The sequence below is a fragment of the Megascapheus bottae genome, chromosome 22 (assembly GCF_031878675.1).
Source record: "Megascapheus bottae isolate mThoBot1 chromosome 22, mThoBot2.hap1, whole genome shotgun sequence".
NCBI lineage: Eukaryota > Metazoa > Chordata > Mammalia > Rodentia > Geomyidae > Megascapheus > Megascapheus bottae.
Window position 1 is genome coordinate 36,021,564 of NC_143530.1, and position 576,716 is coordinate 36,598,279.

The 576,716-nt window shown below is 41.5% G+C and overlaps 2 protein-coding genes and 3 pseudogenes across 4 annotated transcripts; 3 read left to right on the forward strand and 2 right to left on the reverse strand.

Annotated features, from left to right (window-relative positions):
• Window positions 1-136,323: 136,323 nt before the first annotated feature.
• On the reverse strand, window positions 136,324-143,590 carry LOC150048517 (small ribosomal subunit protein uS5 pseudogene; annotated as a pseudogene).
• Window positions 143,591-144,406: 816 nt separating this feature from the next.
• On the forward strand, window positions 144,407-373,718 carry Jarid2 (jumonji and AT-rich interaction domain containing 2). 3 transcript variants are annotated; one of them, XM_090356506.1, is made up of 19 exons: window positions 144,407-144,578; window positions 145,467-145,671; window positions 250,419-250,554; window positions 284,085-284,226; window positions 318,231-318,400; window positions 331,170-331,346; window positions 349,757-349,992; window positions 355,549-356,596; window positions 359,956-360,464; window positions 361,713-361,805; window positions 363,845-363,963; window positions 364,052-364,122; window positions 364,696-364,810; window positions 366,879-366,984; window positions 367,710-367,892; window positions 368,263-368,393; window positions 369,121-369,304; window positions 371,301-371,408; window positions 372,641-373,718. In XM_090356506.1, exons 2-19 carry the CDS (start codon window positions 145,627-145,629, stop codon window positions 372,821-372,823), a joined length of 3,756 nt encoding a protein of 1,251 aa, XP_090212632.1. In that variant the 5' UTR covers window positions 144,407-144,578; window positions 145,467-145,626; the 3' UTR covers window positions 372,824-373,718. The 3 variants fall into 3 exon arrangements, with proteins under 3 accessions (XP_090212632.1, XP_090212634.1, XP_090212633.1); XM_090356507.1 differs by lacking the exons at window positions 144,407-144,578; window positions 145,467-145,671; window positions 250,419-250,554 and adding an exon at window positions 275,456-275,504; XM_090356508.1 differs by lacking the exons at window positions 144,407-144,578; window positions 145,467-145,671; window positions 284,085-284,226 and having other exon boundaries at window positions 250,500-250,554.
• LOC150048519 (peptidyl-prolyl cis-trans isomerase A pseudogene) lies at window positions 331,789-343,869 on the forward strand (annotated as a pseudogene).
• A 1,415-nt stretch (window positions 373,719-375,133) lies between the features above and the next one.
• Dtnbp1 (dystrobrevin binding protein 1) lies at window positions 375,134-456,591 on the reverse strand. The gene is made up of 10 exons (XM_090356509.1): window positions 456,352-456,591; window positions 453,538-453,591; window positions 451,656-451,706; window positions 446,138-446,198; window positions 443,286-443,418; window positions 434,972-435,104; window positions 422,904-422,926; window positions 385,818-385,973; window positions 376,345-376,488; window positions 375,134-375,520 (listed from the first exon to the last, which is right to left on the reverse strand). Exons 1-10 carry the CDS (start codon window positions 456,405-456,407, stop codon window positions 375,264-375,266), a joined length of 1,068 nt encoding a protein of 355 aa, XP_090212635.1. The 5' UTR covers window positions 456,408-456,591; the 3' UTR covers window positions 375,134-375,263.
• LOC150048521 (large ribosomal subunit protein eL8 pseudogene) lies at window positions 421,528-422,277 on the forward strand (annotated as a pseudogene).
• Window positions 456,592-576,716: the final 120,125 nt, after the last annotated feature.

A 576,716-nucleotide genomic window follows, 5' to 3' on the forward strand; every position in this document is an offset into this window, starting at 1 on the left:
AAGCAGAAGTAGAGCTGTGGCCCAGGTGCTAAGTCTCATTTCTACCTATCATATGGATTATTAATGCACAGAAGAAAACAAATACTTCTGTAGCTAAGCCATTGGGGACATATTGTTCTACATACATAAAATCTTTACTAATACATTTTTCCACCCTCTTGCGTATAAACACCTTGATACTTACACAGAAGAGACGTGAACAAACAACTCATGTAAGTTCCAATAGCTAGATAAGTAGAGAGCCATCACTAAACCCAAGCAATCTGACTTCATAAATTCCTATCTCTTCATGCCCAAATATATAATTATTTATCAATTAAGCATGTAAAACACAATACTTGTCTATTTATATTTGTGCAATCTTCACACAATGCTATAAAAAAAACAGGAGTGACAGAAGGTTTTCAGTGAGTATAATGTACCTCACAATGCAATATACCGAGTCTGTGGATTGCTAAGTAATTAAGCATATAAATCAACTGCATAAATTAGCAAAAACTGCTAGGAAGACTAGAATCTGGTGATGAAAGTATATTACAAAACTTCTAAAAAGTTTCTAGCTATCTGATTTGAGAAATGCCTCCGTGAAGCCATCTTGCCATCCTGGACCTCCTATTGCAACTAGATGATGCTTAATCTCTTGGCTTGTGTGACTAATGGGGAAAGGAAGACCTAAGTCAACAATGTATATTCCAGATAATCAGCACCTGCCATTAAATAATGGACATGTGTGTGAGAGCTACGTTCCATTCACAACAGGACATCATAGAAGCTGTGTTCCTACTTGAAACCACAATTCCCCATGACTCAGATGAAAGCCAAGAGCAACCAAAGCCTCATGCATTATTCCACCAAAAGGAAATTCTCCAGTTCCACCACATTTCATTTGCTGATTAAAATGTAAACCAAACAATCGCATTAAAACAGAGAAACTATCCAAGTTTCAAAATAGGCCATGCTATCTTTCCAGAAATAGGCAGTTCACAAGAAGTCACCAGAAGATGAAATCACTGAAAGACCACAGCCAGTTCCACAGATGAGTGCAGAAAAAACAAATTCAGAAGCCCCCTCCTATAAAAACAAAGTGACCTCCAACGAAATACTTCAGAAAATCAGTCAGAATCTTGGGAGCTATAGAAAGCTACAGAGCAATCTTACTTTCCTTAAAAGGTTTGAACTGTGCCAGTAATCTTCTGTCCTAAGTGGATGAACCTTTTTGTTTCTCCAGATCCACTTTCTTCACCCAAAAGACTGACCTGTCAAAACAACATCTTACAGCTCTCTTGTCTCTGGCTTCATAATGAAGTTGGCTAATAGGAGCTCCAACATAAGCTGGGGCAGTAAGGAGACATAAGGTAGTCTCTACTGAGATACTGCAATCTGGCTGAATCCTCCAACTGAAGTTCAAGACTCCTGTTGGGCAGGCTTCCCCCTTGAATGAGCTGTCTGTCTGTCTATCCTCAGGTTCCAATAACTATTGCCTTATCACAGTGATGGCTTCCCACAGATAGCTACCATATTTCACCATCCTTATGGATTTCCTACATTCTACCTTGTCCAGTTGTTCTAAACTCTCCTCAGATGATCCAAACAGAGCAAGTCTTTCTTTTCCTGCTAAGGTCCTGAAAAGGCTTCAGAGGTTATGCAAACCAATAATACAGAAGCCAGAGTTGCCTCAGGTGAAGAGGGAGGGACCTTTGAGAGTACAGAAAACATCCCATTCAGGCCACTTCCCTACAGGATAAGCTTTCCAAGCTCTGTATCTTGAAGATCTGAGGAAAACAGGACTTAGGTGGCTGTGAATACTGTGTTTAGATATCAGAGCATTCCATATTTTTTTTTAATTTGTTCTTATTTTCATGTGGCAGGGCCTCTCACTTGCTAGGCAAGTGCCCTGCCACTTGAGTCATGCTTCCAAACTCTCTTGTGCTAGCTTCTTTTTCAGAAAGGGTTCTTACTAACTTTTCCTGGGCTGATCTAGAAATCCATTCCACTTTCCTTGCCCTTCTTCCCTCCTCTTCCTCTCAAATACTTGTTTAAAAAACACTATTTACATAGCACATACTTCATGTGTCAATTGAGAAACAATACATGCCAGCACTAGAAATGAAAAATAATCAATTGTTTCTCCTCACACATCTTAATTTTAAAACCATGACAAAATCAAACTCATCCCATTCTATTTTAAACCTTAGCATAGACTAAAACTATTTGGTAATGAGATAATCGGCATAAATTACAACTTGATAGTTTAATGGTTCAGGTTGAAATTGCTTTTGAGTATTGGGTAGCACCCAGAGTTAAGAAGTTATAATGGGTCCTTGGTCAGCAAATTCCAGAGCAACCCACCCTGGACTTGTTAGCATTTAATTAACATAAAACTGCAAGAAAATGCAGAACAATGTTGGAATCTGGTGTCCAGAAAACAATCCACCCAATTTATGGTTGTCAACCATTTATGCAATTTGAGATTTGGACAAAACAAAGCTCTAAACCTTTCCCCATTCCAATTATGTAAACCACAAAATCAGCTGCTGCCAAAAGTATGTGTCAATGTAATCCCCAATTTTCCAAGTTAAACCTGGGTGTAGACTTGAATGATACAGATAAGGCAGTAACCTTAGAATAGGGCAAAAATAGTCACAGACTTCTATCAAGAGTCAGACTTGACTGCACCATTCTGCATGATTTGTGTGAGTCTCAGTTTCCCCCATTCACAAAGTAGGAGAAAAATGCCCTTTTGAGAGCCTGGCACCAATGGCTCATGCCTGTAATCCTGGAGGCTAAAATCTGAGGATCTTGGTTTGAATCCAGCCCAGATAATCCATTAGATTCTTATCTCCCATAAACCACTAAAGAAGCCATAAAGTGAGCTGGGAATTGATGGCATCTTAGCTACTCTGGAGGCTGAGATCTGAGGCTCACTTTCAAAGCCAGTCTGGATACAAAAGTCCAAGAGACTCTTATCTCCAAATAACTACCAGAAAACTGAAGTGTTGCTATGACTCAAAGTGCTAGAACACTGGGAGTGAGCTGAAGAGCTCAGGGACAGTGTCCAGGCCCAGAGTTCAAGCTCCACAATTGACCCCCCCCCAAAAAAAAAATCACAATCTACTCACATTTCTACTCTTATCATTTTAATGGATTTCAACTCAAGTATCAGCTAAGACTGTGAAGAGCCATTAATATATTGCTATCTCCCTCCTTACATGTGTTTTTTTGTAAATAAAGTTATGTGATTTAATTCCCAGAAAGGTAAATCTACCTTGGATATATTTTCAACATAAAGAGAATTCAAATAATTCCTTTCAAAATCAGTTCATTAAAAGAAAGGTGTTTGTATCATTTGTCCCTCATTTAATTTCTGCAGAGTTTGGTTTATTTCCAGATGGGTTATCTTGGGAGTTTGATTTCTGTAAATTTCCTCTCCCTTCTCCCCACCTGCATTCAAGGTCACCTTATTTCCACATAGCAGTTAAGGGGCTCCCAAAACTTATTATTGCTGCTGGTCAAACCTTTCCTGAAGAGACAATTACCTTGGCAGTGCCAGGCTCTCCTGTTCTGATCAAAATAACAAGTCAGTCCACAGCTTAGCTTGGCTGTTAAGGGCTGCCATTGTTTTGGATCAGCAACCCAGGGCAATGACAGAATTTACTCTCTATTGCTTTGCCCAACCTTTTTAAAGGTTCTTTTTTAACCCTGCAATTAGTCAAAAGAAAGGCACTAAGATAACTTATTGAATCGGTAGTGTATTTATCAGAGGACATTGCTTGGATTCTGGAGAAAGATGGCAGAGAAAATCAGGGCTTTCTCCACCCTTTTTCATTTTCTTCCTTGTTTTCATTTGGAAGGAAGACGGACTGTGGATTTGTGTGTGGTATCTGTTTTTAATTGTCAGAAAGTGCATGGCAGGAAGAGAGAGGAAATGGAATGAAAGGTGACACGTAGCCATCAGGCCACAAGGCCAGGGCTACAAAGGTGCATGATACATCTTTGCCATGTTCACAGTCCTACTACCCTAGCCCATCAGGACAGTCCCTCTCTTTGATATGATAATCGTGCCTGTGGGTTAGTGGGAACACTGAGGCCTTCAGATGGCTGACACGTTACAAAGCTACAAACTTCAAAGCTCAGTGTAAAAGGTTCTGGGCTCCCACAGCCAAATAAGTTTGCTTTTTTTATACTGCTGAGGAGAAAATATCCCAACAAATTTGGGCAGGATCTTAAACAATGAAGAGGGCCCCATTCCTGAAATAAGGAACCAATCAGTGCTATCAACATGGCTTCTCTCTGTCCTTAGGATTTTTAATCATTTCCAGATGAGAACATGCATGTGATTAGGGTGCTCTGGCAGCAGTCTGTTCTCTCAGGGCCCAAGAAAGGGAGAACAGGGGTTTTCAAGGCAGAAGTCCAAGATTTGGACTTGCCTAGCAGGTAACACTTGACTTTGAACCAGGCTGAGGGGATTTCTGTCAGTGAAAAAAAAAAAAGTCTCTTAGAGGCTAAGACATCAAATAAAATAAATACTATCTTTTAGCAGCACATGTATTATTGGCAAGATTCTTCTGGATTCTTTTGACTCCAGATTAAAGTTGTGCTGCCTCACCATGGTTAGCCTTAGAAGTTTGCCCAGCACTTGCTGTCCCAGGCTTTCTGATTCTGTCACCTGTCTATCCAATATATCACTTGACCAATCCAGAAGTTCATGACTTTTTGAAACTTTTATCTCTTGGGCTCTTTTAGTCTTTGTCTTCATAGCCCACATAGCCATAACAAAGATGGAATGACTGCCCACAGACATATTTCCAGAGTCTTGGAAACTAGAAAGCAAATAGCAAGATCTTAGTGGGGTAGGTGCTTGATAAGGGATCTCCCACATTGTGTTGAAAGTATCCATTGTTATAATCTTCTTTTATAATACCTTTAACTGAGACATAGATAGACAAAAGATAGTCCTTTCTATTAAAAATCCTGTTGGGTTAGGGCCCTACCCCCATGATCTCACTTAACCTTTAATACCTCCCCCAGTCCTCATCTCCAAATAAGGACCAGCAAAGACTGCCCCCAAATATGCCAGATTGCTATATGCATTATTTTAAGCTGAAGACAGCTGTGTTAAATCTGCCCAGGAGAGCATCCCCCTCCACCACCCTTCCTCTTCATGAAAGACAGCACATAGCCTTACCAGAAATCACCTACCAGAAACCAGTAATCACCTGACTGTGAGTCAGCAAAGGATCCCAGACTCTGAGGTCACTTCCTCATTCACTGAGGTCTCTTCCTGAACTATCCTGGTCATGCCTTCTGAGGACCATGAGAAGTTCTCCAGACTCTTATATCACTTCCACAACTGCTGTGGTCACAGCTCTTCACCTTTCCCTATATAGTCCCTCTCAATCACAAGTCCCTCCCTCCTCTTCTCCTTCCTTTCTTCTCTTCTCCCTCTGCATGCTTCCATCTCATGCAGGCTAGCAGTTTGCTCTCCCCCAATAAACTCTCTGCCTGCACCGTGTGGTGCTTTCCTTTCATAAACCTTACACTAAGGATCAATGAACGAACTCTAGAATCTTCTTTCTTCTAGAATCTTCATTCTTACCTGACTATAAGGCAACTTTTGGCAAACAAGGCTGCTATAAATTCCCTCTTTGGGTTGAATGTATTCCATTTAACTTTCCCCAATTCCAGAGACAGAGAGACAGGCAGAGAGAGAGAGACATAACTTTCCAATTTACTTCTCTCTCTCATTTGTTCTAAAACCCATTTTTCTTTTCTGTAGAAACTTCTTTGTCCCCTCTCCATAAATGTGTTTTTCTCTCCCCTCCCTTTCTCCTAGTTAGCTACTTAAACTCCTGGCTTTAACTATTTAGGGAGCCAGCTACATCTTTTGTTAGTGTCATATACATATGAATAATCCTTTTCTGCTGTTAATTGATCCTTTGTCAGTTTACTACACTGGCCAACAGAAATAGAAACCTTAAGGGGTGGGGGGAGAAGGGTAAGATACAACTCACCTCAGCAAACTTCAAATTCCAGGTAATCAAAGTCTCTCTCACAGGCTGAGATTGTTATAAGAGAATTTTATCAGGAAATATACAAAAGCTACATTTTGAGAGGCTGAATCGGGAGTCTTTATGAAAAAGCTGGTGACTGTGAACAACACATGTCCCCAAAATACTTAATACTGTTAAGAAACTGAGCTGTGAGTGTAGGAGAGCAAAGAAAGAGCAGAAAAACAATCCCAACAAACCAGATAAACTCTAACGGAAAGTTGAAGTGCCACGGCGACCTGAGGAGAGTCAGGAGACAGGAGATATAGCACAATATGGTGGCCGAGGTAGTCAAGGCCTAATTAGGGACATGGTTAAGGGAGAGAGTCACAGTGAGAGTGAAAGTTCAGAGTCCAGAGTTTGTAGTACTGTTCTGGCTGGTCCAGTAACTTGTGATCTAAGTCCCAGCCCCTGGCTCTAGGAATTCAGGCATGCTCAACACCTAGGGGCAGGGTGGGATTTCACCTCTAAGAGTTTTCAGGAAGTCCCATCATCAACCAAGATACCAAGACGGTACCAATTAGGCCCAGTAGCCATGTTTCAGGATGTAGCTCAGTGACAAAGTACTTCCCTGGCACTTATCTTGGGTTTAATCCCCAGTGTTAGGAAAATGGAAGAGAAAGGAAGGGAATAGGCTGGACTCATCTTCAACAGGTTAAGACTGCTTATTGAACAACAGTGAGGGACGGCAACCTTCTCATGGGATCAGAGGTTGTGTGAATGGGTGGGTTTGATGCTGGGCTTATATAGGTCTTCACAAGGAAGCCAAAAATAAAAATAAGTTATGGTCTCTGAGGGAGTCAAGGGCGGGTGCACAGAATGGAATGCTCCGCCTGGGGTGAGGGAACTTTGGTTGTGCTGGAATTCAGTCATGAGAAACAGAAGCCACATGTTGAGAGGTTGAATTGGGAGTCTATTAGAAAGCCAGTGACTGCAGGTGGACTCCTGTCTCTTACAGCCCAGAATGTCTCTTGTGCAAAGCTTTGTAAAGGTAATAAAACCACATAACCAGTGTGAGAATTTAAACCTAACAAAAGTATTGTACATAGGCAGAGAAAACTAGATGAGGATACTTAAATCTAACAAGCACTATCCAACATACTCAGGGGTACAATCAGGGGCAATCAGACCCCAATGATCTAGAGGAAGCAAGATTTTCTTGGAGCTTAACAACTCTGGACACATTTGCAATCCAAGCAATGTCCTCTATCACCTCTAAAGTTCTCAGAAAGTCCCTAAGATAGCATCATTTAGATCCAGAATCACTATTTCACTTTCAGCTAAGCTAAGATCAGATTGACCTACCTGTGGTGCACCTGGTATTTTGCTTGACCTGGGGAAATAAGGTGTGAATCAATCCAAGAAGAAGAAGGTGGAGGAGGAGGGGGAGAAGGGGGAGGGAGAGGAGGAGGAGGAGGAGAAGAAGAAAGAGGAGGAGGGGGCGGAGGGGGAGGGAGAGGAGGAGGAGGAGGAGGAGAAGAAGAAAGAGGAGGAGGGGGTGGAGGGGGAGGAGGGGGAGAGGAGGAGGAGGAGGAAACCAAAAAATGTCTCACTTCATTGAAGAACATGTATGGCAAGGTGTGGACAGAGCAATAGCAAAAGAGAAAAGGGAAGGTGGAAATAAGAGGAGGGATATGAACAAAGACAGAAGCAAGCATTTGTTTCCTCTGTTTTAGCTGAGGTCTCTGTTGCCTCCAGCCTTCCTAGCTTTCTTTCCATCCACAGGATGTGTGTTAACATGTGACCAAAGAGTGGTAAGGCTGAGACAGTAAGGATGGCCAGGCCTTGAACTGTGCTCCTTACCGAGGGCCTGGGGCCCTGGAAGACATTTATTTTCAGAAAAATGGACACACTGGAGGAGAACTAGTCTAAAAGAAAAAAGTCATACATGCAAACACACACACACACACACACACACACACACACACACACACACACACACACACACACTCCACTACAGGATAGCCCTCCAGGGACCCAGCTGTCCCAGAGGTACCAGGACAGGCAGCAAGCACCAGAAACTTGTCTCTGCCTGGCATCTAGGAGATGGTGATGTTAGTAGCAACAGAAAATGGCTTCCACCCTCTCTGGGGACTGACAACTAGCAACCCAAATGGCCATATGTAGGCAGATTAACAGCATTAAAAATAGGCATACGGAAAGCACCAGAAGGAAATAGCCAGTATTATTCTTTCCTATACAAATTTAGCCAACATGGTCGCATCCTTTGGAGTTACATAAATCTCTCTCAGCTCCCTCCTTTGTATATAGAATCAAGTCTGGAATCCTCCCATTACATCATCCGACTTCCAGAGGGTGTAGACACTCCCCTCTGCTGCCCCCATTTCCTGTCCCCTTCCATACCATCATATCTGTCAACTGCCTTTTCTCTCTGCCCTGTACCTTTCCATTGCCCAAACCACCATTTGTACAGGTCTATGTACACCAGACTTCTAGAAGATGCAAAAAATTGGCAGATGTGAGGGAAGATGGAAAAGGCAGAAGGAAGCCCATTTCATCAAGATACTTAAAATCCCTCCAGACACCCCCACCCTGTGCACTTCTCACTTGCCCACATCTGCACAGCCCCTAGTTGCCACCTGCCATTCTATGGTTTGGCCCACACCTCCTGTCTCATATCCCTGTGCACCTTACCCTTCTTCCACTATCATTGTCCACAAATCCCTGTTTCTTAGGCAGACCTGTGTGATTACTGTTGCTCTTCAGTGACATTACATAGCAGTCTCGAAGGGGACTCCCCCTCACATTTCACACACAAAACTGCCGGTCAGGGCATTTGGCCCCCTCTAAAAAGGCTGAATTTTGCCACTACCCAAGGGGCATAAGCAGCTGCACTCAGCTGTGGTTTAAAACAGTATTTTTATCCTATAATAGTTTGTTTTTAACTTTTTTAAAACTTTCCCCTCACTTCAAAAAGAAAAAGGGTAAGTGTTCACATAACTGTAGGCCAGTGGGGCAGGTTTCATCCCAGGGGACATTAGGCCAGGTCCATTTTGATGATTTCAACTGAAATGGAGTGCAGGGTGTGACTGATAATGAATAGAGATTAGGTATTCTACATGAACCTTAGATCAAGCTATAAGTGTAGCATCAACCTGGTTTTGGTGGCCTAGCTACTCAGGCAGCTGAGATCTGAGGGTTCAAAACCAGCCTGGGCAGGAAAAATCCATGAGATTCAGCTCCAATGAACCACTAAAAAGTCAGAAGTGGAGCTGTAGCACAAGTGGTAGAGCATTAGCCTTAAGCATAAAAGGTCAGAGACAGATCTCAGGCCTTGAGTTCAAGCCTCAGGACTAAGGTTAGTGGGGAGGAGGGGAACAGGGTACAGAATTTGAGGGAAAGAGGGTGAAAGTGCAGAGTGGAGCTCACTGGACATTGATGAATGTGAACTATACAACTCATGGGTAAAGACCTGAGAGACTGGGCAAGAATGAGGGAACAGAAGACACTGCAGGAAAGGAAATATAATCATTACCTGATTCATGTAATTATAATCCCCCTGTACATCACCTTTATAATAACAATAAATTAATTTTTAAAAATTTCAAGGCCAGGAGTTTGCCCTAATGGTAGAGAGTCTGTCTTGCTAGCACGAAGACCTGAGTTCGATTCCTTGGTACCACACACATAGAAAAAGCCAGAAATGGTTCTGTGGCTCAAATGGTAGAGCTCTAACCTTGAGAAAGCCCAAAGACAGTGCTCAGGCCCTGAATTCAAGCCCCAGAACTGGCAAAAACAAATTTTAAGGACTTGATGGAGGCTAACAAGCACCCAGTCTATACTGTGTGTGTGTGTGTGTGTGTGTGTGTGTGTGTGTGTGTGTGTGTGTGTGTGTGTGTTTGTCTGCCATTACAAGGCCTTGAAATCAAGTCTTCTTGCTCTTGCTTGGCATACTTGTTCATGGCTGGCATTCTACTGCTTAAAGGTCACCTGCAGGCCAGCATTTTGTTAACAGTCTCAAGGACTTTCCACCCAAGCTAGCTTTGATCTGTAATCTTCCCAGTCTCAGCCTCCTGAGTAGCTAACATGACAGATGTAAGCCACCAGCACGCATCCATTTATATAACATTCTTGAAATGACAAAATTATGGAAATAGAGAACAGATGGGTGGCTAGGGGTTCAAGATGAGCTGAGTTCAAAAGGAAACAGCTGTAACTACAAAGAGGTATCATAGGGGATTCACGTTGTGAAAGAAATATTCTTTGTCTTCACTATTTCAATGTCAATATCTTGGATCTGATTACACTATAATTTTTTAAGCTGTTACCATGGGGAGAAACCAAGGAAAAGGTACAGGGAAATCTCTGTGTTATTTCTTACCACAGCATGTGAACTATAATTTTCTCCAAGTAAAAAATCTTAATAAGTATCACTCCAACCACACATAGATCTAAATAAATAGAAGATAGGTTATATCGATGCATACATACATACATATACACATACACAGATGTTATATTTTAATTGTACTGTTTCTTTTCTCATTTACCTAGGGAGACATGAATATTAGCCAAGTACTCTAACCATTGAGCTAAATCTTCAACTGTGTGTGTGTGTGTGTGTGTGTGTGTGTGTGTGTGTGTGTGTACACTTTCAGAGACAGACACAGAGGAATTAACCTTAAGCTTTAGAGAATAGGGTAAGTTCACCTTAAGGTATTTATAGTTTCAAAGAACAATAGGCCCTAACAAGAGTCTTAGGATAAGTTAAAAATGTACAATCAGAATGGGCTATCTCTTTGATGAAGGGTAATAAGCACCTGCCCACTGGGAAGAGGCACCCTTGAAATGTAATCAGGTAAATCAAACATAGAAGTACCTACCTATAATCCCAGCACTCAGGAAGCTGTGGCAAGAGGATCAAGAGTTCAAGGTCAGCCTGAACCCCATAGCAAGATCCTGATTCAAAAATAAACCCTACAACCTGAGCACGGTAGCTCACACCTGTAATCCTAGCTACTCAGGAGGCTGAGATCTGAGGATTGAAGTTCCAAGCCAGCCCAGGCACTAAAGGAGGAGAGACTCTCACTAGAAAATGGGAAATGGGGCTGTGGCTCAGGGGGAGGGCAGTAGCCTTGAGCTGAAGAGCTCAGGGACAGCGCCCAGGCCCAGAGTTCAAGCCCCACGGTCAGCAAAAAAAAAATAATAATAATTATAATAAAAATAAACCCTACAAAAATAAAAACAATATGATCAGGTGCTAAGATACCCTCTATTAGTTCCCATGGAGCAAGAACACTAATCCAAGTAAAATGAAGCATGGATCAAGCAGAGTTGGGAAAAAGAACGATGTTATAATGACAAGTGCAAACAGAAGCCAGGAATTACCATGGAATCTAGAAAGAGCTGGAATGCAGGACATAGGTGTTTTTCCAGCACTGACCAGAACAGGGCACACAGGCCAACATAAACATCCAGTCCTCTAGGTAAATATATTCCTCACTCATGCAGGATGTTTCACCAGACAGTTGCCATGTGATGAAAATCTACCTTTAGGAAATCCAATTTCCTTTGCTCAGACTCTGTATTCATCCACAGTTTCTCATCTTAATTTGATTTTTGATGGTTTCCTCAGTGGAAGAGAAGGAGCTACAGAGATTTAGCTCACTAAATTCTTGTATATTTTTAGCCTTAATGGATTTAGGGCATTTGAGTTTTTTACTCCCAAATTCTCTTTTCTCGCAGGCATAGTCGTATATCCATCAGGCAAACTGATATCCACCTGTAATCCCAGCTACACAGAAGGCTCCAACAAAAGAATCACAAGTTCAAGGCCAACCTGAGCAACACAGTGATAATGGAAAAACCATAGTGGCCTTACAACAGTTGTGCTGGCTCCAGAGGCCAAATCAGCATTGGTGGAAGCTTACCTGTCCCTACTCAACAAGCTTTCTGGCAAGGGAGAGGCGAACAAAGGTGTAAGAATTGGCAAGTGGAGACCACCACATGGTTCAGGCAGAAAAGAGTATGTTGGGGGGAGAGCAAACTGCTCTGTATGAAGAGGAGTGAGTGCAGAGACCCAAGAAAAGAAAGGAAGCAGAGAGAATAGGAGAGAGGGACTTGTGGTTGAGAGGGATTATAAAGGGAAAGGTGGAGAGTTATGAGCACAGAGGTGGAAGTGATCTCAGAGCCTTGGGAACCTCTCACTATCCAGACTGGGTCTGTTCAGGAAGTGACTTCAGAGTCTAGTGTCCTTGGCTGTCTCACAGTCATATGGTTTCTGCCTGGTAAGGCTATGGGCTGTCTGTCATGAAGAGGAGCTAGGGGTGGATAGGAAGGGGATGTTCTCCCAAGCAGACTTAACAGAAGGGAAGAACTAAGAAATGGTGAGGAAAAGAGAAGAGAGGACATAATCCCTCTAAGCAAAAAACCTGACAATTTATTCAGACATCTATTAAGCATCTGCTGTGAGACTGGAACTGAGTGGTCAAAGACAACATGATAGCTGAGCTAGGATTCATCCTGCTATTGAGTGCTTGCTTCCTGGTGCTACTACTGTCTGGGCTGGTGGTTGTGGCATTGTGACTATGAATATAGCCTGCAGAATCACACCAATGGGGTTCAAATCTTGGCTCTACCATTCTTTGAGTAATTTGCCTGACATCTCTGATGTTCAGTTTCCTCATTGATAATTAGAAATAAGGCTTCATAAATTTGCTGTGATGATTACAGATGAATTAATTTGGACAGTCACAAGATGATAGAGATGGGGGTTCCTTCAAGTGTCTCAGCTTCCATATTAATTCACAGGTCTTGGAGAACCACTCATGAAAAGCATTTTACTATATTGAAAATGAACTATACCATTTGTGGGAGGGAACTGGAAGGAAAAACTGGGTCAGATCTAGGGTAGGATAACATTTTCCAAAAAGAAATGTACTCATTACCTGATGTAACCGTATATCCCTGCTGTATATTACCTACCAATTGATAAAAGGAAAAATAAAGCCAGGCACTAATGGCTCATGCCTGTAATCCTAGCTGAGCCATGTGGCAGTTTCCTTTCTGTAATTTAGCTATTCAGGAGGCTGAGGTTTGTAGATCACAGTTCAAAGTCAGCCTGGGGAAGGAAAGTCTGTGAGAGTCTTATTTTCAATAAACTACTCACAAGGAGCCAAAAGTGGCACTGTTGCTTTAATGGTAAAGGCTTGAGCAAAAAACTTCAGGGAAGCTGGGTGCTGGTGGCTTATGCCTATAATCCTAGCTATTCAGGAGGCTGAGATCTGAGAATCACAATTCAAAGCTAGCCCAGGCACAAAATGCATTCACTCTTATCTCCAATTAACCACTAGAAAACAACAGAAGTGGTACTGAGGTAGAGAGGTAGCTTTGAGCTGAAGAGCTCGGGACAGTGCCCAGACCCAGAGTTCAAGTACCACAACCAAAAAAAAAAAGCTTAGGGCCAGCATCCAGGCCCTGAGTTCAAGACCTTCCGCCCCCCACCTCCCACTCCCACACAAGGGGGAAAAAAATCTTTTGTTTGAGGAGCCATTGCTTTGAGAATGCTCCTCATTAACAGACAACAATGAAACTTTCTTCGATTTTTTTTCTAATTTTTTTTTGTCAGTCATGAGGCTTGAACTCAGAGCCTGGCCACTATCCCTGCTTTTGCTCAAGGCTAGCACTGTACCACTTTGAGTCACAGCTCTACTTCCAGTTTTCCGGTGGTTAATTGAAGGTAAGTGTTTCACATACTTTCTTGCCAGAGCTGACTTTGAACCATGATCCTCAGATCCCAGCTTCCTGAGTAGCTAGGATTACAGGTGTGAGCCACTTGTACCCAGCTTTCTTCAATTTTTTTTTAATCTTCTGATTGTGCCTACCAGCTTTATGCTCTCCAAGGAACAAATCCATTGCATGGTGTTTCACAGTGAGATGACCCTTACCTGAGAGGCAATCACACCAGGAAGACAGTCTTAATCAATGCTTCCTACAGCCAGGTCAACACAAACCTCACAAATGTCCACAGCCCCCATAGTGTCTTTCTTCATCTACCTACTGGTTATTTTACACTCCCTCTCTTAACTTCTATTAAATAAAATTCATAGAATGTAAGTCTCAATCATTAAGTCCCCTACATGTCAGACCACTGAAGGGAAAACCTAGAGCTGCTGAAATAGCCGCAGAAGAGAGGTCACAAAGTCCCAAGCTAGTCCTCTGTCATGTGCTCAGGGAATGTTGATCCATGCACTGGGATAAAGTACAACCCAACAGTTCTTTAGCTGCCTGATGACATAGCTCAATGTTGCCAGTATCTGGGTCAAGGGAGATTGTCAAGTACAGCAAAGGTTACAAAACATATCACACAAACATTTACCCTGTCCTACCTGTCATTCAGTCATTCCATGTTTATTGATCACATATTTTGTGTCAAATATAGCAGCTGGCACTGAGGATATACAAGTGGAATAAGATACTGCTGTCCTTTCAGGGATAGCAGTGTAGGACTTTCAAAGAAGAGTCATCTCCCCGGTAAACATCAAACCATGGCTAGTAGCCCAGGATCTGCCAGAGAAGGCTTATCCTGTGTCCCTAAGCAAAATAAATGGTCAACTTAAACAATTTTTGCCAGTCATGGAGCTTGAACTCAAGATCTAGGCATTGTCCTTGAGCTTTCTCAAAGCTAGCACTCTACCACATGAGTCACGGCACCACTTCTGGCATTTTCTGTTTATGTGGTACAGAGAATTGAACCCAGGACTTCATGCATGCTAGGCAAGCACTAGCATTAGGCCACACTCTTGGCTTAAACTTAAAAATTTATATTACATTAATAGGCATGGACCAATTTACCTGGTCTGAATATCAAAGTCCAGAGTGACAGCTAGAGGACAGCCTGGGCCGGGTGATCTTATCAAAATCTGGGTCATGAGCTTGAGGACTCCAACTCTGCAGTGAGGAAGATGAGGCTGGAAATGAGTCTTTCCCTGGAAAGTAGCTATTAGGCAGCTACATAAAGCAAATATAGAGAATATTAGGTGCTCAAGAGAAAGCCCTGGACAGGTACTGGGGGCTCACTCCTGGAATCCTAGCTACTTAGAGCCTGAAATCTAGAGTCTGAAGTTCAAAGCCAGTCTAGGCAGGAAAGTCAATGAGACTCAGCTCCAATGAACCACCAGAAAACCAGAAGCGATGTTGTGGCTCAAAGTGGGAGAGCACTAGCCTTAAGCAAAAAAGCTCAGGGACAGTGCTCAGGCCCTGAGTTCAAGTCTCACAACCAACAAAAAAGAAAAAAGAATGCCAGCCTCTATGGTGACATCATTCAACCCTAAGTTGTTTATCCTAACTACCACCCCACACCTGACATTACATTGGGTATAACATAGGATTATTACTACCTTGCTTTTTCTAGGGCTAACATGGCTCTCAAAAGAATCACTATAACCTCAATCTCTTTTTTCCTTTCCTATTGGTCCTAAGGGTGAAATTGTATATGCTAAGCACACAGTCTGATACTGAGCAATATTTCTCCCCTCCAGTCTCTTGATCTTTATCTTCTCATAGACAGAAGCAGCCAAGCACTAGTGTCTCATGCCTATAATCCTGGCTACTTAAGGGGCTAAGAACCAAAGGATCAAGTTTTTTTTGTTGTTGTTGTTGTTGTTGTTTTGGTTTGTTTTTTTGTTGTTTTTGCAAGTCCTGGGCTTGGGCTCAGGGCCTGAGCACTGTCCTTGGACTTTGTCAAGGCTAGCACCCTACCACTTGAGCCTCAGCACCACTTCTAGCTTTTTTCTATGTATGTGGTACCAAGGAATCGAACCTGGGTCTTCATGTATGCTAGGCAAACACTCTACCACCAGGCCAAACTCTCGGCCCAAGGATCAAATTTTGAAATCAACCTGAGCAGAAATGTCCTCGAGACTTCATCTCCAAAATAAGCTGCGAAAAGCTGGACTAAGGGTCTAGGAGTTTGGCCTAGTGGTAGAGTGCTTGCCAAGCATGCACAAAGATCCGGGTTCGATTTCTCAGTACCACATACATAGAAAAAAGCCGGAAGTGATGCTGAGGCTCAAGTAGTAGAGCTCTAGCCTTGGGAAAGTCCTTGGACTTTCTCAAGCCCAGGACTGGAAAAAAAAAAAGCTGGACTGAAAGCATGGCTCAATTGGTAGAACAGCAGCTGAGAAAGCAAGTTAGCCAAACAAGTGAGAGGCTTTAGGTTCAAACCTTGGTACAAAAAAGAAAAAAAAAGCCGGGCATGGTGGCTCATGCCTGTAATCCTAGCTACTCAGGAGGCTGAGATCTGAGGATCGAGGTTCAAAGCCAGCCTGGGCACTAAAGAACATCAGACTCTTATCTCCAATTAACCTCTAGAAAACAGGAAGTGGCGCCTTGGCTCAAGGTATAGGGCAGTAGCCTTGAGCTGAAGAGCTCAGCAACAACACCCAGGCCCAGAGTCCAAGCCCCATGACTGACCAAAAAAAAAAAAAAAAAAAAAAGGAAGGGAGAGAAGGAGGGAAGGAGGGAAGAGAAGGAAGGAAAAGTACAGAGAGCCCCTCCTGAAGCCAGCAGATACTACCAGTCACCCTAATGAAGGAAGGTAAGTCTTCAACCAAGACATATAGTAGACTGGTAGATAGCAGGTTAAACCAAATGGACTACCAGTATTGGATTGTTTTTGCCTAATTTAAACAGAAATTTCATATGATTCCATTTAATAAGTAAATAACTAACTCTTCTGCAGCACATTCTATATGCCAAACCAGGTTCTAAAGTCTCTCTCCACACTTTTTCATCATCTGCTTTCTGTCCTCATGAGGGAAATACAATGACGGTTCCTTTACTTTATTGACAGGACTAAGTGAGTAATGAGCAGGTACATGTCAAGGACTTAGATGCAGACAACCAGAACTCAGAATCCATTATCTTAATTTCTCCCTGACATCCTCTGAAGGAATTGTGCACAGAACTATAGGACTGCATAGAAAAGATGCCCAGTAGAAAGCCAGGTCAAACAAGTTTGTGCCTTTCCATACCCAGCAGATTAATAAGAGGTCTCCATCTTCTTTTAGAACAGCCAGATCTACCTGGTTATGTTACCCAGGTTACATAGTATCTCCTCCCATGCACACAGTGACATTGTTCCAGACAGCTCCAGAAACCAACACCCAAATCCATATCATGCCACATCCTAAATACAAGTTACATAAACACATGCGTGAGGAGAAAAATAAATAAAAACAAATGATCCAAAACAGAGCACATATTTGTTGACTTACATCAAGAAAGAAAAGTGGGGTGGGGTGGGGGGAGGGAAATGGGGACCAAGACATGAGAAAGGGTATCAATGTTTGTGAAGTAATGCACCTTCTATCTGGTGAATATAATGTAACCCTTCTATTGATTACAATAAAAAATATGTGAAAAGAAAGAAAGAAAGAAAGAAAGAAAGAAAGAAAGAAAGAAAGAAAGAAAGAGAGAAACAAACAAACAAACAAAAAGTGCCAACCTCCCTGGGCTCCAAGTGTGTATACTTAGGGGATGATTCTAAGCTGGTTGTCTGGGTCACAAAACACTGGGTAGGAAACACTATGTTCTTAATTTTGCCAAGGAGGGAAAGGATCAGAAGTGGAGGATCAAAGCAGAGGCTCCTGCTACTCCTACTTTGCCATCCAAGCTGCTGGGTACCCCTTCTGCTCCCAGGGGGAAAATTAAATGGGGAAATCAATTAAATGGAGGCAAATTGGCCTTGCTGGCAGACAGCAGGCTCAGAGTCAGAAAGGCAGGTCTTTGGGAATGGTAGTTCCTGGCTATGGGTGCCTGATGCCTTCCATTGACCATGCAGCAGGCCACCTGCCAACAGAAAAGAATGCTGAAGTCAGTAGCCAAACTACCTGTGCCCTGGGTCAGCACTGAGGAAACTGGAGATGGTCATTTTCTCACATGCTTCTCCCACCTTTTCTTTTCCCCCTATATTTCTTATCAGCCCCCAAAGCCACTTCCATTACAGCATTACATCATGATGGGCATATTACAATTTCCTAGATTACATCTTATCTGACATTAGTTACATTTTAGGGTGGTTGCTTCCTGGCACTTTAATTTCATAAGTAAGCTATCTCCGGATCACAGAAGAGGGGAGTCTTACAGCTCCTTCCATCCTTTCCCTGAGTCTTGTTTCCAGAAGCCAGTATTTTCTTCCCTGGGCCTGGATTTCAAGGCATATTATCTACTGGCCTCATGGCCTCCCATCCATTAACTATAATAAGCAATGATAACGTCCTTTACCTCAATTATTTTGTTTCCTGCTTCGGGTGTTTGGCACGAGAGAAACTACAGGCAGAATCTGAGTGTGTCATATTGTCATCTTGATAACAAAGGGCCTTTTGCAAGAGATAGGTCAACCAACTCCTAGGGAATTTTTCTTCCTCTTGTTACTAAGCTTTAAGTACAGGGATTAGAAATCACAAGAAAAGAGGTAACATGGCATAAGTGCAATATTATCACATAATCCTAAGATTAACAGGGGGAGTGGGGAGAAAGGAAGGTTTTTACAAAACATAACTGACCCACATTTTATTTCCTACCACAAGTCAGAGAAAGCCCTCTGAGAAGAGGGGTAAGTGATTAAGTCACTGTCTATTTGACTGTATGTCACTGCCAAATGGCAAGATCCAGTTGGGTGGGAGGGGAAGCAGCCTGGACTTCATGTCAGTGCCTCAGAAAACCTTTTGCTGTGTTAGCTGGCTTTCTGCTGCTGTAACAAATTTCAGCGAGAAATGAGAGAAAAGACTCACAGTTTTAAAGACTTCATGACTGATCAGAATCATTGTCTGCTGGGAGTTTGGCTTAGTGGTAGAGTGCTTGCCTAGCATGCTCGAAGACCCAGGTTTGGTTCCTGGTTTGGTACCACATACATAGAAAAAGCTGGAAGTGGTGCTGAGGCTCAAGTGGTGGAGCTCTAGCCTTGAGAAAGTCCAAGGACAGTGCCCAGGCCCTGAGTTCAAGCCCCAGGACTGGCCAAAAAAAAAAAAAAAGATCTAATTGTGATGTGGAGCGTACAATAGAGCCAACACCTCACACTCACAGAGTATAAAAAGAGAGGGGCATGTCCTCAGTGACAGAAAGACCTCCCTCTGGCTCCACCTCTTAAAGGTTCCACCATCTTAGTCTGGGAACCAAGACTTCAACATATAACTAAATCATAGCAATTCTCTAACAACTCATGGCAAACTATAAAGGAAAAGGAACAAAGCCAGATAACTCGGAGATTGATGAGTAGGGAAAATAAATTTAAGGCATGATTGTGTCAAATCTATTCATTACACAATTAATTTTACTTTCAAGTTTTCTTTTTCTTTTTCCAGTCCCGGGGCTTGAACTCAGGTTCTGGGCATTGTCCTTGGGCTTTCTCAAGGCTAGTGTTCTACCACTTGAGCTAGAGCATCACTTCTAGCTTTTTTCTGTGTATGTGGAATCAAACCCTGGGCTTCGTGCACGCTAGGCAAGTGTTCTACTACTAAGCCACACTCGCAGCTCCCTTTCAAGTTTTTTATATAGAATTGCCCTGCCAGTTTGGGCATAGTGGTAAATGCCCACAATCCCTGCTACTTGGGAAATGGTGATCTGAAGGATCAAGGTTCAATTTCATCCCAGGAACAGAAAAATAAAAGCCACTGATATTCTACCACTACATATAATCCCCAGCATATCGGAAGTATATGTAAAAGGACTGTGATTGGAGAACTCAAAAAGAAAGCAAGATCCTATATGAAAAATAACTAAGGCAAAAGAGATTATAGTTCAAGTGGTAGAGTGCCTGCCTACCAAGGGCTAAGTCCTAAGTTCAAATCCCAGTATTACCAAAAACAAATATTTGTCTTTCTAATCCTGTATCTGTTTACAGATGATTCTATTGGCCCCAAATTTAGGTCAACAATTTGCAGTTGAGTACATTGAACTTATGATTCTGCTCTTTACTGATAAAGAGGAATAGTTGTTTCCCTTGTACTGAAAAAACTTGGAAGATGGGATCAGACCCAAGGTTTGGCACACACTAGGAAAACATTCTACCCCTGAGCTACACCCCAACCCTAGAATTTTTCAATACACATTTGACTAAATATATTTATAAATTCCACCTTAGTAAAAATATATTTTATATTCAATATATTAAGCAAGATTCTGCAGATTATCTATTGAGAATAAATATGTGATTGTGGTTAGTCAGGTACGGTGATTCACACCTGTAAATCTCAGCATTTGGGAGGCTGAGACAGGAGAATTACAACTTTTGGGACAGCCCAGGCTACATAGGAAGTTTCTCAGAAAAAAATTTAAAAAATGTAAGAAAAAATAAAGAAAAAGGTAAATCATAGTAGTTAGACTTCGTCTATTATTTGATGTTTCCAAGATTTGGGCTGAACTTGAAATAAAACATTGAATGCTAAAAATGACCAAGTATAGCATAATAAATAACAAGACTAGATGGGGAAAAGAAAGCAAGTTACTCTGAACATGAGACCAGTTCTGAAGGAAGAAAACATAGAATAAAGTCATGACAACACAAGGGCCATGTGACTCTAGGGCCCCAATTACATGTTGTCCACACAATGCCCAGCTTTGTCACCTTATGTTCCCCCATCCAGATCAGAATCATTGGAGGACTAGAAGTCACAATGCTCAGATTCCTGAACTAGGGTTCCAGGTGTGACCAAAGCTGTGCAAGGAGAAGCTCTAGTGGCTCTGGTCCAGGAAAGATAGAGGAAAGTTTGGTTTGGTCTGTCTTTTTTTTTTTTTTTTTCCTAGAAGGGGAAGTAGATCAGCAGACTCATCATCAACCATGATTACAGCCCTGTCCCCTCTCTGGGCACTGGCTCACTGGATAAATGGCAGGAATTGATGTAGCAAGAAAGGTACCAATTCTTTATTTTGTGTGTGTTCAAGTCCTGGGGCTTAAATTTGGCCCAGACACTGTCCCTGAGTTTCTTTTGCTCAAGGCTAGCACTCTACCACTTGAGCTACAGTACCACTACTGGCTTTTTCTGTGTATGTGGTACCAAGGAATCAAACCCAGGGCTTAATGCATGCTAGGCAAGCACTCTACTACTAAGCCACATTCCCAGCTGGAAAGGTAGCAGTTCTTTACAATCAAGTTCCAAGTTTGATTGGAAATGGGGTATTGTTCAGGATAAAGTGTTCATTCTATATGTGCAAGGTCCTGGGTTCAATCCCCAGCACCAAGAGAAAAAAAAGTATCAAAATTTCAATGGTATCCTAACTTCCACTTCTTCGAAACTTCACAATTTTCCAAGAATCCGTCTCCATGCATTGAAGCTCTTCCTACCGAAATGCTCAAGAATTGCATCAAGTCTTGATGAATATGTGCATTTCCTACAGTCTAACTGCACCAAGAGCCTGATGGGAGATGACTAGCTAGAAAACCTGGCTGAGGTTTGTGAAAGGCAAGCTTAATGGAAGGAAAGATAAAGGGTGGCTCAGACAGCCATTCACAAATGAACACGAGTATCTACAGTGATTTAAGAGGTAGAGATGCCACATTAAATAAAAATGAATTGTAGGCAAAGACTTCACATTGAATCATTTAGGGAGTATTTCTTAAATTGGATTTGTTTTCCTTAACATCCTTCTAATACTAATCCCTTTATTTGCAGGGAGAATGAAAGAGCCTTTGATCATGTACTGATAACCAACTAGCATGTAAAGACATTTACTTGCAGTGTGTTTATTCTTAGATATATCTTCTCTATGTGTCAAATGGTAGGAATTTTCCACTTACATTAAAAGGAGAAACATTCTTAAGTTTTTTGTGTTGGTGCACACAAGTCCTAGGACTTGAACTCAGGGCTTGGGCACTGTTCCTGAGCTTTTCTGCTCAAGACTAGCACTCTACCACTTGAGCCACAGCTCCATTTTTAACTTTTTGGTGGTTAATTGGAGGTAAGAGTCTCATAGACCTTACCCAAGCTGGTTTCAAACCACATTTCTCAGATTTCAGCCTCCTGAGTAGCTAGCATTACAGGCATAAGCCAATAGCACCTGGCCTTAACTTTCTTTGTATTTTGAAATCTTTCTGCAATAAAAAAAAAAAATAGAAAAGATAGTGAACATCTGAATTCCTACCAGATACTCAATGATTATATACATTTGCCAAACTCTCCTCATCTATAATTTTCTTTATGTTTAAAACTTACAATCACAGATACCATTACCATTTATCCCTAAAAATATTTCAGCATGAAATTTCAGAAAACAAGAATATTGTTCTTCAGAAGCCACATATAGATAACAAAATTATTAACTCTCTTTTTATATCTAACCTTTTTGTATAAGAAAACTATTTTTAAAACACTTTAATAATTGGAAATGAAGGGGCTTGAAATGTGGCTTAGTGTTAGAGTGCTTGCCTAGCAAGCCTGAAGCCCTGGGTTAGATTCCTCAGTACCCCATAAACAGAAAAGGCCAGGAAGTGACACTATGACTTAAGGGATAGAATGCTAGCAAAAGAAGCTCAGGGGTAGTGCCCAGGCCCTGAGTTCAAGCCTCAGGACTGGTCAAAAAAAAAAAAGGGAAATGACTGTAAGAGGAAAACATTAAAATGACTAATGGTAAGCAACAATATAGGTGTTATGAAGATACAAAATAAAATGTCTTGGTGGTAGACTTTTTAAAACTCTAACTTGAAAATTAATACCTAAAAAATGGCAAAAATGATGGAGCATACCATCTTGGCTGTAGGAAAAAGAAATAGAACAAGACTAATATTTATTAGTACACTGAGAGAAAATTAAGTAGTTCTAGACACAGAAGTTATTCCTTGATCAAAAAGTAAGTATGAGGGCCCATAACCCAGAGGTCAATGGATAGAAAAAGGAAATATGAAAGGAATACGAGAAACAAATGGTAAACATAGCCAGGAAGGACAGTATACTCCCAGTATGTGGGAAATTGGGGTAAGAGACTAATGAATGTAAGACCAACCTACACTACATAGTAAGACTGTTTCAAAATACAAAAAAGAAAAAAGGAAGAGAGGCATGGAGGGAGGGAAAGGTAAAAAAAAAAGCAAGAGTAAATGTATAGCAATGTCATTAGCCATTGTTTGGGGAAGGAAATAGGGCAAGCTACAGTGTTTGTGTGGTAGGGCAAGCTACAGTATCTTTGGTAGAGAATTAACTTTGCAAGCTCTAGTCAAGCTGCTTCATTTGAGCCTTGATGATGGCATTACTAGCTGAGGATACTTTTCTAATTACTTAAAATTTCCTTGGGGCCAGGAGTGTATCCTAGTGGTAGAGTGCTTGCCTAGCATGCACAAAGCCCTGGGTTCGATTCCTTTATATCACATACACAGAAAAAGCCTAAAGTGATGCTGTAACTCAAACAGTAGAGCACTAGCCTTGAGAAAGCTCAAGAATAATGCCCAGGCCCTAAGTTCAAGTCCCAGGACTGGCAAAAAAAATTCCTTGGGTTAAGCATGGTGGTTCACACCAGTAATCTCAGCTGCTTAGGGGGCAGGAGAGGGTGCCAGCCTGGGCAAAGTTATGAAGACCTACCTCAAAAACGAAATATAAACAAAAAAAGGTGGAGGCATGGCTCAAATGGTGAAGCAAATGTAAAGACCTGGATTCAATCCTCACTTCAGCAGAAAGACAGACAGACAGATGACAGGGAGAAAAGGGAGAAAGGAAGGAAAAAAGAGACAAATGTAAGAAAGAAGAATTTCTTTGCCTTTCTTAACTCACATATTAAAATGGGAGGGAGTCATTATGCAGCTATAAGGATTAAGTGATTAAAACATTATAAGCTACACATACACATATACAACATATACATGAAAATGAAACACTTTAATGATGTCAATGTGAATGTATGATAGGCCCAGTGGTGCTCACTAGAAACTGAAGAAGGATCACTTGAGCCCAGGAGTCAGGACCAGCCTAGAGGAAAAATAAAAGTGGTATGTATTGTGGCACAGTTAATGAAAAATGATATTTTCACTTGGATTATAGTGCAAGGAAAAGCACAAAACAACAACAGCTGAAGACACACAATGCACAGCTCTCTAGAAAGGATACTGCCATCATTTCTTCCCCATGTCTCTAACTGCCCAAGCAAGAAAGGTCAGAAAAAGGAGGTGGTTAGGACGAAGATATGCCAAACCCTGTAGACTATCAAAGAACTTTCTTTCTTAAGAGATCATAATTTTATTTAACTCCCATATAAAGATGGGAGTGGGCAGAGGACTGGAGATAATTGCCAATAGCCAATTGTGTTTTATGGGGTATTGATTTATCATTCTGTTTTACTAGACATGTCAAGTGCAGAGAACAAGCCCTGGCACATCAAAAGCACTCAATAAATGTTCCCTATTATTTTTATTATGTTCTCTATTCTTACTGCCTCAGCCTATTTTGATCAAGTCTGTGGTACCACTTGACTGGTTTGTTAGGTCTTCTTAACTAGTTTCCTGCCCTGGTTGAGATTAAAAGTACCCACTAGACATTCTCCACACTTGCAGTAAAATTTCTGGGCACTAGACACTCCTTAGAAATTCCTCATGTAAAAATTAATGTGCTTGGTGAGGAATTTGGCCTAGTGGTGGAGTGCTTGCCTAGCATGCATGAAGCCCCAGGTTGGATTCCTTAGTACCATGTAAACAAAAAGCTGGAAGTGCAACTGTGGTTTAAGGGGTAAAGTGCTAGCCTTGGGCAAAAAAGGCTCAGGCCCAACCACAGTGCTGGCCCTGAATTCAAGCCCCAGAACTGGGAAAAAAAAAATCTCATGTTGGCAATTGTCAGCTCTCATTGAATAATGAGAAAATGAGCTTGGTGATAGCCTTAAGAGGACAGGATAAAAGCCTATTATTCCTTATCCACAATTCTGAAATTCAAGAAGCTCTCCAAATCATAAATATTGTGTAACTCATTGAGTGTCAAGGTTTAACCTGACCTGAATGATGTGAGCCTATTTATAGATTTTTTTAATATCTCATTCCCTGTGCTTAGCCTTCGGCTGTAGAAGTACAAGAGAGATGTATAGTGCAAGATAGCCACTAGACGTGGTAGGTAACAGAAATCCTGAGTCTAAAACTCACCTGGTCTCAAGGATGATTCTGATATTTTTGGGTATCCATTCACTTTTTGCTTTGTTTTGTTTTGTTAAGAAAGGGCTTGCCTCAAACTCACTAGGTAACCAAAGCTGGTCTTAAATTCACAATCCTCCTGTCTCAACCTAATGAGTGCTAGGGTGATAACCCCTTTGTCCAGCTCTGTAATTTTTACTTAGTTGCTGTCTCTCATAGGGCTTGAACTCAGGGTTTGGGTACCGTCCCTGAGCAATTTTTGTTCAAGGCTACTACTTTGAGACATGGCTACTACTACATGTTTTTTGGGTGGTTAATTAGTGATAAGAGTCTCACATACTTTCCTGTCCAGGCTGGCTTTGAACTGTGACCCTCATATCTCCTGAGTTGCTAGGTTTGCAAGCTGAAGCCATTAATACCCATCTCTACAGGTGCAGGTATGGGGGAGGGGAAACACATGAGCAGATGCACAAACACACACCAGTCCTGGAGCTTGAACTCAGGGCCTGGTTGCTAACCCTGAACCTTTATGCTCAAGGTTAGCACTCTTATCATGGGAGCCACACAGCTCCACTTTCAACTTTTTTGTGATTAATTTAAGATAAGAGGCACATAGGCTTTCCTTCCTGGGCAGGCTTGGAACTGTGACCTCAGATACCAGCCTCCTGATTATCTACGATTACAGGCATAGCCATCAACAATTGATACTTACAGATATTTTCATGACAATATTGTCCAAAGCTGGGGTAAGAACAAGTCGTACCTTTGGCTCAATTTCAAGATTGTGGTCACTGGGAACTCTTTACAGTCAACCACAGGCAACTGAAAAAGAAATGTCACCCAGAGATGAAAGTTTCTGTTGACCTAACTGCTCCCTGACTTGCTTTACTTGAATCACCAAGGCCCATCAGGGGCCATATATCAGCAGGACAAGGCTATGACAAATGTAGACTGAATTCCAAGAGAGACAAGACATAGAAGGATTTGAAACCCACACCTCCTGGACCTGACTCACTTACTGCCTGATATCTTAGGGCCTGCAGATGCTTTAACACCTTGATTTGAGCTATTGGAATGCCCTAAAAGTCAGTCACTTGCGAAGGACTTCTATCTCCACTCATCTCAACACAGCATATGAGTGTTTGAAGGCAGATCTGGATATATGGCCTGCTTCTTCTACCTTCTAGATGTATGTATGGGAATAGGGAACAATCTACTTTATCCTAATTTGTTTCATCCTTTAACAGGAAGGAAGGAAGGAAGGAAGGAAGGAAGGAAGGAAGGAAGGAAGGAAGGAAGGAAGGAAGGAGAGGGAAAGAGGGAGAAGGAGAGAAGAAGAAGGGAGAGGGGAAGAGAAGACAGAAAGGGGAAGGGAGGGAGGGAGAGAGGGAGGGAGGAAGAGAGGGGAGGGAGGGAAATGGGGGAGGGGAGGAGAGAGAGGGGAAGGGGAAAGAGGGGGAGAAAAGAGAGAGAAAAGTGGAAGGAAGGAAGGAAGGAAGGAAGGAAGGAAGGAAGGAAGGAAGGAAGGAAGGAAGGAAGGAAAGAAGGAAGGAAGGAAATATAAGCATAATAGTCACTGTTTGCTATTTCTAAACTTAACAATGATGAGACTAGTTCTTAAATGTACCATATCAAATGTGCTTGATCAGGACATTTGATTTAGCTTCAAAATTTGAGGGTTTTTGTTGTTTTTTTGTTTTGGTGTTTTTGTTTTTACCAATCCTGGGGCTTAAACTCAGGGTCTAGACACTGTCTTTGAGTTTTCTTAAGGGTAGTGCTCTACCACCTGAGCCACACCAACACTTCTGGCTTTTTCTGTGTATATGGTACCAAGGAATTGAATCCAATGCTTCATGCACACCAGGCAAGCCCTCTACCACTAGGCCACACACCCAGACAAAAATTTGAGATTTTCTCTGGGTTCTAATGCCTCACACCTGTAATCACAGCTAATGCGGAGGCTAAAATCTGAGGATCACCATTCAAAGCCAGCCCAGGTAGAGAAGTCCATGAGACAATGAGACTCATCACCAATTAACCTCCAGAAAACTGGAAGTGTTAGAGCTCTAGCCTTGAATGAAAAAACTGAGGGACAGTGCAAAGACCCTAAGTTCAAGCCTCATGTTCAAGCCTCATAACTAACCAAAAACAATAAAAGAAAGAAAGAATTGATGTTTTTCTAAATAGGAATCTCATTAACATAAGGTCTAGCAGTCTGAGTTATAACCAGACTGTAATAGAGAGTGGACAGAGAAAAATTAATTAAAGCAGTTGGGTTGGAAAGCACAAACAAATTTGACATTCTAACATGACAAATGTGGGTATCCCAATTCTAATTAACAATAAAAAATACTTATCTTCAAAGTACACAAAGCACATATTTTCAGTGACAACTCATTCCATGCTAAATCTTCACATAAACATGCAGGTCAAACAATGCTTGGGTCAAACTGGTGATTTCATTCTGTGCCTCCCAGCAGCCCTCACTACCCAGCCCAAGAATCAGAGGAATACAGATGGTCTGGGCCCATATGGAGAAATGCTAATATTGCTAATAGAAAAATGAGCCCTGAGGACCACAACTCCATTCATAAAATTATGTACAGCTGGAGGACGGGTTCAAGTAGTGGAGGCCCACCTAGCAATTACAAGGCTCTGAGTAAAAACTCAAATACTGCACACACACACACACACATCCATAATGAATTCAGAGGCATGCTATTACTATTTATATACTTCTTTACATTTCTGTTTCTTTTAGTATTAAGGTGGAATTGGAAACCATGAAATTTGGACGCAGTCTAGGTTGAACTAAACAAGCCTATTTGTCAGTAAGGAGTTGTGAACCTACCAATCAACTCCCAGATAATTCGTCACTAAGCCATTTGTTAAGCACTCAAGAATTCATCCATAACAGCAACACAGTTTTTTATTTTTTCCCAATCAAGAGGCATGAACTCAGGGCCTGGTCACTGTCCTTGATCTTTCTCAAGGCTACAGCTCTATGAATTGTGAAACAACACCATTTCAGAGTTTTTCTGAGTATGCCATACCAAGGAATTGAACCACTGCTTCATTTATGCTAGGCAATCACAATACCAATATGACAATCTTCCAAAACCAGAGAGACCCAAACCCTGTCACCCTTACGTTTTCTTCAATAAATTCATACTTTAACACCATAGTAAAAGAAGCAGCTGTTATGTATCCACAGAAAATGGGCAAACACAATGGAAACATCCACTTTACCTTGTGGGTCCTAAAGAATAGCTGAGCTAGTATTTGCCCAGTTAATGCGGGATCATCCTACAGTTTATTTTTGGAACTCCTTAGGAATCCCTGTTGAGCACAGGCCTTCATATCCTGAGCCATGTCCTTATCTCTTTTTGCTTTTAGTATTCTTTTGCTATGTCTATGTATGTGGCACCAAGGAATCAGATCCACCTAGGCAAGTACTCCATACCACTAGGCCAAACTATGGGAGCCTGTTTTTGCTTGCACTTTTGTTATTTTGTGTTGTTGGTCTGGGGTTTTGTTTGTTTCTCTCTTTCCTTTTTTTGTGGGTTTGGTGGCTTGTTTGATTTGGGGGTTGCTTTGGTTTCTTTTTCTTTGATTTTGTCTTTGTATTTGTGTTTGTTTTTGGAAGGTGATCTGGTGTTTGTGCTTGGGCTCTCCTGGACTGAGAGCTTCCAGTTCACACTTTCCCCATAGCTGAGATGACAGGCCAAAGAGCACCTGGCTTCCCTTGGTTGAGATGGGATGGTGATAACTTGTAAGACAGGCTCTGTGATATGGAGTTCCCAACACCTGGAAAGGCTCCCCACTCACTGGAATGGCTTACCCCTGTGAAAAACAGGCTTGACAGGAAATTGGAGAGTGATGTTGGGGTATCTCCAGATAAGGGAGCTCTTAGCGACATGCCAGAAACTCCCACTCCCACTGTCCAGATCAAGAAACACTCCAGCCAGATGGAGAGGCTTCTCCACGTAGTGAGTGAGACAGCAGTGGAGAAGTGGTGAAAAAACTGTGGTCTGTGTTGGCTTTCATACTTAGGAGGAGAAACATGTCCTCAGATGTGTCCATGGGGAGGGAGATCTCTCCCTACAGCCGAGCCCCTACAGACTCCTACAGCCCAGGTGGAGCAATCATTGCCATAAGCTCCCAGTAGAGTTTCCCGGAGCTGAAGACCTGGGACCCGAAGGCCGTGGAGTGGATGGAGTCTTCAGCAGAATTCCCAAGTGCGTCGTCACGGTCGGCTCCAACATCTTCCCTAGGAGCAGGCGGCCCATCTTGATTGTGGGCAGCCTCTGGGAAGGAAATGACCACTAGGTACTGGTTGAGCCTGTCCAGACTCCGGGGACGGGAAGAGCACTGAGCTGTGGCCTCAGAGGACCAGGCACGAAGGCCAACGCTTCCTTGCAACTCTCCAGCGTCCAGCGTCCAGTCTCCATCCTGGAGAAGTTCCAGGTCTGGTTTGCAGTGCATCTGGATCAGCTCCTGGTATGTTTCTGGGAGGCTGCGCCTCTTCTGAAGCATCTGGGTCTCCATTTGGCTGAGTTGCCCTAAAACCTCTCTTCCTTCGCTGAGCAGTCTCTGAATGCTGCTGGCCCTCCTCCTGGCGTCCCTGATCCAGCATTGCAAAAACCTCCTGGGTCGTCCCTCCATACAGGTTCACATGGCGCACCCACTGGACGATGAGTCTCTGGGTCTTGCATGCGTTGCTCTGGTTCTCTGGCATCTTGGTCCAGACGGTTGGCAACTGCTTTCAAATGGCCTCGCACCGCTCTTCAGCAGCCCTGTCCACGGGCACCTGGCTTGGCTGCTCTGGCTTTCTTCCCAGGACAGAGGTTGGCAGAAACTGTGGCCAAAGTCTATGGTGACTGGGTCTAGGAAGGTGTTCCTGCAGAAGGCTCAGCTCAGCTCCTTCTGGAGGGCTGACACAGAGTCGCCCTCCTCCATCATTGCCACCAGGTAGCTGGATGCAGCTGGCTCACACCTCTAATCCAAGCTGCTTGGGCATGGGTGCTTTCTTTCTTTTCCTTCCCTTTCTTTCCTTTTCCTTCCCTTTCTTTTCTTTTTTTCTGCTTTCTTTTCTGTATCTCTTACTTTGGTGATAGGCACTGTATTACTTATCTACCAGAAGTTTGGCAACCTTGGTTAAAATACCCACTGTACCTCGTGTGTCCTAAGGAGAAGCTGAGGTAGTTAGGAGCATGCCTGTAAACGTATCTACTCATGAGGCTGGGATCTAAGAATGAAGGTTCAATAGCCAGCCCTGCCTCAAAAGGACCTGAGACTCTCTCTCTACTTGATATACTTTTTATTGTAATTATAGATGGGTTACAGTTATATTCACCAGATAGAAGATGCATTACTTCACACATTGATACCCCTTCTCATGTTGTTGTCATCCTCATTTCCCTCTTCCCGCCCCTCCCCTCATCTTGTTTTCTCTCCTTCCCTTTCCTATTTCAAATGAAATGTTATACCAGATAACAAGGACAAGGTAAGATACTGTAACAATATGAGAATAACCAAAGGACAACAAGAAATGAGAAATAACATAGTACATTAAGAATAACAATCACACATTATATAGCTCTTGTTTCCATATCCTGGAGAGGACCTGAGACTCTTAACTCCAATTAACCTCTAGAAATCTTGAGGTGGGGCTTGCCTCTAGGGTAGGGTGGTTTCCTGTAGCTGAAGAGCTCAGGGACAGTGCCCAGACCCAGTTCAAGCCCTATGACCCACAAAAAAAAAAAGGATAACTGGGGCCAGAAGTTTGGCCTAGTGGTAGAGTGCTTGCCTAGCATGCACAAAGACCCGAGTTCAATTCCTCGGTACCACATACATAGAAAAAAGCTGGAAGTGGTGCTGAGGCTCAAGTGGTAGAGCTCTAGCCTTGAGAAAGTCCAAGGATAGTGCTCAGGCCCTGAGCTCAAGCCCAGGACTGGCAAAAAAAAAAAAAAAAAAAAAGAGGATAACTAAGCTTGCTTTTGCTGAGTTAATGGTGGATCACCCTAAAGTTTATTTTTGGAACTCCTTAGGAACCGCTGTTGAGCATGGCCCTTCACCAGTCTAGCTAGGTCTTCATCTGTTTTGTTTTGTTTTGTTTTTTACTTTTGCAATATGATCTTTTGTTTGTGCTTGGTCTCTTCTGGACTGAGTTCCTCCTATTCATCCTTTCTTTGTAATTGATACGACATGCCATAGACAATCTTGCTTACCTGTTGGTTGAGATGAGGTTGTGATAACTTCGTCTAGACCTGCCTTTTACTAGGATTCTCCCAATCTCTGCTTTTATTTTATTTCATGTATTTATTTTTTCTGATTTTCTCTTTATTTTATTGTAAAAGTATTGTACAGATGGTTTACAATTGTAAACCATCTCATCAATTCCCTAGCCATGTCCCCATTTTTCTGTTCCATTTCCACCCACAAGTTGTAAAGTTCATTTTCAATATAGTGGCCATTGTCTATCACCACTGCATTTGTTTACCTTTTTCTTCCCATTTCTTAGCCTTCCCTTACACTCCAAATCCATATAAATGATCGAACAATACATTTCGTTGTGAGCCCCATGATGACTTTTATTTTTTGATGAGGGGTATAGAGACCTGTGTTAGCATGTTTGTTGTCTCTCGCCCTGCAATAAGAAGGGGCTAGTTTCATGTTTTTGAACTTTCCAACTTTCAGAATCACAAGCAAAGCTGAGTACCTGTGGCTTTTCTCCAAATAACCACCAGAAAATCAGTTGTGGTACTATGATTGAAAGCATTGAGCAGAAAAGCTCAGGGGTAATGCCCCAGATAGTGAGCTCAAGTCCCATGACTGACAACAAAGAAAAGGAAGCAATCAAACTTGAACCATAAGCCTAATTAACCTTTTTTACAGTGCTGAAGATTTGTCCTAGTACCTTGTACCTAGTACCTAGTACTTTGCTTATACATATACTAGGAATAAATTCTGTCCTTTTTAAATTACTGTCTTATTATTTTATAGCAACAGAAAAATGGCAAATCAATCCTAAGCATCTATTCCCCCACACACACTTAAGCTTAGAAAAAGCTAAACTTCATTCAAGCGTCACGGGGCCTTATCCACAATGACCACCTACTCTGAATTTACCCAGTTACCACACTTGTAAATTGTCCAACATCTCATCTCTAATTATGTGTTCACTTAACACCTTAAATTGCCACACTTGCAAAAACCTAACAGGATGCCTTTTGTAAAAGAAAACTTTTTCTTTTATTAGCATATATTAATTGTACAATGTCGGGGGGTGTTCTTGTGACATACAATGTACCCCCAAGTGGCCTCACTCCTTTCACTGTCCCCTATCCAATTTTCCCTCCTTAAAATAGTTTGAACAGGTTTTACTGTTCCATCTTTACAACATTAATCAGACTCATCCTCATTTTCCTTCTTGGTTAGCCCTTATTACTTAGGCTATTTTTGCCTATTTTCCTTCACTCATCCAACCCTGCTCACCTTCCTGACATTCTTTTTCATTTTAAGTATGTATTAATTTTACTAAAGTGCTCCAATATAGATTTTATAAATCATGTACTGCCCAGAATAACTGCCTCTAATTGCTTTTTCTTTCCCTCCATCTCCAACCCTCATCCCCACCACCACACCCTTTTTATTTTTTTCCAGTTGTGGGGCTTAAAGTAAGGGTCTAAACCTCTTTGTGCTCAAGGCTAGTGCTCTACCACTTGAGACTCAGCACCACTTCCAATTTTTTCTGTTTATGTGGTACTGAGGAATCGAAACCAGGAAGGCTTCATGCAGCCAGGAAAGCACTCTATCACTAAGCCATCTTCCCCAAGAAATACATACTTTTTTTTTTTTTGATCAGTGTTGGGGCTTGAACTCTGGGCCTGCGCCCTGGCCCTGAGCACTTCATCTCAAGGCTAGAGCTCTACAACTTTGAGCCATAGCAGCTCTTACCCCATTTTGATCAACAGTTTTCACTGAGGATTCTTACATCGTCTTCAATCAAAGGTGCACTGTATTTGAAAAGTATTCCCACCTCTATCTTTCTTTCTGGTTTTTTGTTTTTGTTTTTATTTTCATTTTTTGGCAGTCCTGAGCCTAAACTCAGGGTGTGGGCACTGTCCCTGAGCTTCTTTTGCTCCAGACTAGCACTCCACCACTTGAGCCAGGTTATTACTTTTGGCTTTTTCTGTTGTGATGCTGAGGAATCGAACCCAAGGCTTCATGCATGCTAGGCAAGCACTCTATCACAAGCCACATCCCCAGCTCTATTTTTAACTCTTTTCTCTTTTCCTCCTACATCTAGATAAAATTGTTACAATAATTTGCAGTTGGGTTTTTGTTTTGTTTTGTTTTGGGGCAATGCTGAGGATCAAACCCAGGGCCTAACCATGCTAGGAATCCTGGGGACCCTTGTTAGTAACCAGAAGCCCTGCCTTTAGGACCATTGTGCCTTTGGTTAATATCCACACAAGATTCTTTATCTCTTTTCAACCTAAAATACAGGAGCCTCCTTTGGTAAGAGTGAACAGGGCAGCTTTACAAATAAGGATCCTTTATTCCTAGGTTAGTGGCACCTGCCCCTCCCAGCTGGGGACAGAGCCAATGGGAAGGGGCCCAAGGCCAGGCCTCACAGTGCTATTTTGAATAGGCCTTCTAGAGGTTGTCTCTGGTCATCAGGTCGCTGGAGGTTTCTGCTTATTCTGAAAGATGATCTAACCTAAGATCTTGCCAGTTGTCTGTGGCCAATTTCCCCTGCGGTATTTCTCCTCCACCCAGAACCAGGAAGGGGACACTGGTGGTTAAGGTGGCTGCAGAAAAGCCAGCTTTAAGACTCTTAAATTACTAGTTTAAATAACAGGGTACAACTGGCTTTGGTAACATATGTTTTATTAGGCTTGTTCATACTCATGACCAACAGAAGCTATGGTTTATATGCCTAAAAGTCATCTATCTAAAGCCCTTGGGATCTGAAATTATTGAAAGGGGCTGAAGGAAGGGACCCTGGTGATTCTTTCATGTCTACCTACTGCAGCCATTGGATAAGTGTCAGCAAAGATGTCTGTCTCTGTGCCAGAGTCTGCAGGATAATCTAACACATAGGGATTTTGTTAATCCATCCTAAACCTGCACATTTCTTGATGCTGATTTATATGACTGACCTATGATGAGTTTGGATGTACTCTAATTAAAACAAAAATAAAGTTACCTGATGCCTGATGATTGAGTACAAATAAGGACTGAGCAGGAAGATCACTTTTCTTTTTTGCCTCCTTCAAAGCCTCTAAGTTTCTAAGCTCTTTTGTAACTTTGGACATTGGGGTGGGGGGAGTGTCGTGGAGCTTGAACTCTGAGTCTGGGCATTGTCCCTGAGCTCTTCAGCTCAAGGCTATGCCCTACCCCTTGTGCCACAGTGCCACTTTTGGTTCTGGTGGTTAATTGGAGATAAGAGTCTCATGGACTTTAGTGCCCAGGCTAGTTGTGAACCACAATCCTCAGATCTCAGCCTCATGAGTAGCTAGGGTTACAGGCATGAACCACCACACGTGGCTCCTTCAGACATTTTTGTGAGAACTTGGCAACAGAAAGCCTGTGCTCAGTGGGGGAATCTGAGAGTTGAAGTGCACAGATCTCCCCAAATAGAGGAATAAAGGGAGTTGAAAACCCTTAGACCCTCTAGCAATAGCTTCCTGGGGCTGCTGTCACAAAGTACCAAATATCGTTTATTTTTTGGTTGGAGTGTGTGTTGGAGGAGGGGGTTTTTTTGTTTGTATCTAGTATTGGAATGAAACCCAGAGCCATAGGTATGCTAGGTAAATGTTCCATCACTGAGCCTCCCCTGCAAGCTCTGTGTTTTTCTTTTAGCTTCTAGTATTGCAGAGTATCCTTGGTGATCCTAGGTTCATGGATATATCTCTCTAACTCCTGCCTTTATTGTCACATGTCCTTGTCCCTTTAGCCTCTCATTGTCTTCCCTCTGAATTTGTCTCCCATATATCTTTTCTCCTCCATGCCCTCTAATACCAGTACTAGGATTTGAACTCAGAGCCCTGTGTTCACTCAGCTTACTTGCTCATAAAAGCTGGAGCTGGAGCACTTGAGCCTTCAGCCTAAGTTTTTGCTCGTTAATTGGAGATGGAGTCTAGCATTTTTTTTTTTTGGCCTGGGCTGGCTTTGAACAACAACACTCTGGATTTCTCGCCCCTGAGTAGCTAGGATTACAAACATGAGCCACCAGCACCCAGTTTATACAACATTTTAAAGAAACTTAGGGGGGGGAAAAGTGAAACTGTCATGGCATGTAATTTTCCACTTGCATTCTCATATCAAACCCATCAGATTTTGAATTTCTAAGTCAGGAATATTCAATTTGTGACAGACTAAGTGGCTTAACTAGTGGAACTTGATTTTGCCACAGTTCTGGAGGCTGGTAATAGGGGCTTTTCTAGTGAGAGTTCTCCAGCTTGCAAAATGTCACCTTCTCTCCTCTAACAAAGAATGCAAGCTCTCTGCTGTCTTCCTAAAAGGACACTCATACATAGACGCCAAACAGGGGACAGAAAACGTGATGCCTGATAACAATGGCTTAGACATTGACTTAAAAGAATTGCACCAGAGCCAAGCATTGGAGGCTCATTCCTGTAATCCTAGCTACTCAGGAAGCTGAGATCTGAGGATCTCAGTTCAAACTCAGCCTGGGCAGGAAAATCCGTAAGACCCTTACGTTCAACTAACCATCTGAAAGCTAAAAGTACAGCTGTGGCAAAAGTGGTGGAGTGCTAGCCTTAAGCCAAACAGCTCAAGGCCTTCAGACCCTGAGTTCAAGCCCTAGAACTGGCATACACACACACACACACACACACACACACACACACACACACACACACACAGGATCACATCCTACCTAGCAATGGTGTCTCACACCTATAATTCCATCTTCTTAGGAGGTAGGAATCTTGAAGATTACTGTTCAAGGCCAACCTAGTCAACAAGTAAGGGAACACTTAATAAATTTGGAAATGATGGCACACATCGTTGGTCTCACAATAGAAGGAATACAGTCTGACCCCCACCAGACCTCTCCCCTTATACCTCCCCCTCTAAAGACCTGTCTTGATCAAATAACTAAAGAAAATATGATGCTAAATGTGTGGCTCAAGTGGAAGAGTATCTGGGTTTTGAATTCAAATCCCAAAACTGCCAAAACAACAACTACATCTTGGCCTGATGATTTTTTTTTTTATATACAGAATGACCTGATCTTAGAACCTAGGCACTATCCCTGAGCTTGTTTGCTTAAAGCTAGCACTATCAGAGCTCCAATTTCAGCTTTTTGATGGTTAATTGGAGATAAGAGTCTCTAGGAGTTTCCTATCTGAGCTGGCTTCAAACCTATATCCTCAGATCCTGAGTAGCTAGGATTACAGGCATGAGCTATCAGCACCCAGCAAACCAGCCAGATATTTCTGATCCAACCTCTCTCTTCAGCCCATAGAACATGAGAGTCCTAGTCTGATAATTCAAGGCCAAGGACTCCCCACCTGACATATGATGACAATCTCTAAAAGTTAGCAATTCATTAACCTTGTTTACCAGGACCATCCTCTCCCACCTTCTCCCCCTCCCCCCCAACCCCCCCCCCCCCCCCCGCCATGTCCACAGACTCCAGTAGAAGTTTGATGTCTTGGGAACCTCAGCCTTGCTCAGCCTGCTCAGTCTCCTATCCTGAGGGCTGCTTTCTTGTGCTGCTTTTGCTTTGTTCTACATGAGTAAACTGCTCCTTCTTAAGTTGCCCCTATGTTCATCCTTGAAAACCAATCATCTTAACCCAGACCCAGTGAGCCTCAGATTCATGACCTCCTCTAAGTCCAATTACCACTCCTCCCTCCCCCACCTCCACCATGACTCTATCTCCAAATACAGTTAGGAAACAGTCCATAACAGACTTCAGAATGTTGAAGCTGGTGACATGTTGATTTAAAACACTTCTGTACAACTACTTAAAGATAACAAAGAGCAAAGGTGCATGGTATCCTTAATATGTGGCTAGTAGATCCAAAAAGTACAAGAGTGAGGACTCAATATTTGCATACCCAATGCTATGGACATGGTAATGGAAATATAAACATAACTATATAGACATAAAAACCTATGACTCTATGGATATAATGTTTTATTTCATAAATTAATGTGTTTCTATGACATACAAACCCTTAGCCTAATTTTGATTAAGTTCTAAAAACTAAGTCCCAGTGATTGCTGAACACTTCTTGAACACTTGTTTGTTAAACTTGTCATTTGAAATATGATGTAAAAATCAGTGTTGGCTGGGAGTTTGGCCTACTGGTAGAGTGCTTGCCTAGCATGCAGAAAGACCCAGGTTCAATTCCTCAGTACCATATACATAGAAAAAAGCCGGAAGTGGTGCTGAGGCCCAAGTGGTAGAGCTCTAGCCTTGAGAAAGTCCAAGGACAGTGCTCAGGCCCTGAGCTCAAGCCCAGGACTGGCGGGAAAAAAAAGCTTCTAAAAATCAATGTTAATAAATTCTTTAATAAAAAAAGATAATAAAGAGCTAGGCATCCACGGTTCATACCTGTAATCCTAGGCACTCAGGAGACTGAGATCTGAATGTTGTGGTTCTAAGCCAATCAGGACAGAAAAATCCATGAAACTCTTCACCAATGAACCACCTAAAAACCCCACAAAACCAAAAGTGGAGCTATGGCTCAAGTGGTAGAGCATTAGCCTCGAGCACAAAAGCTCAGAGATAGTATCTGGGCCCAGAGTTCAAGATCAAGCCCCAGGACTGGAGAAAAGAAAAGAAAAAGAAAATGAAAGGAAGGGAAAAAAGGTTGAGGCTATGACACTGCCACCTTATCCACACACACCTGAGCAGCTTGCTACAGGGAGGTAAATGAAACAGAAGTAGCAAGTCTATGAGTTAAATACTCCTGTGAAAGAGTCACATCCCCTAACACAGAACCAAACACTCCTGAATTAGTCCTTTAATGGCCCAACCCTCTGCTGCTGAAATCTGAATGAGTCCTGCTCCCAAAGACCTTTACACAAGTAGAAGATGAACTCAACAACAGAGTTCATTGTTCAGCTAAGAGCTTTCAGGGCATGCTGGCTAGCTGTAACTGAGGCCCAGGAAGCTGACCTGGTCCACTCCCTGGAGAAAACCCTGAGGAAAGGATGTCCTGGTTGGAATCCAGCTAACACATTTCTCTCCTGGGTTTCACAGACTGGTTTAACAGGATCTGTCCTGGGTCCTGCTGGCACAAGTTGCACAAGCACTGCCTGATGAAGAGACATCCCCACATTTCCATACCTCATGGCAGTCCCTCTTGCCAGGTAGGCAGGCCTTCCCAGATGGGTCTCTCTCTTTGGCCCTTTCCTGTTATCCAGCCTTCCTTTGCCCTCCCTGCCCCCACCCCCCAGAGTTTTAAGTGGGCACCATGCTTTGTTTGGGAACACTGCTCCCCACCACTATTAATAATGCATGGAGAGAGCCCATCCTCTGAGGAGCTCCGAATGCTTTATAGGCATTATCTAATTAGCCCTCACCACATCCCAGAGAGGCTCAGCAGAAGCTGTGCTCCAGCAAAGCCATCAGGGAAAAATCTCTTGCTGAAGGAAAGCTACTAAGGGACAGAGATCCTCAGAGCTCATGAGGGCAAAAGGCATAGCAGGTAGGGAGGGGCCACTTCAAGTGAGAACACAACCATACCAGTGACCAGCAATGGAATCTGACTTAGCAAGGATGGATGCCCATAGGCAAGCAGCAAACACTCCAGTGATGCTTTTGCAATCAATACAAGGGGAGTGGGAGGTGGCTGTAATGAGCAGCAAAGGGCAACCAGCTCCTACTCAGAGCTTCTTGATGGGCCCAGAGTTGGAATTTACTAGCTATGGATCTTCAGGCAAAGCACTTTTGAGCACTAGTTTACTCAGCTATAAAAGTAGTCATAGGGGTGGGAATATGGCTTAATGGTAGAGTGCTTGCCTAGCATATATGAAGCCCTGGGTTTGATTCCTCAGTACCATATTAAACAAAAAAGTCACAAGGAACACTGGCTATTGGTGGCTCATGCCTGTATTCTTAGCTATTCAGGAGGCTGAGATCTGAGATTAAGGTTCAAAGTCAGCTAGAACCGTCGCTTATTTCCAATTAACTCTTGCACCGGCAAGTTACTTTTTTTTTTTTTTTTTTGTGGCTAATGGGGCTTGAACTCAACCTGGGCGCTGTCCCTGAGCTCTGGCAGCCCAAGATTACCACCCTACCCTTGAGCCAAGCCCCACTTCCCATTATCTAGAGGTTAATTGGAAATAAGAGTCTCAGGGCCTTTTGTGCCCCTGCTGGCTTTGAACTTTGATCCTCAGATCTCAGCCTCCTAAGTAGCTAGGATTACAGGCATAAGCCACCGCACCCGGCTAAGAGTTACTTTTAAAGGGTTATGTTAACTCATCCTTACCATATCTCCCATTGGTACATCCATTTCACACATAAGGATTTGAGTAACATGATATTGTGTGTGTGTGTGTGTGTGTGTGTGTGTGTGTGTGTGTGTACACGAATGTGTGAGATGCATACATGCAAGTGTACTGCTGGGGTTGAATTCAGAGCTTTCTACAAAGATGCTGTTAGCCAGGAGTCACGTCTATAATCCTTGCTACTCAGGAGGCTGAGATCTGAGGATCATGGTTCAAAGCCAGCCTGGGCACTAAAGTCCATGAGACTCTTAACTCCAATTAACTACCAGAAAACTGGAAGTGGCGCTGTGGCTCAAGGGGTAGAGTGGTAGCCTTGAGCTGAAGAGCTCAGAGACAGCACCCAGGCCCAGAGTTCAAGCCCCACCATTGACAAGAAACAAAGAAATAAAGAAAGAAACAAAGGAAAGATGCTGTAGCCGTAAGTTACCGCACAGTTTCTATATGGTTCAGGAGAAGCAGGTGAGCTGAGACACTATGACAGCTCCTTCCTAGAAGTCTAGCAATCAGGATTCATCTCCAGGCTTTGCTTTAGTGAGAGATAATCCTAGGTTTCAAGTTGACTGGAGCACAGATGGAACATTATTTCTTGGCGTGTCCGTAAGTTGTTTCGAGATAAGATTAGCAAGTAGATTGGTGGATGTAGTAAAGGAAAATCCCCTCTCCAGGGTAGAGGCCTCATCCAGTCTATAGAGGGCTTAGATGAAACCCAAGGCAGAGAAGTAGAAGTTTGCCCTTTCTTCTCCTGCCTCCCTGTCTGAGGATCAAGGTTCACAGAGAACCCAGGCAGATAAATCTTTGAAATACTTTATCTCCAATTAAGCTGTAAAAATCTGGAGATGGGGCCGGGGAGTTTGGCCTAGTGGTAGAGTGCTTGCCTAGCATGAACAAAGACCTGGGTTCAATTCCTTAGTACCACATATATAGAAAAAAGCCAGAAGTGCTGCTGAGGCTCAAGTGGTAGAGCTCTAACCTTGAGAAAATCCAAGGACAGTGCTCAGACCCTGAGCTTATGCCCAGGACTGGCAAAAAAAAAAAAAAAAGATCTGGAGCTGTAGGCATGGCTGTAAAGGTAGAACACCACATGAAGGAAAAATCCATATAAGAATTTGAGGCTGTGGCTGGGAATGTGGCCTAGTAGTAGAGTGCTTGCCTAGCAAGCAGGAAGTTCTGCTCAGTACCACATACACAGAAAAAGCCAAAAGTGGTTCTGTGGTTCTGTGGTTCAAGAGGTAGAGTGCTAGCCTTGAGACAGCCCAAGGACAGTGCCCAGACCCTGAGTTCAATTACTCAGTACCACAACAACAACAACAACAACAAAAGTAGGAAGCCGTGCTGTGGCTCCAGTGGTAGAGTGCCTTGAATAAAAGAAGCTCAGGGAAACTGCCCAGGCCCTGAATTCAAGCCCTAGGAGTGGCAAAAAAAAAAAAAAAAAGTTTGAGGCCAAGTTCAAATGCTAGTATTAGCACAAAACAAAAACTAAAATTAATTAATTTAAAAATACTGCCTTCACAATTACAAAAAATTCAAGGAAAGCCAGGAATACATACCTATGATCTTAACACCAGGGGAAGTGAGGTAGAAGGATCACAAGCTCAAAGCCAGCCTGGGATAATTAATAATAAGACCCTGTTGCCACAAAAACAAACAAAACAACATATAAGGGACCAGAGGTAAAATTGATTGGTAAAATATATTCTTAGCATGTATGAGGCCCTGGATTCAATCCTTAGACCAAACAAACAAACAGAAACATAATCAAGAAAAGTTTCTCTTGTTTTATTATTTGTGTGGTTACAGTTATTTGTCTGGGATCTCACTACATAACACAGGTTGACCTCCAACTCCAGATCCTTCTGCCATAACCTCAGGAAGGCTGGGATTATAGACCTGGGTGCTAACACACCCAGTAAGAAGGTGGCAAATTTACTTTGAAGTAAAACAATGAAATTAAATTTTTGAATCATAAATAATATAAAAGAAACATGTGGTTTCTGTTTGTAGTTGAGGGGTGACATGGGGGTGAAAATTTGCTTCCAGTTTCCTCCTGACCTCTGATCCCATCTGCTGTAAAGTAGTGCCTTCTCAGAGTAGCTGTAGGAGAACTAGAAGGAGATAACATTTGTGGAACTCCTGGTGTGGCTTTCACAGAGCTGATAATCCACAATAGCTGTCTTGCTTTTTATCAGTTCCATACATTTTAGTACTAAAGTGGTGAGTGAGGACAACAAATAACTGACACTTCCCTTATCATGTTCTATTGAAAAGTCACCAAAGCAGAGAAGGAGCTGGGAACTTAAACTGGACTCTGTATCCAGGCAAGAGTTGTTTGGAGAGGCAGAATGATCCTGAGCTCCCTGTGGGCCGTGGCATTCCGGGTGAACATATGCCAAACATGCTTGGTATCTGAATTGACCCTCACAAGAACCTAACATGCATAACTGTGCCCTGAGTTAACCAGGGGGAGTTGTACAGGAAATGAAGAGAACCTTGTGGCTGAAGTCCTAAGAAACATGGGGTGCTAGCTGTTCACACTAGTATGGGGATGGCAAATGCCTGCCTCTACCACTTCCACAAAAAATGGCCCAGCTTCATTACCTAGAGCCTTCACATCTCCATGGGGAAGGGGCAGAGCAGTCACACAGGAAGCACAGCTAGTAGAACAACCCTGAGTCTTGTCAGGGATACCTGGTAGGGATTCTCAGGGGCCAGAGGTCCTGGTGCACCTGTGAGGAAATCCACCTTCCCCTCCACCCCCCACAGCAAGGCCTCAGAGCAGCTGCTTTAGAGGGAGTCCAGGTCTACTACTAGCAACATTCTGGCCAAAAGGTCCTGGCCATGACTTGTTTACCTCCTCTTCCATTCCAGAGCTACTTATTAAACATTCATGGCAATAGAGTTCCAATTTGCTGGCAGCCTGCAAGACACACTAGAAGGAGGAGGACCAATTCAGTCAAAGGGAAGTTCAGGCTACCCAAATTAACTGGGATCATTATCCCTGCATTAAAAGGCAGCCTAGCCAGATGCTGGTGACTCACACCTATAATCCTAGCTACTCAGGATGCTGAGATCTGAGAATCTCAAGGTTTGAAGCCAACCCAGTCAGGAAAGCCTGTGGGACTGTTATTTCTAATTAACCCCCCAGAAAACTGGAAGTGAAGCTATGGCTCAAGGTGGTAGAATGCTGGCCTTGAGCAAAGAAGCTCAGGGACAGTACCCAGACCCTGACAAGAGGGGTAGGGGCAACCAAAGAGAATGTATTGTGCCACTCCCCTCCTTTCCCTGGTACAAAATAAACACAAGATAAGTGACTACCATCTTTCTCTGCTTCTCTTCAAAGCCTGACCCTCATCTGAAATTTATAAAACAAAAAAAACATTTGAGGGCTAGGCTATGGCGTGGTGGCAAAGTACTTACCTAGCAAGAGCAATATCTTGGGTTCAATTCCAAGTACCAAAATAGAAAAGACAAAAAAAATCACTTGAACCACACATATTCAAATACATCATCCAAAATGCATAGGCTTGTGCACGGAAGATGGATAAAGGGCCCCGTTCTTAACTGTGCAATTATAGATCCATCTCTCATTCTCTCCATTTATAAACTGGAGATAATTTTTTCATACCCTACCCTGCATACCTCACATTGTTCTTTGCCCGGATTAAGTAAGTTCAGGAAGGCTTCAGCTTTATCAGATACTAAAGGCCTCTGTAATTCCCTTTCCTTTTTATTTTCTTTCCTTTTTTTTTTTTTTTTCTTCAGGTCTGGGAATGGAACCCAGGAACTGTCCATTAGTAATCAGGGGCTCTAGCACTCAGCCACACCCCAGGCCCATCATTTTTATTATCCCAATGGTTCTCTTTAATTGGTAGAACAGAAGCTGACAAGACTTCTAAAGAAAGTCAAAGTCTCTTGGCCCCAATCCCCTCAGAAAACCAGCCAGCTGCTCCTATTTCTCTACCCAACACATTTTTTAAAGAGACAAATTCACAGGATTTATCTGATTTCCACTTTGTTCAAGCAAATCATTTTTCCAATCTATATTCAGTAGCAGCTGCGGCAACTGCGAAATGACTTACTCTTCCTAACACTTTGCTTTGGTGACAGGAAGAAAATTAGACAAACTGCAAAGGTGCACTCCATATTTCATTCCATGTTCTATAAAAACTCCAAACTCAATAATCCTTTGCAATTGTTCTACGTGTCAACTGGGCCAGAGAGCAGGTGGGTGAGGGAAGTATGGAAGCAGACAAGTTGATGCCTTGGGGAAAACTCCAGAAAGATACTGACCACAATGGCCCAAAGTGTGGCCTTGGGTTAAAACAGCAATGTCCAGGGCTGGAAGTGTGGCTTAGTGGTAGAGTGCTTGCCTAGCATGCACAAAGACCCAGGTTTGATTCCTTGGTACCACATACATAGAAAAAGCCAGAAATGGTGCTATGGCTCAAGTAGTAGAGTTCTAGCCTTGAGAAAACCCAAGGACAGTGTTCAGGCCCTGAACTCAAGTCCAGTACTGGCAAAGAAAAAAAAAAAAGAAAAAGAACCTTCCCTAAACCACCCCCACCTTAAATACCCTTAAAGAAAGGTCATGAAATACCTAGCACTCACCTTGATTTTTGTGTAGGGGGAGTCAGTTGTGGGGTTTGAACTCAGGGTGTGAGCACTGTTCCTGAGCTTTTTCACTCAAGACTAGTGCTCATACACTTTGAGCCACAGCTTTACTTCTTGGTTCTCTGGTGGTTACTTGAGATATAAATCTCAGATTTCAGCCTCCTGGTTAGCTAGGATTACAGGCTTGAGCCTTTAGTGCCTGGCTTCACCTTGAGATCTGAATAACATCTGTTAGTATCTCTCCTAAGAGTAGGAGTTGGGTGAAAAGGGAATGAATAGTAGGTGTCTGTGCGCAGATGTTGGTGGGTAGGCCAGGATCACCTTGACCTTGGCTGGCTCTGATGTCAGTATCTTTTTTTTTTTTCCCTGCCAGTTCTGGTGCTTGAACTCAGGGCCTGGGCACAGTCCTTGAGCACTTTTATTCAAGGCTAGCGCTCTGCAGCTTGAGCCACAGCTCTACTTCTGGCTTTTTCTGTTTATACGGTACTGAGGAATCAAACCCAGGGCTTTGTGCATGCTGTTTTAAACCCTCATCACTGTTCAAAATCTTTGGAACAAAACCTAGGCCCCTTTACATGAGAGGAAGTCCTCCCAAATATGACCTCCACTTGTTTCTTCTGCCAGTTCTCCACACTATTCAGACAACTCCATGTCACAATCACACTCAGAGTGCCAGGCACATGGCTTGATGTGCCACAGTTCTGCATCTTGACTATGCGGTGGTTCCACAAAACCACCCAAGTGACAAACCTGTGCACATGCGCACAGGTTCCAGTGTGCCTTCTTGTAGACATAACTTCTTAGCATGGAAAAGGTGCCATGTAGAAGACGGTACCACACTGCAGGTCCCTAACTCCAGAATCAGTTACCAAGCAACTAGTGACAACCCCTCCAGCACAGAGCTCTCTAAAATTATTCAGACCAACCTGTTTTTTTTAATTATTGTAATTAATAGAGGGGTTGCAGTTATATTCACCAGATAGAAGGAGTATTACTTCACATACATTGATACCCCTTCTCATATTTTTGTCCCCATTTCCCTCCCCTACCCTCTCCCCTCATCTTGTTTTCCCCCTTCCCTTTCCTATTTCAAATAAACAAACAAACCTATATACAATATACCAGATTATAAGGTAAAATACTGTGCCAATATGACAATAACCAAGGGACAACAAAAGGGATGAGAAATAACATACATAGTACATTAAGAACAACATTCACTCATTAGATGGCTCTTGTTTCCATATCCTGGAGATCCTTTTGTTTAGCCCCATCCTATATGGCCTTATGTATCTAGATTTTGAGCTATTGTAATCCTCTGCTAGGACAGTCCAAGTTTTGTACTAATTTCAAACTAACCAATCTTAAAACACCTTGCCTTTGCCTCCCATTTTCTGGAGAAACCATAATTAAGGCTCTGCCCTTGTTATCCCTCTCCCTCTGCCTCTGCCTGAGCTAATGCTCCCCAAGGCTGTCCTCTTAGCAGGCTGTTACCCCGCCTCTTGGCAACAATAAGGGACACACGGTATACTCAGTGACAATTGTCACCTTGAGCCTGCTGTATTTTAGGACAATTACCTTGGACTTTTTTTTTTTTAAGAAAATACAGTCTTTTACATTCTGACATTCACAATGAATGTGCTTGCAGAAAACACACCCCTCTCTTTATCCCTTGTGCCAAGGGCATAAAAGGGACTTAACAAAACATTTGTTAAGTAGAACTGCGATCTAAACTCAGGGAGGACTTTATATCTGCTAAACAAGAATTCTACCACTTGATCCACACCTCTAGCCCTTCTATCTTAGATTTAAAAACAAAAACAGGGGTGGGGGTGGGGTGGGGAGCTTGGCCTAGTGGCTGAGAGCTTGGCTAGCATGCACAAAGACCCAGGTTCAATTCCTTGGTACCACATCCATATAAAAAGCCGGAAATGTTGCTGTGGCTCAAGTGGTAGAGCTCTAGCTTTGAGAAAGCCCAAGGACAGAGCTCAGGCCCTGAGTTCAAGCCCCAGGACTGACAACACACACACACACACACACACACACACACACACACACACACACACACACACACACCAAAAAACAAACCAAAAAAACCAACAGGGGGCTTGGAATATGGGTTAGTGGTAGAGTACTTACCTAGAAGGCACAAGGCTCTAGGTTTAAACCTCAGCAACACTGGAGTGCATGCATGCACACATGCATACACACACACACACACATACACACACACACACACACACACACACACACAAGGTTTAATTTTAATTCAGGGCTTGGGTGCTGACCCTTAGCTTTTTCACTCAAGGCTACTGCTCTACCACTTGAGCCACAGCTCCACTTCTGATTTTTTTGGTGGTTAAATGGAGACTTCTAGCCTTTCCTGCCTTGGCTGGTTCTCAAACTTCACCCCCTGGGTAGCTAAGATGGCCCAATTGACTCCCCCTACACATCTGGATTTTAGTCCATTTTTAAATAACTGATGTAAAGCTTTTCATAGAGTGATCACTTTACCAAAGGCAAAAATGTTCATCTTTTCACCTGTCTCCTGACCCACTTCATTACTGATTAATTAAGTAGCAAATAATTAAGCACCAAATCCAGAAGTGGTGTGGTTAGGTAAAGCTTCTAACATCAGTGATGAGCCAGCACTTCTATCAACAATGAAGGCCGAGAGTTTCTACATCTTCCCACCAGCTCACCTTGTCTAGCCTTCCTCTATTACATCACACCTTCCCTCACTGCTTGCCTTTTGCCCACAAACTGAAGCTCTGCTTCAGGCCAGAATTCAAGCCTCTCCCATTTGGCTCCAGTCCAGCTTTCTCACTTCCTCTCTTCTTCACCCATAGGCACAAAGAACCCCAGATGCTGCTTTCCAAAGACAAGTCACCTTGCAGTCACTCTCTGATGCAGCGCCTGCTCACCTTTCAAAGCTCAACTAGCCTGCCCCACCCACACATACCCCTCCTCTCCTCAAGTGGTTCCTTCTGAAGTCATTTCAATTCACAGAGTCGTTTCTGCACTCTTACTACATTCTGCCTCTGCATTCATCCCTTTATTCCTGGGTTATACAGAAGATCTACTGGCAAGGTTACTTAGAATCTGGAAATTACAATGCTAAGGAACTTTAAGAGATTACTTTGCTCACCTCTCCTCACTTTGTAATGAGGAAGAGAGGCTTGAGCCAATCATATACCCCTCCTTCCCCAGGTTCTAGCATCCATTAATGCCAGAGGAGAGAAAAGAATCCACCTGCTGCATTCTACTCCATTCTCTTTCCAGACCACCAGGTTGTCTCTGTGTAACTATTGTTAAGTATGTGAACCTTTCTGTCCCCAAAAGAATTTCAAAGCACAGTCAGAGCAGTGATGACCATATATCACGTCAGTTGTGTCCCCATGGTACCGCAGAGCATCTTCCTGAGTCCATGCTGAAAGCCTAAACATATGTCTAGACATCAACAAATCCATGGAAGTGTGTAATTTCTCTCATTAGCATCTTAAGAATAAAAAACATAAAGGCTGGAAATATAGCTCAATGACAAAGTGCTTGCTTAGCATGCAAGAGGCCCTGGATTGAAGCCCCGGCACCACAAAAATAAATAAATAAAATGTGTTTCTCCTCTTCAGACTCAGAATAGCTTCCTTATGAGATTTCCAAGAGTGCATTAGACAAACCAAAACAAATGGAGGTAGATAATACACTTGAAGAAACTTCGCCAATCTTTAGCAACCTCAGAAGCATGCTCCATTTACTTCTTGGACCTAAGTGTAGTCCCACCATAAATTGAACCAGACACACTTACTCTAATTTTATCTCAACTTTGCAGGCAGATTGTAACCCAGGGTTGGTTTGGTTCATCTATTTTCTAGCCCACTAATCCATTCCTCTTGCTGTTGCTGTCTCATCTGCACAGGCATTCTCTCAGATGGAACATACACAGGCTGTTTTTTCCTCCACTGAGCTCTGAAAGAGAGAGAGAGAGAGAGAGAGAGAGAGAGAGAGAGAGAGAGAGAGAGAGAGAGAGAGAGAGAGAGAGGAGAGAGAGAGAGAGGGAGGGAGGGAGGGAGAGAAAGTGGGAGGGAGGGGGAGAAGGAAAGGGAGATGGAAGGAGGAAGGAAGGGAAGCAAAGGCACCTTTCCTCTCTTCCCTTTAATACACAGAGCCCCTGAAGCACCATCTTTTGCATTTTGCAAAAGTCCCATTAACCCAATACACAGCACAGCTCTCCCGGCTCACAAACTCAGCTTTCTGAGAGACTGTTCCCTTCTCAGCCTAATGGATTCTGCCAGGGGCAGGATGTGGCTTTTAACATCACAGACCAAAACCCCCCAGAGATATTGGCTACAGGGATGGCGACCTCCTGTCGGCCCCATCAACCCTGGGATTTGATGGCAAGAAAGAGAGAAGAAAAGTACGCAAAGTTATGAATGCCGAATAACTTTTGAGTGAGAGAGACTCAGATCCATAATTACAGAGGCCTCTTGCAAAATTTAATTAAAACTTGGGTGGAAACAAACACCCAGAAACAAGTGTCATTCATCAACCTAAAACACCAACTAAGGTAAACACTGCCACAAACTCAGGGAAAGAAAGGGAGGAGAAGAGAAAGAAGAGTGATCACTCCAGATATCAAGGAAATCAAATTACCCTGAAGGCCCTGCCAGACACATACATTAATCATTGGTTATCCCGGCTGCACACCTGTACAGAGAGGAAAACTGTTGCTCAGACCCATCCAGCTGACAGAGTGGGCCAGCAGGAAAGAGCCCAACCCAGAGGAGGTCATGTGACACCCTCAGTTTCCCCACCCCCCTCCCCCCCCCAGGCCAGGTGGAAAAGCAGTTGCTGGCTGGATTTCAGGCAGCACTGTACAATGCTTGGCTCTGAAGCCAAGTTCTATCCCTCCTTCTGTTCTTCCCACCCTCCCTCCTCCCCATCCTATGTAGCCAGATGAACCTGCCCAGCCACAAGGAGAAGTGAGGCTTCCTAGTGAATCTAAGGCCAGTCCCGGGATTGTGTCATGGGTAGGAAAGTAGGTTGAACTTCCAAATCCATTATGTAGTTGTTTTTCCTCCTCTTGTGAGATGTGAATTCAGGGGGAGGGAGCTGGGATGGTGTGGGGACTTTGTTTCCTGTGCATCATAGCCTTTATACACCCACAAGTCCTCTGGGATGGTCACAAACTCAAGCCTCCTGGTTCCACAAACAAGAGGCTGGAGAGTGGTCTGCCATGTGAGCTGGGAGCTATTTGCACTTGATGAACACTTTCAAGTGGGAACCATCTGAGTGTGTGCTCTGTGAACACCAGAGTGCACTTAGAGGGAACAAATGATTTATTACAGGGTCTCCACAGAATCTCACTCAAAGAGGGGAGGAATGTTCTTTCCCCACCCCGTTATCATTAAAACCTTAAAGGGGTAGAATCTAGTTGGTCTCTAAGCCAGCCTGGAAAGGAGTCACAGCTAATCAAGCAGCCAGCTCAGCTCTGCCAGGCCTTCTCTGAGTACAACAATATGGATAAACTGGCAAAATGAACTACAGGCCACTTTGATGTTCAACGAAGAGTGAGAAAGTCCAAATGGTATAAAAATTATATCTGTTTAACTCTTCCATGTCTTTCCTGTAAGAACAAATTTAAGACATGAAATCTGGGCTACACTCCAGGGAGAGCTAAGTGATGAATAATTATCATTTCAGACACTTAGGCCCAAGTACTTCCCAGCAAAAGAGATGAGCCAGTCTCGTCATCTGAATTACTTGCTCTGATTAAGGATGACCTCGATAATAGAAAACACTGTCTTCTAAGCAGTTGCTGTTGGGGGTGGGGAGGGAGTAGTAGTGGTGATGGTATAAAGAAGAGCTTATACTGGCTCTCTCACTCAGTCCTTGCATCAGCCCTGTGACTTGGACCTTTTGCAGATGGAGGATTTAAGGGTTAGACCTACTATGTCCCAGCCTAGAAAAGGCTCCAAAGATTCCAGAGCTTTGCTGGACTGCAAAGTTCTGATGGCTTACAAATTTGTGAATGAATACAACAACGCCCCTTTCCTTGGAATACCATGTTCTCTGTGACTTCTAAAGACTTATCAGTATACAATATTAGTCACTTGAAACTAATCCTGGGAAAGTCAGCTCTTTAAAAAGAAAAAAATGTAGGGGCCAGGAGTGTGGCCTGATGGTAGAGTGCTTACTTAGCATGCATAAAGCCCTGGAACCTTTCCTCAGTGCCACATATACAGAAAAAGCCGAACGCAGTGCTGTGGTGCAAGTTGTAGAACATTAGTCTTGAGAAAGTCCCAGGACCAGATTTCAAGACCCAGGACTGACCAAAAAAAAAAAAGTTTATTTACTCAAGCCTGGTGCTGATAGCTCCTGCCTGTAATCCTAGCTATTAAAGAGACTGAGAAGGCCCGGAGTGTGGCCTAGTGGTAATAGTGCTTGCCTAGCATACACAAAGACCCAGATTGCACTCCCCAGTACCACATACATAAAAAAGCTGGAAGTGGTGCTGTGTCTTAAATGGTAGAGCTCTAGCTTTGAGAAAGCCCAAAGATAGTGCTCAGGTCCTGAGTTCAAGCCCTGGGACTGGCAAGGGTGGGGGGAAGGGAGGGAGGGAGGGAGGGTATTGAGATTTGAGGATCTCAGTTCAAGGCCAGTCTGGGTAGGAAAGTCTGTAAGGCTCTTATCTCTAATAAACTACCCATACACCCCCTCCCAATCCCCCCCCTCAAGAAAAACACCAGAAGTGAAGTTCTGGCTAAAATCTAGCACACTAGAATGAGCAAAAGGAAGCTAAGGAACACCCCATCATGTCACAGTACCTAAGTAAATAATGAAAGAATGGAAATTCATTCAACAGGAACTTTTCAATTGTTGTAGGCTTCCATAAATCAAAAATCTATGTTATGTTCTCCAGATGAATGATTCCAGGCTAGACAACAATTCAGGCTCCAGAAAAGGGGAATCTCTGAATGAGACCATTGCTGCCAGTATAGGAAATGGTATGGTAAAAATCTACCTAGGAATAAAAGTGAGGATTAGAAGACAGGCAAAGTGGCCTTTAACTATAAACCTAACTACTCAGAGGCTGAGATCAGAGGATCCAGGTTCAAAGACATTCTGGGCACTAAAGAATCTGAGACTCCTAGGTCCAATGGGCTGTGACTCCAAGGGGTAGGGGGGTAGCCTCAAGCTGAAGGACTCAGGGATGAATCTGAGGACATGTTTCTCCTCTTAAGTATGAAAGCCAACACTGACCACAGCCTTTTACCACTTTTCCACTGCTGTCTCACTACACAGAGAAGCCTCTTGACCTGGTTGGTGTGTTTCTTGATCTGAACAGTGAGAGTGTGAGTTTTTGAAATGTCACCAAGAACTCCCTTGTCTAGAGATACCCTAACAGCACCCTCCAAAGTCAGGCCTGTTGTTCACAGTGGCAACCCATTACAGTGAGTGGAGAACCTTTATACGTGTTGGAAACTCTACATCAGAGAACCCGTCTCACAAATTATCACCACCCCATCTCAACCAACAGGTAAGCAAGTTGGTGTACGGCCAGTCATCTCAGCTATGGAGAAAGAGTGAACAGAAAAATCTCAGTCCAGAAGAGCCCAAGCACAAACACAAGATCATCTTCTAAAACGAATGCAAAAACAAAACAACAACAAAAAAGGAAAAAACACAAAACAAGAAAAAAATCTTTGAAAAAAAATAGAAATGTGGCCGGGAGTTTGGCCTAGTGGTTAAAGTGCTTGCCTAGCATGCATGAAGACCCGGGTTCAATTCCTCGGTACCACATACATAGAAAAAAAGCCGGAAGTGGTGCTGAGGCTCAAGTGGTAGAGCTCTAGCCTTGAGAAAGTCCAAGGACAGTGCTCAGGCCCTGAGCTCAAGCCCAGGACTGGCAAAAAAAAAAAAATAGAAATATACAAAAAAAATGCAAAAAATAAAATAACAACAAAAACAAAATAACAAAAGTGCAAGCAAAGACAAGCTCCAGTAGCTTTGCCTAGTGGTAGAGTGGTTGCCTAGCTGAATCCTATTACTTGGTACCACACTGATAGACAAAGCAAAGTGAAAAATAAAGGCAAAGACAGATGAGGACATGCCTAAAGTGGTGAAAGCCCCTGCCCAACAGAGAGTCTTAAAAAGTTCCAAAAATAAACTTGTAGTATGATGCCCCATTAAGTAAGCAAACACTAGCTCAGCTACTCTTTAGGTCCCACATGGTACAGTGGATGTTTCCACCAAGGTTGTCCACCTTCTGGGGATAAGTAATAACATGCCTGCCACTACAGTAAGAGATACAGAGAAGTAAGGAAAATGAAAAAAAAAAAAAAAAAGCCCAGGTGGTAGCTCAAGTGTGTAAGCCTAGTTACTCAGGAGGCTGAGATTTAAGGACTGTAGTTCAAAGCCAGCCGGGCACCAAAGAACTTAAGACTCTCATCTCCAATTAATCACTAGAACACTGGAAGTTGGGCTCTGAGTCAAGAGGAAGGGCAGTAGCATTGAGCTGAAGAGCACAGAGACAGTGCCCAGGCCCAGAGTTCAAGCCCCATAACCCACAAAGCAAGGAAGCAAACAAAAGAGAAAAGAAAAAGGAAGAAAAGAAACACTTTATGCGATGCTGGAAAAATCTCACTTTCATTTAAAATCCACCTAAAATGGCTAGTGTAGAAAGAAGTCCTCAGAAGCATTTGCCTGAAAGAGGAAGTTCAAGGTGTGGCTGTTGAGATGTGAATTCCAGCTGCTACTGATATGTAAATCGAGTCCCCAGAGGCACAGGTCAGGAGGAGCCCTTCCTTAGCGCCCCCCTTCCCATGTTAGTATAAATAAGAGTGCAGGCCTGCCACTCAGGCTTCTTGGAGGAAAAGCCAACACAGCCAGACAGTCTGCTTTGGAGGTCGGATACCACCGATGAGTGTCAGAGCTATTTTCATTCTTCTTGCTCTTTGGTTTAGTCTTTTATTTGGTCTTTTTTTCGGGGCTTAAACCCCGGGCCTGGGCGCTACCCCTGTGCCTCTTTGGGCTCCAGGCTAGCACCCTGCCACGGGAGTCACAGCGCCACTTCTGATTTCCCAGGAGGTTGGAAAGAAGGGGGTGAGGCAGGCGGTCCTGCCTGGGCCTGCAGGGAACCGGGACCCTCAGATCTCAGCATCCCCAGTAGCTAGGATCAGAGGTGTGAGCCAGCAGCATCCTGCTGCCTGGTGGCAATGATATCCCAGCCCTTCAGAAGGAGCTGAGCTGAGCCTTCTGCAGGAACACCTTCCTAGACCCAGTCACCATAGACTTCGGCCACAGTTTCTGCCAACCTCTGTCCTGGGAAGAAAGCCAGAGCAGCCAAGCCAGGTGCCCGTGGACAGGGCTGCTGAAGAGCGGTGCGAGGCCATTTGAAAGCAGTTGCCAACCGTCTGGACCAAGATGCCAGAGAACCAGAGCAACGCATGCAAGACCCAGAGACTCATCGTCCAGTGGGTGCGCCATGTGAACCTGTACGGAGGGACGACCCAGGAGGTTTTTGCAATGCTGGATCAGGGACGCCAGGAGGAGGGGCAGCAGCATTCAGAGACTGCTCAGCGAAGGAAGAGAGGTTTTAGGGCAACTCAGCCAAATGGAGACCCAGATGCTTCAGAAGAGGCGCAGCCTCCCAGAAACATACCAGAAGCTGATCCAGATGCACTGCAAACCAGACCTGGAACTTCTCCAGGATGGAGACTGGACGCTGGAGAGTTGCAAGGAAGCGTTGGCCTTCGTGCCTGGTCCTCTGAGGCCACAGCTCAGTGCTCTTCCCGTCCCCGGAGTCTGGACAGGCTCAACCAGTACCTAGTGGTCATTTCCTTCCCAGAGGCTGCCCACAATCAAGATGGGCCGCCTGCTCCTAGGGAAGATGTTGGAGCCGACCGTGACGACGCACTTGGGAATTCTGCTGAAGACTCCATCCACTCCACGGCCTTCGGGTCCCAGGTCTTCAGCTCCGGGAAACTCTACTGGGAGCTTATGGTAATGATTGCTCCACCTGGGCTGTAGGAGTCTGTAGGGGCTCGGCTGTAGGGAGAGATCTCCCTCCCCATGGACACATCTGAGGACATGTTTCTCCTCCTAAGTATGAAAGCCAACACAGACCACAGTTTTTTCACCACTTCTCCACTACTGTCTCACTCACTACGTGGAGAAGCCTCTCCATCTGGCTGGAGTGTTTCTTGATCTGGACAGTGGGAGTGGGAGTTTCTGGCATGTCGCTAAGAGCTCCCTTATCTGGAGATACCCCAACATCACTCTCCAATTTCCTGTCAAGCCTGTTTTTCACAGGGGTAAGCCATTCCAGTGAGTGGGGAGCCTTTCCAGGTGTTGGGAACTCCACATCAGAGAGCCTGTCTCACAAGTTATCACCATCCCATCTCAACCAACGGAAGCCAGGTGCTCTATGGCCAGTAGTGGCTCAAAGTGGTAGAGTGGTAGCGTTGAGCTGAAGAGCTCAGGGACGGCGCCCAGGCCCAGATTTCAAACCCCAAGTGGCTTCCAAGTGCTACTGGGGTTTGGTCCATTATCTAAAACATGAATTCCCCAAATATATCTTTTTGGCATGAGAAAAAAAAAAAACCAGCAGAAAATAAGAGGACAACTTTAAGATCATTCCTTCCCAACCCTGGTCACAAAACCTTCAAAAGATTAAAAGTATAGACTTCCCATCTCCAAGGAAAACAGATTTATCTCTGAAGACCCAGGGATGTATAGAATAATCTGAACCAACAAGTCTGGCTCAAGCCTTTCCCCCCACCCCCACCTCAGTCCAGATTATTACCGATGAATTATGCTATTTGATTAACCAGACCTCACTAAGCCTGTCCATTCATCATCAGAGTCAAGCATAAAAGTACACAAGACTTTCTTGCTACGTAACCCCTATATGCAGCACATTTGAATGGCTTTTTCTTGTTCATTTGCTAGTTATAGGAACCTCAACCATGAACCTGACAATAAGTGATAAAGTATTTGTGTGTGTACATGTGCCAGTAGTTGGGTTTGAACTCAGGACCTGGGTATTGTCCTTGAGGTATTTTTTAAGCTTTTATTAACATTGATTTTTACATCATATTTCAAATGTCATGTTTAACAAACAAGTATTCAAGAAGGGGATCTATATACAGTCACTGGCACATAGATTTTAGAACTTATTTAAAATTAAGCTGAGGGCTTGTATGTCATAGATTGAGGCACTGTCCTTGGACTTTCTCAAGGCTAGAGCTCTACCACTTGAGCTTCAGCACCACTTCTGGAGCACGCTCTCTCTCTCTCTCCTCTCTCTCTCTCTCTCTCTCCTGATACCCAGGAATCAAACCCGGGTCTTCATACATGCTAGGCATGCAATCTACCACTAGGCCAAACTCCAAGCCCCCATCATATGTAGTTATGTTTATATCTCCAAGATCATGTCCATAACCTTGGATACCCAAATTGCTCTTGTACAGTTTGTATCACTTCCTAGCAAATGCCATTATTTTATCTTGTCTGTTGGCTATGTAGAATTCCATTTTTTTTTTTGCCAGTCCTGGGCTTGAGCTCAGGGCCTGAGCACTGTCCTTGGACTTTCTCAAGGCTAGAGCTCTACCACTTGAGCCTCAGCACCACTTCCGGCTTTTTTGTATGTATGTGGTACCAAGGAATCGAACCCGGGTCTTTGTGCATGCTAGGCAAGCACTTTAACCACTAGGCCAAACTCCCAGCCCTCCATTTTTTTTTTTTTTGCTCAAAGCTAGCTCCATCACTTGAGCCACAGCTCCACTTCTGGTTATTTTAGTTTATTTGGTTTAGTTTGGTTTTAGGGTTTTGTTTTTGTTTTTGTTTGTTTGCTGGCTTATTGGACATGAAAGTCTCATAGAATTTGCTGCCTGGGGTAGTTTCAAACCACAATCCTCAGATCTCAGCTTCCTGAGTAGCTAGAATTATAGGCGTGAGCCACCAGCACCCAGTTGCATTAAATTCTTAATCTCCCATACTCTGTTTCCCAATTTATAACACAGGATGGATGACCGTCATGAGTCAACAGAAAGATCCTTTATTGTTTGTTGGATGAAGATGAATATGTATTTTACCTGCCTTTTCAGTGGCACCTTTATCTCCCACTTCTTATACTGTCAAACTGGACTTTGCTGAAACCCTTATTGTGAAGCCATAAAATTCATGGTAAGATGGATCAGTTCCAGGCACCATTATAAGGACTACGGCAATGAATTTAGAGTTATGAGTTGGTGCTGTAGTTCTGAAGACCATAGCTGAAAAAAAGCCACAATCACACCATTGAACCATTGATGGGAGTTGTGAGCACAGTTAAATGTATGGCTTAATATGTTCACATGCTTCATCTCAATCAAATAGACTCATAAGGTTGGTATTAATCCCATCGTACAGAACCAATAGTTGGCATAGCTAGAATTCAATCCAGATCTCACAGGCGTCTCCAAGTCTCTTCTTCATATATTGTTTCATGTTACTTATTTTCATAATCAATTTAGATCCAGCAATTGTAATAAGAGTACCCAGAACATTATTTAAGGCTGGACAATTTCAAGGAAGTTTTTGAATGGTTTACGATCCATGCATAAGTGATTCTGAATATTACTGGCAAAATACAATTTCTCTCTCCATCTGTCTTCCTCTTTCTGTCTTCCTCCCACCCCCACTTTATAACCATTGATATACAGATTGTAAACCCAAGATTTGAGTTCAAACTTTTTTTGTCCATTTAATGTACTAGTCAGAGAAAACAAAAGGAGAGGGAAATGGAAAGAGGAAAAAAAGAGGACAGACATAGTCTTTAACCTCAAAAAATTAACCTTTGGATTTATAAGAAAAATATTTACCCTAGGGCAAAGTAGTATTTGTATGATTCTGCTGGTACTTTAGCCAGAGATTCCAAACCAGTATGCAAAGATCCCAAATCAGATTCCTCAAATCTCAGGGCAACCAAAGCTAGGGTGACCTGAATCCCCAGGTTCATTGCCTCTAGCTAACAGCAGCCCTTTCCAATGGTATTGCTTCCGTGTGAACTATCACACAGAAAGATCAGCAAGCTCTGCCTATCTCAAAGGAGAAGAGGAGAAATATTAAACAGAAAAAAAATTAGCAAAGGTAACACTTGAGGCACTCCCCATGAATACCCCAAGTGTCCAAATAAGTCATTAATACTTAATGCTCCGTGGAGAAAATAAGTACCTTAAAAGAGTCCAAGATCAGCCAGTCCTTAGGGTTCATACCTATAACACTGTGTAATGTCCCCTTCTTCCTAACTTCCTAAGGGGAAAAAAATGATTCCATAGTAAAAAGACAATTCCACTATGACTCTATAGACATAATGTTTTATTTCATAATATGTTTCTATGACATACAAACCCTTAGCCTAATTTGGATTAAGTTCTAAAAACTAAGTCCCAGTGATTGTAGATAGAGATTCCCTTCTTGAACACTTGTTTGTTAATCTTGTCATTTGAAATATGATGTAAAAATCAATGTTAATAAATCTTTAATAAAAAAAGACAATTCCAAGTTACATGATACCTGAGAGTCAGCTCCTTATCTTTCTCCCTCCTTCCTTTTACTTCTTTGCTCTTCCCTTCCTTTCTTTCTTATTCTTTTAGTTTTTAGCACTCCTCATTTTACACTTTAAAGTGATTTTGTGTATTCCTGATGAACCCCTTTGGCCCAAGGATAAAATGATGTGTGCTGAGGTGACTAGTGCAAACTGGGTCCCAGCTCCTCCAAATAGTTCGTCCTCTGGTATCTGCCTACCAGAACATCATGATGACACAGCTGTTGCTCATGTGAGTTACCTCAACCCATTCTTGGGAACCAGTACCCCTATTTCCTTCTGTATCAAACCCTGGGATTTCCAGGGAGGACTCCACACACAAGCTCTGACTTGCTATTTTATCTTAAGATCATGAACTCCTATTATTTGAGCAACCATTCTCCAGGCAGCAATTTACCTAACGCTCTGGGCATCCTCTTCTATAAAATAGGATAACAATGTCCACATCAAAGGTCAGATGTAACTTTTGACAACACTTATGAAAAGTGTTTGACACAGAAAAACTGACCAATCAGCTCCTTTCTTCCTAGCTTTGGTAGTAGTTCACTCCAACAGATGATGTTGGGTAATGAGTCAGTATCTTGAGAAGCTGAGCAGGCAAAGAATCCTACACAAGAAAGAATGGAATCCAAGAAAACAAGCTTTTCCTGGGGCGGGTCAGTAGGTAGAGGCAAGACATTTCAGTAAATGAGGGACTGAGCTAAACACCAAGCCTGCTGCCCTTAAAGAGATGGGGATTCATGAAGGCAAAACCTAACAATTTTGATATGTGTGAATGTGTGAATGTGTGTGTGTGTGTAATTCTATAAATTAAAATGAGAATGACACAAGTTGAGGGATCATTTGAGCTGTTCCCATATATGCCAATGATAAGTTACTTCATTGTAGATAGGACTATATTATAGACAACAATAGAAATTATAGGGCATCTTTGTTTTGGACAAGGTACCTTCCCTAGGCACTAACAAACCAAACTAATAATCAAAATGGACACACTCAGGCTAAAGTTCCACATCAGCAACCCCCGAAAATAAATTGTTACCTGACTTCCCAAGAACTCCATGTTAGAGAGGTAACAGCCAAATTTCCCAAACCTGTCAACCTCAATTTCCACAATATTGAAGTTCCCTCTGTCTTAATGCATTCAAGGAAAAAAGTTAAACCATTAGCCAATTGGTTATTTTTCTACTGTTAGGCTACCTGTCTAAGCCTTAGGAGCCAAGTAACTTTGAAATTGCCAATTTTCTTTTTGTTTTATTTTGTTTCTGCTTTTTTCAGCCCTTCTCGATCTATAAACCTACCTTCTCACCAGGCACAGTGGCTCATGCTTGTAATCCTAGCCTCTCAGAATGCTGAGATCTGAGGATCGCAGTTCAAAGTCAGCCCAGACATTAAGAACAGTGAGACTCTTATCTCCATTTAACCACTAGAAGACCAGAAGGGGGGCTGTGGCTTGAGAGGTAGGGCAGTAGACTTGAGCTAATTAAGAGCTAAACTTAAACTTGATTACTTGAAAGATATACATGTCTGGCATATCAGACCTGCCTCTTCCCCACTACCCAGGATATTTTATACTAGCTTGGAGGGAAATATTTTGGGGGGCAAGAGCCAGAAGATACTTACCAGGAATAAGAACAAATACACCAGAGTGGAGGGAAATATTTAGGGGGGCAAGAGCCAGAAGACACTTACCGGGAACAAGAACAAATGCACCAGAGTGAGGTGGGAAGCTTCCACACGTACCTGGCTGAGCATTTCACTGGTGTGCAAAATGCCAATATTAGGGAGTAGGAGAGAGAGTGGGAGGGAGAGAGTTGAAAAGAGGTTACAAATTTGTAAAGAGAAATAACAGCATTTATTTCTAAATGACAACTCTTTATCTTCCTACCCCAGGCCCATTTGTTGACAAGCCGTTCTGTCAAAATTTGTTGGTCAAGGAAAGAGAAGCTCCATGTTCCCTCAGCACATTAGGCCTTGATCTTGTCTCTGTTGGAATTCAAGAAACTCCCACAAGCAATCAGTCTCCTAATGGGCAAAAGGCACCTCAGGAAATGGGAATTTGACAAGGCTTATCATAACTGTCAGGCAATAGCAGAGAGCCTTTTTCTTCCTTCTGTTCCTACCACAGGAGAGAAACAGCTCCATGAACTATGCAGTTCTAAGAGGGTAAGAGCCCAAACCACAGGGAACAGCTGCTCAGATGAGAGCAGGGCATAGGCATAATCCACCATACAGGAAAATCCAGACTGTGTAGGCCAAGCACACAGTTTAGTTTATGTCAGTCTGGCAAACAAGAACCAGAGTTTAAGCCCCAGCATCAACAAGATTTTATTTTTTTATTTTTATTTTTTATTAGTCTTGGGGCTTTAACCAGGGCCTAGGCACTATCCTTGAATCTTCTCAAGGTTAGCACTCTACTACTTGAGCCACAGCAGCACCACTTCTGGCTTTTTGTTAGTACCGAGGAATCGAATCCACTTCATGCATGCTAGGCAAGCACTCTACCACTAGGCCACACTCCCAGCCCTGACAAACGATTTTTAAAAGCTCTCTGTCTCTCTCCCCCCACCCCTCCTCTCTTTAATGTGCCAGTACTGGGTCTTGAACTCAAAGCTCCATGTTCTCCCTTGGTTTTTTTCACTCAAGACTAACACTCTACCACTTGAGCCATACCTCCAGTTCTGGCTTTTTTTCTGGTTAATTGGATATGAAGTCTCTTAGAATTTTTTCTGTCAAGATTGGCTTCAAACCTTTCCCCCTCCTGAGTGGCTAGGACCACAGGCATGAGCCACTAGCCTCTGTTTTCTTTACAAGCTCCCAATCCCTTCCACCATACATACATATGTACCTCAACCCCAATTAGTCTGAATTGAAGATAAAAATGCTTTCTTAGCTTAAGGACAGTGCCCAGGCCCTTTGTTTAAGCCCCAGGACTGGGGGGGGGGGAGAAAAGAAAAATTTAAAAATGCTTTCTTCAAAAACATACTTCTATTAATGCTGGTTTATACAGTAAAAACATCCCTGTGGACTTATCACAGAAAATTCTTTAAAGAAACAATGGGATCCCACCTGTAGACAATGGCTAGTACTCTAGATATCATTTTGGAGACTTCTGGGCAAACATGAAAGACAAATGAGCTGGTGAGGTCACCCAGGTAAAGAGAGGAGAGAAGGCAGAGCCAGTTCACATGGCAGACCTTTCCTCCATGCACACAAACATGAGGTGCCCCCTCAAACTGCACCCCATAAGACACAGCTGCATTTGGGCTTCTAATTACTTCACTGTCTAATTTATGCTAACATAGCAATTAGTGATAAAGCTCAAACACTCATGTACATTAGCCCAGCGACATTTAATTATGACATTAGATGTATGGCACTTCATAAGATATGTAAGCTTAGCAAGTAATAAGAAATCTATATGTATGGCCATGCTAAATGACAATGTAATAGAAGTAAAAGAACACCATGAAACCTTCAGTTTGTCATTAAGTGAAAATGTAATGGATGTGCATTTTTATGTTAAATATGCCATTCCCAGATGCTAACAAGAAATCCAGTCTCCTCTAACTCAGAAAACATGCTTAGATCTTGATTTAAGTTGAAGAGGATGAGAAGAAAGAGGAAGAAGAAGTGGAAGAAGAAGAGGAGGAGGAAGAGCTGGATAGTGCTTGTCTGTAATTCCAGCACTCAGAAAAGAGAGGCAGGAGGATCTGAAGTTCAAGACCATTCTGAATTACATCAATAAACTATCTCAAAAATAAAAAGTAAGAAAGGGAGGGAGGGAAGGAAGGAGGAATTTGATTGGTACTTTTATATGTCCATCCTCATTTTCAGATCTGGAGATGTCAGCAGAAAACAGAGAAAGAAATGTGACCCTTTTAATGTGACTCTTTTTTTTCTTGCTGGGATGTGCCGTTTTTCTTGTGAGATGTGCCGTTTGCTGTTGGTTTACATGGGGCCTGTTGACGAAATATGATTAATAGCTTAGCAGCACTGCCAAAAAGCACATAAATCTGGTCATCCACAGTGTAATTGACACACAGATATGTCTCAAAGATATGTACAACCCTTGCTTAGCACCATCTAATCCCCACGTGATCATTCCAAGCAGCTGATTATGCAGTACTCAGTTGCTGACAACTGTGCTTGGGTGGGGAAGGAGTGTTCCGGGGTCCTGTTTCTTATTGCACCCAATTAGCTACTACATAAAGCCCTCTTCCCCTTGATCAACCACCTTGAGCTGAAGAAATATAGGCAGACACGGGCATTCCGTATACCACCCAGGCCTTAAAAGGGGCCTCCAAAGGAACCCTACACCCACAAACTGCTCTGAACTCAGAGCTTCAGACCTTTGCTTGAGATGTACAAGACTCCTCCTGCATCAGTACCCCAGACCCAGTGCCCAGCCTCTGCCAACATACTTGCACAGTACCTCTGTGCCCTTCACCTTTCTCTCCCTCTGCCCACCCATCTTCTTATCCAGTTCTACATGCATCTTCACCCCACAAAGTAAAAATCTAACAGCTTGACATGGAACAGTCCTATGTAAATGTAAAAACTCCAGTGCCCCCTTCTCTGGTCCTCAGGTTTTTCCTTTTCTATGAAAGCATTGCAAACAAAAATGATACAAGCTGGGCACTAGTGGCTCATGCTTGTAATCTTACCTACTTAGGAAGGACTAAGATCTGAGGGTCATGGTTCAAAGCCAGCCCAGGCAAGAAAGACTGTGAGATTCTTATCTCTAATTAACCACCAGCCCCCCTCCCAAAAAAATAAAGTGAAAGCTGGGTGCAGTGGCTCATGCTTGTAATCCTAGCTATTCAGGAGGCTGAGATCTGAGGATCAAGGTCAAAGCCAACCCTGGCACAAAAGTACCTGAGACTCTTATCTCTAGTTAACCTCTAGAAAACAGGAAGTGGGTCTTGGCTCAAGAGTAGGGCAGTAGCCTTGAGCTGAAGAGCTCAGGGACAACACCCAGGCCCAGGAGTAGGGTGGTAGCCTTGAGCAGAAGAGTTCAAGGTCAGTGCCCAGGCCCAGATTTCAAGCCCCATGACGGGCACACAAAATTAAAAAAAAATAAAAATAAAAAATAAAAAGCTCAGGAACTGCACCCGGGCCCAAGACTGGCACCAAGAAAAAGAAGGAGGAGGAAGAGTGGGGGGGGGAGGAAGAGGAAGAGGAAGAAAAGAAAGAAAGAAAAAAAGAAAGAACCCTAAGGCATGTGCTGGTGGCTTACACCTGTAATTCTAACTCATCAGGAGGCTGAGATCTGAGGATTGCAGTCCAAAATCAGCCTACGCAGGAAAGTCTAAGACTCATCTCCCTTAACCGCCAGAAAACCAGAAGCAGAGATGTGGTTCAATGTGGTAGAGCACTAGCTTTGAGCAAAAAGCTCAGAGATAGGCCCAGGCCCTGAGTTCAAGCCCCACAATCAACGAACAACAACAACCAAAAAAACTAATACAACACTGACTTAACAGAGCAGCTACTGTGAAGACTAAAGATAACATAAACAAGCAAGTTGTAAAGGCCTTTTGGAAGCATGAAATGAATGCCATAAGAGTAATTATTATCATCGTTATTAATCACCTGGGCTCATCACATACAGTAAACACAAGACAATAAAGAGACTCTTAAAGGTAATATCAGCAGTGAGGCCCATTCATTACAACACTATTTGATTCCATTACACTTATAAAAATTTTACACTTATCTAGCAGTTTCTGTCAGAGAATGCCAGAGTGCTACACAAGCACAGGCTCTAATTACATTAATCCTTGCAATACTTGGAAAGCAGCAGAGGAAAGCTGCTTCAAGAAACATCTTGAAATATCCTGTCCAGATCTTGAGGAGGCTTCCTCAATTTCTAAAATCAGATTTTTTTTTTTTGGTGGGTGGTGCTAAGGATAGAACCCAGGGCTTTACATACTCAAAGCCTTCACTTTACCACTCAATCATATGCCATATATTTCAGTCACACCCATATAGTTCTTTTGAAATACACAAATAAATTATATCAAGTATAATACATATCTTGATCCTGCCATTTGGGCCCTTGATTTATGTTTGCCATCTTATTAAAAAGATCTGAAAAGCCAGACACCCATACCTCATGCCTGTAATTCTAACTATTGGAGAGGCTAAGATACAGGGAATCAAGATTCTAAGCCAGCCCAGACTGAAAAATCCTCTAAATGCAATCTCCAATTAGTCAGAAAAAAGCCAATATGTGATAAAGAACAAGGAAGCCCAACAACTTGGTTTCATCACAATTTAAAAAAAAAAAGTTGCTGGGAATGTGGCTTAATGGGAGAGTGCTTGCCTAGCCTGCATGAAGCCCTGGGTTTGATTCCTCAGTACCACATAAACAGAAAAAGCTGGAAGTAGCACTGTAGCTCAAGTGGTAGAATGATAATCTTAAGTAAAAAAGAAGCTCGGGAGCCAAATGTGGTAGCTCATGCCTGTAATCCTACCTACTCAGGAGGCTGAGATCTAAGGATCAAGTTTCAAAGCTAGCCAGGGCACAAAAGTACCTGAGACTCTTATTTCCAATTAACCTCTAGAAAACAGGATGTGGGGCTTGGCTCAAGGGTAGGGTGCTAGTTTTGAGCTGAAGAGCTCAGGGACAGAACTCAGACCTAGTTCCAGACCCATGACCCACAAAGAAAAAGAAGGAGAAGAAGGAGGAGGAGGAGGAGGAGGAGGAGGAGGAGGAGGAGGAGGAGGAGGAGGAGGAGGAGGAGGAGCAGCAGCAGCAGCAGCAGCAGCAGCAGCAGCAGCAGCAGCAGCAGCAGCAACAACTCAGGGACAGTGTTCAGACCCTGAATTCAAGCCCAGGACTGGAAAACAACAATAACAACAACACTAAAAGAACAGGAGGAGGAAGAAGAGGAGGAGGAAGAAGAGAAATAGATAAGAAAAGACGGTGATCTGTGGTCAGCTCTGGGCAAAAGCACAAGATCCTATTTTAAAAAAATAGCTAAAATTAAAAAGGCCTGAGATTTAGATGGTACAGTGCCTACCTAGCAAGTGGAAAGCCCAGTGTCATAAACAAACAAATAAATAAACAGAGGAGGGCTCTAAACAGTGGTGCCTTGCAAGAAAACCAGTCTCCAATGGTATAAGCATGCTGGCTAGCCAGAGGAGAAATCAGCGAGACAGCCCTTGGAGACATGGAGACAAGCCAGCACCAGCAAAGATGACAGATGAAGAACCCACAGAGAGGCCAGGATGAGGAGGATGGCAGAGGAATGGCTAAAAGTACATATAGGCATCAGTGAGAATGGATGCTCACAAACTCCATGGTATAGTAACTGGTCTTACATGTGTAAGGCCCTGGGAACAATCCCCAGTGCTTAAATAAATAAATCCAACTTGATATCTTGACAATGAAATCCATGGCACAACTGGCAAAGCCCACAGTAGATGAACTTGACCTTTCAAGTAAATTTGCTGACATTTCTTCCAATTTTCTTCTGTGCTAAGTTCCAAAATGGCCTAAATTAAAGAAAATGACAAGTCTTCAGTGTCACTTTTCCCTGTAGACTAAGAAACGAAATAAAGACTCATGTGAAATTATGTTTCTTTCCAGGACATGGTGACCCTTCAGCCAGAAACCTTTGCATATCACGTTTATATATCCTGGGTGATAGCAATCAGATCAGACAGAGCTGATAAACAGCACAAGAATAAACAGCTTAATTTATCCTTCCAAGAGAGACAGAGGGAGAGACAGAGAGAGAAACCAGCCAGACCCAGGTACTCTTTATCGCTTGGATAAAATTGCTCTTCTGATTACCATGTTCCAGCTTCACAAACCCCCCAGCCTCCTGTAGAGTCAGTGATTCCGAGGTGAGCTGTTCCCTATTCCGTCCCAATTGTCAACTACTCTTATCATCGCTGAGCTCACGCTGAGCCACCACTCAGCTTGACAGACAATAACAATAACAACAACAAAAAGCCCTGCCTGGAAAATTATTGTTTTTATACACAATGCAGATCAGTTTGGTAGACAGTTTCCAAAACATTTAGCAAGCCACAAGCATGTACTACAGTCTTACCCCATTAGATCCAAGAGTCCCCTCAGGGCCCCCCAGCCTTCTCCCGGCCACTGCCATCCTACACAAACATGGTGATTAGAACCATGCTTACTTCTATTAGTGCCAGCAAGGAAGAGAATGGCAGGGGATTGGAAACAACCCCATAGTCTCAAGTAGAGAAATTAGCGCTGTTATTTTTTAAATTAATAGGTAATTGTACATGTTTATGGGGGCACATGTGATGTTTCAGTACATTTATACATTGCGTAATAATCAACTCAGGGTATTTGTCAGCTCAAACGTTGATCACTGTGCTGATAGACTTTTACGTTCACTTTGAGCACACAAATAATACACATGAAGATGGACAACTACAAGAATGTAAATGTGTTACCAAGTCTGAAAATCCCTTTCTACTTCTGTATAGTTTATTTCAACATTGGCAAGATCAAACTTTCTCGTAATTACTGCCAAGTACAAAGATTAAATGAATCTGGGAGAGAATCCCACCATGAGCATAGTAGAAATGGACTCCCTGGACGCTGGTGGCTCACACCTGTACTCCCAGCTACTCAGAAGGCTGAGATCTGAAGATGGCAGTTTGAAGCCAGCCTGGACACAAAAGGCCCAGACTCTTCTCTCCAATAAACAACTTTAAAAAGCTACAAGTGGTGCTGTGGCTCAAGTAGTAGAGTGCTAGCCTTGAGTAAAAAGCTCAGGGACAGCACTCAGGCCCTGAGTTCAAGCCACAGGACCAGCAAAACAATTAAAAAAAAAAAAAAACAGATTCAAGAGGTAGAAATTAAGAGGATTACATTATGAGCTTAGTTCAAACCAAATATATATATATATATGTCATATGTAATATAATATATAACATATATGTATTTATGGAGACTATCTCCATAAAAATACTTGGGTAGGCATATGCAAAGAACAGCAACTAAATTTAAGGCAAAAATGCAAAAATAAATTAAATTAAATAAATAAAGCAAAAAGAACCACGGAGTATAGTTCCAGTGATTGAGAATGCTTCTCTAGCCAAACTCCAGGACTGCCCCCACCCCAAAAAGAGAGCAACTTTATTTGGTATAATGGACCCCACTCTCATTTTCTTGGCAGCCACATCCACCTGTACAAAAATAGAGAGCTACATCTATCTTCTTAATTCTAGATGCTCAGAGTGGAAGGGCAGAAAAATAAAACCAGACAGTTGGATCTAAGACCGTCTTGAATGTTAGCATCTAAGCTGGACACCAAAAGTCCAGGGCTCCTTTCTTCTCTCCAGTGACTATTTTTCTGTGTCATAAATCCCTGCAGGATAATTACAAGGCAGTTACGAGTCCTCACTCTTATCAAGTAGCTCCCGGTGATAAGATAATTAAAAGTATAATGACCATCACACAAGGCTCATTAAATTCTTTGATATTAACAAGGGGTCTTCGCCCTCATAAAGCTTGAGAATCATAACTTGGACTTGTATTTGACTCACAACTTTAATATTTGTCCTTCACCTAGGTACATCCTCGCTCAGAGGATATGGCTGTGAACTTCTGCTATCTTGGTGGCTGGAGCTTCACTCTTTAGCTCAAGGTTGTGGGTCTTCTGTTTTGGGTTTTTGCCAGTCCTGGGACTTGAACTTGGGGCCCTGGCCGCTGTCCCTGAGTTTCTTTAACTCAAGGCTAGCACTCTACCACTTGAGACACAGCACCACTTCTGGCTTTTTCTGTTTATGTGGTACTGAGGAATTGAATCCAGGGCTTTATTCATGCTAGGCAAGCACTCTACCACTAAGCCACATTCCCAGCCTATTCTTCTTCCTCTTCTTCTTCTTCTTATTATTAATGCTGGGGCTTTTGCGCTAAATTTGTAGCTCTTACTTGCTTACCGCCCCCCCCCCGACAAAATAAAGGCTGGCACTTTACCACTCGAACCACACATCCAATTGTAGTTTTTTGCCAGTTAGTTGGGGATAAGCGGCTGGTTTTGAACTTTGATTCTCAGATCTCAGGTTCCTCAATAGCTAGCATTATAGGCACGAGCCACTCTGATTTTTTTGGGGGGTGGGGGGCGTGGGTGCTATCCCTGAGTTTTGGTTTGTTTTTGTTTTTGTTTTGTCTTGTCTGTTGTATAGCTTGAATTCTGGGCCTGAATGCTGTTTCTGAGCTCTTCAAGGCTAATGCTCTACCACCTAAGCCACAGAGCCATGTCTGGGTTTTCTGGTGATTAATTGGAGATAAGAGTCTGATGGACTTACTTGCCGGGCTGGCTTTGAACCTTGAACCTCAGATCTTAGTCTCCTGAGTAGCTAGGATTACAGGTATGAGCCACCAGCACCCAGCCTGTCCCTGAGTTTTTTCACTCAAGAGTATAACTCTACCACTTTGAGCCACAGGGCTACCTCCAGTTTTCGGTAGTTATTAGGAGATGAGTCTCACAGACTTTTCTGCCTGTAGGTTTTGAACCCTTATCCTCAGATCGAACCTGAGTAGATAGGATTACGGGGTGAGCCATTAGTGCCCAACTTGAATGCAGTATTGGGGTTTGAACTCAAGACCTCACACTTGCTACATAGGGCATTCGGGCCATACTTCCAGCACTTTGAGTGTTTGTTTTTAGAGAAAGACTCTCGCTATATAACCTAGGCTGACTTTGAACATACAAACTTCCTGCTTATACCTCCTCCTCATGCTCCTACATGTGCTGGGATTATACACATATACCACTAGACCAGACTTCACTTTGGTTTTTGCTTTCCAAAACTAAATCTGATTTTCTCTGGATTCCATTCATAGGACATAAACAGTTGCAGCCAGACTTTGTTATAATTCTAGTAAACCTCTCTGAATCTTAATTCCCTTAAATATATAGATATAGTATTCTATATAGATATATTCTATATCTATTAGCAATAGATATTATTTCTTATAATGTAAACTATTTAGCATAGGCTTGCTGAAGTAGTTATAAATAATTCCTACAGGGCTGGGGGTGTAACTCATTACTAGAACACTTGCATATGTTCAACTCAATCCCCAGCACCAAAAAAAAAGGTAGCTAGAGCTATTATTATTGAAGACCACAGAGGAATTTCACCCATGTCAATTAGTAAAGGAAAGTAGATTAAGGGAGCCTCTTTTTCGAAATAACTAAGACAAGGCCTGACTTTTTATCTAAGCCAATTAAAGCTATCATGACAGGATAGAGGTAGAGCAGTCTACAAGCAGCAAATGATGTTTTAGCTAGGAGAGCTAACAGCATAAGTTCAAAACAAAAATGTTAGTAGAATTTTATTTGTAAAGAGTACAAGAGGAAGATAGGCACCTAAGACACCTTAACACAGCTCCTTAGTCTGCTTCTCTCTCTGTCTCTGTCTGTCTGTCTGTCTGTCTGTCTGTCTGTGTCTCTCTCTCTCTCTCTCTCTCTCTCTCTCTCTCTCTCTCTCTCTCTCTCTCTCTCCACACACAACACAGAGCTTTCAAGCAGCCTTCAAGTCAATAAAATTATGACCTTAATATATTAAGAAAAATGCCCTAAACCAGCCAAGAGTGAAAATAAACATGACTGAGCAATAAATTAGAATCTTTTTCTCTCTCCTTCTACCTCCCACACTCAGGTTTTGCACAGGGGGTGAAAAACGCCGTCCATCTGGAGGCTCTGGCATAATCAGGGCCCATGCCCCACCTTCAGCATGTATGCATGCCCTCCCCCAGATGAATGCTGGCCTGGGTATCAGGGGCACTGGATACACATGAGCTGATACTGATGGAAGGACTAAATGTCTGCAGCCCCAAGCCCAGGCTGAGAGGGACAAGCAATAAGAGAGAGTAGGAGGTTCAGAGAGGGAACAGATGCCCCATTTTTTTTTTTGCCCACTACCCCTGGTTCTTTGAGTCATGACGGTAAAGGTGGGGAAAGGTGTTTATTCCATATTTAATGACACCCTCTCCTCAGTCCTTTCCCTACATCATGACTCTTAGAGCTCGATAAATAATTGGAATCCAAGCAGACAGGAGTTCATGTGGTTCTGTCCATCCACATGGCAGATAAGAAAACTAAAAAGAACCTTTAAAGGACACTAACTCCATATACTACCTTATCACAGAGCCAAAACCAAATGCCAGATCATCTCTCCTTTTTTATGTACTACTGCTCCCACAATAGATCCAAAGATCAACTCTCCAATTCCACATGAAATATTATAAGCCAGGGATGAGAGGGGGAAACTCAAGAAAAGTGAAGGAAGGCATAACATTGTCCAAAAAGAAATGTATTCATAGCCTGGTGCTAGTGTCGCATGCCTATAATCCTAGCCACTCAGAAGGCTGAGATCTGAAGATTGTGGTTCAAAGCCAGCTGGAGCAGAAAAGTCCCCATGAGACTCTATCCCCAATAAACTACTAAGTGGCAGTGGTTCAAGTGATAGACTGCTAACATTGAGTACAAAGAGGCTCAAGGGACAGTGTCCAGGCCGAGACGAAAGAAAGAAAGAAAGAAAGAAAGAAAGAAAGAAAGGAAGAAAGGAAGAAAGGAAGAAAGGAAGAAAGGAAGAAGGGAAGAAAGGAAGGAAGAAAGAGGAGGGAGGGAGGGAGGGAGGAAGGGAGGGAGGGAATGAAAGAAGAGAGAAAGGAGAGAGAAAGAAAGGAGAAGAGGAGAACTATAGTTGACATTGGTGGCTCATGCCTGTAATCCTAGCTCCTCAGGAGGCTGAGATGTAAGGATCACAGTTCAAAGCCAGACCAGGCTGGAAAGTATGTGAGACTCTTATCGCTAATTAACCACCAGAAAATTGGAAGTAGGGTTGTGGCTCAAAGTGACAGAGCACTAGCCTTAAGCAAAGGTGTTCAGGGAGAGTACCTAGGCCGAGTTTAAGCCCCACAACCAAAAGAAATGTACCCATTATCTGACTTATGAAATGGTAATCCCCCTGTACAACACCTTAATAGTGGCAATAAAGTTATACACACACACATACACGCACATGCACACACATGTGTACACACACACACACACACACACACACACATATATGATCGGTTGTGAAGCTTGAACTCTGGACCTGGGTGCTGTCCCTGAGCTCTTCAGCTCAAAGCTAGTGCTCTACTCCTTGAACCACAGCACCACTTCTAGTTTTCTGGTTAATTGGAGATAATAGTCTCACGGACTTTTGTGCCTCAATCCTCAGATCTCAGCCTCCTGAGTAGCTAGGAATACAAGTGTGAGCCACCAGCACCCAGCTAAAGTTATATTTTTAAGTAAAAATTAAAAAAGAAAAAGTAAACCTATGAAATGGATATTGGGGATTTCTGAAACAGTAAGATTCTCCTGTTGTGATAATGTCTCTTGGCACAGAGAAAAATTACCTTGAGAAACTCTTGCCCTTCAACATCGAATATTTGGTCAGAATTTGCTTTGTACCAGGTTTAGGTACTGAGGTGTCAGAAAAGAAAAAAATGAATTAAGAGGCTCTACTTCCCTACCTATAGTACTCTAGGCTTAAACTACATTCCATTCAAACAGATAAACAGAGAGCAGACTCCGACTATGAATGAATGTGGAATAAACACAGATAGCAAGTCGACACGATTAAATATTTAGATTCCGTATTGGCCAGAGGTTAAGTGGATTAATGGAGTGATGAGTAGAGCAGAGTGATGGGATTTCCATGTTTAGACAGAGTGGATTAGGCTGCCTAGCTTATGGAAATGTGCATCGAAACTGCCCTCATCAGCACTAGCATTCTGTTCATTTCTGGAGGTGCCTTTCTGTCAAAGGGTGGAAGGTACACAAAACCAAGACATCTCACCCACCTTTATGACATCCTGGTGAGTCAGAGTCCAACACTGTAATTCCCAGGCTCCTGGGGAGGAAACACATGCAAGGGAAAGAATGGGAAAGTCAAGAGCCACTGACACCCACTCCTTTCTCCTCTCCTCTCTTGTCTAGATGCCTCCCTAGAGCACTTGGGCAACATTAACAGGCACCAACAGGGTGATTCATTGTTAACACAACCCTTTTGATCCCTTCCTCAAAGGCAGAGAAATTCTCTATTGCCTTGCCATTATTTCCCAAGTATACACCATGGATTCTCAATAGAATGTAAGTTTCAGCCAGTAGCCAATGACTCACACCTAGTTACTCTGGAGGCTGAGATCTGAGGATCAGACTGTGAAGCCATCCTGGGTAACAAAGTCCATGATGAGACTCTTATCTCCAATAAACTACTCAGAAAAAGCCAGAAGTGGGGCTGTGGCTCAAAGTAGTAGTTAGCCTCGTGCAAAAGAAGTTCAGGGATAGCATCCAGTCCCAGAGTTCAAGCTCTAGGATCACCACCACCACCAATAACAAAGAGTGTTACATTTCTTAAGAGCAGAGATCTTCTCCACCCTTCTCCACACCCCCAGTACTTTGGAGCATAGCCAGGAAGTACAGAAGATGGCCAAGGTATTTTCTGCTGTCTTGCTCAATGAGCAGACTGTGCAGAGAGGTGGCAGGAGAGAAATGCAGTTGTGCTGGTAACCAGGTGTGTACCCATGTGTTTCCTGCCCTGCCTACCTTTTACCCCCAGGAAGCTTGCTCCTAAAACAAGTCTCTGTATGGTCAGTGATTCATTCACACACCCTTGAAATCACTAGCTTGACTCTCCTATCATTAGAAATAAAAGGAGAGGCGTGAGAAGTACCTAAAGAGCTTGCTATTTTGCTTTACTGGACTCCATAATCATATTCTCTTGGCTATCCTACACATGCTGCTTGTCAGAATAATTAAGGATACTGGCTGGTGGTTATAGCTCCAAACATACTTACTCCTTTCTTTCTTTCTTTCTTTTTCTTTTCTTTTTTTTTGTGTGGGGGGAGGTTGTTTGTTTTGATTTTTGGCCAGTGCTGAGGTCTTAACTCAGGGCCTGGGCACTGTCTTTGAGCTTTCTCAAGGCTAGCACTCTACCACTTGAGCCACAAGACCACTTCTGGATTTTTTGGGGGGTGTGTGTGTATGTGTGTGTGTGTGTGTGTGTGTGTGTAACTTTATTGCTACTATTAAGGTGGTATACAGAGGGATTACCATGTCATAAGTCAGATAATGGGTACATTTCTTTTGGTTGTGGGGCTTAAACTCGACCTACGTACTCTCCTTGAACTCCTTTGCTTAAGGCTAGTGCTCTGTCACTTTGAGCCACAACCCTACTTCCAATTTTCTGATGGTTAATTATCGATAAGAGTCTCACATACTTTCCAGCCTGGTCTGGCTTTGAACTGTGATCCTTACATCTCAGCCTCCTGAGGAGGCTCTTCTTTCTTTCTTGCCCTTTCTTTTTTTCTTTCTTTCTTTCTTCCTTTCTTTCTTTCCTTCCTTCATTCCTTCCTTCCTTCCTTCCTTCCTTCCTTCCTTCCTTCCTTCCCTCCCTTTTGCATTCTTGGGCTTGAACTCAGGGCCTGGCCATTATCCCTGAGTTTCTTGTACTCAAGGCTGGCACTTTACCCCTTGAGCCACAGCATCACTTTCATTTTTTTCTGTGTATGTGGTACAGAGGAATTAAACACATTCTAATTAATGTTAGGCTATCATTCTACCACCAAGCCATATTCCCAGCCCCTCAAAGTTTTTGTCTCTTACCTCCAAAAGAATGAGGACTGTGTTAGCCAATCTCCCAAGTCTATTGTAACTCACCTTTTTTTTTTTCTTTTCTGTGCCAGTCTGGGGTTTGAACTCAGAGCCTTGGCACTGTCTCTGAGCCTTTTTGCTAGCTCAAGGACAGCACTCTACTATTTGAGCCACAGCTCCACCTCTTACTTTTTTAGTAGGTAATTGGAGACTAGAGTCTCACTGACTTTCCTGCCTAGGCTGGCTTTGAACCACAATCTTTAGATCTCAGCCCCCCTGAGTAGCTAAGGAATATAGGCTCAAACCACCAGGCTGTCTCATCCTTTCAAATGGAGGTTATTCCCTATTGTCTGCCTTCCCACTATCTACCTGGCCTTGTAAGATAAGATGTGAGGTCCCACCCCTCTTGACTGGGAACTCTCTGTTCCCATCTTAATAAACTCAGAGTCAGACAACTGTTGCAGGTGGTTGCTAGGTGTGTGCAAATAAGCTTGTGACCTTTAGCCACTCACCTTTGAGGTGTGACCATCATCACCTAACTGGGAACCAGTACTTGCTTCTGACCTTGCACTATGTGTTCCAGTCACTATCTATTCAGTTCTTGCCAAGTCAACTGCCATTTCTCTGAGACAGATGGCACGTCCTCTGCTTTCCTTCATTTCAACCTGTCCAAGCAACCATTCCGAAGTTCTAGCTGACTTGTCCTCAAGATGTTCAAAATAAATGTGTCCATTGCAACTTCCTTCCTGTGTGGTCTACTTGATAAATGAGGACAGGAAATCAAGCCCTTAATTTCTGAAGGTACCTCAATCCTTGAAAAACATACATGGCTTTCTTGATGGATCCACAAAAGCAACTCTTGTTCCCAGGTGCCAGTGACTTGACTCCTGTAATCTACCTACTCAGGAAGGTGAGATCTGAGGATCATGGTTGGAAGCCAGCCAGGGCAGGAAAGTCTGTGGGATTTTTATCCCCAATTAACTGTAGTAACCTGTCAGGATTAGCTGTCTAATTCTGGTTTTGTAAAAACTATTCAAACTGCTTGACCACATGCGTGTGGTATTTTCCTGGTGAACAGAACCACCTGTGTGTGGTACTCTTCTTTAAAAGCTCAGCCCCACAGTAGGTCAAAGCTGCTCTCTATCAGCCCAGAGGTTCAGAGTAGCCACTGCATTGCTATAAAAATGACTCCTTGCTCCGTTCACTGAGTGCTGGTGACTCTAATGCTGGGGAGGTTCAAAGACCCCAAAATGGCCAGGATATAACATTAACCATCAAAAAAAAAAAAAAAAACAGGGAGTGAAGCTGTGGCTCAAGTGGTAGAGCCCTAGTTGAGCACAAAAGCTCAGGGACAGCATCCAAGACTTGAATTTAAACCCCACAATACACCAAAAAGAAAAAAGCAACTGTTAGGCAAAAATGGCTCTGACTTTCATTGACAAAAGGACGAATGTATTTAAAGGATAGGTGCTGGGAAGGCCCCCAGTGAAAATATGCCTTAGAAACTTGTGGACTGCTTTCTTGTGTTTTGTTGTTGCTGTTGTTGTTTCTCTTTCAAAAGCAGGAAAACAGTTTTCAATGCCTGAGTTATATGCTTTAAACATTGTCCTGACATCTGTTCTTTCAAGACATAAAAGAAAGTGTGTTTTCAACTACAAACACAGATGAAATATGGAAATATGGCTCTGTCCTTATGGGTGAGCAACATAATAAGTGATAGGAATTTGCATGACTCAGCTTATTCTATGATGACATATATAAAAATTCAGGATCAGGGGCCCGGAGTTTGGCCTAGTGGTTGAGTGCTTGCCTAGCAGGCACGAAGACCCGGGTTCGATTCCTTGGTACCACATACATAGCAAAAAGTGCTGAGGCTCAAGTGGTAGAGTGCTAGCCTTGAGAAAGTTCAAGGACAGTGCCCAGGCCTTGAGCCCAAGCCCAGGACTGGCAAAAACAAAAAAAAATAAAAAAATAAAAAAAAATAAAAAATTCAGGATCAAATCATTCTTCATTTGACCATATTTAAATGCGAAACAGAGCCTTCACCTTGAGTCTGAAGACATGGCTTCACCTGAAACTTAATTTCACCCAGTATAATAATGGATCTATCTAAATATTAGGTCTTCTTAACATAGATGGAAATGGTGATTCTAAGTCAGTAGAGATCAGAGCAGGGCAATCAAGACACAATTCACTGTGATCTGACACAAGGTGATTTGCTTTTGTAGTGCTGGGGATCAAACTCAATACCTCAACACAAGCAAATGAATGCTCTAAGCCAGGTGCTGGTGGTTCACATCTGTAATCCTAGCTATTCAAGAGGCTGAGATCTGAAGATAAATATATAGACAGAAATAGATGTAGATAAAACTTCAGGGCTGGTAACATGGTAGCTCAAGGTAGAAAGACTGCAACAAGAAGATCTTGAGTTCAAGGACAGCTTCCCTAAACAGTAAGACTGTCTCAGTTAATTAATAAACCAAAAATAATGAACATTTATCATGAAACTTGTTTCATGGTAAGGTTGTGTATATGTGTGTGTGTCTGTCTGTGTGTCTGTGTGCCTGATCTGACATTTGAACTCAGGGCATGTGTGTTGTCTCTGAGCATTTTTGTGTTCAAGCCGAATGCTCTAACTGGAGCCACAGTTCTACTTTGTTTGGGGGTTTTGTTTCATTTTGTTTGTACTTTATTGGAAGTAAGAGCCACACTTTCCTGCCAGGGCTTCAAACTGCAATCCTCAAATCTCAGGGTCTTGAAAATGTATAGGCATGAACTACCAGTGTCCAGACCTCACGCTAAGTTTTTCAGTGACTTTTTTCTCTCTCTCCCTTTAAGATGTGCAACCTCAAGACAATCAATGAATCCTTAAAAGCTTAATCAGTTAAATACCACAATGAGTGCATCTGTTTTGTTATTTTCGAGTACAATAAAATTGGGTTAGGCGTTCTAATCAAATTATTCTTCCCAAAACATTAATTACCTACAAAAGGGGGGGGCCCAGATTTTAAGTTTCCTGATCCAGCTCTAATTTCGAATCTTCTGCTGTCATTATGGGAAAGGCCTGGCTGTTTCCTCTGAGCTGAGGAATGCAGTACGTCAAAATGTCACTGAAACCCTGTGCCAGGTAGTTTCTCTTCATTGTGGCTTAGGAAATCAAGTGATTTGATTGCTCAGGCCTGGGGAAAGAATCCTAGTAGATTTCCACTTACAACTGGGTCATTTCATAGTCAAGTCCACAGCTTCATAGATCCAACTTGAACTTCTTTTTCTAGTATTTCCTTTTGTTGAAAAGAAGCTGCTGCCTAGTGGCTCTGGTTCATTTCTAGAACTGGGTGCCTTGCCTTTTGAGAGAAGCCATTAAGCAATCATACTAGATACTCATTTCTCAGGGTGTGCCTTGGGGACTGCTGAGGAACCAGCCCTTGTAACACTGCACAAGATGTTCTCTTTATCTCCATCAGATCAGTAATAGCCATACAGAATCTCTCTCTCTCTCTCTCTCTCTCTCTCTCTGTGTGTGTGTGTGTGTGTGTGTGTGTGTGTGTGTGTGTGTGTGTGTGTGTGATGGATTGAACCCAGAATACTGTCACTGAGCTTTTTATTCAAGGCTAGCACTCTACCACCTGAGCCACAGCTCCACTTCTGGCTTCTTTTGATAGTTGGAGATAAAAGTCTCATCAGCTTTCCTGCCCAAGCTGGCTTCGAACCACAATCCTTAGATTTCAGGCTCTTGACTAGCTAGGATTTCAGGCTTTAGAAGCTGATTCTTCAAGAGTTAAAATAACTTCTCCAAACTTTCTATTAAGTGGTTGAACTAAAACTCAAGACCATTCACTCTATTTTTATTTCATTGTTTGTCTCTACTAGACCACACAGCTTCTGAATCTTCTGACACCACAGCAGCCTTTAGCATCATCCACTTAGCATCACTCCCCTACTCCTAGGTTCACATCCTGGTGGGTTGTGATATGAATTTTAAAAAGAATAGCATAGTCCATAGTAAGAGTTTATCCTCCTAGAGCATACTAAAGCTCCCCAAGCCTTGATTCATCTTATTTTTCCAGATTTCTAATAGGAAGTCTACCCAATGTCCTCAATTCTTCTGGTGAGACATTCCCCAGAGAGAGTTATCTATTTCTAGGAAGCTAAATATCATTTCTCTAAAACATTGTGGGTGCTACTAAACTTCACCCTATTCTAAACGGATAAAAAAAATTTTCTAGTGAGTTAAGATGCACTCAACTTTCCTATTTAAAAGAAGTTTCTGCCAGGCACTGGTGACTTTTAGTTAGGCTGGAGGCTGAAACCAGAGGATCAAAATTCAAAGCCAGGGGCTAGGAGTTTGGCCTAGTGGTAGAGTGCTTGCCTAGCATGCACAAAGACCCAGGTTCGATTCCTTAGTACCACATACATAGAAAAAAGCCAGACATGCTGAAGCTCAAGTGGTAGAGCTCTAGCCTTGAAAAAGTTCAAGGACAATGCTCAGGCCCTGAGCTCAAGCCCAGGACTGGCAACAAGAAAAAAAAAATTCAAAGCCAGTCAGGACAGGAAAATCTGTGAAAATTAAGCACCAAAAAATCTGGAAGTGGCGTTGTGGCTCAAGGTGTGAGCACTATCCTTGAGCAAAAAAGCACATTGATAATGTCCAGGCCCTGAGTGCAAGCCCTAGTACTGGCAATAATAATAATAATGATAATGATAATAATAAAGTTTCTGTGGATTCCAGTGAGAATCATCTCTGAGACAGCTTATTTCCTTAGATCCACCAGTACAGAGATTCTGACTTGTTCCTAAAATCATTAGGCACCCTTAGGCCATTATTGCCTTATGCCATTCCACTCTAAGGCAGACAGCTCAAGTTGCGAAAGACCCTTAGATTCAAGTTAGAGTGCAGCTTACAAGTGAGGACATTATACTTTCTGTAAAATCTTGGCAATGGTCTTTAACCATCAGGCTATTAGAGGACTAAGTGGAATAATTTCTAAAAAGTACCTGGCCCACAAGTCCAATTCAATAAATGAGAGGCCTCTCACAAGGTAAAGAACTTCAGTCTTTATTGGCCTTTGCTCTCCTGTTTTATTTTGCCTGGGAAGGGAAATCACAATCGCTCTTGTATTTCTCTTCCCATGCATTTGCAATCTGTTATCTGGTAAACTCACAGGTCCTTTTCATTTTCATTGGGTTGGAAACCAAATAAGAGTAAGAATTTTTTAATCATATCCATCTCCATTAATACTTCTAAGATGGTAATCTGGGCCAAGTGTGAGTCAAACTAAAATTCTGACATTCTTTCCAGATGATATGTTGGGCTATATCTTGATGACAATAGATCATATCTAGATGACATCTCATGGTACTTCAAAACTGTTCCAAAGACTCACATTTAGACAGCAGTTGACACACGTCATTTTAGTCACATGTCACTGACCCATAATCAATCACCTGTACCAAATTCCAGTTATTTGAATCCTACACATAACCCAAATCACGCATTTTCTTTGGTTCTGTCTCAGATTTATCCAGCTATAAATAAAACACTGTTTTCAAAGTCTGAGTTCAAGTTCAGGTCAAAATGGTACCCCTTCCCCTTCCTCATCTTCCTACCATCATCTATCTGCTCCAAAGCTACCAACACTTAGCCTAGAGGGCTAAGCACAGAGTTGAATAATAGACTGAATAAATGTGTGAATAATTGCCCCAGCATGTTTTAAGGCACTAAGCTAAGAGTGCTAGGACACAGGCCATCTGTTTTGTATCTTGACACCACAGGGTGTTTGCTTTAGTCATTGCTCTTAGTTCCCTCCAATCTCCCTTACACCAGTCTATTTATAGCCATTCAGCTAATACCTCTTAGCCAGAGAATTCAAAGATGTGTGACAACAATTAATAATCCTATAAAATTATGTCTATATGTCAGAAGAGAGAAGTACATGCTAAAAATAGTACTCAGATATCCAACTGTATACAATATACTGTATTGCCAATGGGGTCAGGGTGACCTCCATACCCTATCACATCATTCCACTAACCACTATGTTCAGATGTTAGTTGCTTTGATTCAGAATAGAGTCCGTGGAGGGACCTAGTGGTGGAGTGCTTGCCTAGCATGCATGAAAACCTGAGTTCGATTCCTTGGTACCACATACATAGAAAAGCCAGAAGTGGTGCTGTGGCTGTGTATGAGGCCCTGAGTTCAAACCCCAGTACTGCCAAAGAGAAAAAAATTAGATTTATTTTTAAAGAAGTTAGACTGTTATGTTCACAGGAGATAGGAATAACGAAAACTATATTAGCTTGAGAAGACTCAGAAACTCTCCAGAGGCTGAGGTGTGAAGATTGCAAGCTCAGGGCCAACTTGGGCTACAAAGAGAGAGACTCTCTCTCAAAAAACAATGACTAGCTTAGGGAGCTGTCTTCTGTACTTTCTGTTCCATCAAGCCTCCAGCCTCTTGAGTCATGCCATCTACACTGAGAATAGGTATAAGTTTGCTGACTCTCAAGCAAAAAATCATGTAACAGATGGGGCTGGGAGTTTGGCCTAGTGGTAGAGTACTTGTCTCACATGCACAAGGATCGGGGTTCAATTCCTCAGTACCACAGACATGGAAAAAAACCTGGAAGTGGTACTGTGGCTCTAGTGGTAGAGCTTCTAGCCTTGAGAAAGCCTGAGGACAATGCTCAGGCCCTGAGTTTAAGCCCTAAGACTGGCAACAACAACAACAAAAGGAACCACCACCAACAAACCTAACAGACATATGTGTTTGCCAGTTTTCTAGATGCATCTCAATCAAGTCAAGTGAACAATGAAGATTAATCATCATATATACAATGTTTCCAAACTTTGCCCACACTATTCCTTCTCTTGCCACACTTCGTCTTCTTGCCACAAATCCCACACAATTTCATTTTCTACAGAAAATTACCGAAGTACAGAGCAAAAGCTGGGCCCTGGGGGCTCATGCCTATAATCGTAACCACCCAGATCGCCGTTCAAACTCAACCAAGGCAGAAAAGTCTCTGAGACTTTATCTCCAATGACCCAGCAAAATGCTCAAGTCATAAGCAGTCAGCCATCAAGAAGAGAACTGAAGCCAGGTGCTGGTGGCTCAGGCCTGTAATCCTTGCTACTCAGAAGGCTGAGATCTGAGAGTCACTGTTCAAAGCCAGCCTCAGGAGGGAAGTCCAACTGTTTTCTCCAATTAACCACTAGAAAGCCAGACGTCCACTGTGGCTCAAAGTAATGGACCACTAGCTTTGAGCAAAAAGAGCTCCGGGACAGTGCCCAGTCCCATTGCTCAAGCCTCAGGACTGGAAAAAAAAAAAAAAAAAAACCAAATAAACAACAAAGCTGAATGACAGGGTGAGGCCCTGAGTTCAAGCTCTGGTACTGATGCATGCACACAGAAAGGCAATGTTTATTTATTTGGACTCTGCATACATGTTTCTAACCAACTAGAGTAGTAATTAGTTGTCAGTATATTTGAATGCTCCTGTAAAATTGAGTTGCTCCACAGAAGTAATCATATTTGCCCTAAGGTATGGGAAAGTTGGAGACAAGGTAGAGTGCTTGCCTAGCAAGTTCTATTCCCAGTACGAAACAAAATGTTTAAACCCCGAATGAACCATGTTCATTTATCATTCAGCACATAGTATATGCTCAAAATAAATTCATTGAATGAATATTAACAATGACCATATGCTGTTAGTCATTTTTACATCTTCAGTAGGTTCTAGAAGAAGTCATGTAATTTTTAGACATCCTTCTCAATTTTTCCCTCTTGTGAGTTGAGGATCAAACTCAAGGCCTCCTGCATGTTCTCCTGGACCAAATCTCAAACTGCCAAATTTGCACACAGAAGACACATGTTTGCATAATGAAAACCCATCTTGATGAAAATTGAAACACTGTATTTGGAAAGATGCTCTCACGCATGTACTGACACAGAAAAAAAAAGTATATTCCTGATCACTGAGGGTAGGCAATCATAAGTTGCAGAGAAAACGTAAAAGTTAGTTTGTGATCCATCTGTAGGAACAGACATAATTCAAAACACACCTTACAATGTTTCCTTTTTCCAACCTAAGAGCATACAGCAGTAAGCTTTATGAGTAAGAAACTTCACACCTAGGGGGGAAAAATGTTTTAAAACACACGGGATATTGAAGGCATTGTAATCAATGATAAATTCATCACAGTATTTCCTCCATCTCATTCCAACATCATTTAAAACTATATCAACAGTTTCATTTGAAATTACTACAACTAGGAAAATTCTTCTTTCCTCAAGCTCCAACTAAAGCCACTGGGAATGAAAGAACCATGCACAGAGATGGTTGAGATTTTCTGTAAGTTGAAATTTTTATAGCAACTGCTGCTGTAAAAGATGGTCATAACTCAGATGGCTTACAAATGATCGCCTCATGCTGAGAAGACAAAACTTCTTCTAAATAAATGCACACATCCTGTGAGTGGCTGGCCGTTTTGGAGTTGAGGTTCTGTAACAGGTGAAGTGCCTGCTGAAGGTGGAAGGTACCAAAGACAGTCCTGGGACAAGTCACGCTGTGTTACAAATTGTCTCATGGACTTTCCTGTCCAGGCTGGCTTTGATCCTCAGATCTCAGCCTTCTGAGTCATTAGGATTACAGATATGAGACACTGGCCCTTGGCTTCATGAGACTCTCCAATTAACCATCAGAAAATCAACAGTGGAGCTGTGGCTCAAGTGGTAGACTTGAACAACAACAACAAAAAAAAAATTGGGTGGAGGGAGGGGAGCCAAGAGCATGGCTTAGTGGTAAAGTGCTTGCCTAGCATACACAAAGCCCTGGGTCCAATACCACATACACAGAAAAAGTCAGATGTAATGCTGTGGCTCAAGTGGTTGAGCACTAGCCTTGAGAAAGCCCAAGAATGTGCCCAGGCCCTGAGTTCAAGCTCCAGGATTGGCAAAAAAAAAAATTCTCATGAACTTTCCTGCCCAGGCTGAGTTCAAACCATAATCCTCAGATCTCAGCCTTCTGATTAGCTAGGGTTACAAGCATGAGCTACCAGTGCCTGGCTAACAGCCATACTCTTTATGGGGCTCGATTCCTGGATACAAATTCTCCTTTCCTTTGACACTCCATGTATTGAGCCTTGTTAGGCATCTGTGGATTTGCATGCAACATATTTCTATGACCATATTAATTTGGGGGAGTAGATGTGAAACTCAGAGCTACTGAGCTACACACTTAGCTCCTATTACATCTTAGTCTCTGGAAAGTCAGGAGGCAAATCTTACTTCTGTGCTATAGCGACAGCACAGAACATAAATGTCTCATATCACAGTTGCTCTTTTCCAGAACATCAGACATTTTTTTCCTTCAGAAAGGTATGCAGTAATGTACAAAAAGTAAAGTGATTTTAGAAGCTGGCAAGCCGCTGTGAGCATTAAAATGTGCATAGTTGCTGGATACTGGTGGCTCAATCCTGTAATCCTAGCTACTCGGGGGATGAGGTCTGAGGATTGCAGTTCAAAGCCAGCCCAGGCAGGAAAGGTTGTAAGACTCTTATCTTCAATTAGCCATCTAAAAACTAAAATAGAGACAGGCAAAGTGGCTCATGCCTGTAATCCTAGCTACTCAGCAGGCTGAGATCTGAGGATCACAGTTCAAAGCCAGCCAAAGCACTAAAGAACATTCTTATCTTCAATTAACCACTAGAAAACCAGAAGTGGCACTGTGGCTCAAGGAGTAGAGTGGTAGCCTTGAGCTGAAGAGCTCAGGGACAGAGCCCAGAGTCCTAGCCCCATGACTGATTAAAAAAGCAAAAGAAAATAAACAGCAACAACAACAAAAAAAAACCATGGCGCTACAGCTCAAATGTTAGAGCATTAGCCTTGAGTAATAAAAGCTCAAGGACAGCATCCAGACCCTAACTTCAAGCCCCATAACCACAACCACCAACAATAACAACAACCACCAATGCGCAGATCTTCCAGGTACTGGTGGCTCATTCCTATAATCCTAGCCAATCAGGAGGCTGAGATCTGAGGATAATGGTTCGGTAGGAAAGTTTATGATTCTCTTATCTCCAATTAAGCCAAAAGCAGATTTGTGGCTCAAAGAGTACAGTGCCTACCTTCAGCAGAGAATGTCAGGGACAGCACTCCAGCCTGAGTTCAAGCCCCAGGGACTGACATGAAGAAAAAAAAAGAGAACAGCTGAAATTATTTTGCCTTAGGATTTTTATGGTACATATACTTTCTATAACGGTAATGAAATATTTTAACATATTAATATTCATTTTCTCTAGCAATTCCAAAACTACTATTTTTATGCTCTCATTCAGACAACAAACAGCAATTGTGCCAAGATCCAAGGATACAAATATAAGCATCAGGACTGAGAGTATAGCTCATTTATACAGTACAGGCTTAGCATATGTGAGGACCTGGGTTTAAACCACCCTCCTCAAAAACACATACATATGGCTGGGAGTTTGGCCTAGTGGTAGAGTGCTTGCCTAGCATGCACGAAGTCCCGGGTTCCATTCTTTGGTACCACATATATAGAAAAAAGCTGGCAGTGGTACTGTGGCAGAGCTCTAGCCTTGAGAAAGTCCAAGGAAAGGGCTCAGGCTCTGAGCTCAAGCCCAGGACTGGCAAAAAAAAAACAAAAAAACAAACCCAAAGCCACATACATGTACACATCTATAGATTCATTTCTACCTTCAAGGGTCTTTTTGTTCTTTATGAGGGATAGAAAAATGAAATAGAGAGCAGTATGTATACATCCTTAATCCCAGGCCTCAAGAGGCAGAGGCTTCAGGATTGTACAATCCAAGACAATCTAGTCTACAAAGCTATATACAAGATCTTAGTTCTGGAAAAAAAAAAAAGGAAGAAAGAAGTAAGAGAGGAAAATAGAAAAGTATAAATCATAGTGTATAATATGAAAATCTGTATGCCAAAGGTATAGACTAGTTGCCTCCAGAATTCTCTGAGTCTCTCTCTTTTTTGTTATTGTTATTGTTTGGGGGTTTTGTTTCTTGACAGTCTCACTGGTCTCAAATTCCCTATATGATCCAGGATAACCTTGACCTTGCAATTCTCTCTTCCTAGTCTCCCAAGTGATGAGATTACAAGCATTCACTGCCATACCTCGTTTAGGCTTGAGTTTCTTAAACCACATCCATAGATTTTCTGTAATAAATTCACTCCTGGAACTACATTTAGCCAACAGTTGAGCGGGTTGAGGGATTTTTATTTTTTCTTTGCCAGTCCTGCCTCTTGAGCTTCAGTGCCATTACCAGCTTTTTCTGCTGATGTGGTACTAAGGAATAGAACCCAGGGCTTCATGCATGCTAGGCAAGTATTCTACCATTAAACCACATTCCCAACCTTTGTTTTGTTTTTAAAGGCACATTTTTATACTGAGAGATACAATTCAAAAGAGGGGTTTTTTGTTGTTGTTTTTGTCAGTTGTGGGTCTTGAACTCTGGGCCTGGGTACTGTCCCTGAGCTCTGATCCTTGATCCTCAGATCTCAGCCTCCTGAGTAGCTAAGATTACAGTCATGAGCCACTGCACCCAGCTTTGTTCTTGAGTTTTGATTGTACAGGATGTTATAATAGAGATATCTCAAAGGCTAAAAAAGGAAAATAAAGAAACTATTAAAATCCCAGCAAAACAAAATATAAACTCAAACTCATAGTAGTTTAAGCACTTAATGGAATATAATCTCCTTAGCCGTTCATGACTGACTATAATCCTAGCTAATCAAGAAGTTCAAAGCCAGCCCTGGCAAGAAAGTCTGAGATTCTTATCTCCAATAAACCATCAGAAAACCAAAAGTGCTGCTGTGGCTCAAAGTGGTAGAGCTCCAGCCTTAAGCAAGAGAGCCCAGAGCTCAAGCCCCATGGCCAACCAAAAATAAATAATCATAAATAGTAAAAAGCAGATAAATAAATTGCCTTCCTAACAGCAGGTCCATATTCCCAGGAGTAGACAGGGCATACTCTTGGAAAGAGAGGGATCTAAGCTGAGCTCCTGCTGCCCCTTAGTCTCTGTGGGAGCCAGCCAGCTTTCCTTCACACCTAGGTCTCCCTACCCCACACTCTTGTCTGATTCTGCCAGCAGCTGCCCCATCTCCAGGAATCTGGCTGAATAAAATGGATCACAGATGCCAAAAGTCATCCATAGATTTCTCTTCAGTCAGAGATTCTTACTCAGGGGCCATAGACCCCCTTGGCCTTGACCTCATAATTTTAATGAACATTCAGACATCATAAATAAATTTGGTCATGTATATGCACATGTGCTGGGATTTTTTTTTGAGGGGGGGACAGAAAGGGTCCAAAGCTTTCATCAGATTTTCAAAGGAGTCTGTGACCTAAATTAGTATCCTGTTCTATTTTCCTCTGTAATTAATTACAGAGTGTTTAGTGCAGCCTTCACCGTAGACTGGGTCATTAACAATGCGGCTAACTTCCACTTCTCTTCCAACCTCAGAGCAGTCCAGAAGGGCATACGGGTTTAAGTTGGTTTGAATCTCATTTTATAGGTGAGAGGAGGCCAGGACCAAGTCCTTAGAAGAATGACCTCACCGTTGGGCAATCTAAACCTGACAGATCTCCCACAAACCGCATCAGGACAGAGAACAAGGCTGCCAGGCCTATTTTGAGTCTTGTTTCATGTTTGATGTTTCCCACCCTGCAGCACCTAACATACGGCATGGTACACTGATGCTCATGAAAGCAGTGATTCAGTCTTAATCCAGAAGGAGGAGGGGGGGAGGGAGAGGGGGAGGAGGAGGAGGAGGAGGAGGAGGAGGAGGAGGAGGAGGAGGAGGAGGAGGAGGAGGAAATGTCAACCCAATGTGTCCTTGGCTTTCTTCCTTGAGTGACCTTCTGTTCCCCATAATGTCTGTGTTGTCACCTACCTCTGCCTTGTGTCATTTGCTTCTTGCCTGTACCTCACCTTCTAATGCCTCACTGTCTTTGCAACTCCATCTCCTTTTCCTTTGCTCTTCACTGGAGCCTCCATTTCCCTTCATTTCCATCCAGGTAGTTATCTAAATAGCCTCATAACTTTTCCATACCTTTGATTCTATACTTTTTATCATTCTCCCTAGTTCTTTCCAAAAATATTTCCCATTCAGGCATTAGTGGCTTACATCTGTAACCCTAGTTTTCTCAGGAGGCTGAGATCTGAGAATCAAAGTTTGAAGCTAGTACAGGCAGAAATGCCTGTGAGACTCAAATCTCCAATTGATCACCAGATAGCTGGAAGTAGAGCTGTGACTCAAGTGGTAGAGCACTTGCCTTGAGCATAAAAGATCAGGAACAGCACCAAGTCCTTGCATTTAAGCCCCAAGACTGACAGACATGCATACACACACACACACACACATTTCTGGTTTGTAGGGAATGAAGCAGGCAGGTGAAGGAAGATGCAGGGAAAGCTAGAGTTTATGAGAAATTGGGGATATGATGTGGGAAGACAAACTGCAAGGGAAGACAAGAAACATTAATTTATGCCTGTCTTCTTGAGAGGAAGGAAGGAAGGAGAACAGAGGATCCAAGAAGGTGGCACATACCTGTAATTCCAGCTACACTTAAGCAAATATAACAGGATTACAGTTCTAGTCCAGTCTGAGTAAGATAAATTGGCAAGAATCTGTTTTAAAAAATAAACTGCTATGACATACAAACCCTCAGCTTGCCAGTGGTTGTATATAGAGAATCCCTTCTTGAATACTTGCTTGTTATACATGACATTTGAAATATGATATAAAAATCAATGCTAATAAAAATCTTTAAAATAAATAAATAAACTGGGTAGGCCAGAAGTGTGGCATAGTGGTAGAGTGCCTGCCTAGCATGCACAAAGCCCTCTGTTCAATTCCTCGGTACCACATACACAGAAAAAGCTGGAGGGCCGGGAGTTTGGCCTAGTGGTTAAAGTGCTTGCCTAGCATGCATGAAGATCCGGGTTCGATTCCTTGGTACCACATACATAGAAAAAAGCCGGAAGTGGTGCTGAGGCTCAAGAGGTAGAGCTCTAGCCTTGAGAAAGTCCAAGGACAGTGCTCAGGCCCTGAGCTCAAGCCCAGGACTGGCAAAAAAAAAAAAAACAAAAAAAAAAAAAACAAAAGAAAAAGCTGGAAGTGGTGCTGTGGCTCAAGGGGTAGTGTTAGCCTTTAGAAAGCTCAAGAATAGTGGCTAGGCCCCGAGTTCAAGCCCCAGAACTACAATAAACAAACTAGGTAAGTTAGGTCAAAGTCTGTGGTGAGTCTTAGGCAAAATGGAAAGAGCCTAGCCAAACAATAAAGAAAAAAAAGCTTATGGGCACTGGTGCTGGTGCCGGTAACTGACACCTGTAATCCTAACTACTCAGGAGGCTGAGATCTAAGGGTTGCAGTTCCCAGCTAGTTGGGGCAGTGAAGTCTGTGAGACTCTTATCTCTCAGGGGTGGGGGGAAGGAAAGAGGGAAGGACAGAAGGAAGGAAGGAAGGAAGGAAGGAAGGAAGGAAGGAAGGAAGGAAGGAAGGAAGGAAAGCAGGCAAGCAAGCTGGAAGTAGCACTATGGCTCACGTGGTAGAGCCCTAGCTGGTTCATGGTGGCAGCAGCCCCTGAAGAAGCTCACACCTGGCTGCTGGCCTCTGATCACACCTGCCACAGCTGGGCTGTGAGTTCTTCCTTGGAGGAGGAGCTAGCTATTGCTTCTCTACATTTCTAAGAGCAGCAAAGGCCAAGACCACCCAGCACAAAACCCCTTGAGGAAGGGAGTCAAGAAGGTAATGCCCAATACACACTCACTCATTCCTTCACATTTCCAACTTTCCTATAGCACTTCTGCGGTTCTAGAACTCTACAAGGGCAGCCAAAGAGCAAAGGCAGGCAGAAACTACAGAAGGAGGGATGGCACACAGAAGGGGCACCTCACCCCACCAGGGTAGGGCAGGGACACTGGGCTCAGGATCTTTTCAGTGAATGGGGATCATTGGGTGCTACCCCAAGACTGGGAATAGAGTTCAGTGGTAGAGCATGTGGTTAGCATGTTCCAACATCTTACATGCATAAGGATTGTTTTGAGCAGAACAATAAGAAGTAGCCATTGCAGAAAGAATTGTCTGTTCTCCTCTCTGTCCAAAAGCAAGATGTAAGTTTCCCTTTCCCTTTGTAAGGAGCAGGAGGAATAAAAACCACTATTATCACTGGAGACAGGAAATTGACACCACGATGGACTTGAAGAATAATAATAATAATAATAATAATAAATCTTGCTAAAATAAACCTAATTTCCCATCTCTAATCCCATTCCCCACCCCCACATATTTACCTTTGCACAATGTACTGTCCCCACAGGGCCTTTTGCTCTGTCTTGACACTATTCCAGTTTGTCCTTTGTTAAAATGGTACATACCCCTTCAGATCTAACCATCCACTTCAAGTTTTGTTTTTCTCTGAAGGCCTCCACATACGTAAAAGTGTGAATATTTGCCTGCTGTGGTCCCAGGTACTTGAAAGACTGAAGAGGGAAGATCACTTTAGCCTAGGAGTTTGAAACCAGTCTAGGGAATATATATAATGAAGCACTGTCTCAAATGAAACAAGAGGAAGAAGAAAATGAGGGAGAAAGAGGAAAGGGAGACAGAGAAAAGGAGAGAAGAAAAAGAAGGAATGAGAAAAATGAAATATTAACATCGAATAAAATGTGAATGTATGTCTTTTCTACTGTGTGTGTGTGTGTGTGTGTGTGTGTGTGTGTGTGTGTGTGTGTGTGTATGTGTGTGAGTAAGACAGGCCTGGGGCGTAAACTCTGAACCTGGATGCTGTCTCTCAGCTTTTTTGCTCAAGACTAGCACTCCACCACTTGGGCACAACAGTCTGTGAGATTATCTCCAATTAACCACTAGAAAACCAGAAGTAGGGCTGAGGCTCAAAGTGGTAGAGCACTAGCCTTTAACTGAAGAGCTCAGGGACAGCAGTACCCAGACCCAGCATTCAAGCCCTATGACTAACCAAAACAAAACAAAAACAACAAAAAAGAAGAATCTCATGCTTTCTTGCCCAGGCTGGCTTTGAATTACATTCCTCAGATTTCAGCCTCCAGAGCAGCTAAGATTACAGGCATGAGTCACTGGTACCTTGCTATTACTATCATCTTGGTTGTTGTTATTGTTATTTTTAAACAGAGTTTGAACTAGGGGTCTAAAACTTGCTCAGTTTTCTTACCCAGCTGATATTCTACCACTTGAGTCACATTTCCAGCCCAGCTTTTTGCTGATTCTTTTGGAAATGGAATCTGGAGGACCTTTCTGCCTTGGCTGACTTCAAATCACAATCCTTGAGACCTCAGTCTCCTGAGTACCTAGGATTACAAGCATGAGCTACTGCCTCCAGTCTGTTATTCTTTCTTCAGTCTAGTTTACATGTCCCAGACATAAACTTGAAAGAGTCAAGGAAAAATATTTTTCCCCCATACCAGTTAATGCCTTCTGGATACAAGTGTCTGCTGATTAACAACAAGTTGTTATCTATTCATAAGCCTGTCTCTGGTGATTTTGTGGAGAAAGTAAAACAAGGTGCAAAATGATTTAGCAGCCACCACAATCCCCAGTGGACAGTAAATCATCACTTCCTCTGGCTTTGTTTATTTACTTGTTATCAGAGGAACTCTAAAAAAAAAACAAATTTATTCTCATGGAAATAACTACACTGTAATTTCCAAACTTGGTCAACATTATATACTATCTAAGCTTGGTTTCCCCAGCTATAAAAGACTCAGTAGGGGCCAGGAGTTTGGCCTTGTGGTAGAGTGCTTGCCTAAGAGTGCATACACAAAGACAGGGTTCAATTCCTCAGTACCACATACATAGAAAAAGCCAGAAGCAGTGCTGTGGCTCAAGTGGTAGAGCCCTAGCCTTGAGAAAGCCCAGGGACAGTCAGTGCTCAGGCCCTGAGTTCAATCCCCAGGACTGGCAGAAAAAAAAAAAAAGACGACTCAGTAAGTTAAATTTACAGAATATAGCCAAGCTGGGTAGCTCACCCCTGTAATCCTAGCTACTCAGGATAGTGAGAACTGAGGATCAGAGGTCAAAGCCAGCCCATAAAGAAAAGTCCCCTTGAGACTCTTATTTCTAATTAATATCTCAAAATTCAGAAGTGATGGTATGGCTCAAAGTGGGAGAGCATTAGCACCAGCCTTGAGCAAAAAAGCTTAGGGACAGTGCCCATGACTTGAGTTCAAGCTTCATGACCCCACTGAAAAAAAATTATAAAATACACAGTACAAGGGCTGGGAGTTTGGCCTAGTGGTTAAAGTGCTTGCCTAGCATGCACGAAGACCCGGTTTGATTCCTTGGTACCACATACATACAAAAAAGCTGGAAGTGGTGCTGAGGCTCAAGTGGTAGAGCTCTAGCCTTGAGAAAGTCCAAGGACAGTGCTCAGGCCCTGAGCTCAAGCCCAGGACTGGCATATATATATATATATATATATATATATATATATATTACAGAATTTTTTTTTTACTATTTTATTGTGTGGGGAGTAGGGCAAGTTTTTTCTGTGTGCCGGTTATAGGGCTTGAACTCAGGGCCTGGGTACTGTCCCTAAGCTTCTTTTGCTCAAAGCTAGTGCTTTACCACTTGAGCCATGGTATTACTTCCAGTTTTTTCTGAATAGTTTATTGGAGATAAGAGTCTCAGGGACTTTTCAGCTTTGGCTGGTTTTGAATCTCAATCCTTAGATTTCAGCATCCTGAGTAGCTCAGATTACAGGCATGAGCCACCAAGGCCCAGCTTCTCCCCTACACCCCATACCCTACCCCTTGCACAGTATGTGAGACTAAGCAATTTTGCTCAAGGCTAGCACTGCTTCACTCCCTATCTTAGCTTTTAGAACAGTGCCTGATACATATGAAATACAATAACACCAGGGAATGTGTTGATGACGGAGCAACATCTTGATTTCTCCCCCTCCTTTCTTCCTGCCTCCACTTAACTCGCAGTCCCTGTGAGGAGCTATAAACATGGGACTTCTTTGGGCTCTCTTACAAATAATGGCTAAATTCTAAAGCAAGCATCCTGAGATGTAGGACACACAAACCTAAGGCTCATAATTAGCCTCAGAGATCAACTGTATCCTCTCCATACGTTCCATTTGTCTATTTCCCTGTGTTCACAGGCAAGACACCTGCTTTATCATAGGTATTTGAGAACCATGTTTTGAAAAGAATATGTGGACACACATAACAATCTACCTTGCCATATATAATCTGCCATAACTCAAATTGTCCCCTGTGATCACATTGTCAGATATCTTATCCTTACAAGCTTTGTGTGGGATTCAGGAGATTTACAATGAAAATACAAATAGAACTACCATTTTCTGTGCATTGAGCATTCCCGCAAAATCCAATTGTATTCCCCAGTAGTGTGGTGCTACAGGAAGATGGTACCTGGGAGAAATGGGGCCTAGTGGAAGGTCCTTAGGTCACTGGGGACATGACCTTGAAGGATATTACAGAACCTTGGCCTCTTCTTCCCTCCTCTTTTCTTTCCTTCTATCAATGATGTGCTGCTCCTACCACAGGCCCCAAATAATTTCCACCTAATCATGGATCAGACCCTGTAAACCTATGAACCAAAATAACCCTCCCGTCCCTCTGTAGGTTGTGGGGCTTGAACTCAGTCCTAGGCATTGTCCCTGAGGTTTTTTCTCAAGACAAACACTCTACATTCTGAGCCACAGCACCACTTCCAGTTTTTCTGGTAGTTAGAGATAAGAGTCTCATGGACTTTTCCTGCCCAGACAGGCTGGGATCCTCAGATCCCAGCCTCCTGAGTAGGTAGGATTATAGGCATAAACCACCAGCCTCTGGACTTTTTTTCTTTAAGTTTTAATCATTTCAGGTATTTTCTTATAGTGACAGAAAGCTGATATTGAAATAGAATTGACAGGGCAGGGCTTGGGTGTGTGTGGGAATAGGATATTCAGAATGTTTATGTTAGGGAGTAGAGTATTCATTTGGGCTCTAGTTTGTCTGGGGAGCAAAGTCACAAATGACTATCACTCCGTTCACTTGGATCGGCATTCCATTCTTGTCCCTTTTTCTTCCTCTTTCCATTGTTTGTCAGATCTGCTTGGCTCATATTAAAGAGACTCTATGTTGAACAAGACAAAGGTATTATGGTATGGGGTTCAAATTCTAGTTTAATGTATTTATGAATAACGATTATGTCATCACTAAGCATTATGGTCTGAATTATTTTGTGTTGGGTAACCCATTTGATAGACTCCCATTTGGTAGAAAGTGAATTGCAAACTGGGTTGGCCTTAACACAATAATTCACTTCTGGCCCTCTAAGTTGCCACACAATTGAATTCAATGGGGTACATTTATTAGTCAGAGTTAAAATAATCTAAAACCTTCTTCCAACAATACAACTGAACTAAAATAACATCCAGAGTGCTTAGACTAAAATACTTTTAAATGCTATTATTGAATCACAAGATGAACTCATTCTTATTTCACTATTAATATTGCCTCATAATTGTCCTTTATGTTCATTCTTTATTTCCTTTTGGGAAGATGAGGAAAAGGCATCTCATGTTAAAGCAAAGTCAGCAACTTATCTTAAAGCCATAAATACTTTTTCTGTATCCTAAACCCTCAAGAGGGGAGATTCTGAAGGGGAAGGAAGGGGAAAAAAGGAAATCAAACCTTTTCCAGTGGAATTTAGAGAGGCAAAATAAAACAACCTTAAAAGTTGTAAAAGTTTCTGATTTATGATCACATCCCTTAACATCTGTTGAAGGACATTTTCTGACCAAAGGGCCTGTCAGTATCAATAAGGAGAGAAGCTTTTCTCATTGTTCTAGAATCTACAGTGTCTGGGGTTATTGAAATGGATACAAACTGTAGTTCATACCAAAGGATGGAGAGAGGGAGTAGAGAGGAAGAAAAAGAAGAGCAGGATTAAAGCATGGAGTTGCCCCTGGCTCTCCTTTGAACTCTCACTGCCTTTTTGTAACTTCACCAAGATCAAACAGGCAGCTGCAGCCAGCTCAAGGCCCCTGGTTCTCTGTGTAAATTCAGGAGTTGATGGTGAGGTTAAGATTATGAAGTTTTGTGGTCATTTTAAAGTGGAAAGTATAGCATACACCTTTTTATATTCCCAGAAGAAATGTTCAGCCATAGAATAAAACTTCTTTCAGTCTGATCATTGTGTTAGAAACAGATTTCACACTGAGAAAATCTTTGTAACCAGACTCAAATGTTTCCCATTATAGCTGTGCATGGGTATCAGTGTGCAAGTGGCTGCTGCAAAGTGTGCAATTCTCCAAGTAAAAAGCAGATGCTTCATGTGACTTGCATAGGGCACAAAATGAAATTCATGTTTGAACACTTGTTTGCATTTATTATTACCATAGCTTACAGTCTAAACAATTGGAATTCAGCTTGGCAAATTATCTTGGAAACAAACAACAAACAAAAAGAACATTTGATCTGATGTAACATGCAAGGTTCAGATTGTTGCAGCCTTAATTCCTTGAATAGAAAAAGTCATTTCCAATGTCCTCAACATATCTTAGAATTTTTTACAGCTTGGCAGTTTAGACTGTCCTGTAAAACAAGTGCTAGAAAGTTGAGTTTAAGCTGAATGCAGTGGTTCACACCTGTAATCCTAGCTACTCAGGAGGCAGAGATCTAAGGATTGTGGTTCCTAGCCAGCCACAGAAAAGTCCATGAGATTCTTATCTCCAATTAACCACTTAAAAACAAAACAGAAGTAACTTTGTTGCTCAAAGCAGTTGTACACTAGCCTTGAGCAAAATGAGTTCAGGGACAGCACCCAACCCTGGAGTTCAGGACCCGAGATCAATAATAACAACAAAAAGATGAACTAATTTGAATTTTTAATAAAATTCATAGATGACATCAATCTTTTTGAAAGAGTAGTCAGTGTTATCTCTACTGGTAGGCAAAAGAGGGAGTCAAGCATGAGCCAAGCACTCACATCTGTAATACTAAAGACTTGGGAGGAAGACATTTGGAGGAATTGATACTGATATTGGAGGGGAGATAGCAAGACCCCATCTCAACAACAACAACAGCACTATAGTACATATCTGTCAACCCAGCTACGCAGAAGTCATTAGTAGTAAGATAAATGTCTAGGCTGACCCTGTCAAAAATATGAGACCTATTGCGAGACAGCAAAGAAAGGGATGACATTTTCCAAAAAGAAATGTACTCATTATCTGATTTATGAAACTATAACCCCACCATACATCACTTGCATAATAAATAGATAAACATCTTCAGAAGAATGGAGGGGAGGGCATAGATCTTGAGGAATAAAGAGTGGAAAGGTACAACAGTGGCATTCACTGGACATTGATAAAAATGAACTATTCAACTCATGGATAGAGACAGGAAGGAGGGAATGGGAGAGAAGAGGGAATAGGAGACACTGTACAAAAGGAAATTACTTATTACCTGACTCGTGTAATTGTCCCCCCTCTGTCCATCACCTCTAGAATAACAATGAAGTAAATTAATTTAAATATTTTTTAATTTAAATAATGATTTTAAATTTTTAAATATTATTTTTTAGGCCAGGAGTTTGGCCTAGTGGTAGAGTGCTTGGGTTCGATTCCTTGGTATCACATATATAGAAAAGCCAGAGCCAGTGCTGTTGTTCAAGTGGTAGAACACTAACCTTGAAGAAAGCCCAAGGACAGTGCTCAGGCCCTGAGTTCATCCCCAAGACTGGCAAAAAAAAAAAAAAAAAAACCACACGAAAAAAACACTCGAGATCTGATATGAAAAATAACTAAAGCACAGAGTTTGGGCCATCCCTCAGTTGGTAGAACATCTGCATAACAAACTTGAAGCCCTGAGTCAAATTCCAGTATCACCCAAAAAAAGTGAGAAGGGAGGTGAGAAAAAAAGAGAGAAAAGCAAGACTGGTGTGTGTCTCTTCAAAGCAATCATTTGAAAGCTACTCAAAAAGAAGACCAATTTAAAAGGCTCTGCATAATGTAACTGATTCAAATATTTGTATTGATTCAAACACACACTTTTGTCTTGACAGTGTATATGTTCACAGTGGTTCTGGTCCCCACTGGCTCGTCTCTGTAACTAATTTCCCAAGAGGCTGACTTTTAAAGAACACAATTCAAAACCAGCCCAGGAAGGAAAGTCAGTGAGGCTCTTAGCTCTAATTAACCATCAAAAAGCCAGACGTAGAATTGTGGCTCAAATAGTACAGTGCTAGTGTTGTGGGAGTTTTGTTGGGAGGGCAGGGAGGTCATGGGGCTTAAACTTGGCCTGGCACTGTCCCTGAGCTCTTCAGCTCAAGGGTACCACCTTACCCTTGAGCCAAGCCCTACTTCCCATTTTCTAGAGGTTAATTGGAGATAAGAGTCTCAAGTCCTCTTGTGCCCAGGCTGGCTTTGAACTTTGATCCTCAGATCTCAGCCTACTGACTAGCTAGGATTAATTACAGGCGAGAGCCACCATGCCTGGCTCAGTGGTAGCTTTGACCACAAAAAGATCAGGGACAGAATCCAGATCCTGAGTTCAAGTCCAGGACTGGTGCACATGCATGCACACGTATGCACACACACCTGTGCACACATGCGCGCGCGCATGTGCGCGCACACACACACACACACACACACACACACACACACACCATAAAGCATAGAGGGGATTGGAGAGGAGGAGGAGGAAGAAGAGGAGCAAGGAGGAGGTTAAGGAGGAGGAAAAGGAGGAGGAGGAGCAGGAGCTGGAGGAGGAGGAGGAGCAGGACCTGGAGGAGGAGCAGGAGCTAGAGGACGAGGAGGAGGAGGAGGAGGAGGAGGAGGAGGAGGAGGAGGAGGAGGAGGCAGCGGAGATTTGTTCCCCTATTGAATTTTGCTCAGAAAACATTTTTTTTAGAGTCTGGAAGGTGTGAGTTTTGCAATAAATGCTCTCTCTATATAAACCCCCCCATCTTTATTTTTTCAATAGTATCTACAAAGATAGTATTTTGCTAGGTTCTTTTCTCTCTCTCTCTCTTTTCCTGTATAACACTTCATTTTAAAAAGGCAAAACATTATTATTCACACAAATATATGTTATCAACTCTACTCAATATTAGAAGCTTTATAAGGCTACAAAGTCTATCATGATTAACCTCCATCAAATGAAACTTTAGGGATCTGCTTTGAACCCACAAAAGAAATTAAATGCACAGTTAAGGCTGATTTTCATCATCAAGTTGCAACAGGGAATTGTCTTTAAAGCCGTCTCCTGCTGCCTTCATTAGAGTCTTGATCTCTTGCTGCAAATTTATATTCCTTTGTGAGTTTAAGGCAGATATTGGATATCCTTTTAATCTATATTTATTAGGCAGGCTATTGATGAGTCCTGTCCAGCCACAAATTCATGCACCACTTTCCTGTGGCCATCCTTGTGGGAGTCTTAAGTAATTACAACAGCTTCAAGATTAACAGCCATTTCCCAGAGTAAATGGCATATTCAAAAATCAAAAGTTAAGTCAGGCACCAGTGGCTCATGTCTGTTATCATAGTTATTCAGAAGGCTGAGACCTGTAGATGGCAGTTCAAAGCCCAGCCCAAGGACCAGGAGAATGGCCTAGTGGTAGAATATTCACCTAGCATGCATGAAGCCCTGGGTTCCATCCTCGGTACCACATACACAGAAAAAGCTAAAAGTGGTGCTGTGACTTAAGTGGTAGAGTGTTAGCCTTAAGAAACCTCAAGGATAGTGCCCAGGCCCTAGGTTCAAACCCTAGGACTGGAGAAAAAAAAAAGCAACAACAACAATTAAGTTAGCCTAGGCAGGAAAAATTGTGAGACTCTTATATCCAATTAATCACTGCCCCCCACAAAAAAAGCCAGAAGTAAAGCTGTGATTCAAGTAGCATAGTGCTATCCTGGGCAAAAAGAGTTCAGACACTGCTTAAGCCCTGAGTTTAAGTCCAAGGTCCAACACACACATACACACACAAGTTAGAATCATATGTCAGGGTGAACAAATGCTGTCATGATATTCAATATACACTATGGAAAAAATGAGCTAAACTTATGGGCAGGGACAGAAGGGGGAAAATGGAGGAAAGCAATGGAAGGGGTGGCCTTGTCAAAGAAGCATTACACTTACTACCTGTCTTCTAGAACCCATTAGTAACTCCTTAGTATAACTCCTTAATAATAACAATTTAATTAAATCAGCACATACTTTAAGACACACTCTGACTTGCTCCACAAACCTCAGCAACCAGCGAAATTAAATAGGCCAATAACTGAGAGTCAAGAGAGGATTTCAATCTCCTTCACCACTCCCAAATATATCCTTTTTTCAGATACTTCTCCCATTCAGTAACTTCTTTGTCTGATAGAGCTCTGGAATGGAAGAAGAGACTGCCTGATGGCTCTCAGTTCTGTTGCAATCCATGCCCATTGGCTGACAGGAGAGGGAACCCAAGCAAAAAACTCCATTCCTTAGGCCCCTGCCACTGATAACCAACTGTTCCATTACTGAGAACGTGGGAGGAGAATGGGGCTTATGGGCAGAAGAAGGAAGTCAGAGTTATTTCTGCCCCTTCTTCTCTGTGGTAGGCAGCAGCATGGGCTATAGATGCCTTGCCTAGATTGCAGCAGTGCCCATTGAGCAGCCTTCTATTGATGGAAGCTTGCCAAAAGCCATTTGGCAAAGGAGCCAGGAAATGCAGTAGGCTTAGTGCATGATTCTAAGCAGAGAAGAGGTGCAAGGACTGGATGTGAGAAGAGCCAAATGAGTGGCCCAAGTACTCACAAAACTGAAGGATGATAGGTAATTCCAAAGCACACATTCAGAATTTTGGAGCATGTGACAGGTATTCGCAAAAATGCATGGAAAGGAAAAAAAAAACAACAACAGTGTCCCAGCTCTCAGTGTTGAGTTCGAATTTCACTCAGCCCCCTTAATTCTAGCAGCTGGCTTTGCACTGCTCAAACCTCTAAATCTCTTTGTCCCAAATTGTGAAATGGGGACAGTACAGTACCTACTTGTTTAGATTGGTGTGTAGATTACAGTGGACATCTGATAGTGGACACTGGGTAAACATGTGTGGGGTGACAGTGTGCCCACTGGACAGCTCTAAGAAAATGAAGTGACACTTAGTGAGGGCCTTCTTGATGAGAAATAAGTGTCTCATACATTATTTTAATTTCTACAACTGTCATGGTAGAGTAAAGTAGCAGGCACCATAATTCAATCTGGGAGGGGCTATGTCAGTGACACCTACAAATTATGATGTAGACACAGGAAGGTGTCATTAACTTTTTTTTCTGTGGAAACCAACAGAAACTTCAAAGAGAAACAGGAAGATTTAACTAGAGGGAAATGGAGCCCAGAGTGCGGGGATAAACTAACCTGGATTGTGCTGTGTGTGTGTGTGTGTGTGTGTGTGTGTGTGTGTGTGTGTGTGTGTCATGGGCCTCGAACTATGGGCCTGGGTGTTGTCCCTGAGCTCTTTAGCTCAGGACTCCCACCCTACCCCTGGGCCTGGGTGTTGTCCCTGAACACCTAGTTCAAGGCTATTGCCCTACCCCTTGAGCCATAGCACCACTTCCGGTCTTCTAGTGGTTAATTGGAGATAAGAGTCTCACGGTCTCTAGTTTCCATTCTAGCTTTGAACCAAGATCCTCAGATCTCAGCCTCCTGAGTAGCTAGGATTCAGGCATGAGCTACCACACTGGCTTCTTTTTCTTTTAAAAAAATTTGTTATTGTTATTATAAAGGTGATGTACAGAGGGCTTACAGTCACATAAATTAGGTAAAGAATACATTTCTTTTTGGACTATGTCAACTTTTCCCTCACTGTCTCCCAGTTTTTCCTCTCCCATCGTTTTTTTTTTTTTTTTTTTCTTTTTTGTCAGTTGTGAGGCTTGAACCTTTGGTCTGGGTGCTATCCCTAAGCTCTTCAGCTCAAGGCTATCACTCTATCACTGGAGCCACAGTGCTACTTCCGGTTTTCTGGTGATTAATTGGAGATAAGAATTTCATGGATTTTAGTGCCCGGGCTGGCTTTGAACTACAATCCTCAGATCTCAGCCTCCTGAATAGCTAAGGTTACAGGCTTGATTTACCAACACACCAGCACCCAGATCTTTTGTTTATCTTTCTTTCTTTCTTTCTTTCTTTCTTTCTTTCTTTCTTTCTTTCTTTCCTTCTTTTTTTTTTTTTAGAAACAGATGTCTCCCTATGCTGTCCAGGTTGGCCTCAAGCATGGGAACTGAGGCTCAGTAATCCTAGATACTGAGGAGATTAAGATCTGAGGATTGTGCCAGACTGGGCGCGGGGAGTCGTAAGACTATTATCGCCAATAAAGTACTCAAAAGAGGCTGGAAATGGTTCAACTGTTAGCCTTGAGCCAAAGAAGCTCAGGGACAGCACTAGGCCCTGAGTTCAAGCGCCAGAACCAACACACATACACACTCACACACACATACGAAGTATGACTATAGACATTAACAGGTAACTCATGCCGCCTTTGCTACTCATGATGCTGAGACCTGAGGATCTGAGGATCAAGGTTTAAAGCCAACCCAAGAAGCAAAATCCATGAAACTCTTATCTCCAACTAACCACCAAAAAACTAAAGGTAAAAGCTCAAGGACAGCTCCCATGCAGTGAGTTCAAGCTCCAGGAACAGACATCACACAGAGGAGGGGGAGGGGAGAGGGGAGAGGGGAGAGGGGAGAGGGGAGAGAGAGAGAGAGAGAGAGAGAGAGAGAGAGAGAGAGAGAGAGAGAGAGAGAGAGAGAGAGAGGGAGGGAGGGAGGGAGGGAGGGAGGGAGGGAGGGAGGGAGGGAGAGAGAGAGAGAGGGAGGGAGGGAGAGAGGGAGAGAGAGAGGGAGAGAGAGAGAGGAAGGGAGGGAGAGAGAGAGAGAGAGTGAGGGAGGGAGGGAGGGAGGGAGGGAGAGAGAGAGGGAGGGAGGGAGGGAGAGAGAGAGAGAGAGAGAGAGAGGGAGGGAGGGAGGGAGAGAGAGAGAGAGGGAGAGAGAGAGAGAGAAGAGGGGAGAGAGGAGAGGGAGAGGGAGGGGAGAGGGGAGAGAGAAGGAGGGAGGGAGAGGGGGGAGGGAGGAGGAGAGAGAGAGAGAAGCGCTCACTTTACAAATTGCTAAATAATGTGGTAAGGTTCCACAGCTAGCAAGGATTAAGGTCAGGATTCAAACCTGAAAGGTGCCTGATTCTTAAGCATACACCATGAAGAATGCTGCTCCCTGGTTTCTGAGTGTGAGGCTTTAATAAGAGTGGTCAATACATATTTAGCAGCTGTACAAATAACAAATTTGTGAGCCAACCTCCAACTGACTATAGACTCCTTGGGGGAAATGATACAGACAGAGCCTGATGCTCGTCTCTTTGTGCTTTGGGAAATCCTGTGTGCTTCATTCCAGCTCACACAGCTCAGTTCTAGGAGCTAGGGACAAAGGGCTCTGTCCTGGGCTGAGGGGCAGTGACTGAAGTGAGTAAAATGCTCTCTAGAAATAAACTGCATTGCCTTCAGAAATAAGTTAACCCTTCCAAGATGCCAGGTTAGTATTTGGTTTAATTATCTCTGCCAAGGTACTAAATGGCACCCCAATGGACTCACAGGATAAATTTATTTCTCAAACGGGAGCCATTTAGTAACCCACTTCAGGCCTCAATTCTCCTGTCTTAGGCAGCTTTGGAAAAAGAAAACGCCATCACGCAAGATCAGTACATTTGTGCTTAAAAGCAAATGGGGATAAGTCCTTTTAAAAATCCCAGGATTGTTTTCAATTGAAAAATAGTGACTTTTTTTTTCTTATTGTTTCAACCTTATATAGTGCATAGGGGGTACGCATTTTGCAAATAAAAGTAGTCTTTTTCTTCTGTGTTTCAGAGCTGCTCAATTATAAACAGTGCCAAAATCAATTCAAGCCCCATCTTCTTTGAAGCTTTTTAAATGCAACTGCTAACCTGTCTTGATGTTTAACTTGTAGGTTTCAAAACCTGTCAGTTAAAACTTGCTTACTGTTATCCCTTTTCTCTCAAGCTATAAGCCCAAAGAGAAATTATGTAGCAAATTGGAAACAAGCACCCAGACTTGATAGCAACACAAAAGACTGGCTGATGGGCTGGGGTACAAGACATTCCTTTTCTAGCTTGGATGATGAATAAGGATTAGAAGTCTCATCTACTAGCAGCCTCTAATGAGGCTGCACCTTCTCCATTCTGCAACAAGTCAACAATTGATGCCTGTTGCAAGAACACCTGGTCTATTCCAAGAAGAAAAAAAATTTAGTCAAATCTGTCTTTATCTAAGTTTATTGGAAATTCTGTTAAAGTGTGTCATTGGTAAATAATAGGTAGATACAGTTCATTAAAAAAAAATGATCATTTGGGAAACTCCAAAGGAAGGAGATATTCATTGCCAAACTAATTCTATTGCTCTGAAAGAGTGAATTTAACTCCCAGAGGGAAGCAATTTACTTTCTATTCCCTGGGAGGGTAAGCAGCCTCTTATAGAGTTTAATACAATGTAGCTATATCCCTCCAGTTCCCCTGCTAAGTCCCCTGACAGTTGGTGATCCCTGAATGGACCTCACTGAGAAAATAACCTTATATCATTCACTGTGGCCTCATGGAAGGTCTGAAACAACTGGGTAACCCTTGGATAAATCTATACATGGTAAGGAACCAGCACAAGGACAAATCCCTTGACTTTGTCTAGACTCTAAATGCCGGCCTAGATTCTAAACAGCACAGTCAGATAAATCTATCAAGTATGGCTAAGGAGTATCTACTTTATATGCAGCCTAAACAGTTATCGTTGGACAGTGTGTCAGTGTAAACACTTCTGGATGGGCTCCAGTCAGCCACAGAATGGACATCATCACCTTCCTGGATCACAAATGGCTACAAATACAAAAGAAAAGAGAGAAAGAGAGGGAAGGAAAGGTGTGAAATGATCAACAGAAACCTTTCCAGACGTAAGTGTTCTGTTTGTTGTTCAGCATGAAAAATAGACACAATATAATAATGGTCTCCTTCTCTATCACCAAAGCTACATCAATGAATAACTATGGGCAATCTTATTGCAACCATACTCCAAACATTTTATTCCATATTCACACTTCAACTCAGGGCTTCTGTATGCTACGCAAGTTCTCTACCATCAAGTTCTATACAGTTTATGTTGAAGAAATTGCAGATTTTTAAAAACCATTCATAATACTTTCGTGAAAATCTCTGAAAAGACCCTTTTAGGGGGTAGGAGGTCCAGTTCAGTGATAGTGATCTGCCTAGTATATGCAAAACCCTGGGTTTGATTCCCAGCATGACAAACACACACACACACACACACACACACACACACACACACACACACACACACATGCATATGCATGCTTACACATAAAATAAGATGAGCACTCTAAAAAAAATATGCAGCTGAGTGCCAGTGGCCCGTGCTTGTAATTCTAGCTTCTCAGGAAGCTGAGATCTGAGGACCACAATTCAAAACCTCAGAAGGAAAATCCATGTGATTCATTTTTTTTTTCTTTTTTCTTTTGCCAGTCCTTGGGTTTAAACTCAGGACCTGGGCTCTACCACTTGAGCCACAGCACCATTTTTGACCTTTTTTGTGTAAATGGTACCGAGGAGTCGAACCCAGGGCTTTGGGCATGCTAGGCAAACACTCTACCACTAAGCCAAACTCCTGGCCCCATGAGATTCTTATCTCCAATTAAACACCAAAAATCTAGCAAACAAAAAAAGCATTTTGATATATGAAAGTTGGGTGAATAGTTTGGATATTATATTAAGTAAAATAAGTCAGAAATAAAAGGACAAATATCTGATTCCACTCAGACAAAAAAAAACCTAGAGTTGCAAATTCATAAACAGAAAGTTGGATGGAAGTTACCAGAGGCAGAAAGCAGAAGGATTGGGCAGTTAGTGCTTAACATCCAGAATCTAAATTTTTCAAGTTGAAAAGAATCTTGTTATTAAATGGTGGTAACAGTTGCACAGTATAAATAAAAATGGTTAGTTGGGCACCAGTAATATCTCATACCTGCAATCCTACTTGTTTGTTGGATGCTGCTTCATTATGAAAAATAGACACAATATGGTAAAGGCTCCCTTATAAATCTATTACCCAGCTAAACCAGGAGGATCTGAGGATCTCCATTTTAAGCCAGCTTTGACAGACAAATCTGAGAGCTTCATATTTCAGAGGGGAAAAACAGAAGCAGTGGTACGGCTAAAATGGTAGAGTGCCAACTTTGAGCAGAGGAAAGCTAAGGGAGGTCATAAGGTCTTGAATTCAAGCCTGAGTACTGATAAAAAAAAAAAAAGTCGCAAAAGATGGTGAAAAGGTATATAGTCCTAGCACTCTGAGGGCTGAGGTGGGAAGATGAGCCAAGAGGGTTGCTTGAGGGGTCTCAGGCAACAGAGTCTACCTCTACCTCTAAAACATTTTTCTTTTCTTTTTGTTATATTTTTATTTATTACTGGGACTTGAACTCAGTACCTGGCCCTTTTGCTCATTGGCTAGTGCTCTACTGACTGAGTTACAACTCCAACCCCATCCAAACAATATTGTAAAAACAACAACAACAAAAATCCAACTGTGTTGATGTACACTTGTATTCCTAGCCCTATAGTCAAAGACAGGAGAATCTGAATCTGAGGCCAGATTAGGCTATATGGGAAGAACTTGCCTAAAAATAAACCCAAACCTGCACATCACAAACTGTTCACTAAGTGCTTAATTATTTCACAAATATCCAATTTGCATCTGAATCCTCACAATGTTCACATACTGTGGCTGATAGCTGATGATCATGACTTTTTATCGCTTGTGTGGTCCCTCTTTTACTTTCTTTTTTCCACATTGCAATTTATTTATGAAAAGAAAAATGTTCCTTGTAAAGTTTCTCACCATCCATATTTTGGTCCATGTATCCTTGTGATGTCCTCTATTCTCCATTTTCATGGATGTTGGATCAGATTCACCTTTGATGTTTTTGGCAAGGCCACTGCATAGTTCAACTATGCTACTGTAAGTACATGTGCCTGCCCAGAAAACAAGCGTGTAAGGATTTCATTTAAAAAGTATGACGAACAGCATACTTCATGCAAATCATTTGTTGGAAATACTATTCTCTAATGAATTGCTTTGATTTGACTGAATTCTTTTTAGAATCAACTAAGCCATGCCACAAATCCGATTATAAGATCCTACATTCAACTCTCCAGTTTACTTTCTCTGTAATGCAAGATGAATCCCCTCTAAAGTTGTAATGAAAATGGTGCCAGGTAATCCCTAGGCCCACCTGCTTATGAATGACAGTGCAGCCAAGTTTCTCATCATCTATTCATTTCTATAATTCATTTCTACAATTAGTCAATCCCAGGTGAACCCAGTTAGAAGCTAGAGAAATGATGCCAAGATTTCTCCTCTCCTCTCCTCCCCTTTCTCTCTCCTGTTCTCTCCTGTCATCTCCTCCCACCTCTCTGTGAATGATATTTGAGTATTTTTCACAAAACTGATGAACAAATGGGCAAGCTGTTCTCATGATTCATAAATAATGTTCCTGTGTCCTTCATTGTTGTTTAACTTCTCTTTTATTCATGTTGATGTTTTTGCTTCTATTGTGAAATAATAATAAAAATAAAGAACTATTATATTGAATTTGGTTTCTTTATGATGGCAGTTTGACTGTATGGTAAAGTAGGAAGATGTGGCCCAAGTCATTTCAGTTATTGCTGAGTGAAATGGTTCATAAACCAAGAGAAAAAAAAAACAAACTATAAAATCAGACAGAGCTCCAAGGCTGGGAGTGTGGCCTAGTAGTAGAGTGCTTGCCTAGGAAGCACGAACCTGGGTTCCATTACTCAGTACCAAATAAATAGAAAAAAGCCAAAGAGTGGTGCTGTTGCTCAAGTAGTAAAAGCACTAGCCTTTACCAAAAGGTGTCTAAGGACAGTGCCCAAGCCCTGAGTTCAAATCCCAGGACTGGCAAAATAATAATAATACTAATACTACTACTACTAATCATAATAATAAGCCGGGCATGGTGGCTCTTGCCTGTAATCCTAGCTACTTAGGAGGCTGATATCTGAGGATCAAGGTTCAAAGCCAACCCAGGCACAAAAGGACCTGAGACTATTATCTCCAATTAACCTCTAGAAAATGGGAAGTGGGGCTTGGCTCAAGGCTAAGGCAGTAGCCTTGAGCTGAAAAGTTCAGGGACAGCACCCAGTCCAAGTTCAAGCCCATGACCCACAAAAAATAAATATAAAATAAAATAAAATCAGAGCTCCAGAGCTCTGGACCTGAAGTCCTCAAACATGGCTCACTTCATGGAGCTGAGTTTTGAAATGCTCTCAGATGCCATGAGGCAATATCAAAAGTCAGTAATATAAAGTGGTGACAAAGGCAGTGAGTAATATGCTCAAATACACTCTTTAAGGCCTGGTAACCTCATACTTGAAGCTTGACATTCAGCTCTGAAGGTAAAGATGTCTTTTTTTTTTTTTTTTTTTTGCCAGTCCTGGGCTTGAGCTCAGGGCCTGAGCACTGTCGCTGGACTTTCTCAAGGTTAGAGCTCTACCACTTGAGCCTCAGCACACTTCAGCTTTTTTTTTTTCTATGTATGTGGTACCAGAGGAATTGAACCCGGGTCTTCATGCATGCTAGGCAAGCACTTTAACCACTAGGCCAAACTCCCGGCCGGTAAAGATGTCTTAAAAGCAACTTGAGGTATCTGAGTAATGAGAAGAAATCATCTTCATCACATTCTTCCCCTCCCATGCTCTTCCTAGGATCAAACCCAGGGCCTTGTGAGTAGTAGGCAAGATCTCTTACCATTGGAGCCATATCTCCTGCCTTGAAACCTCTTTTTCTTCCATTTGAATCATTTGAATATTTTGTTAGACATACTGACATACTATATTGGGTTTTTTTTTTTTCAGTTTTGTTTTTGTTTTTGGTTTTTTTGGCCAGGCCTGAGCTACTTTGCTCAAGATTTGCATTCTACCACTTGAGCCATGAGCCATGGACTGGCTCAAGTGCCACTTTTGGCTTTTCTGTTTATGTGGTACTGAGGAACTGAACCCAGGGCTTCATGCATGCTAGATAAGCAAGCACTCTACCACTAGATCACATTCCAGCCCTTGATTACCATTTAAGTTCAACTGCATATAATAGAGATCTATGCTGGGTACAGTGGCTCACTCCTGTAATCCTAGCTACTCAGGAGGCTGAGATCTGAGGATGGAGGTTCAAAAACAGCTGGGGCACTAAGTTCCATGAGATTCTTATCTCCATTTAACCACAGAAAACCAGAAGTGGTGCTGTGGCTCAAGGGGTAGGATGATAGCCTTGAGCTGAAGAGCTCAGGGACAGCATCCAGGCCAGAGTTCAAGTCCCACAACCAATAAAGGGAAAAAAAAAAAGAGAGAGAGGGAGAGAGAGGAGAGAGGGGAGAGAGGGGGGGGGGAGAGAGAGAGAGGGAAGAGAGAGAGAGAGGGAGAGGTGGGGGGGAGAGAGAGAGGGGAGAGTAGAGAGGGGGGAGAGAGAGAGAGAAAGAGAGAGAGAGAGAGAGAAAGAGAGAGAGAGAGAGAGAAGGAGAGGGAGAGAGAGGGGGGGGAGAGAGAGATTGAGAGAGAGAGAGAGAGAGAGAGAGAGAGAGAGAGAGAGAGAGAGAGAGCCTCCTCCCCCAACAAACAGCTTAGCCTAATAGTAGTTTCTCAAAGGGACAATGAAGTCACATGTGACTGTCGTCCACAAGGCCAAACATGGTTCATCAGCAAGGCAGAGGGAGAGTGAGAAGTGGGAAAAAGAGGCACACTGCCTTCTTTTAAATGTGCATCCCTGGCCAGGAGTTTGGCCTAGTGGTTAAAGTGCTTGCCTAGCATGCATGAAGACCGGATTCCTCGGTACCACATACATAGAAAAAAAAAGCCAGAAGTGGTGCTGAGGCTCAAGTGGAATAAAATAAAAATAAATGTGCATCCCTGAAATGGTACTTTCCAATGACCTGATTTGACCCTGAGCCATGAGTAGCTGCAAAGATCGATGGAAATGTTATCATTATGAATGATATTGGTGTTCTCTAAAAAGAAAGAAGGGCAGAGCATCTACTAGGGGAACCCTTTTAATTTCTGTCACATATGTTTACATCTCTCTAAACAACAAACAAATAAATGATGAAGAGGAGAAAGAGAAGGACAAAAAGAAGTTAAAGCTCTCCAGCACTAAGATAAGCTGTCTGTCTCAACTTGAAAGTCACTTCCGAAGAGAAGCATGCTTTGGGTTTTCCTGTCTTCCTTCACCTCCTCTGGCTCCTATCTAGACAAGGTCCCCTGTTATTCTGTCAATGGCACGTTTCTTCAGAGCACTTATCACAGTTGACATTAATGGCTCAGTGTTTTGACTTTGTAAGATTCGGTGTCTGCCTCCTCAACTACGGGGAGCTTTATGAGGACAGTGATGGGACTTGCAAATTTTCTCAATCAATCTGTGTAGGAATGAGAAGGTAAAGGGTTCATTCAAGGTCACAAAAGCAGGGCAGAAATAGGACTGGAATTAGGTCTTTATGCCTTGTGTTCTTCTGACTTGAGCACAGAGCTTTTACAGATGACTAAATGAGACTCAAAGGACTTTCTGAAGATAATTAGTGGCAGGGATAAGACCAGAATTAATGATGTTTAATGCTCAGCCCAGTACTCTTTCTACTATAATTTTTATTTTTTCTTTAATTTTTATATTTTGGTGGGTCGTGGAGCTTGAACCCCGGGGCTTGGGTGCTGTCCCTGAGGTTTTCCATTCAAGGCTAGCACTCTACCATTCTAAGCCACAGCGTCACTTCTGGTTTCCTGGTGGTTAACTGGTAATAAGAGTCTCATTGGACTTTGCTGATCAGGTTGGCTTCAAACCATGACTCTCAGACCTCAACCTCCCAGGTCATGGTTCGAAGCCAGCTTGATAGCGAAATAACAACAACAACAACAAAAAGCTGAAGTAGAGGTGTGGCTCAAGTAGTAGAATGCCAGCCTTGGGTGAAAAAGCTAAGAGACAGTGACCAGGAACGGATTGCAAGCCCCAGGATGGGCACACATACATGAACATACACACACACACACATACACACACACACACACACACACAAAGAGAGAGAGAGAGAGAGAGATGGGAAATAGATAAATAGATAAAATAGAAAATGAAGGGAAGTAGATGTGATAAAAAGTATAAAAATATGAATATATGAAAATAGCACAACAAAGCCCATTATTTGTGCCATTAATACAAGCCAATTTTTAAAAGAGAGACAATGACACTTACAATTTCTACAATTTTAACAAATAAAAAATAAATCAAGGCTGAGCACTGGTTACTCACATTATCCTAGCTACATGGGAGGCAGAGATGAGAATCAAGGTTTAAGAGTAGCCTAAACTGGAAGCTGAGATCTGAGGATCTTGGTTTGAAGCCAGCCTGGATTCTTATCTATAATAAACTACTCAAAAAAGCCAGAAGTGGTACTGTGGCTCAAAGGTAGAGCACTCGCTTTAAGTAAAAGAAGCTCAGAAACAATGTCCAACCCCTGGAGTCCAAACCCCAACATTGGGAAAAAAAAAAAAAAAGACCAGCCTAAGCAAGAAATTTATCAAGACCCCATCTCAATAGAAAAAGCTGGTGGTCTGGGAACGTGGTTTTAGTGGTAGAGTGCTTGCCTAGCATGCATGAAGCTCTGAGTTCGATTCTTTAGTATCAAATAAACAGAAAAAACTGGAAGTGGCACTGTGGCTCAAGTGGTAGAGTGCTAGCTTTGAGCAAGAGAAGCTCAGGGACAATGCCTAGGCCCTGAGTTCAAACCCCAGGATTGGCCAAAACAAGAAAAGAAAAAGAAAACATTTTAAAGGGTGGTGGTTTATACTGTCATCTCAGCTTAGACAGGAATTATAAACAGAAGGATGGAGGTCCAGGCTAGCCTAGGCAAAAAGCAAGGTCTTATAGTAAAAGAAAAGAAAAGAAAAAACAGAGCTAAAAAGATATCTTAGGTTTGTAACCCTTAACTCAAGAGGCTGAGAACTGAAAATAAACAAGCCAAATTCAGCAAAAAAAAAAAGTCCAAAAGACTCTATCTCTAATTAGCAAAATAAAAAAATAAAGCCAGACTGGAAATAGAGTTTGAATGATAGACTACCAGCCATGAGGAAAAAAAAAAAAAAGGCTGCACCAAGAGTTCAATCCCTTCAGCTCAAGCACCAAAAAATTGAAAGTAAAAAATAAATCAATAAAAGTCCTAGAGCTGTCTGCTCCCTTTTCTCTTCCTATCCCTACCCATTCCCTCCCATAAACCAGGATTTAGGTTCTCACCAGATACATTTTTTGGCAACACCTAAATCTTGCACTTGAATTTTCAGTCTCCAAAACAATGAGCAACAAACTTCTGTTGCTCTATAAGCTACTTAATCTATTATCTGTTACATCACTGGAATGGACTAAAATAGGGTGTAGGTCAGATAATAACTTTGAGTAAATGTTCATTTTCAGCTGGGCACAGTGGCTCACACCTCTAATCCTAGCTCCTCAGGAGGCTGAGATCTGAGGATCTCTGTTCAAAGCCAGCTAGGGATGGCTGTGAGACTCTTGTCTCTAACCACCAAAAAACCAGAAGTGGTGCTGTGGCTCAAGGGGTAAGGCAGTAGCCTTGAGCTGAAATGCTCAGGGACAGCACCCAGGCCAGGAGTTCAAGCCCCACAACTGACAAAAAGAAAAGTTCATTTTCACTGGTGTGATACATAATATCAAAGGAGATCAGGACTCATCATATAGTCCAGATTGGCTTTGAACTTACAACTCTCATACTTCTTTAGTACTGGAATTACAAGTGTGTACTATGGCTATCCAGCACAAAATCTTCTTTCTTAGGAAGTGCAAGCTAAAGTATTAGTGCTATGTAATGTCGACAGCACACAAAACACGATGGATATTCTCTTGCAGTGGAGCTGAGAAAGCAGCATTGATCTTTGTATACGGAGCCATTCTATTGCTCCTCCCGGGGAAACAGTTGATATCTTGATGATTCCATGAATTACTATTGATGGATGCTATTATTTTATCAACAGGGACTAAAACATCCCCATACCCAGCTGGATTGGATGAGATACTTTACATAATCCATTTTCTGACAAATTGTAATAATGCAGCTGCTTTAAAAAAAAATTCCCTTTGCACTTCCTAGATAGGTTGTGTCAGAGAGTACATTAGAAGAACGAACATATGTTGCGAAATACTCTGTTGCTTTTAAAACATAATTGACCTCTAGAGAAAAGACCAGGAATGTTCCATATCCACTCCTTATGCAATGTGTTCTTTGTCTCAAAGAATCATTCATGTCAGCTGGGTGCCTATAGCTTACACCTATAATTCCAGCTATTCAGGAAGCCGAGATCTGAGGATTTTGGTTCAAAGCTAGCTTGGGCAGAAAAGTCCAAGAGGTTTTTACCTCCAATTAGCCAGCAAAAAGCCAGAAGTAGAGATGAAGCTCAAGAAACTCCAGCCTTGAACAGAAAAAGCTAAGGAACTGAACGCTAGCCCAAGGTCAAGCCCCAGTATGAGAAAGAAAATAAAAAAGAAAAGAAATCATTAATTTATTGATGTGCTGTTAGCATTGTTGTGCTATTTCAAAGAATACTAGAAATTTGTCTGTAATTGGAGCTCTAATCTATGATTGTACTCTAGAAATAGAACCCCAAATCACAATATTCTGAATCAAAGAAGAGAATAATGAATATCCCCTTGCTAGGGTGTGTTTCAACTGCCCTCTACCCAAACTCCACCCACTGATTCTACTATGTCAAAGTTACAAAATAAAAGCCAGGCAAAATGGTATGTACCTGCAGTACCAGATACATTAGAGGCTGAGGCAAAAAAATTTCCTAAAGTGAGAAGGTCAAAGCCAGCCCTAATTACTTAATTAGTCTCGGTGTCTTAAGAAACAAAGAGGCCTGGGTCAGGAGTTTGGCCTAGTGGTAGAATGCTTGCCTACCATGCATGAAGACTCAGATTCAATTCCTTGGTACCACATGCATAGAATAAGTCGGAAGTGGTGCTGTGGCTCAAGTGGTAGAGCTCTAGCCTTGAGAAAAGCCCCCAAGGACAGGACAGTGATCAGACCCTGAATTCAAGCCCCAAGACTGGCAAAAAAAAAAAAAGAGAGGGAGAGAGAGAAAGAGAGAGGGGGGGGAGAGATGAGAGAGAGAGAGAGAGAGAGAGAGTAGAGAGAGAGAGAGAGAGAGAGAGAGAGAGAGAGAGAGAGAGGAGAGAGGGGAGGGAGAGAGAGAGGGTGAGAGAGGAGAGAGGGGGGAGAGGAGAGGGAGACAGAGAGGAGACAGAGAGAGAGAAAGAAAGAAAGAAAGAAAGAAAGAAAGAAAGAAAGAAAGAAAGAAAGAGAGGAAAGAAAGGAAAGAAAGGAAGAAGAGGCCCTGCAACAGAGGCTTATGCCTGTAATCCCAACTATTAGGAGGCTGAGATCTGAGGATCATGGTATGAAGGCAGCTGGGGAAGAAAAGTCCCAATGAGACTCTTACCTCCAATTAGCCATTCAAAAAAGTTCCCAAGAAGTTCAAGCCCCATGACCAACCAAAAAAGACACACACACACACACACACACACACACACACACACAGAAAGAGAAAATGAAGGAGATAAGGCTCCTTGTCCAAGAATGTGAGCAGAAGAAAAGTAAAATAGGCTGTTCAAAGTTTGTCACCTTGAGGAAAATTCTGGAATATGACCCATACCTATAGGACTCATCAATTTATGGCTACTCATGAATACAAAAAGGACAAGACTAGCAATGCTTAGGGAGTCTTCATACTTATTGTGAGGGAGCATCTAGAAGAAGAAAATCATAAATCATTTTAGAACATTAAAAAGTCTAATGAAGGAAGTTGATTAGTTTTTGTCCTCGTTTCAGGAAGAGTCACTTTGAAAATGAGGGCAGAAATGAAGCAACTCTTAGAAAAGGTTCAGAACAAAAGAGGGAATGGAAAATATCAGCTAATGCGAAAGCATTGTGCTGCTACATGTGATAGGCTTATAACCTTGCTCTTTTCCCCATTCACCTAAGCACCTTTATTTGTTTCTTAGGGCTGCTGTAATGAACGGCACAGCACAACTGTGTTCTCTCATGGTTGTGGAACCTAGAGGTGTGAAAGCAAGTAGATAGTAAGAAACCATGCTATACTTCATAGATTCCAGCAGTCAGTTGTGATTCTTATTGTCCCCTCACTGCAATCTGGCTCCAGCCATCATATGACTTCTTCCTTTCTGTGTCTGTAGATTGTAATTTTCTGCTTGCCCTTTATGTGTTCTCTTTTTCCAGTTAGATTGCCACACCTATTGGAATGAAGATCTACCTTAATCTAGAACAGCCACATCTGCGTTTACACTTTAATTATATCTGTAAGATTGGGGATATGGCTCAGTGATAGAGCATTGTACCCAAGTTCACAACTGTAATCCTAGCTACTCAGGAGGCAGAGATATGAGGATCACAGTTCAAAGTCAGTCCCAGTACTAAAGACCAGGAGACTCTTACCTCCTGGCCTCCTGCACCTGGGCCCAGAATCCAAACCCCACGACCCACCAAAAAAAAAAAAAAAAAAAAAAAAAGACTGAGCGTATTCAGGCACTAATGGCTCATGGCTGTAATCCTAGCCCAAGAGGCTGAGATTTGGAGACTTGCAATTAGAAATCAGTCTGGGCAGAAAAAGTTTAGGGATTTTATCTCCAAAATTATTATCATATAACCAGCAAGTGGTAGAACTCTTATTCCAAGTACAAGATCCTAGTTTAAACACTAATAACCCCAAAAATAAACAAAAAAGTAATTGTATAAAATACACCAAAAGATTAATCACAGTTGATTCTGTATAGGGGATCTTTAGGAAATTGTTTTAATTCTTTATAGTTGAATAAAATAGTTTCCAAATTTCCTGCTGATGAATATGCATTGCTTAATCAGGAAAATTTTAAGGAAAAGCCAAATAATAAATTTCTGAATGGAAATTAGCCTCTTAAATTCCTACACTTTTAATCGCATAGAATAATTAAAATAACAGCTCTTAATAAGTATGCAGTGCCTGGCAAACATATCATTTCTTGTGATAAAAGTACAGTAGAGGTTTTACTGTGATCACCATCATATTCACAAAGAAGCTAAGACTTGACCTGCAGTGAGGCTCAGTGGTAAGATGCACACAGCATGCATTCTAATGCCCTTAACTCAATCTCCAAAAACAAAAGTATAAAATAAATTGAAAGAAAAGAAACTCAGGCTGTCAAAAATGACATAAGCTGGGATTTGTATCAAAATATAAATACATGAATAAATGAAATATATTTCATATCTCATTATTAATTTCTTTTGCTAATAAGCATAAATGGGAATATTGTTTGTTTTGCTTCATTTGTTATTTTGTTGCTGGTAATAGAACCAGACATTCATTTAGGCTAGGCAAATGTTCTACCCTTAAGCTATACCCCAGACCATTTTTTCCCTTTAACTGTTCATTGCTTGTTTATGTTCCTTGCAGTACTTTTTCTTTTCTGTGTTTTGTTTTGGTTTTCGTGGGCAATGGGGTTTGAACTTGGTCTGGACACTGTCCCTGGGCTCTTCAGCTCAAGGCTACCACCATACCCTTGTGCCTGGGTATTGTCCCTGAGCTCTTCCACTCAAGGCTATCATCCTACGCTTGAGCCAAGCCCCACTTCCTGTTTTCTAGAGGTTCTTTGAAGATGAGAGTCTCAGGTCCTTTTGTGCCCTGGCTGGCTTTGAACCTTGATCCTCAGATCTCAGCCTCCTGAGTAGCTAGGATTACAGGTGTGAGCTACCAAGCCCGGCATTCTGTGGTTTTTATTGGGATAGAAAAAAGTTTTATATGTGTTATAGAAATTCAATTTGGAAAATTCAATTTTCCAAGTTTTTCCTTGGATTTTGTTTACAGGGATTTTTTTTTCCAGACAAAAGGTGGTTTTTTTTGGGGGGGGGGGGTTCTTGTTTTTGTTTTGATTTGTTTTTGTTATTGTTGTTTGTCAATTGTGGGGCTTGAACTGTGGGCCTGGGCACTGTTCCTGAGCTCTTCATTCAAGCCTAACACCCTATCCTTGTGCCTGGGCAATGTCCCTGAGCGCTTCAGCTTAAGACTAGCACTCTACCCCTGAGCCACAACTCTGCTTCCAGTTTTCTAATGGTTAATTGGAGATAAGAGTCTCATGGACTTCAGTGCCCAGGCTGACTTTGAACTGAGATCCTCAGATTTCAGCCTCTTGAGTAGCTAGAATTACGGTCGAGAGCTACCAAGCCCAGCTAAGACAAGAGTTTTTAACTGACCCAAACCTTTTGTATCATATGTTGACAAATCTTCTCCTCAATACAATTATCTGTGTGTGTGCTCATCACAAGGCTTGAACTCAGTGCCTGGGTGCTATTCCTGAGTTTTTGGGCTTAAAGCTAGTGTTCTACTACTTAAGCCACACCTCTACTTCTGGCTTTTTGGTGGTTAATAGAGACTGAGTCTGACAGGCTTTCCTGCCTGACCTGGCAGATCCCAGCCTTCTGAGTAGCTAGAATTATAGGCATGATGCCTGGCCCAGAATTATTTTCAATCATCCTTTTTTTTTTTGTCTATTGTGGGGCTTGAACTCTGAGCCTGAGCACTGTCCTTGAGCTCTTCAGCTCAAGTCTGCCACCCTACCCCTTGAGCCACAGAGTCACTTCTGGTTTTCTGGTGGTTAACTGGATATGAGTCTCATGGACTTTAGTGCCCAGGCTGGCTTTGAACCATGATCCTCAGATCTCAGCCTCCTGAGTAGCTAGGATTACAGGCATGAGCAACCAGTGCTCGACTTCATCCTTACATTTTATAGTATTTCCATTTTGTTTTTTATTCTTGTGATTGTTTTTTCTTCATGGCAGTCCTGGGGCTTGAGTTCAGAGCCACTGCTCTGTCCCTGAGGTTTTGTGCTCAAGGCTAGTGCTCTACCACTTGGGCCACAGCTCCACTTCTGGCCTTTTTTTTTTTTTTTTTTGCCACTCGTGGGCTTGAGCTCAGGGCCTGAGCACTGTTCTTGGACTTTCTCAAGGTTAGAGCTCTACCACTTGAGCCTCAGCACCATTTCTGGCTTTTTTCTATGTATGTGGTACCGAGGAATCGAACCCGGGTCTTTGTGCATGCTAGGCAAGCACTCTACCACTAGGCCAAACTCCTGGCCCTACTTCTGACCTTTTTTAAAAAAAAATTTTTTTTGCTGGATAATTGGAGATAATCATCTTGTGGATTTTTCTGCTCAGGTTGTCTTAGAACCTGAACCCTTAGATCTCAGTCTCCTTGGTAGGTGGAATTACAGGTGTGAGCCATTGGCACCTAGCCCTGGTAGTTATTTTTGGTTTTGTTTTTGGTTTATTTGCTTGTCTTGTTTGTTTGTTGGCAGTGCTAGTGATGGAACCCAGGGTCTTGTACCCCTAGGTCTCTATCAGTGAGTTGCATTCCTCTCCAAGACCCTTCATATTTCACTTTTTGTTTGGGGTCTGGATCTCCTATGTAGCAGGATTGGCCAGGAACTTGGGATCCTCTGTCTCCCTCCTGAGTTCCTGGGATTCCAGGTGCATGACACAACATGCCTTTTTAGCTGTGTGTATGAATGCTAGTACTGGGACTTGAACTCAGGGCTTCTTGCCCTTGCTTAGCTCTGCTACCACCACCTCTTGAGTTTGGCTTTTTTACTGATTTATTTGAGGTAAGAGTTTCTTGAACTTTTCTGCCTGGCTGGCTTTTACTTATGATCATCAGATCTCAGCCTACTGAGTAGCTAGGATTATACAAGTGAGTCACCAGTGCTCAGGTTTTAGGCACATCATTTTCTAAAATTGCAATTTTTATGCATTTGAACTAGTGTTAATAGTTTAAAAATGAGATAATGACAACTTATCCATTGTAATAAGTTTATGTACGCATTGAAATGGAAGGAAAAACTCCTGTTTCCCTTGACATACAGCAAAAGCTACCACTGTATTTTATTGCACTATAGTTTCTAGATTCCAATACATTGTTTTTGTCTATTTTTAGCTGCATTTACAAATGCTGTACCTTTATTTTTAATTTCTGATTGCATTTCAATACCAATCAGTTATTTTAAAACATGAATGAAAATTTAATGACATGAAATTAAACTAGGATTTCAATAATTTCTTGGCAGTCAGATTATGCTTATTTTATATATTCTTGTTGTCAGCTTTTGAAGTCACAGATTGGTAAGCAATTTCTTTTTTATTTTTAGAAATTGGTAGCATGAGGAGGCTCTGAAGAAAGATTTTTTTGTCTATAGTTGGGGTAATTTCAGCACTTACATTCTAGATTATGTTCTTTATTGATACAATGTAGACAGAGACAAAAAAAATAAGGATTTTGTAATAAGATTCTCTGCCTGAAACAAGAGCTTTCCAAGAAACAACAGAAGAAACAGCTTCTACATAATGATCACAAATAGTGAAACCTCCTTATTAATTTCTGAGAAACATTGGGGTATGTGCTGCCTAGGACTGAAATGTGTTATAAATCATTTAGAAATGCCCAGAAATATAAGCATGGTTCTCTTCTCAAGCACATACAAGCATGAGAAAAAAACCCCAGTGAGGCAATCTCTAAACTAAACAAGACATTGCATTTCCTAATATATGAGACAACTTAGTAAAAACAGATAAGAAAAATGTCCACTGACAAATTTTAGTAATTTTGATTGAGTTTGGGGACAAGGAAAAAAAAAGAAAGCTTTCAAAACTGCATATACAGCTCAGTGGTAGTCCACTTACCTACTATTAACAAAGTCAGAACTGGAGCAATGGCTCAAATGGTAGAGTGCTAGCCTTAAGCAGATTAAGCTCAGGGACAGTGTCCAGGCATTCAAGCTCCAGGACTAGTTAAAAAATATATTTATTTAATTAGGAAAAGAAAATGTGTTGCTGATAAAATTAGAAAATTTGCCCAGTTCTCATCAGAGAGACCAGGACATGTCTAAAATTATAAGCTTATAAGTTTCATTTACAACTGATGGTGAGTGATGGTGACATAACATGAAAAGTTGTCCTGACAGAATTGGGAGAATGAGGAAATTTTCTGGCACAGAGAATAATGAATTTAGCACAACTCTGGAAGAAGGGGAAGCTTTTCTAGATTGATTCCTTTTGCTGTTCCAGAAAAAGATTGAAAGTGGAGTTTTAGGCTCCAGGCCAAAACTCTAAGGGTTCCACATATTAAGTCTGCCCATTCATCCCCACATGCCAAACTGGGAGAGAACCAATGATGAAGAATTGAGAAAGGACATTTATCATGCGTCACAAGCAGCTTCAAGAAGAGGCAAATCAGGGTGGGAATGTGGCTTAGTAGTAGCATGCTTGCCTAGCATGCATGAAGCCCTGAGTTCAATTCCTGAATACCACATAAACAGAAAAGTCTGGAAGTGGTGTGTTGCGGCTTTAGTGGTAGAGTGTTAGCCTTGAACAAAAGAAGCTCAGGGACAGTGGCCAGGAAACTCTTATCTCAATTAATCACAGCAAAAGCCAGAAGTGGTGCTATAGCTCAAGTGGTAGAGTACTACTAGCCTGAAGCAAAAGGAGCTTAGGGACAGCACTTAGCCCAGAGTTCAAAACCCAGGCTAAATAAACACATCCAATTATATTTGGGGCACAGACTTGAGCTTTTGGTTTCAGTAGAATTAGAAAAGAGGTAAGTATACATCAACTGGTCCTTAATATGGCCCTGTTGATCTTTAGCTCTCTCAGCCCTAGTGTGGGAAGGGGTTTCAGAGAAATTGTTATTGAAGGATTGACCCCAGCCTTATTTTCTTGGGCCAAGCAAAATACCAGGTGTGCACTCACATGCACACCTAGGCAGGTCATTTCGACATAAGGTTAGCTGAAAGTTTACTCACCCCAGGTAAAGCATTCCATTCTGAGCCTAGCGCAGGGTGCCAGCCCTGCCACCCAATTTATTAATTTTTGCCAGTCCTAGGGCTTGAACTCAGGACCTCCACACTGTCCCTGAGTTTCTTTTTTATCAAGACTACTTGAGTTACAGCGCTACTTCCAGCTTTTTCTGTTTATGTGGTACTAAAGAATTGAATCCAAGCAGGAATATCATCTGTATGCTTCTCTTTGTTCTCATCATCCTCAGGAGGATGTGCCTGACACTGTAACACTATAAGGATTGTTCCAAATACTAGTTGCACTGCTCTGTTTATATAACTATTAACATTAGACAAACATTAGACAAATGCAACAGCACATCAATTGTATTAGTGTAATGTTGCATGTGTAGCTTGAATACATATCCCGAATTTATGGTTGAATTTCTTCTAGTCCCAGCAAAAACTTCTCTTTCCTTTACTCTGAATAAAATAATTGTGGATTCTCTGAAAAAAAAAAAAGAATTGAATCCAGGTGCTTCATGCATGCTAGGTAAGTACTTTATCACTAGCCATACTATCAGCCCTTATTTTTTAAATTTTCTGTTTCCTTGTTAAGACCAATAAAAGCCTGACTCCAACTTCACCTCCTTGCACAACGTCTGACCCCACAGGAAGGTTGTTGGCTCCTCACTGCTGTATCTCAATTAATAGTCCTTGCCTGCTGAAGATCAAGTGCAACCCATTTCTTTTCCTCCATTTTCCTAACAGTTATTGTTGCATGGGAATGTCTCCCTATTCCACTATCACTGTAGTCATTGAGGGGTACAATATGGACAGGACAAGCATTGTTGCCTGCAGGATAGCCTTTCCTGAGAAATGGTTTTCTCCATCCCTTCCAGTAAAGATGAGATCAGTAAAGTCCTGTCAATGAGGACAATGTAATAATAAAGTCATGTTTATGAAGAACTAACTGCTATCTGTTAGTTATTAGGATCCTCTGCATCCAGGCCATGTGTTGAACTAGGTGGTACTGGATTCTATGCCTCCTTCCAAAGACAGACATACAGAAGTAAATTCATTCTTAACATATTATAGAATGAAAATATAGAACTTCCTGCTGGGCCAGATGTGGGAGATAGCTAAGTATTGAAATAGGTCAATAGTGTCTGACCAGTGTCATCATGGCCACATGGTGGATGGTAAGGTATGGCATCTTGTCTTCACGATGGGGGCTGATAGGTTACTAAACCTGTCAGTCCAGTGCCTGGGATTTCCGGGAGTTTCCTGTGATGTTGCCCACTGACCTGGCCCTATTTAGGCACAGACCGTCTCAGGCACCATTATGCCATGCCATGATGTCCATTCTCCTGTCTCCTGGCTGATCTCTGGTCACCATGGCATCCCAGTTTGGCTCTCTGTGGATCTGACTTGTTTTGTTTAGTATTTGTTGTTGTTCTTTCTTTCCTCTCTGGCCCTCATGGCTCAGTTTCCTGTGTTAAACCTATTTGATGTCTACTGGTCTTTGAGACAGGAGTCCACCACGCAGTTGCCACACTTAATAAAGACTCCAGGATTTGACCGCTCAAAATGTGGCTTCTCTGTTTTCTCAATTTACAACAGTATCACCTAGAAATATAGATTTGGGTTAGAGCAGATAAATTCAGAGTTGCCCTGACCCTAAACCTTTACTAGATGAGTGACCTTACCACATTTTTAGCAACTCATAAGGATTAATGTGCTTGGGGTTTTTTGTTTGTGTGTGTGTTTATTTATTTGTTTCATTGGTTGTAGGGCATTGTCTTGGCATTCCTTAGCTCAAGGCTAGCATTCTACTACTCTGAGCCACAGCCCCACTTCCTGTTTTGGGTTTTTGGTTTGTTTTTAGTGCTAATCCTACTCAGGGTGTAGGTGCTGTCTTTGAGCTTTACCAATTGAGCCACAGCTGAGTTTTTGTTTTGTTTTGTTTTTTTAATACATACAGCTTACTGAAGATAAGAGTATCAGGAATTTTCCTACCAGGACTGACTTCAAATCTCAGTCCTCAGATCTCAACCTCCCAAGTAGCTAGAATTATAGGCATGAGCCACCAGAGCCCGGCTACACATACATTTTTCATAGAGCTAAATCCCTATTCCCAAAACGTGTGTGTGTGTGTGTGTGTGTGTGTGTGTGTGTGTGTGTGTGTGTGTATGTGTGTGTGTATATCTTGAACTGCATGCTGTCCCTTAGCTTTTTCACTCAAGGCTGGTACTCTACCACTTGAGCCATAGCTTTACTTCTAGCTTTTTGAGAATTAATTGGAAATAAGAGTTTCAAGAACTTTCTTACTTGGGCTGGCTTTGCTGTGATCCTCAAATCTCACCCACCTGAGTAGCTCGGATTTAAAAGTACAAGCCACCAATGTACCCTGTTTCCATAAGTATCTTAAAACATTAAGTTGCAGAGGGTCATAAACCCATTTTTATTTTTTGGTCTTTGGGCTTGAACTCTGGGCCTGGGCACTGGCCCTGAGCTCTTTAGCTTCATCTTAAGGCTAGCACTCTGCCACTTTGAGCTGCAGTGCTACTTCCAGTTTTCTGGTAGTTAACTGGAGATAAGAGTCTCATGGGGTTTCATGCCTTGGTTGGCTTTGAACCATGATCCTGAGTAGGTAGGATTACAGGCATGAGCCACGGGTACCTGGCCACATAACTTCATTTCTTTCCACAACTACATGGCATTTTATTTTGTATTTTATTTATCTTATATTTTATGTAATAAACCAGAGATAAATTTGTATCCTAGTTCTACCCTTCCCTAAACTGTAGTCTTTTTTTCTTTTTTTTATCTTTTAAATTTATTTATTTATTTAATTTTTTGCCCAGTCTTGAGGCTTGAATTCGGGCTGGCCTGGGTACTGACCCTGAGCTTCTTTTGCTCAAGGCTAGCACTCTACCACTTGAGACACATCACCACTTTAGCCATATCACCACTTTTCACTATTACTCTTTCAGTGGTACTGAAAGAGTATATATATATATTTTTAATTTTTTGGTCGGTCATGGGATTTAGACTCTGGGCCTGGGCATTATCCCTGGGCTCTTCAGCTCAAGGCTAACACCCTACCCCTTGAGCCATAGCCCCACTTTAGGGTTTTTTCTAGTGGTTAATTGAAGATAAGAGTCGCACAGACTTTTTAGGGCCTGGGCTGGCTTTGAACCATGATCCTCAGATCTTAGCCTCCTGAGTAGCTAGGATTATAGGCATAAGCCACCTTGCCCTGCTTAAACTGTAATCTTAAACCATTATTTTAACCCCCATGAATTCTCACTAGCTCCTAAATAAATGGGACAATCATATTAAATCCCAAAGCTAGGGAATGGGGAATGGACAAACATGTCTATGTCATGCTGCCTTGTATACAATAAATCATCAGTAGGTAGTAGTACTGTTCTTCTTGTACTTATATATTAAGGGTCTTGATGAGATTCCCAGGAGACAGAGCATGCTTAATAATATTTGTAATATCTTTGGAGCCAAACCTTGTGAAGACAATCAAGCTCATATAGCTATATGATATAATAGGACATAATACATACAACCTAAGTCACTCAGTAATGTTTCCCTATTTGTAACATGGCAGAAAATCATGTACCTGCTTGTCTCTCTGAGGCTCAAAGTATAGCCAGAGGGCTGAGCAGCCGCTGAGCATCTGCCTCCTCCTTGAAATTCAGGGTCAGCAGGAGGACAGACCCACAAGAACACTCACTGGGGGAGAGAGTTCTTAGCAAGGCAGATGTAAGGCAGATATTTAAGCAGAAAATGTGTGTGTGTGTGTGTGTGTGTGTGTGTGTGTGTGTGTGTGTATGAAAGAGAGTATGTACCATGAGAGTGCTCAGATTTAAGTGGCAGCTAACTTTATAGTATTACTTTATAGTATTTACTTATAGTTGAGCTAACTCTTTATCTCATACTGGATGCAGAAAGGAGCAGGGCAGAAGTTTGGGGCATGCATTAAGGGTGAACTGAGGGATTGCACTGTGCTAGTCCTACACAATGTACATCATATGTAGTATTGAGCCAAAGTGCCTTGTCTGTGATGGATTTGCAGAGTACTTTTAGGGTTTTAGAAAGAGAAACAGCTTACTGTGCCACATCCTCCTCCAAGCACTGGCACAGTGGTTCAAAGGGCACCAACACCACGGTCAAAGTCTCTGATGTGGGATGGACATTAGCTTGGTTAGGAGACATTTATATAACATTCACAAGGGCACAGGCTTCCATCCCTAGCACCTCAAAACAAACAGCAACAATAAATAAATCTTGGCTCTATTTCTTGATTTTTTTTTTCCTGTAGTAGAGTGCTAGCCTTGAGCAAAAAAGCTCAAGGATAGCATATAGGCCCTATGTTCAAGCCCCAGCAAAACTCTCCCTCCCAAAAACATTATTATTAGTGACCACAGTAACAAGTCTATGCTGAGTATTAACTCTATGCTATTGCACTATACTAAATACTTAACCTACATTACTATACTTCATTTTTTTACAATCATTTTTTAAATTGAATTTTTAGATCATTTTACAGATGAAGAAATTGAGATGATAGCTCAATAGTAGAGTCTGTGTTTAGCATGAACAAGGTCTTGAATATTCCATCCTCAGCACTAAAACCAAATAAACAAAATGGAGTTTGTATTTGTTTGTTTGTTTACTTTTGAGGCAAAGACTTACTAGTTTCCCCAGACTGGCCCTATATGGTCCAGGCTGGTCTCAAATTCCCAAGTGCTAGGATGACAATTTGTGTACCACCATGCCTGGCTTCAGATCCCTAACCATACACACCTTTTGTTAAACTTAGGGTTGACATATGAATTTTCCCAAACCCACATTCATCTCAAGTGCAATTGCAGTATAGAGAGTATAGTCCTATATGAGCCTAAAGGCCTGGGCTTCCAGCTTTAACCTGGGCTTCAACTAGCAATAACCCTGAGCAGGAACAATTTCCTGTAAATTTTTATCAACCCTGTTTACAGTCTTATCCTCTTTTTGGGTACTGGTGGGAGAGCAGGACCTAGGACATTCTAAGCAAACATTCCTACCACTGAGATATGGCCATCCCTAAGCTTCTTATCTTTGAGTGGAGAATGGATATCAGATAAGAGGATCTGTTAAGACCTGAGCAGAGAAGTCCTGAGAGTTACTCAATAGCAATGGTGAACAATCTCTTAATAATTCCCAGCTAGGTACATAGCCATGGCACTAGGACATGTCTTCTTTGTCTCAGTAGAAAAGGAGTGAGGGTGTGTGTGTGTGTGTGTGTGTGTGTGTGTGTGTGTGTGTGTGAGAGAGAGAGAGAGAGAGAGAGAGAGAGAGAGAGAGAGAGAGAGAGAGAGAGAGAGAGAGCGCTCCCCAAGACTTACACTCAGGCCTGGGTGCTAGTCATGAGCCTTTTTGCTCTAGGCTAGCACAATCACTCGAGCCACAGCTTTACTTCTGGCTTTTTCTGCCCAGACTGGCTTGGAATCTCTTTTTTCAGGTTTCATCCTCTTGAGATTTAGGAATACAGACATGAGAAAGCACTACCCAGCCAAACTGGGGTCTTAATGTAGAATGTTGAGGGAAACTTAGAGAAGGGTAAGTTTATTTCCCATGCTTAAGAGACCTTTCCCATGCCAGAGGCCCAGCTGGCTATCTTTCCTTAGCTGGTGGCAGATCTCATGCACAAGGGAGAACAAACTTATTTCCCCTTAGATAAAGGAAGGACTGCACATGCCCAAACCTGAAATCCCTCCAGTTTAATGTACTTTGGGCCTATTGAGGCTTTTATTCCCTCTTTCAAGAAATGAATCATGATTAATACTAGCCAGAGGGTGAGGAATTACAGTCATGCCTTATTACTGAAGATGTGTCTTCACCCTCGCCACTGATGACAGCGATGACGGAGCATTTCATCCACTGGAAAAGAGCCTAGTCGCAGCACTCCCACCTCACATTCCCACAGAGGCTGGAGCAGGGTGGCTGGGATGGCAGAGGAGGACGGCCCAGTTAGTCAGCTGCATTTGTGCACGACTACTGAACACGTGATTCAGATTCAGCTCTTGGCTCTCCCAAGTCAAAACCTATTACTGGCCTAAGAAAATGAATCCAATTTGTTCTGAAATCAGTAAATGATTAAATAACACTACTTTTCTATTGTTATTTCCTGAGAGTTCATCCAATCAAATCATTAAAAATCACTTGCAGAGAGGTGGATAGAGGGGCAAAATCAGTGGACAAATAGAGAAGATACTATTTTTGTGAATTTTAAGTTCAAGAACTTTCTTGATCACTTTCCTCTCTGTCTGCGCCGCCCCCCCCCACCCCCGCCTCCTTCCCTCTCTCCCTCCCTCTCTCTGTCTCTCTCCCTCCCTCCCTGTCTCCTTCCCTCCCTCTACCAGTCCAGGGTCTGGGGTGGGCTCTGTCCCTGAGCTTCTCTGCTCAAGGCCAGCACTCCATTACTTGAGCCACAGTGCCATTTCAAGCTTTGTTCTGTGTATGTGTTCTATTTATATGGTACTTGTATGGTTAGCTAGAAGGGAAAGGAGACCACGACATGGTTCATGCAGAAAAGAGTTTATTGGGGGCTGGGAGCAAACTTTGAGCCCACACAAGATGGGGTGTGTAAAAGCAGAGGGGAAGGAAAAAAAGAAAATGGGAAAATAGAGAGGGAATGTGTGCTGAGCCATATTTTATAAGCAAAAGCTGGAGGCAGGACCAAAGTGGATACAGAAGTGATCTCAGAGCCTAGGGAACCTCTCAGGTCCAAGGGAGGCAAGACAAGGCAGCTCAACCTCAGTGGCCCCCCCCCCCCCCCCCCCCCCCCCCCCCCCCCCCACCAGGGATCCTTTGCTGACACTCAGTCGGTGTTTACTAGTTCTAGGCTGGTAAAGAGAAAGGAGCTGGAGGGGTTGTTCTCCCAGGCAGACCTAACTGTACTGAGGAATCTCACCGGGGATTTCCTGCATACTAGGCAAGCACTCTTACCACTAAGCCACATTCCCAGACCCATTTCTTATTGGAGATTAAAATAATAATAATAATAAAAGAGATGAATAAAGCCGTTTCAAACTACAAGAGAGAGCTGGGCACTGGTGGCTCATGCCTGTAATCCTATCTAGACAAGTCTGAGACATGAGAATCGAGGTTCAAAGCTAGTCAAGACAGGAAAGTTTGTGCAACTCTTATCTCTAGTTAATTACTAAAGAGCTGGAAATGGTACTGTGGGTCAAAGTGTTAGAGCACTATCCTTGGGCACAAAAGCTCAAGGACAGCATCTAGGCCCTGAGTTCAAGGCTCAGGATCTACATGTGCGTGCTTGCATGCGCGCGCGCGCACACACACACACACACACACACACACACACACACACACACACACACACAATTAAATAAGAAATAAAATAAAATAAAAACACAGGAGGGAAAACATTCTATGCTCACAAAGGCCCACGGGAAAAATATGTATGGGGGCAGAAGAAAAAAAAAGGATTGAGTCAGTCTCACCATTTATTATGTCCCCCAGCCTCCCAGTTGAGAACTAATGTTTTTTTTGTCACCAAATGAGTGCAAATGAGGCTTATTCACTCAAGAGAGTCAGCTTAGCCTGACCCCTTTAGTAACAGTGAGTGGTGGATTGTTAAATCTAATAAGCATATGCACATTTGTTTAAGAACAAATAGCTTTGGGATATAATGCAAGATGACCTGCACTGAAAATAAAATATTAAGTACTTAACATTTTACCATAAAGAGTTGTCTAATGTCAAATCATGTGGGATTTGATGTCTTATCATTTAATTCAGCTTCAATTATTTTCTGGTAGAGAGTTTAGATAGAATCATCACTTCACCCACTCAGCCCTCAAATGGATCTCTTTGGCTATAAATGACTTAGAATCCCTACCCAGTAGAAAGGAAAGTGGCTTCAGGTTCAACAAACTGCCCTTTCCTCTCTTTAATTACAGTAAGTCCAAATGGTAAATGCTTTTATTTGCATATGAAGAAAAAATTCAGAGAACTGGGGTTGTAATGAGGAAGTTCTTAAATGTCCTTATTATCCTGACCAAGAAAACTCAGAGGAAGTGAAAGTCTTGGAGAGAAGGGTACTGATAAACAAAACTATCAAAGAGCAACGTCCTGAATTTGTTTCTTAGTCTTCTTCCTTCAATTTTCTGCCTTCAAGCAAGCTTCTAGATTTACTTCACTGCTGCAGTGGCTGTTGTCTAAATTCTAGATTTAGGATTCATCTGTCCTAAATCTTAACCTGAGAACTAATCCAACCTCCTTCACCATAGTTTTATTTAATCATTGGTTTTGTTGTGCTTCAACTCTGTCCCTAGCACTGTCACTGAGCTCTTTTGCTCAAAGCTAGTGCTCCTACTACTCTGAACCTCAGTGATACTTCCTCATTGGATACATATAATTATCCCTAGAATGGAGTAGCAAGGCTGAAGTGGAGTGCCCTTCTCTTATAGGTTTCCATTGTTGGAGCTGTAACTTCTATACTCTTTCTCTCCTCTACTCTTCAGGTGAAAAAGGTAGGGTTGGCTTAATGTCAGAAAACATCAAGAAAAGATTCTTTGGGTGCTCACAGTTAAAAATACAGAGATCATGGGCTGGGAGTTTGTCTGGTGGTAGAGTGCTTGCATGGCATGCACAAAGACTAGGGTTCAGTTTCTCAGTACCATATACATAGAAAAAGCCAGAAGTGGTGCTGTGGCTCAAGTGGTGGAGCTCTAGCCTTGAGAAGTCTAAAGACAATGTTCAGGACTTGAATTCAAGCCAGGACTGGCAAAGAAAGATAGATAAATAGATAGAAAGAAAAGAAAAGAAGAAAGAAAGAAAGAAAGAAAGAAAGAAAGAAAGAAAGAAAGAAAGAAAGAAAGAAAGAAAGAAAGATCAGAGCTGGGCATTGTTGACTCACTGATGACCTGTAATCCTAGCTATTCAAGAGGCTGAGATCTGAGGATCACAGAGTGAATCCAGCCCCCATATGAAAGTTTATGAGACTCTTCAACTAAGCACAAAAAGCCAGAAGTAGGAGCTGTGTCTCAGGTGATAGATCTGGAGCAAAAACCTGGAAATGGAAGTGTGGCTTAAGTGGTAGAGTGCCAGCCTTGAGTGAAAAGGTGAAGCAAGAGTGACAGGCTCTAAATTCAAATCCCAGTATTGGCACATCCAAAGTTCTTCTTAGATTATTTTCTTTCTTTTTTCTTTTCTTTTCTTTCTTTCTTTCTTTTTTCTGTGGGTCATGGGGCTTGATCTCTGGGCCCAGGCACTATCCCTGAGCTCTTCAGCTAAAAGCTACAGCCCTACCCCTTGAGCCACAGCTTCACTTCCCGTTTTCTAGTGATTAACTGGAGATAAGAATCTCAGGTTCTTTAGTGCCCCAGATGGCTTTGAACTCAGATCCTCAGATCTCAGCCTCCTGCGTAGCTAGGATTACAGGCATGAGCCACCTCACCTGGCTCTTCTCTCTCTCTCTCTCTCTCTCTCTCTCTCTCTCTCTCTCTCTCTCTCTCTCTCTCTCTCTCTCTCTCTCTCTCTCTCTCTCTCTCTCTCTTTTTTGCCAGTCCTGGGCCTTGAACTCAGAGCCTGAGCAATGTCCTTTGGCTTTCTCAAGGCCAGAGCTCTACCACTTGAGTCACAGCACCACTTCCAATGTTTTTCTATGTATATGGTACTGATGAATTGAACCCTGGTCTGTGTGCATGCTAGGCAAGCGGCAAGCACTCTACCACTAGGCCAAACTCCCCCCCACATACTCCTTTTTTTTCCCTTTTTTAAGCAATGCTTTAATCCTGCTAAGCAAGTCCGTTAAGTAGTATTAGCTTGATGCTAAGAAACCCAATTTAAGCTATTGTCCTTAAACAGGCCAGTCAAAGAGACTCTAAGTCCCTGTCAGTGTCAGGGTGGCAGGCAACATGGCTGTACATTTGAGATGTTTTTTGGAAACTGGAGACCTGATGGACTCATCTGTTCTATGGTAGCCATGAGGAGTGGAAGGGGAGCTAGGGTCAGGAGTTGCCCTGCCCTGTCCTGACCCTACACTATGGGACATTCTCCAACATGCTGATTAGAAGGAACATGCTGACCTATTTTCCCTCGGACAGGTAGTCCTTAGCTATCAGTTGGAAAATACTTGAGATGAGTGAATGAACTGAAGACTGCAGAAAATTTCATTCCTGTCCTCACAGAACAAGTATTTGTTCAGAGATTTTCTACTTAGGAAGCCAAGCAAAGACAATACAGACAGACAGACCTGTGGTTCTTGTCAGACAGGTCCACCAGGAAGCCTCATTCTTAGAGGTAGAGTTCCTCAGAAAGCCAAGACCAGCCAAAAGGGGTTTCTAAATCTCTCTGTATAGGCATCTAGCCAGAAAATAAATGAAACCCCAAGCACCACAGCCTCCTAGAACACTTCCTGATACCAAGTGCCTGACTATTTAAAGTCTAACAATTCAATCACCTCCTGTATCTCTAGGATAATTTTAGATTGTGTAAATAGATACACCAAATCTTATACATGATACAGTCTGGGCATTTCTCCCTACTCTCTTCTTTTTTTTTCATATATTTTTTCTTGTAATTAATAGAAGGGTTACATTATATTCACCAGATAGAAGGTGCATTACTTCACATACATTGATACCCTGTGTCATGTCTTGGTCCCCATTCCCTCCCCCAACCCCGCCCACTCTCTTCTTTTAAGCAAGGGAAGTAAGGTTTTTGTTTGTTTCCAGTCCTGGGCACTGTCCCTGACCTTCTTTAGCTCAAGACTAGCCCTTTACCACTTGAGCCACAACGCTACTTCTGGCTTTTCTGTTTATGTAGTGCTGAGGAATTGAATTTGGGGCTTCATGCATGCTAGACAACCACTCTATCAACGAGCCACATTCCTAGCCATAGGAAAACTTTTCAATTCACTATGTTTCTCTTTCCTCTTCTCTATATCTGCTGACATTTCTTAATGTAATATATAAGTCATGTATTTGTAGTTAATCATATGCTGATTTGTACTAGAACTTAATTTTTTCTTGAAGATATATTTTTGTTATTAATACAAAGGTCATTTAAGAAGAATTTTTTACTCTCTTTAAAATCAAGAACAGGCACATTATAGCACTTTAATTTAGTGTAATAAATTATGGGAAAATATAAAATCCAAGGACAGCAAGAAACAGGAAAGATTTTATCTTCAGCACACCTTGGGAAATTGGCTGGGAGTGAGGCTCTAGCATGTCTGAGATCCTGGGTCCAATTCCTACAAAAGGAAACCAATTACACAGGGCTGGGGATGTGGTGGTAGAAGAAACAAACAAGAGATCAAGACAATATTTGTATACAGGTTCCCAGGACAAAATTATTTCACACATGCTTTGCCAGTTTTTTTTCCCATATTAATTTCCTGAAGGAATATCCAACCATATAATAAAACACCACCCTACCAGGTTGGAGGCCTTGAGTTCAAACTCCAATGCCACTTACAAACAAATAAAATAAATTAATAAAATTGCAGTCTTCTAAAATTCGCATTCTAACCAGGTTTGGTGGTACATGCCTGTAATCTCAGCTAGTCGGAAGGCTGACAGTGTGATCACAAAACTGAGCCCAGCCTTGCCAACATAGCAAGACTCTATCTTAAGCAAAAAATTTATCTTCTTAGACTGGAGTCCAAAATTTTGCATTTCTGACAAGTACTAGGTACTGCTGGCAGGACTGAGAGCCCCGCCTGGAGAATCTCTGTATTGGACCCTTTTGAAATCTGGTCTTAGATGTGGACATCAGTTTTCTCTTGATACTTCCTGCTGATGTGCTATCATTCCTTCCAGTAGCCTGCAATCTCCCTCGGGGTAAGGAGCTGTTTTATCATTATTTTCATAAGTACTTAGAAGCATAGCACAGTGTTATACAGAGTTCATTCCAATGTACCTCTGAAAACTGGAGAAGAAAATTGGATCCTTAATGGGCAAAAATCAAGGCCAACAAACACACAGAAACAGACTTTCTCTCTCTTTCATGCCTTTGGGTCTTGGCTAAATTAAAGGAAATAAGAGAACCTTTCAAGTAAAACCATTCTTTTCAATAGGGCTGAATTTTCTTGAATTTTACCCATGTTAGGGATATAGCTTCATGATGGAGTGCTTGCTTGCTTAGCATGTCTAAGGCCATGAGTTCCATCCCCAGGACAGGGAGAAAGGAAGGGAATGAGGGAAGGAAAGGAAAAAGAGAGAAGAGAGAGATGGCAAGAGAGAGAGAAAGAGACAGAGTATTCCATAAAATATATATACCTCATGACTCAGTTCATTCATTCATTTCTATTCCTGTAGCAATCTGAATCAGTTTAATCATGATTGAGAAGGATTGATCATATTTTCAACATGAGAAACAGTCTGGCAAGTAACAAATGATATTACAGGGCCCAAAGGTGAGTAATTGGCCCTAATGACTTGGAAATAAGACTGTATAAATATCTACTGTATAACTGCATGTCTGATGCTTTGGGAGACCATTGGAGTGGGAGAAAGAGAAGGAAGCTTTGTTGTCAGCTGCCCCTTCACAGCTGGTGCCATTCCTACTTTCTTCTCCTCTCCAAGCTGAATGACAGTAGGTTAAAGGAACTGCTGAAGCACGGACAATGAGCAAAGAAAGTGGCAATTCACAGCCTATTAACCTTGGATTTTGGAAGTTGTGCCACTCCCATGATTCTCTACTGCAGCTGCTTTTAAAAATGCTGCATTTAAAGATTTGCCTCTGGGTCTATACTGAGACTTATGCTTTTGGCTAAGAGTGACCAGGAATTGGAAGAATTTCCTGGGAGTTCTGGAAAGGTAACTGAGTTGGAGAAAGACTCCTTTGTGGATTGAGAGTCTAAATGCTTGAGGGTGATGGCAGCTGTAGATATGTGGAATGTATTTATCCCCTGCCCTTTCTCCTGAGTGTTCAGAGGAATGGGCACATTGAGAGTTGCCTCTGTTCAGAGAACATTCATGGATCCAATCATTCTGGAAATTATTTATTGAGGGTCTGCTCTGCCTTGGATATAGACAAAAATACAACAAAGGCGTGCCCTCATGGAGCTTGACGTCTTAAGAATTTTTCTAAGTTAGAGTGACCAAACTACCTAGTCTGCCAGTATTGGGATTTCTGGGATGTGAGCTTAAATTTCTGGAAAACTAAAAGTAGATTTTTAATTCTGCCACACACTTTCTCTGGTGATAGCTATTTTTCATGAACTAGGGTTTGAGAGTGCCTAAATGATCAAATACTCACCAAATGCTGGTGGCTCATACCTGCAATCCTAGCTACTCAGGACTCAGCTACTCAGTACCAGCACGCTTATTGCGCGCGCACACACACACACACACACACACACACACACACACACGCACACACCCACGCACGCACTTGCGCATGCGCACATGCACACACGATTAATTATTCTGTCAGAATTAGGATTACTGCATATACCTGCATTGTTTATTATAAGCTCTGGAAATATAGAGTATTAAGACAAATAAGAAACAACAACAATAACAAAAGGCTCTGGATAAGAAGAGGGAGGTATATTATTTTGACTAGCAACTCTGTTGAGGAGTAGTTTTTGAGAAGTATTTTTTGAAAGAGCCCTTCATTAGCAAGTATAAAGCCTAGAGTTCAAAGTCCAGTACTGCCAAAAAATAGAAAACAAAACAAAACTCAATCAAACAAACAAAAATGCAATGCTAAGAAATTCATCATTTATCTCTGGTTCCCCATACTTGTATGTTCAAGAAGGTTAGGAAGATTTAGATCAAGTAGGTGGTGAGTGGAAGACTTACAGAAATCACAATCTTACCTACCTTACCTTGTAAACCTGTAATCTTAGCTACTCAGGAGGCTGAGATCTGAGGATCGGGGCTCAAAACTAGCCCTGGCACCAAAGAATTTGAGACCCTTATCTCTAATCACTAGAATATGAAAGTGGGGCTGTGGCTCAAGGGGTAAGGCGGTAGCTTTGAGCTGAAGAGCTTGGGGACAATGCCCAGACCCAGACTTCAAGCTCCATCACACACACACACACACACACACACACACAAGTCATGGTGACAGCAGGGTTGGAGTCTTGTGAGGCCTCTCTTCTTAACCTGAAGGTGGCCATCTTCTCCTTGTGTCCTTACATATCTTTATGCAGTGCATGTGTATTTTCTATTTTCTTATAAGGACAAAAGTCATATTAGAAAAGGGCCTACTCCAATCAGTCAGCTTTAACTTCATTACTCTTTAAAGACTTGGCCTCTAAATACAATCACATTTATAAGTATTAATAAGGACTTCAGTATATGAGTTTGTAGAGGTATAGAAATATAGCATATAACAGGAGAAAACAAATATCATCTGTCAGATCAATATGTCTATAATGGTTTTGAGTTTTAGACACAATATTTGAAAACAATATTTGGGAATATATACCTCAATGGCAGAGAGCTTACCTTGCATGAATGAGGACCTGAGTTCAATCCCCTGCACTAAAGAAGGGAGAAAAATAAAGTGTCCAGTAGTATATCAGCCTAACATTAAAATGTCCAATTTTTTTCCTTACATTCTTTGGACATTTCCTAAGGGGAGCTCTGGCTAAAAACACAAATAGAGATTTAAAAAAAATGTTGGTCCTGGGACTTGAACTCTGGACCTGAGCATTTTCCCTAAGCTCTTCAGCTCAAGGCTACTGACCTACCCTCGAGCCAAGCTCCACTTCCCATTTCATAGAGGTTAAAAGCTCCACTTCCCATTTCATAGAGGTTAATTGGAGATAAAGAGTCTCAAGTCCTTTTGTGCCTAGGCTGGCTTTGAACCTTGATCCTCAGATCTCAGCTTCCTGAGTAGCTAGGATTATGGGCTTGAGCCACCATGCCTGTTCCAAAATAGAGATCTTTTAAGTGCCATTTGTCAAGTGGTTTCACTTCCTTAATAACTTAAATTCCTTGGCAGTAGCTACTTATTTGAAAGAATACCAGAGATGCAGAGAATTACTTATGAAAAAAATAGCAATTTGCCTAGTACCACCTGCCCATTCATCTAATTAATAATCATTTATCAATGCTATATTAGTTCCTTTGTTAGATATGCGCTAGATACTTTGTAGCTAGGTAGATGGTGAGTAGAAAGGTGATGAGTTGGAGCATGTATATGCTAGGACTGGGAAAGCCTGGGATAGCCCAAGGCATACTGACAGGTTGGGAAATTTCCAACAATCTGCTCTATAGTAGCTACTTTGAAGGCTGAGATCTGAGGATCTTGATTTGAAGCCAGTCTGGCAGGAAAGTGTAGGAGTCTCTTATCTCCACTAACTAAACTACCAAAAGAGCTGGAAGTGGAGCTGTGGCTCAAGTGGTTGAGAACTATCCTTGAGCAAAGAAGGCTCAGGAACAGTGCCCTAGCCTTGATTGGCACACATAAAAAAGAAAATCCCACCAGGCATTGTGGCTCATGCCTGTAATCTATGCAGGAGGCTGAGATCTGAGGAATGTGGTTCAAAGCCAGCCAAGGCACTAAAGTCCATGAGACTTTTATCTCCAATTAACCTCCAGGAAAGCAGAAGTGGGGCTGTGGTTCAGGGAGTTGGGCGGTAGCATTAAGCTGAAGAGCTCAGCGACAACACCCAGGCTTAGAGTTCAAGTTCCACGACTGACCAAAGGAAAAAAAAAAAGAAGGAAAAATAATCCATGGAGAATCATTTTGGTACTGAGGTTGCTTAGGAGACACAAATTTTCCAATCAATTTGGCTCTTGATTTCTCCTTCAAACATGTTGTCCCAAACAGAGTACCACTGACCTATGTTTGTCTTATTTGAATATCTATCTATATATATGGGTTTTTTCTTGCCAGTCCCAGGACTTGAACTCAGGGCCTGAGCACTGTCCTTGGACTTTCTCAAGGCTAGAGCTCTACCACTTGAGCCACAGCACCACTTCCAGCTTTTTCTATGTATGTGGTACCAAAGAATCAAACTCAGGTCTTTGTTCATGCTTGGCAAGCCCTCTATCACTAGGCGAAACTCCTGACCCTTGAATCTATATATTTAACCCCATTTTTGAATAGGTTTTTGATTTTTAAAAAATCCTTGCCCATATACAGAGTTTATAAGTGCTGCATAAACTGTTCATATTTTATATACTGTGCATATGTCTAAGAACTTACTATCATGTTACAAGTTTATATATCATAGCATGTTGGTATGATTATAAATTACCAAGATCTGTACTGTTTTGCATATAATTATATTATAGACTATTAGATTTGGAAGTCTTTAGGAAATCTAGCTCCATCCCTGTTTTCTTTCTTCTTTTTAATGCCAATACTGGGCCTTGACCTTAGGACCTCACTCTTGCTTGGCTTTTTGGCTAAATGCTAGCATTCTACCTCACCTCTACTCCCAGCTTTTTGCTGGTTAATTGGGAATAAGATTTCCTTGGATTTGTCTGCCCAGATTTGCTTTGTACTGGGATCCTCAGATCTCAGCCTCCTGAATAACTAGGATTACAGGTGTGAGCCATCATCACCTGGCCCCTTTAGGCCTAGCAAAGTGACTCATTTAAGGTCACAAATAGCTAAAACTAAACTTTTAATCTTTAGATTCCAATTTAATCTTGTAATAACATTGTACTAAAAATCTATACTGAATTCAGGGCCTGGGTACTTTTTGCTCTGCTACTTGAGCCACAGTGCCACTTCTGGCTATTTCTGTGTATGTGGTACTGAGGAATTGAACCTAGGGCTTCGTGTGCAAGCACTCTACCCACTAGTCTGCTTTCCTGAGCTAGGTTTTTTTTTTCCCCCCCTTTATGGTGTATTTATCTAGAATAATAAATTACCAAAATTTCTGTATATATAGACTGGTTGAAATCTTTTTTTTTTGCCAGTCCTGGGGCTTGAACTTAGGGCCTGAGCACTGGTCCTTGGGCTTTCTCAAAGCTAGAGCTCTACCACTTGAGCCACAGTTCTACTTCTGGCTTTCTATACTTGTGGTACCGAGGAATCAAACCGAGGTCTTCGTGAATGCTAGGCAAGCACTCTACCACTAGGCCAAAGTCCCCACCCCTCTTCCTAATTTTATAATAGATACATTTAAGTACTTAAATACATACATATATTCATTTACAGTGATGGGGCTGGGACCTAGGGCCTCACTCATGCTAGGCAAGTATGCTACCATTGTACCACAGAGCTACATCCTCAAACTAATAATTTTTAAATTAATATTTCCCAGTACTGTGATTTAAACTCATGCTGTTGCCCTTGTCTAGCTTTGCTTGTTCAACTGGTATTCTACCACTTGAGCATGTCTCAAGCACGGCTTTGTGCTGTTTTGGAAATGGAGTCTTGGGAACATATCTGCCCAGGATGGCTTTAATCTTGTTTTTTTTTCCCCCACACCAGTTCTATGGGTATAATCCCTGAGTTCTTTTGCTCAAGGCTAACACTACCACTTGAATCATAGCTGCACTTTGGTTTTGTGGTAGTTAATTGCTGGAACAAGTCTCATAAACTTTTTTTTTCTGAGCTGGCTTTGAACTGTGACCCTCAGAACTGAGCCTTCTGCATAGCTAGGATTATAGATGTAATGCATGGTTTGACTTTGAATCTTGATGTTCTGCATTGTGCACATCAGAGTAGCTAGCTAGGATTAACTCATGAAATATTTCCCTCCCCTCCCTTCCTTCCTTCCTTCCTTCCTTCCTTCCTTCCTTCCTTCCTTCCTTCCTTCCTTCCTTCCTTTCCTTCCTTCCTTCCTTCCTTCCCTGCTTCCTTTCTTTCTCTCTTTTCTTTCTTTCTTTTGGTCCAGGCTTGCTTTACTTCATTATTCTTGTATAAAATCTTATGCTGTGGCGACAGCTGGAGCATGGGTCTTCTGCATTAGAGACTGTGGTATTGGTTTTCACAAGATGGTAGTGAATTCCTGGTAAGGAGATTTGGTGAAGATGGTCTTTCTAGAGGTCAGGGTCAGGTAATAGTAGGTCTTAGAAATGGCATCAAAGGTGGCTTTGGGCGAAGTAGCCCAACGTGGCAGTACAGCCCCTAGCTGAAGTGTAGCAGTCATCAATATCAGCCATCATCAACTGCTTCTTGGGGACAGGAGCTGAAAGTATCCCAGTGCCTCTGGGGGTGGGGAGGAGACACCCAGCAGAGAGCCAGAGCGGCCTGTCTCCTTGTGAGGACATTGTGAGGCTTGCCATCTTGTTCCCCCAGTTGCCTCTCCTCACAGGGACAATGGAGGGCTTGGCCAGGATGATGGTCCCTTGGATGGCAGTGGCAACCTCCTTGGAGCACTTCACACACAGGCTGGCATGGCCACTGGAGTCGCTAGTGGCCACAAACACCTTGACCCTGGTCTGCTGGCCAGCATGGGTCTGCTTCTGCACAGACATGAGTTCCACACCTTGGCCTTGAGGGATGCCCCAGGAAGAAATCAATGATCTTAGACTCCTTGAGGGGCAGGGAGAAAAGATAGATCTCCTCCAAAGACTGGATCTTCATGTCCTTAACCAGGCGGCCCAGTTTAGTGTCAGGGATCCATTCCTTGTCTTCGGCCTTGCCCCCATGAGCCCTTGCAACTGCGACCCCAGCCTCTACCTGGAGGCTGCTACAGAAGCCTCCTCGGAAGCCACTATGGCTTTTCAAGACTGGGACCCCAGGGCCTCCAGGCCCTCCCACTCCCAGAGCAGTCCTCCATTTAGTCTCTCTCTCTCTCTCTCTCTCTCTCTCTCTCTCTCTCTCTCTCTCTCTCTCTCTCTCTCTCTCTCTCTCTCTCTCTCTCTCTCTCTCTCTCTGTCACTTTGTCTTTCTTTGTAGTAGTACTAGGTCCTTGTACCTGGTTTGTAATTTTTTACCTTGCATTATAGTCTCAGTTCATCATATCTTGAACTGTTACGTGACTTTTTTAATGCTATGTGTGTATGTTTTGAGGACAGGGTCTATAGCTTGGACTCTGTTCTGAGCTTCTTTTGCTTAAGACTAGCACTCTACCACTTGGGTCATAGCACCACTTCTGGCTTTTTCTGTTTATGTGTTACTGAAGAATCAAACCTAAGGCTTCATGCATGCTAGGCAAGCACTCTACCACTAAGCCACAGTTCCAGCCCCCAAAGACTGTTTTTGTTAAGAAGTTCATGGATTCATAGAACTGATGGCAGAAAGGTCTAACAGAGATGTTAAGAAACATTGGTGGCACTCAGATCTGGAAAAACCTCAGCATGTGGAAGATGGATTGACTGAGTAGTCCCAACTCTAGTGCCCTACTCTAGAAGCCAGTGACTACATAGACTACTTAACAGTGAAAGGGTTCTGACAGAGCAAAGAATTAGTGACTTTCATATTGGGTAGTGATTACTATGTATTTTTCTCCTATCCTTTTGATTACAAATTTTGCTCTAGCTCATGTTCACAGCAGGAAAGAAGAGTTTTCTTTGAAGCTAACTTCCCTAGCTGCTTGGAGAACCCAACAGGTAAGAAAAATGTTGAGGTAAATGGAGATTAAAAAAAAAAAAGAAGGAAAGAGAGAGGTGAAGATGATGACATCATTTATTCTTGAAATTATGACTCTGGATTTCTACTTAAGTGAACAAAATGAACTACCTTCCCCCCCTTTTTTTCTTTTAGACTTCTTGAACTTAGAACTAAAGGCATGTCCATTAGTACTGTCTGAGCCTCAGTTTCCTCAAAGTATCACTGAATATTAGCTGACCACTGACAAATTGTTTCTGTTCCCCTCAAACAGAGAGTACAGCATTATTATGAATGGTAATATCTACTCTTAGGAATTGTAGATTTCTCATCTTGGCTGACTTAACCAGAGTTTCTGAATCAGAGCCAGCTCTTTCTTAGTAACATAAGACACAATCTAAGCAGAATAGTAATGACAGTTCAAAAATTTTAAATAATTCAAAGATCCAAGGACTTTCAGTGACTTGTATCAACAAGGTCTACAGAGTTTTTAGATTTTAAAATATGTGATGTGTCTGGTTTGTGCTGTAGCACTTTATTGAGGTTTGACAAATATGATCATAAAATCAGGGACACGAAGCACTGAGTAACAAAAAAGAAGTAATGTCTCCTTGACATCACTCACTCCATCTTTAAGATGGCTGTTTACTTCTGGGTTTACCTCCTAGTGTGTTTTAAAATACTCTTGCAAATCTCACTTGGCTTGAAATAGCTTTCTTCCTTCTTTCAATAGCAGCTCCCACCTTCTGAGTACACTGGCTCATAGTTATTTATAAATCTAATGTCAGTCAAACCTGACTATTTTACATCCTTCCTCCTCGCTACCTTCCCTCCACATGTAAAGACAGATCTATATAAAATTAGAAACTTCGCATAAGGTATTCCATCATTTAGGTAAGAGTTATTGTCAATCATGAGGTATAAATTCATTAGGTGAAATGTTTCTCTTATCATTATACTGTGGAAACCAGCTTCTTAAGAAAAATGTTTCTGTGGCAAAATATATTTGGAAAATTATGTACCACTTTGGGATTTTATTTTTATTTTTAATTATTATTATTTTTTTGCCAGTCCTGGGGCTTGAGCTCAGCTCCTATGTGCCATCTCTGAGCTTTTTTGTTCAAGACTAGTGCTGTACCACTTGAGCCACAGCTCCATTTTCTACTCCTTGCTAATTAATCATTAATTGTAAATAAGGGTCTCACAGACCTTCCTGACCAAGCAGGCTTCAACACAGATTCTCAGATTTTAGCCTTTTGTATAGCTAGGATTATAGGCATGAGCCATTGATGCCCTGTTCAATTGGGACTTATAAACCCATAACTGGGTTATCATCATATATGTTAGTTACTAAGTTCATTTTATTAAGGAATTAATTTCTTTTCTTTTCTTTTTTTTTCCAGTCCTGGGGCTTGAACTTGGCTTGGGCACTGTCCTTGGGTTTTCTCAAGGCTAGAGCTATACCACTTGAGCCACAGTACCACTTCTGGCTTTTTCTGTGTAGGTGGTATGGAGAAATCAAACCCAGGGCTTTGTGCATGCTAGGCAAGCACTCTTACCACTATGCCAAACTCCTGGCTCCAAGAATTAATTTCTTTCAAGGAATTGTGTCTTTTCACATTATGGAATACTTAGGATGTGTGGAAAATGAGCCCTCAGCCTGACCCTGACCCTGAATTTTCTTTTTTTTTTTTTGCCAGTCCTGGGGATTGAACTCAGAGCCTGGGCACTATTCTGGGCACTTTTTGCTTAAGACTAGCACTCTGCGACTTGAGCCACAGCACTACTTCTGTTTTTTTCTGTATATGTGGAACTGAGGAACTGAACTCAGGGCTCTATGCATGCTAGGCAAGCACTCTACCACTAGGCTATGCTCCTGGACTCCGACCCTGAATCTTCTATTCTACTAGTTTTATGATCTTGAGGAAGTCACCACCTTTTAATATTTCATTTTCATATTGAAAGGGTGAGGATAATAATATATATCTTGATCTGAATTGTTTTATGGGCTAAATGAATTTTTTTTTTTTTTTTGGTGGGCCTGGGCACTGTCCCACAGCTCTTCAGTTCAAGACTACTGCCCTACCCCTGGGCCTGGGGGTTGTCCTTGAGCTCTTCCGTTCCAGGCTACTACCCTACCCTTGAGCCAAGCCCCACTTCCTGTTTTCTAGAGGTTCTTTGGAGATAAAAGTCTCAGGTCCTTTTGTGCCTGGGCTGGCTTTGAACTTGATCCTCAGATCTCAGCTTCCTGAGTGGCTAGGATTACAGGCATGAGCCACTGCACCTGGCTGAAATATGCTCTAAGTAGTATAAAAAGTTATGCGGTCTGGGAGTTTGGCCTAGTGGTAGAGTGCTTACCTAGCATGCATAGAAAAAGCTGGAAGTGGTGCTGTGGATCAAGTGGTAGGATTCTAGCATTGAGAAAAACCAAGCACAGGACTGGCAAAAAAAAAAAGAAAGAAAGAAAGAGAGAAAGAAAGAAGATTATGCAAATGAAAAACATCTTAGATAAGGCTATAGTAGAAAATGAATAGCATTTAAGTGTAAAGAAACTATGCCTTGCAATTCTCTTTCAAAACTGTACCAGAACTGGTCCCTATACTATGCATATATAGTCATATGCATAGTACAAAAGTCAAAGTAGAATTAGGACAGTTGATTCAGAAATATCTTTGGCAATAATTGAACTTAACTGTCTTGTTTTGTAGATGATAGATCTTAAGCCAAGATGGACAGGGAATGGCTTAAGGTCACCCAGTGTTGATGATGGAAGTATATGATTCTCATCTGGTGACTGGCCTTGATTTGAGACAAGTCATGGCCTCATAAAAATTTCACTGTAATTTAATGGAATATCAAAATTATATAACCAGAATGTATAACACAGAATAAAAAATAAAGCTCAAGGGCCGGGAGTTTGGCCTAGTGGTTAAAGTGCTTGCCTAGCATGCATGAAGTTCGATTCCTCGGTACCACATATATAGAAAAAAGCCGGAAGTGGTGCTGAGGCTCAAGTGGTAGAGCTCTAGCCTTGAGAAAGTCCAAGGCCAGTGCTCAGGCCCTGAGCTCAAGTCCAGGACTGGCAAAAAAAAAAATAAAATAAAATAAAATAAAGCTCAAAACTATGTCCAGAGAAGAGTTCAGGACAGCTTGGATTATATAGGGAATTCAAGGTTAGCCTGAGCTACCCTTTCCTTCCTCTGCAAAACAAAAACAAACAACAACAACAAAACACCAGGAAGAAAGAAAGGAAGAAGAATAAAAGTGGCTGCACTACCCTGCTGCTGATGATTCATGCCTGCAATCCTAGCTAATTCTGGAGGTTGAGATCTGAAGATTGTGGTTCAAAGCCAGCTTGGGCAGGAAAGTCCCTATGAGATTCCTTTTTTTTTTTTTTGGCAGTCGTGGGACTTGAACTCTGGGCCTGGCCACTGTCCCTGAGAACGTCAGCTAATGGCTATCAACGTACCCCTTCAGCCACAGTGTCACTTCCAGTTTTCTGGTGGTTAATTGGATCAGAGTCTCATGGATTTTTAGTGCTTGGGCTGTCTTTGAACTGAGATCCTCAAATCTCAGTCTCCTGAGTAGCTAGGATTATAGGCATGAGCCACCGAACCTGGCCCCTGTGAGATTATTTAATTCTAATTAATGACAGAAAAAGGTAGACATGGTGCTGTGGCTGGAGTGCTAGAGTACTAACCTTGAGTACAATGAGGCTCAGGGAAAGAAAGCTCCCAGGCCCTCAGTTCAAGTCCCACAACCCCCCACCCCTCAGGAAGAAGAAGAAGAAAAGAAGAAGAAGAAGAAGAAGAAGAAGAAGAAGAAGAAGAAGAAGAAGAAGAGGAGGAGGAGGAGGAGGAGGAGGAGGAGGAGGAGGAGGAGGAGGAGGAGGAAAAGGAGGAGGAGGAGGAACAACAACAACAACAACTACCAGAAAAAAGAATGTATGTAAATATGTAACACCATCCTTGATTTCAGGAAGCTTATCTTTAATTGGAGAGAAGATCTGGGGGTGTAAAATTGGAGAATGTAAAGAAGTAAAGATACAATGCAAAGGGGTGAAATATTTCCATGCTTCAAACCTCTGAACCAGTATACATTTCAGTAATTCCTGGTTATCTCAGCTGTGTGTTCCCTTTAGCACCTTTTCCACTTTGCTAATACAGCACTTTTTGTGGCCAATGGCTGCTTTTTGTACGGAGCTGTGTGATTCTTTATGCTGACTTTTGGGTTGTCTACGTACTCAGGGATGAGGACAGTTTTGGCCTGTGTTCTACAGAGTCAAGGTACTTATACATGTCCCCATCCCAAATTAGATTCATGGACATTTTAAATGAGAGAGAAGTAAAGATGGGTACATTTTGTCCTGGTGAGGATGGCAGGGAAAGGAAGTTCATATGGAGACTGCTTCTTCCACAACAGGAAAGACTTTCAATCACTGAGAAGGTCAATCTATTTTTCCTCTTCAGAGAACATAACACTAATATTATCCTTATCTTTTGGAAATCAGCACACTTCTTCCTTCCTTTTCCCCATCCCTCTTAGGCTTCAACTATGTTTTTTTTTTTTCCCCCACATTTTATAGTGACTTGGAGGTAGTTGTTTGGCCGAAGATTTAACAGGGCAAGAGTTGAGAAGCCCAGCTAGCTGAGGGAACCCAGAAAAACTCACCCCTGCTTTTTAATATTCAAGAACGAGTTGACAGACTTAACATCCAGCTTACAGAAAGCTATTCAGAATCATAACAATGTGGCTAAGCACACACCTTTAGTATACTAGTCATAATCACAAAGGCTTTTGAAAACACCTAGTGGAAAGCTAAATAAAGTCACTTGGGTGGGCCAAGTGAATGAATCGACTGAGCTTTTGTCAGTAATAAATTTAAATGGTGAACAAGTTTTGCAGTATTTTGGATTTTTCAATTTTTCAGTTTGTAAAATAAACATTTTTTTTCCATTTTAGAATACATTCCGACTTTCTGAAAAGGTAAAGTAGTAATTAAAAGGTTTTTTTTTATGTCGAATGAAAGCTTCCGATCACTTGCCTGGTTCTAAACTAGGTTATATAATGCACCCAGTAAGTTACGGGCAGTACTTTGTAGATGAGGAAATTGCTGGTCTTACCTTTCTGAAAATGGTCAAAGTGCGATTAGAATCCGGGGCTGTAAACGCCAGCTTTAGAGCTTTCTAGACACCAAGATTAACTCTTTCGGGTTACATACTTTTGAAAGACACAGTAGGGAATGGGAAGTATTCAATATGCTTGTAAGCAGAACTAAGGAGGGGTGCTTTTTTACCCCCCATTTTATTCTGAGGTTAGTCTGACAGCAGATTATTTAAAAAAAAAAAAAAAAGACTTCCCTAAAATCCTGCTTAAACACACCCACTTACCCAAGGCCATTGACAAAGCAGTATGGGGGTGTGGGCCTTCACCAAGTTATTAATAAGGTGAAGGCCCACGGAGGCACAGCAGGATTGGTAGGGAAGGCTGGGCTGGGAGGCCCGGGCAGGTAAGGCGGGGAAGCCAGGAGCGGGTGCGGGGCCGGGGCGGGTAAGAGGCGCAGGGGGTGGGCATTCTGGGAGCTCTGAGTTCGAGGCGCGTCCCAGTGGCCTGCATGTCTGTGGGGCCCGTTCAGTCTCCATATTTCCAGCTACATCAGGGCAGCACTGGGCAAACGAACCGCCTGGCAAAAGCCGGCCGGGGCTTCACTTCTGGGCCTCCAGCGACGGCCTCGCGGCCCGCAGGGCGGAGCCGCGCTCGCGGGTGACCGCGGGGCCGCGTGCTGAGCCGGGGGTGGGCCGAGCCCACGGTCGCCCCTCGCGTGGGGGACTTGAGGGAAGGGGGAGAGGGACGGAGGACAGACGTGTGCGGCTGCAGAGGCGCGGTGACCTCGGACCACCCCGGCCTCCGGCCGCACGCCCGGGGCGAAGACGCCCGGCGCTGTCCTGAGGTGACACCGGCGGCACGGCGGGAGCTGCAGGCGCCGCCGACCCGCGACTTCGCACCGAGGATTCCTCTTGGTGCGTGGCCCAGTTTTGCTTAGGACGGTCTCCACCCCCCACCCCCGGGCTCGCCGCCCCCGCCCCCGCGCCGCCACGCTCCGAGGCCTTCCTGGGAGAAGCCTGGCGGCCCGCTCCCCCTCCTCCTCCCCCCCTCTCGGCGGCGCGCTCGCGCGCGCGCGCGCGATTCCTCGATTCCACAGGCGGTTCGCGCCGTGGGTGGGGGCGGGGCACGCGGGGTCGGAGTGGCGGCCGCCAACGCCGCCCGGGGAGGGGGCCGGGCCGGCGTGGGGAGTTTCTCGCTCGCGGACCACACGCTCCACGTCCAATCCCGACACAGCCTCGAGCTGTGTCGCACGCGGGACACGTCCAAGCGTTTGTTGGCTGGGCTGGCAGTGGGAAGGGAGGTGGGGGGGGGTGGTGGAGGAGGAGGGAGGCGAGTTGAGTGACAGGCCGCGCGCGGCATGCTGGGAGTTGTAGTTCCGACATCCCGTGGCCATAGCCATTTTGTAGTCGGGGGACTACAACTTCCAGAAGATCAAGGGGACCATTCTGAGGTGCCCCGGGAATAGGCGGCTCTCCCCGGAGCCAGGCGTCCTGGGGGCACTGGTTCCGAACTGTCCCGCTGCAGGTAAATGTAAAGGCTGGGGGCTGGGGCTCGCGTGTGGCTGCTGTGAGGTGAGCGGCAAGCTGAGGAAAGGGGTTGAGGTGGAGCGACCGAGCGTGCCATGCATTGAGCTAGGGAGCCTCGCTCAATTTCACGCCCGGGCTCGGCGTGGGAGCTACTCCTGAGCGCTTAACCCGGGAGGAGAAGGGGAAGAAGGGGGTCTCGTCCAAGTGTCTCCGGAGTTGAGTCGACAGGGCTGCGGGGGGGCGGGTGGTGGTGGTGTGGACTGGGCTCGGGGCGTTGGGTGCGGGTTAGGTAGGCGCGCGGTGGCTCAGCTGTGGGAGTTTTCGGCTTGGCGTGCGGCGGGGAATTACCCGAGGAGCCCTAACTTGTATAAAAGCAGAGTCCATTTAAAGTTGGGCTGGATAGCCTCCCTCTCATTGGTTAGGGGGCTCGGAAAAAAGAGACTCGGCGAGCCCTCGCCGTGCCGCCGCCGCCGCCGCCGCCGCCGCCGCCGCTGGAGTTGACTCTTCTGCTCGCACCGCCGCTGCAGCACGAACGTGACTTCCCACATTTTTAAAATTTATCCGTCCCTGTTCTGCTCCAAGATGTAACTACACATCAGGCGCTAAGGACCCTCACGTTTCGCTGATGTAGTTTTTTGGAGGAAAAAATAAAAAAAGGGGGGGGAAGTGAAGGGCGTCGGTTTTTTTTTTTCTTTTTCTTTTCTTTTTTTTCTTTTTTTTTTTTTTGTGCTGTCTGTGTTTCGGGGGAAAATTTTCCAGGATGAATGGTTTACTAAAGTGAATTATTTTTTTTTTGTTGTTGTTGTTGTTTGCTTCGTTCGTCTTTGGCTTTTTTTTTTTTTTTTTTTTCCTTCTCCCTTGCCCGATTTTTCGGATTTATTTCAAGGCGAATCTGGCTTTGGGGGACGAGGAAGAAAAGTCGGATTACAAGATCAACCACCACCACCAACAATAAAAAACCACCAGGATATTTTTTTGTAAATTTCTGACGGCTTTAAATTCATGAAGCAATTGTCCCCTCTTACAATCAGCATTTGGATCTCAGAATGAGCAAGGAAAGACCCAAGAGGAATATCATTCAGAAGAAATACGTAAGTCCCCCTAACAACACATCCTTTGACTTGCAATTTTAAGCAATGGCTGTGAATGTCAAGTTTATACATAATTCTGCAGCCTAAGGGTTTTAAACTGAGCGTCCGATAAGGTTGCTTCTTTCTTTTCGGAAAGAGGGCTTTTCAGGCAAAGTCGTGTCTGCCTAGTTTGGTCGGGGGGGAAAAAAACCCGATTGGTGTAGACATATAAGTGAATAAATTGACCTCGAATGACACAACCATAATCTAGTTTCAGATGAAAGGCAAGGGATTTTGGTGGAGCTTGGGGTGGGGTGGAGGGGGGGGGCTGCGGTAATGTAACTAAAACTGCATTCTCGGGCGGATTTGGCCACATATTGCACGTTGCATACAAATGAGCCTGTCATTATTATTGTTGATGTTACTTGGAAGGTTGGGTAAGGCATATATGTTGGAAGCCCTTTAAGTTGCAATCCAGCGTCCGATTATGGCGATCTTTACATTGGCACATCAAATTTAATGTATGTGGTTGTTTTGGCTTATCTGGTTTTCAGCCTAACCCAGTTGGGAATCATGTTACAGCGAATGCATTTGTTGGGATTGACTTTAATAATAAGGTAGACTTTTTTTGTTTTAAATTTGGTTTTCTACTTTAGGTGAAAAGCAATACATTTTTGGTTGCTTTTAAGGAAATGCATGTGAAATGTATGTGACTACAAATAATATTCCCCTAATTGAGCTTCTAAAATTGGGAGATCATACAGAGATTTAAATGGCTTGGAATAGTTCAATTTGTTTTATGCATACTACAGCTACATTTTGATTGGCATGGGGAGTGTGTTTTTGTTTTGTGTGTGGTGGTTTTTTTTTTTTTTTTTTAAGTTTGGGTGGAGGGAGCAAGGAAGGGGGACCGAGGGATTAACCAAATAGGCACCCGAGTGGTCCGTGATTAGCTGCATGCTTGAAAGCCATGAACTCAATTTTTCAGAAGGCCACATGAAGGTATAATGCAGTGTTACAAGGAAAGTTTTATTTAACTCGAGTCGACAAATTGGAGTTAATTTTTTTCTTTCTGATGGATATGAAGTGTATAATGGAAGATGACCTTCGTGGCAGTGGTTTTGTAAATATATATGTGTATATGTGTATATGTATATATTTCTAGAAAAGCTTGAATGCCTCTTCTGGGGGGCTGATCATCTAGACACGTGAACTTCATAGTTGTATGAAAGAAACGTGAGGTTAAATAATCAAGCTTAACTTACAAAGCTGTTCCGTGAAGAATTTAAGAATTTAAAATACATCCGCATTGCAGAGGGCCGGGTAGGATGCAAAGGACGAGTTTAAACTCGGGCACCGAGACAGCCTCGCCTGGGAGCGTGGACGTCTTCCCGGGGCACGTCCGTCTCCCAGGCAGCCACAAAGCAGCTGTGGTAGAACTTGGACTAGAACCGTCCCCCCTCCCATCCTGGACCTAAGTTAGAGAGCAGCGTGGGGTGTCCCCTACCCCCCCTCCCCTCCGTTCCTAGCTGGTGGCCAGGGGATCCGGGCGACTTCGGGCGCTCGGCCCTCCAGCCTCCGGCTGGCAGCAGCTCGCTGTGGAAGGCAGAGCACGAGTTCTCGTTGCGGGAGCGGAGCCGGTGTTGCTGCCCTGCCCGGGCGGGCTGCCGCGGGGAGGGCGCTCAGAGGCCGGGGCGAGCTGGGCCGGGGCCGGGGCCGAGGCCGGGGCCGAGGCCAAGCAGGCGGGCGGGCGCGCGGGCGGCCTGTAGGGGGCGGGCTCCGGGCAGGGCCGCCGGGTGTCCGGAGCCAGCTCCGTGGGGCTGCCTGGCGAGTGGGTGGGGCGTGGAAGCGGTGCGGCCTGCAGGGCCCCAGCGATTTGGGGAGTGACGAACCCGCGCGTGGGGCCGGCCGGAGAAGGAGGCGCGGGGCGCCCGGCCGCGGTGGGCGTCTCGGCCCCCACCCCTCTCCGCCTCCGCGCGCACCGCCGAGCATGGCGTCGGCCCTGCGGGCTCCCGGCCGCCCCGCCCGTCGGCTCCGCCGCCGCAGTCGCGAGAGCAACAGGTTGAGCGGGCGAGACGTCAGCACGCCCCCTCCCCGCACTCGGGTCCTTCCCCCGCCGCGCGTCGGCACCCCCGCCCGCCTTCCCTCCCGCCGCCCCCCGCCGCGCGGGGTTCTCGGCCGCTCCGGGCTGCGTTCTGTTGTCATTGTGACGTCACAAAGGGACGGGCCCGGGTGGAACCTTCCCCTCCGTGACGTCAAAAGTCTGGCGGGAGGTTCCAGGCGTGGTGGGGCCGCTGTGGGAGGAGGGCGTGACACGGAGGCGAGGGCTGCTGCGGAGCCATGTTGCGTGGGGGGAGGAGGAGGAGGAAGAGGAAGAGGAAGGAGCTCTCGGTTTCTGCCTTCTGCACTGGAATGCTACCAGTCTCTCCAGGTGAGCGCTGGGGGAGCTTCTGCTCCCCTCTAGAGTGCCAGGGTACCTGGTTTGCTTGCCACAGACGGGGGTGGAAGGGCGGGGGGGGGGGGCTGGGAACTGGGCGCCGGCGCCTCCCTTCTGCAGGAATGTTTTCACTTCCTGAATCCCAGGTCTCCTGATAGTATTGCATTACTCCTGTGATTGAATTACTTAACTGTAGACTCCAAACCAAAAGCTGTTGCAGGGGAAGCTTCGCCTATGAGAGCAGGACGGTGTTGTGGATTCGGCCACTTTGTCACTTTGGAGTGTGTCTTGACAAGGATGTGCAGGGATGCTTTTTCAGAGTGATGATGCACAGCAGCAACTTTTGCTTATTCTGGTAGCCATTATTAAGAGTGGGGTAGGACTTTGCCTATGGAATGTATTAGGTGGAGGGAGAAAAGTAAATCTTGTGCTTAGAAGAACACGGGATCCTTGTGTCTCAAGGTACTCTGGGCTTACTTAGTTCTTTCTTGAGTTCTTCACTTTTGGGTAAAATGGAAAAAAATAATAGCTGCTTTGATCACTTTACTAAGTCATTCAGACTTCTTCAAGTCATTGATTATGTGGGTAGGAGATGTAAAGACAGTATGCTTTATATGGAAAGTAGCATTATTACTTGAGCCTGGTGCTAGGCATCATGCTTGGTACAGTTGGCTTCAAAAGCTTTAGATGCTTGTAGAGTTGCCATCTAGTTTATTGCCTTAGCAAATGCAGAGTTTGAAGGTGCGATTGTAGGTGACATGCTTTGGGAGGCATGATTGCTGTATTTCTTATTAAATGACATCCTTGGGAAGCTCATAAATTGCAATATAATCCTGTCTTAATTGTTCTGGGCAAGAGTCCCACTACAATACCTTAAATAAGTAGAAACATTTTCCTTTTAGAGCCCCAGTCCTCTTGGACAATAAACCAAGTTAGTTGCTTGTTTTGTTCAGTGGCTGTTTTCTGTCATTTGCATCACTCCATTGGTTGTCTTTCTTAGGGGAAGTAACAAATTGAATACTCCAGGATGAGCTTACATCAACTGTAACCCCTCTGTACATCACCCTCACGATAAAATAAAATTAAAAAGTCAAAAAGACAGGGGAAAATCCTCCTAAGCCAGGTACATAATGCTTGTTAAAGGCTAACTTTGGAATATTTTTAATCTCGTGGCTTGTCCTTGATCTTGATGGTACAAGGACTGTTTTTTTTATAGAATTTTGGACTGCCTTTTTGTACTTTTTTTCCCCAATATTACCAGTCTGAGTTTCCCTTAGGAATATCAGCTCTCCTGGGCACCTTCTACCTACTCAGTGCCTTTGCCCTTGGGTGTTGAAAATTCTGACCTATACCACAGCTTCTGGCCAGTGGGCCCATCTGGGATGTGCCTCTGTCCCCTTTGGCTTCCTCCCAGAAAGCTTGCCAAGTGTCAGTTGTTTGTTCCCAAATCTGGTTATTCCAGTTGGGCTTATTATCGTAATTATAATTAAATATTATGTAAACCTTCAAACAAGTGTGAAAAGGACTCTGGTTTCTATGCAAACTTCTAAGTTGCATGTTTTGGTGAAGACTTGTTAAAAGTTGGCCAGGGGATGGGGGAAGCTTTTAAATTAGATGTAGGCTGTGTGTTTATAAGCTGTTGTGAGGTCTCCACACACACTACTTTGTAAGTCATTACTTTTTCCCTAGTCCTGGGGACTCTGAGCATACATTGCCTTTTAAGATCCTAACTTCACTTATACCTAAACTCCCTCCTTAACACTTTCCTACCCAGTCTAGCTTTGAGCCACAATCCTTAGGTCTTAACTTCCTAAATAGCTAGGATTACAAGTGTGAGCCACCAATGCCTGGCTACTGTTTGTCTTTATTTTGTTCCTGCCCTGTCCCTGGCTCCCCCCTCCCCTCCCACAAGGCTAGCATTCTACAACTTGAGCCACTGCTCTACTTCCAGCTTCTTTTGGTGATTAGTTGGAGATAAAGAGTCTTGTGGAGTTTCTTGCTCTGGCAGGCTTTGGACCTCAGGTCTCAGATCCCAGTTTCCTGGGTAGCTAGGATTACAAACATAACCCATCAATAATAATATACATTAGATGGTCATGTAACACACTTAAAAGATTATAACAAAGGGCTGGGGATGTGGCTTAGTGGTAGAGTGTTTGCATGAAGGCCTGAGTTCAATTCCTCTGTACTACATAAAGAGAAAAAGGTGCAAGTGGCTTAAGTGGTAGAGTGCTAGCTTTGAGCAAAAGAAGCTCAAGAAGGGACAGTGCTCAGGCCCTACCAAAGTCCAGGCCCGAAGACTGGTAAAAAAAAAAAAAAAAAAGAACACAAAAAACCAGACAAACTTGTGAGAAAACTCAGTCAGTCAGCTCTGGAGTAACCACCCACATTAATGGTTTCCATAGCAGGCTCACATGAGGAAAGGGACTTTTACGTCCACTTTACAGAAGAGAAAAACAAGGCCAATATGGTTAAAGACTGTCTCTCTTCCCTTGCTTTGCAGTTCATATTAATTAGGTGAAATGACTGAGCTGTGTAGCCCTGAGGGAGAGAGAAGGTGAGAAATAAAGGGGCTTTTGTCAGCTTTGGAGGCCTGCTTCAGAAAATTGAGCAAGTGAAGGTGATTTTTGTGTTTCCAGTGCTTGCTTGTTTGGTTGTTTTTCAAAGCACCAGTTGGTGGAGCTAACCTCCAGCTGTCCATCTCTTTGAGTCATCACTGAAAGAAGAGATGTTGGTATCCATCCGGGTTGGCTGTTTTTGTGCTCTGTACTTTTACAGTTGCCCTTGTTACACTTTTGGGCATACTCAAGAGCCTGAGTGGGCAGGAGACGTTCTCCATGCTTCCAGGAACTGCTTTGATTTCTCAAGTAGCTTTGATATGTTTTCTTTTACTACTGTTCCTGACTTTGCTGCTTAGAGATGATGGGGTACTTGGAGGAAGTCATTCGCCCTATGTCCTCTTCTGAGGCTGAGCCATCCATTAACCAAAGACTATCCAGATGTGTTAATGAGGCAGATTGAGTAATGGGAATGTTATACTAATTACTCACATAGCCATAAGGATGTATTACTGAGGAGAGAAGAGGAACCCTACTGGTAGTTCTTGAGTTGTTCTTGAGAGCTGATGTTACTTAAAAGGCCTAAAGTGGATTTTAAGTTCTAATTTTGTGGGTCTGTCAAGCTCTACTGCCCATGAAGAGGAAGCTTAGTGAGGAAGCATTGTGATATGGTTACACGATATCACATGAATCCTAGAAGGCAAGCAAAATCTATGCTGGGATTTTGCTTCTCCATATTTCCAGTAACTCTTCCCTCAGACCCCACTGTTTTCAATTGCAAGTGAGATTTTTCTAGCAACTTAAATTAGGTTTTGAGGCAAGCTCTTGTATAGTCCAGATGGGCTATACTCATGGTCCCTCTGTCTCTGAGTCCCAAGTGGTAGCATTACAAGGATGCACTAAGCTTTTTGGAGGATTGAGGAACAGTGAGAAGATAAAGTTGTTTCTTGTCAGATAAGAGAGTCAGATGACCGTTTCTATGGCTTCCTATGACAGTAGTCTAGGAAGCTTATGACTGAATTGGCCAAGAGTGTGTAGGAGAACCTTTTAGCCTCTGTTTAATTGCCTTTTCTTCAAATATGAGTGGTTCTTGCCTAGTTATTTCCTAGTCACTATTTTTTTTTTTTTTTTAGGGTAGGGTCTTAGTCCACAATGGTTGAGTGTATTATCTCTTGGTTCTCATTTCTGCCAGCAGTTGAAGTGTTAGATATCTGTGGGGGTAGAAACAGGTGCCAGGAGGAAATGAGAAGGGATTAGGACTGGGCATGTGTTTCTTGCATTTATTTCAAAGGCTTACAGAAAGGAACTGAATAAATGCTTATTCTGTTAAGTTGCAGGGGTTTTGTTTGTTTTGTTTTGTTTTAGCTTTAAATGCATGCCATATTACAAATAATCCACGGGTTTGGCCATGAAATGCCTTAGATTTGTGCTGTAATATATATTTTTTTAATTTTTAAATTTTGTGCATGGTTTGAACTCATTGCCTGGGTACTGTTCCTAAGCATTTTTGCTCAATGTAAGCACTGTATCATTTGAACCACAGCTTTTGGTATTTAATTGAAGAGTCTCACAGACTTTACTGCCAGTGATGGCTTTGAACCACAATCCTCAGATCTCAGTCTCCTAAATGGCTAAGATTACACATGTGAGCCACTGGTGTTGGACAAGCAGTGTTAATTATAGAGGGCATGTTTACCTTCCTGGGTAAGGTTAGGAATAAGCACTGAGTTCAAATTTTGTTTTGTGCTGAACTGGTTCTGTGACCCTGGGCAAAACACACAATATAGGTGAACTACTTTTTATTTTTATTTATTTATTTATTTTTTTTGCCAGTCCTGGGCTTGGGTTCAGGGCCTGAGCACTGTCCTTGGACTTTCTCAAGGCTTAGCACTCTACCACTTGAGCCTCAGCACCACTTCCAGCTTTTTTTCTAGGTACGTGGTACTGAGGAATCGAACCTGGGTCTTCGTGCATGCTAGGCAAGCACTCTACCACTAGGCCAAACTCCCGGCCCCGTGAACTACTTTTTAATCTGAAAAGCTTTTTCTTTGCAACTCACAAGCTTGTTGCTGGGAGAGCCAGGGAGATTTTTGATGTGAAAGCATTTTGTAAACTGCATACTGCTCAAGGTATTATTACACAGTTGGAAATCACCAACTTGGAGACATCAGGCCTGCTGTCAGCCTTCCTAGCTGACTCAGAAATAAGTGAATCCCGTGATTTCAAAGCAAGCAACAGATTTGGGATTTAGAACAAGGCTTTAAAGATTAGAAAGTGATGTAATCACCTAGCCTCTTACTTCCCTCCTTCAATTGGTTGTTGGATGTCTGCTGTGTCAGCTACTACTTGACTCCTAAACATGTCTAGGTGGTGGATTAAACCTAATTTATTTTGATTAGGATGGTGCTGAATCTGTACACAAAGATGTCAAACCAAAGATATTTTAAAGGGATTTTTAAGGAATAATGTTTGAATACAATCCTTTAGTGGCTCTGTGTTTTTTTTTCTCAGCACAAAGTAAAACGTTCTTCTTGATCTACTCTGGTCTTGTTCTGCTCCCACCCACTTTATATACTCCCAAGGTTGAGCTGAGCCCAGTTCCTTTAGCTTTGCTAGTTCCTGCCCTTCACTCATTCAGCCAGTGTTATTTATTGAGGAGTCCCTTAGTGGTCTTGAAGATAGCCTGTCTGCCCCTTCCTCCAACAAGGCAGACCTTAATTAAATCTTAGTCTTTATTTTTTGGTTCTACCTTTAGGTGCTAGAGATATTTGTGTAGATTTTTTTTTTTTTTTGGTGGGTCATGAGGCTTGAACTTGGCCTGGGCGCAGTCCCTGAGCTCTTCAGCTCAGGGCTATCACCTACCTCTGGGCCTGAGCCTTGACCTTGAGCCCTTCAGCTCAAGGCTACCACCCTACCCTTGAGCCAAGCTCCACTTCCCATTTTCTAGAGGTTAATTGGAGATGATAGTCTCAGGTCCTTTTGTGGCCGGGTTGGCTTTTGAACTTTGATCCTCAGATCTCAGCCTTCTGAGTAGCTAGGATTACAGACGTGAACCACCCTCCCTGGCTTGTGTAGATGTTTTTTATGCTGTTGACCTCATCAAAGTGGGGCTGAGTTTTATGAGTTAATTGTGGGTCAGCATTATTATCCAGTCAAGAAATATTTATTGGAATGAAAGCTTCCCGTAGAGTACATAATTACTAACTTACAGTGGGAGTGAATTTGGTATAGATGTAGTAGATCAAGATAAAGTTGAACTAATCAGAATTTCAGACTCCTTAATTTTATATTGGGGAACCCTTGCATGCTATGAAGCCTGACCACAGGTCTCAATTTATCAGAGACAGCTGAGCCATGAAATCCACCCCTCCACCCAGATGCAGTAGAAGGCCTTCTTCTCTCCTATCTTTGGATAGTTCTTTATGATATGCTTCTTTCCAGGTGCTTTTCTAGTTACGCCTGGTAACTGCAGTAATTGATTCATTTTTATGGAAAAATAAAATGAATATGTAATCCCCACACGTAATTATAAGCCAATAGCATTTTTCTCTTGGGAAATGGCTTTTTTGCTTCATGTGAACTCATTCCAATCAGACAAGTACTCAAAGATTAAAAAGAAAAATTGAAATGGCATACTGGATATTCCTCTACTTGTAGATATACAGCCTCATTACCCGCTTCTGCATTTGTATTTTACCTCAGTTATCAGAATACAATGATCCTTAATGGCTACACAGCACTCAGCTGACATATACTTCACTTGACCTGGTCCCACTTGATGGCTTTTCCACAGGTTTAGGGCTGTTGTACAAAATGATGTATTGTGCAGCTTGCTTTGTATCTTTTTTGCACTTAACTCCAGATTCCTCCGTGTGGAATTAGTGACTCAGAAGTACCTGTGTTTCCCTTTTGATCTCTTTTACCACATTGCTTTCTGGGAGAGAGGCTCCACTAATTTACAGTTCCACCCATAGTGCTTGTTAGACCAGCGGGTTTGTTTGTTTGTTGGCTTTTAAAAACCAATACAGGCCCTTGTAAGGAGTAGTAAAGATGTCAGTTGAGTTTTATTTAAGTTTCTATTTTCTTTCCTTGTCCTCTCTCAGGGCATTTAGAACTAAATGAGATAAGATAGGTGAAAGCATTTTGTGAAACAAAATTGCTCTAAGAACACAATGTGCTATTGGTGGGAAGGGTTTGTAGTGGTGAAGGGAAACAGCTGGTGTAATTGTACAATTACATTTTTTTGTATTTATGAGATTCTTTGTGAGAATATTGGAAATAGTTAAGTAATAAAGATGACCTGGAGTCACCTTGTACATGTCTTGTCAGCCCTGTTTGTGAGGCAGGCTTTTTGTGGTTAACAAAATTCTCTTTGGGCTTTGGCTTGGAAGATGGCTCAGTTAGCAACAGAGCTGATAGTATTTTAGTTGTTAACCATGGTCTGGAGTTGTTTCAGAGTTTGAATGTATGATGTTGCCCTACACCAAAGAGCCTTTATAGTTTAATGGGTAGCCAGCAGGGATATAAAACTTTGGGAAGAGTTTGACTTTGGAGTCAAACTGAAGTTGACGGTCTTTATTCTATGCACGTGTCGATGATCTCCAGGAAATAACTTGGCTTCGTCTCAACTTTTCTTCCTTTTCCTTTTTTTGAGGGGGAGAGGGGGTAGGAGGCTAGTTCTGGGGCTTGAACTCTGGGCATGGGAACTGTCTCTGAGCTTCTTTTACACAAATCCAGTGTTCTGCCCCTTGAGCCACAGCACCACTCTTTTGAGTAGGTTGTTAGAGCTAAGAGTCTCATAGTTTCCTGCTGGGACTGGCTTCGAACCGAGATAGTCAGATGTCAGCTTTCTGAATTGGCTAGGATTACAGGCATGAGCCATTGGCCCCTGGGCTATTCATTTGGTTTTCAAACAAGGTCTCTCCAATTTAAAATCTTTTTGCCTCTGCCTCCCAAGTACTGGGATTATAAACATGTTAACCACCATGTTGTGAAATGAGAACTATATCTCAGGGTTTGTTTCTGAAGATCATTTAGAAGAGGTAGAATCAAATGTTCCGTCTCTTTGTCCTGCTGGTTTACAAGATTGAGGTGGTGTCACAGAATGGCTCACAAGCAGCATTCCTTTTTTTGTATGGAGTACTTTTGGGTGGACTTTGCATGCTTGTTCCATTTTCCAGTCAAGATTTGTGTTTAGAGATGATGTGGAATTTAATGCTTATTGGTTTTACCCAAATTGCCCCCTTTCCCATTCTTATGCTGTCCAGAGCACTAAAGCTCTGTTTGTTCTATTTTCAGCTTGTAATAATGTCTTGATGTTGGAGGATGAAAGAGCCAATGTGAATGGAAGGCATTTAATAAGGAGTCATGGTCTGTGCTCCGAGTTAAATTGGGAGCACATGGTTTTCATCTGCCTTGAAAGGTTTTGGTCTTGCTTTTTGCTGAGGCTGTGACATCACACAATTTGGCTTCTGCACATAGGCCACGTGACTTCTTTTTAGACTGATGATTCTGAATGACAGGCCGCTTGCCCTTTGCTAGATACACAGTGACTTGGTTTCTTAATATTCTGAGGATCATGATATGTTTCATAGAGTTTTCATAGTAGAGTAGCACCACTTCCTGTTTATTTTTAAAGAAAGATCTATTTTGACGGGCGCAGTGGCTCATGCCTGTAATCCTAGCTACTCAGGAGGCTGATATCGGAGGATCGCGGTTCAAAGCCAGCCCAGACACTAAAGACTCTTATCTCTGATTAACCACTAGAAAATTGGAAGTGGTGCTGTGACTCAAGGGACAGTGTGGTAGCTTTGAGCTGAAGAGCTCAGGGACAGTGCCCACGTCCAGTCCCCATAATCGACCAAAAAAAAAAAAAAGCATCTATTTTATATATACCACTTTTCCAAAATGGATTTATAGACATATGAGTTGTCATCCTAGGAACAAAGAATTTTTCCTCAATACGTAAAAAGGACAACCAGATCAAAATAGGGGCAATAGTCCTTTGCAAATCAGTTATCCTTTCTAGCAGTGTTTGTTTTTGTTTTGCTTCAAACTTGGAAATTTGACTTAAATCTTTAAATCAAAGTTGAGTTTTACTAAATAGTATTAATATTGACACTGTGACAGACCTTTAATCTAGAAGATCTTTAAAGATGCATGAAAATAATCCCGATTGGTGATTATACATGCTCAAGTGGCAGAGATCATATTTCTACTTAAATGCCAATGTAGCTTATCACTTGTTTTCCCCACAGTGCAGGGGGCCAGGGTGAGTCTGGACTTAATAATGAACTCATGAACTCTTTTGAGGGGGAGATTGGTGTGGTTTACTGCTGGTAAGCTGGTGTTCTGTGTCTTTAAAATGTTTTCAAATACTCATTCTGTATTGTAATCCTGAAAACAGTTAGGATTCCAAACCATTGTGGTTTTCACTTAGTTGGAATCTGAAAGGTGGTTGACATACTGAAAGGAAACCTTTAAATAAAGAACATATTTACTTGTTAGAATGTCCCAAGAATCTGGGCCCTGGGCATATTTTAGCTGTAGGCCAAGTTTTATAGTTGAAGAGGTCAGGGAATACTTTTTTTCTACTCTACTCCAAGACCTCCCCCACTGTCCAACCATATATTAGTTTTATTAACATTTTTTTGTGTGTGTTTGCTGGTTTTGGGACTGAGCTGAGGGCCTGAGCACTATCGCTGAGCTGGTTTTTTTTGTTGTTTTGTTTTTGTTTTTGTTTTTTTTTGCTCAAGACTATCACTCTTATCACTTAAGCCACAGCATCTCTACCCCCTGGCTCTTTAGTAGTTAATCTCACAGATTTTCTAACCTGGGCTGGCTTTAAACTGAGCTCAATAGCTTTAGCTAGAATTACAGCTGTGAGTCACCAGCGCCCAGCTACCAGGTATGCTTTTTAGGGACTTCTATAAAAATAAGGTCTTTTAGAACTTTGTATTGAGATGAGAAAAGAGCTCTATACTTTTGTACTCAGGATAAATTAAAGCTCTGATGATGCTAATGAAATTGGCTTTTTGGTCTTAGCACAGTGGAAAGCATTGGAGGTATGTGGAAGTTGGGTCTGAGCTGGAAAAATCTGAAGCTAAGCTAAAGTTGTTTTTTTTTTTTTTTTTTTTAATTCTCATTCTACTCCTGGCTCTAATTAAGTGATGCCATCACAATCTCATCACTGACATAGGATAAAAAAAAGTATTTCTACTCTATCAGCCTTTTTTTTCCCTTTCCTCCTACTTGGAGACTTGCTGAAGTTGTCATGTTGTTTCTTTGTGGAATTTATTGGAGCAGCAGGCAAAGCCTCTTGGGAGTATAAATAATGATGATTATAAAGAACAGTCGGTTTAGCCAGGAAGGCCATTATCTTTGACTTGGAAAGCTTTTACAGCCAAACAGTGTTTGCTTACCATTGTTTAATACAAATGAGGACATTAATGGTACCTATTGTAAGAGAGTATCCCCTTTTTTCCCTTTGTACATGGAGGTCATCCCAATAAAGAACAGAAGGTGTCACCTTGCACAGGCATAACAACTTGTTTTTGTGGACAGGCATTATAAATGGTCCACAAAGGCCTTGGAAGATTTTCTCTTTCAAGGAAAGTATTTCCTGGTTGTTTTCTTTTCTGCCATGGACAGCAAAAAAAAAAAAAAATTCCTCTGTGCTGCATGGTAAAAGATTTGTATAGTTGATAACTAGTACTGTTTTAGTTTTGGGATCCCCTACTGACTTTTTTCCTACCCAGTTTATGAATTCAGGATTATTTTTTTGGGGTAGCTAATTCAAGGGACTTGTCAGAGAAAGGGTAAAGTTACCTTTCATAGCACTTTATTAAGCTGGATATCACCATGGTAGCCAGGCTGCTCTTCAAACTCTTGAATTTGGGTGATCATCCTACCTTAGACTTGTTAGTAGTGAGGTGTGCAGTTGCCTCTGGGTTTCATAGCTTCTTTTTGGACCTGGAGTCGTCCCCCCCCCTTTTTTTTTTTTTTTACATATGGAGTACTACTACTTGATCCAGGCCACCAATCCAGCTTTTTTGGGGGGAGGGGTGATTAATTGGAGATACAAGTGAATTTTTCTGCCACTTTTCTGCCCTTGTCTTTGAACAACCATTCTAAACTTCCTGAGTAGCTAGGATTAGAGATTCGAGCCACAGGTACTTGCTTCCACAGAGTACTTTTAAACCATGGCTGGCATTTGGTTGCTTTACCTTCAGCAAAACCTCAGTCTTTCAGCCTTTCTTTTTAATTTTTTTCAGTTCCCAGCTTACTTTACTTCTCTTGACAGTTCTGGTTTCTTTGGCTTACTAGCAGTAGTTTAAATCAAGACGAGAGGCCTTTTGGGTACCTCAATCTTAATGTAATTTTGGACGCAAATGTGGTGTCTTTTTTCAAACACAGTTATGCCACCATCACCATAATCAATCTGAGAACATTTTCATCACTCCAAAAAGAAACTCCACACCAGTGGCAGTCACTTCCTAATTCACACCACATCCCCAAACTTCTGATAGCTACTAATCTTACTGTCTCTGAGGGTTTGCTGATTCTGGATATTTCACATGAATGAAAAATACAACACATAGCCTTTTATGTCTCACTTCTTTTGTGTAATACAGATGAATCCCAGAAACACTATCCTGGAACAGATATAAATATTTAATTCCCTTTAAAGGCCCAATTATAGCTTTGCATGGTTATATCATACGTTGCTTATCCAGCTGTTGGACGTTTGAATTGTAGTCATCCTTTTCAGATAATGTATGTTCTTGTGCAAGTTTTGTCTTCGAATACCTCAAAGTTAGAAAAGCATTCATCTACTCACTCTTGATTAAATATACTACAGCTTGTAACTCCTGAGCCCTCAGTCAGGTGTTTGATCAGCAGGACATTCAACTGGGACCTCTATTTCTGAGAGTCCTGCCTTTTTGGAGGGTTATGTTGTTATTCTCCCTGCATCATTGTCATTGGTCATCCAGCCACATAGTCTTATTTATTTCCTATGCTTCTTTTTTTTTTGGTCAGTTGTGGGGCTTGAACTCAGGGCTGAGCTCCATTCTTATGTTATAGGATAGTTCTCTACCACTTTGAGCCACAGCTCCACTTCCAGTTTTTGAGTGGTTAATTGGGCTGGCTTTGAACCATGGTCCTCAGATTTCAGCCTCTTTAGTAGCTAGGATTACAAGCATGAATCACCCATGCCTGATTTTCCTCTGCTCTTTTGTGAAGTGTGACTCTATACTAGACACAACCATATATTCCACTTGCTTAGTGGTAGGACTTCAAATTTTATCATTTGATTTGCTGTCCAAGGATGCTCAGATATTTTAATGGATTTAGTTTGGGGGGTTTTCAGATCAATTTTTTTTCACACATCATTTGGTTTCCCAGGTTCTAGCTTGTGTATATATATATGATTTTTTCTTACAGGGGGAACTTATTTTCTTTCCTTACCTTCAGTTTTTACCCCTTCCTTCAGTTTTAACATTCTGTGGTTGGTTATATGTTAACATTCTTTGTTAAAGAACAAGAGTGATTGTAGAGGCTCTTCCTGATTTTCCCTCCCTCCCTCCCTCCCTCCCTCCCTCCCTTCCTTCCTTCCTTCCTTCCTTCCTTCCTTCCTTCCTTCCTTCCTGAAAAAACTCTACCCCTTCCAGCTTTTTTTGGGTGCTTAATTACAGATAAGAGGCTCATGAACTTTCCTGACCTGGGCTAGTTTTATCCATAATACTCAGATCTCAGCCTCCTGAGTAGCTAGGATTACATGCATGAGCCATTGATGTCCTGCTTTCTTTTGATTTTATTTTTAAAGTAATGGGGCTTGAACTCTGGGCCTGGGCGCTGTCCCTGAGCTCTTCAGCTCAAGGCTATCGCCCTACCTCTTTATCCACAGCCCCACTTCCGGTTTTCTCAAGGTTAATTGGAGATAAAGAGTCTCAATATCTTTAGTGCCTGGGCTGGCTTTGAACTGAGATCCTCAGCTCTCAGCCTCCTGTGTAGCTATGATTACAGGCATGCTCCGGGCTCTTTTGATATTGTTGATGTAATAGATTTATTCTCCTTGAGTTGGTGCGAAATTGTTGAGATGATAGGGTCTCTCGTTGGAGTCACACAATTTCTACACATTGTTTAGTGTTCAGAAAGAGCGCACAAGGAATGGTAGTGATTGTAACTGGCATGTGGCCTTATGGTGTGTGGGGAAGCACATTGAGAAGTGAAAGGTGAATGGGGTACACTTTGGGGGGTATGTCCAGGCCTACTCCCCAGGGTTCCTAGTGATAGGATGCCAAATACCATTTGGAAGCATATTTATAACACAAGAGCTCAAGTTCACTGTCAAAAAGTTCTTTACCTAATGGGTGTGAACCATGCTTTTTGGGGGTGTTTCTATACTAAATTAATTCCAGAACTCAGACCATTGATTGGGCTTCCTTAACAGGAATGCTGACTCACTTTTGCTCTATTTCATGTTTTCTCTGCATTGACCAAATAATCAAGGATTTATTAGGTTGGATACTCAATTTACAAGTTAGGATATAGATGTATGTATGCCTGCATGCATGTGTTGTGTGTATTTAAGGAGTTAATATTTTAAATTTGTCATTGTTTAACTGGAAATTTTGTGTTCTGCTGCTCTGCTTTTGTGTCATGTACCTATAACCTACATACATACTTGGGCAGCTTCAAAAGCAAACGCTGCAACCCTCCTACTAAAATTAAAATTGCTTATTAGAGCTAATTTTAAGAATTGAGTTAGAACTGCCCTATAATGTAATGCAGAATATTTCCCAATAATGCCTAGGTTAACAATGATAGTCTTGCTGTATTGTGCAAAAAAGGCTTCTGTTCAGACCCAGCTGGGTTTCAGGCTTAATTCATTGCTCTATGGTGGGATCACCACAGCTGCTGTGGGGCCTTTACAAATGCAAAAAAGCTGTCAGTGTTTATTTCATCAGCTGCATAAGTGATGAGGCCAAGTTGAGGAATCCATTCCAGTGCGCAGTGTGCAGGCTGTAGCCATTATTGTTTACAGAATTAGTGTGTTGGAGCTTTAAAATAGTTGGCACATCATCTGCCCTTTAAAAGCACAAGACTAAGGAACAGGACCAGTTGGTTGTCCTTGTGATGTTGGCCGGATCCAGTCCAGTCCTAGTCTTTAAAATGATTATGGCTCTAATCTGCTGTGGTGTGCTGTTGGAACACTATAGATTCTTGTCTTTTTACTTCTGCACCCCTTCTTATATTCAAAGGTAGTTATTTTAAGTTTCATAATTGAGTTTCAAAGAGTTAATGATTCTCACAGCTCCAAATAGGTATTAGTTGAGCAATAACGATCCAGATTTGTCTCTGCGATTGTTGTGAAGTGACATAATTGCTTTGGGAATTTCCCTCTAGTTGTGAGTACAGAAGTTACAGCTACTTAATTTTTTTAATTTTTTTGCCATTCCTGGGGCTTGAACTCAAGAGTCCAGGCACTGTCTTCCCTTGGACACTTTTTGCACAAGACTGGCGCTCTGCCACTTGAGCCACAGTACCACTTCCAGCCTTTTCTTTGTATGTAGTACTGAGGCCTTCATGCCTACTGGGCACGCATTCTGTCACTAGGCCACACTCCTGGCTCTACAGGTACTTAACTCCGGAAAGACCCACCTGACCAATCATATTCCAGTAGCTGAAGGGGCATTCACAATGATGGACTTTGGTTTTAACAGTGTAAGGTGAATCTCCCCTTTCCTTCTCCCTTCCCCCCTCTCTTCTCTTGTTTTTGGTCATTAGTAGGGCTTGAACTTGGGGTTTGGGCACTGTCCTGGAGCTCTTTTGCTCAAAGTTAGTGCTGTACCACTTAGATCCACAGCTTTGCTTTTGGTTTTCTGGTAGTTAATTGAAGGTAAGAGTCTCTTGGACATTCTTACTTGGGCTGGCTTTGAACTGTGATCCTCAGATCTCAGCTTTCTGAATAGCTACGATTACGGCTCCTAGCACTTTAAGGTGATCTTTTCTTCCGGATTGTAGTGAAGCTATGGGTCTAGGTTAGCAGATGTTTGGGGACTGTTACCCATGATCATTTACAGGATGGTATAGAATTGTTCCAGCACCTCTTCAGTGTTACTGTTTTGGTTGTTGTTGGTTGTTTTGAGACAGAGCTTCTTCTCTTTGGAGTCTGGCTGAGCTCTGAGCTGGGACTCTTTTTTTTTTTTTTGTGCCAGTCCTGGGCTTGAACTCAGTGCCTGAGCACTGTCCTTTCTCAAGGCTAGAGCTCTACTACTTGAGCCTCAGCACCACTTCTGGCTTTTTTCTATGTATGTGGTACTGAGGAATCGAACCCAGGTCTTCGTGCATGCTAGGCAAGCACTCTACTACTAAGCCAAACTCCCGGCCCCTCTTTTTTTCTTTTGCTCAGTCTTAGGGCTTTAACTCAGCACCTGAGCACTGTCCTGAGCTTCTTTTGACCTAGACTAGCACTCTATGATATGAGACACTCTGCCACTTCTGGCCTTTTCTGTTTATGTGGTACTCAAGCATGCTAGGTTACAGTAAGTTACATTCCCAGCCCCTGAGCTGAAACTCTTATGTAGCACTGGCCAGAAATCATAACCCTTATACTTCCATCTTCTGGGTGCTAGGATTATAAGTGTGCACCATCATTATCTGTTTTAGCTCACCACTGCTCATTTTCCCGATTCTACTCCATTGTGTTGTTGAGTATGGAATCTAGGGCCTGACACATGCCAAACATGTGCTCTGTTTCCCCTTCTATTTTAATCTAAAGTATTTCTAGACCCCTCCTCAACTCAGGGGTCCTTGCAAAAAGTACTGCCTCATGGAAGCTGTTGAGTATGGGTGGTGGCCAGTATGTGTACAGCCTGTAAAGAGTGGAGGTAGTCAGATCTCTTAGCCAAGAGGGATGAATTAATTGTTTCCTCCCAGCTGGAAAGGCCCCAAAGCACTAACCCATATTCTTAAGAAAGATGACATGTGGCTCAGGGGTTCTAAATTAAAGGTCAGTACTCACCACTTCTGTCTCTTATAACTGTCATGCAGGTTTGGCTCTTCATGATTCCCTTATCCCAGAAAATGTGTGTGGAACCCAAGAGGACAAATGAGCCAGATGCAATTCAGCCAGTTTGGGCATCCTTACCTGGTCTTGCTTATAGCCTGGTCTTTGACAAACTTACTTTGCCTCTTCAGTGGCAATGAATTTACTATGAAGAACAAATAAAAATACCAGTCTCAACTCTTTCTTAACACCTTCCATGTCTGTTACTCTAGGCAAGCACTCTACCACTAGGCCACGCTCCCAGCTCTGTCCCTCTGTCTCTGAAGTCTCCTTTTGTCTCCCTCCTTGTCTCTGTTGGTCAATGTCTCTTTCCATTTGTCTGACTGTCTCTCAGTAGTAATGAAAAAGGCAAGTAGCAAACAGTAAACGTCACATCCTCTTCCCCTGTGGGGATGACTAATTTGTACTGCCTCTAAAGGAAAAAGCAGTTTTTCATGGTCATTGTTTCTCCTAGCAGGTCTCTTGGTTGCACAGCTTGTTTCTTCTTGCTAGGATGTTTATGATATATTTTAGATTTCAGGAACTTTTTAATTTTTAACCCCCCCTCCTTATCAAACCCTCTGCTTTTGAGACATTTTGAAATGAGTGTGTTGGTTTGAAACTTCTATATCATCAATGTTTAAAAAAGTTAGGGGCTGGGAGTTTGGCCTAATGGTAGAGTGCTTGCTTAGCTTGCATTGTCTTGGGCTCGATTCCTTGGTACTATATACATAAGAAGAAAGATGGAAGTGGTGCTGAGGCTCAAGTGGTGGAGCTCTAGCCTTGAGAAAGTCCAAGGACAGTGCTCAGGCCCTGAGCTCAAGCCCAGGACTGCCCCCCCCCCAAAAAAAAAAGTTATCGATGGGGGCTGGAAGCATGACTTAGTGTAGAGTGCTTGCCCTATGTGCATGAAGCCTGGGTTATATTCCTCTGTATCACATATACAGTAAAAAAATTGGAAGTGGTGCTGTTGCTTAAGTGGTATATAACACTAGCCTTGAAAAAGTTCAAGGAGACTGCCTAGAACATACACTATTCATTGGCTGAAGTGGTAGAGTGCTTGTCTAGTAAGCATGAGGCCCTGAGGTCCAGTCTTCATACTCTTCACCTCCAAACCTAGTATTTCAACAACATCTGCTGTAACTATCCTCCCAACAGCTTACCAGCTGAGTTTCCAAGAAGACGCCTGGGACCCAGACTTGAATTTTCTGTGTTACCCATTGCACAATGGACTATATACATCTTAGCAGATTTAAGATGAGATGATTGTTGTTTTTGGGGCTTGAACTCAGGGCCTGGTCGATGTCCCTTATCCTCTTTGTGCTCAAAGCTAGCGCTCTACCACTTGAGTCACAGTGCTACTTCTGGTTTTTGAGTGGTTAATTGGAGATGAATGTTTCATGGGGACTTTTCCTGTCCAGGCTGATGGATTCGCGAGGATTACAGGTGCCACGTGCACTTGACTAGAACAAGGTGTTTTAATAAGCACAATTCTGTCTATAACAGCTCCTCCATGTTGGAGACTTCCTTCCACTCCTCTCTCGGTATGCTTTTTTAGAGCTGTTATGAGAGAGGGCTCCTCTTAGTATGGACTATTACAGCTTTCTGGTTGGCAGATCTTTTCCTCTTTGCCTGTGGGAAGAAATGAATGGTAAGTTCAATGGCTTGAACATAAACCGTTGTCCACAGAGACTTTGGGACTTTCTGGAGTGTTCTTGTCTCCTGATTTCACTCCCCACTTGAGGCCAATCATTAGAAGAGCAGCTCAGCAGTATGTGATGTGTAACAGCATTTGCCTTCACTTTTGCTATGTGGGATAGTGCAGAGGTATTCCTGATGTGGATGGAGTGGTGGTGAGGGTTAGGGGATAGGAGAGGGACTAAGGTCCTGCATGTCAGCTGCCACTGAAAACAGTCAAAATGCCAACCAACTGGTTGTGGGCAGCAGAACTGTTCAAGCCCCACAGTTCAGGCAGTGCTGAAGGGGTAAGGTAGGAGCTGAAGGACATCTCAGGTTCAAAATCAGGAGACATAGCTACTCAGAAGCCTGAGATCTGAGGTTCAAAATCAACTTTATACTGTTAAGGGCAGCAGGGACTGGCACCATCCAGAATGCCTAAGAGTTCCCCGCCCCATTGTGGAAGGTTAACAATGGTACAGCCCAGCCACCTTGACCTCCCCACCCCCATGAGGAGGGATATCTGCTACAGCCCAGCCACCTTTGCCCTTCTAGGGAGGGGCGACCTTGAACTTCTCCCCACCCCCCCATGAGGAGGGATATCCGCTTGAGGGCGGGGTGGGCCTGCTTTGTGTAGAGACCTTCTCAATTTGCGCGCCAACTCCAACTAAGGTGATAGGTAAATTCAAACACTGGGCTGTGACCCTATTGGCTACCTGCGTGTGGCTGGAGCTGGCAATGGTCCCTCTGTGTATGTGACTATCCCTTTGGCCACTTGTGTGGCCAGGTTCAACCGCATGGGTTTTGCCCTTAAATACCCAGCATGAGAGCCGCTCGGGGTCACAGTGTCAGCTCCCGAGTCTGCACTGTGTCCCTGGCCAGTCAGTTCATCATCTATTTCCCCAATAAATTTACCTTTTTATATGAGACTGTCTCTGTGTGGTGGACTCTGGTGGGACGTGGAATCCCCTCCTCTTGACCCCATAACAATAGTACAATGAAGATGGACTCCACATACCGTGGGGGAATGGAGTGAATTTTCTGGTTGACTATCCCAAGCCTTAGTAAAGTTTTGCCCAATGAAGGACATGCTTGTCCTCCCCACCCCCAATTTCAAATGTGATTCATGTGGTATTTGGTCATTACTGGGAACCTTGTTGAGAGCCTACCTGCGCTGCTTGTAGAAAAACATGAAAAGCTGAGATTCCATCCCACTTCTGAAGTGGGAATGACTGGAGGATGACTGCCTGTTTTACTAGATAGAAATGGTGATAAGAGGAAGTGGCCACTGCCTTTTTCCCTCTCTGGAAAGTCACTCTAATCATTACTTAGTATATACATGTAATATTTGATCTAAATTAGCTTTTTGTACAAGTGTAGGCCTAGATTTTCTTGATTGCTTTCAGAACACAACTGAAAAGCTCATCTTTGAAAACTTTCAGCTGCTCATTGCTGTGGTTATCTTGCTACTCCTAGAAAAAAAAGTTCATTTGCCAAAGTGATTGTCATTTCCTTAGGAGTGCAGCTTAACTCCAGGACTTCATTTAGTAGGAGGAAAATGGTAGCTACCTCCCCGTTAAGCTTCTTTCTATTATCCAGTTGTGGCTGAATGACTGTTGGGGAGGCCTAGGGAGATTGGGGGGTGGGTGTCACATAAAGGAAGACTAAGCAGTGGTGCTGTAGAATGTGTATATCGTAAAGCCTGTGTGGAGAGCATGGTGGCTTTAGAAAGGGGGTGAAGTGGGAGGGGGGACAGCAATCGCTGAAGCATGACAAGCCTCCAAAGGCCTCTGGGACTTGAACACAAAAAAAGGAGCTTTTTGCAGCTCTTTCACATGCACACGTCTCCCTGGGCTCCATCCATTCTCCCCTGCTGTTTTGTAAATCTCCCAGTTGGAAATTTTTAACATGGGAGAGCTGCTTCCTGTGCTTCAGTTGGCAGAATGCTCACACGCAGCTGCAAAGAATTTGCTTTTCCTTTTTCACAGCATCTCTCATTTAAAAGCATTAGTGAGACTACAAAACAAAATAAAAACTTGAGGATTTTTCAGAAGTGGAAGCCAAGTTTAATTAAAGTCAAGGAAGTTGGGGGCTATAACTCTTTTGTGAAGCCTCTTAAAGTCAGACAGGAGCGTGTGCCAGTGGCAGGCAAGGTGGTAGATGCCAGCGGCTGTTCCTGGTTAGGACATTTAAAGGCCTGCTTGTCTGGGGTGTGCTTGTTGGGGTATCCTAGAATTTATCAAAAGATGTGCTGAGCCATCATCTCTTTGGTGGTCTCACAGTGTTTGCCAGTTGTTAGGTGATTGCCCCCTTCTTATTGGTGGAGGAACGCTCTTAAAAGACTTTCTGTCTTCTCTCAGCCTATAAAATATAACCTCCTAGTCTGAATGGTATTCTCCCAGCCACTCCTCCCCCTCACCCCAAATCTGGCCAAACCCACTGGACTGGAAAAGGTTCTAATAAAATAGGGCAATTTTCTGATCTGGCAATTATTGCCTGCCCAACTGTAGATACATACACATTTGTGTGTGGGCGCGTGCGTGCGTGCGTGTGTGTGTGTGTGTGTGTGTGTGTGTGTGTATCTTTGCCTTGTTGGTAAGTTAATGCAATGCCTTTTTTTCTTCATGTCTGTCTAGCCTGAACAGGTCCTTGTTCAAAGGGGCCAGTTGGTCAGGGGCCACTAATAATACGTTTGCTACCAACAATTTTTTGAAGACCAATGTGGTTGAGGTACCAGCAGAGAGCTGCCTGTTCTCACAATTTCAAGATGTTGAAACCTGTGATGGGATTGGAAGGCCTAAGCATTGCTTGAAAAGGCCTCTTTTGGCCTGGTGCCTTTTCTGCTCATTTTTCTGAAGGGTTTTTGTTTAAAAGGGAGCCTGGTGTCCTTATAGACAGACGACTAGCTATAATGCCTTGTCTGCAAGGTGTTATCACACGTTTCCCAGGCCTAGCTTGTTTCATTGGGGAAGCAGAGCAGTCTCAGGAATTTCTATGTCGGCTTATACTGTTTTGCTGGCTTCTATCCAGAATTCACCTTGAAAGCTTTTCCATCTTTATTTATGTTTTACACAAGGTCTCCCTGTGTCAGCCTGGCCCTGAAGCTTGTCTGACTTATTTTTTTAAAAAAATTCTTTATTGGATATTAGTTGTCATGATATCCAAGTGCATACTTACTTAAATACTGAATACATCATGTTTCTCCTACTCACTGCTTACTACAACTGAGACTTGGCTATTGTCCCTAAATGTTAGTGGAAACAAGGCAAAAAGAAGGGGCTAGACTCCATGAATCTAGATAAATGAAGCTTGACTTTAGAATCTATGCTTGGCTTTGCTATTGCCTCATGGCTGTGAAGCCAGAGCCTTGCGGTTCATTCTGCCTCTGTCACTCAGTTGCCTTATTTTATTTTTTGCTAGTCCTGGGGATTGAACGCAGGGCCTGAGCATTGCCCTTGGACTTTCTCAAGGCTAGCACTCTACCACTTGAGCCATAGCAGCACTTCCAGCTTTTTCTGTGTATGTGGTACCAAGGAATCGAACCAGAGCTTCATACATGCCAGGCAAGCACTCCCAGCTCTGAGTTGCCTCATTTGAAAAAGGAATCCTGCGTATATAGTACTTCTGTCCTTCATTTTGAGTGTTGGCTGTACATTTTACTTCTATTGTTGTGATCTTATTTATTGTCATGAGTACACAGAATTTATAGAATTCAAATTTTTTTCCCTCCTCCCTAAATAATGCTTCAGAAACCATCTTCTTAAGTGATAAAGCTAGTGGTTTTTCTCTTAGTACTGAAGATACATGACAAAGTCTTAAATGTCCAGTGGTAGAGAGGAAGTTGGGCCATTCCTAATGGGGCATTTACTAGCTTTTGTGGGCTTGCCTCTTTGACTTGCAGTTTCCTCTTGTAGGTGGGTGTGAATTCCTTCTGCCTGGAAACACTAGTAGTTACTCAGATTAAGAATATTATATGTGCTGGTTTACCTGCCTTCATTTTTGGAAAGTGTTGCTATTTGCTAACCTTTGGAGGAAAAAAAAAAAAGATCAGTGGATTAGTCATATGATTACAGATTTATAAGTGGGCTGTATACCTATGGTCTTCTTCTACCTTCGTTCTTCATGTACTTTCCTCTGATAGGTCATACGGAAAGTGAGGAAGCAATTTGAATTAATGATTTAATTTAAAAAGAATTGTTAGTTCAGGGCTGCTTTCCTGAGGAATGACTTGTAGAGATTAGTTAGGACTTTGGCTTTGAGTCCCCGAAGACCACTGATACTGTTTTGGGAATACTCACTGAAAAAGCATACTGTTTTATTTTTTACCTCATTCTCTGTTAAAAAAAATTACATGTATCTTTTTCCTTTCTTAAAGTACTATGTCTTTTGTGCCCTAAAAAAAAACCGTATGTGTGTGTATGCATGTCACGTGTTGGGAGAATTTTGGGCAGTGTATCCATGGATTTTATGTTTCTTTCCTTACTTGTATATGAAGAAATAGATTTTTGTTGTTGTATGTTTTATTTTTTTTTTTTTTTGCCCTGGGTGTGAGCTCAGGGTCTGGGCACTGTCCACAGACACTTTCTGCTCAAGGCTAGTGCTCTGCCACTTGTGCCACAGCACCACTTCCTGCATTTTCTGAGTATGTGGTAGGTACCTAAGAATTGAACCCCTTTGTGCATGCTAGGCAAGTAGTCTACCATTAGGTTAGGCTATGCTCCTTGTCCCCTTGTTATATGTTTTTTTTTAACTTTTTTTCTTTCTTTGTTGGTCATGGGGCTTGAACTCTGGGCTTGGGCATTCTCCTTGAGCTGTAGCACCACTTCGGTTTTGTAGGGGCTAATTGGAGATAAGAGTCTCAATGTGTTTAGTGCCTGGGCTGACTTTGAACCGTGATCCTCAGATCTCAGCCTTCTGAATGGCTAGGATTACAGGCGTGAGCCATTGTGCCCAGCTGGAAATATTTCTTTTTTTCTTTTTTTTTTTTGGCCCCCTTCTCTTTCTGGCCCCTTCTCTTTCTGGCCCCTTCTCGCTCCGGCCCCTTCTCGCTCCGGCCCCGCTGGCTCCGGCCTCGCTGGCTCTGGCTCGGCTCGCTCCCGCACGCTCCGGCCCCGCTCGCTCCGGCCACCACTCGGTTGGGCTCCCCTTGCTTGCTTTCGCTCTCTGTCGCTTGTTGCAGTCTCGTCTCTGCCACTTCCGGCTTGGTTGTGTATGTGGGATACCGAGGAATCGAACCCGGGTCTTTGTGCATGCTAGGCAAGCACTTTAACCGCTAGGCCAAACTCCCGGGCCCTGGAAATACTTCTTAATGACAGAAAATTCTGTGATTTCATCTTTTTAAAATTTTATTTTATGTACTATACCACTGAGATAACCTGCCATCCTTCTGATTTCATTTAATATTCACATTTAATTTTCACAAGCTCTCCAACACTTTTATGTATTATCTAGGATTTTGTTCTGGACGAACATTTCAACAGCATGTTGTTGCCTTTGCTAACTTAAATTTATTGTTTTTCACGATTTTTTTTTCTTTTGTGTCCTAGTGCATACATTCGTGTTTCCAGAGCAGTCTCTTATATAGCCAGCCAGGAAGTAGAGGGAGATTTTATGTGTAAAGGGGAAGTGACTTCTAAAGCCCAGACAGGGAGTTCTGATGTCTTTCTAGCTTACTGTTGATGTTGGATCTTTCTGTTAGTTGTGATCCTTGTTACCTTTATTGATGCTTGGTCCTAGGAAGGAGATTTCAGAGTTGCCACTCCCTACTCTTCCTTTTTTAATCCTTTTCCATTGACTGATCAAATCACCAGGACCCTTTAAAAAGCCAAAGACAATTTGATGGTCTAAAGCTCCACCTGCAGTTAGAAACTGGTTGTCTTTCTGGAATGTTCTTTCTGTGGGAGGCTGGTACGAATGTTCATGCTAAAGTTCCTACTAAAGGAATTTTGATTAGACACTTAATATGGGTTCTCAGGCAGTCCTTGGACTGCACAAGCTCTTCATCTGTATGTTTCGATTAAAAACACGTTTTGCTGGATGGCCTTTGCTTATATGATTCTAGGTTTTAACCTCTAGAGGCCAGAGGAGTATATAGGCCCCAGAAAGTGCTGTTTCTTGGCTTGGATCTCAGTCTATAAAACCCCAGCTCATAGGGCAAGGAGGCTGGCCTTTGGTTGGAGGCAGATAAGAATGGGCTGAAAATATCCTGACCTAGAAAGAAGTTGTATAAAGACAGGCATAGACAGACATTTGGATTTTTGAAATATCCTTTTCCCCTCTTTTCAACCCCCCTTTAAAGACTGTGCACATCTGTATTTCAGATTTGGAAAATTTCCTATATACACAGTTTCTTCATTAGACACTGATACCGGTTAATTCAAAATTGCTTATAATTGGAAGCAGCTGCTGTTTCCCAGATGACTAGGTGTTCAAGTTAGATGCTTGCAAATTAGTTGGACTTAGATTATTCATATTTTTAATTACAGTCCACTTTATTTTTTCCCATCTTTCCTCACATCTCTATTAGTCTCTTGTTCATTTGCTGTCCCAGACTTTACAGAATACCATTTGAAATTACTTGAGCCTCCCTGTAGAAAGGTGTATTAATGTACGTTTAAGGACTTGCAGTTGATTATGGTCTGGTATTATTATTATTATTTTGGTCTAGTATTATTAAATAGTGAATTTAACTTTATTGCGCTTCTCCTTTCTCACCCTCTGAACCTTGCTTCTATATGGGGGAAATTTTTTTTCCATTTAGGAAAGTTGAGACTTTTGTCCCCCTTTCCCCTCTTGGGACGCGGGCATATTAAGCCTAATTGCTTGTGTCACCGCTAAGGGGAAGGTGCTGCATGAAATGGGACAAGCAATTTTCTGCTACTTTTCATCTAATGTGGTTTGCAAATTAAGTCATGAATAGTTGGGCTTAGGGCAGTGGGGATATTTTCTTAGATGGAAGAACGGAAGTTAACAAGTACTGTGGAGAGACTGATGCTAATGTGACTGTGTACAACGTTCACTAAGCAATTGTGGGAAAACAACACTGCCTTCTTATTCCCAGAGAGAAAGTTGGAGGGGAAATTGCTGTTTGCAATTTCTTTTTTTTTCTCCGTGATGCTAATGAGGAAAAGAGGCATTGCTGGAGGGTAGGACAGAAATGGCAGTTTTTTCTCCCTACCTAACTTGGCTAAGGTTTGACTCAGCAAATGTCCTAGTTAATGTAATTTTGTATTCATCCCCGTTCTCCTCTCAAGTGTCCCGTTTGTTTTTAGCTGACTTTTCAGAAAAACCAGGGCAGTGCAGATCCATTAGATTCTTTCTGCATGGCTGTTCCGATGCTTGAGCATTCTCTGTGCTTAGGGAGACATGATCTTTGACCATGGAGAAGTCTCAGGGATCCTTGGAGAAAGCAAGTGTTTTCCTGTTAGTGTATTTAAGGATTTATTTAAATCTCTGTCCCCTGTGATTTGGCATTGCTGGAGAAGATTTTGCAGGTTTTTACCTTATTAGAGGAGGTAGTCTCTACAATTGGAGCAGTCCAAGTCACTCCAGCCTAGACTCCCTAATTCTCACACCCCTTTAGAAGTAACCCAAGGAGTTTTTTTTTTTTTTTTTTTGCCAGTCCTGGGCTTGAGCTCAGGGCCTGAGCACTTAAGGGTAGAGCTCTACCACTTGAGCCTCAGCATCACTTCCAGCTTTTTTCTATGTATGTGGTACTGAGGAGTTGAACCCCGGTCTTCCTGCATGCTAGGCAAGCACTCTACCACTAGGCCAAACTCCCGGCCCCCCAAGGAGATTTTATATTTATATGTATGCAAACACCAATCATTGGGCAGCTGCCTAACTAGGTAACTAATCCACAGAAGATTCTTTGAGTGCTTTCTTGATTCTCAAAACAGGAGACACACAGGAGTCAGACATTTCTGACTTAAAAGAAGCTGTTTATAGCAGCATGTGGTAGGGATGAGGGAATCGAGTTGAAGCTCAATTTTCTTTTTTGCTATGAGTTTTAAGACATTTGCTATTTCTTTATTGTGATGTTAGTTATTGATCCCGGGGCCTCATACATGCTGATTAACATATGCTTTACCTGTTACTTGAGATACTATTTGTATACCCCATTATGTTCATATTCCTATTCTGCTTGTTACTGGATCAGAGTTCCTTTGGGTCGTTTGTCAGTCCCCTTTTCAGGGTACTCCAAGGAAGAAAGGAACTGGTAGTTAAACTTGCACAACAGTCTTTACTTTGAATTTTAGGGTACCTGTTGAAAATAATGAGTAAAATTAGACGGCAAATAATTTTTTTATTAATTTCATAGTACAATAGAAGCATTAGTTTGAGTTTATCTAAAATTATTTAAAAACAAGAATTGTTCGATGTACCTAAAGATAATTAAATCTGGGGAAACAAATATTCAACTAAACCAGATGCTGGTGGGCTCCTGCTTGTAACCCTAGCTATATAGAAGGCTGAGATTAAGGACTGTGGTTCCGAGCCAGCAGGCAGGAAAGCCCATGAGACACCTTACACCACCATGAAACTGGAAGTGGTGCTGTGGCACAAAGTGGTAGAGCAAAAGCTCAAGGATGGTGTCCAGGTTCTGAGTTCGAGCCCCATGACTGACAAAAAACCCCTCCAGAAAACAAAGCCCATTCAACTGAGTCGTGTGGCTTACTAGGTTGGGGCATGTCTGTAATCTCATCCACCACTCGAGACAGAGCCACAAAGTGGGATGGTCTTTAAAAGAAGAAGCATAAGGGGGTGCAGGAGGAACAGGAGGGAGAGGAACACTCTGTCCTGACTAGTGACAGTCAGAAATGACTAAGGTTATCATAGGAATTTCAGGAGAAAGTAAGAGAACTATATGGATACGGCAAGTGGTAAAGTACGTAAAGTACTTTGCATAATCTATTCTATAGAGATTTAGGCTGGTGGCTATATGTGTTTGTGTGCATATATGTACATGTGCATTCGTCCTCATACATAGGCAGGTATTTCCCTACACCAGAGGCCTGGCTAACCTGTGGCTGTTGGGTGCCTCATTTTGTCTGGCCTTTTCATAGGGACTGACCTTGAAGTGAGGAGGTTAGGAAAGACAGGAAGGGAACTCATTTCTCAACTCAAGAAGCTCAGAGTCTTGTCAAGCATTTCAGGATCAAACTTGAGTACTGTGAGAATTGTTCCTGTCACACTCCCCCTGTAGTGCACACATGTTGTTTCTTTCTATCCAGAACTGGAGGAGGGTGTTACTAGAACTGGAACTGCCCTTTGGAGTGGCTTTACGTATTGATTTCCTTGCTGTGAGTATGTGAATTTTGTGTTTGACTTTAGCTATGTGTGTGTGTATGTTAATTCACATGTATATCTGTGGTATAGCTTACTCTTCCCATTTCCCTGGGCTTAGTGATGTTGTTTCTGGCGAATTCAAGAAAGCCTTCTTTCCCTTGTTCCAGAACCATATCCATTACCATATCCATTACAACTCTGCCACCTCCTTTCCTAGCATTGCTTTCTTCTATTAATAATGTACAATAATCTTTTAAAAGTGAAGTTAAAAATGAACTCATTCATAAAAATTTTATGAGGTACTACGTGGTTTTTTGTTGTTGTTGTTGTTTGTTTTTTGTATTGGTACTGGGCCTCGAACTCACAGCTTTGAGCTCACATTTGGCTCTTTCTGCTCATGATTGGCATTCTTCCACTTATGCATTCCTTCAGTCTGGCATTGCTGCTAGTGAATTCAAACTCTTCTAGTTTTCTTCCTGGGCTGGCATTGAACCACAATCCTCATATCTCAGTCTTCTGATTAGTTAGGATTGCAGGCATGAGCGAGCCACTAGCACCTAGCCTAATGAGGTGCTTTGAAACTGGTATACATTGTGTAATACTTAAATCCACCATCATTTTGCCCTTGGGTTAGTTTGTCACTGTTGACAAGGCACATAATCTCTAAGCTGCAGATGCCAGCCAGTTTTCTTCCCCTCTTTCCCCCACTTCTTTTAAAAATTATTTTCTTGCGCAGATTTGGTATCTCTTTGGTTTATGGGGGGTAAAGTCTAAACTCGTTCCCCCCTCTAGACCCAGCAGGGGCCTGTATATTAGGCACAAACTACCAATTACATTATAGTCCAGCCTCCATCTGAAATCTTAAACAGTGTCTAAGATCCTTCATTTAATCATTGTTTAGGAAATTGTCAGGAACTGTTGATTGTTAACTCTCATTTTGCATCCTACATTATTAACCTGCCATGTGAATGAATTTGACTAAGTCCTTTTCCCTAACAGTGACTTGTATATTATGCAAACTTTCATGTTCAGAGATGTTGAAGCCATAGTGTCACAAACCCAGGACATTTACCCTTGCTCTGGAAACAACGAACATCATGTTTTGTGAATACAACTCAGTGTCTGTTTCTGCCACAAATCTGAAACTTTGGCAGTTCTGAAACAGTGCTCTTGGTTATCCATTAAAAAGGAATAAAATAACCACACTGTTGGTCCTGTTGCAGAACTTGAGTAGTAGTAAAAAAAAAATAACTTCAGTGACTTCGTTTTTTTTCTGCCAAAGTAAATGTTGGCTGTCTTTCAACTGTAGTAATGTTGCTTCTCTAAATTTGTTCAAGTTAAAACTAAAGCAGGGCCAAGTTGAGAAATTAGTTTCTCAGTTTTTTTTTTTCCCCTTCCAATTTAGTAGGGGGAGAAAGCCTTTAGATAACTGTTGATGTACAGTTTCTTTTTCCCTGCATTTTTTTCTTCCTACATTAAAAAGGATCATACTTTTATAAAGGGATCATACGATTCAATTGAGATGTTAAGGAAGAAACAAAAAGTGCACAATTTCATCCTTATGATGGGAAGTAGTCTGAGCCCGTCTTGCAGGCAATTAACTCAGTAGAGTAGTTCCTTCTCAATCAGAAAATGGTGAGTTAGCCAGGCTACTCTGGAGACTAAGACCATAGTTCTAAACCAGCCTGGGCAGAAAAGCCAGTGAGACACTTTTCTCCAATTAACCATTCAAAAACCAGAAGTGACACTTTGGCTCAAAGTGGTTGAGCACTAACCTTGAGTTCAGGGTAGTACCCCATCCCTGAGTTCAAGCCCCAGGCTGACCACCCCAAAAAAGAGTAGACCCTTAGCCCTCTACCCGTGTGTGTGTGTGTGTGTGTGTGTGTGTGTGTGTGTGTGTGTGTGATTCTGGGATTTGAACTCTGGGACTCTTTATTGCTGGCTTGTGTTCTGCCACTTGAGCTATATCCTCAGCTCCTTCTACCCATTGATTTTAATGTGGAATATTTGTCTTAGCATTTTCAAAAATGTACTTGTGCACTACTAGAGAGAAAATCCAAGCAAGTATCACAGAATGCCACATAGGTGGCATCTCTGCACTGCCATGCATTAACTGATACTTAATTATTAAGTTACCTGGTTTAGCCAGGAAACCTACAAAGGACTGCTGCATTTGTTCCAGTTTACTTCACGTGATACCATTTAGGCTTAACTTTATTCCAAGAAAATAATATTTCAAAGTCAAATTCACCTGAAGTCCCCTTATATTTGCCATGTGTTCCCAGTGCCTTACTCAATTTAAGCTTGGTATATTGCCTTGTTAATTCCCTAGTTGACCACAAGGACTTTTGTGCACATTTATGTGTCTGTGTGGGACTCCCACATAGGCTTGTCCAATTGACATGAGTAGAATTGTAGAGTTTTGTATGATTGAGCTTTTTCTCACTTAACAGGGTTTTGAGAATATGTTTGTGCTATTTGATTTTTACTGCTGTGTAGCATGTGATGGGACTAGTGACGCAGTTTATTTAAGTGCTTCCTTATGATGGTCTCCTGCTTAGAAGAGTCACTGGCTTTTACAAGGCACTTTGGACATTTAGGTTGTTTCCACTGTTTTGCTTCCTTATAAAAATTTTGTTCTGTACATGATTCACACATGTGGTTATAAGATTAAATTGGAAGAACAGGGTGCTCAGTTTTTATAGTAGGAAGAGATACTTCCTTTTAAGACGCTTCAGCTAATCTGCACTCCCACAAACAGCAAATGAGAGTCTTTATTTCCTTCCTTTTCTTGCCAGCATTTAGTATTACACAGCTTGTTTAGTTTTGGCTAATGAATAAAATATGACCCATCATTATTGTTCAATTTGCATTTTCTCCATTTGAGCATTTCTCTTCATATATAGCCAAACCTTCCTTCCTTCCTTTCTCTCTCTCTCTCTCTCTCTCTCTCTCTCTCTCTCTCTCTCTCTCTCTTTCTCCCTTTCTTTCTTCCTTCCTCTGTGTAGCTCTGGTTGGTCTTGAATTCAAGATCCAGCTTCGTGAGTGGGATTATATGTATAGTGCATAGTGTGTATTTTTTCCTTATAAAGACTTCAAAATTTAGCCGGGTGCGGTGGCTCATGCCTGTAATTCTAGCTTCTCAAGAGGCTAAGATCTGAGGATAGTGGTTCAAGGCCAGCCCCGGCACTAAAGTCCATGAAACGCTTCTCCTCAATTAACCACCAGAAAACTGGAAGTGGTGCTGTGACTCAAGGGGTAGGGCTGTAGTCTTGAACTGAAGAGCCCAGGGACAGTGCCTAGGCCCAGAGTTCAAGCCCCCAAACCAACCCAATTTATCTGTAGTTCAGGTGGTAAGTAATATCCATTTTACCATTTTATTACACAAATGGAAGGTAGCAAAAAGATAAATATGGGAATTTGTCCATAATGAAAATATCTCTGTTAACTGGGTTCTAGTGGTGGCCCACTCGTAGCTGGCTAGGAGGCCTAGATCACAGTTAGAAGCCAGACCATGGCAGGAAAGTCTTCAAGATTCTCTCCCATTAATCAGTCAAAACCCTATATATTATATAATATATATTATATTATATATTATAATATTATATATTATATATGGGTATTATATACTTATAAACATGCACATGTATATGTATACAAAGATGTATACATGTGTATGCACACATGTATATACATGTGTACAGGTATTTATATATACACATGCATATATACACACATGTATACACATATATAGCTTTGACAATGGGGATATAAGGCTTAGTGGAACAGGCATACTTAGTATGCCAAGGAGGCCCTGGATTTAACTCCTAAGAACAACCCCACCAACACAAAACAACTCCCAAAGCTCAACAACAGCCTCTTCTCTCCAGAGTTCCAGAAATGCTGAATTGAATTTTTATTAACTAACTTTTAAAAAAAGATTTTCTTCTGGATACATACCACTTACAGCTGTGAATAGATCTATTTTTCATTAAGTGATTATAGTATGGGAAGCTAGTTCCCTATACTTACTGTGTGAAGTAAAGCTAATACCCTTTACTAGAGAGTACTATTAGGCATGGACTTTGAAATTAAATCTGATTCTTCAGGGATCTTTCTCTTGTTCTCTTACCAGAATTCTGGGATAAAGGCAACACCTTGTTTCTTACTTCATCCTCCACAGATTGGTGCAAATGCCTCACTGTAAATGTTAACTCCTTACATTTTGCAAACAGGAAGTATAATTCAAAGCATCCCTTTTAAAACATTGAATAACACAGAATGACAATTAAAAGGCTTTGGGACTTCTTATTAAGGAACTTTGATGACAAAACATGCAATATCTTTTACATAAAAACCCACCTGATGAAAGAACAGTACAGGGCTGGAGTTATGGCTTAGTGGTAGAGTGCTTGCCTAGCTAGCATTCATGAAGCTCTGGGTTTGATTCCCCAGTACCAAATAGACAGAAGAAGCCTGAAGTGGCATTGTGACTCAAGTGGTAGAGTGCTAACCTTGAGGAAAAGAAACTCAGGGACAGTGCCCAGGCCCCGAGTTCAAGTTTCAGGAATGGAAAAAGAAAAAGTACATTGACAACATTTGACTTGTTATCCTGCTAGTAGTAGCCCAGATTTGTAGTTTCTGGTGGAAGCTGGGAGTCACATTTAGGATCTCAGGTAGGAGCCCAGGCAGTCAGCGTGTCTTCTGAGTACTGGGCTATCTTTTAACATGTGCAAGTAGTTGGGAGTGTCTTGGGAGGCTGACACTGGAGGAATGATGAGTTCTAGGCCAGCCTGGGCTGTCCATACTTTCTTCTGCTTCAAGGATGGGGTCAGTACTGACCCCATTTTGGCTTGTCTCTTGGTGGGGAACAGCATGAAAATAAAATCTTTTATTAGATTAAGCCAGTCTTTTTCAGCTTGTACATATTTTAAAAATGGAGGTTAATTGTGTGGCACAAGAAGCTGTGTGGTGTTGTGTTTGTTGAGGGAAAAATAGATAAATCTATAGGCTAGTCTTCATAGGAGGAAAGACAAAAGACTTCAATTTTAGTGGACAAATTTGTGAGCTTTGATTGTATAATTGGTATATAGTCATTGAATAAATTTCCAGTATATAGTCCAATGAGGTTTAGCAAACATATTACCATGGTGTGACCATCACCTAGTTGAGAAGAATATTTTTACTACCATTAAAGCGCTCACTTTCATGTTTTAATATCATTGATCTTCAACTAGTGTTCTCATTTATATCATTATAGATAAAGATAGCCTGTTATTTTCTGTGTAATGTTTGCAGATTGTTTCATTGTGTTGGTAAATCACCAGTTGATTTCCTTTTACTGCTGAATAATATTCCTATTATATGGATCTAACACATTTCTTTCTCTTTGGCTGGTTAGTTGTTTCTGATTTAGGACATTAATTGCTATGAACAATTATGATCCGGCTTCCCATCCTCGTTGGTAAATACAGGGTATGCTGGATCATAAAGCCTGTCATTTTTAACTTTGTAAGAAACCTCACACTTGCTGGGTGTGTGGCCTACGCCTGAACTGAGATCTGAGGATTGCAGTTCAAAGCCAGCCCGGGCTCTAAAGTCCATTAAGACTGGTATCTCCAATTAACCACCAGAAAATTGGAAGTGGCGCTGTGGCTTGAGAGATAGGGTGGTAGCCTTGAGCTGAAGACCTCAGGAACAATGTCCAGACCCAGAGTTCAATTCCCATAACTAACCAAAAAAGAAAAAAGAAAGAAAGAAACCTTTTTTGGGGTAGCATTTCTCATAGTTACTCTTACTTTCTTTGGGGTTGAAATCAAACTCCTTAGGATACCAGGCATGTTAAGCACATGTTCCACTAAGTTATACCTAATTTATTTTTACTTTTATTTTCTGGAAGCAGTCTCACTGTGTAAGACATACTTGCCTCCCAACTGTTGATCCTCCTGCTTGAGACTCCTAAGTGCTTGAATTACAAACATCACCATGCCTGGCTTCTGAAGTGCTTTCTCAAGAATGTATAGTGCTAGTTGGTATTAGGTAAAAGTCGAGCCAATGTAAGTACAGAGGTGAATTTAAGAGTGCATCAAAAATTCATAGTTGATACCAAACATAAAGTGTTGTCTTCTTTTATGTTACAAAGTTTTCTTTCTGGGGTTGGAGGCATGGCTCAAGTAGTAGAGTGCCTACCTTACAAGCAGAGGGCCCTGAGTTGAATCTCCAGAACTCCCCTTCCCTCCCCCCTCAAAAAAAAAAAAAAAAAGCCTGGCAACAGCAAAATGCCTTTTTTGTTGTTTTGAAGTTCTTAATATCTGGAGCATCTTGCACTTCTTACATATATTCTGCCTTTTTGTAAGAAAAGATGATATAGGCACCCCTGTTTTCACTCACAGGTATGTGAGTTAAATGATATGGTTTCTCTGCCTGCAGAAAGCAGTTAAGCACAAAAGAAGAATTTATTTTTGGGACTGGAGAATAAGCACAGATGGACAGCCAGATGCTTGCACGCGCATGTGCGCGTGCACACACACACACACACAATGAAGGATTGCAGCTAGAGCCTAGGCCACAATCACCATGGGTTGGTTGCATTGCATGGAATGGACAGCATTGCTTACATCATGCCTGTATGAATATTTAGAATACTGTTTTTCTTCCTCAAGTAGTAACAGAAACCACAGATAGGCAAGAACGAAGTTATCCCAGTTCCATTGCCCTTCACAACTATTGTAAACATTTAAAAAAAAAAACAGATGTTTTTCCTCTGCATGTAAATACCTTTTATAATCCTATTGTATATACAATTTTGTTTTTACATTTTATGGGATATTATCATAACCATTCCCTTATGCTATTACATATTTTCCATCTTAAAATAAAAAAAATATGCAGATACTAGGGCTTGAGCTCAGGGCTTACTAGCTCATAGCTGGAGCTCTACTAGTTAGTGCTTTTTTGATGGTTAATTGGATCTGGAAGATGCCTGGGCTGGCTTTGAACCCAAAGCATCAGGTCTTAGCCTCCTAAGTGTAAGCCATCAGTGCTAGGTTCTGTCTGTCTGTCCATTTATTTGTGTCTATCTGTTTATTTATGCCAGTCTGGGGCTTGAACTCAGGGCCTAAGCTTTTTTGCTCAAGGCTCTTACTCTACCACTTAAGCCACAGTGTTACTTCCTAGGCATTGCTCTTGAGCTTTTTTGCTCAAGGGTAGTGTTGTATCTCTTGCTTTTGTAATGGTCGATTGGAGATCAGAGTACCATGGGACTTTCCTGCCTGCACAGACTTCTGATCCAGATCCTCAGATTGCAGCTTCCCGAGTAGCAAAGGATTACAGACTTTGGCCACTGGTGCCCCACTGCTTAATTAATTTATTTTTTATGTTTTGCAAGTACTAGGTTTGAACTCCTAGCTTCGCATTTGCTTTGCTTCCTTGCTTTGCTGGTGGTCAGTCAGCATTGAGCCATTGAGCCATGCTTCTGGCCCTGTTTTCATAATTAAAAAAAATTTTTTTTTCCTTACATTGCTATACCCCCATTGACTTTTTGTCTTTTTCTGAAAAACTTCTTTTTCATAGTGATTAAATCCTAGCTCTTTCCCATGTTTGTCAGTCCCAAAGTAAGACTTGATTTTTGTATTGACTTGGTAGCAATTTCTCCATGCATGTGATTGTCGATTAAATGTGTAACTGCAGTTTTCCTTAACTGGAGCAAAGCTCAAATATTTAGTTTTTAATTTTCTCAGTCTAGGCAACTCTTACCATCTGTGTTATGTTTTGTTTTGTGATTGCCCAGGTTGATTTTAAACTCCTGGGTTTCAGAGATCTGACTTCCTCCTCAATAACATGTGTCACGCAAGTGTGAGCCACTGCCACAGTGCCTATCTCCCCACCTGTACATAATAGTTTGACTTGCTTTTGTGATTCCAGTACCAGGATGGAGCCCACTGAAAAATTAGGACATGAGTGTGGATTTCAAGTATATTTTTAAAAGACACTGCCTTAGCCAGGCATGGTGCCTCATACCTATAATCCTATTTACTCAGGAGGCTGAGATCTGAGGATCGAGGTTCAAAGCCAGCCTGAGTATTAAAGAATGTAAGACTCTTATCTCCAGTTAATCACTAAAAAACTAGAAGTGGGGCTGTGGCCAGTCCTGGGGATTAAACTCTGGCCCTGAGCACTGTCCCGGGTCTTCGTGCCTGCTATGCAGGTACTCTACCACTAGGCCAAACTCCCAGCCTGTTCAGCATCTTTGATGTCCTTTAGCTTAGTCCCTAGTGAGCTCATCAGGAGGATCACTGGACTTTGCTAGTGTCATTAACTTTTGTGTTTGGATTTGAGTCGATTAGTATTTTCTTTTTTTAATCTTGCAGAATGGAAAATGGCATTAAGGTAATTGGGCCACATTTCAAAGAATAGCCCCTTTTCTAGTTAACTAAATTTTAATATCTGGATGCTTGCCAAAAATCAATTTTTTTTTTTGAATGCTGGAGATGAAACTCTGGGTTCTTGAGTGAGGGTGCTAGATGCACAACGTTCTGATCTATCACAGCTATACCTTTCTTATTTGTTTACTTGCCAGTCTTGGGACTTGAGCACTGTCCTTGGGTTTTTTTTTTTTTTTTTTTTGCCAGTCCTGGGCTTGAGCTCAGGGCCTGAGCACTGTCCTTGGACTTTCTCAAGGCTAGAGCTCTACCACTTGAGCCTCAGCACCACTTCCGGCTTTTTTCTATGTATGTGGTACCGAGGAATCGAACCCAGGTCTTCATGCGTGCTAGGCAAGCACTTTAACCACTAGGCCAAACTCCCAGCCTGTCCTTGGGTTTTTTGAAGGCCCAGTGCTCTACTATTTGAGCCACGGGCAACACTTCTAGTTTTTTCTATGTATGTGATACCAAAGAATCGAACCTGGGTCTTCGTGCATGCTAGGCAAGCACTCTATCACTAGGTCAAACTAGAATTCTCTTTAAAAGAGCTCTAGATTTTTGATGGAACAAATGCTTGTATCAAAAGAATTGGTATGCTCCCTCTTCTCACCTTTCTTCCCCTTCCCTTCCCTCCCCTGTCCTCCCTTCCTTCCTTTTTTTTGGGGGGGGGGTCAGTTGTGGGGCATTGAACTCTGGGTCTGGGCACTGTCCCTGAACTCTTCACCTCTAGCACACTACCACTGAGCCACAACGCCACTTTGGTCTTTTGGTGATCAATTGGAGATAAGAGTTTTATAAAAGTCTTTTGTGGCCTGGCTGGCTTTGAACCGTGATCTCAGATGTCAGCTTCCTGAGTACTTAGGATTATAGGCCTGAGCTACCAGCACCTGGTAGTAACAGGTTTTTTAAGTGGCTTTGCCAGTCAGATCTTTTGCTTGTTTGAAGCAATGCTATTTCTTGGCAATATTGACATAATCCCTGAAATAGATTATTGTACTTGGGCACATTGGTATGGTATACATTTTCACAAAATCATCTAGGAATATTTGGACTTGAAGGCTTTGTTTCAGAAGATGGTAGCAGTAAGTCAGTGTAATTGGTGATACTCTGCTTTCTGAATCTCTTCCAGAAAAATTTGAGGTACGTTCTACTCCCAAACTCTTTCCCCCCCCTTAGGTAGTTTGTAGTATTTTTACATTTTTATCTTCTCTGTCACTTTCTTCCTATAGCAGTTTTTGGCTCCTGCGATAGAATACATGAGATTTATTTGGATTCACTGTTTGATGGAAGGTTTTAGTCTGTGGTTACTTGTTTCATCACCTGGGGCCAGTAGAAGGCTAGAAGGCAGAGAGAATGTTAAGAAGATCATTGTTGGTCTTCTCATGATCTCAGTGACCTGACTTCCTACGGTTAGGTATAATTTCTACCATCTCCCTATAATGCCAGAAACTGGTGACTGAAGCCTTCAACATGTGAGCCATTAGGGGTGTTAAAGATCCAAAATTCAGTACTCATTCTGTTTTCTTTTTTTTTTTTAATTTGAGAAGTTTCAGGCATAATTAGTACCCTTTTATATCCCCTACTGTGTATTTATTAAAATTAAGGATATTTTCTTTTTTTTTTTGTGGTTCCTTTCTTTTTTTTTTTTTATTGTAATTAGTAAAAGGGTTACATGATATTTGCCAGATAGAAGGTGCATTAATTCACATACATTGATACCCTTTCACATGTCTTGGTACCCATTTCCCTCCCCCCAATTAAGGATATTTTCTAGGCGAGCACTCTACCACTAGGCCAAACGTCCGGCATTAAGGATATTTTCTTATAGCAGTTAATAGTGCATTTATAAATGAGGTAATTAATGGGGGAAAGGTTCTAGTAAGCTGCCACCAGTGTCCCTATCATATATTCCCATCATTCTTCCAAGTTCTCTTTCTCACCTTCCTGAAACAGAGTTGCCGTGTAGTATAAGGTGGCCAGGTTTTATTTCTTGGATTTAGTTTCTATTTTAGTTTACACTATAGTATTCAGAGTGCCTCAGGGTTGGACTTTTGCTCATAACCTTAGTTTCTTTCTTGTTCACATCATCTAATCACTTTCTTTTTGAGTAACTGTAAGTCTCAGAATTCATCTAGTGCTTCCAATTTGTCCTAGTATTTCCCCAGGAGTTGTGTCAACAGATGTTGTTTGATTTTTTTTTTTCTTCCTCCAGCATGGGTCAATATCTGAGGCCTTGCCAATGCTAGGTAAGCATTCTACCACTGAGCTATACCCTCAGCCTTTCAACCAGGTGTTTTCAGATATTTATTTTCAGATGTTTCCATTTATTGTTTGTCTGTTTAGGCTTTTATACATACCATTGGGTCCTAAAAGATAACACACATCGTATGAAAGATATGGTCCATATATCAGGCAGAATTGGTTTGTCTTCCTCATCCTTTTCCTTTCTGTGAAAGCATCTATGGCAGATCTGGTTGAATTCTTTTCAGAATACTGACCACACAAAATTCTTGGCACTCTTGCTTGTGGTAAGAGTTGGCAGGAGAATGGAAACAGTTATTTGGTGAGGCCCTTATTTTCTGTACAAATGTAACAATAATTTATTAATTAACTGACTTGGAGAGGAACACATGGAAAGCATAGGAAATTCATGAAATAGACTGGGGAAACTTAATTCTTAATGCCCTCTTAAAGTCATCCAAATCTGGGCCCAGTAGATAGAGCTAAGGCAATTGAATGAGATTTACTGTGTAATACCTTTTCCTTAAAGGGCTTTCCTCAGGAAATCTTTAACAGATACCTAGTAATGAACACTTTGAAGGCGCTTATCCAGCTTTTCCTTAATATATGGGAATGGAAAATGATATGAATATAGCCCCAAATATGCTAATTTTTGCTTTAGTATCTTTCTTTTTAGGGCTTCCTTCACTTATGCTTGGAAAATCTTTATTGACAGCAAAAGGAAGTTTTTTTTTTTAAAGTAATGACTACTATTTTTTTTAAAGGCAATATGTAATGTAATCATAATTTTGCTGTGGCTCTTGAGTGGCTCCTGAGTACTGTTGCAAGGAGAATTGAAACTCTGAGGTTCTGTAGTTACATCTTGTTACCGTTTTGTTTTTTTGCAGCTGTTAAAAGCTGAAAGGATTAGGATAATTGCCTTTTTTAGTTTATTTGAGCTAGAGACAATAGATTTTCATATTTTAGCCTTCAACTCACTTCCACTCAGTATAGTTTGTGTCTTTTATCTATTTGTTGTTGTTGTTGTTGGTGGTGGTGGTGGTGGTGGTGGTGGTGGGGCTTGAACTCTGGGCCTGGACATTGTCCCTGGGCTCTTCAGCTCAAGGCTACCACCCTACCCCTTGAACCACAGCTCCACTTCAGGTTTTTTCCTAGTAGTTAATTGGAGATAAGAGTTTTACAGACTTATTCAGTGTACGGCTTTGAAGCACTATCCTAAGATCTTAGCTTCCAGAATAGCCAAGATTACAGGTGTGAGCCACTGCGCCCGGCCTAGTTTGTGTCTTTTAAAGTGAACATTTATCTGTGTCCCTTATAAAAATCACTTCCTTTTCTTACCCCTGTATGTTTTGACCCCCAGGTGAAAACATCTGCAAAATAAAATGAGAAATGGTAGTATTGTGGGTATTTAAAAAGTTGCCTTTTCAGAAATGTATTATTTGGGAGTTGGGGGGGTCTTTCTATGTGTGTGGAGCCAAGACATTTCGCATAATTATTTGGCTGTTGAGTCCTATGAATATTGGAGTGTTTGGAATCTCTTTTGGGGAGATGGTTAAGTAGAATAAAGAACATTATCTGTGTTTTGTTCCCTTCCTAATTTATCAAGCTGCTTGCATTAGGAGGGTAGTTCAGAATCTTAATCCTTAGGTGTCTGCACAGTAAAGGCATGTTTGTCCCAAGAGGGTTTGGCATTAATTCTAGGTAGGAAGATGTGGTTGAACTGTTACTGAATCCATCTTATTAAGTTTTCCTATCAGCTGTTATAAGTAGGTGTTATTCTTTCTCCACAGGCCTCCATGGGAAAATAAGCAAATCACCCTCATTCTTCTATTGGCTTGTGTCTGTTCTCTTTCTCCACTGCACCATGGTGTGTGGGCCACATAGATGGCATTGCTGCAGTTCCCAGAGTACTCTGTGGCCGGAAGTTACTGAGGCAGCTGCTGTCTTGCTTCCTCACTTCAAAGAGGTGGATGTGGGTGTGAGTGAATGAGATAAGAGATAGCATTGCATCATTTTTTTCCCTACTAGCTTCTTTTTTTTTTTTCTTCTTCTATTTGACCTGCTTGCTTTGTGGACAGTTTTGTCTTTCTATTCTGCTCAATATCTCTTAAGAGAATGGATTGGCCTTTTGGCCTGCATCATCCAGCATCATAGGTCCTGTAATTATTTTTTGAGCTGCCTAACATATCTCTCTTCTCCCCCAAAACTGATATCTGTAGTCTGTGAACAACATGGAATTCCAGATGTGTCTAGATTGTAATTTCTGATTGATTCAATGCTTGCAAGAGTCAAATTGCTGATTCTGCTGTGGTTGGTATGGTGTAGAACTGTTAGTGACCTGAAGGCTGAAGCGTGTTGTAAGATTTTAACATGTTGTAAGATTTTTTTTTTTTTTAAGCAGTGAGGGTTGGGTGAGTATTTCTGTCTTTAGCTGTTTGATTACTATACCTTTCACAAGCACTTGACTACCTCTGCTTTAAAAGACTAATACGATGAGAAAGGCCTGATCTGAAATGTGTTTTCAGAAATAGTGAATATGTGTATAATTTTCTCTACCTTTCCATTGTGCTAGAGGGAAAGGGGAAAAAAGACAGGCCTAAGGTAGAGTCATTTCACTGTGATTGAAAAGTAACATTTAAGTTTCATTCTTTGGAAACACCTGGGCCTGGGAACCTCCCTTCCCTGCTTTCACCAGCTTCCTGATACTATTCCTGTTCTGAGCTCTTTCCTCCTAAGAAACTATATTGTAATTCGTGAGCTTGCAAGGTCTTCTCAATTGCTTGCAGCCAGGAGAGTAATGACAACATTTACAATTACAGATTGCTCATTTTGGACTCTTTCTGTTTCAAGTTATGAATGAAATTTATGAGCCAATTACTAGATGGTAGAGCCTGTTTGCCCATGTGTTGTCATGGTTGCTGCTGCTGTTCTGTGTGTGTGTGTATTTAGCACTGTTGTGACTCTGGTATTACTCTGTTGGGAATTCTTAACTGGAAACAGCTTTAAAAGAAAGGTGAGGGTGACACAAGCTATCTGTCACATCCTTATCCATTGTCAGTCACTAGGCAGCCTTTCAGTATGTGATTTTTAGGAAGCCAGGAAACAAATACATTGGGCTAGAAGAGTATGAGTATGGGAGAAATTGGTAACATTCTGTTAAGTAGTCTCTGCAAATACAACACTTAAGAGTCACTTAAAACACTTAAAGCGTGAGTTTTTGTGACTTTCTGAGATTGCTATAATTACTGAAATCCAGGACCTTCAAATTTCCAAAGGAACAACAGGGATGGTGAAGAAGCAAAGCTACAAAATGATAGGGTATAAGTAACTTGGGTTAACAAATTGGGACTTAAGCTCTTTTTTTCCCCCGTTTTCAGACAGTGATAAGAATATTGGTGGAACTTTAATGCATGTCGAAATGATGTCACATTACTCATGGGAATTTCACTTTCTGTCATGACTTCGACACATTTTGTCTTGTAGTCAGCCATTGATATTCCTTAGATGTTCACTGAATCTCACAATTTGTTTCAAAGCCTCTCAGATCTCATCTCAGTTACTGAAAGTGACATTTATTTATTGACAGTGGAGGCTAAATTACAGCAATCCATAATTGGGAGCCATCTCATTATGTTATTAAATGGTATCATTGCCACGTTATGCTTTTGTGGGATTAACTCCATAGTCAGTTCTTAAAACTAGTATTTGGAGTACAGTCAATAGCCATTTGGTTTGAAGAACAACAAAAGTGTAACTGTGGATATCCTCTTGAAATATAAGGGAAATCATTTGAATACTTGTATTAAATTTATATTGAGAAATGGGTCAGTCCCGGTGTGCTGATGAACTTATTATTAGCCTGAGAAAGAAATGTCTGGTTTAGAGCATTGGGTTGCTAAGGTAACCACTGGAAAATCCAAGTTATATAAAAGAAAAGAGAGTGACTGCTTTTTTAGAGCAGTGAGGTTTTGATTAATATGGATTATTAGTGTACACTGTTACTTGTTTTTGCTCACTAATATGGAAAAAAAGTGATCTCAGAAGGAACAGAAAGTAGCGTGTAGTTCCGTGGACAAAGGAGAAAGAATTTTTGATTTTTTAATATAGAAGCCTGTGACTCATTATCTCCAATTTTATTTACTTAATATGATTTTTAAATGTGGGTTGGACAGCTTTTTTTTTTTTTCCGGTTGGTATTGGGACTTGAACTCTGGGCCTGAGCGATGTCTCTGAGCTCTTCAGCTTAAGTCTACCACCCTACCCTTTGAGTCACAGTTTTCTGGTGTGTAATTGGAGATGAGTTTTACCGACTTTAGTCCCTGGGCCGGGTTTTGAACCTGGATCCTCAGATCTCAGCCTCCGGAGTAGCTAGGATTACAGATGTGAGCCAGAGCACCTGACTCTTTCTTCAACTTTTTGTGGTGCTGGCATTGAATCTAGCTAGGTCATCTGTAATGCCAGGCAGGTAATGATGAGTTATATTCTCAACCCGAGAGAGAATTTGTTACTGCTAGGGCAGTAGCTACAAACAAATTTGAGTCCTGATTTTTGGCTTGACGGTGTTTAGGATGATTTTCTTTTTCTTTTCTTTTTCTCCTGTATACAGTGTATTTCTAATGCACTGAACTTTGGTTTCCTATTTTTTCTTCCCTCTTCTCTGCCCCCCCCCCCCCCGCCTTTTTGGGTTGGTTGTGGGGCTTGAACTTTGGGCCTGAGCTGTGCCTATGAGCTCTTCAGCTAAAGGCTACAACCCTACCCCTGGGCCTGGGTGTTGTCCCTGAGCTCTTCAGTTCAAGGCTACTGCCCTACCCCTGGAGCCACAGCCCCACTTCTGGTTTTCTAGTGGTTAACTGGAGATAAGAGTCTTATGGACTTTGGTGCCCAAGATGACTTTGAACCACGAGCCTCAGATCTCAGCTTCCTGAGTAGCTGGGATTACAGGCATGAGCCACTGCGCCTGGCTGCCTGGCCCATTTTCTTATTTTAATAGTTTTGTTGATTAGTCTTGTGATCACTTTTAGCTAGGATTTCTTAAGTGTCTCCAACAAGCAAGGTATTCATTGTCCAGGATGACCAATTTTAATGCAAATGAGATTACCTAATTTAATATACACTTAATTTTGAGTACAGGATATTTAATATTTAGTTTTCAAAATGGCCAGTGGTTGAATTAAGAAGTTAAAGTACAGCTGGGCATCGGAGACTCATGCGAGTAATCCTAGTTACTGGATGGAGGCTGAGATCTGAGGATCACAGTTTGAAGCCAACCTCAGGCAGAAGTCCCTGACACTTCTTTAACTCCAAATTACCACCAAATGCTGGAAGTAGAGTTGTGGCTCAAGTGATTAAAAAAAGGTTAAAAAAGAAGTTAAAGTACTAATGGGTTTTCAGTAACTTTGAAGTTACAGCAGTCATAGGCAAATTGTTATAGTAGGTATATAGGTAGATTGTAGAAATCTATTTCTCATTATAGCACTTGGTTCCTCTGCCTCCGTATCTCTTCTTGCCTTATGGTAGAGACAAGATTGTGCCTTCAGGGGTCTCAATCCTTAAGGTATCCTGCAGAAACTAATAAGCATACAGATCACCTGAGATTTTTGTATACTTGCCTATTGTGGTTCATTCTGCTTTTGAGATAGGGCTCTACTTATATCTTCTGCTTGGCCCCCACCTATATAGCAAGACCACCAGGAATCAAGCTATGGGTAGGGGCCTGGGCTGTTCTCATGCAGTTGCCTCTTATTTCAAATTGTTTTTATGGAAGGTGATGTACAGAGAGGTTACAGTGAGGTAAAGAGTACATTTCTATTTTGAACAGTGTGATCTCTTCCCTGGCAGTTTTTCTCTTCCATCCCCAGCTTAGTATCTTGTGAGGACCACAGCTGCATTTGTTAACCCTTTGTCCTTCTGCGAATGGCCTCTTATGCATTGTTACTGAGCATCTGGGGACTGCTTCTGCTTCCTCTTTTTTTTTTTTTTTTTTTTTTTTTTTTTAGGGAAGCACTGTACCTAAGAGTTATTTGTTTGGTATTAATTTCCTGGAAGCTGTATTTTAAATGCTGTCACCTTTTTTGCCCAGGCAAGTAAGATCGACTGAGAAGAGCTGCCTCTTTCTTGCTACTTTATTTTCTTTTTATTTATTTATTTTTGTCAGTTGAGGGACTTGACCTCTGGGCCTGGGTGTTGTCCCTGAGATCATCAGCTCAAGGCTATGGCCCTACCTTGGAGCTACAGTGCCAATTCCAGTTATCTGGTGTATAATTGGAAATAAGAGTCTCATGGATGCCTGGGCTAGCTTTGAACCTGGATCCTCAGATCTCAGCCTCCTGAATAGCTAGGTTTACAGGTGTGAGCCACCGTGTCCGGCTTCACATTACTTTAACAATGTCATAAGTCTGGAGTTGGTTCTGGTGCACAAATTGCTGTTGCATTACTAATCTTAAGTGTCTTCTTATTCTTTAGTTTATCCATTTGGCTGTAAATTTAGTAATAGGTAATCTTGAAGGCAGCATGAAACACAGGGCATAATTTAGTATTTAAGATCACTGGGCTCAAACTTTCCCAGCAACAACAATAATTTACTGAGCTCTGTTTTGTGTTTCTGTACCTTGATTTCTTCAGCTGAGGATATCACATCTTTCCTGATTAGTTGCTATGAGAATGAGGAAGGTAAGAAATGTCAGTTGATTATAAAGTTTCTAGAGTGTGCACAGGTGGAGGTTGCACCCTTAATGGTCATGTAAGGGTGGCGGTTGGGGAGTCTGTGATGACCTTCTATCTTCATCCTGCTCTCTGCCCTTGGGTTGGTAGCAGAGAATGGCCAGTTTGCTGATTGTTACCATTTGTGATTTGAGGGAGATGAGCCTGTACTTTCTGTAATAGGCATTTACTTTTTGTGTGGGGATTGGGGTTGGTTGTGGGGCTTGAACTCAGAAGAACCTGGGTACTGTCCCTGAGCTTCTTTGTGCTCAAGGCTGGTGCTTCCCCACTTGAGTATAGCACCACTTCCAATTTTTGAGTGGTTAATTGGAGATAAGCATCTTACAGGGTTTTTTCTGTCCATAGTGGTTTGTAACTCTCATCCTCAGATCTCAGCCTCTTGAGTAACTTGGATTACAGAATGAGCCATTTGTATCCTGCTTGTGTTTACCTTTTAGAGTGTTCTAAAAGCCAAGGGTTTCTCTACCTTTTGGTGTGGCCTCTCCCAGTCTGCCAAATTGCAGAATGGAGAAGTCATTGCCTGGGCTATGCTGCTTTATCAGTCTGCAATGACCTGGCCATCATCAAAGCCCTTCACCAAGTCTCATTTCTGGATGAGTAATGTTTTGCTTTTGACCTCTGTACCATGGCCTTCTCCCCTCTAACCCTTTTAATCATCTCTATTAAAAAAAAAATCAATCAGCAGATGCTTATTGAACGGTTATAGTTTTTATAATCCAACCCACTGGCTGCTGTGAAGGATTTCTGCCGTCTACCCTGAGAGAATGCAGCAGCCCTGGATAATTTAGTTTTAATATCTGTTTTCTTAGATTATGGCAGCTAGCCCAGTAATCCAGTGGTAGAGTGAGAGGATCTAATTGCAGGTGGGTGGTATGCTTTCTCACTAAGGAGGGATAATTTTTTTTTTTTTAGATTTTTAATCCCAGCCTGGCCTAAAACTTAACCTTATTGCTTTAGTTCTCCAGATGGTAGGACTATACGTGTGGCCTATCACACCTGGCCTTTTCATGCCTTAAAAAAAGTTTCTTTTTTTTTCATATATTTTTTATTGTAATTAATAGAAGGGTTACATGATATTTGCCAGATAGATGGTGCATTAATTCCCATATATTGATACCCTTTCACATGTCTTGTCTCCATTTCCCTCCCTCCCCAAAAAAGTTTCTTAAAAAAGTATATTCTTCATGTAAAAAAAAAAAAAAAGTTTCTTCAGCCGGGAGTTTGGCCTAGTGGTAGAGTGCTTGCCTAGCATGCATGAAGACCTGGGTTCAATTCTCTGTACCACATACATAGAAAAAAGCCGGAAATGATGCTGAGGCTCAAGTGGTGGAGCTCTAGCCTTGAGAAAGTCCAAGGACAGTGCTCAGGCCCTGAGCTCAAGCCCAGAACTGGCCAAAAAAAAAAAAAAAAGGTTTCTTCCTATTCAAAGACTTTTTTGGGGAGGGGGATTGCTGATACTGGGGCTTGAACTCAGGGTCTGGGAACTGTCCCTGAGCTTTTTTTGCCCAAGGCTAGTATTCTACCACTTGAGCCACTTGGCCTTTTCTGTTATGTGGTACTGAGGAATGGAATCCAGGGCTTCATGCATGCTAGTCAAGCCTTCTACCACTAAGCCACATTCCGAACCTTGAGCTTTTATTTTTTGCCAACCACTCTTGGGAAGCTATCCTCAGTATCTTAGCTTGTTTTGATTTTTAAATCAGTGTGTGGAAGACTTGCAGTGTTCAATGGAAAGCGGGAAGCTGGTAGCCTATCTTTCTTCTTGACATTATCCTTACACCCTGAAGATTAAGGGTGTTTTCTTTGTGTTGTTTGTAATACTTTGCAGTTAACACAGACATTTAAATTTTAAAGTTGCTTCTGCCCCTGTTTAAGGAGGGAGTTGATTATAGGTTTAAAAGGATAGGTTTAAAAGGAAACCAGATATCCAGGTATCATCCTGCCCTTGACATTGGACTGGTCTACAAATTTGAGGCTTTAGAAGTGGCTTGGTATATTTTGTTTTTCTAATGACGGATTTGTATTGAGAACATTTTAGTTTTGGGGAAGGAATTTTAATATATATATATATATATATTTGTTTATTTATTTATTTATTGCCAGTCCTGGGGCTTCAACTGAGAGCCTAGGCACTGTCCCTAGACACTTTTTTGCTAAAGGGTAGTGCTCTGCCACTTAAACCACAGCACCACTTCTGGCTTTTTCTGTGTTTGTGGTACTGAGGAATCGAATCCAGGGCTTCATGCATGCTAGGTGAGCACTCTACCATTAGGCTATACGCCTGGCCCGAATTTTATGTGTTTTTGCTTTCAAGCTTCTTGTGGTTGGCATAATTTTAGATTTATTGTTAGTTGCCCACATTTACCAGGACAGCAGAACCTGGTTATAACTTATTTGTAGAGTTCATAAAAGTATAGAACTCATTAAATACAGACTAGAACCATTGTAGGTTTAAGCTTAATTCATTTTCCCCAGAGTTAACTGACATCTAAAACAAGCATCCGGCAAACTATTCACCCTATTCACCCTTCTCCCCTCCTTTCTTTTCTTCTCTTCTCTTTTCTTTTCCTAGTCCTGGGGCTTCAACTCAGGACCTGGGCATTGTCCTTGGGCTTTCTCAAGGCTAGCACTTTGCCACTTGAGCCATTCTTCCAGCTTTTACTGTGTATGTGGTACTCAGAAATCAAACCCAGGGCTTTGTGCATGCTAGGCAAGCACATTACCACTATTTTGCAGTTTTTTTAACTGCAGAATTATAGATGGCCTTTTGGCCTTTAGAAGGTGGAATGTTTGGAGTTCTCCTTTTTCGGGGGGGGGGCACCTTCTTCCCCACTGATTTTTGAACTAATCCTCTTGCTTGCTCTACCACTAGAATCACACCGTCAGCCCTGTTTTTAGTTTGGTGTTAATCCATTCAATTCATTAATTTATACTGGTTCTGGTGCTTGAACTCAAGGCCTAGGTACTATCTTTTTACCTTTGCTTAAGACTAGCACTCTACTAGTTGAGCCATACCTCTACTTATGGCCTTTTTCACCCACCTCTAATACTTCAAGATTGTTATTATTAAGTAGTTGTACAAAGGAGTTCCAATTCCATTAATCCGGTTATGAGTACAATACTTCTTAGTCAATCACCCTTTCCTTTGTTCTCCCCCATTTTCCCTCCTATTCTTACCTTTAAGGTACATAGTTAAGTTCTGCCCTTTTTTTTTTTTTTGTGTCAGTCCTAGGGCTTGAACTCAGGGCCTGGATACTGTTGCTGAGCCTCTTTGTGCTCAAGGCTAGTGTTCTACCACTTGAGCCACAGTGCCATTTCTGGCTTTTTCTGAGTTATTTATCGGAGGTAAGGGTTTTACTAACTGTCTTGCCCCAGCTTGGACCATAATCCCTCAGATCTCAGCCTCCTCAGCAGCTAGGATGACAGACATGAGCCACCAAGGTTTGGCTCATTTCTGACATTTTTTGATGATTGATTGGAGTTGAAACTTTTCTGCTCAGGTTGGCTTTGAACTTTAACCCACAGATCTCAGCCTCCTGAGCAGCTAGGACTGTAGGCATAAGCCATCATTTGTGCGCCTGGCTGCTGGTTAATTTTGAGATACAGTCTTTCCAACCTTTCTGCAAGGGCTGGTATAGGTATAAACAACTGGTGCCCAGCTCTGCTTGTATAAATATATGCACATATATATGTATTTGCCCATCTTCTGTATTTCTGTTATTAATAAATTGTATAATGCCTTTTTTTCCACTTTTGTTTTCTCTATGTAGGTACTAGGGCTTGAACTCAGGGTCTCAAGCTCACCTTTTTTTTGGGGGGGGGCACACCATATGTGTTCTACAACTCTTTAACTGTGCCTCCACTCCAGCTTTTTGCTGATTGATTAGAGATGGAGTCTCAGGATTTTTCTGCTTGGGCTGGCTTTAAACTGTGATCCTCTAGGTGTCAGCCTTTCTAATAGTTAATATTGCAGGTACAAGGCATCTGGCACTCAATTGAGGTTTCATTTTGACATGTCCATATATGCATATGTTCCTTGATCAGTGTATCATTCTTTCACCCCATCTCCTCCCACTAAAGATTTTTCTTTCCACTTCTCTCCTTTTCACCTTCCCTTATTCCCTTCCTCTGTCAGTTGTGGGGCTTGAACTGGGCCTTGGCACTGTTCCTTAGCTCTTTTGTTCAAGGCTAGCATTCTACCATTTGAGTCACAGCACCACTTCTGGCCTTTTCCCTTTATGTGGTAGTAAGGGATCGAACCCAATGCTTCAGGAGCCATAGTGCCACTTCTGTTACTTTTTTTTTTTTTCTTCCAGTCCTGGGGCTTGAACTCAGGGCCCTGGTACTGTTTCTGAGCATCTTTTTTGCTCAAGGCTAGCATGCTCAATTGCGCTATAGCACCACTTCTGGCTTTCTTGTAGAGTCACACACACAGAATGATGGTACTGAAGTGATGGTGTTAAAGGTGGTGTGACACTCTGTGAGCCTCAGGCATTTTACATGTAGGGACTCCCTTCACACTTGTGAGGATTTTTACTGTTAACCCCATATCAGAGATATGGAAATAGAAACCACTGGGGCTTTAATCTCTGGCAGTGTGACTGCAGAGACTTATTTTTAGTCACTGTGGACTTACTGTTGGCACTCATTGCACTTTGTCATTTTGATAATCCAGCCACTATAAAGAAACTGGTTTGCAATGAAGCTAAAATGCAAAGTTGTTTTGTTCATTCCCTACATTCCTTTAAATTCTTTGAAAGTATCATTTAGATACTTCATTTACATATAAATGATAGTAGATGTTGAGAAAGAGGTTATCCTATTTTCTCTCCTGCCATCAAATAGTTGCAGTTGATCTGTTAAATTAGAGGAGTCAAAACAATAAATGTCATTAGCATCAGCTGCTCTTTGAGATGTTACATACTGGTTATCTTCAGAGCCAGGAAGCTACTAGGCTAAGTCAGACCCCAATTTCCATTCCCCCTTTTGAGAGTTATGTGCTGTGCTACATGTTACTGTCTGAGTCTTCTAATTCACCAGAACTTTTGAATGACTGGTGAAGTTGGTAAGCATTTCATGAGCAGTAAATGTTCTGTGTGTCTGGTTAATATAGGAAAGTTTAATCGGGGCCTTTCTCAAGTTGAAGTTGAAGAATGCAGTGCATTGGGGAATTTTCCTGCAGGGTTGAAATAGTAGTAGTTGAACTTTATGGTTGACTGACTGACCTTCCTGTGAATCTGTACCAATCTCTCTCCCCTGTCAGAATTCTTTCCTCAGCATGTCTAGTTAGAGCAGCTGTGTATGATGAATGTTGGATAGGTCTTTAGGAAATTTCTGTTCTCTTTGATTTAACTCTTAGAGAGCACTTTCCTTCTCCCCTCGATATCCCCTAACTGGATCTGTTTTTTCCTCTGGAGTAACTGAACATTATCTTCAGTCCAGTAGGCTAGTTTGCCCTCTCCAGGTTGAAGGATTATGTGTGTACTCAGGTACCCTCCTCCCCACATTTTACTTTGAGGATTTTTGGGTGCGTTCTATTTGTATGATTTTGATGATCCAGGGTTTGGTTTGTCAATTTACTGTAGCTAGTTTGAAGCGTTGCCTATCAACGTAACTCAGCTTTTCTACTTTTATTTATCTGTGGGCACAGGATCTGCATCATGTGTGTTTCACTGTGTTATCACAGGGAAAATGTAACCAAGAGGGGATTGGTTAAGTTATGGAACATCTGTTCCACTCACTCATTAAAATACTGTGGTAGCAAGAATAAAGTTGAGAAGTACTTGTCAATATCCTGCCATGTGTTGGGTAGTTGCTCACAGGTGACCTGGGATCCTTCCATTATTAAAAGAGGGAGGGAGAGGAGCATCACCACGGTAGTATTTATGGTGTTGTGGGCACAGGTGGAGGGACAACTGATCAGTACTGAGAAATGAAAACAGTTTTGTTTTCACCCCCTTCTCCCTCCCCTATATGTTACTGCATAGATACAGTGTAGAGAGCATTAAAGAGCTACATGAAGGTAGGGATTTGTTAGCAGGCGGGAATAAGGCCTGGAGGTGAGAAATAGCACTTGGGCTAGTGAACAGGAGCTTAGTTACCTACATTTTCTGTAGGAAAATTGTGGGTTTTTGATGAGATTGGGCCAAGAGAGTTTTTCTCCAGGTTGACTTGATGGTCTGGGTGACTGGCAAAAATGGATGAGCTTCCACAGCTACTGCTCAATGCTTTTGCCTCCAGCTACAGTTAGAAAGAATAGATGGGTATGGTTTATACAACATTATGAACATTAGTCTTGATCATAATGTGGCATATGTGCAAACTGTTTTCCTGTCTTAGCCAAAAAATTAAGAAAGCCTGTTTTTATAAATGACTAGTATTTTCGACAGATAGCAATTTAGGTGGATTACCTGCTTCCATATTGTCCCAACCAAAACAGAAGCAGCAATTTACATAGGAAATACCTGTTGAGTCAGAAGTGGTCCCTAATTCTGTAGGCTAAGGGCTAATTATATGTGTGTATATACATATTATCTTCAAGTGGTTGTAAGGGGTTACATTTTAACATGGGTTCAGTACATCTGATTGCAGTCACCTCTCTAGGTTAGGGATTTGAGGCTGGCCTGACTGTTGGTGTGGATGCCTTTGCTTTCTCCCCCCTGCTTCATTTTGTTTTTTGTTTGTTTGTTTTTGGCAATTCTGGAGGAGATACTCTTAATCACACAAGTGTTTGCAGGTGTAGATGAGAAATGGGCTGAAGTCTGTGGTGATCTTATTAAGGCATGTAATTTCAACCTCCAAAATACCACTCTTGGCCTCTGAGGATATCTGTACCCCATTCCTAGAAGCTGAACTTTAGATCAAGATTACCAGAATGACTCCTAAATCACTTCATACTAGGAACTGAGCTGACTTATAGTGGTCATATCTAACTGAGAATTAATTCTAATTTTTCAGTGCCCTGCTTTATACTCTACATGTCTGTGCAAGCCCACCTACCCCTTTGCAGGAACGCTCATGGAGTGAATGCCAGGATTGAGCATGCTTTGTGATGCCAAGATTTTAGGTCAAAATTTGTGGGGTAGTTCCTGTAATATTCCCATAATCAAAAGGGTTCAGAGACCTATATACCCTACCAGTCACCAGCAGTATTGTCACCATGTCCCCAGTCTCTACAATGTGACCAATAACTGACAGATTTGGAAATTGCCTCTGGAGTCAAGTCTGCATACTTTTTGCTTTTCCTCAAAGAGGTCTCAGAGCTTATGAACAAGCTTTTTCTCCCCATAGTGAACATTGTGTAAGACAGGGTAGCCTGAAACTTTCTGTCTCTGCATTGCTGTGGCTAGGATTACATATGTGTCCCCTCCCCCCCTTTTTTTCTTTTGTATAACAGGAAAAGTAAATGGTCTGCTCACAAATGGTGTGCTCATGTGGCTTGTAAAATGAGTGCTGCTTTTTTTTCTTTTCTTTCATTTATTTTCTTTCTGCTGTTCCTTTAAATACTGCCCTAAAGCCCTGAAAGTAAGTTCTACTGTAAATATTTATTTAATAAGTTTCATTTAACAGCATGAAACTTGGGAAGTTTTCCACATTTGGACCAGGTCCCTGGATTTTCTCACTTAGAGGTGTGGCTTTTGGCATTCAATTTGAAATGGCTCCTTTCCAGAGAAATAAGTTTAGTTTAAATGGTCATAACTCTGTTGTACCTTCCTTTTAAAAAAGTTGGAAGTCTATTGAGGTTTTAATAAGAAAAAATTTTTTAATCCTATGAAGTCTCATTTACAAACACACTCATTTCAGGTGTACAGTTTGGTGACTTGTCCAGTGTGTTGGCTGTTGCTTGGCTGTTGCTGTCCCATGAATACGTATACTCTAGGTAGCTTAGGTCCCCTGTGTCTTCTCTCTTCCTCTGGTGACAGTCCCTGGGTAACACTCACCTGATTTCTTTCTTTCTTTCTTTTTTTCTTTTTTGCCAGTTCTGGGCCTTGAGCTCAGGGTCTGGGCACTGTCTTTGGGCTTTCCCAAGGCCAGAGCTCTACCACTTGAGCCATAGCACCATTTGTTTTTTTTTTTTTTTTTTTTTTTTCCTGTGTATGTGGTACCGAGTATTCAAACCCCGGTCTTCCTGCATGCTAGGCAAGCACTTGACCACTAGGTTAAACTCCCCTGACTTCTGCTGGCATAGATTAGTTTTACCTGTTGTCAAACTGCTTATAAATGGAAGCTTGTGTCTAGATTCCTTTGCTTTGCTTCTGAGACTCACCAATACTGGGTCTCAGTAGTTTTCTTACTGCTTTTTTTTTTTTGGCCAGTCTTGGGCTTGAGCTCAGGGTCTGAGCACTGTCCTTGGGCTTTCTCAAGGCTAGAGCTCTACCACTGGAGCCTCAGCATCACTTCTGACTTTCTTTTTTTTTTTTCTTCTATGTATGTGGTACCAAGGAATCAAACCTGGGTCTTTGTGCCTGCTAGACAAGCACTCTACCACTAGGCCAAACTGGCGGCCCCTTCTTACTGCTTTTATGGATAAGTAGTTTCTTTCTCTGTCTTCCTATGACTTAAACTACAGTTCTGTCTATCTCTGTCTTTCTGGAATGGTCTTTTCAAATAGATATTAACACAGTTAACTCAACTTAAACAACAAAGTTAACTGGAAAGATGGCCCAGCCAGGTCCCCTATTCTCCCCAGTGTTCTATCTTCTCATATTAGGTGAAAAAAATCAAGCAAGCATACCCAAGTCTTGTTCAGATAAGACATATCAGTTCAGAGTTTTTGTGTTTCAGCATCCCCTTCCAGAGTGCCTCCCAGAAGTCTGTGTGTTCTTTGTTTGTTTTGCTTGGTTTTAAAACCGAATCCTTTATGCAAAAGAATTCAATGCTGTTAGCAGGCTGCAATGGGTGGGTGGTTGTATGTTTACTGAGTTAGGCCCTGAGCACTGTCTTCTGCTTTTTTTAATGGGTGGATGAATGGATGAATAGAATTTGTTGATTCAGAGCATGGAGGACTAAGGAACCCAAAGGAAGCAGGGAAGGCACATTCTATTGGATCTGTGTGGCTGGCTCTGTATACCTTCATGTTTTCTTATTACATGAAGAAAGTGTTGTGTTGAAAACCAGTCTTTTCTGCAGCAGTGGGAGTGGTGGCAGTGACTTGGGTTTGCAGTTATGGCATGGCAGTTCCATGTGCACTGAAAAACCACCAGGGCCTAATATAGTTTTCCTAGATGTTGCATTGATGAGTTTGTGTACACAGGAGAGCTAGTTTTCCTGGGAGTTCACTATCAGTACTGAAATGCCGTGAGTTGTTATTAAAACCTCTGCATCACCATGCGCTGCAGCAGAGAGCTGTCAGTGTGTGCCTAATGTAGTTGGAAACCATTGCTGTTGTATTAGGAGTGTGTTGTACCTGGCTATTGTACTTCTCCTGGCGCTTTGTTAACAGGCATACAATTACCCTACCCAGTTACTGGTTGTGATACATGTCTAACCAACCTTTGCTTCTGAAACTGTTCCTCCTCCTCCACAAATCTCTTCCTCCCAACTAGTTAGGATTACAGCTTTGAGCCACTGCACCCATCTTAGTTGTATTTTAAGAAATAATTGCAGCTGTGAGTGCCCATAGCTGTACTCTAACTGGATCTGGACCACCTCTCAGAGTTGTTTGTAAACCCTGTTTGGCCTGTGACATGTTTTCCTGCTAGGCAGGTGCTTTACTAGTGTGCTGTATCCACAGCCCACTAACAGAATTTTGATAGTAGTATGTTTTGGTTAGAGGATTGGTTGGAACCTGCTTGGGTTTGAACGGCAGCTTTATCTCTGTGGATGACCCTTAGCCAGCTGGTACAACAGTCTCTCATTTATGATTAGTAGTGCTTTTGTCCAATAATTGCTGTGGGGTTTCAATGACTGTATGTCTGGTCCAAGACTGAGTCCCTGTAGATGCTTTTACAAAAAAATTAGTTGTGATTTATAATAATTCTTTGTCCTCTTGTTTATAATTAGAGTCGTTTGTTGCATGCATTTAATTTGATTCTGTCAGTTCAACAGTAGAACTTTTTAAACTTTAGAAATAATGTCTTTCTGTCCTTCCCTTAAATCCCTTGAGAAAGTAGGTAAGCTTTAACTCTCAGGCCAGCTCAAAAAGAAACTATGTAAAGTGTAGAGGCTTTATTAACATGTCAAGTTATTTTTGCCCCCCTATTTTGCATGAAAGGCAAGTTTCTCTTGGGATAGCTGCTTATGGTTTAGTATAACTTGGGGAGTATTTTAAAGATGATGTATGGAATTACAGGTAGAGACACATTCTTGTTTGTGATCTGAAGCATTGAGCACATATTGTGATGAGAGCAGTTTTTTCCTAAAATTTCTTAGGAATCACTTTCTTCTGCTGAAGTTTGAACCAGGGCCTTGTGCATGCTTAGCCAAAGTTTTATCATTAGGCTACTTTCTCTGCCCCCACAACCCTGAGATAATTTTTACCTTTTACTTCAGTAAACCTTGACCTTTGCTCTGTTTACTTGATTAGGAATGGCTACTTTTCCTCCTGTGTGCTTACCACTGTTATTCCAGTTAGAAGGGAGTTCTGAAGTGATGCTTCTTAGAATGCATATTTTAGACTTCAATATGGATTAGTTTTTCTTGTTGACAGATTTTAAATTTGAGAAGATAGCCGTGGCTGCTTGGATGTTAGTTCTGGTCCCTCTCATCTCCAGTGGTGGTACCCTTGGTAAGCATGTATTGGGCAAAGTTGGTATATGGAAAAACTGGTTGTGGGCAGAATATAGAATTGGTATTTCCTCTGAGTCCCAGTCCTGGTCTCATAAAATGACTGTAGTTAAGCCGGGCGTAGTGGCTGACACTTGTAATTCTAGCTACTCAGGAGGCTGAGATCGAAGGACTGAGGTTCAAAGCTAGCCCAGGCATTAAAGTCCGAGAGACTCTTATCTCTAGTTAACCTCAAGAAAACTAGAAGTGATCTGGAAGTGGTGCTGTGGCTCAAGGGGTAGGGCGGTAGCTTTGAGCTGAAGGGTTCTGGGACAACTCCCAGGCCCAGAGTTCAAGCCCCACAACCGACTTAAAAAAAGATTGTATTTATATACCTCTTTTCCTGCCACATTTGGTGCTGGTTGCTGCAGATGAGGTGATAAATCTACAAGGGTCTTAGAGGCATGTTTGTATTCTATAATACTGGGGTTGCTGTTGTTGGGCTTTGGACATGCTCAAAGAAAAAGAATATGACAACTGTAAGAATAGAAATGATTAAACAAACCCATCTTGCTCTGCTTTTGTGTTTCAACTTCAAAGAAAAGTATGAAATCTAGGGCCCAGCTGGGGGAAAAGTAGATGTAGCCAGCATATTAGGTATAAAAAGGTGGGGTGCAGAAGCACAGGAAGAAAAATGAGTCCCTTCTCTGGCTCTTGATCAGTGGAATTTGACATGTGCTGTGAAGGATGATTGAAGTGCCTGAGATGCCTACAGGAAACAGGCAGGATTGTAATTTTTAGATTACATAGGATGTTGTACAGATCCAGCAAGAACTTACAGGTTTGTTCATTGTTAGTTGATTTGTTTTCCTTGTAATTATTGCTGCCACCAGTGTAGGAGAGAATCTTGCTTTACTGCTCTGCAGCTGCATGGTGGCTGGGAAATATAAGCCTGGAAACCACCCACTCTTGCCTTTTGCCCTGACATTCACTGAGTGTCCCCCAACGCAGCTCTTATTCTAAGCTCTCTCTGGAGCATAATTTCAGGAAGACTTGAATCACTGATGTGACCATGCTAGGATGGTCTGTGCCTATCCGCCCCCGTTGGGTAGTAGTTTCTGGAGTAAAGACAGTGAGGGGTAGGAAAGGTAACAAAACCCTTTTGGGATTCTGGATTGCTCAGGATGTTATAAACAGTAAGTGCTGCCTTTGATCTTGGAGGGTGGTGTGGGGAAGGCAAGAAAGCATGTGTGGGGGGTGGTTATTGAGAAGAAAGCTGGAGCCAGACAGTCATAATGAGTTGTCCAAAGGCTGCTGCGGATCCCAGTGGCAAAAAGCTGCATTTCCCACTAATTTCTGTTTTCTTTGCTGTGGTTGGCTTTATTAAAAGGGCACAAGGAAGCAGCCTAGACATTAAGGCCCAATCAGGTTTTCTGGGGTAACTAAGAGGCCTTTGGGCTTTTTAGACAAAAGTAGGGTGGCTAGCTTGTCATGACTTACTTCCTTTGGGGGAGGGGAAAGAATATTATAGAGTTCAAAATAATTATAAATCATCAAAGAGATGCTTGATAAGCCCGAAGTTTTACCTAGTTTCTGAACACAGGGGAAAGATTCACTTGGTGGTGGGTAGGGGTCAGCAAGATGGGTCTGATGCCTTGAGCATATGTTTAGAGACTGTCTATGACAGTCTTTGTGTCTTATACCCCCCCATGGTTGTTTTCCTGCTATTAGGTGTGTGACATGGAATATCTGTCTGGTTTCTACACCAAATATTAGGAATGAGACCTGTACTTGAGGGATTTGAAGGATCAGCTTGAGACCAGCTCTTTAACTTTACGAAATGAAAACTATCTAATCAGTGGTTGCAAATTATGTAAATTGGATACAGTCATCAAGCTTTTTGCTTGACTGCATCATTTGCCTTCTGATTTCAGAGAGGTTCAGCCCCTTGACTCAACCTCAGTTGGAGCTAAGCACAGAGATGTTTGTCACTCTGGTTAAGGGAGTATCTGTGTAAATAGCTATATTCATAGAACCTGGTGAAGGTTAGTTCGCCACAGCTATATTCATAGAACCTTGTGAAGGTTAACTTGCCAGTTCTTCCTTTGTCTCAGAATGCTTTACAGAATGCTTTAGATGTTAAAGAAGGCAGCCTGGGCAGAAAAGGCCATGAGACTTATCTCTAACCACCCTTAAAAACAACCAGAAGTGGGCCTGTGACTCACAATAGTAGAGCACTAGCCCCCATCAAAAAAAGCCTTAATCAGGTCGGGGTGAGGGGAGTGAAGAACAAAACAAATTACCTTTTACCTTTGCAGCCTGGTGAGTCACATAGCTTCTACTTCTAGCATCTGCTGTCTTGTAAATTCTATATGTAGTGGAAAGCTGGGTGACAAATAATAGCCTGTCCTGGAGGCTTAGGAAGAAATGTTTTCTTTTTGGGGGGGGGGGGCAGTCCTGGGGCTTGAACTCAGGGCCTGAGCACTGTCCTTGGGCTTTCTCAAGGCTAGAGCTCTACCACTTCAGCCACAGCACCAGTTCTGGCTTTTCTATACATGTGATACTGAGAAAACAAACCCCGGTCTTCGTGCATGCTAGGCAAGCACTCTACCACTAGGCCAAACTCCCGGCCCCAAGAAATGGTTTTTAAAAAAACCTCATTGCTGTTTTACTTTTCCTCACAATTCAGGCATAGTATTTAATTAGGGCATAGGTAGGGTCTTTAGTAATCCAAGCTAGGTTGAACCCTGTTTTCTTGGTGACTCATTCAAATAGGAAAACCTTGAATTTAGTGAAACACAGTTCATTGTATGGATGAGTAAGAATAGAAAAATGGATTGTCTTTAAAAAAATTTTTTTTTTTTTGCCTGTCCTGGGGCTTGAATCTCAGGGCCTGGGCACTGCCCTTGGACTTTCCCAAAGCTAGTGCGCTACCATTTGAGCCATAACACCCTTTTTCTTATATGTGGTGCTGAGGAATTGAACTCCGGTCTTTGTGCATGCTAGGCAAGCACTCTACCAGAAGGCTAAACTTCCGGCCCTCAAAAAATTTTTTTTTAGTCTTATAAAGATTATGTACAGAGGGGTTACAGTTACATAAGTCAGATAAAGAGTACATTTCTTTTTGTACATTTCTTTTTGGACAATGTCACCCCTTTCTTTGCTCTCTCCCAGTTAGAAAAATGGATTTTAAGACACTGTGGTCTCTGTGAATTTAGAGAGGTTTGATATTAGGGGACAGTTTTTCCTATCCTGTGAGTGCGTTGAAGTAGGAGGTGAAATGTTGAATGTTCATTATCAGGCAGCTCCATAAATGTAATTTGGAGGCTGTTTTGAAACCTACTGTGCTTTAAGCTCATCTGGCATTCATTACATACAATGCGGTTCTTAAACAAGATGAAACCGTATAGCTAATGACATAAAATGTTTCCTCCTTATCTAATCATGAATCTTTCCTGTAGCTGCATTAGATGTTTTTCAGAAAGGATAATATAGGAAATAATCACTCTCTGTTTTTCATTTGTGGAGTTTACCATGTGGTCTCTAAGTCACAGGATACTACATATAAAAATGGAACCAATACTGAGTAGTGTTGAGGGGAGCAGGGACTGGTGCCATCCAGAATGCCTAAGAGTTCCCCCGCCCCATTGTGTAAGGTCAACAATGGTACAGCCCAGCCACCTTGACCTCCCCACCCCCCCAATGAGGAGGGATATGTGGTACAGCCCAGCCACCTTTGCCCTTCTAGGGAGGGGCAACCTTGACCTTCTCCCCACCCCCATGAGGAGGGATATCCGCTTGGGTGGTGAGGGGCCCGGCTTTGTGTGGAGACCTTTCCAATTTGCGCGCCAATTCCAACTAAGGTGATAGGTAAATTCAAATACTGGACTGTGACCCTATTGGCTATCTGCGTGTGGCTGGAGCTAGTCCCTCTTTGTATGTGACTATCCCATTGGCCACCTGTGTGACTTGGTTCGACCGCATGGTTTTGCTCTTAAAAACCCTGCATGAGAGCCGCTCAGGGTCACAGTGTCAGCTCCCGAGTCTGCACTGTGTCCCTGGCCGGTCAGTTCACCATCTATTTCCCCGTTAAATTCACCTTTTTATATGAGACTGTCTCTGTGTGGTGGACTCTGGTGGGATGTGGAATCCCCTCCTCTTGACCCCATAACAAGTAGTTTATAGTATTTTTAGCCCGGGGCACACAAAAATTTGATACTCTATTTTTTTTTTTTAAATTTTAAGACTTGCATATGGGATATGACCTGCAGTTTGCAGTAGTTTAGTGGTATTGGTACATTTGCCCATCTTGTTTGGGGACTTTTATGAGATTGTAGAATTAAATTTGGGAACAGGAGGCAGTGTGTCATAATCAAGATTCATTCATGGCATGTGTGTATTGCACAAATATTTTAGTAGTAGTGTACTGTGATCTGAACAGGGTGAAAATGCCAGAAACTTGCAAAAGAAAATAGATAACTGCCAAGATTCCAAGTATGATTTTTTTGAATGCTGCCTGTTGTAGGACACCTGGCTTGTTGCCAGTTTATGTTGCATTTTATTAATACCCATATAATCAGCAGCATGGCTCATGGTGTATGTATGTTGTTGTTGGTGAAAATAGTGGTGTTTGTGTGTGTATGTAATGTATGTATGTATGTATGTATGCATGCATGTATGTATGCTTGTGGGTTTTGTTTTGGTGATAATGAAGGAACCACACTTGTTTTTCTGCCAAATGATAGTATAAAATTATCCTTGTGTACCCTCAGGGCATCATACATGCCAGATGTTCTCTAACACTAAGCTATATCTTCTAGCCCTCAAAATGATAGACATGTTTCATAACTGTACCTGAGATGACCCCTTTTATCAACATCTGGCTACATGTGGCTACTTCAGGCCCTATGATCATTCTGCATAGCAGTCACATGAAGCATGTTTCAAGAATATGAGTGTGCAATTCTTTCTCTCTCTCTCTCTCTCTCTCTCTATATATATATATATATATATATATGTAATATATATATGTAATATATATATATATATATTACATTACAGGCATGAGCCACCTCGACAGGCTAATTGAAATTTTCTTTGACTGGAACTGTTTAACAAGTTTTGAAAAGATTTGTTTGGGTCAAGAGACATGATTTATACCTCCCCCCCCCCCTTCTTCTGTTTCATTAAGTATCAGTATCAGTGAAATCAAGTTCTTTTTTGCTCAAAATCAGGGTCTTGTGTGTTTTGTGAAGTAATCATTGATCATGACTGCCTCATGTACTTTATTGCACTGTTCTGAGTCAAACTGCCAAACTTAGCACTTCCCTTAAAGATATGAGAGATTAATAATAGAGTATGAGTTAGAATAATAGTCTAATTTTATAATCAGAAGGATTCTTACCTGTTAAAATTAGTTCCTAGTGGTTTATGGGAGGAGGGAAGTCCTCGTAACTTCTGTTTGGTAGAATGAAAAACTCATGAAGGAAACATGAATGAAACAGCATGGTGCTGTAATGTATGTCCATAGTCCCAATATTCTGGAGTGTGAAATTCATGGATTGCTTGAGTCCTGGAGTTCCAGGCCAACAACAGAAAGTGAAAATGCAATTTTAAGCATACCAAAATGCATACAAGATGATACCGATTGCTTAGTGGACTTGACCTCTGTGTAATGTAAAGCACAAGGAGAAGGAAGATGACATTGCTAGCCTTGATGATTAAAGAAGAGGGTATTTAAAATAATAGTTACACATCACTCTCCGGACTATTATTACTGGTTAAAAACTGTTGTCATAGTGCATTTTCTCAGTACACACAGGAAACTAGGCGTCCCTGCTAGCCAGGGGTATGCTTTGAGTTGCAGTCTTCTTTGAGTGCGTGCGTGCGTGCGTGCGTGCGTGCGTGCGTCTGTCTGTCTGTCTGTCTGTGTGTCTGTGTCTGTGTGACTGTTGATTGTGGGACTTGAACTCTGGGCTTTGGTGCTGTCCCTGAGCTCTTCAGCTCAAGGCTACAGCCCTACCCTTTGAGCCACAGTGCTACTTCCAGTTTTCTGGTGATTAAGTGGAGGTAAGAGTCTCATAGACTTTAGTGCCCGGGCTGGCTTTGAACCTGGATCCTCAGATCTCTGCTACCTCTTGAGTAGCTAGGATTATAGGTGTGAGCCACCACAACCAGCTGAGTTGCAGAATTTTGACGACTTTCCATTTCTTCAGAATGGGTGATGCTATAAGTAGGTATATGTACTTTCTGAGCATTAGTGAATTTTAATCACATGAGGAATGCTTATAATGCTTGCTGGCATACTTTGTGAGTCTTTCCCAAGAGCTGGGCAGTATTTTTAGCTTAGAGTCAGAGAGCCAGTTGCATTAAGCCAGACTCCAAACAAATAGCATTTTTGAAGTGATCATTCATTGAAGGCCAATGAACAGTGGGAAAACCATGGCTGATATATTCCCTGCTTATAGATTGTCTTCAGTCCTCTGCAGTACCCCTTGCCCCTTAATTCCAGAAAGTCAGACATCCCATCACAGCATATTCTTATAACGATTACAAGCTGTTCCAAATTACTTGGTTCATTTGAGAGAGGACTGACTGGGATTTAGTGGCATGCTCCTCTAGTAAATGCTTAAGGTGTGGGTAAACACCATGAATGTAGCTTTTTTTCCCCTCTCCCATTTTCCCCCTCCCCCCATGGTGTTCTGGTTATATATTTTCCAATGGTCTTCTTTTCTGTGCCTCTGGGCTGTGGTATAAGGCTTCTTTTCCATCTATGTGGGTGGTGGGCTTCTGCCTGTTAGGCAGGCAGGGCAGACTGTTGTCCCAAATGCATTGGTCCCACATTTCTTAGTGCATCTGTTAAGCATATCATATCGGAATTGTGTAGGAGTAGTTATCTCATGTTTGTTCTTTGCATTTCCTTTCTTTTACAACCACAGGAATAAACTGTGGTGTGCTGTGACTGTAGTCTGAAGAACTACAGCACCAGGGAACTCTTGTGCTTGTGGGCTATGCACAGTTCTTGGGGTTAGAACACAAGCACATGAATTTTGTAAAGACAACACTTAGCTCCTAACATTTTGTAACATTCTCTTTCCCCTCTCCTTTCCCCCCTCCTTCTCCATGTTTCCCTCTCCCTCTTCCTTCTTTTATCTCCCCTCCTCCTCCACCCACTCCCTGGGGGTGATGGTGGTGGTATTAGTACTTTTCTACCCTTCTTTTCCTTCTCTATGCAGGGCTTTTGGGCTTGCACTTGCTTGATCGCAGTTTAAGGTCAATGTTTTTTACTAGTTATCTTGGGGATGATTTTTTCTGCACAGGCTAGCTTCAAATTATGCTATTTTTTTGAATTTTCTTTTTGGTGTTGGTCATGGAGATGATGGTGGGTGATATTAGAGTTCAAATGCAGGGCTTTAGGCTTTCTAGGCAGGTGCTCTGCCAATGAAGCATAAACAGTTCTGTTGCCTTTCTTGTTTATTCCTTTTGTATCTTAAATAATGTGTACATTGATAGTGGAGATGTGATTCAAGTGGTAGAGTACCAACATTGAGCAAAAATCAAGTGAGAGTGTGAGACCCTGAGTTCAAATTCAGTACTGGAACCTAAAAGAAAAAGCGGGATGGAATGTATATGTGACCCTAAATCGGAACAATTCCCTCCTATGCTTCCTCTAGTGAATGTGCAGACACACTATGATGTTGCATTGAATTCACTTAGGAGGAGCCACTGAAATGCTGACTTCTTATAAATCATCTTGAGATTTGCAGCAGTGAAACACAATGCCTGTTTTCCTCACACATTTGTTTTGGAAACAGATTTTTTATGAAAATTTATATTCATGAGTGCTTTATTTTGTACAGGAAATATTTTTACATTTAAATTACGTTAAACTTCTAGAAGGGTGAATATAAATAGATACATAAAAATAATGAGTCATGTCAAATGACTCTTGGGTTGTCAATAATTGCTAATAGTTGAAAGAGTTCTTGAGACCAAGCAGTTTGAGAATGGATGCCCTTTCTGCATGTCCTGTAGTTTCAGTAATTCAGTTTTGTAGAGAAGAGCTCTACCCTTCTTACTATGGGAAATGGCAAACATATGCAGAAAACACTGAAAATAATGTAGCATACTTGCATATATACTAGCTTTGGTTCAGGTCATTTGTTGTTAGTGTTAGAGATTCAGTGCTGGCCCTTGTACATGCCAAACACATTTATGTCTTACTCCTGTAATTCTAGCTACTAAGGATGTGAGATCTAAGGAGTTTGGTTGGAAGCCAGCCTGGATAGGAAAGTCCCTAAGATTTTGATTTCTGGTTAACTACCAAAATGCCAGAAGTTGAGCTATGGCTTAAATAGTACAGTAGCAGACTCTGAATTCAAGCCCCAGGACTGGCGCATGAAACATTCATAGGCTGTGTAGGTGGTGGTGGATATGGTTATCTGATGATGGCATTTTACTTAGGCAGGTGTAAATGTGACTGTGGCTGAGTTCATCTGTCACCTCTCACACCCTAGGAACTGGTTGACTGACTGTGCTTCGGGAGTACAGGAGAGCCTCTATTCTTCATGAAGCCAGTGGAAATATCTTGGCTAAAGAAGGAATTACTAGGAGTCTTAGTTAATGGAGCAAGACTAGATATTTAGTCCTAGAGCACCTTTTACAAAAAGCATAAATTCAGAGGGACTGATGGGCCTAATGAACTGTAGCTTCTTCTCTCTCCATTTTTACCTTCACACCCAGCAACAGGTCACTTCCTTTGTGAACCATTTTCTACCCCTTCAATGTTTGGGGAACTCCAGTATATACCTTATTCCTGTTCTGGTCCCATACAAACACAGAATCTTGTTTCAGGGGTATATCTTCCCCTCTGTTCTCAGGGCCTCCTTCCACCCATCTTATTAAGTAGATTGCCAGTAAATACTTAACAGTAGGGGGTGTATAGTGGTTAGTAACTGTTGGTCAAGCAAAAGTCACCCTGAGTTGGGAGACCATAAAGGGAAACAACTAGGAGGTAAAGTCTAGAGTTGGTGTGAAACCTTAGGGAGGGCTTCCCAATGTAATGTTTGTGGTTTCAGGCCCAGGACACTTGAGTTGCATACATTTATCTTAAAGTCTTCTAAGGTCTAGAAAAGCTAGAGACCTTGTGCTTTTGCAGACACCAGCCAGGATTTTAGGTGACAGACCTAAAGCTCTCCAAGCTTAGAGTGATGATCTTAGCAGCTACTGTTTACTGAGCACTTAAACCAGGCCCTGTGTCAGGTATGTTTCACATGGGTACTTCTAAATAATAAAATGAAAATCAATCACCTGTTTGCACTTCTCCCAGTCTGCTTCCTTCTGCCTGTGAGAAACAGGCAAGTTACTTGAAATGCTGAAAATTGAAAGAGCCAAACTTACTAATGTCATGGGGGGTGGTAATAAATTGATTATACATGCATATTGCTTTAACTATAGTTAATATTTGTCGAGTGCTAAGTTTTAATAAAAGGCAGATCTGAGGTATGAAAAAGTTACTTTGTGGTTGTAAGAGATATTTGACTCATCCAAGCTACTCTGGAGGCAGAAATAAGATGATCTTGTTAAAGGTCATCCTTGGGCAAAAGTATGAGAACTTCTTGATCTAAAACAGCAAAAAGGGCTAGTAATGTGACTCCAAGGGGCAGTGTCTGACAAAAAAACAGCCAGGGGGGCTGGGAGTTGGGCCTAGTGGTAGAGTGCTTGCCTAGCATGCACGAAGACCTGGGTTCAATTCCTGGTATCACATCCATTGAAAAAGCCAGAAGTGGTGCTTGGCTCAAGTGGTAGAGCTCTAGCCTTGAGAAAGTCCAAGGATAGTGTTCAGGCCCTGAATTCAAGCCCCAGGATTTGTGGGGGGGGGAGGGGAGGGGAGGGGAAGCCCGTATCCTATAACTAGGATTGAATTCCTTCTTACCCAGAATTCCAGAACAAATGACTGTATGTAGCAGTAGTCTTAGAGAAAGCGTTTCAAATGGTTAAGAACAACATTCCTCCACCCACTCTCACAAATCAGGGATTCCAACAGGGTCCAAGTCTGTTTGTCAAGGATACAGTTTAGGGGCCTCCATTGCACCTGTAGGGAGGCCACATCTGTGATGGGGCGGCAGGTGCAGGTGGCCAGCTGCGTATGCCAGAGATGTAGGTGCTAGGCTTTTTAGATTCATTTTTCTCAAAACATGCTTCTTCCTCTCCACCCTGCCCTTTGAGGCTATATGAGTGTCAGTATACTCACCCTACACACATTGGCTTAAGACTCAGGCAGTTTAGGAACTGAAAGAAAAGATCTTTCTGCATTTGTTGCAGAAACAAATGCCTTTTTAATGGTTTTTCACAGTTTTCAGTTATCCCTTGTGTCCTAAAGTTTCCTTCTTTAATCATCATTGCATTGTCCCATGGGACCGGCCTCTTCCGATGATGGTTGTGATGAATCCTTTGAGGGTGGGATGGGCCTACAGGAGCCAGCCACTACCCAGAGAGTGAAGGGTAGGGTTTATTACAAGGATGGTGGGCACCCACCTGGGATCTAACAATTTAAGGATGATTATGGTAGTATGCCCAAATGAATTAACTGAAGATTTTGTGACCCTGCAGGCTCACTGTCAAACCTTAGGAGTGTGCTTGCAGACAGTGCATGCTACCCCTGACCTCTTTCTGCCAGGCCTATTTGAGGATATGCAGATTATTAAGGAGTCTTGCCTTTCATGAGTGAGCAACGGCTTTGGTCTCTAGTAAGAAGCAGGTTAAGCCATATGCAATGTGTCTAGCCAGTGGAGGTCAAGGCAGCCATTTGGCATTTGACTCCCCATTTCCAGAATGATATCAAACTTCATGTGCACATTTTGGTTTCTTAGTATCTTAACATGTTTTATTCCTTTGCTTACTGAAAAACCTTTTACGTTGGGGAAGAAATGAAAGGACATGAGTCTGTGTAACTTTGCTAAGCCTTTTCACTGTTGTGGTAGATGTCTTTATAGAATTTTGATGGTTGTGTTTTTGTAATCCTCATGTGCTGAATGATACTGGACATTCAGTTTGGTGCTGACAGTGCTGGTGTTCCAGAGTCTTGTCCTCTGTTCCCTGGGTTTCCAGCTTTCTGTTGTAGTAGCACTTGTATACTTAAAGGAGTGAATTGAGATATTCTCTGATTAGGAACTAAGGACTGGACATGTACATGTTGTAGGAATGCTAAATTCCTGTGAGAACTTTTTATTCCTTTTTTTCTTTGATTTTACATCTTTAAAACAGAAACTGCAGAGGCTGTTCCCAGGTTACTCACAAAAATGAGTCTTTGTCTGCCCTTTCATTCACCATCTGGTTACAAAGCTAAATTGGAGTCGTGCTTGCTTTAATTATTTTCTACTTGTGTGGCCAGGAGGTTATTTGGTCTGGAGAGGTTACATTATAAGCTCTCGTGCTCATTAATACCAAGAGTCCACATCCTGGGCCAGCACCAGAATGGTTAAGTGAATCCACTTGTGTGGCCAGCACTTGATACAACACAGTGGTCACGACCAAATTACCGGAGGAAGTGTGGTGTCAGTGTGTGGGTTTCCCCCTCCTTCCCTTCCCCTCCATTTTGATCTCTAATAATGGTAATTGTCTAAGTGCATTTTCTCCCAGCAGAAATATGATTATAAATGGCTTAAGTCGGCAATCTTAGATAAGTGCCTGGTGTTTATTCAATTGACAATGTATTTCAAAAATTGGTTGTCTTTATACATTAGACTCACAGTGTGAACAAAAGCAACTATTGAACATTCCCTACACAGTGTGAAGAATAGGAATTGTGTAGTCCAAAACTTCTCTGTGCAGTCATTATGTTTGGTGAATTGGCCAAAAGATGCAAGCCTTGCTTGTTTAGTAATACAAAGTGACAACAAAGTTTCCTCCAGAAATTTTTTTTTCCTGTGGCTTGCGTTTTTCCCCCCCTGCTTCTTTAAGTTATTTTTAAAATTATTATTATAAAGGTGACATATGGAGGGATTACGTTACTTAAGTCAGGTAGAGAGTACATTTTTGGGGGGATGTTTTCCCTTCCCTTGCTCTTTCCCAGTTTTCCCCCTCCTGTCCCTACCCACAAGTTGTATAATTTACTTTCAACATAGTATGCTGTGAGTACCATTGTTGCATTTATTTATTCTTTGTTGCCACATTTTTTTTGGTTGAACTTTTTATTCTTAATTTATTTTTCATTGCAAAGATGGTGTGTACAGAGTTACATAAGTCAGGTAAGCAGTGTATTTCTTTTTGAACACTTCCTACTTAATTTTCTCCCAGTTTTTTCCCCCCTGCTAGCCATTGGTGGCTCATGCCTCTATCTATCCTGGATGTGGAGATGTGAGGGTCCTGGTTCAAAGCCAGTTCAGGCAGGAAAATTCAACCACGAAAAAGCTGGAAGAGCTAAAGTTGGCAGAATGCCAGCCTTGAGCATGTAATACTCTGGATAATACTCAGTCCCTGGGTTTGAGCCCTAGGATCAGTACAAAAGGAAAACCAAACAAGTTGTTACTTAAAAAAAAAAAAAATGGTTCCTTGTGTGCAAGGAATGAGTGATTCAAAGCATGCAGTTCAGAGCTCTACCCCCTTCTCCCCTAGTGGGGCTTGAAATCAAGGTTTGGGCTTTGTCCTTGAGTTCTGTTGCTCAAGGCTAATGTTCAACCACTTGAGCCACAATGCTACTTCCAGTTTTCTGGTGTTTAATTGGAGATAAGAATCTCATGGCTTTTGCTGCCTATGCTGGCTTCAGGTCTCAGCCTCCTGAGTAGGATTACAGGTGTGAGCCACCTCGCCCAGCAGAGGTGTTTTTTTTTTTTTTTTTAAAGATCAGTGAGATTGTTTGGCTTTGTGTGTGTGTGTGTGTGTGTGTGTATGTGTGTGTATGTGTATGTGTATGTGTTTTGAGAAGTAGTTAAGTACAAAGAATACTGTAATAGCTAGTAAACACAGTTTACTTGTGAAATAATCTTAAAATTATTTACTTGTGAAGTCAGTAATTCGGGCACATATTTCCTTCCCAGCATTCATTGAAGACGAAAACAAAACACATCTGTAGGCCACTAGTGGAGTGGGGGAAACAAAAAGAAGTCTCCAAAAGTATTTTACTTTCCTGCCATGTGTGTATACACATGCCTATAATTTCAGTCTTGGGAGGCTGAGACAGTGGCCCCAGAGTTTTGAGGCCAGACTGGGCTACTTAACCAGACTCTTCTCAAAAAGTAAAACAAACAAGCTGTGCTTTTGAGCAGTGAATGGAGGAGTATACCATACTTAAATGTCTTTCTCATGGATGTGCTATGTTTGATTTGTGGGATCATGTCTGTTAAGGCAGTCTATTATAAATGCATGTTAGGGTAGAGAAACTAGAATACTTGGAAAGCCTGTCTAAATTGTAAAATAGAAGGGGCTGCAAAGCAAAATTCCCACCCCTTCCACTTAATAATAGATCATTGTGGGCATGGGTATGTGTGTATGGGAGGAGTGGGGGGTTGAGGAGTAAGTGGGAGGGGAGATGGTAAAAGCCCTAGGGGGCCTGGAGTTTGGTCTAATAGTAGAGCGCTTGCCTAGCATGGACGAGGACCAGAGTTCAATTCCTCAATACCACATACATAGGAAAAGCCAGAAGTGGTGCTGTAACTCAAGTGGTAGAGCTCTAGCCTTGAGAATGCCCAAGAACAGTGCTCACGCCCTGAAATCAAGCCCTAGACCTGGCCAAAAAAAAAGTGCTAGAAAGCAGATCCCTGAAATTACTTCTTTAGAAATAACTTTAGAGGTGCCAAGATTAATCTAAAAGCAAATTATCAACTTGATCAGGTATTTAATAATTTTGAATGTCAGCTAGAGCTGAAGCACATTGTGCAGTTTTTTCATTAGTTTGTATCCTGCAATAGTATTGGCCGAAGTTAAAGCCAATTCTTTTGGTTAAACCAGCAGGCCTTTAAAAAAATATTGTGTATTTTTGAATACCTGTTTGTTAAACATGGCATTTGAAATATGATATAAAAATCACTGTTAATAAAATCTTTCAATAAAAATATTGTGTAAAACCAGTTCTGTTATGTGAGTGGTTGAAATTTTAATATTTTGTATTCTAAAATTCCTGTGACTTCTTAAGTATTCCTTATACTTGAAACGGATAAGAACATAGTTTTGTCTTTATGAGGAGAGGTTTGTGCCTTGAGATGCTGCTTGTTATGATAGTATTTGTCTCTGGTAGAAGACTTGAGTGTTAGCTTGTTTAGGCATGGGAGTCAGGAAAGGAAATAAGATTAGCCTGAGAAACAAAATTAAGAATGAACATTCATTCTTATGAATTATATTAATAAATGAGTACATTTATGTATAGATATCCTTTTCTCAACCTGCTTCTCCCATACTTGAAAAAGTAACCCCCTCACCCCCAGCAAATAATACCCTTATTCTGTTGACACGTAGGAATGTGCCCTTTCAAATATAATTCAGCTTGGTGCCACTGGCTCAAGCCTTTAATCCCAGCTAGTAAGGAGACAGATCTAAGAATCACAGCTAAAAGCCAGGTGCTGCCCACCCCCCATAAAAACAATTCAAAACAAAAACCACAGCCAAAAAAGCAACAAACGGAACTGTAGCTAAAGTGGTAGAGTGCCTAGGCCCTGAGCTCACATCATGCATGTGCACTTGCACACATACACAAACACACCCTATGATTTTATATGTTTTATATATTCAGAGTTAAACCACTGCCTAACTTTAGGTCATTTTCATTATCCACAAAGAAACCCTGTACCAAGTGACAGGGATTCCCCACTCCTAGTCACTACTAACCCCTAATGTCTTCCTTTTGTTGCACATTTGTCTTTTTGGGAGATTCTTTTTTAAATAAAAGGCATTACTTGTGCCCTGTGTGTCTGATGTGACGGTCTTTATTCATGTACTATGTTTTGAATATTCATCCTTCTTGCACCATGAGTTATTGCTTCATTCCTCATTCTGTCCTAATTTTTTTCCTTAATTGCACATAACTTTTAAACCATTTTAACTATATAGTTCTATGGTATTTACAGTTCCATAACCATCAACATCTGTTTCCAGAATTCATTGGTTTTTATTACTGAATGGAAATGTACTGTATAAACACATCCCAAGTTATTTATCTTCTTGCTGCACATTGTGATTGGTTTAGCAGGATTGTATTGGTAAAGAATAGTAGGCATTGCAATGCCTGTAATCAGTCCCACATTGAAGAGTGAAGAGTTGTTACCATAACATGTCAACGACAGGGAATTTTGGGGTCAAGGTGATAACAGTTCAGACATGTACCTAAGGAGCCCTGTGTTGGGATTGTTGCTTCATGGTATAGACATTAAACATAGTATATGGGGAAACTTTGAAAGTATGATGTTGAAAAGTATGTGCAGATTCATCAACCTGATGAGGAACTGGCTTGTGCAAACAGATGTATCTGACAGCACAAAGGCATGATATCCTTCTTTAATTAAAGCTTGTTGATGACATTAGATTGTTGCTTAATTAGAAGAAAAAATTGTGCATTACTGGGTCATGTCTCTGAAGTCCCATCATCAAGGTGCTGCACAATGGAATAAAAGTCTGACGTAGGGCTGGGAATTTGGCCTAGTGGTAGAGTGCTTGCTTAGCATGTATCAAGACCTGGGTTCTATTCATGGGTACCATATACATAGAAAAAAGCTGGAAGTGTGCAGTGGCTTAAGTTGAGAAAAGTCCAAGGACAGTGCTCAGGCCCGGAATTCAAGCCCCACGACTGGGAAAAAAAACCAAACAAACAAAAAACAAAAAAGTCTGATGTGATTGCAAATGGTCCTGCTGAGGGATGATCAGTAGGAACAAATCCTTGACATTTTAGCATGACTTAGATCTTAGGGAATACTTCTTGATTTTTCTGTTTCTGTGAAGAAACATGTTGTAATTTAGATGCATTTAATATGGGAGGGTGTGAACGGAAGAGAATAAAGCTTTCAGTTCACTATTTCCACTTATTTCCTGATATCCCCTTAGCCTCCATTATTTGACCCTACTCTTACTCTTATTGATCTTTTTTTACACTTGGGCATTTTATTTGGAGTACCAGTGTTGCCTATCAGGTGGTCTGACCAGGTACATTGTTACCAAGGCACCTAGAAAAGCATCTTGTCATTTGTCTCTGTCGTGCTGTGATATTTAAAGGAATATATGACTTCATTTGGAAGATGGCTTTGAAATTCTTCTTAAAGTAATGTATAAACTACCAATAAATAGGGGATAAATGCTGTAAATGCTGTGGGGTATGGGGAAAAAACAGTTGCTAGTTAGAATGGACTGGCTGCCATTTAAAGACCTGAAATAGAGTATGTTGCCACTTAGGCTAGTGAATGCTGCTATTAATTTATTTTCATTGGTTTAATTTTCACACATTAGTGGAATTAAACCAGTGGGGGTATATTTAATTTCTTCTTGATGTAGATTATTGAACTCTTACCAGTGGGGTTTTTTTTTCCCTCTCGATGATATAAATGATAATTGAAAGTCAGTATATCTTAACTCCGTTGAACTTTAGGGAGCCCTAGGGACTAATCTGTCTACACCCCTCATCTTCAGCATGATTGTGTTAGAGATGTCGGGATTACCACGTTCATGGCAGGTCAGGCATGTTTTATTCTATTGTCTGTTTGAAACTTAGCATTTGGCAAGTTTGACTATTCCTCCGGAAGTTCTTTCTTCCTCTTCTTCTGTGAACATCTTTTTGTGAGTGTGGTCTTTTTGAGGTTCCTCTTTTTTTTTCTCACTGGTGCTCACTGGCTACTTTGCACCAGTGTGTTGAAGCCATTTACACCTTTTTGTCCTAGCTTCAAGCACTCCTCTTTGCTGCCCACTATTTCTGTGCCACATAGTCTGCCCAGGTCCTTTTCTCCCCTCCTCATTCAAGTATGCCATTATCTAAGGCAACACAAAGACAAGGTGGCTGGGCTTACATGCTTGAAACTGAAAACAAGGGATCCAGGCAGGCAGATTGCCCATGAGAGAGAATGAAACGACATCAAGTAACACTTGTGCCATGTGTTTTATGATATTGGTATTTGACAGATGATTTACTATTTACAGAAGTCATTATATCATTTATTTAAAAAAAAATAGAATCTGAGGTTAAAATTTTGGAAGGAACTGTTTTTTTTTTTTTTTTTTTTTTTTTTTTTTGCCAGTCCTGGGCTTGAGCTCAGGGCCTGAGCACTATCCTTGGACTTTCTCAAGGCCAGAGCTCTACCACTTGAGCCTCAGCACCACTTCCGGCTTTTTTCTATATGTGGTACCAAGGAATTGAACCCGAGTCTTCATGCATGGTAGGCAAGCACTTTAATCACTAGGCCAAACTCCCGGCCCGAAAGGAACTGTTTTTGATAAAGCAATATATTGACTTTCTGTTGCAATCTGTAGGCCATCTTTTAAAGGTACATTTGAAGAAAATATTCGTAAATATTTATATGAACTTTTGTGAGAAAATCATTTTTTCCTGAGGAAAGAACGTACTAATTCTCTAATGTTTAAAGAGTGTCTGAAGCTCCTTAAAAAACAGACTATTTTCAAAAATAATTCCTTGTTTTCCTCCTTGTCTACTCACAGTCTTTCCTTCCTGTCCTTGTGATGTTAGGAAAAGTGTTATTTTAACTGTTGTACAAAGGTTTTCATGGCTTATTTTGTGTGTTTTTGAAATTCTTTCTTGCTTTTGAAAATCTATACTGAAGCAATCACTCCTTCAGCTTATTCCTTCTCTTTTGCCGTATGTACCTGTTTCCACAAAATCCCTTTCTGACTAGAAAATGCAAAATTACGCATCCTTATATAAGGGTGAGTTTTACTTTGCAATAACAGGTATGCGATAAGAGAATTTCAGCTTCTCTGCAGATGAGTAGACTCAGAGCTGGATCAGTAGTCATATACAAATAGCTTTTTAACAGTGAATGACATTTGACCCTTCTCCACCCTAGTATTTATTTTTTCTATCCTTATTTATCTATGATTCAGATATTTATATTATACTCACTTGATCAGCTGGAGAAAGTAGACTTTGTGTATACCTTAAAAGATTATGATATACTAGGTACCAGTGGCTGATGCCTGTCATTTTAGCAACTCAGGAGGCTGAAATCTGGGGATCATGGTTCAAAGCCAGTCCAGGCAAAAAAGTCCATGAGACCCTTGTCTCCAATAAACTACTCAGAAAGAGTCAGAAGTGGTTCTGTGGATCAAGTGGTAGAGTGCTATTCTTGAGCACAATGAGTCCACAGGGACAGCACCCAGGCCCTGTGCTCAAGCCCCACCAAAATAGAGTAAAAAAAAAAGGATACAAGGGAGTTGTATACTGTACCATCTAGGTATATAAGCACACCCTGGAATTTCTAAAAGATGAAATTACATGGGAATTATTACTCTACTAAGTCAGTCACTATTGAGGTACTTGATTGGAGTCACTTATTTCATTTTTTGGAAGGTGTAATAGTGAGGATTGATGTGACGCTTTATTTTGCATTCCTAATGGCAGTTGTTTTTTTTTTTTTAAGGGGTTAGGCATGATTTCTGGGATTGTTGACACTTAGCTTCTAACAGGTATCATACAGTTTACTTCATGTAGCCAGATAAATCCTACAGTTGTGGACATTACTGGTAGAATTCAGAGATAGTGACTATCATACTAAAAAAGAAACCCTCTTAAACTGGAGAGAAGTTACATTAAAGAGCTGGATGTGAAAGTGAGGAAATAGGTTGGTTGGGAAGGATGGATGACAAAGTTGAAAGACATGGCATTGATAAAGATACACATTGTTTAAATAGCAACCCTTTGTACAACTACTTAGAGATAATAAAGCATAATTTTAATAAAGAGTTGGATGTTGGGGCCTGGAGTTTGGCCTAGTGGTAAAGTGCTTGCCCAGCATGCATGAAGACCCGGGTTCAATTCCTCAGTACCATATACATAGAAAAAAGCTGGAAGTGGTGCTGAGGCTCAAGTGGTAGAGCTCTAGCCTTGAGAAACTCCAAGGACAGTGCTCAGACCCTGAGCTCAAGCCAGGACTGGCCAAAAAGAAAAAAAAGAGTTGGATGTGTACTGAAAGCATGACAGTCTGATAGTGTACACCAAAGAGGTTTGTGCTACCAAGGGTTCCATTGTAGAGAAGAAAATGCAGCTGATAGCCTGTCATTGTGTCCTCAACATTCAGCAGATGTTCCTTCAGTTAATGTTGCTCTAGAGTTATCTTTGACAGAAGCAGGTTCTGGGTAACATCAAGTTGTTTAGACTAATGGACATTGATCTTGGCATAGGGATCACAAGACTGTAAGCTGGCTCAACCATGAGAAGCCAGTGGTAAATTATTAGATTTAAAAACAAAGCAATTAATAATTGGAGAAGAGCTCTGGTGGTTTGGATTTATTTTATACGAGGCTTGTTCTTATGTATGGTATTTTAGATCTACCTTGGAAGGTCCTTTATTTACAAAATACCTTCAGGGTATTAAGCTCCTGCTGCTTATCCTGTCCAATGGATCTTGGCAGCCAGTGAGTGTGAGCCTACTCTTATCCCTCCAGGCTGTCTACTGCAGAGTTTACTGCTTGGGTTTTAAAGAAGCAGTGGATAATTTGTAACTCTTGGGAGTGAGCAGTGATTCTTATAATTTCCAGTGGTGCCTGTGAAAGTCACTTTCTTAATAGTGGTCAATCCTTTAAGCAGTTTTGAAAGTAAATGACACAGAAAGATGATTAGTTTTATTTGGTGGTGCAAAATTTCCTCCTTTCTGCCATGTGCTGTGTCACAAAAGTACAATTTTTGCATATAGGAATTTCCCTACTGGGATGGGGAACATGTGGCTTTGTCAGACTCGACCAAAGCAGGGAAAACCCAGTTGTAATTGGTGGCCAAGGCTCTTAACGACTGCCTTGTGAGTTCTATTGATTATATCACAGTGCTGGTCTATCCATCAACTATGTACAACCCAATATTTATCACTAAACTTGCAAGATTTTACAATAATTACTTCAAATTCCATAACATCGTCCATAGCCATTGATTTTTTTTTTTCCTTTTTTTTCGCCAGTCTTGGACTTGAGCTCAGGGCCTGAGCACTGTCCTTGGACTTTTTCAAGACTAGAGCTCTACCACTTGAGCCACAGAACCACTTCCGGCTTTTTTCTATGTATGTGGTACCAAGGAATCGAACCCGGTTCTTCATGCATACTAGGCAAGCACTCTACCACTAGGTCAGACTCCCAGCCCCAGCCATTGATTTTTATAAGTTACCTATGGCTGTTTGCACAAATATTATTTGGTGTTGATTAGTGCTGTTTTCACAACTCAATTAGATATGGCTCCTCCCTTTCCCCCATACTGAAGTTGCTGAATTTAGGGTCTCATGCTTTGCTAAGCTGGTGATCTACCACTTGACCCCCCCCAGCCCCTTTTCACATTGGTTGGTTTTATTAATATTAATATTATATTTGCCATTCCTGGGGCTTGAACTCAGGGCCTGGACACTGTCCTTGAGTTTTCTCAAGGCTAGCACTACCACTAGAGACATAGCACTACTCTGGCCTTTTCTCTATATGTGGTACTGAGGAATCAAACCGGGCTTCATGCAGGCTAGGTGAGCACTAGACCACACCTGCATCGGTGGAGATAGTGTCTCGTTTTATGCTTATGACTGCCTAGACTGCAGTCCTTTTATTTGTACTTCCTCATGTGGATGGAACAACAGGTGCTCATCACTCAGTATATCCACCTGTTACTTTTGATGATATCTCACCTACTTTTTAGGCTCATGTTTGCCTCTAATCACTATCTTCATGTCACCCCCACAAATTTTCAGTACTAGTTCACTGTTTCCTTTGGCTGAAGATTTCTGTAATATATTTGACCGAGCCATTGTACCGTGGACACCAATTGATGTTGACATTGATAATTTTATTAACAGTATATCCTGTAAAAATGCTGCTTGATAGTACAATCCAGTTTTGAAGCATTGGATCTATACTTGTTGCCTTGGGTTATATTTCCTCTTTCTGATGGATACTTGAGGATAGATTTAAATTTTTTTTTTTTTGCCAAAGCCTTAATTTAATTAGAGAAACAAATTTGCTGTTGTTGCAAAAACCATATAATGCATGCCAAATGTGAATCTTGTCTAATTTGTTTTTCTGATGCTGCAGCTGTTTTCCAGGCTCAAGGATGGTAGACTGTGGGTTTGCCTTACTGCTTTTCTGGAATGCTACTCAAAGTTCTTAGTGTAGATTCTTTTTTTAAGCTTGAGAATTGAAGAGGTGCTGGCATATTCAATAATAGAACAGTTTAATATTCTTAAGTAGGGATGTGTACAGTACCTGAATGTCTTAAGTACAGAAATTACCCATTCAGAGCCACCCCTTGTCTAGTCCACTGAGTAGTAGTGAATATACTGTGGTCTGACTGGAGTTGTACCCCACCCTGGTTTGAGAACCTTGGTAGAAATCATAGTCTGTTGCCTGTGAAATCGGGAAAGAGATTTTCATAGGGAATAAACAGTGTATGAGAGAATTATTCAACTTCTTGTAATTTTCAAAGATCAATCCATAATGCAGCTGACATTTTATTTATATTGCATTGTTAGGAACAAAATTAGTCAGATGCTGATAAAGCAGGAGGCTTCTATCTCAGGATCCCAGTTTGAAGCCAGCCCTGGCTTCAAAAGTTCATTGAACTTTTGGCCAGCTAGTGACTTTGCAGAAAGCTCCCTGTCTAGAGTCTCGGTTCTACCATTTAAATGTGCAACCTGGGGCAAGTTAGCCTTCCTTTTATGGAGGATTTGGAAAATTGTTTGCACTGAGACTTACAAAATGTATTCATTAAATGCTGATTGTTTTGTTATTCAGCTGAAATAATGAATAATAAGTGAATTTCCTGTCTGGCGACGATAGTCACTTGTGTTGTCACTTGCAGACTGGAAGCTTTGAAGTGGTTTGGACTTTTTGCCCTGGTAAATGTGAAGTGAAGCATCCACTTAGTGAATGGTGGTATGAAGGAGGTTAAATGTGCTTTCCAACGAACTTGGCTTTCATTAATGAATTCATTTATTCATTCGGAGATAATTCATTTTTTATGACACAGTAGCTTATGGCAGGTGTTAGAAATTCCTGTTGTTAACATTAATGGCAATCAGCATTTAACTTTTTTCTTTACTGTTGGCTGTCTTGTGGTTTTCCACCATTTATTCTTAATTGTCATGTATGGTGCAAGTAATTAAATCCATGAGTCTTTCCCTCTTGTTATGAATGTTTGCACCCCTTTTAAGTTTGTTTGGTTTCTGCAGGTTCTGGTTTCAATTACTATGCTGATGATTCTCTGGTGTATGGGGCAGATTAGTTGGCTTTGGTATGGCTTTTTTTCCTCCTCCTTTCCTGTACATTTGGTTGGTTATCCTGTGTACATAACTTTTCCTTTTCTTTGGAAGAGGATATGAAGCTGTTTTTCGTGTGTGTGTGTGTGTGTGTGTGTGTGTGTGTGTGTGTGTGTGTGTGTGTGTATGGTGCTGGTGGGTGGACCTCATGCTCCTACTTGGCTTTTTCACTCAAGGCTGGTGATGCTCTACCAATGGAATTACACCTCCAATTTAGATTGTTTACTGTTTAATTGAAGATAAGTGCCTCATGAATTTGTCTGCTTAGGTTGGCTTTGAATCTGGATCCTTGAATCTCAGTCTCCTGAATAGCTAGGATTACAGGCCTGAGCTACTGGTCATTTTTAGACACTTTTCTGACTGTCCATGAACTTGAGTTGAACCAGGATGATTGAATTACCAGTGGAGTGGGGCCAGAGTTAACTCTCAAAGGCATCAAGTACTTTATGTCAGAAAAAGCTAGGTGGAACGTGTTTTATCATCTTCATTCATTCATACATTCACCAATACGGTAGTTACTCTGCTGGTAAGGTAGGCACTTTATATCTTCTTAGCCAGTCCATGAAATGCATTCTTTAACTCACCTGCTTGAGATGATAACAGGTTAAGTATTTGTGAGCTGTCCCTGAACTCTTCAGCTCAAGGCCAGTGCTCTACCCACTTGAGCCACAGAGTCACTTCGGTTCTCTGGTGGTTAATTGGAGATAAAGTCTCCAGGACTTTCCTGCCTGGGCTGGCTTTGAAGTGTGATCCTCGCATCTCAGCCTCTTGACTAGCTAAGATTATAGGCATGAGCCATTTGCGCCCCACTAGAAAATGTCTTAAGCCCTTCAAAAATAGTGATATTATTTAGGAAGCAAGAAGAATGTGGGTTCTAGAGGATTATACATACAGGTTTGCTTAGAAGAGAAATGGTTATGCAAGCAAGCTTTACCAGTCTCTATCTTTCAATGCCTTCAAGGTAAGTTATGCCTTCTTTGGTTGCTCAGGTCACCAGGTTACATTCCTGAGAATATTTGATTTTTCCATAATGTCTTTCTTATGTTCCAGGCTCCAATGTGTTTTATGGCCTAACACATGAAAAACAAAATAAGTCTTTTCTCACCAACGGCCCCTTAAAAAATGGAAAATTAAGTACCTATCATTCCAGCTACTCAGGAGGCTGAGATCTAAGGATCATGGTTCAGAGCCAACCTGAATAGAAGTCTGAGACCCTTCGCCTCCAGTAAGCCAGTAAAAAGTGTGGGTGTAGCTGAAGTGATAAGTATTAGCGTTGAGGAGAAAAAGCTAAGCAATAGTACCAAGGCTCTTCATGATAGTAGATAGTATTTCCTACAATGGATCTTGGAAATTTGGACTGGGTCAAGTTTGTTAGTGAGTTCATAGAAGTGATTTAAGGTTTAGATGATATTTTAATTCTTGGGTGGATTTTCTTCTCCTTTCTCTTCAGTTGCACCTCTGTGGGTCCCATACCCTAACTCATATACTCTCCATACTGGAGCTTAAACTCAGCACCTGACCTTTATTTAGCTTTTTCACTCAAGGCTGGCACTTTGCATACTTGTATTTCCAGTTTTTTGTCTGGGAAATTGGAGGTAAGTATCTTGCTGATTTGTGGCTGGGCTGGTTCAAACCACAATCCTCAGATCTTAGTCTCCTGCCTAAGTGGGATTTCAGTCATGAGGCACTGGCCTCTGGCCACTCTTGTATTTCTCAGGGTAAAAATGACAACCTCTAAGTTCCTCTTTATTCTTCATTGGAACCAAGAGGCAGTATACCTTTGCAGAGGTAGCTTAGCAGGGGCCATTCAGGTTGTACAGACTTTGCTGCTGAGATTGAAAATTTATGCTTTACTTTTTCTTTAGGGGTGTGAGGCTGGGGGAGGAGGTAAACCAATTCGGGGGACAAAAATTTTTTAGATTTTAGTTAATCTAACAGGCAAACAGGGTGGAAGCTGAAGTTTAGCACTGGTTAATTAAGGCCATAAAAAAAAAACTCTAGGGACATTTTAGAAAAAGGATTTTCAAGTTAACACTGTGTATTAGAACTGGAAAACATTTTCATTTGATTCCCTACCTATATTGTGACACAAATTCCCCCTTTAACCTTGCATTTTATGTAGATTTTAAGATGCTACTGATAAGAATGTGGTCATACTTGTATGAGGGGTACAGTTACCTTGGAGGATTTAATTATTGTATCAGCTCTCTAATCCAAAAAGGTGACTTACTTCCTTTTGGTGATAGAGCATGCAAACAGTCTGGGAATGGCATTTTGTGGGCAGATACATTTTTAATGTCTCCATCCACCACAACCACCTTCTGTATCCTAATTTAGGCACATGGTAAGTTCAGTGGGCCAAATGGAATGAGTTAAATGTTTTTAGTAAGAACTCTTTCCATGTTGGAAAATTCTCATTTCTATTTCCAGAGTTGCTCAGTCTGGAGGTATAATACAAATTAAAGAGTACTGTTTTAGAAGTGGGACTAGGTTTTGGCATTGGTGACTTGATAATTGTAGTTTTGGGTAGAGATCTTTGATGGGTTTTGGCTCCCCACACATGAGAAACTCCTGAGGAAATGCTAAAGGAAAAAGGACAGGATATCATGAAGGGAAGATGAACTCCTCTGGAAACATGAAGCCTGCTGTAGGTTAGTGTTTTCTTCATATTAACATGACAGGGGAAAGTTGAAGATCTGGTATAGGGGGATCCCTCTTTAAAAAAAAAAACCAAAAATCATTTGCTTTATTAGTCATTCATATTTTTTCATTTTATGCACATGTTTTCTGAGCAGAATTTGGAGTCAGTGATGAGGAAGATATAGCTCAACCAATTAACTTCACAATTCATTAGGAGGGGTAATATGGACTAGAATCTTCAAGCAATATCATCAGATGGCAGGAGGAAAACTGAGTCAAAAACAGAGACCAGGTGCATAAAATCTTAGCATCTCAGGAGGCTACAATCTGAGGATTACAATTTAAAGCCAGCAGGGGGAAGAAGGTCCATAAGACTCAACTCCAATTAACCACCAGTAAACCAACCATAAGTGACACTGTGGCTCAAAGTGGTAGAACAATAGCCTTGAGCAAAAAACAAAACAAAACTCACAGACAACGCCCCAGCCCTGAGTTCAAGCCTGATGACTGTGACAAACCAAAAGAGAGGTGATACTGAAAGGCAAATTAGTTATTTAGGGGAGAAATGATTGTGGTGGTGGGGTTTGGATTCTCCCATCTTGTTAGTACCATGGCGCTGGTACTAATAAGTGACATGGAATTAATCTAGGTTGTCAGCTCTGTCCTCAGTGTAGGGTTCAAGGGATAACTTGGGTCTTGTTTAGTCTATCGAGCTCTCACTTTCCTCATGTAAAACGAATTGGTGGCATATGTGTACGATGCCTCATGTTCTGTGGCCAGCAGTACAGGCGTGTGTATCAGCAAGGCCCCCACTACTTCAGTTCCTGATTTATAGCTGTTTTCTGGGGACTAAGCCTATTCCCTATTAGTTTAATTTGCTGTTATTTTTTCTTCCTTCCAAAAGACCTGACCACTTTATGGCTTCAGCTGGAAAGTTATGCTTCTGAAGCTTACTGTGTGGTCCACTGATGCATATGCTTTTGTACAGTATTATAAATGGGATGTTTTGGCATCTAGGCCTACTTCACTTGGCAGAGAGCGACACAGAGTGCCTGAATCACCCTCCCTGGTGTTACTTCCAAGCTGTTCCTTCTTTTGGAGTTTGTCTAATGATCTCATCCTAGGAGATTATCTCTTCCTATGACACTGGTCTCCACTTATCAGCACGAGATAAATTCCACAGCTCCCAGTGTATGAAAGAAAACCATTAAACCATATATACTAATATTAATCTTTCACATGCATATATGGCACATTTTGACTCATAAGTTAGGCTCAGATATTAAAATCCCATTTGTACACTTTATTAAGTAATGTAAACGTTTTATGAACACAAGCACTGTGGTCCATCTGATATGGCTACCAAGTGATTCAAGAGCGAGCAGCCTATGTGGTGTGGAAACACGAGACAATGGGATGTTGTATACTCTAGCACAGAACTGTGCTGGATTTCATCACAGTATTCAAGTGGTAATGAATTTAAAATTTAAAAAAAAAAAACAACTTTTTTTTTTGTGGTCATGGGTCTTGAACTAGGCCTGGGTGCTGTCCCTGAGCTCTTCAGCTCAAGGCTATCACCCTATCCCTGGGCCTGGTTGTTGTCCCTGAGCTCTTAAGCTCAAAGCTGCTGACATACCTTTGAGCCAAGCCCCACTCCCCATTTTCTAGAGGTTAATTGGAGATTAGACTCTCAGTCCTCAGCCTGGGCTGGCTTTGAACTTTGATCCTCAGATCTCAGCACCCTGAATAGATAGGATTACAGGTGTGAGCCACCACACCCCAGCTTAAAATTGTTCTTCAGTGACATTTTCTATTTAGTATTTTCATGGAAAGTCAAACGGGAACTACTGTAGTATTGATTTGCCTGAAACATTAAGAAGGAAAGGAATGAATCTTAGTCACCATACTGAATCTGAGAACTCGGAGCTATAGAAGACTAAGGTTGACCTCCCTCTTTCTTGCCAATGTCTCTTTCTTGCCAATGTTTTTTTCCCTATATCAGTGGCTCTTATTCCCCCCTCCCCTCATTGCCCTTCTCCCTGAAATCTTTTCTGACATCTTGGATACATTCCTTGCATTTAAATTTAGTAGCACTGATTGATGAGAAAATAATATAAAATAGTAAAAAATTTCTGTAAATCTGAGCAGTTGTCCTCAGCCAAGATTGCAGAGAGACTCTAGTTTGAACACCAAAGCTTAATAAGAAATTCTCTTTAGGATCTGACTTTAATGTGACCTTGTCTTTTGTCTACAGGCTGTTTTCTAATAGCAAAGGTATTATTGCAGATGAAACAACTTTTTCTGAAGAAACTCCTCTGTTCATCTTTTTGAATCAGAAAATGTGAATGAATGCTTAGTACATGAACAATGTGGGAGGTCTGATTCATGGACTCTTCAGTTTCCTCCCTTTCCTCCTTACTGTGCCCCCACCTCCCATGAACATGAAGTTGTTGGCATCTCTATTAAGTATTTCATTTGGCTATAGTGTCATATAGGGAACAGAAAACACATGGCATGATTCCAGTTGGCAGACAGTTGAAAGGTAGCATGCAACTTCTACTTTGTTCTTTGAATGTGGAAGGAGAGATAGTGTTGTGACTGAATGTATAGCACAGCAGTGTTGAATTAATAATGTCAACAGGTGTTCCATTTTTATTTCTGAACATTATTTTTACACAAGTCATCGCTTCATGGACATTTGGAGGCGGATTCTATGTTTTGGTCATTGGAAAATGCATTGTGAATATGTGAATCTATGTTTTTGTGTGGGCCAATGTTTTCAGTTTTGTTGGGCTTATTTCAGAGTGAATTCTCTGGGTTGTGTAAGGTAACTGAGCTGCCTTTGGAGAATACTTGGGCCATTTTCCAAAACTGATACATCATTTTGCACTTCTACTACAATGTAGAAATGATCCAGTTTCTTCATATCCACTACTCACTGTTGTGATTATACTCATTAATGAGTATAAATTTGGTATCATAGTTTTTGGTTTTAAATTTCTCAAGTAATGAATGGAAGCTCGGTGTCAGTGGCTCACACCTGTAATCCTAACTATACAATAGACTGAGAACAGGATCACAGTTCAAAGCCAGACCACCCAGGAAAGTCCTTGAGACTATTATGGCACTGTGGCTCAGAGTGGTAGAATGCTAGCCTTGAGTGCCCGGAGTTCAAGTGCTAGAGGGCACACACATATACACACACTTTGTAACAATAGAAATTGAAACCTTTACATTCATGTCATTTTTACCTGTTTGCTCAGAGAAAGCTTATACTCCTCCTCAAGCTCTTTTTGATGGGTCATGGGGCTTGAACTCTGGTCCTGGGAGCTGTCCCTGAGCTCTTCAGCTCAAAGCTATCACCCTACCCTTAAGTCAAGCCCCCTCTGTTTTCTAGAAGTTAATTGGAGGTAAGAGTCTCAGGTCCTTTTGTGCCTGGCTGGCTTTGAACCTTGATCCTCAGATCTTAGCCTCCTGAGTAGCTAGGATTGCAGGCGTGAGCCACTGTGCCCAGCTTTTTTTTAAGTTTTGACTTGAAAAGATAACTGTGGATATTGAAAAATGAAATTGGTTTCTCTATTAGGAAAAGATAAATGTGACTATCCAGAAAAACCCTTTTCTTGCTATCAACATTTGATGACAAGTCCAATACCATTTGGTCCAGGTGCATTAACAAAGTGTTGTGGCCTCAAAGGTAGAGATAGCTCACATTAGATGATCATCCTACTGTGATCCTTTGTTCCTCTTCATTGAGAAGTCAGAACAGCAGTGAAACCTCCCGTTTGGGACTCATACACCTCACAATTTCAATCCATGAAATACTCATTTCAAACAAAACCCAGTTGCTCTTCTGTTTTGCCACTGGATATTGTTGATCCTTTCTGCTGCCTACTTCCCCCCCCCCTTTTTATAATGCAGAATTTAAAAAAAACACTTTATTTTTATTATAGAGGTGATATACAGAGGAGTTACATTTACGCAACTCAAGTAATAAGTACATTTCCTTTCATAGATTGTCATCTATCTCCTCATTTGTTCCCATTCCCTTCTCCTTTTTTATATGCATGAGTTGTATAGTTCACTTTTGTCAATGTCCATTGCATAAAAGCAGATTTTTTTTTTTTAATCATGGGCTTGAATTCGGGGCTTGGGCGTTGTCCCTGAACTCTTCAGCTCAAGGCTGCCACCCTAATCCTTGAGCCACAGTGCCACTTCCGTTTTCTAGTGGAAATAAGAGACTCATGGACTTTTGTGCCTGACCTAGCCTTGAACCTCTATGCTCAGATCTCATCCTCGTGTGTAGCTAGGATTATAGGCAAGAACCATTGACACATAGCTAAAAGCAGAGGGTTTTTTTTTTTTTTTTTTTGGTTGGTCATGGGACTTAAACTGCCCTGGAGATTTTTCAGCTCAAGGCTACCTCCCTAACCTTGAGCCATGCCCCACTTCTTGGATTGGAGATGAGAGTCTCAGGTCCTTTTGTGTTTGGGCTGGCTTTGAACCTTGATCTTCAGATCTCAGACTCCTGAGTAGCTAGGATTACAGACATGAACCACCATGCCCTGCTTAAAAACAGAAAGTTTTGAAGAACTGATTGCATACGTTCTGTAAAATAATAAGTGGAAGGAAAATGCCATCTTTGACAGTTCTTTTGGGCCTATCAACCTCATGGAGCAAGGCAAATATTTCACCAGCAGCTCCTGCTCCATCATCCACAATTAAAGCTAATATATTGTTCCTTTATTCACACGTAAGATAATACCAGTTGGACAAGTTGAGTGATTGTCTATATATCTAAACCCTATCCCAATCCCTAATACCTGTTGTTTTGAGGTGGACTTTGTAGGTGTGATTAAAGGATGTCTTAAGGGAAGAATATCCACATGGGTCCCATGTAATGGCAAATCACAGAGATCAGGAAATAATCATTGGAAACTGAAAAAGGGAAGGAGTTCGATGCTTATAGCGAGGCTTCAAGAAAAACCCAGTAATGCATTCACCTTGACTTTTAACCTGGTGGAACTTACTTTAGGAGTGTAAGAGAGTGCATCTGTGTTTTTAGGACAAATGTCTTTGTGGTACAGCCATAGAAAACCTAGTACTTGCATTGGAGAGGAAATGTTATCTTTGTTCCTTTGTCCCTTATTAACAGAAGGGGTAGACAGACATGTGATGCTTTTGCTTCTGCTAATAATGCTAATTAAATACTTGGTGTGCCAGACACACTTTGACAAAGACATCTCTGTATTACATAAGCAGCAGGCTCTCCTATCACAGATGAAAAGACAATGAAGGCAAATTTCCCCAGTGTCATACACCTAGCAAGTGGCAGAGCTGGGATTCGAATACTGGCCGTTTGTATGCAAACTTGATGAAGTGTGTTCAAGTTTGAATTTCTTTTTTTTGGGGGGGGGGGTAGGTTGTGGGGCTTCAACTCTGGGCTTGGGCATTGCCCCTGAGCTCTTCAGCCTAAGGCTATCACTCGACCCCCTGAGCCACAGTGCCACTTCCGGTTTTGTGATGGTTAATTGGAGATGAGAGTCTCACAGAATTTCATGCATGGGCTGGCTTTGAACCTGGATCCTCAAATCTCAGCCTCCTTTGTAGCTAGGATTACAGGTGTGAGCCACCAGTGCCTGGCTCATTATACATTTAAAAACATAAATGCAAACCCAAACATACTAACACATGCCTGTGATTCTAGCACTCAGGAATTTGCGATACTAGATCTTAAAGAGCAGCCTGGCCTATATAGTAAGACCCCATTATAAAACAAAATGAAATGTTTGAATTTCTTGACTATACTTGAGTTACATGATCTCTTTGTGCACCATTTTTCTTTTAGGATGTTAACTATACTAATATAAATCCATGTGTAGTGAATGTTGCTCTCATAGTGGCAGAACACTATCCTGGAGGAAAAAGCCCAAGGACGGTGCTCAGGCCCTCAGTACAAGCCCCAGGACTGCCCCCCCCCCCAAAGCGATTGTGGTTTTGTTTTGCATTTTTCAAGGGAGATGGTATTATACATTTTTTGGGGTTCTCTTACCCCCCAGCTTTGTTAGTTTCTGGTGCTATTTCTTTAAAAATCGGCTTTTTTTTTTTTTTTTTTTTTTTGTGCCTGACTTGAGGACTTGAACCTCACTGCCTGCCAATGTCTCCAAGCTTTTTGCCTTAAGTCTAGAATCCTTGCCACAACTCCACTTCTAATTGGCAGTCAGTCTCAAGATCTTTTCTACCTGGGCTGGCTTTGAAATGTGATCCTCAGATTTCAGCCTCCTCAGCATTTAGGATTATAAGTGTGAGTCACTGATGCCCAGCTAAAAGTCAACATTTTAAAGTAATTTATGTAAGTAGGTAAGTCTCATTATTTTAATAATTTCAAATTTTGTTAAAATATAGTGTTGCTGCTAGGACTTGAACTTGGGGTTTGAAACTCTAACTCAGTTTTCTTGCTCACTTCCTTTCTACCTCTTGAGTCATGACTGTATTCTAACATTTTTGCTGGTTATTTTGGTGATGTAGTCTTTACTTCCTGGCTGGCTTTGAACACGGATTCTCTGATCTTAGCCTCCTGAGTAGCTAGAATTACAGGTATGAACCACTGGTCTTGGCTTAATCACTTTAAAATACAGTTTTATTGTATACTCATAATACACATGTAATGTATAGTTCATAATACAGTCTATGTATTGGTATATCATTCACATAATCTTTTGACCCCTACTCTCCCCCCAAAAGACCTATCAAGTAGGAAACTACTTTTCTCCTTCTCCGTGTTTTGTTTTGGGGGAGGTGTTTGTAGTTTTGCATATGCTCATACAAACTCCCTGCCATCGAGGTGCATCCTTAATGACATAAAATATTCTTTGTGTGATTGGCTATTTAGAATTCTTGTGTTGGAATAGTACTTTTGTGATTGGAGGATGTATCTCAGTGTATGAGTAACTGGCATTACTACATCCTGTTTTTCATCCCTAGCATTAAAAGGAAAACTAAAAGCTACTCAAGAGTTTTATGTGTGTGCACATGTCCCAAGTGAAAGGTGATATCTTGGGGTGAGCACTCCAAGTGGTTGCCTTTATGATCTTGGAAGGCCGCGCGCGCGTGTGTGTGTATGTATGTATGTATGTATGTATGTATGTCTTTCTTAACTTTTTTATTCAAGGATTGTGCTGTGCCACTTGAGACACACCTACCCTTTTGGCTTTTTGCTGGTTAATTGGAGATCAGAGTTATTTTAGACTTTTCTGCTCAGGCTAACCTCCAACCACAGTCCTCAGAGAGCTCAGCCGAGTAGTTAGGATTACAGGCACGAGCCACCAGTACCCAGTTCCAGACCTTTTTTTAGCCAAGCAATTACTTTCATAGAAATCTCTTGGAAGGCTGTTCAGAATGAAGAAAGTTCACTAAGTGCAACCATCAGCATTTGTAACATGAGATTTCACAATAATGAAGTTAGCAGTTTTCAGAACAACTGTAATCCAGTTCATTTTACAGATTGATGAGAAGGCTCATGAGGCAAATTTCATTTTAGTAATGGTTCTCATTTTCTTTTAATCACAGGATTATTAGGGATAGCACATATCAAGCCTCAGTTTTAAACTAATAATCTGTCATACAATGGGAGTTGGTGACAGTAGCTACTATATTTACATCTTGGTTGCATGGTCTGCATTGTGACAATTTCTCTTTAATTTGTAATGTACAACTAAAACTTAGCTCAAATGACAGACTGATCAGAGGCAACTTGATTACCAAGAAGAAAACCTTTGTGGGAAAGTCTTGCATGTTTGAGAGTTATTTGGAGGCTTTCATAACTTAGCTCTACCACTTGAACTACAGCACCACTTGCACTTTTTCCTGTGTATGTGGTACCGAGGGATCGAACCTGGCAAGCATTTTACCACTAGGCTAAACTCCTGGCCTGGCTTTCATAACTTTCTAAGGGATATTCTTTTAAGTAATAAATTTTCTAGAAATTTGAAAAACAGAAATTATGTAACAAATTTAGGGGCAAACAGTGAATAGTAAGAAAGCTAACAACCAGAGTAGTAAAGAGACCCTTCCACAGTTACTTAAGTGAGCAGTTTTCAGGTTTTGAAACTTTGCTGTTTGTTCATCAGAAAATGCATTATCACTGGATTCCACCTTTGTGTTTCAGAAGGGATTGCACGCGCAGGCTGTTGAGGTCCTTGCAACCTTCTGCAGCCTCTTCTGTTTACACAGTTTGCTAAGATGGGCTGTCTTGTATCTCACTGAGAAGCAATTCCACTTTTCTTCTCAGCTTATTGTTAGCCATGTAATTTTGTTTATGATGTTTTTGTTGCTGGTGGTCACCCAGGAAGACCATCTCCTTTTTCTATTTATGGTAATTACTAGAGAGCATTTTATTTTGGCCCTTGGGGAATGCCTGCTGTGTTTCTTTGTGTGGGCATGTCTGTTAAAATTGGAAAGTGGTTTCTTTGAGGTCAAGGCTTTTGTAAGAGCAGCTAGAAAGTTTGTCAAACTCTAATTTTAAAAACTTCCCTTACTCCCATCCTCCCCCCCTTCTTTGAAGCACTACCATTATGGACTTTTCAGTTTCAATGAAAACTTGTATTATAAATAGCACATTCACTGGATGGACTTACTAGTTTTCAATGACAGGATTTTTGATTCAGAACTGTATCTTCCTTTGGATATAATTGGCAAATAGTCATATAGCTTCCTCATACAGCTTTCTGACTACATTTTTGTATCATTGGCAGATCAAAGCCTACTTACCTCTAACTCATAGATAGGCTGATAAGATTTGCCTCATTCACATGAGCTATGGAATTGAGTGATTTAGTTTCTTTTAGCTAATATGTGTTAGTGAATGAAAGTGCCAGTGACATCTGAAATCTTTTGTCTTTTCTGATTTCAGAGCATACTGATTTCTTGTTTTCAGTTACTTTCAAGGAAATGTACTGTATCATATTTTATGAGTTCAGTTTTAATGGCTATCTGATTTCCTGAGTTACATGTGTTTTTCTTTCTTTCTTTTTTTTTATTTTAAGCTTCACGCTCTCAGCAGTTCCATTTACTTTCTGATGTGTACCAGACTCAATTTATGAAATTGTCAGAATGTAGGAGATTTGTGTGCGTGTGTATGTGGGGAGGCGGGTTGGGTCGTCCAGGGGATTGCATCTGGGGCTTGAACTCAGGGCCTGTGTGCTGTCCCTGACCATTTTTTGTTCAAGGTTAGCACTGTGCCACTTCTGGTATTAGGTGGGTAATTGGAAGTAAAAGTCTCATGAGGGGCCAGGAGTTTGACCTGGTTTAAGAGTGCTTGCCTCCCATGCATGAAGACCTGGGTTCAGTTCCTTGGTAGCACGTACATTAAAAAAATAAAGGCCGGAAAAGTGGTGCTGTGGCTCAAGTGATAGAGCTCTAGCCTCAAGAAAGACCAAGGACAGTGCTCAGTTCCTGAGTTCAAGCCTTGGGACTGGCAAAAAAAAAAAAAAGTCTCATGACCTTTCCTGGCTGGCTTTGAACCATGATCCTCAGGTCTCACTCTCCTAGATTACAGGGGTTTGCCACCAGTGCCTGGCTGAATGTAGGTGATTTTACTGCTAGTCCTGGGGCTTTGTCCCTGAGCTTTTTTTTTGTTGTTGTTGTTCAAGGCTAATGTTCTCCCATTTGAGCCACAACACTACTTCTGGCTTTTTCTGAGTGATTTTTGAGAGTTGCACGGACTTTTCTGCCTAGGCTGGCTTTGAACAAAGATCTGTGGAGGTCAGCTGGAATTACAGGCATAAGCCACCTGGTCCCGTTTTATTAAGAGTGTGAGTGCCCATGTCCTAGGGCTGAGTTCTAGGACAATGATTTCAAGTGTATCAAATCTCAGGGCACAAGACACTAGCATACCATTCAAGTCTTAGGATGAAGGCCTGAGTTATTAAAGCTCTTCAGGAAGTTTCCAGGGCAATCCAGCTTGCCGGCTGCTATTGATTCTACAGAAGAGGCTCAAATTTGAACTTTAGCCACTAGCTGTGGAGATCATGGAGTTTATTGGAAAAGTATGTATGTGGAACTTCAGATTTTCTGAGCAGGAACAACGTAGGTATGGCAGCAGGGTGTGACCCCCAGGTGGGCAAAATGAAAAGATCTTTTCTTCTGGTCAGAAGAGATTGTCCTCTGTATTTCCCCCTTCATACTGCTTGTTCATTCTGGGATGAGTGCCGTGTAGCACAACTTTAATTATTTTTGGAAGAAGTAATACAAATTTAACTTTCTGGAAGGAGTAAGACAAATTAAGAGTTTATTTTTAGATTTCTCTAATGTTTAAAAAAAAAATCCCTGAGCCTGGAGTATACCTTAGTGGTACAGTGCTTGCCTAGCATGCATGAAACCCTGGGTTTGATTCTTTGATACCACATACATATACAAAGCCGGAAGTGGTGATGTGGCTCAAGTGGTAGAGTGCTAGCCTTGAGAAAGCCCCAGGAGTGAGGCCTGTCATCCTAGCTACTCAGAAGGCCAAGATCTGAGGATCATGGTTCAAAGCCAGCTTGGGCAGAAAAAATCCATGAGACTACCCAGAAAACTACTCAGAAAAGGCCAGAAGTAGCACTGTGGCTCAAGTGGATAGAGCACTAGCCTTGAGCACAGAAACTCAGGAACGGTGCCTAAGCCCTGAGTTCTGGCCCCAGGACTTGGAAATGGGAAAACAAAGCAAAACAAAACAAAAACCCAAAAGCCTACTGCTAAAACTTGACTAGACAACCAGTCCCCTGGCAAAGTATGTATACTGATGCTCTTGGGCAGTCACTGCTGAGCCGAAAAGTCAGCAAGTGAGCAAGATACTGATTGAGTTCATAAAATAGCCCAGCAACACTCCATGTGAGAGAGGTTCTGTTAACCTCTCACAGTCTATGGACCCTGACTTGCCTAGGTCAAGGGACAGGCAGTAGTGACAGTTTGCTATGAGTTGCTTACTTGTGGGGAATTGCTTTTCATTTGGCCATAATCTCTGAAGTGTTATTTTTTCAGTTCTTTGGAAAATGTTTTGAAAGCAGAGAAAGTGTCGTGTTGTACATAAGGCCTTGTAGACTTCTCTATTGTACACAGATGATCTTGGCATCCAAAAGTTTGTCTTAGGAAATTGGAATTTGGATCTCTTTCTGGGCCAGGTACATTTTTATTCTCCCCTTTCATGTTGCTGGTCAGCCGCAATTGTCACTGCTGCCAGTTGCCAGTGGTCATGATGATACTCGACAGTATATCTTTTTTATTTATTTTTTTTGTGTGCCAGTTCTGGGACTTGAACATGGGGACTGAGCACTGTCCTTGGATTTTCTCAAGGCTAGCACTCTACCACTTGAGCCACAGTACCACTTCTGACTTTGTCTGTGTATGTGGTATTAAAGAATCAAACCCAGGGCTTCATGCATGTTAGGCAGGTACTGTACCACTAGGCCACGCTCCCAGCCCACTCTACAGTATTCTGTATATTGCTAAGCTGGGGTGGCAACTTAAGATGGTCCTGTGACATAGCCACATAATAAGTTGAGAGTATTACACTCTCTCCGCACTCCCCCCCCCCCCCCCCCCCCGCTATATGTTGGTCTTGGGGCTTGAACTTGGGACCTGGGAGATGTCCCCGAGTGTGTGTTTGTTTTTCTCAAGACCACCATTGTACCCCTTGAGCCATAGTTCTGCTTTTGGCCTTTTTGTTGGCTGATTGGACCTAGAGTCTCATGGATTTGTTTTGGTTACGCTGGGTTAGAACTATGATCCTCAGATCTTAGACTTCTGAGTAGCTAGGATTATGTAGGTAAACTACCAGTGCCCAGAAGGGGATCTTTCATGTATATTTCCTTGCATGATGGAAAAGCCAGAATGTTGCTGGCCAAGTTGGAACTACTTGCCAGATAGTTGCACATCATGAGTTTCTATACATTCAGTAGTTCTGAATTGTTTCAGACTCTAGTTTTCTATTGAAGGTTTCAAATCTCACATAATTTCTTTGCCAAGAGGAGTAGAGCACTTGAAATCAGGGCCTGAGCACTGTCCTTGGGCTTTCTCAAGACTAGCCCTCTACTACTTGAGCCACAGCACCACTTCCGGCTTTTTTCTATGTATGTGGTACTGAGGAATTGAACCCATGGCTTCATGCATGCAAGGCAAGCACTTTACCACTGGGCCAAACTCCCTGCCCCAAGGCACATATTTTGAAAGACTATCAGGGATGTGGTAAAGTACATTATCAACAAATGCACACTGTCAGTTGGAACCTTATACAATGTAATGCTAATGTGTGCTAATGCACAATGCTGACTGATAGAACTTCCTGGATGGTAGAAACATTTTTATAGCTGTGTTGACCATATTTGGTCCTCATATGGCCAGTGAGTGCTTGAAATGTGTCCAGTACATCTCATGGCACTTGAATGAACTGGAAGTAACTACTTGTAACAAATGGCTACTGTACTGGGCAGTACATGTACAACGTTTGAGGGAGTGAGAAGAAAAAGCTTTTAATAATTCCAAAGAGTCACATTAGAATTCTTTTGGGAATGTACTTATTAACAGCTTTTTCACAAAGTCAAATTAGCTTTTTTACAAAGTCAAATTATTGGGTTGGGATTGTTGGTAATGGAAACTTTAATTCTGATTTGATTTGTAATGATACTGGTCAAGGATGTACATGTAGTTTGACAGTACTCCTCCCCTGTGTTCCCTCCAATGGAAGATAGATTGTCAATCCAGATTTCTCTTGGATTTTTGGAGATAATCCTGCTCCAGTTCTGGGGCCCTGGTTGATTAGATTGAAGAAAGCCAACTATTAGATCAAGAAGTATGGGGAGCATTTCCCGCCACATTGCCGGGCTCTGACTGCTCTGTTCCTGGGCTTCACTCTGTAACCATGAACTTGTGGATGTCTTGCTGCCATGCTGCTACCTTGACGACGGCGGACGTCTGACATGCTCAGACGCAAAAGAGCTGACTTGGCAGCTGCCCAGCAGATTTTTATAAAGGCTCAGTTGGTGGCCAGAGATTCAGGCTGTCAGAGTTGTGTTATGCAATAAATCGTTTTTAGCAGAAGTTCTTAATCCAATTTCAGCTGTAGCATTTTTTTTTAAATAGGCAGTAATCAAAGATAAGTACACATTATTTAATGGGAGTTTGGAAGAAGTAAAACTCTACTTGCATAAGCATTTTCAGTGTTTGCCTTAACCCGTAAACATGTCTGTCTGAGGAAATTTGCTGCTTGAAGTGCTTTTAACTTAAAGCCAAGTCAAAGGGAGCATCATTCTCTTTTTAGAGAATGTGTCCTAGCTACTTAGCTTTTTCTAGGTGTAAATTGTTCTCCCAATTCTACTTTGATGCTTTGATAGTGACAGAACCATTTTGTAAGGGTTTTTCAAAAATGGATTAGCCTTGGGTTGATCATGGCTTTCTAAGGAATTATTGTTAAAAGGGAAGAAATACTAGTTCTAACCTAAGTTTTAAGTTGAATTGCTCTCACATTTTCCCTCAATATTCCCTCTCACCCTTTTTAATTCAGTTTTCTGTGACAATGTTTAATCTGTGTCAGCCACCATCCTCATCCATGCATGTGTGTTTTGATTGTTCTCACTGTGTTGATGGAACTGGCTAGCATTTCACACGATCACAGATTGTCTTCAGTAGGATGGTTAAACAGCAGGTGTATGAGAAATGTTCTCCTAAAAATAAAAGACTGTCATCTACAAAGAGATTTCTAGTCACTTTTACCCTTCAGGGATTCCCTTCGTCCAAGTTTAGCTCCCTGATGCTGTAGAGAAAACTCATTAGAACTAGGATAGGGTGTTTCCTTCTTTTAAAAAAGTAGTTTAGGGGTAGAAGTCACGGGTAGGGGCACTTATATGCCAGTGATGTACACTCCAGTGGCTCCTGCAGTACACACATCCACATTTGCATGTTAGATAAGTATTTGCCTCTTGTTCTGTCAGTTGAATGGCTATTTTTCCTACTACAGGTTCTGGAGATAATTTGCTTTGCTGTGGAACTAAATGCCTGTTGTTAACTGCTTGTGTCTTTGCTAAGTAGGCAGTTATATAAACATCAGCAGGAGGTTTTATCACATTTCAGACCTGTTGTACCTTGGATATCAGCATTACTGTTGTTATTATTACTGTTTTTGTGTTGTTTCTGGGACTTTGCGCCTGTCCCTTTCCTCTTTTGTTCAAGGCTGGCTCTATACCACTTGAGCCACAGCTCCAATTTTGGCTTTTTGATAGTTCATTGGAGATCAATGAACCATAGACTTTCTTACCTCGTCTTATTTTGAATCATGATCCTCAGATCTCAGCCTCCTGAATAGCTAGGCTTATAAGCATGAGTCACCAGCTCTCGGCTGCCTAACAGTCAAAAAATTTTTTTTTTCTCGTTTTTTTGAAATCCTTGTTTTCCCTCTCCTAACTCAGCAAGGCTTCGCAAAGAAAAGCAAGGCAAGGGCAAATTGTATAAGGATGCTTTAATACTTTTTTACAGGGTAATTGTAGGCGACTGTTGTTCCTGTACTCACTTTATTAGAGAAAAGTTTTTGTTCTCCCATTCTGCCTCTGCAAAGACATTTTTCGTTCATGCAGCATTAGTTACACATGACTTTTATTGGTTCATTTGTTTTGGTAAGACCAAGTCTTACTATGTTGTGCAGCCTGGATAAAACTCAAGCAATCCTCCTACCTCAACTCACCTTCTTAAGGAGCTGTAGGCCATTATACCTGGTCCCTTTTCAAGGGGAGAAGGAAGTGGCCAGGGGTCTTATGTTAGGCTGGACATAGAGAGATCATGATTACTCAATCACGTGTTAAGCCTGCTGCCTGGCCAGCAGTGAGCAGCACCTCTCGTTGCTGTCAGTTCAGGCATTATCACCTTTGTAGTTTCCTCCATGACTTCACGGAGATCATTTGTATCCCACAACTGCTCTTTAAACAGGATATCCCTGCTGGCTTGCGCAAGGGAATCTTGGATGATCAAATTTGTGGATTATCTGTCATTGAAAAGTAGCAACTAAGATAGACAACTATTCTTGGCACAGTTTTTAGTATACCAAAACAAGAATCCAGTTTTTATAATGGAGCACTTTCTTGTCTGTCCACAAAGTTAAAACTTGCTTAACCTGGTGCTACTTGGTTTATATTCTTTTTTTTTTTTTTTTTTTTTTGCCAGTCCTGGGCTTGAGCTCAGGGCCTGAGCACTGTCCTTGGACTTTCTCAAGGCTAGAGCTCTACCACTTGAGCCTCAGCACCACTTCCGGCTTTTTTCTATGTATGTGGTACCGAGGAATCGAACCCGGGTCTTCATGCATGCTAGGCAAGCACTTTAACCACTAGGCCAAACTCCTGGCCCCCGGTTTATATTCTTATACATATATTTTTATACTATGTGGATCTCTTATCCTCCCCCACATCCTAGGCACTGCCCCTGAGCTGCTTTTGTTCAAGGCTAGCACTCTGCCACTGGAGCCATAGCATTACTTCTGGCATTTTCTGCTTATGTGGTACTGAGGAATCTAACCCAAGGCTTCATGGAGGCTAGGCAAACACCGTACCACTAACCCACATTCCTAGTCCTATGTGGTATTTTGATTTCACTTTTCAGCTATGTTTTGGAGATTTTATTAGTTTGTACAGGAGCATATACCATAAAGAATTGTACACGTGAGAGCTGTGATCCTTGTTGGATTCTTTCCTTTGCTGTCCCATGATGCAGTAAACTTCAGTCCCTTCCCTCTCAGCCCCATCCTCTTGAGCACCCTCCCTCCTCACCCTCCAAGAGTAGGAGGGGACTTCCTTCCACAGACTTAAGTGCAGACTTAATGAGACTCTGTAGGGTGGTATAGCTGCTTGACTTCCTGGGCTTGGGCTCAGGGCCTGAGCACTGTCCTTGGACTTTCTCAAGACTAGAGCTCTACAACTTGAGCCTCAGCACCACTTCCAGCTTTTTTCTATGTATGTGGTACTGAGAAATCGAACCTGGGTCTTCGTGCATCCTAGGCAAGCACTCTACCACTAGGCCAAACTCCCAACCTCTTGACTTTTTTTTTTTGCCAGTCCTGGGCTTGGGCTCAGGGCTTGAGCACTGTCCTTGGACTTTCTCAAGACTAGCACTCTACCACTTGAGTCTCAGCACCACTTCAGGCTTTTTGCTATGTATGTGGTACCGAAGAATCAAACCTGGGTCTTCATGCATGCTAGGCAAGCACTCTACCACTAGGCCAAACTCCTGGCCCCTGACTTTTTTTTTTAAGTATAGAGTTTGTGTTTGGAAATAAAAATACACTTGGTTTATGTTGGTCCTATTCTCCTGTGAGATCCACATGTTTAGATGTAAATTACATTGTGGGGAGTGTATCTTTTTAAAGGGTATGTTGAAGATTCACAAAATGAGGGTGTGAGAGACATTCATCACCTTAGAAATTATTAAAGAAATGCATAATACTTTATATTACAGTTTTTTTGGGGGGTCGGATATGGGTCTTGAACTCTGGGCTTGAGTTCTTCAGCTCAAGGCTACCACCCTACCCTTGAGCCAAGCCCCACTTCCTGTTTTCTAGAGGTTAATTGGAGTCTCAGGTCCTTTTGTGCCTGGGCTGGCTTTGAACCTCGATCCTCAGATCTCAGCCTCCTGAGTAGCTAGGATTACAGGCGAGAGCCACTTCACCTGGCTTGATCTGCATTTCTTAACAGTCTGGTGGTTAAGTTTCTGATAGTCTTGGGAGCCACAGGTTGCAGTTGCAAGGATATGTATGTAAGGTATCAGATTGTTTTATCTCTACCCTGGACTCTGACCTTTGACTTCAAAGTCACCTAGTTCCTTCCAGTGCTTCTTGTATGTATGAGTGTTACAGAGCGTGGAGCAGATAAGTATTATATTTCAAGAAAAAAAATTTTCCATGAAACATTTTATAACCATAACATAAATTTGCTTCCTGACCAGTTACAAGAAATTTTCTGATAATTTGAAAGGATGGCAAACACATGGCTGAGTAAAAATAAAACCCTGTCATTTTCCCATTTCAAACTCTCACTACTCTACCTTCTATCTTAAGCTAACCAGTAAACCATAATAGACTGGGAGCTTGGATTTGTGGGACTTTTTTTTTTTTTTTTTTAAATAGGGCACAGATCCATACTTCTGTCTACAGGAAGGGAGAGCCACGTTGTCTCACTTGGACAAGAAAGGGGTTATTTGGATTTACAAATATTAAAGACCCTTAGACTTGAGAATACTTTTCTGATCAGTGAATTACAAAGGGTTAGCCTCTCCATGTAATCAAAAAATGTAGGGAGGGAGGCACAAGGTACAAGGTAAGCGGAAGAAGGAACAGCCAGCACTGATAACATTTGATGAAAGGATTAGTTAGTGTTTAACAGAAGGGTCATTAGATAAGTGCCCACCCTGTACATATGGACTTTTTTTTTGAGTGCTCTCTTCTTGCAGGGATGTTGGTGGTTAAAACAAAGGTAATGATAACCACCATGTAAGAGGGTCATCTCCAGTTTACATCTGAGAGTGAGAGGTGTACCCAAGTCCTTTTGTCATCATGGGCAGTGTTTTATGGAGGAAATTGTTTAAATTATCAACATGGTAATGATGTCAGGCATTTGACTGTACACATATTGGATGTTGCCTAGGGTTGAGCACCAACAGGGCAGGTGCAGGTAGGTCAAAGCATGTGTGTTTCCAGGAGAAGCCAGACTGATCTTTGTCAAGTTCAATTGTGCCCAGGAATGATTGGTGAGCTCTGATGATAGGAGGCATATAGTTATAGTGTAGAAGTTATAGTGCAGTGGTGACTGAGAGAAGTAATCTCTGAACCCCATGGAGATGGGCTTTAAAAAGGCAGATTCCACAAGATGGCTGTTAAAGAAGAGAGAATATGAAGCAAGTGCTGGATGTAGTGTTTGTGTTTCACCCCCTCTGGTGCTAGGGCTTTGTAGAGCATGCATGCAGCACTTCTGAACAAGAAGATCACTGCAGCAGAGTGAGTGGAAACTTAAGAATCTTCTTCCTGGGCTTCCCATCACACAGGTGTGCAGGCCTACCTTTGCCCTCAACCTGGCATTCTACTAGGAAGTCCTGGAGCTTGAAGATGAGTGACTCACTATAAGTCTGCAGCTGCAAAAAAGCAGTTAAAAGTCCAAGATTTTTGAGTTATTTTCTCACCCATTGTGTGTCTTATGTCTGCGTTGAGAGGTGACAAATCTTGACTAGCACTGGACCTGTGTACATGTGTCTTTTTATTTTTATTTTTTTTAATTTCTTTTATTTTTTTATTTTTTTTGGCCCCTTTCTCTTTCTGGCCCCGCTCGCTCCGGCCCCGCTCGCTCCGGCCCGGCTAGGCCCCCTTTTCTGGCTCAGGCCCCGCTTGCTCCGGCCCTGCTCGCTCCGGCCCTGCTAGCTCCGGCCCGGCTAGCTCCGGCCCGGCTAGCTCCGGCCCGGCTCGGCCCCCTTTTTCTAGCTCCGGCCCCGCTCGCTCCGGCCCCGCTTGCTTCCGCCCGGCTCGCTCCAGCTTGCTCTTGGCCCCCGCTCGCTCCGGCCCGGCCCCGCTCGCTCCGGCCCCGCTCGCTCCGGCCCAGCCAGCTCTCGCTTGCTCCTGGCTCTGCTCGCTCCGGCCCCCTCTCGCTCTGGCCCCGCTCGCTCCGGCCTCGCTGGCTCTGGCTCGGCTCGCTAGCGCACGCTCCGGTCCTGCTCGCTCCGGCCACCACTCGGTTGGGCTCTGTTCACTTCAGCTCAGCTCGCTTCTTTCGCTCTCTGTCGCCGTCGCAGTCTTGTCTCTGCCACTTTTCCGGCTTGGTTGTGTCTCGTCTCTGCCACTTCCGGCTTGGTTGTGTATGTGGGATACCGAGGAATCGAACCCGGGTCTTTGTGCATGCTAGGCAAGCACTTTAACCGCTAGGCCAAACTCCCAGGCCCTACATGTGTGTTTTTAAAGGTTGATTTTGAATTTGAAACCCTATAATCTGTGTCATGGTTTGCTTCTCCTGTATTTAAAGTATTTTATAGATTCAATGAAGCTGCGTGTGTCAGTAAGTGAACCTTAAATGCATAGCTTCCTTGGCGTGAGTTTTCATCTTGTATGGTTTCTGTTTTAATTAGATGTTGGCTGTAGAGGCATAATTCTTTCATGTAGAGCCTGAAGTAGGGCAAAGGCACAGGCCTGTCCAAGATGCAGTAAATCAACAAGGAGTTTTACATTGAGAGCTGTTTTGAGATTTTTATAATTTAAAAACTGTATACTTGTAGGAAATTTATATTCTCATAGCATTGTTTGTTGTAGAGATGCAGAGAAGAATGGGAATTGGAAGGTAGCAAGGAGAATTTGGCCTAACAGGCTTTTTTTCTTCTTTCTTTCTTTCTTTCTTTCTTTCTTTCTTTCTTTCTTTCTTTCTTTCCTTTATTTCCTTTATTTCCTTTATTTCCTTTATTTCTTTATTTCTTTCGTCATGGAACTTGAATTCTGGCCTGAGCACTGTCCCTAAGCTCTTCATCTCAAGGATGATGAGAGTCTCTCTACTTTGTATTGCCAGGGCTGGCTTTGAACCTCAATCCTCAAATCTCAGCATCCTGAGTAGCTTGGGTTACAGGAATGAGCCACCACGTCCAGCCTGACAGTCTTTAGGAATTGACCCTTGCTGCTGAAAAGGTGGATAGTTTTTGCCTAATAAGCATTAACTTTGCCTGTAGTTAACAACAGGCCTCTGTCACAACTAATGTGCTGGGAGAGCTTTCTGGCAAACTCAAGGGAATTACTATAGAAATTAATTCAGCCACATCTTGCTCTCAAATGTTGTGTGGCCACATCATCTGCATTTTACACAGGTTTGTTACTTGAATTCTACAAATGGATTCTATTCAGATTGCTGCATTTTTCTGCTTTTTAGTAGTGTTTATGGTCTCTAGTGACTTGCCCCTGGTAGAAATTAAGAAATCATTTAGGATCTCCATCTTAGGTGGAAGCAGTCTCTTGGCTTCATACCCTTCCAGGCCCAACCCCAAACTCCTATTTTGTTATACAAATGTCTGGCTATCAGAGAGTCACCAGGAAGACAGGATGTGCCTTCTTCCTTTAAATGTGCCTGCCCAACAATGGAAATCGGAGCTTGGCAGGCCTACAGGAGAAGAAACTGAGCAGAAGGTGGAAATCTCAGCTCTGTTCCTTCTCTGGCCTTTCTTCCATTTAGTGTAGAAGATGTAGAATTGCTCTCATTTTAAGAAATCCTTACAGCTTAATTAGATTGCAGCCAAAGTTACTTAGGGGTTAGGTTCTCTATATGGTTGGTTTCTAAGATGTAGTTTGTGTTTATGCAGAGTTTAGGAATTTAAGAGCTGGAAAAGGCTTCAGATAATCTAGCCTGTTCATTGACTCCTATGGGTGTTTTGTGTGATCTTTAGTGGCAGGAATAAAAATCATTTCTACAACCCAGTACATCAACAGCAGATTGTCTGTGGATGACAGCTCTCTTCCTGAGCTATCTGGCTCTCAGCTGAAGCAGAAGGAAAATGTAATCTCTCAAATCCTGCTTCTACCCAGGATATTAATATTTTCCTTATTCTTTTAAGGCCCACTCCAAAATAACTGAGAAGGTCCAGAATTTCCATCTTTAAATTGAACTCTTATGAAATGCCTAAGTCGTGAAGTAGGAGAGTGTGTGTGTATGTGTGTTTTATATTTCCACTTTCCAGATACTTTAGCCTGCCCTCCCTCCCTCCCTCCCTCCCTCCCTCCCTCCCTCCCTCCCTTCCTCCCTCCCTTCCTTCCTTGGGCTTGAACTCAGGGCCTGAGCACTGTGGCTTTTTCTATGTATATGGTACCGAAAAATTGAACTTGAGTCAATTTTGACCACTTGGTCAAACTCCCAGCTCCTATTTTAGCTTTCTTTTTAAAATTAAGGCAAGATCTCACTCTGTTGCCCTGGCTGGATTGGATCTTTCAATATTGTCGCCAAGGCTGACTTTAGAAATTATTATCTGTCAGCGTTAGCATCTTCAGTGCTATTATTTTAGGCATGCACCACCTGCCAGGTATAAAACTCTAGGGCTATTGTTCACATATGCATGCACACAAACTTTTTGGGTTGTTAAGTGGAGCCTCATGCTCCCTTCTGTCATCTTTCCAGATTGGGTTTTTATTTTATTTTTATTTTTTTGGTGCTGGTCTTGGGGCAAGAACTCTGTGCCTGGGTGCCCTTGCTAAGTTGTTTTGGTGAAGACTAATAGTACTGTACCACTGAGCCACAGTGCTACTTCCAGCTTTTTGGTACTTAATTGAAGATGAAACTTTTGAGCTGAGGTTCTAAGATATCAGCCTCTTTAGTAGCTAGGATTCTAGGCCAAAGCCACATGTACCCTGCTAAGATTCTTGCACCAGTTCTTACTCAGAATATGAGGTATCCTCCATCCTCCCCCTTTCCCTCTCTCCTTCCCTCCCTTGACCTACATGCCCACCACATAGTACCTTTTCACTTTTCTTTCTTTTGAACATCTTTACTGCTAGGATAGTCTCTAGGCTGGCTGATTGCTCATTCTTTGGTTTTCTACCTTTTAACCATCTGGCTTATTAACTCTTTTGTCATGAACTTGCATTGGATCTGAATTTCCACATAACAGAGACATGCTGTAACCATGCATGCAAAGTCCTGTTATTAATGTTTTTCTTATTCTAGGTATTGAACCTAGGACATCTAGTTTGCTATATAAGAAGTCTACCTCTGAGTCCAATCAGAAGCCCTGTGTCACAATTGTTTTAGAATCACCTTTTCATTTGTACTGTGCTATCTTTTCAGTGTCTGCTCCCCCCCCCCCCCCTCCCCAACCTTTGTCTTTCTTCTTCTTGTTCTGGGGCTTAAACTCAGGGCCTGGGCACTGTACTTGGGCTTTCACAAGGCTAGTGCCCTACCACTTGAGTTAGAGCACCACTTCTGGCCTTTTCTGTGCATGTGGTATGGGGGAATCAAACCCAGGGTTTCATACATTCTAGGCAAGCACTCTACCACTAGGCTATGCTCCCGGCCCTCCCTTCTCTTCTTGATGTGTGATTTATTCCCCTGGAAAGGGGACTGCAGTTGGAATTCTGTTTCTTATTGAGTTGTAAAGTCCCTGAGGACATCATCTATATTTTAGAGTGTCTTCTCCCAGCATAGAGAGCAAAATTGCCCTAACAATGATGTACCTGTTTGTGATGAAGTGTGCAATTATGTATCAGTCACATTATAAAGCTCCAGTAAAGTGGCTCCATTATACCTCTAGTTGTGAGTATGAGAACTTTCTTTTCTGATCCTTGCCAGGAATAAAACTACAGCATAGATAGTTAATGACTGTATTTGGTTATGGCAGAGTACATAAGAAAGTAAGGTGATGTGTTGTTTTCTGTTTGCGGATTACCTTGAGGTCTATCCAGAAGGGCTGATATTCTCATCAGCACGATATAATTTGAATCTCTGGTACTAGCACTGAGTTTCAGACCAGCATTCACTGAATACTTGTTTGGAATTCATATTTTAAAAAGCGTGTTGGGAATCTGAATACTTGCTTGCCTGCTCTTTAGTAATGCTTCTTCCACTTTTTCTTGTTATGTTTCTCTAGGACGACAGTGATGGAATTCCATGGTCAGAAGAAAGGGTGGTACGTAAAGTCCTTTATTTGTCTCTGAAGGAGTTCAAGAATGCTCAGAAGAGGCAGCACGGGGAAGGCATTGCTGGGAGCCTAAAAACAGTCAATGGTGAGTTAAGTCTGGCTAGGGTTGGATATTAATCTTTGTGCACAGCCTCGTGCCTGAAGTGGATATGTGCTGCAGCTTGGGCTTAGGCTAGGGATCTAATCACAGTAGGATGGTCATGTGAGTGTATTGTGGACATCCTACTGGGTCTGTATATTTGTTTCTATATTTTATGTCCTGCAAAACGGTATGGACAAGGTAACTTAGTGTGTTTCCTAGTTAGTGGGCTGAATGCAAGGCCTTTTGTTACAGCTTTTCTTCTATTATCTGCTTTTCTAACTCAGGTATGTGCATCTTTGATGACCTTGATGAACCGTGGAGGATTTAGTTCTTGCCCTTGTTTATTTAAGGAACTGTGTAAATCTGCCCTTCCTCTACTCTGGCCCAGCTGCTTTGCCAGCATCTGTTGGCTTCCTTGTTGGTGGGCCTGCACGGGTTGCTTGTGGGATGTAGGCAGTGCCTCTGGAAGTGGCCTCTTCGCAAGTAGTCCTCAAAAGGATTTTGGAAGCTTAGAAGGGGATTGGCTCCTTAATTTATTACCATGTTCCTTTTTGACTGGGATTAAATAATTTAGAAGAAGAATTCTTGTGAGGAAGCAATTGTTCTCTAGCTTCTTGTCAGAGGCAAGAAGAGTGAGGAACAGAAGACCCCATTCTTGTCTTAGAAACTCAGCTCAGATTTTAAGAGAGTCATTATAAATACTGGATCCTTGGCTTGTGTTAGGGTGCAAAATAACAGGTTTCTAACATCTTTTTCACATGCTTTCACTGTAAACTGAGTTGCTCTTCAATCTCTTGAGGAAGTAGTATTCACACATGACCTGTTGACAAGGAATAATGCAATACAACCATTCCTAACTGGGAAGCACCAAGTTTTAGGTTCATGTGATAGGGTTTGGTAGCAGTAATAAATGAATACAAACGAAAGTGAATAATTGGAGAAGCAACCTATGCTGGTATCTGCTGGCCAGATTTAGCTCTGACAACACAGTATGATACTGTGGAAGAAAGTGAGCATTGTAGTGAAACACCCTCACTGGGATTTGGGATTAAAATCTTTTTTTTTTTTTTTTTTTTTTTCCTTGTTTTTTGCCAGTCCTGGGCTTGAGCTCAGGGCCTGAGCACTGTCCTTGGACTTTCTCAAGGCTAGAGCTCTACCACTTGAGCCTCAGCACCACTTCCGGCTTTTTTCTATGTATGTGGTACCAAGGAATCGAACACGGGTCTTCGTGCATGCTAGGCAAGCACTTTAACCACTAGGCCAAACTCCCGGCCCAGATTAAAATCTTTAATTCGTGGTTCACTTTCATGGTGAAAGGTTAGTTGGGTGTTTTGTTTATTACCCTGATAGACTTTCTGTTTTTTTTTTTTTCCTTTTTTTTTTTTTTCTGATAGACTTTCTTGTATTTAAAACTAAAATGCCACATTGAGGCTTCAGATTTGGGTTTTAGAATTGCTGGGAACATGCCATTTTCCTGGTTTGTGTAAGATGTTTGTTTACACAGCTTTCCAAGGCCACCTTTTGGTTGCTTTACATATCAGATATCTCTAGTAATTTTTAGTTAAAGCATCTCCTTGTTTTACAACTTAAGAATCTTTAACTTGCCTTAGATTAAGAACCTTGAAGGCAGCTACCGTTTGAAAACAAAGTGGGCATTCTTGTTTGGGAGGGTTGGTTACCAGGAAGCTCTCAGAATTAACAACTGGAAAGCAGGAATAACACCTCTTTGGAGGGTGCCCTTAACCCCCAGATCTGTGGAATGTTTTCATGGGCCACCTCCATATCTGAAGTAGCAGGGTGCATCTAAGGGTTTTTGATACAGTTAAGGTGTCAATTGTAATTGCAAGCTGTGCTCTCTGTAGAACACTTAGATACACTGATCAGATCACATTGACTTTAGGTTTGGATGGATGCTCAGTAGTAGGCCTGTCTGTCCCAGGAGAAAACATCTTTCATGTCTATGGTATTTGGGGTGGGGGGCTCAGGATGCCAATGATGACATTGTACCGGTTAGCTTTTTCATGTAAACTTTAAAAGCAACCCACTTGGTTGTTTTTCTCTGGAAGTTGAAGTGATTAAATTTTCCTTCCCCGGGCCGGGAGTTTGGCCTACTGGTAGAGTGCTTGACTAGCATGCACGAAGACCTGGGTTCGATTCCTCGGTACCACATACATAGAAAAAAGCTGGAAGTGGTGCTGAGGCTCAAGTGGTAGAGCTCTAGCCTGGAGACAGTCCAAGGACAGTGCTCAGGCCCTGAGGTCAAGCCCAGGACTGGCAAAAATAAAAATAAAAAAAAAAGAACTTAAAAAAATTATTTTTTTCCTTTCCCTCCCCTCTGCTCCCTGGCCAGTCATGGGGCTTGAACTCAGGAACTGGGTGCTGTCTTGACCTGGCATTTTCATCTGCTAGCTTCACAGAATTGTCTTCTGAATGTTATGTATGTTAGTAACTTTGCCAAAGCCAGATAGCTATTTATTTTTTAATAGTAGAATTAGAACTATAGCTCAAGTTACATATCTCTGTGTCTAGTTTGTATTTTTACAACATAGAATGTATGGAAGTATACTGAAGTCTTTGAGACTGTAATGTTGAAAGCTAGATGCTTATTCCCCCCCCCCCCCCCCTTCATGAATTTGTTAACAAAGGTTGTCTGGACTATTGGAGTCTCCTGGGGAAATTCATTTAAAAAATGCAATATTTTATATCAACAGTAGAATGGACTTGACATAATTTTTATCTAATTTAAACACAAATTGACATCACTTCTGCTAAATTACTGGCATGCTGGTGTGATGAGCAAGCAGCCCTTTGCCCTTATCACTTATGTGAAGGGGTTTGGGTGTCTAGTGCTTGTTAATAGCAAACAAACAGCATAGCTTGTATCTTAGTGGCTGAGATCAGTCTGCGCATTTCTACAGGTTGGGTAGAATTGTAATAACACAAGCAGACACAAGATAGAGGGACTTTCTTTTCATGTCATAAAATCCATGTCTGCCATTGGTCTTGCTTTTGTGCTTTTGAAGTGACAAGGACTGAAATTTTTTGCCTTACTAGAGAGATAGAAAATGCAATTTTTGAACAGTCTCACAGATTGCATGTGTTGGATTTGGAGCTATCATTATAGCTTGTTGGCTGTAGTTAACTGTGTAGAGGAGAGCTGGTACTAAGATTCATGGATTGGGAGCTTTCTGTCTGCTTCTTGCTACAGATAATGCCACTTTTCTGTATGTAATAAAATGACAAAAGCTTTGGAAAGGACTTGCAGAGGCTGAGACCCTGGCCACTCTTGAGGGCCCTTGGCCTACTGGGGCTGAAATTAGGGACATTTAAATAATAACATGCTACACAAATAATAAGTACACATAATTACACAGTAAGACAGGGGAGCTATTAGCTGTATTTGAATTTCATTTGCTTCCTGTAAATGTCATCTCAAGTCAGCAAGCCCTTTGGCCAGTGAATCAGTGTTGAATACATTCAAACGAAGGTCCTTTGGATTTAAAGAAGTCCCTGGCTCCCTAAAATCTTAGTCCAGTCAGGAATTGATAACTCATCTCCTATTCATTTTTGCCACTTCCTATTCAAGTATTTTACCTGTATGTACTCATTGAATCAAAACTTATAAACGAAGAAACTGTAAACAAAGAGTAGCAGAGTTTGCCTATTTAGCCAATAATTAGGAGAGCCAGGATACAAAATCAGGTTTTGTGAATTAGAGCTCCCAAGTGTCTAACTACCACTTATACAAACAGAAATAATTTTGGAATTTTCTATAGAGATGGGAGTCTGAAAACAATGTATAGGAGAGGCTAGTTATTTATTTATTTATTTTTGCCAGTCCTGGGCTTGAGCTCAGGGCCTGAGCACTGTCTTTGGACTTTCTCAAGGCTAGAGCTCTACCACTTGAGCCTCAGCACCACTCTGGCTTTTTTTTTTGTATGTATGTGGTACCGAGGAATCAAACCCAGGCCTTTGTGCATGCTAGGCAAGCACTCTACCACTAGGCCAAACTCCCGGCCCTTTATTTATTTAGCTAGGGGCTCACATTTCCCCTCTGCTTACTAGGTGAACCTTGGTCTACTGGAGTATATTGTTCTCTACCTGTCCCTTCCCACCCCTGAGGATTTGAACTCAGAGCTTTGAGCTTGCTAAGCAAGGGGCTCTACCCTTGGAGCCCTGTTCTGAGTCCAAAGTTCATCTTGTCTTCTCTTTTCTTTTTTTGAACTAGGAAAGGCATTCCTCCTGAAGAAAGCAATGAGTCAGCTCTCTGGTTCCCTGCATGGCTTACGCTAAATTCATGTGTGCCAATGCTAGTCCCATAGGAATCACCAGCTAGCAGCAGCTGCAGCTTGGGCACACAGTTGAGTTTTCTGAAGCACTCTTATCCTGACACCTTTCTTTCCTTCTGCTGTTTGCCCTTGATGTGTGAGACACAACTCTGGGCAGAAGAAAGGCAGAGTGGCAAGAAGGGAAAATGCAATTTGTTGAAGACAACTGAATTTTGATTCTTTGTTTAAAGAATATGTTCTATTCTGAACAGAGGTATTTTGGGTAAAGCTTCATCTCTTTCTCTAGATAAATCAGATAAATTTTATTATTTAGTCTGTTTGCAACTTAAGTTACATAGACAAGCCATTTCTGCATAGAATCTCCATTAGTCACTTTGGGGGGGGGGTTTAGTTTATAGCAGGTATGATTATTTTTTTCTTTAGTGGTGGCACTGGGGTTTGAACTCAGGGCCTTCTACTCACTCTCCTTTGTCTTTTCTGCTCCAGTCTTGTGCTCTACCATTGAGCCACACATCTAGTTCTGGCTTTTTTTGCTGGTTAATTGGAGATGAGTCATGGACTTCTCTGAGCCAGCTTTGAATCTCAGCCTCATGACTAGCTAGGATTATACCCATGTGTCACCAGTGCCTGTTTCAAGTTGCTTATTTCAGAGAATCTCTTTGACTTTATTTCATCTGTCCTATTTATGATACAGAGCAAACATACTACCAATTATTATAATAATGAGACAGTTTTTGCTTTCCTAGAGTCATGTTTCAACATGAGAAACATGTGTGACTAAAAATAAGGGAAGTGCAAAACATACTACAGATTAAAATAATCACTTTAGAAACCAACAATGGTATACATATCTCTGGTGTGAAACAGACCAGCAGAAGGACAGCTCATGTGTGAAATACCAGGAAAAGCCTTGAAGGATGTGGTACTTTTCTGAACAGAGGCACGGGTTGGGCAAAGGTGATGTTAGTGATAGGTAGAAACCAAGAAACAGATACTGGAGAGTTGATGTCAGATCCACTGGGACATAAAGCTGTGGTGACAAGTTTTTGTGGCTTGGTCATGTATTTGTCACCAAAAGAGTGATGTGCAAAATTAAGAATTGCTAGAAATAGGAAGGGTCTTTTCAGAAGCATATAGGTCAAACTCAGTCTTTTTACAGATGAAAAATTTTAAGCATTGATGAGGAGCTTAACTGGAAGGAATGGATCATGCTGAAGACTGATTGGAACCAGAAATCCAATTTAAGTAACAGTTCCCAGTAGGCATGGCTGTGGGCATATATTTCATGGAGTGTTAAGGATGGAGGAGCCTGTGGAGGTAAATGTATACTCCTTTTGGGTCATTTTGTGCCTGATACTCAACTGGCCTGGTTCTCTCAGCTGGGTCTTGGTTGTTACTTCTGTCAGCCTGGATCTTTTTCTCTTTGATTACATCATCACTCTGACAGCATGGACTGTTTAGTAGTAGCAGGGGGATGCTATACAGGTAGTGTCATCTGAAAGAGGAGCTACATATATGAGGTGTGCGTGTGCATGTATGTGTGTTTACAGTTTCAGGCCTGTCCCTGCTTGTTTGTGCCAAGGCTTTTAAATCCCTAGTTGCAGTGTATGTATGCAGCAGGCAAGAGAGTAAGAATTCACCAGAGTCTGGGCTTTTGTTTATAGTTCAAGTTCCTCCTTTTTAGGGCCTTCCTATTTCTAGGCAACTTGTCTCTTTGTGCACTAAATCATTGTCTTTGTCCCTCTTTCTGATGGTAGCACTCTAGAAAGAATCCCTCTTCCTTTCATCATTTATTGCTTTTTCTTAGATTATTCTTACCATTATACAAAACATGTTATTTCTCCCAGAAGAAAATAAATCTTCTTGGCCTGGGCACTGTCACTGAGCTCTTCAGCTCAAGGCTACTACTGCCTTACCCTTGAGCCACAGTGCCGATTCCCATTTTCTAGTGGTTAATTGGAGATAAGAGTCTCATGGACTTAAGTGCCCAGGCTGGATTTGAACCTTGATCCTCAGATCTCAGCCTCCTGAGTAGCTAGGATTATAAGTGTGAGCCACTGCGCCCAGTGACCTTATGTTTTAAGTCTACTTCCTCACTGTTTTTATAGCAAAATTACTTGGAAAAAAAAATCTAAGTGATCTGTTTTGATGTACTATTTATATTCATATTAAAATTCTAGTCTTCCCATTGCTTTGTTGTTTTTAGGCATAGTCTTGCTATATATGTCACCCAGGGGAGCCTCTTTCTATAGGCAAGCATCATTATGCCTGGCTCTTCCCTTTTTAGAAACCTGAATTAGACTTCCTAACAAATTTAATAATGACCTTGATATACCTCTCTTCTCTTCTACCTCTTCTGCCCCCTCTCCCCTCTATCCCAACCATCCATCACTGTGGACTTTAGTTGCTCATATGATGCTTTTGTCATAGTTTGACATGTCCTGAACCTCAGACTTGCCTGATTTCTCCACAGTTGGATTTCCATATAGGCCTCCTAGACTTAAGATGTCTCAAAGCCAATTTCTTCACAACTCCCTGCCTGTCTCTCCTTTTGCTAAGAAATAATAGTTGTTTCTTCCACTTGCTGGGACTTTATCCACCTGAAACCTCATTCTACTCATAATTTAGACCCGTAATGTCTCCAGAGCTCGAGTGCATACTATCACCACCAGGTACTGCAGCTCCTCATACTCTGTCAGCTGCTGCCTCTGTTTCCTTCTAGGCTACCAGGCAAGCCAAGTCCTGTGCTAATAACTCTTGATTCTGAAGTGTCTCCATATTTCTCTCAGTATGAAAGCTAAATGTTTGTACCTCTCTACTGATGTGATCCTTAGTGTCTAGTCTCATCTACTTTCTCTCCCTCCTCTGTCCCCTCACCCCCCACTAATTCTTCCCTGCCTGCTACCCCAGATAACCACCCACACTCAACTTTTACTCATTGTCTCTGAGATTGTCTTCCCTTCGGATATCTATGGGACTTCAGTTCTCTGTATTTTATGTTCTGGTTCTGATTTGCTCTAAACTGGGAAGGTCCTTGAATCATAGTGAAAATGGTAACTACTTCTGTTCCTTGTTATGCCTTTTTGTATAATGTTTCTCACAGCCTGACATTAATTTGAGTGTGTTATTCCTCCCTACAGTAGTAGTTTGTGGATTCTTTGGAGAGAAAAATCTTCATTTGTGTTAAACACTACTCTAACCCTACTGCTGAGTGTTGCCTAAAGTTATGTTGTTTTGTGAGTGAAACCTCAAAGAGCTTGCCTGTCCCTGCACTGTCTCCACTGCCACTTACTCAGTATTCCTTTTAGTCCTATTGCAGATAGGCTGCTTTCTGTTCATTTGGGATGGCGGGGGGAGGGGATCTGCCAACTGAGACGCCAGGTTTCAGTTTGCTTAGATTTGCCTGTAGGTACTACTGCAGTGTATATTTTATTTGTATTCTATCCCCACTTCTCAGAACTGGGTTGTCCTTGCATCCATTTGAAGGTCTACAGAGGAACACTAGGGGCGTTGGTTGGTGGTTTCAGTTAAAATTGTTTTTTTTTTATTTTTGTGGTGAATTTTTTCGGGGGCAGTACTGGGGCTTGAACTTAGGGGCTGGGTACTGACCTTGACCTTGAGCCTTCTCAAGGCTAGCCCTCTACCACTAGGCCACATTCCTGGCCCTAAAAAAATGTTTTCCCCTCCTCCTCTTCTCCCCACTACTCCCCCTCCTCCCCCTTCCCTCTTCCCTCCTCCACTTCCTTCCTCCTTCTTTTTTCTTTCCTAAAATTGTTTTCTTAAGAAATGAAAAGTGTCATTTTTCATAGCAGGTACTTTTATATATTCCAGATTAGTTTAGTGGGTGAAGGAACTCACACCATGCCTAGAGATACTCAAATCAGGATTTGGACCCACAAATCAGGATATTTATATTATCTCTAAATATGAAAGTGGAGGTCAAATCATGTATCTCCTATACCACTTGGGTTTTAACACAACCACTCTTAATTAATTTAAATATAGAAAGTTTTGTTTTCTGTCTCTTCTAGATCACTTGGCTTCTTGGAAGTGTGTACTTGTTTTAGGAGTTGTCCACATTTGTTAGTCTTTGAAGGAGCTTTTATTATACATGTACATATTCATATGCCCTAAGCAATGGGCTACAAGTCTAAAAGGTCTTTCACAGCCTTTGTGAGCCTCCTGGTCTGCCAGTCTGTATCAAGTAGACTAATCCTTGTCATACTCCCTATAAGAAGCCTATGACCTCCCTAGCTTAAAGAAGGATGTAGACATGTGGCACTGGTGTATGGCCATGTACATGTGTCTATCCTCAACAAAGGTTGAGGACATGCTGTTATGCAGTGATTCATATTGTGGTAAGATTGTAGTATGTTCAGTGCTTTCCCTACATTTTAACTCCACACAAATATACATTAGTTAGCTTAGGGCACCATAACAGAGCACTGTAGAGTGGGTAGCTTCAGCAACAATTGGCTCACTTGAGATCTGGGGTAAGGTGTCTTGCCCGTTGAGTTCTTGTTGAGTGCCACCTTCTAGGTTTTTCCTCATGTGACAACAAGAAAACTGACTCTCTCTTTACCCATATCATCTCATTTTACATCTCTGACATGTACAGGACCTGATGAAATGTAGTCACACACAAAGGATTTAATCCGTGACCGATCAGCTTTATTTCATTTCAGTTGTAGATTAAATTAATTTCTGTGTTAGTCTGAATTGTGTTTCTTTGATGCTTATGTGACCTTAGAACATTAAAAAAAAAAAAGGTAACCAAGTTATTTGGCTACTAAGTTGTTCCTCTTAGTTGGATGTAATTAAATTTGGCTATTTATTTGCCTGATTTTGTGAGATGTTCTGTTTAATCTGTCCTTCAGTTAGAAGAGAAGAAACAAACTGATACAGAAAAGCAACTGATGTGGAAGGCAATATGTAGCAAGAACCCTTTCAGGAGCACTGTGTTCTAGATTTCCCCCAGGGTTTGATGGTCCCAGAAAGAGGTTTCTGTACTTACATTATTTAAGAGAAAATGGTGAGATAATCTGAGGTTGAGGACTTGGCTGTTTATTTTGCAATGATTCACTTTGTGGTGTGAGTGTAGTAAGCTTGGCGCTTTCCCTATACTCTGTGCACACCAAAGGGAAAAGCCCTGTAGGCTCACCAGATAGATAGGCCTGCATTCATCCAAGGGTGATTTGCGCATGAATAGGATTTGCTTATTGGTGTTCATTCTTGTAAAATGATAATGACACCCACCAGAAAAAGGCCTCATGTGTTTTTTAAGTCTGACCCATTTCATGCTTTGAACTTTCTGATGTGTGTATTGATGGAGCTTTAATTACTATCAGATTTACCACAATGGACTCATGCAGTTTTGCTGTGCTTGCAAATTTTCTGAGATCCCATCTCCTTCATATTCACAGAACCTTTATTTAGCTTTTGGAAATAACCTTGTTACTATTTGAGCCACATTAAATGTTGAGGGTCCTGTATGATATATTTTTAAAGCTTGAAGGCATGCTTTTGTCAAGCAACCCCACAGACTATAAATGCCTAAATTTAAAATTTATTTCTAATCTAATCTGCTGCCAAATCTTATATATCCTCTTGTTTTCCTTTGTAAACTTTCAGATGATTTTGTAAAGTCTTAAACTTTTCTGCTTAATTATTTCTTCCCCAAAAATCATAATAGTTCACGAATTTCTCATTTAGGGAAGCTTGGGGCACATAGATGGACATGAGAGAAACATGAGCCATTTTATAACTGAGCACCTGCCTATCAGGGAGGACAGTCACCCAGGCTAGCTAACCTTGAGAATAGATCAGCAAGGCTGGTGCTGTGTGGTTCCATTTACATCCTTAAGAGAGTTTTAGGGGGCTGCTTAGGCCTCTGTTTCTTGGGGCTCCACACTGATCTCCCAGCTGTATCAAATTGTTCTTGTGTCATTTGCATTTTGGATGGAATTGCTGACTTGGTTCTATAGAGGAGCTTCAAGGTCTCTACTTAGAAATAACAAAAGCAGGCTGAGAGTTTGGCCTAGTGGTAGAGCGCTTGCCTAGCATATGCAAAAACCCAAGTTCAACTCCTTGGTACCACTTATAATAGAAAAAAGCCGGAAATGGTGCTGTGGCTCAAGTGGTAGAGTTTTATCCTTGAGAAGGCCCAAGGACAACGCTCAGGCCCTGAGTTCAAGTCCCAGGACTGGCTAAAAAAAATAATACACAACTTATTCCAAACATTTTCCTTCCTGGCTTCTATCATTGAGACCTCCACTTATGAACACATGTGTTAAAAACAGTTTCTTCTTCCTACAGTGTGCTGGTGGAAGACTCTCAGCTGGCACTTACTGAATCCCTAAAGAAATTACTGGCATACACATACTCCATTCTCTCATGAGCCTTCCTTATAAATCAAGAAGCTAAAAATAAGGAAATCTGCATTGATGGAGTTGGGGATGGTATGCCGAGTAGGGATTGTTGAAGCTTGTAGGAAAACCTGCCGTGTTTAACCATGTTAAAACAGTGGGCTGTTCCAGTATAGTAGCATCCTCCTTCCCTTTCCACCCATGCTGCACAGCCTTTCAGTTCACTTTCCTGCCACTCAGAATTCAAGTCTATACTTAGTGCTATTCACAGTGTGTTTCCACTACAGATTCTTTTTCTTTAGAAAGATGGTTGTAGTTTTTAAGTTTTCTTCTTTGACAGTTTAAGAAGGTAAATGTTGAGATGCTTTATTCAACAACAGGTGTTACTTTCTGACACGGAATTGACTTAGTCTCATCTTCACTTTCCTGTGGGATGGGCTGCCTCCCCCCTTTCAGAGAACAAAGTGCTGTGATAAAAGTAGGAGTATGTGGCTCTTGGGTGCCAGTGGCTTCCAGTCGGACTCCTAGCTATTCAGGCGTCACCAAGATCAGGTGGAAAGAAGCCTGAAGCCTATCCAGGCAGAAAAGTCTGAGATTCCAGAGAAACCAACAAGAAGCAGGACTGGAGCCATGGCTCAAGTGATAGACCGCTACTGGAGAGAAAGGCTAAGTAGTTGGACAACCTAAATTCAACATCTTGTTTTCCCACCCTTAACCTTTCAAAAGAAAAAGAAGTTAGCGTGTACAGTTGATTTATTGTCCTGTTGCCATCTGTAACTTGGACCTTTTATTTGTTGGGAATGTGGATGTGAATGCACCATGGCATGGTGAGAAGGTTGTGTGATGAAATCTGCAATCATAGTCATCCTCACTGGGGCTCCAAACAACCTTAAAGACAGGAAGGAATGGAAAGATGGGGCAACATACTTAATCTTCATCAATCTATTTGTCTATCTTCTTGCATCCCACTGTGGCTGTGGCAATCAGAAATGCCCTTTCCAGCCCAGCCCAGATTATGCAGTCCACATTTGATACTGCTTTCCTACTGGGATCTCCCTATGTGGAAGAATTCCAAGGGAATAGGTTAAGATTGCCATCAAGTGGCTGTTCTGGGTAGTGGACAGGAATAGGGCTGATGATCCCAGTTTCTTAGCCCCTCATGCTCCAGGGCTTTTGGTTAGAAGAATTGCTTGTTCTTATTTTGGATAGGTGGTAGGGTCTAAGAAAGCATTTGTTATACCACTGTGCCTTGCCATGTGGGTGGACTCTGTCAAAACAGAAAGTAGGCTCAGTTAAAACTGTCTGAGCTTGGGGCCCCTGGAACCATGAATACAGTCCTGTTTTGAGGCTGTGTGGGACTGGGCCTTCACCCCCTGCTAACCCAGTCTAGAAGGAGTACATAGGGCATATTTCCCTACCAGTGGGTATCTGTGAGAAAAATCATATTGTCAGCCTTAAAGTATGGTCCTATAGTCGTGGTCAAGGCTGAAAGGACTAACAAACCAGATACTGCCATTCTACTGGGCTCCTGTGGATCGCTTTTCTCTCTCAGGCTGCAGTCTTAGTGTTTAATGAGACAATGTATTATAAGTCCTTAGTACTTACTAGAAAAGAAACATTCTCATTGAGGTTCCTCCAGCAGTCTGTTACCTAGTTACTCTCTATAACAGCAGTTTACTCCATTTGCTGATTATTAGCCTCCTGTATTCAGGCTTCCTACTAGGACTTATATCTCTGACCCTTCCTGCATGGTATTGGTTAGAACTGCCTCCTAGGAGGAGTTGTTGGGCTTTCTTTATCCCCTGTACATTGCTGATTTTGGAGTTTGTGTGAGCTTCCCTTGAGGATGATTTTGGAGTTGGCATGTGATTTTGGAGTTGGTATATAAAAAGGGTCCATCTGTGCCTACTGGTTTTGAGTGGACATACCTGGAGAATATCATACTGAGATGTAAGTTACCTAGAGAAAATTCTTAGGGCCTATGTATTTTCAACAGCTATTTTACAAGTGCAAGAGGCCATGTTGTACATCTACTCACATTGCAGTCTGTAAAATCATATTAGTTTTAAATTGTTATAATAAAGGTGATATACAGAGGGGATGCAGTTTCGTCAAAAGTCAGGCAATGAGTTACATTTCTTTTGGGGTAATGTCACTCTTTTCTTTGCTTGCTCCCAGTTTTTTCTTCTGGTGGATTCTAGCCATTTTAAGCAATATTGGAATGCATCAAAGTTTTGATATGTTGGAATGACACTGGATCTCCCTCCACTGGTAATATGAGTCTGGGCAGAGCACTCCTTATCTAGAGGTACTTTATCAAAAGAAACAATTCAGATTTCTGGTTCTGTTGGATTTTTGAAATAGTTGCACAGACTTTACTGGTTAAACATCATTTGTTGCATAATCAAATGCTCCAAAAAGTTGAAACTTAGGTGCTTCATGTTGATTCAATAAAGATTTCAGATATTGTACCAACGATGTCCAGAATGTTTTAGCAAAATGCAAATCATCCCTTCTCAGGTTTTCTGCCTGTGTAAGATAAAATATGGGTGCTATTTCCTATTTGTTTTGGTTTCAGCATAGGGTGGATTCCTCTGTTTTGTTCCTCCCTTTGGAAGCTCCATTGTAGAGTTAGGAAACACTATTTTTGTAAAATATGGAGGAATGCATAGGACCTAAAGTCCTGGAGTCCTAGAAGAAATGTTCTCTCCTTGGCCACTGAGGTGTGTGAAGGATCTCAACCAGTAAGCTGAGACGGCAGCGAAGAGGGGAGCGAGATCTGTTGTCTGCTAGTGTGTCTGCATGCCAGTGTATGTGTCAGCTGGCTCTTTATGTCTGTAGCATTCAGGTAGCCAAATGTGAGTCCCACTCTGCCTGAGTTCAATTGGCATTTTGCCCATGAGTGTTAATTAGGCCTTCCTTTACCCTCAGGCTACATCAAGATAGCCACTAAAATTAAAACTAAAATGGAAAGTTTCTCTTTACTTACATAATTTGCAAATAAAAGGGTTTTTTTTTTTTCCTACAGTTCCTAGTTTTCTGAATAGGCTGTTGGCTATTTAATGAATCGTTCTGTTTTCCCTGCTCTTTTCATAAGCTAGACTGATCACTACTCTGAGCCATCTGCTGTGGACCTGAAGGAGATTTGCCCACGTGCTGTTCTGTTTGCCCATCCTTTCCCTTTTCATTCTGCCCTCTGAAAAAGTAGCACCTTCTGTCTGTCCTGCCCTGCTTGGGGGATGGGGTGGAATGCAGGGAAGAAAGGGACATAGGTCATCAATGCCCGGCAGAATTTAGAATTTTGTGACCATGCGAACATTCTATGCCTTGTCCTGTGTGGCAGTCCCTAGTTGTATGTCACTTCTGAGTCTTTGAAAGATGCTTGGTGTGATGAAGATGCTGAGTTTTGTGTTTCAGTCAGTTGTTGTAATGAGGCTGCCCAATGACCCAGAACAGCTTTAGAGGCAGAAGGAACAAGAGAGAACTAAGTAGTGAAAATTTCATTATTAGTTCCTATGCTCTGTCTGTTTGCTTCTGCAGAGAGGTAGATCATCTCCCTCCCCACCCTGCCCCCACACCCTCTGGCCAGTCCTGGGACTTGAACTCACGGTTTGAGTACTGTCCTTGGGCTTTCTCAAGGCTAGTGTTCTACCACTTGAGCCACAGTACCATTTTTGGCCTTTTCAGTGTGTGTAGTATGGTGGAACCAAACCCAAGGCTTCATGCATGTACACCTTGAGTCTGGGAGTGTGGCCTAGTAGTAGAGTGCTTGCCTAGCATGCATGAAGACCCGGGTTCCATTCCTCCGTACCACCTACATAGAAAAAAGCCGGAAGTGGTGCTGAGGCTCAAGTGGTAGAGTTCTAGCCTTGAGAAAGTCCAAGGACAGTGTTCAAGCTCTGAGTTCAAGCCCAGGACTGGCAAAAAAAAAAAAAAATCTTTCAATGATGAGTAATTTTATGATTTGACAGAAACTCCTGTAGTTTTTTTCCCCATTTCTCCCTTTTGGACATACTTAGTGACCTTGTATCATCTAAATAACCTATCCCCCTGCCCCCACTGTAGTATTAAATCATCTCATATTATTGAATTTCAAGATTTCTGAACATTATAAAGATCTGCTGTTAGAGAAGATGCATATTAAATACTGGGACACTGGGCTTGTTCTTAGTCTCTGATATACAAAACTTTTAAGGAAAACACCAGAAAGACAAAGCACCAAATTGTTAGCAGTGAAGACTGGAATCTCGGGGCTCAGATATTTTTAATCCTTAATAATGACTTTAAACATTTTAGGAATAAGTTCAAGCTACAAGAACTAAACCTAAAAGGTAGATACTTGAGTAAGATACACTACAGTTTGGGGCTGGGAGCATGGCCTAGCAATAGTGAAGCCCTGGGTTCGATTCCCTGGAACCATATACACAGAAAAAGCCAGAAGTAGCACTGGGACCCTAGTGGCAGAGTGCTAGCCTTGAGCAAAAAGTGTCCAAGGATATATACTTTATAGAAATAATGTTATATAAATTATATGTATCTATGACATACAAACCCTGTGTTCTAAAATCGATGTGCCAGTGATTATATATAGAAATTCCTTTCTTGAATACATGTTTGTTAAATATGACATTTGAAATATGATGTAAAAATCAATGTTAATAAAATCTTAAAAAAAAAAAAGTGTCCAAGGACAGTGCCTAGACCCTGAGTTTAAGCCCCAGGACTGGCAAAAAAACAAAAAACAAAAAAAACCCAACCCACCCCAAGATACACTACAATTTTAGATGTCAAGGAAACTGATTCTATAATAATTGAAAGTGAAATATTAAAGTCAAAAGTATATTGGGGCCGGGGGTTTGGTCTGGTGGTAGAGTGCTTGCCTGCATGCACAAACACCTGGGTTTGATTCCTAAGTACCACATATACATAGAAAAAGCTAGAAATGGTACTGTGGCACAAGTGGTAGAGCTTTAGCCTTGAGAAAGCTCAAGGACAATGCTCAGGCCCTGAGTTCAAGGCCCAGGACTGGGGCTGGGGGCCGGGGGAAGTGAGTTGGGCCTGGAGTATGGCCTAGTGGTAGAATGCTTGCCTAGCATGCATGAAGACCTAGGTTTGATTCCTCGGTACCACATACATAGGGGGGAAAAAAAGCCAGAAGTGGTGCTGTGGCTTAGGTAGAGAACTGGCCTTGAGGAAAGCCCAAGGATAGTTCTCAGGCCCTGAATTCAAGCCCCAGAATTGCCCCCCCCCCAAAAAAATTAAAGGCTGAAAAATATCCTATCTGAAAGTTAGTGTTAGGATATTTTACTTTTAAATTCATTATTATTATTATTATTATTATTATTATTATTATTATTATTATTTGGTGGGTCATGGTGCATGAACTGGGTCTGGGCACTGTCCTTGAGCTCTTTAGCTCAAGGCTGCCTCTCTACCCCTGACGTGGGCATTGTTCCCCAGCTCTTCATTCAGCTCAAGTCTAGCGCACTACCCTTGAGCCAAGCCCTGCTTCCCATTTTCTAGAGGTTAATTGGAGATGATAATCTCAGGTCCTTTTGTGCCTGGGCTGGCTTTGAACTTTGACCCTCAGATCTCAGCCTCTTGAGTAGCTAGGATTACAGGTGTGAGCCATTGTGCCCAGCTTAAATTATTTTAACTGAAACGTGGTGAAGGTTAGGTTCTCTGCTTTTGTATTCTGAGTTATGATAACTGATTATAAGAGAAATGTGTCTCTTGTAAATTATAAGATATATAGTCTGTGTAGATGAAGAAGAAAGGCTTTTTTCTAGGTATAGGAGCAGCCCTGGAGCTTGAACTCAGGCCCCGGGCACTGTTCCTGAACCTCTTTGTGCCCAAAGTTATCACTCTATCACTTGAGTCACAGCACCAGTTCTCGCCTTTCCCTGAGTAGTTGATTGGAGATAAAAGTCTCATGGTCTTTTCTGCCTGGGCTGGCATTTAACTGTGATCCTCATATCTCAGCCTTCTGAGTAGCTAGGATAGATGGGCCCCTGGTGGGTTCTGAGGGAAGGAATTTTCTCATTTTTTTCAGGAAGACATGCTGGCCATGGGATATTGGCACATCGGAATGAATTGTGAAATGAGAGTCTGCTAGGTCAAACTACCTGAGGATTATAAAGTCCTTGAAATGATTATTGGGGAGCATTTATTTGTTCCGCACTAGGTATTCTATACCATTTGTTTTGTTTGTCTGAGCATGGTGCTGAATTTGGAAGGTTAGTGAGATGAGGGATGGTGAGATGAATAATACTGAATACACATACTCTTCAAGGGACATGGCAAGCAAACATTGCCTCATTAACATATTGTTACATTGTATGAGTTACTGGAGACTAGTAGGTGCCTCTCACAACTGACCAGAAAGAGGAATAGGAGCTTCTAGGCAGAAGGGAGAAAATATTAGTTCAGAAGAAGGGCACAAAGGCACCTATCATTGAGGAATCAAGTAATTAAGAGAGTGTGTCATGCAGGATCCAAGCCAGCTTACCCCAGTGTCGTCTGGGACTGCCAGCTTTCAAAACTAAAGAATTGCTAGTCAGTCTGTTGCATGGGTCTGGCATAGAAAACTGACAGAGAATAGATGAACCCAAACCCCTCTTTTTCCTTCTCTTCTTCCTTCTCCCAAGAAGCAAAATAATTAAAACAAGCTATGTTGAAATCCTTGCAAATTAAATCTTTGTTTTTGTCATTAATTCTTTAATTCTAAAGTCTAGAAGTGAAATTACTAAATTACCGACTTGTTGACATCCATTACCAAGTTGCTCATTGGAAATATTTTATCAGTTTGAACTACATCAACAGTATATGAGGATATCTGTTTGCTTAAAAACAAATTTGAAAAAGATGATTACATCTTCCTCAGTAGAGTTCTGACAGAGGTTTACCAGTCCTCAAGCAAAAATTTTCTTTGTTCATTAAGTTAGTAAAAAGGCCATATTGTGGTTCTTGATCAAATTTACTCTGAATGTTCAGCCGTATTTCAAAAGGTTGATCTTCATCTTTAACTTGGCATGATTTCTGTGTTCGCCTTTTAAAATTTATTAATAGGTTAAAGTTTTTGATTTTTAGCTCTTTAATGTGGCAATTAAAAATATCTACAAAACAGAAATTCGATTAGTTGACATGAAAGTTTATGAAGAAGGCATAGTTTTTTAGGAAGCATTTATTATGTAGCACGAATAATCCTACCTGTATAATTAGTGCTACCAACTGTTATTACGATCCTTCTCCTTAAAAGATGAGGAAATTCCCATTAACAACAAACAGTCATGGAGTAAAGCGAGGATTCTAACCAGGGCATTTAGCTCTGATTATGTTGTGATCCACTAATAGTCTTAGTGCCAGATTCTCCACCCCCCCCCCCGCCCCCGCCCCACCAGATCATGGGGTATGAACTCAGCCTGGGCACTCTCCTGAGCTCTTCAGTTCAAGGCTACAACCTTATGCCTGGGGCTGGGCATTGTCCCTGAGCTCTTTAACTCAAGGCTACCGCCCCCTACACCTTGAGCCACAGCCCCACTTTATTCTTTTCTAGTGATTAATTGGAGGTAAGAGTCTCTCCCTTAGTGCCCAGGCTGGCTTTGAACCATAATCCTCAGATCTCAGCCTCCTGAGTAGCTAGGTTTACAGGTGTGAGCCATAGCTCCCACTTTGTTTTTTTTATTATTAAAGAATTTATTAACATTGATTTTTACATCACATTTCAAATGACATGTTTAAGAAGTTCACCTTGTTTGTTTTTTAATTTAAAAACTTTCTAGTCTGGTACTTGCAGCAGGCGTGAGCCACAGCTCCTAGCTTGTTTGTTTTATAATTTAAAAACTTTTTAGCGTGGTACCTATAGTTCATACCTGTAATCCTAGCCACTCATGAGGCTGAGATCTGAGGATTGCAATTTGAAGCCAGTTCAAGCAGGACAGTCCAGGAGACTCTCATCTCCAATTAAGAACCAAAAAGAGCTGGGTGTGATAATCCTAGCTACTCTGAAGGTTGAGATCTGAGGATGGAGGTTCAAAGCCAGCCTGGGCACAAAGTCACAAAGTCCAGGAGGCTCATCTCCAATTAACCACCAGAGTGAGACTCTTATCTCCAGTTAATCACCAGAAAACAGAAGTGGCTCTGTGGCTCAGGAGATAGGGCCGTGGCCTTGAGTTGAATAGCTCAGGGACAACACCTAAGCCCAGAGTTCAAGTCCCATGACTAACAACAACAACAACAGAACCAGAAAGGTCAGAAGTGGAGCTGTAACTCAAGTACTAGAGTGTGCTACCCTTGAGCTCAGAAGTTTAGGGCCAGCGCCTAGGCCCTGAGTTCAAGCCCCAGGATTGGTACAAAAGAAAAGAATTCTTGTGGAGCATCTGATAGCTTTAATTCTGAAAATGGCAGTTTTGTATTGCTGCTTCATTGGCATTAATAACCAAATTGGTTTTATAAATTTGTCCTCAACCAGATCACCCTGCAGAATTCTTTAATTACTGATTTTATTTTAGAATTATATGGTTGGCCTTGAAGTCATATGACTATTAGACTTTACATAGTTCATCACTGCTGGCTTTTCAGAAATTGTCATGCCTTTTGGAAGGAATCCAGGCCAGACTGTGTGTACATAATTCTGTGTGGTCTAGTTCAAGTGTATTAAATGTTATTGAAATAAAATTTCAGCAAGCAATATAATTATATAAAACTATCAGAGTGCCCACACCTTCATAATGTTTCTAAAAGTCAAATATTAGCCACTTTTCTCTATTTGCTTTTATCAGTAGAAAGTTGTTAGGATAACTGCTATGTATTTGATAGCAGAAACCCAGGATTCCCTAGAGATACTCAAATCCATGAGTCTCAAGTTGCTTATAAAAATAGTTTATGTAGGACCTTATGCTTTTGCTTGCTTTTTCACTAAGGGCTGGTGCTCTACAATTTAAGATTTGCCTTGTGTCTGGCATATTGCTGTGCTGGTTAATTGGAGACAAAATGTGGCTTGGTGCTGGCTTCAAATCATGATCCTCACAGTTCGAGCCTTCTGACTAGCTAGGATTATAGTCATGAACCACCAGCACTGAGCAAACCTCTTGAATACTCATATCATCTGTAGATGCTAAGTAGATAATTTAATGGTGTGTACTATATTTAGTGAATGAAGACATAGAAAATAACTGGCTTATTCAGTACAGATGAAGATTTTATCTCCTCATATGTTTCTGATCTGTCAGTCTTGGGGCTTGAACTCAAGGCCTGGATGTTGTCCTTGAGCTTTTTTTGCTCAAGGCTAGTGCTATACCACTTTGAGCCACAGTGTCACTTCTGATTTTATGGTGGTTAATTGTAGATGAGTCTCATGGACTTTGCTGCCTAGGCTGTCTTTGAACCATGATCCTCAGATCTCACCCCCCCTTAGTAGCTAGGAGTCACTGGCTCATTTAAATCTTGATAGATCGAATTCATAGATGAAGAATCCATGTACAGGGAGGACTACAGTGTGGTCATTGACATCCTGTATTTCCTGTGTAAAAATTTTCAAGTTCCATAGCCTCACAATCTCGTCTCACTTACCTAACAACTCATGCCACTTTCTCTCTCCTTTATAACTCACTTTTTGTTTAGTGGGAAGGGGTATTGATGATTACACAGAACTCAAATGCTAAGATGCAATATGAGGATGCAGTTACTTGTGTAAGTAACAAGAAATTGATTTAAGTTTTTGATGTTAGACCATATTAAGAGTTTTTCTTGGTTTGCTATAAACCCAAGGTTTGCTTTCCCTTTATACAGGGGTACAGGTGGGTCTCAGCTCACAGCTATTTCATGTATGGATCAATAAGGTCTTAATGTTTCTCAGGCAACAGATTCTTTAACACAGGAATTAGCCATCCAGAACTGAAGAAGACATGTAAATAACTCAGTCTCTCAGCTGGAGTCTGCTCTAGTTATATACTTTTAAAATACTGAAAGCACCCAGAAGGTTTGTTGGAGTTCACCCAATTTGGTGGTAATGAATTTTTTTCCAGAATAGGTAGATGCTTGCTTGTAGATGAGGCAAAACGTGTCTTTAGATGTCCTGGGGTTTAGGTGATAATTGGATGGAAGGTGGCCATGTTACCTGGCTGACTGCATAGAATTTCTTTGGCTGTAACATAATTTTCTGATATTCTGATCTCTTTAGAAGTAGCATTTCAAGCCAGGTGCCCGTGGCTCACACCTATAATCCTAGCTACTCAGGAGGCTGAGATCTGAGGATTGCAGTTCAAAGCCAACCCAGGCAGGAAAATTCATGAGACTCTTTTATATCCAATCACCAGAAAACCTGAAGTGGCACTGTGGCTCAAATGGTAGACCACTGTCCTTGAGGTGAAAAGCTCAGGGACAGTAAAACGGCTCAAAGTTCAAGCCCCACCCCCACCCCCACCCCTCCAAAAAATACATTTTGAGTGATTTTTTTTTTGTTCTCCAGTGTAAGGGTTTTTTTTTTGTTTTTGTTTTTAATTTTGGCCAGTCCTGGGCCTTGAAGTCAGGGCCTGAACACTGTCCTTGGCTTTTTCCTCAAGGCTAGCATTCTACTACTTGAGCCACAGTACCACTTCTGACTTTCTATGTATGTGGTATTGAGGAACTGAATCCAGGTCTTCATGCATGCTAGACAAGCACTCTACCACTAGGCCAAACTCCCAGCCCAACAATGTCAGATCTTTAATCACAGGTATTTAGACATGACACTATCCGTCTGTCTGTCTGTCTGTCTGTCTATCTATCTATCTATCTATCTATCTATCTATCTATCTATCTATCTGTCTGTCTGTCTGTCTGTCTGTCTATCTATCTATCTATCTGTCCTGGGGCTTGAATTCAGAGCTTAAGCGCCGTCTTTGGTCTTTCTCAAGGCTAGAGCTCTACCACTTGAGCCACAGTACCACGTCCGACTTTTTCTGTATGTGGTATAGGAATAGAACCCCTGTCTTCGTGCATGCTAGGCAAGCACTCTATCACTAGGCCAAACTCCCAGTTCAACATTACTGATTTATAAGCAGAAACTGACACTGGCTTAGAAAGCCATTTAACATGTAAACTTGGACATTTCTGTCTCTTAAGGATTTCCATTAATTCTACTCCTAGACACTCACTATCCAGGAGCGTGCAGCATGTATAGCCTTATGTATCACAGAGCACTCTGTATGCAAGAAGATCAAAATGAACTGTGGAGTGATTAAAATTTACCTACTATGGAATACAGATGACCTAACCATTTTAGCCGAATGATGATAGGACCTTAGTAATCTAATGTGAGTGAGAAAAATACAAGTCCTTGAGGCTGAAAGCATGGTGGAGTGCTTGCCTAACATGCACACGCTAGCCTTGAGGAATGCCCAAGGACAGTGCTCAGGCCCTGAGTCCAAGCCCCCAGGACTGGCAAAAAGAAAAAGAAAGAAAAACATAAGTCCTATGTATAAACTGTTTTTGCAAGGTCTGTAACAGCACAAAACAGTATATCAACAGCATAAACAGTTGATGAAATGGTCTTGAAGTAATAGCGCCTAGGCAATCTCTTAAGTACTGTCTTGTGGTGGTGGTGGCATTGCTGCTTCTCCTCCTCCCTCCTCCCTCTTCTTCCCTCTTCCTTCCCCCTCCTTCCTTCTTCCTTCTTCCTCCTTCCTCCTTCCTTCTTCCTCCTCCCTCCTCCTTCCTCCCTCCTCCTTCCTTCTTCCTCCTTTTCCCCTGCCACTCCTGGTAGGTAAGAGTCTCATGGACTTTCTTGGCCAAGCTGACTCTGAACCATGATATTCAAATCTCAGTCTCCTGAGTAGCTAGGATTTCATTTGTGAGCCAGCACCTGATGATTGGTGTTTCTTAATAAGGGCCTTCTTTGGCCTTTTCTTGTTGCCCAACAGCTGCCCAAAGGCCAGAGTGGAATTATTTTTTGGAAAATTGATGATTAGGTTTCTTTTCTTTTTATTAACTTAAAGACCTGTTTTCTTTTTAGTTGCTATGAAAGGAAGCAGTGGTGAAGTACTGTTCTCTGCCAGTATGTCCAAGCTGGGGATGTTTAAGAGAAACCAGTATCTACACATGAGTCTCAAAAGTTCATTTCTGCAAGCTGGTTCCTACTTTTTCTTCTCATTTCATTCCCTTAGAATTAGTATACATCAAAAGGTTTCCCTTTGCTATTCTCTGCTCTTCATTTCATGCAGAAGCTAAGGCACAGCCTGGGAAAAGGAGGAGAAAAGACCAGTAGTCACCCCTAAATGACCTTTCATTGACTATGTATGGCTTTTTTGTATGTAGAACACTGGCCACTTTGTCAGCATTCTACCAATGTGTAGTGCAGTAGAGAATGCTCTCTGGCAGGCCCATGTTCTGCAGGGTTCTATCCTGACGATGCATCATAGGCCTGTCCACCAGTGCCACAGGACTTTAAATATCCCATTGATCTTTGTTAAGAGCCAGGCTGTCCTGAGGCACAGTCTCCTCTTTCCATCATTGATAATGTTATTATTATATCAAAATTGTTGATATCAAACAGATAGCAGAGGTGATCACCTGCCTTCTGCTACTGTTAATAATACCACCAGCCGTGAGTTGGGCATTGATGGTTTACATCCGTAATCCTGACAATTTAGGAGGCTGAAATCTGAAGATCCTGGTTAGAAGCCAGCCAGCTGGGATAGTACAATCTGTTATAGACTCTTATCACTAATTAATCTCTAGAAAAAGCTGGAAGTGTAGCTGTGGCACATGTGGTATAGCACTGCCTTTGAGAAAAGAACCTTGAGGACAGTGTCCAGGCCCTCAGTTCAAGCCCTAGGACTGCTGTGTGTGCACCCGTGCACACATACACGCACATGTATACACACACAAACTGCCATGGTAATTTAGTCTGTTGATACTGGATGGTGGAAATAATAATCACTTGGTCTTAGATAACATCTTCCTAAATAAGTTAATGTGTAAAGTACTGGGATTTGAGGTCTCAATGAGTTGGACCAATAAAAGAAACAGCAGTATTGCTAAAGGGTTTTAAGTTTCCCTTAGATTAATCTTTGAGGAAAATTTTCAATGCCCGGTGGTATTCACAGTGCTTAGCCACCATCTTTTCTTTTTCCTGGATGGACAGAAAGAGAAGCATGTGAGTCTTGTTGAGAACATGTGTTTTGCACATTGCTGGTTGCCAGATGAAGTTCAAAAGCTTCAAAAGAATTGACTTGAAGGGGAAAAAAAAAAGACATGCACTCTAGTTATCTGAAGCCAGTTGGACGCCTGCCTTTTTCACCTCTCTTTGCAGCTGCCAGGCCACAGAGCCTGTTTTGTGAAAGATCCTCAAGAAACAATAAGGGAAAACAGCTTCTGTTTGATTAGATTAGATCAATTTATGTGCTTTGGGGCGGGGCCCTGGCAGGGCTGGGGGAGGGGTGTCCCTGCCTTGCCAGTGGCCCATGCCTGCCCATGTGGTCATTTCATAAGTAATGAAGCTCTGTGGTGACTGCAATTGCAGAAGAGGGGGGTGGGGTGGAGAGGGTGGGCTGGAGGAGGAGCATGTGGGAAGAGATTTCTGCAATCTGTCTGGAGAGCTGCCCAGGTTTCCCAGCCAAAAAAACAAATAAAAATAAATAAAAGGCAAGTGCTGAATGACACAGATTATGATATTAAAAAGGGGATGCCATTGAAACTGTGCCCTGGATTCTGTCATTGGGGGTGGAGTGTGTGTATGTATGTGTGCGCGTGTGCACAGTGTGATTTTAGTACATTGCCTGACAGGCTGGGAATGCAGAAGTGTGGACAATTAAACTGTGAATGTCCCCTTCCAACCAAGGTATCTCCTCTCCCTCCAGAAGCCAGAAATTCTGTAATTCAGATTTGTCTGCATTGCAGGTTAAGGGAAATGGCAGGATGAAAAGCTAGTCATTCTTTCTCTTTTTCCCATTATAATTTATCAAGATGGGGTGGGGGGAAGTGCCAGCCCAAGACCCCTCCTCTTTGGTGTTCGATTCCCTTCCAGGAACATAAATAACCTTCTCTCTCGGCTGTTTCCCCTCCCCCTCGGCCCACTGCTGTTTGGCCGTCCTATTGCTGCGCGGAATCTGCACTGCCGCTTGCTTGCTTATTACGTACAGGGGAGGATTGTTGACAAGTGCTCCAGTGCCTGCCTCACTGCGCTCTTCCTCCCTCCCTCCCTCTCTCTGCCCTTCTTCCTCTCTGCCTCTCTGCAATGATCCGGCTCTGAGGATGGCTGCTCCACGGGTCTGTCAGGTGCAGTTTTTGGTGGCTTATCTTGAGGAACCTGGGATAGAAGGTCTGTTCCTATCAATAAAATAAAAACCAAATAGCTCGAGATTCTTTTCAGGCTGGTATGGCTTTTGTTGGAGAAATAGGCCTTTGTGGTTTCCCTGCTGGGGTCCTGGATGAAATCCATTACGGATGGAAAGGTGCTGAAAATATATATAAATATTCGTGAATAGTATGTAAAAAAGTACGATTTGCTTGATATTAATATTCTTTTAGCTTTGATATTATCCCCAGGGCAATGGTTGCTCCTGCAAAGGCACTGTGGAAATTTACAAGAGAGATTTAATGTCGCTCTTAATGCATTAAGCTCTGTTGACCATTTTGGCCAAATCTGCAGTTTTAACCTGGCTTGTATGAATTTAGACATTTCTCTAGGGATGGAACGCCATCCAGCTATCTGCTGATCCTTTATTTTGTTAACAGTTTATGTGATCATTTCCCAGCATTTAAATATAGGTGTTTGATTAAAGTTAATTAGTTCATCTTCACCCAACGTCTGGTTTTCCTTACAAACAACCATTTGGTTTCCTTTCTCTTAACCTTTTTTTTTTTTTTTTTTTTAATCTTTCTCTCCTTTCCTTGAAAGATGGAGGAAACTGAGGCATGTAAATAGTCCTCGAGTGATTCTAGGTTGAACTGGAATGTTTTAAACTAAGAACACCCATGTTCTTTTCCCATATTTATCTTTTTCTGCAGTCCATATTTGCACCACTCTGTTTAAACAGAAATGTTAGACAATATCCATTGTAGGTGCCTTGACATGGCCACATTCCTACAGTCCTAGCTTCCATTGTATTTCAGTATTCGAAAGAGGCAGTAGGCCTCTCTCAACTTGTTTACTGGTAGCAGGTTTTGTTTTGTTTTGTTTGGACTCTGAATAGACCACTTAGCCTTCTCCTCATATATTCATCTGAAAAGTGGGTGGGCAGTCCCATTTGTTTATATTGGGGGGGGTAGTAATGAAACCAGGGGAATTACTGTTTCTCCAATTATGCTACAGACAAAACACAACTTAGAAATTTTTATGCTGCTTTTGCATGATATGAAAGCATCTGAAGAGATTTTGGGATTAGGGTGGTATTGTTAATTTACTCATAAATTATAATGTGGAGTTTTATGTACTCATAAATTATATTGTGGAGTTTTGCTTGAGCAACATCAAAGATTAGTTCACAAACTGATAACTTGATGGTGCTTATTGGTGGGCATTAAAGCCAGCTTTGCTTACCTTTGGAGAGCCTTAGTAAAACCAGGAAGCAGTTTTCCTTTAGTTACTTTACATCTGTGGGATAGATGAAATGATATGAAGCTTTAAAGACCTGCTACATACATGCATACCTTGTATTTACTTTAAAGGTAGAGTATCATTAGCTAGCTATGAACATCATTATACATATGAAAATTTGTCCTTAGAGGAAGGTGTGATATACAAAACAAACAATAACCAAGTGTTGACATGTCAGTGTATCTGAACAGGAGGTTTTGAATACATTGGTCTCATTGATTTATTATTTTAAAAAAGTGTCAAAACTGCCCTATATTTACCTGTACTTTGCATGATCCCGAGCGCCCTTGTTCTGCAATGATCCCATTGTTCTGCAGCTCATTTTCAACAGAGGCCTATATCCAGTGTTGCTTTTTATGCACTTTGCTTCTGGATGTGGAAGGCGGATTTTAACTTCTGAGATGCTCTGTTCTGAAGTCTCTGTACTGAAAAGCCCTTTTAGTTACTTGAGGATTGTAAGAATCCATGCTTTTGGTGGTTATTTTCAACTAGGTTGCCCCATAGTAGGTTTGAGTTGACTGGTTTGTGGGTGCGGAATTCCAAAGAGTGTTGGGATAGATGTAGAAAAGTTATGGCATGGGATAGCAAGCCATAATGATTGGATGTGAAAGTAGAACTTGACATTGTAGAACATTATAATAAGTATTTACAGTTTAGTCATGATGCTCGGAGTTTCTTGCCCTGATCACTTTTAGAGTTATGTTAAGCATGAAGAACATGTAAATTATAAAGGAAGATTGAATATTGACCAAAAAAGCTGAAGGAATTTTGCCAAAAATGATTATGATCATCAGAAGTTAAATAGCTAAGCTGGTTCTAACATCTGAGGATCCTGGCTTCTTTCTATGTAAAGATTTAAAAAAAGTATTTCATAAGTTAGTCTGTTTTCTTTGCTGTTTATTTTGTTTTATTGCTTTGTTGGAGTCTCTGCATCACAGAGGAATATTTGTTCTCCTCTTGTGATTGTAGGCTAGAGTGAGGGGAAGGGGGTCGTCTTTTGTCTTTGGGTGTCACTCATTTCAAGGATTAGACTGTGAAAATATTGCCTATTTTGGGAGTAGCAGTAATCTGCATACTCTTTCCTGTGTAATAGGGGATGTCTACTGGACTTGTTTCCTTGTTGCTCAAGGTGGGGAAATGCTTTGTGGGCTGAAGTCTTGATTCTGAAAATAGTCTTTCCTATATACATATATACTTATATGTGTGTGTGTGTATGTGTATATATATATATATATATATATATATATATATATTCTACCCAGTGGCCCACATTTTCTGTGTTGGCTTTTTATCTGCTACTTTTTCTCAAAAGATAGGGCTTGCGGAGGTTGTTTAGATTTCCCGAGAATAGGTCTGTGTGAGAGAAATTGTTGGTAGTCATAGGGCTCTTGTGGGATTGCTTAAATATAAAACAATAAACTAAAGATTTATGTTTTGGGGATTGAGGTAAATGAAGGAATATCTATCCACAACCCTGGTTTATGTCTTGTTTTGAGGGCCCCTGATTGTATTGGGTATGGGGGGGGAGTGGTGGTTACATTTTGTTGGCAGTGATGGAAAGCCTCCAAGCTGATTTGAGACAAGACAAAGGGGAGCCCCATTTGGCTGAAGGATCTTTCTCATGAGAGAAAGGAGTAGTCATTTTCCATAATCAGAGGTATGAAGCCATTGTCATTTGCACCTCATTGACCATAAGTGTGCCTCTGACATCCTGTCTCATGATCCTGCATTTGCTCTCACCCACATCAGTGTTGATCTGGTTAGCATGTCAGTAGACAGGCCTGAGCTGGGCTTCCCAGGTGCTCTGCCCTGCTTTGCCCCCTGGCCTTGGAATCAGCCCTGTGTTGTGTCGCAAGTGTCACTACTGACCTGTATGTGTACCGTTGGTGTTAATATTCACGGTGACCCTGTGAAGCTGGCCTAGCATTAGAATTGCCTATACTGTCTGTAAAGCAGACAATCCAATGTTTCTTTCAAAGTCTGGGTGAGGGGCAGGGTTTATTTTTCACTAGTAATGGCGTCAAAGCATGCATTCCGATTACCTCAGAGAGGGTTCAGCCTCAACCAAGACAGGCTGCTTTTTATAGTTTTCCTCTTAACTCATATCCCTGCTTATGTATGTGCATGTGTGTATGTATGCTGCACAAGCATAAAACACACACATGCATGCACATGGGGAGAAATTGCTGTTGAAAATGAAAGCACTCTTTGGAAGCTTGACTGTTTAATATGTAATGTGATACCTTGTCTCACAGGGACAGGGTGACAGACGGCATTGGCTCTATAACAGGGAATCACCTTTTGTGCATGTCTCCTACAACAAAGCTAAACACATTGACTCTCCCTAATATGCTAATAAGTTTGGTGTGCTCCAGATGTTTGAGATGCACTGGAACAGCTTCAAAGCCCTCCTTGTTTTTGCATGTGTTAACCCCCCTTTTGGCATTGCTTTTGTGGAACACAGTCTTCAAGTTTTCCTTTGGTTTTTGTGTTCTGTCTGTTATGGTATGTGTACCTGATGAGAAAAGACTGTTGATACCACTTCTTTGTGTCTAAAACACGCTAGCGTGACTGCACATACTAGCTCTTTTCTGAGGGTTTTGACTGCACATACTAGCTCTTTTCTGAGGGTGTTGTAAAAGACATAAAATTGCATCTCTGTGTTCTGAAATCTAGATTTCTCATCATTTCTGTTAGAAGTTCCTTAGCTAAAGGAATCATCAGCCCAAATAATATTTCAGTTTTTTCTAATTCCCATCCTGTTAAGACAACGGGGAGATGATCACAAACACAATCTCAACAATCTCCAACAGGAATTCATTTTTCCCTTCTCTGTTGTGATTTCTGACTCAGAGAAGAAGCCTGTTGTGTTGTATTCCTTGTGTGGCATTAGAAGCCTTTTCATTTCTTGCTAATTTGGGATAAATAGCTCCTGAATTTGCTGAGTCCTTGGTGGCTGGGTTCGATTGTGTTTGATTTCTTGCAAGTGGGTAGGGGTGGTTCTCTGCTTGCTGTGCTGTAGTGTCCGGCTGTGACATATTGCCCCTGTCAGCTGATAGTGTTTAGGCTGAGGGTGCAGGCAAAATCCCCAGGATGTCTTTTAACACCATGATTTGGAATTTTCAGCTCATATTTATTGCTTTTGTGAAAGACAATAGACATGGTTTAATTTAAGTTCAACCTACTGAATATTAATAGAGGAGAACAAATGTTAATGTGAGAAGACTGCATCTTCAGGCCATTCAATTTCCTCTGTTTAACCTCTCCCTAACAAAGGTTTATGTTGATGGGGGAGGGCTTTAGAAAAATAGAAAATGATGAGATTGTGTGAAGTGGGGGATATAGGTTCATTATTTCTCATTGACTGAAAATAATAATTTAAAACATTGGTAGCAGGGCTACCAAGTGTAAGGCAGGGGAAGGAAAAGACGGCACACATTAGCTCCTCTAATGTTATAATAATGGCTGTTCTGCCCTGTGGCACCACATTCCATCTTGCTGACCTGGCTCTCCTACACTGAGCAGTCTGTGGGATTTGGTTTAAAACATTAGGACTGACACAGGATAGCTAGTATAGTGGAGATAGGAGAAATGGGGGTGAATTTGGGAAAGGAAAATAAAAAAGCCCTGCTTTATCCAACCAAGCAGACTATCAGACTAAAAATAACTGTAAAAATTTTTGAGGCAGGGTATTCAGAATGAGAGTATTCAGATTGAGAAAGTCGGTCATTTGCAGTACAAACTCAGGCCTGCCTCTTCATAAAGGCTAGGAAAAGCTGTGGTCCTTTTAGTTTGTATGACAGGCAATTAATTCTCTGTGTCTAGGCCCCATTTTCTGAGTCTGGAGAGTGAATTGGATTCAGACCACAATCCATGGATGTCTGTTCTAGTTCGGGTCGACCTCATTGTTCATGTTGCAATGGGGAATGCCTGAGTGCTGTGAAGGCCCTAGTCTGATGTGGTCAGGAGGACAATGGAGTTACTACTTCGAATCTTTTCAGCATAGCTCAGTTGTGCCTGGGGTTCAGAGCATCTTTGCCCTCCTTGGTTCACATTGAGCTCTCAATTAAGTCAACTAAAGTCCCTAGGTGTTTTTTATGATGCAAAATTTCTTTATACAGTTTCCTTGTGTTGATGCTTAGGTAGTTGTGTGGGGGAGAAAGTATATGTCTTATACTGTATACCTGTTTACACTTATACATTTTAGGCATACACATTGTACATATTACTTTTTAGAGTCTATTCTTGTAGTAGCTAGATGTTAATAATAATAACCCAGTGGCAAGTTTTATTAGCAAACAGCCTCACACAACTATTGGGAAAAGGTGAGTGAGCCCCTATTGCCTATGCTGCTGCCCTTTGGTGTGGCTGTATCCTGGAGAGTCATGTTGTGATATAGGAGATTGGGGCTTAGATCTTCCCTTATTGATGGGGCCCACATTCATCTACCTTCGTGGCGCTCAAGATATGGAGATGTGCATCACCTTCAAATGTTAGACAGTGTAGTCTGGGCTAAGGCCCCTGGATGGCCTTTTATATCCTCATGATGGAGCAATACTAGGACAGAGATAGTTCAAGAGAAAGCTGTCAGCCCAATAAATACTCAGTTTTCTTGTTCTAGTAGTCTTTATCTTCCTTTTTGGTGTTCAGGTATATTCCTGTTTTTTGTTTTTTCCCCTCTTCTTCCTCCTCCTCCTCCCCCTCCTCCCCCTCCCCCTCCTCCCCTCCCCCTCCTCTTCCTCCTCCTCCTTGTTTGGCTGCATTGATTCATCATCATTGTTTTTTTCTTTTTTCTTTCCTCTCTATTAGAAGAGGGCAGTGTTCTTTTCCTGCACACTGTACTAAATGGCACGTATATCTGTGTTATTGTCTCCTGTCACTAGAGTATAGATTTTGATTATGCCTACCCTAGTGCCCTGGCAATTTAGTAGGTGTTAAAAAACTAAATGAATTCACATTCTCTCCTTCTTTTCCCTACTGTATTCTCCTTTATGTACATGTCCATTATTAAAACCTTGAACCTATCTAAGAATTCACTTAGAGAGTTCAGATGCATATCCCCACCCCCTGGAGTAGGGAAAGGGATCTTAAGTCACAGACCTTGGGTCTGTTTCTAATCTCTGTGGAAAGTATAGTCTCTGTCATCCTAATTGATTTGGTTCTCCTCTATGTCTGCATTAGTTCTCCAATGTACTGGGACTAATAGAGAGGTTATTTGAAACACATAGGTAATTTTACTTTTCTAGAGGCACAAATACATTGAAGCAAGCAGGTGAAGTTAATTGTAGTGGATTTGATGTATTTAATACACCAGAAATATTTCCATAATTAACTTTCAAAATAATTAATGAAATGCTACATTTATCTCTATCCATTCATTTTGTATTGGGGGTTTGAACTAAGGGCCTTATGCTTGCTAGGCAAATGTTCTTCTCCGTGAGCTATGTACTCATTCCATTTTTGTTTCAGTTTACTTTTAGAAGGGTTGTCACTTTTCTCCTGTGGTCTAGCCTCAGACCACAGGGCTCTGCCTCCAACATAGCTGAGATTACTTGTGTGCACTAGCAATCCTGGTTTTACATTTAAGCTTTATTTTCCCCTGGGGGGTGGGGGAGAGAATATTAAAGAGTGTTCATAAGAAAAAGGGAGGGAAAAAGAAAGGGGGCCGGGAAAAAAAGGCAACAAGGAGGCTTCAGACTGGAGACTGGCCCTGGGGGGAGTGCTAAAGCATGGATTTTACCCCGGGGTGTGGGTCCATGTTACGGGTACATTGAAGTTTAATAAACAACAAATTCAGCTACAGATAATTTGGTTTTATATTAGAAGCTTAAACTTCATAAAAGTAGTTTGTTAGAATTTGTTTCCTATTTAACAGTAGACTTGGTTGGTTTCCACGGCGTGTTTCTGTATGGAACAAATGCCCACTAGAATGCATAGCTCAGGTATCATTCCTGCCACGTTCTACCCTTAAGTCTTTCTTATATTTTCATGTGTGTCCTTCCTCCTACACCCCCCTCCCAGTTCTCTGCTCAAGTTCCATACACACTCTCTGTACTTGGGGAGTTTATTTTTACTTCATGTTGTAAATCATGATCCTTAAGGTCCCATACAATAAGTGAATAGGCATGAGATTTCACTTAACATTAGATTTCTGACCTTATGTTACTACCTAAAGTCTGAAACTATAGGGAGTTACAAGCATGCATAAGCAGGGCAAGTCCCAGCCTTTGTTGTGCTGCAGCTTTCCCTGAATATTACCAGATAAAATGTATTACATATCTATCAGAGAGATAACATTCTTCCCAGTTTTCATGGCAAAGAACAGGAACCACTCTTGAATATTTCAATTCAAGAGAGATTTCACATGGAATGAAGTAGTCAAATCTTGTAGAATGGCTGGATGAAAAGTCAAGGCACTTATCCTGTGTTTTTGCCTTCAAAGTAAAACCCTTGGACCATGTAACTTCAGTACTCTGCAGTTGTCTAGCACAACCTATTGGATTCCTGGACGGACAGTTGTTCCAGGACATGGTATATGGGTTTCTCATCAATTGGGCCTGTATCTATTACATATATTACTTAGTAACATAGCTGTTTTTAGAGCCTGGTGAGGGCCAGTAGTTTCTCCCTAGGACCTTTCTACATTTTTGTCAGTAGAAGCACATCTGTTATCACTAAGTCTCCCAGTTGTACATGATATAATACCTGCTGTCATGAAACATTCTGGTCTTTGAGAAGACCAGAATCAAATCTGGTTTCAGTCTAAAGTAATGAATGGTATTGTTTTGGATCCTGTGTAAGATATAGCTACAAGATAATGATTTTTTTGGTTGTCTGGCTGGTATTAGGGCTCTGAAAGCAATTCAAAAAAAGATTTTATAGTGTTTCTAGGTAACCATTTTCCACTTGTAAAATAACTACCTTGAATGGATGGACAATTTACATTAGCTTTTCCTTTTCCATGCTTCAGTCACAGATGGTATTCACATATATGGAAAAAGAACCTTGGCTGGATTGGATGGCATATATGCCTGTAATTCTGTAATCTAGGAGACTGGAGCATGAAGAACGAGTTCCAGGCCAGCTCCTGGGCTACTTGGCAAGACCCAGTTGTCTCTCCTTCCTCCACCTACTCCTCCTTAATAAGCAAACAAACATCCAATCTTTTGTGAATGCATTTGTGAATTTCCTTTGTCCATTTTCTTGTCTTCTGCCATCGTGTAGGATTTACTGTGGTAAAGTGCTGCTTCCTGATGCTTCCTGTAATATATTTAAGTGTTTATTCCCTTTTTTCACCTGTAGGGCTCCTTGGTAATGACCAATCTAAGGGATTAGGACCAGCATCAGAACAGTCAGAGAATGAGAAGGACGATGCATCTCAAGTGTCCTCTACTAGCAACGATGTTAGTTCTTCAGATTTTGAAGAAGGGCCGTCGAGGAAAAGGTTAGTAATCAAGGCTAAAAACATTGGTGCATTATTTAAATCACGGAAGTGCCGATTTTTGTCACATGGGGACAAATATTGGCCCACCCACCACAATATCACAATTTTTATAGAACAGTCAGAATTTGGAACTTAAGGCATGGCTCAAGTGGTAGTGCTCCAGCTGTGAGTAAAAAAAACATGAGTATGAAAGTGAGAGGCCCTGAGTTCAAGCCGTAGCACAGGCAGCAATAAATAAATAAAAATCCAGGATTTCTACGTTCTGTCTAGTAATGATTAAAAATAAGTGAACAAAACATGCCATGGACCGACTAACCATGTTTGTGCCATGAGAAATGGCCAGAGTTGCTAGCTGACAATATCAGGTCTTAAGTGTTCACTGTGATTGTTATCAGCAGTAATGTAACAGTAGGGAGAGTATCAAATGCTTTCTCCTATTTGTGAAGAGATGTTTAAAAAATTCGCAGATTAAAATGCCTTTTTTTGAATTGTTTTTCTTTTCATGAAAGTATAAATTATACTACATTTTCAATAGAGAAGCATTTAGCCAAGTTACAAAGTCAGTTCTTTAAACTGAAAATCATCAGCAGTTATTTCTCTATAGTTGTCCTAATTGAGCTTTAGTTTGTAAGGAAGTTGGCTCTGGTTGGTTCTCTCCCTCCTCTTCCCTCCTTCTTTCTTGTCTTTTTTTTCCAGGGTGGGCAGTACTGGGGCTTGATCTTGTTCTGGGATACTGCCCTTGAGCTGCACACGTGCATTCCCCCCACCCTCACCGACCCCCCCCCCCAAAAAAAAGGCTAGCGCTCTGTCACTTAAGCCACAGATCCAGCTTTTTAGTGAGTAATTGGAGATAAAGTCCCATGGACTTGTCTTCTCTGTCTGACTTCAAATTAGCATCCTCAGATCCCAGACTCCTAAATAGCTAGAATTACTGGTATGAGCCACTGGTACCAGGCTGCAGGCTGTGGCAATTTTATGGGTTTGTATTTCAAGTAAAGCGATAGTATTTGTAACTGGGTGCTTAAAAATCCCTTGGTAGTACCTGTAGCTGCCCTGTTTCATATTTTATTTGTTAATTCCCTATTGTTCAGAGTTTTCATATTTCATTTTATTTATTTATTTTTTTTTTGGTGGGGGGGATCGTTTAGCTTGAACTCTGGTCCTCGGTGTTGTCTCTGAGCTTTTCAGCACAAGGCTACCACCCTACCTCTTGAGACACAGCACCACTTTTGGTTTTTTGTGGTTAATTGGTGATAAGAATCTCATGGGCTTTTTTGCCTGGGCTGGCTTTGAACCTTGATTCTCAAATCTCAGTCTCCTGAGTAGCTAGGATTATAGGAATGATGTTTTACTCAATCATTATCTTTGACCTTATTAGAATCTGTTAGGTTTGTGAAATTGGGGTGAAAAATTCCTGGGATCTGAGTTGTGACATATTGTACTGAGTTGGTGAAACAATTTAGATACTTAATTACATTCCAGAAATACTCTACATACATATCGGGTATGAAGAACTGAGCTTAGTGGAAAGTTAGAAGGAATGGAAGTTTTTGTTTTTGCCAGTCCTGGGCTTGAACTCAGGGCCTGAGCGCTGTCCTTGGGCTTTCTCAAGGCTAGAGCTCTACCACTTGAGCCTCAGCACCACTTCCGGCTTTTTTCTATGTATGTGGCAACAAGGAATTGAACCCGGGTCTTTGTGCATGCTAGGCAAGCATTCTACCACTAGGCCAAACTCCCAGCCCAGGAATGGAGGTTTTTGAGCCTAAAATTTGGATATCTCAAATTTAGTTTCTTTTTTTTTTTTTCCTCTCATGAAGTGTCTGGTTTTTTGTTATGTTTTTTAGCTGGTACTCTACCATTGGAGCCACATTTTTCGCTCAGCTTTTTACCCATTGTTCTGGAGAAAGTCTCTAGGATCTTTTTCTAACCAGTCTTGGCATCAAACCATGATCCTCTCAGCCTCCTGTAAGATTATAGGTTTGAGCCACCAGCTCCTGATTTGCAAAGTATTTTAACACAATACACTGAGCCTATATGGATTTCTACCTTCCTGTCCTCCTTCTGTACCACTGTGTATTAGAAGATGTCATTATATTTGTGATTAATCGACACATACAACACACAGTTCTGCCAGTGTACATTTGTGCATTGCTGTTTTCAAATTGATTATTTTGATGATGATCTTACACTATCCCCGTTCCAATTCAATAATTGTGTCCTCAAAAGTCAGGTATTTTCAGGAATATGTAGGACAATCATATCAGTTAAGTGCATTGAAATATGTGACTCTGTTTGATCACCCCTCTCCCCTATCCCCCCATCACCAGCACCCTCAACCTGTGGCTATGATCTGACCATGCTGATGACATAGGTTATCAGTAGGCTTCATTCTTTTGGGCTGGTTTCTGTATAACAGATTATGCCCTCTAAGAAGACACTGTGTTGCTTGACAGCTGTATATGAAACGATCCTTTAACTCTCCAGGATGGTAGAGGGGAAATCCTCTTTTTCAGGGTTAGCTTGAGAGAAAGTTAACCATTGTAAATCCTTTTTGATGATTAGTGTGTTAAATATGTTGTCATATTGAATTAAGGATTCACCATAGCATTTCATTTGGGTACAAAGAAGTTTCACAGTCATTTTTCTAGTGAAACATACCACTGACATCTGGAGTAAGGTTGCACAGTGAGGCTGGTTTCTAGCTTGGATCACACATAGGAGGACAGCTTTGTAGCTTTCAACTGTGTCAAATAAAATTACCAATACAGGTAGATAGCTATGGCCAGCCACAGTAAAGTATTCAAAAACATATGTGCCTGTCCCATTATATTACCAAATGATATTCCTCACCTTTGTGTTAACATGTGCTTTGCAACGTTACATGGTAATGTAGGAAGTTAGAGTGAATAGTTCTATACTTTGAAGAAATCATTTTTTCTTCTCTTTTTAAATTGTATTTTATCATGAGGGTAATATATGGAGGGGTTACAGTTACATTCATCAAGTAGTGGGTACTTCTTGAACATTGTTACACCTTCTGATGTTTTTGTCCCACTGTCCTTCCCCCACCTCCTAAGAAAGCATTTTTTTAATTTTAAATATTCTTTTTATTGTAATTAATAGAAGGGTTACATTATATTCGCCAGATAGAAGGTGCATTACTTCACAAACATTGATACCCCTTTTCATGTTTTTGTCCCCATTTCTTTCCCCCCACTCCCTCACCTCATCTTGTTTTCCCCCTTCCCTATCCTATTTCAAATAAATAAACATATATATATATATATATATATATATATATATATATTCATTCTACTCGAGCACTCTACCACTAGGCAATATTCCTGGCCCCAGTCTTAGGTTTGTTGTTGCTGCTGTTGTTGTTTTACAAATAATTACTTTTCTGGGGCCAGGAGTTTGGCCAATGGTACATTGATTGCTTAGCACATACATGGGGGAAAGGGGAATAGGAAGTGGGGCTGTGGCTCAAATAGTAGAGCCTTAGCCTTGAGAAAACCCAAGGACAATGCTCAGGCCCCGAGTTCAAGCTCCAGAACTGTTGGGGGGGAAAAATATAACAAGTGGCTTTATCTAACTAATAGAAGACCAGGATGTGAAATTACTCTTGGTAAAAGACGAAGCTGACCCTGCAAAAGACAATGCTGACCCTGATCTGTATGTGTTTGGGCAGGGCAAGAAAACCAAAGGCCATGATGATAAGCTACTTACTTAGCTTAGTTGGAAGTTTTTGTTTGTTGTTGCTGTTATTTACTTCTTTCTTCGTTTTTAAAGTTGTAAGATGCCATTTTGGCCATTTGGTGAGATTATTTTTCTGAATTATATATCAGGTTTTGTTTTTAATTATTATTGAATAGCATAGAAACCTGATGAACCTTTAATCAGGTCCTTGTGAATGTTAGGGTAGCCATGCCTAGCTCCAAACTCCTATGCTGACCATGCCATTCTCCTCACTGAAAGAAAAATTATCTCAGTGTTGGAGAAAGTAGAGTCAGCAGTTTTTAGTCAGTCTGTGTGGACAATGAGAAAGTTTGGGGGAGAGATGATTATAGGGATAAGGACAATGTGGCTCATAGAAAAGAAGATATGGTATGAGTAAATGATAGATGTAAAATGCATAATCTGAAATGCCACTTAGATAGTAAGGTTACATGTATAGTCATCTTGAGAGAGATGCCAAGGGGAAAACTGAAAAATTGAATGATAACATTTCTTAAGGGTATGTTGTAGAGATCTATGTAGAGCCTCATGGTTGAGTGTCATCGGGAGTTGGGCATACGTGGCTCACACTTGTAACCCTAACTACTTAGGGTGGTTGAGACCCGAAGAATTGTGATTCAAAGCCAGCAGGGGCAGAAATGTCTGGAAGACAAAACTATGGCTCAAGTGGTAAGTGAGAAGGCAAGTTCCTGAGTTTGTCCTGGTACTGGAATCAAAAAAGAAAAGTACCATCTAGGACTGATATGTGTGTTTAACCTGTACCAGTAGGGGGAAGGTCATAATGTCTCTGGGCTTTAGTTATATGTGCAGTGTGTATGGCAGCAGAAATTCCATGATCATGGCTGTTGAACTGATCAAGCTACTTTTTTCTTTTCTTTTTTTTTTTTTTTTTTTTTTTTTGGCCAGTCCTGGGCTTGAGCTCAGTGCCTGAGCACTGTTCTTGGACTTTCTCAAGGCTAGAGCTCTATCTACCACTTGAGCCTCAGCACCACTTCCGGCTTTTTTCTATGTACGTGGTACCGAGGAATCAAACGCAGGTCTTCGTGCATGCTAGGCAAGCACTCAACCACTAGACGAAACTCCCGGCCCTCAAGCTACTTTTTGAAGAGAATGGTGGAGTATGATAGATGCTCTCTGTGTGAAAGATCATGGGAATTTCATAAGTTTTTGGGAACGTTTTTGATTTACACTCATTGTGATTGATAGCTTTCCTCCATGGCCTCACCACAATAGTCTGTAGGCAGGGGAAAAGTGTGGGTGCATTATTCGCTTTTGAAGTCGCTGAGTCACAGGAGAGACCTTGTCGCAAAGCATGTCAGTTTCTTCCACCTGGTTAAGGGCAGCATTACTTGCTTGTAAGGAGAAGGCAAGACTCGGGCAAGACTAATTAAGACTGGGTTTTGCTGAGAAGATTCCATTGCTGCTGTTCATGTTTAGTCACCTTTGCCCCTTGAGTTTAGGCCTCTAGCACTTAGTATATGGTGCTTCTCTCCCTCCCTCCCCTGCTCCTATAAGCTATAACATGCTTTTAAGAGCTCCAAAAAGTTCTAAATAACTGTCTTAAAATTCCCTCTGTGGCAATTATATAAAGTTACTGTCTAGTTTAAGACAATGATTTTTGATCTAGTAGACAACTGGATTTGTGTTTTGTCCTGGCTTAGTATAGTTTAGTTTCTAGATGTGAAATTTCGTACATTGACTCTGATAGAAATAGTGTATCCTTTTTAACAGGATAACTTAGTTGTTATGGTTTTCTATGGTTGAAAATGCCTACCTTTAAGTTTAGAAAAGAAGCCAAATGCTGCATGTGCTGTTATAAATTAGAATTATTCAAAATAAACATGTTTAATAAAGGTCTGAAAATTTAAAGTTCTACTTTTTCCATGATTCATTTAACAAAATGTAGTAATGTTAGGCTGGTATCATTTAATATTAAAATTAAGAAATAGCTTCGATGTATTTCTTTTAGCTTTTGATTGAGGTTTAGGAGCCTTCAATAACCAGACTCTAATACAATATTTTATTGTTAGAACCTTGAAGAGTATAGTATAAGTAGAGATAAATTTCATACTGATCTAAATGTTTAGAGCTAGTGTGACTGAAATATACTCTACATTTGTCAGAAATCTTCAAAATCGGATAGAATATTATGTAGCATATTGGAGAAAATAATTGTGTAAGCAAATATTGTAAATATGGGCCAAATGCTGGTATGTTACACCTTGTAATCCCAGCTACTCAGGAGGCTGAGATCTGAGGATCATGGTTCAGAGCCAGCCTGGACAGGAAAGTCTATGAGAGTCTTAGTTCCAGTTTACCATCAGAAACTGGAAGCATTTCAAGTACCACAATCAATCAAAAACAAAGTAAATATGGATGAATTTTGAGCCATTTTCTTTCATTGTTTACATACTTAGTTCATATTTCCAGTAGCCTTCTTTGCTTTAGATCTAGTTATCCTTCTGGCATGGTTTTCCTTTTGCTTGACGTTTTAATATTTCTAATGAGGTTTACTAGTGATAAATAAAGCTTTTGAGCTTTTGTGTGCCTGTAAATATCTTCATTTCAATCTCATACTTAAAATATCTAATGGTGCTTATACAATCAACATGCAGTTGTAAAATGAACATCATCTCCAGGTTTGAATTCCCCAGAATCTTTTCACTGATTTTTTTCCCCCAATCTTCCATAGTTTGTAGTTTGCCAAGGCCCTAAACAAGAATCTGCTCATACTTCTTTAAGTACACCAAATAATCCCACACTGCAGGCAACTCTTTTCACAATTCATGATCATAAGCAATTATACATAATATGCTTTGGTCTAGTTTTTCTTTGTGTATTCATTGATCTTGTTAAAATTGTTCTGTAAACTTGACCACTTCTAAGAAAAAAAATGAACCAATAAGAAAAATGTTTTTCTTCAATTTCTTCCCAGGAGGGGGCTTCATTTAGTTTCATATTTTAGTTTTGCTGAAGTTGTTTCTTACCTCAGTGACGCTATAATCATTCTTACCAGCCTATTATTTTTATATTTTTACAGCCCATGCCCAGAATGTTCTGTTAAGTCTCATTGAGTATGTCTTCTTCCTCTCCCTCCCCTCTCTTTTTGGAGACAGAAGGGTGTGTGTGTGTGTGTGTGTGTGTGTGTGTGTGTGTGTGTGTGTGTGTGTGTGTACATGTGCGGTTCCCCGAGACAGAAGGGTGTGTGTGTGTGTGTGTGCGCGCACATGTGCAGTTCCCCAAGACAGAAGGGTGTGTGTGTGTGTGTGTGTGTGTGTGTGTGTGTGTGTGTGTGTGTGCACATGTGCGGTTCCCCGAGACAGAATGGTGTGCGTGTGTGTGTGTGTGTGTGTGTGTGTGTGTGTGTGTGTGTGTGGTTCCCCCCGCCTGACTGCCTGTACTGGGGCTTGAATTCAAGGCCTCATGTTCTTGCTCATACTTTTTTGCTCAGGGATGGCATTGCTTTTGGTTGGCTAGTTGCAGATAAAAGTCTCACAGATTTCTGCCCAGGTTGACTTTCTCTACTTGTGCTGCATCATTTAAAGTATCAGCCTGGAGAATCATTGTTCTTTCCCTTTCAGAGATCATAGTTCATTGTTTTATAATGTCCATCTCTTAGATGTCTTTTTAGTTCTTTCAGGTAAATAGGAGATAAATCATGACCCCATCACTCTTCTTGGATGAAACTGTTGTGTTGACGGATAGTGAATGAGAAAGAGAAACATGTCACCAGGAAATGAAAGTAACTATGGCTCTTTGTCTTAGCCACAGTCACCAGCTTTTCCTTTTTTTTTGTTAGTAATAAAAGAAAAACACAAGTTAGACATTGGTGGCTCATACCTATAATTCTAGATACTCAAGAAGCTGAGATCTAAGGGTCAAGATTTAGAGTCTTTCTCAGCAGCAAAGTCTGTGAAACCCTTATCTCCAATTGACCAGCAAAATGTAAAAGTGGAGGTATGGTCAAATAATAGAACCTGGCCCTGAATGAAAAGCCTTGTAAGAGCACAAGGGTGGCACATATGCGGTTCAAGCCCTGGTCCAGCACAAAAAAAAAGAAAAAGTGAAATGAATAGTCCAAGAAAGCCTTGATCCAGTGTCAAAACTACATTTCAAAATGAAGAAAGAAGCATGTGAGTAGCATTTGACCTATAGATAGTAATTCTTACTTTATAATAGAGCCTATTAGCATTAGAAACTTCAGTTTCTTTGAAACTATGAAACTGTGTTAAGAGTCTTTCCATTAAATGCAAAATAGTTGAGTGCTAAATTTTCTTTTTTTTTTTTCTTTTTAATTTTATCGAGCTTTTATTTGGGAAAACCTGGAAGATTGATTCATTGTTTACATGGCAAAAATATATTTGGCATGATTGTATGATACTCACAAAGTAAAGAGGATAAAAATTTACATTTCTTCAGTATGCATGCTCAAGCTAAATTTTCTTGATAAATCTGTAAGGTTTTGCCATCCCCGAGGCACTTTCTAAAAGATATCAAGTGTTTGTGTTTCTTCTGGACAGATAAAGGATAATGCTTTTGCATCAGCATTTGGCTTGGGAGCTAATCTTTTTTTTTTTTTTTTTTTCTTCTTCTAGTCCTGGGGCTTGAACTCAGGGCCTGACCGATGTCCTTGGGCTTTCTCAAGGCTAGTGCTCTATCACTAGAGCCACAGCACCATTTCCAGCTTTTTTCTATGTATGTGGTATTGAGGAATCAAACCTGGGTCTTTGTGCATGCTAAGGCAAGCACTCTACCACTAGGCCAAACTCCCGGCCCGGGAGCTAATCTTTGATGGGCCCATTATGGCAGGAAACAGAGCTTAAAGAGGATTATCTTCATCTTCAGAAATGAAAAGTTCAATTTTGATTGCCTCTGCTGCCACCTCTGTTACCCCTTTATTTTGCTCCTTTTTGTCATGCTTACCTTCTTTTTGTACTAAGGATTGAATCCGTGGCTTTGCACTTGCAAGGATGGCCCTCTACCTCTAGCCCCGTTTTACACTGGTTGTTTTCAACATGGGACCTCATTTGATACCCATATCAACTTGGGCTGAGATCCTCTTTGTTTCACTAGAGATAAAAACCATGTGCTACTGCCTGCCAGCCATTGTAGTTGTCCTGTAGCTGGTATAGCAAGTTAAGTCTTGGCTACTGTCCCTAGCCTTTGATTGAGACAGTTTCACAAATTATTCCTAAGCTCACATTGTGTCGGTCCTCTGATTTCTTCACCTTCTAGGATCTATAGGATTATTGGTTTGAGTCACCTAGCCTAGCTACTTCTTTTTTAGGCTGGTAGGAAAAAGTTATTTACAAGTAAGAGACTTAGCAGACTAATTCAAAGGGAATTGATAGGGCCGGGAGTTTAGCCTAGTGGTATAATCCTTGCCTAGCAAGCACAAAGACCCAGGTTTAATTCTTTGGTATCACATATGTAAACAAAGCTAGAAGTGATGCTGTGGCTCAAATGGTAGAACCCTAGCCTTGAGGAAGCTTAAGGACAGTACTCAGTCCCTGCGTTCAAGCTCCAGCACTGGCAAAAAAAAGGGGGGGGGGGGGAAGAATTCAAAGGGAATTGATAGACAAAAGCTATTGTTTTATTGTGTGTGTAAATTTACATTCATGTCAAAAGCACCATATATCTGGCTTCTAAGGTAATTTAAAATACAGCAATATGTTGCGGTACACTCTGTGGGAATGTTAAGCAGGGAAGTATTTTTCAGGCCAAACTGACTTGGCTCAGTTTATTTTGAAATTTACTGTTTGCACCTGCCCTTTCTCGAATGGTGTGTTAAATACTTTTATGAGTGAAACCAAGGTCCTCTTTGAAGTTTTCTTTCCTGGTAGAATGAGGCTGGCTACATAGGTCTCTGCAGGAACTCAAATCTTTATCTGCATACACACACACTGGCACTGCTGTCTTGAGGGCCAAGCAGGAAGGGAGCAGAGCGCATATATGGGACTTACCTCTTGAGTTTTGTGGAGTAAAAACTTTGGCAGAGGTATTTTTGGTTTAATTGGTCATGAGTTGTTTTTTCAGACAGGTTTTGAGTCACTTGAAGGAATGTTATGCTCAGCCCCACTAATTGCTTAAAGCTACTAATAAACACACAAGTACATTGGTTTAAAGAAAATGGCAAGAACTTTATCTGAGACAATTTTTATTACTGTTGAGACCGTTTCCTTTTTCTGTTACCTCGGAGATGAGATTGTGGGGATATCACTTCCACTTCCATGCAAATCAGGGTCTAGCATGCTTTGTAGTTGCCATGGTACCGCTGGGTACCAGTTTCTTCCTGCCTGATTCTTTCAAGGCTCTCTCCTTAGTCTTTAAATATGAGTGTGTGTCACGTGCTTTTCACTTCCTAGTCTTTATCCACCCACAGTGGGCAAATCTAAACATCATCATGATCTCTTTTGGTAGAATTTGGCCACACTGAAAATTTTTTGTTTTTAATCAATCTCTGATTCTATCGTGATCAAATTAAGAGCCCATGGATGGATGCTGAGATGGACAGGACGATGTGGTAGGTTTGTAAGCATTTGGAATCTTGTGGATTGCAAAAGAGGGTGACAGCCATTGGTGTTACTGATGGTTCCACATGTTGGGGGTTCTTTCTTCGGAGTACTCATTGATGGTGGTATTGGACCTGGCTGCTTAGCACAATTGACAGCAGTACACAGTGTTTAGACTAAAGCTGGGAAAAGAGGGCTTTGTGCTACTCTAACCTCACACTTTCCCTGCTTCTTCCCTCCCTGTGATTTTGTGGTTGGTAGGGGATTGGCTGGAGAGGAAAGCAGCAACCCAGAGGTGATTTATTTCCAGGTTAGAGTTTGGCTCATTTGAACCATTGGAAATTTTAAGAGGAAATCATAATAAGTGGTGTTTTTATCTCTCCCCTTCCCTACCTTTGGAAAAGGTAAATATCAGGCAAGGCTGCTTTCTCCTTTGTTTTAGGCTCAGTGGCTTTCACTTGCAAAGATAGAATCATCTAGAGTGTAATCCACAGAAAAGCCTTAGATCTATCCTGATACATAAAGCTCATTTGATAGAATTGGTTTAAGGCATCCTGCTCACTAGTTGATTTTCTTGGATGTGTTTGAAAGAGTGGAGGGATTGGGGGTGGACGCTGTTACCTGGGTTGTGCCTACTTAATGTTCTAGTTTTCAGAATATGGCCCTTAGTCTTAGAACTGATGGGGCAGTCCTTGTTTATCTTTATATCCCCAGGCAGTGCCTGACAGAGGATCTCATAGGGGATAGGGGATAAATATTTTTTTAAATATTTTTGGAAATAAATGCTTTTTCTACTCTTTTTATTGTATTTTATTGTTGAAGTGATATATAAGAGGGGTTAGATTTATGTTCATCAGGTAGTGGGTATATTACTTCGTTAACATTGATACCCCTTCCCATATTTTTCTCCCACTTACCTTCCTTTCTGAAAATACACAAATTTTAAGAGATGTTAAAAAAAAAAGTGAAAAGAAATGTTTGTAAGGAGTCTTTTTTTCCTTTTGCCAGTCCTGGGGTTTGAACTCTGGGCCTCGGCTCTGTCCCTGAGCTTCTTTTGCTCACAGCTACTGTGCTACCACTTGAGCCACAGCACCACTTCAGGCCTTTTCTGAGTAGTTCATTGGACATAAGAATCTCACAAATTTTTCTGCCTGGGCTGGCTTTGAATTGTTATCCTCAGATCTTAGCATGAGCCACCAGCGTCTGGGCAGCTTGGAATCATATTTCTGAAGCAAACCTGTTTAGTCTCAATCTTTTTTACTATGTCATAGTGAGAAGGGCTGTGTGTGTATGTTCTTGTGTGACTGTATGAGTGTGAGAGATCTTATCGTGTGTGTGTGCACACACGTACACATGCCCACACAAGTGTATAGTAATGTATAATGCGTTCCTTTGTTCCTTGGAAGATCGCTGATTAGGATATAAGCAAGTAGTTTGTTAGCTAAGTCTAGAGTCCTGAGAGTAAAGGTGCAATCAGCAGATTGCCAGTCACCATCCTTAATGCCAAGAAAAGTTCTGTCCTGTGTTCCTCCTTCCCATGGCATTGACTTAAGGGATAGTTCCAGTTTTCTGGTCTTGTTTTGAGTCCATGATAATATTCTTTTGTTTTGGTGATAAATATATCTGACATTTTAGTTGTTTCTTTTTTTTTTTTCCCCTTTTTTTGCGGGGCAGGGGGCAGTCCTGGGGCTTGAACTCAAGGGCTGGGCATTGTCCTTGAGCTTTCTCAAAGCTATTGCTCTACCACTTGAGACACAGTACCACTTCCAGCCTTTTCTGTGTATGTGGTTCTGAGGAATTGTGAACCCAGGGCTTTGTGCTAGCCAAGTACTTTACCACACTCTGGGCCAGCCCCCCTCCTCACCTTTTTAAAAATAGCATACCTTAATTGCGTAAGGGGAGTTTCATTGTGACAGTTTGGTATACCATATAACATATCAAACTCAATTCTCTTTTTCCATTACTTTTTTGTCACCCTCTTAAAATTCTGACAGTTCTCATTTTCTTACTTGTTTTCAGTCATTCATATTAACTACTTTGTCCATATTCCCCATTTCCAGTAACTATACACCTTTGTGCTAGTTGTCTTTCCTGCCTCCAGACAGAGCCTGTACATGGTTTAGAGGTAAATGATCTAGCTTTGGCTTATTTGTACTATGGAGTTGAGCTACAAAATTTCTATGAATCTTGACTATCGTATATAATCAATAATTAAATTTTATTTATGTAGAAACAATCTCAATGCTAATATCTGTCAATCATAGTTAAAAAGTAGGAAGAAGGAAAACAAAAGCCTTGTCCTGTTATAGTTGGTTTCACATTAGGTGTTGAAATAAATGAAGGCATTTTATTTGCAGTACTATTCTGTTGAATATATAATAGTGTAATAGCTAGGTATTATACTGAGTCAGATTCATTGTGGATATGGATGGTATGATTTACAGGTTCACAAAAGAAGTATTGGTCAACTCTGAAGACAGGTGTTGCATTGCCAACTTCATGGTGTGTGTGTGTGTGTGTGTGTGTGTGTGTGTGTGTGTGTGTGTGTGTATTTTCTAGGGCTTGAACTCTGGGCCTGAACATGGTCCCTGAGCATTTATGTTCAAGGCTAGTACTTTACCACTTGGGCCACACAGCCCTATTTCCAGCTTTTTTTTTTTTTTTTACTAGTTAATTGGAGATTAGAGTCACATGAATTTTTCTGTGTGGGCTAACTTATATAAGTGTCATCTTCAAATCTGAGCCTCTTGAGTAGCTAGTATTATAGGTATGAGCCATTGGCACCAGACCCCGTAAAGCAGTTTTTCATAAGTATAAAATAAGACTACTTTCATTAGTGCCTATATTTTTAGGAGTGGTTGACTTTCTAAGGAATTTGTTCTGGGCCAAAGCCCACTTAAACTGCTGAAAAACTCTGAGTGTTGTGACAACTTCATGGACACACACATATGACTCAGGCTGATCTAAGGGTTATTTGTGGTCAATATGAGGTATTCGTTGGCTTCCACATTTTAAAAAATTGTTCTTCTGACTTGGAACTGTGTTGGATGACATTCTCATAGTTTCTAAATATATGTTGTTTTCAAAGTCATTTTTTTTCCTAGAACACAGCTACAAATTTGTTCAGCCTATTATTTAGTACCTCACAAACATGTTTGCATTCATTGTGACAGGCTGCAGATTTGGTATGTTGCAGCTTGTTCAGGAAAATACCTGTGTGAAATGGACTGGCAGTTGGCCTTTTTGGAGCTTGTAGTTATTCCTTTTTGTAGGGATTAGAACTACCTACCCCATGATTTCTCTCTTAATGTTTCTGGTGCTTCCAGCAGTCTAGCCTTATTAACAGTGCTGGTTTGAATATTGGCCTTAAAGGTCACCTTGACCATGAGATCCTATCATTCCATAGATAAGAAACCTGTGGATTAGGGAGGACAGAGGGTCTATGACTAGAGAGTTGTAGTAATGCTTCCGATGAAACTAGAATACTGATGTTTTGCATCAGCAGAAATCCTTATGTATACTAAAAGATGCCACTTCTTCCAAGCTGTTAAAAAGGTTAAGGAAAGACTAAGGCAAGTTCTGGTTAACCTCTGCTTCACATCTTGAAGAACTGTACCAGTAGACACATTCAAGGTGTTTCATAGTTAAAACACCTTCCAAGTACTTACAGTCATGTTTTATTTTACTGTTGTCGTCCCCCCCTCCCCCCATCCCCATGGCATAAACAAGTGCTCTTAGGTGTTTCTCAAATTTTCTTAGTGATGATGATGGGGTATAAAAACTTGTGTCCTGATTTGGAGACCTGCTGTTTGTTCCCTGGCTCTCAGCATTACAAAGATGTAAACACAGGACTCAAAGCATGATTACCATGCTTTCCTGTCTGGTGTACACTGCACATGATCCACTTGTGTTAGGCTTTCCGGTAGGTAGTTTGGGTAATAGGTGCAGGCCACTGAGCCTAGCATTGTGAAGAAGTGGGGCAGAAATGCCCAGGCTGGCCTCAAAGTATTATCTCAACAATCTGGTCTTCCAAGTAGCTAGGATTATTTACAAGTATGAAGTACTCATGCCCTACTCTCTCTGCTTTGCTCTTAGATACTTATAAATGAAAATGAGAAGTACACACTTTTAAAATAGAATTTAGTATACAAGAATAGTTTTTGCAATGTCTAGTTTTCCCTTTCAGTGAAAGCAATTAAAGAAAATGGTAGAGAAGACATATTTGGACAGAAGTAAAGTAGCTTGTTATGTTCTTTTTCTCTGTGTAGTATGGTAGAATAAATGTGATTGCTAACAATTGTATATTTCAAAACAGTGGAGAAAATTTTGAATATTCCTATTATAAAGAAATGTGATAAGTTTTTGACTTGGTAGATGTGGACTTATCATGAATCTGATTGTATGTATTAAATGCACTCTGTGCAGATTTTGAAGTGTCAGTCTGTATGTCATAAATACATATAATTGCCATGTGAATTTAAAATATACTAAAGTGTACAAACATTACAGGTATCTGTTTAGATATTGATCCACGGATTTCTCTGAAGAAGTTTGTAGACCTTTCAACTAGGAACTAGTATGTGGTAGTCCCCATAGGCTAGCAGTGACTAAAGGTATGCTTAAACTAACAGATCTCAAGAATATTAACCTATTTACAAAGACTACATGTGCTGAATGGTGACATAGAGGGGTGTGTGTGTGTGTGTGTGTGTGTGTTGCTAAAAGCTACTTAAAGTAGTCAAGCTTCTGTTTATTTCTGTCATACTTCTATGTGTGATTATAGCAAACACAATGGTTATCTCAAACATAATCTGTATCAGCCACTGGAGGGCATGTTAAACTCCTGCCTTAGCTGGGCCCTTGTGGTTCATGCCTGTAATCCTAGTTATACAGGAGGCTGAGTTCTGAGCATGGAGGTTTGAAGGTAGCCCTGGTAGAAAAGTTAGACTTCGTTTTCAATTAATCATTGTAAAAGCTGGACTGGAAGTATGGCTTAAGTGATAGAGTCCCCTCTAAACAAAAAAACTAAGCAAGCATATGAGACTAGTTCAGGCCTTAGTATTAGTGAGTGTGTGCATGGCTGTGCATAAATACAGGAAAGAAAGGTGTGAAGGAGAGTTGGGATTGAACAGCTCAGCTTGATCCAACCCCTAGAGCTTTTGATGCAGCAGGCAGCCTTGGATCCTGTACTTAGTAAATTCCCAAAGGATTCTTAGAGTATTAGTTGGAGAATCACCCTTTGATAATCATTACTCTTAAGAACTAAAGGTTATATCTCATGTAAGCCCTGAGGAATAAATAACAAGTAATCAATATCCATTCTCTGTCTAGTGGACAGTGGTTATCTCTGTGGTTAAGACTGCTTGGGGCCCTGTTACCTCCACCACCTTTTGGAGATGCCTTTTCTTTGTGCCCTACCAGATCTTTCCTTCCTTGCATTGCTCATTTGCTTTATGAAGAAACAGAAGAGTAATGTCTTTCCTTCCCTTGTGTTGCATTGGAAAATATTTATGTTGTTGGCAGCCAAACCTTTCCAGCCCCCCTTTTCTTTTTCGTGTGAATTTTGTTCAGTAAATGCTGAAGTGCCAAACTGCTTAAGAGCATGACATCTGAGGGGGGAGGATTTTGCTTGCCGTTTAAACATCTCTTGGATAGCTTTTGATTTTTCTGTTTCTAACATTATTCCTAACTTTTTTGCTTTTAACATTATTTCTAGCCCTTATAGATTTAGGTAATATGGGACCTTGCCCATTTCTTTTCTTGTACTTTAATTTTTTTTTTAAGTCTTAGTTTTTCCTTATCCCTCATCATTGTGTTTTCGTATGTATCTGTTACTGGACTGTATGTCTGCGTTCATGTGGCAGGGGTAGAGTGGGACCGAGAATCTTTATTTATGTTTATACCTATGCACTTACTCTTTGCTTGCTTTCACACGTTTCAACTTGCACAGCCTTAATTTAATTTATGCCCAGTGGGGAAATGTGTCCTTAAAACATACACACCTCTCTAAGTCTGTCTCCACCTTTCACGGTGTTCATAACAGCTTGTTTGCTACGAAGCAAGTTTTGTTGTAGATCATACAGGAGAGATGACACTAAATAACACTATAGCTACCTCCCAGTGCACAGCATTCATGCTTCTAGTCATGTTTGCAGTGGCAGGCAATTTCATATACCTATCAGCATTTTCTTAGTGACCTATGTTCTAATATGGAAATTTTTATTTTTAGCCTATATAGCTATTAAGGGATGTGGGAGTATTGTTCAATGCATGTTGCACGAAGACTGTAGAAGCCAGTTCTCTGGAGGAACTGATGGTGAAGGGTGCTTTCAGAAATTTTTTTTGTAGGTGCATATAAGGTCAGCTCTGATCTATGTTTATTTTAACCACTGGGAAGTGTGGAAGGGAATGTGTTGATTTATCATTGTCATGACAACAGAGGCTCTTCCCTCCCCAGAGCACAACAGGAAAGAAACTCATTCATCCACCCAAGTGAGAGCCTCAGAATTCCATTATGTGATTCCTTGGATTGTTAATTCAAGTATTTTGATAGAAGGTTATTGTCCCTTCTCCAGCAGCAGTCTGTAGTAGCTTAATCCTACTCAAGTCAACAAAAATACTTCTCTAGCTGCTGTTTTTTGGATCTCTCAGGAGGAGATGAGAAGCTTCTTAAGTATATATACACCAGTACTTTTTCGACTTCCTATCTGGAACCTACGAAGATTGTACCAACCTGTGTTGCAACATTAGCTTGCAGGGGTCTCTATAACACATAACTTTTATTTTTAAGCTTTGTATTTAATAAAGTTTGGGGTTGTTTTAATGAAAATATGGTTAAAAGTTCTACTAAATAAAAAAGCTTTAATTCTGACTTGTTTATTTACCCAACTACTCATTTTATTTTTGAGGTGGGATCTTGCTGTATTGTATTGTGCAGGTTGCCCTTGAGTTCTTGAGTCCCAAGGATCTTCCTGCCTAGCTAGTTTCCTTCCTTCCTTCCTTCCTTCCTTCCTTCCTTCCTTCCTTCCTTCCTTCCTTCCTTCCTTCCTTCCTCCCTCCCTCCCTCCCTCCCTCCCTCCCTCCCTCCCTCCCTCCCTCCCTCCCTCCCTCCCTCCCTCCCTCCCTGCAAATAAGTTCTTTTCAATTATTAATATATTTGGTTAATATATTCATATATTCATATGCTGCTTTCAGTGATTTTTTTTTTACCAATGTTAGTCTTGGTATTATTGAATGTTTTGAGAGTTAGTTTTCTCTTTTGAAGGTATTTTCAAGCTTGGTTTTTGTTTATTTAAACACGTTAGTCCACGTTGTGGACTAACTTGCTCTCAGTTTGTTTCCTGCTGGGTTTTGCTCATGGTACTTTAAGTGTCCTTGGTAGACAGTGAATTGTTCAAATTTCCCCTGAATGAGGTGGTGTATCTGGAAGATTCATTTGAGGCCTGAGATGAAGGAACTGTTTTTGCAGAGGATTTAGGTTTTCTTTTCCCAGGTGCCTTTAGGGCATTTGTGAAATTAAATTCAGGGTTCAAGATCTGATTTTTGGATCCTGTATCCTAGAAAGGCCAGGCTATTTATTTCACAATTGCTCAGACAAGATACCTAGTCCTTGGGGGAAAATATTAGCTTAATGTAAAAGGGATAGTAGGCTCTACATTAGGAGTTGTTTTCTCACCCTTCCAATTTGGGAATCTTAAGTTGAAATTTGTTTGAGGTAGAAGTGCAAAAATAGCAGGAATCCTCCATGTATATTTCTGAGTTGTAGCTTTCTTTGTATTTTACCTCCAGAATTTTAAAATCATTTTCCTTCTTGCTATTTTTTCGAGCTGTTGAATGTCTTGCTCTTTAGAATTCTGCTGCATTTCACCACTTTTTGTGGCTTTTGGTCCCTGCCATCCCGCTGCAATGCCTCCTTGGAGAACTGTGGAATTAGAAAACGTTGCAGTCTTTTCCACTGCGTTGTTGTTAAGTCCAGGTGGCATGGGCTACAGGTTAGATGTTGTTTCCTATCGTATACATATAAATTAATATTTTTTTGTTTTTATATTCACTTTAAAATGGATTCAGTTCACAGGAAAGTGAAATTCTAGTGCATATCCCTCTGTCTGGTGCCGTTTGATTCTTCACCTGATGGATGTCATGCTTTCTGCTGTTACTGTTCCATAGGGTATGTGGCTTTGAGAGCTTAAAGATGAATGCAGCACTCCAGGCCTAGAATAACCTTGATGCATACATACCATTGCCTTGCCTGTCACCTGACTTCTTTATTGTTGAGCTAGTCAGTTCAGACTTTTTTACCCAAGGCTGAGTGTGAGGTCTGTTAATAGCTCTGGGAAAGATATTTTAGAAGTTTAGGCTAGGGATATTTGTGACCTCTCTTTCTAGTAAGTTCTCTTGCAGGGAATGAGTTCCCTCACAGATTTCTGACCTAGAGGGCATTTGCTACAGGAGCTGGCAGGGATCGGCAGCTGACTCTTGGCTCAACCTAAGTAATTTTATGTTGTCATGCTGTAATTGGATTAAGACACATTTCATGAAGTCCCAAGGCTCCATGTCAAGGATACATGTATGTTTTTGTGTATTCCTCAGGATCCCTTTTCTCTTCATCCCCGTTGTACTGTGGAATCATGGCTGGCCTCAGTCTTTAAAATGTGCTTCTTAGCAAAGTGATAGAGCAAGAAAGCTCTGTTGAGCAAGGCCTTCAGTTACCCCCCTCCCAAAATTGTTCAGTAGTCTTTTTGCTGAAATCATAATATGAATTTGAATTTGCTCCTCTGCCATTTACTTATTTTTGTCTGTGATTTAAATTCACAATATTTGTTACTTACTGATTCTGTCATTGTTTTATTATTTCCACCTGAAGTTTGTAGATTATTTAATAGTTTTTTTTTTTTCAGATTCACTTTAAAATGAATTCAGTTCATTTCTGGGTTTTATAATTCCAGAAGTGAAGGGTCATGGGAATCAAGAGCAAGAAACAATGGCTTAACCTGGTGGTACCTTAAATCCCAAGAATGCCACCCTGGGTTGGAAATATGACCTTAGGGGTATGAATGTTAGTCTTGAGCAAAAGAATCTCAGGGATAGCGCCCAGACCCTGAGTTCAAGCCCTAGGACTGACAAAGGAAAAAAAAAGAAAGAAAAGGGGAAAAAAAGAATGCCATCCTAGTGTTTTCTCCTTTTAAAGTCATATAACATAGAAAGGGAACACCTTAAAAAATAAGTGTGAAGCAGATTGTTATCTCTCCCTCCATCCACTTTATATTTTCATTCCCAAAAGGACTGGATGAAGCCTGAGAATTGTAAAGTACATCAACGTTAAGGAGAAAAGAAACCTTCCACGCCTTAAAGGTCTTACGTGGATCTGAAAATCACAGGAACAAAAGACAGATTAGCAAGAAGAAAAAATTGAGTTCTCAAAAGTGTTACCAGTAGACCAGTTGGAACTACCATTTTGATAGGCAATGGGGAGGGGCAGCATTTTTGGGAGAAGAAATAGGTGGGGGAGGGTACAAGAAAGTCCCCCCCCCCCCCGAAAAATGACTTCCTCACATATAAATGGGCTTTGGGGAGGTGTATGGATTTTGATGGCTTTGTGCCAGTGTCTGTTATGGCACCCATTTTATGTTCCCATTGTGTATCTTTACTTCTGTTCTTTCATGTTTACTGAGGCTTGTTCTCGCTAGACAGGCTCTCTACTACTTCAGCCATACTCTCGTGTGTGTGTGTGTGTGTGTGTGTGTGTGTGTGTGTGTGTGTGTGTGTGTGTGTACATGAGTAAGACTGGCTTATTCTGATGCTGGGTCTAGTGACTGCAATGCTAGAGATGACAATCTAGCAAAGTGTAGTTTATTCTATACTCTTTTAGATATGAGCTAGGAGAATACTTTTGTAACCCCCATAGATCTCCCACAATCAGTCATGTCTTGGTGCCTCTGTGCAACTTAACTATAGTCTTGGATGTTAGAGCAGAAAAGTTTAAGTGTCCAGCTGGAAATAATCTCTTACTAGGCTCATTTACAAATTGCTGGAAATGGAGCAATCGCCACTCTTCTTGAGGCTGATGTATGGCCTGGAGTGTGGACTTTGGCAGCCTATTGACACAGTTAAAGATGGATGCTTCCCAGATCAAAGGAAGACCATTATGGCATGTTTAGACTGGTGGAAATGAAGAGAGTCATTATAAAAGAGAATAGTTAAGTACTGTCCTTTCCATTGCCTACATCTTTATGAGCATGATTCTGCATTTGCCCATTTGCTGGCACAACATTCCGAGAAGCCAGCAGTGAGAAAGAATGTACTTACTGTTAATCAGTGACTTACAAACTAGAGAAGTACGTCATTTATTTATTTCCATGGTTGCTCAGCATATCATTGTTTCATTCCAGTTTTCACAATGTGACAATTTTTACTTAAGTCTCTCACTTCCTCTTTTCATTGTGGTTCCCACCACCTCCACAGTGTTCTCATTTGTTCATTTGAAGCTGTTTATTCTAGTTATGAGTGGGTGATAGATCCGGGGAGAATGTACTGCAGAGAGAATCGAGTAAGTGGCTAGGAAACGTCACAGAAGGTAATTTCTTAACCCTACATATTGAAAGGACTCATTGAAACTAGCTTTTAAGCTAAGGGTAAAAGGTAAAAATTTGGAAGTTAGCAATTACAGTTTCTAACTAAGAAATGTTACTGATAAGTCTTCTATTAGAGGTTTATTAGTCAGTAGAATAGATCCCTCTCTTCTTCCTTGCTCAAACCCTAAGCATTTAGATTTTATTAGGATCATGTATAGCTTTGATTCTTTCCATTTCCTTGACTATTTCTTTGACTGTTTTCTCCATTTCTTTATCTCTCTTCCCTCCCTCAGAAGAAATGCCCAGTAAGAGAGTCTGTAGAAGAGACCTCAGTTAGGCATGTGGTTGTAGCCTTCTTTGGAGAGAGTTTAAGATGGGCTGAAGAGGCTGAATTTGTGCTTTTACATTTCTGTCTGGCAAGGAAAACTAAGGATTAATTGAAGTACTTAGTTGAATAGGATGTCTCTCAGCTTTTCATTTGCTAGAAGCACACATAATTTCTTTCGCCTAGAAGTTTGATCTTTTCTGAGGATATTTTCTGTAACCAAATAAGTATTGAAAATTGTCACGGAGTTTAAATAAGTTTAAACACAAAAGTGTTACTTTCACTGGGAGAATGGGCTTATTGATTTATTTGTTTTTTATTTGTCAGTCCTGGGACTTGAACTCAGGGCCTAGGCACTGCTTAGGCTTTCTCAAGGCTAGTGCTCTACCACTTGAGCCATAGCACCATTTCTGGCCTTTTCTGTGTATGTAGTACTGAGGAATTAAAGTCAGTGCTTCATGTATGGTAGGCACACACCCTACCACTACTAGGCCAAGCTCTTCCGAGTCTGTTTGTGTTCTCTCTCTCTCCCCCTCTTCCCCCCCCCCCCCCCCCCCGTGCTTCCTCCCTCCCTCCCCCCCTCCTTTTTTTTTGACAAGTTCTCCCTACATAACTTGCCAGGCTTTTTTGTCTATTTCCTGAGTGCTGGGATTACAGAACTGTGCCTCTACACCCAAAAGGATGGCTTGCTTATATCTCCAGTTTCATGACTAGCTTTATCCTAGTCCTTGTAGAGTCCATGTCACAACAAGAACATCCTATCTCCTTTACAGAGATACCTGGATTATCTTAGCAGCAATAGTTTTGTAGCTTTAGTAGGCTTTATTCATTAAATGGCTGTATACATGTTAGACAAAGAATGACTCATCTGTTAGAGGAGTTATTTTGTGATGGGAGGTCAAGCAATGGTACCATCTACAAGGCATTTTTACCAGAATCCTATTGAGGACTCATTGAAACCATATGTAATTAGGGTGGACCCCATGTTGGTCCTGAAGATAATTGCTTCAAATCTACTGTTACTGTCCACAAGTGTGACTTTCTTGTTTGTTTACAGTAGTCCCTCCTGAACTGTTATCCCTTTGGTGATTTCAGTTATCTGTGTCGCACTCCCCCCATTGAAAAATTATGAATATATAACTCAAGAATTTGAAAGTATACTATCTTCTTTGAGTAGTATTATGAAATCTCTTTGTGTTCGAAATCTCTTTGTCTTCTGCTGTTTCATATCAGTTGTATGAGTCGTCCTTGTCCAGTGTACGCTTTCTGCTCATGAGCAGTAGTCATCTTACTGTGTGGCATGCTGTTTCAGGATCTGCATTCCGGCAGTCCTTACTGAATTCAGTAATGGCATCCCCTAAACAAGAGGTGCTGACAATTTGGATCTGCCAAGGAGAAGCAGTAAAGTGCATCTTTTCGGTGAAAAGATGGACAGCTTTGATTTAAGAAGAAACAGAAAAAGTGTGCTGAAACAGTAAAGGAAGGAAAACACCCCCATAAATATGAAAGGTTCTGTCCTACTGTGGTTCATGGACAGGTGAGGACTGTCCGTGAGCATTGTACATGGGATCAGGCAGAGGTCCTAATGTATAGCCTGCCATGTCTAGTGGATCCTACCGGAGATAGAATATTGTGACTGGGCCTTTCCTCACCCAGTCTTCATACCCTCATTCTCACTCAGTTGGATTTAGGTTTCTGTTTTCTTGCCTAAAATATATTAACCACCCTGTGCAAGCTTTAACCTTGGTAACAACAGTTGAACATTAGAGGATATTCTTATATCCTTTAGAAAAGAAATCTTTGCAAATTGATTCAGTGTCATCCACATTTTGAAATGTTATGATTTCCATAGTTTTTATTTACATTCTCATGCTACTTATGGATGTCTGAGAAATGACATTGCAGCTTCCAGTGACATGGATCCCTGTTGGAGATACAAGCTGCCCCATCTCCAGTGAGTTCCGGTTTTCCGGAAAGTGCCATTGCTCTGAAGTCACAGTCAGAAGGAGATTTGTTGTCCTACCAGTGAGTGATTATTGTGAGAAAAGGCTTCTTTTCTGTCAAAATTGCTAAAAAGTTCCTGCCTGGCCCCTTGGCTTGATTCCTTTTGATTATTCTGTCCAGACAGTGTCAGCAAGTAAAGAAGGAGGAAATGCTTTAGGATAAGGAAGGATGTTTCACATGTAAGGCTTTATAGTATCTGGTTGTTCCAAAATGGGCTAAAGTTGTATTTCAAATTGTTCAAAAAAGTAGCAGAGGGTATGAATATGGTTTGAGATTGCTTGAATACTCTTAATCTTACATGATCATTTACTGGTTATTTTATGTAAATACATCTTCAGACCACCCTGTTGTGAGCTGATAATGAACCTGAGCTGGGCCAATGCAGCACTGGGGCAGGGCCCGGTGTGTTAGGGCTAAAAAGCAGCCTTTCTGCTCTTGTTTACCACCTGTTGAGTGGTGGCTCATCCTTCTGCAGAAGTACTTTGTCTTGTGGAGTTCCTTTTGAGTTGAAGTCCTTATTCCTATATAATACCTCAACATTTCGAGCCATTTCTAATATTTGTGACCACACATTCTCATTTTAAGGCAATTGTACTATCCTAGAATGCTCAGGAGGGGAGAAAGCATGCAAATTGTTGTGAATCCTTTGAGGCAGAACAGCATCTGGCTGGTAAATGGCTTACATGGTACAGCATAGTTTGAAAAATTACAAATTGTTATTCTGGTTATTAGGTAATGTCTGTCAGAATGCCTCTATGGATACTTCAGGTTTATTTCTGGCACTTTGCAACATTGCTTTCGTTCTCTTCTTTTCTTGGCACTAAAATCACCTTTTTAAAGGACATATTGGAGAACAATCTTATATACTTTAGCTGTAGACTTAGGTTTTGATATTTCGAAAAGCTGTGTTTATGATTTTCTATGCAAGCCTAGAACTTTAGCCCTGTATTAGAACACAATCGCATTCATGTTATTACTTTCTGTAAACAGAGGCTGGCTTATTATCTAGTACCAGGTTGCTCATATAGGTCCCCAAAATTGGCCAATGGCAGGAATTGTTTATCTTAATTCAGAATTCCTTTCTCTTTGGATTATTCTAGAGCTGGAATCTGAAGATTGTCTGTTGCCATCTATTGGTGCTTGCTAGCCACTGCATGAGATTTTTTTTTTTTTTTAAACTGTCAGGCGAGATTGGCATTTCGTTTTTCTTTTCTTTGCCAGTCCTGGGGCTTGAACTAAGGCCTGGGCACTGTCCCTGAGCTTCTTTTGTTTAAGGCAAGCACTCTATCACTTGAGCCACAGCACCACTGCTGGCCTTGTCTGTTGTTGTGTTACTGAGGAATTGAGCCCGGGGCTTCATGCATGCACTCTACCACTAACCCACATTCCCAGCCTGGCATTCCTTCTCCATTTACCTTTGAAAAGAGATTATTATGAAGATGAATTTCAAGGCTTGAGAGGAAGAGGATAAAATATTTAAACATTTCTTTTCCTTGCCTTGACTAGCTGATATTGTCTTTTGTGCTTTGGTCTTCTTGTACTACAGATGGGAGCCAGGGTTTTGCTCATCCTAAGAAAGTACTCATTACTGAACCCTGTTTCCTGCCCATGAGTGGGTTTTAGAATTCCATCACAACTGCATTGAGAAAGTTATGGTGGGAACTTTCAATGGGACTTACATTCAGTCATGCTTTTAGAAACCTACTAAATGAATGGTGTTTCCTCATGTTTTTCTTTTTTCTTGAAACGTGAGCCTTTCTTTGTATGGTCCAACTATTCTTTTTGCCAAGAGATGGCTGCTAGGAATTTTTTCTTGCGGGTAGGAGGGGGTTGAGTTTTTTAAGGGCAGTTTTTAGCTTGCTTTGGAGTAACCTAAAGTCAAAATTGTCCTAAAAATGATAGCTTAAAAACTAAATTGACAGTCTCACGTTCAGAATGAGTGGTAAGGCAAATTAACATTTTAACTGGCACCTCTGGGCCTTTAAAACTGAATGTAGTTTGGATAATTTGCTCATATGTTGTACTTAAAATAATAAAGTAAGATTTCTTTGGTCAGATCCTGTTGAAATTCTTAAGATGTGTTGTTCTTTAGACTCTAGTTATTCTTTTGACTCCATGTGTTGTTCTTTTGACTCTAGTTATCTTTATTACTTGCCTTTACATTAGGATTCAGTTTTTGCTCACACTGCCAAAGAATTGACTGTATGTTGAAGGGAACATTTGCAACTCTTAGCTCCTGGGTTCTGGGTTGGATCCTTGATAAGAATGAAGTTTAGCTGCCTGGAGATTTTAGGACATGGAGCTTTAGCTTTGGCTAGATGGTAAACTAAAACTGGCATTGATATAACTGACACATATAGGTGACGTTGGTGACTGACAGAACAAAGGGGCTTTGTTGCCACTTTAATTGTTGATTAATGACGATTCAGCTCCAGTGTGACATGGTTGCTTTCTAGAACACAAAAGAACTCAATGTCAAATGTTTCCTTGATCATGACATTCATGATTTCCAGGCAATCTTGGTTCTTTGACATTCCAGGATGCCACGTAAGATTTCTGGTAACAATTGAATAATTTCGTTAATTGAATCCAAAGCTGTATTACCTTTCATATCATTTGTGTGGGTTGTCACCACCTAACCTGAGATTTATAAGCATCAAAGAATGTTTAACTTGAAGGAAGTTGTTTCTCCTCTATGTATTTAATATTGTTATTCTCTGCCCCTCCTCCATCTGCATATTGTTGATTGAACACAGGACCTTACATGTAATAGGCAAGTGTTCCACCCCTTGAGCTACTCCATAGCTCTTTTTGTTTTTGTTTCTCAGACAGGGTTTTGGTATGTTTTTGCCCAGCCTTTCCTTAAACTTAATGGTCTTCTGGTCTCTGATAACTCCAAATAGCTAGGATTACAGATATATACCTATGCATAGCTCTTAACATTACAGCTTTTTATGTTCTTTTCTCCTTCCTTTTTCCTAATTCTTTCCCCAAATAAAAGAGAAGGAAAGCTCACTTTTCTCCTTGATGTCTTTGTTTTGAGCTCTAAAACATTAGCAAGTAGTGACATCTTCCAAAGACAGGGTAGTATGTTTAAGTTGATCTTGTATCACTGCCTTCTTGGGTCAGCTTCTTGATGAGCAGTGCTGATGACTGTGTTTACAAGTGGTTAGCATAGTGATCCTTAGGATGCCTGTGTTCTGAAGACAGGTAGTGTGTTATTTCTCATTGGGAGGATTCAGTGTGAGGAAATAAACTATGTTGCTAACATTTAAGAAAAGTATAGTATGACTGGGGTTTTGTCATCTTTCTAAAAATGTATTCTTCCTGCTTCTTGGCCTTTTAAAATGCTAGGCAGAATTCCTATCTCAAATCTAAAAGTTATTATCACCAGTAGTTAAAAAATTGATGTTAGCCGCAGAGGGAGTTTGGAGCATTTGGGTTCTTACTGGGTACTCACACATGATCACTGTTCCTCATCTAGAATCTTGTAAGAATTGTTAGGGGAATTATTAGGTGCATACCTTGTTTTATTGCAGTGGTCAGAGGTCACAGTAGCTTGGAGCTAACCTAACTTAACCTAAACCTTTTTTGTCCTAATTTTAGTAGTTTGAGAGAACCAAGGCCATAGTGCAATAAATAAAAAAAATTGCTCATCCAAATCCCAAGTTTTGTGCTACTGCTTGTCTTTTCCTGGAACCAGTCAAGTCTTGCCAAACTTTTTAAGGATTCAGTAAGAGGGACTCACCAACAGCTAGCTCCTGTAGGCAAAGCCAGCTGAAGCAAACTTTTACTCTGAGTAGCTCTCTGGGTAACTTAAAATTAAGACAAAACACTACAAACATTTAATATCCTGTGTTTTTATAAACAATTTCATCTGTTTAGACATAAAGCAGAAAAAGAGGCCTGTGAAAAGGCATGGCTAGATCTGAAGAAATGTCCCGAAAGCAAGACTTGCCTTCCATACAGCCAAAGTCTCCTCCTGGACGTCCCTTTTTTTGTCTTTGTGTGATGTCCTTGATGCTGATCACAAGCCTGGGAACAGAGTAAGGTGGCCCTCAGAAGGGTTCTGTCTATGGTGGTTATCCTTGTTATGCCCTTGGGGGAGTGAGTTGGTCTCTTGCTGGCCTTTGAGTTCACTTGAGGATGTGTTTATTTTCTCTTTACTATTCAGGATGTTTACAGCCATCCTGTGTGGTTTGCCCACAACTGCACTTGCATTTGAATTTGGTGGGCAGCTTGCCCTGGTAAAGGATAGCCCCTGCCTGCCCCTCCCCCCCAACCTCCGGCGCACACACATGGGCACACTCTTATTTCTTTGAGTAGCTGCCAGGTTTGTAGTGTGTGTGTCTGGGGGTAGAATAGAGTGGGTAATTATTTTGGGGATGGAAACACAGGAAAAATTTTTTTGAATAGGCCTTTCAGCAAGTTGGCAAAGCATCAGGGCCTGCTCCCACATCAGCACAAAGAGCCCAGCCATGCTGGTCATTTTGCATTTGCCAGACACAGTTTCTTAGTTTCTGAATGAACAGAGTGATCCCCCTCCTCCCATTCCTCACCCTTTGTTTAGAATTGGGATGTAATCTAAATAATTGGATTTACCAGCTTACATGTTTAATATTGGAAAATTGAGTTAATAAAATGATGTTTTGGCATGTCCGTCGGTCAACAAGGGACCAGCTGTGTGTTGACTTCAAACTGCTTGGTCGCCCATGCTTCTGCTTTCCTTGCTCAAACCGTGCACATAACACTGTTTGCTTCTTGGGTTGGTAGCTATCTGAAATCCTGCACAGAAGTTGAATTTAACCTGGGAACTGCTGTTTTGGCCACAGTGAGTACTGCCCTAGAGAGTGATGTGCACTCAACAGTATACTGATAAGTGCTACACTGTTGATGGTCTCTAAGAAGGCCAAGAAAAGTGCCACCTAGCTCCCAATGAAGCTTCCAGTTGCATTGCTTAGAGTAGGAAGAGGGGGCATATGAGAATTGTTGTAAAACCAAAGAACTTTATCAGCTAACCTCATGACTTGTTAATTTTGAAAAAATGTATTAATAGCTTCTGTTTTGTTTAGATCTCTAAACCTAGAGCAAAGTACATGCTATCTATCTATCTATCTATCTATCTATCTATCTATCTATCTATCTATCTATCTATCTATGGGGTCAGTCCTGGGGCTTGAACTCTGGGCCTGGGTGCTGTCCCTGAACTCCTATTGCTCAAGGTTGGTGCCATACCATTTGAACCACAGCTCCATTTCTGGTTTTCTGGTGGTTAATTGGAGATAAGAGTCACACCTCCTACCTGGGCTGGCTTCACACAACAGTGTTCAGATTTCCTAAGTGGCAAGGATTACAGGACTGCTGCTTTTTTTTTTTAAATCTGAAATACACTTCTGAGATTTGCTTGGTCTGGACAAGGTGGCACACACCTGCATTTCAAGCCAAGAGCAGTAGGATCATAGTCTGAGAGTGGCTTGGGCAAAAAGCTCAAGATCCTGTTTGAAAAAATAACCTGTACAAAGGTCTGGATGTATGGCGCACATTGCAGAGCACTTATAAGCAAGCACAGGCCATAAGTTCAAACGGCCAAAACAAACAGAATTTGGTTAGATATTTGTTAAGTGATAAAACATTGATTTAGCAGTACTTCTCTGTAACCCCAAAAGAGAAAGGAGAGTTTGGGAGCTTAGTGGAAAATAATGTCACCTTCCATGTACCTTTAGGAGTGGAAGGGGAAGAGGTGGAAGCCCATTTGTCTTCCACAGGGCTCATGTAGTTTGTTCAAGAACGGATAATCTTCCAATGTAGGCTGTGGGCTTGCCTGTATGGTACAAGGCAGTAAATTCCTCCCTGGCCCCCACAGAGTGGCTATGGACTGTTGTGCTGTGTGAGGACAGATGGGATGCAAGTGCAGGTCTTGTGGTTAAAGGGTACCAATACTACAAAGGTGTTGTAGTTCCACATACAGCTCCACATAATCTGACTGTTCGCATGCTGCTGCTGATATGCAAACAGTTCATAATTACTCATTAAGTGATGATGGAAATTGTGACCACACTGGCTGAAAGTTAATTGTTTCTTAATTAAAAACAAACCAGATTCCAGTGTACTATTGGGTAGAGCTTGGCTGGGTTGGTCAGTGCCTTTGTCTGCATCAGAACTGTCATAATTGATAGACTACGTTAGAGTAATCTTGTCTCTCTGAGGAGGTGACTTGAGCAAAGACAGGAATGAAAATGGGTCTGCTAAAAAAAAAAACAAACAGCAGGCCTAGAATGTTCCCTTCTGGCTCCAAGGTCTCTCCTCTCTTTTCACCTGTGCCATTAGAGAACTTGCTAAGACCACTCCAGTCACCAAAATCATTTATCCTATTTATTCATGTATCATATTCTTGTGATTCTTACATTTCGTGTTGATTTTGTCAGTTCTACAACGTGAACTCGGGCTTGGGATGCTATCTCTGAGCTCTTTTGCTCAAGGCTAGTGCTCTACCTGGGCCTTCTGGTGGTTAATTGGAGATTATAGAGTCTCATGGACTTTCCTTCCTGGTCTGGCTTTGAACTGGGATCTTCAGATATATCAGCTTCCTGAGTAGCTAGAATTACAGGAATGCAGCATTGTTGTCCTTTTACACACACACACACACACACACACACACACACACACACACACACACACACACACACACACACACACACACACACACACACACACACACACACACACACTGTTATACCAGTAAAGATATGGTTTGAAACTGCACCTATTCCTCTCCATCCCCACCACCAAGCTTTAGCTTTTACTGTTCTGTAAATGAATATTGCCTCATTCATATACCTGTTCTTAATATTCATTTCTCCCTCTACTGGTTACAGTCATTTGATTTAATAGATTTATATTGACTTCTTTGGTGATGATTTATAATTGGTTTCATTGACATAGGGAACTGAGTTCTAGATTTGAGTGCATTTTCTGTAAAGAATCTCAATGAAGAATTAGACAAAAATAATTGCTGTAGTTTGTGTGAGGGACATGAACTGCCAATAGGGCTTTTTCTGTTCCTTACCCAGAGGTGGTAAGACCATTGTGGCTAAACAAGCAGATACTTTGGAGCTCCCATGTCCACCCTTCTCTTGTTATTATCCTGTGTTTCCCCTCACTACCAGGAACCCTGTACTCACCTAACCCCGCATGACTGGACCTGTCTTTGATGGAGCGATGTTTTTGTGGTAATGCATTTTGGCTCTGAGGGTGAAATGGCTCTGAGGGTGACAATTTCTGGGAAATTGTCAATGCCATGACACTGATAGAAGTTGAGTTCTTGCCTGTGGGGTTGGTGGCCATGCACTGCTTTTCCCTTCAAGTCTTTTAGTTCCTGTCTTCTTGTACCCCACCTTTGAATTGGCCTCAAAGTGCCTAGCAGCCCTAGATGCAAATTTAGCACATCTGGAAATTCCCCACATTTCCTTTTGGCCCCTTCTGTCCTTGAATTGTACATAAGCTGCGAACACTTCAAGGATTTGCCTCTCCCATTGTATGAGATCAGCAAAGCAAGGCTGACACCTTTGTAATCCCCGTGGGAGGAAAAGCCATACCACAGACCTATCCTTTGTGGACTGGACACACATAGTTCCTGGTTTCTTCTGGGTCTTACAAATGCTGAATCACTTGGGAGCTTGGCTTTTGTCTGAGGTGTAACACTTTTTAATCCCCCTGATTACCTCTTTGACATGAGTCTCCTTGTCATGAGGCACAAAATGTCTTTTATTCAAGCAGTTGAGGCTCTGGAATTGTGAAATACCTGACTCTGTCTTCTTTGGGGGGAAGGCGGAGGGGGGGTCATTTGCTTTTCATTATGGTTGCTGCAGAGTTTTCTCATGTGTGGTATTTGTTGTTGCTGACTTTTTAGAAAGAGCAGGAAACACTTAACATCCTGTTGACATGTAGGCAGTATTTCCATGAAATTCCTGTGGGACTCCATGTAAATTGTGTCCATTTAGAAAACATTATGAAATCATCCATTTAGAATTTTCAGTTGAATAAAAAATTAGAACAGTTTCATAAATCAGAAACAAAATTTCTTTTGCTTTGAAACAGGCAGTAGGATCATGGTGTTGCAAAAGCAAAGTAATGGGTCTGGTTGCTCTACCTCCCAAGGCACTGCGGTTCGGCCATGGCTTTGTGCAATGAATGAAGGTCCAGCCCAGGAAGCCATGTAGTCTCCTTTTGACCTAGTGTTGATTTGTATTGGGAACAGGATCTGGACAGTGTTCATGCTAGGTCTTTTTTTTTTTTTTTAAATAAATGTATAGTGTGTTCTTATTACTATAATCCAGTTTTACAACTATCTTTTTTTGTTTTTTTGCCAGTCCTGGGCTTGGGCACAGGGCCTGAGCACTGTCCTTGGACTTTCTCAAGGCTAGCACTCTACCACTTGAGCCTCAGCACCATTTCTGGCTTTTTTCTATGTATGTGGTACTGAGGAATTGAACCTGGGTCTTTGTGCATGCTAGGCAGGCACTCTACCACTAGGCCAAACTCCCAGCCCTCATGCTAGGTCTTAGTGGAGGTAGGAGTAGAAGCTAGTTAGCATGGAAGGGAGGGGGAGGTACGATTGTAAAATGCAAGCAAACATTGTTAGTGATAGCATTGTGGTATTCATAATACTGTGCTATTTAATATGGAGGGGAGTAGCTAAAGGATGTATAAAATTAAATTTTAAGCTATTAGGGAGTCAATGGCTCATGCCAGTAATCCTGGCTACTCAGGAGTCTGACATCTGAGGATCAAGGTTCAAAGCCAAGCCTGGACAGGAAAGTCCTTGGCTTAAGTGACAGAACACAAGCCTTGAGTACCCAGGCTCTCTGAGTTCAAGTTCTGATATGACACCCCTTCCCATAAAGCCCCAAAACAATACCACAAAAACAAGATAAGTTTCACAATAAAAGTGGTATGTATATGTTTGCATATAATATTTTTTAAATACGAGGATATTATTTTGTTACTGTGGGGGGATACCAGCAATATATTGCACTTACTGTTATTTTATATAAAGCCTTCTATCAATAATCAAGCAAAGGTAGATGTATCTGTGCTTTACAAGTATACCTGGTTTCTTAATTTCTGTTGGTTTGAGTTAGGTGACATTGCTCTCTCCTGGTATCTAGAAATAATTAGAGATTCTGACAGACTTTTACTGCTATGTACCATGAATATTAGTTCCTCAGCCTGTCTTTGAGCTGGGTAGTGAGAAACAGCACATAACCACATTCTCATTTGTAGACATGCTTACTTTCATTTTACAAGTTTTGTGACTAAAGGAAAAGTATTAGGCAACTACTGAATGTCAGATAAGTTTAATGTCAAGGTATATTATTAATGTACTTATTTGTGGAGAGTGGGAAATTTGCTATTGGCTACAGTCTATTAGCTGGGAGCCGTTAAGAGTTAAAAGTGGTTTGTGAGTTTTCAGGTGAGAAACATCACATTAAGGAAATTTATGTCATGCTCTATGTACACTAAATGAATTTGGTGGGGAAGAGGCCCCTTTCTGAATCCTTATGGAGTGAAGTGGGGCTGTGGCTCAAGGGGTACGGTGGTAGCCTTGAGCTGAAGAGGTCAGGGACAACACCCAGGCCCAGAGTTCAAGTCCCACGACCGATTTAAAAAAACGAAGTCTCACAGTCTTGAACGGTGACTCCTTATGGAGTTTGGGCCTGTTGGCAAAGATTAACCATAATGTGTTGGGTTTGGGGATTTTGGTACACTATGGAAACTACTACTTCTCCCTTCTCCTCCCTTCTCCTCCCTTCTCCTCCCTTCTCTTCCCTTCTCTTCCCTTCTCTTCCCTTCTCTTCCCTTCCCTCCTCTTCCCTCCTCTTCCCTCCTCTTCCCTCCTCTTCCCTCCTCTTCCTCCTCCTCCTTCTCCCTCCTCCCACCTCCTCCTCTCTCCTCCTCTTCCCTCCTCCTCTTTCTCCCTCCTCCTCTTCCTCCCTCCTTCTCTTCCTCCCTCCCTCCCTGCCCCTCTTTCTCCCCTCCAGCATTTTAAATGCATTAATTACTGTAGTTTATTTCTGTGGCATAGTTTGTTTTTATTTTATTTTGTGGGTCATGACCTGGGCCTGGGCAATGTCTCTGAGCTCTTTAGCTCAAGGCTACCGTCCTACCCTTGAGCCAAAGCCCCACTACCCGTTTTCTGGAGGTTAATTGGAGATAAGAGTCTCAGGTCCTTTTGTGCCCAGGCTGGCTTCAAACCTTGATCCACAGATCTCAGCCTCCTGAGTAGCTACATTATAGCCATGAGTCACTATGCCCAGTTCTATGACATAGTTTAGAGAGACTAAAGATGGAAAACATTACTTGATTTGGGTCAGAACACTGGGAATGCACTAGTTTAAGGATAAAAATGGACTGGATGTCAAGCCACCATAAGGAAGGTATTGTATATTTGTGATCGTGTGTGATGAACACACAGAATGCCACATCAATGTGACAGGAAAATTTGCTTTTAACTACATTTTGGGCTGAAACCAAAGTATGAAAGTCTTAGCCCATTGTCATCAAACATTGTGCATCATATATACTCCAATTGAAGGAAAAGCAAGTATATGTGGTAGTGGTGCCTACTTTATAACCATGTATAAAACACAGCTCTTTAACAATATTTATTGTGCTTTAAAGTAGACTTGTGGTTTTGAGAGAATAAGGAATATAGAGTCTCAGGAAGAAAAAGTTTATAAAAGAGATTCCCCCCGCCCTTTTTTTGTTTTATGTGTTATGGTTTTATTGCTGTGTGGGGGCATATGTCCTCCGGTCTCTGATTAATTTACTTTTCATTTTTGTTTGCTTTTGCAGGCCCAGGCTGCAAGCACAAAGGAAGTTTGCTCAATCTCAGCCGAATAGTCCCAGCACAACTCCAGTGAAGATAGTGGAGCCTTTGCTACCCCCGCCAGCTACTCAAATTTCTGACCTCTCTAAAAGGAAGCCTAAGACAGAAGACTTTCTTACTTTTCTCTGCCTTCGAGGTGAGCCTGCACTGTTGAAGGAGCAGCCTAATCACAAGAGAGAGAACTAAGACAGTAGACAGTGATAGATCCTGTCAGATTTCTTACTTGTCAATTCCACAGGCACATTTGAGGAGAGAATTTTTCGTGAGGAGTTATACCAGGAGGAATAACTGTTCAAGCCAGCTGCTTGTTTTCATATATTGTAATAGTTTCATTTGACTTCCATTTAGCCCCTTTGGGCTTAATAATGAGTGGTTACACAGTTTGCTATATTTTCTTTCTCTTTTGTTTACCCTCCTCCACTCCCCCGTTATCGATCTCCCCCCACCCTACACCAGAACTACAACTCAGAGCCTTGTGCACTTGCTCACCTCTGGCACTGTACCTACCACACAAGGCACATCTCTAGTCTAGTTTTTTTTCTGGTTAGTTGGGGATGGAGTCTCCTGGTTTGTTGTATTCTATCTGGTTTTAAACCACTATCCCCTGACTCAGTCTCCTAAATAGCTAGGATTACAAACATGAGCTACTGATACCTGGCTTGTAGCATTAGTTTATTACAGTTTTCCATTTAAAATTCCCATTTGCCACCACACGTATAGTGCTGACCATCTTCCCTCTATCTCCCACCCCTCACTGCTTGGACAGGAGCTATCATTGAGCTCTTTTCGCTCAAGACTAGTGGTCTGCTACTTTGTGCCACAGCACCATTGCTCCATTTCTAGTCTGGTGGTTAATAGATCTCAGATCACAGCCTCCTGAGTACTTAAGATTACAACATAAACTACCAGTGCTTGGCTTCTTGACTCTTCCTTCTCCCCTTTTGTATTTTGGAAATGTTTCACCTGTGCTACATTAAGAAAACTAGCAGAATTTTTCTAGGTATAATACTGAGGATATTTGTCCAAGTGAGTAAACATGAGCCACTAACAATGCAAAGTGATGGCAAAGGTTTGTAAAGAAGGATAGGTTTGGATGTCAATGGAGCCATGTTCCCTAACAGTTGAGGGAGAATAACAAGTTGTCAAGAAGATGGTGATACTTCTTGAGGACATTGAGGGAATGGATGGGAAGGAAGGTTAGGAAACTGTGACCTTAGATAAGTTTAGTTGAGAAAGGTGTAACTGGAAGGAGAGAGTCTTTGCTACTTAATCCTTCCATATAACTTACTTGTATTACATTGTGTTTTTTAATGTACTTAATAAGTACTGAATATTTATTTATAGTAAATACAATCTGTGGCTGGACTGGGGAGAAGAGAGTGTGAAGCTGAGATAGGGTGGTGCCAAGAGTATAAAGGAACTTCTGGGAAGACAGTCTCCAAAGAAGGAATTGAGCAAAGGCATCTTTGAAGGGGTACCCATATCACCATTAGCAAAATAAGTTAGGTCAGTAATTAAAGTTCTGTTATGATGAGACTTTTATTATGACTTTTACAAATTTTTATTGCATTTTGAGCTAGTTTTTTTTTTTTTTTAAAGATACCATGACTTAACTATCTATGTTAGTTACCTCTATGAAAGCAAAATATTTTTGGTTATGGATAGTTGGCTTGAATTGTGCAATAGCAGTCTATCCCTCCAGAAGATCTACTAGTCCTGATTGTGTGTGGGGGAGTTAGAGAGAACCTTGTGTTGAAGGATCTTTGCATATTACTCAAATAAATAAAAAGAAATGATGGCAAGCACCCAACATAGAGGTTTTAGGATCATAGACATTAGTGAATCATCATCTTCATGGCAAAAGCAATGAAAGTCTTAAGTAACTGAAACCTAGGTGTTGTGTATACAGTAATTTTGGAAAAAATATGACTCTTGGGAGTTAATGCACAAGCTTTATGAGTCAGATGATAGATGGTCTTGTAGGTTTTATTTTTAGGTGGTATACAATAAGGACTCTGACTTGACTCTTAACATTTCTCCTATAGGTTTTAAACCTGAGGTATTAATATTGAGAGCCACTCTAACTTCCCAATATATTCTGTATAGGTTTTAGACCTGAGGTATTAATATTGAGAACCACTCTAACTTCCCAATATATTCTGTATAGGTTTTAGACCTGAGGTATTAATATTGAGAACCACTCTAACTTCCCAATATATTCTGTGAGATCTGATCTTTGTAGTACAGATCCACAACAACAGATGATTCATGTCCTTGGAAACTCAATTGGATAGTGTATTTTAATGTGAAATTACAGCTGATTAAAATCTGGCCTTTAAAGTATACAAAGGTTAATAGATACTCCCTTTAATGTGTACTTTATTTTGTATTAAGGGGTTTGGGGAATGGGGCAGGCATTTGGGTCTTGAACTCAGGCCTTGGGCACTGTCCCTAAGCACTTTTGCTCAAGGCTAGTGCTCTACTACTTTGAACTGCTCTACTTCCAGTTTTTGAGTGGTGATAATAGTTGTAATAGTGATAATAGAGGACTTTTCTGCCTGGGCTAGCTTTGAACCATGATCCTCAGATCTCAGCCTCCTGAGTAAATAGAATTACAAGTATGAGCGCACAGTACCCAACTTTAATATACACTTTAATAATTCTCTTAAATTTTATGTTCAGAAAAAGTTAAACTTTTTGTGGGGAGGAGGTAGAGGGAGTTATAAAAATACCTCATTTTTCTTGGGAATACCAATAGAAAAAGAATTAAAATAGCCTCGTTTTCCCAGAGCTGACCATTGTTACCTGTCTTCTTTGTGAGTATTTGCTAATCAAGCCTTTTGTGTGCATATGTAATACTTGGTGGTATATTAATAACTGTTAGTTTTGCAGTAGCACATAAGTACTTGCCTATCATATTTAAGAGTTTACTACTGTTCTGTTTTGTAGCTGTCTCATAATTTCACATTTGTAACCCTTCTATTAACAGCTGATGATGCATATCTTCCAGGCTAAGATTCTGCTTAACATTTTCAGTTCTACATTTTGACTCCTTTTTTGGTACTGATTTCAAATCAATTGTACCCTTCCTGTCAGAGTCCCCAAATCCCATGCTGAACATGAAGAGTGACGGCAGACACTATTGGGGGAAAAGGTGATTTTCTAATAAGCTCATTACAGAAAACCTAGCTGCAGGAATGAGGCTTGATATTGTTTCTGGTTAAGGATTACAGGTCATTCATCTCTGGGCCACAGTTGATCATTTTTAGTAGTTACTGTGCTAGTTTGGAGAGAGCAAGTGGTGGAGTCATGGGAAGGATAATTTCTGGAATTCTGTAAACCTTGCTTGCTTGTCTGTCCCTGATGCTTCAAGAGGCCTGAACTATACCTTTTCCTAGAAATTTCTTAAAAGTGTCTTCAACAAAAATCTTAGGTTGAAGGTACCTATACTGTCAATACTGGGATTACTGCAGACATGTAGACAGATCAGCTAGTCATTCTGGGTTAAAAAGCTTTAGAAATTAAAAGAAAAATGTGTCTGAAGGCACTGAGACCCATCAGCCAAGTTTGGCAAGGCTCTTTGCTTTTCTACTTAATGTCATGCCCTAGAACTGCTCAAGGAAAGCAGGAGGGAATGAACATTGGAGCAGGGCCTGAAGTGTTTGCCTGCCTGCCGTGTATTTATTTTTAAATAACTGCTTTGAAAGGGTCCACATGTCTCTTGCCAGAGGCATAATTAGTATCTTCCTCTAGTATAGGCAGGGAAGGGTGTGTGTGTGTGTGTACGCGAGTGCACGCGCGCTGTGCACAGCGATTCGTACTGTCGTATTTTCTGTCACCAGTCTCGTTATTCTTAATGAGTTCTGTCGTCTTCTCTTTGTTCTGACTATAATTATTAAGAGATTTAAAAGAGCTTAATGCAGCAGAGCAATGGCAGGTTAAATGATTCTCTTATTTACATTTTTCTCTTTATGGGGCACTGCAAACGAGAAGGGATTCCCGAAGGGGCCTCTGAAACATTCATACTAACAACACAGTTCATTCTTAAGTCTATGGCTGTCATAGTTCAATGTCCTAGCTTGGTCCACTGCTGAAGGGGAGGGGGGGGCAGTGAGGCTTGGTGGCGAGGGTTTCTTGTACTAAGCCACACTGTCAGCCATTGTGAAGCAATGCGGTCTTAATTTTGGGACCACTGGCCTTTTGTTTCCACTGTCTTACCAAATCCTCCATGATCTGCTGTCATCCAGTTGCTAATTAATTCAGCTAACCTTTATTGAATCTCCTTTTGTTTTCTAGACACTCAGAAAACAGAGATTAGACACAGGAAAGCAGAATCAGGTGGTAGGTGAAATAGAGACTATGGTTAATAGATGTGCCAGGGTGTCAGATTAGGTAGGGGCCTGGGATGCCCGCAGAAATGAAGGGACTGGGATGTGATCTGGCTTTGGGAGTACATAAGATGTCTTTGGAAGGAGGGTAGGGGCTGGATGGAATTCTGCAGAAGCCTCTGACAGTGCACAGAATGCTGTGGGTTGGGCTGGGGCTATGGTTAGGGTTAGGGTTGGTTACTTGGCTGATCCTTGGTTCACGAAAGGAAGTTAGGATGTACGTTAAAGTCTGCAGTGCTGGGCTCTGTACTGGGCTACTGCTGAGGCTTTTCTAAGAAGACAGTTGAATAGACCTGGTAGGTTAGGAAGATTATCCTGGTAATAGGGAAAAGAGGGTCTTCTTAGGGAGCGCACTGGCTGAAGACTGGTAGATCTTGAGTGATGACTTAAATCCCTTTCAGCTTGAGTTTACTTTCCCATGCAATGGCTATTGCAAAGTACACTGTTGCTGCAGGTAAACAGATGCCAATGATTGCCAGAGGCAGTACCCAAATCCAATTATTTGCTGTTTCCCAATCAGTTTAACGGAGTTAATATTAAGGAGGATTAGATTGGAGATTTCCCTGGGAAAATTTAAAACACCCATGATGATACTCCAGGACAGTGACTGGCCTTATTGGCAAGGGGCACATATATTGATATATCACTGGCCTTAGAAACTGAGACTTGGAAATAGGACAAATGTGAAAGTTTGGAGGTGATTTGGAGGTCACAATGAAAGGGGATTAACCTGCTAGAAAGCAATTAAGTAATCTCCCAATTGCAAGGAATACCATGGTGCTAATAATGAACTTGGTTGAGTAAAATGGGAATCCTTTACATTATCTAAGCTCCTTAGGGAGGAAGGCAAGCTGTCACAGTGGCACACGGCCCTTTTGAGGTCCCTTCTGTGAGGTGTTGCATCTTAATATTTTTGCCTTGTAGAATGGTGAAAGTGAAATTATCCCTACCCTGGGGTTTTTGTGGTCACCTTGCCCTCTGCTTTCTCCAAATCAAAGCAGCCTTTCACTCTTCATAAGCTCCTCTTTTCCCTAGAGTCTCAGTTCTGCTGAGCATGTAATTTGTTTGCTAGGATAGTTTATCAGCTAGTAATGAAGAAATATGAAACCCTGGAATTCTTGAGATCTGAGAAGGAGAAGGATAGATCCCCCTTAATTGCTCTGTGACCTTGATCATTGAAGGGCGCCAAGATGTTGGCAGGGCCCCAGGCCAGCTGTCCACTGACCATCCCTGCTCTCCCATAAGATAGAACAGGCTCTCTTCCCGTCAGGAACTGATAGCCCCAGGTTACTTACACTTCTAAGAATCCTCTTTGGCCGTCACTCTCCTCAGTATTCAGGAGAGGTCCTTAGTATCTCCTGTGCTTTTTGAAATCCACTGCAAAGAATGATGGTGGAGGGGCTGGGAATAGCCTGGTGGTAGAGTGCTTGCCTACTATGCATGAAGCCGCCCTGGGTTTGATTCCTCATTAACACATAAACAGAAAAAGCCTAGAAAGTGTCACTGTGGCCCAAGTGGTAGAGTGCTAGCTTTGAGCAAAAAAGCTCAGGGACATTGCCCAGGCTCTGATTTCAATCCCCAGGACAGGCCAAAAAAAAAAAAAAGAAAGAAAGAAAGATTGGAGATGGAGATGAGAACTTGCTGGCAGACAACTGTTGTTGCATCTCCCAGCTTTTACTGAATTTCCTGATGTCTACGTCCTATGGGAAATCCGAGTGTTTCTGGGGATCTTGGAAAAACTTCATGGAAAAAAACATGCAGACTTTGTGGTCTGCTCAGCTTAAACTAATATGCTTGCTAGGTTGAACCCTGGTAATGTCTGCTGTGTGGTCTAATTTGTATACTCACACACCTGTGGAGTTTGAATGGATGTGTACGGTGTGTGTGTGTGTGTGTGTAAGTCACCCATGTAGAAGGACATTAAGAAAAGGTTGGTGGGTTCTGGCTTTTAATGACACATGTGCTAGGTGATCCTGAAATTCTGATGTTGTAAGGGTAGTGGTATCCACTAATTATTGCTGAGTCCCTTATGTTTGTGGTTGTGCAAGTAGAACTTGTGTCTTAAAGGAAATTTGGGATCAGACAAACAAGTAAAGGTATATTATTCATTTGGCCTATTGTCTGAGCTGTGTTCTGTGACCAGGAAGTTAATACTTCACCCATTATTCTCTGAAAAAGGATGTTTTCATGCCTAAAAGTTAACCTGTCACGTGACCCCACTCTTGCTTTTTCTAGCCACTGAAATTTTATAGTTCCACAGTCTCTCAGCACCTGATTTGTCTGCTTACCTGCCTGTCAGGAAAAGAAGACAGAAAACAGTATCTCCACTTTTATTTTCATAGCAGTGAGTTGGTTTTGAGGCCTCAGAATTGGTCTGCCTACTATTAGGATTAGTCTAATGATATGTTGCATAAGTACTTTTGTGCACATTATCTCACAACTTTTGGGGTCATAGCACTTGCTTGGGCTTGGCAAAAGTGTTTGTGCAGGCAGTGGACTAAAGACTGCCAGAACTGAAATTTCAGCCTAGAGCTTCGAGGGAAGAGCTTTACAGTGGAGTTCATTCCAGTGACTGACAGCTTTTTGGATGTGCATGAGACAGTTCCTTCCTTAGTAAGGGGTAGGGCCTCCCTTTTTGGCATGCTGTTCCTGTTAAATCCTGCTGCATGTATGTGGCTGGTGCCTGAGTTAGACTATTATTTTTTCTTTAGACATGGAGTAGTAGGTCTCTGCTGATGGAGATCAATACGTTACACTCTGATTATGAATCCCGTTAAAAAGGGGAAAAACACCACACAGAGGATCTGGATACAGCAAGTAACTTTTAAGTGGTTGTTGGAACATTCTATGGAGAATTCTCCCCTGGAAGTCATACTTGGAAGGGCCAGGGAGTTAGGTATGCTATTACATTGTGCTCTGTGGTCTTTTGGGGGAACTTGGAGTTCATGTGTGTGAGTGAATGTGAAGATGCAGACATATAGTAGTTTGTTTTGACCCATTGGGTTTTTGGAAGGGTGTCTGGCACATATGGAGTTATGGGTACCTGAAGATAGTGGTGGTTGCTGTATTATAATAGTTTTTCCAGTTTCTTATATTGGAGTGCTCTCCTTCAAACTCAGGAAATTAGTCTATTCCTCTACTCACACCTCAGGCCCTGCTAGTTCCTTTCCTTTGAACTTTCGTTATATTTACATGATAACCAGGGCTGATTTTTTCATTTGTTTGTGAATTCCACGGTTGAATCATGAGAAATTCCAACTCTATAGACTACTTTCTTGTTAATTGAGTCAAACACCAGAATTTGACTCTCCTGTTGAATGCCTGGGTATAAGGGAATCCCTTTAGGGTCTTTCCTAAACCATCCCAGCCATGTTTGGCTTGCTGAGATTAAAAAGAACTAGCCAAGGAAGGAAAGATAATGGGAAGGATGGCTTGCTGTATACATAATTTATAGAAAAGAACCCTACTTTATAGAAACCACAACCCAAATTAGAAGAAAACAAGCTTTTGGATTAAAATGATTTCTGTTGTGGTTGTAGCATACCACAGTTTGATTTTTGTCCAGATGAAAACATTTGCTTTGCACTTCAGTAAATATTGTGGTCACATTGCCAGCTAATTTTGAGAAGTAATGAAATTCGGCTTTGGCAAAGCGCAGACGCATTTCGTACTCTTGATTTCTCTTATCTCATCCAAGTTCAGTTTTTTTCCTTTTCTAAAAAAAATTTCTACACTTTTGCTAATGCATTTGAATGATGAGGAGGGAAATTATGCCTGTAATTTTAATAGAAAACTATCTGTGTCACACCATAAGACCTCCTTCTCACCACTAGGATTCACTTTTCATTAGTTAACTACATTAAAATAGCAGTGCTCATACAGGAGAGGGAGAGAGATGCTGTATCCTATGTGGAAAGTTAGACTTTCTCACTTAATTGACTTTGTGAAGAGGGCTTATTTACATAGAGGGACCACCCTGGGAACATGAAGCCATGACTCAAACTAGCCTTGTTGCCACCAGCTCTGTTGCTGTTGCACAGTAAGCTGTGCTTGAGCTCTGTTGTGCAAAGGAATTTGATCTCTTTTCTCAAGAGAGTTTTCTAGTTATTAATCACCTGATTCCCAGTCCTCTGAACTTTTCATCCTTATTTGTGACTCCATTTTCATCCTCCTGAATCTTTTTGAATCTTTTCTGACATTTGGAATAGTGAGGATTCCTCAATAAAATTTTAAGATATGATGCTGACTTTGATGTGCCAGGATCTATAATGGGGAAATTGTGAACACACACACACACACACACACACACACACACACACACACACACACACTGTAATTTAACTTTGTAGTGACTCAGCATTGATGCTTGATTCTGTGGCATGCAGGCTGTCTTTCGTAGTAATGTTAAATAGTCCGACTGCTCTTGTACTTGGAGGGGTTTTGCCTTTTGTTTTTGTTTTGTTTCTAGTAGGTTTTTCTTTTCCTCTGTATTTGTAACTTATATAATCAAGGGCATGTCTGCCTTTGTTACCTATATCAATTTGACTAATAAGGTTAATGAAATATCCAGATAGGAGTGTCCTGGACATGTGTACCACCCGCATGTTAATACCATGAAGAGTAAATGAACAAGCAGTGGCTTTTGAAGGAAGATGCCTGTAGATAGGCCACATCGAGCTCAGTGCGACAGTGTTGGCCTTAGGGATACTTGTTAAAGGGGAGAATAGGCACAAGTTTGAACTAAGGGTACCATCTCCCATATGGTGAATTGACCTTTTCACTTGAGCCACAACTCTAACTCTACTTCTGGATTCTTTGGTAGTTAATGGGTGATAAAGAGTTCCACCTACTTTCTTGTCCGAGTTGACCTTAAATTATGATCTCCTAAGTAGGATTACAGATGTGAGTCACCAGCACCAACCTCAGAATCACTTGGTTTTTTTTGGGGGGGGTTGTTGTGGGGCAAAGTCTGGGCCTGGGAGCTGCTCTACGTGAGCTCTTCAGCCCAAGGCTAGCACTCTACCACTGCTCCACAGTGCCACTTACCAGAATCGCATTTTGAGATCAAGACAAAACTACTTTTTTTCCTCCAGAGTACCTATAATTAAAGGAAAATAATCATGTCCTTTGGCATTTCTGACCATATTGGTGGATTGATTTGAGAGTGTATTTCCTTCTTCCCCTTTATTTTCTGAGTTCTGTTAGCCTCTGGCTTTCTGGGAGTTGTTAGAACAAATAAATGTATTTATAAGATTCATTGCTTTCTCGTTTTGTTGATGTTGCCTGATATACTTGACTAAGATTTGGATATGTCTTAATTATATTCCCCTCAAAGGATAATGTGACTGGAGGCGTTGTCTCCTAGATTGCCTTATTAGAAGTTGGTAGAACTTTTAAGAAATAGAATCTATTGTGAGGTCCTTAGATTTGGTGGGAGGCCCTTCCCTTAGAAAGCTCTTGTGTGGCCCTGTTGGCAGTTAATGCTATAGGAGGGTTTGTTACAAAAGGAGCAATATGAGCCCTAATCAAGTCTTTCTGCTTCCGACTCCCATTGATTATTCTTATGGGGCATTGGCCATGGGCTTATCACCCTAAGCCTGTACATACACTGTTTTAACACTGAACCTCCTAAACCATGAGCTAATTAATACAGCTTTATAAAGTAGGTTGTTATACCAACAAAAAATGATTGTAACAAAAAGCTGACCAACATATTCTTCTGTAGAATATTAATGACATCTGCTGAATACTGAACTGGGCACCCATATGTATTCTCTAGGTTAGTTATTTTAGAACATAGAAGTGATGTTCACCTCATTTTTTCAACATCTCTACTGTAAAGAATGCTTTGTGCTGCTTGTATTGGGCTTGAGTTTTACAAAATCTTTAACAAATTCTGCAAGTGCAAGTTAATTTGCTTATTTTCTTATGCTTTATGTAGATTTTTACTTGAAAAAAGTGAGGGGGGCTTTTCTATCAGATCTGTTGCAATATTTCCATATTACTGTCAGATGGTTTCTACTGCTCAGCTTAGTGCCTTTTCTGCTGAGGGGAAGAGGAGGATGTGGGAGGTGGGTGCTAGCTCTTGAAATGCATTCCTTAAACAACTCCCCCCACCCCTTCCTGAAACTGCTTCTCTTTAGCAAATGGCAGAGTTGGCTGCTGAAGGCATCTTAGGATCTATGCGCAGCTGTGCTGTTTCCCCCCCTCCCCCAGTCATGGGGCTTGAACTCAGGGCCAACACTGTCCTTGGGTTTTCTCAAGGCTAGTACTTTACCACTTTAGCCAAAGCACCACTTTCAGCTTTTTCTGCGTTTGTGGTACCAAGGAATGAAACCCAGGCTTCATGCATGTTAGGAAAGCACTCTATCACTAGGCCACATTCCCAGCCCTCTCCCTGTTGTTTTTAATTCTTACTCATCTTGGTTTCACCCACTAGTCAGTTCAGTCAGGTACAATACAGAAAGGGTGTGCTTTAAAAGAAATTCAGCTTGGTTATTTTGATACTTAAAAAATTGTGTGAGACATTATTTAAATGATTCGAGTATCAAGGTCTAGTTGTTGGTTTGTAGGAGTTAAAACATGCATACATGCACAAACACACACAACCAACTTCCTCCCAGCCCTCTATCTTTGTGTGCTGGAATGGATTGGACCTAGGACAAATAATCTAGCTATGAGGGTCCCTGCATTACCTGGGAATGTTACTTCCTAACTAAAAGCCTTCTGAGGAAGCTGGGAATGAATGATTCTGTCTCCTTTTAGTCTTGTGCTAATTGTAAGTCCATTTTGAACAAGAATCTCTCTCTCTCTCTGTCTATCTATCTATCTAACTATCTATCTATCCATCCATCCAGGCTACTGCCTACTCTTGAGCCAAGCTCCACTTCCTGTTTTCTAAAGGTTAATTGGAGATAAGAGTCTCAGGTCCTTTTGTGCCCGGGCTGGCTTTGAATCTTGATCCTCAGATCTCAGCATCCTGAGTAGCAAGGATTACAGGCAAGGGCCAGCATGCCTGGCTAAGAATATATTTTATTCCAGTGGAAATATGCTAGGTATTTCCCTCTCTCACCATTTTTTCTCCCCCTCCCCCCATTAACATTTTTTTTTAACTCTTTTGCTCTAAAATTCTTAAATGATTTTCTCCAAAGTCTGTGTCAAGTTTAAAAATCTTTCTGCTATACACTAGTGGCTCATAAGTGGGGCTTGGCTCAAGGATGGGCCTTGAGCTGAAGAGCTCAGGGACATTGCCCAGGCCCAGGGGGTACAGTAGTGGCCTTGAGCTAAAGAGCTCAGGGACAATGCTTAGGCCCAGAGTTCAAGCCCCATACCGACCAAAAAAATCTCCTTTTGGGACATGTGTTGGTTTAGTTGGCTGGGAGAAGAAGTATAACCGTTTGTTCTTCTGGTATTTTGTAATATCTCTGCTAGAAATACTTAATGGAGAAGATTTAAGGAAATTATCTTTTAGATTTTATTAGTCTCTAGTCCCAAAGAGTACGCCAATGAATTCATAAGAAAGAACTGTACTATAATTCTTAGCAATATTGACTATTATTGTGGTATTACTGTTCTGTATTAAGAACAGAAATTGGAACATTTAGCAGGGGGAGTTAGGACATAAAAGGAGTGAGGGATATGAGATATCTTATAAGTTAGGATGTACAGTAATTTATTTTAATAACTTTATATTCTGTTAGCCTAATCATAATCAGATTAGCTTATAAATACATAGAGTTTTTTGGGAGACTTCATTATCTACACTTATTATGAAAATACAGTGAAAGGAAGAGTAAAGTTTTCCCCCTGCTTTCATCTCTGTGATAGTAGACATTATAAATGATATGGTGGAGGAGCCAGGAGTTTGGCCTAGTGGTAGAGTGCATGCCTAGCATGCACAAAGACCCAGGCTCGTTTCCTCGGTACCACGTACATCGAAAAAGCAGGAAGTGGTACTGTGGCTCAAGTGGTAAGGTTCTAGCCTTGAGAAAACCTAAGGACAGTGTTCAGGTTCTGAGCTCAAGCCCAGGACTGGCAATCAATCAATCAGTCAATCAATCAATAGATGATGTGGTAGAAAATAAAACTAAGTTTAAATGCGTAAAGGGTAGTAACTAGTCTCTTCTTCAACAATATGGAGAGGTATTTTTATTTTACATGTGTTTTCACACACTTCAGTCTATGGTAGTGTTTCTGTTTTCTTTTTCTATTTGTTGTTGTTTTTCTCCAGAACTATGCAGATGAGATTTTTAAAATTTTGATGTTATGTTTGGTGAATGACATTATCCCCCGCTGGGGGATTTACTTGAAATCTGTTAAAAGGACACAGATGGAGTTGTACTTCCTGGGGGATATTTGAAAAATAAATTAAAAGTGGCAGCTGAGATGAATAGCTTTGTTTTTATGTTCTTGGCATGTATTTGGTTCCTAACACTGCAATGTCTCCATAGGGCTGTTTCTTCTCAAGGGGTGAATGTCAAGGCTGGTGTTTATAAGCTGTCTCTCCTAACCCTCCAGGTTCTCCTGCTCTACCCAACAGTATGGTATATTTTGGAAGCTCTCAGGACGAGGAGGATGTTGAGGAGGAAGATGATGAGACAGAAGATGTCAAAACAGCCACCAATAATGCTTCATCTTCATGCCAGTCAACCCCCAGGAAAGGAAAAACCCACAAACACGTTCACAATGGGCATGGTAAGTCCACCATTGAAGTTGGGTGAAGGAAAATAAAAGCCAGGCTTGGTGAGAGTGCTGGAAGAGATCATTTCCTGGAAAGACAAGACTAGGAAGCTCTGAACAACAGCAAAACTGTTTTCTGAGAACTTACAAATGCCAGACTTTGGCACTGATATTGTTAGGACAACACAGAACAGTTCAGGCCATTCTAGACAAGTACATATTTTGTGGAAATAAGATGAATGAATTTCCTAAGAACTCATAATGGTAGGTGAGTACTCTACCTATAGAGCAAACTCCCGGCCCTTAGAACTCATTCATAATGGGAAGCAGAAGAGGAAATGATAGTTTTTATGATAAAGAAGATTTGTGACCAACTTTTCTTGTGACTGTAGCAAGTGGATATAGTTTTAGGATTTATACTATTATACATGCCCCCTCCCCCTGTAGAGCCGCCACCATGAAGTGCTCAGGACCACATTCTTACGAAATGTGAGATCTGTCTCATGTATCCTGTCACTGAAAGTGACAAATTGTTATTGAGCCAAGGTTTCGAGCTCCAAACCATTCTGGTGTAAAGGTGAGTTTTGTGCTGGGTAGAGTCTAGACTGTGGTCATTGCATCACAACTCTTGGATCTGATGAACAGTGACATGGAACCAGTTCCACAGGCTACTACCTGGGAGAGCCTAGGTTTATAGTCTTTTACTGGCTTTAATATCCTTGGAATTTGAATAGTAACAGATTATTCCTTATGAAGCCAATGGAGGGAGGGAGTTGAACCCAGATTAGAGTTGCACAGAGCGTTTGGAATGCTCACTCAATTTCCTATGGCTTGGGAAGGAGGATGGCATATTGGAAAATAGAAGGTATCTTAGCCTTTAATGAAGACCCAAGTCTTCATATTTAGTCATTACTAGAAAGGCAGTACATAGTTAGTAGATAGTTAGCCATGCTGCATTCCTTATCTTGTGTCTTTTGTAACCACTTTCATATAGAGAAAATAGTGATACAAATAACTTGAACTCAGCAATTGAGGAGGTGGCTGAGGAGGGCCATTCTGGGGCTTGAACTCAGGGCCTAGGTCCTGTCTTTGAGCTTCTTTTGGTATTTGGTGCTGCGTGAACCACCAGCACCTGGCCTCAATAATTTATTAAAATAAGTATTGATGATACTTGGCAGTAAGTTCCCAGGTAATAGGCCCATCGCTGGAATGTTAAGGATATGTTCTTAAGGAGATTATTTCAAAGGAAAACATTTTTTATTGTTTGTGGTGGTGGTAGTTGTGGGGCTTAACCTCACTTAGAACCTGGTTGTTGTCCCTGAGCTTTCCTGCTCAAGGCTAGCACTCTACCACTTTGAGCCACACCTTCATGTGAAATTTTCTGGTGGTTAATTGGAGAGCAGAGTCTCCAGTTTTGAACTATGATCCTCACAGATCTCAGCCTCTTGAGCAGCTAAGAATATAGATGTGAGCCACCAGAGCCCAGCTAGGAATTTTGTCTTATTTTTGGTACTACTGTATCATCCAAAAGTTGTATAGTTAATAAGGTTCTTTGAAAATTAAATGGTCAGGTGTGGAATATTCTCATGCCAAAACTGTTCTTTCTCCAGCCATTTTGAAATAATTCAAATTATAATACCAAACTGCTATATATATATATATCTTACACACACATACTTTTGGTCTATTCAGTTTCCTTGACTGTCTTTATCACTCAGTTTCTAGGACCTTGATATCATACACCCTCCCTCCTCCTCTAGCTTTGAGTTACTGGTTAAGACATTTAGTTAGCTTTTCTGATTTTTCATTTATTCTTCTATGAATTCAGCAGGATGGGGTAAAACAGAACTCATTTGTTCCATTCACTGTTGAATTTCTGTCCTAACATTAAGAAATAATGGAGAGTGTCTCATAGAGCAGCTGGCAGATGAGTGCCATGTGTTCAGGGCAAATCACATTTCCAAGATTACCTGTTTAGGTGGGTAAAGGTCCTCGGTTAAAATTTCTGTCTTATAACGTATAGAAAAATCTCTGTCTGTCTGTCTGTCTGTCTGTCTGTCTGTCTGTCTGTCTGTCTCTCACTTTTGGGGGGTCATAGATAGAGCTTGTACTGGCCTGGGCACTGTCCCTGAGCTCTTCAGCTCAAGACTACCATCCTACCCTTGAGCTAAGCCCAACTTCCCCCTTTTTTCCCCTAAAGGTCCTTTTGTGCCTGGGCTGGCTTTGAACCTTGATCCTCAGATCTCAGCCTCCTGAGTAGCTAGGATTACAGGTGTGAGCCACCGCACCCAGCTAGGAAAATCTTGAAAGTAATAAACATAGGAAATTAGTAAACCTATTTCTGGGTGTGTCTGTGAGAGTGTTTCTAGAGAAGATTGGGGACAGGAGGGGGGTGTGTTTGTTTCCTACCTTCGTTGTGCACATTACCATCCCATAGTCTGGGGAAATGGCTGAAATAAAAGGGAGACAGACAATAAGCATAACTGTACATCCTGGGCTCCAAGATGTAAACTACCATACTCTACTGATTCATAGTAAATCTTTTCTCCTTTTAAGTTGCTTATGTCAGCAGTCTGCTGTAACATGGAGAAAACTTACAGAAATCCAAGACACAAGTTGTTTACATAAGGATCCTTGGAGTGGCCTGGATTTAATTCTTTCATTTTCCCCAAATTATAATACAGAGATGGTCACCATTTCTTCAGAACTGGCTCAGGAGTGAGGGCCCACATTGTTCAGATAGGTTTTCTTTCAGGAAGAGAGCATAATTCATGTGTAGCCAAGGTATTCCTCAGAATTGTTGGCTCTTACGCAAGAGAAAGTTGGTAAGAGCAAGTTGCTTTTTTACCTTGACTTCTCCATTGTCCTTGTCGGATTGGTACACTTCCCTTTCTTTGTAGGCAGGCGATCTCTACTTGGATCAGGAAATCCAGTAACATCTGCACGCTCCCAGAGGGACCAGTGCCACTGTGATATGGGAGGGGAAAGTTACACACAGAAAATGTGGTAGACAACAAAATTACTTCATGGCTGGGCTATCTTCAGCCAAAATTGCTTGAGAGTAGTTTTGTTTTTAATGTGTTATTTATTGGGCCATCTACCATCTAGAGCCCCAAACAGATAGTGGTGTCCTGATTTATTTATTTGATTCTCCTCAAACTGGAAGGCTGGCGCTCAATCTCTCTCTCTCTCTCTCTCTCTCTCTCTCTCTCTCTCTCTCTCTCTCTCTCTCTCTCTCTCTCTCTCTCTCCTCCCTCTCTGTCTCTCTCTCTCCCTCTCCCTCTCCCTCCCCCTCTCCCTCTTTCTCTCTCTCTCCTCTCTCTCTCCCCTCTTTCTCTCTCTCTCTTTCTCTCTCTTTTTCTTTACTCTCTCTTTCTTTCCTTCCTTCCTTCCTTCCTTCCTTCCTTCCTTCCTTCCTTCCTTCCTTCCTTCCTCCCTCCCTCCCTCCCTCCCTCCCTCCCTCCCTCCCTCCCTTCCTTCCTTCCTTCCTTCCTTCCCTCCCTCCTTCCTTTCTTTCTTTCTTTCCGCCAGTCCTAAGGCTCAAATTCTAGCCTTAGGTGTTATCCCTGAGCTCCTTTTTGTTCAGCACTAGTGCCTTACCACTTGAGTGCTGCTTTCAGCTTTTCCTGTTATAATAATTTGACCTAAGAATATCATGAACTTTTCTGACTGGGCTAGCTTCTGTTTGTGAGCCTCAGATCTCAGACTCCTGAGTAGCTAGGATTTCAGGCCTGAACCACCGGCTCAGATTGAGTTCTTAAATAGAGCACAGGACACCTGGCCTGTCCAGGAATTTGACTGGTGAAAACATACCTTCTATGACTCTACTCACAATGTCTTAGACATCTTCTGTGTGACTGCACTCTTTTAAGAGTAGGAACTTAGGTCTCTTAACCCCTGAGAAAGCCAGGCCTATACAGACAGAATCTTAATTAGTTTTACAGATGTCACCTAACATATCCATATTCTCACCAAACATCCTAATGGAGTGGATTTGCTTAAGATGCAGTCCAAGTTAGTTTAGACTGTGTATCACCAAAGGTTTTAGCCTTAGGTTCCAACCCAAGGGTTACAGTAATGATGCCTCCAGCCACTTTGATAGCTCATCAAAGTTTCTAAAATAATCCTCCATATATAGAACTTCAAATGATCCTGACTACAGCACCCTTAGGTAATTGCTGTATGGAAACAAAACAGCATAATCAAAATACTGTCTTGTGTGTATATATTTATTATTTTTTGCCTGCCCTGGGGCTTGAACTCAGGGTCTGGGCACTGTCCTTGGACACTTTTTGCTAACACTCTACCACTTGAGGCAGAGTGCCACGTCTGGCTTTTTCTGTGTATGTGGTTCCAAGGAATTAAACCCAGGGCTTCATGCATGCTAGGCTAGCACATTACCACTAGAACACACTCCCAGCCTTTGTGTGTATTTATAGTACAAATTGATATTTAAAATTATTTAGATTTTGAAAAGTGCTCCTAATGAGTTATTTTTCCCCCCAGTGGGGTAAGTGATAGATGAGAGGAATTAATAAATGAGTTTGGAATGAATCAGGCCTTAGCTTTTCTTCTCTGTTATCATTTTGGTGAGCTCTTCGTACGTTCACACAAGAGTTCTTCGTGAATGCTCGCATTCTTTCCTCCCTCCCCTCCCCCCTCTTTCTAAGGGTATTTCCTTTATGAGTTTCATTGCTTAATGAAAATTGGGCAGAATGGAAGAGATTATTTTTCCTTTTTGTTTTGTGCAGATCTTTTTCTAAAGAGGGAAGGATATTTCTCAGAAGACTTTTTAAACAACATGTCATCGGACTCCCAGCTGGAATGATTTAATTGCTTTTGGATTCACACTGGGGGCAAGTTGTCTAAGGGCCAGAAAGCAATCATTTGGATGAGTTTATGCTTTGTGGTTGCCTTCAAGGTGCATGTGTCCTGTCTTTGCATTGGTGGAGGGGACTGTATATATTACCATGGCTAGGGTTGCATTTGCAGGGACAAATGCTTTTCCTCTCATTGCTGTTTCCTTTTCACCTTCTTTTAACCTCTGACAGCTAGCATTCCCCCCTCCCTGCCCCCCATGGAACAAGTGACTATTCCAAAAAAGTTGGAATGTGGGATGTAACTGTCTTTGAAGAGCAGTAATACATATAGTCAGATTATAAAATCTTCCTCACCACTTACCTCCTTGGACATTTGAGACAATGTTTGTTAGAGGCCCCTTGGCATAATAATTAGAGCATATTTCAGAGAACAAACCACTGCCAGCTGCAACCTTAGGAAAAGTTTCTATATGTGTCCTTCCTTCCTTCCTTCCTTCCTTCCTTCCTTCCTTCCTTCCTTCCTTCCTTCCTTCCTTCCTTCCTTCCTTCCCTCGCTGCTGCTGCTCCTCCTCCTCCTCCTCCTCCTCCTCCTCCTCCTCCTCCTCCTCTTCTCCCCCTCCTCTTCTCCCCCTCCTCTTCTCCCCCTCCCTCCCTCCCTCCCTCCCTCCCTCCCTCCCTCCCTCCCTCCCTCCCTCCCTCCCTCCCTCCCTCCCTCCATATCCCTCTCTCTCACTTTTTACAAAGGATCCTTTTTATAGGTTTTGGTGAGAATGAAATGCGTAAATATAGGTCAGTACACCTTGTATCTGAAAAGTGGTGTATCTCAGCTACTGTCATTAACACATGAGATTATAATAAAAAACCAGAGAGTTTCAGAAGGCTCCTATGTCCCAAATGTCTGGCATATGCTGTGGATTTATCACAAAGTGCTCAGTGAACAGTGTCAGTGGTTGATCTCCATTAATTGTTCTCTGTATAATGAACTCAGTTTTTACTTGTTGTCCCGTAGTATTTGTTCTGCTCATCGTATGAACACCTCTGACACACATGCGCACGTGCGCGCGCACACACACACACACGTGCGCGCACACACACACACACTTTTAGGGTAGCTGTTTTTGTGACAGTCAGCTTGCAGATTCATGGGGGGTGACAGAGCAGCTTCTGGTTCTAGTACCTCCTCCTCCTTGCTAGGCCAGTTACTTACTCTTTTGGAACCTCAGTTTCCCCTTTATAAACACCTTTCTCAGAAAGCCTCTATAGAGTTTGGAAGGAGTGGAAGGCTTCTTTCGGGGGGGGGGGGGTGTCAATTTTATATTGTGGCAATAGTTCACCACTGTGAATATGCCTAAATCAATTGAGTTGTGAAGTTTCAGTGTGAGAGTTAGTTATGTGGTTATGAAATACAGCTTATCAAGACATGAAAAAGGAAAACAGCTTCTTGGGACCAAATGAAGTTGTTGTTTTGTTGGTGTGTATGTTTGTGTCAGGGCCTGGGGGCTGCCCCTGAGCTTTTTTTTGTTCAGGGCTAGTGCTCTACCATTGAACCATAACTCCACTTCTGGTATTTTGCTTGTTAATTGGAGATAGCCACTTTAGCTTCCTGCCTATGTTAGCTATGAACCACAGTCCTCAAATCTCAGCCTCCTAGGAGTAGCTAGGATTATAATCCTAGCCTGATGTATTCTTAAATAAGTAAAAGGTAGCTGACTACCTACCCTTTAAAAGAACCCTTGCAATTCTATCCAAATTCAATGGAATGGATTTGGTTTTCTGGATCTATTGTAAAATTTCCTGTGTTCAACTGCCTGGTCTATGTTTATAGTGTATGTTATACATTGGGTTGATGGTCACCCAAGTGTAAGTGTTCAGTATTTACTTATTTTAGCTAAATTTATCTAGCATGTCTTGAGAATATCAGCCAGTCAGCAACTTTTCTCTGTTCCCAGAACCACTATAAAATGTGCATGTGGACGTTATGAGAGTTGTTACCTGGATAAAGAAAGATTAGGTGGAAGTGCATGAGGCCATGAGAAGTACAGCTTCAAGGTATTTATTTCTTTAGCCTTGAAGATAGGAAGTCAAAAGATTTCTGTATTTCCCTTGTTTTTCTTATATTTGTGTTTTACCTGTTATTTGTATATTTTTTTCTCCCCTGTTTTTCTTTGATATATTTTTAAAAATTGGCCTTGCGGTGTACAATTTATATGTTCATTGTGCTTTACACACATTTTAACCATGTCTCTCACTTTGCTATAGATTCCTTATTCACATTAAAAGATGAACTAGCATTCTTATTTATTTGCATTACCTATGTTGGCTCATAGTAAAGATAGTCCTAGGACTTGAAATCAGGGCCTGGGCACTGTGCCTGAGCTTTTTGTTCAAGGCTAGCACTCTGCCACTTGAGCTATAGCTCCATTTCCAGTGTTTTGGTGGTTAAGTGGAGTTGGCTTGGAACTGAGATCCTCAGATCTCATCATCCTGAGCAGCTAGGATTACAGGTGTGAGCCTGTAATCAGCTCTGATCCCCCCCCCCCCCCTTTTGGTCTGTCGTGGGACTTGAACTCTGGTCCTGGACACTGTCCCTGAACTCTTCAGCTCAAGGCTACTGCCCTACCCATTGAGCTACAGTACCACATCTGGTTTTCTTGTGGTTAATTGGAGATAAGAGTCTCATGGACTTTAGTTCCCTGGGCTGGCTTTGAACCATGATCCTCAGATCTCAGCCTCCCAAATAGCCAGGATTTCAGGTGTGATCCACCTTGCCTGGCTTCTGATTTTCTTTTGAATGTAGGATTTTGTAAAACTTGTATTGCGGAAGCACAATTCTTCCAGTAGACATTTCCTCCTCCCCTTTCTTCTGTGGATAAAGCACAAGTGATAAAGCATGGGAAAACCCATGGGACAAGCTTTCCTCCTGTGGTTAGTTCCGAAATGCTAAAAAACACAAACCAAGTGTTAGTCCAGGGCACATCAGGAGATCAATATTTTCCTGGGTGCCTCTGAAGGCCATTAGGGCTACAGAGCCATTTTTCAGTTCTTTCTGATTTATAGTCTGTTAACCTACCCTTTGTATTCTTTATATTCTCAGAAAGGCCTTAACTGCCTTTTAAACTTTAATGTTATTACACAATCAGGAACATAGTTCAGAAGCATGTTTAAATGGCAAAAATATCCATGTCTTTTCGTTATTAATATTTTTGTCACTGCATATTATATGTTCACAGTTTTTTTTTATCACATGGTTTGGAATTATGATATGTGAGCCCCTGTCTGAAAAAGTGTTTAATTCTGTAGAAGAGGAAGAAAATGCAAGTGGCTTAAAAAAATTCATTGACGCCAGAAGTGGTGGCTCACAGCTGTAATCCTAGCTACTTGGGAGGCTGAGAGCTGAGGATGGCGATTTAAAGCCCAGGCACTAAAGACTGTGAGACTCTTATCTCCAGTTAACCACTAGAAAACTGGAAGTGGCTCTGTGGCTGGATGGGTAGAGTGTTAGCTTTAGCTTTGAGCTAAAGAGCTTAGGGACAACACCCAGGCCCAGGGGTAGGGTGATAGCCTAGAACTCAAGAGCTCAGGGACAGTGCCCAGGCCCAGAGTCTAAGCCCCATTACTGACCCCCCCAAAAAAATTCATTGACATTTTTCTTCCCTGTTTTATTAATTATAATTTGGGTAAGAGAGATTAGAATGGGTAAAATTGCAGAAGGTGTGTTTTTTTTTTTTTTTTTTTTTTTGGATGGGTTATGAGGCTTGAACATGGCCGGGGCCCTGTCTTTGAGCTCTTCAGCTTAAGGCTACTGCCCTGCCCTTGAGTCAAGTCCCACTTCCCATTTTCTAGAGGTTAATTGGAGATAAGAGTCTCAGGTCCTTTTGTGCCCAGGCTGGCTTTGAACCTTGATCCTCAGATCTCAGCTTCCTGAGTAGCTAGGATTTCAGGTGTGAGCCGCTGTGCACAGTTGCACAAGTGTTTTTTACAAACAAGAAAAACCAGCAGAAGTTGATTTGGCTGCTGGGGCTGTGTGCTCAGAGCTCGTTCCCTGTTCCATCTGTAAGTTCCATTGGATGTTGGTTTCCCCATACAAGTGAGCCACTTCCTAGCTGGGAGAAAATAATGGAGCTTCTGTGCACCTGAGCTGTGTCATTTCATCTCTCCCTGTTTTACACGTGCTCTCTGTCGCTGAGTTACTGAGCTGTTTTGGCCCAGGGCAAACCAGGCTACAGCACTCAACATGCTGCAGTAAAAATCCTTTTTGAACTGTTGGCACAGATTGGCAGACATTCCATTGTTTTCAGACAATAGTGACTCAAAAGTTGAACTGGCTCCAGGGAGCAAGCACAAGCTTTTGTACAGTAACAGAGCTTTAATGGCAGCCAATTGACAGTAGTCTGTGCCTTGCCCAAGTTGGGATGCCTTGTAATAACATGAAGCTTACATTTACATATCTGGCTCATTATCAGAAGCTTGTGGATCTCTTTTCCTTCCTACCTTACATTTCTTCTTCAGTTACATTGATTTGGAAGTTTTAATCTTGGGGCATTTATTATTTTCTTTCCTTTGTTTCCTACAAGCAGGCCTAGCTTTCTGGAATAGCTCTGGCCCTATTTGTCTTTGTAGGAGGTCAGGGCTTTAGAATCTGTCAGCTCACGCCCAACAGAGCAATTTCAGAATCTGGAGTAACTTTTTTCAGACATTAAGAACTCCTTTAAAAACAACAACAACAACAACAAAAACCCTGCTTACCTAATTTTAAAAAACCAGGACTGCCTCTTGGAGCTCTTCTGGTTATGTCAGGAGCTCTGAGCAAGTGGCAAATAGAGACCCCCACTGCCCCCCTCCAAGAATTATTTCTTTTTTAAACGTGGGGAAGTCTGGTATTTAAAGGCTACAGGAGCCTTTAAAGCTGTCACAATTTTTATATTGGCAACTCTTTTCTCAGAAGAACTCAAGTTTTCTACACTTGATGTGAAAAGCTTCAACTGGTCCTAGAAAATAGATAAGGGGAGGTAGCTGTTTATTCTCCAAGGATTCGACCATAGATGTGATTGTGATTTGGAAAACTAGAAATCAAAATCTAGAGCCTGGGAAACCTTTTCATGAAGTGTAGCTTTCATGAAGTGGCTGCGGTAAAGAATAACTTTTTAGAGCAACTTCTCTTACTGGTTTCTTATACATTCTCCATGAGGAGTGAAAAAGCTTCATAGTTTTAGGGATGAACTAATGCTAAATAGAAATACCAGCCTTTGAATTTAAAGATTTTGCTTGTTATGGTATGAAAACACTTGTCTATAGACCCTTTAACTTTCCGAGTATGTGTGTACAAATCAATATATCTGTCCCTGTTCATTATTGTAAAGCTTATTTGTATCTGGGTACAATACAACTTCCTAATATGGTTCAGAGTGGTGAATGCTTAAAGAAACTAGTCCAATTATTCCTTTTAATTGGGGACAGTGTGTGGAGAAAGTCTATACATTGAAGTCTTTCTGTCTCATGTTCACAGGGTTTTTAGTCTTTCCCTGTGAGAGTGAGTGTTCTCCCCCTTTTCTCCCTTTCTTGAAAATCTTACAAATTAATACAAAAGATAATTACTTGGAGGGCTAAAACTGGCAAGTTCCCACGACACTTAAAATTAATGAGCTGTAGAGTACAAAATATACCTTGTCTGTGGCTCTATCGTCTTTGCTCATTCCTTCCCTCCCCTCTTTCTTCCCATTTAACACATGATTTGACTTTTTGGCTCTGTTTGCCATTGGGTATATTGCTGCTATAAAATAGCAAGATGGTTACAGAAAGTGCATTCATTGAAAACCCATCTCTTTGTTTAAGCTAATTTGATTTCGTTTTACATTTCTGTAAATTTGAAAACTTACCCCTTTTGCCAAACTATCTTTTTTATTAGCATATATTAATTGTTCAAAGTTATATAAGGTACTTTGATCAAATTCACCCCTATACTCTTTTTCTTTCCTTACCTCCTTTAAACATGTTTTTTAAAAATCAAATTTCTCATACTGTTTTCATACATTCATATAAAGCACTCATTCACCCTTCCCTTTCTCATGGGTTACCACTCAGAGGCAGTCTGTTTTATAATATGCCATCTGTGTGTGTATATCCCCCTCCCTCCCACCCCCGCTTCGTGAGAGTTGTACTGTGGGCCTGGGTGCTATCCCTGAGCTCTTCAGCTCAAGGCTTGTACTCTACCACTTGAGCCACAGCACCACTTCTGGGGCTCTGGTGGTTAATTGGAGATAAAAATCTGACGGGCTTTCCTGCCTGGGCTGCTTTGAACCTTGATCCTCAGATCTCAGCCTCCTGAGAAGCTAGGTTTACACCAGTGCCAGGCTCATTTTTGTTTTGTTTGTTTTGTTGTTGTTTTTTAAGGTCTGGTTGTCTTTCTCAGTTTGGCATTTACTTTTCAAGATGTTGTTTAGCAGGCGTGGTACTATACAGTTCTTGTACCTCACCCCCAGATAGTGCTTTCTAGTACTTCTTCCTGAGGACGTGGCAGCTGCTTAGTCCTCTAAGACAAGCATCCATTTTAAATAGAGAAAATGCTGGTTAAACATCTGTTCTGTCCAGGTCGCAAAGCTCTCTGGAGTCATTTGTGAAGGCATGTGGGAAGGCATGGAAGCTGGTGCTTAACCACTGAGTGCTTCCTGCTAATCTTACTGGGGTTTGGGCAGATAAGCAGACCAAGGTCAAATAGCCAGGGTCAAATTCAGGTTGCTTCATCCCAAGACCAGCTCTTTCAGAGTTAGGCACTCTGATGACTATACAGGGAGCTGACAGGCAGCATGGCTGCAGACTTGCTTGGGAAAGAAAGGCAGCTCAACAATGTTTTCAGCCATTTAGTCACAGGACCCCTTTCCAGTCACAGAAAAGAATTGAGGGTGGAGAATACCATTTCAAAAACAAAAGCAAAACCTTTGGTTGTGTTTATCAGTATCTACCATATTAAGGATTAAAATAGAAGAAATTAGCACTGTTGGTGAGGGATTGGGATCTTGGTTGTGTCAACATAAATGGCATTTAAGTGAAAATGACCATATCCTGAAACCCAAAAGTTACGTGATGGGCAGACTTGTGTTGTTTCAAAGTTTTGCTAATTCCTCAACCTCTGTCTTAATAGAAAGTTGCCAGATTATATTTGTGTTCTGCATTCAGTTATAGATAATAGTTTTAGGACTTTGCAAATTTCGCTGTTGCTTCTAGTTACCAGCTACCAGCCGTGGTCAACCCCACTGTGTTCTTCCACATTGCTGCCGACAGCAAGCCCTTGGGCTATGTCTGCTTCGAGCTATTTGCAGACAAAGTTCCAAAAACAGAAAATTTTCATGCTCTAAGCACTGGAGAAAAAAGATTTGGGTTCCTGCTTTCACAGGATCATCCCAGGATTCATGTGCCAGGGTGGTGACTTCACATGCCATAATGGCACTGGTGGAAAAGCCCATCTACAGAGAGAAATTTGAGGATGAGACTTTCATCCTAAAGCACACAGGTCCTGGCATCTTGTTCATGGCGAATTCTGGACCAAACACAAATGGCTCCCCATTTTTCATCTGCACTGTCAAGACTGGTTGGATGGTAAGCATGTGGTCTATGGGAAGGTGAGAGAGGGTATGGAAGTTGTGGAAGCCATGCAGGGCTTTGGGTCTGGGAATGGCAAGACCAGCAGGAAGGTCACCGTTACCGACTGCAGACAACTCTAATAGATTTGACTTGGTTTGTCTTAACTGTCAGACCATTCCTTCTGTAGCTCAGGCAAGCACCCTTCCACCCCACCTGTTCGCAATATCTTGTACTCTTTGTGCTCTCATTGCAGTTCTTTTGGTTCCGTGTTTTCCTTACCCCCCTCCCAAATCTAGCTGGATTGCAGAGTTAAGTTTATGATTGTGAATATGACATAATTGAAGAACATTGGTGTTGGACAAATCTTTGTCATTGGACAAAGAGGTGCCTTTTTTGCAGATATTTGCTTTTGATTCCTCACCCAGACTTGACACTTCCAGGTTAATTTATTTGTGTGAGCATGTGCCCTACTCCTGTGACTTAAAACTCAGGGCATAGATGACATTCTTGACCTTTGTTTGCTCCAGACCAGCACTTGAGCCACAGCTGCACTTTGGCTCTTTGGTTGTTAATTGGAGATTTGAGTGTCATAGGCTTTACTTGAACTGCAACCCTCAGATCTCAGACTCCTGAGTCTCAGCTACAACTACTGCACATTGTTAATTTCATAAAATTGTAATGGGAATCTGAATTCTTACCAGTGATCTTTTTGTTCTCTTTTACATTAAGGCTATTGGTTTATGCTCACTTTCCATGGATCTCTTACCTATACACTTTAAAAAAAAAACTTTATATCTGTCACTTTAGAATGATGGCTTGTCGAGTTTAAGGTACATTTTCCAGTTATCAGCACATTTCATCAGAAACTCCTTTATTTCTTCTGCTCTGACAGAAAAAACTGGAATATTAAGTGACAAAGTCACATCATGATGGTAGACAGGTTTCCCAAAATCTTAATTTTTGGCCCAAGAATGGGCTCTGTCATTGCCAGCAGAACTAGGCTGTAGTTCAGTGGTTAGAGCATTTGCCAAATACTTAATGGATCCTGGGTTTGTACAGTAAAAAATATTAGTGGCTTGTCTTGGGAGTCTGAGTTTATTATATTTGGGGGGGGAGGGAATGGCTACTAAATAGTTGTCATAAACTATGGTTTTGTCCCAAACCAAAAAAAAAAAAAAGAGAAAGCATTCCATGGCTTACATCTTACACAGTCACATGGTACTTTTTCCTGAAGGTGACCTCCATACTTGAGTTTCCTGGAGAAATGCTTCATCCACAAAGTTTGTGCTTACATCACAGGCCAAGTCGTGCAGTTTGTATTGCTAGATCGAAGGGGGAAGTGGGGTCCATCTGTGCTGGTGACTTGTGTTTCCTAGCTCTTCCTCTCCCTTTGTTTTGTACCATCAGGGCCCATGTGAACCCATCGAGGTCATACCTGGTGTGTTAGCTTTACTTACTGGATATGCTGCAGGTGTTTCAGCACCCTTAACCTACTTGACAGCTGTTGGTCTCACAGCACTTAGACTCACCTTGGGCTTAGGGGCTGTGGGATATTGTTTTAACAGTTTATTTCCGTGTGCTTTGAACAAGCATTCCTCCTTCTCCCATGCATGGTGGCACTGAATGTCCTAGCAGGACAATAGTGACTCTGCTGGACGTTCTCCAGATCCCATTGAGGGGCTGGCAGTAGCGGATCTGACAGTTGTCAATGTGGTAATTGACTCAGTATGTTAATGACTGTAGAAAGTTCAAGGTTTTGATGATTCTTGGTTCTCCATCAGCAGGCTGGGCTAGGAAACCAAGACATGATAGGTAATGCAGTAATCTAGGAAGACTCTTTCACATGTACTCCCAGATGTGGTGTACCTGCCAATTCAGGAACTTCTATGACACATTTTACTTGCAGTAGCATAGTTTGTCTGCAAAAGGGAACACTGAGGATGAAATCGCATGTCTACATGTAGACAGCAGGGCTATGAACAGAACTGCAAATAGCACTATTATAAGGGGGTAAACGCCATAAAAGAATTATTTTTTAACTAATAAGAGAAGTAACTATAGAGCAGGCCACACCAGAAATGTGAATAAAGTGGGAATAAAGATAGAAGTTTAGAACATCAAAAACAAACAACTATTCCCCATGCCATCTTTCAATAAAGGAGTTGTGTTCACCTCAGAAAATTGGTTGCCAAGATTCGCCTAGATACGTATACCATGCTAGATTTTTAATCACTCTGAAGTGTGACTTCTTATGGATGTTACTTTTAATTTGTCTTGAGCAGGCACACAGATACTGCCAGCTTGAGGGTATGATTGATGATTTCTGACAATGGCTAGTTGCTTACATGTAGAATAAATACAGCCATCTGAAGCTCTCCATTTTCTTTGCCTCATAATATTTAGTTAAATCTGAACAACAGCAGATGTGGTGGCATTACTGTGCCTGTATTCCTAGAAAGTGCAGGCAGGACGATAGCATGTTTGAGACCAGCCTGGGCAACATGGCCAGTTTCAGCCCAGTCTAGATTGCATGTGGATTTTTAAAAACAAAGACCAAAACAGAAACTTTATTTTATTTTTTTGCCAGTCCTGGCTTGAACTTGGAGCTTGAGCACTGTCCTTGGGCTTTTGTAAAGCTAGAGCTCTACCACTATGAGCCACAACATTGTTTCTAGCTTTTTCTATATATGCAGTACTGGGAATTGAACCTGGGTCTTCGTGCATGCTAGGCAAGCATTCTACCATTAAGCCAAACTCCCACTTGAAACCAAAAACCTTTAGAAACAAGGACATACTATAGTCACTAGCACAACGATGTTCATTGCAGCACTATTTATCATAGCAAAGATATGGAACCAACCCAGATACCCCTCAGTTGATGAGTGGATCAACAAGATGTGGTATTTAGACACAATGGAATTCTATGCTACTGTCAGAAAGAACAACATCACCCCATTTGTAAGGAAAGGGAAAGACTTGGAAAAAATCACATTAAGTGAAGCAAGCCAGATCCAAAGGAACATAGGCTCATTTGTAGTAATTAGTACAAACTTTGGACTCTCTTAGCAGAGGATTACAATAGCTCAAAACCTAGATACATAAGGCCATATAGGATGAAGCTAAATGAAAGGACCTACAGGATATGGAAACGAGCTGTATAATGTGTGATTGTTGTTCTTAATGTACTGTGATATTTCTCATCTCTTTTGTTGTTCCTTGGTTATTCTCATATTGTTACAATATCTTACCTTGTTATCTGGTATATTGTATATATGTTTATTTGAAATAGGAAAGGGAAGGGAGGAAAACAAGATGAGGAGAGGATGTGGGGGGAGAGAAATGGGGACAAAAACATGAGAAGGGGTATCATTGTGTGTGAAGTAATGCACCTACTATCTGATGAATATAACTGTAACCCCTCTATTACAAAATTAATTATTAAAAAAGAAAAATCCTTTGTGCAACAGATTTTATAATCAATATATATATATATATATATGTGTGTGTGTGTGTGTGTGTACACACACACACCTGATTAAGATTCCTTAATCTTCACAGGGACTGTGAAAACATTTAAACGAAGTAGATTATGCTTCCTTTATGCTGAGAGGATGGAAAGATGTTGGTCAAACTTCAAAATTCATTTTAAGGATGAACTTTGTTCAGCATGGTGATGGCAGCTAATCATCTGTATTGTATTCTTTTTTTAAAAAAATATTACAATGTATAGAGAGGTGTTACACTTACATTCACCAGATAGTAGGTGCATTACTTCTTACACATTGATACCTCTTCTCATGTTTTTGTCCCTCTTCCCCCTCACCCCCTTTCTCTTGTACTCTATTCATGAAAGTAGTCTAGAAAGTAGATCCTAAATATTCTTTCTACCTAGTAATAAGCAAGTGATGTGATGGGCATGTTAATTAGCTTGATTTAATCAACTCATAATACATACATATGTCAGAATCTTGTCATATACCATAAATATATGCAATTTTTACCAATTATGCTTTATGATTAAAGAAGTAAGGAACTTTCTAAGCATAAAAGCAAATGAGAAGAAAAAACAACTGCTTAGCAGATTTAATACATAACAAGAAAGCTGAGGAAAATGAAGGAAAATGATTGCTGTCTCTAAGGTATCATTATAATTTAAAAGGCTCACATCAGACTGATGTGAGCACAAGCATTGCAGGTAGCCGGGCTGTGGATGCAGTATGGATATAAATCTTCGGAAGGTATAGAAGGACAGTTTTGACTCAGTGTCTTTGAGAGGGTGGTATTGGTAGGGCAATCTGATTTTTCCTTGTTCAGTCAAACAAGCAGGAAGAAATTTACTTCTGGGAGGAGGACTGCTTTTCATCTGCCCTCTGGGGCTTTGCCATTCCACCAGTACCCTACAAGTCCTTAGTAGAGCGAGAAGACCCAGAATACTTGGTGCTAGCAACTACACTTACAAACTTCTTCCTCCTTCCTCCTAACTTCTAATTCCTAACTCCTTCCTCCTAACTCCTCCTCCTCCTCCTCCTCTTCTTTCTCCTTCTCCTCCTCCTTCTCCTTCTTCCTCTCCTCCTCCTCCTCCTCCTTCCTCCCCTCCTCCTCCTCCTCCTCCGTCATCGTCGTTGTCTTCTTCTTCATCTTCATCTTCATCTTCATCTTCTTTATGAGTCTTATAGCTTGATGAACTCAGAGATTGGGTGCTGTCCCTGAGCTTTTTTTGCTCAAGGCTAGTGCAACTGGGAGGCAACTTCAAGTTTTCTGGTGGCTAATTGGAGAGAAGAGTCATAAGGACATTCCTGATTCGGCTGGCATGGAGCTGCATTGTCAGATCTCAGCTTTCTGAGTACCTAGGGTAGCAGACATGAGCCACCAGTGCTGGCCAACTACCTAGGAACCTTTTAAGGCTCCCTCTAAAGCTTTTAAGCAGCAGCTCAATAGCTTACTTGTAACTTGAATTGCTCTGCCTATAGCAGCCCAAGTACTGGGTGTCTTTCTCTGTTCTTGGAGAAGTGTGCCCTCACTGTGATGTAGGCTGGACTTGTGGCCTCCCAGCACTAAGAACCTTTGGCTGGCTTGGAGTAAGCACTCCAATGTGGTTTAGGGAAGCAAATTATCATACCTCCCGCACTCACTGAAATTTGCACTGTAGCTGCCTTGGATTTAGAGGTGACTAGGCTGGGCTTGGGGACCAGCTTATTCTTGTTTATCCATGATGATCAGTGAGCTGGCCTTGCTGCTCACCTTGTGTCCCTGTGGGAGGATGCCAAGACAAAATGCACTTCAAGTCCTTTACAGAGCTTATCTGACTCATGGTTAGCATGTGGTGGCTCTGCCAAATGGCTGAATTGTGCATGGTCCTGGCTCACAAATCCACTGATCTTGTCTAATCTTCCTGCTCCATCACTGGAGCTGCATCCCTTACTCATTTACCACCATACCTCCTAAGCCTCAAAATGTGTTAACTGTCAGTTTTACTTTTGATCTAGTATTTGGACTCATATTGGCCATGTTCTTGGAATGTGGCTGGCTGTAGATGGTCCCGGACTTAACTAGGTGGAACTAGATTGCTTGGCTTTATAGTGTTGAATAATCAGTATACATCAGAAGAAGTTGCACTTCAGCTTTCAAGGTTGGCTCTCCTTCCAGGCTAGCAAGTGGTCTTTGTCGCGTGTTGTACCATGTGCGGGGCTCAGCAGTAACATGGTGACAATAGAGCAGCATGAGTGAGCTGCTCTGCGACACTGGGTGGCTGAGTTAGGCGTAATCTGTATTTGCTGTACTTTTCAGTCTAAGTTTCTGTTTATTAAGGTATCCTGGTGAATTCTCATGGATGCGTGGATTCTTTGAATTCTGGGCAGGGGTTTGATTTCTGTCCATTGCCATTTAGGATTCCTGCTATTGCACATGATTGGGTGCCAGGCATTCCTCTCCAGTGCTGGTCATTCCGTGGTTTCAAGCCATGGAGTCATTGGGTGGTAGTGTTTCTGTATTCAAGGTTAGTAACTTCATCTTTCTCTTTCCTTCTAGTTTTCAATGGTTCCAACAGGTCGACTCGGGAGAAAGAACCTGTTCAAAAACACAAAAGCAAAGAGGCCACTCCCGGGAAGGAGAAGCACAGTGATCACAGGGCTGACAGCCGGAGGGAGCAGGCCTCAGCGTCCCAGCCAGTGGCGGCCCCCTCCTCAGGCTCCTCTGCCAAGGGGCTTGCCGCCAATCACCAACCCGCCCCTGTGCATCGGTCGGCTCAGGATTTACGGAAACAGGTAATGTCCAGCCCCAGGTGCCCAGGAATGTGCCCAAACACAGCCCTTTCATTCACTGAGGAGCACCGTTCCTTAAACACTCATGTGGTAGGAAATAAGGCAAAGCGAGAGGCCCTCTATGTAGTCCATCTTTGGCCCTATGGAGATTGGTTAAAGCTGGGGCTTGTGTGGATCTGCCTTCCTCCCTGCATCCCATGTGCTTTCCAGGGGCCAGGAGCCGACATCAGTGGAAATGACTTGGATAGCAGTGTAGTCTAGTCTGGGATACTAGAGGGTCTAAAAAACAGATTTCTCAGAATGTTGGAACAAAAGCCATGACTGAGCCTACAAACTGTTGGGGTTTAACTGGCAGCCGTTTTTCTGTTAAATGTGTTTGGATCCTACATTGTAGGAGAGCAGAATGCAGGTCACACCACTGTGACTGTGCCCCCTCTGTCCCCACTTTCTTTCTGTTGGGAGCAAGAAGACCTCTTGAGACCATTGTTGCTATGAACATTTTTCTCTCCCTTGATGGTGATGGCTCAAAACCCTGGGAAGTAGATTGTGGGAATTAGTAGGGTATCAAGGCGGGTGGTGTGGAAAACACACAGGCGACATCTGTCCCAGGACAGATGGTGTCTCACTTGGCTCTCAGTAATTGCAAGAGACCAATGGTGAGCATGTAGAGCAAGGTAGGAGAGGACAGGGGATAGATTTTCTATTGGCACTGGTTTAAAGTGACTAAAAGATGGTCATATTTGTGGGAAAATACTGGCATGTACCCATTGGTCTTGGTAACTAGTTAGGTGCCTGCCTGCCTGCCTCCCTCCCTCCCTCCCTCCCTCCCTCCCTCCCTCCCTGCCTGCCTCCCTCCCTCCCTCCCTCCCTCCCTCCCTCCTTCCTTCCTTCCTTCCTTCCTTCCTGCCATCCCTGGGGCTTGAACTCAGGACCTGGGCACAGTCCTTGAGCTTTCTCAAGGGTAGCACTCTACCGCATTCTTCCAGCTTTTTGCTGTGGATGTGGTACCAAGGAATCAAACCTAGGGCTTCATGTGTGCTAGGTGAGCACTCTGCCACTAGGCCACACTCCTGGCCCTAGTTAGGAGTATTTCTTAGTATGAATGTATAACTATATTTGTAAGGTGTATGTGTGTACGTGCCCGCATGTACACTCAAATTATTATATATTCTTTTTTCAAATCTTCAGTGGCATTCAGATCAAGTGAGGTTGTTGAGGCAAGAATCATCACATTTATGTTTCTGTGGTCCTGTACCCAACATCTCAATCTTTTGCAGTTAACAGAGATTAAGTAATGTTAACATCAGAGGGTGGCTTCACTGCTTCCCCAGTGATAGGAAATGTGAATGGGAGTAATTCACTGTGGGACTACTCAGATTATACAGGGGAGCAGCAAGTACCACTTAGCTTGGGATGGCTCTGCTTGCCACATGACATATGGCACCTGTGGATTTGAAGATGGAGGAGGGTTCCTAAAGTAGCTCCTGGGATCCCAGCGCTACATGGGTCTTGACTTGCTTTCTTTCTTGGGGTAGTTTTCAGAGTTAGAATCATAAGGAGAATCCTTTCTCCTCACTTTTCTTGGGGGGAGGTGTTTCTCCCAAGTTTCCCCTTGTATTTGATCAACTCAGCTAGGCTACTTACTGTTCCTATTTGTAATTTTACACAGACTTTGACCTCGGCTGAGGCTTTTAACTGTTTTACCTCCCTGAACCCAGTTGTCCATTTCAAGACAAATCATACCAACAGCTTGCATAATTATGGACACTGCGAGAAACCAATGGATAATTTTGAAACCATCTGATCTTGTTAAGTGCTTTGATAATAAGGTCAATAAAAGCAAATTGTAGATCCCTTTGTGACTATTTAATGTAGATGATTATGCACTGACTTTTGTCTTTGTAATTACATAAAAAAGAGATCCAAAAGATATACTAGTATTTTATTTCAGATTTGGTTTCTTTTTATCATTATTATTTTGATGTAGACAAGAAGGATAAATGTATAATAGTTGGAAATTAGATAGATGGGGAACAGATATGTAATATTTTTTAGGGTGCCATTGAGAAGTGATTGTGCTGTTTGGCCTCATCCAAACTGTAGCAGTTTTCTTTTTCACATCAACATGGCTACTTTTTCCTATTATGAATGACTCCTTCTGGTAGCACTCAGGCTACATGAATGCCCTGGCAACAAGACTCAGAGCTCATGAGCTCTGTGTACTTCACGTGGAAAGCCATTATGTCCACTATGCTGGCTTACAAAGAAACTTCCTATTGAAAAGCCCTGTGATGACAGAGAAATCCTGGCTGTATAAGATTTAGAGAATTCAGAATGTAAACTCTAAAATTGAAATTTGGAATGAGCTCTAGAAGAATAATACAGGGTGGAAAGAACATTGTCTTATGTATAAAGAATAGATAAAGTCTTATTTTGCTTCTTGTGACCTTGTGCTCACATTTGTAGTAGTGTGTGTTGTTTCTGACTCAGCTGAGTTTTCTGTGCTTTAAGTATCACAGAGGGTTTCCAGCTACAAACCCAGGCTTTCTGTCCTCTTAGTGTCACTTTTCCTTGGATTTTCTGGAAGATTTTCTTCCCCTGCCATAGCACATTGCCTGTCTAGAGTGATTCTGTTCAAATTTTAAAGTTCAAGTGCATGGACAGCCTAGCTGTAGAGTTCCAGGCAGCTCCTGTCTCTTTTGAAAGGATGGCAGAGTTCTATGGCTCACTGGCTCCCTCTGGTGGGGTACAAGAGTTTGACAATGGATTCCTTGTTTGAACTGAGTCAAGTGTGATATAATCTAGATCAACAACAACAACAAAAAAAATTCACTAAGCTGGGCACCTATAGCTCATGCTTGTAATCCTAGCTTTTCAGGAGGCTGAATTCTGAGGATCATGGTTTGAAGCCATCTTGGACAGGAGAGTCAGTAAGACTACCTCTAATTGACCACTCAAAATCTGAATGTGGAGGTGTGGCTAAACTAGATAAGCATTAGCCTCGAGAGAAAAAAAGCCAAGAGTTGGTACCTAGGCCCTGAGTTCAAGCTCTATTACTGGCACAAAAATAAAACATTATTTTTTAAAGCTGGGCACTGGTGGCTCATGCCTATAATACTAGCTGCTCAGGAGCTGAGATCTGAGCATCACAGTTTAAAGCCAGTCTCATGGAAACTGTCCAAAGACTCTTTGATTCCAATTAACCACCAGAAAACTGGAAGTAGCACTATGGCTCAAGTAGTAGAGTGAGCTAAAGAGCTAAGGAACTGAGCCCAGGCCCAGAGCTCAAGCCCCACAATTGACCACCCCCCATTTTTTTTTTTTGAACATAGCTACCCAAAAGCATTATAGTGTCATTTTTTTTTTCATTTTCCTTTCTGCCTTGAAATTCAGTGTTTTCCTTTTTCTCTGTTACATTGAATTACATTGTCTTTGAGTCTAGGATAAAGTAGGAGGATTTTATATTCTTAGACAAGCATATGAGTGTATTGTAGACTATGGGCTTTTTTTTGGGTCGGGAGGGGGGGGTGGAGTGCTGGTCCTGAGGCATAAACTCTGGGGCTCTACACTGTCCCTGAGTGGTTTTGCTCAAGTCAAGTGCTCTGTTGCTGAGCCACAGCTCTACTTCCAGCTTTTTGGTGGTTAATTGGAGATAGGACTCTCATAGACACTCCTACTCAGGCTGACTTTGAACTACAATCTTCAGATCTCAGCCTCTTGAGTAGCTAGGGTTATAGGATTACAGATCCCAGCTGATATGGGGTGCTTGTATGTGGTGTTTTTTTTTTTTTTTTTTTTGTCGTGAGGCTTGAACTCTTGGCCTGGGTGCTGTACCTAAGCCACAGCATCACTTTCTGTTCATTTTTGGTACCAGTCCTGGGGTTATGAACTCAGGGCCTTTCTGTTTTGAGCTTTTGTGCTCAAGGCTAGCACTTTCACTTGACCTACAGCTCCAGTTCTGGCTTTCTTGATGGTTCATTGGAGCAATGAATCTCATGGACTTTTCTGCCAGGGTAGCTTCAAACCACAGTCCTCAGACCATAGCCTCCTGAGTAGCTAGGATTTCAGGCATGAGCCACCAGCCACCAGGCTTATTTGCTCATTTAAAAAAAAACTTAAGATATTCTGTCCAGTTGTTCTCCAAGGATGGTACCAGCAACTTCAGCATCTTAATACTGAAATACAAATTCTCAGGCCCCTTCCCAGACCCACTATTTCATTGGGTCAGCCGTCCAGTGCTCTGTGTGGACTGCTTTGCTAGGATTCTCAGTGCCTGTGATTTAGATGTCTCTGCATTTGATCCCCATCCCTCACACCTGTTGAAGCTGTCAGTGCTTAGCTTATTGGTTCCTGTGTCCCTACTGCCCTCCCAGCCATGCAGAGGCACTGGAGTTAGAGGAATTTGGTGGGCTCTGCTGTAACTGACTGCTGCTGGTTAGCTTCAGGACCAAGAAACAAGGTTACCAACAAGTGGCATGGGGGCATCGGGTTGTTATTTAGGAGGAGGGAGCTATGGTTTTTGCCCTGTCTTATATGATGTTTCAGTGACCTATTGTGGAGATGGTAGCAGTTCTTAAGCCCTGCTGTGCTTTGAATTCAAATTGCAGATGAAAAGAGAAGCCCAAAACCCGTAAATGACTTGTCAGAGCCACTCCATTGTGGTGATAGTATGATTGTAATGTAAAGCCAGTGAGCCGGACGGCAGGTCCCGTCCATCCTTTATAGCTTGTGTTTAGAGATCAGCGCTTCTCTGTGTCATCAAGTTCTGGTACCCAGTGTGTGATGCAGTCCACGCAGAGCAGCGCCCCAGTTCCACTAGATTTGTATGAGACCAAATGTGGGAGTTCATCAGAGGTGAGAGTATAGGAACCATATGTTCAGGAGAAGGCTGGGCCATTTTTTTCCTCCCCAGGGAGGTTGGCCCCTTTGCTCAGAGGGGTGTGTCTCAAAGGTGATAGCTGAGAACCCTGTTGCTGGAAGTTTCCAGCCACACCCCCAGGCTGGACCTGTGTATCTGAGCCAAAACGCAGGAGTGCTGTTTTTCTTTCCCTTCTATTGTATGTTTTTTTTGTTGTTGTTTTCTTTTCTTTTTCTAGCCTTGTAGGTTGGCAGAATTCTGTGGGCCTGGCCACATGGCCATGTGGAACCACAAAAGAATAGCAAACAGAATAAGGGTATGTATTTGAAACTGTATAAAAATAGCCTGCATTTTCTCCTGCTGGCAGGATCTTGCTGTCATAAACTTTTACCGCCAGGTAATGGCAGAGTCCTCATTGTGATTCTAGATGTTCCTGGAAGAGCCATGGCCAGTGCTGGCCAGGCCGCTCAGTTTGTAAGATGTGTCTGCTGTGTGATGCCAAGTTCCCCTTGCTGGGTCTCCTACATGGGTCTTTTTTTTCTTCCCCAAGTTGCTGGTGTCCCCATGTCTCTTCTGAACTGGGCCACAGGTAGCCAAATTGTGTTTGGTCACCAGCCTGTGACCTCTGCTATTCAGTTTGCCATCTTAGCCAGCCCAGGTACTGATTTTTGTCTTCCTCTCTGCCTCTGCTGCCTCTACAGGTTTCTAAGGTAAACGGAGTCACTAGAATGTCATCTCTGGGTGCAAGTGCAACCAGTGCCAAAAAGATACGCGAAGTGAGACCTTCACCATCCAAAACTGTGAAGTACACTGCCACGGTGACCAGGGGGACAGTCACATACACCAAAGCCAAGAGGGAACTGACCAAGGAAACCAAACCCAATCACCACAAGCCCAGTTCAGCCGTCAACCACACAATCTCAGGGAAAACCGAAAGTAGCAATGCAAAAACCCGCAAACAGGTGCTATCCCTCGGGGGGGCGTCCAAGTCCACCGGGCCTGCCGTCAATGGCCTGAAGGCCAGCGTCAGGTTGAACCCAAAGTCATGCACTAAGGAGGTGGGGGGGCGGCAGCTGAGGGAGGGGCTGCGGAACTCCAAGAGGAGACTGGAAGAGGCACAGCAGGCCACGGACAAGCCCCAGTCGCCCCCCAAGAAGATGAAAGGGGCGGCTGGCTCGCCTGAAGCCCCTGGCAAAAAGGCAGCAGGGGCAGCATCTGCCTCGGCAGAGAAGCCTCTGCTGAATGGACACATGAAGAAGGAAGTGCCCGAGCGCAATTTGGAAAGGAATCGGCCGAAGCGGGCCACGGCTGCCAAGAGCACGCTGGGCAAACAAGCACACGGCAAGACGGACAGCGCCTCCTGTGAAAATCGTTCTACCTCGCAACCCGAGTCCTTGCACAAGCTGCATGACCCACCTCCGGGGAAGCCGGAGAAGGGGGGCGGCAAGTCCGGGTGGGCGTCGATGGATGAGATCCCTGTCCTCAGGCCCTCCGCCAAGGAGTTCCACGACCCACTCATCTACATCGAGTCGGTCCGGGCTCAGGTGGAGAAGTACGGGATGTGTCGGGTGATCCCCCCTCCAGACTGGCGGCCCGAGTGCAAGCTCAATGACGAGATGCGGTTTGTCACGCAGATCCAGCACATCCACAAGCTGGGCCGCCGCTGGGGCCCCAACGTGCAGCGACTGGCCTGCATCAAGAAGCACCTCAGATCTCAGGGCATCACCATGGACGAGCTCCCGCTCATAGGTAAGGTCCAGGGGCAGAGCCTGCATTCTTCTGGCTCCTTTCCTGACCTTTGTAGGGGGTCTGGCCATTTATGGTAGGGCGAAGCTTGGTGTGGATGGACAGAGATCCCGGGACTCCCTCTGAGTTCTGGGGAGAGCATGGTCCAGGAAAAAGGTGAGTCATTGGCTAGGGCTGCCAGAAAATGCCATGGGCTGTTGACTTAAACACTGGGAATTTGACATCATGGATTTTTGCTGAGGCGTCCTCTTGGTACACCTTCGCCTCGTATCCTCACATGGACTTTTCCTTTTGGGAGGATCTCTCTCTCTCTCTCTCTCTCTCTCTCTCTCTCTCTCTCTCTCTCTCTCTCTCTCTCTGTCTCTCTGTCTCTGTCTCTGTCTCTCTCTCTCTCTCTCTCTCTCTCTCCCCCTCCCTCCCTCCCTCCCTCTCCCCCTCTCTTCGCTCCTCCCTTTCTCCCCCCTCCCCCCCTTCTTTGTACTCAAGGGGCTAGCACCTTTTGAGCCACAGTGCCACTTCTTTTCCTTCTATATCTGAGTCTTTCTTTTTTTCTTTTGACTGGTCATGGGACTTGAACCCTGGGCTTGAGCGCTGTCCCTGAGCTCTTCAGTTCAAGGCTATCACCCTACCCCCTTGAGCCACCACTCCACTTCAGTTTTCTAGTGGGAGATAAGAGTCTTACAGACTTTGTGCCCAAGTTGACTTTGATCCGCAGATCTCAGCCTCTTGAGTAGCTAGTATTATAGGTGTGAGCCACTGCGCCCATCCTAAATTGCTTTTTCTTCTAAGTGTGAGGTTGTATTAAAGCCTACCTTGGTAAACTTCTGACTACTAGCCAGGAATGCTGAATATGTCTGCAAGCCTAGAACTCAAGCAGGAGGAACATAATATATCACATCACACTCAGAGTTTCTAGGGGTTTGCACTTCAGCGTACTAATGGGAATAGGGGTTTACAGTGCAGCCTGCTCTACTCCTAGAGATTTCTAGACATACTTCATCTCCTTTCCTCTCCCCTTCTTCCTCCCCACCCCTCATATCATCATTTTTCCTTGAGCTTTCTTTGATGACTATCTGGACCTAAGCAGCAGGCAAAAGTCTGTGCTGTGTTTCTTCTGAGAGTCACTGCAGCTCTTGCTGATGATACATAGCCTTCTGCATTGAGTGCATGTGCTGGGGCATATGAAAACCAGACACATGGGGACCAGTACCTGCCCTTGCCACTGTGGAGCCCTCCTCTCTCCTACTCTAGCTGGATGAGCCTCAGTGGAGGCTGCAAGGCAGGGTAGGATGGGGACAAATCCTTGAGCCATGCAACCTTGCTCACCTCCCATTAGACTCAAGAACCAGGTCAGGAAACAGGACCAGCCTCCAGATTGCAGATCTGGGAGTGGTTTAGCATTTGTTGCAGTGCCCGGAATTGGCCGGCGGGGGTTTCATCTAATCTCTCAGCAGTGGGCTGTCAGGTGCACACCAGACTGACAGTCTCTTCACTGGAATGAATTCTTGGTTTGCGGTCTGTCTATTGCTGAGAGGGCATGGAAGATGATGGGTGTAGGCCACTAGGGACCACAAGACCAAGCCAGGCAGCTCTCTATGCTAGAGAAGATGTTCTTTTCACCATCACTCCTAAGTGTAAAGCACTTCCCAGTCAGGGGCACTAATCTGGCTCATGACTCGTGGAGGCCTCAGGCCAGCCATACCAAATTAAACAGGATTTTTAAGTCACTTCCCAAAGCTACCATTGTGTCTGTACAGAGCTTTCTTGTACCTCTCAACCACTGCCCCCTGGGCAGCCTTGGTACTCAGGAGGATTCGGGTGAGCAGGTTTGGGGTGGGCAGGGTTTCTACTCCCTGGCAGCATCTTGATCCTGGGGATGGGACATTACTGTTTTGGGCAAGGATTCTGTAGAACACTTTCACAAGGATGGTGTGTCCTTCAGGCGCTATTAGGTATATGTTGCTCTGTGTATAGAGACCCCCACAAACAGTGATTGATTGATTGATTGATTGATTATTGTGGGTCATGGGGCTTGAATTCGACCTGGGTGCTGTCCCTGAGCTCTTCAGCTCAAGGCTACCACCCTACCCTTGAGCCAAGCCCCACTTTCTGTTTTCTAGAGGTTAATTGGAAATAAGAGTCTCAGATCCTTTTGTGCATGGGCTGGCTTTGAACCTTGATCCTCGGGTCTCAGCCTTCTGAGTAGCTAGAATTACACGCATGAGCCATCACCGCCTGGCAGAGTGATTTCTCTCTCTACAGCACAAGGCAGTATGTGGCCAGTAGTCAGACAGACCTTGGGTGATTCACATGGAATCTAAAGTTCAAGGCTTGGGACAGTTTCTCTTCCTCTGTCTGATGCCCAATCAATCAGAGTAAATGGGACTCTGGTGTTGATCTCATGCTGCCCCAGGCACTTGTTCTCACGTGCTCTCCTCGTGGGGCTTGGCGCCGAGGCCTACTCCAGCCTCTGCTGCTGTGCTCAACTGCAGGCAGCCTTACTTTTCCTTTTATGTGTTGATTTTAGTTTTTAGTTATTATTGAGGTGGTGGACACAGTGGTTACATTGCCATTTCTTTTTGGACAATGGCCCACCTCTTTTACTTTGTTCCTTCCAGTTTTTCCCTTCCATTCCCATTCCTTTTATTTCTGATTTTTTTTTTTTTTAACCATGTTCACCTAGCATCTTGTGGCCAGTTGATTTGGAAGATTCCTCGCTTTTATATTGGCCCAGGGGTGGTTGTTTCACTTCCTGACTAACATAGATCCAGGCTCACAGTTGTGAATAGATTCTAGGCTGGGGCAGGTAGTGGAATACTTCGCCTGCACATCTGGAATCAGCATCCCCCCAGTCTGGGCAGCCCCAGGCCTCTGAGCAGATACTGCCCTTATTCTTGGAAATCCAGTAAGACTGAACACGAATCTCCTTGTGGGTGCGGGTGTGAGTCCAGGTGTTTGGAGGGGTATTTGGACTTGATAACATTTGGGTGTCTATGATTTCCCACATGAGAATGTTCTAGGTAGTGCTGAAATGCAGAGGCTATAAGAAGACTGGCCCACTCCCCACCAAGACTGTCACTCCTTATCACCGCCTCTGGGGGTGGCAGTGGTGGCACAGTCTGTGCATCTGCGTGTCAGTCTCTTCACTGGCCTCTTCCATGTTCCCTCCCTAGCTCCGACCAGCCCTGTAGCATCCGTCCCTGGAGAGTGGTTGTCTTTCCATGGACAATGAACTCACTGTTCTCACCCTGGGGCCTGGCAGAGCCCTGGGCTTGCAGTCCTCAGTCAGAAAACGATCCTCAGAAACAGTCGTGTTCATGTCCTCATCTCCCACCCTGTGTTTACCTCCCTCACTGCCCCAGGAGGCTGCGAGCTTGACCTGGCCTGCTTTTTCCGGCTGATTAACGAGATGGGCGGCATGCAGCAAGTGACTGACCTCAAAAAATGGAACAAACTAGCAGACATGCTGCGCATCCCCAAAACTGCCCAGGACCGCCTGGCCAAGCTGCAGGAGGCCTACTGCCAGTACCTGCTCTCCTACGACTCGCTGTCGCCCGAGGAGCACCGGCGGCTGGAGAAGGAGGTGCTCATGGAGAAGGAGATCCTGGAGAAGCGCAAGGGGCCACTGGAAGGCCACACGGAGAACGACCAGCACAAGTTCCACCCTCTGCCCCGCTTCGAGCCCAAGAACGGGCTCATCCACGGCGTGGCGCCCAGGAACGGCTTTCGTAGCAAGCTCAAGGAGGTGAGCCAGGCCCCGCTGAAGACGGGCCGGCGGCGACTGTTCGCTCAGGAAAAGGAAGTAGTCAAGGAGGAGGAGGAGGAGGAGGACAAAGGTGTCCTCAATGACTTCCACAAGTGCATCTACAAGGTAGGGGCCTGCGGGTCCCCCAGAGCGCCAGGCTGGGGAAGGGGGAGGGATTGTGTTGACTGTGTGGCTGCTGTAACTACCGAGTGGGAAATTCTTAGTGGATGGGAGCTTCTTGGCTCACAGCCATGCAGGTTGAGAACAGGTGTGTTAGGCCGGGGTTGAGGGCAAAGACGGGGTGTGCTTCCACCCTCTACCCCTCCATAGTCACAATGGCATCTGAAGTCTATGTCTGAACTGTGTGTTTACACACACAGGCGCAGCTGGAGAGCAGCGGGAAAGGAAGGGTTGGGGATCTCTGGCATCTGGACTGCAGGGGGCCTCATGGCCTTTACCCTTTGGCATGGTGGGCACAACATTTGCCTCTCAGGCTTCATTCTCATGACATGGGATATGAGTTTCTGTGCATTTGTGCCAGAGGATGAAATTTTTGGAGTGTGTGGGTCATGTTCTGCACCTCAATTCTCTGTCACTTTGAGTACCCACTTCTCCTGGAGCTGCCTAAGCTGGGGCTCTCAGATCGATGGGACCTCATCATCAGTGTGTGTGCTAGGCATTTCCTTCCCTACCTTATTTCTTTCCCATGTGGCCTGCAGCCTTCCAGTCGCCAGCCCATGAGGCTTCCTTCTCAACAACCATCTCTCCCTTGACCATCCCAGAGGGAAGGGGTGGAGCCAGGACCAGCAAATAGAAACACAGACTTTCCTCTATCCTGTACTAACCATCCTGGGAAGCCTTTGAGCAGCCCTCGTCTCTTTGTGGGAAGGGATGTTTCACCAAAGCCAGGTTGACAGAGGATGTGATGTGTGGACTCTCCTCCCGGGGCATGAAGCCTGCACCTCTATGGTCAGAGTGATGGGGTAGATCCTGAGGTTAGGGCTGTTTGTATCTGCGAGCATTGCGCCCATGACATTTAGCCTTCTCTTGTCACTGCGGATTTCCCCCTAAAGTGCAAGGCACTGTCGAACATGTCCCCTGGAGAATTCTTCCATGCTAAATAGGGTTCTGTGCCTGTGCAGCCCCCTCAGTTTGCCACAGTGGTGGTCAGAGGATGGGCTGTCTTGCGTTTTCTGCCAAGTAATAAGGTGCCTTGAGTGAAGTGAAGTCTTTTTCTCCTCCTTTGCGCCCCCCCCTCCCCCCCGCAAATCTTGCTTGAGACCCAAATGGCTGTAGCTGCAGGAGTGGCCTGATTTGAGGCCTGGCCCAGACTTTGTGTCTAAGCTTTACTCTTGTGTTTTTCTTTTGTTTCAGGGAAGGTCTGTTTCTTTAACAACTTTCTATCGAACAGCAAGAAATATCATGAACATGTGCTTCAGCAAGGAGCCTGCGCCAGCTGAGATTGAGGTAAGCGAGGCTGCCTACCCGCACAGAGCACTGGACATGGATGCCGTCCATCCTTGGTTGAGCATGTGCTGTTATTGTAAATGGAGCCACTGACCAGAAGTGACAGAGCGACAGTCATGGTTCTGCAGTGAGCCTTGGGGTGAAGTGTAGGCCCCCTCCCTCTGCTGCACGTGTCCTGTGCAGAAGAATTCCTTGAGACCATGGTTTTTTTTTTTTTTTTCTTTTTCTGTTTTCTATTTAACAGGATTGGCAGGTTGCCATTTTTGTGACCTTGCCAACTCTCCCCCCTTCTCTCTCTCTCCCTCTCCCCCTCCCCTCTCTCCCTCTCTCCCTCTCTCCCTCCCTCCCCCCTCCTCCCCTCCTCTCTCTCTTTCTCTCCCGCCCTCCCTCCCTCCCTCTCTGTCTCTGTCTCTCTCTTTTTGAGTTAGTGCAAGACTGGAAAGACAGCACTTCCGTGCCCAGACCAATTAGGGACAGTTGTGTGTGAGGCCCTCAGGACCACAAGGAATCTGTTGATTTACATTACTTGGCTCAAGCTCAGCCGAGTCCCTGTGACTCTCCAGCTGCAGGCATAGGGGCTTGGCAGTGGCAGTTGTTGGTTTGTAAAGGGGAAAGAACCCAACTCCAATTCCTGGTTTGTAGCCACCCAGGTCTCAGCTTCAGTTGTTAATTATGTGTTACCTTGCGAATGTCTAGCCCCACGTGGGTTTTTCCTCCCAAGCATGCTGACCAGGTGAAATTTCCTGCTCCCATCTGTGCAGCTGCGTTATCCCCATGTTACCCACGTAGCCCCAGTGCCACTGCCTGAAATTGCTCTGTTAATGGGCACCAGAATCTACCTGACCCTCGCTGCATCCCATTCATTTATTCACCATGCTGCCACGTGAGTCCTGGCTTGGAGACCATGTGGCTATCTCAGCTCCTTCCAGAACCCTCCCTGGCATTTGTGGTAGAAATGTTGACGAGAGGAAGAAACTTAGGGGCTGAACATTTGAACCAAAGTCTCGTGTCCTGCCTGTGTTCTTGTGGGACCCCCGGTTCAGGATGTTTTGGCCACAGTATATGCTATGTGGCAGCTCATTTTCTGGTTTTCTTTTACTCAGGAATTCCTCAAAGTCTAGGGTTTGCTCTAGAACTTGTGTAAATATTTAAACCCAAAGCAGAGATTTGCTGAAATTCAAATTTGGGTCTAGCTGGAGACAGCAACTGGAGCTGGCTGTCATGGCTACAGGAAGAGCCCCTGCCCGGTCTCCTGCCTCCCTCCTGTCCTTAGTGGAGGACCTGACCTGTCCCCTTTAGGCGCACCATGACTGGTTGTCATTCGTGGAAGTCCCGCCCCCTGAGGCCACTCACCTCTCCAGATGAGAGTCACCAATGTCATTGTCCTACTTAGGACTGAGCCATGGGGTGGCCTTCCTGCCTGAGCCCACCCCTGCAGTGTGTGTCTGCTGAGATTTGGGAAGACTGCAATAATGGCAGGACAGAGCGAGACCTGCAGCTCTTACCTCTAGTCGGCACCCCCAGATCCTTCCCTGCCTCCAAGTTGTTTGGGTGGAACACAATGAAGTTCCCTGGATAACTTCTTAAACTGTCAGAGTGAGGGGTGTCCACACACACACCCCACACCCCCACCCCCTGTGCAGAAGGTGTGCACATGTGCCAGCCTGCCAGGCCACTACTGAGTGGTAGTGTAGGAAGTATTTATCCTTGGAGTCATTGCCTTCTCATTAAAACCCTTTCATAGAAATGAGTTCCCTTACTGTGGCCATCCACACGCAGCATGGCATTCCACACCAGGACCTTTTGAATGTGCTCAGTTCTGTGGCAGGAGTCCTGCTCCCCACAGTGTATATGCCTTGCTGCTGCCCCTGTGGGCACCTCTGTGTCCTGAGACCCTGCTCTGAGGTGTTCACGTAACTACCCACTGGTGGTCTGAGCAGATGCATGGGCGGCTCTTGACCAGGTGTTCTGCTGGACGTGTGTGGCGCATGGTGACCCAGTGTGGTGAGGCACTCATGGCCCTTTTTTCTTCCCTATAGCAAGAGTACTGGAGGCTAGTGGAAGAGAAGGACTGCCATGTGGCAGTACACTGCGGCAAGGTGGATACGAACACTCATGGTAGTGGGTTTCCGGTGGGCAAGTCGGAGCCCTTTTCAAGGTAACATTGTCACCACTTATCTGTGCACTGGGACTAGCAGGTGTCCTTCCCTACTGGTGTGTGACATCCCTCCTCTCTTCCCCTACAGGCATGGATGGAACCTGACTGTCCTCCCCAATAACACAGGGTCCATCCTGCGTCACCTCGGTGCTGTGCCTGGTAAGCACCGCCTCGGCCAGGCTCCAGGGCCCGCTGTGGTAGTGCAGCTTTGCCTGCCCTGACTGCCAGGGCTGGAGAGGGAGGGGAGGGGGTGGCGGTGTGCATTGAGACTTTGGCTTTTGGGGAAAAGGACAAGGATAAGGTTGTAAGGCAGTAAAAATGTTCACTCATGCCAGCATCTCCAGGGCTGTGTGAAGCTGAGCAGCCAGCTTTGAGCTTGAAGGTCTTAATGCCTCCAGGCTGAGATCATAAATGGGCTCAGACGTGATGGGTACCCTTGCCTACTTTTGGGCAAAGCCAGGTGTCCTAGACATTGTGGTCAATGTGAAGTCTTGCATCCCTGGAGAAGGAAACCTGGATATGACTGTTTCGGAAGCGTCTTTATGTGTGGATTCATTTCTGTAGAGCAAGTAGGGAGGGCTCAGGTGCCTTGTATTTACTTGAGTTTTGTCTGGCTTTTGAACCACATTTCTTTTTTTAAGGAAAGAAAAGTTACTGTATTTTTTAAAAATAGTGTTAGGTAGTACTAAGGTTGTACCCAGGGTCGTAAAATGTTTTCCCCTTGTGTTCTAGGAGTGACTATTCCCTGGCTAAATATTGGTATGGTCTTTTCTACCTCATGCTGGTCTCGAGACCAAAATCACCTTCCATATATTGACTACTTACACACTGGTGCTGACTGTATTTGGTGAGTCCTAGCCCTCTCTGGTGGGTGGGCACCGTGAAGGGGGAGGCAGAGCAGCGCTCCCATCTCCCTTGGGGCAAGGGCTCAGGGTTGCAGCGCATGTCCTCGTTTCCCTGGTGAACTCTTCCTTTGTCTGGCTCGTTCTGGGACCTTCCGTCTTACGCTGTCCTCATGCTGTGATGAGGAGCAGTGATGTCAGTGCCACAGGAAGGAGATGGGTAGCAGTGGCCATGCTGTCCTTCCCTTCCTAGCCAGATTTGTCAGGTCCAGGTGGCTGCCCGTGGCCTTCCTGCCCACCCAGTGGGGTCCCTTGGACTGCAGAGTCATCTGTAGAGGTGTCATGCGGTCAGGACTGGGTCTTTGGTATTTTGTGGAGCATAACGGCTGGGAAATTACTGACTTTAGTAGGACATCTCTGCTCTGGGACTGCCGACATCACATTCACCCCGCACTACGTTTATTGCCCTCCTTAGGTGGCAAGACATCCTTTCTATGAAATAAACTGAGTTTTAGAATTGACAGGCCCCCTCCCCCATGCCATGAGCCAGGGCAGCAGACTGTGGGTGTCGGTGTGGGTGGTCTGGCACAGGAATGAGGAGGAGGGGACTTGGTATGGAAGAGGGTACCAGCACCCCGCTGGACATGAGGGCATGGAGCTGGCGGATGGTGGAGTTGAGGCTGAGGGTAGGCAGACTGCTGTGGCCAGTGCCATCTGGGCGATACCTGCTCAGGTCTGTGATCAGCCCCTCGGAGCCTGTATGGAGTCCTACCAGGTTCCCGACCCCGCAGACTCCTTGGGCCTCCCTGGCTTTCATCTGCACTGCTGGGCGTGGCGAAGCCCTTGCTGGTGTTTTCAGAGCTTGAGTGCTGAGTTAGAAGTGGTGAAACACAAGAGGCTGTGGGCTCTTTGAAGTCCCATCCCTGGACCCTCGGTGACAGGGGAGAAAGACAAGCCAGGGACGTGATCAGAGCACTTGATGGTGTGTGGTTTTTCTTACAACATGTGATTTGTGAGTTAAATACAGGATTAGTAACATAAATCAGTAACAGAATATGTTGGCTTTGAAATAATGTAAACATTGTTTAAAAGACCCATACATGAGGCTGTTGCCTTCCCTCAGCAACCAACCCCAGGCTTTGGTCTCAACTATAAGGGTTTCATTCTAGATGGCCAGCACGGCAGAGACAGTGGCTGGCTACATGGCCAGGGTGGCAAAGGCAAAGAGGGAGGGGGAGAGGTTGGCTTTGGTAGCTTGATGTCCAGTAGTCAGTCCCTGTTTCTGTCTGTCCTCAAGTCTACTCAAGCAGCCTGTGACGTGCTGTGGTCCTCAGACCTGTCTCACACAGCCCTTTGTTCACACATTCGTGGATGGTACTCGGTGCATTGAATCTTCTCTCCCCTCTGCCCTCGCCAACCTCTGGCTTATCTTCCGCCTTTTCTACCCTGGAGGCAGGCCCCCTGCTGAGTCCTCCCCATATGCCACCCCAGTCTGTATACCTGGGAGTCTGACCCCTCCCGTGGGTCTTGCTACCTACAGTTATTGCAGGCAGGCACACACAGCGACCTAGGACCCGTGCCCCCACCTTCTCCACTTACCAGCAGCTATGGTTGTGGCTGCAGACTGGCTGCAGGAGGTGTATGCGCACAGGCCCAGCTCTGTGTGTGTGTGTGTGGGGGGGGGTCGTCTTTTACCTTTCCTGGCCGGCTGCCCAGGTCCTCCTGGTAAGGATGGGATCGCAGCAGTTCCTCCCTCCGGAGCACGCCAGATGCTTAGCACTGCTCTTGCATGCTCACAGGAGGCCGGTGGAGTCCACACTTGTGTCTGGTTCTGATTTGTGTGGGTTTTGGACATCTGTTTTTGGTTTGAAGGGTTTTTGGCTCACCATGTGGGTCAGATCTGCATAAAAGATGAGCCGTGTGCATGGCCGCCGCGACTGTGGTTTGGCTGCGTGCTGGGCGGAAGAGGCCAGCAGTGACAGCGCGCCATGTGCTGCCAGCACTCTGGGCCTGCGCGTGTGGTGGAAGGGGCCTCATCAACGCTGTTTTTGCTGGTGTTGTCTCATGACCCAGGTATTGCATTCCTGCTGAGGAGGAGAACAAGCTGGAGGACGTGGTCCACACCCTGCTGCAGGCCAATGGTACCCCAGGGCTGCAGATGCTGGAAAGCAATGTCATGGTATGTCACCTGCCAGCCTCCCCCAAGACGCTGGAGAGAAAATGGGGGGTAGGGGGGGTAGGAGAGGGAGGGAGGGAGAGTGAGTCAATTTAATGGAGGCACTGACCTGCCTTTCAGAGGCAAGAAGGACTGAGCAAAGCGATTCTGATTCTAGGATGCTGATGGCCCCTGCAGAGGGTCAGGTTCAGAGGCTTTGTGCTCGTCGGTGTGGGTGGGCTTTGGGCCAGCACTCACATGCTACCTCTTTTGCTCCCACTACTACGCTGCTGAGGAGGTAGGAGTTGGGAGCAGGAGTGTCCGGGGTCTCTCTCAGTCCCTTCCCCCTGCATTACTCTGCTGTCTATGCTCAACTCTTCCCCGGTCCAGCTCAGAGAGAGCATCCCTATAGGCATTTAATGTCCCATTGCTGGTCCCTGGCATTGTCCTGTGAGGTGGGGACAGGAGGTGGGTAGGGAAAGAGTGATTGTGGCCTCACAGTGACCTTTGCCACCCGGAACCTGGAGTCAGTGTTAGGCTTACACCAGTTTAAAACTACTTAGTTATTTTAGGGATTATTATTAGCCTTTTACTTTCTAAAGGATAAATGGAGAGAAACTAGGGAGAGAGACAGAGTTAGAAGCCTCTGTCAGCAGAGCTGCAGGGCCACTGAGGCTGCAGGGTGGGTGCGAGTGTGTGTGTGTGTGTGTGTGTGTATGTGTGTATTTCAACTGACCCTGTTTCTCCAGATCTCCCCGGAGGTGCTGTGCAAAGAGGGGATCAAGGTGCACAGGACGGTGCAGCAGAGCGGCCAGTTCGTCGTCTGCTTCCCAGGGTCCTTTGTGTCCAAAGTATGCTGTGGCTACAGCGTCTCAGAAACCGTGCACTTTGCTACCACCCAGTGGACAAGTATGGGCTTCGAGACCGCCAAGGTGAGCAACGAGCGTTCCCTGGCTGGTTCTTGCTGCACGGACAGGATCTGCACAGTAGCATATGGGCATACATATCTGTTTGGAGACAGATTTTGTGCTGGAATAGGTCTTTGAAATCCTTAGGGGGGTGATGGTCTGTGTCATGGAGGATTAGCTATCCATTACTGGCCAACCTCGGTGATACAGAGGTGCTTGTGCTTGGTGTCAAGTTGAGGCCTCTTCTTCATGGCCACCAGTGATGTGGTATGCTGTGACTATCCACACCATTCTCTAGGCAAGCCAAGTCATCCTCCTTTTTTAATAGCCTTGATACAAATACGCGGACCCATGAGACTCAGCTGTCAAGACTTCCTCTCTTCTTCTCTTTCAGGAGATGAAGCGCCGCCATATCGCCAAGCCATTCTCCATGGAAAAGCTGCTGTACCAGATTGCACAAGCGGAAGCAAAAAAGGAGAACGGCCCCACTCTCAGTACCATCTCAGCCCTTCTGGATGAGCTCAGGTACCTAAGGACAGCTGCAGTGAAGGGCTGAGAACCATGGTCAGCCACCCCCGTGCCAACCAGGCCAGCTGTTCCTCAGAGCTGGGCAGAGTCCTTGTCTTGTCTGCTGTCGATAGTCCGTAAGATTCATCCTACAAGTGTAACCGGAAGACAGGCAGTCTGTGGACCCCAGTTGTATTACAGTTCTGCCACAGGCACCTCAGCCTGGCTCTGCATTCTAGAAGTTGTGGAGAGCTGCTGGTAGTGCCCAACCTTTGCTTTCCTTGCCAAACTGCTTGCACCAAATGCAGTGACAACACTGGGCTACTGGACCTCACACCACAGCCCAGTCTGGCTTTTTACCTGGCTCCCTGCACAGCCCTCCTCAGCCTCCCTGCCTTTAGCGCTCTCTTTCCCATGGAGGTGTCTGTGCTTTCCTAGGGGAAAGTGTTGGGAGTGCTGGGGGCACTGTACAGATTTAAAGACAGTGCCAGCAGATAGTGTGTTGTGTCTTCGTTGTGGAGTGAACAACATGTCATTGGCTTTCTGGCACAGGGCCTGGTCCCCAGCTGGGACTTTTGGAAGGTGAGCTGTGCTCCTGCCCCATGGGTGCATCTTGGCCCAAGTAGGTATCGTGTATAACTTGGCTGGCTGTTGCCCTCTGACGGTTAGTGGCCTGGATGCCTGCTCTGCACTGAGGTGCCACCAAGCTAGCTGACAGTGGCTCCGTCCCTTTGTCCTTTGACAGGGATACAGAGCTGAGGCAGCGCAGGCAGCTGTTCGAAGCCGGCCTTCACTCCTCCGCGCGCTATGGCAGCCATGACAGCAGTAGCACGGTGGCAGATGGGAAGAAAAAGCCTCGAAAGTGGTTGCAGTTGGAGACCTCAGAGAGGAGGTGTCAGGTCTGCCAGCACTTGTGCTATCTGTCCATGGTGAGTGTCCCCGCTGTCCTCATTCCCACAGGATGGGTCCCATTTGTCCTGTCTACGCTCCAGCACCAGACAGCTGGAGAGACTGGAGTCCACGTCTGAGTCAGTGCCCCGGTGTGGAAAGATGGTGTTCTGCTCCGGGTAGCAGAAGCACGCTAGCCTCTTTCAGGCTTCCTCACACTGCTCTGTCTGCCTCACTGCCCCTTCTTCTACTTTGCTCCCATAGTGTCACAAGGGGTCACAAGGGCTCATCATGCCCACATAATGTCACCACTTCCCATGGAAAAACCTTTGTGGATGGACCGATGTGCAGTGTGCAAAGCCCAGCCTAGCCCACCTTCCTGGGCCACTCCCCTGCATCCTTCCTTAGGAAGGAGCAGCTTAGGCCTGTATCTTGCAGCACTAGGCGGTTGCTGTCCTGGCCTGGCTCTGATTCTCCTCAGCTGTGGCGAGCACATCTGCTATCTCCAGAGAAGCTGACAGCCTCTCCAGTTCAGTCACACACTCCCTTGCAGCTCCAAAAGCTTACGAGGAGGGTGGAGCCATTGTGTGTCCATGACAACATCCCAGCCTGGTGTCAAACAGATGTGTTTCTCATAGTTTGGGAGACCAAAGTCGCCTTGGTGTGTGGCACCTTCTCCCTGCTTTCACATGGCGAGGCCTCTTCACCTCTGCTGTTTGTCCTGGCGTCTCCTCAGGACCCAGGTCAGGTTAGATCAGAGCCTCCTGCCCCAGTGTATACTCTGAGATGCTGGCAATCGGTGTGAATTTTGAGGGGATGGATTCAGTCTGTGACGTCATGGATTGCACTTTGTATATTTTCTTCTACCCCTGCTTGCTCCAATCTCAGCATCACCAGAATTGCCTGTCAGAACTGGGTAGTTCTTTGTCTTCTCTTGCTGCATCCTTCATGTATTACTAGGAATGATTTTATTTTTTCCTTTTGATTTTTGGTCGGGGTAATGTAGGGGTTACAGTTACGTTCACCAGGTAGTAAGTGCATTACTTCTCACACATCGATACCTCTTCTCATGTTTTTGTCCCCATTCCTCCTCCCCTCTCCCCCTGAAAGGAAGGAGTGATTTTCTGTGGTGACTGATTTCTATCCCATGGCACTGGCCTGGTCCTGCAGGCTTTTAGGGATGACAGTATAGACCTTTGGAAGGCTATGTTTTTAGTTTGCACCTGCTGAAAGGTTTGAGTTGTATTTTTTTACTTTTGGTGTGCATCACATTACTTTTCCGTGGTCTTCTCTCTCTGGCTTTAAAAGATACTTTTTGTCAGTGGCATTTTTACTTTCTGATAGCTTATTTTCTGCTCTTTGCCAGAGACACAAGACCAAATCCCACCTCAGGTATTAGGATACCATTCTTCCTTGTTTACATTTTAACAGAGTAAGATTTGAACTCACATGAGTAGCAGAGTCCTTCCACTGAACCAGCACCATCTCTGCTCTCCCCTGGCCCTTTCAAGACTTTCTACCTGAGCCTCCTTTGTGAAGATTGGCTTGTCCCACTGTTTTTGTGGTGTCATTGGGTGCAAGGGTCCGCTTTTGCCTCTAGCTGGATTAAAGCAGCTGCTTCTGAGTGTTATCACTTTTGCCACCTGTGGCCAGGCCAGATCGTGGTCTTCCTCTGCTGTGATGGCATCTAGTCCTAAGCAAGCATCTTGTCCTTTATCCATCCCAGTGTATAGAAGGCCTCCATTAGTATAGCTCAGCTCCAGTACCCAATTCTGAATTTGTCTTGCACATGGCTGGCATTTTACCACTTTGTGCCCTGGCTGGCTGGCTCTGAACCTCACTTCTCTAGTTCCCAACTTTCTGAGTAACTGCAAATAGACCAGATGGGATGCTGGTGGCACTGAGATCTTCCTATTTTCCCCATTTCATCTGTTTTCAAGGCAGCTCCCTGGCCTGGGCAATGTGGGTGCAAGCATTCCTGATTTGTACATGGGGCTCAGCCTGGAGCCCCGCTTACCTGTGCTGCCATCCCTACAGGTGGTACAGGAGAATGAGAATGTCGTGTTCTGCCTGGAGTGCGCTCTGCGCCATGTGGAGAAACAGAAATCCTGTCGTGGGCTGAAGCTGATGTACCGCTACGATGAGGTCAGTCCCCACTTAGTCCTGCCGGGGTCAGAGCCCAGGGCCCAGCACCATAGGGGACAGAGCCCTGGCAAAGCCCTGCCCTGCATGTAGGTATCTGGCCCGTAGCCTCGTGGAATTTAGGACAATGGTAGCTACAGTCCGCCCAGATGGCTGCATTTGCCTTTTCATCTCTGCACATCCATTTTCTTTCTATGCTGCTGTCCACACAGCCTCTGGCACTTTGCACACTGGCTTCCTGAGTAGGAGCCACCCTGAATGGCTCAAATGGCTCTATTAGTGATGGGATGGTGATGTCATGGTGGAAAGGTACCTTTTTAGAGAGACAGCCACTCTCTCCTTTCTGACCCCTGGGCTTGTGGCTCTGCCTGGCACTGCGGGGGAAAGCTTAGGCCCTCAGACCCCTGGGCCGTGGCTTTCAGAGGCAGCTCTCACCAAGACGCTTGGACACAGGTACTTCTCTGCAGATGTGTCTCCACATAGCAGGAAATCGGGAGTATTCTCTACCAGATGGCAGCAGGGCCCTCCTGGCTGAAACATCTGGAAGTGTCCAGACACTGGTAGCATTCCTTCTTAATGGGCTGTGTACACACAGCATGGCAAGTTCATCTTCACTGTCCAGCCATGGTTACACACCAGAGACAAATGTGGCTACGTTGTGATGGAACTTGTATGCCTCAAATAAATGTAGGTCAAACCAGAATCTGCTTCAGAAGTAACTGACTTCAGAAGCTCACTTCTACTTCCACTGGCAGAGCAGTCAGGATGATAAGTCTGGTCTGAGCTGACAAGGACAACATTTGAGGATGCTCAGATGTCTAGTTTACAAGAATCTTAATCCTCTTTAAAAAAAAGAAAATAGGCTGAAGCCAGGCGCTGGTGGCTCACACATGTAATCCTAACTACACAGGTGGCAGAGACCTGAGGAGTACAGTTTGAAGCCAGGTCTGGCAAAAAAGGCAGTGAGACTCCTTACCTCCAGTACCACTTGCAGCTTTTTCTGGGATTAAGTGGTAGCCTTGAGCAAAAGCAGCTCAGGGATGCTCAGGCCCAGGGTTCAAGTCCCAGGACTGGCAAACAACCCCCCCCCCACCACCACCAAAAAAACAAACCCTGACTGAGCCATCTCATGGGTGTTGCTGAGATCGGCTCCTGGACCCCATAAGAGCTGCCCCTGCCCCATGGACCTCAGGGCACCTCTGCTGCGTTAACTCCATGTCTCTTCATCCCAACAGGAGCAAATCATCAGTCTGGTGAATCAGATCTGTGGCAAAGTGTCCAGTAAAAATGGCAGCGTTGAGAACTGTCTCAGTAAACCCACACCAAAAAGAGGACCCCGCAAGAGAGCAACTGTGGACGTGCCGCCATCCCGGCTGTCAGCCTCTGGCTCATCCAAAAGTGCTTCAAGCTCATCATGAAGATGCCAACCCGTGGTTGATTTATATATATTTTTTTGTAATTATTATATTCTAGTTTGGAGTACTTGCTGTAGGATACAAGCTGTCTTTGCACTAGCTCTAAAGAAGATTTTCTTCTGGTTTTAGAGAACTAATTTTGTTTTAGCATTAAACTGTTGAAGTTTTTTTTCTACTTAGAATACCTAGATACTGCAGTCAGATTTTTGAAACTGCCGTATATCCACTGTTTAAAAAAAAAAAAAAACAACAAAAAACAAACAAAAAAAAACCCTTGAGGGGCTATATTAATTTGTATCGCCCCCATGGCTGACAAAAGCCTTTTGTTGTTTTTATTTTTATTTTATTTTATTTTTTTTCTAACTGTTGGGGGGAAAAGGCTTTTTAAACCCATTTTTTGAAGAGGGCGAAGTTTGGAGAACAAATTTTAAAACTTAGCAGTCGTGTGAGCAGATTTTTCTAGATTGGAAAAGGGATAGGAGACATATATATATATATATATATATATATATATATATATATGTGCATACATACACACACACATATACACACAGGAAAAAAAAACACAAAACTTGAAATGGCTTTACTTTTGGCTGTCTTTTCTTCTGTCATGTGCAAGAAGAGTTTAAGTTCTAAACCCGGAGAGCCCGGATTTTGTTGTGTTGGGTGGTCATGGCAGCTGAAAGCTGATGTTGGTTCTTAACCACAGGCAAAATGTGGAGGTTTGAGCGGCTAGGCTCTCAGCACCAGCACGTCACTATGCATCGGTTGGAGGACGAAGACAAAGACTGCCTGCCTCGAGGGTCACTGAGGGAGGCCTGTGCCTGATTTCATTAGGAAATCCATTCTGTTATTTTTTGGTGCTGTTGGCTACTTTATCAAAAAAACAAAAACAAAACCCTTCAATAGCATCCTTAAGGGAAAAAAGGAGGAAAAAAAAAAAAAGCAACACCCATGATTGAAGCCAAATGGGCTTCGTGGTCATCGATGTGCAATCTTTCTTAACATTCCATCTTCATCTCACCGCTTCTTGTTGTATGCACCTTCACAAGTCAGCATTAATCTTTCATTCTGAAATTTGTTTTTCTTCACGATCACATTTAGAGCCACTAGATCTGCAGTTCTTTTTGAATGTGAAAGTACATTTGTGTTCATCCTTGTCTATTTTTTCTCTTCGTGTTTTAACAAAAAGGAAAAAAGAAAAAAAAATCCCCTTCCCTTTTGTACATACACCTGTAAATTGTTTTAAATACTTGAGCCTTTTCTTGGTGGGGGGAGGGGAGGGTGAAAAGACAAGATGAAGAAAAGCCTTACATTTCAGTTTCTTCATCGGTTGGATTGGATGCTTACAGGGTTTTTCTTGTAACATTTTATAAGTGCTGCTTACATCACTGAACAACAACAAAAATAATAATGGAGTAGCTGTTGCCCTTCTCCGGTTGTGTGTACAGTATGTGTGGAATAAAAAGGGAAAGTGTTTTCACAAGCTGTTCTGTTTCATAATTGGACCACCAGTCCTGCAGCTCCCCTCGCTGCACTGAGCTGGCCTGGGGGACTGCCAGGAGTGTCCTAGGATCCACTTTGTTGGTCGTTGTTGCAGAAGACTGAACTGTTTTGGAATATTTAACGATGACATAAACGGTCAAGTGTTTTCCAATGTGGTTGTCCGGTTTTTATGGCCTTGCTGTGTACTTTTCCCTCTTTTTGACAGTAAACTTCTGCCTATGGCTTACAGTTTGACATTTAATTTATTAGCGCTGCTCTGCACCCTCCCTTGAGGGGGAAGACTTCATGTGGTTTATTGCCAGTTTTTTGTTTACTTTTCAGGTTTGTACTACAAGGTTTAATAATAAAAACAAAGTTTTTTGGACATTTGTCTGTCTTGTGGAAGATGAATGAATGGGACTGACAGCTGCCTGGAGTGGAGGTGCTGCTAAGACTTCCTTTTGCTCACATAGAGCGCCATCTGCTGGTGGCCCTGTGGCTGGACCAGAGTGTGCTCCAGAGGCACTCACTACTCACCTGCTGTAAGGGCCAGCAAGCAGGAGGAATAATGGCTACTTTTGCTCTAGCTGTTCCGGTCTTCTGGGCTCAGGTGTGTGTTCGAGGTAGGGTCTGCAAGTAGAAATTTCTGCCTGTGAGGGCCCGATATTCAGGTTTCACTCAGGACTGAGCCTACCACCCAGAACACCCCCTTTCCCAGCGGCCCGTGGGCCCCAGCACCTCACCGTGCTTACGTTCAGAATGCTCAGTTGTGCTTTCCCTGAGGTAGGGAGACACCTCCTGTACAAACTAGCTACATACTCTTTCCAGTTAAATTCCTCAAACTTTATTGTTAGCCCTTCTCTCAGGCAGTTTCTCACACATTGGCAGCTGTGTAAAAACCAAGCCCCTCTGTACAACAACCTGGCTTTGCAGGTGAATTCTGTGCCCAGCTGGCCATTCAGATATCTGGATTTGAGTCACTGTCGTCACTGATATCAGGGGTGGCTTTTCTGTCACTGTGTAATGTGGCCAGGGCAGTGTCCACCTGGATCTCCTCCTCATCGGCCTGCACCACTGGGCAGTCCCCATCTTCCCCCAGGTCCGGGGTGGACGAGTCAGTGGGGGCGGAAGGTGAAGAAGATGGCTGGGATGGGAATTCGCACGGATCTGGAACCTGAAAAGTTACTTCACTCTGACAGGTGTCCTGCTCAGACTCTGGAAAAGAATGAAAGAAAATTCTGTCAGTGAAGTGTTAGCGGTTATGAGCTACAGCCTTCAACAACTGACCATAAAGGGCTGGTGGTCCTGTGAGACACCACCCTGGGAGCTGTGCTAAGGAGCCATCAGAGCCTGGCACCTGCCTCAGTGAAGGCAACGACCACTATCTGATACCCAAACAGTGTGCTTAAAGGCAACTTTAATCTACATGCATAATTTACTCTGGAACACCAACACTAAGAGAAAAAGAATTACTGACCCTCGGGCTGGGAGTTTGGCCTAGTGGTAGAGTGCTTGCCTAGCATGCATGAAGACCGGGGTTTGATTCCTTGGTACCCTATACGTAGAAAAAAGCTGGAAGTGGTGCTGAGGCTCAAGTGGTAGAATTCTAGCCTTGAGAAAATTCAAGGACAGTGCTCAGACCCTGAGCACTGACCACTGACCCTTTGGCAGATCTCCAATTTCATGATTAGTCTACTGCCCCAGGGAAGGGCAGCTTACCTCTCAATGCTGTGTACAGCCTTCCTGAGGACAGGGCTAACTGCCAGGGTAGAAGGACACTTTTCATATGGCCTGAGGACAAGGGCATGGTGGCTGTGCCCACTGCATTCCACTGACACTAAATCAAGGGCAGGTGAAGGGGAAACCACCCTAACGCTAGTCAGTGAAGGCCGCAGGAAAAGATACATAAAATCCAGCATTCCATCTGACTCCCTCCCTGGGAGGCCAGCCAGGTGTGCGGGAAGAAGGGCTGGTGGACATGGCCCGTGATGAGGGAGATGGGAGGCCTTGGTTTCATTTCTGCAGGTCTCCACTCCTACCTAAACCAGGGGACAGTGCAGTGTTGTCCTCTCCACCAGAATTTAGGAAGACGTCCAGGGCCTCCTGGTCGGAGATATCCATCAGATCCATCTGCTCGAGCATGTCCACGTTCACCTCCATGGATGACATGCTTCCCATAGGCTCTGAAAACAGATCCGCAGCACAGCAAGAGAGCATTCCTTTTCTCTGGCATCACTTTAAAAGGTGAATTTCATTCACACTTGCTCAACCTCGTGCAAGTCTTCACCCTGAAAGCCTTCCCCAAGTCCTAGCCCTTGGTGGCTCTGCAATACCTGAGCAGGGCAGGCACCCTCACAAGCACAGGCTACATTGCGACTGTGGGACATTGGCGACTTTTGCCTACAAGTGGGACCGTCTGAAATCGCACTGACCTGGGGGTGTTTTACAATCCTAAAGCCTCTGTTGGTTTAGTAATGCATCCTACAGCTCCCAGCCCACCAGCAGCAGGAGACACTGCATTGCCTCTGGACTTTTATAGCCCAGAAAACTGTAAGCCAATAAAGGCATCCCCGGGCATGGTAGTACCTGGTGGAAGCAAATGTAAATTGATTGTAGAAGAATGTACCCTTACCCCGTGGGTTTCGCAGAAATATAAGCTTATAAAAGCATAACAACTCACTCAGAATTTACAACACATGGAGATAAGCCCTTGGGAGGGAGGGGGTCAGCACAAGCAAATCCGGTCTCCGCATCCTTTGCCAAGAACTACAGAGAAATCTTGGGACCAATAAATGAACATGTGCCAGACTAGCCACCTGAACGGGGCCCTGCAGAAATGTAATCACTGAAGGTTTACTTGACCTATGAGTTGACGATTAGTGTAGAAAATCAATAACCTAGATGACACGGTGACTGGATTCCCCATGCAAGACACAAATGTGAGCTAGAAAATGCCAAAGGTTTAATACCTTTATAGTTCCAAAAGGAAATGTGGAGCCATCCTGTTTAGAAAGGCCAAAAATTTCCAAAACACACAGGCATGGAAACCCAGATTTAGGAAGCAAAAGACATTACGAGCAAGATGAGTCCCAGAGGGAGATTTCCAGTTTTTCCGTTGACAAGCTCATCAGTTTGACAGCCTCGCACTTGAAAAGCCATGGGATCTGGGACCACAATGGGTGGCAGTGCTGGACGCTGACATCCAGGCTAACTGGTTATACTGGTGGCACTTTTCTGGGTTTGGAGACAGGAGGGAGGAGCTGGGGCTTTTTCTGACTATGGAAGGAAACCTTTCAGGATGGCCTTGGGCCAGTGTTCTGACTTTAAGTCTGAAAAGGGCAGAAGCTCTCATTCTGTATAACTTAAAAAAAAAATGCCTTCAAAAAAAGCTTTCAAGAAATAAGCACCAACCAAGGAAGATGTATCTGCCAATAATCATAAAATGTAAATGGACCAAACTTGCAAAAGATGACGGGGCTGGGATGGAGCCCAGTGGCAAAGCACTTGCTTACCATTAACAATACATGCGATATCCTGGGGTACACTCCCCAGTACCAAAAAAAGAAAAGTCATAAAGACAGACAGACACACAGACACACAGACACATACACGCAGAAATACAATTAAGTCAGGTGCCAGGGGCTCACACCTGTAATCTTAGCTACTCAAGAGGCTGAGTACTCAAGATCTGAGGACTGCAGTTCAAAGCCAACCTGGGTAGAGAAATCCTCAGATTCTTTCTTATCTTGAATAAACTGGAACTGTGTGTGGCCCAAGTGACAGAGCACTGTCCTAGGGTAAAAAGAAACTCAGGAACAGTGTCTAGGCCTTGAGTTCAAGCCCTTGGACTGGCAAAAACAAAACAAAAAAACAGTTAAAAGAAAGGTGACTGGTAGTAGTTTATATCAAAATCCCAGCACTTGGAGCCTGAGACAGGAGAGGATCTCAAGTTCCAGACTGCATAGCAAAACTGTCAAAAAACAAACAAAAATATATGAATGATTTTGTTGTCGAATCTTTTTTAAATAACACTATGGACAAACAAAGCAATGGAGCTATTGCTTAAGAAGCATTGTTGGGATAAGAACAGTACTTTTGGGGCCGGGAGTTTGGCCTAGTGGTTAAAGTGCTTGCCTAGCATGCACGAATACCTGGGTTCGATTCCTCGGTACCACATACATAGAATAAAAAGCCGGAAGTGGTGCTGAGGCTCAAGTGGTAGAGCTCTATCCCTGAGAAAGTCCAAGGACAGTGCCCAAGCCCTGAGCTCAAGCCCAAGACTGGCAAAACAAAACAAAACAGTACTTTCAGCCAGGTGCTGGTGGCTCATACCTATAATCCTAGCTACTCAGGAGGCTGAGATCTGAGGATCTCAGTTCGAAGCCAGACCAGGCAGGAAGGTCCATGAGACTCTTGTCTCCAATTAAACACCAAAAAGTGGAAGTAGAGCTGTGATTCAAGTGGTAGAATACTATCCTTGAGCACAAAAGCTCAGGGACAGCACTTACGTTCTGAGTTCAAAACCTAGGACCACCAAAAATAAATAAAAAATAGTACTTTGAGACAGATTCACTAAATAACCTAGGCTGGCCTTGAACTTGGGATCCTCTTACTTCAGCCTCACAAGTGGTAGGATTATAGATATTCATGTGAACTTGGTTATCAACAATTTTAGATATGCAAAAGCTAGACTAACCAAAAGTACAACTAAGACTGCAAAGTTTCCTATGCTAATGCTTATAAAAATAAAAGATAATTCTATAAAAAATGTGTCAAAAATTAACAATATGTAGAAAATAGCTATGGTACAAGGAACAGAAGTGTCATGGGTCCCTAACAGATCTGAGCCAAGTGTTTTCTGACACTCAGGAACAAACAAAGTATGACAGTCCCAGAAAAATCCCAATTCCATAAAAAAGCTAGTTCTGCCCATCTAGAAACTAAACATTAATTCCAGTCAAACTATGAACAAGGTTTTTCAAAGAACTTGAGTCACAGTAACTGAAGTGGCAGGGTTCTAGAGACAGAAGCCTGTGGTAATAAGACAGAGCCCTCTGCGGACTCCTGATGACGTGGGGGGCCATGCTGTACTATGCAGGGAGTTGAACAGGACCTCCAGCCTCTGCCACACCCTGATCCCTGGTTACAACAACAAGATGGTCCTAGGCATTGCCAGTGTCCCCGGTAAGGAGCCAGTGCCTGATGAGTATTACAAGGCAGTATGGTTTTGACCTAGACTCCATGTCAGGACGGCTGGAAATAAGACACCACAGTAACTGCATGGAAGGACTCAGCACTGCATCAGTGGAAACACAGCAGGCGGGATAAAGCAGCACATGGAAGAGGATGATGACAAGACCAATAGTCCCTACCATGGCCAAAGTGAAAATTGGGCCCCACTAAAACACACAAACTCAACTGACAGTGAACTACTGCTCTGTAGAGCCAAGAAGAAAACAGAACACAGTAGAATGTCCATATAACTGGAAGTTAAGGATTTGTGATTTGGGCTTAATAGGTCAGTGCTCTACCACTTCTTCCAAGCCCCAGGTTGTTGAGCTTTTAGTTTGTTTTCTAGGTAGGGTCTTGTGCTAATTTTTTGCCTGAGATGGCCTCATACTTTGATCTTCCTGTCTCTCCAAGTAGTGGAGGTTACAGGTGAGTACCACCACACTGAGCAAAGCTAATCATTTCTTAACATGAGCACAAACCATAACCAAAGCTCATCAGCTAACTTTGATTTACACAGACCCACCAGAGAATTGGTGGAGGTCAATATCCACAAGCATGGATGTAAGAAAAGGACCATAAAAGTAATAAGAATAAGCAATTGGGCCAGGCACCAGTGGCCCACACATGTAATCCTAGCTATGTAGGAGGCTGAGATGAGATCTGAGGTTTGTGGTTCAAAGCCAGCCCAGGCACAAAAAGTCCATGAGACTTTTATGTCCAATTAACCACCAGAAACTGGTGCTGTGGCTCAAGTGGGAGAGTAACTAGCCTTGAGCTGAAGAGCTCAGGGACAGGGCCCAGGCCCAGAGTTCAAGGCCTACAACCCACCAAAAAAAACAATTGATATTTAAAAGTAAAATCAAAACATCATTTCATATCCAATTTTTCTGGCAATGCCAACAAAGATGTAGAGTGATGGGGGCACACACAAGCAGGGGCCTCTAAACTGGCACTCATATGTTGGAAAGCAAAGGATGGGATCTAGTAAATTTAACAACTACAGAGGTGATTCTTCAAGAATGGTCTCCACTAAAGAAACTAATCTTCCCCAAACCAAACAAACCAATCACTAAAAGGGCAAGGGAACTGAAGAGAGACTTACTAGAACAAGAGGTAAAAATGGCAAAGAAACACATCATCCATGGTCATAAAGGAAATGCAAATAAAAACACCCCTGAAATAACACCAATCCGAATGGCCAATATTCTGAATTCAGACAGACAACAAATGCTGGTGGGGATGTGGAGAAAGAGGAACCCTACTGCACTGCTGGTGTGAATGTAAACTAGTACAGTCACTCTGGAAAGCAGCTCGAGGCACATCAAAAAACTGAAACTAGACCTTCTCTACTATCCAGCCATACCACTCCTAGGCATCTACCCTGAGCATCACACACCTGCACAGCCATGTTCATGGCTGCACTGTTCACAATAGTTGAGTGATGCAAACAATCCAGATGCCCCATCAAAGATGAACGGATACAAAAAATGTGGTAATATATCTATACAATGGAGCTGTACCTAGCTACCAGACAAGATAAAATAATGGCATTCATTGGGAAGTGGATGGAACTAGAGCAAATCTTGTTGAGTAAGATAAACCAAGACCCTGATATGTAGGTATTAGATCTAAACAATACGAGGTATTCCAGGTCATTGACATGAATTAGGAGATATAAATATACCTATATAAGTATATAGATCTATGATAGGATATATATTCTATAGGCATATTATATATTATATAGGTCGATACGTGTCTATGACATACAGACTCAGCTTAATTTTAATTATGATCTTAAATTTGTGTGCCAATGATTGCATATACAGATTTTTTTCCTTGAATACTTGTATGTAGAACATGACATTTGAAATATGATGTAAAAACTCAGTTTTAGCAAAAAGTTTTAATTAAAAAAAAAAAAAGAATGGTCCCCAAGTTGCAACTTGCCAACATCTTCATAATTAGAAACTCTGGGACTTCCAGGGGCCTCCAGAATTTGGGAATTGATGACCTAAAGCATACACTTGTAAGATATGTCTGTTCATACCAGCTGCTTATAGTAGGATTAAAAAAAACATACCTGTTCAAAATAAATAAATTTAAGAATAAATAATAAGCTCAAACTTGTTTCAAGATGCCTGCCCAGTAAGCTACAAAATGATGCATACCACGTAATGCAGTTTTGATGAAGTTTTAAATTTGCCAAGCTTAGGGGCCGGGAGTTTGGCCTAGTGGTTAAAGTGCCTGCCTAGCATGCACAAAGACCCGGGTTCGATTCCTCGGTACCACATACATAGAAAAAAGCCGGAAGTGGTGCTGAGGCTCAAGTGGTAGAGCTCTAGCCTTGAGAAATCCCAAGGACAGAGCTCAGTCCGTGAGCTCAAGCCCAGGACTGGCAAAAACAAACAAACAAACAAAAACAAAAAAAAATTTGCCAAGCTTAGCAAGTGTTGTGTGCTTAGGGCTGGAGATCTCGGGAGATGAAGAAGCGGGCACTCCAGCGAACAGAGGGTCCAGAACTTTGGTGGAGGATATTTATGTATCTGATGCCCTTCTATATATGTCTGGAATATCTTATAACGTTTTTTAAGATAGGAGGCAAATACTAATGTGTTTAGTTTGGAAATGCGAGCATGTTAGGCTATTGTCAGTTTTTCTCTGGATGTTTAAAATGCTTCCTAATTAAGATGAAAACATAGTAATAGAATGTAATAATGTTCATAATGTTAAGAAAGACCCTCACAGGGAAGTCAATAACACCAAGGTAAAATCACAGCTGGCAGCAATTTGAAGACATTTGTGTACTCTACATCGTCTAGGGAAAGGCTCTGAACTGCAGCCTAGGTGCGTTTTTATCTGCTAGTTCAGTCCTGCCTGCTGGCACAGACAGCAGCGCTCTGTCTCCAGAGCACTGCGTCCACTTGGGAACATGAGAGCCCAGTCAGTCTCAGTGGCACAAAGGCAGCCCTGATTCATGAGGACTCAACTGTGCTGACCTGCCAGGCAGCAGAAGAACCCAAACTCTTCACTGGAAACCTGGAGCTGGATGAGGGGAGCAGAACAGGGCGTCCGTTGACGCCCAGCATGAAATAAAAGCAGAAGCTTCTCCAAGAAATCACGAAGCACTCTGGGTCAAGGGGCAGATCAGGCCAGGGCAAACACAGCACCTCTGTGAGCCTTCACACACCTGGGCCCTGCTGGCACAGGGGTCCTTGATGTGCCGGGGCATCACAGAACCCCGTCACTTTTGGCTCCTGGCTACGTGGCTCACTCAGGCTTCCCCTGCTCCAAGTGGTTACTGCAGGACCTACACACTTAGCTAAATTGCTGGATGAAACTTTCATTTAAAAATGATGCCTGTCCATAGCAAAGATATGGAACCAACCCAGATGTCCCTCAGTTGATGAGTGCATCAACAAGATGTGGTATTTGTACACAATGGAATTCTATGCTGCTGTCAGAAAGAACGACATCACCCCATTTGTAAGGAAATGGAAAGACTTAGAAAAAATCATATTAAGTGAAGTAAGCCAGACTCTAAGGAACATAGGCTCAATGGTTTCCCTCATTTGCCATACTCAGTAGAAACCTTGGATTCTTCTAGCAGAGATTTGCAATAGAGCAAAACCTAGATACATAAGGCCATATAGTACGACGCTAAATGAAAGGACCTCTAGGATATAGAAACAAAAGCCATATAATGAGTGATAGTTGTCCTTAATGTACTATGTTATCTCTCATCTCTTTTACTTTCCCTTGGTTATCTCATATTGTTACAGTATTTCACTTTGTTATCTGATATATTGGATATATGCGTATTTGGTTATTTGAAATTGGATAGGAAAGGAGAGAAAACAGGATGAGGGTGGGGGTGGGAGGGAAGGAAATGGGGACCAAGACATGAGAAAGGGTATCAATGTATGTGAAGTAATGCACCTTCCATCTGGCAAATGTAATGTAACCCTTCTATTAATTACAATAAAATTTATATGGAAAAACAAATGATGCCTGTGACCATGAGAAAAACCTAAGTGCTCTTTCTTAGTGGTAAGAGGCCAAAATGCCAGGGTCACTCCAACAAAGATTTCTAACAAAGAGAACTTTTGGGTCCATGCAGCAGATGAAGAGCCTTCCCTGAGAAGGCCGGGGACAACCCCAGTGCTTCGGCTGTGGAAGGACGTTCAAAGCCCAAAGCCTCCAATGTCCTCAGTACTAAATCCATGTACAGCAGGTACCTACTCTACTATTGGTGATTTGGTTTTGTTTTTAAACTGAAGAACAAAGAGCTACTTTCTCAAAGCTTGAAGAGAATTATTTTTGAGATGTTCAAAGCCACAAAAATCCAAGCACTTAATATTTCGTTGACCTCTGCCCCATTCACATCTGCCTTTCTCCTGCCTGGCCCTAGCTGGCCAGGTGAGAAGCAGCTGCAGTACACCGTTCAGCCAGGTGGGCTAGCCATGCCCACCTCTTGGACCTGTCAGGCTTCTTGCCACCCCACTCAGCTTCCATGCCCTCCACACTCGCTCTGTGCTCAAAAGTGCACACATAGCACACACTAACCAAAGCTGAATGAAGGCAATTAAATGGTTCCACAGACTGTGCTGCCCCTGCCCTCTGCCTTGAAACCTCAGGACTATGAGAAATAAACCACCGGGCTATTTCGTTATGGCTGCCTTCTAGAGCTCCTGCCTGGCAGGATGCAAATTCCTGACACAAACTCTCCATTTCCTCCTGGAGGAGATGTCCCAACCTTGAAGGGGCTCTGAAGACAAGGGCTGGCTGTTCTATATCTCTGTGGGAAGCAGGAAAGCGGTGAGAACTGAATACGGTTAGACTGAGGGCTGGGGAGGGAGAGAGTGCTAATGCTCCGGGAAACAGGAAGGATGATGGCAAAGAGGTGGGGGTCTAGGATGCAACCCAAGGGGAGCCCCTCCATCTTTACAGTCCTTGGGTACACTTCTCAGCACCTGCCTGGAGAGGCATGAGCTACCCAAGGCAACTGCTCCACCTACCCCAGCTGTCACTCCTCAGGCAGTGGGTTTCCAGGAAGGAGAGGCCAAGACAGGAGTCTAGTCTCCACTCGGCTCAGTCACTGTGTGCATCTGTGTATCTAGATGCTCTTGCTAGCTACCCATCTGTGTAAACACAGTGCATCCCACAAGTTCTGCATCTGTGGATTCAAGTACTCTGAGGATTCTGACTCTGTATAGTCAAGCCAGTGACATCTGTGCCTGTCTCCAACATGTACAGCCACTTAATTCTAGTCATAACTCAGGACTACAGTATAACTCTGTACATAGCACTGAAGTTGTATTAGGCAACTTGGTATATACTATGCCATTTTATATAAAGGACTACAACATGCACAGAATTTGGTATCCATTAGGAAAGTCACATATATCAAGGAATGGTGATATATCAGAACAAATCCTGATGACAAGCAAAAGCATCCTTAGGAGTTGGCGACAGTGGCTCATGCATGTAAGTCTTGCAACTCAGGAGGCTGAGATCTGAGCATCATGGTTCAAAGCCAGCCCCGGCAGGAGAAGACAATTATCTACAATGAACTAGCCAAAAAAAAAAGCTTGGAGTGGCTCTGTGGCTCAAGTGGTAGAGCACTGGCATTGAGCACAGAGGCTCAAGGACAGTGCCCAGGCCCTGAGTTCAAGCCCCATAACTGTCATAAAACAAAAACAAAAAAAATAAGAACAAACACAACAACAAAAACATCCTTAGAAGGTACTTTTCAACTCTCAGAAATGAACCCAAGGACCCTGTGAAAGTCCCGAGCCACATCTCTAGTTCTCAAGAATTCTTAGCAAAAGAGTGGGAGAAAGGAAACCCTATGCACCAGTAAGAAAAGTCAAATACAGAGCCATATAGATGTGGAGCTTTATACCAACTATACAAGTAGAATCATGAAAGAACCGGGGTGTATAATTGTGAGCAATTTTTATCTTTTTCATCTTATTTAAAAATTTACTATAGCTCAGTGACAGAGCACTGGCCTGGCATGTGGGAATCTCAGGCCCTTTAAAACACCTGCAATCCCTGCACTGGGAGACAAGGGATCCTGAGTTCAAGGGTAGCGGGCCCTATCTGGAAAAATCAACCCCTGCCTCCTCAAGAAACACCTTTAAATTGTCAACTAGAATGACTGGCATTGGCAGAGCAAGAGCTAGTGAGACATTCAGCTTAGTCTGGTGGGTTTATCACAGAGCATTGCACACAAGATCTATGGCACGCCGTGTGTGGTGGCAGCTGCCCTGCTCACCTCGCCTCTCTGCAATCTGCAGGTAGCCTGTGGAAAGGTACTGCTCCATGTCCTGCTGGAAAGCTTCCTCGAAGAACTTCTGCCGCTCCTTCAGCTTCGTCTGCTGGGTCTGCTCCATGTCCAGCACCTTCTGCTCGTGCTTTGCATCAAGTTCAGCTGCAGAAGTACAATGGTGGGGTTAGGGGGGTTGAAAAGGACCACAAGGGAAGTGGTGCATGGCCTGACAGGCCTGGGCTGGCACCCTGGCTGTGTGGACAGCCACCAGCTCGTCTGCACCTGTGGGACTGCCTTCCACTACTGGTTGCCTGGCCCTCTGCCCCTCCTTTGTGCATACGGTCTGGAATGACCTTCCCTCTGCACCCACAGCTCCCCATGGCCAGTGGGGCCAAGTGCTCAGGCGATCCTCCCACGAGTGCCAGTACATGTGAGGCTCCACCAACTGCATACAGCACTGGCTTATGTGGCATGGCATGATAGATAAGGACTTGGAGTTCCTAGAATGTCCAGGCCTAGCTTAGTTATTTACCAGCTGTGTGCCCGGCTATGAGACAGACACAGCAACTCAATAGTCACATGAAATAATGTGAGACTATTTTAGAGGGCATGTGAGAAATACCCTTCAAGTGAGGCCCAAGTCAGTGCCACCTGGATAGAATGACTATTATAAGCCACTTAGGCTCATCATTCAAACAAAAACCCCAACCTACAGCTGGTGAACCTTCTAGTGGTTCACCTTTTTTTTCCATCCTAGCATGGAGACTGCACAAAATAATATCAGGACTAGATATTTAACTTTTTAGTTATTTCTAGGCTTGTTTATACCTAACACTGAATGCTATTAGAATCCTAAACTGGTCCCAGAGCCATGTGGCCCCAAGTCACAACACTCGGTGGTACAGGCGACCTCACAAAATGGAAGTGTCTGAGTGCATCTGATCTCCCCAGGCTAGCCAGGGCACAGAGCTTGTGTTTTGTTTTTTTCCTTTATGACTGAGGGAGCAGGGAATGCAGATATATGCAGGAGCCCAGGGCAGTGGTCCAGGACCACATGGCCTAGAAACAGTTTCTGATTCAGCGTCTCCAAGTCAGTGGAGACCTGGATTTCTGATCCAGGCTGCTTGCTGGTACATTAGTGTTGTTTTAAACTACGGCATTCATGTGAGTGACTGTACAGGAAGGTGGGAGATTCCTCCAAATGAGCTGTATGAATTCAAGCTCTGGCCTGAATCCACTGACAGAAGAATGGAGAAAGGACAAGCAGTGTTTATCCCTCAGCAAATGTTTCGGAATACCTCTGCCGCGGCCAACGCTGCACATCTGGGTCCTAAAGGAGCAGAGTTCAGCTCCCTCACTGTTTAGGTTCAATGCTATTCTTGTGCTCTGATCTACAGACATGCAAAGAATGGTGTTATGTAGAGCAATGCCGTGTCTTCTCCACATTCCAGCTCCCCTCACACTTGTGCTCACAGGAAAGCAGTGCCAGTGGAAAGAGTGCAGACGCGGGCCAAGTTTCAAACCAAGTTCCGTCCTGTTAGCAGAGGCTGCTGGCCTTCATTATACCTTTTAGTGCGCCTCTGCTGCCAGGCAAGGGCGGGGCTGTTTTCCCCCTCTGCCTGGGCACCTCTGTACTTTCTGTCAGTGTCCTCTGAACCGTGGGGAATCCACAAGTCACAGGGCCTGGGGTTCTGGGGAGCTGAGGCAGCTTTCAACAATGGTTTATTATTCTGGTGGAACTCACTCTGGTGGAACTGTGCTTTTTAGAACATATGCCTTACCACTATAGTTCCAGCTCTTTTTGTTTTCGTTACTTTTGAGATAGGGTTTTGCATTTTGCCCAAGTTAACCTAGACCATGATTCTTTCACCTCCAGAATAACTAGAATTACCAGTGCAAATGACTATGCCTGGTTTACATAAGATGAGGGCTCACTGACTTTTTCACCTAACCTCAATTTAAGATAATCTCTGCCTTCTGAGTAGCTGAGATTATAGGCTTGGAACCACCATGTCCAGGCCTGAGGTTTTAAAACATGCAGCTGCCTGCCTAGTTACTTCAAGTATTTCCAACTGTCCTGAGTTGGCTTACTTTAATTCAACAGCTCCTCCTGATCTCAGGGCCAGTTTTCTACCCAGGGTTCACTGCATACCAAGTCCAGCAACAGTTTCAGCTGTGCATTTAGTACAGAAGTGAGAAAACTTATAGCGGGTAGTGCTTGCCTAGCATGCCCGATCACTGGGGTTCGATTCCTCAGGACCACATACATAGAAAAAAGCCAAAAGTGGTACTGAGGCTCAAGTGGTAGAGCTCAAGCCTGAGGAAAGTCCAAGAACAGTACTAAGGCCCTCAGCTCAAGCCCAGGACTGGCAAAAAAAAACAACAAAAAAACCCCTCTGCTGTGAGAAAGTTGCCTCTCAGTCATAATTGTACTGTTATGTCCTGAAGTCATCCACTGTGCCTACTAAGTCAAGAAATGACCACAGCTGGGAACAGTACAGTGACTAAAGTACAGCTGAAGGAAAAATTCAAAATCCAGAGATGTAGTAGCACAGAATAGAGCTGTGTGAAAACAAAGCACAGAACCTTCCTAGGAGGAAAAGTGCCTCTAATTCACACCATGATGCCATGTGTTACACTAGAGAAAGCTAAAGAGATTAAAGGATATTAATAAATAGCTTCAAGATGAAAAAGATAAAGTCATTTTCTCTAGGGAGGGAAGGAATCATTCGTCCTGTTATTAACACAGGTCTGAGTCTCTATTTCTAGTCCAGATCATTGCTCAAGATTTATCTGACCACATGGCACGTGTGCCACCACTGTCAGTGTCAAATAGTAAGACAACCAAAATCCCATTACAAGTAAGATACTGTGATCCACTCTTAATGGTGCACTGAGGTACAGAGGTATGATACCCTATCCAGGCATTGGCTGACCCTACTTTCTCAGAACTGGAGCATACAGTGATTGAAGATGGTCCTGCAGTGCCAGGAAAGCAAGGATAATCCTCTCAGTTAAGAGGTGAGGAAAAGAAATTCAAGTGAAATGTAAAAAAGAACAACAAACATCCAAATAAGAAGTGAGAAAAAAAGGATAACCTGGATGGAAAAATACACTTTTAATGTAAGACAATACTAAATCTTAAAATTACATGATGTATATATTTGCAATTCAGTACTTTTACATGGAGCTATTAAATGCAAATTTTATGATACTAATACATAGCAACTCAAGTTTGTGATCTGAGGTCCTTGGGAGGCAGGGTGGGGGCTCCCAACTAGAGAACAGCCTAGGAAAAGCTCATGTGACTCTTAGCCAGAGGTTAGGCATGGTGGCACGAACCTATTATTACAGATATGGAAAAAGAACAATGGCTAGGCACAGTAGCATAGGCATATCAGCCAGCTCAGACAGTAATTAAGACTCAACCTCAAAAATAACGAATGCAAAAAGAGACTGGAAGCTTGGCTCAAGTAGTTGAGCCAAGTAGTTGCCTTATAAGCAAGCATCCTTGAGAGTTCAAACCTCAGTACTGCCAAAAATAATAATAATAATAATAATAATACTAAAGTTCTCTTGGACAAACAGGAGACCAATCACTGAGTTGTATGGTGGTAAGTTTGCTTTTCAGCTCTCCAGAGGTGATTATTCCACTTACACCCCCATGACCAGATGTGTGAGTGACCCTGATTCTGTGTCCATGGCAGCATCTGGTGGTCCTACTAAAACTAACAGACAATTTCTTTCCTGCTTCCTCTCATGCTACCCGTTAGAACAAGTTTCAGCTTCCTCTGAAATACTTTCAATACTTGGTTCTAAAGGTACTTTTAGTTTATTGAGACAGTTTTGTTTCCTCCAATTTGTTTCTCTTTATGCTTGGGCTTAGTAAAACATATTTAAGAAAAAAATATATTCAGAAACGGCAGAGCTACCAGACAACAAGATATACAAGATTTTCCTCTTTGTTTCCTGTCCTTTGTTTCCTTTTTTTTAATACCCTTTCTCTCTTCCTTTCTTCCTTCTCCTTCCTTCCTTCCCGTTCCTCATCCCCTCCCTTCCTTCCTTCCCTCCTTCCTTTTTTGTGCAGGTTCTGGGTTTTGAACTCAGGGCCTGGGTCCTGTTCCTGAGCTAATTTTTAGCTTTTTTGCTCAAGGCTAGCAATCTACCACTTGAGTCACAACTCAATTTCCAGCTCTTTGATGGTTAATTAGAAAATATCTAAGTCTCATTCCTGCCCAAGATGGCTTTTTCTTTCTTTTTCTTTTTGTGGGTCATGAGGCTTGAACTCTGGGCCTGGGTGCTGTCCCTGAGCTCTTCAGCTCAAGACTACCACCCTACCCCTTGAGTAACAGTACCACTTCCCATTTTCTAGCGATTAACTGGAGAGAAGAGTCTCATGGACTTTAGTGCCTGGGCTAGCTTTGAACTGCAATCCTCAGATTTCAGCCTCTTGAGTAGCTAGGATTACAGGTGTGAGCCATCATGCCTGGCTCCAAGATGGCTTTGAACTTCAATTCTCAGATCTTAGTCTCGTGAGTAGCAAGGATTACTGGCATAAGCCACTGGTGGCTAGTCAACATTTACACTTTCATTCTACTTTAGTTTCAAACTAAGGCACAGACTCTAAATGTCTCCCTATCTTTCCTGTACTTAACTTGCCAAAAGAATACAAACTGTTTTATGAGACCTTTAAATAATACATTCATGTGATTACTATATTTATATACACATTTTGTAAGTATGAACTTCTTAAGCCCTGTGTTTCATAGTTTAAAGAGTTTATATGCAGCCTCCATCAAGAATTAAGTTTCTAGGGCTGGGGGTGTAGCTCAGTTTTTGCCAATAGAAGTTTTAAGACAGAATTAATTGATGCCATATATTATTTCTGTGAGTATTCTACAGCATAATAGAGCATTAACTCTTTAGGACTGGTATTTGGAAGAACAATCTGTGCACATGAAAAAGTGTGTATGATAAGGCTCAAACATGATACAAGTGCCATACCACTGAGCTACAGTCCCAGCCCCAGTTAGTGTATTTTTAAAAGCTTTACTTTTTATATACTTTACCCTCGTTTGCAGAACCCAGAACCCTTCAACACACATAGAAACTCTCTCACAGTGCTATACGTGGTATTTAAAATTTCTTTTGCATGCAGCTAAGAAAGGAATATCCTTACCTAAACTGTCATAGTTAAGACTAACAACAAGGGTTTGCAGTCAGAATAAATAATACTTACACTACAGAGAACTTGTGCAGTGCACAGTTGCTCACCAGGTTCAGTGCTGGAGAAGAAGTGCTGATTCTTACATGCTTGCCATAGGAAGCATTACTCTAGTATCTAAGCTTCTGGACTTGTTTCCATTTCTGTCAATTATTCTGAAGGAAATGGTCACTGTCTTGAGTAGTTGCAAATCCTGGGGAATAACAGTGTGTAGGACATGGTTTTCTGGACAGTAAGACAATGCCTGACAGGGCCTTCCGATTATGAGAGGGGCAAGGTCACTTCGAGCGGCTGACTCTGGATACAAGGACAGTATATGGTCCTGGGCTGAATACCCTAGAGGGCCCTAAATTCTCCATACCTGATTGTCTGGACAACCATCCCCTCAGTTCTTAAATCTTCTGATTCCATTCTTACTTCTGACTGGAGAAAACCCCAAATCTTGCCTAATTTTTAGTAATTAGCATTACAGCTTTTAGAGCCTTTTGAATTTCAAGGGTATTAGATTTAACTAGTAACAAAAACTTGAAGGCATTCTTTAAATTATCTTGCCGGCTACACTCTTTTTCGTTTTGCTTAAAGAATGGTGAGAGGCCAGGAGCAGGGTATACAGGGCATGCTTATTAGTGTATCCCTGAGTTTAAGCCTCCGCATAAGGAATTACAGGCAGGAGTACAAAGCTTCAGATTAATGGTTAGGCAAGAACCATTCCATGGGTGGCACATCTCACTGTGAGGCTACAGTGCTGAATGCCTGACTAGGTGCAGAGGATAAGATAACAATGAACAGGGAAAAAGCATGCTGAAACAATGGTGCAGAACCTTGTGGAAATGCTACACTGTGACATGTTCATAAAACAGACTTCTCCTGAAATATAAAATACTTCCACAGTATAAAATATAAAAATACTGCTTAAAAGATCAAGAGGACACCATGGGACATTCTTTGGATGGTTTCCATACATATGTACATACATGTACACACACACACACACACACACACACACACACACACACACACACACACACACACAAAATCCATACCAGAGGCTTTGTTTTACAGACTTAAGACAATAGTCCAACTGCCTAGAACTTTAAAGCGACACCCAGAATGTTAGTGAATTTCTCCTTTACTAACTTACCAAGAATTATTTGGGCTGGGCACAGAGGTTCACGCCTGTAATTCTAGCTACTCAGGAGGCTAAGATCAGAGGATAGAGGTTCAGAGCCAGTCCGGGCACTAAAGTCCTTGAGATTCTTATCTCCAATTAACCACCAGAAAATCAGAAGTGGTGCTGTGGCTGAAGGGGTAGGTTGATATCCTAGAGCTAAAGAGCTCAGGAACAATGCCCCGGACTAGAGTTTAAGTCCCACGCCTGACCAAAAGAAAAAAAAAAAGATAAAAAGAATTATTTGGGAAGGGCCGACAGCACTTGCCTAGTATTTACCAGGCCTCAGGCTGACAACTCATGTGCATGCATACATATATACACTCCCACAAAACAAATTATTTGGGGAAGAAAATCAGAGAAGTTTCGATTACTACAGTTTCTAACTCAAAATAGATTTAACATAACCACAGACTGTAGAAAAAAAAAGTACAACCCCATGTGTGTGCCCAGGACAGCCATGCTACTGAGTCCACTCAGAGCAGGTCTTGGGACAGTGGGCCGTGGCTCTCACGTCTAATGCAGTCAGACACCTATGAGCTTGCAAAACCAGAGTTACTGGGCTCCACGTGGATCTCTCATGTGGCCGTGCGGTGGGGCCAGAGAACCCGTGTTCCTAACTGATGGCTGGGTGTGGGTGCCTGAGGGCCAGGCTTTGAGAACACTGTGAAATGTCTATGAACTCATTCTGAGGAAGAAAGGCTCTGACAGAAACCAGGCACCACTGTGGAGGAGCATGGCCTGGGACCACCACCACAATGCAAAGGACAGCTGCCTCCTCCTGTGGAGCCCAGGCACCCACGGCTAGGGGCCACCCTGGAGCAGCTGGCAACTCCCAAGCCCTACTGGGCAAATCCATGGTTTGTCCCCACCTCCACATCTAAAGGAGCAAAAGCCGCTCCTTACTCTTTCCATTGCAAAAAGGAGAGAGGCCTTCGAGCCATCTCTCCTGTAGACATTCATGTGCTCTCAAGATATTTGTGTTTAAAACTAATAAGACAAAACGCTGGCAAATAAAAGTTGTAAAAAGAGAAGACAAAGCAAATATACCCAAAGCAATATATAAACAAGATAAGCCAAGAAATGCCAACAATCAAGGTGTATGGACAGGAATAGAAAGCTGCTCTGTAAGGAATTTTCCCAGTAAGTTTGATATTACAACTTGATACTATGAATCTAACATTACCTATAATTTGTACAACCAGAAATTTCCTATCAACATGTTTTTGTGTGCCAGGCCAGGGCCTGGGTGTTGCCCCCCTGAGGTTCTTTGCCACTCCCAGCCTTTTTTAGTAGTTCATTAGAGAGTCTCATGGACTTTCTTGCCCAGGCTGGTTTTTCAAACCATAATCCTCAGATCTCAGCCTCCCGAGCCCCCTGAGGCTGTGTTACAGGCATGAACTACCAGCACCTGCTGTAATCAACATTTTTTGACAGTCATCAGTATATCTAATTAATCACAACGATAACTTTAAGTATTAAATAAGCCAAGAGTTCTCTTAATTATTTTGAAAAATGAACAGTGTATGCTGTTGCTCTGTGAACTGTTAAATCTTTGATGAACTGGCAAGTATTGACTGTTAAGAGACTCTGAATTAGCCAAAACCATTCCTACTTTAATAACCTGCTGTATTTCTTAGTATAAACAATTTCACTAAATGCCATACTTGGTATAAATTCCTGTGCTTTAAGATAGACTGCACTTAGGATTCAAACCAGCATTTTGTTTTTAGATTCTTTCTTTTTTTTTTGGGGGGGGGGGGTCGGTCGAGGTACCTGAATTCTGGGTCTAAACTGAAGATAAGAGTCACACAGACTTTAGTGCCCAGGCTGGCTTTGAACCATGATCCTCCAATCTCAGTCTCCTGAACAGCTAGAATTACAGGCGTGAGCTACCTTGCCAGCTTAGATTCTTGATATGTAGCCTCTACTGGCGTAAACGTCAGAATCTTCTGTCTTCCTAGTGCTGGATTACAGGTGAGAGCCACTGTTCCATTCCTTATTTCTAACATTTGGAAGGAAGAAATGATTTTCATGCCTATAGCAAATCTAAAATTATACCCTTGCTCCTGACATGCTGATGGCACTTCCTTAGTAATACATTTCTATAATTACAGTCGAGGTGAGGAGCAATAATACAGCATACCTAAACATGAGGCAAAGCTACTCATAAAAACAAGAGCAGGGCCGGGAGTTTGGCCTAGTGGTTAAAGTGCTTGCCTAGCATGCATGAAGACCTGGGTTCAATTCCTCGGTACCACATACATAGAAAAAAGCCAGAAGTGGTGCTGAGGCTCAAGTGGTAGAGCTCTAGCCTTGAGAAAGTCCAAGGACAGTGCTCAGGCCCTGAGCTCAAGCCCAGGACTGGCAAAAAAAAAAAAAACCCAAAGCAAAACAAGAGCATACCTTCTAGACTGTGACTGGTTCTATGGACACAGAAGCCCACACTCTGTGCTTTGCTATTGCTTTTAATCACCAGGAAAAAAAAGTGAGTATTTAAAGCTTAGATGTTATTATATTAAAATTTCGTACTTTAGTAGAGCTGTGGCTCAACTGGTAGAATGCCATCATTCTTCAGCAAAATACTAAGAGAGTGTCCTGAGTTCAAGGCCCAATACTGGCATATGTGTGTGTGCGCGCATATGCGTGTACACACACACATAAGCGCGCACGCGCGCACACACACACATACACACATAGTGGATATCTTATTCATCAAGAACAAGCAACTTTTTCACAAACGGGGGTAGGGTAGTGCTAAAGCTTTAATTCAGGATCTCTACCAGAGCCACCCAGCTGATAAGGTCTCATGAACTTTAGTGTCTAGGTTGACCTCCAATGGAGGCCCTTCTGATTGTTTCCTAAATAGCTGGGATTATTGGTGAGGGCTGCTATGCCTGGAAATATGAGCAACTCTGACAACAACCCCTGCCACAATAAGGCAATAAGCCTGACCTTCAGTTATTTTCTCACAAGTCTGATGAAGAAAAAAAAGTAACCAAGAAGCTGAGCCTAGGGCTGGGAGTTTGGCCTAGTGGTAAAGTGCTTGCCTAGCATGCATGAAGACCCAGGTTCTATTCCTTGTTACCACATACATAGAAAAAAGCCAGAAATGGTACTGTGGTTCCAGTGGTAGAGCTCTAGACTTGAGCTTTCTCAAGGACAGGACCTGATGTCAAGGCCCAGGACTGGGGAAAAAAAAAAAAATCACAGAGAAGCTGAGCGCCTGTGGGTCCCTCTTACCTCCCATGTGCTAGGACATAAGTTCTATCCTATTCATTCCTGGAAAATAAGAAAAACATGAAGCAGAACTCATATCCTCCATTTCCAAGAGAATCTTGACCACCAGAGTCCAGAACAGGCAGGCCTGGTGAGGAGACAGTGGCCATTCTGGGTGGCTGCTCCTCATCCTGGCCTCCTTCCTCTCTGGCATGCCATTGACTTCCCCCAGGCTAACTTTCCTCCCTTCAGCAGAGTTGCACTGTCTTTGTACCTCGCATTTTATATTAGCTAGCTGTCAGCCAGTGAACTAGTCCTGTGAAATGTGTTGACAAGACCAATTTCTTTTAACTTTTCAGAGTCAAGATTTAGAATCCAGAGGCTTGGTGTCTTCCAAGGATTCTAGCACTTTAACAGGACACTATATGCATGTGAATGCCTTCAAAGCCCATGGAGGAATGCAAGAGCTAGAAGTGGGCAGGGACCAACCCTGGGGCTGGTACTTGCTTCTCCAATCATATCTCTGCCTCCAGGAGTTGCTTTGGGACAAGAAGAGAAAATTTGGGGGTTTATACCACCTGCAGCTCCCATGTCCACTGGGGTAATTCCAAGAAGCCATAAACATATTTAGATTTCCCAGCAACCTAAAATCTCCATCTTTTTTTTTTTTTTGGTTGGTTGTGGGATTTGAATTTTGGGCCTGGGGGTTGTCCCTGAGCTCTTCAGCTCAAGATTACTGCCTTACCCCTTGAGCCACAGCACCATCCCAGTTTTCTAGTGATTAATTGGAGATAAGAATCTCACAGACTTTGAACCTCAATCCTCAGATCTCAGCCTCCTGAGTAGCTAGGATTACAGGTGAGCCACCGCGCCCAGCTAAAATTCTCAATCTTAAAGCAATTTTTTGTACATCCAAATATTTTATATAGTAATCTTTTAGAGATGTTTTCAGCCTTATTGCGTTATTCCACATAAAAAGACCCCCCACAAATTGCAAACAGAGATAACAATAATAAAAACAGCACTTTATGTAGCTCTGAGTTTGGGTTCCCACATTTATACATATTTCAAACACATATTGCACACATCTGCAATACCAAGTGTTTAACACACAGGACATAACACTCACATGTTTCTTGATTCAAAGGCCTCTCATTATAAATGCCCTCTTGCTACCAGCTGGAATTATTCCTCCTCTCAAGGGCTCAGCGACAGTCAAAGCTCAGCATGCTTGAAAGGTGATCCTATCTGCTGGAAACCTCATTATTTCCAGAAAGTATTTTGGAAATGAGGATTTATCACTTTCAATTACAAGCTGCTAAAGGCATATGAATGTGAGAATTATGAATAAATTATTATGAATGGTTGCCCTCCACCCCCCACCCCGCGCCTGATGGCTAATGAGATGGAGAGGAGGCTGGTGTGGTGTACAGTGTGCAGCCATGAGGGCCCGCAGTCACAGAAGAGGAGGAAGCACTGCGCTCTCAGAGAGGGGTGGCCTGTAGCCAGTCTGGGCATCCTCACTTCCTGCAGTACCACTTCCAGACATTTATGTTCCAAGACAGTCCCTTAGTGAGAAAAGTGCCATGAGAATTAGATGTGGATTAGTTTGCTTCTCTAGGATTAATTGTAAATGTAGGGAGAGATGGCAGAAAAAGACACCTCTGAAGAAAGGGGCAGGCAGCCCCAGTGGGGCCTCAACAGGGCATTGGGCCAACATGAAGCTATTGGTGATGCCAGAATGTAAAAGAAGAAAGTATGAGATGTCAAAGACATACTAGTCCTTAATAATCTGTTCAGCAACTGTTTTAGACAGTGCCTCTCCTGCTTCCTCCTGGCTCCTCAATGTCCTCAATTTTAGACAGTTGAGACTTTTTAAGAATAGAAAGATTAGAAAGATTAGATTATAACAAGGCCATTCTCCAGCTACAAATGAAGGGTATCCAATGGTTCTTCATGCACAACCATAGATGTATTCCAGCACTGCTTGACTCACCCACCATGTCCCAGGCTCCTCTGCTCCCTTTACCAAAACCAGGGTGAAGTAGTCTCATTACTTCTCCGGTAAATGATCTTGCTGTTACATGCTAAGCCTTGAGGGCACATGTAACAGTTTTCAAACCACAGAATCGGTGTACTGCATAGTTTGAGGAATGCCCTAGTAATAATCCCAAAACATGACTGAATAGAAAATGCTGAATGTTTGAAGAAGTGGAACACTAGTCACAAAAGTGCTCTGCAAGCCTTCAGCTAAGTGGCCTGACTGCAATGCTGAGAAAGGCAGTCACAGCATCCAGATGTTTAAGGGGCAATGATGCGGAAGGTAAACAGGAAAGAGCAGCACAGATGACAGGAAACACCAGCATACCATTATAGGCGCCAAGAAAAACACAGTATAATCATTGAGGCTAAAAGTAGAAGCAGGAAGTGGGGACTATGGCTTTGGGAACAGGCAGTGGGCAAGCAATGATGTCATACTGTTGTAACCTGTTAAAACAACTCACAGCAGCAGATTGGACAATACTGAGATTTTTATCTAACATAAGAGTTTTCTTTTGAAAACGAGTATTAGGAGTAATTCTGCTCATTAGTCTAACCTGTCCATACTCCTTGATTGTTGGCATTTCTTGGCTTATCTTGTTTATGTATTGCTTTAGGTATATTTGCTTTGTCTTCTCTTTTTACAACTTTGATTTGCCAGCATTTTGTCTTATTAGTTTTTTTATATATTTTTTATTGAAATTAATAGAAGGGTTACATGATATTTGCCAGATAGGAGGTGCATTAATTCACATACATTGATGCCCTTTCTCATGTCTTGGTCCATTCCCCCCCCCACTCCCACCCCTCATCTTGTTTTCCCCCCTTCCCTATCCAATTTCAAATAACCAAATACAAATACATCCAATATATCAGATAACAAAGTGAGATACTGTAACAATATGAGATAATCAAGAGACAGCAAAAGAGATGAGAAATAACATAGTACATTAAGGACAACAATCACTCATTATATGGCTTTTGTTTCTATATCCTAGAGGTCCTTTCATTTAGTGTCATACTGTATGGTCTTATGTATCTAGGTTTTCCTTTATTGCAAATCTCTGCTATGAGAGCCGCAGGTTTCTACTGATTATGACAAATGAGGGAAATCGCTGAGCCTATGTTCCTTTGAGTCTGGCTTACTTCACTTTACATGATTTTTTTCTAAGTCTTTCCATTTCCTAACAAATGGGCGATGTCATTCTTTCTGACGGCAGCATAGAATTCCATTGTGTACAAATCCCACATCTTGTTGTTCCACTCATCAACTGAGGGACATCTGGGTGGGTTCCATATCTTTGGTAAATAGTGCTGCAATGAACATCATTGTGCTAGTGGATTTAGTGTGTCCTTGTTTCTGGATGGTTGGGTAAATGCCAAGTAGTGGAATTGCTGGGTCATAGGGGAGTTCTATGTTTAGCCTTTTGAGGCACTGCCACACTGCTTTCCATAGTGGTTGAACGAGTTTGCACTCCCACCAACAGTGTAGCAGTGATCCCTCCTGGCCACATCCCCTCCAGCATCTGTTCTTATTCGTTTTCCTGATCCTGGCCATTCTAACTGGAATGAAGTGGAATCTTAAGAGTTGTTTTGATTTGCATTTCTTTTATGGCCAGAGATGTTGAGCATTTCTTCATGTGTCTATAGGCCATTTTTGTTTCTTCTTCAGAGAAGATTCTCTTTAAGTCGTTGGCCCATTTTTTAATGGGATGGTTGTTACTTTGGAGATTAGTTTTGGAGTGATTCAATTTTTTGAGCTGTTGATATATTTTAGATATGAGGCCTTAGTCTGCTGTATGGTTGGTGAAGATCTTCTCCCATTCGGTAGGCTTCCTAATTAATTTACTAGCTAGGTCCTTTGCCATACAGAAGCTCTGCAGTTTAATGCAGTCCCACTTATCCAGCCTTCCTCTGATTTGTTGTGATTCTTGGTCCTTATTAAGAAAGTTTCGACCTGTGCCAAGGAGGCCCAGTGCATCAACTATTCCTTCTTGTAAAGTTTTCAGTGTGTTGGCTTTTACCTCGAGGTCTTTGATCCATTTGGAGTTAATTCTAGTGCAGGGTGACAAAGAAGGATCCAACTTTAGTTTTCTGCAGGTGCTTAACCAGCTCTGCCAGCACCACTTGTTGAAGAGGCTATCTTTCTTCCATTCTATTTTTTTTGGCTCCCTTGTCAAAGATTAGGTGGCCATAGGACTGTGGTTTAATATCTGGGTCCTCAGCTCTATTCTATTCGTCTTCAGGTCTGTTCTTGTGCCAATACCAAGCTGTTTTGATAATTATAGCTCTGTAATAGAGTCTGAAGTTTGGTATTGAAATTCCTCCAGCGCTGTTCTTTCTGCTAAGAAGTGTTTTTGCTATACGGGGTCTTTTATTATTCCATATGAAATTTTGGATTGCCTCTTCAATTTTTTAAAGAATGACATTGGGGTATTGATGGATATTGCACTGAATTTGTAGATAGCCCTTGGCAAGATTGTCATTTTCACAATGTTGATTCTTCCAATCCAGGAGCATGGGAGGTTTTTCCATTTCCTCAGTTCTGCTTTAATTTCCTTTTTCAGGGTTTTAAAGTTTTCATTAAAAAGGTCCTTTACATTCTTAGCCAAGATAATTTCTAGGTACTTTATTTTCTTTGAGGCTATTTTGAAAGGAGTTGCTTTCCTGATTCTTGCCTCATTCCTCTCATTGTTGGTGTAGAGGAAGGCAGCTGATTTTTGAGGGTTAATTTTATACCCTTCCAAAGTTTGAATCAGCTCAAGAAGCTTGGGAGTGGAGTCTATAGGATTGTTTAAATACAGAATTATGTCATCTGCAAAGTGGAAAGTTTTACTTCCTCTTTCCCTATTTGGATACCCTTTAATGCTTGCTTCTTGCCTTATCATACTGGCTAGGAATTCTAATACTATGTTAAAGAAAAGTGGAGAGAGTGGGCATCCTTGTCTCATTCCTGATTTTAGAGGGAATGGCTTTAGCTTTTCGCCATTAAGTATAATACTAGCTGTGGGTTTGTCATACACAGCCTTTATTATATTGAGGGATGTTCCATGGATTCCTAGTTTCTCCAGAGCTTTTAACATAAAGGGGTGTTGGATCTTGTGAAATGCCTTTTCTGCATCTATTGAGACAATCATGTTGTTTTTGTCCTTGCTCCTGTTGATGTGTTGAATTATACTAATTGATTTGTGTTTGTTGAACCATCTTTGCCTCCCGGTGATGAATCCTGTTTGATCATAGTGTATAATTTTTTTGATGAGTTGTTGTAGCTGGTTGGCCAGTATTTTGTTGAGAAGTTTTGCATCGATGTTCATCAAAGAAATAGGTCTATAGTTCTCTTTCTTTGATGAATCTAAGGTTTCTGTGTTGAGATTTTGCCTGGTTGATCTGTCCATAGGTGAGAGTGGTATGTTAAGTCACCAACAATCACTGTGTTTCGATCTATGTATGGTTTCAGTGAAAGTAAAGTTTGCTTGATGAAATTCGGAGCGCCAGGATTAGGTGTGTAGATGTTTAGGATGGTTATGTCCTCCTGGAGGAAAGATCCCTTTAGTATTATGTAGTAACCTTCTTTGTCTTTTCTCACTAATTTTAGTTTGAAGTCTATTTTATGTGATATGAGGATGGCAATTCCAGCCTGTTTATGGGGACCATTAGCTTGATAAAGTTTACTTCAATCTCTCACTTTCAAAAAATGTTTTTTGGGGGGTAAGATGTGTCTCTTGAAGACAGCAGAACGATGGATCTTGCTTTTTGATCCAACTAGATAGTTTTTGTCATTTAATTGGAGAGTTAAGTCCACTGATAGAGTCAGGATTGAGAAATTTGCTTTTTGATCTAACTAGATAGTTTTTGTCGTTTAATTGGAGAGTTAAGTCCATTGATATTTAGAGTCAGGATTGAGAAATATTTATTAGTTCCTGCCATTTTTACAAGCTTTCATTAGGGCCTGTGTTTTGATAGTTCTTGTGGTACTTAGATGTTATGAGTTTTAGGGGCCATTTCTTTCTCTGTATTACATTTGTGTTGGTTTTCTATGTGTAGAGCATCTTTGAGAATTTTCTGTAATGTTGGTTTGGTTGCTACATAATGTTGCAGCTTTTCCCTGAAATGGAATGTTTTTATTGTTCCCTCAGTTATGAATGCGAGCTTAGCTGGGTACAGTATTCTTGGTTGGTAGTTATTTGACTTCAGGGCATGGCATATATCCTTCCAATCTCTTCTTGCTTGCATGGTCTCTGCTGAGAAATCTGGGGTTATTCTGATAGGTTTGCCTTTATAGGTGATTTTTCTCTTCTCCCTGGCTGCTTTTAGGATCCTACCTTTGGTCTCTATTGATCCAGTTCGGATTATAATGTGGCGGTGGGAAGTCCTTTTCTGGTTAGGTCTGTTTGGGGTTCTAAAAGCTTCTTTTTTATATATATAATTTTTTTATTGTAATTAATAAAAGGGTTACATGATATTTGCCAAATAGAAGGTGCATTAATTCACATACATTGATACCCTTTCACATGTCTTGGTAGCCCTCACCCTCCCCCCCAACCACCCCCCACCCCCCCCGTCTTGGTTTCCCCCCTTCCCTATCAAATTTCAAATAACCAAATACAAATAAATTCGATATATCAGATAACAAAGTGAAATACTGTAACAATATGAGATACCCAAGGGACAGTAAAGGAGATGAGAGATAACATAGTACATTAAGGACAACAATCATTCATTATATGGCTTTTGTTTCACTATCCTGGAGGTCCTTTCAATTAGCTTCATACTATATGGCCTTATATATCAAGGTTTTGCTCTATTGCAGATCTCTGCTAGTAGAGCCCAAGGTTTCTACTGGTTATGACAAATGAGGGAAACCATTGAGCCTAAGTTCCTTTGAGTCTGGCTTACTTCACTCAGTATGATTTTTTCTAAGTCTTTCCATTTCCTAACAAATGGGTTGATCTCATTTTTTCTGACAGCAGCATAGAATTCTATTGTGTACAAATACCACAACTTGTTGATCCACTCATCAACTGAGGGACATCTAGGTTGGTCCCATATCTTTGCTATGATGAATAATGCTGCAATGAACATTGTTGTGCTAGTGGATTTAGTATGCCCTAGATTCTGGATGGTTGGGTAAATGCCAAGTAGTGGAATTGCTGGGTCATAGGGGAGTTCTATGTTTAGCCTTTTGAGGCACTGCCACACTGCTTTCCATAGTGGTTGAACGAGTTTGCACTCCCACCAACAGTGTAGTAGTGATCCCTCCTGGCCACATTCCCTCCAGCATCTGTTGTTATTAGTTTTCTTGATCCTGGCCATTCTAACGGGAGTGAGATGGAATCTTAAGAGTTGTTTTGATTTGCATTTCTTTTATGGCCAGAGATGTTGAGCATTTCTTCATGTGTCTATAGGCCATTTTTGTTTCTTCTTCAGAGAAGACTCTAAGTTTTTGGCCCATTTTTTTGCCAGTCCTGGGCTTGAGCTCAGGGCCTGAGCCCTGTCCTTGGACTTTCTCAAGGCTAGAGCTCTACCACTTGAGCCTCAGCACCACTTCCGGCTTTTTTCTATGTATGTGGTACCAAGGAATCGAACCCGGGTCTTCATGCATGCTAGGCAAGCATTTTAACCACTAGGCCAAACTCCTGGCCCCTTTGGCCCATGTTTTAATGGGATGGTTGTTACTTTTAGTTTTGGAGTGATTCAATTGTTTGAGTTGTTGATAAATTTTAGATACGAGGCCTTTGTCGTTGTTTGGTTGGTGAAGATCTTCTCCCACTCTGTAGGCTTCCTATTTAATTTACTAGCTATGTCCTTTGCCATACAAAAGCTCTGCAGTAGATATTAAACCACAGACCTATGGCCACCTAATCTTTGACAAGGGAGCCAAAAAAATAGAATGGAAGAAAGACAGCCTCTTCAACAAGTTGTGCTGGCAGAACTGGTTAAGCACCTGCAGAAAACTAAAGTTGGATTCTTCTTTGTCACCCTGCACTAGAATTAACTCCAAATGGATCAAAGACCTGGAGGTAAAAGCTGATACACTGAAAACTTTACAAGAAGGAATAGGAGATACACTAGGCCTCCTTGGCACAGGTAGAAACTTTCTTAATAAGGACCAAGAATCACAACAAATCAGAGAAAGGCTGGATAAGTGGGACTGCATCTAAAAGCTTCTTGTATCTGGATGGGCCTGCCCTTCTGGATATTTGGGAAGTTCTCTGAGATGATTCCCTGAAGTATATTTCCAATTCCATTGACCTCCTTCTCCAGACCCTCCTCAATACCAATTAGCCTTAAATTGGGCTTCCTAATTGTATCTTGGACCTCCTGTAGCGTTTTCTCATAGTTCCTAGATTTGAATTGACTCATTTTCTGTTCTTTTTCTATAACAACTGAATTATCTTCAACCCCGGAAATTCTCTCTTCTGCAATGTCTAACCTGCCATCCAAGCTTTCTACTTTATTCTTCATCTCCCTTGCTTCTAATTTCTCATTTTTGATGCCTTGCATCTCTTCTTTTAGATTCTTGATTTCCATTTAAGTGGTTAGCTCAGCAGCTTTATTCTCTTTGGACATTTGTTGGAGTTCAGTCACCTTTTTGTTTGTGGATTCAATGAATTCGTCCATTTTTCTTTGAAAAACCTTTATTATGGCCTCCTTTATGGCTTCCCCTTTTTCACATATCACCTTGTTTATAGTTTCCTCTTGTTTAGCTATGGCTTCCTCCCTTATCTCTATGTTTTCACACTTTTCATTAATGATGTTTATTAGTTGCATTTGTATAGCACTTGAAAGACTCTCCTCTAGATTTGCCACTGACTGTTCCATTACCTGTGTTGGGTAGGAGATGCTATTCCTTGATTTGCCATTTTTCTTGAGTTTTCTGTTCTGCCCATTTGAAAATGGGAGCAAGATTAATACTAAACAAGATTATAATTTTTCAGACATAACCAACCTAGACCTTTTTAGTTGGTTGACAATAGATGTTCGCTCTTTTAGATTGGTAATATTACTCTTTTTGTGCACTTACATACAAATCTAATACAACCACAGATTACCGATTTATGACCAAAACAATAAGCCCCTCAATCCAATCTCTATTGTATTTAAGTCCCTCTGGACTTGGGTATAGTTGAATACCTAGATACACAGCATTGCTCAACAACCATCAAATGTAGAGCCATGCATTATAAGAGTTGAAGGATGAACAGAGGATCAGAGATAGAAAAATAGTATGAAAGACGACAATGGAGGTAGGAAAAGAATACTGCAGGAGTGTAAGATTATTATAGTAATGAAGAAAAGGTATCGTGTAAGGATAACTGACCTGAGGTGATAGACAGGTAGAATATTTGAGTATAAAGTTTAGATGAACTTAGATAAAACTTATGAAAATAAGAAGAGTGATAAGAATACACAGAGAAAAGAGGGAGTGGGAGGTAGCTATAGGAGATTTCAATGATACGAATTTTAAAAAGAAACAACAAAATAAAACAGAACACACACACACACACACACACACCAAAAACCAAAAACAAACCAAAAAAAAAAAAGGTGGGGGGAGATTCCTCACTATTGTGAGTTCTTCCCCAAGAGATACTTGGGTTGAGTTTAAGAAGCAGGTGACTGTATCAATATGGATATCATTTTTATTCAGATTGTACCCAGAGCTGTCACTGTGTTTCTATGACAGAAAGGACACGGGAAAAGAGAGGAGAAAAAAAGGAAAAAAAAGGGGGGTAAAAAAAGGAATGAATCATAACATTAGAAAAAAAAAGGTGTAGGTATTATGGCAAAGAGAAAAATGAGAACAGCTAAAAATGCAAATGAAAAGGGGTAGAAGAACAAACAAAAAAAAAAGAAAAAGGTTATTCTTCAGGGTTTTTTTTGGGGGGGGGGGGCGGATAGGAAACTTGTGTCTCCACTAAATTCGGGATCCAAACACTTCACAAAGTCTTTTTCTCTTGTGATTTGGCTTTACGGTTTTTCAGATCAGATTGCTTGATTGGTAAAACAAAGCTGAAAGATTTGCGGGCAGCTTTACCAGGTCTGTGGCGGGCGCAGGGGACAGAGTTCAGCAGTGCTGGGGCTGGATTTCAGGCTAAGGGATATCTGGGAAATCCTTTGCCAGTTAGAAAAATGGCGTTTCCAGCATCACCTCTCAGGGTCCAATTGCTTTGGCCATGTCTTTGCCAGCAGTCGAGATGGCGCAGCTCTCAGCTTGTGGGGGAGGTGGCTCCCTCCCAATGCCATTCCCTGAGCGGAAGTGGAAACTCCTCGGAGGTACTCACAAATTGCTGGATTCTCCGGCTCCGTGAAGCTGGCAGGTCCGTGCACGGCCGGGTGTGGGCTCTGGGCTCGCACAGGCTCTATGTGGCTGTCTGCAGCCTATGGGTCTGCACCGCTGTGAAGCGCTGTTTGCTCCGTGGCTGGCAGGGCTCCACGCTGTCTTCTCGCTCGGGTATTCTGCCTTTTTCCTCTCTGACTGAGATCTCTGTGGTGCTAAAGCTTACTTAGGATCAATTTCTGGTAGAGAACTGTCCCCTACACTGGCAGAACTTGAATACTGGCGGGAGCTCAGTATGTCTAACACTGAACCGCCGCCATCTTCCACCTCCTGTCTTATTAGTTTTAAACACAAATGTCGTGAGAGCACATGAATGTCTACAGGAGAGATGGCTCGAAGGCCTCTCTCCTTTCTGCAATGGAAAGGGTAAGGAGCGGCTTTTGCTCCTTTAGATGTGGTGGTGGGGACAAACCATGGATTTGCCAAAAAGAACAAAAAAAGAGGAACTTGAATGATACTTCTCTAAATGTTAAAAGAACCTGCTTACCAAAAACTCTACCCTTTAAAACCAAGGAACACGCTATCACATAAAATATTAAACTCTTTTCTCTTCCAGCAGATCCATAAGACAGGTCAACTCTATTTTCAGAGTAAACACTTTGCTTTTTAAATTATTGCTCACTCAGTTCTTCCTGGGAGTGCTTAAAAATAAGCTAATCATACCGATAGTTTTTATTTTTAACAGATTTTTCACTTAATAAGGGATAAAAGTTTATGATGATAACATCTGAATGTGAATCAAGGCAGTTTTCAACTGAGTACTAGATATATTTAGAGAAAGAATAATCTAAAACCATACTCTTAATCAACCTAAAATGAGAAAACTAGGTAGTATAAAATTCAAAGAACTGCAATCATTGTTACAGTATTTTTTTTTGGGGGGTGGGGGAGTGATGGGACTTGAACTTCAGCCTGGGCACTGGCTCTGAGCTCTTTTGCTCAAGACTACCACCCTACCCCACTGAGCCACAGCACCACTTCTTATTTTCTAGTGATTAATTGGAGATAAGAGTCTCGTGGACTTTAGTGCCTGGGCTGGCTTTGAACCGTGATCCTCAGATCTCAGCCTGAGTAGCTAGGATTACAGACATGAGCATCTTGGTAGTACTGGATTTGAACTCAGAACCTGCAACTGTCCACATGACCCATGATTCCAGCTCTTTCTTGATGTCCTTTGTTTGTTTCAATAGTGTCTCTCTGGACTGGACTACAAATTTTCTATTTATGCTTTCTGAGTATCTTGAATGACAAGTATGTGCCACCAAGTCCAGTTTTTATGAAATGAGATGGCCAATAAACAGACTGGGGCTGGCCTTGAATCATGACCCTCCTCATATCTCAGCCTCCTTAAGTAGCTAGGATTACAGGTGGATCACATCCAGACTTGTTATATAATTTTATGGGTAATAATATTGTGTTTATGATAGTCTTAAGAGTTATGATTGAGTTATTTATGGAGGAAATGAAATGACGCAGAACTTGAGAGCTAGGTACAGAAGCCACTCAAATGGTCCTGTGTTACTTGTGGAACTCAAGGGCATCTAGGGCCCATTATACTAATTTTATTTGTATTTGAAAACTCCTGAAGGAGAAAATCAGCACCATGTGCAATCTTTTTCAAGATTTGAAGACAGGTGTCCCACCCCCCACCCCAAAAATACTAGCTTGTCAAAAGGTTGGCTGACTGCAATGCTTTCCAGTGGACTTCTGCCATGCCCACCCTGTACCCCGGGGGCAGCCCACAGTAATCAAGAGTCCACTGAGTAGTACAGTAGTGGCTACCATTTTGTTGCCTCTCTACAACCTACATTTGGCTGCAGGCTACAAAACAAACCTATGAGGAATGAGGGACTAAGTCTGTAACAAAGCTCAAAGACTTCATCCTAAAACTCAAAAGAGATTTTTCATATTGGAACTTCAAGTCATTTTTCACAAAATTCTCTGAATTCTACACTTGTAAATAAACTACTTTGGAAAACAAGGTTGAATTCTGAAGCTATAGGTATGATAAAAATAGCCAACTGATATTTTACCTTTCTATTATTTGCATGAAAGGCTGGCCAAGTATAATAAAATATGGAGCAAAGAGTCCCATCAATAAGTATTAACAATTAGAATGAATCCATAATTACAAACCCCTTAAAATTAACTATGTATTATTACATGGATAGCAGTGTTTTCTTCACTTATCCTCACAAAATTTCTAGGAAGGACAATCCACACCTGCCCCCTAGGGCCTCAAATGGACAGCATTAGAGAAGCAGAATCAAGAAGAGCCATTCTGCAGCTCCCTCCTTACCTGAAGACCAAGTCCATGGAAAAGAGGGGCACAGCAGCCTTTGCTTTTCTCCCTAAAACTTCATTCATGTGACAATTAAAGACACATTAGAGGAAGAGACTAAAAGAGCTATCCCAGGGTTTTTACCCCAGGTTACTACCTGCTGTTGGGCCTCTTCATTTCCCTGAAGTCATTTACAAACCCTCTGAACTGCTGACATCCCCAGTGCCTTCTCTCCCACGAAGAGGGTATTTAAGCCCCATCCATCTGGCTCTTATGTTTTCCCCCTCTCCACCAGACAGAGGGCCCACTGTGTGCCAGACCTATGGAAGAGACAAGCACTATTAACACTTTTTCCCTCTGAACACAGCTAGCTCTGGGAGAGGGAGATGGGGAGAACAAAACACACAAGACTTTAATAGTCTTTGGACAGGTGGCTCCCACCTGTACATAATCTTAGCCACTCAGGAGGCTGAGATTTGAGGATCACAGCCTGAAGCCAACCTGGGAAGAAAAGTCTGTGAAACTCTTCTCTCATAAACTACTCAGAAAAAGCCAGAAGTGACACTGTGGTTCAACTAGAAGAGTGGTAGCCTCGAGCACAGAGAAACTCAGGGACAGTGCCCAGGCTCTGAGCTCAAGCCCCAGGACCCCGGGGAAAAAAAAGGAAGTATGTGAGACTAAGAAGAGAATGCCCAAAAGAGCATGTAGGGCATAGGGACACATGAGGTGGCTGCTGCTGGTGTTCCAACAGCAAACCCCCACATGACAGCATGTGACATTATAGCACATGGACAGGCTGAATGCTCTGACATTTCTAAGTAGCAGCCTTAGAACCAAGGCTTTGCTTTCTCCTGCTCCCACACTCTTCCCCGCCATGCACAGGGAAGGGCCTTCTCCACACCCCCTTCTCTGAGGGAACTTCTTCCAGAAGGAGGACAACTGTCTAGAGCCCCCCACTGCCTGACATCAATGAGGGAAGGTTAACTCACAGGAGGTGATGCCATACCTGGAGCACAGGAACTGTGTCCCAGGCTACTGCCTATTTAAAATCACTCATTCTCCTAAAAATCATGTGCTCTCTACAAAACCCTACATCCCCACTGTCCGCCACTCTACGGAGAGTTTGTCTGAGCTTCTAAATTCCGCCTGGTTACTGGTACTACCTTCTTCTTGATCCTCTTATGCACATGGCTAACTAGTATGCCTTTTTTCCTATTCATCTGTCAGTTTATTTCACCAGATTCAATTATCAGACTTAAGAGGGCAGAGAGCAAGTTCCTTCCCTCCCTCCCCACTGTCAAGTCTACGAAAATATATCACCATATATCTCTATCTTTAGTCCACTGTCACCATACCGTTTTCACTGAATGTACTTAGAAGCGAGTGTAGTCACGCTTTTGATGCACACTGAAATAAATCTCCTCCAGCCCCCAGAGTGCTACCCTGGGCAAGCTGCTCCATACAAATTCTCAAAAAAAAAATGCTTGTGAGGGAGGAAGAGGCGGGCCCTGAAGCATTTAGCCATTCCAAGAAGACTGTCTTTAGAATTACTTGGCCATGAAAAGAAGTCTACTTATTAGCTGCTGGTAAGACCCTTTCTCAGTCAAAATAGTATATCACAAGTTTCCTAATATAAAGATGAGAGGATACTGGTGGCAGATTTTCCAGCATGGAGTTAATAAGCCTTTTTTCTGAATACAAACCTAAAAAGGGATTTTTACATTCATTTATTTTTTTGTCGGTCATGAGACTTGAACTCTGGGTCTGGGCACTGTCCCCTAGTTCTTTAGCTCAAGGCTACCACCCTACCCCTTGAGCCAGAGAGCCACTTCAGGTTTTCTGGTGGTTAGTTAGATAGAAGAGTATCATGGACTTCAGTGCCCAACCTGGCTTTGAACCTAATCCTCAGACCTCAGCCTCTCAAGTAGCTAGGATTACAGGTGTGAGCCACTGGTGCCCAGCTTTAAAAGAAATTTTTATATAAAACATTTTTTTTCTTCATGTAGTCTGAATTCAATTCTGCCATCTTGTCCACTGTTATACTCCAAACACAGCAGTACCTTCACTTGATTCTCTCTACACAAATCAAATCAGCCATGTAATGACTACTTTTGGGGGACATGCACAAAAATATTTTCATTGTTTTATTTCTTTGGGCTAGAGTTCATTTAAGGTATACAGTGATATAAACCTGCTTTACCACAGGTCTGAGAAAACAAAATGTTTGTTCTTTACAATATAACACAATTCAAAATCCTCTACAGAGACAATGCCATCTGAGAAAGAAGGGAGTCTCAGAGAAACAAACAGGATGAGGAGTAAGGAAACCCAAGTAGTGCGGATATTACTTGATATGGCACTTGTCTGCAGAAGCACGTGGAAGACAGGAGGAGACCTCAGAACCTCTGGAATGCTAGGAGAGTATCTCCAGTTATAACCAGTGTTTTGGCATTTTATCTCACAAGTAATGAAGTTGCAAATGTAGCATGAAAAGATGTCATGCAAAAAAAGAGCAAGACGTGTTCTCAAGGTTGTGGCCAAAATAGCTTTCAGATGCCCACATATTTTCCACTTGGAAATGTATTTTTTAGGTCAGTAAGAAAAAGACTTTTCAAAAAACTGTCTAGTTCAAGATGAATTCAGCAGTTCAGCAAATAATAGATCCTTAACGTTTTTGATACAGAAAAAAAAGGCAGCCTTACCCTCTTCTATAAGCCTTCTAATGGTCATACCTCTGGCTCCTAGAGCCAAGTGAAATCAGGGATGGATCAAGAAGAGATGGGAATGTCAGCAGTTGGGGCCAAGAGTAGTGCAGGAAACCCATGAGTACTTGACTGGCTGCTGGATGGTGAGTGAACTGAGGACACATGGCATGTGAGACCTCGGGAAGGGGAGGTGTTTGTTCACAGCTCTGGCCAGCTGCTCAGGTACACAACTTGCTAATTTATTACAGCATCATTACAATTAAAGGTGGCAGGTACCTAAATTCCCTATTGGAAACCAGTACTTTTCAAAATGTGTTAATGATTATAAGGCAGATCTCACTTTACGAGAAAATAGGAACAAAAGTTTATATGCTCTCCCCATTTTGGTTGGTATGTCTGTATAGTATATGAGTCTACGATGAGGGTTCACTAAAAAAAAAAATGATTGGGGTACTTTTGTGTTAAAGACCTGGGTGAGCATTGTATCAAAAGAAAAAGAAAAAGAAAAAGAGTCCAACAGAGAGCGTGAGCTCAAGCAGGAACAGTCACTATTGTTTGAAGACTGTACAGTTCTACACAACTACTTTTTATAAAGGGTGCTAGAAATCTAGAGTGTGACTAGATGAGGATAAACACAGTGTCCCAGCCAGCTAATCATCTCTGAAAGGAACACGAGGAGGGGACGAGGTCTGTGGAGAGCAAGGGCTGCTCAAGCTTCCCTTCACAAGTGCTCAGAGATGAACTACTCCGTAGGGAACTACATGACAAGACTTCAAAGGCTTCTCTAAAACATGACACGAGAGGTTCAGAAAAAGGGATACTGCCTGACATTCTTAGAAATCATTACCTGAAGCATACACAACTATTGTAGGAACAGTGAGATTATTGATCAGTTTTAGTTAGGCTTATTTTTTATTATTTTTTTACAATAAGAATTGTCACAAGGAGCCAGGTAACAGGGTCTCACACTTGTAACTCTAATTATTTGAGAGGCTGAAATTATGAAGATTGAAGTTGGAGGCCAAGCCAAGCAGAAAATTCCTAGAGAATTTGTCTCATCAGAAGTAGAGAATGGTGGAGTATGCCAGCTACAACAAGCAGCCTAAAGTTGGCAGACAGCATCCCAGGAATGCACCCAGGAGAGAAGACCTTCTATTACTATATCAATAAGTGCAGTTAATTTTTGTTGTCTTATACTTTTCCACCTTTTGGTGCTACTGAGGCCTTGTGCTCAACTCTACCAATTAACCACATCTTTAGCCTTTTTTTGCCTTCATTTATCTTGCAGGTTAGTTTCATACTTTTGTCTGGACCATGATCCTCCTACCTCTGCCTCCCCCATATAGGTATATACCACCACATCCTGCATAATCCTTAACACAAACACCTAATAAAAAGAGGGGACTGAGTAGCTTAGTATTTTCCAATGTTTCATTAGTTACTTACACTTCTATTTCCAAGTACTAATTCCTCTATAATTTACTATTCCTACTACAATCAAATTAGCCACATTTCCATATACCTCTTTTTACAGCGTGGAATGGGAAGGCAAAATGAATATTTTAATAAGGGGAAGAGTTCCACAGACCTGCCTACTCCCTCGTTCTTGAAGTCTATAAGAACAAAACCAATCTTCTGAGAAGGTGACAGTCTGGCAGCTGCCCTTACCAGTGTAACCGACAGGGCTACAAGATCACACAGGCTTTCAGCACAAACCTCCAAAAAAACTAAAACAAGATCATGATATTCCATGTGAACTCAACAGATAAGAGTTTTCTTTTTGAACCTGAAAGGCAAAATTTTCAAAGAATTTCTTTTGTGCTGCTAGAATTTCATTATAATTCTTGCTGTCATTACAATTTTATTATAATTCTTGCTGTCAAGGTATAATTCTTACTGTCAAGTTTATACCATGTTTCAGCAAAAAAAAACATAAACAGAATCACTGTACTTATTAATGAGACCAAACATAAGTTATATAACAAAAAGTTGTACCAATCCTAAAATGATCTATTGCTATAATTGATTGTACAATAGTGGTATATTATCTTTATGAAATCATAGAAAAGCAATGTTTAAGCATCATAAACTCAATCTTAGGCTCTATTTTTAGTTTAGTGCCTAAACAAGCTATCTGAGTGCCAATTCCTCTTTAATACAGAATATCATTTTAGACAGCTAGTCTTGCCATAGCATGGCAGTTTATGACAGAGTATTAAAGTCTTTAGTAGGTTTGAAAACTGTCCTGTAACTGAAATTAAAGGACAACAAAAATAAATATATGTATTTTTGTAGTATAAGACACAGTGTCTTTAAACACTGCTACATGACTATAGAACAATGCACACACATACTGACATTAGACAAAAAAACAACAGACACTTAAACTCATTAGTATTCATTGATTAGGCAAGATTTTCAGGGAGTAATTTCTTAGATGAATAATTATCAATACTGAAATGTAAAGCCAAATTATACCTATCATGAAATCTTTACTCTTAGAGATTAATGTGCATAAGAGATAACAAGCATTTCTTATGCATTCCTAAAGTTCTCACTATATTTTCATTAGTCTTTTTTTCTGATCATCTAATAAGCATGTCCAAGAAGATGCTCCAGTTGGTATCTACTTCATTAATATTCATTTTAATGAGCTCCTGAGAAATCATTTTACTTCAGTTAATATGTGTCCAGCATGGGGCAGAGAACAGATCTCAGTGTTAGAACATGTGTCTAACATGCATAAGGCTGAGTTCAATACTCAGCACTGCCAAAAAGACAAAAGTCTGCGCTTGAAGAGCATGAGAGGTTTCACTAAGCTACAAGATGGACATAAAGCAGGGGAAAATACCTGCATCTTTTAATATAACTTTCATGTACCATATTCTAGTTTGTAATCTAAAGAGGTTATTCTAAAATAAGCAGGCTTCTACCTAACAGGATATGATAAATGTATGCCACATCACAATACATGCCTTCTAAAAGGCCAAATAGGGAGTTGTCAGTTACTTGCTCTTAAGTAGTAACTAGGAGATATTAATCCTCAATTACTTCTAAGGACAGAATTATTCATAACAAAACAAAAACTAGTACTATTTTAAGGTATAATTTTTTTACAGCCAATGCCACAAGTTTATACCTTTGTATATGTATGTATAAAAATGCTGTGTCTAAAATTATATCCTCTGATAAACAGGGGCTAAAATGTATACTGAAATTCTATAAAACTATGAAATAATATATTTGAACCTGCATGAAGCATATGACACTTTCAAAACCCATTCTGAGAATCAGCCATCTTAGATGGATCCATATATGACATGAATTTTAACTTTCCACTGTTGCAGGATATGGCTCACATTCTTAGCCATATTAACTTCTTAGAAACAAACATAATGACAACAACAGAAACCAAATTAGCTTTGCAGACCTGCACCACACAAACACAGAGACTCTATTCTAAAAGGTAGAACTTCTTCCCTTATATTAATGTTTATCTTTTAACATCAGTGCTACTTCATAAAAATGTTTGGTGAATTTCACCTAATGGGCCAGAAGACATTTATTATAAATGTAAAGATTTCTATGCAACATTTTTCATTTGTTTGGATACTTAATAATGATTATTTATTGGTAAAATAAAAATCTCATTAAAATGTACTGCTAATAGTCAAATCAAGTTGAAATTTAATTTCTGCCTTTTAATAATGTATCATTTGTATACCATGCAATGATAGCACTTCACCCAAGCATGGAAGTAACAATCTTAAAGAAAAGCAGCTAAGGAAAAACATGCAATAAAGTTCCACCTACAGGGATTCCTCTGACTCTTTTCGGTGAGTCCTGGAGATGACATGGATTGAGAACTGGGCAAGTAAACAGAAGCCGTATCGGCCAAAGGAAACCTCCAGTTACCAGGGAGCTCCGCTCTTGTGCATCTTCTGGGATGGAGAACAAAGGAAAGGAGGCTGGAGCCAGGAGCAGGTTTTTTCCAAAGAAACTGTATTAAGCCTGTTAGGTTTCTGCTGATGGCTTAAGCAGACGTTCATCAGAATCTACTGCCTTTAAAAGCAAAATGCAAGCTCTCGGGAGCTCTGGTGGACAAAGATATATGCACTGATCTGGGATCATACCAAATGCAGCTCAAAGGCAGGGGGAGGCAGAAAATATACTAAATCCTTTAGAATTTGTTATCTAGGCACAAAGATGCATTAGTAACACATACACATACATACACACACATACACACACGACAAAGAAATCTGGCTGTCTGAAAGCAGAAACGTAAGAAATAAATATGTTACACTTATGTTACATAGGCATCTTTAAATTTCTCCCATCTCATTTTTAATGTAATTTTGGCCTAAAGGCTCCTTTAAATTCAGCAATACTAACCAATGGCTTGGAATGTGCTATATATATTTTAATAAATATCTTAAGCCATTACAATGCCAATAGTTGCAAACAAACTGTCTTTCCCTGTAAATTCTGCTGTCTTCGGTGTCCTCAGAGTGACAATTTACCAACCAGCCTGTCTCTGCCTTTCCATAACCTGTATCACCTTTTCATACAGATAACTCAAAGTTTCTTCCCAATTAAAAAAAAGCAAAACAAAAACCAAATTCTCTCTTTTCTTCCTTCAGCTTTTGAAAGCTTATTCATTTAAGCACTTCTAACGTTATCTAGAGTAAGCAGACAAGCACAAGGATCACAAGACTGAACAAGAGAGAACTTTGCATCCTTTACAACCCTGCCATCTGCTTCCCACCCCACCCGCCACATGCACACAGCCATGCTGCTGAGACCACCCCACCCCATCACCACCATTAATCTCATAACTGCCAAGGACTAGGTTTCACTTGCCCTCTGTGCAAGGCTGACACTATTTCTTCACACGTCCCTGAAAGGCACTTGCACAGTCCTGCTCACCTCAGAGAAAACTGGAAGAGGGAAACATTCGGTATTCATGCACTGGAAGATGCAATAGGAAAACATGGCAGTTCTCCTAAATCTGATTTAGTTACGATATAACCCTGATCAAAACTGTGGATAAATAAAAAAAGGAAAGTTGTCAAAGTGGCTGGAAAATGTGCATGGAAATGCAGAAGACCTAAATAGTCCAAATGATGTCAAACAATACTGCTGTGTCATTATTATGACGGTCACTGGTTTCCTATAAAGGTGTCAAAGCAATTCGGTGGGACAAAGAACCCTAAAATAGCTCTGAGAGAACTGGATTACCAGCAAGTGAAATTTTTGGTTTCATGTCACACAAACAAAAAAATTAACTGGAAATGGACCCCAGACTTCAACATAAGTGGTAAAACAGTCAGATATACTGTCAATGACAAGGAGAAACTACAACCCTCATACACTGTGGGTGGGAGTGTAAAGTGGTATAGCTCCTGTGGAAAAATGTTTGAGGTGAAACAATCATATGATCCAGAAATGCTAGTTTTAGCTACCTAGGAGAAATGAAAATATATGCCTACACAAAATCTTGCACAAGAAAATTTATAGAAACATTATTCAGAATATTCAAATCTGAAAATAATCTGAATGTCCTTCAATTGGCGAATGGGCAAGGGATGAAAAGAAACCAAAGTTCTCTTTATTCTACCTACTTAAGAAGTTTCTGGAATCAGTGTCTCTCTCATTCTACCACTCAGCTGGTTCAAATCCTCCCAATTAAAACTTTGCTCCCTCCTTTCTTTCCCCTCTCCTCCCCCAGCCTAAGCTGGTCTTAAAATTCATGAATACAAGCAATTTTCCAATATCTGCCTGCCAAGTATCTGGGATCCATGGGCCTGAGTTACCACTTTCAAATCAGCTTTCTTTTGCTGTTTTTCCCTGTCTTCTGGATGATCCCCAAAGACCTTCCCTGAAATGCAGGTCTGATCCTGCTGTCCTAACTAAAACTGCTGGGCCTTCCCACTTCCTAGTTTGTTTCTAAAGCAATTTATTTTTGGTCAGTCGTGGGGCTTGAACTCTGTGCTTAGGCGCTTTCCCTGAGCTCTTTTGCTCAAGGTTAGTGCTCTACCACTTTGAGCCACAGCTTCACTTCCAGCTTTTTGGTAGTTAACTGGAGATAAAGAGTGGCATGGACTTTGTTGGCTAGGCTTGGCTGGGTTCAAAACATGATCATCAGGTCTTCATCAGGTCTTCCCCTCTTCAATGGCTAGGATTATAGGTGTGAGCCACTGGTTTCTGACTCATATTGCTTTGTATACTCATACCTTCTGTGGAGACCACCAGTCTAAAGGGAAGAATCCAAATTCCTGTGCACGACACAAGGCTGTGCTTCATGGATTGCTGCCTACATGCTCCCCTTCCCCACATACCATATGCTTCAGACAGGAAAAATAGTTCAACTTCCTTCAAGAAGCAAGAAATTGATCTTTAGCTTGAATTTTAGAAATAAACATAGCTGCATCTTTGTGCAACTGTTCTTTCCTCTTTCTGGAATGTCTTCATCATCCTGTGAGTGTGTGTCCTTACCTCCCTGGTTGGCCACTTGTACCTCAGCTTATCCCTACTATCCCAAGGTTATAATCAAATTACATGTTTACTTCTGTCCGTCCTACAATCTCTGCCACAGCACTTGAGCTTCCTGAGGATTAAGGATAGTTAGGTCACACTCCACATTCAAATCATATAAACGTGAGACTTCTAACAGTTTCCTAAATCTCTGGTTCAGAGAACATCTTCCATTTCATATTTCATGACTTCTATTTCTCACGGGAACTGCTCCATCTGTAAGACCTCAAACTGAAATTTTATTTCTATCCCCTTCTCTTTTTTCTATTCCCCTTTTGATAGTACTGGGGTTTGAACTCAGGGCTTCACACTTGCTAAACAGAAGTTCTTGTATGAGCCATACCCTGAGCCTTTTTATGCTTTGATTATTTTGCATTAGGCTCACTCCCTACCTGAACACACACTTTAGTATAATTCTTAACATTAAGGTTTCATCCTTTTATCTGATATTTAAACTCTATTTGACAATAATAACTAGTACAAATGACTTTATAAGCCAATACCACTCTCTAGGCATTTAACTCAATTGTGGAAATAAGTATTTAGGTATATTAGCCAATAGCCTACCATATATAAAAATTCATACTTTGAGTAAGTTTTATAGAGAAAATGAGAATAATGGTTAATTCAGCAAGGTACTTAGTTGAAAATAAAGGAGTATGTGCATGCAGATACTAAGGCCAGACATTAAGCCAGGAATTTTATGAGTTAAGAAGGCATCCACTACTAGACCTCCTTCTATGCTTTTTCACTTGTAGATTTATTACATTTTTTAAAAACATACTCTTAAGAGGTACACCCAGGGCTGGGAGTGTGGCCTAGAGTGATCGCCTAGCATGCACGAAGACCTGGGTTGAGTACCACATACACAGAAAAAGCTGGAAGTGGAGCTGTGGCTCAGGTGGCAGAGCACCAGCCTTGGGCAGAAAGTGTCCAAGGACAGTGCCTGGGTCCCAAGTTCAAGCCCCAGGACTGGAAGAAAAAAAAAAAAAGGAACACAGAATGATAATTTCTTTTAAGTTTTTTTTTTTTTTTTTTGGCCAGTCCTGGGCTTGAGCTCAGGGTCTGAGTACTGTCCTTGGACTTTCTCAAGGCCAGAGCTCTACCACTTGAGCCTCAGCATCACTTCTGGCTTTTTTCTATGTATGTGGTACCAAGGAATTGAACCTGGGTCTTTGCACATGCTAGACAAGCACTCTACCACTAGGCCAAACTCCCGGCCCATAAAATGACAATTTTTAAAATAACCCTAATTACAGACAAGTCAACAAACACCTGGCTAATTTTCCATGTCTCAGAGCTGTCAAAAACTGCATGTGCTTACAACAATAGGAATCCTTCCCTCATAAAAACAAAAAATTAGTACTTTTAAGGTCCTACTTTTGCCAGGTGTGGTTATTTATGTGTGTAATTTTAACTGCTCAGGAGGCTAAAAAACAGGAGAATCACAAGTTCAAGGCCAGACTTACACAACTTAGAGACCATTCTCAAAACAAAAACAAAAACAGTAATAATAAAAAAGGATGGAGGGAGCCAGGAGTTTGGCCTAGTGGTAGAGTGCTTGCCTAGCATGCACGAAGGCCAGGGTTCAATTCCTCGGTACCACATACACAGAAAAAAGCTGGAAGTGGTGCTGAAGCTCAAGTGGTAGAGCTCTAGCCTTGAGAAAGTCCAAGGACAGTGCTCAGGCCCTGAGCTCAAGCCCAGAACTGGCGGCAGCAAAAAAAAAAAAAAAAAAAAAGCGATGGAGAGGTAGTTCAGTGGGTCACTTGCCCAGACACAAGCTGGATAAAAATAACTGTTGTAGATACCATATTTTGCTTTGATATAACTTAAAAAGGACATACAAAAGCAAAGTGAGAAAAGTTTAAACAAGTGGTCTAGTCAGGAGAAAGTTTCATGGCAATTAAGAAGAACGTTCTGATGGTATTGAGTGGAATGTTCGTATTGAGTGGAATGTTCTTTATGTTAGGTCTTTTCAATCTGTAGTGTTGTTAGAACCCTGTTGGGAGCCGGAGTGTGGAGTCAGGCTGGCCCATAAATCTGCATCACCGAGTAAGATAACCACACAAAGAAATGAGATGTCATGGAAAACAACTTGTACCGTGATAAATGACGCCATGCCTATGAACTTTGAGCTATGTTAACTGTATTGGGAACTTCCCGGCCTTATTGCTTATTGCTTCTTGCTTGACTTATCTAAGACCTGATTGTTATTTTGTACGAAAGTAACCCCTGGTAGTTTCCTGCTTTTAGGAAACTATGTAAGACTGGATTTACAAATAAACGGGGCTACAGTCTTAAGCTCACAGCTCTCTTGGGCTGCTGACTTGGGCTGTAGTCCTCCTGACCCCATCTGTTTAGTTCCTTATTTCTTCTTTTCCCAGTCCTCACCACCTATATCAGGAATCCCCACTCACTGCCGGCCATGTTTCCATATTGATTTGCTATTTTCTTTTTTCTCTTTTTAAAAAAAAAAAATTTTGTCGGTCGTGAGGCTTGGGCCTAGGCACTCTCCCTGACCTCTTCAGCTCAAGGCTACCACCTTACCCTTAGAACCACAGCACCAATTCCGGTTTTCTGATGGATAACTGGAGATAAGACCTTAGTGCCAGGCAGGCTTTGAACCTCAATCCTCAGATCTCAGCCTCCTGAGTAGCTAGGATTACAGACATGAACCACCCAATGCTATCTTGTTTTTTAATCCAATGCCAGATAGTGAAATTTCTTCCTATTGTTGCTTTTTTGTCATTTCAATTTCACCAATCTTTTTTAAAAAAATATAATCAGGAGTTCTGTTATTGGGTACACATGTAATTGTTATATTTTCTTAGTGAGATGGTCTATTTAGTAGTATTATAATGGACTTGGTCTTTTGTGACAGATTAAAAAAAAGTTAACAATGGTTTGCAAAGTAGTTTTAATCCCCTCCCTCCATCCTACCATCAACACTGTGGAGGAACATTTATATTTTTGCTTTTCTTGTCACAGGCTATTTCAACTTTGAAATAATAACATTCAAGAGAAAAACTTTTTTTTTTTTAAAAAATAGGGACTCACTGTGTTCTTTTGGTCCTGTATTCCTAGACTCAGATGATCCCCCACCTCATCTCCACAATGACTGTCCCTGCACCCAGCACAAGAACAAACAGCTATTCATGAGCACACTCAAATGTAGGGTTTACTCAAATTCATCAACTGTCCTGTAGGTGGATGGTATGTGCTGTGAAATATTGTACATAATTAGGGATCTGTGTGTAAACAAGGTATCTTAGCCTAAATGGAATTTATCTAGCAGCATGCACATCACCTCACCTTTTGCAAAATGCTGGTTTCTTCTGTGAACAGGGATGAACTATAAAAAGAACGCTTCAACACCGCCATGCAAGTAAAGCTGACATTTTACATAATGTGTATTCCTGCCTGTCTTTTAACATTAACATGATTGTATCTTTCCATCTCTTTATGTTACATAAGATGCTAAGCTAGTCAATCAAAAGAAAGAAGAAAGAGTGCATTTCATGAAGAGTTTAAAAATTCTCATGGTTCACAAATTAAGACAAATCAATGGTTCACAAGTTAAGAACAATGCTAAGTATGAAAATGCATTATATAACATGATCATTTACCATTGCCATCAACAACTGGCCATGAACTTAATCACTCACACAGCTGCAGAGAGCCAAATAGAAATCTAGACAAAACAAGCCCAGAATGGCAGTAAGTCTTCATGCCTTTTACCTAGAGAAGTAGTCATCTGTCTAAAACATCCAACTAGAGCCAACACATTGACAATTCAATGATATACTGGAAAAACATTTCATCATTCCGCAAATATAAAGGCCAGTGCTAATTTATGTGAAATATAATAAACACGAAACAAGCTAGAAGGGTTTTTAAGAAGTTTTAATAATTTGAAATCTTCCTGCATATTGACATTAATCCTCCTGAACTCAGTGACTTTTTTCTACTTCATTGCAAAGTGGAAGGGCCTGAGCTGCCAGAAAGTTTGTACTCTTTTGTATTCACTAGTGTTTCTCCAAGAGCAGTGTTAGCACAACCAAGAACTATTCAGTATTCCTCATTTAAGACCTCCCTAAAGGCTTTAAATACAAATTGGTGCACAGGCACCAGCTCTTTCGATTACTGTTCCAGTTACAAATCACCCACAATTCTCTTTCCTTTCTCTCTCCAGCTACCCAAGATGCCAAAAGGAAAGAAGGCCAAGGGGAAGAAGGTGGTCCTGGCACCTGCTGTTGTGAAAAAGCAGGAAGCCAAGAAGGTGGTAAATTCTGTTTGAAAAAAGGCCTAAGAACTTGGGCATTGGACAGGACATCCAGCCCCAAAGGGACCTCATCCATTTTGTCAAACAGCCCCACAGCATCCAGGTGCAACGACAAAGTTGTAATCCTGTATAAGAGGCTGAAAGTGCCTCCTGCGATTAACCAGTTTACTCAGGCCTTGGACCGCCAGACAGCTATGCACCTACTTCAGCTGGCCCACAAGTATAGGCCAGAGACAAAGCAGAAGCAGCAGCAGAGATTGTTGGCCCACAGAGGAGACATCCCCACGAAGAGATCGCCAGTCCTTCCAACAGGGGTTAACACTGTTACTACCTTGGTGGAGAACAAGAAGGCTCAGTTTGTGGTGACTACACATGATGTGGACCCCACAGAGCTGGCTATATTCCTGCCTGCCATATATGGGTACTCCCTACTGCATCATTAAGGAGAAGGCCAGGCTGGGGTCACGTACCACTGTTGCCTTCACCCAAGTCAACTCGGAAGACAAAGGATAGCTGGCAAAGCTGGTGGAAGCTCTCAGAACCAACTACAATGACAGATACAACAATGTCATCACTGGGGAGCAACATCTTGGGTCCAAAACCTGGTGCTCCAATGGCCAAGCTGGAAATGGTAAAGGCTAAGAACGGGCCACTAAGCTGGGTTAAGTGTACAATGTTGATTTCTCTGTACATGAAAGCAACAATAAAACTGTCCTTCCTCCAGTGGGGGTGGAGGGAGGGAGGGAGAGATCCCTAAAGTAAAGGGCAATTCTACATTGCTTTGTGCATCAAAGAATATGGCTGAAGTGTCTAATTTTACTGAAGGAGAGACTGAGCCTGGGAAGAAGGAAGACCGCATGAGAATAGGAGCAAGTCTGACACTGGAAACCTCTGGGAGGGGGGAGGAAGGAAAAGCAACTGTGAGCCCACCAGTTGAGGGGCCCAGACTGGATCTCATGTCATGGCCCTCCTTTCACCCTCTCTGATGTCGTCACCATCCTCTCTCCCCTCATTTCATGTGCCTCAGATTTACAGGACATAAAACAGAATCTTCTTCAGACCTGACTCTCAAAACCTCAGAGCACAGTCTAAAACCAAACTACTTACAATCATTGTAGGAACTTGTAGTTAAAAGAATATCAAACATACTTGTAATTTTAAGAACACTATTAAGGCAACTTCTGCTCTTTGCAATAAACTGTCTCATTTAAAGGGAGTTCTTTTCATCATCATCAAGAGAATATCTGACATCAATTAGTTCTCAAAGTCTTTAGAGTGAGAAACACAATTACCTTTGAAGGCTTCAAGTTCCTTCCTGTAGGAGAGAAAAAAAATGCAAATTTAAAATAATCTATTCCCAGGACTCTGCTCTCACATTATAACAAAAAAAATTATACACTTCTGAGGCACAGAAGAACCAGTCTCAGGTTGGTCCTTGGCAAAAAGTGAGACACTATTCATAATGAAAGCTAAAGAGGTAGAGGTATGGCTCAAATGGTGGTACTAGGTTCTGAGTTCAAAACCCAGTGCCACTAAAATATAACTACCTCCCCCACACAAATCCATACATTGTAACACCTTTTCCTATGATGGTGCTCAACTGAAGAAGGAAGCCAAAGCAAAGGCTTTAAAGGCAGTGCAGAAAGGTGTCCACAGCCATAAAAAGCAAGAAGGCCCATGGCCTGCCCTCCAGCAGCTCTGGTGCTCTTGGAAGACAACCCTCAGGAGACAGATGTTTGGCCATCCCACCACTGTCGAGCTCCCAGGACCACTGAATTGGCCATAAAAACGAAGGACAATACACTTTCGCTCACTGTGATGGACAAGGCTGTAAGCACCAGATCATGCTTTGGATACTACCAACAAAACTGAGATCATCAAAATTCAGTCCAGCTGGCTCACACCTGTACTCCTAGCTACTCAGGAATGTGAGATCCAGACAATCATGGTTCAAAGCCAGCCTAGATGGTAAAGTCCATGAGACTCCTCTGATTAACAACAACAACACACACACATGCGTGCACGCATGCACGTGCAAATTATGCCTCAAGTGGTAAGAGGACCAGCCTAGCAAGCAAACAAAGCAAGCTGAAAGCATTGAGTTTAAATCCTGGAATCAGAACCCCCACAAACACATATATTTTTCATATGAAATATATCAAAGATGAAAGTTTGTAAAAATATGGAGGACATTTTAATCTAGCCACAAACCATCTCATCCATGTAAGAATTTATAAAAGCCCTTACTACAGTGTTTTCTCATTGATAATCCAAATAGATTTCATTAAAAATTAATCAGACCAGAGTAGCCATTTCCCCTTTGAGCAAAGGGAGAGAAGTAGCAAAAGGAGAAAGAATGTAGAAAAAAAGCAAGGCTCACAGCCTTCAGGAATGTCCATGTTAATTAATGGTGCAGAAATGCAAAGCTTCCTGAGGAAATGAACTGCAGAGGAAAACAATGATTGACTGTGAACTAAATATTTTGTGACAAAGAAGCCAAAGAAAGTTGTTTTCAGGTTTCCACACATAATAAATTACACATATATATATATATACACACTTTTATTCTCTCTATATATATCTAATTATATATATCTATATCAATACTAATAAAATTTTGAAATTTCTTTAGTAAAAGCTAATTTATCTTTTTTGTGTAGTCTATGTTTTACTAAAACTCTAGAGGTGTTCTGCATCAAATCAGCTTCCGACTTATGTTCTAAAATAGCTGAATACAATGAACACCAGGAAGATAGGACCTGCAGGCTGCAAACAGAAGGGCCAAGTGGATAATGTTCCATGTCAGCTAAGTGAAGGTTTCATAAATTATCTCCTTTTTATAATACTTATCCAGCACCATAATTCCTATACTGTAAAAAAAAAATATGTCCTATCTTTTCCAAATACAGCGTTATTCCATTCAGCCAACGGTCAGTCAACTTCATTCTTTACTTTTTTTTTTTTGGCCAGTCCTGGGCTTGAACTCAGGGCCTGAGCACTGTCCTTGGGCTTTCTCAAGGCTAGAGCTCTACCACTTGAGCCATAGCACCACGTCCAGCTTTTTGTGGTTTCGAGGAATCAAACCCAGGTCTTCATGCATGCTAGGCGAAACACTACTGAGCTTCTATCTCATCCCAGTCAGAATGGCTATCATCAAGAAAATAACAAATGCTGATGATGAGATGGAGTGGGGGGGGGGGACTCTTACACATTTTAAATGCTATTACAATGTAAATTAGTCATTGTGGATATCAGTATAGAGGATCCTCAGAAACTAAATTACCATCTGGTCCTGATATATTACTGTTGAGCATATACATGAAGAAGGTAGCATGTGCATACAGGAAAGATTCTAAGTCAAAACTCATAAGCAATTATCTCTACTCTGTCAAAACAGAAAACCTCAGAGTCTTAATTGGAACCTAAGACTCCAAGGTACCGACTTCTACCATTAACACACACATTGATGGAATCTGAGAAAGCCAAAAAACAAATGGAATAGGAAAATTGATGTAATTTTCTCCTGAGAATATTGCCAGTGGCTCAGCAAGCCCCATTTGATCCATTGAAAGGCAAAGTCTAGAAATGTCAGAGGATCTTTTTTTTTTTTTGGTCAGTTGTGGGGCTTGAATTCTGGGCCGGGGTACTGTCCCTGGGCTCTTCAGCTTAAGGTTACCAACCTGGCCCTTGAACCATTAGCCCCACTTCAGGTTGTTTTTTCTAGCAGTTAACTGGAGATAAGAGTCTCACAGACTTTAGTGCCCAGGCTGGCTTTGAATCATGATCCTCAGATCTCAGCCTCCTGAGTAGCTGGGATTATAGGTGTGAGCTACCACATCTGGCTTCAGAGGATCTTTCAAAAGCCATTCCTAAAGTGCTTCCCACTAACACAGGTCTATAATCCAAATCCACAGGTAAGAGAAATCTAAGTAGGTCATTGTTTTGTTTTCTGGTTGTGGGCTTGAACTCTGGGCCTGGGCGCTGTCCCTGAGCTCTTTAGTTCAAGGCTAGCACTCCACCATTTGAACCATAGCACCACTTCCAGTTTTCTGGTGGTTAATTAGAGATCAGAGTCTCAAGGACTTTAGATATCTACCCTGGCTGGCTTTGAACTGCAATCCTTAAAAGTCAGCCTCCTGAGTAAGTTAGGATTACAGGACTGAGCCACCAGTGCCCAGCAGAGATCATTGGTTTTAAGTTTCATTGGGATACCCCTTTCCTATGGCATTATGCTTCCATTGAATTGATGATGTAAGTCTACCATCTACCAGCTGTCGCTGCCCTTTTTGTAAACTGATTCTCTCCCAACATCAGTGGGCTCAGAAAAAGACAAAAGCTACAATGGGAGGCTCCAAAATGGGCTAAACTAGTAATTACAGCAGAATATTTCCCCCTCTCCTTTCCCATCTCAGCAAGATAAAAAATATGAAGCTCTCAAACTAATGGCCTTGCAATTATAGCAGCTCCATGGAAACCAGCAACCTAAAATGAACTTTGGACCAGTAGGCAGGACACTTCTACAATAAATGAACCCCAAACAGCAAGCAACTCAACCTATGCAAGTGATACTACAAACTAGTCCCTTTTGCTCTATGAAATAAACTGAGGTCAACTTATTGGGCAGGGACCTCTGTCTAAGCAAAAAGGTCTTATACAGCTTATCTCTAATGGAGACTTGACTGTGTAATTTCCTGATCTATGTTTATGTACTTTTCTATCTTTACTGGGCAGAAGAGACAACCAAAGGCTATGGGGCCACAACATACTGACAATGGAGGAATAAAAAGTACAGAATCTGGGGCCAGGAGTTTGGCCTAGTGGTAGAGTGCTTGCCTAGCATTCATGAAGACCCGAGTTCAATTCCTCGGTACCACATACATAGAAAAAAGCCGGAAATGGTGCTGAGGCTCAAGTGGTAGAGCTCTAGCCTTGAGAAAGTCCAAGGATAGTGCTCAGGCCCTGAGCTCAAGCCCAAGACTGGCCAAAAAAAAAAATGTACAGGGGCCGGGAGTTTGGCCTAGTGGTTAAAGTGCTTGCCTAGCATGCATGAAGACCCAGGTTCGATTCCTCGGTACCACATACATAGAAAAAAGCCGGAAGTGGTGCTGAGGCTCAAGTGGTAGAGCTCTAGCCTTGAGAAAGTCCAAGGACAGTGCTCAGGCCCTGAGCTCAAGCCCAGGACTGGCAAAAAAAAAAAAAAAATGTACAGAATCTGCTGGGCACTGGTGGCTCACGCCTGTAATCCTAACTGCTCAGAAGGCTAAGATCAGAGGACTGTGGTTCAAAGCCAGCCTGGGCATGAAAGTCCATGAGACTCTTATCTCCAATTAAACTGACAGAAAACCTGAAGTGGCACTATGGCTCAAGAGGTAGAGCACTAGCCTTGAGCTAAAGAGCTCAAGGACAATGCCCAGGCCAAGAGTTCAAGCCCCATGACCAATCAAACAACAACAACAACAACAACAACACTAGAGAATTCACTAATATTCAATCAGGCCCCACATTGAGCCTCTTCCCAGATTACCTCAACACCCATTAAAGCCCAAGGGTATACATGGTTTCGTACCAATAACAGAGGACTTATTCACTAATTACTTATTCCATGTAATAGCTACTTGCACAAAAAACCTAGCATACAGAAGAACGATTGCTTCAGCATCTACAATCATTAACAGTTTAATCCCCGTTCCCTGGTGTATCCAAACCCAAATATTCTCTAGGTGTAAGTTTCCTTAGATACAAGAATGATCTGTTCAGCTTTACGCTTAATGCTGTCTGTAGTCACCGGTACATAAAACAGTGTGTAGGGGTAGTCATGCCACAGCTCACAGCCCATCTTATTTCTCTCATACTTTCCACTGAAAAAAGAGAGTACTCTCACATTTCCTGGAGTTTGGGGCTCTCTTGCATTGTGGATGAGTTCCCTCTTTGTTCACACAATCCAGCAGGATTCCCACTATTGTTATTATACCAGCAAAGAAAGGACAGAAGTTTTCTTTTGGACAAATTATATTCCTTAACTGATATGCACAGGACCAGAAACCTTCAGTTTTTAGTTTTCTGAACTTTGGAATATTTCCACAGACTTTGGAATATTTCCACAGACTTTAGATGAGCATCCCTAATACATGATCCCAGATCTAAACTTTCTTACTGCTGACACAAATCTGCTCAAAGATTCTACAACAATGTTTATCTCCAGAGTGAACAAAACATAAGCCTTCTCAGTTCTGAGCTTATCCAGCACCCTCTGGTGAGAATATTAACCTTTTGGGAAATCCTTCAGCTTTTGCCTTCCAATCTTTATCTGAAATGCTGTAAACTCCTCAGTTCTGCTACACTGTATCTGATCAAGGTAAACACATAAATGTAAAACAGTAACACTCCCCATCCTGACTGACTCAGGGGACTTCTTTTTTTGCCAATCCTAGGGCTTGTGCCTAGGCATTGTCCTTGCACACTTTTTGCTCAAGACCAGTGCTCTACCACTTGAGCCACAGCACCACTTCCAGCTGCTTCTGTGTATGTGGTACCAAGGTAACAAACCCAGGGCTTCATGCATGCGAGGCAGCACTCTACTACTATGCCACACTTCCATCCTTTTTTTTTTTTTCACAAAATTCAGATTTAATTCCTTATGTGGATGGATCTTGAAAGATCAAGTGGGAAATTTCCATACTGGATACATCACTACCCAGTATAAGAGCATTTCAACAGCAAACTGCACCATTTCCTGTCTACTCAGAAGGCAGAACTTCATGCTCTTATCTATGCCTGAATTTTATCTAAAAGCCAGCCTGTCAACATTTACAATGACATTTACTTTATTTTGGGGGTTGATCTGGGAATGTTTTGGAACCTAAGAGTTCTCCTCATTTGTGGAATACCAATAACAAAGCTGATGGGCTCTTTGTTTCTCTAATGTGGCCTAAAGAGATAGCTGTTAGAAATACATAGGCTTATTATATAAAGAGTTCTGAGCTGCATCTGAGGAAAAGTCTTACTTTCATGACAAAATAGCATTGGCTTATGACAGTTCAACTACTAGGTTTTCACTAGAAGATGACTAGAACTTATAAATTGCAACTGACAAATGGTACCTAGATATAAAGGTTTGGGATATAGTTTAGTGATAAAGAACTTGCCCCAGCACATAGTAGGGCAATTATGTGGGTTGCATCTCTAATACTATAAAACAGAAAGAAACAAAATCTTAGAAACAATAAAGCAAGCAACTGAGACAGATTTTTGTTAAGAGAAACTATGATACATGAAAGATGTGTTTTTGTTAAGAGAAAATAGTAATTCTTGTCCTTAAGTAGAATTTCAAAGTAACGAAAAAGAATAAGCACAAAACCTGAATGGATGGGAAGGGTTGTGGAAGAAATGTTTTCTATGTAATTAAGCTAACTAAGATTAAAAGAGATTAATGTTTTCTTTCCTTAAAAGCAAGTATTAATATTGGAACTACAATGAGAAAGGGCTGGAGTGTTGTAAAGTGACAGATTCCTTGCCTAGTGTGTGCAAGGCCTCTAGATTTAGTGCCTTCAGCACCAAAAAAAAAAAAGTACATCAATGTAAAAATGAAATTTTTTTTTCCTGTTAAAATTATTTTTTCTTTTCCTTGATGCCTTATTATCCAAATTTAGGGACACTTTCTGATCAATATCTGGGTCTACTAGTGGATAATGAAGTTTAAAGCCATCAATATTGATATAAATATGAAATAAAAACTTTGATATGCCCTTAAAGATATCCTGAAATAAATATATATATATATATACACACAATAAACTCTGTAAAATACTTTTTTCTTTTTTTTTTTTAAAACTAGTCCTGAGGCTTGAACTCAGGGCCTGGGCACTGTCCTTGGACACTATTTGCTCAAGGCTAGCTAGCACTCTGCCACTTAAGCCATAGCACCCTCTTTTGGCTTTTTCTGTGTATGTGGTTAAGCAGAATTGAATCCAGGGCTTCATGCATGATAGGTAAGCATGCTACCACTAGGCCATGCTCCTGGCCAAAAATAAATTTGATTCTCATAAACTGAAGTAAAATTATTGGTTTAGTTTTTGCACAGCATTTTGATACAAAGAAAGGTTCCCCCCCCAAGAAACATTTCTTTGTGAATCAGAAAATTAGGCTTATTTTCTGCTATCAATATTTAAAAATTTAATTGATGGGCAGAATACAAAGTAGCTTATTTTTAATATGTATCATGTGCAAAATGATTGTGAGAAAGTCTGCTGAATCAAATATCTTTCCTACAGTATTTCTTAAGTCTTTAGTGCACTGCTATGTATTACAAACCTCCATGAAGTGTTTCTGGAAACATTTTATTAGAGACTACCTTTTCCATCTAGTAGTTCATGTAAAACACTTTATAGTACAGGTATTTTTCCGAAGTCTGACTGTACCTACAAAAACTGTTTTTTAATAAAGACTGGTCCCCAGCCCTCTCTACCTTTGTCCAAATTTTTACAAGTAGTCACATTCCACTCCTGCAGTGTGTCTTCTAATATTTACCTGTTATTTCCAAATAAAAAATATCACTCTTCCCTAGATCCCTAGTAAATTATATCACAATTCTGCATTTATTGTAATACTGTGTGGATACTGTTTGCAACTGTGCTATAGTTTTATTTCCTTTCTTGTAAAGTTCTCATTTTCCTTATTTGCCACGCTTGCTTTAAAAAAATGCGTATTAGTACTTCATTATTAAACACTTCACTCTAGATTATAAAACTCCCCTAGACACAATAAAGCATATTAATTTGCTATTTTCTATTAATTTCCTAGTTTCAAGTCTTTATCTCTGGTGAGATACAGCATTGCTCTGCAGGCTGCTGAGGCATCTAGAAAATTCTCTGACTTTCTCCTGGACTGCTTCTCTTCTGTGTTGGATCATCCATCCTTCTATTTGGCTTACTCATGTGTGGAGCACACTGTCTTGCAGTAGCTTCCTATCTCAGTGTGTACGGTACATGAGCTAAACTGGAACCTTTCTATGCCTGGAAGTGATTTTATTTCCTCACACTTGATGAGAATTTGGCTAAGTAAATATTCATACGCTAAGTAGCAATCATTTTCTACTTCAAATGTTGCTGTAAATAGAAGTTTCTTTTGATTCTTGATCCTTATTATAAAATCTTTCTGAAGCACCCTCAGTCCTAATGCAGTGAATTTTACAAATATATATACTGACAATAGGTCCTTTACCCAACTTATTCTGTTAGGTAAGTAGGAAATCCTTTCATATTCAAACATTCATATCCTTCAGTTGTCGACAACCTTCTTATAAGAGATCTCCTTTTTTGCTTCCTTTTTCCCTCCTTCTGAAGTTCCTAGTGATAATAGGGTTTACAAGTTTTCTTCATAATTGTAGCTTTTCTCTTTCTGCTCTTTGCAGGCACTTAATATTATCTTCCAATGCCTCAGTTCGCATTTCCTACATCTGCCATCATGTATCTAATTTCTAGGAGCTCCTTCTTGTTCTAATTGTTCTTTTTCTAATCTTTCTGTTATTACATGCAAAGTAATCTCTTTTTAGTATAGCTTCATAATTTGAGATGGTTATTTGTTTTAAATTTTCTTCTAGATTGGAAATATATAGCTAAATGGTAGAGTGCCTGCTTGACGAGCTTTAACTTAAATGATTCTTCTGCTCCTCTCAGATTCTTTTTCATGTGTTTTGAAAATGTCTTAGTTGGTTCCTACATTTTGGAAGTGTTCCTGTGTTAAATGATTCCTCGGCATACATTCATAATTAAGAGTAAGCTCCTCATGCAGAGGACACACACCAGGCTGTCTCCTAAGGACGTGTTTAAGTGTCTGTGTCTCCAAGTCTGTTTATAAAGTCTGGTCAGTTTCTCACATGACTCTTCTGATCTGCACATGAGATATATAGGTGCGGCTCAGGTTTCAGCCTGCTTTGTCAATCAGCTGGCATCCATCTGTCTACTGCCATTCTACAAGATGTAGTAGATATTACTTCTATATTTCCTCTGTCTTCTTGATCTTCTACATTACAACTTTCAATTTTCTCATTACTTTTGTGAGTTTTCAGTGAAGATAAATAAATGACAACTCAATCTATTCTGCTAAGTGGAAGGCCTATATTAATACAACTATTATGGTTTAATTACGTAGACTTCATCATATTTCCCATTTTGAGTAAGAAGAAATACTTTAAAACAAACATCTCTGCATTGAAGACATTCTAAAGGATTTAGTTAAAGGCATTTTTGGTTAATCTCTGACTGAATTATATGCTTAATTCTATGTTTCTCCCAATTTATATGCACTACACCAATTATTAACCCGCAATATTTATATGACTAAATTGTTTCCAAATATTGCTTTTAAAAAGAGACTTCAGCTAAGCCAGAAATTAGTGGCTCATGCCTGTAATTTTAACTACTTAAGAGGCAGAGATCTGAGGATCAAGGTTTAAAAGCTAGCCAAAGCAGAATCATGTATAAGACTGACTTCCAATTAGTCAGCAACAAACAAAAACAAACAAACAAACAAAAAATCAAACAAGCAGAAATAGAGTGTAGCTCAAGTAGTACCATGCTAGCCTTCAGCAAAAAGGCCAAACAGGGACCAGGAGTTTGGCCTATTAATGGAGTGCTTGCCTAGCATGCACGACAACCCAGGTTCAATTCCTTGGTAACACATACATAGAAAAAAGCCAGAAGTGATGCTGAGGCTCAAGTGGTAGAACTCTAGCCTTGAGAAAGTCCAAGGACAATGCTCAGGCCCTGAGCTCAAACCCAAGACTGGCAAAAAAAAAAAAAAAATGACAAACAGGAGAATGGAGCCCTAAAGTTAAAGCCTCAGTACTGGCATACACACAATAATAAAGATACTTTATCAAGCTGAAAAAAATGCCCTCAGAATTTCAGAAAGATTTCAGTTTATATTATTTCAAATATTTGTATTTAAAGAAGCAAGCTAACAGAATTTACCATTTCTAGTGATCAGCGGGCTAAGGTGATCTTTTATGAAACTATATAGTTGACCTTTTTCAAAATAAAAATGGTTGTCTGCTTTAATAACTGCTACAAATTCAATGTCTATTTGATAGGTAAACAAACAGTAACTCACACAGAAGAAATCCAATAACTCAATTAGTTAAGAGATAGCATGTCACTATGCACTCCAGGCTGACTTTAAATTCAGAGTTCTCCTTCCCTAGCCTCCAAAGTGCTGGGGGGGGGGGGAGAGGGAGAGGGAGAGAGGGAGAGAGGGAGAGAGGGAGAGAGGGAGAGAGGGAGAGAGGGAGAGAGGGAGAGGGAGAGGGAGAGGGAGAGGGAGAGGGAGAGGGAGAGGGAGAGAGAGAGAGAGAGAGAGAGAGAGAGAGAGAGAGAGAGAGAGAGAGAGAGAGAGAGAGAGAGAGAGAGAAAGTGTGTGTGTGTTGGTTGTAGGACTTGAACTCTGGGCCTGGGTGTTGTCCCTGAGCTCTTTAGCTCAATGCTACTACCCTACCTCTTTTTTTTTTTAATTGTACAAGTTTTTTTTCATATATTTTTATTGTAATTAATAGAAGGGTTACATTATATTCACCAGATAGAAGGTGCATTTCTTTTTTTTTCATATATTTTTATTGTAATTAATAAAAGGGTTACATGATATTTGCCAGATAAAAGGTGCATTAAATCACATACATTGATACCCTTTCACATGTCTTGGTACCCATTACCCTCCCCCCCCCAATCCCCCCACCCATCTTGGTTTTCCCCCTAATTGTACAAGTTTTAATTTTCTGTTTCATTTTATAGCCACTGTGATGTTAGAAGGGGTCAGTTACATAGTTACAACATTTCTTGTTGGACATTGTTACCCCTCTCATGTGATTCTCTCACTTTTCCTCTCCCCATCCCTAAGTTGTAGAGTTCATTTCCAACCTATTGTCTTGTATATAATGCTGTTATGTTGGTTCACCTTTTTTCTCCATATATTTTTATTGTAATTAATAGAAGGGTTACATTATATTCACCAGATAGAAGATGCATTACTTCACAAATATTGATACCCTTTCTCATGTCTTGGTCCCCATTTCCCTCCCCCCACCCCCACCCCTCATCTTGTTTTCCCCCTTCCCTATCCCATTTCAAATAACCAAATACACATATATACAATATATCAGATAACAAGGTGAAATACTGTAACAAAAGCAAAAAAAAAAAAAAAACTTAAAGCCACAGCACCACTTACAGTTTTCACATGGTTAACTGGAGATAAGAGTCTCATGGACTTAGTGCCAGGGTGGGCTTTGAACCTCAATCCTCAGAGCTCAGCCTCCTGAGTAGGTAGAATTACAGGTGCGAGCCACCAGCTAGAGATTTTAAGATTATATCACCACTCCTGACCCAAATTGAATTTTTCAAATGAGTTAACAGGATTTCAATGTAAATGTAAACCACAAATCTAATGTCTTACTAGAAAATTAGATGCAAATGCTTTGGCATTTCTCAATAAATATTTCATGTTTTTCCTTGATGTGTCTATATCAGTGATGTACCTCCTATACACATTAGCAGCCCTAAACTCCCAGTCAAATAATCATCTTACTAATATAAGTATACTTCATCCAACCTAGATGGTTTTCTCCCACTAAACTTATCTTCTGGCCTCAGCCAGACTTCAAACCCATGATAAGTCTCCCATGGAAAATTTGGTTCCATCCCCCTGTGCCATTCCAATGTTAGCTAGTCTCATGCCCTTTCAGTTACCCAGTGCCCTATCACTAATATGGCGATTGAACTCCCCTTGAGCTTCAGAGGCTATTACCCTCAGACTTTTCTTTCATTTCAGGATAGCATGGTGACAACAATCACCATTACAACAAACATTACTAAGTATTACGATACTTCAGAGTACAAGTTGAATCAGATAATAATTACATCAGTCAACCCTCCCCACAACTTTATGAAAACTGGTGAATTATTGTTCCCCCTTATAAGCTAGTGGCATTCAGACTAAGAGAGACTGACTTGGCAAAGGTCCCACAGCTTGTATGGGACCAGAGCTGAAATTCAAACTTATCCATCCTCTCTCTACAGCCTGGGCTCCGGTTCCTTTCCTCCTGACTCTACTATTAAAGGAGGAGAAAGAAAAAAAAAAAAGAACAACAGAGTAGTTCAGTCAATTGCTCTGCCCTTTGCTGTTCTCTCTTATCCTATACAATTTTTTGCCCTATCCTTAGTTTTTTACAACTCATCTCTATACAGTCATAACACATATTTTGGGAGGCTTGCTATTATGTGTCTTTCATCAGTCCAAATATATAAAGAATGGAATGTGCAGCAATGTGGAGAACCGAAGACAAATACTGTGGCCAGGCTCTCAAACTCACCTCTTACTTTTCTTGTAGCTCTCCAAGTGCTGAGACTGCGCACGTTTGTGTCTTTCTAACTCACACTGCCCACACAAATCCTCCAGGTGCAGCAAGCGATTTTCAACCTCCTCAAAGCTAGTCTCTAAATGACCTGAAAACACATAAAACAAAAAGTAAACATTATAAGTCAGAATTATGGATTAGGAAGAAAAGTATCATACAATTTAAAATGCTGACATTGCTTTGCATGTATTTCATATTATTTATTAAGCTTCAAGGCAATATTAAATACAAGGACCAACATTAAAACATACTTCAAATTATCTGTCTTCAGTATACTTCAAAAACAATTTTTTTTCTGCCAGTCCTGGGATTTGAATTCAGGGCTTAGACACTGTCTCTGAGCTTCTTTTGCTCAAAACCAGTACTCTACCACTTGAGCCACAGTGCCACTTTCAGCCTTTTCTGTTTATGCAATACTGAATCGAACCCAGAGCTTCATGCATACTAGGCAAGCACTCTACCACTAAGCCACCTTCCCAGCGTCTTATTAAAAAGAACAGAATACCATGATTAATCTAATGTTATTTCCTAATGAATACCTAATGAATACAGGTGAATAATCAAGTTTTCACATAATGAGAAGAAAGCAAAACAAGACTAACATAAAATACACTTAATTTTTACAGTTCCAAGTTAGGTTAGCATTTGTTTTGCCCCTGACACACCATACCCAATACATAAATAAACAAACCTCCAACACAGAAAATATACAGAAATATCTGTTAAGCCCCAGTTACTGAGCCAGTCTGTAGTTGGATGGAGGAGACTCAGCTTTAACAGATGGTAGTCTTGTCTTACTCTAGCTACTCTGCTTTGAGACCACACAGCTTTGTAGCTTTTTAGAACACAGAGAACATCTGGTAAATTCCTTCACTGAAGGGATTTGAGATCAAAGCCTGGAAAAATTAATCCATAGCCAAGCCAGTTCTCTTGTCACAGAGCTAGGGAAAAACCAAGTTTTTTGTAATAAAGTGATTGTCAGCTAATGGAATGCTAAACAAATCCACTTCATAATGTTTTCTCATACAACAGAAAGGCATTGCAGGTTAAAGCTTTGCAAACTCAAAAACAGTCTCCAAAGCCTTTACTGAAAACCATCGGCATAGACCTTTCACTGGGACACAAGAATGGAAAGACTGATCTTATACTCAAGGAGCTCACAAATCTGGGAGACCTGCTCCAGCAGCAGCACAGCTAGGCACAGGAGGAATTCTGAGCAGTGGCACCTAACTTGGGGCAGGAGAGGCAAATCTTCAAGGGTAACTCCCAAATTGGAATATGAGAGTCATCCACTCACCTGTGGGGGCTATTATGTCTCAATATAAATTAAATATAAAACTACCCTATGATCTAGCAATTCTCCTCTTGGGCATTTATCCAAAAAGATTAGAAACTAGGATCCAGCGAAGCCACTTGTGTGACAGTATTCACTGCAGCACCTATTCATCATAGCCAAGGTAGAGAATCAGCCCAGATGCCCCTCAACGGATGAGCACATCAAGAAGAAAGTGTGGCATATATACACAACAGAATTTTACTCATCCACTAGGAAGAATCATAGTGTATAATTTGCAAAGAAATGGAAAGACATGGAAAAAATCATGTTAAGTGAAGTATGTTATGGTAGGTCCAAAAAAAAAAAACCCAAAGGATACATGTTTTCCCTCAGATGTGAAAACAACAATTGACAAATTTTAAGTAATCATTTTGAAGTAGCTTGCAAATGTAAACAAATGTATTAGTTGAAATATGGTAGATTCAAGGGAGAACTCAGATAGTATTCCTTAGAAAGGCTAATTCACAGTCAAACAAAATACACACACTGGAAATAGGTACTGAAAAGGAGGATGAGTTTGTGGGGAGGAAAGTAGACTAATGAAGACAGGAAAGGTAGAAAAATGCAATCATAAAATCTGGGAGTGTGTCCTAGTGGTAGAGTACTTGCCTAGCATGCACAAAACCCTCAGTTCGAATTCTCAGTACCACATATACAGAAAAAGCTAGAAGTGGCACTGTGGCTCAAGTGGCAGAGAGCTAGCATTGCGCAAAAGTGTCCAAGGACAGTGCCCAGGCCCTCAGTTCAAGCCCTAGGACTGGCAAACCAACAACAACAACAAAATCCAATGCATATCTTACAAAATTAAGAAAATTGAGGGAAGGGGCAGGATTGAGAGAGATGTGTGAGACTCTTGCAAAGGGTGACACTGAGCAAGATTCACTGTATTCATATCCTACTTTATTGAATGGCAAAGCTATTGTGTAACTAAAGTTAATTTTTAAAATGTTAAAAAAAATAGAGGCTCCTGAGAATCAGATTATGTTAAATTCCTTACATGGTCTGTCTACCACCTACTGTCACACCACTATTATCCTTTACATAGTGTACCTCATGGCCACAGGACTGGCTATCATTCCAAGAACTCTCTAGACCCTGCAGACAGCAGTTGCTGTGCCTTGGCCCGCCCCTACTTCTCTCTCTCCTGCCACCAGCCCTCAAGTACACTTACTCTTCTGTACTTCCAGTACTTCCAGAGTCTCAAGGAACTCATCCTGACAATTCATGCAACTGTTTGTTTCCTCTCATCTGTCTCAGTAGTCAGTATGGAACTTCAGAGTAGAGACTCTTATCTTTGGGTTTTTTTTTTAATTTTAATGTATAGAGGGGTTACAGTTATATTCACCAGACAGAAGGTGCATTCCTTTTCACACGCTGATACCCCTTCTCATGTTTTTGTCCCTATTTCCCTCCCCCACCCCTTATCCTCATCTTTTTCCCCCCTCCTATTTCAAATAAACAAATAAACCTATATATAATATACCAGGTAACAAGAGACTCTTATCTTTGTATCCCCTAGTATCTAGTCTATTGAATTAAATAAAATATGACTGCTGGTAATAGAGTGAACTTTATTACTCTATAAGTAAAACAAGAAGGCAAATCTATGATTTATGTTCATCTCCTTTAAATAGTTTGTGCTAAATTTTATAAAAGATCAAATCAAACATGAACAATATTAAACAACATGATGGCACTTTATTAGCATTTCAAACTGGGCTGAGCTGTCAATGAGTTAAAGTAAAAGCAGCAATGGAGATTTTTCAACTTCAACTCTTGAAATCAGTAAAAATAAATAACACTTAAGAATTATATTGAAAATAAATTTCCAGCCCTTTTTATATTAAAAACATTACAGAGATCCCTGAATTGCAAGAACATACATAACATATATTCTGGGTATTTTAAATTAAATTTAAACTGACAAAAAATTAATATCCCTTCACTTAATATCATTTTTTCCATGAAGGCAGACCCAACAGAACATAGGCTCAATGGTTTCCTTCATTTGTAATAATTGGTACACATCTAGGACTCTCCTAGCAGAGAATCTAGCGCAAAACCTAGGTACATAAGGTCATATAGGATGAAACTAAATGAAAGGATCTCTAGGATATGGAAACAAGAGCTTTATCTTGAGTGATTGTTGTTCTTAATGTACTATGTTTTTTTTCTTCTCTTCTCTTGCCCTTTGGTAAATCTCATATTGCTACTGTATCTGACTTTGTTACCTGGTATATCATATATACGTTTATTTCATTATTTGAAATAGGAAAGGGAAGGGGGGAAAACAAGATGATTGGGAGAGGGTGGGGAGTGGGAAATGGGGACAAAACCATGAGAAGGGGTATCAATGTGTGAGAAGTAATGCACCTACTATCTGGCAGATGTAGCTGTAACCACTCTACTTATTACCCCGACAATAAAAAATTTAAAAAAGTAAAGTAAATTAATATCTCTAACCCAATCTGCTCATTTCCTATTACAAAACAAGGAACATGTATATTTGGTAAATGACTTAGAATGCACATACATAAAGCACTAGCAAGCCTTCATGAACACAAATATACCTTTACAAGCTTAAGCTTCAACGTTTTGCTTGCTATAACAACAGCACATGCCTTTTTTTTTAGTGATTGGAAGAAGAAATAGGTAGAATTTTATTGTGAAAGGCCATTTGGGAATGCCTGACAGCTGTGCAAGAAAGAGCTCCATAAATCTTTGTGAAGACTCTCCCAGAAGAAGAGCAATTCGGCTGAAGAGTTTTTCTCAGTGCTGTTTCTTTCAAATACATATAATCTATAGTACAACCATTGATATACAGAGAATGAAACAGCACATTAAAATTATTTCGCTCGGTGATGTGGCTCACATCTGTAATCCTAGCTACTCAGGAGGCTGAAATCTGAGGATGGCAGTTCAAAGCCAGCCCAGGCAGTAAAGTCCATGAGACCCTTATCTCCAATTAACCTCTAGAAAACTAGAAGTGGTGCTGTGGCTTAAGAGATAGGGTGATATCCTTGAGCTGAAGAATTCAGGGACAACTCAGGCCCAGAGTTCAAGCCCGATGACTGACTATATATATATATATATATATATATATATATATATATATATATATATATGAGTTTTCTTACAAAAATAACTTATCTTAGAAAAAAAAAATCTTTGGCTGCAAACCATGGGTCATAGAGGCCAGGTGCTAGAACACAGTGAGACTTCAAATGCTGATGTTACACTTTGAAGTGCCACAATAGTAAGGTAGTGGTGATATGAAAATAAGAAAATTTAAAGAGGGGCACCAGCCTGAAAAAGGCATTATGGAACAAATGAGATCCAGGTATACACTTAAGTATCTAATGAGGTATGTCCTTTCAAAGGTCTGATGATTTCAGCAAGCAACCTGGAAAATTAGACAACACAGTTCACGAAACACTAACAGCTGTGACAGTCCCTTTACTAGATGGCCTCTCAAATTCTGTACAGAAGAAACACAACAATGTATTAGGCTAGGTCAGATCAAAAGAAAGATACAAACTCAGTATATGGCTACCATTCTCAGATATCCCTACATTAATTAAGAAAAGAATCTTCTGTTCTGGAGGAAGGGACAATCTTCTAAAATAGGTTATATGAAATTAATAGAGAAAACTCAAAGACAAGCCCTTGATGGGTTAAAAGTCAATGAAAGAATAGGATTAGACTACCCTCTAGTGGATGGTCAAGAGAATTCAATAGATAACAGTATTCAAATCTACATTCCCATTGCAGTTCTATAACAAAATACATGTAGTGGTAATTTCATGGAAATATCTGCACAGAATCTGGAGAAACATACTTTTAATCATTGTAACTGTCTTGCAATACACAAACTATTACATTGTTTATCTAACTACATTTAATCCTGTGGTTTTGTATTTGAAACTATTTTAGCACAAGCAACAGTGTATAACCTCCCCTTCTGTCACAGAAAAGAATGACTGTGTAAATTTGCAAAGACTAGAGAGATACACACTAGAAAGTTAGCCTTCTGAAGACAGGTACCCATTACTGTTCACTAATACATATTAGGCACTGCGCTGAGTACTTTCATTTAACCTTCCAATTTCACATAAAAACTAAGGCAGGCACAGTCACCCCTCAGCACCTTTGGAGGATTGATTCCAGGATCCTCATGGATACCAAAATTTTTATATGATAAAATCTGTGATATAAAATGGTACAGTATTACATATAACCAATATTCATCATCCCATACACTTTAAATCATCTCTACATTTAAAATACCTAAAAAAGCCAGGTACTGCTTCTAAAGAACAAGGTCATATATTCTCTAAAAACCAAACCTTTTCAGACTCTTGAGACTGAAAATACAACATATACGTGTGTGTGTGTGTGTGTGTGTGTGTGTGTGTGCGTGTGCGTGCGTGCGTGTGTGTGTGTGTGTGTGTGTGTGTGTGTGTGTGTGTGTGTGTGCGCGCATGCGCGCGCGCACTAGGGTTTAAACTCAGGGCCTGGGCACTGTCCCTGAGCGCCTCTGTGCTCAAGGCCAGCACTCTACCACTTGAGCCACAATGCACTTCCAGCTTTTTTTTTTTTTTTTTTTGGTCGGTCATGGGGCTTGAACTCTGGGCCTGGGCACTATCCCTGAGTTTTTCAGTTCAAGGCTACTACCCTACCCCTTGAGCCACAGTGCCACTTCCAGTTTTCTAGTGGTTAAAACATTTCTCTCAGTCATTCTTTTTATTTCCTAACAATACCATGTGGTAGGTGCAGGTGACAGGATTAGAAACAAGTGGAAAAAATGCAGTGATGTTATAACCCATACCAAGCGCCTTATATTTATTGCTAAGAACTGGTGTTATCAACCCTTTTGATAAGGGTCCCTTGACCTGTATTAAGATAGGAAAGTAAAGTAAGACATGTGAAAGGGTATCAATGTATGGGAATTAATGTACCATTTATCTGGCAAATATCATGTAACCCTTCTATTAATTACAATAAAAAATATATGAAAAAAAAAGCCTCATGGACTTCTGTGCTCAGACTGGCTTTGAACGTCGATCCTCAGATCTCAGCCTCCTGTGTAGCAGGAGTACAGGCAGGTGTGAGCCACTGATACCCGGCAAATACAGCATATTCTAAGAAACTTTTATAGGCTACATTTCCTAAAGAGAACAACTATAAACAGAACTGATTCTCAGGTACAGGAAGAATAAAAATAAGGAAGCAGTCACTCTAGGAGAATACTTACAAAGACGTGTAGGCAGTGAGAAGCAAGTGACTGAAAGAGACAGGTAGGGAAGCTAAAAGAAAGACAAAACACCAGCAATGTAGAAGGCTGCCTCCATCAGCTAGTTAGCTAAGGTTCGAAACAGGAAGGAAACAAGGCAGAGAGTGATCACAGCTATTTCACATTTCTCCTAGTAACTAAAATCTGTTCCATGTTGAAGAAACAACAAAAACTAAGCTCCCCCAAAGGCCTCTACAAGGGCTAGGGGAATTGCACACAGCTCTCAAAGGCTGATACCAACAGCTTCCATTCTACTGTCTCAACCCCTACCAATCACTGTGGTTATTGCAACCTCTCTCAAAATTAAAGTCTTTATCTATAAAGAATGGACAAGAAAAGCTACTCTTACAAGGCTCTGATAAGGATTAAAAACAGCACTTGTAAAGGACCTACTAAGCTCTGACATAGAAGGTGCTATAAATGTAGGCTGGTAATTCCCAACAGCAAGATAATAAGTAATATTTGTCTATTCAGACACAAAAAGATGTTTTAGGTTTTAATAATTATCTCCTATGTAAACCAACTTGCTGTTGCTTTAAACAAGTAATATTAAAGAACAGAGAATGATAAGGATCTTAACCTCAAGAATTTGGTCAGGTTATTATTATTACCTCAAGAAGTTATATATACTGCATTTTACTTCCACTTAGATCTTAAGCTTAGTTAGCAATCATTGTTGAATAAAATTTTTAGGAAGTCATTATACTGTTGTGTCAAGTCACAAAACACCAGGCTGAATAAACAAATGGAATAATGTGTGTTCAAGTTCCACAGCACAAAATAGTAACTTAGTATTCCCCTGACATTTCCACAAAAATCAAAATAGAAAGGTAACAAATTCCCCCCACCCTCAAAAAATTAAAAAAATTTTAATTGGTAAGATTAAGTGACCTCCATTTTAATACTTATATTAAAAAGGGAAGCTGAAGTACCTGATGCCAGTTACTTTCTATTGTTCTCTCCTCACCCGTAAGTAACTTTCAAATTACCAATACACATTTTATTTTTTGTTTATCCCTCACTTTTAGAAAGGAAACACAAATTGAGATCAAAATTGTTGTTTTGTACTTTCCTTTAGGTGTACAAGTATCAAACATAATGTATACTTTTCTGTATATAAATCTAAGAAGATGGATAGAAACATAATTTACCCTATGAAAATAGTAAAAAGAAACTCCATATAGCTTAAATGAAGCCAAGTGGGTGTTTTCATTTAACTGAAATTGTCTGGTCTTTTATCAATTTGAGGAGGAAAAAGCACTCTGTAAGATAGGAAGCTCATCTGTCTTAAAATTTAAACAACTTTTGGAGTACATCTTGCAGTCAAGACAAAGTCACCCTCATCCCTTTTCTACATTTACAAGTTTAAAAAGATCTAATGTCACAAAGATAGTTCTAAGCTGGTGAAAACTATGTTTGTTGAGCTGAACTGAGGCAGAAAACAATGGCACACTTTAGAAATCATCTCTGCACTTCAAATCATTTTTTGTCTAACCCTTAATTACACTCTGAAATTAACTAGAATTATTTCTCACCAAACCCTGTTAATCAAGAATTTAGTGAATTCACAGAAAGCACTGAAATTACATTAGTAAATCTCATTACTACTAGTGATGTACACTACAAGCATTCAAACTTACTCAGGTTTGCCATCAAGGACTCTAAGTCTGCAATCAGACCAGGAAGCTGCTGGAGCTGCTCCTGTAGCTCTGTCAAGCTGGTTTTCTTTTTCTCCCAGTGTGCTGAGAGCATGACCACCTCACTGTCCACCAGCTAAAATACAGACCAGAGGACAAAAGACATCAACAAAATTATAGCCAGCAGCATAGTCCATGTATGATCAGCAGTCCTCTACTGAGTACAGAAGACAATCCACGCTATGTAAAGATGACTTAAGTTACTTGTTTTCAGTAAAGAATCAGCTTAATATTCAGTATAGGAAACCTTCAGTCACTGCTTGTGTCAGAGCATCTTAATCCTGTGAAGATAAATGTTCAAAAATGACTTTAGAGATTGAAATTATTTTGAGGAGGAAAGGGAATGGTTGTGCGGCCTATATTATTTGTGCTCATGGGTGGTACTTTTGAGCCATAGCATTGCCTTCTAAAAGTACTTTTAAGAGTACTCTATGCATAGAAGAAAATGAAACAGCTGTGCAGCTAGTTGCCATGCCTATAATCTTAGTTACTCAAGAGGCTGAAATCCAACGATTGTGGCACAAAGCCAACCCAGACAGAAAAGTCAATGAGACTCTTTTTTTGCTTTTTTTTGGGGGGGAGGGGGAAGTACTAGGGATCGAACTCAAGACATTGTACTTACTAGTCAAGCACTTTGCCACTGAACTACATCTCAGCCTGAGACTCTTACCTCCAATTACCCACCAGAAAACTGGAAGTAAAGCTGTAGCTCAAAGAGGAAGAGCACTAGCCTCGAGCACAAAAGCTCAGGGAGAGTACCCAGGCCTTGAATTCAAGCTCCACAACAGAAGCCCTCCCCTCCTAAAAAAATATATATGTGTGTGTATGTGTGTATACATATATATATATACATATATATGTATATATATATACATGTATATATGCATTCTAACCCAGAGCCCAGTGTGGTACATGTCTATAATCCCAGCATTTAGGAGACTAAGACAGGAAGATTTATGAGATCAAGGCCAGGCTAGCTCTAAAACACAAATGATCACTGTGTTTTTCTCTAAATTTATTTTAATGAATAAGACAATTTACATTTTGTAAGGTTCAAGAGTTAGAATATGAATGTGACTGATTCTAAATTCTAATAGTTTAAGAATTTTAGAGGAATGAATCTATCACAAGAAGTCAGAAAATGATCTGGATGTGGTGCTAGACTGCTTTGTTCCCATATTCTAACATAGTAAGTATCCACATCTGAAAAGAGCTAAGGTTCAATGTACTGATTTCCAACCCACCCTGAAGGGATAATCAACCACAGCAACTCAAGGGGTACTGGAGGGATGACACCAGCCTTACACACATGCCTTTTTGTTAGGGGCGGGCAGGGAAGACAGGCTGGCCTTAAACTACTAAGCTCAAAGAATATTCCTGCCTCAGTTTCCCAAGTATCTAGGATTACAGGTGTGCACCACCAGTAGCTTAATTAAGTCTGTGAATTTAAGAATAGATGTTCTTGTGCAAAAGTTTTCCATGGTGAAAGAAGTCACAAAAGTGATTCTGTTTGAGGGAAGGAAGCACGAATAGAAACTTCATGAGTGACAGAAATGTTCTTCAGGTGTATGTATGTGTATGTGTGTCAAGTTATCAAAGTGCAGACCTAAGATTTATAAATAAACCTGGATTAACCTGTTTTAGAGTTGAGGGTGTACCTTAGTGGTAGAACACTTCTCTCACATGAACAAGGCTTTGGGGCTTTGGGTTCAATCTGCAGTACTATTATACTTGTTTTAAATACCCAAGAGATAAGACTTCTCATGTAAAAAAAAAATAGATGTTCTGAGTCTTTATAAAGATTTCTAAAAGTAGCTTCAGAACTGCTGAGCAGCGGGCAGGCATAGTGGTGTATACCCGCAGTCCCAACCCTCAGGAGACGGAGACAAGAGGACAGAATTTCTAGGCCAGCTTGGGTTACATATAGAAACTTTTCCGTCTCTTTTTAAACATTTTTGTGAAAAATGAACACACACATTAGCAGTCTTCCACTTTTACATCCTGTCACACTGGAAAGGCATCAGACAAACGGCAGCTTCTTCAGACTCCCTGGAGGTAGGACCTGCCTGCCTCCATAGTCCCTGGTCATTTCCCCTCTTACCAGCAGGGCCTGGGCACTGTCTCTGAGGTTCTTTGCTCAAGGATAATACTTGAGCCACAGCTCCACTTCCAGCCTTTTCTGAGTAGTTTATTAAAGATCTAAGTCTCATGAACCTTCCTGCCCAGGCTGGTTTCTAACTGTGATTCTCCTATTTCAGCCTCCTGAGTAGCTAGTATTACAGATAGGAGGCACTAGCATCAATAGATTTTTATGCTTATGCCCATGATAAAGAAGAAAAAATATGATAAAATCATGCACAAGAGGAAATGGTACTATCAAGACACAAGTAAGTGAAATGTACAGGTATCACTCAGCACACTATTTCAAAGAATTTGTGAAATAAACAGAGGCATAGACTCTACAAGTAAGAGCATACTCTAACATAATGATAAAGTATAGTATGGTAAATACATAAAGCAGTAACAGAGCCATTTGTTTTCATTACCCAGTATTATTTACATACACAACTGTGTATTTTGTACCTTCATATGCATGGCAGTGCAATAAGTGTTTTTACATCAGAGACACTACAGATATGTGAAGAATGAGTTATGTTGTGATATCACATGGACTATGATGTCACCAGGTGACAGGAATGCTTTGGTTTCATTGTAATCTTATGGAACCACCACTGTACATTGGGTCTACTATTGAATGAGAAATGTTAGAATGTATAAGATTAGCTTGCTCTCACCTCCCCAGCATGTGCACATTCTTTGGCTCTTCTGTGAAGTGCAGCCCATGTATCCTCATACCTAAGAAGAGCAAATAGTAGTTCAAAAATTTAAGCACATATTAAAAAGATATACTATCTAAAGATGAACCTGTAACATATTGGCATCCCAAAAAAGACAAAGTCAAAAATTAATGGAGACAATTATAAGGAAACAGAAATAAATCCTTCCAATGGCCAAAGACAGGATGATCTGAAGAAACACTTAAATCTCAAAGTGTCTCCCTGCAGAATACTCTAAAAATAGGGGGGAAAAAGTCAACAGAAGAAAAACTTGGCAGATTCTCTAACCAAATAATTAAAATTACCCTCACACATAATGAGATGTCAGTCATCCTCTTCCTCCTAACGTGATGTACTCAGTAATGTACAGCATGGCTCTTCTAGAATTTTTCCTTTTAAAAAGCCAGGAGAGGGTCACTATTGAATGCTCATTTCATAGCAACTGGCACTATTCTGGGAGACAGGAAATTCTTGGAGCCACTCTCCAGGAACCTAGTTGGAAGAAGTAGGTCAGAGAGTAAAGGCTTCTCAATGCCTGCCCCTTCTTGTCTCCCTTTTTCTCTTTGTGACCAGCAAAATATGAACTGTTCTGCTCCAACACTCTCTCTAGGATATGACAAAGTGAACTCTCTGAAACTGAGCCAAAATAAAACCTCTGTTTATGTCAGGCAGCATGTGAATTAATGAACAAAAGGCAGTAACTTTACTTAGTAGGAAAGAGGAGAAAGATCCAATTTTAATGAACATTTTTGCAAAATAGCTGGCCAGTATTATTCATAAGTGTCATGACCAAGACTGCTCTAGATAAAAGTCACAGTGACTAAACATATATAGTTCTGGCCCATAATGCTCCAGAGAAAATATATATCAGCTGGACAGCTGATGACATCTGAGTAAGGTTTGGTGTAAAGAATTTGTCCAAGCCAATTTCTTGGCTTTAGTCACAATACTATGGTTATACAAAATACTAACACTGGGGATGCTGGAATTATTTCTTTTTTCTACTGAATTTAAACAGCAAAGATAATCTGATAATCATGACGGAGTGTTACCAGCATCTATCTGCCATAAAAATCAAATTCAAAGGTCACACAACTAATGCAGCTCTATTATCATTGCCAGCTAATACAGAGCTTCAGAATTTTCTCTGGTATATCACATTGTGTAAGTATCTGTAGAAATCAACAACTATTTACTGAATGTCAGGCACTGTTAGGTATCAGAGAGACTGGTATGACTTCTATATCTTTCCGTCCCAGAATCTAGCACACAAGACTTACTAAATAAAAATATGAAGGAATGAATGTGTTTATTTCAGATTTCAAATTCAGAGCTTCATGAAAAAACCTTCTATCACTCTCTCAGCCAATGAAAAGGAACAACTAATGATCAATTTCCATTTATACTCCATGTCACTATTTACCTACTATCATTTCCTCTTTCCCCTCACACTACATTCAGGCCTTATACCCCACCCCCACTTTGTCAACTTTCCCAGTTCAGCATCCAGTTTGTGATTTTACTGCTTTATTCAGCACTTTTTTTTTTTTTTTTTTTTTTGCCAGTTGTGGGGATTGAATTTAGGGCCTGAGCACTGTCCTTGGGCTTTCTCAAGGCTAGAATTCTACTACTTGAGCCACAGTACCACTTCCACCTTTTTTCTATTTATGTGGTACCGAGGAATGAAACCCAAGTCTTCGTGCAAGGTAGGCAAGCACTCTTAACACTAGGCCAAATTCCTGGCCCCTTTATTCAGCACTTTTTAAATAATCTAGATTGTTTATCGACCAGTCCTGTGGCAGTGAGCACTGAAAAGTACACACTATTCCAACAAGGCCTGTTACTCAGTCCTGCCAATCATTAACTGCCAATCAGCAGTTTAAGAATTCATTCCCGGGTGGGGGGTGTGGGGGGGGAGGGAAATGGGTACCAAGACATGTGAAAGGGTATCAATGTATGTGAATTAATGCACCTTCTATCTGGCAAATATCATGTAACCCTTTTACTAATTACAATAAAAAATGTGAATTATAAAAAAAAAAAAAGAATTCATTCCCACTCATGAGGTTGCCCCTGGAAGTCTACACATCAAGTGTTGGATCTCTCCTACAGTCTGAAAACTCATCCCCATCCAGTCACTTTCAATAAATGAATGACCCTATTACACCATTTTACTGAAAGAGCCTAACATAAACTCCTTCAATTTTCCTGTTTTCAAATATCCTTAAAATTACATGCCAGAGATTTAAAATAAAGAGGAAACCATATGCATCCACGCATATTTTCTATCTACTACAGTAGTTAGTGGAGCCATTCACAATACACAGGCAGGTGCACAGGTCTATATGCATGTCAGTTTACCTTCTAGGGTAGGAAAAAAAAAAACCCAAGTGCTAATGATCAAGCATTAGAGCAACACAAATTTGGACACTGCTTAGAAAGTTACAACTTAGAAGTCTTTAGACTCTTTAGAGTACAAAGCACCAGGAATCCGTCTTATCTTGACCACATTACACTAGCAAAGAATCTATCAACGGTTTGCTCACTTTTACAAGGAAAAACTGACATGGAGTTTGGACAATAATTGGCTAATTTTGGTCAGTCTGATTTTAGCAAAGTAGCAGCTATGCACTGCCTGACCCTTATGGCAGCCCCCCTGTTGGACCCATGGTGGACAGAGAGCTCCACCTTCCACTTAGTGGGATTTGTACTCTAGGCCTTGCTGCTTCTGAGCAGGGAGATGAAAACACAGGCGGCTACTGGTTCGGATGCTTGTTACTCAGTATTATTATTATGCCAGTCCTGGGGATTGAACTCAGGGCCTAAGCATTGCCCTTGGGCTTTTTTAAGCACAGAGCTCTGCCACTTGAGCCACAGCAACACTTGCAGTTTTTTCTATGTATGTGGTACCAGGAATTGAACAGGGATCTTCCTGCATGCTAGGCAAGCGCTCTACCACTAGGCCAAACTCCAGGCTCCCAGATGCTTGTTACTCTTGTTAGAGACATGGACAGATGTTACAGACCAGCATTTGGTTTTGGTCTTCTAATTTCTTTGGAAGACAGACATTTAAAAATTAGGGTATTCCAAGGGAACAACTTATATGGGGGATTTAATACCACCACACGTGCCCAAGTAAAAAGTAATGCTCAGAAAAATCCTGAGGAAACCTTAAGTTTACATCTTGAGCTGAACACCAGCACAAAGACACAGCAACAATTAAACACAAAATAGAAAACGCTGAGAAAAAGGAGTATCTGAACTTCTCTCTTACCAATTCAAATGTCTAATTTGCAATAAAAAAAAATTATCATATGGCCTATTGGTAGAGTGCTTGCCTAGCATGCACAAAGGTTTGATTCTTCCATACCACATGCACAGAAAAAGCCAGAAGTGGCACTGTGATTTAAGTGATAGAGCATTAGCCAAGCCCAAGGACAGTACCTAGCCCCTGAGTTCAAGCCCCAGGGCTGGCAAAAAGAAAAAAAAAAAAAACACAAATGATACAAGAAAAACACCAAACAAATCAAAACAGGAATGAACCGGCAGGTGGTGAATTTACTATGTAAAAACTTTAAAACAATCATTTTAAAGATGCTCAATGCTGACATAGACAAAGTCAAGAAAAATGATGTATGAACAAAATGATAATGTTGATAAAGAGAAAACAGGAAAGAGTCTGTATGAAATTTTAGAGATGAAAAGCATAGAACTGAAATAAAAGATTTCCTAGGGATTCAAAAGTAAATGTAAACAGGCAGAAGAGTCACATTCTTGAAGTTGGAAAACTGAAATTATTAAGTGTGAATAAAAAAGACTAAAGGAAAATGAACAGAATCTAAGGGGCCACTAACACAAGAACTAACAAATGTGAAAGAACACAGTTACTAGACACTAGACACTTCAATAAGGACATTCTGACACTAAGAAAATGGGAAAACAAACATTGCATCACTGGTAAGTTTTTTTTACTGTAGTTCTTTATATGTTCATTTATGTTGTTCACTCACCAAAACCAAGCAGAAAACTTTTCATTTCAAATAAGAACAATATCTAAATAAAGAGATGAGAAAGCACAGGTACTAACAACAGTGGAAATACATGAAAGGAAAGGTGATGTATTGTCTTGTGCTGTATCCATCTTTACCTTATGGCTATCAGAAGTTATAGAGAACTTTTCATAACAGAAACAATATATGCATTTTTATTATAGCTCTGGTATAATGGATGGACCACAAAAATTTGTTATAACATCGAAACAGACAATTCAGTAGTTCTTAGCATAGTCATAAAGTTATACAAATATCATACAAACTCTTGAAAAACAAACAACATACTGAGAGTCACTACCCATTCTCCTCTCCTTTGTCTCTTATGGTTTGCCCCTTCTGGACAGTTCATATCAATGGAATTATCTATTAGCCTTTTGCGCTAATTCCTTTCATTGAGCATAATGTTTTCAAGTTTCATTTATGTTGTAGCATTTGTCAGTATTTCATTCTTCCTTTGTGGCTGAATATTTTAATATGTGGCTCTATTTTGACATCTATACATATATCAGCTAATATCCACTGGCTCATGGATGTGTATGCTGTTTCCATATATTGGTTATTCTAAATACTAATATATCTAGGAACACACTTTTATGTGAACATGTGTTTTCAATTCTCTTGAAGTGAAACTGATGGGTCTTATGGTACTTCTATATCTATTATTTGAGAAACTACCAAATTGCTCCAAAGTGGCGGTACCATTTCACATGCCCAACAATGCATAGGGTGAAAATTTCTCTGCATCTCATCAGCACTCGGTATACTATCGTTCAGAATACCTTTCTGCATAGTGAGTGTGAAGTGTTATTTCATTTTGGTTGTGACTCATTTCCTTGATGACTAATAATGTTGAATATCTTTTTCATGTACTTTTTTTCTTTGTCAGTCATGGGGATTGAACTCAGGACTTGAGTGCTGTCCCTAAGCTTTTCTGCTCAAGGCTAGTGCTCAACCACTTTGAGCCACTTTCTGGTTTCGTGTGGTTAACTGGAGATAAGCTTCTGATGGACTTTTCTGCCAGTGCTGGCTTTGAACCAAGATCCTCAGTTCTCAGTCTCCTTAGGAGTTAGGATGATGTCAGGCACAGGCCACCAGCACCTGGCTTTTCATGTTTTTTGTGTGTTTGGTTTTTTGACAGTCCTGGGACTTGAACTCAGGGCCTGAACACTGTCCTTGAGCTTTCTCAAGGCTAGCACTTTACTACTTGAGTGACAGTATCACTTCCAGCCTTTTCGGTGTATGAAGTATCAAACCCAGGGCTTCATCCATACTAGGCAAAACACTCCTTTTTTCAGGGAAAAAAATAAGGCTTTCTAATCATTATATCTAAGTAAAATGTAGGTATCTTAAGGTTCTATTTATAAAATTATGCTTCTAGACATCTGTTAAAAATATAACTTTCCGCTCTAAAGGAAAACATTTACCTGCTAAGTAACTCTAATCCAGCGGAGTACTTCGGCAAATATGCAACAGTCCTGAAAAAACAAAACACCAAAACACTTATTTTATTGAAATGGTTTATGACTGCCAGGCACTGGTGACTCATACCTGTAATCCTAGCTACTCAGGAAGATGAGATCTGAGGATCATGATTCGAAGCCAGCTCAGGAAGAAGAGCTCATGGGATTTCCATGCCCCATTAAGCACCCCCCCCAAAAAGAAAAAGGGGTAGGAGGGAGGAAAAGAGGGAGGTGGAGGGGAAAGGAAGAGGATAGGAGGGAAGGAAGGAGGGAAGGAGGGAGGGGAAGAGGAGGAGAGAGAGGCAGGGAGAGAGGGATGGAGGGCAGGAGGGGGAACAAGAGAACTGTAGCTTAAGTGGTAAAGCCCTACTAACCTTGAGCAAAAAAAACTAAGGGCTGAGCCCAGGCCCTGAGTACAAGCCTCAGGACCCATGTAAAAAAAACAGCACAAAAATCATTCATGATTTAGTCAACTTGAAAAAAACAGTTCCATATGAGAATTCTGGCATTGTGATATTGTAAGGTATTTTTAAATCACTAAAGACAGTTTATCTAAACTTTAAGAAAGATGTATTATTTTAGTGTTAATATGTAATATACAACTGTCACTTTGTTCTGAAGACTGTCTTTTGCATATGGTACAACAAATATTTTTAAATGTTAAATTTTAACATGTATAAACATTTGAAAACTAAATTTAAAAATATTTTAGCCAGGCATAGTGGCTCACACCTGTAATCCTAGCTACTCAGAAAGCTGAGATCTGAGGATCAAGGTTCAAGCCAGCCTGGGCACAAAAGAACCTGAGACTCCTATCTCCAATTAACCTCTAGAAAAGGAGAAGTGGGGCTTAGCTCAAGGGTAAGGCAGTAACCTTGAGCTGAAGAACTCAGGGACAGCACCCAGAACCCCAGGCCAAGTTCAAGCCCCATGACCCACAAAAAAAAAAAAAAAAATATATATATATATATATATATGTAATGAAAAGATAAAAGCGAATAAGTAGGCAAGATCAAAGTTCAACAGTTGAAAGTTAATTTGACCACATGCTTTAGTATAGGCATTAAAACCCTGCACAATTAAGTGTTTTCATATAAAGCATGCTACAAGGACTTAAAGAACTCCAAGAGCCTTCACTTGCCAAGTTCTGCTTCATTATTATTATTATTGCCAGTTCTGGGGCTTGAACTTAGGACCTGAGCACTGTCCTTCAGTGTTTTCCTCAAGGCCAGTGCCCTGCCACTTCAGCCACAGCACCACTTCCAGCTTTTCTATGTATGTGGCACCGAGGAATCAAACCCAGGTCTTCGTGCATGCTAGGCAAGCACTCTATCGCTAGGCTAAACTCCTGGCCCCTCATTATTTTTCAACAGTCGTCTTTTTTTTTCTTTCTGTCCGACATAGGGCTTGAACTTTGGGCCTGGGCACGGTCCCTGAGCTCTTCAGTCCAAGGCTATTGCTCTACCACTTGAGTCACAGCACTACTTCCAGTTTCCTGGTGGTTAATTGGAGGTAAGTTTCACAGACTTGAGTGCCAGGATGGCTCTGAACTGCAATCTCCAGATCTCAGCCTCCTGAGGAGCTAGGTTTACAGGCATGAACCACCAGCACTCGACGTAAGTCTTAATATACAAATTGTGATTAAATAATATCGAATGACTATCCATGTCAACAATTTCACAATTTTGTCAGAGGAATTTCCTGTTATGAAATTTAGGAAAAAAACTTTTGTAATCAGATACACTCAACAAACCTAAAACCCAGAATTAACTTTATTATTGTGAATGCAACCAAACATTATAGAATATTCAAGTCATAGTAAATTAAAATCTTAGCACAAGTTTACCTGGGTTTGCTTTTTACTTTTGCTTCTCTTGACCTGTCACTTAAAGTCTTCAACCTGGAATAGAATAAACATATTATAGGTCTAAAGATTTTCAATCACAAGTTTCCCCAGTAATTTTAAATGGTATACACTCCATTTTGTATTATTTTTTGAAGCAAGAATTCATCATCTATACAAGTAACAAATATTTGAGAGTCAAGGGTAGGTCAACTATACAGGGAAAAACAGCAATGTTTGTATTTTTACTCCCCACAAAACCTGTGTGTGTGTGTGTGTGTGTGTGTGTGTGTGTGTGTGTGTGTGTGTGTGTGTGTTGTGAGGCTTGAACTCTTGACCTGGACATTTTCCCTGAAGTCATCAGCTCAAGGCTACCACCCTACTACCTCTTGAGCCATAGTGCCACTTCCGGTTTTCTTGTAGTTAATTGGAGATAAGAGTCTCATACTATTTTAGTGCCTGTGCTGGCTTTGAACCATGATCCTCAGATCTCAGCCTCCTGAGTAGCTAGGATTAAAGGCATGAGCCACTTCTTACACAGCCCAAAACCTTACTTAAAACAAAAACAAAAAAACCTACAAAAGTTGATTGGTAGAAATCTTAAATTACTGGTATCATTAGAAAAAGCAAAAAAGTTCATTCTGGACCCTTAACTTCAAACCTTTACACATAAACTCTGACCTTTGAACTCTGACCTCTGACCCTTGACCCCTGATTTTTGCCAGTCCTGAGTCTTGGGCTCAGGGCCTGAGCACTGTCCTTGGGTTTCTCTAGGCTAGAGCTCTACCACTTGAGCCACAGCACAACTTCTGGCTTTTTCTGTGTATGTGGTATGAGGAATTGAACCTGGGTCTTAGCACTCAACTACTAGACCAAACTCCAGGCCTGAACTTTGACCTTTGACCACTTATCTTAGGCCCTTGAACTCTGACCTTGGCTTCAACTTCTAATCTTTGACTCTTGACTATTGACCTGTTTTTGAACCATGATCCTTGGATCTCAGTCTCTAGAGTGGACAGGATTACACAAGAAACATTTTAAGCAAGATCAGGAAGAAAAGTTTCTGAGGCAGCCAGGTGACCTACACTTACACAGCAATCAGCAAGGTGGGGGCTGTCCCACCACTGAGTCCTCAAAGCTGGTAACAGGAGTGTATCCAGATGGATCTTCTCTATGGCTCTTCTCAGGCTACTTAACCACAGTGTTCCACCAGTTTTAAATTTGCACTCAAAGAAGTTACGAGACTGGGAGTTTGGCCTAGTGGCAGAGTGCTTGCCTAGCATGCACAAAGACCCAGGTTCAATTCCTCGCTACCACATACATTAAAAAAAAAAAAATCAAAAAACAGAAGTGGTGCTGTGGCTCATGCGGTTAGAGCTGTAGCCTTGAGAAAACCCAAGGACAGTGCTTAGGCCCTGAGTTCAAGTCCAAGGACTGGCAAAAGTATTTTTCCTAAATTAACAGGGAGAATAAAAACATGAGCCTCGATGATAATCATTAATGGAGTCCTTAGGCACCTATAAGTAATACTAACAACATGAAGTGAAGTCAGGCCGATTGCTCATGCCTGTAATTCTACTCAGGAGGATGAGATTTAAGGGTGGTGGTTCAAAGCCAGCCCGGGCACTAAAGTTTGTGAGACTCCAATCTCCAATTAACCACCAGAAAACCGGAAGTGGGACTGTGGTTCAAGGGGAGGAGGATAGCCTCGAGCTGAAGAGTTCAGGGACAGCGCCCAGGCCGAGAGTTCAAGTCCCAAGACCAACAACAACAACAAAAAACATGAACTGAAATAAAAATATGTGCTATGTGTTCAAGTATTTGCCAGTTCCTATTCAGTAACAGTAGAAACATTTTTTGGTTGTTCCATGATTAAACAAAAAGTTGAAAGCCCATATCCATCCAATTCATAATTTAAAACAGTATAACTAAGAAAGGAGAGCCTTGATAAAGGTGACACTTATTTTTTTTTTCCAAGTAAAGGGCAATTTGAATTAAGCACTAAGTAGAAGCGATAGTCACACAGCCTGCTTGAGGGTTTTGCAAAGCCATGGACGTCCTATGAAGTGAGACCATCATTTCAAGAGCGCCTGGAGAAACTCGCCCAACAAGGTGGAGTGGAGGGGCAGCGCCCAGGCAGGGTGGGATCACCTGGGGACCTCGCGCGCCTTCACCCCGGCTCTGTGCGGCTGAAGTGACCCTCGGGGCTGGTGAGAGGTCGTGGGGCCTCGGGAGTTTGGGGAGGCTCCCGGACAAAGGTCCCGGGCACCGGGGTGGGAACAGGGTGGCAGCAGTTGCGGTGGCCCTGGCCCAATTCTTTCACTGGGGCAAAGGTGGAGCGGACAGCGGGATAGGCCGCGGACGGCGGCGGCGCTCCGGGGTGGGGGCGCCCGGACCACCCCGGGAGTAACCGGGAACCCCCCGGGCCGAGCGGGCAGAGGTGTGAGGAGGGTACCGGAGGGGGCGGGGAGTGGAAAGGACGAGGAAGCGCGGAGCCAGCGTCCCGCGGGGGAAGCGAGCGGGGAGGCGCGCCCGCGGGTCCCGGGGCTGGCGTCCTCCGCGGGCCTCGGCGACCGCAGGGTGGGGAGGGGCGGTCCCCGCACCCCGGCGCGCCCCGCCGCCACCGGGCCAGCCCTCCCGCCCCCGTCCCAGCCCTCCCGCCCCCGTCCCCGACCCAAGTTTTCACTGGGCGCCCCGGGACGCGCGGGCAAGCTCGTTCCCCCCTCGGCGGGCCGGAGGAGGCCGTCCCGGGGACAGCTCCGCTCCTCCGCTCACCTGCGCCCCCGGGGCACGGCCGGGCGCCCCCCGCGTACTCACCCGGAGGTGAAATCCTGCTGCACGCTCAGCAGCCGCTCGCGCAGCGTCTCCAGCATCGCCGCCACCGCGTCTCCCCTCCTCGGCCGCCGCGGTCCTCCGATGTCGCCCCGACCGGCCGCAGGCCGGCTGGGCCCCGCACCAGTCACCACTCCGCAGTCCCACGGCCGGCTCGGCCCACGGTCCTCACCCCACAACCCCCGCGGCTTCCGCGTCGGCACCCGCGCCAGCCGGCCGCGCGCCCAGGCCCCGCCCCCGCCGCGCGCGCTCGCTCGCCTGCCTCGGCCCCGCCCCCGCCGGCCGCGCGCCCAGCCCGCGCAGGCGCCGTGGAGCGCGCTAGCCAGGGCTGCAGGAAAGGGTGGGCGGTGCTCACCGCCTCGGGTGCCACCGTGCCGGCTACTTGTTTTTAAATAAACTTTTCTCCAAACTTCTCTGCCTGGCCTCCTTCATAAGTCAAGACTCCCTTTAAATGATATCTTATGACGTTTTGTTTCTTGGCCATTCAAAATACACACCCAATCATTTCCTATCACACATCTTGTTTCTTAGCAGGCTTGCTACACATTAAGTAATGAAAAGTTGCTTACTAATTGTTCTTAAGTTCTAAAAACCAGAGCTGAGGTTAATGTAAGACAATTAAAGCATTCCCCTCAAGTACGGAGCTCAAGAGGACGCTGCATGCCTGTAATCCCAGCACTCTAGATACAGAAAGATCTTGAGTTCCAGGCCAGACAAGGCTAAATAGCAAGTGCCTCTTTCAAAAAAATCAAAATGAGATGGCCAAGAGATCAGATTTAATAATAAAATAATACCTTGATGCAGTATTTTAAAATAGTTGAACTCAAAACGGCAAAATTTTAAATACAAGTTCTGATATCCACGGGATTGATGGAGGTAAATGAGGCAGGCTGGGTAAGTGCAGGCCAAGAAGTGAACTGCCTCCCCTTTTGCTAAGTAAGCTCTCTATCCCACAGGAAGGTCAGATAATAGGCAGGTAAGAAAGACTTTTGTTAAGGGGGCTGAGGATTTCTTCTTCTACAATTTTGATATTTTCTTCCTTGTGGAGGAGGTGCCTCTGCTAGTAAAATACTCCCAGCCTTTCCTAATGGAGGACAGAGGACAAGATCAGGAAGGTAGGAAACCAGGAGCTCTGTCTTACTATCTTTTTTTTCCTTGGGGGCAAGCACCCTAAAAGAGCACTAGTGCTTGTTTAGAGATAAAAGGTCTGAGATGACCCAGTCTCTTCAAACTCACCATCTGAAGTTTAGTCCTAGGACTTTGCTTGCCCATAAATATAAGCCATGTGCTTCATTGGGCACATCAGAGATAGAAAAGGATGATTGAGTTTCCTTGTGTTCATTAAGCATGATTTGTGTTGACACAGATAAGAATGAGAGATGCTGCTTACTGAGCCCCCTTCTGCCTCCCAGAAATAGTGCCTGTTACAAAGTAAATGAATGACCATATGGAAAAGCAGGCACTTCATATCTAGTCAACTTGGAGGCCACAGGCAGTGCGAATTATTAAGTCTTTTGTACTTTATTAAATAAGTCCTCTGTCTATAAGTTTTTAATTTATTAAATTTCATGGATTCTAACATAACACCAAACTATGCAAAAAAATCTACAAATGACTAAAAACCAGCTTTATATGTTGTACCCAATCATTTCTATCGTAACCGATGTTTTGTTTCATGTTCATGTGTTCATTTTGAGGTGTTTTGTGAACATTACACATTAAAAAGAAATAAAGGAGTCAGGTAGTGTGTCCTAGAGGTAGAGTGCTTGCCAAGCATGCATGAAGCCCTGGGTTTGATTCCTCAGTACCACATACTTAGAAAATGCCAGAAATGGTACTGTGACTCAAGTGGTAGAGCTCTAACCTAGAGAAAGCCCAAGGACAGTTCTCAGGCCCCGAGTTCAAGCCCCAGAACTGCAAAAAAAAAAAAGATAAATAAAAGTAAAACTTTAAAAAATGATATTCGAGGCAGGCTTGGTGGCTTGCAAATCCATACTCCGAGATACTCAGGAGATGGAGATCAAGATGGTTATTCCCAACCAGCCCAAACAAAAAGGCAGCAAGACTTTATCTCAAAAACAACAACTACAAAGCTGGGTGTGGAAGTGTGAGTAGAAGAATTGAGGTCAGAAGCCCAATTGGCTTAAAATAACAACAACAACAAAAAAAACCCACACAAAAAGGGTTGGTGGTGTGGCTCAAATTGCAGAGTGCCTGTCTAACAAGTGTGAGACTCTGAGGCTCTGAATTCAAACTCCAGCACCATTACCAAAAAGGGGAAGGAAGAAACAGAAGAGAAAGCAAAAGAAAAGACTACTAGTTGAAGAAAAGACTTCAAGTTGATGTGACATTTCCAAAAGTAATAATCAACCAGAAAGTAGACTGATGGGCAAACTGAAAAAACAAAGCTTTAAAATATAAAGAGTTGGCATCAATACTGGAGGCTATTGGTCTAATGTTAATTGAGGAATTGGTTGACAGCTGATTTGAGAACCCTTTAGCTGAATGCAAGGACCACTTTGGCAATGATACATTTTCATCTTGAGATGCTGAGGAGTTTCCTGTGACAGAACTTCCCAGAACCAGCAGCATCAACATCCCAGGGAGCTTGTAACAAATGCAGAGTCTCAGGCTCCACCTTGGCCAACAGACTTGGTTCACATTCCTGTTAACAAGAGAAAAACACCTTTTCTCTTTTTCACCCCCCCCACCCCTGTGTCTCACTCTTTCTCTCTTTTTGTTCAAGGATCAGGACTATCCAGAATCTGACATTTTTTTGCTCAATGGCTAGGATATTGCCATCTGAGACACACCTCCAAAAGGCTTTCCTGTGGCAATCATTCCTTACTATAGAGTAAGTGCTAAGTGAGAGTTTGATGGACTTCTGTCTTAAGAGGAAGAAGCTACTGAAGAGGAGGCTGCAGAACCCACAAGATGACAGGTCACATCAGCTGCAGAGGTCTTTCAGGGTAATTGGAAAGGCATTTGGCTTGTAGGAACCTAACCTAGATTTAAAAAGATACACACCATGTGTTATAACCCGTTTTCCTTTCTTTTCTTTTCCTTTTCTTTCTTTTTTTTTTTGCCAGCCCTGGGGCTTGAACTCAGGGCCTACTGTTGTCCCTGAGCCTTTTTGTGCTCAAGGCTTGAACTCTACCACTTGAGCCACAGGGCCACTTCCAGCTTTTTCTGAGTAGTTTATTAGAGATAGAGTCTCACAGACTTTCTTGCCTGGGCTGGTTTTGAACTGCAGTCCTCAGATCTCAGCCTTCTGAACAGGGTAGGATTACAGGCATAAGCCACTAGCACCCATCTTGTGTTGTTAACTTATCTGTGATATTTTCTATACTAACATGTGTAACATATTGGATATTTTAAAGTAAGAATTTAAAGATGCCAGAAGAATCTATGTAAAAGTTATGTTTCTTATAAAAACAAGTAGCTCCAAGCAGAAAGTAAGTTAGAGGTGGAGGAAGGGAGGTAAAAATAGGGAAATTTAGATTATAGAGGAGAATGAGAATGAATATGAAGGGGAAAGCAAGATCTGAAGATGGAAGTTGACAGACCAAGAAGGCATACACTGTCAAAAGTGGTATCTTGTACCCATTGTTAGCATGAGTTGTCATGAGCTGTCCTGAGTTGAACTGAAAGAACCTCAGCTTCATCTGTTTGTGTCCAAGAGAGTGTAATGGGTGTCTGACCTTGTCTTACTATTCAGATTTTTTTGCCAGCCCTAGGATTTGAATTCAGGGCCTGGGCACTGTCCTTGGGCTTTCCTCAAGGCTAGTGCTCTACCACTTGAGCCACAATACCACTCTCCATGTATATGGTACCGAGGAATCAAACCCAGGGCCTGTGTTTGCTAGACAAGCACTATCACTAGGCCACATTCCTAGCCCCTCAAATTTTTTTAAAACAAGAAATGTACTCTATCATACATTAAAGAAAGAAACCTGTTTTGTTCATCTGTTTAGATATATTTTCTCTACAAAATATTCATAAATAATCAAGTGACTCCATTCATCAACATGTAGGGACCTTGCAGAACTAATGGAGACCACAGCTTACACTCTACAAATAAAGCATTTTCCCTGGAGAAACTACATCCTGGAGATTGCAGCAGCTAAGCAATGCTGTTGAGTAGGACAGCCTGATGCTAAAAGTCTTGAATGAGAATCAGAAGCAGCTTGGCATGGTGATATACACCAGTAACATCAGCTACTTCAGAGGTACAGTCAGGAAGATTACAATTCCAAGGCCAGCCTTGGGCAAAGTTAGCAAGAGCCTATCTCAGAAACACAAACAAAAGGGCTGGAAGCATTGACTGCCAGGCCTTGGATTCAATCCTCAGTACTCAAAAGAAAAGAAAAAGAAAAAAAACACAATTAGTAACAAGGGGCCAAGCATGATGGCACACCTCTAGAAGCCCAGCCCTCCAGGAGGCAAAGAAAGGCAGGAAGGTTGAAGTAGGCCAGCTTAGACTACATAATAAGATCCTGTCTTAAAAATAAATATACAGGGGCTGGGAGTTTGGCCTAGTGGTAGAGTGTTTCCCTAGCATTCAGGAAGACCCAGGTTTGATTTCTTGGTATCACATACATAGAAAAAAGCTAGAAGTGGCGCTGAGGCTCAAGTGGTAGAGCTCTAGACTTGAGAAAGTCCAAGGACAGTGCTCAGGACTTGCAAAAACAATTTTGAAAATATATACATAATGAGGTCATAAAATTACGACAATCATTCAGCACCTACAGATAATGCTTCAGCTTACTACAATGCAGAAGGAAAAGTCCTTGTAATTAATAGTTATATTTGAGTTTCCATTAAAAAAACAAACATGATTTTTTAATTGTTATTATGAAGGTGATGTAAAAAGGGGTTACAATTTCCTAAGTCAGGTAATGTACACATTTCTTCTTTTGGGCCTTATCATTCCTTCCTTTGCTTTCCTCTAGTTTTTCACCCCCATTTTTGCCCACAAGTTACAGAGGTCATTTTCCACATAGTGGTGACTGATCATTTTTAATGAAAATGACTAATAATTATAATTGCAGTTGTTAGTTCTCAAGCCTGGCTGAAGAATCACAGGCGGAATATTTTTAAATATCTAGGCCTGTGTTCAAAGCCCATAGCATCAGATGTAACTGATCTGAGACAATGTCTTTACCTTCTATGATGCGGAAATCTTCCAGGCAATTCCAGTATGTAGTGAGGGATGGGAAGAGCTGAGCTAATGTAAGGAACTGAGCTGCCCTGCAGGGAAAGAAAGCAGGATTTTGTTTGTTTGTTTGTTAATTTTTGGTGGTACTAGAAATAACTCTAGATCTTGTCCTGCTGGCTCTATCATTTGAGTCACACCTCCAACTCTTTTATACTCTAGTTATTTTTCTCATAGGGTCTCACATTATTTTTTCCTGGAACCTGCCTCAAATAATCATCCTGTAACCTAGGACCTCTGAAGTAGTAGAGATCACAGGCTTGAGCCACCATGACTGGTTTATTGATCAAGACAGGGTTAACTTTTTTCTTAGGCTGGCCTTTTCCACTGTCTCCCCAATCTCCAACTCACAAATAGTTGGGATCACAGGCATGAGCCACCATGACTGGCCTAACCCTGAGTTCTGAAGTCAAGGTTGTTCAGATGTCGCTCTGCTAACAATGGTTTATGTCATAGTTGAACTCACCATGGACTTGAAGTCTTGATCTGCAGTTTGCTGTCACTGACTAGCATCAGAGAAGATCTAACTGTGACTCATTAGCCTGAGGAAATATCCCATTTCAAAATTAGAGTTTCTACTGACTGTGCATCCCCTTCATTCACTACCCCAAAGTTGAACCATTGTAAGTTGAATCATCCCAAACTGAAGACCATCTATACTTTGTCTTCACTTTGCCCAGCTCATTCCAAAAAAGCCTCAATCCCTTTCTTAACTGGTAATGTTTAGTGCTCTGGGACCATGGGCCTAAGCTCCTGTTGCCACCACTTGGCACTTTCTGCTACTTGAAGGTGACAACACAGTGAGGTGGAGACAGTGAATAGGAAGAGACAGATCTTGTTAGGCCACCAGGAGTTGAGATGTATCTAGGGGGCCTGAGGGAATGAGACTAGAATAGCAAAGGGAGGAATCTCCAAATGACTTACGTTTAGAGACTCATGCAGGCCTCCTGAATTCAAAGTCTATTGTCATGATGGGGTTCAGGACATACTCCTCATAAAACAGTACATTGGTATTTGATAAAAACTTAAGGAGCAGAAGATCTCTCTGACTTCCCTAAAACAACCACCCTGCCCAACTTTGCCAAAGCAGGTCATAAGATCTAGGCAGGGTACTCTGAACTTCCTCTTTAGCAAGCCATAAGACCCTCATGTGAGATGTGCCCTCCTACTCAGAAACAAAGAGCCAAAGATAACAGATTCCAAGAAGACTGAACACTCTTCTTGTTAAGTCTCCCATTTCATCACCATTAGAGCCTATTCCTTTTACCCTATCATATTTTTCCATGAATATCTATCCTTCTTCAAACCACATTCCTGAAATACATACACAAGTTTCCTGGATCTTCATCTTGTAAAAGCCTTCATAACATCTAACACTGATATGACAAAAATCTGTGCTTTTCTATAGTCCATAGATCTTTTGAGAAGGTCTTAAGAGAAGTCCCAATAGTGCCTCCAGAAGCTGTTATTTCAGCAAAAAGTTCATTGTTTCTTGTCTTAGTACCTCTCTGCTTTTATCTTTTGAGCTGTCTCTACTTCCACTTTGTGCTCTCTGCTCTGCTATATCACATCTGCTACCTGATGGCTTCAGCTTAACCCCTTTCCTCTCTAAGTTTCTTGGTTTCTACCACTGCTTCCAACAGTGCCTCTCTTTGTGTGGCCAAAAGATTGCTCTTGGCCAGCAAAACTCTCATACAGACCACCTCATGTTGTGTGTGTCTACCTGAAGGCACAGCCCAATCATGAGGGTGGACATGAAGGTGTTCTCACTGAGGTCAGATGATTAAGGGGACTGGAAGGCAAATTCATCATGGTGGAAGGGGGTGGAGAAAATATGGAGCAAGATCAGTAAGTTGCATACAGGTCACCTCAACCTATACATAGCATAACTTAAATTCTAGTAGGTAAAGACCACTTTGGACATAGTAAAGGGTTTGGCAGTGTGAGTAGGAAGTATGTATGTGCAAAGATCACCTTATGGAACAGAAGACAGTTTCAGCTGGAACAACCAACTCACCATGGAATGGCCAGTAAAGACTACAACTCTAGCTAGAGTTATCCTGCAACCACAAACTGCTCAATGTGTCTGAGTTTGGCCAACAGATTGCAAGAAAGTCTCTGAGTTCTTGACTTTATTACAGGACAAGAGCCTCTAAGAAGGGAGGAAAGCCACTCAATGACAGATGGGTTAGAGATGAATTTGAAAAACCAGCTAGTGGAACAGAATATACTGGCTTGGAGCTCAGCCTTGTGGAAGCAGGGTCTCAGAAGGAGGATACAGTCTGGGAAGCATAGGTCCCTGTCACTGTTTTCTTTTTTGAAAAATGATTCATCATCCCACTGGCTCTTATCTGTCATCCTAACTATTCAGGAAGCTTTGATCTGAGGAACAAGGTACAAAATCAGCTTGGGCTGGAAAATCTTTGAGACTCTTATCTCCAATTGACCACAAAAAGCCTGAAATAGACACATGGCTCAAGCAGTAGAGCACTAGCCTTGACAAAAAAGCTCAGGACAGTGCTTGGCCCTTAGTTCAAGGCCCAGGTTCAGCATGTGCACGAACATGCATATACACACACTTTGTCTACTCACGGGGATCCATAAGCCACTCTTTACAGCATTTAATACAGAGTATCACCATTAAATGTTTGTACTCTTCTATTGCATTTCCACTGTTGCATCTTTAAATCAAATAAGATCTGGAGCTCAGCCCTTAGGCCAAATGGAATTCAGCCAAGGATCAGATCTAGCCTTTGAAATATTCTTCTTTCCCCTCTTCCCACCATTTTTTTATATTCTTTTGGCTTTTGAGGCAAGTGTGTTTTTGATTAACCTTGATGCTATGTTTTGAGTGATGGGAGGACTTTCTACTTTTTCACATCATTACTACCACATGAGCCATGGCACCTCTTCGGTTTTTTTGGTGGTTAATTGGAGATGAGTCTCATGGACTTTTTTCCCCAGGCTGGCTTTGAATCTCGATCCTCAGATCTCAGCCTCCTGAAGAGCTATGTGAGCCACAGCGCCCAGCTACACACTAAATTTAACCTTTGATGAAGTCTCCTGTACTTTGCCCTAAAAATAGCTAAATAGGGCTGAAATGGGATTGGAAACTAGGAATCACCTCAGCTGTGGTTTCAGGTACCAGAAATCCACTGACGCCCAAAGCGAATGAAATCCCCTCACCTCACCTCTGCTTCAGCTTTGCTGCTACCATCTAGGGAAGCATCCAGATACGTGTCTGCTCTTCCTAATCAGCATTAATCCATATTAATGTACATGGCACAGAAAAACTTCAGTGAAGCATTAATTACCCTTAACATTATTTTTTAATTATCAAATCTTCCTTTAGAAATATGACCAGATGCAACTGGGGCCAGGGACTTATTTTTGGAAACAGAAACAAATACTAATAATAGAATCCCTGCCAACAAACCCAATGCGATGCACTTTATCAATTTCTATTAAAAAGGTGAAACTTCAGTGATTTATGCTAAATATATCCTGTTGAAATGAGACCTCAATTTCCAGTGGTTTTAAAATAGCATTACAAATTCTTGTTTCATTTCTCATGAAATTGAAATACTCACACACATAAATATATTTAAAGAAACAGAAAGAAGTGAGTTACAAAAGAATTTCCTATGATGACTTTTGATAGTAGGTTTTTATCATTTAGACTTAATGGCATTATGGGAGTATAGACTTGTGCATGTGTGTGCATGCACGTGTGTGTGTGTGTGTGTGTGTGTGTGTGTGTGTGTGTGTGTGAGCACCAACACTGGAGCTTGAACTTTGAGACTGAGTGTTGTCCTTTAGGTTTGTCACTCAAAGCTAGGACTCTACCACTGAGCCACAGATCTACTTACAGGATTTTGGAGGTTAATTTGGAGGTTAATTGTAGGTTAATTGGAGATAAGAGCCTAGGTTGGCTTTGAATCCCAATCTTGGGATCTCAGTCTTTTGAATAGCTAGGATTACAGGCACAAACCACTAGCACATGGTTTAGACTTTCTTTTTTCTTTTGTTGGTTGTAGGGCTTAAACTCAGGACCTGGGCACTGTCCCTGAGCTCTTTTGCTCAAGGCTACCATGAACCATAATTCCACTTCCAGTTTTCTGATTGTTAAGTGTAGACTAGGGTCTTATCGACTTTTCTGGCCTGGTCTGGCTTTCAACTATGATTCTCAGATCTTAGCCTCCTGAGTAGTCAGGATTACAGGTGTGAGCTACAAGTGCCAGGGTCTGGCTCAAACTTTTGAAGACATATATCACCACATATTATTTTAATTCTACGACTTCTGTTTTGGCCAGTAGTAAATTTAAGTTACTCCTTTCCAGACACTATATGAAGGACACAGCTTTAGTGGAAGGCTTTAAGCCTGTGTTATCTGACTACAGTAAATGAAACTAAAGAATTCCACTGTTAGAAGCCACTTAGTCTTTAAATAGCATAGAACCTTAACTAAAAAAATCACTCTAATAGCAGATGTGATACCAAATGTGATATATTTGCTCTCTCAGCCTGGAGGTTGCTACTTGAGAAACTGCCATGCTTCTTAACAGCATTACATCTTTTTTTAAAAAAAATTAAATTTTATTGTAAAGGTGATATGCAGGAGGGTTGCAGTTATATAAGTAAGGTAAGGAGTACATTTCTTTTTAAGGAGTGTTACTCCCTCCCTCATTTTCTCCGACTCCCTTCTCTCCCCCTCACCTTCCCTACTGGCTCCCCTCCCTCCAAGTTGCAAAGTTCATTTCCAACATAGCATATAGTGTGAATGTCAGTGCTGAATTGGTTTGCCCTTTGTCCTACCATTTCTGTGATTCCACTTCCCTTCCCCAAATCAGGTACATTTAAGACAAAGGGTAAAGAAAAACAAAAACAAAAACAGCAACAAAATGGAATAAACCAAGGGGGGGGAGAAAGAAAAAAATAACTGCAAACAGTATAATAAAAGCTCATTTCCATTTCTTGGAGTCTATTTTGCTAAGCATCATTTTATATGGTCATAAGTACATAGCTGTTGAGCTATTATGATCTCTTAAGAACATCCTCCTTTGTTCTCACTGTACAACAGCATTATGTTTTTGTAGGAGTTAGAGTCAAAATGCCATGTAAGGATGAATAAAAGCAATCCCCTATTTCATAAATTAGCATATCCCCCTGGCACATGAATGTCAGCTATAGGGTAGAGCTCTTCAATTACTCGTTTATTCTCAAAACCTATAGTGTTTACCACAGCACTAAGGATTGAACCCTGGGCCTCTCACCACTTGAGTTCTGTCCCTCAGCTCCTGTGGCTTGATTTCTGAAGGTTTACTAAACAGAAGAAGACTGATTTACTTTCTCCCTGATACTGGTGACACTTGGGACCTGCCACCTCTGTCACTCATCTTGGAAACACTCCTCCACCTTTCACTCATTTCTAACCAGCCATGTTCCTTCAAGTCCATCTAGCAGGCTTTATTGCAGATATTAGCAAAGCTTCGGGTATACTTATTTACTAAATGAATCTGTCGCTGGATCAGGAAGGAGCTGCCCCATATCTCTCACTGAAAAGAGATATGTTTAGTGGTATTAAAAAAAACAAGAGCAAGATTTTATTAGCCTTTGACCATAAACATGCTATTTATTCAGTCTACAGACATTATAAGTTCTATCACTAGTATATTTTGAAATGAGTGGTAATTGCCTTGAATTTGAGGGCAAGCTTGAAGTACTTCTGGGTTTTTTTTGTTTCTTGTTTTGTTTTGTTTTGCCAGTCCTGGCTTAAACTCAGGGCTAGAGCACTGTCTTTGGGCTTTCCCAAGGGTAGAGCTCTACCACTTGAGACATAGCACCACTTCTGTTTCTTTTATATATATGGTATGAAGGAATCGAACCTGGGTCTTCATGCATACTAGGCAAGCACTCTACCATTACAAACTCCCAGCTCTTGAAGTATTTCTTGATCAGAAGTGTCTTGCATTCATTATAGGCTAGAGACTCTGGGATGTAAAATTTTCTTGGTGAGTAGACAAAGGGTCTACATTCAATAATGTACCAGGCACTATCTGTTCTTGTATCGATTTTTTTTGTGGGCCATGGGGCTTGAACTCTGGCCCACAACTGAGGTGTTGTTCCTGAGATCTTCAGCTCAAGGCTACTACCCTAACCCTTGAGCCACAGCCCCACTCCCCCTTTTCTAGTGAGTAATTAGAGATAAGAGTCTCACAGTCTTTTAGTATCCTGGCTGGTTTTGAACTTCAGATCTCAGCCTCCTGAACAGCTAGGATCACAGGCATGAGCCACCATGCCCGGCTTTGATCTTTACAACAGCTAGCAGCCTGAATAATATGTGATAAGAGCTGAGAAACCAGGAGGATTACAAAGGCCTATCAAGCACAGCCATGGCATAGGGCAGAATGATAAGTCAAAGACAATCTGTCTGATTCACGCTCCCTGCCTCTCCAAAAAGAAAGGTACTAGATGTTATCACACTAAACTTTGTTGTTTCAGAGTAGATGACTGCTTCTCTGACATGGGTTCTCCATCCATTAGCATAATTAACTATGAAGTCTAATAGTATAACTATGAAGTATATATAACATTTCCAAAACAGGAAATGTTTTGGAGTGAGTAAAATGAGGGCTATATAACAGGTTGTCCTCAAAAGTTGGGAACTGTGCTGTCAGCTTTTTGTCACTGTGATAACATACCTGAGATAACCAACTTAAAAAGAGAAAAGGCGGGCTGGGAGTTTAGCCTCGTGGTAGAGTGCTTGCCTAGCATGCACAAAGACTCGGGTTCGATTCCTCAGTATCACATACATAGAAAAAAGCCAGAAATGGTGCTGTGGCTCAAGTGGTAGAGCGCTAGCCTTGAGAAAGCCCAGGTGCCCAAGGACAATGCCCAAGCCCTGAGTTCAAGGCCTAGACCAAACAAACAAACAGAATGAGAAAAGGCTTATTTGGGTTCATGCCTTCAGTCCTTCATTGCTCAGCAGTATTGTGGGCGTGTGGCTTGACAGAGCATCATGGCAGAAAGTGGTAGCAGATCAAGGGGTTACATCTTCATGGCTTACCTCTTGGGATAGGGAAACAAAAAGGCAAAGAAGAGAACCTAGTATTTTTTTCAAGAATATGATCCACAAGGACAATCCCCTTCCATTCAGACCCAGCCCATAAGGGTCCTTCTTACCCCAAAAGTACCACACCAGGTCTGTACTACCAAACCTTTTACCTATAGGCCTTTAAGGAATATCCCAGATCCAAATTACAGCCCCACTCAATTATGGTGGTATCCCATAAGTAATCTTCCATTGAAATCTGGGTTTCATGAATAACTTGACCTTAGCATGCATGGACCCTCAAGCTTCTAGAAGCTGAGTTATGATATGTAGGAAGTCAAGCCATAGACTGCCATACGGGGCAGAAGCTCAGGCTAGCCACACCGAGAGCCCATATGGAGCAAGCTCTCTGGCTGGCCTCCAGTCATTCTGCCTGCCCTAGCTGAGGTGCCAGACTGTGCAGCTGAGCTGTCAGATGACTCCAGCTGCCATCTGATACGTCACATCAGACACCTTCAAGTGAGAACTGGCCAGCCAAGCTCAGTCAACCACAGAACTGTGAGAGGTAATAATAATTGCTGTGTGAAGCCATTTCATTTAAGTTTGTTATGTTGCAACAGATCTCTGGAACAGGTGTCAAATAGAAGAGGGGAACAAATGTTGAAGTTTTGCTTTGTGCCAGATCCTGTGCTATTTTCTTTGCATCTATCATGGTGTGAAAGGTATCGGTATGGAATGTTGACAGATTTTTCTACCACTCTCCTACACTGACAAGATAAAGTCTGTAAATTTCCATGTTAATTAAAACTCCTTTCTCTGCCAACCCTCATTCCTCCCCAAATAAATCTCTGGTATTTCTCTCTGAAAGGTTTTGATGTCCTTGTGATATAGTATGACTGTAGAAATACAGACTGTAGAGTCTACAGTTGAGAAGAAAGAATTTCTCAAAAGATATTAAAGCCCCTTTGATATAAAAGGATAAATGGGAAATGGGGAATGGAGTGAGAAGGAGGGGAATGTATTTTGTGATATATGATCGATGAGGACCTCCTGAGACTGGGAATACAACTGAAAGCAACCAACAAAAGCCAAGCAGTTCTTTAAAAAAATTGCAATTACTCACAAAATGTATTCTCTTCAATGATGAGAAACTGGAATAAAATTGCAATTTCTTTTCCATTTCTTTTTCTATTTTGTTTGTGTAGCCTGGGTTTCTTTCACTGTGGCATTCTTCTAGGACCAGGCCATGTGAGCTCTGCCTTAAATTAGGGTTACAGGTGTCTCATCTCATTTAACGCTTCCAGGAATGTGATGAAGCATGTATTACTGCCCTTTGTTCTAACAATACTTGGGCTTGAACTCAGAGCCTCATGCTTGCTAAGTAGGTGTTCTACTGCTAAGACACCCTTTTGGCCCTTTTTGAGCTGGTTATGTTTGAGATAGGATCTTGTTTCTTGATAGGCATGCACATATCTTAGATTTCCCATTGTAACTAAGAGGCATATGCTAACACACTCAGCTTTTTCCATGAAGATGGAGTCTAAAAACGTTTCTTTCCTGGCTGTCCAAGTGTCTAGGGGTATGACTAGGTATGAGGCACTGGCAACCAAACTATTGTCGTTGTGTTATAGATTCAGAGGTAACTCAGTTAATGTCTTATGCTAATAAGTTTAAAGTCCTATGCTAATAAGCAACAGAGCCAATCCAATATTTTCATCCAGGCCAGTTGGCTCCACAGCCCATGAATCCCACTTTACCATTCTTGAGTCAGACTAACTTCCTCTTATAATGTCATTTTTTTGCCCAGGTCCTGATTTCAAGCCCAAATACCAACACACATAACAGATACACACACACACACACACACACACACACACACACTAATTATAATGTTCTTTCTTCTGCTACTAAGGTTACTTTATCTCATATCCTCTCACTGGGACCAGTGACTGGGAATATGACTGGGATATAAACATAGGTCAGATATGGCAGTGGATATCTGTTTATATGAATTTTATATGTAAATTGGATAGTTAAAAATCAGCTGGGCCAGTGGTTTACTCCTGTAATCCTCTCTACTCAGGAGGCTGAGATCTGGGGATCAAGGTTCAAAGCCAGCCCACGAACAAAAGAACGTTATCTCTAATTAACCTCTAGAAAATCGGAAGTAGGGCTTGGCTCAAGGGTAGGGCAGTAGCTTTGAGTTGAAGAGCTCAGGGACAGCACCCAGGCCAAGTTCAAGCCCCATGACTCACACACACAAAAAATAATCAGAGGCAGTGTATACCTTCACTACATTTTGTCATATGCCATGACACAAGTTTCCTAGCAGCACCTAAAAGCAAGTTTTGAAAATGGCACATATGAATGTCAGCTCATGTAAATTCTTAAGAGTATGTTATGTGCCAGGCTCACATCTATAATCCTAGCTACACAGGAGGCTGAGATCTGAGAATGGTGGTTCAAAGCCAAAAAAGTCCATGAAAGTCATATCCAATTAACCACAAGAAAACGAAATGGCATTGTGGCTAAAAGTGCAGTGCAGTAACCTTGAGAAGAAGAGCTCAAGGACAGTGCTCAGGCCTCAAGTTCAAGCCCTACAACTGATGACAAAAAGTATGTTATGTGCTTTTTTTTTTGCAAGTCCATATTCAACTTATCCAATCGATTTTTATCGATTTCAGTTCAACATATTTAATTTTCATCCTATTCAGTCATACATTATTGCATTTTATAGCTCCTAAGGTACATGAATAAAAGAAGAACAGAAGAAAGAAGAACTAATCCTCCAATTTCTCCCTCATTCTGAAAACTCATCTCTGGTGATGCTTCTACCCCACTAGCTATATATCTCTCCTTAGGTTCAGTGTATTCAAATGACTCTCAGAACTCTTGGAAATATGTTTCCTAGTTTATAATAGAGCACATTACAAAAAATATGGATGAAGGCATGCATAGAGTGAAGTATGGGCAGGGTACAGAACTTCAAACCCTCTCTGGGTACACCTTCCATGAATCTCCACATACTTTGCTATCCCTAAGTTTCTGAGCACTGTCCTTGGGTCTGGAGGCTTCATTCACAGGCCTGTTTGAAGCATGGACAATCATGCAGAAATGTGTTCAGATAAAGACCTGTGATCTAATGAGAAGAGAGTGAAGGGAGAGTCCAGTAAGGGCTGTCGGCTTAGCTTCTTCTTGTCCCTGTGGAGTCCACCTTTCTCCAAGATCTGGGACAGGACCCCTTTGGAAATGAAAGTCTCAGGATGTACTACTAGCAGATGAGGTAGATCAGAGAATTTCTTGGTCAGCTCCAAGACACAAAGGCAGGGGACAATTTTATTTCTAACGTCACAAGTCTGCCTTGAAGAAGCAAAGAAACAAGTGGAAGAAAGGGAAAGAAGGTCAAGGAGAGAGATTTTGCTTTCTGAAATCTAAAGGGCCCAACACAACAAGGGATCTTTGTGCCTCAAAGCTGGTGTCTGAAGCAGCTTCAGGAACCAAAGACAAAAGAGTGGATGCTTAAACACTTTGTTTGAGTCACTTAGTAAATCAGAGACGGCACATACACAACTATCATTTACATGGATGAAAACCAAAATATGTATCATAAAATAGCATGGTATCTATGCCTATCTATTTCTTACGTTTCTTAACAGCACAAAGAAGCCCAGTGGCTAACAGTTAACTTTTGGGTCCTCTAATTAGGAGTTTCAGGTTTTTCTAGATATCTGTCATCATAAGAAAGAAAAAAAATCTAAGCAGTAGTTATCAGCTCTAAGATGCTTATGGAACTGCTATAAATATTGATGTATAATCAATTATTTCAATGGGCTTTGAAGCCTTGTTCTGCATAAAAGTAGCAAAGCATTTGTCTTCATATAAAGAAAGATGCTTACAGACTGTGAGACAGTCCACCGAGTGTTATAAAATTACTACAGTTCTATTGCTTGGTGACACCTGACACAGAACTAGAGGAAATTATTTAAAAGTGAACACTTGCTTTGTGGTGATGACATGATCTGCTACAGGGAGTCAGTTTCTTTTGCTCACTGAAACTGTTAAACTCCCTGAGGCTTGTTCTCTGCTTTGAACATAGGGCAGCATCAAAGCTAGCTCTCATTCTATTTGTCTATCTTAGGGAGGCTTTCCAATTGTTTCATTGAATGGTGGGATGCTGGTGGAGCTGACTAGGTATGTTTCAATTACTGGAGAGAGGAAGGGGGTAGGGGAGAAGGGGTTAGAGTTACACCAACTTAAATTTCCAACAACTCTTTCTTTTAAATCACCAATGAGCTGTGTGACCTCAAACAAGTCAGTAAGCCACTCTGAGCCTCTTTCTTCAATTGTAAAATAGAGAAAATAATGTAACTACTTACAGAAGTTTATTATGAAGATTAACTTTTTGGTACATTCTTTAAAAAACTGCTTGGCATATAGTAGGCCATCAGAAATGTTCAGGAATGCATAAAATACTCATAAAATTATTCATGGAATTTTTTTTTCTGATCAAGCTGCGAATTTTATTTTTCACACAGGGGTTTATATGCCTCTTCAGGAGAGGCAGGAGGGGGTTGGGGTACTGCTCAGGGTAGGAGGTCAGGTGGTAGGATGTTTACATATCAATACAAGCAGGCATGAGTTGCTTAGTGACCTCAGGGCAAGGAACTATGCAGGTACATTCTTACGGTAAGAATTCAGGGAGGGGAGAATGTCTCCGACATATCCTCCCTAAACCTTAAAATAAGTGAGGGGCGAGGATTTAGGCAATATCATGGTAGGCATTAATCTGAGAGGGGAGACAGAGGCCCTGATCCCTAGAAGGGAGGCCATGTTGAACAAGAAGCAAGACACACTAGCTGATGTGTCTGTCTTTTTGCTGAGGATGCCAACTTATCGGGCGCGTCCCGCCCCGCAGGAGCTCAGGAAACAGCTCTGCGGTGGTGGTGGAATCAGGCAGGGCAGAATATGTGGCAGCAGCTTCACCTCTCAGGAACTCCAATGGAATGTCACACCTCCTGCTGGATTGCCTGCAAATTTCTGCGCAAACTGGTTAAAGCAGCTTAACCTAAGGCCTGACTTCAGTGAATTCTCCCAATGATTCCCTGGTCCCTTTATGTAAAGAGGATTGATGGGCGAAGATTCTCATGGAATTTTAAAACACCAAAATATAAATTATGCTAATGTCAATCCACCCACATTTGTGGATAATTAGTTTGGAGTCAGGATTAGATTTGAAACATCTTTTAAAACATAAGCAAGAAAGATTAAAGTTGTATTCACGTATCTTGGGCTTCTCCAACTTTCTCGTTCCTGACTTCTGGCATAAAATTTGTAAGAAAATATATTTTGTAGGCATCTTTATATTTGGGTTTTATTTGTAGTGGGCAAAGATAGCCACAGCATTGTCTGTAGTTTTAGTGATTAAAGCTCCTGGAAGATGAGCAATACAAACATTAGAGGAAAGCCAGATGTAGAGCTGACCTGGAGGTTTCTAGTGTAGCAAGAACTTAGAGACTGATTTTGCTACAAGCACTGGCTCTTGGGCCTGAGAGTGTCCAATGGGTAACTATTCGCAGGACAAACACTCTGAATCTTGGCCTCCCCTTTTGTATCTGTCTCTTTCCCTCTGAGCTCCACTGACAAACAGAACTGACTGATAAATATCTTTAGAATATGGGATGGAAACTATCCTAAACAACAACAATAATAATTTCTACAGAACTCATTTCAAAGCCAAAACTAAGACAATGATCAGTCAGGTCACCACAATGGCCTAGTAGGATGGCCCACCCTCCCTGTCAGTCCTCTCTTTACTTTCCTCTTCTTTCCCTCCCTCCCTTCCTCCCCTCTCCCTCCCTTCCTTTCTCTTTCCCTCCCTTCTTTCTTCCTTCTTTCCTTCCTTGCTTTCTCTCTCTCCCTCCCTTCCCCCCCCTTTTTCCCTATTTTTTGTTGTTGTTGATCCTGAGGCCTGAACTCAGGACCTTGGTGCTGTTCTGAGCTCTTTTGCTCAAGGATAGTTCTCTACCACATTGAGCCATAGATTAACATTTGGATTTTCGGTGGTTAATTGGAGAAAAGAGTCTGACTTTCTTACTCTGCCTGGCTTTGAACTATGGTCCTCAGATCTCAGCTTCCTGAAGTAGCTAGGATTATAGGTCTGAGCCAGGAGCATCTGGCCCATCTTCCTCCCTCACTCTCTTCCTCCTTTCTTTCAGGTCTTGATTAGATGTAATCAAGACTTTAATATGTAAGCAAGGAAGATAAATCCTTTAATATGTAAGGAAGGAAGATAAACTTTCTCTCTCTCTCCCCCTCTCTCTCTCTTTTTCTCTCTGTCTTTCTTTCTCTCTCCCTTCCTTCTTTCTCCTTCCTTCCTTCCTGCTTTCTTTCTCCTTCCTTCCTTCCCTTCATCCCTCACTCCCCTCTTCTTTCTTTTCTTTCTTTTGTGCCAATCCTGGGGCTTGAACTCAGAGCCTGGGCACTGTCCCTGAACTTTTTTGCTCAAAGGTAGCATTCTTCCACTTGAACCACAGCTCAATGATTAATTGGAGAAAAGAGTGTCATAGACTTTCCTACTCAGGCCAGCTTTGAACTGCTATTCTCTAATCTCAGCTTCCAGAGTAGCCAGGATTACAAGTATGAACCAATGGTGCCAGGCAAAACCTTTTTTTGTTGTTGTTGGTCATGGGGCATGAGCTCTGGACCTGGGACCTGTCCCTGAGCTCTTCTACTCAACACTATCACGCTACCACTTGAGCCACAGTGTCACTTCCGGCTTTCTGGTGGTTAATTGGAAATTAGAGTCTCACGGACTTTTGTGCCTGGACTGGCTTTGAATCATGATCCTCAGATTTCAGCCTCCTGAGTTACTAGGATTACAGGCATGAGCCACCAATGCCCAGTAAAACCTTGATTTTTATGAGGATAGAGTTTGAGGGATGATTCTTCTTCACATGATTAAACCTTCCAAATACAGGAGATCATGAAACACAGCTTTTATTCCATTTTGCCTGTTTTAAGGAGGATTTTTCAACCTTTACCTGTTATTTGCAACACAGGCACATTGAATAAATCTCCTTTCTCTGATTTTTCCAACTATAGTCTCCTTGGTGTATGGGACAGGTGGTCAGGCCTACTTTCTTGGACTCTTGGAACTAGGGATTTACTCTAAAGCTGTATGACTAGAAGCAACTTAGGTGATCCATGGATTTATAGTGTGGTTGATCGTTATTTTAGTTAGATACTAGTAGGCATGCACAAGAACAGAATTGTGGCATCCTTATCTCACCCTTTTGCTAAATCAGAACTGGGGACATTATCTAGGGCATTCAGTTGTCTCAAGGGAATGTCATTATTTCTTAATTACCCAACTGGAAACTCACACGTCCCTGAAGAATTCTCACAGATAAGGCATGTGACCTGTGGCACCGAGTGATTCTGCCTCTTGAAATCAGATCTCTGGTTTACATGTCTCCATTTCTTCCTCACTCAGAGCTTCTGCCTATCTTCTGATCCTTTCTACTATCACTGTTCCAGCCCGCTTCCTGGCTGGCCTCCTGGCCTCTAGCCCTTCTCCACATCAGCTGATCAGTGAGCTGACTGAGATACCCTTATGAAACAGAACCCTAAACACATCAGTCTTGCTAAGATACTTTTAGTGGCTCCTATGCCTTACACAATGAAATATGACCTCCTTCACACGATACTGTAAGGCCTGTGTGATCTGACCTAATTTCTTATGTCTCCTTTACCACAGGCCTGGTTCTTTAACTTCATGTATTCACCAATGAACATTCAAAAAGCAATAGAAATCAGGCCAGGTACTGGCCTGTGCCTGCAATTCTAGCTACTCAGGAATCTGAGATCTGCGGAGCATAGTTCAAAGCCAGCCCAGGCAGGAGAGACCATAACTAATTAGTCACCAAAAAGCTTGAAGTAGAGCTTTGGCTCAAGTGGTAGAGTGTCAGCCTTTAGCAAAAAGGCTGTGGAACAGTGTTTCTGCACTGAATTCAACCCCCCCCCCACACACATGCGTGCACGTATGCATGTACACGCACACATACACACAGTGACAGAAATCAAGCATTATGATAGAGGAGGAGCATGACACAGCCTAATTTTCTACAGAGCTCAGAAAACTGGATGAGTTGAATGTGTTAAAAAAAAAGTTACTGGCTGGACACATGTGGCTCACGCCTGAAATTCCAGCTAGTTAGAAGGCTGAGATCTGAGGACAGTGGTTCAAAGTCAACCTGGGCAGCAAAGTCCATGAGACTTTTTTGTTTTTTTTTATTTTTTTTATTTTTAACTTTTGTCAGTCCTGGGGTTTGAACTCTCAGTCTGGGCATTGTCACTGAGTTCTTTCAGCTCAAGGTTAGTATTCTACCACTTGAGCCACAGCGCCACTTCCTCTTTGAGACTTTTAACTCCAAGTAACCACCCCCAATCTGGAACTGGAGCTGTGGCTCAAGTGGTAGGGTGGTAGCCTTGAGCAAAAAAATCTGGGGACAGTACCCATGCCTTGAGTTCAAGCCTCAGGAATGACACATACACACATATACACAGAAGTTAGTGTTAAGTGTATTTGTCAAGATCCAGTGAATATTAACAAGTATCTGTGATGTACCAAGGGCACAGAGCCACACAAAGGAAGGAGTGTGGAACTTTTTCTGGAGTTGGCAAGCATAAGAAAAGGGCAGAGACATTAAAGAGAAGAAGGAAACCCAGGCAGGACAATTGAGAAAAAGCGGGGACTGGAAGGACTCTTGGGTCTGAGCCTGGTTTTCATGTCACACAAGATGGACTTTGAAAACAGTAGCCCCAGCCTATACCCTTGCTTTTCCTTCATTCATCTTTCAGGCTCAGTGCAAAGATCTCTGCCTACAAGGGACCTAGTAGCCCACACTAGCTTTGTCAACAGTGATTTACTCTAACAACCCCTATCCTACTATGAAGATAATGGCAATGGATGTCTCTCTCTCCTCCTTCTACAACAACCTCACATTTTAAGTGGAATGCAGGCAGAATCATATCTGAGCAGTTCATAGTATATTTCCAGAGCCCAGCACAGTGCCAGATACACATAAATGATCTGAATGGCTTGAGCACATTACTCGTGTGTGTGTGTGTGTGTGTGTGTGTGTGTGTGTGTGTGTGTGTCACTAGTACTGGGGCTTGAGCTTAGAGCCTGTATGTTTCTGTCCCTTAACTTTTTTAATTAAAGAATTTATTGACATTGATTTTTACATCATATTTCAAATGACGTGTTTAACAAGCAAGTATTCAAGAAGGGAATCTCTATATACAATCACTGGCACTTAGATTTTTGAACATAACTAAAATTAGGCTGAGGGTTTGTGTGTCATAGATACATAGTAATCTGTGTAATAAAACCTTATGTCTATAGGTCATAAATTTTTATGTCTATGTAGTTGTGTTTATATTTCCAATACCATGGGTATGCAAATATTGAGTCATCGCTCTTGTACTGTTTGGATCTAATAGCAACATATTAAGGATACCATGCACCTTTTGTTCCTTTGGTCTTGACTTGTCTCGCTCAACATGATTAGCTCTAGATTCATCCACTTTCCAGTGAATGCCATTATTTTATCTTGTCTGTTGGCTATGTAGAATTCCATTGTATATATATATATATGTATATATATATGCCACATTTTTTGTATCCATTCATCTGCAGTAGGGCATCTGGATTGTTTCCATCGCCTGGTTATTGTGAATAGTACAGAGATGAACATAGCTGAGCTGGTGTCCTTATCATATCGTGGATAATGATGTTCAGGATAGATGCCCAGGAGTTGTATGGCAGGATCGCAAGGAAGGTCTGTTTTCAGTTCTTTAAGAAACCTCCACACTGCTTTCCAGAGTGGCTGAACTTGCTTACAATCCCACCAGCACTGCAGTAGGGCTCTGTCTGAGTTCAAATCCCTTAACTTTTTTTTTTGCCAGTCCTGGGCCTGAGGACTGTCCTTGGACTTTCTCAAGGTTAGAACTCTACCATTTGAGCCTCAGCACCACTTCTGACTTTTTCTAAGTATATGGTACCAAGGAATCGAACCCGGGTCTTTGTGCATGCTAGGCAAGCACTCTACCACTAGGCCAAACTCCCAGCTCTCCCTTAACTTTTTTGCTCAAAGCTTGATGCTCTACTTCTTGGGCCACAGCACCACTTCAGGCATTTTTGGTGGTTAATAGAGATAACAGTTTCATAGTCTTGAACTCCTTCCCTTCCACCCTCCTCACAATCTCTGTTTAGCTCCTTCTTGCTTCCAGCCTTTTCCAGTGAGAGTTATCTGTATTTTCATCTGCAAATTTTCAAGGTCTTCCCTTATCTGTTTTTGTTGTTGTTGTTGTTGTTTTTTGTCAGTCATGGAGCTTGAACTCTGGGCCTGGGTGCTATTTCTGAGCTCTTCAGCTCAAGGCTAGCTCCCTACCCCTAGGCCAGAGTGTTGTCCCTGAGCTCTTAAGCTCAAGGCTACTACCCTACCCCTGAGCCACAGTGCTGCTGCCAGTTCCGCTTCAGTTTTCTAGTAGTTAATAGAGATAAGGGTCTCATGGACTTTAGTGCGGGGTTGGCTTTGAACCATAATCCTCAGATCTCAGCATCTTGAGTAGCTAGGACTATAGGCATGAGCTACCTAGCCCAGCTCCTTATCTGTTTTTTAACTACTTTTTAAGACCTTATTATCTAGCACAATACATATTTACTTGTCATTTACACAGAATGTCTACCTTCTAGAATGTGAATTTCCCAAGCACAGAAATTTTGAACCTGTTTCATTTTGTTTCCTATTATATATTCCTAGCCCCTAGAATAGAACATGAGTAGGAACTGCTCAATGAGTATGTCTTGGAATGCATGTAACAGAAGTATGACTTATACATTAGATAGTAAATGCTTTTAAGGTAGATGTGTTATATACTTGATATGCGATGCTGTAGGTAATACACAGCATTTGTCTTTGTATGTTTTCAGTTAAACATTTATTGAGGGAGTCAAGATGAAATATGCTTACTTTCAAATAAGAAATGATTGAATTTAATAAGATTTCAATGTTTGAAATTATGAATAAGTTCTAAAAAAGAATGTCAATGTTTATGTGTTTTTTAAAAAATCATTACCATATTTGTTTTGTTCTAATCTAAGATACTGAATATATCAAAAAATGATGCCAATTAAAATGAAATGCTTCTCCATCCCTTCAAGTTTTCCTTGATTTTTAAAGATTTAACAAAGATACTATTTCATACTCTTTGAACATACATATGGAAAGGGAACCATAACCAAAACAAAGTGGTTGAATAGTCCTAAAAGGTCTTCTTATTCAAAACCCAATTCTTCAGAATTGGACTTTGGCATAATGTTCGTGTATTTACATCACAGATTTTCTTTAAAGAGTACTCCACTCTTGTCTTTGGGACTCCCCCAGGCCTTTGACATTAATTTGGCACTTCTGGTGTGCAGGTGAGCAATGGCAGCTCTGTTGGAATGGCTGGCTGCTCTCAGTGACTGTTGTGGGGATCAGGACTTTAGTGATGCTAAAATAAGGAAAATCAGTAAGGAAATCAAGTAAGGAATTCAATGGGATATTCATTTCCAAAGGCCAATTATAACTTTTTTCTTTCTACTATTGTAGAATAGATAAATTTTATTAATCATGACAACTTACCTATAACTCACAGAATCAAGAAAGCCTGCCACTAAGGTTTATCCTCATAGTGTACACAACAATAATCATCCACCTTAAAAGTGAACTACAGGAGTTACCATCACATGAAAAAGTTGGTAATGATTTATACACAACCAGTGGAAAAAAAGAATCATGCAGTACCCTCCCCTGCTTCTTCCTTCTCACCCCTCGTGCCATGGGTCTTTCTGTTTCTATGAATTTACCTATTCTGGATATGCCTTGTAAATAAAATTGTGAATTATGTATATTTTTACCTGGCTTCTTTTACTTAGCATGTTTCAAAGTGTGCCCTTTTACCATTTATCTGTATTTCATTTCTTTATATGTTCAAGAACATCCTATTGTATGAGCATACCACTTTCTTCATGCATTTGTCAGTTCATGGGCATGTAGATTACTCCCATATTTTAATTGTGAAAAGTGCTGATATAAGCATCTGTATAATAGCTTTTGTTTGAGTACTGTTCCTTAGTTCTTCTGGGTACAGTCCTAAGACTATATTCCACTCCTAATAGTGAAATTCCTAAGTATTTGTTTGTCTAAGACATTGATTTCTCTATGTCCTTGTTATCATTAAATACACTATTAAGAAACAGCTTTTCTGGCTCTATAAAACAGAATCTAGAAGAGTCTATATTAACAGAACTGCTGAGAGAATATTTTGGAATTAGAATTACACAGCTGTTCATGTACTCAGATCACCTGGTTCTTCTGGAGTCACATGAGTTTGACCCCAGAATGCATTTTAAGATCTACTTACTTCTCTTTCTCCCCCATAGGCCAGACCATTCTCATAGGCCTTTAGTTCCTTATTTTTGATCTACACACAGGAGAATCTTTAGCAAGACAAACATGAATTTTCCCTGCTGGGCTCTTTCCAAACCACCTCTTTCCTGTTATGAAAACATAGCAGTTCTTCAGTCCCTATAGATTGAGTCTTATCAGTAATCTCATGATCCTGATGTAGAAGAAAGTACATTGCTTTAGATGGGTTCTAGGTTCCACCATTACCATAACATTCATGCTTTTAGCATTTCTTTCTCAGTTCCTGTTGCCTACAAAGCACTGAACTGTAGTATACAGGTCACTTCTCTGCCTAGGAATCAAATCTGTAACATGGAGAGAACATCTCACTTGCTTTAGTCTAGCCAGTCTTGGATATCTACTCCAACTCAAAATAATCTTGAAATGAGGACTCTGAGAGCCCATGTAGGTGAATAGGAGCCATGATGCCTAGTAACAAATGAGCATATACTCCCAAAATATTTGGGGAATGACATGGGATAGGAAAAGAAAATTTCCAATTGCCGTCGTCAGTCTTTTGTAAATCCTTCAAATTCAGAACAAAAATCTCAGGATGGAAGGCAATCTTTTTATCTAAATGCATCTTATAAATTGATCTTATTTTTCTAATTCTTAGGGAACCATTAGTTTAGGAGAGTGAAATCCAAAGATGTGTAAGCCCAGTCCTTCATCCATAGCTAAACTATTTGACAACTTAATGGTTTCTTATTTCTTGCTACTGTTTTTTTACTTGATAGAAAGGGGTTTCTTTTTCTTATTTCTTTTGAAAAAGTTAACATGAATTCATTGTGCAAAGGGGTTTGCTTCAATATTTACAAGAGGAATATGATGAACTTTCATCATACCTAGGAAATCAACTTCAGTTTAAACTATAATTAGCATCTTCTGCCACCAGAGGGCAGACTCGAGCAGTGAGCAGTCTGAGGTCTGGTATGGAGGGCTCAGCGCTGGTTATTTCGCTGCATTTACCCAGTTTGTGTCCAGGGGGGCGCTGCAGTTCGTATCAGCTGCTTAAGGATAGAACAATCCCACTGCCCACTGCATAACACGACCAATTTGAGCCTCATTTCAAGCTGTTGACAAGGGTCTACAAATCTAGGGTGGGACACGTTGTCTTCCTCTAGACATGGTCTTGGATCAGAGTCCAAGAGGAATTCTCTTTGTTATTAAATTCTGTAACTTGAATTTATTTATCATTAGCATAAACATTTATAAAGTCCTCCAGGGGTGTTGTGCTCTTCTAAGCATAGCACTAGAAATGGACATGAGTTTAGTAAAGGTTGAGTGACCTATCAAGAACGCTGGGGAGACTGCCACTTTCGGCAGAGACACTGAGATGACATATGCTTTCTCTTTACCTAAAAAGGCATAAGATCAGCTTTGAAATTTTATTAGGATGCTGATCCACATATTCTTATTTTATCCTCAACCCTGAGAGAGTGGTATATTGTTATAACTATTTTATTATTAAAAGCATGGTTTCTGTGTTGAACTCAGGGCCTGGTCATTGGTTCTGAGCTTTTGGCTTAAGGCTAGCACTCTACCACTTGAGGTACAGCTCCACTTCTGGCTTTCTGGTGGTTAATTGGCGATGACTCTCAATACCTTTCTTGCCCCTGCAAGATCTCATCCTTATAAGTAGCTAGGATTACAGATGTGAGCCACTGGTACTTGACTCCACTACGATTGTTTAAAACAGCTTGTGCCAGACTATTTCCCATGACAAGCCTCTGACTTCATTCCTACTCAGACCAGAAGGGGAGAATTCCCCTAGTGTCCTAACAGAAGCTTGTACTTGGTGCAAATACAATCCTTCATTTGCATGAACTCCAGCAACAGTTGCCTACCTCTTTCTGGCTAAGTAATCAGGCATTTGGACTCACCTTGGGAGTCAAGAGATCCTCTCCTGTGCTGCCCTTGATGTTACACATCAAGCCTGATAAAGCCTTCTTTTTAAGTGGCTCTGTCTTGGCGACTTTGATCCTCTTTGGTTGAGGAGACTGAACTTCTAACACAAAGATAGGAGAAGAGACAATGCAGCAGTAGGGTGGCAGTAGCACCATCTTGGTGGCAGAGGCAGGGGCAGAAATGGAGCCCATGGCCAAAGTAGATAGCATGTGTGTGCACATACACGTGTGGCCGTGTGGCTAATGGTCCCCAAGCCCAGAGTCTGAATGCGAGCCATGAACACTAGAGGGCACCACCCACTACAGCTTACTGAAGTCTTCTGGGGGCAACAACTATCTTGCAAACCTGCTGGGTGCTGGTGGCTCAAGCTGTAATCCTAGCTACTCAGGAGACTGAGATCTGAGGATCACAGTTCAAAGCCAGCTCAGGCAGGAAAATTTGTGAGACTTAATTTCTAATTAACCACCAGAAAACTGAAAGTGGAGCTGTGGCTCCAAATAACAGGGCACTAGCTTGGAGCAAAAGAACTCAAGGATAGTGCCTAGGCCCTAAGTTCAAGCCCTACGATAGACAAAAAGGAAAGAAAGAAAGAAAGAAAGGAAGGAAGGAAGAAAGAAAGAGAAAGAAAGGAAGGAAGGAAGAAAGAAAGAAAGGAAGAAAGAAAGAGATAGAGAGAGGGAAGGCGAGAAGGAGAGAGGGAAAGAAAACTTACCAAGGCTCAGGGATAACCAGCTGTGGAATAACTTTTCCCTGTCTACCCTTTAATTCCTATCAGGTAGTGATAGTCACCCAGCTGACTAGAGGTATCTGAATCAATAGCATGAACTCTGTTCATTTGTAGAATGGGAATAATAATTTGTAATTAGCCACATTGGTGGACATTTTAGAAACAGCACATGTAAAGAACAGATAACGGGTATACATAAGCTGTCCCTAGAAAATATTATGGGTCAAGTCTATGTGGGTGCAGTAGAGATGGTGCCAGGATGTCTGCTTTCTAAGCAAGAGGTAGTCAGATATACTCTTTGGTTCTGTAAGCTTCTTGTCTAAACTGTTTCATCGGTTTGCATCGAAATTCTGAAGAAATCACCTGAAGTGGATTTGTGAGTAAACGAGTAGTGTTTGCAAAGAGAAAAGTTGGTGTGGAAAATCAATCCGTGTTAATGTTGAGTTCTAGCTTCAAAGCACAGCAGATACAGAAAGAAACCAATGAAGAAAAAGTCAATCTCCTGATTGCAAGAAGATTCCTTTGCCATGCACTTCTAGAAAGTAAATTCTTTTGTTTTTCTTTTCCTTTTGCCAGTCCTAGGGTTTGAGCTCAGAGCTCAAGCATTATCTTTGGGCTTTCCTCAAGGCTAGTGCTCTACCACTTGAGCCACACACCACTTCTAGCTTTTGCTATGTATGTAGAACTGAAGAATTGAATCCAGGCTTTCGTGCGTGCTAGGCAAGCTCTCTACCACTAGGTAAAGTCCCTTTCCCAAAATTATTTTAATTGTACATTCTCACATGTTTGACTGCTTAAGCAGATTTTCAGCAAAATTCTGAACAGTGATTATTTTTTTCATCATTTTCCAATGTGTACCTCTATAGTTCCTAACATTTTGAAGTCTTTTGGGATTTTTTTAAGAAAGAAACCAGCTGATTTTGAGTGGAAAATTTATTCAAACTCATCATTTAATATTAAAAGCAAACTGTTTATTCCTATCAATGAAAAACTAATCTTCAAATTAAGAATAGTCGAAGACCTTTTCATATAAATATACCGAATTGGCTGAAAGAAGAATTCACTATGTCATTAGAAGAAAAGGACTAGAAAGAAATTTTTTTCATAGTGGTGGTAACCACAGCTTGAACACAGAAGCTTGATATTCAGTTGGATTGCTTGTTCAGCTGGCACTTTACCACTAGAGCCACACCTCCAGTCTGGATTTTTGTTGGCTAATTGGAGATGGAATCTTGTGGACTCCCCTGCCGAGAAGACTTTGAACAATCATCTTCTACTGAGGAGTGACGCCTAAGTAGCTAGGATGACAGGTGTGAGCCGCTGGTGCCCAGCTTAGAAATTTATTTTTATATAGTTTGTATCAAAAGTAAAAATACTTTAGAAGTGTTCAAATTTACTCACAGTTTATTAGTATAAATCAAGATATGAGAAGTCATTTCATCCCACTAATATCAATGTTTGGCAATGTCCAGGGGTAGAGTGATAGCAAGAGAGAACATTTAGTGCTTTGCTGGTCAAATATAAACTGGAGTAATATTTTGGAAAGCTATAACTTTTACAGTTCTAGCAGGATGCTGGTGGTTCACACCTATAATCCTAACTACTCAGGAGGCTGAGATCTGAGAACCAAGGTTCAAAGCCAGCCTGAGTATTAAAGTCTGTGAGACTCTCATCTCCAATTAACCACCAGAAAACCCAAAGTGGTGCTGTGGTTCAAGTGGTAGAGCATTAACCTTGAGCTGAAGAGCTCAGGGACATAGACCAGGCCCAGAGTTTAAGCCCCATGACCAAAGACTTCTAAAAACACTTCTGTTCTTCAGCCTTATATTCTACAGAGCTATCTCCTAAAACCTGTCAGTTAAGAAAAAAGGAACATTGTAGTGGTGGAAAAACGAGCTACCTAATGTTCATTAACAAAGAAATGATAAAGTGACTTTGTAGTTCATTAAGATTTGAGTGACAATGCTCACAGACTTAAATCAGAGGGAGGAAAAGCTGTTTCCAAGTAGGTATGGTGGTGCATGCTTGTAATCCCAGCTTCTCAGAGGCAATACGATGATGAGTTTGAATTCAACCTGGTCAGTGGTAGATAAAAATCCTGTTTCTGCACAGGAACAGGCCTGAAGACCAATGGAATAGAACTGAGGACCCAGATATTAAACCACAGACCTATGGCCACCTAATCTTTGACAAGGGAGCCAAAAAAAATAGAATGGAAGAAAGACAGACTCTTCAACAAGTTGTGCTGGCAGAACTGGTTAAGCACCTGCAGAAAACTAAAGCTGGATCCTTCTTTGTCACCTTGCACTAGAATTAACTCCAAATGGATCAAAGACCTGGAGGTAAAAGCTGACACACTGAAAACTTTACAGGAAGGAATAGGAGATACACCAGGCCTCCTTTGCACAGGTCGAAACTTTCTTAATAAGGACCAAGAATCACAACAAATCAGAGAAAGGCTGGATAAGTGGGACTGCATTAAACTGCAGAGCTTTTGCATGGCAAAGGACATAGCTAGTAAACTAATCAGGAAGCCTACAGAGTGGGAGAAGATCTTCACCAACCAAACAACGGACAAAGGTCTCATATCTAAAATATATCAACAACTCAAAAAATTGAATCACTCCAAAACTAACCTCCAAAGTAACAACCATCCCATTAAAAATGGGCCAAAGACTTAAAGAGAGTCTTCTCTGAAGAAGAAACAAAAATGGCCTATAGACACATGAAGAAATGATCAACATCTCTGGTCATAAAAGAAATGCAAATCAAAACAACTCTAAGATTCCACCTCACTCCAGCTAGAATGGCCAGGATCAGGAAAACGAATGACAACAGATGCTGGAGGGGATGTGGCCAGGAGGGATCACTACTACACTGTTGGTGGGAGTGCAAACTCATTCAACCACTATGGAAAGCAGTGTGGCAGTGCCTCAAAAGGCTAAACATAGAACTCCCCTATGACCCAGCAATTCCACTACTTGGCATTTACCCAACCATCCAGAAACAAGGACATACTAAACCCACTAGCACAACAATGTTCATTGCAGCACTATTCACCATAGCAAAGATATGGAACCAACCTAGATGTCCCTCAGTTGATGAGTGGATCAACAAGTTGTGGTATTTGTACACAATGGAATTCTATGCTGCTGTCAGAAAGAATGACATCGCCCCATTTGTTAGGAAATGGAAAGACTTAGAAAAAATCATATTAAGTGAAGTAAGCCAGACTCAAAGGAACTTAGGCTCAATGGTTTCCCTCATTCGTCATAATCAGTAGAAACCTTGGGCTCTACTAGCAGAGATTTGCAATAGAGCAAAATCTTGATACATAAGGACATATAATGTGAAGCTAATTGAAAGGACCTCCAGGATAGTGAAACAAAAGCCATATAATGAATGATTGTTGTCCTTAATGTACTATGTTGTCTCTCATCTCCTTTGCTGTCCCTTGTTATCTCATATTGGTATAGTATCTCACTTTGTTATCGGATATATTGAATTTATTTGTATTTGGATATTTGAAATTTGATAGGGAAGGGGGGAAAACCAAGACGGGTGGGGGGTGTGGGGGGGAGGGAAACTGGTACCAAGACATGTGAAAGGGTATCAATGTATGTGAATTAATGCACCTTCTATCTGGCAAATATCATGTAACCCTTTTACTAATTACAATAAAAATAAATAAAAAAATCCTGTTTCTGGAGACACAATGAAAGCAGAAGTGCTGGAGCTATAGCTCAAGTTAGCAGTGGCCAGGCCTAGCATGTGCAAAACTCTGGGGTTGACCCCAGATTTACCACCATATACACAAAAAAGCTACTACTACCACATACACAAAATATTGCAGGCAAACAGTACAAATTATTTTAAATGTGCAAAATATATAAAAATAATGGAATAAATTAAGAAAATTGCTAACAAGCAGGTTGCTTTTCATTTGTTTGTTTTAGATTCTAGAGTTTCAAATGATTTTCTCTGCCTTTTTTTTTGCCAGTCCTTGGCTTGAGCTCAGGGCCTGAGCACTGTCCTTGGACTTTCTCAAGGGTAGAGCTCTACCACTTGAGCCTCAGCACCACTTCCAGCTTTTTTCTATGTATGTGGTACCGAGGATTCAAACCTGCATCTTTCCTGCATGCTAGGCAAGCACTCTACCACTAGACCAAACTCCCGGCCCCTCTGCCTTTCTTGTATGTCTTTACATGCTTAGTTTTGTATAATGAGCATTTTACTCATATAATAAAGGCCACAAAATAGCTGCCATCGTTCCAGAATTTATATTTTTTTGTTTTTTAGAAATGGGGTTTGAACTCAAGGCTTCACGCTTGCTAGTTAGGTAGATACTCTACTGCATAAGCCATGCCCTTGGCTGCCTGTTTTTAAGTGCATTTCCACAATGATTTATACAAGAATTGACTTGTGCAAGGCAAGAAGAATTCTAATGACAATGGCATGGAGGCTATTTTTACTTCTTCAAAGTACAGTTAAAATGACATTTTCCCAGAAAAAAATGTGTTCATTTTACATTACTACTGCATTGCATAGGGAATTCCAGTGGCTGAGCTAACAAAGGTCATCTTTTGATATCAGAATAGGAAAAAATCATAATCTTTATTCCTTCAGAAGAATATGTAGTTTGTAATGCTGAATGTTCTGTTTGAAATGCACTTTGTTATATCTTAATTATCAGGCAGGAGGCATAATGAAGCTGGATGATTACAATAGAAAGCAAAGCAAGTTTTTTTCCAACTCTGACGTTTTCTGGTGATATGAGCACTGTTATTTTAAAGTGATTCTCTTGAAAAAACAAACATGTTTGTAGAAATTTCACTGATGAGCTTATACACTAACAGCTTTATATTTCCTTATTTGGGCATTATTGTTTCAGAATTTGGGGGTAGAAACAGGTAAAGCAGAAACTAAATTTTATTCTGAGTTGATGTTCTAAGTTTTCTTGATCAGATCTTGACAACAACTGCTGTTTACATAGAATGCCTTTGCAAAATCAGATTCAAGTGAAAGGAAAGACAAATGGCGAGGTTGGGAGGCTGGGAAAAAGGAGCATGTCATAAATATCTAGTTTCTAGGATTGTTCTTCAGCATTTCTATGTATCAGCCACATTTCTAAAACACTGCTGGCTTAACTAGAAAAGTCCATGAGGTCATTATGTGTCTTGATCACTAGGTGCTGGTGGTTCATGCCTCCAATCCCAGCTACTCAGGAGGCTGAGATCTGATGATCGTGGTTCAAAGCCAGCATAGGCATTAGAGTTGATGAGACTATTATCTCCAGTTACTACTAGAAAAACAGAACTGTGCCACAGCGCTAGCCTTGAACAAAAATAGTTCAGAGACAGCGCACAGGCCCTGAGTTCAAGCCCCATGATTGACAAAAAGAAAGAAAAAAAAAGATGGTAGAAGTCTCGTGCCTTATAAAGAAGACAAAACTCTGCTCCTGAGTTTGCAGAAATGATTTGAGTAATGTTTATGTTGCAGGTTAGCACAAGAAGCCTTGATGTAAGATTTTTTGACTTCATGATGTTAATGTTAAAGGAATATGCACTTAGTAGAATCCCAACTTTGAATTGATTCTGTTCTAGGACTAGCAGCATGCAGTAAAATAACTATTTCATTCTGAGGAGCAGTGGTGGCTCTCAGTGAGCCACCTGACTTAAAGATGGAATAGCTGACATGCTACAGGGTACTATGTTGCTAGGCTGTGGTATCTGGCAGGTTAGGTGTATTACATTTCAACTTAATTATATACACATATAATGTACATTAGATATTAAGTATATATACTTATATACATGTTTTATATATATATATATAATTTTTGGAGGGGGTGTTGGTCCTGGGATTGAACTCAGAGCCTAGTGATCTACACATGAGCCATAGTGCTTCTTCTGTTTTGTTTTTTTTTCTGAGTAGTTTATTGGAGATAAGAGTCTCATGGACTTTCCTGTTGGGGATGGCTTCAAATCACAGTCTTTTGATCTCAGAATCCTGAGTAGCTAGGATTACAGCCATGAGTCACCAGTGCTCAGCTTCACTTAATGATATTTTAAGTTTTTATTTTTTTTGCCAGACTTGGGCTTGTGGTCAGGGCCTGAGCACTGTCCTTGGACTTTCTCAAGACTAGAGCTCTACCACTTGAGCCACAGCACCACTTCCTAATTTTTTTCTATGTATGTGGTACCGAGGAATCCAACCCAGGCCTTTGTGCATGCTAGGCAAGCACTCTACCACTAGGCCAAACTCCCAGCCCTTAATGATATTTTAAAGTGGTGATAAGTTTTTTTTTTAGTTGTTGTGTATGTGGTTGGTTTTTTTTTATTTTTTATTGTAATTAGTAAAAGGGTTACATGATGTTTGCCAGATAGAAGGTGCATTAATTCACATACATTGATACCCTTTCACATGTCTTGGTACCCATTTCCCTCCCCCCCACACCCTCACCCGTCTTGGTTTTCCCCCCTTCAATATCAAATTTCAAATATCCAAATACAAATAAATTCAATATATCAGATAACAAAGTGAGATACTATACCAATATGAGATAACCAAGGGACAGCAAAGGAGATGAGAGACAACATACTACATTAAGGACAACAATCATTCATTATATGGCTTTTGTTTCAATATCCTGGAGGTCCTTTAAATTAGCTTCATACTATATGGCCTTATGTATCAAGATTTTGCTCTATAGCAGATCTCTGCTAGTAGAGCCCAAGGTTCTACTGATTATGACGAATGAGGGAAACCATTGAGCCTAAGTTCCTTTGAGTCTGGCTTACTTCACTTAATATAATTTTTTCTAAGTCTTTCCATTTCCTAACAAATGGGGCGATGTCATTCTTTCTGACAGCAGTGTAGAATTCCATTGTGTACAAATACCACAACTTGTTGATCCACTCATCAACTGAGGGACATCTAGGTTGGTTCCATATCTTTGCTATGGTGAATAGTGCTGCAATGAACATTGTTGTGCTAGTGGATTTAGTATGTCCTTGTTTCTGGATGGTTGGGTAAATGCCAAGTAGTGGGATTGCTGGGTCATAGGGGAGTTCTATGTTTAGCCTTTTGAGGCACTGCCACACTGCTTTCCATAGTGGTTGAATGAGTTTGCACTCCCACCAACAGTGTAGTAGTGATCCCTCCTGGCCACATCCCCTCCAGCATCTGTTGTCATTCGTTTTCCTGATCCTGGCCATTCTAGCTGGAGTGAGGTGGAATCTTAGAGTTGTTTTGATTTGCATTTCTTTTATGACCAGAGATGTTGAGCATTTCTTCATGTGTCTATAGGCCATTTTTGTTTCTTCTTCAGAGAAGACTCTCTTTAAGTCTTTGGCCCATTTTTTAATGGGATGGTTGTTACTTTGGAGGTTAGTTTTGGAGTGATTCAATTTTTTGAGTTGTTGATATATTTTAGATATGAGGCCTTTGTCCGTTGTTTGGTTGGTGAAGATCTTCTCCCACTCAGTAGGCTTCCTGATTAGTTTAGTAGCTATGTCCTTTGCCATGCAAAAGCTCTGCAGTTTAATGCAGTCCCACTTATCCAGCCTTTCTCTGATTTGTTGTGATTCTTGGTCCTTATTAAGAAAGTTTCGACCTGTGCGAAGGAGGCCTAGTGTATCTCCTATTCCTTCCTGTAAAGTTTTCAGTGTGTCAGCTTTTACCTCCAGGTCTTTGATCCATTTGGAGTTAATTCTAGTGCAAGGTGACAAAGAAGGATCCAGCTTTAGTTTTCTGCAGGTGCTTAACCAGTTCTGCCAGCACAACTTGTTGAAGAGTCTGTCTTTCTTCCATTCTATTTTTTTTGGCTCCCTTGTCAAAGATTAGGTGGCCATAGGTCTGTGGTTTAATATCTGGGTCCTCAGTTCTATTCCCTTGGTCTTCAGGCCTGGTCTTGTGCCAGTACCAAGCTGTTTTGAGAATTATAGCTCTGTAATAGAGTCTAAAGTTTGGAATTGAAATTCCTCCAGCGCTGCTCTTTCTGCTAAGAAGTGTTTTTGCTATACGGGGTCTTTTATTATTCCATATGAAATTTTGGATTGCCTCTTCTATTTCTTTAAAGAATGACATTGGGATATTGATGGGTATTGCATTGAATTTGTAGATAGCTCTTGGCAAGATTGTCATTTTCACAATGTTGATTCTTCCAATCCAGGAGCATGGGAGGTTTTTCCATTTCCTTAATTCTGCTTTAATTTCCTTTTTTAGGGTTTTAAAGTTTTCAGCAAAAAGGTCCTTTACATTCTTAGTTAAGCTAATTCCTAGGTACTTTATTTTCTTTGAGGCTATTGTGAAAGGAGTTTCTTTCCTGATTATTGCCTCGTTCCTCTCACTGTTGGCATAAAGGAAGGCAGTTGATTTTTGAGGGTTGATTTTATAGCCTGCTACCCTTCCAAAGCTTTGGATCAGCTCATGAGCTTGGGAGTAGAGTCTATAGGAGTCTTTAAATACAGAATCATGTCATCTGCAAAGAGGGATAGTTTTATTTCCTCTTTCCCTACTTGGATCCCCTTTATGCTTGCTTCTTGCCTTATTGCACTGGCTAGGAATTCTAAGACTATGTTAAAGAGGAGTGGAGAGAGTGGGCATCCTTGTCTCGTTCCTGATTTTAGAGGGAATGGCTTTAGATTTTCACCATTGAGTGTAATACTAGCAGTAGGTTTCTCATACACAGCCTTTATTACATTGAGGAATATTCCATGGATTCCTAGTTTCTCCAGAGCTTTTAACATAAAGGGGTGTTGGATCTTGTCAAATGCCTTTTCTATGTCTGTTGAGACAATCATGTGATTTTTGTCCTTGCTCCTGTTGATGTGTTGAATTATATTAATTGATTTGCGAATGTTGAATGAGCTTTGCCTCCCTGTGATGAATCCAGTTTGATCATAGTGTATAATTTTTTTGATGAGTTGTTGTAGACGGTTGGCCAGTATTTTGTTGAGAAGTTTTGAATCGATGTTCATCAAAGATATAGGTCTATAGTTCTCTTTCTTTGATGAATCTCTGTCTGGTTTGGAGATGAGGGTTATATTGGCTTCATAGAATGAGTTTGGTAAAGAACCTTCATTTTCAATTTCATTGAAGAGCTTGAGGAGTATTGGTGTGAGCTCTGCTTTGAAGGCCTTATAGAATTCAGCTGTGAATCCATCTGGCCCTGGGCTTTTCTTAGGTGGAAGTTCTCTAATTGCCATTTCTATTTCAGAGCTTGAAATAGGCCTGTTGAGTTGGCTTAGTTCTTGGTTCAGTGTGGGTATGTTAATATTGGCTAGGAATTCATCCATTTCATCTAGATTCTCAAATTTGTTGGCATAAAGGTTTGAGAAGTATTCCTTCATGATATTCTGGATCTTGGTAATTTCTGTCGTGATATTACCATTTTCATCTGCGATTTTGTTTATTTCGATATGCTCTCTTCTTTTTTTGGTAAGATTTGCTAAGGGCTTGTCAATTTTGTTAATTCTTTCAAAGAACCAACTCCTTGTTTTTTGATTCTTTCTATAGGTTTTTTTGGATTCGAAATCATTTAATTCTGCTTTGATTTTAGTAATTTGCTTTCTTCTACTGGGATTAGGGTTGGTTTGTTGCTCTTTTTCCAGGAGCTTAAGGCGAGACATTAACTTGTTGGTTTGCAATTTTTCCGACATCTTGTTGTAGGCACTCAGTGCTATAAATTTTCCTCTGAGTACTGCCTTTGCTGTGTCCCAAAGGAGTTGGTATTTTGTGTGCTCCTTACTGTTAAATTTCATAAACTGTTGGATTTCTGTTCTGGTCTCTTCGATGACCCATTGGTGATTCAACAATGTGTTGTTCAGTCTCCATGAGTTACAGGGTTTTCATTGGTGAAGATGTGTGTTCAGTTCCAGTTTGATGCCTTTGTGGTCTGAGAGTGTGCATGGAATAATTTCAGTGTTTCTGAATCTGTACAGGTTTGTTTTATGGCCTAAGATGTGATCTATTTTGGAAAATGTTCCATGTGCTGCTGAGAAAAACGTATATTGTGTTGTTGCTGGGTGGAATACTCTGCAGATGTCTGTTAGATCTAGTTGGTCTATATAGTTGTTCAGTTCTCAGGTTTCTCTGTTGAGTTTTTGCCTTGTTGATCAGTCCATAGGTGGGAGTGGTGTGTTAAAGTCACCGACAATCACTGTATTTCGATCTATGTATGGTTTCAGTGTAAGTAAAGTTTGCTTGATGAAGTTTGGAGCTCCGGGACTGGGTGTGTAAATATTTAGGATCGTTATGTCTTCCTGGAGGAAAGATCCCTTTAGTAGTATGTAGTAACCTTCTTTGTATTTTCTTACTAATTTTGGTTTGAAGTCTATTTTATCTGATATGAGGATGGCAACTCCAGCCTGTTTATGGGGGCCGTTAGCTTGATAGAGTTTATTCCAACCTCTCACTTTCAAAAGATGATTGTTTTTTTGGGTAAGATGTGTCTCTTGAAGACAGCAGAACGATGGCTCTTGCTTTTTGATCCAACTAGACAGCCTATGCTGTTTAATTGGAGAGTTAAGTCCATTGTTATTGAGAGTTAGGATTGAGAGATATTTATTAGGTCCTACCATTTTTAAAAGCTTTTATTTGGGTCTGTGTCTTGACAGTTTTTGTGGTCTTTACATGGTATGCTGTTTAGGTGCCATTTCTTTCCCTATATTGCATTTATTTTGGTTTTCTATGTATAGAACATCTTTGAGAATTCTCTGTCGTGTTGGTTTTGTTGCGACATATTGTTGCAGCTTTTCCCTGGAATGGAATGTTTTTATTGTTCCCTCAGTTATGAATGAGAGCTTAGCTGGCTACAGTATTCTTGGTTGGTAGTTATTTGACTTAAGGGCATGACATATATGCTTCCAGTCACTTCTTGCTTGCATGGTCTCTGCTGAGAAATCTGGGGTTATTCTGATTGGTTTTCCTTTATAGGTTACTGAGCCCTTTTCCCTGGCTGCCTTTAGGATCCTTTTTTTGGTTTCTATTGATCCAGTTCGGATTACGATGTGGCGGTGGGATGTTCTTTTCTGGTCAGGTCTGTTTGGGGTTCTAAAAGCTTCTTGTATCTGGATGGGCCTGCCCTTCTGGATATTTGGGAAATTCTCTGAAATGATTCCCTGAAGTATATTTCCAATACCATTGACCTCTTTCTCCACTCCCTCCTCAATACCAATTAGCTTTAAATTACGCTTCCTAATTGTATCTTGGACCTCCTGAAGCGCTCTCTCATTTTCTGTTCTTTCTCTATAATAACTAAATTATCTTCAGCACCGGAAATTCTCTCCTCTGCATTGTCTAACCTGCTATCAAAGCTATCTACTTTATTTTTCATCTCCCGTGCTTCTAATTGCTCATTTTTGATGCCTTGCATCTCTTCTTTTAGATCATGTATGGTTTTCTTTTGCTCCTTGATTTCCATTTGAGTAGTTAGCTCAGTAGCTTTCTTTTCTTTGGACATTTGCTGGAGTTCAGTCACTTTTTTATTTGTGGATTCTATGAATTCATCCATCTTTCTTTGAAAAACCTTTATTATGGCCTCCTTTATGGCTTCTTCTTTTTCACTTATCGCCTTGTTTATGGTTTCCTCTTGTTTAGCTATGGCTTCCTCCCTTATCTCTTTCTTTATATTTTCACATTTTTCATTCATGATGTTTATCAATTGCATTTGTACAGCACTTGGAAGACTCTCCTCTAGGTTTGCCAGTGACTGTTCCATTGGCTGTTTACATTGGGTGGGGGGGGTGGGGGATGTTGTTTCTTGATTTGACATTTTTCTTGAGTTTCTTGTTCTGCCCATTTGAAAATGGGAGCAAGATTACTACTAAATACGATTATAGTTTTTCAGATATAACCAACCTAGACCTCTGTAGGTGGCAGACTCTAGATGTTCACAAGTTTTGATTGGTGTTATCACTCTTTCTTTTTGTGCAGTTACCGACCAGTCTAATAATCCACTGATAAGCGATTTATACCCCAAACAATAAGCCTCTCAATCCAATATCTATTGTCTTTAAGTCCCTCTGAGACTAGACAATAATTAAACACCTAGATATACAGTGTTGCTCAACAGCCATCAAGTGTAGATCCATGCAGTATAAGGGTTGAAAGACGAGCAGAGGTCCAGAGATAGAAAAATAGAATGAGAGAGGTCAGGGGGTAAGTAGGTAGAGTATTTGAGTACAAAGTTTGGAAAGTATTAGAATAAAACTTATGTTTCTGCACGACTAGCTCTTAGCCCAACCAGTGGCCTCACAGTGGACCATGGGATGGATCTGCGAGCTTCCGTCTGAGCGCGGTTGGCGGATGTTTTCCTGTGCTGCTTCCAGGGGCGGCCCCAAGCCAAGGGTCTGGGGATTGAGAGTTTCAGGGGCTCTCAGCAGGACCAGCAATAGACCCCTCTGTTCCCAGGGGCTGGGCCCAGCTGGGGACGTGGGCTCCAAGGGCGGAGCCGCGCCTTTTTGGTTCTCAGAAGGGGAGCTTGGCTGCTGGTCAGCCCTTCAGATCCCTGCTGTGTTTCCACTGCTTTGTCAGAGTCTGTGACTGTGGGGGGCCCCTTGGTGGTGTCTTGCTCAGGATTCCCAGCTGGAGGATGCCCCGCTCAAGAATTGAGGGGGGGCAGATGCTGGCTCCTATTTTCCCGCACCCCCTACCCACTGTTGTAAGGCAGGGTCCCAACGCCCTCCACTCTCAGATCCAGTGGCCTGGGAGAGGAGCCTGGTGGGCGGGTGGGAGCTGGGACAGCTCTGCCTCCCATGGTGAGGTGCTGAGTCTTGGGGTCCGCCCACTTGTCAGTCTCCAGTCAGAGGGCTGGGGGTTGAGCCCGTTGGGCGGGTGGGAGTTGGGACAGCCCCGCCTCCCTTGGTGGGGTGCTGGGTCTTATGGGTAGCCCGCCTGTCAATCTCCAGTCAATGGCCTGAGGGAGGGGGCTGTTGAGGGAAGGGACAGGATTCTAAATTCCTTGCCCCCCTGCTCCCACCAGTCTTTCTCGGGTAGGGTGTTGGGGTCTGAGTTAAGTTCTATTGCTTGGCACCCGCTCTGCTTTCCCGATGTGTTTGGGGACGCGCTGTATTACTCACACCTCTGCGTTCATCTGCGGGTGTTCCAAGGTGGTGGGGAGTCTTTCACTCCCCTCGGGTCTCCGCTGCAGCCAGTGTTCTGCGTCTGGGTTCCGCTGCTTGCTGTTCTGGTTCCGCGTCTGGGTTCCGCTGCTTCCGCCATTCGCTGGCCGGGTTCTGTGCTGGTTTCTGAAGCCATTGGGCTCTCCGCCGCTTTTCGTTGATTAGAGCGGCTGCTTTCCCAGCGTGGAGCCGGCACCCTCTCAAGCTGCTTTTCGCGGCTTGATCAGGCGCCAGCTGCTGCTTTCCGTGGCTTTTGCGGCTTGGATCGGGCGGTGAGAGCTGGGGGAGGGGTCCTCGCGTTCCGAATTCTTTGAGAAAGTTGGATGTGAGCTTTATGGGGATTTCTTTTCCGGTTTGAGTCCTTCTCCGTTGCTTTTTGAGTTTGTTGTTGTGGATTTCTTTAGGTAGTTGGCTCGTGGGACTCCCTGGTTCTCTCTTTTTGTCAGAGAGAGCTTGGCAGCGTCCCTATTGTCTCAGCGCCATCTTCCTTCTTTAAAGTGGTGATAAGTTTATCAAGATGTCATCTCATTGAAAGTTGAGGAGCATCTGTACTTTATTTTTTCTAATATATATATATTTTAGTTACATATTACTGTTTTTAAACAGTTCTTTCATGTGGTGGGTGCCTGTGCCTCATACCTATAATCCTAGCAACTCCGGAGGCTGAAATCTAAGAACTGTGGTTCAAAGCCAGCTCAGGCACGAAAGTCCATGAGACTTTTATGTCCAATTAACCACTAGAAAACCAAAAGTGGTGCTGTGGCTCTAAGTGGTAGAGCACTAGCCTTGAGCTGAAGAGCTCAGGGACAGTGCCCAGGCACAGAGTTTAAGCCCCACAACCAACCAAAAAAAATCTTACATGGATGCTAGTTTATTTTTGCATTAAAATTTTGTTATAGTTTTGTACCGGTAATGAGGTTTGAACTTAAGGTCTCATTCACTCCCTTGGCTTTTTCAGTCAAGGCTGGTGCTCTATCACTTGAACCATACCTCCACTTCCAGTTTTTAGTTGGTTAGTTGTGCTTTTTGACAAGGCTAGCCTCCAGCTGCAGTTCTCAGATCACTGTTTCCTGAATAGCTAGGATCATAGACATCCCTGATGCCTGGCTTGAATTCTGATTTATAGCCCCACTTGGATTAAAAAATAGCGACAGAAGCTATGTCTTTTGTTTCTTTTGTGTTCCTCATAGTGTTGAAAACAGAGGACACATTCACAAAGGGGAAAAACACACAGCAGGGAGACAGAAAGCCCTGGAAAAGAATCTGAAATGAGGCTAGGGCTGGAACCTAATGGCTGAACTTGAAGGGCCAATGTCCTGGAATCCCTGCAATCCAGAGACCTGCTTGTAAGTAGGGACCTTGTACACATCCAGAAAAAATTGTGGTGGTATGATTCTTCACTTTACATTTTTGTATTGGTGAATTAATGTTTGAAATGTAGTTTGATGTTCTTACTGAGAACATAGTAAGACAGAGAGGTATCGCAACTTTCTTTAAAGCAGGGATAAGACACTGATAAGCATTATTAAATGCTGTTGCACACTGTTGAATGCTGTCAAGAATGTTACTTTTGTGTTCCTTTAAGTCTTTATCATGAGCACTCTACAATTTATTTATTTATAAATCAATAAGAGCAGGCCTGTTATACCTCTGAATGTCAGCAGATGGGCCCTCTCACTTATGCCTAGCATCCTGCAGCATGGCACCGCCTGTCCAGCAGCCCCTTCTCTGACAGCTAGTCCCTGCCATCTTTGCAGCTTGCTTGTTTTAGACACTTTCTGATCATTTTGAGAATATTCTGCAAGGCCCATTGCAACGGAAGTCAAGGCTTCTGCTCCAGAAGGCCTTGCTACAGTCACAGCTTCTCTGGACTACTGGCTGCATTCAAGGAAGGCAGCAACCAGGCTAGACAGCCATCGAGAACTTTAGATGAGTTAGCAAGCTCTTCTCATTCAAGGGGGCAGGGAGTTTACTTCCTTAGTTACCTTGCAAGAAGTCAGTGATTAGTGAAGGTGGTCAGCTGTGCTGTGATTGGTATAAAAACAACCTTTTATTGGTGTGCCACACCCATGCCACATAACCCTCCTTCACTATGTAATCATGCTCCCCAAATCACTTCTGAATCATCCAGGAAGCAGCCTCCTAGTAGGTACAATAAAAGCCATCTCCCAAACTGACTTTTCCTGCCTAGTTGTGATTTTTACACTTAGAGTGGGCTGAGCTAGTAAGACAAAGAGAAGCAGTGAGGGTAGTGGCAGCAGAGATGGTAACAGTCACCATCATGGCATTGTTAGGTAAGTCAGTCATGAGAAAACAGAGAAGCCATATTTTGAGAGGTTGAATTGGGAGCATTTATTAGAAAGCCATCGTCTGCAGGTGGACTCCTGTCTCAGAACAGGAGCCCAGAACAGAGCTCAAACAAAGCTTTAAAAGACAGAAACCACACATGCAGAGGTGAAGACCAAGACTTAACAATTATTTGTGAAGTAGCTCGGGCATAGACAACAATCTCCATTTAGGGATGAGTCTTCCATATAGGAAGATAGCCTCAAAGTCTAGTGAATCAAGCCATTTAAGGGGATAACAAGAGAGAATTAAGCTAAACTGCATGACATCTGCAATTCAACGAATGGCCTATCTCTCCTCTAGGCTTTTTAGCACTGCTCAGAAAGCTCTTTCCACCCAGCAAGGCACGAGGATGGCTGTGAGATGTTAGACTCAGCCTCCTCACTTCAGTGGCACCAGTAACAATAGTAACAAGAGGATGGCTAAAGAGTTAGAGAAGATAGCTGGGGACTGAAACAGTGGGATAAAGACTACAGAGGTGACAAAGGATGGATGAATCCCATATAAGTAAAGGATGTTCATGCCCTTATCTGGTACAAGGTTGCTCTTCCAAAGCATATCTTGCATGATAACCCACAGCAGTTGTAATCTTTAGCTACCATTAAATTTAGACTGGAAAGAGTGAACACTTTAAAATTTCCCTAGAATAAACAAGACCTGTCAATTCTTGTCAATTTCTCAGATAAGATCTTACTTTGCCAGATCTATAAGAAAAAAGTAACTCTGGTCTAACAAGGTATGACTCTTTGCTGTTCTTAGTTAATCGTTTATTTGATCCACGAGAGGCATCCCTACAAGATCTGGGGGAATAAAGGTAAATAAAGGAAAGAGGTGGATCCAAGAGGGTTGGACAGACATACCCTGCACATTGACTGTCACAGTGAAAACAATGGAGGCAATATGAAAATTGTATTTCAAGGACAGTAACAGAGAGAAAAGTCTGGAACTCAGAAAGGAAGTAAGGGCAATTCTATGCAGCAAATTGCAACATCTACCTGGGCTCCCTGATGGGAGAACTCCATACTGACAGGAAAAGGTAGACAAGAAAGCCCATCAGAACATCAGTCCTAATGGAAAGATCCTAAGTTCCTTTCTGGTCTGAGAAGATGACGTTATTAGTGTGCCAGGTCTTGTTTTTGATGAGTGAATGGTAGTGAAGCACATGGTAACTACTCAGAGTTTGATGGCACTGTCTTGAGTGCTGTTTAAGAGGGCCTCGATGTCATTCATTATTGAGTTTGTACTATGATTTTCAGAGACAACGTGTCACTTAGAGAAGCCAAATCATATGTTAATATTATTATGAATATCATTTTGACCTTGATTGCCCTCTGTTTCAGAGTCACTTCCCTTCCACTCTTCCCCCATAGATACTTCATGATTCCATGGGCCAGACTTTAAGAAACACTATTTTAGGAGCATAGAAAAGCACTATGTACAGCCAGAGAAGATGCTGGGAGGCTTTACTGAGAAGGGGAGGCTCAGTGGACTCACACCTATGGAAGAACTGGCTGCCCACGAAGGGAATACAAGAGTTAAAGTATAAGTTATAAACAGCATTGCTCCCTTCCTTATACTGGAAAGACAGGGGGTGGGGTTCAGGTGCCTGAGGGGCCCAGTGGATGGTGAGCTCATAAAGGTTTCATAGCAGGGAAGTGACAAAATTATCATTGTCAATTAGCTCCAGCACTCTGAAAACAATATGACTAGTGGATGTGGGAGGTTTCCATTGAAGAGACGGCAGCCAATTAGAAGCCAGTGCCTTGTCAAGGTAAGGGATGATTTAATAGAAGAGATGGTCAACTAATTAAACACACAAACTACTACCCATTAATTCAGTCAGAATATCGAAACTGGTACTGCGTTTGCGCAGGAGACATAGCTTTCTGTCACCTTTAATTATGGGTGCCCAGTAGGACAATAAAAAGCAGAAGAGACCTTATGTTTCTATTTTCTGTGTCTCAAACACAAAGTCCGTATTCTCTACCTGATATTTCATAGATTAGTTAGGGTATCAAGATCAGAGAACAGAGGTAAGAATATATTAGCAAGCTATGTTTAATTATATTCACAAGATCATAATTAGTATAGAATGATAGGTACCCAAGGTCACAGAATTAGACAATGTTTGGGGACTAATGACAGTGTGCCTATCTCTGTGTATATATATTCAAACCCACATATGCCTGCATTCATCTATAGTATTGATTTGTCTTAATACTGAACCCTGCTCCCTATTACAAATCAACTTCAACCTGTGTCCAGATTTTAGAAAAGACTGTCCAGTCCCCTTGTTTCTTATGCTTCTTCAACCCATCTTACACATACCAGCCACACAGATCACATATCTGCTTTCAAGCCTTCAATGACTTCTTGTTAATCCTCTAAGCCACCCCTTCCCTAATCTGTATGTGCTCTGCAAAGCCCTAACCATTGACCTCTGTCTGTTGTGCCAAGCTCTTCTAGCACTACCTGCTTTGCTCCTAGTCTAGTTACCCTGGCCTTTCATTGTTGCTATCTTGGGGTCTTTACATTGGCTGCTGTCTCTGTAAAGGATGCTACTCACTCAGTGCTTCACATGAGTCTTAAGCTCTAGCAAATCATGAGAAACATCCAGAAGTTCCCCTCTGTCAGTCCCCAATGACTCTCGGCTTTATTTTCATCATAGTACATCTGCAGTAGCACTTGGAACACTGCCTGGCTCATAACACATTCTCAACAAACATTTGTGGAGTAAATGAATACATGGATCACAAATACCTTTTTTCCTTTTTATCTTTTGTTGTCATTTTTGATGATACTCACACCATTGTGATAATGACATTTTTTTTAGATGTGGAATGAGTTTACAGCTATCTTTTTTTGCAGCCCTGTCCTCCCCTTCCAGTTCCCTTCTCTTCTGCTCTCTTGTTATTGGTCAGAGTTTTATTCCTTGTAAAAACATATAGTATAAACTCCAAATGACTTAGAAAGTATAGGGGTTGAATTGCATCTACCCGCAAGCCCTTATATTAAATAAGTTCCCAGCACCTCAGAATGTGGACCCATTTGGAAATAGGATTGCAGATAGAAGTAAGATGAGATCATCCTGGAGTAGAGTGCATCCTTCATTCAATATGTCTGATATTATCATAATACAGACATATAGAGAGAGCTTGCCATGTGGACATGAAGAGCCAACTCCAGATGATTCATCATTCCTTTTAGCCAAGGAATGCCAAAGTTGGCCAGAAAATTACCAGAAACATAAAATATATTCTTCCTCACAGCTTTCAGAAAGAACCAACTTGACTGACCCTTTGACTCTGTACTTCTGATTTCTAGAACCCTGCAGCAATAAATGTGTGTTGTTTAAACTACTCACTATATGATTTCTTGTGGCAGAGGTGCAAGTCCTAATTGTAGAGTAAAAGAAATTGGCTTGTACTTTTACAATGATGATTACGTGTTTCCATCTTTAGAACAAGAGAGGAAGAATGAAATATGAAAGTCTAATGACATGGAGGATAAAAGTACATAGACAGATTATCATAAAATATTGACCTCATAAAAGCTGACACACTGAAAACTTTACAGGAAGGAATAGGAGATACACTAGGCCTCCTTGGCACAGGTCGAAACTTTCTTAATAAGGACCAAGAATCACAACAAATCAGAGAAAGGCTGGATAAGTGGGACTGCATTGAACTGCAGAGCTTTTGTATGGCAAAGGACATAGCTAGCAAACTAATCAGGAAGCCTACAGAGTGGGAGAAGATCTTCACCAACCAAACAACGGACAAAGGCCTCATATCTAAAATATATCAACAACTCAAAAAATTGAATCACTCCAAAACTAACCTCCAAAGTAACAACCATCCCATTAAAAAAATGGGCCAAAGACTTAAAGAGAGTATTCTCTGAAGAAGAAACAAAAATGGCCTATAGACACATGAAGAAATGCTCAACATCTCTGGTCATAAAAGAAATGCAAATCAAAACAACTCTAAGATTCCACCTCACTCCAGTTAGAATGGCCAGGATCAGGAAAACGAATGACAACAGATGCTGGAGGGGATGTGGCCAGGAGGGATCACTACTACACTGTTGGTGGGAGTGCAAACTCGTTCAACCACTATGGAAAGCAGTGTGGCAGTGCCTCAAAAGGCTAAACATAGAACTCCCCTATGACCCAGCAATTCCACTACTTGGCATTTACCCAACCATCCAGAAACAAGGACATACTAAACCCACTAGCACAACAATGTTATTGCAGCACTATTCACCATAGCAAAGATATGGAACCAACCTAGATGTCCCTCAGTTGATGAGTGGATCAACAAGTTGTGGTATTTGTACACAATGGAATTCTATGCTGCTGTCAGAAAGAATGACATCGCCCCATTTGTTAGGAAATGGAAAGACTTAGAAAAAATCCTATTAAGTGAAGTAAGCCAGACTCAAAGGAACTTAGGCTCAATGGTTTCCCTCATTCGTCATAATCAGTAGAAACCTTGGGCTCTACTAGCAGAGATTTGCAATAGAGCAAAATCTTGATACATAAGGCCATATAATGTGAAGCTAATTGAAAGGACCTCCAGGATATTGAAACAAAAGCCATATAATGAATGATTGTTGTCCTTAATGTAGTATGTTGTCTCTCATCTCCTTTGCTGTCCTTTGGTTATCTCATATTGGTATAGTATCTCACTTTGTTATCTGATATATTGAATTTACTTTTATTTGGATATTTGAAATTTGATAGGGAAGGGGGGAAAACCAAGACGGGTGAGGGGTGTGAGGGGGGGAGGGAAATGGGTACCAAGACATGTGAAAGGGTATCAATATATGTGAATTAATGCACCTTCTATCTGGCAAATATCATGTAACCCTTTTACTAATTACAATAAAAAAAGAATTTTTGTTCTTCAAGTGTAAGGACTTTATTGAAAATTGAGTCACAAGTCTATTATATAATTTCAATAGTTAGAAATTAAACAAAAATTACCCAGCCAACAATTCAGTGGAAGGCTTTCTACATAATTCTTAATTTCATATTCCTATTTGGTAGATAATAGAAGCACAAAACTCTGTCTCCTAGAAAGAGACTGAAATGAAATAGCTGTCCTTTTTTCTTTTTTTTTTTTGCCAGTTCTGGGCTTGAGCTCAGTCCTTGGACTTTCTCAAGGCTAGAGCTCTACCACTTGAGCCTCAGCACCACTTCTGGCTTTTTTTTCTCTGTATGTGGTACCAAGGAATTGAACCCGGGTCTTCGTGCATGCAAGGCAAGCACTCTACCACTAGGCCAAATCCCCGGCAGCTGTCCTTTTTTAAAAAAAGTTTATTGTGAAATTGGGTTGTACCATACCCAACAGGTATAATTGCATACATAAACACATACACTCAAAACCAAATTAGGACAAAAGATGTTAGAGTAACTGATCTGAAAGAATGTGAGGACCCTTAAAGATACCATGCCTTTCCATAATATTTTATTGATTTGAAAAATAAACACAGATAAACATAAAATGATCCTATTTAGATTATGAAGATAGATACAGTATACAAAAGAATGCATTAGGCACCGGGAGGTGGCCTACTGGTAGAGCTCTACCCTTGAAAAAGTCCAAGGATAGTACTCAGGCTCTGAACTCAAGCCCAGGACTGGAAAAAAGTACATTAAATTTTTAAACTATTTTCCAATTTGGAAATGTTTTAAAGAACTTATTTGGAACAAGTAAAAAATAGTTTTTGAAGGTTCCTCCTTCTATTTAAAAGAAATGCTACAGAGGAAGGAACACCCAAGAAAGGGGAATTATTTGAATGTGAAACCATTTTTAAATGAAAACCAAATTGTCTTCCCTTAAAACATTTCTTTTTTGTTTGGAAGTCTTCTATTTCTTTTTTTAATTGTTACTGTAAAGGTGATATACAGAAGGGTTACAGTTAAATAAGTCTAGTAATGAGTACATTTATTTGGCAGTGATGGGGCTTAAACTCTGAGCCTGGGCACTGTCCCTGAGCTCATTGATTGATTCTCAGCTCCATGCTTTTTCAAGTTCCTCATCCTTTTGACCCTTATTGAACATTTAGGTTATTTCCAATGTAAAGCTATTTTTTCCCAGTCCTGGGCTTTGAACTCAGGGCCTAAGCACTGTCCTTGGGTTATCTCATGGGTAGGGCTCTACCACTTCTGGCCCCTTTTTCTATTTTTCTATGTATGTGGTACTGAGGAACCAAACCCAGATCTTCACGCATGCTAGGCAAGCACTCTACCAGTAGGCCAAACTCCCAGCCCTGTAAAGCTATTTTAAATAGTGCTCAGAAGACCTATTGTGTGCTTTTAGTGTATTCTAGGAATAAACTTGGTAAATGACATAGCATAATAAGCAATTTTGATATGTTATAATTTTAATTAATAATCTGTTCCCTTAAAATTGGTAGATCACAGGGTTTACATGTGTTCAACTTTAAAGTTTACTACCAACAGTTTCCCAAACTTTACATTCCTATTGACAATATGCATCCCAGTTTTTCCACATCCTTTCCTTGAGTATTTTCAGCCTTCTGATTGTCTCCTTATTTTAACTATTGCAATGAATCTGGTGGCTTTCATTTGAATTTACCTTAGGCCTCATAAAGATAAGCATCTTTTCACTCTATAGATAGAGGATAGATTGAGACACCTACTATTACAGACTTTTTAGTGTTCTCCAAAGTAATCCACAGATTTAGTAGTTTTGTCACATTACTTTTAATTTATTCTTTGTAGAAACTGAAATACTTATTTAAAAATTCACATGAACAGATAAAGAGCCAAGAATAATCAAGTCTTGTTTTTCTTCTGCTCTGTTCTTTTTTTTTGCTAGTCCTGGGGGCCAAACTTGGGGCCTGAGCACTGTCCTTAGGCTTTCCTCAAGTCTAGTGTTCTACCACTTGAGCCACAGCACCAGTTCTGACTTTTTTATGTATGTGATACCGAGGCATCGAACCTGGGTCTCTGTGGATGGTAGGCAAGTACTCTACCACTAGGCCAAACTTCCGGCTCTTGCTTTGTTCTTAATATGAAACTATTACTTGTCATCTCTGCTCAGGGATCATGCTAATCAGTTTCAGTATATGTTTCTGGTAAAGCTTGAATTTTGCCACTAGCTGATGTCAATCTACAAGTCTCGTGATTAAATTAGTGTGGTATTGGTGCAAGGATAGATGGGCTGATGGTAGAACAGTGCAGAAGGAGATTCACTGATATGCAGTCCCATGATTAATGGAAGAACTACGTAACAAGGCAAGAGAAAGGCATGATCTCCTCAATGACTTGGATTCAGCCAATTCCTGTTTGGAGGAAAAGCTATCTTGACCCCTTCTTCATATCATACATAAAACAAATTGTAAATTTTAATAGGAAAGAGTAAGTTTTGGAGAACACAGAGCATCTTTGTTACTTTGGAGCAGGCAAGGGAAAACATGACTACTTTGGACCCTATTATTCTGATATTCTGATATTATTGGATGCAGAATGGAAAATCCATTTACAATATATAAAGAACTTTACAAATCAAGTCTTAAAAGACTACAAGGTAAATTTTAAAGATGATTAAAAGAATTGAACATTCAGTGTGCAATTATCCAGATGGCTAATTAACATAGGAAGATTACATCTTTTTTTCTTTCATATTCTCTTGTAAGAAGAGAATATATATGCAATTCAAATATTTTCATACAACTGATATTCCAAAGTGTGTTTATGAAGCATCAGAATTATGTATGATTCCATTAAAATATAACATACTTTAAATATTGCAGTTTAGGCTTATGATGTTTTGAAGACACAGTCATACAAACATGCAGAATCTAAAGTATGTGACAGCAGGACACAACAGATGGTTTCATACATACTTTAACCCTAAAAGGTTTTTAAGCTTTTCCATTGCCATGAAATGTGAGCAAACAGATCTCCCCTACCACCTGCAGTACCTCTTCCTTTTTTGTTCTCTTCCTCCTCCTTTTGTCCCTCCCTCCCTCCCCCTCAGCTGCCAGTCACACCTTCCTAGGGTTGAGGGGCACATTTAAGTGACATATCACATATGTGATAGTCGATATGCCTGGAAATTGTACAAAACTAAAAGATTTAGTGAATTGAGATTTCTTAGATAAATAAAATACATGTAAAATAGACTCAACGACTAGAATCAGCATTCTGTGGTTCTGCCTACTGACTAACTGGATCATGTAGATAGCTTTCAAAACTGCTGCATTGGAGGCCAGGCTAAGGTACAACCCGGGTCGGAACCAACTCCTTCCACCCTCAGAGCTTACATCTGAGGATGGCCCCCAAATGTCCCTGTTTAATTTGTAATTAGGTTTGGCTGAAAGGACTGAGGTCCTTATTCTTTACACAGTTACTGAGGAAGAGCAGACTCAAATTCTCCAACAAGAAATTTTACTTCCTTCCTAATATAACGCCATGATCACCTTTCTGAGGGGAAGGGGCACTCAGTGCTGTCTGCTGGGAGAGTTCTTCAGGCAAAAAGCGCATCTAGTGTCAGACTCAGCTGGCCTCCCCTGGCCTTACTTCTGCTCTCCCCTCCATTGAAGAAGAATTCACCTGGGCACTTCAAGTATATCAATACCATGAATGCACTGAGCTTCTGTATTTCCAGTAAGACACATGTTTATGGTATCTATCTTAACTTCTATTTATTAAAATATATTTGAATATGGATGTATTGTAATAAAAGGCTGTCAGTAGAAATTTACATGTTTTATATGTTCTCTTATAACAGCTTTTTTCCCTTTTTTATTGTGATTAATAGAAGGGTTATATTATATTCACCAGATAGAAGGTGCATAACTTCAGAAACATTGATACCCTTTCTTATGACATGGTCCCCATTCCCCCCCCCCGCTTATCTTGATTTCTCCATTCCCTATCCAATTTCAAATAACCAGTTAAGCACATATAAAATATATCATATTATAAGGTGAAATATTGTAACATTATGAGATAACCAAAGGGTGGCAAAGGCATACTAAATCCACTAGCGCAATCATGTTCATTGCAGCACTATTTACCATAGCAAAGATATGGAACCAACCCAGATGTCCCTCAGTTGCTGAGTGGATCAACAAGATGTGGTATTTATACACAATGGAATTCTATGCTGCTATCAGAATGAACATAGCCTCATTTGTAAGGAAATGGAAAGACCTAGAAAAAATCATATTAAATGAAGTAAGCCAGACTCAAAGGAACATAGGCCCAATAGTCTCCCTCATTTGTCATAATGAGTAGAAATCTTGGGCTCTCCTAGAAGAGATTTACAATAGAACAAAATCTAGAGACATTAGGCCAAATAGTATGACACTAAATATAAGGACCTCCAGGAGAAAGAAACAAAAGCCACATAGTGAGTGACTGTTGTCCTTAATGTACTATGTTATCTCTCATCTCTTTTGCCATCCCTTGGTTATAATAGCTTTTTTTCAGCGATTGAAATCTTATTTGTTTTCCCCTTCAGTAACAAACAATAAGTAATATAGTATGTTTTAATACTATCTTACTTCAGTAGATATCAAAGTTATTCTAAATGATAATCAGTAGATATATTTTATACTAAACTATTAATCTAGTTGAGGTTGAAGTAGGTGATGTAGGATTGTTCGAATACAGCCAACTTACTGGCAAGAGCTTTGGAAAAGAATATGTCTCTCACCCAGACAGTAGTGACTCCTGCCTATGATATTAGCTGCTCAGGAGGCTGAGGTGTGAGGATCATAGTTCAAAGCCAGCACATGCAGAGAAGTTTATGAAACTATCTCAAGTTAACCAGCAAAAATGCCCAACTAAAGTTGCAGCTCAAGTGGTGAAGTGCCAACAATAAATGAAAATGTCAATGGAGCAAGAGCACCAGGCCTTGAGTTAAAGCCCTGATATTGACCGTAAAAAAAGAGAGAGGGAGAGATGGGGGCTGGGGGGAGGGGAGAGGGAAAAGAGGAAGAAGAGGAAGGGAGTTCTATCTATCCATGTATGGCTGTCACAGCTGGTTTGTGACCTGACACTAATTTTCATACCTATAGTAGTTTTTGTTAAGATTTGCATAGTCTTGAAATACTTTTTAACTACTGGGTTGTTATTATATTTATAAATACATTAGAACTAATGAACACATGTATATATATATATATGTACATATATATACATAGGCATGTACATGCTTACAGAAATAACATATATAACATAGTGGGGGATAGGTACATTCTTAACTTTGTTTTTCTTTCCTTGTATGTAATGTCTTGCGAGCAAACAGAGGTACTTATGGTTGTATTATCTTCGTGTTCAGTGCTGCTCCTCTCTCTCTCAAAAGCTGTGTGACCATTAGACATGAATGGCATCAGGGCTGGCAATCAGCAGCACCCCTTGGTCTGAGTGGTGGCTGATAGCTGGCTAGCTGGAGTGTTCGCACTGCAGTCTTTGTCTTCAGACCTCTTTAAACCATCGTCATGTTATTCACTTTGGCTAAGGCACTGTTAAAATTGCAAGGTACATTCAATTTTAAGCAAAAACAAACAAAATTTATCTTCTACAGGAAAGTAGTAAGAAAGGCTCCTGTGGTATTTCTTTAAATGGACTAATATGTTGGTTGGGAAGAAATTGGAAGCCATCTTTCATGTTTTCATTATTAAGCCAGATGAAATGAAAACCAACTCTCACTTCTAAAGCCACCTCTGGGAATTTCACTGTTGTTTCTACTTTTAAAATGACCTACATGATTTCTTCTGTAGTTCAGGCATACTGGTAAAAATATAAACTTTTTGCAGGTATAGATGGAATCTAGAGATAGAACACCATAACCAGAATCTGTAGCCAACACCTACCTCCTTCTTTATTTAAATGCCTTTAAAGTGAAATTATCAGTAATAAAATAAAATGAAGGTAATAAGTGGTCATTTTGCTACATTAGTCTTTTTTTTATTATCTTTGTTGAAATGAGCAAAGGTCTCTCTGATTCTAAAAGAACAGATCGGTGCTTTTGTGAGGTCACAGTTTGGATGGCCTTGTCACTTAGTGTTGTTTATCTGAGGTTAACAGGAAAGGTCATGGGAGCTGCTTTAGCCTTGCTTTCCTGTTACGTAGGCCAGACATTTTCAGAAGGGGGGTGGCTACGGTTATTCTTCCTCCAAAAATATGAGTATGAGCTGAAGTGGGAGATTAGGAGGAGGTCTTGTGACATTCCCAAGATACAATTTGCAGCATAAAATCCCTGCAGATTTAGGGACAATTGCACACCTGCTCCTGAATAGACAGGAACCACCAACCCCTTCCCCATACACCCCCCCAGAAAGGGTGTGGGTTTCTCCTTCAGACAGATTATAGGAGGTTCAGTTTCCACTTACATGAAACATCTGAAATGGGGCTTCTATTGCTCTTGTTCTCAATTTGCTTGGCACATAATAAGTACATATTTTATGACATAGGACTCTATTCTGGAACCTTGAGATCCCTCATCAGACCAACCCACCCAGACTAGAAGTCCTTCAAGTTGGAGTGGAAGCTCCAACCATTCCAAACATATGCTATTGCCCAGCTTGCCTTCTGTTTCCTATTTATTCCTTCTGCTACCTCCATTTCAAAGCTCTACTTCAGTGTGTACTCAGGCATTCAGATTTCCCACTCCATATTGAGAATGCCTGCCCTTCCCCCTGCAATGAGATATGTGGACTATTAGCAGGACCTAGTGGGTAGGTGTTCTCCATCTGAAGCTTGAGCCTTGTGAAAAATGAACTGCCTTTTTGTCCATCCACAGGGAAGGTACTGAGAGTCGCACTGAGCTCTGAGATGGACTGTCTTACATCTTTAGAGTTAATATAGTTGTTCCATTGTCTTAGATACAGTAAGGAACAGTCATTCTTACATTTCTCTTCTGTTATGGCAAATATTGTAGAAGATATACAATACATTTGCATTGAGAAGTTGCTATTTTCCTGGCATAGTAATTACAGGTGCACACCTGTAGTCCTAGCACTCAGGAAGTAAACTTGAAGCCAGCTGGAGCTGTATAATGAAACCCTGTATTGAAAACAAAATTAAGAAAGGAAGAAGACAGAAAAGAGGAATTCAGTGAGGTCTAATCAAGACTATAAATCTTTCCTCCAAAGAACAGTATGTGAAGTTACAATGAGTTTGTCTGTCCAGCTTCCAAATACACCTCAAGGCTTTTCTCTCTGGCCCTTTTAGATAATAGAAATCAATTTATATGCTCACAGGGTTTCAATCGTGTATGAAGCTTCGGAAAACATGTAATTCTGAGAATTAAAAGATGCCAATTAATCACTTGCTTTATGTAATGCTTTAAACCTTTCAAGCACACTCTTATACATTGTCATTATAACCTTCACTGTAGCAGCTAGAGGTGGTCATTACCTTTTACTACAGAGAAGCGAAGTCAGCAGTATACAACAAGGTATGGAAGGGCCATTATTAGAGTCCCAATTTTCTGGTAGGGTCCCTAACCTCCTGATACAAAAATATGTGACCATTAAATGATGCCTAACATTTTGCATACATACTTGCCCCATATATAAAGAACTATTGAAACCAAGCTTTTGAAAAACAACAGAATTGCCAACATTAGCAATTTCCTTTCTGTTTTATAATCCTGGTAGCTGAGAAGTAGATTAGTGAAGATAGAATCTAAACACTGTCTTATGTTTCTGTTGCATTGTGTATTAACAATTTAACAATAGACAGTGTTGGAAATTGCATGCTTTTGAACAGAAATATTGAGGGTCAGGATTTTTTTTCACTATTCACCTTTCTTCTGTGTGATCAGAGTTCTTACATGCCACATATTCTCTATCTGGAATGTTATCTCCATAACATGTCTAGTGTGTTATCTCCCTTTTTGATGTCCTTTTCATGCATCCTGGGTCTAGGAAGCTAGAGAGAAGGTGTGAATAATATATTAAACATCAGCCTTACATAGACCTAATTTTCAGGCTTTATATGAAATTCTCTCTGCTGTTTAATTCTGTATCATTGTACTTTTATGCTAACTTAATAGGCTAATATTTTATGAACTTGTAAGATTGAATGTATAGAATGAAATCAATGTTTCTGATAATTTCTTTATGGGGGTGGGGGGATTTGATAGAAAGTAATTTAAAACTCCCAGATAGTATTGATTAAAATTAGTGGCTTGAAGATTTAGAATATCTCATTTACAAGGTTTTGCATTTTCTGTTTTTGCCTTTTTCTGTAGCTTCAGTAAAGATGTTGCCCCAGTACTTATGATAACAAATTCAGCAATTAATTTTATACCAGATTTAGAGAAGAGCTGGTAATTTTGAATCAAAATATTCTGTGTGTCTTTGCACAGGATGTTCGCAGGCTTTATTGCTGCAATTTAATATTTATGTCTGAGATGTTCTACTTCTAAGGAACAATCATTTGTTTCTCTTATGGAATTACTAGAATCTGCCTTCCTATATTTTCTGTAACTTCTATATTCTTTCTATATCTATTTATATTCACAGGGTATGAGTTAATTGTATTCAAGTGTTCACAGGTAGCTGTATAAATGTCAGTTCTATAATAGAATGGAATGCTGCATAGCATTTTTTATTTTAAGACCTGGCAGGTTATTTTTTTAATTTTTAAGATTTACAGAGATGATTTTGATAAGCCCTCTGTTGAAAATCCGAGGTTCCAGCCATAGTCAGGTTATCTGTCACAGTTTCACATCACTCATCATGAGGAACATACTACCTATTGTTGACGATCCCGTTTTACAATGAAAGCAAGTGAAGCTCTGAAAGGTTAGGTGAGTTGTTCAGGATCATACCTCATGGCAATACTCCTGCCATTTACAGATGCCTGCTTTCCAGGGTGGTCAGGCACAAAGTACACACTGTATTTTGACCAGTGCTCATAACCATGCTATCCGAACAAAGCTGAAGTCACTGTCTCTATCTAATCATTAGACTGCAGAGAAACAAAGTTGGGTTAATACTCCATTTAAGGAACATGGCAGCATGGAGGGATATAACCTTTCCTCATCACATATATGGTTGAGAGATAAATAAAATACTAAATACAATGAGTATGTTCTTAATACATGCCCCAAAGGTCAGTGGGGAGAGTTCTGGAGCTCTCACATGATTACATTTACCCTTCTAACCTGCCTGAAACACTACCTTGCTCTCTGCAGAGGATAACCTCCTCCAGAAGATCCACTCTTACCACCTGAGAACAGGTACCATTAGCATGTCTCCTAAGCTGGATAACATCATCAACTCAATCAGTGAGAAAATAAAGCTTTGTAATGGGACATTCAGAGGAAGTGGGACCTTGAGAGGAAGGGTATGGCAAGAGATGGACCACCACGGGTAGTGTGATGGTGCCAGTCAGAGGAAGGTAGATAAATGCTACCTCTATATCTGATTGACCTCTTCCAGCCACACCTTTCCAACTGTGTTTTTTCACTACGGAAGAAACAATGGGATATACTTTTGTTTTGATTTTAAAAACATAAGTTGTTAAAAGCAACAGCTCAATTCTTGTTTCATCTGGTATGTATATAGAGATACAGCACGTCTGTTGTCCAATTACATGTTGTTTATTGTCTGTGGATACCTTCCTGAATAGATTATATGAACAGTATCATTTTGCTAAGAAATGCTTTAGGCAGGACAGGTATCAGTAGCTCACATCTATAATCTTAGCAACTCAGCAGCCTGAGATCTGATGATCATGGTTCAAAGCCAGTCTGGGCAGAAGACTCTTACCTCCATTTAACCACCAGAAAACCGGAAGTGACACTGTCACTCAAGGTGGTAGACTTGAGCTGAAGAGCTCAAGGACAGTGCCCAGGCCCCGAGTACAAGTCCCATTACCAACCAAAAAAAAAAAAAGGGTGCATTGGGCATCATACATCTGCCAGGTACATCTTGTTGATAAGGAAAACAACATGGTGGTAGGCCAGAAGCATATAACTAAACATCTACTCCTTATTTGCATCCTAAACAAAAGCAAGCCCCCTAACTCCTGCTTTTCATTGCTTTAGTTGGAATCTGAAATGTCACACCTAAGGCTGTTATGTTAAAAGTTTAGTCGCCACCTCATGGTGCTTTGGGGAGATGATGGAACTTTTAGGAGGTACAGCCTTGTAGAAGAAGCTTAGGTCACTAGAGGAGTGACCTTGAAAGACTCAAGGACCACCCTGTCTCCCTCTTTGCCTCCTAGCTGTCTTGAGATGACCAGCATCCTCTAGCATACAGTCCCATCACCATGTACTATGCTACCTAAGGCTCAGGCATAAGGTCAACAGCATGGACTGTAATCTCAGAATCCTTGATAATACATTTTTCCTCCTCCATTTATTTTCTCACCTATGTTATCACAGTGACAGAAAGCTAACTAATACACTCATGTATAAAATGAAATTGGATTGATAATTTGTCTCTAAGGAACTTTCCAGTCTCAAATTTACTGGATGAAGGGGTTTACATTGCGAATAATGTGAAAGCTGTACTACCATGAATTCATTCATCAAATGTGTGTATATCACCTCCATGTCCAGGGAGCTGGGCTACTTGTAATAGGCAGTGCCTCATGGAACCCACTGAGATCATTTATCACAGTAATCCCTAAATCTGAGTAGTATTGTTCCATTTTATGAGTTAGGAATCAAGCAATCAGAAAATAAATTGCATGAAGCCATTCAGCTATTGAGCTGAAGGAGGATTTAGAAACAAGCCTTTCTGATTCCAAAGCTAGGTCATGGGACATCCTGGTAAAATGTTCGAAGAGTGATAACAGGAGATGATATAAAACATTTTTAGTGGAGATATCATTTGCTCAAGGATCTGAATTTGAGCATGTGTACTGGAGAGAACATTTCCAAGTAAGCAGTTGAAGGGAAAAGGAGGTAGAAACTCCTGTGTTCTTTGTCTTGTAAACGCCACTTGGGCATGAGTGGCGTACGCTAAGTGGAACATGATAGGCAACATGGAAGTTTCAGAAGATAAAAAAAGACATTGATTAGCCACTTAAGATTCAGAGTATATAGAGATCATATCTGGTTGAGCCATAATAGTACTAGTGTAAAAAGAGGTGAGCATAGTATTATGGGCTTGTGTTTAAGATGGATATTGAAGGAAGAGAGGAGAAGACAGAAGGAGAGAGCTGTATTATTCTCTAAAGGTAGTCACATCAGAAAAACCAAACCCAAGCACAGGAACAAAACTGAGGACACAATAAGGACTCCAATCCTAGTGAGTCTGAGATCCAGAGATTGCTTCAGATATAAAATTGTGGAACTCAAGCAAGTAGCTAAACTAACACCTAATCATGGCAGGGTCCTATGATTGTAGGAGATACTAGGAGAACTGACTTGAGCTGACTTTGTAAATGTCATCTCATCAGTGTTTCCAGTTGCCAGGCTCAGGTACATTTGATATAAGCTTTGTGAGATGCTAAAGGAGGAACCTAAAGAATAATTATGCTAATAGATAACAACTAATGCATGCCTATATGTGTCAGGTACTGTGCGCAAGTTTGACATGCCTCAACTCTCACATTCTTAGGGAATGAGGGTTATTACTACCTTCTTTGTACATAGAGGAGAGATCACCAGAAAGCAGCAACTCTGGAGTGTGAGCTAGCGGTAAAGTGCTTGCCTAGCACGCATGAAGCCCTGGGTTTGATTCCTCAGTACCACATACACCGAAAAAGTTGGAAGTGATGCTCAAGTGGTAGAGCACTAGCCCCAGGAATGACCCCCTCCCCCCAAAAAAGGAAGGTAGGAAAAAGGAAGGGAGGGAAAGACAGAGAGACAGAGACAACTCTGTGATTGGAATTTGGATGGAATGGCCTTCGGGTACTCAAGAAGTCTGAAACAAAGAAGGAACAATATGCTGTGTAGAAGAAAATAAGACTAGAACAGAAGAACGAACTGCAAAAAGGACAGAGTTGGTCTATGTGTATATTAAACTTTGAAAATAAAGAGGGAGAATGGAGTTCCTTGAAGTGATATGTGCCTAGTTCATTACCATTAATAATCATCTGCCCTCCACAAAGCTCACATATTGAGTTTTTATGAAACAGATGGATTGTGATACGTTGCAGCCTCTTTAAAACCCATATTCCTTTACCCTGTAACAAGGATGCCCATCTGAATGCCAGTGAGGACCAGGGGATGCCAGAGGCTCACAGCTACTCATCTGCCCCTGTGCACCAAAATAACCTTTGCCCTTCTTTACATTTATTTTAGAATTTCTGGACATTTTTTTTGAAGAGACAAATGCTTTCCTTCTAGAAAGTCATTTATAGTAGTGACAAACTTAGCTCCCTGATGTTCTAGTAAGATATTTTCTTGGACTGGCTCCCACCTGCCTATTCCTCTGTGTGTGTGTGTGTGTGTGTGTGTGTGTGTGTGTGTTTGAAGACATGTATGTTTCATTATGATTTTAAATGAGATTGTGTGCCTGAATTTTACATACATAATTTCTATGTACTATTTATTATAAGTTACTGTAAATTTGCTGCTGTCTCACAATTTATTCCAATTGTGACTCTGAAGAGGGTTTATTTGAAATTCTGGCCATTGACAACACATTGTTTTAAAATATAAGAAGCTCCAGTGATACTCCAATGAACATAGCACTTTTAGGAGCTTTTTTCCTGGAAAGATTTTAAGGTTTTCAGATTAATTTCCCACCAAACTGCCAAGTAATTACTGTACTCTCTGGAATAGCAATAAGGACCAGGGGTTTAAGCTAAAACTTTGAAAAAAGACGTCTAAAATGGTTTGAATCCTAGCTCTGTGACATGCCGCCCGATCTTAGGTAATCACTGAAAATCTCCTTCACCTTAGCTTCAGTGTCTAAGATAATGAGCCAGATGCCATCCCTGATACCATGTCCTCAGAACACACAGAGAATAATTAGCAGATGCCATACAACATTTGGAAAGTGTTGGATGGAAGGGTTGGTGTCTCATAGGAACCCTCCCTGTGGCCCAGCCTCTTTGATAGCATGCTCTTCCCACATAGCATAGTTTCTTGCAGGTACTCATTTGTGGTCAGCACCACATTAGTACCTATTCCACTTATATTTTTGAAAACCTGAAACTATCACAAGTATTAGTGGAAGTTTCTTAAATTATTTATGAGCATCAAAGACTGTACCTCCAACAGAAATTAAATTGACTAAATATTACCAATCCAATCATTTATTTGAAACGTGGTGGCATCCTACAACCCAAGAAATGCAGCAATTAACAAGAACATTCAGGCTTAAAGTCGTTTGAAATATCAAACAAGCATCATGTCAAAAATCTTGTTAAAGGAGCTATTCTAGATAGTCAATAAATGAAAACTTGAGTTCTGAAAAAAAAATCCCAAACCCCTATTTAATTTCATGCTTGAAAGTCTATTATAAATGACATGGCATTTTATATGAATATTTATCTATTTAATTAGAAGTTATTTCAATATATTTCATATACATATAAATTGAAAATTATTTCAAGAATTATTGTTGATATAGTTTGGGAGACATTGATTTCTTAGTTACTATAGTGTGTGTGTGTGTGTGTGTGTGTGTGTGTGTGTGTGTGTGTGTATTTGCTACATATTTCTATCTGTCACCTAATCAGAAAATGTTTTTCCTTAAAAAGTCTTGTTTATAACTTTTTATCCACACCTTGCTCTTAAGAACATTTAGAAGACACAGCCATTGTTCAGGCCTTAGTTGAAAGGTTGACCTAAGTTAACACATTAAGTTGAGAGTTCCCCTTCTTCTCCATAATACCCCAGGCATCTATAGGGTGACAGTCTCTGCTTCTTCTTTGTTTTCATGGTTTCAATCAATGTTGGGAACCAAATAGACATTAAACAAGACATTAAGCTATCTAGTATGCTGGCAGATGTATGACAGGCAGCCGATACAATAAGAGCTGTTAAGGAGTGCTTTTTGAGAATGGCCAAGACACCAGTCAAGAGGGTCTTCTGACCTAGTGATAGGTAGTCCAGGGATGTTGATGACTGGATGTGAGTAAAGGGGAGCAGGAAGGGTATCGTAGGAGAGACAGACTAGGGATAGTGGGACCCTGAGTGCTGAATAGTTTGTTCTGTTCCAGAAACTGAAAGAAAACTGGAATTGTTTGCCAGCTCCATACGGAAGGGAGGTCTCTCTCAACAACCTCTGCTGCCAACCAATTTACAAAAGAAAGGTTGAACAATAATCTCTCATCAGTGCAGCTCTTAATGACACCCAGCACTTCCAGGAAAATTATATTTAACAAAGTGCCACACTGTTACTTCCCTGGGAAAATGAAAAGGAGAGGTGAGACAGAAGGGCTTAACTTAGTCTGCAGCTAACTGTGCCTGTCTTGGCTTCCTAGTCTGGGAAGATAAGCTTGAGGAGAAGAACAGACTACCCAATGTTAAAATATTTTTTCTTTTTTATGTATTTTTATTGTAATTAATAGAAGGGTTGTATTATATTCACCAGATATAAGGTGCATTACTTCACAAACATTAATACCCTTTCTCATGTCTTGGTCCCCATTTCTTACCAACAATTTTTTATGTATGTTTTCTGTCTTTCTTCAGAGATTTAAAGGAATACTGAAATCCTAAAACAGTCCTCTAAACACATCTAAACTTAGGGTATGCAAATCCAAGGATTATTTTTTTTGCTTAACATGGTATGGTATATTTTGTGGACACTCCTAACCCAGCCCCATAATGTCCACAATAACCTCACTGAGTCTCAGGGAAAGGAGACTTACCTGCTTCTCATCATGACATTTGAAGTCTTGCCTGAAATGATTGTTTCTTGGTAATCTAATTCAGCATTTTAATCATCTGTCCTGAAGTCCAGGTCAAAATGTTATGGTAACGTCAACTAGAATACTACTACATATTTGTTCGCTGGATTTTTACCACAGACCTACATAACAAAGTGTACCTTTTTTCCAATTAAGAGCATCGTAAAATGTCAAAGCTACTCAAGTGATACCAGTGGCCATGGCTTCTTGCCAATCTTTGGGGTTTGTGTCCTGACTAGAAAAAGCCCCTGCTCCTGAGAAGACAAATAAGAGAAAAAGCATCCATCCCTTTGTGTCCAGTGATGTGTTCTTATATGCTCTTCTGCTTTTCTATAAATCGGTTGAAAATGACCATCTTTAGTGTCCCCTATCCCTCTTTCCTCCCTTCTCCACAAATGCTTGATGTAAAGACATTATAATAAATCCTAGTATGGCTGCTTAATTCAGTGGCACAGAGATCTTTGACTTCTCTCTTCCTTTCTGAAATTTGTTATTGTTCTTATGTTTGGGCTCAAGTGTGATACTTCACTACATGTATAGTGTGTGTAATGGTCATATCAGAGTTGTGTCTTTTAAGAGTAAAGAAACTGGGCTGGGAGTTTGGCCTACTGGTAAAGGGCTTGCCTAGCATGCACAAAGACCTGGGTTCGATTCCTCAGTACCACCTACATAGAAAAAGCAGGAAATGTGTGTGTCATGTGTCATGTGTGTGTGTCATGTGTGTCATGTGTCGTGTGTGTGTCGTGTGTGTTGTGTGTCGTGTGTGTCGTGTGTGTCATGTGTGTCATGTGTGTCGTGTGTGTCGTGTGTGTCGCGTGTGTCATGTGTCATTTGTGTCATGTGTGTGTGTCGTGTGTCGTGTGTGTCGTGTGTCGTGTGTGTCATGTGTGTCATGTGTGTCATGTGTCATTTGTGCCATGTGTCATGTGTGTGTCATGTGTGTGTCACGTGTGTGTCGCGTGTGTCGCGTGTGTCGCGTGTGTCATTTGTGTCATGTGTGTCATGTGTGTCATGTTTGTCATGTGTGATTTGTGTCATGTGTGTGTCGTGTGTCGTGTGTGTCATGTGTGTGTTGTGTGTCATGTGTGTGTCGTGTCTGTGTCATGTGATGTAACCGCTCAAGCACCTAGCAGGCTTAGATGCTCACTCAGGCAGCTGAGGCAGCTGCTCATGCAGCTGAGGGATCCAGGCTGGTGCAGTCGGCACCGCGGCCGGGGTCGTGGGGGACGTCGGTTGCGCTGGAGCCGCGCGCACCACCGGGACACGCGGGACGAGGCGCCGAGGGCACGGAGAAGCGCGCAGCGCAGCGCCCAGGTCGGCCTGGCCGGGGCAGAAGCTGAGGAAGGGCCGGGCGAGCGCAGCCCCGGGGCGCTCGGGGCATGCAGGCCTGGCGGACGAGGGAGCCTCGGGTGGGGCCCGCGGGAGCCACGTGGCGGGCCGGGCGGTGGGCGGCGAGGCCGGGGCGGGCTGGACGGCAGCAGTGCTGACACACACGACACACACGACACACACACGACACACACACGACACACACATGACACAGGACACACACGACACACACGACACATGACACACAACACACACGACACACACATGACACACACACATGACACACATGACACACACGCGACACACACATGACACACAACACACACACGACACACATGACACAAATGACACACACACGACACACATGACACACACACGACACAACACACATGACACACAAATGACACATGACACACGACACACACGACACACACGACACACACATGACACACGACACACACGACACATGACACACAAGACACACGACACACACATGACACACAACACACACGACACACACATGACACACATGACACACACGCGACACACACATGACACACAACACACACGACACACACACGACACACACATGACACAACACAACGTGGGTGTCATGTGTCATGTGTGTGTGTCATGTGTTTCGCGTGTGTCGTGTGTGTCATGTGTGTCATGTGTGTCGTGTGTGTCGTGTCATGTGTCATTTGTGTCATGTGTGTGTGTCGTGTGTCGTGTGTGTCGTGTGTCGTGTGTGTCATGTGTGTCGTGTGTGTCATGTGTCATTTGTGCCATGTGTCATGTGTGTGTCATGTGTGTGTCATGTGTGTGTCGCGTGTGTCGCGTGTGTCATTTGTGTCATGTGTGTCATGTGTGTCATGTTTGTCATGTGTGATTTGTGTCATGTGTGTGTCGTGTGTCGTGTGTGTCACGTGTGTCTTGTGTGTCGTGTGTGTCGTGTGTGTCGTGTGTGTCATGTGTCATTTGTGTCATGTGTGTGTGTCGTGTGTCGTGTGTGTCATGTGTGTCGTGTGTGTCATGTGTCATTTGTGCCATGTGTCATGTGTGTGTCATGTGTGTGTCATGTGTCATGTGTGTGTCATGTGTGTGTCATGTGTGTGTCGCGTGTGTCGCGTGTGTCATTTGTGTCATGTGTGTCATGTGTGTCATGTGTGTCATGTGTGTCATGTGTGATTTGTGTCATGTGTGTGTCGTGTGTCGTGTGTGTCATGTGTGTGTTGTGTGTCATGTGTGTGTCGTGTCTGTGTCATGTGATGTAACCGCTCAAGCACCTAGCAGGCTTAGATGCTCACTCAGGCAGCTGAGGCAGCTGCTCATGCAGCTGAGGGATCCAGGCAGGCGCAGGCGGCACCGCGGCCGGGGTCGTGGGGGACGTCGGTTGCGCTGGGGCCGCGCGCACCACCGGGACACGCGGGACGAGGCGCCGAGGGCACGGAGGATGCGCGCAGCACAGCGCCCAGGTCGGCCTGGTCGGGGCAGAAGCTGAGGAAGGGCCGGGCGAGCGCAGCCCCGGGGCGCTCGGGGCATGCAGGCCTGGCGGACGAGGGAGCCTCGGGTGGGGCCCGCGGGAGCCACGTGTTGGGCCGGCGGTGGGCGGCGAGGCCGGGGCCGCCTGGACGGCAGCAGTGCCGACACACACGACACACACGACACACACACGACACACAACACCCATGACACACGACACTCATGACACACGACACACACACGACATACACACGACACACACATGACACACGACACACACGACACACACATGACACACATGACACACGACACACACGACACATGACACACAACACACACGACACACACACACATGACACACAACACACACGACACACATGACACACACACGACACACACACGACACACACGACACACACATGACACACATGACACATGACACACAACACACACACGACACATACATGGCACAAGACACTCATGACACACGACACACACGACACACACAACACACACGACACACAACACACACGACACACAACACACACGACACACACACGACACACACATGACACACATGACACACAACACACACACGACACACATGACACAAATGACACACACACGACACACATGACACACACACGACACACAACACACACATGACACACGACACTCATGACACACGACACACACACGACACACACATGACACACGACACACACGACACACACATGACACACGACACACACGACACACACACACGACACACACGACACACAACACACACATGACACACGACACTCATGACACACGACACACACACGACACACACACGACACACACATGACACACATGACACACGACACACACATGACACACAACACACACGACACTCATGACACACGACACACACACGACACACACGACACACAACACACACGACACACACACGGCACATGACACACATGACACACACACGACACACGCGAAACACATGACACACACACATGACACATGACACACACGCGACACACACGACACACAACACACACATTACACACATGACACACGACACACATGACACACATGACACACACATGACACAAATGACACACACATGACGCAAATGACATATGACAGAACACACACAACAAACCCGTGGGCGTCGTGTGTGTCGTGTGTGTCGAGTGTGTGTCATGTGTGTCATGTGTGTGTCATAAGTGTCGTGTGTCATGTGTGTGTTGTGTGTCGTGTGTGTGTCGTGTGTGTTGTGTGTCATGTGTGTCGTGTGTGTCGTGTGTGTCGTGTGTCATGAGTGTCGTGTGCCATGTGTGTGTCGTGTGTGTGTCGTGTGTCATGAGTGTCGTGTGTGTTGTGTGTCATGTGTGTGTCATGTGTCATGTGTGTCATGTGTGTGTCGTGTGTGTGTCGTGTGTGTGTCGTGTGTCATGAGTGTCGTGTGTCATGTGTCTGTTGTGTGTCGTGTGTGTCGTGTGTGTGTGTCGTGTGTGTCGTGTGTCGTGTGTGTCGTGTGTGTGTGTCGTGTGTGTCGTGTGTCGTGTATGTCATGTGTGTCGTGTGTGTCGTGTGTGTATGTCATGTGTGTCGTGTGTGTCGTGTGTGTGTCATGTGTGTCATGTGTGTCATGTGTGTGCCGTGTGTGTCATGTGTGTGTCGTGTGTGTGTCATGAGTGTCATGTGTCGTGTGTGTGTCGTGTGTGTTGTGTGACACGACACTCGACACACACATGACACAAATGACCCACGACACACACGACACACACGACACACAAATGACACACACACGACACACACATGACACACACGGCACACACATGACACACATGACACACACACGACACACACGACACACATGACATACACGACACACGACACACACATGACACAGATGACACACACGACACACATGACACCCGCGACACACATGACACACATGACGCACACGAAACACACGACACACATGACACACATGACACACGACACACACACGACACACATGACACAGGACACACACACGACACACACATGACACACATGAAACCCAACACACACGACACACACAGGACACACACACATGACACATGACACACACGCGACACACACATGACACACAACACACATGACACACGTGACACAAATGACACATGACACACATGACACACACGACACACATGACACACATGACACACACGACACATGTGTGTCGTGTGTCATGAGTGTCGTGTGTGTCATTTGTGACACGTGTGTGTCGTGTGTCATTGTGTCATGTGTGTGTCGTGTGTGTCGAGTGTCGTGTGTGTCATGTGTGTCGCATTTGTCATGTGTGCCGTGTGTGTCATTTGTGTCATGTGTGTCGTGTGTCATGTGTGTGTCATGTGTGTGTCATGTGTGTCACGTGTCGTGTGTATGTCATTTGTGTCATGTGTGTCGTGTGTGTGTCATGTGTGTCATGTTTGTGTGTCGTGTGGGTGTCATGTGTGTCATGTGTGTAGTGTGTGTGTCATGTGTGTCATGTGTGTGTCGTGTGTGTGTCCTGTGTGTCATGTGTGTGTCGTGTGTGTTGTGTGTCATGTGTGTGTCGTGTCTGTGTCATGTGTGTCATGTGTGTGTCGTGTGTGCTGTGTGTCGTGTGTTTGTCGTGTGTGTTGTGTGTCGTGTGTCGTGTGTATGTCGTGTGTCTTGTGTGTCACGTGTGTCGTGTGTGTCGTGAGTGTGTCGTGTGTCATGTGTGTCATGTGTGTCATGTGTGTGCTGTGTGTGTCGTGTGTGTCGTGTGTGTGTTGTGTGTCATGTGTCGTGTGTCGTGTGTCATGTGTGTCATGTGTCATGTGTGTGCAGTGTGTGTCATGTGTGTGTCGTGTGTGTGTCATTTGTGTGTCGTGTGTGTCGTGTGTGTCATGGATCATATGTGTCATGTGTGTGTCAAGTGTCGTGTGTGTCGTGTGTGTATCACATGTGTGTATCACATGTGTGTCTCACACACGACACACACGACACACACGACACACATGACATACACGACACACGACACACACATGACAAACACATGACACACTCATGACACACGACACACACATGACACACATGACACACACACGACACACACATTACACAAATGTCACACACGACACGTGACACACGCGACACACGACACTCACGACACACACATGACACCCAACACACACGACACACACACGACACACACGACACACACGACACACATGACACACGACACACACAACAAACACGTGTGCGTCGCACACAACACACACGACACACACACATGACACACAACACACCCGACACACACATGACACACGACACACACGACACACACATGACACACACTTGACACACGACACACATGACACACACGACACACACACATGACACACAACACACACGACACACACATGACACACATGACACATGACACTCATGACACACGACACACACAGGACACAAATGACACACACACGACACACATGACACACGTGACACCCATGACACACACGACACGCACACGACACACACACGACACACGCGACACACGACACACACACATGACACACACACATGACACATGACACACAACACACACAACAAACACGTGTGTGTCGTGTGTGTCATGTGTGTCGTGTGTGTGTCATTTGTGTCATGTGTGTGTGTCGTGTGTGTTGTGTGTCATGTGTGTCGTGTGTGTTGTGTGTCATGTGTGTCGTGTGTGTCGTGTGTCGTGTGTGTCATGTGTGTGTCATGCGTGTCGTGTGTCATGAGTGTCATGTGTGTGTTGTGTGTCATGTGTGTTTCGTGTGTGTGTCATGTGTGTGTCGTGTGTGTCATGTGTGTCGTGTGTCATGTGTGTTGTGCCATTTCTATTTCAGAGCTTGAAATAGGCCTGTTGAGTTGGTTTAGCTCTTCTTGGTTCAATGTCGGTATGTTAATATTGGCTAGGAGTTCATCCATTTCTTCTAGGTTCTCAAATTTGTTGGCATAAAGGTTTGAGAAGTATTCCCTCATGATATTCTGCATATTGGTAATTCCTGTCATGATATTACCATTTTCATCTGCGATTTTGTTTATTTCGATATGCTCTCTTCTTTTTTTGGTAAGACTTGCTCAGGGTTTGTGAATTTTGTTAATTCTTTCAAAGAACCAACTCCTTGTTTTGTTGATTCTTTCTATAGTTTTTTTGGATTCCAAATCATTTAATTCTGCTTTGATTTTAATAATTTGCTTTCTTCTACTGGGATTAGGGTTGGTTTGTTGCTCTTTTTCCAGGAGCTTGAGGTGAGACATTATGTTGTTGGTTTGCAATTTTTCCAACTTGTTGTTGTAGGCACTCAGCACTATAAATTTTCCTCTGAGTACTGCCTTTGCTGTGTCCCAAAGGAGTTGGTATTTTGTGTGCTCCTTACTGTTAAATTTCATAAACTGTTGGATTTCTGTTCTGATCTCTTCGATGACCCATTGGTGACTCAACAATGTGTTGTTCAATCTCTATGAGTTACAGGGTTTTCGTTGGTGGAGATGTGTTATTCAGTTCCAATTTGATGCCTTTGTGGTCTAAGAGTGTGCATGGAATAATTTCAGACTTTCTGAATCTGACCAGGTTTGTTTTATGGCCTAAGATCTGATCTATTTTGGAAAATGTTCCTTGTGCCGCTGAGAAAAACGTGTATTGTGTTGTTGCTGGGTTGAATATTCAGCAGATGTCTGTTAGATCTATCTGGTCTATGTAGTTGTTCAATTCTAAGGTTTCTCTGTTGAGTTTTTGTCTTGTTGATCTGTCCATAGGTGAGAGTGGTGTGTTAAAGTCACCGACAATCACTGTATTTCGATCTATGTATGGTTTCAGTGTAAGTAAAGTTTGCTTGATGAAGTTTGGAGCTCCGGGATTGGGTGTGTAAATATTTAGGATCGTTATGTCTTCCTGGAGGAAAGATCCCTTTAGTAGTATGTAGTAACTTTCTTTGTCTTTTCTTACTAATTTTAGTTTGAAGTCTATTTTATCTGATATGAGGATGGCAACTCCAGCCTGTTTATGGGGGCAGTTAGCTTGATAGAGTTTATTCCAACCTCTCACTTTCAAAAGCTGATTGTTTTTTTTGGGTAAGATGTGTCTCTTGAAGACAGCAGAACGATGGCTCTTGCTTTTTGATCCAACTAGACAGCCTATGCCATTTAATTGGAGAGTTAAGTCCATTGATATTGAGAGTTAGGATTGAGAGATATTTATTAGTTCCTACCATTTTTAAAAGCTTTTATTCGGGCCTGTGTCTTGAGAGTTCTTGTGGTCTTTGTCGGGCGGGGTGGAGGGATCTGAGTTACGTTTTAATGCTTGGCACCGGGCTGCTTTCCCATTGTGCTTGGGGGCATGCTGTATTACTCATGCCTCTGCATTGGTCTGTGGGTGCTCCAAGGTGGTGGGGAGTCTTTCACTCCCCTGGGGTCTCCGCAGCCGCCTGTGTTCCCAGTCTGGGTTCTGCTGCTTGTTGTTCTGGTTCCGCATCTGGGTTCTGCTGCTTCCGCCGTTCGCTGGCCTGGTTGTATGTTGGTTTCTGCAGCAATCGGGCTCCCGGCGGGCTGGCCCCCTCTGCCCGCAGCCGTTTTCCACAGCTGCTGCTGCTTTCTGCAGCATGGAACTGGAGGAGGAGGTGGGGGAGGGTCCTCGCATTCCGAATTCTTTCAGAAAGTTGGATGTGAGCTTTATCTGGATTTCTTTTCCGGTTTGAGTCCTTCTCCGTTGCTTTTTGAGTTTGTTGTTGTGGATTTCTTAAGATAATTGGCTCGTGGGATTCCCTGGTTCTCTCTTTTTGTGAGAGAGAGCTAAGCAGCGTCCCTATTGTCTAAGTGCCATCTTCCTTCCACCCCAAACATCTCTTTTTAACTTGAGCAAAACCAGTGTAAAGCCTGTGATCACCAACACAGGTAATTTACACAGTTTTGGAACTTCAGTCAATATGTCCTTGTTGTGACCTCATAATTCACAAGTTAATATTAAACTCTGTCTCACAGTTGAAGGGTTTCTAAATATAACATTCATTAATACCAACAATCCTTTGCACATTGGAATGACAGTCTAGCCTTGAAATTGTACGTTTGAGTGAGAATAACACATGAAAGACAGATCAGAATCAGGCAGCAGCTTCTCCTGGGAGGACAGGAACTAATTTGAGCTTTGAATTTATCCTTTTGATGTTCTATTATTCCCAACAATAGTAAGTAATTTTAAGATGGAGAATTGAAGCTGCCTGGGCCTGTTCTATTCTCTCAAGTCTAGTCCACTCTTGTTATTCAAATATGACTCTCATTCATACTGTTATTTCTTGACAAATAGGCATAAACATTGCCTTTCTCCTGAATGTTAAACAGGAAAAAAGTTTCTGAGGCCAACAGATTTATGTACAGTGTAAAATGTTTGAGCGTCTCAAAAGCCAAGAGGATGTTTTAAATTCCTATTTTACTTCATCTTGCTTGGGATAAGGATTTATTCTATTTTGTAATTTTAATACATTACAATTTTTTTGTACATGTGTGTGTAATGAATTCTTGAAAGAAAAATACAGATGCATTCTTCATTTGTCAGGTTCAGAGGCTACAGGAGTTTTAGCCTCCAGGCCCAAACACCTGGGTTCCATACATCAGGTCCAGCCACCTTCCCCAATAAACCAGATAAAGAGTTGAATGATGGTGATGCTGAGAGACAGGAGATTTAAATAATATGGCATGAGGCACACTGTATATAAAGTATGTTTTTCAACTTGTTTTTTTTATAGATGTTTGCTTTACATTTAAATAGAAGAAATTGGGGCAGGGAGAGAAGAAGTATGCATTATTAAACCAGTCATAGGTGTATTGAGGTGGTGGTCACAGATGATACAGTTGGTCTCTGTCTCAGGATTGCTCCAGGGGCCTCGTGACAATGAGTTATTTCTGCCTGACAGGGGGTATATGTGTCTGCTACCACAGACACTTGGCTACAACCACGTCCTATGGTTCCTAGACTTTTGAGGTGGCTGAAAAGTGGTCTCTGGGGAGAATATCTCAGAGCAAGAACACAAGATTCATAATGAACCAGAGAAAAGATAATACCAGAGTATCAGAACCAGTCCTTGGCTTCTTGAGGTGTTGATTGGGATTCAGATATGCTGAATAAGGATACTGAATGGGCCAAAACGAAATGCTGAGTCATGAGATGGGGAAAGTTGAGTCAAAATACCCGAGAAACTTGATAACTGTACATTTTGTAGAAGTAGCTTATTCCAGCCTATGGAAAGATTATGTAACACTTATAAAGATATCATGATTAATACACCTAATGCAGCTTTCTATTTAATTCATTAATTTTATTGGCATTGGGTTTGAACTCATGTCTCACATTTGCTAGGTGAGTGTTCTGTTACTTGAGCCATATACCAGCTCTTTTTGCTTGAGTTTTCTGGGCTGTTATGGAAACAGTTATGTATACTTTTCCAATTGGATTTGAGCTTGGAAGCTTGTGCCTATAACGAACTTTCTCTCAACAATGAAGTTGGCATCAAGGCAAGTATAGCTAAAATTAGGGGAGGGCCTACGTCCTTATGCTATTGTTTAAGTTCTTGGATCAAGAACTTAATCGGTGCTAATGGGTTTTTTGGAATTTAAATGATGCTTTCAATAACTCTCTTTAAAAGAATTTGTAAGCCATTTTGCCTTGTACTTCTTGAAAGTCTCATGGTTAAACAAAACTGTGGTAATGAGAAACTGAGTGGCTGGAAGTATATTGAGTATAGGGAAGAACTACATGAAGGCAACTCAGATGTGAAAAGTGGAAGGTGCTGTAAGGAGCACTCATGAAAGTTCTAGGAGAAGTTTAGGTTGATGAAATCTCCTGTACTTGCAGCGTGCTTTATTCTTGTTAGTATGGTAATTACTGTAATCATATCAGCATGGTAGGAAAAGGTCCTGCTGTTAATTATGGAGAAAGCAGGAACACTTTGTTTTACTTTCTGTAATTATTGAATATGGTATTTGCAAATCTAGAATCTTCTTTAAAAGCCTATTTTAATCTCTGAACTTTTGTTTCTTAACCTGTACAATGAGAACAATCCTATTTAACACAGTTTTGTAAAAATGAAAGTATATGTATATATTTATATACAACTGGAGTGCTTACTATAAGTGTCTGAATATTGTCTGTAGTTATTATTGGTGGGAGGTTAAGACCAAATGAATCATGCATTCCCAAATTTTAAAATTTGTTCTTAGTAAGCAAAAATGCAACATGGGTTTGGCATACATGCTAACCTTTTCACTACTTAGGTAAAATATATTACACAATGATAAACATATCCAGGCTACAGAGGTTAAAAAAATAAGTAACATATGGATGTTTCAGTGTCCCAACTCACCAGATGATTTTTGAGGAAAGATTGTGCAGTTTTTGTAAATGAGTGGAAATACTTCAACATATTCCATGTAACAATATAATTAAGGTTTCAAAGTTTACACTAAGTCTTTTTTGAAATATCTTAAAGAATATGTGGTCATTTGTTCATTTGCTGTGATGGTATATTTTGTTAATACACTATATATACACACATGTATATATACATACATATATAGTATATGATTATATATAATTGTGATGGTGTATTTTTTGATGTTTTCCAAGTCTCTTCTTTTGGGTTGAGATTTAGAATTCATCTTGATTCCTTTGTTTAATCCAAGTAATAATTATCAATGATTGCCCATCCACTTTGTGTCAGGCCCTATACTCAGTGCCTTACAAAGAGGATTTTGAATTCTTGAACTAAGTCTGCAAGCTATGAGTCATAGATGGTAGAACAAGCCCTAAACTTGACCTTAGAGCTTGCAGATGGCAGAACATTTTCAGGCAGAACATTTTTTTTGACAGTGGTGGGCTTGAACTCAGGACCTGTGTGCTGTCCCTGAGCTCTTCAGCTCAAGGCTATCGATTTCCTCCTTGAGCCACTCTGCCACTTCCAGTTTTCTCATGGTTAATTGGAGATAAGTGTCTCATGGGATTTGCATGCCTGGACTGAGTGTGCAGAGCTCCTCAGCCTCCTGAGTAGCTAGGATTACAGATGTGAGTCACTGGTACCCTCCATTCTTTTCTCTTAAACATACATCTTCCACCCCCATTGGTTTCTGAAAGGAATACTGGTAGATGTTCATACTCTGAAATGCTGAGAAGGTCTTTCATTATGTGTCCTGGAGTTCTTTACCAGGAGCATAAGCATGGGACTGAAACAGGATAGGGCAGTCAAGGTGACTGCCATGAGCATGCTAGGGATGCCCTTTTGACTGGATCTATAGGCGCTGGGGACCACACACTAGGCCTCTAACTTTATACAGTGGTTGTTACTCAGGAAAACAGAGAATTAGGGGAGAGCAAGAAACATGCTGCCGCCGCTGCTGCTGCTTCTGCTTCTGCTTGAAATCTTGAACCACTGTTGCTGAGTCCACACCTCTCACTTCACCACTGCCAGACGAAGTAAGACAGTATATTTCTGCTGTCACTTGTGCTAGCTTCAGTTGGACTGACAATACCACCAAGCAATTCCAATTAATTGTTTAGAACACATTTTTCTAGAACTTGAATTGAACATTAGGGTTGTCCCTGATTACCTTTGAAATGAGTGGTTTCATGGCTTTTACAAGTGCCTGGCCCAGGCTGCTCACCATGGAGTCTCAGCAAAGGGAACCCTTGGTTTGCACACTCAGGTATACAGAGCTTGTGTTAACTAGGTAGAAGTGCATTGGGTGGGGATGTAGAGTCATTTTACACAGCAATGAAGAGAAGTTTGGGGATGCTACAAGTAAGTTAAAATGATAAGCCCTTCTTTAGGTTGGATTTTATTTGATATGCTGAAGGTTCATGTTTGTGAGGAGTCCCAGAGGCCTCACAGTGTATCATTTCCCCGTTTCAGAGTGCAGGAAGTGTGCTTTATGTCTACAGTGTACCTGGAGGTGATGAGGTGAGCTAGTGTATACTTTTTACTTAACCATTTAAGTTCTTATTTAAACCACTTGTTTTAGAAAAGCTCCCAATTTAGAGAATATGTAAGAGCACCAAACAGCTGTTATTTGATTTCTGATAACTTGTTTTTAAATGAGGGTATATGAAGCGCAAGAAGGCATAAGAAATACATCTTTTAATAAACACCGATTAAACTCAGTATGAGGTGCATGCATTACTTCAATGTTATTAACTTCTTGACTCAGTTTAAATTGCCATAAATTATATCTGCATGAACTATGTAGTGAGTAACTTCCTCCCCAAGTGGTGCCAATGTCAGGGGATGATAACAGGGTTAAAAGGAAATTAAACTCAAATGAAATTGTATTCCATGAAGGTTGATAGCCTTGTTACTTTTGTACTTGAAGCATTGTGGTCATGGTCTGGGGAAATTTCCTATTAAACATTATTCTTAGGGGTTTTCCCTTTGAGAAGTAGTGTAGCAGGAGAAAGTGAAGTTTGGTTAGGTTTAGAAAACTGTGCAAGTCATCTTTGCCCAGTATGATTAGAAACCATGAACAGTGGATTAACTTGAAAAGCCAGTGAGAGTGACTTACAAAAATGAAAACATGCCTAACAACATTAAATGTATATTTGTTTGTTGATCTGAGGCCTTTCTGTAAAGGGAATTCCATTTACTGGAGTTTTATATCATTTTTGTGATCAAACAATACCTGTATTTCTTGTGTTCCAGAAGAATTCCTTATTCTGTTTCTACAGTCTTGATCTGGAAAGGAAGAATTGTAAAATAATTGTGAAAAGCCCGATTCCTCATTCCATATAAAATTTTTGTGATTCCATTTGCCTTCAGTCATACCTCACATAGGAGTAATATTTGATACTGATCATGTTGAGAGCATCTTTTCAAAATATCCAACTAGATGGTCATAGAAAAATACTTTCATTTAACTTATATTTCAGTAGCTTATATGATAGTTGAACGCTTTGGTGTCTTTATCAAGTTCTACAGGTAGAAACAGTAGGAATAAACGAACACACACATCCAACTCTTGGTAAACATACGAAGAGATGGATCAGCTCATAATTGACAAGAGTGCTGGAAGCATATTGTGATCCTGTTATATAATGAAATATGTTTGGTTTCTATTCCTGTTAGACTGCTTCTACAGCCCCTGGACATTAACATTAAGGCCTGTGAACTATTAAGGGTGCAGAATTGCATGATAATGATCTGTGAAATAATTTGTGTCTGAGTCCCTGGCAAGAATCAGAATAGGGGCTAGACACCAAGAAGTGGAAGGCATGATTATAGGCTTAGGATATTCGCCCATTTTCCTCAGCCTTTGGGATGCTGGAAGGAATGAAAAGTGGGGTGAACACTGGTGGCCAATGATTTACATTAGTCATGCCGGTGTAGTGAAGCCTCCATTGTAAAACAAAACAACAACACAAAACAGAAATAGGTGAGCAAATGAATCTTTCTGAAGGGTGTTTTTCCCCACATTGGGACAGAGACAAGGAGACAAAGACAGAGAGAGAGAGAGAGAGAGAGAGAGAGAGAGAGAGAGAGAGAGAGAGAGAGAGAGAGAGAGAGAGAGAGAGAGAGAGAGAGAGAGAGAGAGAGGAGAGAGAGACATACATACATACATACATACATACATACATACATACATACATATATATATCCCCAGTACTCTCTGTCAACATTTTACAGTCCTTGTTTGCAATCAGGATCTATAGAACTTGTTCTTTTATACTGGTCAGGGAATGTGAAAATGCTGCAGTCAAGTAATAAATGTTGAGTGGCTTTGAGTAAAGCTTTGTAGGTTTTCAGTCATATGCACCTTGTTTTACATTGAATTGATGTTACCATTAGAACTTAAAGAAACCAGTTTTTAATGCATTCTTTGTTAATGGGAGGAAAAAACATTCATGCTTTCTCACAAAAATATTGTTTGTGGAAGTGGCGCTGTGACTCAAGGAGCAGGGCAGTAGCCTTGAGCTAAAGAGTTCTGGGACAACAGCCATGCTGAGTTCAAGCCTCACAACCAACCAAAAACAAAAAAACCAAAACAACAATAACAAAAATATTGTTTGTGCATCCCTGGGTATGCAGAGTTTTTAAATATGATATTTACTGAATAACTAAAGGGTGTAGTCTTACTGGGAGGTAAATGAGGAGTTGAGGATAAGAAATCATGCTGGTTGCTACTGAGTCCTACGTGCTCCTCCTTTTCACCATGTGTGGACAGCTGGCAGTTTGCTACGAGGGAAGCAACAAGTAATCATGCGACAGTGAAGTAGAAATGCATTTGCGTTATCTTATTGGTCTGTATACCAATGGTGTATACAATGAAATCTAAGCCTTGGGTTCCTTAGAAACAATGAGGATGAGCAACTCCTGATGAGAAAGGCAAGTTCCAGATTTAAAAAGTGTGATCCAATCGGAGCCTTGAATCCTATGGTGTAGTAGGTACTGCTTAACCACACAGATGGGCGTGAAATATAAAGACAGGATGTGGAAATGCCGAGGAAATGTTTCTAGAGTTAACAAAATACTGCACAGTTCCTCCCCCCATATTATTTGTAAAGATACAGAGGTCTGATTTTGTTTTCTGGAGTAGAACTGAGCTCTGGCCTTGAGTGATAGTCCTACTTTAGCCCTCTTAAGTAGCTAGGACTTCACGCATATATTGCTGTGCTTGTATTTATGCTGTTAGTTGTACATATAGTATTATATGATATTATGGGGATAAAACTGTTTTCTGTTGCTATGGAAGAGGAAACTAGGTACTTAAAAATATATGGCTTGTTTCAAAGACTTTCTGACTCACTTCCCTCCTTTCTTTTGAATTCTGGCTCTGACTCGTCTATGGAAATTTTTAGTTAGAAAAAAATGAGAAATGCTTTAGCCGTGGGTTTTGTCCATGGGCACACATATGAAACAACAGATATTCTTGCTTAGTTAAATAGAAGTGTTACTGTAATCACTAAAATCAACTATTGGGAATTTTCTCACATTGCCATCAGCAAAAAAATGTTTCTTAAATAATTGAAGAAATATTAATGATTGATGCAGTAAGAGTATTTGAAAAAATTCAACTTGTCCTTTAGGACTTCATCTCTCCTCATTGTTACGGGCTTGCCTTTCTTCCAAATACTGCCTGTGCACGATTTGCCAAAGACAGGTACCTTGAGAAGATTCACCTGTTTATTAATGATTCAGCAAGTAATGCACCAAAAGATGATAACACTGGCCATTACATAATAATTTCCTTCTTGTTTAGAGCTAAGTACTTCATATTTTTACTTCCTAGAAAAAGAAGTGACAGAATATAGTAGACTCAAGTGAGTCTTACTCTCTTAACAAAGACTGGAAAAAATGCAGTTTTGGGCTTAGCTATAAATGGGAGACTAAACTTGAAACAATAAAAATTGTCTATGTAAACAGTAGATATTGTTAAATAGGTGAGGCTGTCTTTGCATTTAGAGTTTCCATTGTTAAGCTAGTAGATGTTGAGAATATGCTACCCTATTCTTCTGTGGAAAATTCATCTTTTAGACTGCGCGTATATTTTCATTATGGTCTTTTTTGTTAGTTCATCAGAATTAGCAGTGCAAACTTCAATTGTTCTTAAGGGCTGAATGGACAATCTTGTTAAAATGTTTTCTATAGTTTTAATTTATTTTGGACGTTGATCAAGTCTGACCCAGATACAAGAACTGGACTGCTTTAGCACTCCAGGACTTGGGCATGATTGGTAAGTAACATTAACCACTTTTTGGGTCCCATCCAGTAGATAACTGTTTAGTGTATTACCAGTTTCTCCAGGCTCTTAAAGTATCATTAAATTATCAAATTTGCTATAATATAGGCACTTTTAGTTAGATTGTATGGAAAGTTGATCAAAAATAGGGTTAATTCACTAAGCCAGAGCACAACCCCTCACTTCCATTTCCAGCTGGAACCAACTATAGATAGAAGGAAATTACAAATTAGTGAGTTATGTTATTACTAATCACATGGGTAATATTGAAAGTAGAAGACAAAAGAAAGCTATCATGGTTAGATTCATTTTGGCTTATATTTTTCCTTGGTTACTCCAAAAGGGTGCTAAGCTTTCCTTGGTGCTTTCCAGTGTTAATCCTGTACTTGTGACTGAAACCTTATTGGAAACAGTCATAGCAGATGCAGTTAGCATGAGATGATTACCAATGACTGTGAGCCATCAATCTAAGGACTGGATATCTTTTTAAAGAAGGGAGAAGGACAGTTGGACATAGGAATCCTGAGGGAAGAGAACCATATAAAGATGGACACAGAAATGAGTGAGGAAGCTCCAAGGAGGATTGCCAGATAGATATACCAAGAAAAATGTGTTTCCAGGCCTCTTAGACACACACACACACACACACACACACACACACACACACACACACAGAGAGTTATATTTAGGTAGTGTACTGTGCACAGAGGCAGTTTCAGACTTTTAATTCCAAACTTGAAAATGGAAAATAACTGTTAAAGAAAATTTTTTTCTTTCTGCTTCAAACTGAGAGAGAGCAAGTTGTATAACTGTTGCTTTACAGAAGCAGCTGGTAGCATATGTCAGGACAATTTGCAGCTATTACCCCCTCTTACAGATCTGAGAAAATTGAATTGCTGTGGGTGAAAGTCACCTTTCAGTCACCCAATGACTGTGAAACAACCCTACTTTAAAAATTCATATTGCTGAGTTGCATTTGGAAAAGTGTTGTCCTCTTATAAATTATATTTTAAGATACATTAAATTTGCTTATGCAATATGTATATTTATATACATATGTCTACGAAGTATGTATTTATAGAGTAGAAGAAAAATCCATCCTCCTCTCTCCATGATGTGCCCCTTTTAACAATTGAAAGCGGTCATGAGGAAATGGGGGGATGGAGGGGAATTTGGATGAAGGTAAATGGAAAAACAGAGATATTTTGAAGGTTTTTTTCCCAGTCATTTTGTGTCTTTTGAGTTGGTAATGTGAGGCAAATATTTGTGTTGCTTATACTGTGCTATAGCCTACTCTTGAGATACAGAAGGATAAGACCTAATTTGATGTGGAAAAGAGCATGTACAGAGATAATGAAACAGATCTACATTAAAATGTAATATGTTATGTGTACTATGAACAAAGGAAGGTTTGCAGATCAATTTGCATTAGAGCAGATACTGGTTGTCACTGGTAATTCAGGACTCTGGAGTTAGAGGTAACTTAGCTCAGGCCAACCGAGCCAACAGCTGCACATATTTTCTAGAACAAAACACTTTCATAATATCTTTGGGTCTCAGTTTCCTCACAGTGAGGGACTGACTCTGGTGATTTTGCCTAGTTTCAAGATTCCATGTGAACCTATTTTGTTCAATTGCTGCGAAAATTGACCACAGTGTATTCAGTCTTTAGTAGTTCATTTCAGGCTCATCTTTTTGAATGCTTTGGTAAGAGAAATGAGAATCTCCTTGAAATTGAGAGAGAGCCATTCAGTGAGACAATCTTATTCCTTAATGCTACCAATTCTCTCCACCTTAGGAAGGTCAGATTACTCTGTCCTACAACACTTGGAGTCTATTTGTTTTTCAAAGTTCTACTTCCTGGAACTTGTGAAGGAATTGCTCTTTTCTTGGAATCTCATATTGAGAGACACATATTTGTCATATATGTTTGTAAGTTGCTTAACTTCTTAATAGTCAGAGGTGCATATTTGTAGGATAGTTTTTTTCTTTTCTAAAAGCTCAGAAAGGTAAAAAGATTCAGTTTTTCCACATTCTTGGAATCACTTTTAGCTCTTTGTGATAGATATTTACTTCTAATAAGCTTTTCAAGACAGAGTAGCTTTAGACTCATTCACAAGTTGCAAAGACTCTAGGGAAGATTCTCATATACACTGCACCTAGTTTTCCTTCTTAATAAATATCTTATATCACTATGATACATTTATTATATGAAATAGACCAACACTGATATATTATTTTTAACAAAAGCCCATATATTTTACTCCATTTCCTTTTTTCCCCCCTAATTCTCTTCTGTTTCAGAGTTGTACTTAGGATTGCACTTGATGCTGTAGGCTAGTGACTCTCAAATGTAATCCTAGCTACTGTAGAGGCTGAGATCAGAGAGGATCATGGTTCAAAGCTAGTCCAGGCAGGACAGTCTCTGAAACTCTTATGTCCAATCAACCACAAGAAGACCAGAGTGGCTCTGTGGCTCAAAGTGGTAGAGCACTAGCCTTGAGCAAAAGAGCTTAGGGACATTGCTCAGGCCCTGAGTTCGAGCCTGCAACTGACATTGACTCCTCCTGTCTGTATAGACTCTTAGACTTCTGTTTCAGTTTTGATTACCCTTCCTGGTTTTAAGGAGCATGCTTTGTGAATTAGATAGTATGTTCCACTGTCATAATTCTTCTCTGATGATCAGAAGGAATATGTAGCATTCTGAGAACATAGAAGTAAGACACTGTTGTTATCATGCCATGTTAAAGGGACATACTGTTGATATGTTATCACTGTTGGTATTATGTATTTCTTTAGAAGGAAATCATTATGCAAAATGTATATGCACATGTAGGGAGTTGTTTCTGAACCTCGTTGAGTTTGGAGTACCTTCGTAAGTTATTTGGAAATCTCTATGAAGGAGAGATTCTCTGTTCTTTCCTTCTGTTCAACCTGCCCTTTAGATGAGAATGAATTGATGGACATTCGTTTTGTACTTGTGGTGATAACCTAACACAAATCTATTACTACCTAGTTGCCTCTAGAGCTCTATGAGCTCTGTGCTACAACTCTGTCACATGATTACCAATATATTTTTGCTTTTAAAATTCAGTTTTTATTTTTAGTAAAAACTATTTATGGTCACAATGTTAGAAACAGGCATTCCCTGAGGATTATTGTCTCCTTGTATTGGAGAATGGTATTATAAACCCAGATCTGGAAATTAGGCATGTTTATTACGTTTTGTGTGTTGCTCTTTGTAGCTAAGAGAACAAGGTGAAAAATAGTATCTTTTGCATGTATGGACACATTTCCTTGTGTTTATTAAGATGTATGGAAGTTCATATTGCTGTTTCTGACCATTTCTTTCCTACAGGCTTTGAGTTATTTTAACTCCATGTGATATATAATCACTTGTAATAAACTTTTAAAGTCCATGTAGTTTTAGATTTTTGTGAAAGTTGTGAAGACAGTACAGAGAGTTCTCAAGTAATCTACAGCTGCTTTCCTGTATTATTAATATTTTACTTTTGTATGGTACATTTGTCACAATTAATGAACCACATGAATCACTCTAATTTTGCCTCCTGGCAAAGCACACAGCCTCTACCATCTACCATACATAATTTTATTGTTTAATATATTGTGTAAAATGGTTCATGAATTGTTAACTGATAACCAATGGGAAACAACCATGTCAACAATATAGTGTAATGGCAAGTTATTGTTGCATGTATTAACAGTCTTCACTCATTTTTAAAGTTACTTAGTTGTGTACATGTTGTCCTCACACTTCTCAATCAAATTATTAAATACAATTTTATTTTTTAAAAGAATTTATTAACATTGATTTTTACATCATATTTCAAATGACATGTTTAACAAATAAGTGGGAATTTTATTATAAAGAGCATCATTTTGACTATATATTAACAATACATACATACTTTGGAGAATTTGAGCATCAAAATGACTAAAATTAAAGGTGGAAATATTCTTAAATATAGTATCATGTAGGAAAATATATTAGTCACGATACCTTAAATGAGCAGGCAAGTCATTTGAAAACATACATAAGCATGCATTTTACCTCTCAATGATGATGTTGCTTAAGAAAAGATTAATACCTAAGAGTTTGTGATTTTTAATATTATGAACTGAGTTTGAGAGATTTTCAAATGATGTTATCTGAAAGCTTTTATTCCTATTGGATATGTTGAAAATTGTGGCTCATGAAACCCTGACATTAATCAACAATTCGGTACATACAATACACTGCTGATACATCATGGTAAAATTTGCCATATTTTTAACAGAATATCACACTCATTTTATTTGAAAAATTTGACATTTTGAATACAAAGTAGCATTAAATATTATTTTAAGTACAGTTAGATGGACTTGTTACAGTCTGCCTTCCATATTTGTTTTTCAGTTGAATGTCTTTAGCCATTATGTTTAATCCTTACTCATCTTTTAATCCTTGCCTATGAAAGAATTTATGTAATAAATCATGTGATTGAATTGTGTGATAAATCTCCACCTTAGACCCTGTGAATGTGTCTGCTGTCATGACCCCTTCTACTTGGCCTTATGATTATTTGCTTGCATATTTTATGCCCTACTGCACTGTGAACCCTTCCTGTGCTGCAATTAAAGTCTTCTTTTTTAGAGGTTAGTATGATGCTTTTGGCAGAGAAGATATGAATTAAAGTTTTGGATCCATGGGTCTTTGAGCTTCTGTATACAGAGTAACATTATTATCACAACATGAGTACTGGGTAGTTGGATTGTCTTGAAACACACATTTAAGTTGCTTGTCAGATGTTTACATGCAACATTTGGCCCAAATCTTAGTGTACTGCTTAAGAGTGAGGACTCTGTGATTAGAATGTCTACAGCTCTTTGTTCTATCTCTTAAAAATTGTGTGACCTTGGGAAGAGAACTTAATTTCATAATCTTCCAATCTCTTCTTCTGTACAATGAGATTTATAATAAAATCAAGTTTATGCCATTTTTATGTGTTGAATGCTATTAAAGCTAGGCATTATTAATACTGACTTACTGATAAATTTATTCTAGTCATATCTGCAATACTTTTCCTATTATTATTACTTTCAATAGAATATTTTCATCCTCATGATCACTCCTTATTTCTAAAGATTTGATGGCTGGTTTTTCCAGGAGAGAGAGAGAGAGAGAGAGAGAGAGAGAGAGAGAGAGAGAGAGAGAGAGAGAGAGAGAGAGAGAGAGAGAGAGAGAGTTCTCTTTCTTTGCACTGAAAGCAGTGATGATTTCCCAGCATACATCCATTCCTTGGCTCCTGGTTGAGAAGTAATTACTTTGGCATTATCTCCTATGGCATTTGCCATCTGCTGGCAGCATCTCTGAAATGATCCAACTCTTCTGTAGTCTGCCAGTAGTTTATATTTTTATTGGCTATATTTCCAATTCAAATTCTCTCTTCTACATTGGAAAATATGGCTGATTTCAGGAGACTTGATAATTACAGGAATCTTTAGCTTGCACTACCGAAAAGTATCTATTTTACTTTGTAAAATCCTGTTAAATGTGAGAGAAAGAACCCCTTAGAAAGGAGAGCAGAATATTGTGATACCATAAATTTTGGTTATACATTATTTGTTAACACAGAAATTATTGGAAGTGATTCAACTTTGTAATTTCTACACCACAAATGGCAGTGATCTTTGAACAATAAGGTTTAGAAGGCAGTAAATGTTTTGCTTTAGTGCTCAGCTTCTCTGATTTTGGATTCTAAGCCATTTTCCCTATAGGTCGTCTAGTTTCCTGATGTTCTTTTAAAATGTCATTGCCAAGGACTGTTCAACAGGCTGGATTTGCATCTTCAGAACCACTGCTTTCCACAGCACATGAAGGATATTGTCAACCTGACACATCTTTTATCCTTTGCACTTCTGTATTTATCTTTCATGTGGATCTATGCCAAAGCCTCCTGTAAATTTTAGTGGAGTGCCTCTTAGCCTTTGAATTCCCTTTGTCTGTAGGGAGGCATATTCTTGAAAGGACTCCAGGAGGGCAGTTATAATGAGTGATCCTCTCATTTTCCTCATACTCTTACAGACCTGCCAAAGAGCCGCTTATTTCACCAAAGGATGGTGCTGTCTGAAAGACACTCTTGTGCACCTGAGGGACTGCTGCCTAGTCAGGTCCCCTGGAAGATGTCTTTGATTTGCATTTTAGCCACTAGACCAAAAGCACAGGCATGAATTATGGAAAGCACTAACTCTATGACTTTAATCCTCTACTTTATTGCTGTTTGTATTCTGCATCATGTGTCCCTTAGGAATATATCCCAATAAATTAAATATATGTATATGTGTGTATATAGGCCGATATGTAATATCTATATACACACAGGTTATAAATTAGGGTTTGACTATTGAATTGACAAAATCTTTTTTGTTTTGAAAATTTGTGATTTGTGAAAATGTTGATAATGTCCAGTATTGGTGAAACGGTAGAGAAATAGTTATGATTATTTTTATATACTATGGGAGAATAAAAATTGCATAACTCTTTAGGGATGCTAATCTAGCAAAAGTCTTAAAATTGTTCATTTTTAATTCATTTCATGAGAAACTGTGTATAAGATGTGGTATTAGTTACTGGGAATGACAACGTATTGTTACCATTATCAATCTCATTTTTGTTTGAAGTAGGGCTATAAACAAATTAAACAAGCTAGTGAATAGCAAGAATGTTTTATGGTGATTAATGTTCTGGTAAAAAGTAAGAAATGGTATTGAGGAAGTTATTTTATTTGTTTCAGGTGGGTAGTCAGAGAAGGACTTACCATGGATGTCATATTTAGGTAAAAAAACAGAAGGAAGTAGGAGAGAAGGGCATCAAGAAAATTCAATCCAAGCAGGAGAAACTAGCAAATGAAGAGGTCTGAGGTGGAGGCTTGTTGAGGAATTCTGAGTCATTCTGAGCATGGATATTGGAATAGAAGCTGTAAGAATGGAGGAGATGGTAAAAGTAATGACAGAGTGAAGATGACCAGTTCAGGGAGACAGAGGTCATTGAATACACTTTTTAAAGGACTTTATAGACTTTATAGACTGTTGCTGTTTAATTTCTATGTAAAAGAGGCTATCAGTACCTAAAGTTCTATATGCAAGGATTTTTTGGAGCACTGGCTTATGTTGTCTTTTTTTGTTTTGGGCACAGGTGTATATAATTTTATAATTCTATATGTACTTTCAATGTAGGATACGGTCATTATATGAAAGCTAGTTATCATTTTTTATCTAGTTATTTAAGGTGCTTGTTTACCCTTTCTCTAAACTTTACAGAGAAGTGATTCAATAATTAGCATTGTAATTTATTCCCTTGTCCAGATATAAAAAATACACAGCAGAAAATGCTAATTAAAGCAAACCTTGTTATTCAAACAATTCATTATTCAAAGAAGTTCTCTAATATTTAATGTTAATTTTATTTTGTGGATGTCAACATTCTCTATGACCTTTTATCTTTAGAATTCATAAGTGGCTAATCAAAAACACAAATAAGCATAAGAGTATTGAGATTTAAAATCATAGTTTATAAAAATACTTTGGTAGTGGTCCTGTAATACTTTCAAATATTTATTTGGTGGTAATGGATTTTGTATTGCCAGAGGGCAGCAGTTCTTCTACTGACTGTTATGATAACACTGTTTTATGTTTCTTTTCTTGTTCATTTCTTGTATTTTTTATTTTTCTTATTAAGTAGTTGTGTAAAAGTCTTACAATTTTGTAAGTCAGGTTATGAGTACAGTGCTTCTTGATTAGTATCATCCCTTCCTTTGCCCTCTTTCATTTTCCCCTCCCATCCCTATCCATAAATTCATAGTTCAGCTTTTATTTGTTTTATATTTTTTGTTGTGCTGCATTAAAGTTGAAATAACTTTTGTTCTTAGATTACTACCTTTAAAAATAAAGGTGGAAAATTAATTTATACTTAGCAGCTAAGGTTAACACTCTTAACTTTTCCCTACAACAGTCCTGTCCTCATTTGGCTTGCTTTGTAGGCAGAACACTCCATCCTTCAGTCCTGATTTTTGTTATTTTGAAGAGATAGTCTCATGGACTTTTTACCTAAGCTGGCCTCAAACTACAATGCTGTAGGTCTTAGCTTCCCGAGTAGCTTCCTGAATAGTTAAGATTGTAGACGTGTTTCCAGCACCCAGTAAGGGTAGTCATCTGAACCCTTTGATTTTACTGAAGAGTGAGTTCCATTTTGATTTACTACACTTTCTATAGATATTTATGTATTATCTGAAACTGTATGCAAGAGATTATTCAGGCCAGCCACCCTGTTTCTATGTCATCTAAATTGGTACAATCTCAGTAAGAGGCACTTTGCTCAAAATTCTGGAGAAAAGGTGACTTTATCCCCACTGAATGTGAATGAGGAAAGCTTAGTAGATCTATAAATATCTTGGAAGATGGAGGGAAGTAGGGAAAACTCACACACAAATCTGGGCATGGGTGGCTCACTCTTGTAATCCTTGCTACAAAAGAGGCTGAGATCTGAGGACTGTGGGTCAAAACCAGCCCATGCAGAAAAGTCCCCATGAGATTTTTACCACCAGTTAACCACTCCAAAACTGGAAATGATGCTGTGGCTCAAGTGATAGAGCTTTAGCCTTGAGCACAAAGAGGCTCAACGACAGCCCCCAAGCCCTGAGTTCAAGTCCCACAACTGACAAAACAACAACAAAAATCCCAAATAATATCAACAGAAAACCAACTTCACACATAAAGATAAACACACACAGAACTTTTGGTGCCATGGTCAAGTGTTTTAGATACATGAGCTAATACATTTCACTTTTGTTTTTTTTTATTTTTTTATTTTTTATTGTAATTAGTAAAAGGGTTACATGATATTTGCCAGATAGAAGGTGCATTCATTCACATACATTGATACCCTTTCACATGTCTTGCTACCCGTTTCCCTCCCCCCCCACACCCCCCACCCATCTTGGTTTTCCCCCCTTCCCTATCAAATGTCAAATATCCAAATACAAATAAATTCAATATATCAGATAACAAAGTGAGGCACTATACCAATCTGAGATAACCAAGGGACAGCAAAGGAGATGAGAGACAACATAGTACATTAAGGACAATAATCATTCATTATATGGCTTTTGTTTCACTATCCTGGAGGTCCTTTCAATTAGCTTCACATTATATGTCCTTATGTATCAAGATTTTGCTCTTGGCTAGGGGAAGTCCTCTGAAGCTTGTCTTCCTTCCAGGTTGTTGCTCTGACTCAATGCCTTGCTAGTATCCCTGATCCTTTATTTCATAGTGCTTCTTTTCTTGTTTATTTCTGGGAGAGTAAAGATTGATCTACAGGTAGGAACTTTTAGGGAAAGGAAGAGAGTACTTATAGCTGAAGAGACAGAGATCATTTCTGCTTTTCCTCATCTTTCCCTTTTCGTCATCTTAAAAATGTAGTGGAATTTCAGCAATCTGCTGACAAAGTGAGGCCCTTATTCCCTCTAAAATCAGGAACGAGACAAGGATGCCCACTCTCTCCACTCCGCTAAAAACATAGTATTAGAATTCCTACCCAGAGTAATAAGGCAAGAAGCAAGCATAAAAAGTATCCAAAGGGAATCTAAGATTCCACCTCACTCCAGTTAGAATGGCCATGTTCAAGAAATCTACTAACAACAGATGCTGGAGAGGATGTGGCCAGGAGGGATCACTACTACAATGTTGGTGGGAGTGCAAACTCATTCAACCACCATGGAAAGCAGTATGGCAGTTCCTCAAAACACGAAACATAGAGCTCCCCTATAACCCAACAATTCCACTACTTGGCATTTACCTAGTTGTCCAGAAACAAGAACATACTAAGTCCATTTGCACAGTGATATTCATTGCAGCACTATTTACCATAGCAGAGATATGGAACCAACCCAGATGCCCCTCAGTTGATGAGTGGATCAACAAGGTGTGGTATTTATACACAATGGAATTCTATGCTGCTGTTAGAAAGAAAGACATCGCCCCATTTGTAAGGATATGGAAAGACTTAGAAAAAATCATATTAAGTGAAGTAAACCAGACACAAAGGAACATAGGCTCAATGGTTTCATAATCAGTAAAAACACTGAGCTGTCCTAGCAGAGATTTACAGTGCAATAAAACCTAGATACATAAGGCCATATAGTATGATATTAAATGAAAGGACTTCCAGGATATAGAAACAAAAGCCATATAATGAGTGATTGTTGTCCTTAATGTACTATGTTATCTCTCATCTCTTTTGCTGTCTCTTGGCTATCTCATATTGTTACAGTATTTCACCTTGTTATCTGATATATTGTATATATGTTTATTTGGTTATGTGAAATCGGATAGGGAAGGGGGGAAAACAAGATTAGGGGTGGGGGTGGTGGAAGGGAAATGGGGACCAAGACATGAGAAAGGGTATCAATGTTTGTGAAGTAATGCACCCTCTGTCTGGTGAATATAATATAACCCCTCTATTAATTACAATAAAAATACATGAAAAAAGCAAAGAAAGGGAGGCCCTTATTCTTTTTCTTTTAATTTATTTTTTGCCATGAACCGGGCCTACTTTGCTGTAATAATTTGTGTGCACATTCTTGCATTGATGAGTTTGCTGAATGTGCCATTTGCAAACTCCTGTTGACCTGGTCTTACACTTCAGTGTCCTGTGTGCATTGTCTTCCCAATTTGGGCTCCAGGAAGAGGGAAGAGTAATTAACACCAATGGATGAGATGGCTGTGGATTGAAATTTCCTATGGATGAAAAAAATTAAGCAACAGTGTTGGTTTCCTTATTGTGCCCTACCAAGAGGAGGTCTGTGACAGATAGAGGCCAAATTGCACATCTAGAATAAAACAGGGGCAGACTCCCAGGGGGAAGACACTCTAATTGGTGATGGTAACTGTCAAATTTGCCAGTAACTGTCACTGTGGGAGTGACCTTTCTGGAGGATTGTTTTGAAAAGTATATTCTTCTCAGTGTACTGACCCTTTGAAATTATGACATATGTAGGGAAAAATAAGAGTTTCATCCTCTGAAAGTCACTGACATTATCTGTCTTTCTTTAGTTTTGAGGGAAAAAAACTAGGTTTCATCTCCGTGTCTCTCTAAACAAGTACTTCATTGTTAAACCTTGTCAGTCATTTGAAAACTGTGTAATTACAGTAGTGAAGAGAGATTTAGGTAGACAACATATTAAAATAGTTTAAGGAAAAAAATTTATGTGTATTTATCAACATAATTTGAAATTTCACTTGTAATTGCATTAAACAAATATAAAGCAAGCACATAATTTTATCTAGTCTTTAAGATAAATCATAAACAGGAAAAAGAAAAGAAATAATGTCACATAGTACATTAAGAACAACAATCAAGCATCCCTGAAATCCTTCTACCTGAAAGCAGTTCAATTACTAGATTTTGCCATTTGGAATTTTTCATTTTATATCTTATGTTAAGGCTATGACTTTGCTGAAATAATTATCAATTTTATGTTGGGTATCAATAATCAAATGTGAGGCTTACTAGGTAGTATGCATGTCAGTATTGTCACATACCACTTCAGACATCATTATTTATCCAAGACACACTGTTGCTATTAGATTGTTTGAAGGTATTTCAGAATGTTTATAAGCTGATCTACAAAGAGTATGTTGAACTTTTGGTTAGATTTTTTCTCGTGAAAAGATGAGTGAGAATATTACGAGGAGGAATGAGTGATGAAAGAAAATAGTAGAAATATATGTTTTGTGCTTATGGTATTTTTCTCTGAAGTACTGGATATCATGCATGTCTGACTCTCTTCTTCGTATTCTTGGGTAATGCTATCCAGACATTGTGGTTCACTAGATAAACTACTGATTCTTTATTCTTAAATGGGGTAACTTCCAACCAGTGACAATTTAAATATTCTACTAATTACAGTTTTTAACTCCCATCGCAGGATGCTAATGGTAAGGACCATTAGGAACAAGACTAATTTCTCTTTCTGAACAATGCCCAAATTGTTTTGAGGATTTTTATGGGTTGAAACCGCTTGAACTCTAGATAGACTTACCTCTACTTTGTCCTTGCCCTTCCTCTTATTTCTTTTTTTTTAAATTTTTATTGTAATTAGTAAAAGGGTTACATAATATTTGCCAGATAGAAGGTGCATTAATTCACATACATTGATACCCTTTCACATGTCTTGGTAACCATTACCCTACCTCCCGCCCCCCCACCCGTCTTGGTTTTCCCCCCTTCCCTATCAAATTTCAAATAACCAAGTAAACTAAATTCAATATATCAGATAACAAAGTGAGATACTATAACAATAAGAGATAACTAAGGGACAGCAAAGGAGATGAGAGACAACATAGTACATTAAGGACAACAATCGTTCGTTATATGGCTTTTGTTTGAATATCCTGGAGGTCCTTTCAATTAGCTTTACTATATGGCTTGAGGTACTAGGATTTTGCTCTATTGCAGATCTCTGCTGGTAGAGCCCAAGGTTTCTACTGATTATGACAAATGAGGGAAACCATTGAGCCTAAGTTCTTTGAGTCTGGCTTACTTCACTAAATATGATTTTTTTCTAAGTCTTTCCATTTCCTAACACATGGGGCAATGTCATTCTTTCTGACAGCAGCATAGAATTCCATTGTGTACAAATACCACAACTTGTTGATCCACTCATCAACTGAGGGACATCTAGGTTGGTTCTATATTTTTGCTATGGTGAATAGTGCTGCAATGAACATTGTTGTGCTAGTGGATTTAGCATGCCCTTGTTTCTGGATGGTTGGGTAAATGCCAAGTAGTGGAATTGCTGGGTCATAGGGGAGTTCTATGTTTAGCCTTTTAAGGCACTGCCACACTGCTTTCCATAGTGGTTGAACGAGTTTCCACTCCCACCAACAGTGTAGTAGTGATCCCTCCTGGCCACATCCCCTCCAGCATCTGTTGTCATTCGTTTTCCTGATCCGGCCATTCTAACTGGAGTGAGGTGGAATCTTAGAGTTGTTTTGATTTGCATTTCTTTTATGACCAGAGATGTTGAGCATTTCTTCATGTGTCTATAGGCCATTGTTCTTTCTTCTTCAGAGAAGACTGTCTTTAAGTCTTTGGCCCATTTATTAATGGGGTGGTTGTTACTTTGGAGATTAGTTTTGGAGTGATTCAATTTTTTGAGTTATTGATATATTTTAGATATGAGGCCTTTGTCCGTTGTTTGGTTGGTGAAGATCTTCTCCCACTCTGTAGGCTTCCTAATTAATTTACTAGCTATGTCCTTTGCCATAGAAAAGCTCCACAGTTTAATGCAGTCCCACTTTTCCAGCCTTTCTCTGATTTGTTGTGATTCTTGGTCCTTATTAAGAAAGTTTCGACTTGTGCCAAGGAGGCCTAGTGTATCTCCTAATCCTTCCTGTAAAGTTTTCAGTGTGTCAGCTTTTACCTCCAGGTCTTTGATCCATTTGGAGTTAATTCTAGTGCAAGGTGACAAAGAAGGATCCAACTTTCGTTTTCTGCAGGTGCTTAACCAGTTCTGCCAGCACAACTTGTTGAAGATGCTGTCTTTCTTCCATTCTATTTTTTTGGCTCCCTTGTCAAAGATTAGGTGGCCATAGGTCTGTGGTTTAATATCTGGGTCCTCAGTTCTATTCCATTGGTCTTCAGGCCTGTTCTTGTGCCAGTACCAAGCTGTTTTGAGAATTAGAGCTTTGTAATAGAGTCTAAAGTTTGGAATTGAAATTCCTCCAGCGCTGTTCTTTCTGCTAAGAAGTGTTTTTGCTATACACGTTCTTTTATTATTCCATATGAAATTTTGAATTGCTTCCTCTATTTCTTTAAAGAATGCCATTGGGATATTGATGGGTATTGCATTGCATTTGTAGATAGCCCTTGGCAACATTGTCATTTTCACAATGTTGATTCTTCCAATCCAGGAGCATGGGAGGTTTTTCCATTTCCTTGATTCTGCTTTAATTTCCTGTTTTAGGGTTTTAAAGTTTTCATCAAAAAGGTCCTGGAGGATGCCCCGCTCAAGAATTGAGGGGGGAGAGATGCTGGCTCCTATTTTCCCGCACACCCTACCCACTCTTGTATGGCCGGGTCCCAGAGCTCTCCACTCTCCTGATCCAGTGGCCTGGGAGAGGAGTCTTAGGGTCCGCCTGCTTGTCAGTTTCCAGTCAGATGGCTGGGAGTTAAGCCCGTTGGGCGGGGGGGAGTTGGGACAGCTCCGCCTCCCTTGGTGGGGTGCTGGGTCTTAGGCAGTCCGCCTGTCAATCTCCAGTCAATGGCCTGAGGGAGGGGGCTGTTGAGGGAAGGGACAGGATGCTTAATTACTTGCCCCCCTACTCCTGCCAGTCTTTCTCGGGTGGGGTGAAGGGGTCTGAGTTAAATTCTATTGCTTGGCACCCGCTCTGCTTTCCCGATGGGTTTAGGGACTCGCTGTATTACTCACGCCTCTGCGTTCCGTCTGTGTGTGTTCCACGGTGGTGGAACCAGTTCTATGCTGGTTTCTGCAGGGGTCGGGCTGCCCTCCGCCAGCCGCCAGTTTTCGCAGCTTGGAGGCAGAGGAGAGAGTTGGGGGGAGGGGTCCTCAGTTCCGAATTCTTTGAGAAAGTTGGATGTGAGCTTTATCTGGATTTCTTTTCCACTTTGAGTCCTTCTCTGTTGCTTTTTAAGTTTGTTGGTGTGGATTTCTTAAGATAATTGGCTCGTGGGACTCCCTGGTTCTCTCTTTTTGTGAGAGAGAGCTAGGCAGCGTCCCTATTGTCTCGGCGCCATCTTCTGTCCTCTCTCTTTTATTTTTTAAAATCACTGTTTAACCAGGGGAGTAATTGTAGCATGGTGCAAAACAGGAAATCGTTCAGAGTGATAGGGGTTCTCATCCTACTCAACTACAAAGCCAAAGCAGAGGAACTGATGATAATGTTTTCTCTATGCTTTTTAAACTTTTTCCTTTGTTAGGGACACTTCTTGCTTCTCCTTCTGAGAGAACATACAGAATTTAATTCATTACTATCTCATTTTAAAAGGCTTTGCATTTTGAGTGCAAGCACCTCAACCCTTATCTTCTTTGTGTTTTAAAATAAATTCAATGTATATATACTTACCATATGTATTTGTGTATCTATTTATCTATCTATCTGGCGAGAGAGAGAGAGAGAGAGAGAGAGAGAGAGAGAGAGAGAGAGAGAGAGAGAGAGAGAGAGAGAATGAATATTATCACATTTTACACTAATGGATTCAAAACTAAGTGTTGGAAAATGTAGCATTAGGAAGTCTGAATCTTGGACTTACAAGGTTACCAGTGATGGAGACTTGATTATATCACTCCTGGGTTCTGCCCCTTCTTAAGTAAATGCAGGACCTCTTCTTGTCTCATAGCTGGTGGGAGTCATAGAGCACTACTCTGCTCTTGGAAAGGCACAAAATCACTCAGAGAGAAAGAGAGAGAGAGAAAGAGAGAGAGAGACAGAGAGAGAGATAGAGAGAGAGACAGGGACAGAGACAGAGAGAGACAGGGACAGAGACAGAGAGAGATACAGAGAGAAAGACAGAGACAGAGAGACAGAGAGAGCAAGAGAGACAGAGACAGACAGAGACAGAGACAGAGCCAGAGCCAGGAGGGAGGGAGAGAGACAGAGACAGAGACAGGAGGGAGGGAGAGAGACAGAGAGAGAGAGCAAGAGAGAGATAGAGACAGAGACAGGAGGGAGGGAGAGAAAGAGAGAGACAGAGACAGAGACAGGAGGGAGGGAGAGAGAGAGAGGGAGAGACAGAGAAAGAGACAGGGAGGGGGAGAGTGTTCATGTACATGCATGTGTCTGTGGTGCCGTATTGGATGATGAGAAAACACCATGTTCAGGACAGAAATTTATCTCACAGATATCCTTAAACTTACAGCTGTTCTTACAAAAAAAACTGAATAGTTCTAGAAAGCCCTCTGTAACCCTCACTTTGCATTAAGAACTAAGGATTCTTCCTTTCCTTCTTCCAGAAGGCCTTCTACCATGAGATGTCTACCTTACCATTTCTTTTGCTGTCTGCCCAGGAGTATTAATTTCCTTTTTACTCCTGGAGCACTTCAAGTTTCCCCGAGTAGTTCCTTTCATATGCTGCAATGAAGCTTTTCCAGTACTGCTGTCCATTGTCTTCTTCCTATCCTCTGTCTGTTACCTGTCTAACTCCTTTTAGATCATTATAATCTTAATGACTTAGCCTATTACTCCAATTTATAGTTTTCCTTTCTTTTATAATCCCAACTTGTAAAACAGCGCCAATTCGTTTTAGATAAAATGCCCCATTAATAGTGAGAACTGAGGTTTATAGTTATATTGACAGTATTCTGTGTTATGTTTAATACATAGTAACTCTCAATAAATATATTTCATTAGATAAACAGCAGCATAAGACTAAGACTGAATTTAAAATGCATTGGCCAAAGTAAGGAGTTGTTTTTTTCCTTGATATAAAATACAAAAGGATGCACTAAGAGTTGAAAGATGAATTTAAATGCATACATTTTGAAAATTTGTGTCTCCAGATCTTCATATGTTGTTTATTCACTTTGCATGCCTCTGCCACCTCTCTTTTCCTATCTCTTTATACATCTGGCCTTATTTATTTATTTATTTATTTATCTTTGCCAGTCCTGGGTTTAACTGAGGACCTGAGCATTGTCCTTTGGCTTCCTCAAGGTAGAGCTCTCCCACTTGAGTCACAGAACCACTTCTGGCTTTTTTCTGTGTATGTTGTACTGAGGAATCAAATCCGGGTCTTGGCTCATATTAGGCAAGCACTCTACCACTAGGCCAAACTTCTAACCCTCTGGCCTCCATTTATAAATCTCTGGCTTTTGTTAACCCCCATTTATGTTCCATATCTGGGTATCTACCAGTGTCCACAGGGATATTTTCTCATATTTTCAGAATGAGGCTCCATCTTTTTTTCATGGTGTTGTTGCACTCTGTTTGCAAAAATCTCTCACCTTGCATTCTCTTAGCATTGAAGTATTGACTCTGTGCAATGAGGTATTGACTCACACTTGAGGCTGATGGGGTCATTGCCTTATCACTTTGGCCTTAGAAGAGGCTAGAGATTGACTTGATAATGTCAGTTTCATAGGAGTTTTATTCCTATTTGATTAACAGGGGCAAGACCCCTGGACAAGAGGGCTCAAGGAAACTTCTCTGGCTGACAATGTTTGATGTCGGTTGTTATACATCATGGCTGGGGAAATTAAGAGTGGTCTGTGCTAGTCCACTGGGAGAGGATAACAGAAACCGTGCTTGGTCTCTGGACCTTGTCATAGGAGGAGGCTTTTTTTTTGTTTGCTAGTAATAGTCTGTTTGTGCTGTAATAAACTATCCCCCCAAATAATACAGCTTTTTGCTTAATTGTTGAGTTCTGCTGAATCATTGCTGCTGAGAGTTGTATGGGAAACCTCTTCATATTATAGTACATATTCAACATAGAAGGTCCCTATGGAGGGCAGGGTGTACAGCTGTGCATGGAGCAGATAGGAAGGAGTTCTTTCTTCAATGAGCTTTCCATCTGGTGATGAAGCAGCCAGTTCGCATGTGGAAAGACACAAATGTTTACCAGTGAACGGTATGGAATCAAAACAGTCAGAATAAAGTGGTAGGCAGATCTCTGCTTCTTGCTAACCATGGGGCATATTTGAGAGATGGTGTACATTTGAGTTAACATATATGTTCAAAGTGCACCAGGTTCCAAGTAGACATTAGACACTCAGTAGATGCTGGTGGCTTAAATAAAATCCAGCGCTTCCTCCTCTTTCTACAATTTTTCTTATTTGGAAAATTGAGTAGTATGAACTTAGAAAGGCAAAATGCATGCACTTGTAGTGTGTGTGTGTGTGTGTGTGTGTGTGTGTGTGTGTGTGTACAGTTATAGAAGGCATAGCTGACTTTTGAGAAGAAAGAGCTTCTCTACTCTGCTAACTTGGGTTTTGAATTGTTGTTAATTCTGACTAATCATGACTAAATACTTTATATTGCCATTTAGTTTTATACAAGCATATGTGGAATGTAAATGTCACAATAGACACGAAAGTCTTTTCTCCACGTTGAAGATTATGTAGAAGAAGCACAAGCTTGCTTTTGATTCCTGATACTATGAGCAATGTCTGCATTTAATTTGCTAGTGTAAGATAACGTGGTCATCTTTTATTTTCCAGATTGAAGCTGGCCACAGGATTGTCCCAGCACTGCATTCTGGACCCTCCCTTGGCCTAACAGTCCACACTTCAGACCCTGGCACACGTGAGTAATGATCACGTTCACTTATCAGTACATTCTTAACACACTAGAGTTTGCTTTTTGAAACATCTTCCCAAGACATTGGCCAAGTTGGGTGCTAAATAAATGGTGTCATGAACACATTTAAACATTATAACATTAACAGCATAATCTGTGGTTTCCCAGTTAAAATATTATGACTACACTTTCTTTTTGGTGCACATGCACTCTGTGTTGATTGAGTAGAGAAAAACCTCCTCTTCTTTATATGAGAATTAACAATTTCACAAGGCTGTGTGGAGTAGGCAGCAATCGTAGCCATGTATTTTGTTATTGTGTGTGTGTGTGTGTGCGTGCGTGTGTTAAACCTTTCATGTGTTGTGTTATTCTGTGTGTGTGTGTGTGTTAGACCTTTCCTGTGTTAGATCTTCTATTTGTACCTGTCAGAAGATGACAGTGATGGAGGAACTAGGCCTAAAAGCTTTGTATATGGTTATTTTCCTACAATTCTGGGTGGATAGTAGGAGAATAATGACAAATTATTTTTAAGAAAATCATTTCTTGATTGTTTATATTCCTTTAAATAGAAATAGTAATCATTTATTGCATTTTGTTCTTGAAGGATTGTGGGGGAGGGGTACATGATAGCAAAATGGCAGAATAGAAGCAATAAAGGCCTGGGGTTCAGACAAACAAAACATTTTAAATCCCAGCTTTAATGCTTAGTAATTGTATGATCTTGGGAGAAACAATCATTAGAAAGAAACAAGTTCATTGTATTGGCCTCAATTATCTATAAAGCAGTGCAGGGTACTTTCAAAGTAAAAATAGGGAAACTTTGCTTAATATAGAGGTCTCATTTATATTTGTAAAGCACTTCATCAGTTTCAAACATATTTTCCCAGGCTGTTTTCTTTCTCCAATTGTTAGTTTAATGAATGCCTGCTCATGTCCTTTGTGGTGGATAGATTCTGCCTCAAGTTTCTAGAGATGGATGAATATAGGGATCACAGCATTGGACAAATGGACATGGCAGTAGTTTATAATAGTTACTCAAGTTTACAGGAAGAAGGACATTGTATGAGAAGACAGGATCTGTGGGAGATGACTAGATTCAGGCATGGATGCCCTCTGTTCCTGTGTGTGGAAGGGTTTACCTTTTTTGAGGCATTTTAAGGGCATGCACAGAACTGATACATAAATCTCAGGAAAGAGCAGGACTCATGCAAATCACCTTGATCTAGGAGGCTCTGTGGCAGGGAAATTGGGAGAGAATCTTGTAGTTAGGTGACAAGGGACTTAGCTAGTTTCCTCTGGGGGTCAAGACTCACCTATAGGTTAAGGTTACATGATACATGATTTCTTTTTATCATAATTAGTAATGATATGAAATTCTGAAGATCTTAAAACTGTACAAAAGTTGTCATGATAAAATGATTGATAAATTAGAAAGTAAGAAGTAATCTGTGTGTAATAATTCTGTGACAGTAAATGTAGTTCATATCCCTGCATACATGAAAGGATTTTGAAATTTAAGAATAACTCTCTCTGCAATTAGTGTAGTAGGAAAATATCCCTGTAATTACATGGGATTAAACATCTTGGTAAAGTAAAGCCATATTTGATGCCATAACCTTTTACCAACTCCTGCCCAAACCCTTCCTTCTCATTGCCAGCACACTTTGAAGACTTGTACTACATTCCTCTGCCACCCAGGACAAAGATCAGGGCTTCAGTTTTGATTTATGTGTTTCTATGGTACAAAATCATTCTCTCTGATGGAAGAGTAGAATTGCATTTTGTGTTATATTGGATAAATGCCCAGAAGTAGAATTGCTGGATCATAGGGAAGCTCTAATGTTTCAACTTTGAAGAACCTCTGTACTGCTTTCCAGAGTGGTTGAACAAGTTCACATTCTTACCAGTAGTGTAGTAGAGTTCCTTTTGGCCACATCCTACCAGTATTTGTTATTATTACTTTTTTGATAATGGCCATTTTAACTCCAGTAAGGTAGAATCTCAACGTTCTTTGTATTTGTATTTCTGCATATTAAGTGAAGTAAGCCAAACCCAAAGAAACAGACTGCTTGATTTCTCTTATTTGTGGTAACTAAAATATGCCTATCAAACTGCAAGTAAACACACTCAATATTACAAGATAAAAAAATACACTGGTCTCCAGACATTGACACAGTGAGACCAAAGGAGGATAATCTTGGCAGAGGATCACAAAGATTCAATAGCTATGTGCATATAAAATAATATCTATTCAACTCCAGGAAGCAGAAAGAAGAGGGTATTTTAAAAAATTTGTTGGGCCAAGAGTTTGGCCTAGTGGTAGAGTGCTTGCTTAGCATGCATGAAGATCCGGGTTCGATTCCTCAGTACCACATACATAGAAAAAAGCAAGAAGTGGTGTTGAGGCTCAAGTGGTAGAACTTTAGTCTTGAGAAAGTCCAAGGACAGGGCTCAGGCTCTGAGCTCAAGCCCAGGACTGGCAAAAAAAATAATTTGTTGCTGTTTGTTTTTGTTTTGTTAATCTGTTTTTAAGAGGATGGGACTAAAGGTTAAAAAATTGCAGCAGTGATACTCACCAGGTGAGGATGAGAGAAAATCTGGGAGAGAGCAAGGGAACGGGTGACACTGTTAAAAATGTATTCAATACTTGACTTATGTAACAGCAACCCTCTGCACATTACCCTACAAATACATACACACATATTTAAGAGTTAATATAGCAAGGGCTTTCCCATACCTGTTCATTCCATTTACAGTCACCTACCTTCAGCCTCACGTGTTTTTATGCCTTCTCCAGCCTCAGAGCTTCCCATAGACCTGGCATGCTTTATCTCCCCAACCTATCTTCCTAGTTTTACCTATACCACTTTTGCTATATGACAACTACTGGTTTGCTTGACATTTCCTATGAGAACATGTTTCTGATATCTGTAGTAAAGTTGACCACCATGGTATGAGTAATTCTGTAGTTCTTCTTCACAGTATTCCTGAAATTTATACAATGGAGTAAATTAAGAATCTTGCTTTTACTTTTTAACTATGTTGGCAATAGATGAAGTAAACACATGGGAATGGGTATCAATGTTCAAGAAATAATGTAGCCACTACCTGATGAATGTTACTGTAACCCCTGTATATATCATTTTGACAATAAAATACAATTAAAAGAAAAGAAAAAATAAAGAACCCTGTGATTGCCAGGCAATTGAGGCATTAAAAAAATAAAGACAAAAACCAGTCTTCCAGTCCATTTTATTTGAAAACATCTCATCATCTCTTAAGCAGTGATCTTCTATTAACATTTATGTCTAGCTCGAGGGTAATCAACAGAAACTTATTTCTGAATTAATTAATATCCCATTGAGAACACATTTCATAGTGTCTCCAAGAAATTTCAGTACAACTAATGATCTTGCACATTCGTCAAAATGTTCAGGATTTTGAAATGCAGAAACATTGATAACATTTAATCAATTAAATGGTCAGACTTTAGTGTAATAAATATTGAAAAGACATCAAAATCTTTTATGTACATGGGTTCCTAAGTTTTTTGATTATTTTAAAACTTACAGTTTTAGTTGGTATCTTTAATAGTTGCAATTAAAAGCAATTATTGATTAATAAACTTAAGTATTTAGTACCTAAATATTCAATACCTAATGAATTATTTTATTAATAAGGGGATTTTTAACATTTATTTCTTTGGATAAGTAGATGAATTAATAAATGGAGATTATCGTAATTTTTAATTCATAACTATATACTGAAATTGTGTATTTTATAATTTTTATTTTATGTTCCTTTTTATTATAATTAATAGAAGGGTTACATTATATTTGCCAGATAGAAGGTGCATTATTTCACATACATTGATACCCCTTCTCATGTTTTTGTCCCAGTTTCCCTCCCCTGATCCCCTCATCTTGTATTCCCCCTTTCCTATCCTATTTCAGATATTTTATTATTTTTATTCACAATTTATGAATTGCAGACTAGGTCAAATACAATAGAAGCATTTGTTTTTTTGTATGAATTAGTGGCTCATTAGTAGTAAAACTTTTTGAAAGTATGTTCATAAGTTTGACTAATAAAAAATTAAATTAGAATTATAGTATCATATTTTTGGAAAACTATGGGCCAACTAATTTTGTGTTTTATTTCTGATTGAGTGGCTCAGTCAACTAGACGTAATCTCTGAAAAGTTCTCTTTGGAGTCCAAAGCATTTTAAATTAATTATTTTATGAGTATGGAACCGTAATATAGATTCTGGCATAAAAGCCTATAATAGGGGGTTGGGAATGTGGCCTAGTGGTAGAGTGCTTGCCTAGCATTCTTGAAGAAGCCCTGGGGTTGATTCCTCAATACCACATACACAGAAAAATCCAGAAGTGGTACTGTGGTTGATGTGGTAGAGTGTTAGCCTTGAGGAAAGCCCAAGGACAGTGCTCAGGCCCCAAGTGCAAGCGCCAGGACTAGCCAAAAAAACAAGCCTATTATATACCACAAAAAATGATCTAACAAATGTGATTATTTTGACACCAATTCTCACTATACAAAAAACAGTCAGTTTCTTCCTTGTGAATGAAGATGATTAGGGAAGCATGTAAAGTTATCCACTTCATTTGGGTTTATGTTCTGGTCTGATATCTTCTATTTAGAAGTAGTTTTCTAAGGCAATTTGTATCATTGTCAGCATGTGGCTTCTTCTGGAAATCAGAGGCAATTAACTGCCAAATTTGCCAGTGATCTCTTTTGTTGTATGACGACCTGCAAAACACTTTTCCTAACCAGACAGTTTATAGGTTTTCTCTTAGTGACAAAGGGAATAATACAGCTTAGAGCTTACAATGGTATATGTGCACTAAATGAAGAAAAATGTTTCATGGCTTATTCTTTGCATGAAATAGATGAAAGTACCTTCACACAGTCCTGGCAAACAAATTTAATACTAGGAGGCAATCATACATTTATATTAAACTAGGGACTGATGTCATTCATCCAAGCAATGCTGCTGAGTGCCCACAGATTAATGGTGAAGGGAATGTTGTGACTGTCCACTTTGACCTAGTCACCCAGTATTATATGCATGTCAGTTTATTAGGTCTCACCACTTTTTCAAGAGGTAGTGTCTCATTGCTCTATTGATATGGAAATAGAAAGACTTGGAAAAAATTATATTAAATGAAGTAAGCCAGACCAAAAGAAACATAGGGTGCATGATTTTCCTCACTTGTAATAATTAGAATGTGCCTATAAATCTACATGTAAACTTTATGAATAGTAAAAGACAAAATATTATACTTTGGTCAGGACTCTAAAGCATTCACACAGGGAGACCAAAGGAGGATATTCTTAGGAGAGGATCACAAGGGCTCAGTAATTATGTGCATATGATCATAGAAAATGTTGCTGCTTATGGAATTGAACTCCAAGAAATGAAAACAAGACGTTTTCTTTTTATTATACTGTTTGTGGTTCTTTTCTTCTTCTGATTTTTCCCTTTTGTCTCTGTTTTTGATTTCTCTACACTTTGTCTTGTAAGAGATTAGGGGAGAAGAAGGAAAATCACAAAAATGGTAGAACAAAGGGAGACCTAATTCAGCAATGATACTCACTAGACACTATGTTTGACACTACGTTTGAAGTGACATATAATTAATAATCCCTTTGGATATCACCTTTAGAATTAAAAAGAAACATAAAAAAGATATAGTGTCTCATTAAAGTACAAGGCCATATAGTACTTAGTCCTTTGATATTTGCAGTTGTGAGATTATTCTATGAACATACCAAGATAGGCTCTTTGAAGGAATATTGAGTAATCATGCTTTAGAGTCAGACAGGGTCTACTTAGTATCTGCTATATGGCTTAGGGAATGGTAGTTGAGACCGGTTCTGGATCTGCTTTTGTTTTTCTCAGTCTGAAAAATGAAGATACTGTTGTTTGTCTTTAAGTGTTGTAAGAATTAGAATACCTAACTTCCCCAAATATGATAAGTAGACACTAAAGGCTTCTTATCTTGAAATTGGGGCACTGAGCGGTATTCTTTTTATATTTAATCAAAGTTAAGCAAGAAAAATGTATCTTGCAATAATACAGAAAAAAAATGAAGTACTCCTTTGCCATCTAGGTTAAAGTAACTGATTTTAAGTTTGGTACATAGATTTTGTCAATTGCACTTTTTCATGTTTTCAGGAACTAGGCTATATAGAGAGATTATTGTTCATTTTTCAAAATAGGAATATTCATTAATTTCCACCTTAATAAATAGTGTACTTAGATATTTTTATGTTTTAATTTTTCATAACTGTGCTATGTGTATATTATAGCATGGAACTTTGGAAAATAAAGGAAATTTTCATTATTTCAAGTATGAGCTGTAATCAGATTATGCTAAATACTTCTCCATTTTGCCAAAACAAAATCAAACCCCTAAAGCCTGGGGGAGGAATTGTATAATTTGCTAATGATGATAGCCAAGATATTAAGAAGAGTCACATATATTTTCAGCAATGACCATTAGCGTTAATGATGTTCACTTACAGTGAGTTATCGAGAATTGAATCCAGAGAGAAGTAGATGGCTTAATAAGTATTTAGAGTTTATTAATCAAATTCTTACATATAACTCTCAAGAAATAATGATGAGATTAAGGCTTTTAATTCTTAAGGACATAATTATATATGGTTTTTTGCGATGAGTGTTCATGAATGCGCTTTATTAATTATGTTCATTTAAAGGTTCATATGTCCCAGCACACTTTAATTTTCACCACATTAGATGACAAATGCAATTAGTGAATGCAATCCGTGTCAAACATATACTAGCCAGTTGAATAATATGTTTATTGCAAACAATAAGAAATATATTATTTATGTGTTAGGCACGTGTTGATATTTTTAGGTATTTTGTTTTACTTTTAAGTCTTTTACCATATAAAAGTGTGCCACAGGTGACAGGCAAAATTTTACTGTTAAATTTTATTTTTTGAGTGATAAATTATTAGACTTTTTTTAAAAAAAATTTTTATTGTAATTAGTAAAAGGGTTACATGATATTTGCCAGATAGAAGGTGCATTAATTCACATACATTGATAGCCTTTCACATGTCTTGGTACCCATTACAATTCCCCCACCTCCCACCGTCTTGGTTTTCCCCGCTTCCCTATCAAATTTCAAATAACCAAGTACAACTAAATTCAATATATCAGATAACAAAGTGAGATACTGTAACAATATGAGATAACCAAGGGAAAGCAAAGATGAGATACAATATAATACATTAAGGACAACCATCGTTCATTATATGGCTTTTGTTTCAATATCCTGGAGGTCCTTTCAATTAGCTTCATACTATATGGCCTTATGTATCAAGATTTTGCTCTATTGCATATCTTGGCTAGTAGAGCTAAAGGTTTCTACTGATTATGACGAATGAGGGACACCATTGAGCCTAAGTTTCTTTGACTCTGGCTTACTTCACTTAATATGATTTTTTCTAAGCCTTTCCATTTCCTAACAAATGGGGCGATGTCATTCTTTCTGACAGCAGCATAGAATTCCATTGTGTACAAATACCACAACTTGTTGATCCACTCATCAACTGAGGGACATCTAGGTTGGTTCCATATATTTGCAATGGTAAATAGTGCTGCAATGTCTTTCTTCCATTCTATTTTTTTGGCTCCCTTGTCAAAGATTAGGTGGCCATAGGTCTGTGGTTTAGGATCTGGGTCCTCAGTTCTATTCCATTAGTCTTCAGGCCTATTCTTGTGCCAGTACCAAGCTGTTTTAGTCACTATAGCTCTGTAATAGAGTCTTAAATTTTGGAATTGAAATTCCTCCAGTGCTGTTCTTTCTGCTAAGAAGTGTTTTTGCTATATGGGGTCTTTTATTATTCCATATGAAATTTCGAATTGCCTCTTCTATTTCTTTAAAGAGTGACATTGGGATATTGATGGGTACTGCATTGAATTTGTAGATAATCCTTGGCAAGATTGTCATTTTCACAATGTTGATTCTTCCAATCCAGGAGCGTGGGAGGTTTTCCCATTTCCTTAGTTCTGCTTTAATTTCCTTTTTTAGGGTTTTAAAGTTTTCATCAATAAGGTCCTTTACATTCTTAGTTAAGCTAATTCCTAGGTACTTCATTTTCTTTGAGGCTATTGTGAAAAGAGTTGCTTTCCTGATTCCTCTCACTGTTGGCGTAAAGTAAGGCAGTTGATTTGTGAGGGTTGATTTTATGGCCTGCTAATCTTTCCAAAGCTTTGAATCAGCTCAAGGAGCTTGGGAGTCGAGTCTATAGGATTCTTTAAATACAGAATCATGTGCATCTGCCAAAGAAGGATAGTTTTATTTCCTCCTTTCCCTACGTGGATCCCCTTTATGCTTGCTTGTTGCCTTATTGCCACTGCCTAGGAATTCATTGTGAGTAATTTAGAATGCACTCCAGGGCATGCAATTTCTTCCTCCTCCTCCTCTTCCTCTTCCTCCTCCTCCTCCTCCTCCTCCTCCTCCTCCTCTTCCTCCTCCTCCTCCTCTTTCTCCTCCTCCTCCTCTTCCTCCTCCTCTTCCTCCTCCTCCTCCTCCTCTTCCTCCTCCTCCTCCTTCTCCTCCTCCTCCTCCTCCTCCTCCTCCTCCTCCTCCTCCTCCTCCTCCTCCTCCTCCTCCTCCTTCTTCTTCTTCTTCTTCTTCTTCTTCTTCTTCTTCTTCTTAATATATTTTTATTGTAATTAATAAAAGGGTTACATTATATTCACCAGATACAGGGTGCATTACTTCACAAACATTCATACCCTTTCTCATGTCTTGGTCCCCATTTCCCTCCCCCTACCCCCGCCCCTCATCTTGTTTTCCCCCCTTTCCTGTCGAACTTCAAATAACCAAATATGCATGTATACAATATATCAGATAACCCGGCGAAATACTGTAACAATATGAGATAACGAAGGGACAGCAAAAGAGACGAGAGATAACATAGCACATTAAGGACAATAATCACTCATTATATGGCTTTTGTTTCTATATCCTAGAGGTCCTTTCATTTAGCGTCATACTGTATACAGACCTTATGTGTCTAGGTTTTGCTCTATTGCAAATCTCTGCTAGAAGAGCCCAAGGTTTCTACTGATTTTGACAAATGAGGGAAACCATTGAGCCTATGTTCCTTTGAGTCTGCCTTACTTCACTTACTATGATTTTTTCTAAGTCTTTCCATTTCCTTACAAATGGGGCGATGTCATTCTTTCTGTCCGCAGCATAGAATTCCATTGTGTACAAATACCACAACTTGTTGATCCACTCATCAACTGAGGGACATCTAGGTTGGTTCCATATCTTTGCTATGGTGAATAGTGCTGCAATGAACATCGCTGTGCTAGTGGATTTAGCATGTCCTTGTTTCTGGACGATTGGGTAAATGCCAAGTAGTGGAATTGCTGGGTCATAGGGGAGCTCTATGTTTAGTCTTTTGAGAAACTGCCATACTGCTGCTTTCCATACTGGTTGAACGAGTTTGCACTCTCATCAGCAGTGTAGTAGTGATCCCTCCTGGCCACATCCCCGCCAGCATCTGCTGTTTTTGATTTCTTAATCATGGCCATTCTAACTGGAGTGAGGTGGAATCTTAGAGTTGTTTTGATTTGTATTTCTTTTATGGCTAGAGATGTCTAGGCATGCAATTTCTTTAATGCTAAAACGAATCCTTTAGTTCTAGAGTAACAATTTCGATATTTCTCTATTATCATTGTATCAATTATCTTGTGATAGTGTCTTGTAAGTTTAATTTATTGATGTATCCTAATGTGATGAAGCCATATAGATTGTATTCTTTCACATCATATGATAATTTGGAGATATTTTTCAGAATTTTTATAGAGATCATAAAATGTTTATTAGTATTTATTTATATTTTTATTGTAATGTATAGAGGGGTTAAGGTTACATTCGCCAGCTAGCAGGTGCATTACTTCTCATACATTGATACCCCTTCTCATATTTTGTCCCCATTTCCCTCCCCCACCCACTCTCAATCATCTTGTTTTCCCCCTTCTCTTTCCTATTTCAAATAATCAAATTCAGATCATAAGATTTTTATTAAAAGATTTTCAGAAAGGAGTTGCTGAGTGTGAGAAATAAAACACATTCCTCTCATTGTTTACCATTTGTTTGGGGCTCACAATGGTTGGACCAATTTTACTTAGTGCATTTGGAAAGTCAGGGGAGCCCTGGCAGTTTTTTAGAGTGGAAGCTGGGTGACCACCACAGATATTCTTCCTGTGGAGTCCAGAGTGAGCTTTTGTTTAGAGAATGGGGATTTCCAGTCTCTAAAGACACCACTGTAACTGAAGGGACTTTGGAATTTTTTAATATCAGCTATTGGACAGTTGTTATCATTACTGGTATTGGGACTTACACTGAACACTTGATGCTTTCTAGTCAGACGGTCAACACAAGCCATCCCTTCAGACCTTGTCACTTTACTTATTGTTGAATAGTATCTTGTGTTGTTGCCTGGGACTGGCCTTCCTTCTCATGGACTTCTTTGTAGCTGGGATGCTAGGTATGAACTGACACGCTTGTCTCATGGTTTGAGACCAGGCCTTAACTAATGTTTTTGCTCAAACTTCCTGGGTAGCTGTGATTACAGACAGCCACAAGCCAATGTACCTAATGTGCGTGGCTGTTTATCCATCTCAGCAAGACTCATGAGAAAAAGCGTACTTTTTGAATTCTAAGTATGGTCCTCCTTTTCAAAAACCTTGTTTTTCTTAGAAATGTACTTATTAATCAGGATGAACTTGGATGGTAATTATATGGTAATTTGTTTTCACTACTTCATAAATTTATAATGGTGGTAATTTGAACTTATTTCACTTTATAAAATTCTTTATAAATATAAGTTGCTGGTGATAATGTTTACTACTAGCCATTTTTCCTCCATGCAGTTTAACAAAGTAAAGTAATATACGTTTTAAACTGATAATTAATAGACAAATGTTTTTGACAAAGTAAAGTGGTACACTTTTTAAACTGATAACCAATAGACCAATATGTAAATTATTCTTATTTCTTTACCAAGAAAGATAAATCCATTATTCTTTATTTTTTTCCTTTATTTTTTATTGTACTTAAAAGTAATGAAATTTTAATTTAAAAGATTTTAATGTGGAGATTTTTCAGATCAGAATATTTGAAAACACTGTTGGAAGTCATGTACTGGTGACTCATATCTGTAATCCTAGCTACTAATAGGAGGCTGCCATATTTGAGTCAAGGTTCGAAGCCAGCACTCATTAAGAAAGTCCATGAGACTCTCAACTCCATTAACAATCAGGAAGTGGAGATGTGGCTCAAAATGGTAGAGTACCAGCCTTGCGCCCCAAAATATGTATATAATATTCATATATATGTGTATCTGTTTCTATATTTCTGCTTGCATATATAGAGAAATACAAATTTGTTTAAAATCAAATATTACATACAGATATTTAGATCTATAAATAAGTAACAATTCTAATACTTCTGTGGAAGGATAGTTTAGTTAGAAACCCAGTTCCTGGGGCTGGGATTTTGGCCTAGTGGTAGAGTGCTTTCCTAGTATGCACGAAGACCCGGTTTAATTCCTCGGTACCACATACATAGATAAAAGCTGGAAGTGGTGTTGAGGCTCAAGTGGTAGAGCTCTAGTCTTGAGAAAGTCCAAGGACAGTGCTCAGGCTCTGAGATCAAGCCCAGGACTGGCAAAAAACCCACAAAAACAAAAAACTCCAATGCTTTGTCTCATTTGACACACCCAGGACCAGAGTTCTAGTCCATGATGGACTAAAAAAAATGAGAGAGAGAGAGAGAGAAAATTGGCTGTAAGAGTGATTATCAGGATACATTCTATTTCTATGACTTGTCCAAAATCTTCTAGCCCCTACTTATAGGGAAAAAGATTTCTGGTCTATCTTTTAATTTCTTAGTGGCACTTTGTTCCATTTTTTTCTGTAGGTTATGCAATGTTAGGTTAGTTTAGATTTTAAATTTTTGGGTCAAAGAAAGATGTCACCATAAATATTTTAGCCAGTGTTTCAGAGACAGTTTTGATAATCTTTGTAAAATAATGTTATAAATAAAGTTCCAATATGTAGTAATTATGTTGTGGCTACAATCTGAACATTGGATGATAATAAGACACCTATATTTATAGATCCCTAAATGCTAGATAATAATGCTTTGTAACACCGCAACTAGAAATCTGTACTGTTCTTATTAATATGAACTGCTAAAGGCTATGAAAGATTGACAGGAACTATACAGGATTCCATTTTTTGTTTGTTGAAATATAAACTAGAGCTGTTCATTGAATAAAACACCACTCAGCTGGTATATACTAATGTTTGCATTACAGGAAGTCTAGAAAATGTAAGGCATAATTCTTATGTATAAGTATTAAAATTTGTCTTTTAAATTTTATCAGAACATTCAAAATTACAATATCCATTTCTCTTAGGGTCTTTGATATATAGATTATTGTACTAAGATCCTAGGAAGAACATAGCTAAATTTCTTCTATCTTGTAGATACTTATAACAAAGAATTCATCCGTCTGTTTGCCATAATGTTGGACACAGAAAGTCCTTTAACAAATATATACTGGGAAAATTACCCAACCTCAGTGTGTACTCCTTTTTATGATAAAATATTATTCAATTATGAAGACCTAAATAGCACGTAAGTGACTGATATGCGTTATCATTAACCATGTTTTAATGCCTAAAGGGAGAATAGATTTCAGATGGGACCAATTTTCAAGTTGTAACTTAGTGAGAGATAATCACTTTATCTCACATCATCTTTCTTTTTTTGCCAGCTCAGGGCCAGAGCATTGTCCTTGGGCTTTCTCAAGGCTAGTGCTTTACCACTTGAACCACAGCACCACTTACACATTTTTTCTATGTATGTGGTACAGAGGAATTGAACCCCAGTCTTTGTTAATGCTGGCATGCACTCTAGACAGTAGGCCAAACTCCCGGTCTCACATCATCTCTTTTAAAAAAAAATTGCGCCAAGGTAATAATTTTATTCTGTGTAGGAGGAAATTTGCTATCGTTTGCTTATAACACATCAAGCAACATCTGCAGTATGGTACAGGTTAGTAAGCCTGTAATTCAATTGGAAATATTGATTGCATCTTTCTTCTCTCAAACTTTCTGCCTTATTCCTGAAGAGATTTTTACTCATATATTTGATTTAGCCAAAGTTTCAACCACCATTGAGTGAAGTAAACTGTTATCTTTACAGATTGCATTCTAAGATGAACTCATTTCCTCTGCAGTACAATTATTCGTGTTTAAATGATATTCTGTCCTCTGGATAGATTTAAAATGCATGCAAAGATAATTAGGAACTATATGCATTTTGTTTTCGCCTTAGAATTTTATCATCCAGAGATTTAGATTACACCATTTTTAATTGCTTTGGGCTAGAATACAGCTTTTAAATGTAGTTAAGCCACCCAGAGATAATATTTTAAGAATGCTTTAGTATGTGTTAGCAAAATATAATCAGGAAACTGCTATTTATGATGAGAAGTATGTTGTATTAAAAGAGGAATGAAGCAGAGGGAGTGGGAACTGGAACGTGTTCATGAGAGGATAGTGTGGCTGAAGAGAGTTGTACATACAAACATACGACATTATTTAGCTGTGAGTTGGGCAACTTAAATGATGTCATTTGTTCTTATCAATTTTTTTTGGTTCTTGCATGTGGAATGCTTCTGTTGGCTTGCTGAAGCTTCATTTCTGTGACAATTAACTTAGAGCAGGCTGACAAGTTGAACAAAACTGCAGACCATAGGCCATCCCCATTTTCCTTGTATTCTTAGTTAAACACAGAGCATAGTGTTTGCATCTGCTACATGCTAAGACAATGGGACTCAACATGGAGTTTTCAGACCCCTAGGTTTCCTTGAGATTTTAGGAGGTTAGAAGATAAGGTTTCCATAGTAATGATAAAGCATTATTTGCTGTTTTTTGTGTGTTTGAGGTTTGCTTCACTGGTACAAACTCAATAATAGGCAAAGGTGCTGTAAAACCTTAGTATATCACTGAAAGGACACTACACTAGTAGTTTTTGTAACCTTTACTACCAAGTGCTCAGGCCTAATTGTGATCAGACAATCCCATGTCCTTGTAGAGTAGGCAGATACTGTCAATAAATCTCAGTACATTGAGTGCATACTTTTAAACAGTTTGTGTGGCATGGTGAGACTCATTCACAAAGTACTTCTGCTGGAATGATGATACTTGATCAGATTGTAAGCTAAACTACTATTTTGATTTCATATCCCTTTTCTAACTTTCTTATCTGAATAACATCAAATTTTGTTCATGCAGCATAACCAGAATGACAAATCCAAGCAGATTTAATTCAGATTTAATTGAGAAATATTGTCTTCTATCAAGTCAAATATTAGAGAGATGTGTACGATTTGTCAAAAGTTAATGCAGTTTTCACCACATATTTTTGTTAGAGTACATCAGTAGCTCATTAAATATATAATTCTTGTGAACATGGCCTACAAGATGGTTGAATAACCAAACTGTTTTTTAGTTACTTGATTTCAACTTCACATTTGAAAAAATATAAGTTGATAAAACTCACATAATCATATGCTTTCTAGAGTATTCAGTAGTTTTGAAAGTTATCATGGTATTTTCAAGCCAAAGAAATTTTAGAGCAATTCTTGTTTGTGGCCTCTTGAAAATTAATAGGCATGTATCTGAGTTGCATTTTTGCCTATACACTTGCACTTTGTAAACAACCTTTATCTCACCATATTTTTCTCTCAGTACAGAGTATGAGAAAGGAATAGCTATGAGAGGCACTAAATGTTGTCTTTTGTCACAATCTGTGAATTGCACAGATACTCATGTCTCCGACTTAGAGAAAGTCATGCCTGTTTTGTGAATGACCTTCGGATGGATTCTTCAGTCACCTCTGATCTTTTTCAGGCTTCTTTCCTTCTTACAGCTTTTAGACTGCTTCAAAATTCATAAAAGCAACTAGTAGGTTTTCTTTAGGATACTATACTGTGAAAATAGAATTGGGAATTCTGATTCCTTACAGTAATTCAGCAAAAGTTCAAGGACACCCTGCACAAAGAAGATATGAGCCATTGTACGAACTTGCAAAGGCATTCATTTACCTTAGCTCCTGAAATAACATTGGATCAATAATAAAAGGTAAAATCAACCACTGGAAATAGGTACAGTGAATTGTGCAAATGAAGCATAGCATATGGATTACTACAGTTAGCTTCATACATAATGAACTTTAATCCAGACTTTATTGTTACTTTACCAAATTACAATGTAAAGGGGAGTGAGAGGCAGTAGATCAACAATGTGTGCTTCAAACAGACCAGGGAATAGCTAGTGAGTGGTGGCCTGGTGGTGTGTTGACCATTTGTTATCTCCTGGGAGTAAAATTCTGGTAAAGAGCATAAAATAAATTATAAGCTTTTCCACTCTACAGCCAAAAACTCATTTATAAGTTTCTCTCATCCTCCGTGTGTTTTGCAGGGCACTTTATGGTCTGCCCAATGAAGCCTCATTGCTTTCCTTTGACGGAGAGGCAGGGAGGTCCTTCATGAATTTTCTTCATTATGACCTGTGGAATAGATAAAATGTGTACGTGTAATATACAAGTGACATGCAGTGGCAAGCTCTTAACTAGGCTCTTGGGGATACTGTGAGAATAAATAAATCCTTTTCCTGCAGGGCTTGTTGTAGGACAACAGTGAGACTGAAAAGCATCAGAAAATGTGTGATTAATGACTTATAAATTAGAAAGTGCAGTGTCAGAGCAAATCCAGTGAGTACTGTTTGGTAGCCTGCATATTAGACGAGTAATATATTTTAAAATCTTTTCTGCAGTTAGTAGATATCTTAGGTAAACAAAAAAAGCTCAGACAAAAATTGGTCTTTTGTTATCATCATACATATTTAATAAATTTTAATGTTTTGACCTATTTTGTCCTCATCCACCTGTGAGCATGTGGTATTTCATATTTTATCCATAGTTGTTCACTGCCCTTTGGAATATTTGATTTGGCTGTGATTTCCATTTGCATGTTTAAGTACATACTCCTGCAGGAATTAAAACTTGCCTCTCTCTGAGGGTTACACTCTGAGCTGTAACTTCCTTTTCTAGTGCAGGTACTCTTTACTCCTGATCAGCACATGGAGTTCATTTGGCCAGAACTGGTGTTCTGTAGCCAGTGACCTCTGTGAGCAGTTCACATCAGTGGTGTTTTTGGTTAAAGTCCTAATTAGCCTTCTACAGCTAAGGAGCATGGGTTATGAATCTGCTCATTATTATGAACGATAGGGCCAGTGCTTAAAGATTGCCAGTTTGGCACCGAATCATAATTATTGATGAAAAGGCCTTGTCCCAGAAATGGAAATCACAATCATTATATTTAATCTTTCTATGGCTAATGTATTTTCCCCCTAGGGAAACAGATGCCAGAGGGTGCTATTAGTCATAGAAAGTTCCCCATCCAGAGAAATCAGAAACACAGGAAGCTAAATCCTGGAGTTTTTAGCTACTATTTATCCATGAGCTTTTACAAAAGATGTAATGCCCAGAGTCTTCCTGTCTATATATCTGTCCTACATAATTTCACCAACTGTTGATCCTTTGGGGGTTGTTTTTATTTATGAATTAAGGTGCTTAATAAATGGCTAAACAGAATACCTTTTTCCAGAAGTTCTTACTGGACCCTGAGCAAAACATTCTATCAGAATGGAATGTGGAAATAATCCCTTTTGGTTGAAACACTGAATTTTACAGACAAGAATGGACTGGTCCAGGACACTGTGGTCCCAGACTCCCTGCTTTAGATGATAATATCTATTCAGTTTTCTTGTCTTGAGTAAGATTACATGAATTCATTAATTTAACGAAAAATTTCATTTAAGAGAATCTTGTTAAAAAGATGAAAAAACCTCGGTACCACATACATAGAAAAAAGCCCGAAGTGGTGCTGAGGCTCAAGTGGTAGAGTTCTAGCCTTGAGAAAGTCCAAGGACAGTGCTCAGGCCCTGAGCCCAAGCCCAGGACTGGCAAAAAAAAGAGCTACCAAAATCTATTTGGGGCCGGGAGTTTGGCCTAGTGGTTAAAGTGCTTGCCTAGCGTGCACGAAGACCCAGGTTCGATTCCTTGGTACCACATACATAGACAAAAGCTGGAAATGGTGCTGAGGCTCAAGTGGTAGAGCTCTAGCCTTGAGAAAGTCCAAGGACAGGGCTCAGGCCCTGAGCTCAAGCCCAGGACTGGCAAAAAAAAAGTAAAGAGAGAAATGTTAAAAAAAAAAGATGAAAAAAATAGTAAATTGACTTTGTGGCCAAAGGCAGTGTTTCTGTAATTTATATAATAATATAATTAAATTAGATAATCTTTAGAAACTATGAGTCTAATTTTGTCTGGGCTTTAGATTCCACTTCTTATTTTAGTTGAAGATGTGCCCCACAATAGCAGCAGAGCTAGAATTCCGGGATTATATCTAGTTCATTGTGTTTCAGACATTTCTTAGCGCTACCAGACTGTCTAACTAGTCAAAATATTCATTCCTCTTCCTAATCTCCTGTCATCTCTTACCCTTACTCTGCCATTTCTACTTATAGCATGCACTTTATATCTAGTGTAATTGAAGAAAGGCACAATTGCAATTTTGCTTACACACCTCCAAACATTTATACTGACCTTAAAAATGGTAGTTGGAGTACAGAGGTATATCTACCCCTTTTTAGGCTTTCATCCTTGGCATTGTAGCTTAATGGATGTAAATATGGGTTCTGAAAGCTGCTGCTTAGCTTCAAAACTTACTGCATTCATTTACAACCTAGATGACCTTGAACAAGCCACTCTGTGCTTCACTGTTTTCTTTGAAAAACCTCCGAGGTTATTAAGAGTAAATGCCTCAAATTTCTGTGAACATTAGATGAGCAGATATTCATAAACACTAAGGGCCATGCTGGTACACAGTGTGTACTTAGTAAATGGAAGCTGTTATATTGTCCTTTACTTTGAAGAGACAAAATACTATATAAAATAATGGGTTATGAAGGTATTAAACTTTCAAAAGCACATGTAAATAAATTCTCGATTAGTTAAATTCATTTCTGTGGAACATTTTTCTGAGTGGCCTTAGAGAGACCCATTTCTTTCCTTTGCATCGTTTGTAATGCTCAAAATTAACTGTAGGTTGTATTGTATAGGAATGCAATTTATCAAGATGATAAATTTGTCATGATGAAAACATCTGTGCTCATTCTAGTCCCATTTAGGAGACAGATGCCCTTTAACACAGAAACTCATCTGTCCTCGTGTAAAACTTAAGATGAAACTTTTGGGGAATCCTTCACCTGTGGTGCAAGTGAGGCGACTGCTGTGGAGAGCTTTCTTTAGCGTTAGGAACCAGCTTGCAGTGGATCTTGGACTCCTGTTCTTGTAACTAATAAACCTACTTCGTAGAACTTGTTACAGGACTGTGTTCTATTTTTTAGACCCAAGACAAGGTGATAACTAGATGACAGTGACCTTGCTTCAGATTACAAAACCTCACAAAAAGCCTGTTTAGGTAGATAACTACAATGAGGGACATAAAGTAGCCAAATGGCTAGTGGCTAACAGTCGGCTTCCCAAACTCATGTTCCTGGTACCTTTATATCCTATAGCTTGTTATTATACTGATCCAGGTCACAGACGCCAGTCACTGCTTAACTGAGATGCAGTCTACTGAGTGAGTAGCCAGAACTACAGGTGTGAGTCTTGGGTCCTAAACCCACCACCGGCTTTTAATAGCCTCTGGATGGTGGGCTGTCACCTTGAGCTTAGAGAATTTGGATTGAGTGGTCTTTAAATCCATTTTCAGGGATGTTGTTTATTATTCTGCTGTGGTCAATGGAACCAGACTAGTGACTGTAATGAGAACTTAGGTCTGCATGTCAGGAGACTGGGGTTACCTTCTCATCTCAGCAACCTTGACCTGCTTGCTTAAACTGTGTGTAGCCCAGACTCCTTCTTGTGTTTACACACAATGTAACTAAAGTATCCACTGCATACATTTTGCATGTCCAGTGTGGGTTAGCAGAGGCCTTGGCTTTCTCTCACAGCCTCCCAGGGAGTGGAAGATGGAGGCTTCCCTCCTTGGGGCTCTACCCATATGACACAGTCTTGCCCATTTACCTCATATTTGGAAAAATGAGAATCTGGAGAATTCTGGACTAGCTTTTGATTTCCTTGTCTCAAAGTGGCACATTCCCCCTTTGGTTCCCATTTCAAGAACAAGAAGCAATCATTAACCCCTTTCTCTTTTCCATCTCTGCTCGGCAAGCTAAACTGTAAGACAGCTGAGAAACGTGGGAGTTCACAAGTGCTATTTGTTACATGTCTTTCCATATGAGAAACACAGGAGTTCACATGTGCTATTTGTTACATGTCTTTTCATGTGAAGGAATTTTGAATTTGCATTTTGCTGTTTATTTCCTGAAGTAGTGGACACACATTTTTTGAAACTGAACTTAAACATATATGAGCCATATGTAGATGAGACTGTACCAGTGGAGACAGCATAGGTGAAGCCTGGTGCCTGGCTGTGTTGTTCTACATAGCATGACAAGAAGGCTTTGTAATTGCACCAGGGTGCCTCAAAGGACCACTAAGAGCACTTCTGTGTCCAGGGTAAGACCTGCCTAGCTTAGGGACTTTGTAGTTCACAGCCACTGAAATTTTATTTGCCATTGATCATACCTAGTGTGGCTTTATTAAGCGATGTGCCCAATATGGTGGCACATGACTGATGTCTCAGCTAGCTATTCAGGAGGCAGGACGGTGTTGTCTGAAGCCAACCAAAAGAAAGTTAGTGAGCGTCTTTCTCGGACACCAAATACAAATGCAAATCAAAGAACACCAAGAATTACTAGGTAGAACGATTGCCTATCGCATGGGAGGCATAGGTTCAATTCCTAGTGCTAAAATGTCAAAATAAAGTGAAGCAAAAAATAGCAGTGATAATGCTAGTAGATTCGTTTCAAGAAGAGGAGGTTTGGACACTATTTTATGTTATTAACTCTTGTAGAATGGGTTGTATCTCATGAACTCTTGACAGAATTTTTGGGGAATAGTGTTTACCCTTGGATATACAAACAGATTTTGCAAGGATTGTGGGAGTCAGTAAGACAATGCTGTGTATCACAATCCATTCTGCTAATGTCAGTAGCCGATATGTAAAAATTTTTAAAATTAACATCTGAGACATCATTCTCAAACACAAGGTTTCCTAATTCCTTGCCTAACTCATCATCAGTACTATTGACTGTGTATTAGAAATTAGAAATAAAATGAATAAATAGTAGTAAACTGTATGAATCAAATATAATACCAAATCTGAAACCAGAGTCAGGTTAATATTTTGAAAGTATCCTAGGCAAATACATTGTTAAAGCACTTTTGTGAATTGCCTCTATCTTTAAAACATCCCATGAAAAACAGGTTGTTATTCAGAGGAGAATAGTGAATCTCAGGGGTTAGTACTTTTGACCCTTGTCCACTATTACATTAGGAGATATTTACAGACAGCCATGTACTCCAAATGCAAATTGTTAAAGAGGTTGTAGTGACTTTCCAGCCTTGTTTAATGCCATTGTTTGCTTGCTTTTTTACATTGCCAGCATTTAAATTCAGAGTTCTGAATTATAATTTAAACAGTAAAGAAAGCTTTGATTCCAATATATTTTTATGCAGTTCCATGGTTTATTTTTCATACAGCTAATGAGAATAAACAAATGACAGATGACTCTGTGGGGCAATATTGTCTTTTGACCCATTGAAAATGTTTAATAGTTTATATAAATCAAGCCCAGTAAAAAAGTGACTTATTTAAACTGGCTTCAAGGCACTGTACACAATAGTAATGACTCCATCTATTCTTCCAAATGGAGGAAGACTGAGAACAAATGTTGGTTATTAACTATTCATATATCCCACACCACAGCACCTTGATCTTTGTGTAGTACTAGCGACTGCATACAGCGATAAAGATTGTAAAACTAAATAATGTATTTATCTTCATGAAGTTAATTTAAGAGCTTTATTTTAAGAGTAATATTCTGTTGATGACATTTATTTCCTAGAGATCCCTGAGTTATGATTAGGACAACAGATCTGTTTTGTTTGGCGTAAGTAGTATTCATGAGTATTTGTTTCTTGGATTTGTGACTGTAGTAGGTATGATAATGATTCCTAATCTCTACAAGTTATGAATATCTTGCATTCTATAGCAAAAAGGGCCTTACAGATAGGATTAAGTTTGTAGACCAGGTTTTAAAATCAGGAAACTCTCCTCCATTGTAAAATTTAGGTAGACCCCATTTGATCACATGAACTTTAAAACGAAGAAAGTTACCTTGGAAGGGAGAGAAATGTGATAATAAGAAAGTATGAAATATTCATGGCACAAGAGACATTTAAATTACTATTGTCTTAGAGAGGCTACATGGAAAACAGGATGAGTTTGGAGAGTGGTGTGTCAGGCCTGTAATCATAGTTACTCAGCAGGTTGAGATCCGAAGGATTGTGGTCCAAGGCCAGTCAGTGAGGAGTTTTCTAGACCACATCTGTAAAATAACGAGCAAAGAGCAGGGCTGTACTGACTTAAATGGTAGAGTTCTGGCCAACCACGTAAATCAAGTAAGCGTGCCTGAGTTCAAAAATTTTATATGTATTTGTGCATGTGCCCGTGTAGCTTAAAATCAAACTATATGTTGGCTATAAGTAACTTACTTTACATTTAAGGGCATGTGTAGGCTGAAAGTGAAGGAAAAGAATACACATCCCATGGAAAAGGCAAGCAAAAAAAAAGAATGAAGTGGCTATATTTATATCATACAGAGTAGAATTTCAGTAAAAATTGTTCTAAGACATAAACAGAAACAATATGTAGTTATGTAAGTTCCAATTCACCAAGAAATCATAATAGTGGTAAATACATAATCACTATCATAAGAGTAAATATATAAAGCAAAACTGCCCAGGCCATTGAAGGTCATCCTGGAGGGAGAAAGGTCATAAGATCTCTCATAACCAATTGCACACACCTATCACCCCAGCTGTGCAGGAGGCAGAGATCTGGAAAATCAGAATTTAGTATAGGCAGAAGCTTTCATGAGATCCCACTTCAACAGGTGCTGGGAATGGCGGCATGTGCTAGTAGTCCAGCTAGTCTGAGAAGAGTGAACAGGAGTATCAAGGTCCATCACTGAGGCTCTATCTTAAAAATAACTGCAATATAGATCTGGAGTTTTGGTTCAAGTGACCGAGCACATTCTTAGCAAACATAAAACCTTGAGTTCAAAACCCAGGACAGTCAAAAAGAAACAAGAAGTGTTTCAAATAAGTAACCTAACATTATACATTACACATTATAATGACATTGAAAAAAAAGGACAAATGAAGTCCAGTTTGCAGAAATTAGTATTTAATGTAGAACCAAAACAACAATAGAAACAAAGAAAATGGAAAATCAGTAAAGACAAAAATCAGTGAACTAATAATTATTTCTTATAAAAATTAAAGTCCTTCTTTCTGACAGCAGCATAGAATTCCATTGTGTGCAAATACCACAACTTGTTGATCCACTCATGAATTGAGGGACATCAAGGTTGGTTCCAAATCTTTGCTATGGTGAATAGTGCTGCAA

Coding starts and splice junctions, on each gene's coding strand:
- Jarid2 (XM_090356506.1), top strand. CDS start 145,627: ATGAGCAAGGAAAGACCCAAGAGGAATATCATTCAGAAGAAATAC. Junction 356,597..359,955: donor GGACGAGCTCCCGCTCATAG/GTAAGGTCCAGG, acceptor TCACTGCCCCAG/GAGGCTGCGAGCTTGACCTG. Junction 363,964..364,051: donor AAGTCGGAGCCCTTTTCAAG/GTAACATTGTCA, acceptor CTTCCCCTACAG/GCATGGATGGAACCTGACTG.
- Dtnbp1 (XM_090356509.1), bottom strand. CDS start 456,407: ATGCTGGAGACGCTGCGCGAGCGGCTGCTGAGCGTGCAGCAGGATTTC. Junction 451,707..453,537: donor AAAGTAAAAAGCAAACCCAG/GTAAACTTGTGC, acceptor TTGTTTTTTCAG/GACTGTTGCATATTTGCCGA. Junction 435,105..443,285: donor GTCCTTGATGGCAAACCTGA/GTAAGTTTGAAT, acceptor ATGTGTTTTCAG/GTCATTTAGAGACTAGCTTT.